Source organism: Anas acuta, chromosome 5 (genome assembly GCF_963932015.1).
Source record: "Anas acuta chromosome 5, bAnaAcu1.1, whole genome shotgun sequence".
Taxonomy (NCBI): domain Eukaryota; kingdom Metazoa; phylum Chordata; class Aves; order Anseriformes; family Anatidae; genus Anas; species Anas acuta.
This window is the reverse complement of record NC_088983.1, coordinates 29,453,845-30,000,421: the sequence shown is the minus strand read 5'-3', so window position 1 is coordinate 30,000,421 and position 546,577 is coordinate 29,453,845. Positions and strand designations below refer to the sequence as shown.

The 546,577-nt window shown below is 47.6% G+C and overlaps 41 protein-coding genes, 3 long non-coding RNA genes and 3 other non-coding genes across 104 annotated transcripts in view; 19 read left to right on the top strand and 28 right to left on the bottom strand.

Annotated features, from left to right (window-relative positions):
- Nucleotides 1–4,688, top strand: part of PATL1 (PAT1 homolog 1, processing body mRNA decay factor) — a 4,781-nt gene extending 93 nt beyond the window's left edge. Inside the window, exons 1-17 of the mRNA XM_068683603.1 lie at nt 1–61; nt 201–312; nt 410–699; nt 987–1,181; nt 1,264–1,365; nt 1,471–1,560; nt 1,657–1,871; nt 1,946–2,035; nt 2,206–2,389; nt 2,519–2,642; nt 2,731–2,828; nt 2,914–2,973; nt 3,060–3,208; nt 3,411–3,570; nt 3,721–3,876; nt 3,981–4,072; nt 4,167–4,688. The exon at nt 1–61 is cut by the window's left edge and continues 93 nt beyond it. Coding sequence (XP_068539704.1) covers nt 47–61; nt 201–312; nt 410–699; nt 987–1,181; nt 1,264–1,365; nt 1,471–1,560; nt 1,657–1,871; nt 1,946–2,035; nt 2,206–2,389; nt 2,519–2,642; nt 2,731–2,828; nt 2,914–2,973; nt 3,060–3,208; nt 3,411–3,570; nt 3,721–3,876; nt 3,981–4,072; nt 4,167–4,320 — 2,286 coding nt within the window. The 5' untranslated portion in view covers nt 1–46 and the 3' untranslated portion in view covers nt 4,321–4,688. The remainder of the gene's footprint in view (nt 62–200; nt 313–409; nt 700–986; nt 1,182–1,263; nt 1,366–1,470; nt 1,561–1,656; nt 1,872–1,945; nt 2,036–2,205; nt 2,390–2,518; nt 2,643–2,730; nt 2,829–2,913; nt 2,974–3,059; nt 3,209–3,410; nt 3,571–3,720; nt 3,877–3,980; nt 4,073–4,166) is intronic.
- LOC137857303 (uncharacterized) lies at nt 3,332–4,173 on the bottom strand. The gene is made up of 2 exons (XR_011097045.1): nt 4,002–4,173; nt 3,332–3,626 (listed from the first exon to the last, which is right to left on the bottom strand). It is a non-coding gene; the product is annotated as an uncharacterized lncRNA (long non-coding RNA).
- Nucleotides 4,689–5,156: 468 nt separating the features above from the next.
- On the top strand, nt 5,157–9,859 carry OSBP (oxysterol binding protein). The gene is made up of 14 exons (XM_068683604.1): nt 5,157–5,491; nt 5,733–5,941; nt 6,021–6,268; nt 6,348–6,546; nt 6,862–6,964; nt 7,038–7,092; nt 7,197–7,328; nt 7,411–7,656; nt 7,728–7,848; nt 7,944–8,047; nt 8,147–8,242; nt 8,344–8,525; nt 8,597–8,817; nt 8,889–9,859. The coding sequence occupies exons 1-14, from the start codon at nt 5,172–5,174 to the stop codon at nt 9,029–9,031; spliced, it is 2,379 nt and encodes a 792-aa protein (XP_068539705.1). The 5' UTR covers nt 5,157–5,171; the 3' UTR covers nt 9,032–9,859.
- Nucleotides 9,860–10,024: 165 nt separating this feature from the next.
- TRNAK-UUU (transfer RNA lysine (anticodon UUU)) lies at nt 10,025–10,097 on the bottom strand. The gene has a single exon. It is a non-coding gene; the product is annotated as a tRNA-Lys (tRNA).
- Nucleotides 10,098–10,502: 405 nt separating this feature from the next.
- TRNAL-UAA (transfer RNA leucine (anticodon UAA)) lies at nt 10,503–10,585 on the bottom strand. Its single transcript has one exon. It is a non-coding gene; the product is annotated as a tRNA-Leu (tRNA).
- A 286-nt stretch (nt 10,586–10,871) lies between these two features.
- On the bottom strand, nt 10,872–10,944 carry TRNAV-UAC (transfer RNA valine (anticodon UAC)). The gene has a single exon. It is a non-coding gene; the product is annotated as a tRNA-Val (tRNA).
- Nucleotides 10,945–11,231: 287 nt separating this feature from the next.
- Nucleotides 11,232–14,178, bottom strand: CABP4 (calcium binding protein 4). The gene is made up of 6 exons (XM_068683601.1): nt 12,893–14,178; nt 12,367–12,397; nt 12,094–12,237; nt 11,898–12,007; nt 11,552–11,699; nt 11,232–11,458 (listed from the first exon to the last, which is right to left on the bottom strand). Exons 1-6 carry the CDS (start codon nt 13,139–13,141, stop codon nt 11,430–11,432), a joined length of 711 nt encoding a protein of 236 aa, XP_068539702.1. The 5' UTR covers nt 13,142–14,178; the 3' UTR covers nt 11,232–11,429.
- Nucleotides 14,026–15,702, top strand: GPR152 (G protein-coupled receptor 152). The gene is made up of 2 exons (XM_068683587.1): nt 14,026–14,157; nt 14,448–15,702. Exon 2 carries the CDS (start codon nt 14,484–14,486, stop codon nt 15,624–15,626), a length of 1,143 nt encoding a protein of 380 aa, XP_068539688.1. The 5' UTR covers nt 14,026–14,157; nt 14,448–14,483; the 3' UTR covers nt 15,627–15,702.
- A 50-nt stretch (nt 15,703–15,752) lies between these two features.
- On the top strand, nt 15,753–19,422 carry CORO1B (coronin 1B). The gene is made up of 11 exons (XM_068683583.1): nt 15,753–15,867; nt 16,439–16,641; nt 16,724–16,846; nt 16,951–17,080; nt 17,178–17,359; nt 17,473–17,592; nt 17,674–17,778; nt 17,858–18,003; nt 18,094–18,151; nt 18,275–18,583; nt 18,796–19,422. The coding sequence occupies exons 2-11, from the start codon at nt 16,441–16,443 to the stop codon at nt 18,919–18,921; spliced, it is 1,500 nt and encodes a 499-aa protein (XP_068539684.1). The 5' UTR covers nt 15,753–15,867; nt 16,439–16,440; the 3' UTR covers nt 18,922–19,422.
- Nucleotides 19,423–19,859: 437 nt separating this feature from the next.
- Nucleotides 19,860–21,348, top strand: PTPRCAP (protein tyrosine phosphatase receptor type C associated protein). The gene is made up of 2 exons (XM_068683600.1): nt 19,860–20,015; nt 20,617–21,348. Exons 1-2 carry the CDS (start codon nt 20,013–20,015, stop codon nt 21,193–21,195), a joined length of 582 nt encoding a protein of 193 aa, XP_068539701.1. The 5' UTR covers nt 19,860–20,012; the 3' UTR covers nt 21,196–21,348.
- Nucleotides 21,349–21,603: 255 nt separating this feature from the next.
- On the bottom strand, nt 21,604–24,914 carry RPS6KB2 (ribosomal protein S6 kinase B2). Of its 2 annotated transcripts, none has more exons than XM_068683585.1 (15): nt 24,790–24,914; nt 24,346–24,380; nt 24,161–24,281; nt 23,979–24,047; nt 23,748–23,895; nt 23,587–23,644; nt 23,378–23,478; nt 23,213–23,303; nt 23,029–23,119; nt 22,818–22,925; nt 22,663–22,725; nt 22,506–22,583; nt 22,294–22,398; nt 22,103–22,215; nt 21,604–22,011 (listed from the first exon to the last, which is right to left on the bottom strand). In XM_068683585.1, the coding sequence occupies exons 1-15, from the start codon at nt 24,859–24,861 to the stop codon at nt 21,840–21,842; spliced, it is 1,425 nt and encodes a 474-aa protein (XP_068539686.1). In that variant the 5' UTR covers nt 24,862–24,914; the 3' UTR covers nt 21,604–21,839. The 2 variants fall into 2 exon arrangements, with proteins under 2 accessions (XP_068539686.1, XP_068539685.1); XM_068683584.1 differs by having other exon boundaries at nt 22,294–22,401; nt 24,790–24,912.
- A 265-nt stretch (nt 24,915–25,179) lies between these two features.
- Nucleotides 25,180–32,860, bottom strand: CARNS1 (carnosine synthase 1). 5 transcript variants are annotated; one of them, XM_068683570.1, is made up of 11 exons: nt 31,908–32,860; nt 31,069–31,086; nt 30,428–30,659; nt 30,215–30,304; nt 29,610–30,094; nt 29,182–29,362; nt 28,651–28,736; nt 28,251–28,482; nt 27,889–28,160; nt 25,472–27,723; nt 25,180–25,361 (listed from the first exon to the last, which is right to left on the bottom strand). In XM_068683570.1, the coding sequence occupies exons 2-10, from the start codon at nt 31,069–31,071 to the stop codon at nt 26,506–26,508; spliced, it is 2,799 nt and encodes a 932-aa protein (XP_068539671.1). In that variant the 5' UTR covers nt 31,072–31,086; nt 31,908–32,860; the 3' UTR covers nt 25,180–25,361; nt 25,472–26,505. The 5 variants fall into 5 exon arrangements, with proteins under 5 accessions (XP_068539671.1, XP_068539672.1, XP_068539673.1 ...); XM_068683571.1 differs by having other exon boundaries at nt 25,180–25,306; XM_068683572.1 differs by having other exon boundaries at nt 30,428–30,644.
- A 584-nt stretch (nt 32,861–33,444) lies between these two features.
- On the top strand, nt 33,445–35,841 carry PPP1CA (protein phosphatase 1 catalytic subunit alpha). The gene is made up of 7 exons (XM_068683579.1): nt 33,445–33,604; nt 33,917–34,048; nt 34,143–34,373; nt 34,595–34,699; nt 34,788–35,011; nt 35,274–35,408; nt 35,508–35,841. The coding sequence occupies exons 1-7, from the start codon at nt 33,550–33,552 to the stop codon at nt 35,616–35,618; spliced, it is 993 nt and encodes a 330-aa protein (XP_068539680.1). The 5' UTR covers nt 33,445–33,549; the 3' UTR covers nt 35,619–35,841.
- On the bottom strand, nt 35,666–53,187 carry RAD9A (RAD9 checkpoint clamp component A). 3 transcript variants are annotated; one of them, XM_068683590.1, is made up of 11 exons: nt 53,059–53,162; nt 37,707–37,777; nt 37,491–37,616; nt 37,294–37,408; nt 37,114–37,213; nt 36,918–37,027; nt 36,742–36,848; nt 36,595–36,659; nt 36,426–36,527; nt 36,138–36,348; nt 35,666–36,056 (listed from the first exon to the last, which is right to left on the bottom strand). In XM_068683590.1, exons 3-11 carry the CDS (start codon nt 37,494–37,496, stop codon nt 35,958–35,960), a joined length of 915 nt encoding a protein of 304 aa, XP_068539691.1. In that variant the 5' UTR covers nt 37,497–37,616; nt 37,707–37,777; nt 53,059–53,162; the 3' UTR covers nt 35,666–35,957. The 3 variants fall into 3 exon arrangements, with proteins under 3 accessions (XP_068539691.1, XP_068539689.1, XP_068539690.1); XM_068683588.1 differs by lacking the exon at nt 53,059–53,162 and adding an exon at nt 37,876–38,035; XM_068683589.1 differs by lacking the exon at nt 37,707–37,777 and having other exon boundaries at nt 53,059–53,187.
- On the top strand, nt 38,789–53,449 carry LOC137857291 (glycine N-acyltransferase-like protein 3). 4 transcript variants are annotated; one of them, XM_068683594.1, is made up of 6 exons: nt 38,789–38,793; nt 51,590–51,671; nt 52,159–52,266; nt 52,338–52,458; nt 52,745–52,865; nt 52,959–53,449. In XM_068683594.1, exons 2-6 carry the CDS (start codon nt 51,594–51,596, stop codon nt 53,377–53,379), a joined length of 849 nt encoding a protein of 282 aa, XP_068539695.1. In that variant the 5' UTR covers nt 38,789–38,793; nt 51,590–51,593; the 3' UTR covers nt 53,380–53,449. The 4 variants fall into 4 exon arrangements, with proteins under 4 accessions (XP_068539695.1, XP_068539692.1, XP_068539694.1 ...); XM_068683591.1 differs by lacking the exon at nt 38,789–38,793 and adding an exon at nt 51,368–51,452; XM_068683593.1 differs by lacking the exon at nt 38,789–38,793 and adding an exon at nt 51,394–51,456.
- On the top strand, nt 39,804–48,870 carry CLCF1 (cardiotrophin like cytokine factor 1). Of its 3 annotated transcripts, none has more exons than XM_068683596.1 (3): nt 39,804–40,431; nt 47,372–47,538; nt 48,231–48,870. In XM_068683596.1, exons 1-3 carry the CDS (start codon nt 40,416–40,418, stop codon nt 48,720–48,722), a joined length of 675 nt encoding a protein of 224 aa, XP_068539697.1. In that variant the 5' UTR covers nt 39,804–40,415; the 3' UTR covers nt 48,723–48,870. The 3 variants fall into 3 exon arrangements, with proteins under 3 accessions (XP_068539697.1, XP_068539699.1, XP_068539698.1); XM_068683598.1 differs by lacking the exon at nt 39,804–40,431 and adding an exon at nt 40,896–41,279; XM_068683597.1 differs by lacking the exon at nt 39,804–40,431 and adding an exon at nt 46,795–47,069.
- LOC137857292 (glycine N-acyltransferase-like protein 3) lies at nt 49,656–51,437 on the bottom strand. Its single transcript, XM_068683595.1, has 5 exons — nt 51,169–51,437; nt 50,957–51,064; nt 50,745–50,871; nt 50,558–50,675; nt 49,656–50,277 (listed from the first exon to the last, which is right to left on the bottom strand). The coding sequence occupies exons 1-5, from the start codon at nt 51,244–51,246 to the stop codon at nt 49,875–49,877; spliced, it is 834 nt and encodes a 277-aa protein (XP_068539696.1). The 5' UTR covers nt 51,247–51,437; the 3' UTR covers nt 49,656–49,874.
- A 289-nt stretch (nt 53,450–53,738) lies between the features above and the next one.
- On the top strand, nt 53,739–54,906 carry POLD4 (DNA polymerase delta 4, accessory subunit). The gene is given in 4 exon segments (XM_068683602.1): nt 53,739–53,909; nt 53,911–54,013; nt 54,103–54,214; nt 54,293–54,906. Coding segments are annotated over 4 exon segments (411 nt in total). The 3' UTR covers nt 54,318–54,906.
- Nucleotides 54,907–55,396: 490 nt separating this feature from the next.
- Nucleotides 55,397–60,471, bottom strand: SSH3 (slingshot protein phosphatase 3). The gene is made up of 14 exons (XM_068684220.1): nt 60,433–60,471; nt 59,662–59,699; nt 59,389–59,542; nt 58,813–58,931; nt 58,672–58,743; nt 58,490–58,555; nt 57,792–57,980; nt 57,587–57,680; nt 57,379–57,507; nt 57,252–57,298; nt 57,022–57,168; nt 56,456–56,656; nt 56,031–56,307; nt 55,397–55,848 (listed from the first exon to the last, which is right to left on the bottom strand). The coding sequence occupies exons 1-14, from the start codon at nt 60,469–60,471 to the stop codon at nt 55,651–55,653; spliced, it is 1,770 nt and encodes a 589-aa protein (XP_068540321.1). The 3' UTR covers nt 55,397–55,650.
- Nucleotides 60,472–60,670: 199 nt separating this feature from the next.
- Nucleotides 60,671–65,171, bottom strand: ANKRD13D (ankyrin repeat domain 13D). 3 transcript variants are annotated; one of them, XM_068683580.1, is made up of 15 exons: nt 64,776–65,171; nt 64,193–64,328; nt 63,977–64,101; nt 63,655–63,700; nt 63,439–63,582; nt 63,035–63,224; nt 62,882–62,948; nt 62,722–62,803; nt 62,461–62,522; nt 62,250–62,380; nt 62,007–62,164; nt 61,787–61,918; nt 61,501–61,664; nt 61,307–61,386; nt 60,671–61,074 (listed from the first exon to the last, which is right to left on the bottom strand). In XM_068683580.1, exons 1-15 carry the CDS (start codon nt 64,863–64,865, stop codon nt 60,807–60,809), a joined length of 1,875 nt encoding a protein of 624 aa, XP_068539681.1. In that variant the 5' UTR covers nt 64,866–65,171; the 3' UTR covers nt 60,671–60,806. The 3 variants fall into 3 exon arrangements, with proteins under 3 accessions (XP_068539681.1, XP_068539682.1, XP_068539683.1); XM_068683581.1 differs by lacking the exons at nt 63,977–64,101; nt 64,776–65,171 and having other exon boundaries at nt 64,193–64,329; XM_068683582.1 differs by lacking the exons at nt 64,193–64,328; nt 64,776–65,171 and having other exon boundaries at nt 63,655–63,825.
- A 205-nt stretch (nt 65,172–65,376) lies between these two features.
- GRK2 (G protein-coupled receptor kinase 2) lies at nt 65,377–72,391 on the bottom strand. Of its 3 annotated transcripts, none has more exons than XM_068683577.1 (21): nt 72,050–72,391; nt 71,864–71,940; nt 71,462–71,535; nt 71,079–71,180; nt 70,896–70,970; nt 70,416–70,477; nt 70,068–70,119; nt 69,706–69,797; nt 69,350–69,449; nt 69,173–69,251; nt 68,908–69,038; nt 68,452–68,546; nt 68,267–68,374; nt 68,117–68,183; nt 67,653–67,753; nt 67,491–67,557; nt 67,319–67,414; nt 67,063–67,225; nt 66,827–66,963; nt 66,520–66,630; nt 65,377–66,341 (listed from the first exon to the last, which is right to left on the bottom strand). In XM_068683577.1, the coding sequence occupies exons 1-21, from the start codon at nt 72,160–72,162 to the stop codon at nt 66,180–66,182; spliced, it is 2,064 nt and encodes a 687-aa protein (XP_068539678.1). In that variant the 5' UTR covers nt 72,163–72,391; the 3' UTR covers nt 65,377–66,179. The 3 variants fall into 3 exon arrangements, with proteins under 3 accessions (XP_068539678.1, XP_068539677.1, XP_068539679.1); XM_068683576.1 differs by having other exon boundaries at nt 66,520–66,633; nt 72,050–72,389; XM_068683578.1 differs by having other exon boundaries at nt 66,520–66,633; nt 71,864–71,909; nt 72,050–72,389.
- A 501-nt stretch (nt 72,392–72,892) lies between these two features.
- On the bottom strand, nt 72,893–111,503 carry KDM2A (lysine demethylase 2A). Of its 4 annotated transcripts, none has more exons than XM_068683566.1 (22): nt 111,377–111,503; nt 110,953–110,980; nt 109,571–109,675; nt 97,697–97,835; nt 96,412–96,490; nt 95,408–95,454; nt 94,851–95,029; nt 94,064–94,170; nt 93,398–93,491; nt 92,089–92,242; nt 90,085–90,200; nt 88,846–88,972; nt 87,371–87,786; nt 80,531–80,614; nt 79,256–79,522; nt 78,901–79,032; nt 78,734–78,823; nt 77,180–77,892; nt 76,184–76,347; nt 75,696–75,854; nt 75,328–75,543; nt 72,893–75,185 (listed from the first exon to the last, which is right to left on the bottom strand). In XM_068683566.1, the coding sequence occupies exons 1-22, from the start codon at nt 111,394–111,396 to the stop codon at nt 75,004–75,006; spliced, it is 3,618 nt and encodes a 1,205-aa protein (XP_068539667.1). In that variant the 5' UTR covers nt 111,397–111,503; the 3' UTR covers nt 72,893–75,003. The 4 variants fall into 4 exon arrangements, with proteins under 4 accessions (XP_068539667.1, XP_068539669.1, XP_068539668.1 ...); XM_068683568.1 differs by having other exon boundaries at nt 111,423–111,488; XM_068683567.1 differs by having other exon boundaries at nt 110,953–110,977; nt 111,377–111,468.
- A 1,532-nt stretch (nt 111,504–113,035) lies between these two features.
- On the bottom strand, nt 113,036–114,751 carry RHOD (ras homolog family member D). The gene is made up of 5 exons (XM_068683565.1): nt 114,441–114,751; nt 114,058–114,145; nt 113,774–113,883; nt 113,543–113,677; nt 113,036–113,458 (listed from the first exon to the last, which is right to left on the bottom strand). Exons 1-5 carry the CDS (start codon nt 114,597–114,599, stop codon nt 113,291–113,293), a joined length of 660 nt encoding a protein of 219 aa, XP_068539666.1. The 5' UTR covers nt 114,600–114,751; the 3' UTR covers nt 113,036–113,290.
- Nucleotides 114,752–115,239: 488 nt separating this feature from the next.
- On the top strand, nt 115,240–117,622 carry LOC137857277 (mas-related G-protein coupled receptor member H-like). The gene is made up of 2 exons (XM_068683561.1): nt 115,240–115,473; nt 115,736–117,622. Exons 1-2 carry the CDS (start codon nt 115,240–115,242, stop codon nt 116,687–116,689), a joined length of 1,188 nt encoding a protein of 395 aa, XP_068539662.1. The 3' UTR covers nt 116,690–117,622.
- A 757-nt stretch (nt 117,623–118,379) lies between these two features.
- LOC137857278 (mas-related G-protein coupled receptor member H-like) lies at nt 118,380–119,858 on the bottom strand. Of its 2 annotated transcripts, none has more exons than XM_068683562.1 (2): nt 119,719–119,858; nt 118,380–119,458 (listed from the first exon to the last, which is right to left on the bottom strand). In XM_068683562.1, exon 2 carries the CDS (start codon nt 119,420–119,422, stop codon nt 118,469–118,471), a length of 954 nt encoding a protein of 317 aa, XP_068539663.1. In that variant the 5' UTR covers nt 119,423–119,458; nt 119,719–119,858; the 3' UTR covers nt 118,380–118,468. The 2 variants fall into 2 exon arrangements, with proteins under 2 accessions (XP_068539663.1, XP_068539665.1); XM_068683564.1 differs by having other exon boundaries at nt 118,380–119,438; nt 119,700–119,835.
- A 3,398-nt stretch (nt 119,859–123,256) lies between these two features.
- Nucleotides 123,257–127,685, top strand: LOC137857276 (mas-related G-protein coupled receptor member A2-like). Its single transcript, XM_068683560.1, has 2 exons — nt 123,257–123,550; nt 124,127–127,685. The coding sequence occupies exon 2, from the start codon at nt 124,164–124,166 to the stop codon at nt 125,151–125,153; it is 990 nt and encodes a 329-aa protein (XP_068539661.1). The 5' UTR covers nt 123,257–123,550; nt 124,127–124,163; the 3' UTR covers nt 125,154–127,685.
- Nucleotides 127,686–128,003: 318 nt separating this feature from the next.
- LOC137857274 (proto-oncogene Mas-like) lies at nt 128,004–129,612 on the bottom strand. The gene has a single exon (XM_068683559.1). The coding sequence runs from the start codon at nt 129,610–129,612 to the stop codon at nt 128,581–128,583; it is 1,032 nt and encodes a 343-aa protein (XP_068539660.1). The 3' UTR covers nt 128,004–128,580.
- LOC137857273 (proto-oncogene Mas-like) lies at nt 129,353–135,385 on the top strand. Its single transcript, XM_068683558.1, has 2 exons — nt 129,353–134,029; nt 134,190–135,385. The coding sequence occupies exon 2, from the start codon at nt 134,314–134,316 to the stop codon at nt 135,217–135,219; it is 906 nt and encodes a 301-aa protein (XP_068539659.1). The 5' UTR covers nt 129,353–134,029; nt 134,190–134,313; the 3' UTR covers nt 135,220–135,385.
- Nucleotides 135,386–136,356: 971 nt separating this feature from the next.
- On the top strand, nt 136,357–138,460 carry LOC137857533 (proto-oncogene Mas-like). The gene is made up of 3 exons (XM_068684177.1): nt 136,357–136,488; nt 136,571–136,743; nt 136,904–138,460. Exons 1-3 carry the CDS (start codon nt 136,357–136,359, stop codon nt 137,931–137,933), a joined length of 1,335 nt encoding a protein of 444 aa, XP_068540278.1. The 3' UTR covers nt 137,934–138,460.
- A 7,918-nt stretch (nt 138,461–146,378) lies between these two features.
- On the bottom strand, nt 146,379–153,032 carry LOC137857272 (proto-oncogene Mas-like). Its single transcript, XM_068683557.1, has 2 exons — nt 152,694–153,032; nt 146,379–149,359 (listed from the first exon to the last, which is right to left on the bottom strand). Exon 2 carries the CDS (start codon nt 149,336–149,338, stop codon nt 148,385–148,387), a length of 954 nt encoding a protein of 317 aa, XP_068539658.1. The 5' UTR covers nt 149,339–149,359; nt 152,694–153,032; the 3' UTR covers nt 146,379–148,384.
- A 7,704-nt stretch (nt 153,033–160,736) lies between these two features.
- LOC137858178 (olfactory receptor 4S2-like) lies at nt 160,737–161,749 on the top strand. The gene has a single exon (XM_068685607.1). It carries the CDS (start codon nt 160,749–160,751, stop codon nt 161,676–161,678), a length of 930 nt encoding a protein of 309 aa, XP_068541708.1. The 5' UTR covers nt 160,737–160,748; the 3' UTR covers nt 161,679–161,749.
- Nucleotides 161,750–166,339: 4,590 nt separating this feature from the next.
- LOC137858176 (olfactory receptor 4E2-like) lies at nt 166,340–167,583 on the top strand. Its single transcript, XM_068685606.1, has one exon. The coding sequence runs from the start codon at nt 166,340–166,342 to the stop codon at nt 167,264–167,266; it is 927 nt and encodes a 308-aa protein (XP_068541707.1). The 3' UTR covers nt 167,267–167,583.
- Nucleotides 167,584–178,605: 11,022 nt separating this feature from the next.
- Nucleotides 178,606–181,102, top strand: LOC137857271 (olfactory receptor 5F1-like). Its single transcript, XM_068683556.1, has one exon. The coding sequence runs from the start codon at nt 178,625–178,627 to the stop codon at nt 179,588–179,590; it is 966 nt and encodes a 321-aa protein (XP_068539657.1). The 5' UTR covers nt 178,606–178,624; the 3' UTR covers nt 179,591–181,102.
- Nucleotides 181,103–192,096: 10,994 nt separating this feature from the next.
- Nucleotides 192,097–193,545, bottom strand: LOC137857270 (uncharacterized). 2 transcript variants are annotated; one of them, XR_011097043.1, is made up of 3 exons: nt 193,386–193,545; nt 192,980–193,045; nt 192,097–192,895 (listed from the first exon to the last, which is right to left on the bottom strand). It is a non-coding gene; the product is annotated as an uncharacterized lncRNA (long non-coding RNA). The 2 variants fall into 2 exon arrangements; XR_011097042.1 differs by having other exon boundaries at nt 192,097–193,045.
- A 2,400-nt stretch (nt 193,546–195,945) lies between these two features.
- Nucleotides 195,946–210,287, bottom strand: LOC137857269 (tryptophan 5-hydroxylase 1). Of its 2 annotated transcripts, XM_068683554.1 has the most exons (12): nt 210,126–210,287; nt 209,622–209,735; nt 206,709–206,846; nt 205,582–205,765; nt 204,062–204,162; nt 203,321–203,388; nt 201,625–201,821; nt 201,007–201,142; nt 200,353–200,479; nt 199,156–199,251; nt 198,392–198,525; nt 195,946–198,111 (listed from the first exon to the last, which is right to left on the bottom strand). In XM_068683554.1, the coding sequence occupies exons 1-12, from the start codon at nt 210,192–210,194 to the stop codon at nt 197,937–197,939; spliced, it is 1,539 nt and encodes a 512-aa protein (XP_068539655.1). In that variant the 5' UTR covers nt 210,195–210,287; the 3' UTR covers nt 195,946–197,936. The 2 variants fall into 2 exon arrangements, with proteins under 2 accessions (XP_068539655.1, XP_068539656.1); XM_068683555.1 differs by lacking the exon at nt 209,622–209,735 and having other exon boundaries at nt 210,126–210,285.
- Nucleotides 210,288–224,125: 13,838 nt separating this feature from the next.
- SAAL1 (serum amyloid A like 1) lies at nt 224,126–234,123 on the bottom strand. 4 transcript variants are annotated; one of them, XM_068683548.1, is made up of 12 exons: nt 233,970–234,123; nt 233,728–233,841; nt 232,430–232,513; nt 231,015–231,094; nt 230,587–230,646; nt 230,209–230,324; nt 228,947–229,130; nt 228,580–228,662; nt 228,256–228,444; nt 227,049–227,245; nt 226,439–226,531; nt 224,126–225,851 (listed from the first exon to the last, which is right to left on the bottom strand). In XM_068683548.1, the coding sequence occupies exons 1-12, from the start codon at nt 234,081–234,083 to the stop codon at nt 225,759–225,761; spliced, it is 1,407 nt and encodes a 468-aa protein (XP_068539649.1). In that variant the 5' UTR covers nt 234,084–234,123; the 3' UTR covers nt 224,126–225,758. The 4 variants fall into 4 exon arrangements, with proteins under 4 accessions (XP_068539649.1, XP_068539650.1, XP_068539652.1 ...); XM_068683549.1 differs by lacking the exons at nt 233,728–233,841; nt 233,970–234,123 and adding an exon at nt 233,060–233,207; XM_068683551.1 differs by lacking the exons at nt 233,728–233,841; nt 233,970–234,123 and adding an exon at nt 232,660–232,814.
- A 125-nt stretch (nt 234,124–234,248) lies between these two features.
- On the bottom strand, nt 234,249–236,393 carry SAA2 (serum amyloid A2). Its single transcript, XM_068683552.1, has 4 exons — nt 236,239–236,393; nt 235,763–235,892; nt 234,904–235,042; nt 234,249–234,455 (listed from the first exon to the last, which is right to left on the bottom strand). The coding sequence occupies exons 2-4, from the start codon at nt 235,863–235,865 to the stop codon at nt 234,314–234,316; spliced, it is 384 nt and encodes a 127-aa protein (XP_068539653.1). The 5' UTR covers nt 235,866–235,892; nt 236,239–236,393; the 3' UTR covers nt 234,249–234,313.
- A 3,755-nt stretch (nt 236,394–240,148) lies between these two features.
- HPS5 (HPS5 biogenesis of lysosomal organelles complex 2 subunit 2) lies at nt 240,149–261,940 on the bottom strand. Of its 4 annotated transcripts, none has more exons than XM_068683544.1 (23): nt 261,674–261,940; nt 261,375–261,534; nt 260,837–260,947; nt 259,932–259,996; nt 259,231–259,423; nt 256,630–256,767; nt 256,096–256,307; nt 255,715–255,786; nt 255,402–255,490; nt 254,271–254,449; nt 253,886–254,044; nt 252,682–252,841; nt 250,538–250,661; nt 248,743–248,889; nt 247,935–248,009; nt 246,635–247,236; nt 245,209–245,332; nt 244,905–245,060; nt 244,302–244,421; nt 243,891–244,004; nt 243,466–243,572; nt 242,509–242,794; nt 240,149–242,091 (listed from the first exon to the last, which is right to left on the bottom strand). In XM_068683544.1, the coding sequence occupies exons 2-23, from the start codon at nt 261,510–261,512 to the stop codon at nt 242,031–242,033; spliced, it is 3,432 nt and encodes a 1,143-aa protein (XP_068539645.1). In that variant the 5' UTR covers nt 261,513–261,534; nt 261,674–261,940; the 3' UTR covers nt 240,149–242,030. The 4 variants fall into 4 exon arrangements, 3 of the variants coding, with proteins under 3 accessions (XP_068539645.1, XP_068539644.1, XP_068539646.1); XM_068683543.1 differs by having other exon boundaries at nt 261,756–261,940; XR_011097040.1 differs by lacking the exon at nt 240,149–242,091 and having other exon boundaries at nt 242,656–242,794; nt 243,361–243,572; nt 261,756–261,940.
- Nucleotides 261,941–262,244: 304 nt separating this feature from the next.
- GTF2H1 (general transcription factor IIH subunit 1) lies at nt 262,245–283,968 on the top strand. 2 transcript variants are annotated; one of them, XM_068683546.1, is made up of 15 exons: nt 262,245–262,566; nt 266,187–266,355; nt 268,173–268,365; nt 270,790–270,952; nt 272,545–272,638; nt 273,366–273,515; nt 274,542–274,621; nt 275,364–275,494; nt 276,662–276,749; nt 277,711–277,799; nt 278,674–278,791; nt 279,603–279,693; nt 281,142–281,257; nt 282,114–282,206; nt 282,829–283,968. In XM_068683546.1, the coding sequence occupies exons 2-15, from the start codon at nt 266,202–266,204 to the stop codon at nt 282,913–282,915; spliced, it is 1,647 nt and encodes a 548-aa protein (XP_068539647.1). In that variant the 5' UTR covers nt 262,245–262,566; nt 266,187–266,201; the 3' UTR covers nt 282,916–283,968. The 2 variants fall into 2 exon arrangements, with proteins under 2 accessions (XP_068539647.1, XP_068539648.1); XM_068683547.1 differs by lacking the exon at nt 262,245–262,566 and adding an exon at nt 262,772–263,114.
- LOC137857268 (uncharacterized) lies at nt 265,684–305,206 on the bottom strand. The gene is made up of 4 exons (XR_011097041.1): nt 304,064–305,206; nt 302,828–302,994; nt 302,532–302,690; nt 265,684–265,897 (listed from the first exon to the last, which is right to left on the bottom strand). It is a non-coding gene; the product is annotated as an uncharacterized lncRNA (long non-coding RNA).
- A 1,341-nt stretch (nt 305,207–306,547) lies between these two features.
- LOC137857262 (L-lactate dehydrogenase A chain) lies at nt 306,548–313,308 on the top strand. Its single transcript, XM_068683542.1, has 8 exons — nt 306,548–306,700; nt 308,304–308,435; nt 309,182–309,299; nt 310,031–310,204; nt 310,670–310,843; nt 311,709–311,826; nt 312,222–312,345; nt 312,495–313,308. The coding sequence occupies exons 2-8, from the start codon at nt 308,310–308,312 to the stop codon at nt 312,657–312,659; spliced, it is 999 nt and encodes a 332-aa protein (XP_068539643.1). The 5' UTR covers nt 306,548–306,700; nt 308,304–308,309; the 3' UTR covers nt 312,660–313,308.
- A 1,606-nt stretch (nt 313,309–314,914) lies between these two features.
- Nucleotides 314,915–334,479, bottom strand: TSG101 (tumor susceptibility 101). Of its 2 annotated transcripts, none has more exons than XM_068683539.1 (10): nt 334,339–334,479; nt 331,424–331,508; nt 329,223–329,288; nt 328,514–328,677; nt 327,048–327,174; nt 324,849–324,915; nt 322,890–322,984; nt 318,088–318,290; nt 316,368–316,607; nt 314,915–315,251 (listed from the first exon to the last, which is right to left on the bottom strand). In XM_068683539.1, exons 1-10 carry the CDS (start codon nt 334,378–334,380, stop codon nt 315,162–315,164), a joined length of 1,179 nt encoding a protein of 392 aa, XP_068539640.1. In that variant the 5' UTR covers nt 334,381–334,479; the 3' UTR covers nt 314,915–315,161. The 2 variants fall into 2 exon arrangements, with proteins under 2 accessions (XP_068539640.1, XP_068539641.1); XM_068683540.1 differs by having other exon boundaries at nt 322,890–322,981.
- Nucleotides 334,480–334,597: 118 nt separating this feature from the next.
- UEVLD (UEV and lactate/malate dehyrogenase domains) lies at nt 334,598–347,550 on the bottom strand. Of its 4 annotated transcripts, none has more exons than XM_068683533.1 (12): nt 347,405–347,550; nt 345,422–345,506; nt 344,783–344,845; nt 343,695–343,858; nt 342,532–342,667; nt 341,078–341,202; nt 340,376–340,481; nt 339,113–339,283; nt 337,994–338,167; nt 337,367–337,451; nt 336,613–336,736; nt 334,598–335,383 (listed from the first exon to the last, which is right to left on the bottom strand). In XM_068683533.1, exons 2-12 carry the CDS (start codon nt 345,432–345,434, stop codon nt 335,219–335,221), a joined length of 1,326 nt encoding a protein of 441 aa, XP_068539634.1. In that variant the 5' UTR covers nt 345,435–345,506; nt 347,405–347,550; the 3' UTR covers nt 334,598–335,218. The 4 variants fall into 4 exon arrangements, with proteins under 4 accessions (XP_068539634.1, XP_068539633.1, XP_068539631.1 ...); XM_068683532.1 differs by lacking the exon at nt 347,405–347,550 and adding an exon at nt 346,833–346,951; XM_068683530.1 differs by lacking the exon at nt 347,405–347,550 and adding an exon at nt 346,909–346,933.
- A 4,710-nt stretch (nt 347,551–352,260) lies between these two features.
- On the bottom strand, nt 352,261–368,936 carry SPTY2D1 (SPT2 chromatin protein domain containing 1). The gene is made up of 6 exons (XM_068683508.1): nt 368,761–368,936; nt 362,625–362,739; nt 359,623–361,248; nt 358,688–358,847; nt 357,928–358,005; nt 352,261–355,855 (listed from the first exon to the last, which is right to left on the bottom strand). Exons 1-6 carry the CDS (start codon nt 368,818–368,820, stop codon nt 355,759–355,761), a joined length of 2,136 nt encoding a protein of 711 aa, XP_068539609.1. The 5' UTR covers nt 368,821–368,936; the 3' UTR covers nt 352,261–355,758.
- On the top strand, nt 368,630–425,490 carry TMEM86A (transmembrane protein 86A). Of its 4 annotated transcripts, XM_068683537.1 has the most exons (4): nt 368,630–368,648; nt 397,037–397,117; nt 413,887–414,151; nt 418,421–425,490. In XM_068683537.1, the coding sequence occupies exons 2-4, from the start codon at nt 397,097–397,099 to the stop codon at nt 418,846–418,848; spliced, it is 714 nt and encodes a 237-aa protein (XP_068539638.1). In that variant the 5' UTR covers nt 368,630–368,648; nt 397,037–397,096; the 3' UTR covers nt 418,849–425,490. The 4 variants fall into 4 exon arrangements, with proteins under 4 accessions (XP_068539638.1, XP_068539636.1, XP_068539637.1 ...); XM_068683535.1 differs by lacking the exons at nt 368,630–368,648; nt 397,037–397,117 and adding an exon at nt 396,668–396,801; XM_068683536.1 differs by lacking the exon at nt 368,630–368,648 and having other exon boundaries at nt 396,959–397,117.
- Nucleotides 371,171–458,107, bottom strand: IGSF22 (immunoglobulin superfamily member 22). Of its 3 annotated transcripts, none has more exons than XR_011097038.1 (18): nt 447,008–447,413; nt 445,557–445,819; nt 444,950–445,237; nt 444,551–444,640; nt 443,834–443,886; nt 441,968–442,087; nt 439,915–439,992; nt 438,009–438,182; nt 435,728–436,911; nt 432,533–432,737; nt 430,134–430,430; nt 416,764–416,827; nt 413,273–413,339; nt 412,108–413,177; nt 411,439–411,621; nt 381,610–381,697; nt 380,364–380,616; nt 371,171–378,575 (listed from the first exon to the last, which is right to left on the bottom strand). XR_011097038.1 is itself a non-coding variant. In XM_068683538.1 (18 exons), the coding sequence occupies exons 4-8, from the start codon at nt 443,911–443,913 to the stop codon at nt 438,147–438,149; spliced, it is 399 nt and encodes a 132-aa protein (XP_068539639.1). In that variant the 5' UTR covers nt 443,914–444,640; nt 444,950–445,237; nt 445,557–445,819; nt 454,285–458,107; the 3' UTR covers nt 371,171–378,575; nt 380,364–380,616; nt 381,610–381,697; nt 411,439–411,621; nt 412,108–413,177; nt 413,273–413,339; nt 416,764–416,827; nt 430,134–430,430; nt 432,533–432,737; nt 435,728–436,911; nt 438,009–438,146. The 3 variants fall into 3 exon arrangements, 1 of the variants encoding a protein (XP_068539639.1); XM_068683538.1 differs by lacking the exon at nt 447,008–447,413 and adding exons at nt 440,776–440,860; nt 454,285–458,107 and having other exon boundaries at nt 443,834–444,640; XR_011097039.1 differs by lacking the exons at nt 444,950–445,237; nt 445,557–445,819; nt 447,008–447,413 and having other exon boundaries at nt 443,782–444,769.
- A 146-nt stretch (nt 458,108–458,253) lies between these two features.
- Nucleotides 458,254–540,848, bottom strand: PTPN5 (protein tyrosine phosphatase non-receptor type 5). Of its 20 annotated transcripts, none has more exons than XM_068683509.1 (16): nt 540,501–540,837; nt 536,503–536,663; nt 516,779–516,904; nt 515,239–515,347; nt 493,407–493,588; nt 492,386–492,505; nt 490,509–490,592; nt 484,708–484,946; nt 481,205–481,394; nt 479,451–479,535; nt 474,855–474,934; nt 474,242–474,379; nt 470,749–470,859; nt 466,953–467,113; nt 463,654–463,767; nt 458,254–460,391 (listed from the first exon to the last, which is right to left on the bottom strand). In XM_068683509.1, exons 5-16 carry the CDS (start codon nt 493,566–493,568, stop codon nt 460,298–460,300), a joined length of 1,578 nt encoding a protein of 525 aa, XP_068539610.1. In that variant the 5' UTR covers nt 493,569–493,588; nt 515,239–515,347; nt 516,779–516,904; nt 536,503–536,663; nt 540,501–540,837; the 3' UTR covers nt 458,254–460,297. The 20 variants fall into 20 exon arrangements, with proteins under 20 accessions (XP_068539610.1, XP_068539611.1, XP_068539612.1 ...); XM_068683510.1 differs by having other exon boundaries at nt 493,407–493,573; nt 540,501–540,836; XM_068683511.1 differs by lacking the exon at nt 540,501–540,837 and adding an exon at nt 540,284–540,442.
- Between the last annotated feature and the right edge of the window lie 5,729 nt (nt 540,849–546,577).

The window sequence follows — 546,577 nt, the reverse complement described above, 5'->3', positions numbered from 1 at the left end:
GCGGAGCCTGCGGGCGGGGGGCGCCGCCGCCGCCTCCGCCGCCGCCATGTTCCGGTACCCGGTGAGCGGGGGGGGGCGGGGCGGGCCCGGGGGGGCCGGGTTTGGGCCCGGGGGTGGGCCCGGGGGTGGTTTGGGGGCCGGTCCCGGTCCCGGTGCGGGTCCCGGTGCCGTGGCGCTGAGCCGTGCCGCCGCCGCCGCAGTCCCCGGACGAGTGCCCGCTGGACGAGGAGGAGGACGGCTTCCAGGCGCTGGGCGAGGAGGACGAGGACATCGACCAGTTCAACGATGACACCTTCGGGGCCGGCGCCGTCGGTGAGCGCTGCCCCCGCTCCCTGCCCCCCGTCCCGCTGTGTCCCCAACCCCCCCCCCCCAGCCGCTCACCGCCTCCCCGCTGTCCCCCCCGCCGCAGACGACGACTGGCAGGAGGCCCACGAGCGGCTGGCGGAGCTGGAGGAGAAGCCGCGGGGCGCGGGGCAGCGAGCCCTGCCCGGCGGCGAGGACGCCGAGCTGCTGGGCGAGCCCGAGGACACGCTGGCGGAGCGGCTGACGCGGCTGGTGATCGACAGCGAGCTGGAGGACCCGGCCATCATGCGGGCCGTGCACACCAGGGCCCCCGGCACGCAGCCCGCCCCGCTCAACGCGGGCATCTGGGACGGCCCCGCCGTGCTGCGCCGCATCCGCGGGCCGCTGCTCGCTCAGGTACAGAGGGGGGGAGGCCCTCCCGGCTGCTGGAGGATGCTCAGGGAAGGGTTGGGGAGAGGCTGGGGTCTCTTGGTTTGTTCAGCTCACAGGGGAGCGGAGGGGCAGGCGCTGAGCTCTGCTCTCTGGGGACAGCGACAGGACCCGAGGGAACGGCATGGAGCTGGGACAGGGGAGGGTCAGGCTGGGGGTTAGGGAAAGGGTCTGCACCCAGAGGGTGGTCAAGCACTGGGACAGGCTCCCCAGGTCTGTTATCTCTGGGGCTTTTCCTCCATTTCCACTCGCAGGAGATGCCGTCGGTGTCCGTGCTGGACTACGCCCTGCCCCAGAGACCCCCGCAGGCTCGGGAGGAAGAGAGGGACCCCTCTGAGCGGGCGCTGCCCCGCCGCTCGTCCTCCCCCGTCATCGGCAGCCCCCCGGTGCGAGCGGTCCCCATCGGCACCCCTCCCAAGCAGGCGGCCGTGCCCAGTTTCAACCAGCAGGTACTTCCCCGAGGCCCGGTGCTGGCTGCGGGCTGCTGCGTGAGGAGCCAGCAGGCGAAACGCGTCATCTCCCTGCTCCTAGATCCTGTGCCCCAAGCCAGTGCACATCCGGGCCAGCATGCAGCAGCGCTACCCTGCTCCCTACGGCGAGAGGATGTCCCCCAACCAGCTCTGCAACGTACCGGTACCGGGACGCCCCTCGCTCCTCCCCGCCGCCGTTCCGAGCACCCCGGCTGCCTCGCCGTGCCAGGGCTGTGACCGGTGGCCCCGCTCCCTTCTTTTCCCTCAGAACTCCTCCCTGCTGGGCCACCCGTTCCCCCACAGCGTCTCTCCCGTCCTCAGCCACCTGCAGAGAGCGCAGCTGCTCGGAGGAGCCCAGGTATTGCCCTGCCAGGAGCCAGCCCCGTGCTGACCGAGGCCACCAGCCCTTTCCTTCCCCCCCTGGGGCTGATTAACGCTCCCCCCACCCCGCCAGGCCGGCCGGATGTCTCCCAGCCAGTTTGCCCGAGTCTCAGGCCTCGTCGGGAGCCCGCTGCCCTCCGTCAACCCCAAGCTGCTGCAGGGCAGAGTGGGGCAGATGATGTCTCCAGCCGGCGGCTTTCGTGCCTTCTTCGGGGCTGCCCCAGCTCCGCCGCCCCCATCGCAGCCGCAGCCCCCTCCAGGCCCCGCATCCCACCTGCAGGGCTTGAGGTAGGCGCCGTGCCCCTTTCCCCCGGGGCCACGCGCCTGCCCCATGCTCACCCCGAGCCCTGGGCTCCCCGCAGGCCCCAGCCGCAGATGTTCCGGCCGGACACGACCCACCTGCACCCCCAGCACCGCCGGCTCCTGCACCAGCGGCAGCAGCAGAACCGAAAGTGAGCAGCGGGGGTGGGCAGGAGTGCGGGGAGAGGGGCTGCCCGGCAGCGGGGAGGGCATCCCCCCTGCTCCGGGGGGCCCCGTGCTGCCGGGGCTAGCCTGTGCACCGCTCTCTGTCCCTTCCTGTAGCTCCTGTGTGCTCACGGGTGCCCTTCTTGCCTCCTGCCAGCCAGCACCGCAGCCTCAACGGCTCGGTGGGGGACCGAGGGGGCCACCGGGGCAGCCACCAGGAGCAGGCACGCAAAGACCCCTACGCCAACCTCATGCTGCAGCGGGAGAAGGACTGGGTGTCCAAGATCCAGATGATGCAGCTGCAGAGCACTGACCCCTACCTGGATGATTATTACTACCAGGTACGGGCGAGGCGAGCGGCGGGGAGGGCGCAGGAGTCATCCTAATCCTGTGGAAAATGGGGGCTGAGTGTTTTGTGCTGCCTGCTGTGTTTTTGGGGTCCCAACCTCTCCTCTCTCCCCCCTCCTCAGAACTACTTCCAGAAGCTGGAAAAATTGGCAGCGGCTGAGGAAGTCCACGGGGACGGCCCCAAGAAGGAGCGCACCAAACTCATCACCCCTCAGGTGGCCAAGCTGGAGCACGCCTACAAACCAGGTCAGCGCCCCTTTCACGGGACCCCCCCGGCTCTGCGGGGTGGGCGAGCGGCGTGCTGACCCCCCCCACGCCCCTCCTGCCCCTGCAGTGCAGTTCGAGGGCTCGCTCGGGAAGCTGACGGTGTCCAGCGTGAACAACCCGCGGAAGATGATCGACGCGGTGGTGACCTCCCGCGGCGAGGATGACGTGAGTCCTGCACACTCCTTGCGGGGTCAAGCCCCCCGCGGGGGGAGCTGCTGCACGCTGACCCGTTCCCTGTCCCTCCCGGCAGGAGACGAAGGAGAAGCAGGTCCGGGACAAGCGGCGCCAGACGCTCGTCACCATCGAGAAGGTGAGCAGCGCGTCCTGCGTCCCGCCCCTCCCGTGGGGCTGCTTCCTTCGGTCCCTACCCCCCGTCGATCGCCGTCTCTCCCGCAGACCTACAGCCTCCTCCTGGACGTGGAGGACTACGAGCGACGCTACCTCCTGAGCCTGGAAGGCGAGCGGCCGGCCCTGATGGGCGAGAGGAAGCAGAAGATCTGCGATATGTACGACAATCTGAGGGGCAAGGCGGCCGGGCAGGAGAGGTGAGCACACAGAGAGGCTGCAGCCCGTGGGCGCTCGCAGCAGCTGGTGCTGCTTCTAATCACGTAGGCGGGATGGACGCGGGGGTGTCACTGCTCTCCCCGTCCTTGTTTTTATTTCCTGTGGTGTCGGGGCGCCTCTGGGAACCCCCCGGGAGCGCTCTGGCACCCCGCTGAGTCAGCTCCTTCCTCCCCTGCGTGGCAGGCCGAGCGATGACCACTTCATGCAGATCATGTGCATCCGGAAAGGAAAGCGCCTGGTGGCACGCATCCTCCCCTTCCTGTCCCCCGAGCAGGCGGCCGACGTGCTCATGGCGACGGCCAGGAACCTGCCCTTCCTCATCAAGAAGGACGCTCAGGACGAGGTGGCTGTGCCGGGGCGGGAGGCTTAAAAAGGGAAACTACGAGCCTGAATTAAAGCCTGTGTAGTTTGGGGATACGGGGGGAGGCTGTCAGCACGCAGGGGGAGGATGCGGGGCTGGAGGGGCCTCTGACCTCTCCGCCGCTCCCCGCAGGTGCTGCCCTGCCTGCTGAGGCCCTTCTCGCACGTCCTGTACCACCTCCCGCTGGGGACGGTCACCAGCCTTGTGCAGCAGCTCACCAACCTACCTCAGAGCGCCACCGCGCCCGCGCCCACCAACCTGCACCTCGCTGCTGTGCTGCAAAACAAGGTGCGGCTCCCTGCCCCCCTGGGGCTGCCCTGCGCTGTGCAGCCCCCCCCCCCCCAAAAAAAAACCCCTCAGGGCCCCCCTGACGCCCGCTGCTCTCCCCGCAGTTCGGCCTGTCCCTGCTCTACCTGGTGCTGAGCCGCGGGGAGGAGCTGCAGAGCTCGGACACCAGCACGGAGCTGATGCAGGACAACCAGTGGTGAGCACCGGGGGGGGGAATGGGGGGGCTCCCCGGTGCCGAGGCCGGGCCGTGCCCTCCCCGTGCGCTCAGCCGTGTCCCCGTGTCCCCGCAGGACGGAGCTGATGCTGCTGGCGAGCCGGGAGCTGCTGCGGATCCCGGCGGCCGCCCTGGCCAAGCCGGTGTCCCCCCCCTCCAACCTGCTCTCCCTCTTCTCTCGCTACGTCGACCAGCAGAAGCTCAACCTGCTGGAGACAAAGCTGCAGTGAGCTGACCGGCGGCACCCCTGGGGGGGCACCGGCACCGGGGCTCCCCGTGGCTCCCCGCGGCTCCTCGGCACCGGGGCGGCCGGGCGGCTCCCCCCTGCCCCCGGTGCGGCTGGGGAGCCCGGCCCCGGGAGCCGCCCCCGCGCCTCTTTGCACACTCGCCTCGTCTTCCCCGCCACCCCCTCCTCCCCCCGGTGCGCGCGCGGGGCTCGTACCGGCACGCCGAGCATTTGCACAGCCGGGGCCCCGCGGCCGCGCCCCCCCCACCCCGGTGCCCGCCGCCGGGGCCGGGGCTCTGCCGGTTGCGCCCCGGCACCGTTTGTAACTTTCCATTTTTATAAGGATGTAAATAAAGAGCCTTGTGTACTGCCGCTGCCCTCCGGTCCCGGTCCCGGTCCCGGTCCCGGTCCCGGTCCCGGTCCCGGTCCCGGTCCCGGTCCCGGTCCCGGTCCCGGTCCCGGTCCCGGTCCCGGTCCCGGTCCCGGTCCCGGTCCCGGTCCCGGTCCCGGTCCCGGTCCCGGTCCCGGTCCCGGTCCCGGTCCCGGTCCCGGTCCCGGTCCCGGTCCCGGTCCCGGTCCCGGTCGCTTCGGGGTCGCGTCCCGGGGCGGGGCCGACGCGTCCAATCGGCGCGCGCGCTGACGTCACCCCCCGCCTTCCCCTCTCCTCATTGGCCCGCGGCGGAGACGTGCGCGCGGTGCAGCCAATCCCCGCGCGGCGCGAAGAGGGGCGGGCGCGGAGCCTCAGCTCGGCCAATGAGAAGCGCGGGGCGGGCGGCGGCGGCCAATGAGCGGCGGGGGGCGGGGCGCGTGACGGCGGCGCGGCGGGCGGGGCGCGGCGGGGCGGCGGCGGCGGCCATGGCGGAGCTGCGCGCGGCGGGCGCGGGCCCCGGCGCGGCGGCGGCGGCGCTGCCCGGCCCCATGGCGCTGCCCGCGGCGCCCGGCGCGGCCCCGGCGCTGCCCTCACCGGCGGCGGGCGGCGGCGGCGGAGGCGGCGGCTCGGGGAGCGGCGCGGCCCCGGGAGCGGCGGCGGCGGCGGCGGCGGGGAGCGGCGGCGGCGGCGGGTCCGGTGTGGGCGGCTCGGCGCGGGAGGGCTGGCTGTTCAAGTGGACCAACTACATCAAGGGCTACCAGCGCCGCTGGTTCGTGCTCAGCAACGGGCTGCTCAGCTACTACCGGTACGGCCCGGCACCGGGACCCCGCCCCGCCCCGCTCCCGCTGACCTTGGCCCGGCCCCGCCGCGCCCACGGGGCACGGAGCCGCCCGCGGATCGCGGATCTCGGCTCCCGGCTCCGGGAGCTGCCCCGTGTCCCCCCCCCTCCCCGCCCCTCCCCTCCCCCGCCGCCCGGTGACGTGGCGGGGCCTCCCCGGGGCTGTGGGCCCGGCCCCGTTAACGGCTCCCGGCCGCTCCCCGCGCAGCTCCAAGGCGGAGATGCGGCACACGTGCCGCGGCACCATCAACCTGGCCACGGCCAACATCACGGTGGAGGACTCGTGCAACTTCGTCATCTCCAACGGCGGCGCGCAGACCTACCACCTGAAGGCCAGCTCCGAGGTGGAGCGGCAGCGCTGGGTCACGGCGCTGGAGCTGGCCAAGGCCAAGGCCGTCAAGATGCTGGAGGAGTCAGGTACCGGCGCCCTCGCTCCCCCCCTCACCCCCGGCACCGGTGCTGCCCGCCCCGCTCTAACGGCCCGTCCCGCCGGCAGACGACTCCGGCGACGAGTCCGTGTCGCAGACGGACAAGACGGAGCTGCAGAGCACGCTGCGCACCCTGTCGAGCAAGGTGGAGGACCTGAGCACCTGCAACGACCTGATCGCCAAGCACGGCACGGCCCTGCAGCGCTCCCTCAGCGAGCTGGAGACCCTCCGGCTGCCCGCCGAGAGCACCGAGAAGATCAAGCAGGTGAACGAGCGCGCCACGCTCTTCCGCATCACCTCCAACGCCATGATCAACGTGAGTCTGCTGCCGGGGGCACGGGGGGGACAGCCCTGCTCCTCTCCCCCCTGCTGCACTGACCGGGTGCTGCCCGCAGGCCTGCCGGGACTTTTTGATGCTGGCCCAGACCCACAGCAAGAAGTGGCAGAAGTCGCTGCAGCACGAGCGGGACCAGCGCATCCGCCTGGAGGAGACGCTGGAGCAGCTGGCCAAGCAGCACAACCACCTGGAGAGGGCTTTCCGCGGTGCCACCGTGCTGCCCGCCGGCACTGCCGGGTCTGGTGGCTCTGCCAAAGGTACCCCAAGTGTCTGCGTCTTGTTTCGGGGCTGGCTGGGGGGAGCGAGGCGTTGTGGGGCAGGAGGGGAGGGGAAGCCCAGAGCAATGTGTTCTGCATAATGCAGTGCTGTCAGCCCATCCCCGAGCCTGACATCGCTGTCCATAAGCAGTAGGTTTGTTTGGTGTCCACTGTACGGCCAAGGGGCCCTGCAGCCAGGTGCTTGTTCCCATATCTCACCAAGCCCAGCAGCAGCAGGGATCCTCTGCCACCCCCTGTCCCCTGCTGCACCGGGGTGAGCCCAGGCACACAGCCCATCTCCATCCCCTTGCCCAGATCCCTGCTGCCCTACGAAAGGAGACCTGAGTGACGAGGACGAAGAGAACGAGTTCTTCGATGCCCCGGAGAACATCGCTGCGCTGGAGACCATGGGCCACAAGTGAGTGCCAGGGGGTCCTGCTGGGGGGGGCAGGGGCAAGCCCAACCCTAACGCTGGCTCTGCTCCCCCCCAGGCGCACCGGCAGCAACATCAGCGGCACCAGCAGCGATATCAGCCTGGAGGAGCAGGTAGGGCGGACGCTTTGGGGCTGCTCTGGGGGTGGCTGCGGGATGAGGATGGGCCAGGGGGGTCGCAGCAGCTTTGTGACATTGCTGCCCCCCCCCCCCGGCAGTACAAGCACCAGGTAGAAGACACTAAGAAGGAGAAGAGAACCCGCATCCCCTACAAGCCCAACTACAGCCTCAACCTCTGGAGCATCATGAAGAACTGCATCGGGAAGGAGCTGTCCAAGATCCCCATGCCAGTGAGCGGGGACGCGGGCGGGATCTGGGGGGTGACTGCCGTGCGCCCCGGGCGCCCCCCCCTCACCTCTCGCTCTCCTCCAGGTGAACTTCAACGAGCCCCTGTCCATGCTGCAGCGCCTGACCGAGGACCTGGAGTACCACGAGCTGCTGGACCGGGCGGCCAAGTGCGAGAGCTCTCTGGAGCAGCTGTGCTACGTGGCTGCCTTCACCGTCTCCTCCTACTCCACCACCGTCTTCCGCACCAGCAAGCCCTTCAACCCGCTCCTGGGGGAGACGTACGAGCTGGACCGCCTGGAGGAGAGCGGCTACCGCTCCCTCTGCGAGCAGGTACCGCGGCCCAGCTCCGCGGGCCACCCGCTGGGGCGGCGCGGCCGGGCTGACCCTCCCGTCCCCGCCAGGTGAGCCACCACCCGCCGGCTGCCGCGCACCACGCCGACTCCAAGCACGGCTGGACGCTGCGCCAGGAAATCAAGATCACCAGCAAGTTCCGGGGCAAATATCTCTCCATCATGCCTCTGGGTGAGCGTCCGGCTGGGTGGGCTGGGGGCTGTCGGTCCCCCAACAGAGACCGGTGGGTTCGAGGGGACTGATGCAGCGCTGCTCTCCCTCCGCAGGCACCATTCACTGCGTCTTCCATGCTTCTGGCAACCACTACACGTGGAAAAAAGTCACCACCACCGTGCACAACATCATCGTGGGCAAGCTCTGGATAGACCAGGTGGGTGCCAGTCCCACGTGGAGGTGTTGGAGGTGCCTCGGTTTCCCCTGTCGGTGGGGAAAGGAGTCCTAGGCTGAACCCAACTCTGTTTCCCCCCAGTCAGGTGAAATTGAGATCGTCAATCACAAGACGGGCGATAAGTGCAACCTCAAGTTCGTTCCTTACAGCTACTTCTCACGGGATGTGGCCAGGAAGGTAGGGCAGGGGGTGGGCAGGCACGTGGCACGTCCTGATGCGGCACCGCTCTGCCTGGGGCACCGGGGTCACCGGGTGGGACGCGTCCCCTGTCCTGGCAGGTCACCGGGGAGGTGACGGACCCCACGGGGAAGGTGCATTTCCTCCTGCTGGGCACCTGGGACGAGAAGATGGACTGCTACAAGGTGGCCTCGGGCAGCGGGGACAACGGGGCAGAGGCGCGGCAGCGGGCGCACGAGGCCGAGGACAGCCGGGTGCTGCTGTGGAAGAGGAACCCCCTGCCGTGAGTGCGGGGCTGGGGCGGGGGGCTCGGAGCCCTGCAGCGGGACTGAGCCTCCCTCTCTCCGGGCGCAGGAAATACGCGGAGAACATGTACTACTTCTCGGAGCTGGCGCTGACGCTCAACGCCCCCGAGAGCGGCACGGCGCCCACCGACAGCCGCCGGCGCCCCGACCAGCGCCTGATGGAGAACGGCCGCTGGGACGAGGCCAACGCCGAGAAGCAGCGGCTGGAGGAGAAGCAGCGCCTCTCCCGCAAGAGGCGCGAGGCCGAGGCCGCCAGGGCCACCGAGGACGGTAAGGAGCGGGCGGGGGGAGCCCCCGAGCCCCCCATCCTCACAGTGCTCACCCCCTCTCCGTGCCCCCAGGCACCCCCTACGACCCCTACAAGCCACTGTGGTTCGAGCGCAAGAAGGACCCGGTCACCCAGGAGCTGGCACACGTCTACAGGGGCGGCTACTGGGAGAGCAAAGAGAAGCAGGACTGGACCCAGTGCCCGGACATTTTCTGAGGGCTGGGAGGAGCAGCGGGGCCGAGGCCTGCGGGGCTGCCCGGGGGGAGCGCCGTCTGTCCGTCCGTCCGTCCGTCTCACCGCCCGCTGCGAGCGCCGGCCGCGCTCACCCGCCGGGGTTGCCTTAGCCCATCCACACTGACCTTGGTGCTGGGGAGCGGGAGCCAGCCCGGCCCCCCCCCAGCCCCGGGGGCTCCCCCGTCACCCCCCCATGCGTGCGCTCATCCCTGGACCCCCGGCGCGGGAGCAGCGGCGCCCCGGGCGGCTCCCGGGGATGGATGGGGACACGGCCCCCCTGGGGTGGGCACCGCGGGGTGAGCCCGAGGCTGGCCTTGGTCTCTTCTCCCCCTCCCCTCATTTTTCATCTCCCCTTTGCCCCCAGGCAGTTGGGTGCTCTTGGGGGCGGGAGTCCGGCCTCACTCACCCCACACGGGCCCCCCCCGCCGTGCCCGCAGCCTGTTCTCTAGGTGTACGTTATATCCATGTAGAGACCCAGCGGGGGCCCCGGTTCCCCCCCCCTCCTTGCTCGTACCCTGGGGTGTGCCCCCCTCGCCGTGCCTTCCTCTCGGGGCGAGGGGCCCGGCTTCTGCCCCCCACACTCCACACTACAGCGGCCCAGAGATGTGCTGGGGGCAGCGCGGGGGGCGGCGCGGGGGTCTGTAGGAGCTGAGCTGCCCCCCCACTGGGGGCTTGGGGGGGCGAGCAGCGGCACTCCATGCAGCGGAGAGAGTGGGGGGTGTATGATGCCTTTTTTTTTTTTTTTTTTTTTCCTCCTCTCTTTCCCCCCTCTCCAGGAAAACAACTAAATTAAAATCTGTGAATGCCCCAGCCTGGCTGCGTCTGCTGTGTTTTTGGGGTTGGGGGGTATCCCCGGGACCCTGCACAGCCCCTACCCCACAGCCCCATGCTGCTGGGGGTGCCCTGGGGGAGCTGCAAGTGCTGGGGAGAGGTGGGATAGGGTGCAGAGACCCCAGCCCCAAAAGAGGGAGGTATCGCCCGAGCAGGGACTTGAACCCTGGGCCCTCAGATTAAAAGTCTGATGCTCTACCGACTGAGCTACCCGGGCAGCTCCTGGGGGAGGGGGGGTCGTGGGGGGACACAACATCTCCCACCCTCCTCCTCCTCACCTGCCCCAAGGGGCTGCTTGCATTCTCCAGCCATTCCCCCCCTATTCCAGGGGGTCTCTGGGAGCAGGAGTCCCCCCAAGGATCCCAGGAGCAGGGCAGTTTGGGGGCCCTTGGAGCAATTTAGGGTCCTTAGGGCACGTTGGAGTCACCTTGGGGGAAATTTGGGGTCCCCTAGGGCAGTTTGGGGTTCCTAGAGGTAATTTTGGGTCCCCAGGGCGGTTTGGGGTTCCTTGGCTTTGGGGTTCCCTGGGGCAGTCTGCAGTTGCTTGGGGCAATTTGGGGTCCCTTGGGCTTTTTGGGGTTCCTGGGGTGATTGGGGGTCCCCTCTTGGAACAAAACAGCTGTACCAGAAGTGGGGTTCGAACCCACGCGGACACACGTCCATTGGATCTTAAGTCCAACGCCTTCACCACTCGGCCATCCTGGTGCTGCCCCCGCTGCTCCCCCCGGGCTCTCAGCCGGGTCCCTGCGGGTGGGGGTCTGGGGGGGCTCCCCTGGCCGGCCCCGTGCCGTGTGGGTAGTGGTGGTCGTATCTCCTCCATGCTCAGGAGGGCTGGGTTTGAGCCCCAGCAGAGCCGGCTGCTCATTTCCCCCCCCAGGGGGATGGGGGTGCATTGTGGGGGCTCCCCGCGCCCCCCCAGAGGTGACACCGTGTCCCACCCGCCTTGGCAAAAGGGGCCGAGGGGGAAAAGACACAAAAAATCCTTGTGGGGTGGCTCCGCTGGGGCTCGAACCCAGGTCCTTCTGCGTGTAAAGCAGACGTGATCACCGCTACACCACAGAGCCGCTGCTGGGGGGCTCCCTGAGCCACCCCCCCAGGGCTGGGGCGGCTCTGAATGATGCTGGCTCCATGCAGGGCCCCCCAACCCCTCCTTGTCCCTTTTTGGGGTTGCTGTCCCCCCTCCTGAGACCCCCCCATCCCTTGCTTCCCCCCCAGCTGCTCCCCACGTGAGGTTTGGGGCAGCTCAGGGTGCGCTGGGGTCGGTGAGCGGGTGCCATGGGGGCGAGGACCCCTCCCCACTCCATCCCCACCCCGTATCCCCCCATCCCAATGACCGGTGCCATCCTCCCCGTCTGAGCAAGGAGCTTTATTGGGTGCCCACAGCCCCCCCCACCACGCTGCCAGGGGGTCCTGGTGGGCGCCCCTCTCCCAGAGGTGGGCTCGGCTCCCGCTGCTCGCTCTGAACCCCAATAACTCGGGATGGGATGGAGCAGGAGGTGCCAGGGGGGGCAGGTCGATGCCCCGGGTCCCCTCCTCTCCGGAGGCTTCCTCAGCGGGAGGACAGCATCATGACGAACTCTGCGGGGTGAGACAGGAGGCGAGAGGGGCACAGGGCCACCCCACGCCACCCCCCGGGCTGTGGGGACATTTGGGGGGGGGGGGAGGGCTCACCATCGAAGTCCACGCGGCCGTCCCCGTTGAGGTCCACGTCCTGCAGGATCTCGTCCACCTCCTGCGCCTTCAGCTGCTCGCCCAGCAGCGCCGCGATGGCCTCGCGCATCTCCGCGCTGCTGATCTCCCCGTCCCCGTTCATGTCGAACTGCGGCGCCCACAGGTTGGGTCCCCTCCCCGCAGCCCCCCACAGCCCCCCACACACCCTGGGCAGGGACCAGCCCCTGCTGTGCCCGTGGTCATTGTCCCCTGCGTGCCGGGGCCATCGATGCCCGCGGTGTCCCCGTGCCCATGGTGTCCCCGTGCCCATGGTGTCCCCGTGCCCATGGTGTCCCCGTGGCCATACCTCGCGGAAGGCGATCTTCAGCTCCCTGACGCCCACCATGTGCGCCGTCTCCTCCCGCAGCTTCGGCCCCATCATCTGCACAAAGTCCTCGAAGTCCACGCGGCCGCCCACTGCGCCAGGGACGGGGACAGCCTCAGCGCCCCAGCGCCGTCTCCGCGCGCACCTCCGCGTCCCGCTGCCCCGGCCCCGCGCTCACTCCTCATCTTGATGTGCTGCGAGATCTCGATCAGCTCCATCTCGGTGGGCATGTACCCCAGCGTGCGCATGCAGGCGCCCAGGTCCTTGTAGCTGATGAAGCCGTCCTGGTCGGTGTCAAACTCCTTGAAGGCATCCAGCAGCTCTGCCCCCGCAGGCACGCACGGGCACAGGGACCCGTCAGGTGTGGAAGCCGTGGCACCACACCCCACGGTGGCACATCCCATGGCAGACGGTGCCGGTGTCCCCCACATATCCCAACCCCAGCACTCACCGTCCAGCTCCTCCGGCGACAGCTCCCGCTCCTGGACCGGGGTGTGGGGTGCAGGGGGGTGTGTGGGGGAGAGAAGCAGCATCAGACCCAGCTCAGCCCCCGCCCCTCCCAGCAAACCGCGGTGTCACCTTCGTTAAGCACGGGCCAAAATTAACTCCCGCAGGAGGGATTAGACGGATTGGAGGCAAAGCCCTGCCTGCCCCCCTCCCCAGGTGCCCCTGCTGTCCCCTTCCCCTACACCCACCCAGGACCCTCAGCCCCAGCCCCTAACGGGGTTCTCAGAGGCCGGGGGCTGCCCTGCTCCGGGCTGTCCCTGGGGTAGCACCATGGCTGCGGGTCCCTGAGCCCCACGGTGCCCAGCCCTGCTGCTCACCCTCCCCAGGACCCCCACCCCACGGTGCCCCCATTGGGCTCCATATAGGGAGGGAGGAGAAAGAGCCCCCAGGCCTGCCCCGTGGCCCATCCCCAGCATCCCCAAACCTCCCCCCTGCCCCTCCACCCACGGCCCCCTGGCCCCTGCCCGCACCTTGCCAAAGACAGTGTTGAGGAAGGGCGAGTAAGCCTTGGTGGCGGCGGCGTGCGGGTCCCCGGCCCCCTTCTTGCTGTTCTTCCTCCCGTGCCCGCCGTGCCGGGACTCAGCCCCGGGGCTGCCGCTGCCGGGGGAGCCGCTCTCCTCGGGGGGCTTCGGGGAGCTCTCGGCCCCCTGCTCCCCCTTCCCCTTGCCCGGGGCCTCGGCGTCTTTGGGGGCCCCCTTGTCCCCCCGCGTGCGTGGCATGGGGCCGGGGGCTGGAGTGGAGGCAGGCGGCGGGAAGCAGGGCTGGGGGGCGGCCGGCCCTTAAGAAGGAGGCAGGGAAATCCTCTTACCTGCCCCACACCCCCCGCCCCGGGGAGGGCAAAGCCAATTAGCGGCGATTACGACGCCAGGAAACGAGCCGTCCCACCATGTCCTCGTGCCAGGGCACGGCCACGAGGCCACGGCACCCCCAGCCACCACCCTGGGCCCCAGCACAGCGGTGGTGTCCCCAGTACCCATGTCCCTTGGCCACCTCCAGCGTCCCTGTGCTTGTCTTAACCCAACACTGACACCTCCTCGGCCCGCAGCACGGGCACACGCCGGTCCCCCTCCCCACCTGCAGCACGGGGACGTGTCCACGCGCACGTCCCATCTCCACGAAGCCCCCACGACATCCCCACGCCGTCCCCACATCCCTGTGCCCTCCAGCCCCCCAGGCATCCCCCCCGTTGGCTGAGGCTGCAGCGAGGAGCGGTGCCACGGCGCGTGTGGGGCCCCGCTCCCCCTGGCCCCCCGATAGCATCGCCCCGACTCAGCAGCTGCTGGCGGGTGGCAGGAAGCCAGCGCCCGGCAGGGAGATGCCATCACGGGGATGCCGTGCCACCGGCCCTGGCACGCAACAGCCAGCGTGGCCACCCAACCCCACCCTGGGGCTTCCACGTGCCCCAAGCCCCCTGCCTGGCACCGGGTGGCTGTGGGGTGGGGGGCTCCTGCTGGAACCAGCCCATGGGGACCGGGTGACCCCAGGGGGGCCATTGGGAAACCATCCTCAGCAGCGATACTGCGGCCGCTTCCGTCCTGTCTGGCAGCAGCTCCCTGTCCCTCACAGGGGGAAACTGAGGTTTTTGGGGGGGGTCATTGCCGGGGGGGGGAGCAGATAGGGTGGGCGGAGCTCCTTGATCACTGCCCATCCCAGCCAGACCTACATATAGGGCACCCTGCAGCCCAGGAGACCCTCAACATCCACTGCTTGAACCTGTGCTCGCGCTGCAGTTACGGTAGGTCCTACACTATTTACTGGCCTGGGGGGGCTTGTCTGGTGCCCGAGGGACAGTGGGTGGAGGACCCAGGCAGGGGAGGTGAGGGTGGTGGGCACCTGGGGGGCACAAAGGTGAGGGGCACGAGGACGGGGTGACATGCAGGGGGCAACGGGATGGGGAGCAATGGGGGCGATACGGTGAGATAGGGAAAAATGGGGGGGATCCAAAGGGAGGGGGTACAGTGACGGGGGGAGAATTACAGATGCTGCCATGGCAGACGGTGACACACCAGCGGGTGCCGTGGACAGGGTGCCCTGGGAGCCGCCGCCCCCTGAGCTCAGCCGATGGAGCTGGAGAACGCCACGACGTCCCCGTCCCCGTCCCTGTCCTCATCCCCGTCACCGTCCTCGTCCCCGCAGCCCCCGAGCGCCCTGCAGTGGGTCTGGCAGCTGCAGCTGGTGTGCGCGGTGCTGGGGCTGCCCGCCAACGCCTTCGTCCTCTGGCTGACGGGCTGGCGGCTGCGCTGCCGCGGCCTCGCCATCTTCATCTTCAGCGTGGCCGCCTCCGACTTCCTCTTCCTTGCCAACTCCACCCTGCAGATCTGGACGGCGGCGCACGGCCACCGCTGGCCGCTGGGCACGCCGCTGTGCCGCCTGCACCGCTTCCTCCTCGACCTGGCCTACTACGGCGGGCTGTTCCTGCTGGCCGCCATCAGCCTGGACCGCTGCCTGCTGCTGCTGGCCCCGCTCTGGTACCGCTGCCGCCGCCCGGCACGCTGGCCAGCGGGGCTGTGCGCGGCCGCATGGCTGCTGGCCGGCTGCTGCAGCGCGCCCGGCACGGCCTTGGCGCAAGCCTCGGAGGTGATGCCAGGGCTGGTGGTGTGCCGGCGGGAGCGGGGCCGCTGGCAGCAGCTGCTGGGCTGGCTGGAGGTGGTCCTGGAGGGGCTGCTGCTGCCCGTGGGCGTCCTGCTGCTGTGCAACGGGGCCGCGCTGGCCGTGGCGGCGGCGCGCAGGCGGCGGCAGCGTGGCGCCGGGGGGCTGCCGGCCCGCTTCCAGCGCCTGGTGGCCGCCACGCTGAGCGGCTACCTGGCCATCCACCTGCCCTTCCAGCTGGCCCAGCTGCTGAGCCACGCGTTCCCCCGGCGCTTCGCCAGCCTCGCCTACTTCGTGGCGCTGGCCTTCAACGTGGGCAGCTGCCTCAACCCCTGCCTCTACCTGCTGCTGGCCACCCGCGCCTGCCACCGCTGCGTCACCCGCGGGGACACCGGCCCCACCGCCCCGCTGCCACCGGGCAGCGTGACCCCCGCGCCGCCCCCTGCCCCGCTCCCGGTGCCACCGGGTGCCACCACCCCGATGCAGTTGGGCACCGCCGCCCCGGTGCCACCGGACGCCACCACCCCGGTGCCCCCCGGTGACCCCATCCCGGTGCCCCCCGGTGACCCCATCCCGGTGCCCCCCGGTGCCCCCGCCGCCCTGCCCCCGCCGTGACCCCGCCCCCTCGTTGACCCCGCCCCCCTCCCCGTAGCCCCGCCCCCTTTCCCGGTTGGCCCCGCCCCCCCGCTCCCCTCCCCCGCCTCCCGGTGCCGCAGTGCGCGCGCGCGGGGCGGGGCCGCTCACTTCCTGCCGCCCCCCCCCCCCCCGCCCCGGTTCCCCCCGGTCCCGGCTCCGCCGCCAGCCCCGCGCCCGGCACCGGCACCGGCACCGCCGGCACGGCCCGGCCCGGCCGCCGGTGAGTGCGGGGCTCCCGGGGGGGCTCCCGGGGCCCCCTCCGTGTCCCCTCCCGGCCCCATCCGTGTCCCCGCTCCCGGTGCCGTCCCCGCTCCCATCCCTTTGCCCCCTTGGCCCTGACGCCCCCCCCCGCCGCCCCCCACCCCGGGGACCCGGCCCTGTCCCCACCCGGCCGCCCCCATCCCCACCCGCGGCCCCATCCCCGCGGCCGTGCCCCCCCGGTGTGTCCCCCCCCCCCCCGCCCCCTCCAGCCCCATCCCGGGCAGGGCGGTCCCGTGCCGTGCCCCCGTCCCCACGGGTGACCCCGTCCCGGCAGGGTGGGGTTTGTTTGCCCAGCGCTGGTTTCCCGCTCGTGCAGGGAGGGACGGGGCCGCCCTTTACCCGGGGCAGGGAACGGGGCTCAGCCTTCCCCATCACCCCCCCACAGCACCACCGGTGCCGCCGCCGGTCCCCGGGGCTCACCGGGCAGCCACCGGGCCCTGCGGGGACAGGCCGTGGGCGCCCCGTGTTTCGGGGTCACCGCGCCCTGCTCCCTCCCTCCCGGCCTGACCCCCTGTGGGGGTGCCCCCCAGCCATGTCGTTTCGCAAGGTGGTGCGGCAGAGCAAATTCCGGCACGTTTTCGGGCAGCCGGTGAAGACGGAGCAGTGCTACGATGACATCCGCGTGTCCCGCGTCACCTGGGACAGCACCTTCTGCGCCGTCAACCCCTCCTTCGTGGCCATCATCGTGGAGGCCAGCGGCGGCGGCGCCTTCCTGGTGCTGCCCCTGCACAAGGTGGGAGCCGGCGGTGGGGTTGGGGTGGGGGAGGCTCTGCGGGGACGGGCAGGGTCCGGTGACCCCCTCCCTGTGCTCCCAGACCGGCCGCATCGACAAGTCCTACCCCACGGTGTGCGGGCACACGGGCCCCGTGCTGGACATCGAGTGGTGCCCCCACAACGACCACGTCATCGCCAGCGGCTCCGAGGACTGCACCGTCATGGTGAGGGGCGGACGGGAAAGCGGGGAGATAAATGGGGAGATGGGGAGAGGGGTACACGGGGGGCTTCCCCCCCACGCCCCCTGCCCACCGCCCCCATCCCGCAGGTGTGGCAGATCCCCGAGGGGGGGCTCAGCCAGCCGCTGACGGAGCCGGTGGTGGTGCTGGAGGGGCACTCCAAGCGCGTGGGCATCATCAGCTGGCACCCCACCGCCCGCAACGTCCTGCTCAGCGCAGGTAGGGAGCCGGGGAGGGGACGGGGGGGGCCAGCCGGGGCTGGGGAGGGAGGGGGGGGTCCGGCCGAGCTGTGCCGCTGCTCCCCTCCCCGCTGCAGGCTGCGACAATGTGGTGCTGATCTGGAACGTGGGCACGGCGGAGGAGCTGTACCGCCTGGAGGGGCTGCACCCCGACCTCATCTACAGCGTCAGCTGGAGCCGCGACGGCTCCCGCTTCTGCACCGCCTGCAAGGACAAGAGCGTGCGCGTCATCGACCCCCGCCGCGGCACCGTGGTGGCGGTGAGCACGGCTCCGGGCTGCCCTCACCCCCCTGTGCATCCCCCTCCGGGGTGTCGCGCCCCCCCATTCATCCTGGTGCGCTGACCTTGCCCCCCCCCCCGCGCTCCCCGCAGGAGAAGGAGCGGGCGCACGAGGGTGCGCGGCCCATGCGTGCCATCTTCCTGGCTGACGGCAAGATCTTCACCACCGGCTTCAGCCGCATGAGCGAGCGGCAGCTGGCGCTGTGGGACACGGTGAGGAGCCCCCGAGGTCGGCCCCTCGGGGGGGGGGGGCCGGGCTGCGGTGCGGCACCAGGCTGATGTCCTGCCCCGCAGGAGAACCTGGAGGAGCCCATGGGGCTGCAGGAGCTGGACTCCAGCAACGGGGCCCTGCTGCCCTTCTACGACCCCGACACCAACGTGGTGTATGTCTGCGGCAAGGTGCGGCCCCGCTGCTTCCCCCCCACCTCCCCCTACACGCCCCGTCCCCGCCTGTCCCCTCCTGACGCGGTGCCCGCAGGGAGACTCGAGCATCCGGTACTTCGAGATCACGGAGGAGCCGCCCTACATCCACTTCCTCAACACCTTCACCAGCAAGGAGCCGCAGCGCGGCATGGGCTGGATGCCCAAGCGCGGGCTGGACGTCAGCAAGTGCGAGATCGCCAGGTGGGGATGGGGTGGGGGGGTTTAGAGGTGAGGGGCGACCCCATTTTCCCTTCGTTGCACCCCGTGGTGACGCCGTGTGACCCTCCGCAGGTTCTACAAGCTGCACGAGCGCAGGTGTGAGCCCATCATCATGACGGTGCCAAGGAAGGTGAGCGATGGGGACAGGCGGGGGGACACCCAGCGGGTCCCTGCGCAGAACCAACCGGGGGTCCTTGGCCGTGTGTCCCATCCCGGTGGGTGACACGGCGGCGGTGGGGTGGGCGGGGGGCAGTCGGACCTCTTCCAGGACGACCTGTACCCCGACACGGCGGGCCCCGAGCCGGCCATGGAGGCGGAGGAGTGGGTGGCAGGGCAGACGGCGGGGCCGGTGCTGGTGTCCCTGCGCCAGGCCTACGTCCCCAGCAAGCAGCGCGACCTCAAGGTGAGCCGCCGCTCCCTGCTGCACGACGCCCGCCCCGCCACCGCCACCACCCCCAGCCCCGCCGCCCCCGCTGCCCCCAGCCCCACCGCCCCCGCCACCGCCGCCTCCGCACGGCTCAGCGCACCCCCGGCACTGGGCACCGGCACCCCTGTGCCCACGGTGAGTAAAGGGGCGGGGCCTATGGGGAGGGGGCGTGGCCTATTGGAAAGTGGGCGTGGTCTCTCGGGAAATGGGCGGGGCCTCCGGGGAAGTGAATGGGGCAGGCTAGGGGAGGGGGCGTGGCCTCGTGGGTGGTGGGCGTGGCCTCGTGGGTGGTGGGCGGGGCCCAGGGGAGGGGGCGTGGCCTGGCAGGTGACCCGTGGTGTGCGCAGGCGGGCGGGCGGCTGGAGGAGGTGCTGCAGGAGGTGGCGGCGCTGCGCGCGCTGGTGGCGGAGCAGGGCCAGCGCATCACCCGCCTGGAGGAGCAGCTCAGCCGCCTGGAGAACGGGCACGTCTAGGGCCTCCCCCACACCCCTGGGACCAGGGCACGCGGCCGGGGATGTGTCCCCTTTGTGTCCCCCCCCCCCCCCCCTTTCTCACATACAACCAGGGACCACAACACCGCCGCCCCAGGGTCTCCTCCCCTCGGGACCAACCCCCCTCGCCCTGGGGCTGTCCGTCTGTCCATCCATCCCTCCCATTTTGTACACCTCCCTGACCCCACTGCCTTACTGGGTGCTGCCCCCCGGATTGTGGACCACTACCCCCCCCCTGCAGTTCCCCCCGAGGGCCAGGGGGGGTCTCTGGGATCAAATACTAAGCCCTGCCCCCCTCCCAACTCTCCCATGTCCCCAGGGTGGGGTGGGACCTTCCCCTCTTCCAGTGGGGCTCCAGCATGTGCCCCGCGACCATGGAATCCTCCCCCCCTATATCATGGGGCTCTCCCCCCCTCTTTGTTCTCCCTACAGGGCAGGGTCAAAGTCTATATTTTCACTCCAAATAAAAGTCTTTATAAGAAAGGTGCTGGGTGAGGCTAAGAGCTGGGGGGGCAGAGGGCCCTGGCGGGGGGGGGGGGTGTGGTACCGTGAGGGTTATGGGGGTTTCACTTTGGTTTATCAGGGGGGAGGAGTGAGGCTGGGGTGTGCTGGAGCTCCCCCAGGCTGTGTGCATGGCCCCGTCGCCGTGTGGGTAACACAGGCGGGATGCAAAGTGCGGTGGTTTTTAGCACAAGCTGAGGCAGGGACTGGGGACAGAGCAGCAGCAGCTCAAAGCTGTGGGGGCAGGGAGGGAGGGGGCATCAAGGCCCCCATAAATCAGGGCACTGGAGGGGGGTTGGTGGCCACAGGGCTGAGGGGGAACAACCCTGGAGCCCCCAGAGCCTTGCTGGGTCATGGAGGACAGACCGTGCACCCCTATCTCTCATGCGCCACCTTGGGTTTCCGGGGCCCTTTCCATTTCGGGTAGGCGGGGGGGGGATGGGGACAGCACCCGCCTCCCCCCGCATCGATACATCCGCTGTTGCTGCTGGGGGGGGGCAGGAAGCACGGGGGGGCCCCCCCAGCACTGCTTGCGCCTGCGGCACCCGGACCTGCTCCAGCAGCACCCAGCGATGGTGAGCGCCCAAAAAACACGGGGGGATGGCATGGAGCAGACTGGGAGTGAACTTGGGGGGGTGGGGAGGGGTTGATGCAGCCCCCCCTCATCTCCATGTCCCCACCCACAAGCATCAACTCCTGCCTGCTCCCTTGGTTAAATTTGGGTGGGGAGGGGTTCACACTTTGTTCCAATTCAGCCTGTGTTGGCTTGGAGTGTGGGGGGGGACACAGGGGCAGCAGTGATGGGGCCCTGGGATAGCCCCCTTCTCCCATGCCTGGGGGGGCAGTGGGCTCTGTGGGATGGGTGACAACAGGGCTTGGTTCAAGGGCTTGAGGGGTAGATTTAGGGGGGGGAGAGGTGGAGGCTGGGGCCGCCAGGCCAGGGGGGGGCATGGGGCAGGTGCTGGGGGTGGTTGTGCTACAGGGACTGGGGCTGCTGGGGGCTGCCTGGGGCTGATGCGGGGGCAGCCCGGCCTGCTGCAGGTGCTGCAGCTGCTGCCGACCACAGCTTCCCGTCACAGGGCACCTGCCACAGCACCAGCCCCTGCCTTTCTGCACGGCCCTGCTCTGCACCCCCCTCCCCGGAGCTGACCCCTGCCCCTGTCCCCGTCCCTGCAGGCTGGAGCTCGGTGCCCATCCGCCCCGCCGCTGCTGCTGGCGCTGGCAGGGCTGGCGGCGGCAGGGGAGCCAGTGGGGAGCAACAGCGACCGGGTGGTGGGCGCCCTGCTGGGGCTGCTGCTGTGCCTGGCCGTGGGGCTGGCCCTGGCCTGGCGCCACCTCTGCCGCCTCTCGGCCGGCCGCTACCACCCCCGGCCCATGGGCCGCCGGGCCCTGGCGCTGCTGCGGGGCCGCTGGCAGCAGCTGCAGGGCCGCCAGGGCCCCGCCGAGCCCCCCAGGGACGAGGATGGGAATGGGGACGCGGCCCCGCCGGCCGAGGAGGAAGAGCTGATGCCGTGGGCCCAGCACCAGAGGCGGGAGGATGAGGAGGACGAGGAGGAGAAGGAGGACGAGGAGGACAAGGAGGAGGAGGAGGAGGAGGATGAAGAGGAGGCCGCGGCCCCGCTGGAGGCAGAGCAGAGCCCCCCGGGCGCGGGGCAGGCGCTGGGCGGCAGCGCGGAGGCCCTGCTCAGCGACATGCACGCCTTCTCCGGCACCGCCGCCTGGGGGGACGCGCGGCCCCACGTCACCGCCCTCTGACGTCACGCCCCCATGACGTCACCGCCCTCTGACGTCACCGCCCCCGTGACGTCACGCACCCATGGTGTCACTGCGCCCACCCCCAGCCCCGGTGGAGCCACGCCATTGGCTGCGCGGGCCCGCCGCTGACCAATAAAGACACGTTGCCACCCCTGGGGGCGTGGTTTGATGAAAGGGGGCGGAGCTTGGGGCAGGGCAAGTGGGCAGGGCCTCGAGAAGTGGGCGTGGCCTGGGAAGGGGCGGGGCCAAGGGGCAGCACGTGGGGCAGGGCTGGGAGGTGGGGAAAAGGGGCGGGGCCTGGGCATAGTGGGCGTGGCTATGCAGATGAGGGCGTGGCTATGCAGATGAGGGCGTGGCTATGCAAATGAAGGGGCGCCCCCCCAGCCCCCCAAGCAGAGGGCAGCCAGGCCTGATTAACGCTTTAATTGGCACTCTGCCCCCCCCGGGGGCACAGCCCCACAGCCCGCACCCCCCCGGCAGCAGCGACACGGGGCCGGGGGGCAGTGCCGGGGGCCCCCCCACCGTGCCAGCACCGGCAGCTCCGTGGGGCCCCCCCCTCGCCCCGCGGCCAGCAGCGGGACTGGGGGCCCCCCCTGCCCCTCCTCACCCCGTGGCGCGTCCCTACCCCCCCACCACCACCCTCCCTACCTGGGCACCCGCCCACGCCCCCCCTTGGCCTTCTTGGTGCCCACGGCGGTCTTGATGGGCAGGGGGGCCGTGCCCTCGGGGGGGGGGGGCAGGCTGGGGCCCAGCTCCATGGGCTCTGCCGCTGCCGCCCCCGGCTTGAAGGGCTCGAAGGGGGAGAACTTCACGGGGCTGTATGGTGGGGGGGGGGAGGCGGTGAGGGGGGGGCATGCTGCACCCCCTCCTCCCCACCCAGTGCCTCCCCCCCCCCCAGCACGGGTACCTGACGGGGGTGCGGGGGCTGCTGTTGAGGCGCCGGGGGGAGCGCACCTTGGGCTGGAAGGAGAACCCCTCCTTGATGCTCTCCAGCACCGAGGGGGCCACGTAGGTGAAGCCCTGCACGGGGAGGGGGCAGGTCAGGGTGGGGGGGTGGGTCAGGGACCCCCACCTAACCTGGTGTCCTCCCCCCGGTACCAGGAAGGCCTGGTTGGCGCTCTCGCTGATGGCCGCGTCGTCGGGGCTGTCCACGGGCGTCTGGCGGGTGAAGCGGGTGTCGAACTGGCTGACGTCTTCCTCCGACTGCTGCGGGGAGGGGGCTGCTCTTCACGGCCCCCCCAGCGAGGAGGAGACAGAGCTGCCCCCCCCCCGACCATCCCAAATCCCACCCCTACCACCACCACCAGTACCAGGCAGGGCTTGAAGGGGGGGTCCAGCCTGCGGGCCAGCAGGTCGTCCCAGTTGATGTGGCGGAAAAAGGGCTGCTTCTGCAGGAGGAGTGGGAAATGGGGGGGTCACCGGGGGGGGGGGCATCACTGGTGACACCTCCCCCTGCCCCATTCCTACCTGCACATCGGCTGCGTCACCCGGGCCCCCCCCGACCCGCTGGCTGGGGTTCCTCTTGAGGAACTGGAAGAGAAGGGACAAGGGGGGGGGTCCCAGTGCTGCCCCCCCCTCCCGAGCAGGGGGCACCAGGGGGTGTGTGGGGGGGGCTCAGGCACCTTTTTGAGCAGGTCACGGGCATCAGGCGTCAGGTAGGGCGGCAGCACGAGCTTCCCCTTCAGGATCTTGTCGATGGTTTTCTTGCGGTTCTCGGCCGTGAACGGGGGCTGCGAGGGGAGGGGGTGGCAGCGATGAAGGGGGGGCCCCCCCCCACCCCGGGACTGTCCCCCTAACCCCCCCCCCCAGTCCGTGAGCAGGAGGCCAACTTGCCGATCCGGTGAGCATGTCGTACATCAGGGCGCCCAGGCTCCACCAGTCCACCGCCCGGTTGTGCCCGCTGCGCACCAGGATTTCGGGGGCCCTGGGGGGGGTTTTGGGGGGGGGGGGGGGCACCCTGAGCACTGGGCCCTCCCAACCCCTTTTTTTTCCCCCCCCCCCATCCCATCGGGCTCACATGTACTCGATGGTGCCGCAGAAGGTGTGGGTGACGGCCCCGTCGTGGATGGACTCCTTGCACAGCCCGAAGTCCGTCAGCTTGATGTGCCCTTTGTGGGGGGGGGGGGAAGGAGTCAGCCCCCAACCCGCTGCCCCCCCCGAATCCCCCCGACCCCCTGCCCACCCTGGCTGTTGAGCATGATGTTCTCCGGCTTGAGGTCACGGTAGATGATGCCGTTGGAGTGCAGGTGGCCCAGCGCCAGCGTGATCTCGCTCAGGTAGAAGCTGCAGCAAGGTGGGGGGGGGGTGGGCAAACAGCACTGGGGGCCCCCCCGCGCCCCCCACATTGCCGGGGGGGTCAGGACGCGATACCCCAGAGCCAGCCACCCCTACCAGGCGGTGTCCTCCAGGAAGATGCCCTCGCGCTCCAGCTGCATGAAGAGCTCCCCGCCTGCAAGGCACAGCCCCATGGGGGGGGCCCTGAGCCTTCACCGGGCTCCGTCCCACCCCGTGTGTGTGTCCCCCCCCCGTGCCCCCCCGGCCCGGAGCCGCACCGCTGAGGCACTCCAGGATGAGGTAGAGCTTGCCGCCCGTCTGGAAGGCGTAGATGAGGTCCACGATGAAGGGGTGCTTGACGGCCTCCAGGATGTTCCGCTCGGCCCGCGTGTGCGCCGTGTCCTTGGCGTTGCAGGCGATTTTGGCCTGGATCGGGGGGTGGGAGGAAGAAGAGGGGTGAGGAGGGGGGGGCCACACCGGTGGTGGGGGCACGCCGGGGGCCGCGCTACCTTCTTCAGGACCTTCATGGCGAAGATCTTGCCCGTGTTGGTGCCCTGCACTTTGCGGACCTGGAAGACCTGCGGAGCGGTGGCGGCGCTGGGGAGGCAGCTCAGGGGCAGCCCCCCCCTCGGTCTGATCCCCCGGGGTTGGGGTCCCGGTGCTGGCTGCCGGGGGGGGGCAGCCCCCCCACCTTGCCGTAGCCACCCTTGCCCAGGACGCGGAGCAGCTCGAAGCAGTGGGGGCCGATGTGCTCGGGGCCGTTGTTGACGCTGCTCTCCGAGATCTCGATCTCCTCGTAGTGCCCCACGGGCCTGCGGGGACGGGCGGTGAGCGGGGACGGGGCCCCCGCCGCCCCCCCCGGCACCCCGCACTTACTCCAGGCCGTTCCCCCGGGGCTCCAGCTCCATCTCCTGCGGGGGGGACACGGCGTCGGTGCCCGCCCGGGGCGGGGGTCCCCTCCGTGCCCCGGTCCGTCCGTCCCCTCGCCCCTTGTCCCCAGCGCTGCCCGGTCCCGGTGCCCCTCCCCGCCCCGCCCCAGCCCGGCCCTATCCCGGTGCTCAGCTCCGGCCCCGTCCCGGTGCCCCACCGGCTCCCGGTCCCCGCTGTCCCCCCCCCAGCGCTCAGCCCCGGTCCCGGTGCCCCCAGCCCGTCCCGGTGTCCCCGGTCCCCGCTCTCCCGTCCCCCACCCGTCCCGGTTCCCCCGCCGGTCCCAGTCCCCGCTGTCCCCCCCCGGTCCCGGTGCCCCCGTCCCGTATCCCCGCCGCCCCGGTTCCCGGTTCCCGGTTCCCGGTCGTGCCGCCAGCCCCCGGCCCGGCTCACGGCGCCCAGCTCGGGCTCCTCCCCGTCGCTGCCCTCCTCGGTCTCCAGGTCGATGTCGAACACCCCCGCCATGGCGGCGCCGCACCGGGACCGCCGCACCCGCCCCGCCCCGCCCCGCACACGTCACGGGGGGACCCCGGCATCCCCGCCGCGGGGCACCACGGGAAATGTAGTCCGGGGAGAGGCCACGCCCCCCGCCCTTAGGCCACGCCCCCACGCCCTTAGGCCACGCCTCCTCCCCTTAGGCCACGCCCCCGCGGCGGCTCGGGTGTCGGGCGGGCCCCGCAAAGGGCAGGGGTCGGCCCCAAATGTCAGCCATGGCCCGCGGGGGGGCCCACGGGGGGCCAGGGGAGGGGGGAATTCAGAAAGTGGGACAGCGACACGGCCACAGAGCTCCACAGCCTTTATTGGGGGGCTGGGGCACAGTGTGGGGTGTGTGTTATTGTAGGGTCGCTGCTGCTATTGGGGGTCTGGGGCACTACATGGGCTGTGTGTTATTGTAGGGTCGCTGCTGCTACTGGGGGTCTGGGGCACTACATGGGCTGTGTGTTATTGTAGGGTCACTGCTGGTACTGGGGGTCTGGGGCACTACATGGGCTGTGTGTTATCGTAGGGTTGCTGCTATTATTGGGGGGTCTAGGGCACTACATGGGCTGTGTTATTGTAGGGTCACTGCTGCTACTGGGGGGTCTCAGGTGCTACACGGGCTGTGTGTTTTTTTTAGGGTCACTATTCCCCCCAGTAAGGGGGGTGTTGGGCACTAGATGACTACATGGGCTGTGTTATTGTAGGGTCACTGCTGTTACTGGGAGGTCTCGGCGCTACACGGGCTGTGTTATTGTAGGGTTGCCGCTGTTACTGTGGCATCTGTTGCTGTCAGACCCCTCAGTGGTGATGAGGGGTGACAGGGCAGCAGTGGCTGTCACACACTGCGCTGCCACACAGCATCTCCTGAGGGCCCAGCTTGTCCTCGGGGACCCTTCCCAGGGCCATGTGTCATGGGAACGTCTCCCCATGTTTGTTATGGCAGGGTCTCCCTCACTCTGGTTTGTTATTGTAGGGTCTACCCAGTGATGGTATTTCCTCACAGGGTCTCCCCATGCTCGTTTGCTGTTGTAGGGTTTCCCCATGTTCATCTGCTATTGCAGGGTCTCCCCGTACTCATTTGTTATTGTAGGGTCTCCCCATGCTCATTTATTGTAGGGTCTCCCCATACTCATTTCCTATTGTGGGGTCTCCTCATGCTCATTTTTTGTAGGGTCTCCCCATGCTCATTTCCTATTGTAGGGTCTCCCCATGCTCATTTATCGTAGGGTCTCCCCATGCTGGTTCATTATCATGGGACCACCCTGTGCTCTCTGTTATTGTGGGGTCTCCCTGTGCTGCCTGGTCCTACTGCCATTGTGGGGTGGCGCAGGTACCACGGGGGCCACCCCATTACCATAGGCTGGTTCAGGGGCCCCCTCCACGCCTCCCCTGGGGACAGCACAGGGATGGCGGGGCAGGGGGCTCGGGACTCCCCCTGGGCTCTGTCCCCACGCCACAGGGAGCGGGTGACACGGGTGACAAGGCCCAGGCGGGGCTTGGAGGGATGGGGCGGCGGAGAAGGGGACACATTGGGGGACTGGGGGGGAGCCAGGGGGCGTCGGGGGCCGGGCAGACGGGGCCGTGGGTTGGGACCTCCGCGCCACCCCCCCGCCCCGCTCCCCGCCGGGGCTATTTGAAGTGGGAGAGGAAATGGTCGACGGGGTAGCGCGGCGAGTCGATGCCCAGCGCCTGGCACAGCCCCAGCAGGCGGCCGCAGGCCTCGGCCGGGCTGCCCCCGGCGCAGGCCACGCTGAGGCAGGGCTCCTCGTACTGCCCGCCCGCCTCCTCGAACAGCGGGTTGAGCCGCACCAGCCCGCGCCGCTGCAGGCCCTGCAGGGCCGCCAGCCCGCCGTGGCGCAGCGCCGGGCCGTGCTCCGAGGCCAGGCACATGACGCCCGCCAGCTGGGCGCGGGGCGCGGGGCGGGCGGGCAGCACGGGCGGCAGCCCCAGCGCCACCAGCACGGCCGCCAGCAGCAGGTCGGGGCCGTAGACGGCGCGGATCCAGTCGCGCAGGTAGAAGCCGCCCATGCGCGGGTTGATCTCCAGCAGGCGCGGCCCGCCGGGGCCCAGCTTCAGCTCCACGTTGAAGACGCCGTCCAGCAGCCCGCAGGCCCGGCAGCACTGCAGGGCCGCCCGCACCAGCTGGGCCTGCCGGTCGGCGGGCAGGCAGGAGGGCAGCACGGCCGCCGTCTCCAGGAAGGCGGGCAGGCGCGTGGGGCCGTTGTCCGACACCCAGGCGCCCAGCAGCCGCCCCTCGAACAGCACCAGGTCGACGTCGTGCTCGGTGCCCGGCACGTACTCCATCAGCAGCATGGCGTTGCCCCAGCCCAGCCCGATGCCCGGGTAGTCGGCGTCGGCGCGCAGGTCGCGCCACAGCCGGGCGGCGTGCGCGTGGCACTGCCGGGCGCTCTCCACCAGCCGCACGCCCACGCCGCCCGCCCCGAACTCCAGCTTGGCCACGGCGGGGAAGGGGACGGCGCCCGCCGCCCGCTCCACGTCCCCGTGGCTGCGCAGCCGCCGGCAGGGCACGGCGAAGGCGGCGGGCGGCGGGCGGCCGCGGCGGCAGCGCTGCAGGTGCTGGTGGGTCCGGCTCTTCTGCTTGGCCAGGCGGACGGCGGCGGGCGGGCAGCCGCGCAGCCCCAGCCGCTGGCACACCAGCGCCGCCAGCACCACGCAGTCGTCCCAGTAGGAGAGGCAGGCGTGGGGCCGCAGGTCCCGGGCGCGCACCAGCTCCGCCACCCGCTCGGCATGCTCCTCGTCGCGCTGGTGCTCCCGGCTGTCGTAGGGCAGGAAGGTCTGCACCAGCCCCGCCGCAAAGTGCTCCGGGTCCGACTCCACCAGGTGGATCTGTGTGCAGACACCACACGGGCGTCACCGTGGTGTGGGGACAGGGGACGGGTGCCCACCCCCAGCCCCTCGCCGCCACCCGCAGCGCGAGCACTGCTACGGCCCAGCCAGGGCGGCGCCCGGTGTTCACTCTGGAACCTACTGACAGCCCCATTGCCTCCTTACCCTCAAGCCATATTCGCGGGCTGCTTCCCAGACAAAGCTCTTGCTGACACCGCCGGCCCCGATCAGGAGGATGTCCTTGCCCTCTACCAGGTGGCACTGTGCCCGGTGCAGCAGGGCTTCTGCCAGCAGCCGGGGCAGGTCACCGGCGGGCTCCCCCACGTCGCGCCCCATGGCCTCAGCCAGCAGGCAGGTCTCCAAGCACCGCTGGCAGTTGGCGGAGAGGGCCACCAGCTCCAGGGTGTCATCCACACACGACAGCAGGAAATCCACACCTGGGGGACACGGTGGGGACGGCGCACTCAGCACCCCCGGGCTGCCCTCCCCCTGTCCCTGCAGGAGCAGCCCCCGGGGCTGGTGCTCACCGAGGATGTCGGTGTGGGCGCGGGCACCGCCACGCTGTGCGGGGCTCAGCTCGGCTTCAGCGGCCAGGAGGGCGGCCATGGCGTCCTCAGCAGCCCCCCGCAGCCGCTCCGCCAGTGCCTGCCGGTGCCCCGGGTCCGCCAGGCCCCACTGCTGCAGGCTGGAGTCCAGGCCCAGGGGCAGCGCCGCCCCGTGCCGCACCGGCGCCTCCGCGCGCCCCATGCCGCATGCCACCTGTGGGGACACGCCGCCACCGCCACGGGGACATGGGCCACCCCCGGGGACGCCCAGAGCCGCCAGGTGCCACCCCCATCACCAGGCACAGGGGCTACGTGAACTGGGGAGGGGGTTCCCGACCCCACCCAAGTGCGTGGCACCCCCACCCTCGCGCCCAGGCCGTACCTGGCAGAGCTGGGGCCGGTCCCCCCAGGACCGGCAGACGACGGTGCAGATGCGCAGGGCCACGGGCAGCCGCGGGGCTGCGCTGCCTGGGGGGCGAGGGACAGGGCAGGGACGCGCCGCAGCCCGAGGACGGGAACGTGGGGAGGGGGCCCTGACGTGCACCCCCCCCCCCCAAACCCACCCTTGGTCGCAGGGCAGCCCAGTGTGGCACCACCACCGCCACGGCCACCCTCAGCCCCCCTGGATGGTGGGGAGCCAGGGACGGTCCCCTCGTCTCCCCACCTGCCCCCTTATGATGGGTGCTGCCCCCCAGCCCAGGGGACAGCAGGGGGACAGGGCAGCCACCTCCCCCCCCTCCCTAGGGGGCTGCAGGGGTCCGGGGCTGCCCCCACCCCTGGGTTTGGACACGAGGCTGACAGAGCGACCGTGGGAGCTCCGGGGGGCCCTTCCCAGGGATGGTGGGAGTTCTGGGGGGCCCTTCCCGCCCCCCTCGTCCCCCGGGGGTGGTGGGCGCCCGAGGGGGGGTCTTACGTGGGGGGGGCGCGGGCAGGCGGGCGGTGGGCACCAGGGCCTCCAGCAGGACGCTCTCCTCCTCCTGCAGCCCACTCAGCCGGGCCACCACCGCCGCCGCCACCGCCGCCCCCTCCGCCTTCCCGTGGGTGCTGCGGGTGCCTGTCCCACGCCACCGCCACCCTGCCGGCCGCACCGCCACCTGCATGCAGCACCGTGTCACCTCCTGCCACCTCGCCGTGTCACCCCCCGCCACCTCGCCGCAGCACCCCTCGCCCCCTGCCACCCGCTCCCACCACCACCCCACAGCCACCCCACCAAGCCGCACCACCTCTCGCTGCCCCCGACTGCCACCCCACAGCCACCCCCGAGCGTCCCGCTGCTGCTCCCTGCCCCCGTGCCCCAGCCCCACAGCCCCCCCTGACCCCGCGGTGCCACCCGGTGCCCACCTGGCTGTAGGGCTTCATGGCAGTGCCCCCCAGGAAGGCGCACACCTCCTCCTGCACCAGGCTCTCCTGGCCCTGGGGGTCCTCCAGCCGCACCAGGCGCACCCCGGCGGCCGCGGGGTCCTCAGGTGGGGCCCCCTCCGTTCCCAGGACGAAGGCCAGGGTGGGGGGCACGTGCAGGCCAGCACGGGCAGCCAGCACCCGGCGGGTGGTCACCGGGTCCTCCAGCCACCGGGCCAGTGGCACTGAGCCCCCCGTGGGGCAGTCGAGGTCGCGGGCCAGCTCGCCCACCCAGCTGCTCTCAGTCCCGGGGCTGAAGGTGCCCGTCACATAGGTGGCCCGCCGGGGGGGCACAAACACCTCCAGGGCGCTGTGGCCCCCCGCCTCAAAGGAGACCCCCTGGGAGAGCAGCAGCGACCAGGCGCCTGGGGACGTCTCCGAGGGCACCCGGCTGGCCCAGGTGGGTGAGAGGCACAGCACCATGGCACCTGCGGGTGGGCAGGAGTGTGGGCAGTGGCCGTGCCCCCTGTGCTGGGCACCCACCCTGTAGGTGGGACGCGGGGGGAGCTCGTGGCTGCCTGTTATGGGGGGCTGGGGGCTGGACGCACCTGGGCAGCGGGAGCCGCCCTCCAGCAGGACGGGCAGGAAGGCGGTAGGGGAGCCCAGGATGCAGACAGTCATGTCCAGTGGACCGAATCCTGCAGCGAGGTGGTGATCAGCAGGCATGGGACCGCACTGCCACCCTGTCCCTGGCACCCCCGTGCCCCCAGCCTGGCGCTGTGCCCCCAGCCGCCAGCCCCCGTGACCCCCGTGCCCAGTACCCGTGCGGGGCTCCTTGGTGCGGTCCACGGTGAGGGGCAGCCCCTCCTGGCGCAGGGCACTCTGCAGCAACTCGTAGCCATGGGTGGCCGAGTCGGGGTCCCCGGTGTCCTCGGGGACCTCACCGTCAGGCACCTCCTCGTCCAGCCAGCCCGGGCACAGTGCCTCCGGCCCTGCCCACTCCTGCTCCTTCGGGCTCATCGGCTGCTCCACGCTGACCTGGTCCACGGAGAGCTGTCGTGGGGCACAGCGGGGCTGGGACCAGGTGCCCGCCTTGGGGTTGTCACGGGGCACAGAGAGGGGCAGGGATGGGGCCAGCGGTGGGACAGACAAGGGGCGAGCACAGGGGTGATGGGGCTGGCATGGGGGCGATGGGGTGGGTTTGGGGTTCGGGGCAGCATGGGGCAGGCATGGGGCAGGGCTGCAGCACGGGGCAAGGGGGCTGTGGGGCTGTGGGGGTGCCCAGGCGCGGAGCCACCGCCTTGGGGACAACAGGGCAGTGCCAGCTCCCAGACAACAGTCCCCTTGTCCCCGTGGGGTCACGCGGTGGGTGGGCACGGCACTGCCACGCCGGGTGCCCGGTACCGCCGAGCCCTGCTGCGAAGAGCCCCCCCCCCGCCTGGACCCTCCCGGGACCACTCACCATCCTGGCGTCGGGGGGCTGCAAAAGACAGAGGGGCCGAGTCAGCCGAGTTGGGCGGGGACCCCCGGGGTGTCCTGGGGTCCCCTCGGTGCCAGCCCCGGTGTCCCTTCTCCCCCCGCACCCCTCGGTGCCAGCCCTGCTGACTGGGGCAGCTCCGGCTGAGCCCCTGCAGGGATTATCCTAATCCCGCGGCAGCTCAGCCCCACCGGGGACCCCCCTGCGCCCGGTGCCAAGGTGCCCTGGGGCTGTGGGCCCTGGCGCGCCCCCCCCGGGTGCCCCAGCCCAGCGGCTCCGGCACGGGGGGAAACTGAGGCACGGGCGTCCCCTGGCCGGCGCCGACAGCCGCGGACCCCACGGGGGGGCTTGAACGGTGTCCACGCGACGGGGGCGACCCCGGTGGCGGGACGCCCCCCCCCCGCCCCCCGGCAAGCCCTTTCGCCGCGGTACCTGCGCGGGGCCCACGGTCACGCGTGGCTCGATGCCTGCCCCCGGGAGCGTCCCGCTGCAGCCGGGGGAGCGCTCGGAGCCCTTAAAGCCCTCGGTCCCCCCCCCCCCGGGGGCCCGGCCCCGTGCCCCGGATTAGGCGGCGGGCACGGCGGGCGGCACAGAGCCCCATTGTCCGCGGCTGCCACCCGGCCCCTGTCGCTTGTCGCCTGTCCCCCCAGCGCGGCGGAGATGCGGCGCCGCACGTCCCCCGGCTTAGCGCGCCAGCTGCTGTCGCCGGCCCCGTCCCCGCAGCGCTCTGAGCGCGCACGGACACGCGTGGACACCCGTGCACGAGTCCCCGCACACGCGTGCACAGCGCGCACGCACCCCCCCACCCCACCCCCGGCACCCACCGGCGGTCGCTGTGGCGGTGCCGGTGCCCGCGGCTGTCGCTGCCCGCAGAGCCCTGTGCCCGCTTCTGCACCGGCGGTGCCTCCAGCCCCCGGGCGGGGCGGCCCCGGGGGAGGGCGCGGGGCGGGGACGGGGGGCGGGGGGTGCGGGGACGCGGCCAGCCGGGGGTCGCCCGGGGACAGCGGCGCAGCTGACACCGCGGGGCTGAAATGTCACGGACGGGGGCCACGGGCACGGGGCCCGGGCTGGCGGCGCGCGTGGCACGCGGGGAGCGGACGGCAGCGGGGGCACGCGTGGCACGGCGCGGCACGGCGCGGCACGGTGCGGTGCGGCACGCGAGGTCTCCCCCGCTCCCCACGGAGGCCCCCACGGGAGTCTCCGCGGCACGGGGTTGGCAACAGCCTCCCGGCAACGGTCCCGCGTGGCCGCACCGGCACGGCCCCGAGACGCGGCCCCGCCGGGCGGGAGCGGGCACCGGGGGGTGCGGGTGTGGGCACGGGCACGGGGCGCGCACGGAGCGGGACGGCGGGGGCAGAGCTGCGCCCGTCCCCCCGCGCCCCCCCGAGTCCCCCCCCCGGTGCTGTCCCGTGTCCCGCGTCACGTGTCCCGGTGCCTCCGTGCCCCCCGGTGCTGTCCCCTGCCCCCTGTCACGTGTCCCGGTGCCCCGCTGCCCCCCGGTGCCGTCACATGTCCCGGTCCCGTGCCCCCCCCCGGGGGTGTCCGTGCCCCCCGTGCCCCCCGTGCTGCCCCCCATCCCCAGTCCCGTCTCTCTCACGTCGTCCGGTGCTGTCCCGTGTCACCTACCCAACTCCCCCCCGGTGTCCCGGTGCCCACCGTGTCCCGTACCCCGTGTCTCCCCACACCCCCCGGTGCTGTCCCAGTGTCCCGGTGTCCCGCCGGTGTCTCCGTGCCCCCCGGTGCTGCCCCCTGCCTTATGTCCCATGTCTCCTATCCCGCTGCCCCCCCCCCCCCCAAATATCTCACTGCCCCCCGGTGCCTCCCCGTGTCCCCCACACCCCCCGGTGCTTCCTCTCTCCCCACCTCCCGCGTCAACCCCATGTCCCCCGCTGCCGTCCCGTGCCCCAGCGCCTCGGTGCCGTCACGGTGCCTCCGCTATGTCTCCGTTCCCCCCGGTACTACCCCTTGTCCTATGCCCCGCGTCCCGGTGCCCCGCGGTGCTGCCCCGCGTCCCTTATCCCGGTGCCCCCCGGTGTCCCGGTGCCCCCAGCTGCTGTCCCTTGTCCCCTATCCCCGTGCCCCCCGGTGTCCCGGTGCCCTCCGGTGTCCCCCGGTGCTGTCCCTTGTCCCCTATCCCGCTGCCCCCCGGTGTCCCGGTGCCCTCCGGTGTCCCAGTGCCCCCCGGTGCCGTCCCTTGTCCCCTATCGCGGTGCCCCCCGGTGTCCCGGTTCCCCCCCGGTGTCCCGGTGCCCCCAGATGCCGTCCCTTGTCCCCTATCGCGGTGCCCCCCGGTGTCCCGGTGCCCTCCGGTGCCGTCCCTCGTCCCGCGTCCCGGTTCCCCCGGGGGCAGACCCGCGACCTCCGTGCCGGCAGGGGGCGCTGCGCCGCCGCCCCCCCGTGTCCCCGCGGGCCGCTCCCGGTGCCGGGCGGGGCGGGCGGCGCGCGGGGACGCAGCGTCCGGCGGCCATGGCGGAGACCGAGAAGCTCAACCTGGACTCCATCATCAGCCGCCTCCTGGAGGGTGAGCGGCCCCCGGGACACCCCCCCCGGCCTCCCCCCTCCGACACCGGGACAAACACAACGGCCCCGCCCGCGGCCCTCAACGGGCCCCGGGGCCCTAAACGGCGGCTTCCGGGGCCCGCGAAGGCACCGGGGGGGGAGCGGGAGCGGAGGGGGGGGGCTGAGGGGAACGGGAGGGGGGGAGGGGGACGGGGGGGGGGGTGAGGGGGTTTGGGGGGTGTGGGGGGGGCACGGAGGGGGCTGGGGGCGTTCACCGGCTCCGTTACCGGGGAATGGGGGGGGGGGGGAGCCGCTGACGGCCGCCCCCCCGTAGTGCAAGGGTCGCGTCCCGGTAAGAACGTGCAGCTGACGGAGAACGAGATCCGCGGGCTGTGCCTCAAGTCGCGGGAGATCTTCCTGAGCCAGCCCATCCTGCTGGAGCTCGAGGCGCCCCTCAAGATCTGCGGTGAGCACCGGCACCGGGGGGAGGGGGGGGGGGGGGCACCGGGATGGGTGGCGGGGCCGGGTGTCACCCCCTGCCCTGTGTCCCCCCCCCCCAGGGGACATCCACGGGCAGTACTACGACCTGCTGCGCCTCTTCGAGTACGGCGGCTTCCCCCCCGAGAGCAACTACCTGTTCCTGGGCGACTACGTGGACCGGGGCAAGCAGTCGCTGGAGACCATCTGCCTGCTGCTGGCCTACAAGATCAAGTACCCCGAGAACTTCTTCCTGCTGCGCGGCAACCACGAGTGCGCCAGCATCAACCGCATCTACGGCTTCTACGATGAGTGTGAGTGCCCCCTTCCCGCCCCGTCCCACCCACCTTTCCCCACCTTGTGTCTCCCATCCCACACTCGGCCCCATGTGTGGTTTCTGTGACCAACGGGAGCCCCCCCGCCACCCCCGCACCCGCCCCGTGTCCCCATCCCACGCTGTGTGACCCGGTGACATCCCGCGGGGCTGGCGAGGCTCCGTGGGGGGGTCCCCGGCACCCACACCGCTGCCTCGCAGGCAAGCGGCGCTACAACATCAAGCTCTGGAAGACGTTCACCGACTGCTTCAACTGCTTGCCCATCGCTGCCATCGTGGACGAGAAGATCTTCTGCTGCCACGGAGGTGGGCACGGCCCCCCTGGGGTACTGGGGTGCCCTGGGGTAGGGGGGTGTCTCCCCCAGCAGGGCCTGACGCCCCCTGCCCCGCGCAGGGCTGTCTCCCGACCTGCAGTCGATGGAGCAGATCCGGCGGATCATGCGCCCCACGGACGTGCCCGACCAGGGGCTGCTGTGCGACCTGCTGTGGTCCGACCCCGACAAGGATGTGCAGGGCTGGGGCGAGAATGACCGCGGCGTCTCCTTTACCTTCGGGGCAGAGGTGGTGGCCAAGTTCCTGCACAAGCACGACCTGGACCTCATCTGCCGGGCACACCAGGTACCCCCGGGGCGGGGGGCTGCCTCCTTCTGGGGTGTTTGCTCTGGGAACACCCCGGCTCCCTACAGGCAGGGGTTTCCAGGGGGGTTTCCCCTCAGGATGGGACTTTTGGGGTCTTGGGGGTGCTGCCCCAGTGGGTGGTTGGGCTCTGTAAGCTTTGGGAGGGGAGGCGTTTGTCCCGGAGGGCACTGCAGGCAGGGCGCAGGGGGATATCTGCCCCAGGGCAGTGGGGTTGCCCCAGCTGAGCCCCGCGGCCCCGCAGGTGGTGGAGGACGGCTACGAGTTCTTCGCCAAGCGCCAGCTCGTGACCCTCTTCTCGGCGCCCAACTACTGCGGGGAGTTCGACAACGCGGGCGCCATGATGAGCGTGGATGAGACCCTCATGTGCTCCTTCCAGGTGGGCTGCGGCTCGGGCTGGGGGGGGGGCGGGCGGGCCTGCAGCTGGGCAAAGCGGGGGGCGGCCTGCAGCCCCCCTCACTCATCCCCTGCCCCCCAGATCCTGAAGCCAGCCGACAAGAACAAGGGCAAATACGGGCAGTTCAGCGGGCTGAACCCCGCCGGCCGCCCCGTCACCCCTCCCCGCAACTCTGCCAAAGCCAAGAAGTGAACACCCGCCGCTGGGGCCCGGGGCCCGGCCCCCCCATCAGGTCGCTCTTCTTTCCGTTTGTTTTTTATTTGTAAGATCCTGCCCCCCCCCCCGCCACCCTCCACCAAACCAAAAGCCCCCTCTGGGGCAGGGCCCGCTGGGGGGAGTGGGGCAGCCCACCCCTGGGACAGCAGCGGAGCGGGGGGCAGGAGGCTTTTTTTGGAAATAAACTTGTGAAGGGTCACCGGGGGGGGTCTGTGTTGTGGCTTAGGGGGTCTGGGGGGGCACATCCTGCATGCCCGGGCAGTGCCAGCTGCCGCAGCGGGACCCCTGGGCTGCTGCCAGGGGGCACCGGGGGTCTCAGCACTCGCCGTCGCTGTCCTCTGCCAGCACCTCCTGGCTGGGGGCCGGGCTGGGTCCCCCCGATGTCATCACCGAGCCAAAAAACAGCGAGCGGAACTGGGGGGGAGGAGAGGCACGTGTCAGGGGGGGGAGCACACCCAGCCCCTGCCCCCCGACACAGCCGTGCCCGTCCCCCACCTTCTTGTGAGGGGGTGTGCCTGGCACAGCTCCATCCTCCTCCTCCTCCTCCTCCTGGGGGTCGCTTTCTATGGGGCGAGGGGTGCGCAGGGGGAAGGTGGGGCTGGGAGGTGCCCCCGAATCCTCCCCGTAGCTTTCGGTTTCCATGGCAATCATGTAGGACTCGAGGTCATCGGCGAAGTCATCCGAGGGGGCAGGCGCGTGGGAGATGCTGCGTGGGGAGACAGCGGGTCAGGGGGGGTGGCGTGGGGGCCGTTCACTCTGGTCCCTACTGATGGCAGCAGTTACCCGTTGGCTGCGGGGGGCTGGGAGCTGCTCTCGGGGTCCAGGAGGGTGGCCAGGACCAGGTGGGCCTCCATCAGGGGGTCTTCCAGGCTGAAGATCGCCGGCCTGGGGGCACAGAGGGGCTAAGCACAGTTGGGGAAGCACGGGGGGGGGCCAGGGTGGCTGCTCCTACCTGCCGGGCGCATCGTAGTGGATGGTGAGGGGCAAGTTGGAGGCCTCGGCGAAAGTCAGGATTCCCTGAGCGGAGATGAGACCGAGTGAGACCCAAGTGGGTAAGAGGGGGGAGGATGTTTGGGGGCAGCCCCCGGCTCCCGCTCACCCGAAACTCCTTGAGACAGAAAGTGATGCGGGAATCCGGGACCACAGCCACCGCCTGGAACTCATCCGGGGCCAACCACAGCTCCGTCACCATTGCCTTGCCCAGCTCTGCGGGGAGGCCGTTAGGGACACGGGGCGGGAAGGCCCCCCCCGGCCAGCCCCCGGCCCCCCACTCACCAGCCTCATCCTCCACGTAGCTGCGCAGGCTGATCCTGCCCCCGGGGCCGGCCGCCAGCGTCACCTCCGCCAGCGTCTGCGGGAAGTGGACCACGGCCTCCGCCAGCACCCTGGCAGGCACGGGGTGGGCTCAGCGCTTTGTGCCCCCCCCCAAAACACACACAGACATCTCCCTGCAGCCCCCTGCTGCTCTCACCGTGCCGGTGCGCAGAGGCTGCTGGCGCAGCGCTGCGTGTCGAAGACAGCCTGCAGCCGCTCGCACTCCTGGAAGGCCAGGTTGTGCGTCCGGGTGATGCCTATGGGGGGGGTGACGGGTGGCTTAGCCCAACCGGGCCGCCCCCCCCCGTCCTCTCCCGGTGCCCCCCACCCCACTCACCGTACTTGCAGTGCAGCTGCACCACCAGGCGGCTGGCGCGGGGCCGCAGCAGCAGCAGGCAGCGCTCCACCGTCTTCTCCAGCGCGGGCAGCGAGCGGAACACGCCGAGAAAGCTCTGCGGTGGGGTGGGGGGGGGCACAGCACAGCCATCAGCCCCCGGGGGGGTCACCGGGGGGGGGTTACCGGGGGTCACTCACCTTCATGTGCACCTTGCAGCGCGGGGGCGCGGTGGGGGCCCCGGGCTGGTAGAGCTGGAAGAAGAGGGGCGCCAGCAGGAAGGAGGCGAAGGCGGAGCGCGAGGGGCTGGCGGCACGCAGGGACAGCTGGGGGGGGGAGCGGGCCGTGAGCACCGGGACCGCCCCTCCCAGCGGCCCCGTCCCGGTGCGGCCCCGTCCCGGTGCGCGGCCCCGTACCCCGCTGCCGGTGGGCTCCAGGTACAGCTCGTCCCCGATCCGCGACAGCGCGTGCACGGCGCGGCCCAGGGCTGCGGGAGCGGGGCGGTCAGGGGGGGGCACCGGCACCGGCACCGCCCCTCCCGCTCCATGCCCCCGGTGCCGGTGCCGGTGCCGGTGCCGCGCTCACCTCTGACGTTGCTCCCGGCGATGACGCACTTCATGGCGGGGGGCGCCCCCCACCCCCCGCCCCGCCCCCCCGCCCGCCGGTGCCGCTCCCCCCCCTCCCTCCCGGCCCCGCCGCTCCCTCCCGCCGCGCCGCCGCCGCCGCCGTCCCGCTCCCGCCCGCCGCCTTCCCATTGGCCGCCCGCCCGCCTCCGCCCCGCCCCCGCGGCCTCGCGATTGGCTGGCGCGGATGATTGACGGCGCGCCGGCGCGCCGCGAGCTGCGGCCCTTCACGTGACCGCGGGGCGGGGCCCTTCGCCCGGCTCCCTCCGCCCCGCCCCGCTCCTCGGCGGCCCGCGAAGGGGCGGGCCCCGCCGGGCCGGCCGCTATCCTATTGGACGGCGGAGCGCGGGCGGCGCGGCGGATTGGAGGAGAGCCGGAGCGACGTGCCGCGCGGCCAATGGGGCTTCGACGAGCAGAGGCGGGGCGACGCCGGCCGCGCTCCCCTCCGCCAGCCCTCGGGCCACCGGCCCCCCGCTGCTGGGCTCGGGGCCGGGCCCGGCGGGAGCCTGCCCCGCGGGGGGCGCTCGGCCCCGGGGCACGGGGCGGGGGCCAAGGGGCGGCACTGGCACCGGGGCACCGGGTGGCCCTGGGGGGGACAGGGCTGCGGCTCCCCGGGGCTCGGGACCGGACCCCAAAGCAGGGACCCCACATTGGGGCCCCCCCCGCCCGTCCCGTCCGGTCCCGTTACCGGGGGAGCCCCGCGGAGCCCCCGCCGGCAGCCCCCGGGGGGGAACCCGGACCCCTGGCCCCCGCGGGGGGAGCGGAGCGCACGGGGGAACCGGGCACAGCCCCCCCGGGACCCCCCTAGCGCCAGGGCTGGGGCAGCGCTGCCTCCCCCCCCCCCCCCCCATTGACCCCCCCCCCCGTCGGTAGCCCCGGGCGGTGCCCGGTGGCCCCCTCGCCCCAGGCTGCTTTGCTGCCCCCCGGGGGCGCTGAGCGCTCAGCCCTGTGCCGGTGCCGTTTCTCGGTGCCGTTTCTCTGCGCAGTTTGGGGTGGGGGTGTCCCTGCATTTAGGGCTGGGGTGCTCTCAGCGTGCTACAGGGATGTGGTTGCTCCGTGCTGAGCCCCAGCGAAGCCACCCTCTGCCTCCATCCCGTGCAGCTGCCATGCAGGGCTTTTGTTTTACACACTGATTTTTTTGGGGGGAGCCAGCACAGGCGGGGCTGTGCCCCTTGGCATGACAGAACCCCCCTCTGGAAAAAAAAGGGGGGCGCAAGGCTCGCCTCTGCCCCCGCACACGCTGTGGGTCGCAAGGGGAAGGGGCTGGCCGCGTGTCCCGAGCATTTCGGCCACTGGTTCCCCCCCCCCCGGTGGTCCAGCCGCCCAGCCGAGCCGACCAGGGGGGGCTCTGCACCGTGCTCGGCCCCCGGGGTCCAGCCCAGCGCCCCCGGCCCGCTGAGGGAGCCCGCAGCCTCCATTTGCAGAGCGGGGTCGTTCCTCTCGGGGCAGGTTGATCGCAGCCCAGCCGCCTGGCAGCAGCCTCGCAACATCCCCGAGCGGCCGCTCCCGGGGCCGGGGGGAGAGGGTTGTGCAGGGCGAGGGCGGTGGGCAACTGGGGCCGGTCCCCGGGGGATTGGGGCTGGTACCGGGGCACTGGGGCCGGTACCCGGAGGATTGGGGCCGGTCCCCGGGGGATTGGGGCCGGTCCCCGGGGGAGTGGAGCCGGTCCCCGGGGAATTGGGGCCGGTCCCCGGGGCGCGGGGCCGGTATCTGGGGGATTGGGGACGGTCCCAGGGGGATTGAAGCCGGTACCCGAGGGATTGGGGCCGGTACCGGAGGACTGGAGCCGGTCCCCGGGGGATTGGGGCCGGTACCCGGGGGATTGGGGCAGGTATCCGGGGAATTGGGGACGGTCCCAGGGGAACTGGGGACGGTACCCGGGGGACTGGAGCCGGTACCCGGGGCGCGGGGCCGGGGCCCACCGGGCACGGGCGGCAGGACGGCAGCGATGCGCACCGGGAGCCGCGCACCGGGAGCTCCGCCGGGAGCCGGTGTGGGGGTGAAGAGGGGGGGGACACCGGTTCCCCCGACGGCGCCGGGAAGGGCGATGCCGCGGCCGCGCTGCCGCCGCCGCCGGGGGCTCGGTCACCTGCCGCGGCCCCGGGGCAGCGCCGAGAGGTCCCGTCGGAAGAGCACGGAGCGGGGCGAGAGGCGGCGGGGCCGGGGCGGCGGGGCCATTCGGCGTCCCTCCGGCCGTCCGGCCGTGCCGCCCCCCGCCCCGCACCGGCGCTCTGTCTGTCTGTGTGTCTGCCTGCCTGCCTGCCTGTCTGTCTGTCTGCCTGCGCCGCCTCTCTCCGCCTCTCGCTCCCCCTTGCCCCGCGGCGGGGCGGCAGCCTGGCACCCCACGCCCCCCGCGCCCCCTCGCCCCTCGCCCCTCTCCCCTCGCTGCCCTCCCCGCGGGGAGCGGGGCCGCCAAATGGGAGCTCCCAGCCCGGCCCCGGCGCAGCAGCGCGGCCGCCCCGCAGCCCCCCTGCGGCCAGGACCCCCCGGGCCGCCGCCCCCATGGATTTCCGAGCAGGTAGGAGAAGGAGCCCCCCCGCCCGCCGCCCCGTCCCGCTCCCCGGCCACTAACAAAGGGCGAGCGGCAGCCAGGGCCCCCCCCGGGAAGCGGGGAAGAAGGGGAGGGGGGCGTGAGGAAGGGGTCATTCCCCCCAACCCCCCTTTTTCCCTTCTCCGGTGTCCCCCCCCCCCCCCCCTCCCCGGTTCTGGTCCCCGTCCGCTGCCCCGCGCGCGGCGCCCGGTCCGGCCGCAGCCTCCCCAGCGCGGCCGCGGAGCCCGGGGGGAGCCCGGGGGAGAGGGAGGGGAATGAATGGAGCCCGCTCTTGTGTACAATTGCATCAAATACATTCTTGAAAGCAACCTGGTTCTGCTTAACACTTGAATTTCGGAAAAAAAAAAAAAAAAAAGGGAAAAAAAAAAAAAAAAAAGGGAGGCAGCAGCTTGGAGAGAGGGTGTATGCGAGCTCGCGTTTTTTTTATTCTTGCATTCCTGGACACCAATCAAAAGAGCAAATCAAGGGAGGTGGAAGGGGGAAAGGCAGCGAGCGAGGGAGCCGGAGCGTGGTGCAAACCGTGCACACACTCACACACCAAAAAAACACAGCCCAGACAGCTTCTTCCACCTAACACCCAAGCAAACACAAACCAAAACAAATAGGGAGAGGAAAAAAAAAAAAAAACAACAAAAAAAAACCACCCGAGCGAGCGCGAGCGAGTGCGAGCCAGGGCAGAGGAGAGCAGGCAGGCTTCGCCGTCAGCGCGGGGCTCGGGGCTCGGCGCAGCACCAGCCCCACGCCCGGGCTCCTCGCGCCCCCTCCAGCCCCGCGCCCTGACTCTACTATGCTAAATGTGGCCGGGGAGCCCCCAGGTAAGAGCGAGGGGCCGGGGGCAGGGGCGGGGGGCTGCTGCGCCTGGCGCGGCTCGCTGTGCCGAGCCGCTGCTGATTTTAATTTGATTTGATTAAAACGTCTGTCTGGCTTTGGGATTGATTTAAGACTTTCCCCCTCTGCCTCCTTTTTTTTTTTTTTTTTTTTTCTTCTTTTTTTTTTTTTTCCCTTTCTCTAGTTCCCTCTTTTCCATGCATGTTTGTGATTACCAGGGAGGGAAACGCCGCTTAGCACGGAGAATTAAAACCCAGGACTGACAGAGGGGAGGAAAATGAAAGTCCCTGGGACTCGGGGGGCAGGAAGAGCCGCTTCTCCTGCCCGGGGCTCGCTCGCGGGGCAGGCGGCGTGAGCGCAGGCATGTGCCGCAGCCTCCGAGCCCCACCGGGACGTGGCTGACGCTTTCGGGGGGTGCTGGGGAAATGCCCCCCTCCGCAGAGGGAACCCGGCACGCCGCCACTGCCCCGGGGCTCCGGCCACAGCTGCTGGATGGCTTTGTTACCCCAGCCCCGGCGGCTGGAGCCGCCCCGGGGGCCCTGGGAAGACGGGGGGCTGCCGGCCCCATGGCGCGGAGGGGCTGCGTTGGGGCTGCCTGGCGCAGAAAGGAAGGGGAAAAACGCTGGAAAACAACCCTTAAAAGGTCAAACTGTGGGCGCTGTCGGCCGGGCTCCCGCCTCGCTGGGCGCGGGGCTGGGGACACGAGGCCGGGGCCAGGTTTTGTTCAAGCTCCCGCGGAGCCGGCGCGCCTCGGGGGAACCAGAAAAGTGGGGCCGGCAGCCAGGGGCTCCGGCTCCCGGCCCCGTCGCGCCTCCGAAGCCCGTCCCCAGCTCGGTGGAGGTGGCGGGGAGCCGGTGGCACCAGGAGGCTGCCGGCCGCGGCCTGCGGTCAGCCCGCGGCACAGCTCGCGGCGGGTGAGGGAGGGAGGGGGATGCTGAGGGCCGGCCGCCGCTCCGCTCCCCGTTTGAGGCCGTCCCCAGCCCGGCGATGTGCCGGGGACGGGGCTCAGGGATGCCGGGCTCCCACCAGGAACCGGTGTCCCCGCGCCTCGTTAGCAGGCTGCGCGAGGGCACGGTCCCCGCGCACATCTGGGCTGCATTAGCCCCAGCCCGCGAGCAGCCTCTGAAGGGAAATGCAGAGGGCTCTGCTTACAGGGCTGCGCCGGGGGAAGATTTATGCCCTGCTAAGTGGCACATTTCGCCATAAATCACCCCCTTCCCTGCGCCCACCTGCCCCGCTGCCGGGAGCTGCCTCCTCCTGGGCTGGGGGGGGGGCTCGTCCTGGCTCTGTGGCCCCTCGCGTGCCCACCAGGTGCCCACACAAAGATGCCAGCAGGCACACACAGGGACGTGCTTGCGCCCACCCGCCCTCACCGGCGTAGACGGGACGTCTGGGTGGCCAGCTCTCCCGCTTGTGCCAGCGAGCCACCGGGCTGGCAGTGCCGTGGGTCTGGGTGGCCCGTGGATGATGAGCCCTTGCCTGGTGCTACCGGGGCACCGGGGCGCACAGCACGTGAGGTTTCCCAGGGCACAGCCATCCCCACCGCGCCTGCCAAGCGTGGCGGCTGCTCCCCTGCGCACCCGCCGGCAGCGTGGCACGGGGCGGCTGGAGGGAGATGCCAGCAGCGGCGGTGGGTCAGGGGCTGACGGCACCCCCGGCACCCACGGCACAGGGCTCGGTGCTGCCATGCGGGCTGGCACCGGGAGCCCCAGCTGGCCCCACACCCCCAGTCCCCCCCTGTGCTGGGAGCTGCCGCTCCCCTCCCGGGCTCGGCCCCCAGCTTGCCGTTTCCGCTCCAGGCCGGAGAGGGGCCAGGCTGCCTTTGGCGCTGGGCTGTCCCTGGCTCCGCCGCCGCTCCCATAAAAGCTCCCTCGGCTCTTTGTGCTGTGGCTGCAGGCACAGCCGCCTTGGCCCTCGGCGCCACAGGGGACGCGGGTTGGGGTGCCTGGCGTGGGAGGGATTTTTTGGCACCGTCAGCCCTCGTGCCAGGAGTGCCGGATGGGTCAGCGGGCGCCCGTGGTGGGTGCAGTGAGGATGGGCACGGGGGAGGCTGTGCCGTTGGGTCCCGCTGGCGTGCGTGGCGGTGCACGGCAGTGCGTGCCGGGCAGGAGCTGCGGGTGCCCTCGGGCAGCACCACGCGGGGCCGGCTCTTGGTTACGGGGTCTGGTTGGGATTAGGGGCCTGCGCCCCTGCCTCCGGTTGAGGGGGGGGGGCTTCCATCGTGCCGCTGGCTGGAGCCGGATGGGAAATCCAGGCCCAGCTAATTACGGCCTCGCTGGAGTCTCCCGTGCACGGATGCATTTATAAACACACGGAGGAGACAGGATGTAAACACTCAGCGCGGGCTGCAAGCTCATGCATAGCCAGAGGGGCGCGGGGCCGGGCTCCCCCCTCGTGCTCCCCCGACGCCCCTGGGGATGTGGCTTTGCTCCCAGGGACCTGCACAGGGCGCAGCAGGGCAGGCACGCTGCAACTCCTCCTCCTGGCCAGGCCTGTGGCAGGGCTGGGGGATCCCCACTGCTCCCCGCTGCCTCTCACTGCCGGATCTGGGGGCAGTGGGGGCACTTTGGGTGCAGGAGAGATCAGCCGCAGGGTGCGTGCGTCCCTCCTGTCAGCGCTCGGGGACCGCAGGACCCGGCGTCCAGGTGCGGGGAGCAGCGTCCTCACGCCAGGCCCACGGGGCTGCTGTCAGTGTTACAGCCCCGGGGACGCGAGGTGCCCGTCCCGGCCCATCCTGCCCGCAGCATCTCCCGGCCGGCTCCCCGCCAGCGGCTGCCACGTTGTGCAAGAGCCCGTCCGTGAGGGCGCGCGGGGAGAGCCGGGGTCGGGGCAGCCGGGGCCGCTGCTATTGTCTGCTCCGTCATCGCTCGCGGGCTCCACGCTGCTCCCCGCTCCTCAATGGCGCGCTCACGCTGGCTGCCGCGGGACGTCCCGGCTCTGTTCCCGCCCCGCGGCCGGGCGAGCGCCGCGGAGGGGCCGCGCTCCCAGCGGTGCCGGGCTCCGCCGGCCCTTGGCCGCCAGCCCATCAGATACGGCAGCTCCCGCCGCCGCCTCGCCGCGCTCGGGGCTCTGGGCTGCGCGCTGGTGCGAGGGGCCGGCAGGGCGGGGGTCCCCCCTTCCCCAAAGCCTCCGGAGCCGCTTTGCTCAACACTTTCGGGAAAAGCGGCGCTGGCAGCTTGCGGTCACGCCTGACCCCGGCAGCTCGCTGCCCACGGCGTGCCCAGGGAACAGCTCAGCGCCGCACAATGGCAGCGTCGGCTCGCGGGGGGGGCTGCTCGGCAGGGGGGGGGGCAGCATGGGCAGGCCCCCCCCTGCCCCAGCCTCATGGCAGGGCTGCGGTTCTGCCGCTGCCTCCCTGCTCCGTGCTGTCCCACGCCTCCAAAGCCACGCGGGTGGTGGCCCCGCCGTGACGCACGGGGGCACGGCCGGGCGAGCTGTCCCGGGGCACTGCTGGCGGCCCCCTCGGTGCCCGCAGATCCCCACCCGTGCGCTGGGGCAGTGATGGGGGGAGGTGTGCTGCTGGCTGGTGCTCTGGGGGGGGGTCAGCTCCCGTGGCCCTAGCTCTCCACCTGCCCATGGGGCCGGCCCCGCAGCCGCTCCGTGCTTTGCTTACGTGGGCCGGGAGCATCCTGGCCCCACTCCAGGGCCGGTTTTGAAACCCTCGGGCTCTTCCTCTCGACGTCACTGGGATCCAGCTGTGCCGGCCCCGCTCGCCGCCTGCCCCCCCCTCCCTGCCGGGCCCGGGACTGCGTGGCTGCTGCCTGTGCCGGTGCTGAGCCCTTTTCCACCCAGTGCCGAGCCGTCACGGGTGAGGGAGAGCGGCTGCATCGCGCTGGGCTTCCCGCTGCAGTCACCCCGAGCAGCCCAGGGCTGTGCCCAGAGCCACACGGCCAGGTCGGTGCCACCGCTGTGATGCCACCACGGCCAAGCATCCCAGCCACCACCCAGTCCCGGACATCCACATCCACCAGGCGCTTCCCTTCATCCTCGTCCTCATCTCCACGCTCCTGCGGCCCCGCACCCCAGCTGCCTGCCTGGGAGCTGCCGGCTGCTCCGTCCGCGTCCCCATTCCCCCCCCTGCGCCCCCATCCTGGCCCCCCCAGCTCTGTTTGCCTTGGCCGCAGCAGGGCTGGGGCCGGGTGTAAATCCCTCTCTGGAAACCCGAGCCGGTGGCGGGTGAGGGTCCCGCCGGCCCCGCTGCGCAGTGCGGGGCTGCGAGCGCCTGTGCCGGGCTCGGCCACGGTGGGGCCGGGCCAAAGCAAACACCCGGGGGCGGGTGAGTCACCGCCATGCGGCCCCCCCCCGCCGCCCTCGGCCCACGCTCGCACGCACACTTGCACGCACGCAGCGGGACCGCGGTGCGCCCCCCACGCTCACCGTGCCGGGACCCATGGGCTCGGCCATGCGCGAGCGGCTCCGCGTGCTCCCAGCGGCATGGATGCGGTGTGGGGGCACGCGGCGCCCATGAGGTCACCGGCACGTGCAAGGGTGTGCTCGGGGGCTGACATCAGTGGCACACACCGTCACGGTGTGTCTCACGTGTGCCGTGCACAGCGGATCTTGTGCTTGCGCGGTGCACCACGCTTGCACGGTGCACGGCACTCCTCCGTGGCGTGTGGCACGTCTTTGTGTTGTATCCCACGGCTGCGCCGTGCCTGCCACACGCCTGCAAAGCGTGCCACGAGTTCATGGTGCACACTGCACGGCTGCACAGTGCCTCACGCGCACGGTGCCTCATGCGTGCAGGAGCTTTGCGCAACGGCACCTGTGCAGGGCGCACCGCACACCCTCAGGGCAGCGTGCATCACCAGGGGACGGCATCCCGCGGCCGGTGGGCGCAGCCGGGCCGGGTGCCACGCGCAGGGACTGGCGCAGCCGCAGCCGGGGCGTCCCCACGGGCCCGTGTGCGTCACTGGAGCTTGGCTGCTCCTGGCTTTCCAAACCTCCCGGCAGCGTTTGACGGGGAGTGGTGACGTGTGAGGGCACCGCAGGGCTCCCCATCCGCCCTCGCCTCCCTGGGGGGGCCGCCAGGGGCTGCCCGTGCCGGGCAGGGCTGGGAGCTGGGAGCAGGGCCGTGCCGTGCGGGGCCGTGCCGCGGCGTGCCGGCAGTGGGATGTCCCCGCGGAGGAGGTGCCGGGAAGCGCGGCAGGGCGCGCAGCGAGGTGCCAGTTGGACGGAGCCTCCTGGAAGCGGCCGCAACCTCTCGGTGAGCGGGGCTGGCTTTCGTAACCCGCCCTGACGTCAGGGCGCTGGCGTGGCCCGGCCGGCGGTTTCCGGCAGAGGCCTCGGCAAAGGTTGCCCCGCGCCCCAGCCGCCCCGCGGGGTCCTGCCCCTGACCCCTGCCCGGCCCCTGGCTCCCAGCAGGGCAGGGCCAGATGGGATGGGAACGGGGACAGGGATGGGGATGTGGATGTACTGCTGCAGTCCCGCAGGGTGCCCAGCGTGCTGTGATTAGGAAGGCAACCAAGCCCGCTCCGGCATTGGTGGTAGGTGACTCGGCGTTCCCAAATATAACCCGGGCGTCCCGGCGGGAGTGCAGCAAGCAGCGTTTGCTCGATTCCATATAAAGGATTGTTTCTGCAGTCCGCGGTCGGCAGCGCACAGAGGAGAGGCCGTGCTGGGTGGTGGTCCCAGTGGTGCTGGTGGGGACGCTGGGGTCCCCAAGGCCCCTGCTGCACCAGTCCGGGCTTCCCGTGTGGATGCTGAGCGGCTCCGCTCCATGCCCAGACCTTCCCTGCCTCAGTTTCCCCAGGTGCAGGATGAGGCTGGGGCTGGCGGTGAGCGTGCCAGTGGCACAAGGTCCCTGGGGTGGCAGGGCGCCCCTGTCACCGCGTGAGAGGAGGAGGTGTTGGGCGCCGTGGGCAAGCCCTGACCTCCTCGGGGGGGTCTGCATCCCCCCACCCAGGGAGGTGGGGAGTGCAGCAAAGCTCTGGTGGAACCGAGTGGTGCAGCCGCCAGGGTGCTGCCACATCCCCAACCCCCCAGGGCCCATCACACCCCAGCGGGGTGCCCCGGGGTGTCCAGTTTCCCCCTCCCCGTGCCGCAGGGACCCCCCTGAGGCAGCGCCGTGTCTCTGCAGGAGACTCTTGGGGGATCTTTGCCTTCCTGTGTGCTGCGCTCTGCAACCTGCCGGCAGTGCCCGCCCTGAACGGCACGGAGGAGCTGGGCGCCGGCCAGTCCATCCAGAAGACCTACGACCTGACCCGCTACCTGGAGCACCAGCTCCGCACCCTCGCTGGCACCTATGTGAGTAGGGGGCTCGCCCCCCCACCCCCGGCTTGTCCCTCCCCCATCTCCCTATTGGCACCGCAAGCCTGGGGACCTTCTGCTTTTTTCTGCGTCCCCACTAGCATGGGGACCCCCCAAACCTCTCCACGGTGCAGCATCGGGATGGGGGTGGGAGTGCACCTGTATGCATGAGGCTGTGGGTCTCCACCCGTGCTGGAGGCCAAGGAAATGCCTCATCGGGAGAGGCACAGGGCGGCTCCCCCGGCCCCTGCCCTCATCCCAGGTCCAGGCACGGGGCGCGGGCATCTGCACACCCCTGGCTCCCTGCCACCGCCTCTCCCTGCCCGCCGGCGGCACCGGCCCACGCGGAGGTTCCCTGTCTCTGCCCTGACGTGCCCCCGGTGCTGCTGGCGTGGCACAGCTGGAGGTGCCCCGGTGCCAGTGCTGCCCCCCCCCACTGCATGCAAGCTCTGGTTGAGCTCCCTGGGGTGCTCCTGTTGTCTGGATGTGGGGACACAGTGGGTACGGGAGGGGAACGTGGAGACCTGGGATGTGGGCTCATGGGGAACCGGGGATGTGGAGCTCGGGGACATGATGCACAAGGGGACGTGGAGACTGGAACACGGTGGGCACATCCAGCTGGGGGGCATGGGGATCTAGGCAGTCAAGGGCATGGAGATTCCTGACCCCCCTCCCTCCCCCCCTTGCAGCTGAACTACCTGGGCCCCCCCTTCAATGAGCCCGACTTCAACCCCCCGCGGCTGGCGCGCGCCGAGCAGGTGCCCAGCGCCACGGTGGACTTGGACCTGTGGCGGGGGCTGACGGACAACGCGCGGCTGGCGGCCAACTACCGCGCCTACAGCCGCCTGCTCTGCTACCTGCGCGGGCTGGACGGGCAGGCGGGCACCGCCGAGCTGCGCCACCGCCTCGGCCACTTCTGCTCCAGCCTGCAGGGGCTGGTGGTCAGCATCGCCGGCGTCATGTCCTCCCTGGGCTACCCGCTGCCCGCCGGCCCCGCCGGGCCCCCGCTGCCCCCCGGCGCCCCCACCGCCCCCAATGACTTCCTCAAGAAGATGGACGACTTCTGGCTGCTGAAGGAGCTGCAGACCTGGCTGTGGCGCTCGGCCAAGGACTTCAACCGCCTCAAGAAGAAGGTGCCGCCCGCCGTGGTCACGCTGCGCCTCGAGGCCAGGGGCTTCTGAGACCCCCCCCTCCTCCGCCGCTTTGCCAAGGTGGGGGACGGGGCCCCCCCGAGGCCACCCCGCCAACGCCTTGCTGTGCCTTAACGGATGGGGCTTCAGAGCCCGACTGCCACCAAAGCCACCCCACATCCCCACCAACACCGCTGTGCCTTAACAGATGGGGATCCTGTCCCAAAGTGCCACCAAGGCCACCCCACGTCCCCACTGCCAGCTCACTGTGCCTTGAGATACGGCGCTTCTGACCCCAAAGTGCCACCAAAGCCACCCCACATGGTCACTGTCACCTCACCGTGCCTTAACAGACAGGACTTCTGACCCCAAAGTGCCACCAAATACACCCCACATCCCCCCCCACCACCACTGTGCCTTAACAGAGGGGCTTCTGTCCCTACGTGCCACCAAAACAGCCCCACATACTCACCGCCACCCTGCTGCACCTTGGCAGGCGGGGATCCCGACCCCAAAGCGCCACCAAAGCCACCCCGTGTCCCCTCTGCCCATATCCCCACTGTGCCTTACAGAGGGGGCTTCTGACCCCAAAGTGCCACCAGAGCCACCCCGCATATCCAGCACCCGGAGATGGGGATCCAGGAACCCAACGGCCACCCCCTGTGCTCACCTCGCCGCGCCCCAAGGGACGGGGCTCGTGCCCGTGGGGCTGGGGGCAGCGCTGCCCTCGCGGCCCCCCCAGCGCCCCGCTGACCCCAAGGGACCCAGCGCTAAGCCCCGCCCCCATGCGATTTAGGCCACGCCCCCTGCCCCAAGCCACGCCCACCAACACGTGTAGCCCCTCCTCCCTGAGCAGGCCACGCCCCCTCTGCCCTCAAGCCCCGCCCACCCCGCGGCCGCATCACAGCCTGGTGGGCGGGGCCAGCGCACAGGGGGCGGGGCTGGGGGCGGGGCAGGGGGCGGGGCCGGGCGCCTCGGTGCGTCTGTGAGTGTTTATTTATTGGAGATGTTATTTATTAGGGTATTTATTGCAGAAGATCTATTCTTGTATTAACGAATAAAAGCCTTTTTCTCCAGAGCCACCGTACGCTGGGGGGAGGGCAGGGAGCCGGCACTCGCCATCAGTAGGGACCAGAGTGAACGGGGCGGTGGCGCCCCCATTGTGCCCCCAATTGCGCCCCCATTGCGCCCCCCAGCCGGGGGCTATTTGGGGGTGCTGAGCAGCATGTAGAAGGTGCCGGGCTGCGGCAGGAAGCCGGCGGCATGCAGGGCGCGCAGGGAGGGCGCGTTGCAGGGCAGCACGCCGCAGTACAGCGGGAAGCCGCGGGCGTGCAGCTCCCGGCCCAGCGCCGCCAGCACCAACCCGGTGAGCCCGCGGCCGCGCCAGGCGGACACGGTGTAGCCGTGGCTCAGGCAGCCCAGGGGGTCCACCAGGCTCCAGGAGAGCGGGCGCCCGCGGGGGTCCAGAATGCAGGCGCTGGGCAGCGCCCGCACCAGCCCCTCGAGGAAGCGGCGGCTGCGCCCCGTGCCCCCGAAGCTCCACGTGGCGTTGAGCAGCGGGACGTGGGACGGGGACAGCGGCGCCAGGCGCAGCCCCGCTGGGATCCTGCAACGGGGTGGGATGGAGCGGGGACCCCCTCACCCCGTGCCGCCTAAGGACGGGGTTGGGGACCCCCGTGCCACCCAGGAATAGGGCTGGGGACCAATGGGACACGTAGGGATGTGGGGAGCACTGTGTCACTTGGAGAGGATCGGGGGCCCCCCTGCCACCCAGGAATGGGATCGGGGACCCTGATGTCAGCTGGCACCCCTCCGCCAGCTGGGGCTGTGCCCAGGGACCCTTGTGCCCTCCCCGGGACCAGCCGAGCCCTCCCATCCCCACTCACTGCGCACGGGATCGGGGCGGCTCAGGGCTCAGCATCGCTCGGTACCGGTAAACCTTCACCCGCAGCCCCTTGGCCGCAGCCACCTCGCTCACGGCCTCGTGCACCCCGTCCTGCATCCCTGGGGACAGCCCCGTCAGCCGGGTGCCTGGCGCGGGGGGCTCGGCGCACGGCTCCCCACCCCGCTCACCCTGCATCTGGAAGGCTCGGCTCCAGTCCACGGCCTCGGGGTTCCCCAGCACCGCCCGCCAGGCGCCCTCCTCATGGTAGAAGGCAGTCAACTGGTTGGCGTAGAAGTCCCCGGGGTCCGCCAGCTCCTGGGGGCACAGCGGGGACACTGAGCACCCAGCGTGGCCGCCCCGCCCCGGTCCCTTTTCCCCAATTTCCCTCCCCAAGGGGCACCTCTGGGTGCAGGCGGGTGAGGACGACGGCGAAATCGGGCCACGAGTCCACCAGCACCTGGTGGGCCGCCGGGTTCCCCCGCGCCACCGTCATCACGGCCCCCAGCACCTGCAGCGGGGAGGGATGAGGGAGGTCCGGGGGGGGTCCTCCGGTGCCGGTCACCGTCACGGCGATGGCACGGGGGTCCCCGGGTGCCCCCCCAGCCCCGTCACCGGCAGGGAGGCGGGCAGGCTCCTCCGCAGGGCGTCCTCCAGGCGCTGCAGCTGCCCGGGGCACGTCAGGATCCGCATGGCTCCGCACCGGGGCAGGCTGCGCCGCCGCCGTTCGGTCCCCGGGAGGACACGGGGGGCAACGAGGGGGGGGGGGGGCACCGCCACGTGTCCCGGGCACGCGGGGACGGGCCCTGCCCACTGCCCGCCCCGGGCACGGGGCACTCGCCCAGCCGTGACGGCCACCCCGAGACCTGCCGGTGTCACCGCCCGCCCGCAGCCCCGGGGTGAGTGCCGCGGGGACCGGGGAGCCCCGGGGGGAGGCCGGGACCGGGGTACGCGGGGGTGTCCGGGGGTGCCCGGGGGTGTCCGGGGGTGCCCGGGGGTCCCCACCCGCCCCCCGCTACCGCCGGTGTCCGGGCAGGACCATGCTGATCCTGCGGTGCCCGGCCCGGCTGCAGCGCCTGGAGGACGCCCTGCGGAGGAGCCTGCCCCGCACCCTGCCGGTGAGCGCCCCGCCACCGCCGGTCCCGGTCCCGGTCCCGGTCCCGGTCCCGGTCCCGGTCCCGGTCCCGGTCCCGGTCCCGGTCCCGGTCCCGGTCCCGGTCCCGGTCCCGGTCCCGGTCCCGGTCCCGGTCCCGGTCCCGGTCCCGACCTCCGCGGGCATCCCGTGCCAGCCAATCACGGCGCAGACGGGCTCCGCCCCAGCCAATGGCAGCCCGGCCTGCTTCCAGCCGCCCAATCCCCTCCCGCGTCCGCACCGGCCCCGGCCGCGCCGGTGCCACCGCCCCTTCGCCCCCTGCCCGCCCCTCCGCTTGGCCCCGCCCCCACCCAGCAACCTGGCAGCAGGCCCCGCCCCCTCCGCCTTCACCGCCCGCACCCCGCAGTAGGGCGGCCATCTTAGGTGAGGGCAAAGCGCCCCGGCCAAGCGAGGCCGCGCTGCCCGAGGGGGGGGCCCCGACGGCCGCCCCGGCGCTGACGCCCGCCCCGCAGGTGTACGGCGCCGTGCTGAACATCAACCGCGGCAACCCGGGGGACTTCGAGGTCGCAGTAGATGCCTGGCCTGACTTCGGTGCCGTGCTGGCGCGGCGCAGCGGAGAGGTGGCTGCCGGGCACTTTGGGGTGCGGGGCTGTGGCTGTGCCGGGGGGCTCAGCGCTGCCCTGCCCCACAGGCACCAGTGGACGACTCCTACTGGAACCTGCAGGCCGCCTTCTACCGGGATGTGGGCGCCTACCGGGCCCTGCTGGAGACCCCGGGCTGCCTGCGCTGGGATGCCGCCTTCCACATCTTTGGTGGCTCCAGGGCACCGAGGGGCTGGGGTGGGGGGGACACTGGGAGCATGGGTCGGGGGGGTTTGGGGGGCTGGAAGTGGTGGGTGCTGAAGGGCACTGGGGTGCTGGAGGCACTGGGGACATGAGTTGGGGGTACCAAGGGCAGGGACTGGGTGAGCAGGGTCCCTGGGGAGGGTGCTGGTGGGGGAGAGACGGGCAGTGGGGGTGTGCTTGAGGACGCTGGGGGGCACAGTCGGAACGCATAGGGACAGGGAGGAGTGGGGCACCTGCCGCTGCCACCCCCCAGGGCTGCAGGATGGGGTGGCCACGGTGTCCCAGGACATTGCAGCAGCCAAGGGCGTAGAGCTGGAGGTGACTGAGTACTACACATACCTGCACCCCGACCCCAGCACCCTACCTGAGCCCCAGTGAGCACCATCCCCAGCCCGTCCATGTCCCAGACCCTGCCCCATCTCCGTCCCACCACCACCACCGCCCACGTCCCGTCGCTCTCCCCGCAGGCTGGACCCCGACGTGCGGCTGGGCACCCTGAGCCGTGCCCACGTGGAGCTGCTGGACTCGACGTGGGCGTACGGGGGGAACGCGTGGAGCCGCCGCTACCTGGGGGAGCTGCTGGAGCGCTTCCCCAGCCTGTGCCTGCTGAGCCGGGCCGGCGAGCCGCTCTGCTGGGCGCTGACCGACGGCTTCGCGGCGGGGGCGCACGGCTTCACCCTGCCCTCCCAGCGCCGCCGCGGCCTCATGCGGGTGCTCACGGCCCTGGCCGCCCGCCGGGCGCTGGCCCGAGGCTTCCCCGCCTACGGGCACACGGCCACGGGCAACGGCGCCATGCAGCGGCTGCAGGAGGCGCTGGGGCACCGCCGCCTGCCCGGGCTCTGCCGCTTCGTCCTGCACAACCCCGCCCTGGCTCGGGCTGCGCCCTGACCCCCCCCCCTCGTCCGTCCCCTCGGGGAAAAAAACACCCACAGGAAAAAATAAAAGCAGAAATAAAGCCTCAACGCCCCAACAGCCCCGGGGCCGGCCCTCCGGGGACGGTGTCAGCGCCGGGGGGGCACAAACAGGAACCCTTCCGGGGGGGGGCGGCAGAGACAGAGCGGCTGGGGACGAGCGGGGTGAGGGCACCGGGACACGGCGGGGGGGGCACGGGGGGCACCGGGGCTGTGCGACGGCGGCCGGGGGCAGCGGTGGAGGAGAGGGGGACGGAACAAGCGGGGGGGGTCGGGGACAGCCCGGGGGGGGCGGTGCCGTGCCGTGCCGTGCCGCAGCCGCCCCGTCCGCAGGCCATGGAGCGCACCGGGCTCATCACCGACTCCTTCCCACGGCGGCACCGGCGGCCGGGGCGCACCGAGAGCAAAGCCGGCCCCGCGGCGCGGCGGGGGGAGCGCGGCAAGGGGCGGGGGCGGCAGGCGGGGACCACGATCGTCCCGCCCCCCCGCCCCCCCCCCCGTACCCACGCAGGAGGCAGCCCAGGAGCCCCCGCCGCCCCCCCGGGTCCCCCCGGATCTCCTGGACATGCTGCGGAGCTTCGACCTGGCCTGGGAGTACGGCCCCTGCACGGGTGAGCGCCCCCCTCCCAAAATTCATAACGCCCCCCCCCAGTTCATAACGCCCCCCAGTTCATAATGCCCCCGCCGTGTTCCCCCACAGGCATCACCCGCCTGCAGCGCTGGGAGCGGGCGCAGGCACTGGGGCTGAGCCCCCCGTTCCCAGTCCGCGACGCCCTCCTGGAGCACTGCGATGACCCTGCAGTCACCTACAGGTGTGTATGGGACCGGGGTGGGCTTGGGGGGGCAGCGGGGACCGGGGGCTGCTCGCTGACCTCCTTCTATCCCCCCAGCCTCTGGCATGAGTACGGGCTCTGAGCCACGGAGTAACGAAAGGCCGGTGTGGATGAGTGGCTGCAGCGTGGCGTGTGCTGGGGGAAGCGAGCCGAGGGGCTGTGCGGGCACAGAGCGTTGCTGCCAGCACCGGGGTCCTGCGGCATGACACCCGGTGGCATCGTGCCGCAGGACCCCGGTGCTGGCCAGCCTCCCCTGCCCTGCGTGGGGATGACGGCAGCGGCGATGCGAGGCGCCCGGTGGCAAGGATGAGAGGGCTGAAGGGGGAACCGGGGAGGTAGAGGGGTGCTGGCGGGGGGCTTGCAGGTGAGAAGAGGGACAGTGGGGGGAGAGGGACAGCTAAGGAGGAGGAGGGGCGCAGGCAGAGCTGTCCCTTATGAGGTGACCACACCGCTCATCCCCCGTTGAGCCGAGGTGACCGGGGTAGAGGCAGTGCCCGAAGCATTTGGATGGGGCCCCTTGGATGGCCCACGGGAGCCCGCATCGCGTCTGCCTCCCAGAGGCGTGGGGGGGTCAGTCCTGTGGGATTGAGTTGATTGTTAGCAGCTTTGCTGTTTAATAGCGTGCAGGATCGTGTAAGCACAAATTAATAAAAGAGTGAGTTTGTTAATTATTTAGGCTATCGGTTACTTTATTTATTAGCCTCCTGGCGGGCCGTTGGCACGCCACCGAAGCGTGTCGGCTACGTGCCAGTGGAGCGCTGCAGCCAGACACCATCAGACCCGGGACCGGCCCCGCACCCTTCAGCCATCCCGTCCCGCTGTGGGGTCTCCAGGCAGCTCCCTACGTGCGGGGCCCCCCAGTGTAGGAGCCCAGCCCCCGGTTCCTACAGCCCGCAGGCTTCACACCCGCACCCCCCCAGCCTCGCACAAGATGGCGCCTCGGCTGCCCTCTGCCCGGACCACATTTCCCATGATGCCCGCGGGCGGAGAAGCCGGGCGGGGCGCGGCAGCCGCGCGCAAAGCCTGCCGGGAGTTGTAGTGCGCGGCGCCTCGTCCCCGAGCTGCCCCGACCCCACTGCCGATACCCCACCCCGCAATCAGGGCAGCCCCACGCCTGTCCCCACCGAGCCCCCCATGCAGAGGCAGGGTCCCCACGCCAGCTCCGTCCATTACGTGCTTTATTGTCAGGCTGGTGCCGTGCTGGTGCAGGGGGCCGGCGTGGCGAGGTGTGGCCCGGGGGCTGTGTCACCCCCCAGGGGTGCAGCAGTGCCCCGGGTATGGGGTGAGGCAGTGCCGCCCCGTGCCCCAAAATGCAGGCTGGGGGGTGGGGGGGTGGGGGGCAGCGAGCCCCCGCCCTGCCCCATCCCCTGGTGCCGTGGCAGGGGGCCTGCCCCTTGTCCTCCTCCCCGCTGGGGCTAGGGGGCAAGGGGGGAGGTGGGGGCAAGGGCAGGGTCGCAGCCGGAGTCGGGTGGGCTGGGGGCTTCTGTGCCGGCTGGGCCTCCATCCACACTGGCCTGGCGCACTACACGTCGGGGCCGGGAGCTGGGCCGTGCCCCCGGGGGTGACCCCCCCGGGTCCCCAGGGTCCCCCGGCACTTCTGTGGCCTCAAACACCTGCGGGAAGCAGGAGGGGCTTCCAGACAGAGCCGCTGCGCCCCACGGCCCCCAGCACCCCCAGCCCAGCACCGTGTACCTGTGCCCCCACCATGGTCAGCACCCCATGGGCCGTGCTCGGTGCCACAACCTCACCCCGTCCCCTGCCCCCCCCCAATGGTGCCCCCTACCCCGGCACTCACCGCCCCACCGAGGGGCTCCCCCAGCAGCTCGGGAGGCTGCGGGGACTCCATCAGGCTGATGCTCCGCATGACGGCGCAGAGGGAGATGCGGGGGCGCTGGGGGGCTCCTGACAGCCCCGGCCCCGCCGGCTGCCTGCTCGCCTCCTCGGGAGGCTGCGGGGACGGGGATGGGGCTCGGGGCTGGGGCAGGGCCCCCTCATCCCCTGGGGCAGCCTCCTCGGGCTCCGGCTGGGACACGCGCTCTGCCGCCCGGGGCTCCCACAGGACGCTGTGCCGGCTGCCAGGGGAGCACCCGCGGTCACCCGCTGCCCCCAGCCCCTGCCGGTGAGGGCAGGGGCTAAAAATCCCAAGGGGGCATGTCCCAAATTTGCCCCCGCCCACATTCACAAAGTGGGCGTGGCATTTGTGCCCCCCCCCCCGCCCACCTGGCGCTCAGGATGCCCTGGTAGAAGTCGAGCTGGCGCATGAAGCCGGGGTTGGGCATGACGCCAGGCCGGCAGCACCGCACGTGCCGCAACGCCCGCTCCAGGGGCCACCCGAACTCCTTCATGGCGTAGGCCAGCACCGTGGCCGCCGAGCGGCTCAGCCCCATGCGGCAGTGCACCAGCGCCCGGCCCCCGCGGGCCCTGCGGCAGCCGCACTGCGACACAGCTCCCGGCGCCCCCGGGGACCCCGCCGTCCCCAGGGACCCCTCGGCTGCCCAGCTCCCAGTGCCACCAGTACCCCCAGTGCTTCCCTGCCCGCGTGTCCAAAGGATTACCCGTGTCCCCAAGGAGCTATTCCCCATGGACCCCTTGTCCCTAACGCCCCCGGTGTCCTCAGTGACCCAGAGCCCCCCACCTTCCAGCATCCCCCAGGGCCCCCAGCACCTCAGCCATCAAGATGCCCCCTCCCTGCACCCCTCCGCCTCCCCCGTCCTGCCCTAGGACCCCCACTGAGCCCCCCACGCTCCGTGCCCCGCTGACCCCTGCCCCGCCACATCCCCACTGACTTGACGTCGGAGAGGAAGAGGAAGGTGTCGTTCCAGTGGGGCAGGAGCTCGGCCGCCTCCTCGTCGTACACCCGCACGTTCATGTAGGTGAACAGCGCCGGGAAGAAGTTGTCAATCTCCCGTGCCACGTTCAGGATGTGGGTGATGCTGCAGAGTGTAGGCGCGGAGGATAGGGGCCGTGCTCCCCGCTGCCCCCCTGCCCGCCCCGCCGCGGACAGCCCCTCGCCCACCGGTTCTGCTGCAGCTCCTCCAGGTTGGCAGCGTTCCACTCGGAGCCCTGTGGCAGCAAGGACGGTTGGGGACAGCCGCTCCCACAGCCCCCCCCGTGCCCTGCCCACACCCTGCCCCGCTGCCCACCAGGTAGAGGTGCGGGAAGACGCATGAGGGCCGGTCCATCTGCGCCAGCACCAGCAGCATCTCGTTGTCGATGAAGTCCTTGTGCTGGGCCAGGCTGCGCCCCGTGCGCCGCTCCAGCTCCGTCCGCACCTGGCACCGCGGGGGTGAGGGATGCGGATGGGACCCCCCCACCCCATTCCCCAGCCCACCCCCGGCCCCCAGCACCAACCTCCTTGGAGGTGACGCTCTCCAGGTCAGCAGAGGCCAGGACGTCGCGCAGCAGCGCCCGCACCGCCTGCTCCGTCAGCTCCGGCACCGCTGGCCTGGCACCGCCACGGCACCTCAGTGTGCGCCCCCACCCCGCAGCCCCCCAAATTGGAAGCCCCCCCTCCCCCAGCCCTATCCCAGGGGGGCAGCACGGGGCCGGGCCTTACCCCGAGGGCTGGGGGGAGCCGGGGCGCACGGACTCCAGGTCGGCCATGGCCAGCCACTCGTTGAGGCAGCTCTGCTCCGAGCTCAGCGCAGCCGCGTAGTCCCGGGCCCAGAGCAGCGCAGGGCCCCCGGGGATGTGCCCCCCGCGGGCCGCCTGCTCGCAGGCTCGGTGCAGCTCCTGCAGCACGGCCCTGCCGCACAGGAGCCTGGCACGCGGCCCCCTCGCCCTGCCCGCACCGCGGCCACCTCCCAGGACCTCATCTCCCAGCCCCACACGTTACGGTGCCTGTGACATTGCCCCACAGCCCCATGTCCTCTGCCCATGTCCAAAGGCCACCCACACAGCCCCTGCTCATGCCTGTGTCCATGGTGATGCCCACATCCCCCATGCCCATGTCCCCAGTGCCATAGTGGTGCCCACATCCCTGTGCCATAGTGGTATCCAGACCCCCCATGCCATAGTGATGCCCATGACCCCATGCCCATGTCCCCTGTTTCATACTGGTGCCCACACCTGCCATGCCCATGTTCCCCACACTACAGTGGTGCCCACTTCCCTCGTGCCCACGGTAATTCCCACATCCCCCATGCCCACGGTGATTCCCACATCCCCCATGCCCACAGTGATACCCACATCCCCCATGCCCACGGTGATACCCACATCCCCCATGCCCACGGTGGTGCCCAGCCGCTGGCTCACCACATGGTCTGGACAGAGATGGGCTTGAAGATTCGGGTCTGCCCCCCCGACATCACGCTGAACCCCCTGGGCACCGCAGGGACACACACGGGTCAGGGTGGTCACCCCTGCCCCACTCCTTCCCGCAGGCTCTGTCCACCCCACCAGCCCCCTCTCCCCCCCCCCAGGAGGCTCCCCCTTACCCGTCACCATCGAGGAAGACCTGGGTGTCGCTCCAGAGGGGCAGCACCATGCCCAGGGTGCAACGGGTGGACCTGGGGTGGGCGCAGGTCAGGGGGGCAGGCTGCCTCTGACCCCCCCCTCGGTCTCCCAGCTCCACTCACCCCTCGTGTGGGAAGTCCACACCCAGCAGCACCGTCTGCCCCTCGGCACCTGCCTCCTCCGGCCGCACCACCAGCAGGTACCTCACCCGCTGCGGCCGTGCTGACTCCAGCCGCACCGCCTGGGATGGGGGAGGCTGAGGGGAGACCCTGCACCCCCGGGGCAGCACGGCTGCTCTGCCCCCTGCAAGCACCCTGGGCCCCAACACATCCCCAGTCCTGTTGCCATCACCATCGCTGTCTGCATCCCATCTCCTCCCCATCCGCCCCATCCCAGTCCCTAGCCTGTCCCTATTGCCATCCCCATCCTGACCCATCCTGTCCCTACCCTATCCACATCCCATCCTCGTTACCATTCTCATTGCCATCCATATCCTGCCCCATCCCTGCTTCACTCCCATCCTCATCCCGTCCCTGTTCCCATCCCATCAGCACCTGCATCCTCATCCCATCCTTGTCCCCATATGCATCCCGGTCCCCATCCTGTCCCCAGCCCATCCTCATCTCCACTATTTCCCTGTCAATGTCCCCATTCTGCTCTTGTCCCATCCCATCCCTGGGGAGGTGGCCGTGCCCTACCAGACGGATGGCATCCTGGGGACGCAGCAGCTGCATCATGAGCTGGAGGTGCTGCTCCTGCCGCCCCGGGGGCGCAGCCGGGGGGGGCTCAGCCACCAGCGGCTCCTCGGCAGGCAGCAGCAAGGCAGCTCCCTTGACCATGACGAAACTCTGCCTGGGGCAGCAGGGCTTTGAGCAGGACACGGGGTGCAGCAGCGGGGAGGGGACAACGCTGTCCCATCCCCACCCCGGTGCCCCAGGCCCCTGTCCCATGGTTTGGGGACCCCTTCTCACCGCCGCTGCAGCTGGCCGCGCCTGGGCACATTGTCCTCCTGCAAACGTGGGGGGGGCAGCGCCCCAAGGGGAGCGTGACCATGGGCATGGTGAGGCCCCCCCAGCGCGTCCCACTGGGACACTGGGGGGGGTGCCCTGGGACAGCGACACCCTGCCCCTCCCTCTCTCCCCCTCACCCCCCAGCACGGGCACAGCAGGGTCCTACAGGGACTGGGGAGGGGTCCCTGGGAGCTGAGACCCCTGGGGAGGTCCTGACCCCAGCCCCCCCTCCCACGCTGGGCACTGCCCAGGGGAAGTGCTCGCAGGGGCTGTGCGCCCCGATAAGGCCCAGCGGTCGGTGCGGGGGGGCGGGTAGAGGCTGGGAGCTACTGGGACAACCTGTTCCCAACTGGGAGGCACTGGGACAGCCCCGGACTGCCCCGGGAGTCCCTGGGACAGCCCCTCCAGCCAGCGGGACCCGGGGGGGCAGCCCCCTTAGCGAACATACTGGGAGCACTGGGGACGAGCGGGGCTTTACTGGGAGCAGCTGAGGACATCGCCCCCCCCTCTGCTCAGCGGGCAGCCCCCGGCCCCGTGCTGGGAGCGGACGAGAGGGAACCGAAACCGCGGCGGCCCCGGGAGCGGTGGGGGCTGCCCGCAGCTCCGCCACCCCCCCGCGGCGGCGGGGCCCGTCCCAGCCCGTCCCGGCCCGTCCCGGCAGTACCCGGCAGCCCCCCCGATCGCCCCCCATCCCTTCCCATCCCGCCCCGTCCCGTCCCGTCCCGCACTCACCGCGGCCCCCCCCGCCCTCCGCACGGTGACCAGCGCCATGCCCCCGCCGCGCCGCCCCGCACCAGGAAGCGGCGGGCACGGGAACGGCCCGGGAGCGGCAGCGGGCACGGCCCCGCCCCGGCCCCGCCCCCGCCAACCCCGGGGCAGCCCCTCCGGGGGCACGGGGCCAGACCGGCCGTTTGGGGAGCCCCCCCCCTCCCCCCTCTCCCCCCGGCCAGGCACAGTCGGACACGGCGCGGTGGGTAGGTCTGTATGTATAGCGTATGTACAGCCCCGACGGGCCCCGCACGGCACCGGGGGGCTCGGGGGGGGGCCGTGCCGGGCCCGGCGGGGTGCGGGGGCAGGGTCCCGGTGCCGGGCCCCCCCCCCCCGCGCTACTTGTCGGTGAGGGAGAGGCGCAGGATGCGCTGCAGCTCCTCGTCCTCCTCCCGCCGGCGCCGCTCGCGCTCCTCCTGCTCCTGCTCCGACAGCGCCATGGCCAGGCGCAGCTGCTCCGCGAAGCTGCCGCCGTAACCGGGGGGCGCCGCCGGAACCGGGGGGGGGGCGCCGCCACCACCGCCACCACCTCCTGCCCCCGGTGGGGGCCCCGCCGGGGGGGCGGCGCCGGGCCCCGCCTGCAGCAGCAGGCTCTCCTGCAGCGCCCTGCGGGACAGCGCTCAGGCCACGCCCCCTGGGCAAGACACGCCCACAGACCCAGCAAGCCCCGCCCACAACCCACCAAACACCGCCCCCAACCAATCAAACCACGCCCCCTCCCAAACAAGCCCCGCCCCCAGCCCCGACTAGCCCCGCCCCCTCCCGCCAAGCCCCGCCCACTTTCAGGCTCAGTGGGCGGGGCTCCCGCTGACCCCGCCCCCCGTGGGCGGAGCCTCACCGCTCCAGCTGCAGCTCCTCGTCGTAGGGCGGGGGGCGGGCGCCCGGCCGCGTGTTGGTCAGCGCCTCCCACACCGTCACCTGCGGGGGGCGGGGCTTCGAGCCAGGGGGCGGGGCCTCGCCCCAAGGGGGAGGGGCCTAACGGGGCGTGGCCCCCGATGTGGGCGGGGCCTCCCCGCGGGGGCGGGGCCTCACCTGGTCGGTCTCGGTGCCGGCGTCCAGCAGGCTCTGCTGGATGGCGAACTGCAGCAGGTCGTCGTCCTCGTCCCGCAGGGGCTCGCTGCGCCCCGCGCCCAGCACCGTGTAGCCCGGCGGCACCTCGAACACCCCCGGCTCCACCTCGCACGGGAAGGGCCAGCCTGCGGCACCGCCACCGCTGGGGGCACCGCCCATGGGGCACCCCGCAGCACCCCACAGCACCCCCATGGGGAGCCCCCCGCCCCGATGCCCCCACCCACCCCAGGGCACCCCCATCGCTCACCTCCAGGGCCGGGGGGCTGCGCGCCGGGGGGCTGGGGGGGGGCGCAGACCCGCACGGAGCCCAGCGGCTGGTCGCAGCCGCAGAGGTTGCTGAAGGTGATGCGGGCGTTGAGGACGTGGAAGAGGGGGATCTCTGGGGGGCACCACAGGGGGGTCAGCGGCCCCGCGCCGGGTGGGCTCTGCCCCTCCCGCAGCCCCCGGCCTCGCAGCCCCAACCTCACCGATCTTGACGGGGAAGCCGGGGGGCAGCTTGAGGGTGATGAAGTCGCGCAGCTTGGCGAAGTGGGCGTTGGAGATGGCCATCAGGTCGATGATGGGCGTCACCTGCTCCGCCAGCGACAGCGGGTGCTGCTCGCATAGCCACAGCGTCGCCTTGAACCTGCCCGGGCACCGGCGTGGGCACAGGGAGCCCCCCCCGCGCCCCGCCACCGTGTCCTGCCTCCCCCCCCGGCCCCGCTGCTCACCTCTGCACCTTGCTGGACACCTCGATGGGGCGCCCGATGTTGCGGGCCTCCAGGTCGAAGTGGGGGTCGAAGTACTCCTCGGGGGTGATGGCGGTGGGGTTGGTGGGGCTGGCCGCCTGCAGCACGGGTGCCTGGGGAGGGCGGTGGCAGGGGGCACGGCTCAGCCCTGCCCTGCCCCGCATCGCCCCCAGGCCCCCTGCCCACCGCTCACCCCGTTGTGGGTGCCGTGCTGCTGCGCCAGGCCCAGGAAGGAGTGAAAGGGAGTCCTGGAGCCTGCAGGGAGACCCCGAGGTGCAGGGGGTAGTGCAGGCAGGCACAGTGCACCCAGCACCCTGCCCCACATCACCCCCACGTGCTGCCCCACATCACCCCACATGCAGTGCACCCAGGAAGGAGGAGGGCCCTGACCCGGGAGGGGGTGAGCCCCCACTGCTGGCAGCCCCCCCCCCCCCTCGGTCGCTGGGGCTGTCACCTTTGCTGCGTGACTTGTCCTGGTCAGAGAGGTGCTCGGTCCTGGTCTTGGTGACCAGCTCCACGTTGCTGGCGCTGTACACCTGCAGAGACAAGACACAGGGACAGGCTCAGCCCCGGGGACACCACGGCCCCCCTGCCCCCCGCCCCACCAGGCGCACCTTGGCCTCGTAGCCACTGACCACCTCCATCTTCTCCGAGCGCCAGCCCCAGATCCCCGACTTGTTCCTGGGAAGGGGCGTGGAGGCGTCAGGCCCGCGGCCACCGCGCCTGTGCCCTGCTGGCCTCCCCGCCACGAGCACCCCCCCACGCACCGCTCGAAGGCGATGTTCCTCGTGTCGAGGTGCGTGGAGACGATGGGCGACGTCAGCCGCCCGGCCACGTGCTCCTCCGAGGGCTGCATGGCCGCCAGCAGCAGGTCAGGCTCGTGCAGGGCCAGCGCCAGCGTCTCGGTGTAGACCACCTGCTTGTCGTGGTCCACCTCCATCACCACCGCCCCCTCCTCTGCACGTGGGGAAGGGGGGTCAGCGCCTGCCCTCGGCCCCACCATGCCCACTGCAGGGATGGGAACCCCCGGCACCCAGCCTGCCCCTGCCCCTGGGGGCATCTGGGGTCTCCGTAGGGGATCCAATGTCCATCTGGGTGACTGTGTGCAACGCACGGGTGCCAGGGGGACCCCTGGGGGGTGGCTGCAGGGTCTGAGGGTGCTGGAGCCAACCTTCTCCCTTGAAGATGTAGCTGCGGCGGCCCCGCTGCCACGTCATGTGCTCGAAGCCCAGCAGCGTGGTGTCAACCCGGAGGCTCTCGCCCCGCTTCCAGACGCGGTAGACGTCGCTGGGGCACACCTTGGAGACCAGCGGCACTGCGGCACCGGCACCCGTCAGCAGCAGGGTGGGGGCGGCCCCCCCTGGCCCCAGCCCCCGGCCCTGCTCACCCCAGCTCGTGAACTCCCACTTCATCTCCACGTAGAAGTCGGAGGCCTGGAAGAGATGAGGGCGTCACAGGGCAGAGGGGTGACACGGCGGGGGGCTGCAGCAGGAGGGTCCCAGGGGGAACAGAGCCCCAGTGGGGATCCTCGGCAGAGGCCGAATTGCGGGTAGGGGGTCTGGGGAACAACCAATTGGGGGGTCCTGGGGGAGACGGGCGTCCTGCGGGGGGCCCCAGGAGCTCGCCAGCAGCCTCCGTGACCCCCAGTCCCCAGCCTGGCGGGACCCCAGCGCCAGTGGTGCCCGGTGCCCACCCCGGCAGGGCCGTACCCGACGCAGCTTGCTGAGCAGCTCGGGGATGCCGGCGAGCCGCCGCGTCGCTCGCTGGTAGTCGCGGTACTGGAGCACCAGCTGCACCATCTCGGGGTCCCCCGTGCTCACCGCCTCCTGCAGCACTGGGGCACGGGGTGCCATCAGCCGGGCGCCGCCAGCGCCGGTGTCCCTGCGCCTCCCGCCCTGCGCCGGCGGCCCCCCGTGCCCACCTACCTGTCCAGCCGTTGGCGTTCTCCCGGCCCACGTTGGCGTTGTGCCGCAGCAGCACCCGCGCCGACTCCAGGTGCCCGAGGGACACGGCCAGTTCCAGCGGGGTCCGCCCGCGGGGGTCCATCAGCTCCACATCATGCTGCGGGTGCGGGCAGGGTCATGAGGTGCCCCGTGCCCTCCCCGTCACCCCCCCAACCACCCCAGCTCCCTGCGCCCCCAGCTCCCCCCTGTCCCCAGCAACCCCCGAGCGCTCCCAGCCCCAGTCCCTCGGTCTCAAGGCCCTGTCCCCGCAGCACTCCGCGTACCCCACTGCTCCAGCACCCTGTCCCGGTGCCCCCGGTGCCCCCGGTGCCTGCAGCCTCCCCGTCTCCCCCCTCTCCCAGTCCCCAGAGCCACCCCAGCGCCTCCGGTCCCCTCCCATCCCGGAGCCCCCTCCCGTAGCTCCCAGCACCCCCACCCCCTCCTGTCCCAGCGCTCCCCAGCTCCCCCCCGGTGCCCGGTGCCAGCGGTGCGGATCCCTCCCGGTGCTCCCCCCCCTCCCTAAAACCCCGGCCCCCCGTCGCGGCGGCGGCAGCGCGGCGCCCACCGATCCGGAGCGCAGGGCGCTGTCCAGCGCCTGGTGCCGGTTGTGCCAGACGAGGCGGTGCAGCGGGAAGGTGTCGGCGGCCCGGGCCATCCCGACACCATGTCCCCGGGGGGGGGGCCGCAGCGGGCCGGGCAGGGCGCGGGGGGGGCCGTGCCGCGGCTCCGGGCCTGCCCGCAATGGCTGCGCGCGGGGGCGGCGGCGGCGGCGGCGCAGCGCGGCGGCGCGGGGCGGGGCCGGCACCGGGCACGGCGGCCGGGAGCACCGGGGCCGCCACCGGCACCGCGGAGCCGGCACCGCGCACGGGGACCGGGGGGGCCCGGCCCCAGCACCGCCCCCGCCTCCGGGACCCCCGGCTCGTCCCTCAGCCGAGCGGGGGCAGCGGTGCCCCGGGGGCTCCCCCCTCCGCCCCCCGGTCCCGTCCCGTCCCGTCCCGTCGGACCGGCGCCGGGCGCAGCCCCCGGGCGGGGAGCGGCCCAGGAACGCCGGCAGAGCCGCGGTCACCCGGGGACAGCGCGGAGGCTCCCGCCCCAGGATGCAGGCGGACGGTGTTTTTCCACATCTTTATTATAAAAACTCTTTTTTTTTTTTTCCTCTCTCTCTCTCTTTTTTTTTTTTTTCTCTCCATTCTCACGTCTCCGCTCATTAAAATCTCACTCACACCCAGGCCCTGCCCCGTGGCGCCCCGCCAGCATCATCCCCCCGGAGCGCAGCGGCTGCAGACCAATATTTACAGATGCCACCAGGGCTGGGGGAAACGGGCGGCGACGGCACCCCGGCGCTGGGGACACGGGCAGCAAGGCGACAGCACGCAGAGGGGGACCCTGCTGCCCTCTCCTTGCCCACCCCCTGCCCGGGGGTGCCCCCACCCAGCGCAGGGGGGGACGGAGGGGCAGGGGACCCATAGCACAGTATTTACAGGGGTCCCCTAGGCAAGCACGCACGCACTCACTCTCACGGGCACGTCAAGGACTTGGCACCCACAGGACGGGCACAAAAAGGGTCAGGGCAAAGGCTTGGGGTGAAGGGAAGGGGCAGGTCTTGACCTGTGTGGAGGGGGGGGGTAGCCCCCCGCCCTGTTTGGCACACATGGCGGTGGTGAAGCAGGCACCAGGCTGGGGGCAGAGCAGCAGGCGGGGAGAAGGGCATGGGGCTACCTTCATCTCAGCTGGACAGGTCGCAGAGGACCGGGGGGACGCCGGGGAACGAGCCACGTGGCCAGCACCAGCTCCCTGCTGGCGGCTGAGCCCCCTCCACGCCCGCCCCAGGGGTGCCTGGGCACAGGGCTGGATGTGGCACGGGGCATCCCCGCAGTGCCTGGCCCAGGGATGCCGAGGAGCAGGGGCGCGTGGGAACCCAACCCAATAAATTAGAGGTGGGGTGGGAGGTGGGGAGGAGGGCGCGCGGTCAGAGCCCGTTGGCGGAGCGCTGGATGAACGGCACTTTGCTGAGCTCCACCACGGGCGAGCGGGGCTTGTTCTGCATGCGCGGCACTCGCTGCAGCAGCTGCTGGGCCTGGCGCTGGGCGTCCCGCAGCTCCTTCCGCCACTGCACCAGCTCGGGGTCGCTCTGCGGGGCAGGGCACAGGTCAGAGCGGGGCTCCCGGCGGTGACAGGGCTCAGGGCTTGCCAGCACCAGGCAACGTGTAGCCAGTGCCCAGCCACAGTGCCTAGCCCTCCCCCAGGGGATGGCTAGCGAGGGGCGGGAGGTGGCCAGCACCCAGGGGGCTGGCCCAGGGCACACTCACGTCACACTGCAGCACGAACTGCTTGCCGCCGCGGATGCGGAGCAGGATGCACTTGCGCTCCTTCACCTGCGTCTCCTCCACCGAGTCGATCTCATCCATGGTGAGCAGAGACTGCTGGGGGGACAGGTTCAGCCCAGCCCCCAGTTCCTGCACCCACGCCGAGCCCCCCACGTCCCCATGCGCCCTCTACCCCTCACAGTGCCGTGCCTGTTGGTGCGCATCCCGCTGCCTTGAGCCCCCGCTGATGCCCACCAGCTGCACCCTGCCCGGCTCGCCCTGCTCCCCCCCCTGCCCCTGCCCGCCTTACCGGCGACTCGCCCTCCCCACGCCACTCCAGGCGGTTGGGAAAGAGGTAGAAGTAGCGGCGCTGCCACTGCGTCAAGAAGGGGTTGCCCAGCTTGGACATGTACCCGTGCATGATGCAGTCCTTGCCCATGGCATAGTCTGTCACCGCAGCACCAGGGGAGAGAGTGTCAGCGCTGGGACCGCCTGGGCACAGCCAGAGGCAGCAGGGGGACCCAGAGAAAACCCGGCCCCACTCACCCTCCTCATGGCCCAGCTGCTTGTTCTTGGCTTTCTTGCGAGCCTCCAGCTTGTCCGTGTCAGCGTTGACGGCGTCAAAGACCGTCTCTGTCACCTCCTGCTGCCACCGCTCTGAGATGGTGAGCGGGAAGTTGCGGTACAGCTCCTGGTCGCTCTCTAGCAGCTGGCAGGGAGGCACAGGGTCAGCGCCAGGCGCCCACCCCAGCCCCCTGCCTCCCTGCACATGGGCAGCAGCCCAGCCCCGCTGCCCCAGTACCTTGATACCCTTTGTGTCCTCCTCATCAAAGGAGCCGATGTCGAAGGCGTCAGCTGCGTTCACCTCGCCCCGGGGTGGGATCAGGGGCGGTGGGTACTGCAGGTGGGAGAGGGGGTGTCCAGGGGGTGCCTCCTGCGCCCCCGCACCCCCGCCCCTGTGCCGTGCCCCTCACCTTCTGCAGGAAAACCATCTGCCAGTCCAGACCCTTGAAGAAGGGCTCCTCCTTCACCTCCTGAGCCCTGAGGAGCAAGGGAGGGGTGAGCGCTGCGGATCCCCCGGGGGCTGCGGTGTGGCTGCAGTGGGCCCCTTCTTCCCCGTGCCCACCGGGACTCACCCACGCCCCATGCAGCCCAGCCGCCGGTTGACGTCCCGCTGCAGCAACCCTTCGAGCAGGGAACGCAGCTCAGGGGAGAAGGAGTCGGGCAGCTCGATGGCCTGCGGGCGAGGGCACGGCTGCTCACACCTGCACAAGCGTGTGAGGGCACGCACGCACCGTGGCATGCGTTTGATGACACGAAGAGCCAGGCACGCGTGTGCATGGGGACCTTCGCGCACCTGGGACGTTCTGGCACGCAGAGGCGCACGCACTGCCGTGTGCGTATGGTTACAGGTGCCCGTGCACATACACCCATGTGGAAACACACACAGCACGCGTGTGCACGCACACAGGTGTCATTCTGCACACACACACGCACAGAGGTGGCACCAACACGCGCTCTGAGCGCTGCTCACCCCCCGGGGACCCTCTGTCCCCACCTCCCTCCGTGCTGAGCCCGATGCCCAGCGCCCTGCACTCACCATGGTGAGGGTCATGCGATCAATCTCATGCTTGTCCTTCGTCTTGTGCTGCCTGAAGGGGCTGTGCCTGTGGTCGTGGGGAGTGGGGCTCAGTGGTGCCCCCGTATCACCCCCCCTGCTGCCCCCTGCCCCCCCTGCCCATGCACTCACCCTCGGAGCAGCTTGAAGAGCATGCAGCCTAACGAGAACCAGTCGGCGCTGCTGTCGTAGGCCACTCCTTTCTGCAACACCTCGGGGGCCATGTAGCCGTGGGTGCCCCTGGAGGCACAGAGCAGGGTCAGGGGCAGTGCCAGCAGGCGGGGAGGGGGGTGGGGGGGGGGCGCAGGCACACTCACACGCTGGCGTGGGGCTTCTTCTTGGAGAAGTCGCAGGCCAGGCCCAGGTCTGAGATGCGGACGTGCCCAAACTCGTCCAGGAGGATGTTTGCTGGCTGCCGGGACACAGCGCTGCCCCTGAGCCCGAGCCCTGCCCGCAGGCACGGGTGGCAACCGAGCTGGGCTGCCCACGCGTGTCAGGCTGGGGCACTCCACGGGATACGGGGTGCCCACAGGCCCTAGGCACCTGCAGGACCTGCAAGCACCCGCTGAGGTCCCCAGGGTGCCCACGGGGTTTTTTCAAGGGTGCCCACGGTGCCCGGGGGCTTCCTGCTGGGTTGGGAGTGTCCATGGGACCTGGGGCTGCCCATGGGGTCCAAGGGCTGCTGCAGGGTCAGGGGTCTCTACGGGGCCTGGGGACATCAGAGGGGCCTCCTGCTGCCTGCGGGGTCCATGTGTGCCCATGGGGACGGTCACCTTGAGGTCACGGTACACCACAAAGCGGCTGTGCATGTGCTCCAGGCCCAGGATGATCTCGGCTGCGTAGAACCGCATCTCCGCCTCCGAGAAGACACCGTGCTGCGAGAGGTGATAATGCAGGTCCCCCCCTGCGGCAAGGGGGACCAGTTGTCACTCCAGCACTGCCCTCTGCTCCCCCAGGGACACCCAAACAGGCGGCTTCAAGGCAGGGGCTCAAGGGAGTCCCAGCCCTGGGGACAGGGAGCAGCCACGGGCCTCTCACCGTTCATGAGGTCGAGGATGAAGCTGAGCTTGTCGGGCGTGTGGAAGGCGTACGACATACACACGATGAACGGGCAGTCCTGGCACGAGAGACGGGGTCAGGCAGCGCTGGCAGTGCCCAGGAGCATCCCACCCGTGGCCAGCGTGCCAGCCCGCTCCCACGCCCGAGTGCCCTCACCCCAGTGCTGACAAGGGACAACATGATGCGCTCGTTGAGGGCCAGGGTCTCGCCCTGCTTCATCTTGATGCGCTTCTTGTCCAAGCACTTCATGGCGTACCTGGGGGACAAAGGGTCCCTGCAGGGTCCCCTGCTGCTGCTCGTGGCGCCTCGTCCCCAACGCCGCGTCCCTGTGCCGCCAGCACCCGCAGCCACGTCACCGCACCCAGCTCCCGCCCACGGCCCCCGTGACGTCCCCGTGTCTCCAGGAGAGCCGCAGCCATGGTGACACCGCTGCAACCCCTAACACCTATCACGGCAACGCCACCGCATCCCCCACCCCTGCGGGACCACGGCCACCCCCTGCCCCCCGTTACATTTTGCCCGTGTCCGCCTTCCGGCAGCCGTACACCTCCCCGAAGCCGCCACGGCCGATGATGCGGTGAACGCTGAAGTCATTCATGGTGAGCTGGAGCGGGCAAGAAAGAGGCCAGGGTCACCCCTGAGCACCTGCACGGCGTGTCCCGGGGGGGCTGTCCCTCATGCTGCCTCAGTTTCCCCGGGGAAGGAATGTGAACACCCTCAAGGTGAGTGCAGGAGCACCGCCAGCACCCGCGGGAGCTGCCCAGGGGACGCGAGGGTGCCCCTGCCCTGCGTGGTGCCCCTCCGAGCGCCGTGGCAGCAGCCTCCTCCCCGGCACCCACGTCCCCTCTCCAGCAGCACACGGATCCCTGCTCACATGGATGTTCAGCTCCACGTTCTTCCACTGGCAGAACCGCGTGAACTTGTCGCTGCAACAAAGCACAGAGAGGGCCAGAGTGAGGGACCCCTGCGGAGACCCCCTTGAGACCTGTCGCGGAGCTGCGAGACTCCTGGGAGTCATCTGGAGACAGGTGGGACCCCCGTCGGGGGACACAGACCTCAGGCCAGACCTGGAGGTGACGAGCCCTGAGTCCCTGCCCTGGGGACCAACACCCCTAGAGCTCCTCACTAAGAAGGGGGCCCTGACCCGCCCCAAGGCTGGGAAACCCTCGTCCCCATTGGGCTGGGACACCCTGGTCGCCGAGGGGCTGTGCGCCCGCCTCACCTCTCGATGAATTTCTGGAAGATGCCCCCACGCAGGTTCTGGCAGATCTCCTCAATGTAGGGCTGGGGGACACAGGAGTCAGTGCTGCGGCCCCAGTGCCACGCGTGCCCCTCGGTCCCATCGTTACCTGGGGTATCCTTCCCCGCCCCCTGATTTCTCACATCCCCAGGGTCACCCGTGTCATCCTTGGGGACCCTCCTCACTGCCAGCCCCCGCAGACCCCACTGTTACCCTCAGTCACCTCTACACCCGGTGTCTCCACCACCACCCTCTGAGGTGTCAATTAATTAACCCTTGTTAATTCCAGCCCCAAGTGACCCAACAGAACCCCACGGGAACCCCCCCCGCTCACCACCTCCCACCAGCATCCCTCAGGGTCCTCGCACCTTCTGGGGTTCCCCCAGCCCCCGGTCCCCTGTCACCACCATAAGGATTAACCCGAGGTGGCAGTGCCCCCCCCGCGTCCCCAGCGCTGCCCACCTGGAAGAGGTCTGGGGGCACCTGCTTCTTGCTCAGGCGGCTCTGGACGTGTTCCGTGGCACTCTTGGAGAAGGGCTGTGTGGCGAGACGAGACCGGGTCACCCCAGGAAGACAGGCGGGGGGCACAGGGCCCACGCAGGGCTGCGTAAACGGGGGCGTAATTCCCCACAGCACGGCACTCACGTGGGAGCAGGCCAGCAGCTCCTTCATGATGTAATGGTCAAAGATGTGGCGGCTCCGGGAGGCTCGCTCCTCCTCCGAGTCCAGCTTCTCGTACTTCTTGATCTGGTGAGGGCACAGCTCCCATGGCACAGTGCTCCCCATGGGGCTCGGCCCCACGCAGGGCACACGCAGCCCACGGCAGGGGGTCCCTGGGGTCCAGCACCCTGGGGAACGCAACCCCAGCCCCACCAGGTGCCACGTCCTGCTGGCTGGCACCCGTGGCTACCAGGTCCCGGGGGCCCACGGCACCGTCTCCCTTGGGTGCCCCGGGCACACCGTGTATCGGGGGGGGTCTGCAGGTATTGAGTCATGCTCCTGGCCCCCTCCTGCCCATGGGCTCGCACCTCCTCGTAAAACTCCATCAGGGGCTTGGCCTCCTCTGCCTGGTTGAGGGCAAAATCCCGGAACAGCAGGTACCCTGCGGAGGGGCAGAGCCACGGCGTGAGGGCTTTGTGCCCCACTCCGCGCCCCCCCCCAGAGCACAGAACCAAGGGACGGGGGTTTGGCAGGGTGAGGGGGGTCGGAGGGGGGTTGGCGTGGGCTGAGGGCACGGGGCGGATGCGAGGAAACCACCAGCGCTGCCGGGAGGAAGCCAGAGGCGCTTCCTGCCCCGCTGGGCGCCGGGCTGGGGAAGTGACAGGGAGGGGAAGTACCGGGGGGGGGTTGGGGGGGGGGCCATGGGGACAGGGATAGGGGCGGGGGGGGGGGGGGGAGGACCCGGTACCCCCCCGGTACCCCCCACTCACCGATCCTCTGCGCGAAGATCTTGTCGAAGGTGAGCTCGCCGCGGTCCTGCAGGTATTTCTGCATCACGCTGCGGATGCTGCCGGACAGCGCCGGGCTCAGCGCCGGGCCCGGCACCCCCCGGAGCCCCCCCCCCGGTGCCTCCCCCCCCCCTCCCGGCGGTACCGGGGCGGTTGGGCGGCGCTCACCTGGGCTCTGGCAGCAGGATGCGCTTGCTGGCGCGGGCGGCGGGCGCGGCGCGGCTCTTCTCCATGGCCATCAGGTAGCTCACGTCGGCCAGCACGGCCTCCAGGTCCGCCATCTTGCGCGGGGGCCGCCCGCCGCGGCCGGCACCGGCACGACCCGGAACCGGAACCGGAACCGGAACCGGAACCGAATCGGCCCGGCCCGTCCCGCCCCGGTGCCGGCCCCGACCCCGCCCGGGTCAGCCCGGGCCTGGCGGCGCCTCGGTGGGGCGAAGGGGACGGGGACGGGCTCGGCCCCGCCGCCGCCGCCCCAAGCCGGAGCGGGGCGGGCCCGGTGGCGGTGTCGGGGCCCGGCCCCTTCCGCCCGCCCCACCCCCGGGGCGCCTCGGGCCTGGGGGGGGCGCCTGGGCGCAGCCGGGCCCCGCGGGAGGCGCCCGGGGCAGCCCCGGCCCGGCCGCCAATGGAGAAGCAAGGGGCAGAGCCGAGACGCCGGATTTTGTTTTTTCTTTCTTTTTTTTTTTTTTTTTAACTTTTTATTCCAAAAAATTCCGCCCCCGAGAAACAAAAGCATCGCCCATAGAGGCCGGCGGCTGCCCTCCGCCCCCCCCCCCCCGCCACCGCCGCTCCCCTACCTGCCGAGATCCGCTCCAAAACCAGGAGCAAAGAGCGCTTATAAAGGCAACAGACAACCAAACAAACCAAAAACAAACAAAAAAGAAAGCCAAAACGAACAAAACGGAAAGAAAACGACAAGAAAAATACAAGGCCAGCTGGCTCCCCCCCCCCTGCCCCCAGCCCGGCCCCCCCCAGCCCGAACCGTGCCAACGGAGAGAGCGCGAGACCGGGTTTGCTTTTACCCTTAATGCTTACATTTAATTTTAAAGCACAAACATCAGAGATGGACTCTAAATCGCCAACAAAAAATATATATTTACAATATTTCTCCGGGGGTGGGGGGGAGGGGGGAAGAGGGAGGGGACTGAAACAGAACAAAAACACAACCAAATCCTTAAACAATAGTGACTTTTCTTGCAGGACTTGTCTTTAGGGAGCAGTCTGGGTTGGTTTTAAATCACTAAGTGATTTTATATATATAATTCTCTCTTTTTCTTCCTTGTGGATTCTCGCCCGCCAGGGGGGCCGGGGGTGCCCCGTGGGTGACGGAGGTGAGGGCTGGAGTCCCTGCAGCCGGGGCGCCCCGCGCCGCCCCCAGCTCCTTGTCAGCTCGGCCCCACCTCTCTCCCTTCTCACGGCAAAACTCAAAATAACTCAATCCAAAGGTAAAAAAGAAAAACTTTGATTCTTCCGCTGTCTTTTCACGGGAGCCACCGCCAGGAGAGCCTCGGGGGAGAGGTCCCCGCCGGGTGCCGGCTCCCCCCGTCCTTCCTCTGGCCCGGGCCGCTTTCTGCTCGAAGCCCCCCCCCCCGTCCCCTGGCAGCCACCGCCGTGTCCCCCTCCAGCCGCCGGCCAGGGAGCGGGGCCGGGGCCCGGCCGTGGCTGCTTCTCCTCCCTTATTGCTTCTGCCCCATCCCTACCCCTCGGCGCTCCTCAGGGCTGGGGAGCGGAGGCACACGGGGGCTGCCTTGTGCCGGCCGCGCACACCGCAAGGGGGGAGGCAGCCAGGCACCGGGGAGATGGGGAACGTCCAGGCACAGGCAGGGCAGGGAGGGAAAGAAAATAGTGACCCAAAAGAAGATTCCAACCTTTTTTTTTTTTCTTTTTTCATCTCTTGCTTTTTTTTTTTTTTTGGATTTTTTTTTTGCTTTTTTTTTTTTTCGTGGTGTTTTTTTTTTCTTTTTTTTTTCCTTTTTTTTTTTTTTTTTTAAAGTGCAAAAAGCTCTCTGCTGCCCGAGAGAGAGGTTCTTTGGACCAACCATTCATTGCAAAGGAAAAACGGCAGCTAAAATGGGGTGGGGGAAAGGAGAGGACAATGCAATGGGGCATTTGTGCCAGTTCAGTCCCAGGCTGAAATGCCCTGGGCAGACAGAGCAGCTGTCACCCCTCTGGCTGGTGCGGCCCCAGAGTGCTTCGTGATTCTGGGCCACGCGTAGGGAGCTGGGGAGGAAGAGGAGGCAGCTCCCGTCCCCCCCAGTGTGCTCACTCACCCTCAGCTGCTGCTCTGGGTCCTCCCTGAGCTCTGATGTACCTGTTGTTTCTCCCCTGCTCCCAGCCAGTGCCCGGCCCCAGCGCAGGGCTGCCTCGGGACACGCGGTGCTCCAAAAAAGCTGCCACCGCCCCAGCGTGGAAGCGCTGTCCCCAGCCTCACCCCCTGGGGCAGGGGGAGAACGGCCCGTAGAGCCTCTGCTTCCAGCCCCGTGGCTGGAGAAGCCGCCATCCCCTGGCTGCAGAGCTCCTGCCCTTGACACCAAAAGAGCCACCCAGACGCACAAGAGTGGGGGGAGGAGGAGGGGAACTCGATCGCAGCCCCCGCAGTCAGACGAGGAAAACCGTAATTAGTGGGGCTGAGAGAGCAGGGCGAGCAACGAGCTGGTGGTGGCACAGACAGGGAGGGTTTGTTCCAGCTCCGCTCCCTCTTCCTTGGAGAGACCTTGACCCTCGAGCTTTGTGCTAACAGGGAAGTGACAAGTGTTTCAAGGCAAGGAGATGGCAGGGAGGAGGGGAAAAGCAGGGGGAAGAGGGGGCCCCGTTTCTCTGCACAGAGATCTCTGTGACAACCTCCACCTTAAGAGCGGCCAGCCTCCACGCCGAGGCTCCCTGCCATTTGCCCATTCCTCCTCTGGTACTGGCCAGCCTGGCGGGACATCTTCATCGGTGGAAGTCCCAGGGGGAGAAGGAGGAAGGACGGTGGAGCGAGGCCAGCAGCGGCCCTGCCTGCCAAGTCAGGTGGGAGGCAACAGCAGGACACAGAGGGCAAGGTGGGGATGTGGAGGAGCGGCTCTCCAAGAGGGGTGGGTTGGGCTCTTATCCTTCTCCTCAGTCTGCCTGGGGGAGGGTCTCTAGCTGATTTTTTGGATCAGCTTCTCATCGGACAGGCAGTAGAGGCTGTTGATGGACAGGTCCGAGATGAAGTGCTCACAGGCTTTGCGGGTGATCTGTTTGCAACCTCGCAGGTCAATTAGGGTGACGTTGGAGATGCGGCGCAGGTACAGCAAGGCCTGATCCGTCAGCTTATTGCAGCCTGTGGGGGAGAGGAGAGGAAAGCTGAGCTGCGACGCCTCCGTGAACCCGGCCCTGAGCTCCCACGTCAGGTTGGGGAGGAAGAAGCCACTTTGCGATGCCAAGCCCAGCCAGCCAGGCTGCCCCCAGCCCCGTGTACCCACCTGCCATGTTGAGCTCGGTGAGGGAGTTGCGCGTGGAAGAACCCACGGCCGTGAGGAGGTTGGCCGACTGGTCTGTAAGGTGGTTGCAGTGGCTGAGGTCGAGGCGGGAGAGCAGGGGCATGTGGCGGATGATCAGCCGCAGCGTGGCGTCGGTGATGTCCAGGCCGGCGAGCCGGAAGTCGATCATGTTGCGGAGTTTGCTGCGATTGTCCTGACCTGCAAAGGGAGGGGAGAAGCTGAGCACGGACGTGCAGAGCTCTGCCCTGCTGGGCTGGGACGCTCCGGATCCAGCACTGCCTCCCTGCCCCGTGCCCGAGCGTGTCACCCTTCTCCAGCTTGCTCGCCCCTGCCCCGCGGCAGCAGCTTACTGGGTTTGTCTGTTGGAGGCGTGAGCAAGTCCCGGATCTGAGGGTCCTTGATTCCTACTGCCCACCGAAGATCGAGGGTCCTGAGAAGGGGGCAGCTGGAGGTACTGAGAGCACAGACTGCAGACCAGGAACAGCCCGCCAAGATGAGGTCTTTCAAGCCTGCCGGGAGAGGCAACGAGTCAGCCGGGCTTTGCCCGCTCTGAGGTATCTCAAGCCACCGCCCTTTCTCCAGGCGCAGGAGGAAGCGGCTCCCTCCCTGCCTGGCGTGGGACGTGGAGCCACACTCCATGCAGGAGCAGTTTGAACAGCCACAGGAAACCACATCCCTATCGGCTGCTCCCCAGGCGACACGATCCAGACACCCAGGGGTTCTCCCAGCGGTGGGTGCCAGGGTTGCAGAGCCCACCTCTCAGCGTGGTCCGGCTGTTGGGAAGCCTCAGCGCCAGCTGGTGGCAGGGGCGAGGGACCCCTCCTTGGCCCACACTCACCTGGCAGCCTGTTGACAAGCCACGTGAGCTGTTTTTTGGAGATATTGGTCCAGCTGAGGTCAAGGCTGACTGGCTGTCTTTTGATGATGCCGCTCAGTGCCTGGGGGGTGATGGACTTGCACCTGCTCAAATCTATCTTTGTCCACAATCTCTTGTCACAGCACCTGGGGACGAGCACAAGGTTGGGAGTTGAGCGCCGTGGTGGGAGAGGCCATAAATCCAGGAGGACCCCGGCCCTGGCACAGCCCTGGCTGCAGCACAAAGCCGTTCTTCCCGATTTGTCAGGGTTCCCCAGATGTGTGGGGATGGGCGGCCACCCAGGGATGCCCGGGACAGCCCCAGCAGCATTTTGCTGCCACGTAACAAGACTCCATATGGCAGCTGCCAGCCTGCTTGTTCCCTCCTGGGTGCTCCCCTGCTGGGGCAAATATCTTCAGCCTCCCTGCTCCCAGCAGGCAAAATGCTCAGCCTGGTCCCACCCCATGGCCTTGGCAACGCTCTCTGCTTCACCAGGAGCCACAAGAGAGCTTGGATGTGGCACAAACTATTCCTCTCTCCCAGGAGCCTGAGGACCCAGTGCATTCCCTGCCTCTAGAGCTGCCACACCGGCGGCAGGGGAGGGGACGCCCTCCTCCAGCTGCCAGGGCACACCATGCCCGCTGATCAAAGCAGGACAGCCCCTTCCCACCGAGCCATTCCCACTCTCAGCAGTTAGAAGCCTCCCGGTTCCCCATCCCCATCTGTTCCCAAGCCCTCCATCCACAGCTGTCCCACTGCCAGCATTGTCTTCAGGCCTGCGCCCCCCGAGGCGCTTCCAGGCAGCAAACCCATCTCTGCCTCAGCCTGCACTGTGGGGCCGGGAAGGGCAAGGAGCACGCAGGGCGGTGGGAGAGGAGAGGGCATTAACACCTCGCCAGGACACCGTGCTGCCTGTTAGGATCAGGACACAAGCGGTCCAGGCGGCGCTGCCCCTGCCCGTTGCACCCCCACACTCACCACTTGTACCAGGTCTTGCACACCCGCATGCACTCGCAGAGCTCCCTGCGAGTGAGGTAGCGGAAGACGGACATCCAGACCTCGCGCTGCATCCAGCTCTCCTCGCCCTCCTGCGCCCGGCCCCCTCTGCCGTTGAGGCGGGCCACCCCCCCCTCCTCCGCGTTCTCGTCGTCTTCATCGTCCTCCTCCTCCTCTTCCTCGGCAGCCAGCTCCTCCTCCCCACCGCCCCGGGGGGGCATCCTGGCTGGCGCGTGGCGCATGACCACGCGGGGAGAGTGCTGCAGGTTGGCGGAGGAGGCCGTGATGGCTTGCAGCTTGGGGACAATAGAAGTGCCGTGGACGTCTTTGGTGGGGCGCTGGAGCGTCACGGTGAGGTAGGAGCCGTGCAGCTTGGCCTTCTCCACCTCCGACAGCTCCTTCTTGCCGCTGGGGTTGTTCTCCTTCTCCCGCACCATGGTTCGCTCGGTGGCCTGGAGCCGCAGCAGCTGCCGCCGCTTGAAGCGCTCGTCCCTGCTGGCGCTGTGGTGGTCGCTGGGGCCGGCCCCCGGGGACGAACGCGTCACCATGCCTCGTGGAGACGCCGGGTCGTGGATCAGCTGCAGCATGGGGGTGGGCGAGTTGGGTGGAGGGGTGAGGGGCTCCTCGCAGCTCCGCAGGGGCCGCAGCACCTTGGCTTGCGCCGTGTCATCGTCGCTCTCCTCTACCTTGCGCTTCTGCAGGGAAGCGGGACGGGTGGCAAGTTAACAGGGGTGGGGCCACACTGCACCTGGGGAACACGCCTGCACTCCTCTTCCACTCACACCAGCAACCAACACCTCCACCCCTCGCAGCAGCAGTGTCCTCTGAGGTTGGGGTGGCCTCTGCTCTGTGCCTAACAATCAATCCCCTACCTCCTGCAGCAGAGACTCCCCGGATCACAGCTCAGCACAAGACACTGGGACAAGAGGTGCTCATCGTGCCCACCTGAAGTGCCGGGGGACCCAGGAACCACTCAGATCTGCACCCCCAGCACGCGCATCACCCAGAACGTGAAGGTGCTGCAGCCTCCCCCAGCCTGGCTTGCCTTGGCTGCACCACTTCCATGTGCAGTGGTGGACACAGTTCTACGGGGGACGTGGTAGCCGTAGGCTGGCTTCCTGGGCAGCGCTGGCAGGTGCCAGCGGGACTGCTGCCACTGCAGGCAGCCCACTCGCCGTCTGGCTGAAGGACCCAGCCAACCTCGCTGCTTCTGTGGGAACCTGGCCTTGGTGCGCTGATGAGCTCTCTAGGACCCGCAGACAGAGCAGGGGCTGTCAGCTTGCCCCACTGCAGGCCCCAGAAATGTGCTGCAGCAGTGTACCCACCCCTGCAGGTCGCTACTGAATGGCCTTGCTGGTATCCCCTGGTTGGGGCTGGTGCCTGCCAGCCTCCAGCCCACCCCACAAGCCTGTCTGTGCACCTCTGGGCCACTGCTCTGCTCCCGAGGGCCCGAGTCCTGCCTACCCACAGCAGGATGCAGTGAGATGGATGATGCACGGCCTGACCTCCCCTACCCCAGCACTGCTCGCCTCCTACCTGGCCCTTCTCCGCGTCGTCACCCTGGTAGCATTTGGGACATTCCCAGCAGTTGGGGAGCTCGTCGTTGAGCAGTCCTTCTCCATCCATCTGCAAAGCAGAGCGCAGTCAGCAGCGCCCTTCCCCGCAGCCCAGCCCCGCTCAGCCCTGGTGCACGTGCTACTCACCTGCAAGCAGCCAGGGTGAACAATCTCATTGCAGATGCAGCACTCCATGAGCTTCTTCTCGAAGTCCTGCGAGTCCTCATTCTGATCCACCTCCCCACAAAGTGCACACGTGACCGAGTGAGGCAGCCTGGGCTACAAAGGAAAGCAGGGGTGATACCAGGGCAAGGAAGGATAGCCTTCCCCCCCTCCTCCTCCTCTTCCTTCTCCTCCCTTCCCTCACCACCCAAACAATAAGGAAGGGGCCAACTTCTCCCCAGGAATCAAACTTGGCCACCACCCTCTCCCTGACCAGCCCCGCAGAGCTGCTGCCAGGCTGCAGCAGACTCTGGAGAAAAGGATGAGGCTACAGACTCACCGCTAAGCACTGCCGGAGGACGCAGGACTGCTTCATGCGACCAGGCCCGCCGAACTTCTTCATGTCCCTGCAGTAGTGGCACATGCCACACTCGCCTTGCATGCAGGCCTTGCATTTCCGGCACCGCACGCGCCTCCGCCGGGCACCCGACACGATGGGAGAGACGGTGGGCCTGACGGGGGTCGGGCGGGGCGTTGGCTTCATGGTGTGAGGCTTGGTGATGGGGATGGTGGGCAGGCGGACCCTCAGCCGTGCCTGCAGCTTTAGCTGGTAACAGAAAAGAGAGAAGCATGAGGAGGGCAGATGGGGGCACTCTGTTCGGATCAGCAAGCTTCTGATTTTGCCCTCTGTGACCTCCAGTCACACGCAGGGAGCAACCCTGCTCCCTCGCTTCCCCATGGACAGAAAGCTCGTCCTGTCTCTGCAGCCAGGTTCCTCTGCCAACCTCACGGGGATGGGGCTCAGCTCTGCAAGTGGTGCTCCCGTCACCCCTGTTGCCAGCCCAAGGTGTGCTGAGAGCAACCAGTGCCTGTCCAGGGCACGGGTGGGAAGGCGCAGCTCCTCAGCAGACATCTGCCCTGCTGCGTCCCAGCAGCAAACTCACTGCTGGCTGCAGCATCCTCCTGGGAATGGCCGTGACATCGCGTACACCCAAAAGGCCAGCGCAAGGACAGAGCTGTGGGTATGCCAAGCATTTGAGTGCTGCACCCAAAGCATGGAAATATCTCCAGAAGAGCTGTCTGCGATGCACTGCAGCACGGGCAGTGTGCTGATGGGGGCACAAGCCCTGGCACACACCCACCTAGCAGTGAGGGGCCAGCCTGCCCGCCGAGCAGGCAGGGGAGCTGCTGATCTCACACCCACACCTCACCCTTCACTTCTCAGGCAACACAACAGCGATGCTGTCCCCTGAAATGCTATCCAGGCCCCTCTCAGCAAACCGAGAGCTTCAGTGCAAGGTCCCTCCAGCAACCACCCCCCAAAAACACCAAACTCCAGCCCCTCTGAGCACAGCTACAGAATGCAGAGCAGCCGGGGCTGCCCCCGGCACCAGCGCAGCTGGAGACCTCTGCAGCTGCAAGCACACGGCTCTGCCCACAGGGCTGCAGAGGCAGCTGAACCCTGCACCCTGCTGTGCTCCCCCACTGCCCACAGGCTCCCAAGGGAGGCGCAGAGGTTGCACCACTGTGCCCCAGCTGCACAGCAGGTAACCGGCCAAACTGCACGTGGTACCCTCCAGCAACAGCCACCCCTGTCCCTCCCTGCAGCTCTTACCTTATCTCTCTTGGGCCACTGGACGATGGGGACGCCTGTAAGTGCCAGTTTGGGGTCGCTGTTTGCGTATTCTTCTAGCAGCAGCTGATGGGGAGAGGGAGGGTGGGAGGGGGAAAGAAAAAGAGACAAAAAGGACAGGTGTGAGCAGAGCAAAACAATGCTCCTGTTAGCCAGGCAGGCTCTGACCGGATGCCAAGGCCAGCGTGCTTCAAACACGGCACGGAAGGAACCCTCTTCCACCCACAGCCGTGAGCAGCGAGCCCTCCCCACATTACAGACAAGCTCTGTCGAGTCGACGTGCACGAATGCTTTCATCAACTGCATTTCAGCCCCGAGGCCCCGCGCTGCGTGGTGGCTGGGAGAGAGCGCCGAGCTCTTGCAATCCAGCAGGATTCACGGGGGAGGAAGCGAGTGGGTCCCTCGCTGCCCCCCACAGCTGCTGTGCCCCCGGCAGCCCTCTGCAGCCTGGTACGAGCCCAGGAGCAGCTCCCCGGTGGCACTGGTGGCTGGACACGCTGCCTCTGCAGGCCCCCTGCCTGCAGCCCCCTCCCCACCAAGCCCACCCTCTGCAAAAGGTGCTTTATTTACTCGGTGTCACCATGGCTACGTGAGCGGCAGCCTCCTGCCGGCATCCCTGCGCGGGGCTGCGTGTGGCCGGGTGTCCCCAGGAGCTGGCCGCACGCTGGGGCTGGCTCCGGCATCGCGTCCCCCGCCCTGCTCTGGGGGTGGCAGGAAGCTGCGGCCTCCCCCAGCTCCCCAGCACGCTGCCTGCAGACCTTCCGCCTCCCAGCCGGCCGGCCCTGAACACGGGCTGGAAGGAGAGGTCGGGGACCCAGGGTGCGCGCGCACACGTGTGCGCAGGGAACCGCAGTCTCCCCGTGCCTGGGGCCCAGCGGGGGCTCAGGCACACTCCAAACTGGTGGGGAGGGGGGGGGGGGGGGTCACTCATTAGGGGTGCCAGGGTCCTCGGGCTGCAGATGGATGGAAGCCAGGACGGGTGCGGGTCGCCTCAACCCCCCTGGGGGCAGGCAGTAGGGAGGGGACCTTAGGAGCACGCCGTGCCATGCCGCGCACCGCCCCGGCCAGGAGAGCTGGGTGGCAGCCAGCACGCCCGGGGGACGGGGAGGGGAGAGGTGAGTCCAGGAGCCAGCCCGGGACACCGGGGGTGCGTGGGGGGGGCGAGGGGAAGCTGGGGATCCCCGGGTCGCAGAGCCCCGCGTCCCCTCCCCAGCCCGCGAGCGGTGCCAGCTGCCTGACCTTGCGCCTCTGGGGCTGCCGCGACTCCGGGGCGAAGTTTGCCGAGCCCTCTTTGTTTCGGTGCCTGCGCCGCGAGCTTCGGGGCCGCCCCCCCCTCTCCCCCCGGCCCCCGCCGGGGCCCGGCTCAGAGCGTGCGGCCCCGCTCCGGCCCCCGGCTCCTCAGGGACATGGCCGGGAGCGCGGCCGCGCCCCCCGCCCCGAGCCCCCCCGGCTCCTCCCCGGCTCCGGCAGCCGCCCCGCCGGCCGCGTGCTCCTCCCGAGCCCTGGGGCAGCGGCGGCAGCTTCCTGAGCCCGAAACAATGCTGCTGCGTCACCCACATGCGGTTCCCAGCAATGCTTTGCAACGGGAAGATGGCAGGAGAGAGAGAAGGAGCGAGCCGAGAGGGCAGAGCCGTTCTGCTGCAGCGCCGGGAGGGGCCGGCTCGGCGGCGGCGCCGCGCGGATTGGCGCAGGGGCCCCGGCGGCGCGGCCCCCCCCCGCCCGCCGCCACCGCAACCGGAGGAACGGGGCGGCCCCCCCCGGGCTGGGCCGGGCCGAGCCGGAGCCCCGCTCGTGGACAACCCCCCCCCGGAGCCCTTCTTTTGTCTCCTCCGGGGCGCTTCTGCGCGTCCCGTGCTGGAGGTGCCCCGGGAGAGAGCTCCCCAAAGAGGGGGGCCGTGCCCGCATCGCGCCCCCCCACCCCCCGACGCGCAGCGGCTAAGTTTGGGAGCTGCTGGAGTCCCAAAGGCACCGCTGACCTCGCCGCTAGAGGGGGACGAGCCCCCGCTGGGTGCAGCGAGGTCCCCCCTCGGCAGCCCCAGCCCCAGCAGAGCCCCCCGCTTCGCTCCAGCCCCCCGCGATTAAAATGGAGGAAGCTTTTACATAAAGCGAGCCCCCCGAAAGCACCGCTCCCACACCTCGCTGTCACCTGCAAGCACCTCTGGCTCTCATCCATCCCGGCACCAAACAGCCCAAGGAACAAGTTGTGCATGGACCTAACCCCGGTGCCTGCGCTGCCTCCACCTCCGGAGCCGTGCTCCCAGGCAGGGTGCAGGCCCCAGGGCACCGCCAAAGTCAAGCACAGGGAACGGCACGCAGAGGTCACCTCTGCTCGGGCAGGACAGCAGGGACTCGGGCCCAGCTAGCTCCATGAGAACTGCCAACTGTGCCCCAAAAGCCATACCCATGCATTTCAAAGCATCCCATGCATGCTTCACGCTGTGCTTTCATCTCATCTCACCTGCAGGCAGGAGCGGGTCCAGCATTGCCTCCCCACCACAGCTCACCGGCCACCCCAACCCTTCACTGTCCAGCCCTGGTGGCAGCAGCCCCTGCTCCTCACCGAGTCCTCTCAGCCTCCCAGCACCTGCATGAAGCAGGGATGGGGCAGACACTCCTCACGGAGTGCCCCGAGACCACGCACCTCTCCCAAGGTTGCTCATCAGCACTTTTACATCCTCTGGGTTTCAACAAGCTGCCATGTTCACTGCTTCTCTTTGACAAAAGCAGATGCAAAAACAAACTGTCTTGGGAACAGACGTGACCCATGGGAGGAACAGACCTGGCAGAAGAGCGAGATGTCGTCTCTGATACTAAAAGACTTTGTGCAACAGAGCCAGGTATGTGGGAAGCCAGACCAGAGGCTGTAAGGAGAGATTCTGGAGACAGGATCCTCAGTTTTGGGAGATAGACTTATTTTTGTAATGCCTGGTGCTCCAGAGCTGCCAGGCAGAACCCAAATGCAGCCAGTTTGTGACTGTTCCTGAGGCTACGGGGCTTGGCAGCACTGCAGCAAGGTAAGAGCTCAGGCAGGGACTCAGCCTGCCCGCAGCCAGCCAGCAGCAAGTCCAGCCACTCCAGAAACAGCTGAGCTGCAGAAGGAGCCTGCTCCCCTGAAATCTAAGTGAGGGAAAGCAGCACACCCCAAGCTGGGTCAGGAGCAACAGACTGAAGCAGCCCAAAAGGTAGTAAGACCTCTCACACATCCCCTCTTTGCCAATGATCCAGTGACTCCAGTCCAGGCCATCAACAGAGACATCACCAAACTCAAGGAGATTTTTCAGCAAGGCTCGGTGCTAGAAGGGGATTGTGTGTCAACTTCAATCCCCAAAAGCAGATCTCCTCCTGAGACAGTGCTAGAAGTCACTGATTTCTGCAGGCCCTCGCATTTAAGCCACGGTAGAGCAGAAGGAGCAGAAGGCAGCAACTTGGTGTTACCAGGAGCGGTCCAAGGGATGTGGCAGGCAAAGCTAGGAGCTTACAGTGGAGGAAGAGGTGGCAACATGCTGCTTTTCTTCCTACTCGCAGCCTCAGCTGGGGTGGGTTTCAGTGGATGGACAGTTCCTCTGGCTGGAAGCATACCTTTGTCGCATGCAGCATCAGGTCCCACTATGCTGCAGCTCCGGGCTCAGCTCACGGCAGGATGCAGAAGCACAGTTCTTCACGTGGCCCAGCACACAGGCGTCCTGAACTCACAGTCATCGCACAAGAGGCAGTGGCAAAAGCCCAGAGCTTGCAGCCTGATGCTCTCAGCAGCCTCAACCTGCTCTTTCAGGTGAGAGATTCCAGCTTTGTCCTAGCCTCAGAGCAGCCACGTTCCTTGTGCCACCTCCAGGTACTCCAAGAGCCACGGGAGCTGTCCACAACACATCTCCTTAACTGGGAGGCAGCTACCCAGTGATGGCAGCAAAGTTGGCAAGTGCCAAAATCACCCTGGTTCTGTGCTCCCCTCCATCAATTCTGCTGGGAACGTAAGGGTACAAGTACCTGCTACCGAACGACGGCCCCAGAGGCAGGCTCAGATGCTGGGGATGCAGGGAGGTGCTGCTGACCGTTTCCAAGTTAAGCCACTCAAACCGGATTAGGCTCTAGCTCTCTAGCAGCACATAAAGAGACACAGCAGAGGAATTCAGACAAGCTCCAGACCAGAAGAGACCCAGGCCCAGGGTGCAGTATGAGGGATCCCACCTGCACCACGGCAGCGTGGGTGGCACAGGAGGGCAGGAGCACCAGAAGGAGACCCGCCAGGCGTCTCAGCAGGAAGGGCTGAGCTCACACACTGCCCAGGTACCGCGTGAGAGCACTGAGGTTGTCAGAGGAGGGAGTTGTACATGAATCTGCATGAGAAACATGACCCAAACAGCTGATGACTAAGGATTTCTGTGCCATGTGGGCACCCTGTAACAGGTTTGACCTGTGATGCTGTCAGTCCCGAGGGACCAGCCCTTGCACCTCAGCGTGCTTTTGAACCCAGAGGACAGCCGGCATTAGGGAGTGAGGCCTTCAGGGGAGCCTGAGCAGCTCTGCAGTGACTTCCACCCCCAGCTCACCTGCCAACTGGGCACGGGACCCGTGGGTCTCAGGGAAGCGTCCGCTGCACAAGTCCCAAACCCAGCTCAGCTCTGACAACCCCGAAGGCTCTGCCTCAGACACACTGCGCAACACACCAGTTCCCCTTGCTGGGTCCAAGGGTGAAACACACTGCATGCTCCCAAGGCCACGGCACAGCATGCTTGAAAAAGCCACGCGAAAGCAGAGCTGCAGCCCCCTAACAGCACCCATGCTTGCTGCTGCAGCCAGGCACCAGTGGTGCCTGCAAGGCTCAGGCGCCAGGGCCCTGAGCTGCACCCTGCCGCTCGCAGCACAGCATCAGTTTCACCAAATGCCCCTCAAAGTCTGTAGACTGGAAAAAGAAACAACAGCACAGGCCAGGGTACCGCCATGGCTGTCAGTACAGGCAGCCAGCTGAACAGATCCCCATTAGCAAGGAAGGGAACAGGAAGTAACCATGGTTTGAGGGACTAAAATCACGATCACAGAACAGTGTACGTTGGAAATTGGAAAGGACCTTACAGATCATCTGATTCCAGCCCCCTGCCATGGGCAGGGACACCTCTCACTACACCAGGATGCTCAAAGCCCCACCCAGCCTGGCCTTAACCACTTCCAGGGATGGGGCCCTCCTCTGGACTCGTTCTAATACATCCACGTCCTTCTTACGTTGGGGGCCCAGCAGTACTCACGGTGTGGCCTCACCAGGGCCGAGTACAGGGGGACAATCAGTTCCCTCGCCCTGCTGGCCACACCACTTCTGACACTAGCCTGGATTCTGTTGGCCCTCTTGGCCACCTGAGCACACCGCTGGCTCCTGTTCAGCCGCCTGCTGACCAATCCCCCCAGCTCCCTCCCCTCCGGGCAGCTTTCCAGCCACTCTGCCCCCAGCCTGCAGCCTTGCATGGGGTTGTTGTGCCCCACGTGCAGGACGCGGCACTTGGCCTTCTTGAACCTCGTCCAGTTGGCCTCGGCCCATCGCTCCAGCCTGTGCAGGTCCCTCTGCAGAGCCTTCCTGCCCCCAGGCACATCAACACTCCTGCCCACCTTGGTGTCCTCAGCCAGCTTGCTGAGGGTGCATGCAATCCCCTTGTCTGATCATTGGGGAAGATATTACAGAGAACTGGACCCAGCACTGAGCCACGGCTCTCTGGGCCTGGCCACCCGGCCAGTTTTAAACCTCACAAAGCGTACTCCCATCCAGGCCTTGAGCAGCCAGGTTCTTCAGGAAAATGCTTCAGAAACGGTGTCAAAAGCCTTTCTGAGGTCTAGGTAGACTACATCCACAGCCTTTCCCTCATCTACTGAGCATGTCACCTTGTGGTAGGAGATTGGGTTGGTGAAGCAGGACCTGCCTTTGATAACCCCATGCTGACTGGGCCTGATCACCTGGGTGTCCTGTAAGCGTTATGTGATTGTACTCAAGCTAAGCTGCTCCATGAACTTCCCCAGCACGCGAGGTCAGACTGACGGGCCTGTAGTTGCCCAGAGCCTCCCTCCAGCCCTTCTTGTAGGTGGATATCACATTTGCTAGTTGCCAGTCAACTGGGGCCACCCTGGGTAGCCAGAACTGCTGATAAGTGACAGAAAGCGGCTTGGCGAGCAATTCCATTAGCTCCCTCAGTACCCTCAGGAGGATCCCATCTGGCCCCAGGGACTTGCATACCCAAAATGGATTTCTGAGGTAGAGCGAGGGTGAAATTCCCACTTTAGTGCTGAAAGGGCTAAAACACCAAGGAGCTGGACTCTATGATCCTTGTGGGTCCCCTCCAACATGGGACATTCTGGGATTCGTGGAGTCAGCACAGGTTGTAGAGCAGGGCAAAGGTTCTCATGGAACCCAAGATCATACCCAGCAAAACACCCTAAGAAACAAGGCCAAATCCACCTGGGACAAGGAAAGGGCTCAGTGTCCAGCAGCCTACGGAGGCCTGAGCCAGACCTGGAAACAAGTCACAACAAACAAGCACTAACACCTGTAAAGGACACAGGCAGGGCCCAAAAGACTCTCATCCATGTCGGCCAAGAGCAGTTGCTGCTCCTGCTAATCCCAACACGAAATCCAAGCTAGGGCTGTCCCTCAGCATCAGCTGCTGTGACATTAGCCTCAGGTAGTGGAGGAAGAGGTCTGTGAGCCTGTGGACACATCAACCCCTACGCCAGCACTGGGGTAAGTCCAAGGTCACCTTTCCACCTCTGATGCCACCAGGAAGCGGGGACACCCTGGCAGTCCCGAGGAACGACAGCGCTTGTGGCTTCCTCACGCCTACATACCTTGACATCAGCGATGAGGGCGTCCTCATCTTCGATGCCAGTGGGAACACACTTCTTGTGCAGGGGGAGCGACTCGAGTTTGTCCACCAGGCAGCGCAGCCCCTCCAGCTCGAACTGCGTCAGGTGCACCCTCCTGTTCTTGCGTGGGCTGCCGCCATGGGGGTCCCAGGCCTGGCCGTTTTGGGAGCCCCGGCTGGAGTCGGAAGAGTCCATGGATGGGCTCTTCTTCAGACCTGTCAGGCTGCTCCGACAGCTCCTGCCCAGTTCATCGTAGTCTACATTGGCACCATTGGCTACGGGGCTGGTGAGAACAGACCGCCTTGTGACTGGTCGCCTGGGTTCCTTCCCTGCTGCATCCTCCTCTTCCTCCTCCTCCTCTTCCATGTTCACTGAGTCTGAGGAGCTCAGCTCCATATCTGCCGTGAAAGAGTGACAAAAGAGCACAGTGGCCGGTCACTCAGACGCAGGAGACATTTCGTTTCTAGAGGAATCCCCCCAGTCACTAGAACAACAGACACACACAGGACATGATAGAGAAAGAATGGGGCACACAGCTGCTAGTAAAGGATAGCTAAATCCCTTGCACATTCCCAGCGTGTGTTGTCAAAAGCCAGGCACGGGAAGCCTCAGGAAGATGACATTAGAGCTGTATTTGGCTGCATTTGCTTAGGGATCTCCAGCCATCTGGTCCTGGGAGTGACTTGAGACCTCAGTCCTGCCTTCATGATGGGAAACAGAGGACGTGGACTTGCTGGATGGCCATGAGGTCTGTGAGCCTGGTTGTGCATAATAAAGAAGCCTCCCCTAACAATGACAGGAGCTGGGAGCGATTTCTCCACATTGCCAAAGGGCTCTAGCTGTGAGATGTGCCCAGGAGCAGGTATTTACAGCCCTCAGGTGGAGGCAACCCAGCTCTCTCCCACTCTGAAGGGTCTCTGTAACAAATCATTTCTTGAACCACTGCATGGCCCCTGTCTGCATTGGCTATAAAGCCAAATAATCCTTTTGCAAGAGACCCCCTTGACATAGCTCTCCAAACTCTGCATGCAGGAAGGCCCTGATCAGCAAGAAAGCCTTAAAGCCCTGCGGCAAACCATGGTTACTGCTGCTGTCCTCCCTCTCTTCTGTTAAAGGCTTTGTGTGTACCGCCAAGGCCAGGAACTTGTGTGCTGGTTTTGCAGCTGAAAGGAACCTGTTGCAAGGGCAAAGGAGGAAGCAGCTATCTGGCTAGTTTTGACTTCTTGCTCAAAAGAAAAAAAGCAACAAAAAAACCACACAACCTTCGTCGAGTCTGCAACGCCCTCTGATTGTTCTGCAGAGCAGACATGGAAAAGAGAGGAAATACCCAAAGAAACCACCTTGTGAAATTGAAGAAGTGATAGTCCCTTGCTCTTCCCACATAACCCTCCCTGCTTAACACACGGCTGAGCCAGGCAGGGCCTGCAGGGCTGTGTGAGGAAGGAACAGGGGCTCACCCATGCTGAGCGATTCCTTCTGGAAGTCCTTGGTCAGGTGTGAGCGGCTGGTGATACAGTAGACGTAGCGCTCCAGCACATACCAGCACATCTCGTAATAGAAGGGATAACGAAACTTGTTTGGGACCTGCAAAAGAGGAAAGGGGATCAGTTCAGACCGGCTTCTCCACAGGGCTGCACGGAAACCACTCTGGCTGCCTCAAACAAGACCGATCCCCTCCTGAGAGGCAGAAAATGCACGTACACGTGTAACAGCACCATTCCTGCTTCTGGCAGCAGGATGTAACTCCCCATGTGGAAAGAGAGCAGAGACCAGGTACTTCTCACTTGCAAGCCATTAACATTTTGTTTGTCTGTTAGGGTCGCAGACCTTCACTGTGCTTCCCCCCCAGACCTTCTCACTAGTACAGGACAACAGCAGGTGCCACAAGAGGTTTCAGTTGAAGGTAAAGGTTCAAGCCCTCTTCCCAAGCCACAGCACAGCATCTGACAGTACACGTACACAGAAAGGGATGGCCTATTGCAAGAGGAGTTGTCAGCTCTGCTAGACAGTGGGGCCACCAGGGCTGTCACATCAGTGCTGGCAATTCACATGGAGGCAGATGTCCCTGACCCTGCTGCCTGCCTTGCACCTTCCTGAGGCTACACGGCCCAGGGTGGAGCAGGCACACAGTTCATCCTCCTGCGTCTTGGTTCCTTTGAATATTGGCCTGGCATCCAAGTGCTAACCCACAGTTCCTGCCCGCTGCAGCACCTTGAACCTTTTCAGAGAGGCCAAGGGTTTGTCATAGCCCAGGTGCATCCTGAGGCTTCTCTGCAGGCATTGAGGGCTGCAAAACCCATGCCTCCCCAAGGAGCAAAGGAAAGCACCCACTTGTCAGCTGTGTTCTTGGCTCAAGACCTCAGGAAGCCTTTCACTTCAGTCATTTTTACCACATCAAGCTCTAGGATCAATGCCAAACAGGAGCAGAAGGCAACTGGGTAAGGAAAGAGGCAAGGTCTGCTGGATGCATTCCCATGACCATGCTGCTGCCACCTTCTTCCCTGGCTGCCTTGCCTGGGGAGATTCCCACCACGCTCTCTGCAAGGTTTCCTAGTGTCAGACTGAAGGCAGCAGGAAGGAACAGCTGGAGTTCGAGCAATTTGTCACGGGAGGAGACACAAGTGGGCTGCCTGTGCTGTTCCTGGCTGCACCCTCCCTGCCATCCCGGGAGGCCAGGGCCTCTCAGCTCTCCTTACCCGTGTACGGTCTTCAATGCTGTAGATCCGGAGCTGCATAGGGATGTTGAAGCTGTGCAAGAAGTTGCCTCCAAAAACTAACGTGTCCATGGGAGTGTACACAGCATGGATCCAACCTTGGGGAGAAAGAGTTTAAAGAGTCCTTCTGAGCAACGAGGTAAGGACAAAGCCTCTCAAGCGTGTCCCTACTAATTCAAATCCTTTGCAATCTCTTACGAACTGTGATCTTCAGAGAAGGGCTCTCAAACTGCACAACCTCTTCCATGCTACTCAGCTAAGTCTACTCTGATAGATACACCCTTAAACTACTCCTACACCTAGGGTAGCTGCTAACACACAGACTAGCTACTGACCCCACACACGTCAGCAAGTACAAGTGGCAGCGGGAGGCAAGGACGGGACCACCTAGATCCCAGCTCTTCAAGGTCTGATGCTGTGTTACCACAATGTGCACTCCTGAAGCACCACTGCTGAGTTACTCAATACTCAGCTCACTTTACCCACTTATGAGCTAAAGACAGATTTGTATTTAGGCACTTAAATACATCTGTGGACCTGGCCTCACATCTTCCCATGGTAGTGTGTCAGTATCTACCTCCTATCCATAGATTTTTGTCACCCTGTTGTCTCTGCAAAGTTGCTTCCTTGTTCCATTAGACCTAAGAACACCAGCAGCGAGGAGAAAAGTTTTCCAAAGTTTGTTAAACAATTCAGAGAACAATAAAAAGTAACTCTTATTTTAAAGGCTAAGCAGTTCAGACAAGCCCAAATTTGGCAGATTCCAGCGTGGCTTTCCTTAGAGCAAGGCCACTCAATTCAAAAGAAGTTCATGGTACCATGACTCAAATGAGTAACTCGTGCAATCCCTGGTGTTTTCTTTTCCTGGTCCTGCTGTAAGCTACAGGAGCATGCGTGTACAACACAGCTTATTCCTGTGCTGCAGGAAACAGCAGGTTACACCATTCTTTGCCAACAGAGAGCCTTATGGAAGAAATTTTTATGAAGCAGTTTTATTAGAAGCTTTGAAAGGGGTCCAATAATCCTTCTACTTACAAGGGAATATTCCCTAGCGTAAGCACATTTTACAGACATCCCAGGTCGAAATCACAGGTCCTTGTGAACAACCCAGTTCAGGCTGCTGTTCCACCCACCTCATTGCTTCTGCTTTGCTGCTTTCTAGCACAGCACTGCACTAATTGTGCAAACAAGACATTGTTGATGCCCTCCAATTCATTCTGCTTGCTTAACCAAGTTAGGCTAAAGATTTCCCTTAACTTGCTTTAGCCAACTATGACCACAATGGAGGGATCTCTCAGGGAAGGAGCCAGGATCAGTGTTCTGCTTCTTTCCCTGGACCCCTCAGCTCAGAGCTTTGAAAGTGTTCCCACTCCCAACCTCAAAGTCTCCTTGCTCAAGCCTTCTGCTGTTACCTGAAAGTCACTCCACATTACAACTTCCCAGCTCCCTATCAGGTTTCAGAATTTTCCAACATCCACTTCTAGCTCTACACGTTCCATTTCTCCTGTCTCCAGTACCCCAGATAGCCATCATCCTTCCTCATGTCCAGAGCAGTCACCTTGTTCCCTAAGCACACACACTGGCTCTCTTTTTTGCTTCACAACTTGAAAATAACTCCGCAGAGATTTCACAAGAGAGCCAGAAAGTAGAGAAGCTGTGCTGTTCGGGCCAGCCTCTATCATCAACATGCACTGCTCTGCATGTCAGCATGATGGGCCCTGAGAAAGCCTCCTTTAGTAATTCATCAAGCATGATGTGAGCCAGATGGAGTTTTCTGGTCGCTTGAGTGGAATCCACAGTGCTGTGTCAACCATGGTTCAGGAGCCAACAAATAAGTGGACAGAGCCACATAACATCTCCCTCTCTATTACTCATGAAGGAGAAAGCTAAATTCTGCCTGTTCTGATTCTGCTCATGTCCCAGGAGTTTCAGCCTCTTGCCATAGCCCTGGCAAAAGCCAGGATGCAACTGCCCACCCCACTGTACCTGAGGGGATGACAAATGTGTAGCCCTGCTTGAGCTCGATGCGCTGGCACTCTGACACTCTGTCCCCAAGAAAAATGTCACCCTGCTTCCCTGAGAGAAGCCAGTTTTCATAGAGCTCCAGGTTCTGGGGTGTAGGAGGGATCAGCCAGAATATCTGCAAGCAAAGAAAATACATATACGTAAGTCACTGCACTGACCATCCCCTACTTCTTCCTCATCTGTCCTGCTCCCTCTCCAGATATCTGAACACCTTCCTCTCCCCACCCCCAGAGGATGCAAACCTGCAGAAATCCCGCATCAACTGACCTAACTGCTGTCCCATCTGAGAGGACAAGCCACTGAACAAGGGCCTTCCCAACATGATGCACCAAGCATCACATCTAGACCGAGCCTGGGATGTCCTGTAAGGTGTTATTTACAAAGACAGTGTTGGTAGATGCAAAACCCACTGAAGACACCAGAGTACTTGGAAACAAATTATATGGTTACCTGCACCTTTCTGAATGCTACCGTGTTATTCAGAGACAACTGAACTAGAGATTTGCATTTGTCTGTCTCCACGCTGTACAGGTGGAGAAGTAGATATCCATCCACCAAATAGGCTCTTCAAAGACTGTTAGCCCATCTTTCGAGGAAAATCACTGAAGCCACAAACTATCAGAATCACTGGGGAGCCTTGCATCTCCTTTGCAAGATGTGGGTGAAAAACCCAGATTATGTAAGTAGGGCAGAGCCTGTTGCCTTCCCTGAACCTAGACTAAGTCAGTGGAGAAAGATGGGATGAAATAATTGCCCAGGAGTTGTCCTTGTAGTCCGAGTTTCATCCTAAAAATCTGTCCTCACTGACTGCAGAGGGACAGCTGGACAGTTCCTTCTCAGCAGTTAAAAGCAAAAGGGCTCCCTACCACAGTGGCTGTCCGAGGCCCTTTCTCAGAAATACAAGCTTCTTAAATACACGCTTCTCCACGCTATTGCAGTGGCAATGCCAAAGCCTAGACGAAATCTGTAATAATGGGCACATCCACACAACAGCAATTAGAAGGGATGTTCTCCCAGTAAGGACTTGATGTTGGTTACATTTCATCCTCTGAACGTGATTGTGCTCTCTAGGGCAACCGAAGTGCTAGCAAGTGACTGATTTGTGCTAAGCTAGCCAGTCCCTTCGGTGTTACCGCACTGAACTGCCACAGATCTGGTTTCTGACAACACGTAACTGGGTGAGGAACGCCCATGCAGAGAAGTCCCTGAACAATTCTAACTGGAAGTCACCCATCACGGAGCAAACGCTGCACACAGATGAAGTCTGTACCTTTCCCCCTCGGTGGATATGGTACCACACAGAAGTACCTCCGAAGTCCACGTGGAAATCTGTGTAGCAGCCCTTGACACTCATCAGACAGTACCTGATGGAAAGCAAGACAACAATAAGGTGTAAGTGGGAGGTGACCCATTGTATTCGAAGTGAATGGACTGCCTAAACCCAGGCCAATAGCTCAGTGCAGTGCCAGCAACTAATCACTGCAGTGCTAAGTACTTCAGGTGCAGGGAGGTGATGGATTGCAGGAGAGCTCACTTGACATTTCTATCAAATCCCCTCAAAAAGATCTAGTCCAGACAAGAGGAGAGCTTCCGTACCCATATACCCAACTGCTCTAGAAACCCCCAAGCCACAGGTCTGGCCTACAGGCCGGACGGGCAACACCTAGCAGCTCCAACGGCTCCAGATGCATCAAGGTGGTGAGCACCAACAATTTCCCCAAAGTGCAGAAAGCTCCTGGAGGTGACACGACTGCCCTTCTGCACAGCATTTGGCAAGGGCTTAAATAACTAATTGCAGATGTCACCCACTGAAATAAACAGGGGGAACATTTCTCCCGCTTCCTCTTGGAACAAACTGCTTCTCCCTTGGGCTGTTTTCTTGCAAGAGATCCTGAGCTGTGTCAGTGGCAGCAGGCAGGAAGAGCAAGTCACTTACTTTTGCACCTTCGGATACTGCATCTCCAGGATAGCGTTCGTGGACTCCGTCTGACTCTCCTTCAGGTGTCTGGGCCACATGTTATCAACCCAGTCAATCAAATCCACCTGTGGCAGAAAGGTGGGAGACATGAGTAGAGTTAAAAAAACGGGTCACAGTACCCCTGCAATGGATATGCCTAAACCATTGCACTGCTGTGCACAGATTGCCAGAAAACCCACTTCAGAGCAGGCCCCCAACAAACTACAGGACCAACGAAGGGAAGAAGGGCCTGGTGCTACCTGAATGGCCATGATACTCCCATTTTAGCTCCTGCACACCCCAGCAACCTTCCCTGTTCCACTGCTGCAATGCTGTACATAGAGCATTTGGGACCAGCTGCTCTGACTCTGGTGAGCCTCTGAATTCACACAGGCAGTGAACATTGCAGCAAGATCCCAAGCATGGTACCAGGATGCTGCACTTCTACTTGGGGGTTAGCCAGGAAATGCTATGCACTGGTCTTACACAAAACACATGCTGGGCAGCATCTGCCAAGGTGGGCTTCAGCTCGCTAAGTTTCAGGAGACAGAGCCTGCAGAGATCAGATGCAGCTGCTGGATCCTAGTCAAACACAGAACCAGCTCCAGCAGCTTCCAGAGTGCGGCAGGGGCATCCCTGGCTGAGCCCATACATGCTATCAGCAGCCCCTCTCCTGCTGCACTCAAGCATCAGGCAGCGCCTTGACTGCAGAGAACCACAAGCACGAGGGAAGGGACATCCCTGCAGGAGGAAGAGCCGTACTGACCGTAGCAGGTCTCTGCACCAGGTTCTCCAGTTTGGTGTGGCTGAACTCCAGGCTGATGACGTTGTAAAGTTTCTCCCGCTCGGCCTCAGGTGTTTCGTAGTAGCGTGCCCACTGCGCCATAGACATCTCGATGTCCCTCTGCGTGTTCACATCCATGACATCCACCATCCGTCGGCTCCCTGCCAGAACAGACAGACGTCACTGGAACCAGCTCTGTGCACAACAGGCCACCCAGAAGAGATGCTCTAGGAGACACGGGTCCTTCCTCAGAGAACCCACCCACACACGTGTGACGTCTTGGCCTCTCCCATAACTTCATCTTCTTCCACTCCTACATCGAAACAGAAACTGCTTCAGGTCAAACTAGACTCCTCAAGCAGGTAAGAGCTGTGATCCACTAGCAAAGGACAGCTCATGTTCAACCAGCTGCATGCTGGGGGAGCCACAAAACCTGACTTCTAGCTTTGATACACCCGGTGACTCCCAACTTCTCCCTGTCTGCCCAGGGCGCAACCCAGGCACACTGTGGTGGTCCCCAAACAACAGGAGACACTTACCGACGCACAGCCGCACATCATTCACGCTGAAGTCCGGATCTGGCATCCTGCAGGACAAACACCTTGCTAAAAAAATCATGAAGTGCTTCTGGCTGCAGACCACTCCCAACTGTAACCCCACATTGGCGCGCTGCCTCTTGGGTGTAGGTGAAGACATGGGTAAGGATCATGCACCTGTATCTCTGGGGGCACAAGTCTGGACTGAAGCACTGGGCCCAGCTTCTGGCTAGGGAAGCAGGAGCGATTTGGGAATTGGATATAACATCTCCAGAGTACAGTGACTGCTGGTAAATGAGTAAGCAGGCCTTGAGCTAAGAAATCCTAGCTCTCATTTTAAAGGCTTTAAAGGTAAAGGACATAGCTAAATCAGGAGAAACAGTATATTTCACTGACACAACGTAACCATTCTAACTTATCCGCACAAACACCACTGTCACAAACAGGAAGGGCAGGCATCTGTTCAAGCTGTTCTAGAACCATAAACATAACCAAAAGCTCAAGAGAATCCAGTTTCACCCACACTGGAGTCCTCGGTACTAAACACATACCCTCCCAAGTCTGAGCCTGGCACAATTTGCTAATTCAGCAGATTACAGTACATCCTGCACTGCCCGTCCTCTCATAGCCAGTCAATGAGGTTAACAGTAATGCTGCTAATGCTGGCTGGACTGTCTGGTAATATTTGCCTATATTATTAGGCAAAAAAACAAAGCTAGATATTGCATCAGAGCAGTAATAGGACCTGCCAGGCGTTCACTTGAACTGTGATCACCTACAGCCAATTCTGTCCTCTCGTTTTAAGCCCAAACAGACTAGCAAGAATAAGATATGTGAGCTGGAAGATGCTTTCCTCTGCTCACTCCACAACAATGCGGACAGGACGCGGTCACATCGACTTGGCAGAGCACAGATCCAGCTACCAGGATCAGATCCCCAAAAACACGGAGACAGGCAAGAAGTCAGGCTGGAGTCACCCACACATCACTCTTTACCCTGACACTTACTTTATCCCCAAGCCATCAGAGCTCCTGAAGATGAGAGGGTCTCTCAGGCCACCCCGCTGGATGTATTCAACTGTGAAGTCTGGTGTGGGGAGAAAAAAAGAGGGAAGATGTTAGCAGAGACTCCCACAGAGCATTACAGACAACACGAGTTTAGGCAGGATCTCTGGTGATCTCTTGTCCAACTCTGCTCCCAGCAAACTAACTTCAGACTTGGCTCAGACTGTTCAGGGCCCTGTCCAGTTGAGATCTGAAAACCTCCTCACATCTCTGTGGCACAGCTAGCCAGTGAGAGAGGCCTGTCCCTTGTCATTTCCACGCTCCTGCAGAGATCCTGGAACTCCTCTGCAGCAGTTCTGTAAGCAGCATGGTGTTTGCTGCTGACAGACCTTAGACGGGGCCCCCCCTGGAGGGGGAGGAGGAGAGCTTGCTCCAACAGGCTGGGCCAGGCAGGGGAACAGCATGGTTTTCTGGTCCTCACTTCCCCAAGAAGCTCACAGCAGAGCAAGAGCTCACTCTCATGGTAAATCCTCATGAGGGCTTGCACTGGTTACACGATGAAAAGGCATCCCACTGAGCCATGTGGATGGTGAAAAGAAAGCGGGGAGATCCCACACGCTCTTTGAGTTAAGCATCTAGCAGACACGTGGCTGCAATTACAGGTGCTGACCCAGGCAAAACCCCTCGCTCCTGGCTGCCATGTGTCCCAGCAAGCCCGCAGCACTGCAGAACAGCCCCCTGCTCTCCAGACTGAGCAGCTTCCGTGCCATTTCCCATGCACACTCCCTGTTACCAGCTTTCCTGGCTCAAGGGCTTAGCAGGCTTGAGCCAAACCTTCACCAATACGCTCCACATTGCCTTCAAGCTTCTTGGGGACCGCTGCAGGACTTGCAGAGAAGCAGGCATAAATGTTACCGCCTCCTCTGCTCCACTTGGGTTATGCAAGTAAAGCAGTTCACAGCAGAGGAAAGCACAGAACTCGTGTGAACAGCAGCCAGTTTCCACAGTTTTAGCGAAGAGTAGAAAGGAAAAGGCAGCAAAACACAGGACAGTGGGAAGGGATTTCATTATCACGATTGCCTTGTAACCGCCCTTCAAGTTGGCAGACAGGAAGACTCTGGGTGTAGTCAGAGGCAAAGAGTACATCCAACTGTGATCCCTGCTAGCTTTCTCCTGAAGGCTCGGGGAAAGGTCATCTCACACGCCATGTCTCTCTGGAGAAGTGACTAACCACAACAGCTGTCTGGTTACAGACAGCAGTAGCACACGCTGCGGCCCCAACACAAACCTTTGCCTTCCATGAAGACGACGAAGGTGGAGTTAAACTTGTTGGTGGAAAGCTTTTCCTCGAGGTCGAATGTCCTCTTCCCTTCAATTTCATCATCAGAGATGCCGTCGTCCTCGTAACGCCGCCTCATCGTGCCACGCTGAGGAGAGACCAGACCAGAAAATATGAGCTATGGACCAGGAGCGACCAGCTTGCTTCCTCCCCCAGCTGTCCCAGAAGCTCACATCAACCCCACGCAGCTCAGGCAGGAGCCTGGGGACCCTCGCCCTGCAGCAGGCAGTCTCTGGGAAGTGTACACGCTTCTGCTCCCAGAGAGGAGACACCACGCCACTGTGTTGTCTTATTCCCAAGCTCTCTAGCTCAGCAAGCAGCGTTGGTATCAGTTTTCAGCAGACACATAGATCTATTCAGGCAGTGCGTGTCTGGGATCCCAAACACACCACTAAAACAGCAGATCTGCTCCTCCTATAATCAACAGACTTGCACATGTTGGGCCATGTGGCAGACAGGTAATCCACTCCTAAATGCTAACACAGACAGGGGAAGAGGGGAGAGAGCTAGTCTAACTGTGGCAAAGGAAAGAGAACCACTCTCCCCCTTTTATATTTTTTTTAAGCAGGTATGTCAGTATTTTTCTTCACTGGAGGTAAAGGCATTTGTCAATTTAAATCTCTGCTAGAATGCCAAGTAATAAAGGAAGGGGCTCATGCTGCAGACAATTCTCGAGTTTGGCTATGCTTGCGCGCAGCAGTTTGATTTATTCCCTCGTGAGAGGTGGAGCAGGTGGGGGGAGTAACCCTCTTCTTAGAGGGTCTGATAAGTATGCCTGTACTGGGATTCCTGACAGACGTCTTCCTCTACGATAGCTGGATCTGGAAGAAATTACTGTCCCCAGCTGTTAGCCACCCCTCCAGAGACTGACCGTGTTCTGGCAGAGCCATTCGTGGGAATGCTCCCTAATTCCCCTCAGACAGCAGTCAACCCGGTCTGAATTAGCCAAGCTGGCTTCCCCCAATTAGGGATGCTCCCGCGACAGAGCAATCCCATCAGTTGTTCTGCCAGCAGCCAGACGGGGATGGGGATGGAACGGGGCGGGAGGCGACAGCGCAGCTGCCCTCACGCCTGGCGGCTGCTGAGGCATAGCCACGCTGGGGGGGCCGTGTCCCCAGCAGCCCCCCAGCCCAGGGACCTCTCTGCAATGGGGACAGTCGGTGGCACCGGTGCCTGCTCCACATGGAGCAAGCGCATTCCAGAGCTCCTGCCATCCTTTGGAGCCTCCCAGAGGCAGACGGCTCCCCTTCCTGCCTGGGAGCAGCTGCCTCCAACCCCAGCACCCAATCACCCAGTGCAGGAACACGGAGGAGATTTCTCCCCCTTCTTATAATAAATTCCACTTCACAATTTGTAGGACGCTGATCAATTCACAAGTTGCTTCCAGCCCATTAGGGCAGAGCAGCTTACCTCTCCCTGCTGTTAACACCTCATTAACTTTCCTCGACTTTCCAAAAACCCCCGCAGAAACCTGAACACAACAGGGGCACGAACAAGAGGTTGCTCCTGAATGGGGCACACATAGGAGCACTTCAGAAAGAGCCCTAAGTACCCCAAAACAAAGTTCTCCAAGGGCCTGTCCTTGCAAGGTCCTGGGTGAGGAGCAAGGTCCTACCTGCCCGGGGACCTCGCTCCTCACCCAGAAGTCACTCAACCAGGGAACAAGTGACCAGAAATGTAAAGGCTTTGTGTTCACAGCATGAACAGGACACAGCCACAACACAGAGGTGCAAGCACCTTGAGCCAGGTTCCCTTCACAACGGGGAAGTCGGGGCTGCAGAACATGGAAGAAGGGGGACTGTCTAGGGCTCAAGTTGTCACCAGCACAGCATCAGCTGCAAAGCCCCCTCAACACTCAGCCAGATTCAGCTTTGCTTGCTCCCGTGGGCAGGGAAGCGTCTGGATTCCTGATGTGCACAGTGTGCAGAACAGGATCCCAGTCACGGCTGAAGACCCAGAAGCACTGCCACAACACAAAAAGCTCCGTTGGTTATACAACACCTCTTGTGTACATGGCCTGGGCCACTGTGCTCTAAAGCCATTGTTGTCTGGAGAGGGTGGGTAAAAACAGCATTTTGGTGAGCAAAGCAGACAGGAAGGAGAAAAGCTTCTGCGTTTCCAAGCACACGTTTTGGGAGAGACTGCACCTGCAGGGACTCTGGGCAAGTCTCTGCAGCTGAGTTCTCCCTGGAGCATGCAGCTTCCCTAGAGCAGCTACACAAACCATGGTCCCCTAGATCCCAAACTGCATCTCCATACTGGGCTAGATGCAGTCAGCATACAGGTATAGGGCTTGTAGGGACACCCCGAGATCCCTTCCTACACCAAGGTGCTTAAATCTTCACCTGCCATACAGGGAATTGCCACCTGGCTGAGTAACTTTTAAGAGACGCACACAGCCATGCCATGCTAACACTGGGCTCACCTTTACACCAGCTTTTATTTATTTAAGAGCTGCACAAATCCTTCCTACAGCGAAGCCTGATCTCTTTCTGGAGGAGCTGTCCCCGATCCCACATCTTGGCTGAGCTCCCCTGCCCGGCAGGCTGCTGCAGCCCTCCCAGCTTTCCTGCTGCTTCAGTCAGCCCCATCCAGGAGCTCCAGCACGCCCCAGCCCTGGGCTGGCTCACTAACACCACCGGGATTCTCCCAGCAGCAACTGTCAGTCCCACCAGGGACACACAACTTCCAGAAGTGAGACTGTGCCCTGAACAGAGGCTCTCCAGTGTCCCAGACAAAGCCCAGCCCCAATCACTTCACGTAGGGAGCACCACCAATATGAATCCTGCAGGCCGCTCCAGCGCAATCCCTTCGAATCTGACGCTGCCACCTGCAGCCTCCTCCTCCAAGGGATGCTGCGGGGATGCTCCTCACACAGCCCCATGGTGCTGCTCCCCACAACTTCCTTGGACACCCCCTTCCGCCAGCAGCCACCTCCAAAGGAAGCAGCAGCCTGCTGGGGATGCCCAGAAGTCTGCTCTCCCGCAGGTTTTCTGAGAGAAGCACAAGGTCGCATTTAAACAGAACAAGATGTCCTTTTGCAGAAATATTTACAGAGCAAAACCAACAGTATTTGAGTCACTTCCTGCCCTGCCTGCTGCCATCCCCTCCTCGAACTTCCAGCACCTCCATGTCCCAGTCCCCAGGACGTGCATCCTGCTGTGCCACAGCCCCTTCAGGCCAGAGCACCCCTCCCTGTCTCCCTCTCCCTTTGCCTGACATTTTTCCAGAGCAGCTTGCCTCCCACGAGGCTCCCGTATGCCTTTGGAGGAGATGCAGGAACCCGAAGAACGCTGGCAAGCTGCACTCCTGGACCTGCAGGTATTGTTACGCCACCTCGCTCCCCACAAGAGCAGTGCCCACTTGTGTGTCCTCACTGGGTGCCTCCTGGCCACGGTCTGTAGGTGTACTTTGCTGAAACGCAGCCAGACTGGTAATTAGCTAACGAGCTCTACTCTCCTCAGTTTGTAAATTCAACATCTCACATGCTTCTACAGCAAAAAGCTCTTCCCTGGAGTAGTCCAAACCTTCGACATTCACACAAACTCATTCATGGGTGCTTTAAAGTCAGGCAAATACACGTGGCAAGGCAGCACCCAGAACTGGCCGAGCTCCACCTGAGATTGCGAGCCACCCCAAAAGGCCAGGTAAGATCCGTTACAGCCGTGGGAGAAATCCTATTCCTGCGGGGAAGAGCTGGGGGCAAGCAGCCCGTCAGCAGCAGCGTTGGTCTCGATGCAAGCCTGGAGGCCAGCCGACAGCAGGACGAGCTGGAAGGCAGTTAATTTTAGCAGTGCTGCGTGCCCTGCCCAGGCAGTCACCTTTGGCAGACAAGGAGAGCGCTTCAGTTTGCACTTGTAACAAACTGGATGCACACAAGGAGTAACTGGGGAATTCACACATCGCTGACCCGCAGGCTGTCAATGCCCACGTGAGCCACAGCGCCCTGGAGCACAGACAGACCCTGCCTCGATTCCACAAGCACTCAAGAAAGCTCATGAGGGACCATCAAATCTGCCACCACACCACCTTGCGGGACAGAAAACCCATCCTCTGAGCCACACAGACTGTCCTAAAAGCTGCTCTTAGATGTAAAACCTTCTTACTTCTCAAGCAGCCCGAGCAAATCTCTCTCAGTTACCTACCACCCCTTCCAAGTCAACAAAACCCAAGGGAAAAGCCTGCTCTGCAGAGCCCTTTTCCTGCTAGGGTTTCCCCAGCACACAGTTATGCAGCCAGGTGGGTAAGCATTAGCAGCTCTGCTATCCCTTTTGCTTTAAGTAGGTAACGGAGTAAAAACGGAACAAAATAGACTAAACTTCTCCAAAGAGGCAGGCTTGACTATTACACACGCTTTACGCATTTCCTCCCAATCCACATTGGGTGCTGCTGCAGTCCCAGTAGGACTTGGAGCTCAGGAAATTCAGAATACTGCTTGGCTCTCCTCTCATGGGAAGCACTTTGTATAGATGCTCTCAGAAACCAGGCACCAGCACCCAGCCAGACCCTGTGGCTCGCAGCAGGGCTATGCCAGCAGGCAAAGAACAGCATCTCCACACCTGGGGAGCAGCGTCCCAGGCCACCCAGGGGCACGGGCACCCTCAGACTGCAGCAGGACAGTTCAGGCTCTTCCCTCGTTATTACTACTATTTTGAACAGGTTGCTCTGCTCCCACTGCTGCCATTTGCTCCTTTTCCTCTCCAATTTCCACAGCACTGCCCCGCTTCTCTCTCACCCCACAGGCTTTTACCACTGCCTCGTACGGAGGCCAGGCAAAGGAAAACACAACACCAAGCAGGCCCACCCCCTCGATATCTCATTCACAGCAAGAACACATCTCACCAGTTGGGAACTGCTTCTCTAGATAACAGCCCTAGCAAGAAATGCCCCGATCCTTCCCCTGGTGCCTTCTACCACACGGCTCCTCCTCTCCCAAGCCCCTGAGGACCGGCTAGCACACAGCAGCACCGTGCTGCAGTCAGCTCTCAGCCCTGAGGACCAGCATGAACGAAAACCACAGCTGACGATCACACCCGGAGCTAAGCCTTTTCCTTGCCAAAAAAAGGTGTGGGGTGGCTTTACTAAAACTCTTGTTTGTGTAGTGTGATGGCTAAGAGACTGGGAAAGACAAAGTGTTTAACATACTTCAGGGAAAAGATTCTACTCTGCTCGCTGCATATATGACCTGCTTTAACCAGCCACCACAAAACCTACCTGTGCCCCATGCCACAACTCGCTCACACGCACAAGCAGTCAGTGCTGTGAACCATTCCTCAGCTCTCCTGGCGCAAGGACCCGTGCCCTTCCTGGCACCCAACCCACTGGGAGTGCTGCAGAAAGCACTGCTCCCCAAGCAGCAGCCCACCCACCTCTCCTCACCGCGCCACCACTCCGGGCAGATCCTGGCCCAACACCTCCTTCAGGCTGAGTTCCTGGGACCTCCGCGGGCTCCAGCTCACTCCGTTCACCATTAGTGCTGTTTCTACAGCAACAGCAATGCACAAACACAGCCCCACAGAAGCAGAGCGGTGAGAAAGGCACCTCCTCTGCCATCACCGACTTGCAGGCTGTGCTTTGTCCCCAGGATTTATCCGAACCGCTTCAAGGGGCAGCAGAAGGGCAACAAGCAACACCAGCGTGCAGCCACGCATCTTCTTCCCCTGGCTCCTGGGAGATGGGGGTGAACAGGGAGCATCAGCAGGCACAGCAAACTTTGAGTTTGTCCATGCTGTGTGAGCAGAGCTCTTCCAGAACCACTGACCCACAGCAGCTCTCGTTTTTGTGACGCCACCCTGGAGCCTACGGTTTCCCCATCAGATGGGCAGGGACGATGATGGGAGAACCCATGTGTTCTCCACGTGAAAAACAGCCCCGGCTGCCAGCAGGTGGGCCAGGACATGTGGTACAGAGCACTTCCCCACTGCCTGAGAAGCACCGCAGAGGTTGGAGAGAACCTGCGGGCACGTGAACGTGGACAGCACTAACACAGGGAAAAGGAAAGAAGAACTGAAGTGCCCGAGAGCACCCCCAGGCTGCCACCCTGCCCTAAGGCCTCCAGAAGAGGAACCAGTCCTGGACCAGCACAAGCACAGCTACAGCAGAGTTCAGTCCACACCTCAGCCAGGCCAAGGCACCCAAGAGGAGAGCTGCGATGCTGCTTTCAGGTTTTATTGGCAGGCTTTTTGGGGTACAAGCGCAGTTACGGGGATTTTCTTCACTCCACTTGAAGCAGTCGAATCTCACTTCCCAAATGTGTGCATGTGCCTACTTGCTGCTTCTTCCCGGCAGGGAGGGCCCTGCGTGGCTTTGTTCCCACAGCCCCCTCCCCACAACACCACACCTGAGACCCAAGCTCCCCAGGCCAACAGGAGACAAGTTCCAGTTCCCAGACTGGGAGTACTCCCCACCCTTCTTGGCCCCCAGTGCTTTTGCCAGCCTTGGTATCTCGAATTAGTATCTCAGATATCCCATTACAGGCCCAGCCATCCTACCGGAGGCTTTCCTCTTCCACTTTGCCCTTTTGCTTTTCCCAGGGCAAGCAAACAAGACCCTCCTACACCCCCAGCTCCCTACCAGGGCTGTAAGGACCACTGCAAGGACCTGCTCTGCCACAGTGACTGCCCTTCTCCCCACCAGGATCACGCTGCGGGTGCTCCGTCTGCTGTCCCAGCAGCACAGTGACACGCAGTGACTGCAGGTTTTACGCACCCCGTGTCCCTCTGCCCTCTCCCAGTCACCCCGAGAGGAGTGAGCCTGGCCAACCCTGGTAGAAAACCCGCTCCTGCTTATTAACAGGAGGCATCAGTGCCACTTGCACATTTTGTTTAGGAACTCACACGTAACTTCAAGTGCTCCCGTGCTGTCTGGTGCAGCTCAGTCAGTTCCATGGCTTCCAGGACACTCGCAAGGTACAGTAAGAGGTCAGCAGAGCTATTTACCTCCCTGCTGACACGGAACATCGTCCAGTTGGCCTCAGGGCCATATCATCCCAGGGACCAGTGGGATCTTGCATCTTTCAGGATCCAAATGCTCACTGAACTTCTAAAGCTTTCCAAGTTGCTGTTAGAGCAAGACTGCCCCTTCCCAGTCCCTACCGCTGCCCAGATCAAATCTGAACAGCGCCCCTAAATTATTTAGGGCTCAATTATTATACCTGGGTCATTTGGAAAGACTCATAGGCAGTGTTTTCAGTTTGAAGCAGAGGCGTGAGGGAGAGATTAATTACCCTGATAGCCCAGGTCCTGTCTAGACTAGGAAACTGAGGTGTGTCCAGCAGTGGAGCAGTGTTTGGCCAGCCAGGTTTCATACCAGGCTCTCTGGCAGACAAAACCCACATCCTAATAGGCAACAGGAAGGTGCACTGTGTGACAGGGTAAGTGTTACACGCAGCATAGGTCCAGGTTGGTGGAACCAACCCTGCAAGAGCTGGTAAGAGGCCAGCAGGACCAGCCTCTGTCAGACACACCAAGATCTGAGCACGACAGACAGACACAAGTGCAAGGGATCGTTACCTGGTAGGGAGCAGCACTGCAGGGGCACAGACGGGTCAGGCTGCACCCAACAGACAAGCATTACTCTTTGCATCCCACGTTTGGGACAGCCTGAGCCCCTCAAGATATGCAGAGAAGGCAGGCTGCTGCATCCTCTGGTACCCCGACACAACTTGGAAGGCACGAGATGAGAGTCTCCATGCTGCAGGAACAGTTTTCCACGTGCCCCGAGCTCTATCTCTTGGCTGACGGCTCTGCGTGCTGCAGAGCTCACGTGAAGCCTTACCCAGGGGCAGCGTGGACACCGACATGTAAGGACAGGTCTGCTAACTGTTGTTTATGGGAGCGGCCCCAGGCTTCAGCTGGTAGGGACAGGCCTCCTCTCACATTTCACGCGGGGATCTGATCAGAGGGCAGGGCAGGCCAGTGCTAAAGCAAGCCAGGGGCTGCCCTGAGAGACAGCACTTTCCCCCCAGCTTTCCCCTGAGCCCCAGCTCCACAGGGCAGCGCTCCCATGGCCCGGCAGAGGGTGCGGCTCCACCCCAGGCTCTCTCCAGCAGCAGAGCCAGTTGAAGAGGTTCCTACCCCACCCCACCTCCCCAGTGCAGACCTCTCCAGTCTGGTTGGGTTTGCTGGAGGCATGGGACAGCTACCTAGCCCAGCACAGACAGGCAGAGATGCCTGCCTCTCCCTCCCCCCCTCAACTTCTCTTTAGGGCACAGTTGTGCATCCCCTGAGGTGGCATCCAGCTCCGGGGCATCAGCTCCAGAGGCAACTGCAGAGGGAGGCTGAAAACCAGCTCTGCCTGTCCTACCTGGGAACCACGCCCAAGATAAAGACTGCTGACTCCACAGCATTAGAGACCACGGCTGGCAGGACCGGTCCCTCTCCCGCTAGGCTCCCCACTGCAGCCGGCCGTCCCGAGGTGACACAGAGCTGCTGCTGCCCTCTTCCCTCTCACCAAGTGTCATCGAAAGCTCACGGCACCGCTCCAGTGACATGCTGATCCCAACTCTTAACTTACAGGGTTTTGCTAGTCCTTTTTCGCAGTAACAGCCTGGCAGGATCAGCCCTGAGGCAGACAGGAGGTGAGATTTCTCCACCCTTCCCATGCCTGGGAATACCAAGCACTCCTCTGAAGAAGTACAGGGGGATGCCAAGCCCGCAGTGTGCCGGGCAGTCCTTCAGCAGCTCCACAGATCCACGCAGGCAGAGCAGCTCCACGCGTGGCAAAGAACTCCCCCTTCAGCAGGGCACCAGGCCAGCACACCCTGCTCGAGCACCCCAGCCAGAGTTGCTCCCCTGGTCACTCCTGCCTCAAACAAACTCAGGCTCTACGCGCCAGCGTGCACCGAGCCTCCTCGCAGCGAGCTGAGCAGCGTGCTGTGGCATGGGCTGGGCGAGACCACCCAGTGCCAGCCAGCAGAAGGCTTCCAAGTCTCTGAGAGGAGCCATCACATTGTTAACGTCAGGGCTGGACCGTCACTCCAGCCTCGGGACACAATAGAGCATTTCAGCTCCTCCATGAAGGGGCTACACAAACATGTGGCTGCAGCTTCCAGAGCCAGCACCTCGCCGTGGCTGTACAGCTTGAGCCAGGAGGCAAGCACAGGGCACTGTGAGCCACCTGATGCACCATTAGGCTACACAGCGATGTGTGAGCTAGCAGGAGGGTCTTGTAGGACTGTTACTACGCCCAGAGCAAAGGTAAATTTCTTTTCAAAATCTGGATCTTTCACCAATGAACTCATTCAAAAAACATACTGGTCAGATTTTTGGTGAACCAGAGCAAGGCAGCAGTGTCACTCACTAAAAGCGAGGCAAAGTACTTGAGGCTGTCTGTGCATCCTGAATGACACTGATCTGGTCTCAAGACCAGGATGACACACCAAGAGATGCTCTAAGTGTAACTGCCCCAGCACACCAGACAGCAAGCTTAAAATATTCTGGTCAAGGTTGCTTGGCTGGTAAAGACTATTCTCACACATGGATTTTTTCTTTTAAATATGTTACCTTTTGTTTCACACCCACATTGATCACCAGTCACACACGTAAGAAACAAAGCACAGATGTGTACTCTACTACCAACCACCTGTTTCCCTACCTAGAAGGGTTAATATAGGCATGTGAAAATCAGCTCCCAAGAACGATGTATACGTAAGAGTAGCATTTTCAAATAAGTCATAGCCATTACTTTTGTCTTCCTGGATAGTTCACCTACGATACTGTGCTCTGCAAGGGCCAGAAACAGCAGCTAAGAGAACAGCTCCCCACAGCTCAGACAAAGTCAAGAGCACACATCTAGGAAAAAAAAACTAAACATCTCTGAAAGATCCTTCAGCAAGGAAGCTTCACGGACACAGCAAGAGCACAGAGAGCAGGAGCTCCCAGGAAGAGCCAAGCGGGAGGCATGAACCAAGCCTCACCAAGCACGCAGGGGTCACACCTCCTCCTCCAGGCTGTGGGCCAGCAGGGCCAGCACAGACACGAGGCCACGGACGCCTGGGTGAGCCTTGTCCTCTGCTTGCTGCCCGTGTGCCTTCCCAAGCCCCTTAAGCACGCAGCTCATCAGCATGCAGCCGTTTATCCAGCTTAGCACATTCTACTGGAGTTAAGGCCGTGTACGCTCAAGACAGCAACTCTTCCTGCCAGTTTTTATTTGTGAGATTATGAGCATTTTTACACTGGTGAATTCCTGGCTGCTAGTCCCATTCAACTGCTGCATCCCTGTCCAGCTCTTTTGGGCTACTTCAGCTGGGTCGCTGCATAGCAAAGGCTGTGGCTTAACCAAAACCTGAAGCCTTGCTCCAAGAGAAGTTATCTTGCCGGCCTGACTGCTGGCTACAGAAATGGTCACCTTCAGCAGCCCAAGCTACATATCACACAGCTGTGGGAACAAGCATGTCAGGACGAGGGAGGACTGCAGCTTTTGGCAGCGTTGCCTAATTGAAGCACCCACCAAAGCACTTGGGGAAAAACCAGCCAGCTTGAAGCATCCACAGATGTATTACTGTTGGCTTTTCTTAAAGCACTCTCTCAGAAAAAGAGAAAAGACTTAAAAAGTCCTTCAAATCAGAGTTACTTCAGCTCCCCAAAACAGGAAAAGGCTGACTACAAGAGTGTATATGACTGCCACCAAACTGTTTTGCGCTACAATCCTCTCTGCAAAATGTGACCATGCAACAGATGCGGCGAAGCCCCAGAGAAGGAGCACACCTCCAGTAACCCAGCTCTGCAGACAAGCCACAGCTGCCTATGCAGTATCTTCCTTCCACAGGGGCCAGGCCTGGAATACCTATTTGTGCCCTCACCACAGGGTTTCCACCCCAGGGCCTCCTGCAAGGCATGTGCCAGCTACAGCTCCCCAGCACTTACGGCCAGGTACCCGGCACCAACAGAGGAGCAATGAGAACCACTCACATCTGAGGGCAAAGCTTAACACAGACAGCCATGCTGCCTCACAGCAAGTGATGTCAGAGCATTAAAGGATAAGGATTTAACTTCACAGGCAGCACCTCGAAGGTGAGGGTGCGTGTACTGCTGTGACTCAGAGACGAACCCTGTCACAACCTCAGTTATCACAGAGTTGATGCTTGCACTTCCCAGAGGGTTTACAACTGCCCCAAAATGTGATGCTGGGGACACAGCAACTCCCCTCCTTCCCGAGATCTCTGAGAATAGCATCACAGGCTCCTGGAGCAGCTGCTCCCACACCACTCAGTTATGACCCAACTCACAGACCAGTTGCCTCAGGCAGTCCCCCAAACAGCAGCACAAACATCAGACGAGCCAGAGCTCCTGACAAGGCCCAACCAGGACCCAAACTCTGGAACAGCTCCCCCAAAAGAAAACACCAGGAGACACATGCACAAGCAAATTTGAGCTTGAACCTGAAGCTGGTTTTCACTGATTTCACACAGTGCTCAAATCGAGTCCAACACAACATATCGGTAACACACATCATTGCACCTTCTCCAGTTGCTGACAAACACACAGAGAAAATCTGCTGTGACAAAAGCTACAGACACACACTTTATATTTCTATCCACCACCTTCCCAAAGCATCTTATGCAGTCCCAGCCCCCAGCGCTCCCCTCTTCCAGAGCTCAGTCAATCAGTGCCCTCCGTTAAGGCAAGCGTTGCGATGCAGACAGGACCCACAAAGCCATCCAACGCACCACCGGTCGAGCAAATACCTCAGGACAAGCTGCAGCAATTCACTACAACGTGTTTTTTTGTTTTGTTGTTTAAACCTGTTGCCAGTTAAAACCTTTTCTTTCTTCAGTTGAAGAAAGCCAAGAACAGGATTTGATCAGTAACAGCCGATACTGACCAATCTTTGGCTGTAGCGGATCCTTTCTTCTTCAGGCTCCATCTCCGACTCTTCTGAAGAGAGTGAGAAGGACACTCCAGGGCTGCTGTCGTCGTCCTCTTCCTCCTTTGAATTCAGAGGGAAACAGTGAAGCAGGTCTCAGGGACATGCAGCACCTACATCCCTCATTTCTTCGCTTGTTTTGAGGTTGAATCCGAGCCCCATACATGGGTCTAGCTCAAATGAACCCAGGGGATGAGCCCACCTCAACTTTAATGCTCCCATTCTAACTTTAGGCATGACCTAGGGTAAATGACTTTGCCAGCTGTTCTGTAACACATGAGCTGCAGGTCCCCAAGCAGGAGAAGGCCCCTGCTCCACCCAACCACTGGCACGAGCGGCAGCTCAGCAGCCTTGCACTGGGTACAGGAACCAGGCAAGCTGTGCGCCTGCTGTTAAACATTTGACGGCAGCAGGGGAGCAGCCTGGTTTCCCCAGAGCGCAAGACTACGCATGAGAGAACCGGCTCCTCCAAATGACACGGCTGCTGTCCTCTGGGTATCCTGCACCGCAGCGCTGGGGAGCAGCCACACACACACAGAACATCTCCCCCAGACAGGGAGCCGTACGGGATCTCCCCCAGACAGGGAGCCGTACGGGACCTCGCTGCAGCCCTTTGGAGCAGCTGGGGGTAGGGGACTAACACCCATCTCGAGGAGACCCACATGCTCCCATCTCCCAACCCGCCACCTTGTGACACCACGCCGTACACGGGAAAGTTTCCCAAGGTGTCAGGTGGCATCTCAACTTTTTTTTTTTTTTTTTAAAGGAGCAGAATGAAAGCAGCACCTAGCTACACCGCAGCTCCTAACCCCACGCCTACGACTTCGGGGCAGGACTCTGCCATCCCGTGCGGTACCACGGGACCCGCTGCCGTAGCACGGGCAGCACCGCTGTCCCCCCCCGGAGCTTTCTCTGCCCCCTGCCCCTCCGGGGAAGGTTTGACAGCGCAGCACCGCGCTCCCCCCGCCGCCAGCACCGGGACCGGCCCGAGCGCTGTTTGTAAACACCCCCCGAGCCCCGCGCCCCCTCCCGGCCCAGCCCCGGCCCGGCGGGGCCCGGTGCCCGGCGGAACAAAGCGGCGCGGGGGCTGTCACCCCCCGGGGAGCTGTCACCGCCGCCCGGCCCCCCGCCAACTTCCCGGAGCGGCCCGGCCCGACCCCCCCCGAGGAGCCCGGCCCTCCCGCTGCCCCCCGGCCGGCCCCCCGGGGGCGGCAGCCGGCTCCCCCCGCCCGGCCCCTCTCCTCTCCTCCTTTCTCCCCTCCCCTCCGGGGACTTGCGGAAACTTGGCGACCGGCGGCCGGCGCCCCCCCCCCCCGCCCGCCCCGCCGCGAGTGGCTCACCAGGTCTCTCCTGCGCCTTTGTCCTCTTCTAGCGCCGGCCGGGCAGGAACACAACAGACGGCAGGGGACGAAGCCCCGGGTCAGGCGGCGACCGCGACCGGGCCCGGCCGCCCCGCCGGCCCCGCCGCCGCCCCCCCCCCGCCCCCGCCGCCCCCAGCGGCCGCTGACAGCCCCGCCGCCCGCCCGCCCCCCGCCGCCCCCGGCCCCCGCGGGCCCCGCTGCCCGGCCCGGCGCCGCGTCCCCCCGCCGCCACCACAACCACCACAGCCGCCACCGCCGCCCCCCGGCGCCCCGCACCGCCACCCCGCGGCCCGCTGCCGGCCGGCCGCCACCCCGCCGCTCCCACCCCGCCGCCTCCTCCTCCACCGCCGCTGCCCGCCCCGCCGCCGCCGCCCCCCGGCCGGGACGCGCTTCCCCTCCTCACACAGGAGCCGCCGCCGCCATTTTGAACCCGTCAGAGCCTCACATACACACTGCCTCGGCCGCCGCACTGCGCCTGCGCCGCCCGCAGCCGCCCCGCGCCCCCCCCCGCCGCCTCCCCCGGCCAGCGCCGCGCGCATGCGCCGCCCCCCGCCCGGCCCGCCTCGGCCGTGCGCGGCCGCGCGCACGCAGCCCGCCCGCCCCGCCCCGCCGGAGCGGGGAGGGAGGGGGGGAGGGAAGCGGGCGCGCATGCGCCGCACAGGGACGCGCGCGAGCGCCCTCCCGCGGGCAGGCCCGCCCGCCACGCCCCCGCGGGCCCCCGCCCCCTCCGGCCCGCCCCGCGCATGCTCGCGGGGACCCGCGCGGGGCGTGTGGGGGCGAGGGGCCGCGGGCGGGAGGGGGGCGTGTGGGTGAGGGGGCCGCGCATGGAGGTGCGCACACACACGGACACACACGGACACACCACACATGTACACACACGTACACACATGTACAAACACGTACATTTACACACATGTACAAACACATGTGTACTCACACACAGAATCACAGAATTTCTAGGTTGGAAGAGACCTCAAGATCACCGAGTCCAACCTCTGACCTAACGCTAACAGTCCCCACTACACCATATCCCTAAGCTCTACATCTAAACGTCTTTTAAAGACTTCCAGGGATGGTGACTCCACCACCTCCCTGGGCAGCCTGTTCCACTGTCTAACAACCATTTCGGTAAAGAAATTCTTCCTAACATCCAACCTAAAACTCCCCTGGCGTAACTTTAGCCCATTCCCCCTCGTCCTGTCACCAGGCACGTGGAAGAACAGGCCAACCCCCACCTCGCTACAGCCTCCTTTAAGGTATCTGTAAAGAGCGATAAGGTCGCCCCTGAGCCTCCTCTTCTCCAGGCTGAACAAGCCCAGCTCCCTCAGCCGCTCCTCGTAGGACTTGTTCTCCAGGCCCCTCACCAGCTTCGTCGCCCTTCTCTGGACCCGCTCCAGCACCTCGATGTCCTTCTTGTAGCGAGGGGCCCAAAACTGAACACAGTACTCGAGGTGCGGCCTCACCAGAGCCGAGTACAGGGGGACGATCACCTCCCTAGCCCTGCTGGTCACACTGTTTCTGATACAAGCCAGGATGCTGTTGGCCTTCTTGGCCACCTGAGCACACTGCTGGCTCATATTCAGCCGACTGTCCACCATCACTCCCAGGTCCTTCTCTGCCTGGCAGCTCTCCAACACGTACACTCATGTACACCCACGTACATATGCACATGCACACGTACATACATGTACACACATACCGGCATGCACACATATACACATGCACACACACACGTACACACACACAAACACATACACTCACTACACACATGTACATACATACACGTACACACGTGTACGTTCACATGTATCTGTTCACACACCCATACACACAGATGTATGCACACACGCACACACATACACATGCACATACACATGTACATACACACATACACACACACACGTGTACAAATGCACACACATTCACATGCACATGGACATGCACATGAACACACACATTCGCATACACATGCACACACATGCATGCACACATGTTCACACACAGTCACAGACATTCACATACACACACACACACATGTACACAAACACACACGGTGCCGTGGCTGTGCCTTTTGGAGCCCCAGCAGCTGCCCAAGGCTCTGCCTGTGGGTACCACACAGTGCTGGGATCTCCGAGCTTTAATGGCAGACCCGTGCCGTGGCCGCTCAGCGCCTGTCCCCCGCCCGGCCAGCGGGTCTGGGAGCAGGGGGGTCCCACGGATCAGTTCTCAGCAGTGGGGCGGCTGCGGGCAGGCTCCTCTCCATGCACAGGGGGTCTCCGTGCCTGCCCCACGGTGCCCGGGCTGGGGGTGCGGGGTCTCAGCAGAGTGTGCAGCCCCTCCGGGTCCATCTCCTGCGTCGGGGCCATCGGGTGGAGCGCAGCGCAGTGGCGCAGGTGGCAGCAAAGATGTCCCTGATGTTTTCCTGGTACCTGGCTGAGCACTCAAAGTAGGACACAGCGTGGACCTGCCGGGCCATGGCCTCCCCCTGCGGAGAGCGGTGACAGCGGCTGAGCCCCATCCCTGCCGCCCTGTGCCGGGCTCGTACCCCCTGCCGGGGGGGGACACCCACCTGCTGCAAGGTGATGGGCTCCTGGCGGCCCTGCCGCAGCTCACGGAGCACCTCGGGGTCCTGCCGCAGGTCGGTCTTGCAGCCCACCAGCAGGACGGGAACACCCTTGCAGAAGTGGTTCACCTCCGGGTACCACTGTGGGGGACGGGGGGTGGGACAGATGAGGGAATAGGTGGGCAGCCCCCTTGGGGAGGCTGCACGGGGCGGGAGCAGCCCCCGGCGCTGCCTTACCTTGGTCAGGATGTTGTCGTAGCTGCTGCGGTTGGTGACATCGAAGCAAATGAGGATGACATTGGCATCTGAGTAGGACAGCGGGCGAAGCCTGTCGTAGTCCTCCTGCCCTGCAGGCGCAGCAGCAGACCCTCAGCAGCCGGCTCCCCGATGGACCACGCCTGTCCCCACACCGAGGGGACGTGGGGGATGGCAGGCAGCAGGGACACCCATGGGGGACCCTGTCCCCAGCGCCTCCACACACTGGGACACACCCAGGGCTGTCCCCTCCCATCCCTTCCCACCTGCCGTGTCCCAGAGGTGGATCTTCACGGGCTTTCCGTCAACCTGGAAGGAGGCCGTGTACTTCTCGAACACCGTGGGGACGTAGACCTGGCAGGGGACAGGGGGTGTGGGCAGCGGGTGGCTCGGAGAGGCCCCCGGGATGGGGTGAGGGACTGGGGGGGGGAGGTGGACAAGGCCCATGGGGAGGCAGTTGGGATACTCCTGGTCTCCTGCAGCAGCACCAAGCCTTGGGTGGGTGGCTGGGACCCAGTGGGACCCCCCCAGTGCCGGCCAAAGCCATGTCCCAGGGCCCTGTCCCCAGTGAGGGGACCCATGGGGGGATGTGGGCAGGGCGAGGGTCCCGGTGCCACCGGGGGCGTAGGGCAGGCAGGAGGAGCCTCACCTTGGGGAAGTCCCCTCTGGCAAAGACCATCAGCAGCGACGTCTTCCCGCAGCCTCCGTCCCCGACGATGACGGCCTTGATCTCAGCGGCCTTGGTCTCGGCAGCCGCGGCCTCAGGGGGCCCCGGGGGTGGGCTCTGCCCCCCAGGCACCTGCTGCATGTGGGCACGGTGGGCCTGGCCGCGGGGACGCCTCTCCAGGCCCCAGCACCCTGTGAGGACCCTGCGCGTCCCACTCCCTCCCTGGCCTCCGCCGGTTTTATCGCCCCGAGCATCCACCGGAGGCAAAGTCCAGGGCGGAGGGAGGCACGGGATGACTCACGGCTCCTCCTGGCCCAGCAGGTGACTTGTGGAGCCCTGTCCCTCCCTGGGCCCGGCTGACGGTGTCACCTGTGGCCCTCGCCCTTCCCATCTGCCCTCCTGCAGCTCCCCCCCCTGCGTCCCCTGCAGCCTGGCCCCAACTTGAGCCCATGGCCCTGACACTGAACACCCCCCCGAGGACATGACATGACGAGCATGGACCAGATCCTGTGGCCAGGCCTCGCTGGGAGGCTGAGGGGAAATGCAAACAGTAATGAACCATCTCAGAAGGATGCCAACATTAGGGAAGAGTAGGGGGGAGGAGAATGGAGCACAATAAAACAATTAGGAAGGTGGTAATTAGCAGTCTAATGAGATATCAGGTTGGATCCTAAAAGCACCAAGATTCTTTCACAGCAAGATGTAGCTGCTGCAATATTTCTCCTCTGGGATATCCTCTTGGGCAAAACATTTCCTTTCCTCCAAGACCAACAGAAATTTGATGAGGGAAGAGGCTGGGAGATGCAGCCACTATCGCCGAGAGAGGCAGAGCTCTCACCACCTGACCAGTGCTCCTGCAGCAACGCCCAAGGAGCAGCGCTGTTCGGAGGGGCACGGAGGAGGCTCAGGTCTGCTCAGGTCCTCTGAGGACACAGAGACACGAAATCTCCTCGCCTTAGAGGACGGTGACAAGGACGGCTCCAGCTGGACAGGACGCAGACCGCTGCCTGGAAAGGTAGGGATGGGGGCGAGCCTGGACCAGGGCGCTGCTGGCGCCTCCCGCGAGGCCCCTGCAGCCCCCTCGCCCCCCTTAACCCTCTTCCTGCAGCCCCTTGCCCTCTGCTCCACACTCTGCCCACCACTGGCAGGGCAGCCGCCTCCTCAGCCCTCTCCCCCCAGCATGTCCCCAGCCCGGCCATTTCCTGAGCCCTGCTCCCGGCCTCGTCCTACTCACCCTCGGGGTCCTGCTCACCCCCTGCCCCCTGCTCTGACTGCAGCCAGGACCCCATCCCACCACCGCCTGGCCTCCTGCCATGGAGCCCAACCACACGGCCCCGTCTCCTCCGCCACCCACGCCGACGGCCGAGGGAGAAGAGGTGTGCGAGATAGACGTCCCCGACGTGGCCGTGGACGGCGCCACGCTGCTCATCTGCCTCTGCGGGCTGGTGGGCAACGGGGCCGTCCTCTGGCTCCTTGGCTGCCGCATCCGCAGGAACCCCATCACCGTCTACGTGCTCAACCTGGCCGTCGCTGACTTCATCTTCCTCCTCCTCATGCTCACCTCCGCGATCCTCTACATCCTGCAGAGCCTCTCCTGCCACACCTTCCCTTTCTTCAGATACCTCAAGTCGTTCTTCCTGCCCCTGCTGCTCGCCCACGACATGAGCATGTACCTGCTGACAGCCATCAGCATCGAGAGGTGCGTGTCTGTCCTGTGCCCACTCTGGTACCGCTGCCACCGCCCCCAGCACCTGTCAGCTGTGGTGTGTGCCCTGCTCTGGGCCCTCTCCATTTCTGTAATTGCTATAGTAGCTGTCCCGTGCCTGACACACCAGCAAGACCAATGCCGTCTGTCCCTCATCTCCATGTATGCCCTCAACTTCCTTATTTTTGCCCCACCCATGGTCATTTCCAATGTGATCCTGTTCATTAAGGTCCAGTGCGGCTCCCAGCGGCGCCAGCCCAGGAGGCTCTATATCGTCATCTTCCTCACTGTCCTCTTCTTCCTCCTTTTAATGGTCCCCCTCAGCATCTGGAATTTCGTGCAGCATATCAATATCAGTATGGGGCACTCCCAGGTTGTTTTCCTGCTTGTAAGCATCAACAGCAGCATCAACCCCTTCATCTACTTCCTGGTGGGGAGCTGCCGGAGGCGCTGCTCCTTGGTGTCCCTCCAGGTGGCCTTCCGGAGGGTCTTCGAGGAGACAGGGGTCACTGTGATCTCCAGCTGAGAGGCCACTGTGGTTTCACTGTCTGTGCTGCGTTCCCCAGCTTCATGCTCAGCTGTCCACACCTCTTCATGGCCACCCCACGGGTCACCTTCCCATGGCTGCTTGTCAGGATGTGTTTGTGTCCTGTCGTTACCCCATCCCTATCCCTGTCCCATCCCCAACCTGTCCTCATCCTATTCCCATCCTTTTCCTGTCCACATCACCATCCCAGCTCAGTTCCCATCCTTCTCCCTCCCTGTGCCATCCCATGCCATTCCCTGTCCCAGTCTGGATCCCCATCCTGTCTCCATCCCCTTCCCTATCCTTTGCCATCCCATCCCAGTCCCCGTCTGGTCTTTGTCCCCATCTCTATCCCATCCTAATCCCAACCCTGTCCCCACCCTGTCACGTCCTGTCCCATTCTCTCCCCATCCCCTTCCCTGTCCCCATACTAAACCCTGCCCTGTTCCCATCCGTGTCCCATCCCGATCCTCATCTCTGTTGCTGTTTGTTTCCATCCTCATCCCCATCCCCATCCCTATCCCTATCCCCATCCCATCCTCTTCTATCCTGTCCCACGCCCCTTCCATCCCATCCCCATCCCGGTATCCGTCGGGACCCTTTTCTCGCCCCGTCCCATGCCCATTCCCTCCATCCCCATCCCCTCCTGTCCCCTCCAGTCCCGTCCCCGCATCTCCCGGCCACCTCGACGCGGAGCGCGGGGCTTTGCTGCCCTCCAGCGTGGAAAGAGGAAACCGGAGGGCTCCGCGCAACCCCCCGGAGAAGCGGCGCTTCGACGCTGGGTGCGGGGGCTCCGCCGGCCCGGGACGGGCTCCGTTGCGGGACACCCCCGCACAGCGCCCGGCTCCCTCAGCCCCCGCGTCCTCCCGGACCCCGGCTCTGCCCCCAATAAAGCCGCTGCTCTGCCGCTGCCTCTCGTTCCTCCTCTTCGTGGCCTGGGGCTGGGGGCACCTCTGGGGGGCTGGGGCTGGGGGCTCTGCGCGCACCAGGACGCGAGGAGTGGGGAAGGCGCACGGGGAGCTCCAGCCCGGGGGCTCAGCGCCTGATCCCAGCAGGCGGTGGCAGGGATGGGGTCCGGGGACCACCGACTGGGGCGCGGGGGCTTTCCCCCGGGACCTGCATGCCACGCGTGGGGACATCGGCAAGTGCCCTGCGGGATGGGAGACCTCCCAGCCTGGGCGTGGGCACGGACCCCAGGCTGCTCAGGGGTGCTGTGTATCGACACCAAGCCGCAGTGACGCAGGAGCTGGTCCTGTGGGAGCATGGGGGCATCAGCAGAGCCTTGCTGGGTGCCCCACTGTTGGCCTTTCTGGAGCCAGGAGGGGGGCAGAGCAGGGGGGAGGCTGCACAGGGGATGTGGGAGAGGAGCTTAGGACACCGGGCAGGTTTTTCCCCACTCACACATGAGTCAGCCTTTCCCAAAGGCAATACTCATCCCAAAAAGCAGAAATGTGGCAGGCTGACAGCATCAGACGGGAACTCTGCCCTCTGGGGCACATTCCTTTGGGGAACGGTACTGCTGGGGAGGGTTGTGGGGATGAGGAAAGCTGTGCACTTGCAGGGAATCCTACCAGGAATCCTGCCCCCCACTGACCTCCAAATTACATAATTACATTTTCTCTTCTTCCCCCCGTTCCCCACCCACGCCCCGTTATTGTCTGCAGAGAGCAGTGAGAGGGTGACACCTGGGGAAACAGGGCAGACATTTATTGATCTGGGTCCCCAGTGAAACCCACAACCATCATCTGGGGGGGCCTTAAGCAGAGTAACAGAAAGGCCTCAACAAACTGGGCTCAGCGTGTCCATCGTGGCATTGTCACTGCACACCGTGTCATCGGCCAGCTCCTCGAAGACCCTCCGGAAGGCCACCTGGAGGGACACCAAGGAGCAGCGCCTTCGGCAGCTCCCCACCAGGAAGTAGACGAAGGGGTTGATGCTGCTGTTGATGCAGGCAAGCAGGAAAACAACCTGGGAGTGCCCGATGCTGTAACTGATATGCTGCAGGAAATTCCAGATGCTGAGGGGAAGAGTGAAGAGGAGGAAGAAGAGGACGGTGAGGAAGATAACGATGTAGAGCCTCCTGGGCTGGTGCTGCTGGGAGCTGCACTGGACCTTAATGAAGAGAAGTATGCTAGAGATGACCATGGATGGTGCAAAGACGGTGAAGTTGAGGGCGTACATGGAGATGAGGGCCAGATGGCATTGGTCGTGCTGGTGTGACAGGCACAGGACAGCTACTGCAGCAATTACAGCGATGGAGAGGGCCCAGAGCAGGGCACACACCACAGCTGACAGGTGCTGGGGGCGGTGGCCGCAGGGGCTGCTGGAGCAGATGACGGACACGCACCTCTCGATGCTGATGGCTGTCAGCAGGTACATGCCCATGTTGTGGGTGAGCAGCAGGGGCAGGAGGAACGACTTGAGGTACGCGAAGAAAGGGAAGGTGTTGCAGGAGAGGCTGTCCAGGATGTAGAGGAGCGAGGAGGTGAGCATGAGGAGGAGGAAGGTGAAGTCAGCGACAGCCAGGTTGAGCACGTAGACGGTGATGGGGTTCCTGCGGATGCGGCAGCCGAGGAGCCAGAGGACGGCCCCGTTGCCCACCAGCCCGCAGAGGCAGATGAGCAGCGTGGCGCCGTCCACGGCCACGTCGGGGACGTCTATCTCGCACACCTCTTCTCCCTCGACCGTCGGCGTGGGTGGCGGAGGAGACAGGACCGTGTGGTTGGGCTCCATGGCAGGAGGCCAGGCAGTGGTGGGATGCGGTCCTGGCTGCGGTCAGAGCAGGGAGCGGGGGGTGAGGGTGAGTGGGATGAGGCGGGGAGCAGGGCTCCCATTGTGGATGTGAGAGGGAGGCGTGAGGGCAGGGGCAGGAGGCACCAGGAGCTGCAAAAGGGCGGCACAGGGCACGGGAAAGGCACTGGGGAGAGCACAGCTTGTCCGCAGGAGAGCAGGGAGGGAGGGAGGTGCTGGTTGCGGGTGCTGGAGGAAAGAAAAATGGGGTAGGGCTGAGGAAAAACATTGCACTTAACTGTTAGCTTTGTTGAATCAGCAGGCTAGGGCTGTTTTTCCAGAAGGGCTTGTGCAGATCCACGTTGGTGTCCTGGCATCTCAGGCTCCCCTCAAATCCAGGTCCTGAAGAGGATTCCCCTCAGGCCAATTGTGCAATGAGGAACGTTTCCTGGTCACCAGGGTGTCCCCGGACTCGTCACTTGGCTCCTCTCTGTGCCTCTATGCTGCATGCACGGGCTGCCCCAGCCACAGTGGGGTCGCAGTGGCATCGAGAAAGGTTTTGTAACCACTGCTACGTCAGAGCTCTGCTTCCTTGTTTTTATTTATCCTGATTTTTTTTTTTTTTTTTTCCCCACAAAGGAAGTGGCTTTTGCCAGAAACTATGCAAGAATTTTGTGAATGGCTCCTCATGCTTTTCTGATTAAATACGCCCAGCTCTCACAGCTGCATTCCCTCTCTGCCTGATGCATTTCTGTCACTCCTTGTTCCACTCCCCCACAGCTCAGGGCTTTCCAGCCGCACAGGGTGGGCATTGCCCCGCAGCGGAAAAGCGTGATGCTGGTGACGCTGGCAGGGCCACTGCAGTGCTTCTCAGAAGCAACTCCCCTTGTGGGAAGTATGTGTGAATTATGGCCAAGATATCTCCCGGGCACGAGGGAATACGCAGTCAAAGTGGAGCCAAAACCTAGTTTTACTTGTCGAATTTGGGCATTAACAGTTTATAAAAGTTTATAAATTATCTTTGAATAAAAGCACAAGGAATGGTAGTTTTCACTGGCACTTGCAGCCCAGACGGGTTACTGCTAATACCCCCAGATGATACAAATCCAGACACCAGGCAGGGTGCTGTCAGTGCTGTGCTTCCCTTCCAGCATGCTGCTGGAGAGAAGTGCAGCCCCCCCAGCCCTTCACCAGGGGCACGGTGGTGGCATGGGAAGTCCACATCTTCCTTCTTGCTCTTGGGAGCACTTGTGGTTGTTTCCCACAGTGCCACCCCTCTGGTAGCGCACAGACCAGGGGCTGTGGCTCAGTGTGGTTGTGGTTCAACCCTCCCTGGGGTCACAGGCCCTCCACACCTGCTCTGGGCAGGTCCCTCAGCTGTAGAAGACCTTTCCCAAGGGAACCCACCCTTCTGTGCCCTACCGCTCCTGTAGATCAGTGTCCCTGTGATCGGCCACTCCCGGCTGCTGTCCTGGCTGCCAGGCTGAACATCTGGTTCCTCACTGATTTTAGGCTGCCCTAAAATAGGTTGTTTGCTCTCAAAGACATCAGATTCATCCCGCCATATAATTCCAGTCCCAATGCTCCTGCAACAGAAGAGCTACTCCTAAGGTCTCCTGTTAAAGTCACTCCCTTCGGCAGAAGTTGTTTTGCACAAGCACACACCATCGTCCCCATCCTCCGAGCTCTGCCCCTCACTGGCATCTCGCTGAGGGTGGAAGCTGTGGATACAGATGGTGGTGGCTCCACAGGAGCCTTCACCGAGCTCAGCACTGGCTGCCCAGCAGCGGCCTGGCCACGTCTGCAGCACCTGTGTTCCACCCAGTGCCTTTGGTGGGACTGGGTCCTGTTGGAAGAGCCAGCAAGGGAAAAACATTATTGGTGCAGTGATCCTGAGTGCAGGGTGGCAAGGGCTGGAACAGGCAAGGATGCACATGCAGATGTAGTGCTGAGTACCTGCAGCACCGTGTGGATTCCAGAATGAAACCTCCTGGCCCCAGTCCATACCCTGTCTGCTTCCCTGGGTGGAGAAGTCCCTGCTCTGGGGCGTTGGTGCCTGATTGTAAAGCACTGAGCATCCAGTGCCTCGATTCCCACAAGCCCCCGTACTGGAGGAGGTGATGGAGAGGGACAGAAAAGAAGCTTTCATCTCCCTCTGTCCTGGTATCCTCCTGCACCACTGTTTGGCAGAAAAGGTCCATCTCCTTCTAGCTGATGGAGCTGACAGCATCATTCAGCAAACAAATCTTGACACCATCAGGGGGGTTTAACTAGGGAGGCAGGAAGGGACAGGGTAAAGAGGCAAGTGCCTGCAATCAGCACTGGGCCAGGCTGGACAGAGGATGGACAGACAGACAGACAGGGGTGGATGACCATTGGTAAGTGCAGTTCTGTGCGTGGGGTGAAGAACCCCATGGAGCAAACTGCGTGGGCAGTCCTAAATAAAGGGACAGGAATGTGAAAATGAATGTGAAATGTGAATGTGAAAGCTCTGGCAGGTGATAGCTCAAGAGGGTGAGCTCTGCTGACTGGACAGTTTCATGAGCTTGTGAGAAACAAAGTTGTGTTTTTGCAGTAGAGAACTAATTTTCTGTATTCAAAGGTAGTTGTGTAGTCATAACAAGGAGCAATGCTTAGTAGGTAAGTGGACAGTAGAAGGCTTCACTGTTCCAAAATAAGGTAGAAGCTTGAGAAAAACAGGATGAGCAGTGTGAGAACAGTAAAACAAAGATCACAAGTTCTCAAAGCATAAGAAAGGAGAAATTAAAGGGTAGAAAAAAAAAGAAAAATTGTATATATATAGCGTAGAGGAGCACTGAGTTGCTTGTGCACCTGTAGTACTCAGCCAATGAGAAAACAGGGGAGGTGATCAGGCGTCGGGTAATAGGGAATAAAAGGTTATGATTTGTTCACTAAAATGCACTCCTGACTGACAGGCCGCCTGCCATTGCAATCACAAATAAAACAGCTTCACAGAAGATCCTGTCTGAAGAAAAATGAGATGTTTCTCACAAGCTCTCCTGACATACAGCCATAATATTTACAGAACATAGCTTCTGCTGAAGATGTATGAGCCTAACCTCGACACAAACAAGTAACTGATGTTTGTAAATCTTGTGCTGGAAATAAAAATTTAGGCAACCAATCCCAGGATGTTGCCTGCAAAAGCAGAAGCCAGGAAACCCTGGGTAACTCTGCTCTTTCTCAGAGCACATGGGCAGTGAGCATAATTTTGCACAGCACTACACCGGCATACCTTGGAGCTTTCTTATCATCACTTGTTTGCACTTGAAGGGACTGAGGTTGCAGGGGGGGGGATATCTGGGGACACAAAGGCAGTGTCAGCAGGCGAGAGAGGAGGAGGTCTCAGCCCTGGAGCCCCCACATGCTCCAGGTCCAAGCAGGAGCACCCCTTCCTCTCGGGTGCAGCAGGAGCTCTTTGAACTGCAGCCACTCTGGGTAGGACTCGTCTCACTGAAGTTCAGCTCTCCAGAAATTATTGTCTTAGGAAGTCTCAGTTAGTTTTGCTGCTCATAGCAGCATGCTCCTGGAAGCTGTGTGTTTGAAGGTCATGTGTCACTGTGAAGTTGTGGTATATAAGTGGCAATCCTCGTTTTGAATCAGACAGAAATCTTAGAGCAATGCCACGCTTGTAGCGCAGGGTCCTAGAGATCACTGCCTGAACTACAGGAAAAAAAGTCTGTCCAGTTCAAAGATACAAAAATGTTGGGATTGGGTTTGCTTTAAAGTGAAATTAAAGAGGAACCTAACAGAAAGATGTTTTGTTTTTCCCATAGGGCTAGCTTCTGAGACTTGTTAGTCATTTCCTGTATGAACGCAAGCATAGACTATAACCAGAACTCTGATATCATCAGATGCTATGAAGCAGCTTCATGTTTGCAAGAGCTCCTGAGCACGCAACAAAGCAGTTTGTAAAAGGGCCCGAGAAATGTGCCGTGCTGGGCGCCGCACAAGCTCAGCAGGACAGGCATGGTCCAGTTTATAAGCGGTAATTCCAGAAAACCTCATGAGAAGATTCTGTCACAGGACAGCAGCTGGCAAGCAAGAGGGAATGTGAGTCTGCAGCACGTCTGCTCCAGTGAAGGTCTTCAGGCTGCGACAGAAAAGAAGGTCAGGCTTTTCCAGGTGTTTTATTCCCATCCTAATCAGTGCACCCACTGGCCTCCTGCTCTCCCCTGGCCCCCTTCTCTCTCCCCCACCCATCTCCTTCTCCCCCCACCTCCTTGCTTTTGAACCTGCTGGTCATTTGCATCAAATCTGATCGTAGCTCATTAAGATGTACAAATACTTGGGGAAAGGTGGTAGGGGAATACTGAAATGGGCGTCTCACTGAAGGAACCTAGCTGCTTAGTAATACCAGTTGTAATATGAGTCCATGTCAGATCCACCCACAAAACTGCTTGCTCTTTGACATCTCCAAGGACAATCCCTTCATCCTCCTATTTCCCTCCTCCAGATCTAACCTGTCCAAAGCCAGGAAAGAAGCATCTCCCTAGCTTTTTCTCCATTCCTGTACATGCTTTTGTGCCAGGCATGTTATACCCATCTCCCCCATCCCTCCTGTTCCTCATTTTTCTTTGTGCTTCTCCATGTGGAAGATGAGGTATGGCTGCAAGGACCTTAAAATCCTGGTGTGGGGGCACACTGGAGCTTCTGACATGCCTCTGTTTCTTATCACCCCTCCAGCTGTGCAAGGGGAAGCTGAAGCAGCAGATGTTTCACAATGAGCGCGCCGTTCCCTACCACAGCAAGAGACAGCCCTGCTTGCTGGAGCTGGCCTAGTGGGATGGCGCATGACGAAGTTTGGCACCATGGGCTGATGAGGCAGGCTGCCTCACGTGAGGACGACTACAACTGGACTGACTGTGAGGCCGACAGTTTGAGCGAAGTCCCTGCCACGCTGCTCATCTGCCTCTGCGGGCTGGTGGGCAACGGGGCCGTCCTCTGGCTCCTCGGCTCCCACATCCGCAGGAACCCCATCACCGTCTACGTCTTCAGCTTGGCCATCGCTGACTTCACCTTCCTCCTCTCCATTGCCATCGCCCTTGTGATGTTTTATGGACCACTGAGCTTTTGTCACAGGCTGGGCTCACGGGATGTGATGGCTATGTTGAACATCATCATCATCTTCGTTTTCACCACCAGCATCTACCTCCTGGCGGCCTTTGGTGCCAGCACGTCCCTGTCTGCCCTCTGCCAGGCCTGCTGGCCCCGCTACCGCTCCTGGCACTTGCCAGCACTTGTGTGTGCCCTGCTCTGGGCCCTCTCCTTCTTGCTTACCGTGACCCTCTACTTCTCCCCAGTGGCACTTGTCATCTTCGTCCTGAGCTACCTGCTGTCGGTGCTTATCCTGATTCTTTCCAGTCTAACCCTTTTTGCCAAGGTCTTGTGCTGTTCATGGCAACATCCCCAGAGGAAGCTCTGCGTTGTGGTTCTGCTTGTTGTCATCTCCTTCCTCTTCTTCAATGCTGGCTTTCCTTACTGGCTCTTGCTAAGATTGTTTGATTTTTCAGTTCTCTTCTTTGACACACCTCTCCTATTTGCCTGTGTGAGCAGCAGTATCAATCCTATTATTTATTTCCTGGCAGGGAGCTGTACAAAGAAGTTCCCAGTCTCTGCTAGGCTTGCTTGTCAGAGGGCTTTTGAAGACGTCATGGAACCTGAAAACAGAAGTGAAACTCCCAGAGAAAGCTCAGTGGAAATAAATGTTTAACCTTCTCCAGCCCCTCCCTGGGAGAAGATCTTCTAGGGATGGCGGTGTCCTGTGAGACAGGGTGAGGCAGGAACGATGGCTTTGGTGCTGTGCAGAACTAGCTGCAAGACAACACAATGTGCTGGGCAGCACAGGAACCTGTGCCTGGGGTTGGCACTGGGCAGGTGGTGAAACACCCATCAAAACGTTTTGCTTTGAAATCTTTGCTTTGAATCTGTCCTATCTAACAGGTCTGAGCCGTTCCTTCTTCAAAACTGAGCTTGCTCTAGCCAGTGTGCTATTAAAGCAAAGCCAAAGCCATGGAGGCTCTTAGCTCCTGCTGGTGCTTTGTTTTGGTGTGTCTGCTGAAGAGCTGAGCACTGCTGGATGCAAGAGCCTGGCAAAGCAGGGCAGAATAATGCCTCAGCAAAGCTTTGTGTGTGCAGCCTTGGTGGGTGTGGATACATGCAAAGACTACGCAGAGAACTCCCATTCGGCTTTGTGAAGAGGGAAGTAGGCATGTGTGTGTGATCAGCCCCAGAAGGCTTTCCCCAAAATGCAATGCTTCTTCTGGCAGCAAGGCGGACGAGTTTTGTCCACGCATCATGTTGGCCATCTGCACACAATGGTTTGGACTGGAACTGGCTCTTGCAGTCCTTCCCACTCTCCTCTGGGCTGTCATATGGTTAGCCTGAGCAGATGCCATTTTGCAACCACAACCTGATGATTGTATCCAGCTCTGGTGTGTTTGGTCCTTCTCCAGAAAAACAAGAGGAGTAGCGTTAGGATCAAAAACAAACAGAAAAGGACAGCTCTGCTTGAAGACTGTAAAGTCTGGATTTTCAAGGTGACAGAGGATACTGGGCGATGGAAGGAAAACCATTAACTTTTTATGGAAACAACCCTGCTGAAGCTGTGAGAACTGAATCCTGGTAGGAGGCACCCTCCAGGTGAAAGGAGCAGTGCCAGTGCTTCCTTGGCTCCTCTTCCCTTGGGTGCGTTCCTGCCCTCCACATCTGTCAGCCCGTCCTATGAGGAGCTGGGGTCTGGAGTGAAAACTGGTCACTTGGTGCTCAGCTGTTCCTAGGAAGAGCTTCCAGCCCTAACGTGGTGGTGGAGCTGAACTGCAGGCTTCTTGCAGGCAGCTTCTCTGCTACCTGCAGCATTCTGGGCAGATGCTGTCGGCTGCCCAGGGCCTTTTCAACGTCTTGTCACTGCTAACGCTGCCGCATCCCAGCTGTTCCAGTGGTGTTCCAGCTGCGGTGGGATGAGGCACAGCATGCTTGGGAGGCACCTGTGCTCCCCATGGACAAGCCAGGGGCTTAGAAATGAAAGGGAATGAGCAGTGTTGTAGGAAAGACAAGCCAGGCCTGCTCTGCTCAGCAGTGACAACCCATGCAGCAATGCCTGTGCATGCAGGGTGCATCACACCAGATCCTCCATCTCCTCCAGGCAAAAGCTTCAGAGCTAAGAAAAGCTTCATTTTTTTAAATCAGGTGCACCTACACTCTCAGCTGTGCTGAGGTAGGGAGGGATTTGTGTGATCTGGGGGTTGAGCCAGCTCTGAGGCCCTATGTGCAGCCACCGAGTAAACATGTACACCTTCAGAGGTTCATTCACCGCACCTGCATGAAGACACAGGCTAGAGCATCTGCTTGCATCACTGTCTCGTTGGTGAGACTGTGGGACAACACTAGAGAAGCAAACTTGAAAGAGGTGCCCCCTTCTCAGTGTGAACAGCTCCACCTGCTTCAGGGTGCGAACCAAGGGTTCAGGGCAGAGGGAAAGAATAATGGGGGCAGAGATACCTCTAAGATATTCCTAGAGAGAGAGCATTAGACTGAAGACAGTGTGTGAGACTGAGGTGGGGAGAACAGGCAAAAAATAAAGGGGAAGTGCCAGGAACATTTGGGAATAAATACTGGGTATGCTGGGCCAGCTCTGCCAGCAGCCCTGGAGCTGGGAATTGCTGCTGGTGCTGTGCAGGATCCATCCCAGTGTGGGATGTGTCCCTGTGCTGGATGTGTCCCAGTGTTGGATGAGACCCTGCAGCCAGCCAAGGTCCCAGAGCTCCCATTCCTGCTCAGGGAAACCCCCCTGGGTCACCTGGTCCGAGAGGGAGATTTTGGTGGGGCTGCATTGCCAGCGAGCCTCTCCTCAGCAGTGTGTCCTGTGTGTACCTGAGAGTAGGTGAGAAGGAGGAATGAGCAAGAGTGAGAAAGAAAAAGAGGGCAGCATCCAACAGTGCTCTACCTAGTGTGTGACAGGGCAATACCCTGTCCAGCCTGGGGCATGAAGATTGTTAAAGTGACCTCTCTGTGGAATCTTTTCATGTTTTATTGAAACCATTGCCAAGTTAGGCTTGTATTTTCTTTGACCATACTTCAGGAAGAAAACATCACAGGAAGTATGAAATGTACAAAAAGAATTATTATTATTATTATCATCATCATTATTATTATCATCATCACCATTATTATTATCATTATCATTATTTTAATGCTATGAAAAAAAAAGAGTGTTAAAGATGCTATAAAAAACATATAACCGACATTCTGGAAGAAGTTTCTTTTAAGTCAAACAATGATTTAGGTTGTTTCTTATGAAATATAATAGTACCCCTAATAGTACCCCTAGAATAGTACCCCTAGAAGGGCCCCTCAGTCGATGCTCATGTTGTTACTGCTATAATGCTTGTCAGAAGGGATCTCAGCTTTAGTTTGGAGGAGAACATTGTACTGGGTCTGGCTGGGATGGAGTTAATTTTCCCTGCAAAAGCCCATGTAGTATTATGCTCTGCAGCTGTAGCTAGAACAGCACTGGTATCACACCAGTGTTTTGTCTACTGCTGAGCAATACTGGCACCTCATCAAAATATCCTCCAAACGCCTCCAAGAGTCAGCAGGCTGGGGGTGGGCAAGAGGTGGGGAAGGGACAACACTAGAGCAGATGACCTAGACTGGCCAAAGGGATATTCCATGCCATATGGTGTCAGGCTCAGCAATTAAAGGTGGGAAATGGGAAAGAGAAGTGGGTGCTCTCGTTATGAAAATCTGTCCTTCTAAACAACTGCCATGCATATTGTGGCCCTGCTTCCCAGTATGTGGCTGAACACTGCTCATTGATGGGAAGTAGAGAATATATATTTTTCCTCTATATATGTTTCTGTGTGTCCTTTGCTTTTTCCCTTTCCCTTTCCCTTTCCCTTTCCCTTTCCCTTTCCCTTTCCCTTTCCCTTTCCCTTTCCCTTTCCCTTTCCCTTTCCCTTTCCCTTTCCCTTTCCCTTTCCCTTTCCCTTTCCCTTTCCCTTTCCCTTTCCCTTTCCCTTTCCCTTTCCCTTTCCCTTTCCCTTTTCTTGTCCCTTTCCTCTCTTCCTTTTTCCCATTTCAAGGTCACTAGGTGTGTTTAGCCTAGAAAAGAGGAGGCTGAGGGAAGACCTCATCACAGTCTACAGCTTCCTCACAAGGGGAAGCGGAGGGGCAGGCACTGATCTGTTCTCTCTGGTGACCAGCGATAGGACCAGAGGAAATGGTGTCAAACTGCGACAGGGGAGGTTCAGGATGGATATTGGGAAAAGGTTCTTCACCAAGAGGGAGGTCACACACTGGAACAGCTGCTGGCAGTTGCCCAACAGGAAATAAACAATGGGATTGGTGTTGCTGTTCAGCAATGCCAGCAATAAAGGTACCTGGTAAGGAAATATATGCCATGTGTGATTAAGATTGAGGAATACCTCTATGCTGAAAGGAATAGCAAGGACAAAGAAGAAGATGACATTGAGCAGGACAGCAACATAGAGTTTCCCTGGGTGTCGTCTCTGAAAGCCACATCGGAGTTTGATGAACAGGGACAGGTTGGAAATCAACATCACTGATGATAAACTCACAGTGATTGCAACGGCTATACCTCCAAATGCTTCCTCATATGGCACATCAAAGTAAAGGCCAAGATACATTGAGGAAACAAAAGCTCCAGCAAAAGCCCAGAGCAACCCACTCACAATGCCAGACAAGTGCCTGGGGCGATAGCAACGATACCAGATCGGGAAGAAAACAGAGACACACCGGTCCACACTAATTGCTGTAAGTAGACCCAGGCTGCTGAGGTCAAAGAAGTGGCACAGAAATCCAAGTATAATTTGAAGATTCATATAGAAATAAATAATATGATTAAAGAGAGAACAAATTGTTAAGCTCAAAAATGCCGACATGAGCAGAAAAAGGAGGAGGAGCAGAGAGAAGTCAGCAACAGCCAGATTTAGGATGTAGACAGTGAAGGGGTTCCTCATGTGGGAAAACAGGAACCAAATGACTATCCCATTCGTCACAACTCCACACAAAGAAATCCCTGTACACACACCTAAAAAGACCAGAGATTCGTAAGATAGCCTTAAGCACATGTCCATGTTATTTCCAGAAGAGTTCAGATATCCAGAAGTTATGTAGATCAGAGAGAAGTCTGTTGTGCTGGTCTCTGCCATGGTGAAGCTCCTGCTCTGGGTGGCCACCTTGTCCCTCTCCCAGCACCTCCTGAGAGACAAGGAAGGAGAGAGAAAAGAGGAGCATCGGTGCTCCCGGCACTCACCGTCTGTGCCCGTGATCCCAGGCTGTGCCCAGGACAGGCTCCCACAGCTCCAGCCCCATTCCTGGCCAGCAGGCATCTCCCACCCACCCATCCCTGGCCTCCCACCTCCCGGAGCTCCTGGAAACAACTCTGGCACACGGGGCCTCCACAGGGTCAGGCTTGCCAGGAGAAAGGGGCTGGCAACAGATGCCAGGGCCACCCTGCTCTGCTTCAGCCTCCTCCCTTGTGCCGCAGAGCAGACCTGTGCCCTGAGAATGGGTCCCGTGGTCAGGAGACTCCTCTCACAATCTCATCTCATCGGTGACAGCTTCCCCTCACATGTCCCACGATGATCTTGTCAGTGGGAGCTGGCCATATCACCTCCTTCCGTCCCCCTCTGCTGTTTTTTATCAGGAGGTTTTGTTCTGTTATGGTCTCAGTTAGAAATACTCCAGGAAATATCATATAAAATGCCTTGTACTCAAGATGAAACCTTAAAGAAGGAGAGGATAGCACAGACAATCTTATGTCCGTTCAGGTGCTGGGAACCCCAAGTCTTGCAACATCAAATTGGCCCCTTATCAGGGCAGACCTTGTCCATGGAAGTGTTACCTCATCATGGTAATTGAAAGTATTACAGGATTTTCATAAAAAGGAGAACAACACATAGTTTCTACTGTCAAACAAAATGGATGTTCACTTGAGAACCATTTTGGCACTCTTGCCTTGGTAAAGGCAAGGACACATAGGTGGTGGAAGACTTTCATAGCTCTCACCTGTTAGTTAGCTAACCTTACTGTCTGCATCACCAAGGGTACGGTGGGGAAGAGATTTGGCAGGGCAGGAGGAAGGTAGAAAGGTGAGAATGAGTGAAATGGCCCAGGCAGGGACCATTAGCAGCATGGCTGAAACAGCAGAATCACAGACTCATAGACTCACAGAATGTCTCAGGTTGGAAGAGACCTTAAAGATCATCTAACTCCAACCCCCTGTCATAGGCAGGGATGCCACCCACTAGATCAAGTTGGCCAAAGGCCCCATCCAGCCTGGCCTTGAACACCTCCCGGGATGGGGCATCCTCTTGGCAACCTGTTCCAGTGCCTCACTACTCCTACAGTGAAGAATTTCCTCCCCTTGTCTAGCCTAAATTTATCCTCTTTTGGTTTAAGACCATTCCCCCTTGTCCTACCATTATTTACCTGAGTGAACAGTCCTTTTCCATCTTTTTTACAAGACCTCTTTAAGTACTGGAAGGCCACAAGTAGGTATCCCCAGAGCCTTCTCTTCTCTATGCTGAACATCCCCAGGCTGAACATTCTCCAGGCTGAATATCCTGAGCTCTCTCAGCTTTTCTTTACAGGAGAGGTCTCCAGCCCTCTAATCATCTTTTTAGCCCTTCTCTGGACTCACTCTAACATGTCCACATGTTTCTTGTGCTGGGGGCCACAAACCTACCTTTTTACAGCTGATCTACCTTTTTACAGTTGCCCTTTCCTGGGTCTTGACCATTACCATTGTCATTGTTGGCACACTGTAATTTTTTTGAGCCCCAGAGCATCGTATCTGCTGTGTAGGGGCACTTCAGGGGCAAGAGGGGGATTCTTCACTATGTTTCAAGCAGAGATGAGGGTCCAGCCACCCTTGTATTGTGAGTCCATCAATTCTGTTGGTTTCGGGTTGGAAGCCATTTTACCATCCTTTTCCAAGGATTTAAGGCAAGTCAGATGGCCAGCCCGTGCCAGCATGGTACCACGTGTCGATCTCTCACTTGGATTCCTGGATGCATTGCAGACTCTTGCAACCTGGCAACTTGCTCAGAGAGTGCGTCTATCCGGTCACACGTGCACCCATGACACCCAACTCTGCCTTCAGGCCCTAGGGGGACCTCCAGATATTGGAGCTCCCTGCAACGGATGGTCTGGGTGGCTCTTTCAATCCTTGGGAGGTCAGTCTGGGTAGGGGCATCTACTGGGGGGGTCATAGCCCCTCTGCCTGGGTTTCAGTCTCAGCCTTGGAGGTGTGGTGGGTGGACATCATTTTTACCTCACTGGAAAGCTGCTTCGTGGTGCTCCCAGAATAGAAGGTAGCGAGATCAGTCCAACTCCTGCTCTCCCTGCTCAGCAGAGATGGGGCTTCTATTTTTGCCCAAGCCTTGTCAGCTGCCCTCATGAGGGCTGCCAGGTCCCGGTGGCTCCCTCAGCTGCCTCAAGTGGCCTCGATGCAGGAAACCCCAGCACACTGAGATCCCCCCCTCCACTGCAGAACGCATCTGCCCGGAGCTGATTGCATTGGCAATACCCCTTGGAAGTCTCTTGCAGCCTGTGGCCTTAACCCTCCTCCTTCTTCCCCACATCATTCCTCAGGTGTAGAATCACTCCCAGTTGTGCCAATCTGTTTCCCGGCCCCCCGGGCCCTATCACACACCCATGCCCTGCACCTGGGATGCCAACAGAGTACTCTCGACAGCCACCCATAAGGCAGAGCTCTGGCCTTGCCTTAACTTGCCATGAAAAATCACCGGTGCTCAGATACACAACAACACAAGGGCTTTGCCCTCTGTCTCTGATCACATCCCCATCATGTCTTCTCTGAGACTACATTTTGTGGGGTACATAGTGTTGCATATGTACTTTTATCTACAAGTGGTTCCTGTCTCACGATCTGATTTCACATCATAAGGGCTCCCGTCCTCACTGATTATATTCTCTTTCATGCGCTTTCCATCTTCTGAATACCTCTTCTTAGGAGTTATTGCCTATGTTTTTTCTATGATTTTTTTATTTTTATTTTTTGCCTATGTTCATTCACAGAATGATGTCTTCCAAGGATATCTTTTGATTTCACATAGTGAATGTACAGGGATGAACCCAGCCCAGAGTCTCTCTGAGGGGAGCCAGTCTTGGGCTGCAGGAGATGGGGACCACATGTAGACCTAAAACAAGGGTAGAGCTAATTCCACCCATGAGAAGGTGGTGGTGAAAAGGCTTCCAACAGGTGTAACACCTTCACAATGCAGGCAAACCTTGGGTGCTCAGGCCTGACCCTAGCTGGATCCCATGGTCCATGGGCTGGAGGTTAATGGGTGGGGTCAGGACAGAAAAGGGGCTGCTGTTGGCTGCTATTGCCTTCAGGGCCCTGGAAGAGGGAATCAGAGAGTCTCAAAGTGTACAGGTTATTGTGCTGTGGTGTTCAGTCATGCTTCATGAATTGAAGTTCCAGCCTCTTCATTTTCCATTCCCACAGCTGGGCCAATCAGATCATCATTGTCCTTCAGTGACAGCACTTTTTTTGTGTGTGTGTGTGTGTGTGTGTTTGTTTTTTGTTTTCTTCACCACCACTGTGAAAAACATTTCCCAGTACTGATTTCTTCTATGGCTTTGTAGCATTGCATTTGTCACAAGTGTTATGTTCCATGCTTTGACACATTAAAGCAAAGCCTTTGTCTGGGGGAAATGTTTCTGAAATAAAGTTCGGAGAAGTCTTTGAGCACCAATTTACGTGTGTTTAGAAGCACTGAGCAAAGAGTGCATGCTGTTGCACTTCCGCACATCAGACGTTACCCACTGTTGAGGATCCCTGCCTGGCCTCTCTCACTCTCACCGTTCTGCCATTCTCCTGCCCAGGGGGTGACTTACATGATGACTTCTGACACAGAGCCTTCCACACACAGACAAAGGGTGCTGCTGGGAAGTAACAGTACAACACATTAATCTGCAAATCTGTTCCCAGAGCTTCCTGGTACGAGACGATCCTTCCTTCAAACCCCTCTCACTTTGTACTTGAACAGTCCAGACAGCATGGTCATTCGCTGACACCAGGCTTCTCTCCCTTCCTTTACCTCCAAGCAGAAGACTTGTTTGCACTTGGCTCTGCAGGGACTTTCTTCTACAGTTGTGTGGTTAGTTGTGGTACCTGCCAGGTTTGCCACACATTATGGCAAAGGCTCTGTCAGGGTGCAAAATGTCTCAGGAGACAGCAGAAGAGAGTCTTCCACACACAGTGAAACCCAGCAGCCCCCAAAACGGCAAAACAAAGCTGGTGGATGGGGAGAAGAAAAGGAAGGGGGTGACGTGGCCAACTCCCACTGACAAGATCATCGTGGGACATGTGAGGGGAAGCTGTCACCGATGAGATGAGATTGTGAGAGGAGTCTCCTGACCACGGGACCCATTCTCAGGGCACAGGTCTACTCTGCGGCACAAGTGAGGAGGCTGAAGCAGAGCAGGGTGGCCCTGGCATCTGTTGCCAGCCCCTTTCTCCTGGCAAGCCTGACCCTGTGGAGGCCCCGTGTGTTGGTGCTCCTGTGACAGTGTTGTTCCCAGGAGCTCCGGGAGGTGGGAGGCCAGGGATGGGTGGGTGGGAGATGCCTGCTGGCCAGGGATGGGGCTGGAGCTGTGGGAGCCTGTCCTGGGCACAGCCTGGGATCACGGGCACAGACGGTGAGTGCCGGGAGCACCGATGCTCCTCTTCTCTCTCTCCTTCCTTGTCTCTCAGGCAGTGCTGGGAGAGGGACAAGGTGGCCACCCAGAGCAGGAGCTTCACCGTCGCAGAGACCAGCACAACAGACTTCTCTCTGAACTACACAACTTCTAGACGTCTGAACTCTTCTGGAAATAACATGGACATGTGCTTAACGCTATCTTATAAAACTCTGGTCTTTTTAGGTGTCTGTATGGGGATTTCTTTGTGTGGAGTTGTGACGAATGGGATAGTCATTTGGTTCCTGTTTTCCCATATGAGGAACCCCTTCACTGTCTACATCCTAAATCTGGCTGTTGCTGACTTCTCTCTGCTCCTCCTCCTTTTTCTGCTCATGTCGGCATTTTTGAGCTTAACAATTTGTTCTCTCTTTAATCATATTATGTTTTCCTATAGAGTTCTTGAAATTATACTTGGATTTCTGTGCCACTTCTTTGACCTCAGCAGCCTGGGTCTACTTACAGCAATTAGTGTGGACCGGTGTGTCTCTGTTTCCTTCCCAATCTGGTATCGTTGCTATCGCCCCAGGCACTTGTCTGGCATTGTGAGTGGGTTGCTCTGGGCTCTTGCTGGAGCTTTTGTTTCCTCAATGTATCTTAGCTTTCACTTTCGTGTGCCATATGAGGAAGTATTTGGAGGTATAGGCATTGCAATTATTGTGACTTTATCATCAGTGATGTTGATTTCCAACCTGTCCCTGTTCATCAAACTCCGATGTGGCTTTCAGAGACGACACCCAGGGAAACTCTATGTTGCTGTCCTGCTCAATGTCATCTTCTTCTTTGTCCTTGCTATTCCTTTCAGCATAGAGGTATTCCTCAATCTTAAACACACACAGAATCTATTTCCTAACCTGGTATTTTTATTGCTGGCATTGCTGAACAGCAACACCAATCCCATTGTTTATTTCCTGGTGGGCAGCTGCCGGCGACGGCGGATCCAGGGCTCTTTGAAAGCTGCCTTCCGTCGAGTGTTCGAAGAGAAGGCAGTGAGCGAGGAGGGGAGCCGCACACCCAGGGACACGGCGGTGGAGGCCGCTGTGTGAGGCCCCGCTGGGGAGGAGGCCTGGAGGCACGGAGCCTGGCAGGCAGCTCGGAGCCTGCTTGCTGCAGGGAGGGACCATGGCTGGAGCTGGACAGGGGGCGCGTATGACACGGAGCTGGCACGGCACTGCTAGGCCAGGCTCAGTCCCCACGCGCGGGCTGTCTTCCCCACTGCAATGCCCCTTGTTGTGCTGGTCTTATGAATAAACTCTGGCTCCCTCTGGTCAGCAGATGAGTTTCATGGTCTTTGGGGGGACATCCTGCCCGGGGAGAGTGTGGTGTGTTAGGCCCTGGGGGAGCTCTGGCTGTGTGCTGTGCAGGCAAGGCAGGGCTCTTCAAAAAGGATTGCAAAATTGGGCAAGCCAATGGGTCCATGTTGGTCATGGGAAGATTAGTGGGATAGAGAAGAAGACATGGGGTAACGTAATATTTTTGGGGGAGAGAGAGGAAAGTGAGGCAGAGAGAGAAGGAGAAAGAGCATGTGTAAGGGAACGGGAACGGGAACGGGAATGGGAAAGGGAATGGGGACGGGAAAGGGTACGGGAAAGGGAAAGGGAAAGGGAAAGGGAAAGGGAACAGGAAAACAGTAGAGGACATGGAGCTGTCTCCATGGTGCTGATGGATGAGATTTAGTAAGACAATTTCTTAAAGATAAAATCCCATTTGCAGCTCTCTCTAACCTTCATCTGCAATCTCTAAGGTGACATGTCTGGGAAGTTGGATCAGAGGCAGTAGGTAAAGCCTTGATGCTGCTGCACATCCACACACTGTTGATTTCCCAGTGTAGAGGGTCTCCTGTCCAGCACCAGGTACACACAGAAAAACCCAGCAGCCCCCAAAATGGCAACACAAAGCTGGTGGATGGGGAGAAGAAAAGGAAGGGGGTGACATGGCCAGCTCCCACTGACAAGATCATCGTGGGACATGTGGGGGGAAGCTGTCACCGATGAGATGATCCTTCCTTCAAACCCCTCTCACTTTGTACTTGAACAGTCCAGACAGCATGGTCATTCGCTGACACCAGGCTTCTCTCCCTTCCTTTACCTCCAAGCAGAAGACTTGTTTGCACTTGGCTCTGCAGGGACTTTCTTCTACAGTTGTGTGGTTAGTTGTGGTACCTGCCAGGTTTGCCACACATTATGGCAAAGGCTCTGTCAGGGTGCAAAGTGTCTCAGGAGACAGCAGAAGAGAGTCTTCCACACACAGTGAAACCCAGCAGCCCCCAAAACGGCAAAACAAAGCTGGTGGATGGGGAGAAGAAAAGGAAGGGGGTGACGTGGCCAGCTCCCACTGACAAGATCATCGTGGGACATGTGAGGGGAAGCTGTCACCGATGAGATGAGATTGTGAGAGGAGTCTCCTGACTGCAGGACCCATTCTCAGGGCACAGGTCTGCTCCGTGGCACAAGGGAGGAGGCTGAAGCAGAGCAGGGTGGCCCTGGCATCTGTTGCCAGCCCCTTTCTCCTGGTGAGCATGGCCCCGCTGAGACCCCATGTGCCAGAGTTGTTTCCAGGAGCTCCGGGAGGTGGGAGGCCAGGGATGGGTGGGTGGGAGATGCCTGCTGGCCAGGGATGGGGCTGGAGCTGTGGGAGCCTGTCCTGGGCACAGCCTGGGATCACGGGCACAGACGGTGAGTGCCGGGAGCACCGATGCTCCTCTTCTCTCTCTCCTTCCTTGTCTCTCAGGCAGTGCTGGGAGAGGGACAAGGTGGCCACCCAGAGCAGGAGCTTCACCGTCGCAGAGACCAGCACAACAGACTTCTCTCTGAACTACACAACTTCTGGATATCTGAACTCTTCTGGAAATGACATGGACATGTGCTTCGTGCTACCTTTTGACATTCTGGTCTTTTTAGGTGTCTGTATGGGGATTTCTTTGTGTGGAGTTGTGACGAATGGGATAGTCATTTGGTTCCTGTTTTCCCATATGAGGAACCCCTTCACTGTCTACATCCTAAATCTGGCTGTTGCTGACTTCTCTCTGCTCTTCCTCCTTTGTCTGCTCATGTCGGCATTTTTGAGCTTAACAATTTGTTCTCTCTTTAATCATATTATTTATTTCTATATGAATCTTCAAATTATACTTGGATTTCTGTGCCACTTCTTTGACCTCAGCAGCCTGGGTCTACTTACAGCAATTAGTGTGGACCGGTGTGTCTCTGTTTTCTTCCCGATCTGGTATCGTTGCTATCGCCCCAGGCACTTGTCTGGCATTGTGAGTGGGTTGCTCTGGGCTTTTGCTGGAGCTTTTGTTTCCTCAATGTATCTTGGCCTTTACTTTGATGTGCCATATGAGGAAGCATTTGGAGGTATAGCCGTTGCAATCACTGTGACTTTATCATCAGTGATGTTGATTTCCAACCTGTCCCTGTTCATCAAACTCCGATGTGGCTTTCAGAGACGACACCCAGGGAAACTCTATGTCGCTGTCCTGCTCAATGTCATCTTCTTCTTTGTCCTTGCTATTCCTTTCAGCATAGAGGTATTCCTCAATCTTAATCACAGACGGCATCTATTTCCTAACCAGGTACCTTTTTTGCTGGCATTGCTGAACAGCAACACCAATCCCATTGTTTATTTCCTGGTGGGCAGCTGCCGGCGACGGCGGATCCAGGGCTCTTTGAAAGCTGCCTTCCGTCGAGTGTTCGAAGAGAAGGCAGTGAGCGAGGAGGGGAGCCGCACACCCAGGGACACGGCGGTGGAGGCCGCTGTGTGAGGCCCCGCTGGGGAGGAGGCCTGGAGGCACGGAGCCTGGCAGGCAGCTCGGAGCCTGCTTGCTGCAGGGAGGGACCATGGCTGGAGCTGGGCAGGGGGTGCGTTTGACACGGAGCTGGCACGGCACTGCTAGGCCAGGCTCAGTCCCCACGCGCGGGCTGTCTTCCCCACTGCAATGCCCCTTGTTGTGCTGGTCCTATGAATAAACTCTGGCTCCCTCTGGTCAGCAGATGAGTTTCATGGTCTTTGGGGGGACATCCTGCCCGGGGAGAGTGTGGTGTGTTAGGCCCTGGGGGAGCTCTGGCTGTGTGCTGTGCAGGCAAGGCAGGGCTCTTCAGAAAGGATTGCAAAATTGGGCAAGCCAATGGGTCCATGTTGGTCATGGGAAGATTAGTGGGATAGAGAAGAAGACATGGGGTAACGTAATATTTTTGGGGGAGAGAGAGGAAAGTGAGGCAGAGAGAGAAGGAGAAAGAGCATGTGTAAGGGAACGGGAACGGGAACGGGAACGGGAAAGGGAATGGGGACGGGAAAGGGTACGGGAAAGGGAAAGGGAAAGGGAAAGGGAAAGGGAAAGGGAAAGGGAAAGGGAAAGGGAAAGGGAAAGGGAAAGGGAAAGGAACAGGGAAAGGGAAAGGGAAAGGAACAGGGAAAGGAACAGGGAAAGGAACAGGGAAAGGAACAGGGAAAGGAACAGGGAAAGGAACAGGAAAACAGTAGAGGACATGGAGCTGTCTCCATGGTGCTGATGGATGAGATTTAGTAAGACAATTTCTTAAAGATAAAATCCCATTTGCAGCTCTCTCTAACCTTCATCTGCAATCTCTAAGGTGACATGTCTGGGAAGTTGGATCAGAGGCAGTAGGTAAAGCCTTGATGCTGCATCCACACACTGTTGATTTCCCAGTGTAGAGGGTCTCCCGTCCAGCACCAGGTACACACAGAAAAACCCAGCAGCCCCCAAAATGGCAACACAAAGCTGGTGGATGGGGAGAAGAAAAGGAAGGGGGTGACGTGGCCAGCTCCCACTGACAAGATCATCGTGGGACATGTGAGGGGAAGCTGTCACCGATGAGATGAGATTGTGAGAGGAGTCTCCTGACCACGGGACCCATTCTCAGGGCACAGGTCTGCTCCGTGGCACAAGGGAGGAGGCTGAAGCAGAGCAGGGTGGCCCTGGCATCTGTTGCCAGCCCCTTTCTCCTGGCGAGCCTGACCCCGTGGAGGCCCCGTTTGCTGGTGCTCCTGTGACAGAGTTGTTCCCAGGAGCTCCGGGAGGTGGGAGGCTGGGGATGGGTGGGTGGGATATGCCTGCTGGCCAGGGATGGGGCTGGAGCTGTGGGAGCCTGTCCTGGGCACAGCCTGGGATCACGGGCACAGACGGTGAGTGCCGGGAGCATCGATGCTCCTCTTCTCTCTCTCCTTCCTTGTCTCTCAGGCAGTGCTGGGAGAGGGACAAGGTGGCCACCCAGAGCAGGAGCTTCACCATGGCAGAGACCAGCACAACAGAGCTCTCCCTGTTCAATGATTCCTTGGATGCTGGAAGGAATAGAAGAGGGAGCAGGGCTTCTTGTGAATCACAGGCTTTTACAGTTGACTTTTTATCTCTGTTTTGGTGGTGTGTTTGGCTGTGTGGGTTGGTGGTGAATGTGGTGGTTTTATGGTTCCTGGGCTTCCATATGAACAGCCCCTTCACCTTCTACATTTTGAACCTGGTCATTTGGTCATTGCTGAGTTCTCTCTGATTATTTTTTTTAACCATTTACATTACACAGTGCAATGTTTGCTTGAACTTCCCAGATTTGATCTTCACTGTAGTTTACCTCACGTTTCTCTTTTACTTTAGCAGCATGTATCGCCTGACAGCGATTGGTATGGAGCAATGACTGCCCTCTTCCCAGTCTGGTACCGATGCCACCACCACAACCACTTACCAGGCCTCATCTGTGGCATGCTCTGGTCTTTCCCTATCCTTTTCATTTGCTTAACTTCTATTTGTTGCAATTTTAACCTAATGTCTGTCTGTGGCAACATATTCAGTTCCGTTGAGACTACCTCAGTGTACTACAGAGAAATCCAGCGGTGCAAATGTCATGTGCTGGGGAGCAGGAGTGCTTGGGCAGGGGAGAGCAGGGGAGCAGCAGGTCCCAGGGATGCTTTTTTTGAATCTCTGCCTAAAGCAGGGAAAGGAGGGGAAATGTTTTGATCAGAACACTCAAAGAAATAACAGGGGGTCACAGCCTTTCTTTTATGTTTCATTTGCTTTTTACAGATCTGCAATTTCACTGAAGCTGTTTCATGTCAGTTAACAGAATTTGGAAAACATTTGATGATTGAGTACAATATTGTTTTAGGAGAGACATGTCTAGAAACTGTGATATCTGCTTGCTGTCCTCTCCCCTTTAGTCACACTCTCAGCTCCACAGGTTGTATTTACTGGATCCCTGTAATTATAGTGGGGTTACCTGACATGCTAGCAATTCCTGCATTGCAGGAACCCAAAGTCCAGTCACCTAAATCCTACTGTGAAAAGGCTAAAGACAAATTTAGATAATCCCAAAGAGATTTCATTTATTTCTAACTGAAGTTTTCTTCAACAATAGAAAAGAAAATCACCATAAAAATAGAAGTATTGCTGTTTCTTATGGTAGTCTTAGGAAACAACTGAGAGAGCATTTGTAGGTACAGGCAGTATCTCTGGACCTTGTGTTATTCACCTGCCAAAAAGCAACTGCAGCTGTTAAATACTTGACTAATGAGGCTGGAAATAGCTGTACAAAAATAAAATAAAATAAAATAAAATAAAATTCTATTTTCTGTCCTTTTTCAGTGTATTCTGACTTGAAGATTTTTCTTGCATCTTACATAAAAAAAGTATTTATGCAGTTTAGTTTCCTTCTATCTTCATTCTTCCTTTTGTGTCTTTTCATTACAATCTGTCTTATCATTAGTGCTGTCTTTAACAATAATTCACGTATTAATTCTTCTACCACACATTGTGCAATAAGTATTCCTCATTCTTCTCAGATCCCATCTTTTTGACAGGAACTTCCAACAAAGTGTATATTGGTGTTCTGATGCAAAGCACAGCTATGGATGGAAATACATCCTAAGGCAGTTCTGGAATAGGCATAATATCTGAGATAACAAGATGTATTTTTTAAGACGGAGAAATCAACATTGCCAAATATCCATGAGATTCATCAATTAAGAATGGAGAACAATAAAAATGCAAAACAAAACAATTTAATAGGTGCTAATATTCATGTAACTACTAAAACAGAAACAATCTATATAAAATAGAAATATCTGCCAGTAAAAATAAATAATAAATAAATAAATAAATAAATAAATAAATAAATAAATAAAATTCTATAGCTGTTTATCTTATGAAGTTTCTTTTCATTAGTCATTTCCTCTATCCAGAGAAGATTAGACGTCATGAAGCATGATCAGCTCAGGAACCAGACCATGCTGTAAAGATGTGTTTGATCTTGCACAGCCCAGATAGGATGTTCCCTGAGAGGATTTGGCTGCTTTTCCCAGAAAAGGAGTTCTGACTGTTGGTAGCTGAGGGAAATCTTCCACCAAGAATTACAAGCAGTTACTGGGACATGCTGGGACCGTGTGGCCATTACACTTCAATCCAGTTCCCATAAGGATGTAATTCGTCCTGCAGTGTCTTAGATGGCAAGGAGAGCTGGACACAGTCTCTGTTTCTGTCTGAAATGTCTGCTCTGCTGCCTCTCTCTTCCTCACTCTCCAACACTGCCCTCTATGCCTTGTATCCTTCCACAGCTGATTAAACAAAAACAAAAACAAAACAACAGGAGGAACTCTTTCTTTCCATGACTTCACTTTGTTGCTCCCTGAACCACCCGCCACTTCTGCCTGGGCTCAACTTGACAGTGTTCTCTTTCCACTTGGCTCCCAGCTCTGCCTGTGGCCCTTCCGTCCCCGTCTCTTGCTGTCAGCTGGCTCTGGCTGACTCCAGCTGCCCGTGCTCTCTATAGTGGGTTTCTGTACTGGGGTGGGCTAGCGTTGGCTGAAGGCCAAGCTCCCCCAGCTGTATGCTCGCTTCCCCTCCTCACCAGCACAAGGAGAAAGCCTTTGGGTTGAGGTAAAGGCAGAGAGACCCCTTACCAATTACTGACACAAACAAACCAGATTCTACCTGAGGGAAATAAATTTGATTTATTGGCAATCAGAATCATAGAATCATTAAGGCTGGAGAAGACCTCCAAGATCATCTGGTCCAATCATCCCCCTACCACCAATATCACGCACTAAACCATGTCTCTAAGTACTACATCCAACCTTTCCTTAAACACTCCCAGGGATGGTGACTACACCACCTCCCTAGGCAACCCATTCCAGTGCCTGACCACTCTTTCTGAGAAGTATCTCCTAATTTCCAGCCTTAACCTCTCCTGGCACAACTTGGGGCCATTTCCTCTAGTCCTATCACTGGTTATCTTCAAGAAGAGGCCAACCCTCAGCTCCCAACAACTTCCTTCCAGGCATTTGTAGAGAGCAATAAGGTCCCCCCTGAGCCTCTTCCTCTCCAGACTAAACAACCCCAGTGGCCTCAGCTGCACTTCATGATTTGTGTTCCGGGCTCTTCACCAGCTTCATAGCCCTTCTCTGGACACACTCCGGGGCCTTGATGTCTTTCTTGTAGTGAGGGGCCCAAACTGAACACAGTGCTTGAGGTGCAGCCTCACCAGAGCAGAGTATAGAGGGATGACCACCTCCCTGGCCTGCTGGCTACAACATTTAGAGCAATGCCTTTCCTGCCCCTTCTTCTTAGCCCAGCTCTATTCCCTTGCCCCCGAGTCCTCTCTCATCAGCAGCATAGGAGGGGATGTTGGGTCACACAGGGAATGGTGGGTTACACACAGATGATGGGGAGGGAATGGTGGGTTACACACAGGTGATGGGGAGGGAATGGCAGGTTACACAGGGAATGGCAGATTACACCACAGCTGGCAGGGTACACTGGGCATGCTGGTTTACACAGAGGACAGCCAGTTACACACAGCGTGGCGGGTTACATGCATTATGGCGTGTTACACACAGCAGGGCAGCTTACACGCAGCACAGTGCGTTGCGTGCAGAATGGCAGGTTACAAGCCCTGAACACCTCTTTTACGAAGCTCTGTTCCCCTCCCATTGCTGCCCTGCTCCAGTGCGGGCCCTGCAGGGCCTTGGTACCCGCAGCCCTGCCACCACCACGGCTCTGCCCCCACGGCGCTCCTCGGCCTGGCCGGCCCGAGCCCGGCTGTGCCCGGCAGGGGGCAGCCCCCGCCTCACAGAGGCCTCACAGAGGCCTCGCTGCCGGCCCCCGCCTGGCGCCGGTGATCTCTCCCTGTCACACCTGCGTGCATTTCTAGCCAAGTTTTTCCTCTTAGCATGGAGCTCATCGCCTGCCACCACCTGCATCAGCCTGCAAGTTCTGCATGGAGAGGCTGGCAGAGAGGAAGCGCTGCCCGTGGGAAGCCCCTTCCTGCTGAGGTACTGGGCAGGGAGGAAGGGCAGCCTGTCTCTCCGATGCACTCGATTCAAGTCATAATTGAACAGTTGTTTTTCTTTCTTTTTGTTCTCCGATCTCTCCCCCAGCCACCTGCCCCAGCCCGTGGGGTGCTCAGGCAGTTTCCCCTCGGTTCCTCTCTATTCACGGCCAGGAGCCTGGTTGGGCTGTGTCCCTATCTTTAGGAACCATTCCTCCATTGCCACGTCTCTGTTCAGGCTGGTGTGTGTCCTCCTGTCCTGCTCTGTCACCTTTGGAAGGATGAGGGACCCACCCCCACCTGACATTTCCTCTACCTACCTATATCTTCCTACTTTTCTCATCCCAGCGTCTCTCTCTACCTCCTTTGGTCCCACCTCCACTTCCTCTCTCTCCCTGTCCCCCCATTTTATGTGTCCTGGTTTCTCAGTCGCTTTCCAGCTTGATCAGGATTGCTGGGTCCAGGACATGAGGATTGGGAAGGCCTAAACAAAACAACCAGAGAAGCAGTGTTTTGAGAACGCCTCTCATAGCAGATGTTTCATGTTGACTAAGCTATAAAGATGTCTCCTGCATCCAGCCCCGGGAAAGGCCAGTGAACCTATAGTTTAACTGAATACAAAACAAGTATTTCAGTGCAGAATGCATTTGTGATGCCTTAGTAGTCATTCATCTGAGTATAAGGGAAAATAATTATCTCCTGCTTCTTCTGATGTGGTGCAAGGGGTTCCATCACCATCTGCATCCTGAACATGACTGCTGTTGGTGCTGGTTTCTGCCTATACATAACTGTTTCCTCTTGCTGGTTAGTGTAATTGACTACTTCTGTTCTACTTTCAAAGCTGTGAAATTAACAGTACTAAGGTAACATTCAAAGGCAATTGCCCATCAGCCCTGAGGCCCATTAGCATTTTGGTGGCAGTAGTTCCCTTCCTGGTCCAGCGGTGAGTCTACCAACCCAAGAGCCTAATGTGCACCATGTGATGCAATGAATTTTAACAATGAAGATACATGTAAGTCCATCCTCATATCATAGTTCATGATTTGTTTATATTTGCTTCTGATTCCCCTTCTCATTAGCATCTAAAGCATAGAGAGAGCAATATCAGCTAGGAGAGATCTACATTTTCATTACTATACATTCCTATTCTGATGAGCATATCCCATCAAATTTTTAGCTGGTCACCACATATTTCCCACAGACATTTTCTTGCTGTATACATCAGCAGCTTTTTTTTCATCCATTACCCAGTGAAGAATAGCCAAAGAGGATCAAGACTTTTGTTGCTTTGTGGGTAATTTCTGAAGAGTAAAACAAAGACTGAAGGTAGGAGGCAGCTCCTGTAGAGAAACAGTGGAGGAGTCACTTCAAAGAATAGTGTCAGCAGTTGGGCTCAGAGCAGCTGTTCCCAGAAGGTAAGTGACCTGAAGTTTGCTAAGTTTAGTTAGATTGGTCTAACAAAAGGTCACCTCTCCCTGCCAGCAGAGCTGCACTTCTCTCCTTAGCCCACCTTGTTGACAAAGGTACATTTTCTTTTTAGATACTGTAACATTTTGTGCCTTGTTTTCTAAATAGTCCAAATTCTTGTCCATTTCACTTCTAGGGAAGATGTACTGGTACTTTACTAAGCTAAATGGGAAAAGCAGAATAATAGTATGTGTGCTTTCATGTTTGTGGTAATTTTAACGTCTTAAATAGCATTACAATTTTACTTCTGCTCTCAGATGATATCTATTCTGTTAATCAAAGTAAATGACCTATTGAGGATTGACTCTGAGAACACAGACACCATGGAGAGTATATGAGAGCCCATGGTACATGCATGATGCAGCTCTTTCCTTGGCTGAATTTCCTGAATTAACCCTACTTGAGTTCGTATGGCTTTACTGCAGGGGTACATGTATGTCACACTATTAGAGATATGCTCAGGATGTATCCTTAGTTGCCTGAGCTGGGGATGGAGGAGGGAGAAAAGGCCTCATTGCAGCTGTTCGGGTACTTTTTGAAGGCACACAAAAGGACTGAAAATCGAATCAATCATAGAATGGTTTGGGTTGGAAGAGACCTTTAAAGATCATCTAATCCACCCCCCCTGCCAGGAACAGGAACACCTTGTGTCAGATCAGGTTGCCCGGAGACCCAGTCAGCCTGGCTTTGAATACTTAAAAGCATGGGGCATCTACAACCTCTTTGGACAACCTTGTCCACTACCCTTGTGGTAAAAACTTCTTCCTAATGTCTAACCTAAATCCAGCCTCCTTCAGTTTGAATCCATTATGTCTTGTCCTATCACTACAGGCCTTGGTGAAAATTCTTCCACCATTTTACCTGTAAGTATTAAATGTATTACCCTTTAAGAATTAAAAGGCTGTAGTAAGGTCTCCCTTTAGCCATCTCTTTTTCAAGGGTAAGTGAGGAATTATGTCATAAATGTACATTTGGGCAAGAGGATGTCCTTGAACAGCACTATTCCTGTTCATATGCCTCCCGCCATCATTCCCCAAAGGGAAAAAGGAACCAAATCAAGGCACCAGAGAGTCTTTTTCACTCTCCCGCACATGGTGAAAACTGAATGTTCTGAAGTGTGCCAATGACCATACAGATCCCTTCCTCCAGGCCTTAACTGCACTGCAGAAATACTAACAGTAGTGTGTGTGCCTTCTGCTGAAATCAACAAGAAAATGGAGATCATTACAAATTCTGGTGTCAAGGTCTTCTAAGAGGAGTGGAGTTAGGTTTGCCGCTGTTAAGGATGCCATCCCTCACAGTCACTTCATGCTGCTGGCATTTAGGCCATGTTGAGGAGAACACTCAAAACTTACACCCTGGGCTGGCTGTCTCCTTTCAGTTGTCCCCAGGGAGGCAGAACTCTGGGCTTTTTTCAGAAGTACTGGTGGCCCCTGTACTGTCCTCATGCATGACCACTGATCTTCTGGGTGCCTTGGGGGTCTTTCCTGAGAGACACTAAGCAATTCAGAGGACAAATTTAATTCAGATGCTGATTACATTCTCCCTGGTAGGCTGAGTTGGCTATCTTGGTGTTAGTTCAGGGTGGAAGATCCTGCAAATGTTCCCCATTTCATTGCAGATCTTATCACTGACTTCTTTTGGACCACAGGAAGTGCACTGCAAATATCTGGCAGATGGCACCTCGGAGAGTGCCTGTCTCATACCATGCGTGGTCAAGGGTGTTTACAGTTGTCATTTATATCCAAGTGTCAGCTTTTAAATGCCCAGGGTTGGATGTAAAAGGTGTGTTCACACTAAATGCCATGTGTCTTCATGATGGGTATGCTTAAGGGATAAACTGTTATGATGGAAAGTTTTTCACAATTTATATGCTATATGTTTTTATCAGTTGATGTCTTCTTCTGAGCACAGAAATGTTTAGTTTTTAATAGAACTTGCTTTCCTTTATTTTTCTTAAAGGCTTGTAACATTTTTAATAATAAAGGAAATGAATTTTTGTTCTCCCAATGAGAAAATCATTACAGATATTAAAAGGAAAACATTTTAACATGTATTCTGATAAATGGATGGTCTCTTCCCAACTCCAGTAGAGGTTGGAAGAACAAAAAATCTTACTAAAAATAATTGACGGCATAGACCTAATCTGAATCAACTATGTGTACACTGCAGAAAAATAGCATTAAAAATTAAAGAATAATAGAAATGGAATTCAATTTTCAGCTTTCAGGAACTGTAAATGGGAAGCAAAAAGCAGCCACAGACATTAGGGTGACCACTATTTTTAATTGTTGTTTTTCAATATTAATAAAAAGACAAATGAACAGAGAAAAGAGAATAGACAGGAGAAGAAGGCAGGTTTCTTTTAGGAACATATTTACAGATGAATACATGAAGAGGAAGCCTATAAGGTTTCTCAAATAAAATTACTTGTGTTGCCCTCTTCCATCAATTTTAGTTGAAAGAGCAAATATTGGGCAGTCTGATAGTCCAACATTTCAAAAAATCGTGTCTTGCATCTCCAGGAATTAGGTCTAGAGATCTTATTTATTTATTTACTTACTGTAAATTGTGTTATTTATTTATTTTTCTTCTGTTTCCTATTTTTTCCTTATCCTTGAACTTATTTCTAATGGTAGGTGAGGAAATGTTAGAGGCCATGGGTTCTTATCATCTGTCATTCTTAAAGGAAGAAAAAACAACCCAATGGATGTTGTAGTTAAATGTAGATATTTTGTGCTGTGTTGGAGGAAGCTAGAATAATATGCAACTCCGGCTCTGTATTTCTTTGAAATGCAAGAAAATGAAGCATGCAACTCAGTGCATGAAGTTGCAAAGAAAGTTGGTAGGGGTTGGAGCCCTTTTCTGCTACATCACAACTCTGTGGTATGAAACACTCCCTAATTAGTAGGAGAAAGGGACTTCTGTAACACAAAGCATTTCACGATTTGAAATGCTTACATTAGAAAGCAAAGAATCATGCACCCTACAAGCCACAAAAGGCTGCATGTGTTGTTGAGATACACGTACTTAAAATTAAGGGAGATAGACTGTCTTACAGGAAATTCGTGGTTGATTTCAAAGGAAGAGGATGAATCCCATATCATCTTCAGAGATCTGAGTAAAAAAGTGACTATTTATGAATGTCAATTTTGGTTTGCTCTGAAAGAAGAGCCGTTATTGAGTGAGCTGTAAACTCTGGATGGGATTGCACTGATGAAATACAGGCATCAAGACATTTAACCTTATCACATCAAAATAATTTAATAGTCACTGAAAATAAATAGGCACTTTCAGTGTAGTCCTAATACAGATGGAGATTCAAATAACTAGCGAAAGGATAGAGGTCTCCAATGAAGACATTAAACGTTAGGTGAGATGATCCACCTCCCCCAATACATCAGAGTTCTTCAGTTCTGTAAGCAGTCAGCCCTCAACTCCAGAGCACTGTCACTGTATTAGGCACAGCAGGGTATTAGGAGGACATAGTTATCGTGTCACGGGTTTCCCGTTCATCTTTGTCATCTGCTGAATCTTCAAAGGCCCTCTGGAATGCCAGCCTTAGGGCGAACTTGATTCTCCGATCCCTGTAGCTCCCCACAAGGAAGTAAATGACTGGGTTGAGGCTGCTATTCACGCAGGACAGCACAAAGCCAATCTCAGGGGAGTAGAGAAATTTGTAGCCCAAGAAATCAAAGAGGATCAGGACGCTCAGAGGCACAGCAAAAATGAGGAAGAAGAGGACAGTGAGCATGATGACGGTGAAGAGCCTGCCTGTTCGGAATTTCTGGGAGCTGCACTTGACTCTGAGGAAGAGGGTCAGGCTGAAGAGCAGCATAAGGGGTGTGCAGAAGAGGAAATCCAAGACTCCAATGGTGATGAGCAGGGACGAACAGCTGCTGGAGGGGTGGATGGTACACAATACATATCCGAGTGTGTTCAGCAGCAGGGAGAGACCCCAGAGCAGACCGGCAATGATGCTGGACAAGTGCTTTGGGCGGTGGCTTCGGCACCATATCGGACAGAGGACTGACAGGCACCTCTCAATGCTGATGGCCGTCAGGAGATACAAGCCAGTCCCGTACATGAAAAGATCCAGGAAGAGGAATATCCCAAACTGTACCCCCACGTTGAACTGCATCAAGTACTTAACGGTCTCGATGGCAATGCAGAGCAGATACCCAAAGTCGGCAGCAGCCAGGTTTAGGATGTAGACAGTGAAGTGGTTTCTGCGGATGCGGAAGCCAAGGTACCATATGACCATGCCATTTCCCACCATCCCACAGGCAGCACTGATGAGGCAGAAGCTTTCCATGAACTTGAGGACAGCATAAGATGCCTCTGCCTTTCCTGCATCACCACTGTGATTAGCTCCTTGAGCCTGGCTGTCTGCATTTGGAAGGAAGAGTGATGTAGTTGAAGTATTCATTATGAGTGATTTCGCACAGACCTGTAAGCAGAGAGAGGTGGTAAATCTCATGCAACTTTCCCTCTTGATAACTTGGTGGTGTTTCCAGAGTCGTTCTAGTTCTTTGTAGCCAGAGCTAGATTCAAGGAGGGATTGCTGTGCTTGGACTTGGAGTGCAGTGTTTCAAGGCACTGTTCAAAGCATTGCATCTGAGGCCACGTTACATATGACACGTGGGACAAATTAAATTACAATGTGTTTATCACTTTTTTTGATTCATGTTGTGAGGGTCTTTTTACTGTCAGTAATGGGAAACAAATATCTTAAAATGAGCAATAGTAACTCGGATAAATCATGCCAGAAAAGTACATCTTTTACTTCTCTGAATAAAAAGAGAACCCAGTGTTAACAACTCTGGTATAGTTGTCTTTGCTTCATGCTGCTAGGATTAAGTGAGATGAATTTTGCCAAAAATGTGTAAAAGTTGCAGGCAATCAGTATACAAGTTTAAGCAGTATTACAGACAATTAAGTTTTGTCATATATAGATGCAGAAAACACGGTAAAGGCTACTCAAAATAGCTAGTAGTTTTTTTATGTTGATGACTGATTTAGATTTTAGTAAGGTATAGTTTAATATGATTGGTTTGAGTCAGCCCTTAATTTTCTTCTCAGAGAGAAACTGTAAAAACCTTATGTGGGACAAAATGTCTGACCCTCACAGGAAATTGGAATTTGTAGAATCACAGAATGGTTTGGTTTGGAAGGGACCTCAGAGATGATTTAGTTTCACTCTCCCCTTCCACAGGCAGGGACACCTCCCACTAGACCAGGTTGCTCAAAGCCCCATCCAGCCTGGCCTTGAACACTTCCCTGAGTTCATCCTCCTCCTTTCCCCATGATACTGGCATTTGAGTAAGAATCTTGCAAAAGATTCCAAACCAAGCCAACTAACCAACCAACCAAGCAAGCAAAGTAAAACAAAACATGAAGCCCAAAAGTAGAATTTGCACTTTTTTTTTTTTTTTTTTTTTTTTTTTGTCTGATGAGGTCAAATAGTGTCACCCTTATCATCTTTGCCCACCAGCTATTTAGACTTGGAAGGTGGAGAAGTGCCTTGAAAGACAGCAGCAAGAGATAGTTAAAAAGATGAAAGGAACAAGTCAAAATGGGGAGGGCTGGGAAGAGGTGAATCATTGAACTGGCACAATGGTTTCTTCCCTCTTTGTAAAATGCTGCAACATGCTTGCAGATAGATTACCTTAACAAGTGAAGTGTTACAAATTGAATCATCGTTTCATCTTGCCACTCCAAACACAGCCTCTGCAGTACTACATGGACCAAGACAAGATAAATGCCTGATGCAGATCGTTTCCTTGCCCAGCTGATGGCCTGGGACAGTGGAGACAATCTTGCTGCATTAGCCTGTGGCAGGCACATGGTTGGTCGGGCATCCAACTGGGACAATTACTCCTAGCTTTCTCCATTAAAAATGCAAACATCTCATGTAATATAACCATTAAAGCTTCAATTTGAATTAACGGAGGTTTATGAACACCTCCAGGATTCATGTATTTTTTCCCAAGATAGGTGTCTAAGAGAGGCATACAGTCACCTGCCTGTCTTTCCTGACAGCTGATACATTGCAGAGTGCCAATGTTAGTGAGAGGTTTAATGTGCAGGCAGCCAAAGGGATCTGAGGTGAACTCCACTCTTAACTTCATCACAGCTTGCAGGATGAGAAACCTTTAGGGTTTACTGAAAACAGGGAACTTCTGGCACTGCACAATATTCTTTTTAGGAAGATGGATATTTCCATCCATGGCTATTAAGTGACATCATATTATTCTAGTGTTAAGACTTCAGAGACCAATGGTCTCTAAAGAAAGAATTTAAGTGCACACTGAAAGGGACTGCGGGAAACAAAAATCATCATCTCCTTCTGAACACACAGAATTTCTGTTTCAGCACAGTGTGTTTCACAACAGGTGTGTAAGCCCTGCATGGAACATCCCTGAGTCAAAACTCATGTTCTCTTTCCTTACCTGGGGAGGGTAGCATACTGCCTGACCAATAACACTAGCAAGCTTCCGCCTTCCTGTACATTTATAGCAAGCAAATTGAAAAGATACGGCCTTATAACTTTGTTCACTTCCTCTCTATCTGCTTTTTGGGTGGCAGCAGGACTCTCACAATGAAAAATTATCAGACCTTGATTCACAGTGGAAAGTAGCTGAAGCAGCCTCTAATTCTGTGATCTGAGTCTGCTAAGAGGAGAAAGGAAGATCCAGCGGTTAAATGCTTTCCTAGCCTTTAGAAAATTCAATGCAGTACTCTACTTCACCACAATTTGTCTGTGTGACCTGAAACAAATTTTTAATTGGTTTAAAGAGGACCCAAATATTTGAGTGTCACTTAGCTCTCTGTAAGCCCACTCCAGCTTTCTGACCAGGTGCCTGTTTTAGGGAAGCAGTCATTCAACCTCCCTGCTGCAATTGTCTCCAGAAGGCAGTTCACCTCATCCTCCAGCGATATGTCTGTCTGTGCTGGGAATTCAGACAATGGCAGGCAGTTAGCTGTCTAACTTAGGCTGATCAAGCAGATTTTCCTAATGTTAAATGCCATGGCCTTATGCCATTGATAGTATATGCATAAAGACTGCCAGGTACAGATACTAGCTGTAAGGGAAGTCCTGTGGATAGATGACAAAACATCAATAATTTTTCATTCCACTGTAATGGAAGTGAAGAAATCCTTCTTTGAATTCTGTAGACTGTGGAAAAGAAGACCAAAAAGGTAACTTCTGTTTCTTATATACCTATTTTATAAGAGTCTACTTCCTTAATAAAACATTATTAGTGAAAGCTTGCATCAAACATCAGCAAACTCAGTCTACGTGACCCTTCACTCCCTTGAGATTAAACATCTTGCCTGTGGTTTACAAGCTGAGTACCACATAGTTCTTGTGGCAGATGTCAGTCTGAACAGCCTTGACACCACAAAGTCATTTTAGAGTATGGATATGAAGTTAACCTTTTGTGTTTTCTTGGCTAATCTTAGCTGAGCATCTAAGATGAAAACTTCTAATGCTAGGTCTCTGAATAGTGGCATCTTCTATTACAGAGGTGTATTTAAAGCAATACAATAGCACTTTTTCATGAAAATGGCTCGCCAGGATGAAGCTTTCCCTAACTTGAAAATGATCAAGGCAGTTATGTGTCTATAGACAATTTCTAACCCTCAGGAGAGGGAAATGTGTGATTTCCTTTCTTCCATTTTTTCCTCCTCCTGTCCCATTCCATCTCTGCAAAAGCATGACTGACAGAAAACATCAGACGAAGCGCAATGGCAAAGATAGTCATCTAAGAATTTCTCACCTTTTTGTGAATTCCTTGGAACTTCAGTGGCTGATTTGCAGCAGCTGCCTGGTATGGATCTGCTGGGGAAAATTATAACCTGAATCCTGTGACATGTGGTCCAGATAAAATGCTCGTGTCATTGCTCATGTCAGCACTGTAGTGCCAGGCTATTTAAGCACTGTTTAAAAAGCTGTGGTCAATGTAATGTCTGAGAGCCAGCGAATCACTTTCTGGAGGAAACATTTATTTTTGTGTGTGTGGTCACTTAGACCTGAACTACTTCCCCTTTCCCTCTTTGTACAGGACCTGTTGCTGTCATGTCTTAAGAAATGCATTTTTACCACTTCTCCCTTCTTTAGCCAGTCTAACAATACTAAAAAGCAAAAACATCCTGTCCAAAATTATATTCTGCCTCCTGCACTGTTGCTTCACTTCCCACCTGCATCCATCCTTGGGGTGCTCTAGTTTCACAGTCCATGTAGAAGATGCCTTACTGTTGCTTGGGGTGACACAGGCTGAGAAACTGCCAGTCCATTTTCTGTAAACCCTGCTGCTGATTTCGCAACCTCCCCCAGAACAACTTCTCATTCCCAAGGGCCAATTGTGCCTGCCACTTTCCTTAATGCCCATCACTGCAGCGTGTGACCTCAGCCTCTCCTAACACAAATGGCCTCGCACATCGGTTCCTACTGCGTCACACAACTTGCCCTGGAGAAGGATCTGCCCCAGCACACCTCAGCAGCCACAATTGCACGATCTGTCCTAGTACTGTCTTCATCACACAATGTCTGCTCCTCATGTCACCATCTTTTTAAAGGCAACTTCAAACCCTTTGGCATTACATGCCACTTCATATTGCCTTTTGGCACAGTCCTTCACCACACCTCAGGCACTTCGGATTTCACCAGCTCCAGCCTCATGCCTTCCATTTCCAGTTTCACAACTTCCCCCCAAGCAGTGCCCCATCCCCATCCTGCTCACCATGAAATTAATGCCTCTTTCCTGCCTTGCCAGCACTTGCTGCCCATCTTCAGCACCTCACTCATCTACTCAACATGCACAGCACTCCTCAGCCACATTGCAGCACAGACACTGTGGGGTCCAGGTCTGTGTGCTAAACCCAGTGGTGTGAAAACAGAGTAAACACCTTTCTCCATTCCCGTTGATTTGAACCTGTGCACTAAGCCTCTTTTAGTAGTCCATTTGGCAGGGGAAACAAAAGGAGATGGGTATGATGTTAGCCCAATCATTGCCATGTTTATCACTGGGTACAAAAACTAGCAGGTCTGGCCCAAACTAGTTTAGCATGCCAAGTACCCGAGGATTAACCTTTGACTTCTATCAGCTGTTGTTCCTCTTTTTTTTCCCAAAGACTGTAACCTTTCTTACCCAATACTCTATTAAACCTTATTAACCTGGCCAGGACTTCAGATGTCCCTTTCAGACTTAATCCTATCCTAAAACCAGGTCCAAGATAGATCAGATGAGTCCACTTCTGGAGAGATCTGTGTCTTTCCATAGGACAGCATAGATTGACAAAGTCAGAATCAAATCAGCTGACTTCCATAGGCATAAAATAGCTGACTTGCTGCCTTTGGTTTCCCCATTTGTAAAAAGAAGTTGTTGGGGTTTTTTTTCTTCCTTTGTAATTCAGACTTTTGCTAAAACATGCAAGTTCTTGCATTGTGCTTTGCTCACTGGATTTTCAGTGATGAAATTTCATGCAAAATAGGACTTGATGAAGGCTCATCAAGAAGTGACTTCTGCCTCTGTGGAAACTTAGATTAATTGTAACCGCTGGTGAGAGAAGTGTGCCCAACCTGCAAGGGTTACCTAAAGGATTAGCATGACCAATCTTCACCACCCCTAGAGGATGGTGCCTCTCTCTATACCAATAGAAATCTTTTTCATTTTTAAAAATGAAGCTTTGTGTTGCATGTAGTTTTTGTTTGTTTTTATACGCTAAAAGTACTGTGTTATTACTCCCAGCACTAGAAAGCCAAAGCAGCAGATCTAATGGGCCTCTATGCTTAGGAAAACCGTAGAGCTCTCAGCCTGGTTTAAGGAAGGACTCTGGAAAGGGTTAACTGGACTAATTCACTGCACACACTTGTCCAGTTTAATGTTCAGCTAACCCATTGGCTGTTATTTGTGGTGGAGAAATCCTGAAATGCTTTCAAAATGTCATTAGCATTGACTCATGACTGTTTCTTTAAAATATGTTTGTTTAACCTTTTCAGTCAGGACAGAATTCATGTCTCCTTTGCCCCTTCCTGTCACGCCTTCCTTTCACTAAGCCTCCATGTCTCCCTCCTGCAGCCCCAAGAGCCCTCCAGGTGAGAGGTTATCCTCAGAGAGGGCTGAAGAGCAGTACTTAAATGCTTTTCTTCTCAGCCTTCCTTTCTGCGTCTGGGTTATGAATGTAACACTCTGTGCACACAGGCTACATTATCCAGACAGACCATCAAAGCAGTTCTCACATAGGCAGGAAATACCAAGATACACTTGTGACAAAGGAAAACAAGAAACTAAATTAGATGGGATTATATAGAAAAAGGCATCTCATAAGCAAGTGTTGGAAGCTTTCCATTCTATTTTCTCTAAAGACCCTGTGCTCTAACACATCCCTACCAGGGAACAGAGATGTTGATGAGATAAAACCACAAAACCCCTACACAAAAATTTAGGCCTCCAAATACAGAGAAGATAACTTTTCCAGCTTATCCATCTTTATTTTCTCCTCTGTTCACTTACTTCTCGTCTCTTCCTACTTTCCTTTCCTCTTCCTTTCTTCTTGAACAAATATGAAAATACAAAAATAAATTTTCACTTAAATGATCAACTGTTATCTTTTGCTGGAACCACGTACAGGGCAAGTTCTGCAGCCCTGGATTAGATAATTTTGTATTTATTTTATTGTTTCCCACTAACCACCTGAAGTTTTAGGGGATGATGCATGCAGTATGGAGAGGGTAAAAATTCTCATCCTTTTTAAAATGTTAGCAGTCTATATGGTATTTATTTTACTTTGCAACTGATCGCATCATATCATACAGCTCTAGTCTGTCCTGAAAAGGTTCTTTAAGAGGTAAGACATATTATGTGGGAATCCCCCACTGAATTAGTTCCTGTGATCCTCTTGGAGTCAACAGAAGGAAATACGTACCTCCAGCAAGTAATTCATCACATCTTTAAGTAGCCAGCTTAAGCTGGTCATGAATTGCTCTGCAAAGGCAGAAGAAGCGTGGATATGACCAGCTCAGATACAGAATTCTATGTGACATAAGTCAATGAGATGGAGTGAGGCAGATGAATATTTTGTAAAATGCGATTTGGTGGTGATGGCAGGGACCTTACCAAGAGGGATACACAGCGAAGCTGGCTGTGCTGCGAATGGGTCTTTACAATCCTTTCATGAATATACATCTTGGTTTAGCTTAGGAGTTTCCCACCTGCTGTGTAGTTTTCCTTGTTCATTTATCATTTGGTCACTTCTTTCTGAACCACTGATTGCTTAAATGTGACCCTGAGCCTGGTGGGGTTTGCTTCGAGTTCTGCTCTGGCCTGGATGGAGCCCAGCTGTTTCTCTTCCACTCAATACTGCACAGCTGTATATGGGCACCCATTCTGACTTTATTTTCTGTAGGAAGGCTATGTGAGTGCTAAGTTAAAAGAAGAGGGAGGGAGAAAGGGAGAGAGGGAGGGAGGGGGAGAGAAATGGAGGAAGGGAGGGAGGGATCACAATTCGGTAAGGCTAGGCAGAAATCAATATGTCATTGTTCTTATCAATTGTTTTTTTTTTCATGAAGATATACTGGAAAAGGAAGGACCCATGTCAATTTTACCCTTCTTCTTGATTATCTTTTGTCCACAGTTAGAACAACTGTAAGCACAGGAAAAGTCCCTAACTTTCCCCATTTCCTTTCTAGTTTGTGGGTTTGAGAGTAATCTTGGGTTTTCTCCATTTCATTGTTTCCTGTAGATGCTGATGTTTTTTGTCTGCACAAGACTTTCTGATTATGCTGTAACTTTAAATGGGGCTCAAAAATTTGCATTAACTCAATCATTCCACATCATTCTCTGCTAAGAGATCACCTGCACAGTCAGGAAGAACAGATTGTGGTTTCATTGGGCAAGACTTGCACTGGTGATGTTTAACACCAGTTGGCTGGGAATGTTTCCATGATAAAATGCATCCTATACAGCTGATAATTTTATTCTAAAAATTCCTTTTTTTTTTTTTTTTTTTGTAAATTCTATGCAGAGTTTAATATACTGGTTTCTAGACATCTTTGACCAAAGGAACTCTGATGGTCTGATTGGAAAATGGTAAGCTGTTAATGGCTATTAAGTCTTTTTAAAGATGTAGTTCACTTATTTACGAGTGACATGTACTGCTCTGGGGCTATACCTGGAACCGGCTGAACCAAAGAAGCCCCACGAACATGCTTGAGTGTGACCATGTCTGAAAAGAGAAACTAGAAATTCAGAAATGCCCAGGAATAAGGAGTTCAGTCATAACACAAAAACTAGTATGGCATTAGGGAAAGCTCTGAGCTACTTTCAGGGTACAAAAAGGATTATTCCTTGAAGTTAACTTTACCCCAGTGATGTTAATTTACTCAGGCTAGTCAATGGAAAAATAAAGGGCTCTGGAACTTTAATTTATTTTCTCTAATTTAGCCATTCTGCCTATACAGAGAGAGATTTATACTGACCATTGTCTAGATTAGCTTCATTAAGCAGATGTTAAATCTTGAAAATATACCCCAGAGTGCATCAGAAATCAGTCCTAGGTAGAATTCATACAGTGTTGGGAAAAACGATCTGAAAAGATCCTTTCATTCTTCCTTCCTCTCAAATTAGAATTGCTAAGATTTAGAGCAAGCAAAATACCAAAATCATATGTGACTACAGAAATTGCTGCTTTCTCCGTGATAGGTAAGTTCACCAGAAGTCATTCTTCAGCCCATTATATTGGAAAATTGTGTTTCGAAATGTATATACAAGAGATTTTTTTTCCCTGTGAGTGGTTTCATTTCCACCCTAAACAACAATTCAAAGATCATCATTGCTTATAAAATAAATCAGCATTCCAAGCAGTATTTCCAGGTATTCTTGAAGGCATTGTCTTTACAAAGATTGTTATAATGGACTTGTTCTACAGTGAGGGGAAACATGGGCATGATCTGCCCTGCAGCCCCTGTAGTGCCTGAGGTGCACACACTGGCCTTGTCCGTAGCACACCGACCATAGACCCAGGCCTTACAAATCCTGAAGGACCAGGATGGAGGAGCAAATCACAGAGCGCACCTGTCTCGGTTCAGTAATAGCCATGGCTGAGGTTTCATCAAAGGAGAATTAAATACCTACACTAAAAAAATATGCAAAACAATCACTTCATAAACTTAAGAGTAACCCAATCTATTTAATAGTCTGCAAGCGCGTCTCATATAGAATTCATTATTGATAATGACAGTGCTGATGAACCACATGTCTTTATTTTTCCATGTGCATAGCCTATCCAGTACCTGCATGGTACTATCCGAAAGTAACTGAAGCACTTCCCTTTTATTTCTTCATTTACAGTCTCTATAAATGCTTGCTCCTGTGTTACACCTTAACATCACCTAAGTAGGGTTTAAGGTTACAAGGTGTTCCTAGCGCAAGCTAGGGCTTATAATTCTTTCTTTCTTTTATTTTTTTTAACTTTGTTTCTTCACTTTTGGCTGCTGCTGGGCAAAAGTTTGATCATATCTTATGGAAGGTGTCACTGAAAATAATATAAAGAATTAAACAGTACCTTCTGTATTTTGCATTGTCTGAGTAAAAATACGTGATAGGCAGTGAGGACTAACCACAATCCTTTCTAAAGTTTTGAAATGATTTCCTGTTTTACTTCCACTTTTTTTTTTTTTTCTTTCAAATTTGTACAGACCAGATGTCTAAGGAATAGCAGTCCACAGCACAGTTTTGATATTTATTTGCACTGTCAACATGCAAGAGTAAGAACAAGTTAATATGGAATAAGTACACATATCAGAAATACTACCTTAGGACAGAAAACAGAATTTACCTAAATGTCATGTGTCATTCCTTTACTCCAGGAACATTTGATTGCAAAGCTAAAAGAAATAAAAGTCTTGCAAATGGCCAGCTGTGATGTTTATTTGAACCAGCAATGCTTCCAGAAGAAATACATGGCCAATAGTAAATGGAGTCTATCTGGACAGCATTAAAAACCCGGCCATCAAACAACCAAGCAGGCAAATCATGCACAATGTAACACAGTCTAGATGACCACACTCTAGTGTCACCCTCCAGAGACTACCTTAACAGTATGCAAAGTACAATTTTTAGCTGTTTGTCCACTGGCGACTTCTGACAAAGAAATCTTCATATGCCTCTGGGATCTCATTACTCCAGGTAGTCTTGTGCTTCTGCTGCATGATACACTTTAAATATTTCTGCTTCAATTTCCCAATCTTGTGAGAGAGAGCTGTTCTTGCAGATGCTCTTAGAAGTTGTTTCTTGCAGAATGAGAAACGCAGATGGAGTGTCAGGTTGTGCTTTTCAGCTGCTGTAGCTTTCAGAATTGGCAGAGGTGTGGACTGCTCTTGTGACATCTAAGCAGCAACTTGCAGCTCAACCATTTTGATGAAACCACCTAAACTGGTCAGAGGAGGTCATCAGAGGAGCAATAGCAAGTAAACTCTTGGAGACTGGCAAACATAAACAGTGTAAGTTCTCTGATATTGTTACATCATTCTGTTCAAGCATGACTGCGAAATCCTGCTTTTAAAAAATAGAGAATTATGTAGAGTGACTTTTGTGAGGTCCATTTTATGAATTAGAAAAACCTCAACTACAGACCTCAGTTTTTAGCCCTTGTTTTAATTTGGGTTTTTAGTTGCCTTTTCCCTCCCCCCCCCCCCCCCATATCCTGTTCCCATAATAATCTGTCAAAAGCATGTCAGTGTTAGAGAGGACTCAGAAGCTGATGACAGCATTTCCTATGTGCTCAGTCTTACATTGTCCCCCCTAGCTGTACGTCAGAAATCAGTGGTCACAACACACACACTTGGGTTTTCCCCACAGTGCTTTCCCTCTGATCTTGGAGGAGCACGGAGGTAGGGTTGGAGACCCTAAAGACCATTTTCTCTGCTGTGCTGGATGTGTATAGCTAGTGGGTGAGGCAGAGAGCTCAGGAGATAGAACTGAGTGACCTGTGATTGTCAAATGGGATTCATACACCAGACAATCTACTGGTGTCACAGACAAGGTTGTTACATCCTCACCACCTCTGTTTTCATATATAAATTGAACACTGTGGATACTGTATGGGAGTCAGCAGGGGTGCATTCATTAACCCAGATGTATTTATGAGGAGTTCAACATTCAGTCCAGGGCCTGGGTGAGGTATACAATCCCCCTGCTAACACACCATTAATGCAAATTAGCTCCAGATTAGCTCATGCATGTACTGTAAGAAAGGTGGTCCAAGGAAACACTGGGCAGCTCTTTCTGTGACAGCTTATACAGGTCTGTCACAGTCAGAGAGATAATAAGGAGTGGTACTGTTGCATTTCCTTAGAAGACTGAAAAGGAAAGTACATTCTCTTCTTGAGCAGGGACCTTCCTCAGGCCATGACTAAAGTTTTGGGAGTTGAATTATAGCTGCATTGTGCCTTTGGTTCAACTTTTTTATTTCAAAGTTGACAGTATAGGGTAAAAGTGGGTCTTGAGGGGACCTAACAGTCATCTTTTTTTTTTTAAGAGACAAAGATGAGAACTAGGATTCTTGAAGGTATTATTTCTACCACCTTCCTCAGGTAAATAATCTGAGCTTCTTATACACTTCAATAATACATTCTGAGTTGGATAGCAGCTTTATTCCTTGAGGGAAGCATTGATTTTAAATGGAAACTGTCCCCCCCAAAAAGAGATCAGAGGAAATATGATTAGTATTTAGCATACTAGTGATGAGTATATTTGTGTGCTGATAACATCCTATTTCTAATGCTGTATCTGGCAGCTCTTTTCTTTACTTCAGGTCCTGTCTACGTAGTGTCTATGGAGAACAAAAACAATGTGACAGAGTTCATCCTCCTTGGACTCACACAAGACAAGACAATAGCAAAAGCATGCTTCTTGTTATTCCTAGTCTTGTATGCCATTATCATTTTTGGAAACCTGCTTATCATCATCACTATAAAGACAAGTGAACGGCTGGACTCTCCCATGTACTTCTTCCTGAGCTACTTGTCTTTTTTAGACATAAGTTACTCTACTGTAACAGCTCCCAAACTCATTTATGACCTTCTTGTTGGTAAGAAGACCATCCCTTTTGTGGGTTGCATAGCTCAGCTGTTTATGGGCCATTTCTTTGGCTGCACTGAGATCTTCCTTCTCACAGTGATGGCATATGATCGTTGCGTTGCTATACACAAGCCACTTCATTATACAAATGTTATGAATAAACATGTCTGTGGCTGTCTGGTAACAGCTTCTTGGGTGGGAGGCTTTGTCCACTCACTGGTGCAGGCCCTGCTGACCGTTCAGCTGCCATTCTGTGGACCCAATGAGATTGACCACTATTTCTGTGATGTTCACCCATTGCTGAAGCTGGCCTGCACTAACACCTATGTCATTAGTGTCCTTGTGGTTACCAATAGTGGTCTGATTTCCCTCACCTGTTTTGTTGTCCTTGCTGTTTCCTATGTTATTATCATGGTCTCTTTAAGGACATACTCTTCCAAAGGGCGTCTCAGAGCGCTCTCTACGTGCAGCTCCCATGTCACTGTTGTGATTCTGTTCTTTGGGCCATGCATTTTCATCTATATGCGCCCTTCCACCACTTTCTCAGCAGACAAGATGATCTCTGTGTTCTACACCATCATCACGCCCGTGCTCAATCCCTTGATCTACACCCTCCGAAATGAAGAGGTGAAAAATGCCATAAAAAAGTTGTGGAGCAGAAAAGTGAAGAGGAGTGAGACATGAAACAACACAGTGCTTGCTTGTACAATGACGTGAGCTCAGAAAAAAAAAAAACCATGGGGAGGAAAAGATAAGTGTTCAGGAAGGACTTTCCAGTAATGTTGCTCTGTTTTTAGCACAGCTTCTTGGAACAGAGCTGAGGCTAAATTCAAGGATTTATGCATCTTTTATTTTCTTCAGAAACTGTCAGTCGAAAATACATTAGGTCGTTGTCACCTATCAAACATGAGTGTTGAGGGTGGTATTGTGGTGTTTACCTTCAAACATGTCATAGCTGTATCTTGGGTATTTGTCTAGGCTTCTCCCAGCATTAAGAGTAAAAATCAAGTATTTTGGGAAGTTCTTTCCTACTATCTCCTACAGGTTTTGGAGAGTGGTGTCTCCTTACGTTTCTGCACAAAGGAGTGATGGTAGTTCCAAGCTTCTATGAGTAAACAATCCCTTCAGTTCAGCATGGCATTGGCAGCTTTCATCTTGTGTGTTTTCGTGTGCTAACATGATGTGTTTACAGCTGAGTAAGCTGATGAGTCAGCAGCCTTTGGGGAGATGGGACTCATTTCAGGGTAAAATAGGAACATGAGAGAAACAGGTTATGTTAGGACAGGGAAAGATGTCAGATTGTGCTGAAACATCAGCAAATAAATAAATAAATAAACACCAATATGTACATATTAAAAATGTTCTTCAGGCAAAGCTTGCTGTTACCAGAGGGTGAACTTTCAAGCATGCAAATTCTAGCTACTCTGCAGCCCATGCAGCTGCAAAATGGTGGCCCAAGGTGTCTGCAGAGCTCATCGTTGCCTGCTGCTAGATGCTATCATAGAATCATAGAATAGCCTGAGTTGGAAGGGACCCATAAGGGTCATCAAGTCCAAATCCTGGCCCCACAGAGGTCTACCCAAAAATTCAGAGCATATGACTAAGAGCACAGTCCAAACACTTCTTAAACTCCAACAGGCTGGGTGCCAGTGAAGAACTTCTTCCTGATATCCAGCCTGAACCTCCCATGTCACAGCTTGATTCCACTCCCTGAGATCCTACTGCTGTTCACTAAAGAGCGTGGATCGGCACGTGCCCCTCTGCTCCCCCTTGTGAGGAAGCTGTAGACTGTGATGAGGTCTCCTCAGCCTCCTCATTTCCAGGCTGAACAATCATACCACTGGATTTCCCTGTTCTTACAGTAAATGCTTTCTTATCAAAACCGCATTGTCATATGCTGGCTCCATGAGTTAGCTATTAAAACACTGGTATTAGGTGCTAGTTTGGTCATTTGCTGATGCAGGTAACAGGAGAGGAATCTTCTCCACTTCCCCTGCCACTGCAATTTCCAGTAATAATAATTGCTCTTATTACTGCTCAGTGTCAGTATCATGATGCAAAAACTCACTAGGCTAATAGCTAAAAGGGTTCCTACAATGGAAAGTCTGAACTCTCGTTTTTTTATTTGGTATTTCCTGGTAAATATGCTATCCACTTCAGAGTTTTTCTCCCTCCTGACCCTGGGTCCCCAAAACATTCAGAATCTAAACTGACCAATGACAGACAACACATGTAAGATGTGCGATTTATTTCCCAACAAAATTCATGCACTACAAACCTAAAATCACAGCTGTTCTCGACTGGATCAACTTAAAGGAGCCCTGCTCTCTAACACATTTCCAAAGCCTTGACTTTATGTCATCAGTGATCTTCATAGCAGATCAGTACAGCAATCCAAGAACTGTTAAAATCTATAAACACTGCCTCACCCACCGTCCACAGGAATTATCAGGATAGTTTTCATAGCTTTATTTAGACACTGGATGAAGTTTCATGTTTTGACCAGTTCTCTGGAAGTATTGCACTATTGCACTAGTATTATCTATAGGATAGGTATATCAGTGGAAATAGGGTGATTAAATCTCTCTCCATGATGAAATACAACCCATTTCCTAGCTGAACACTGAAAATGTTCCTCATCTTCTTAATAAGAATGTTATTGTTTGGCTGATTTTTCCTCATCTGTTTCCAGTAAGGAAACTGAAGAATCTCTAAAAGGGATAAAGTCAAGTACCAAACACAAACTGCTTTGATACTGCAGAGCCCATTTCAGCCTAAGTTTAAAAGTGACCATTTAAATGCTGAAATGGGAGTTCGAGGAAACAAATTCAAGCTGTTTTTCATTTGAGCCTCAGTTCTCAGTGACGCACCACCTCTGACAACATCTTTGGTCTGCCCAGACTTTCTTTTGTCTTGGTGAATGAATGGTGAATGAATCCAGTCTATCCCTGTGTGACTGCAGTTTCCCACTATGGCTCCTCTGATCCAAGCAATGTTTCCTGGTGCCCAACATTTCTCAATGCAGGGATTGTTAGTACGACTCTACAATTATGTTTGTTTTATTAGGAGCTTTTTTTTTTTTTTTTTCCACACAAAAGGCCCCTGAGCGTGTAGAAGTGCATGGTGCCTTTTCCTTTCCCGTCAGCCTTCAGGAACAAATTGCTGTGTTGTTGCACACCAGGGACCCAATCACCAAATCTCTTTAATAAGGCCCTGGGCAGCTACTTGAAGTTTGGTAACAAAACAGTTCTCACAGATCCAACTCCACCACTAGAAAACTACCTTCCATATCCAATACGTTACAGGAGTATTTATTTGTTGTTTTAGGATGGTCTGAGTTTAAGAAGGGAGATGCAGGAAACTCTGAGGTCAGCTCTGAAAGTCTTGAAGGTGTTGCCTCATTGGTCTCTCTGACTAAATGGTAGATGGAAAACAGGATATTGATACTATCACAATATAATATGTTTGTAGCCTGCCAGGACAAGAAAAATTGCTAGAAAACCTTGTGAAACAAATTTCTGTGCAACAAGAAACTTAAACAAGAGTAGGGTGTGGCAATTACAAGCAGAAGGAACAAGAGTGGAACAATGCCCTGTCAGATGAAAAGTAGAAACAAATTTGGAGTGAATGATTATAAATGTGTTCAGACAACAAATGCTGTGGAGTTCAGACTTGGAAGTTCATGTTGTAACAACATTTAGTAACTTGGTACAGTAGCAGCCTGTTTTTGTTGTTGTTGTTTGTTTGTTTGTTTTGTTTGTTTTTAAAATCTCATCTTTGTCTGTGTTTTTCGTATCAGCCATGCCATATTAAAGAACGTGTGTGGTTGTGTGCATCCATGTGAAAGGCTGAGAGAAATGCTTGGTAACCTGTTGGAAATGTACAGAAAGATGTAAATGCTACTGTAACACTTTGGCCAGTTGGATCCTTTCAGGCAGCTTCATTTAACATTGATTGCAATTGAGACATCCAGCATGGGACAGGTGTCTGCTCTCCATTTATATTCAGACAGGTGTGCTGTCTTCTAGGGTATAAGCATCTCATTGTAGTGCGATGATCTAAACAAGGTAAACTTTAGAGTGTTTGTTTCTCTTCATTGACTACACAGGGAGCCAGTGCTGTGATGCCTGTACTGCAGGCATCTGTCTACTAGAGCATGAGGGGTCACTACAGACAGATGGCCAGTCATCCCCTCTGCAGCTGTGCTAGCTCTAGAAGATTACTGAGCCCCTGGGAGAGGGGACAAAGTGAGACCATTTCTAAACTAGTGTTTGATTTGCAGTCATATATTCTGAATTACGAATGAGGCAATCCTGTTTGATGGGAAACAGAAGCACTCTGAGAACTACTGCAAAGTGGTGGAGAATAAAGTAGTAACCAAAGAAATTGCTCAGGTATTAGCAAGAGGTAAGAGGCATGTATCAAAGGCATCAAATGCTTTCTTAGCAGTAGTCTCCTGCTTGCTGACTTATAAACTCTCAGGGAAAAATGAACAGCTGAAGAATTTCCTGATGTGATTATAAATGAAAATGAGCATTTTTCTGTTGGTCATATTTTAACCTCTACAAAAAAGGGTATACATCCACTGAAGAACTTTAAAGATGTCTCTGAGTAACACAGAGGGAGCATAGAATGCATGAAGTGTTTTGCAGCTTATGCTATGTTAGCAAATACGTTCTTCAGAAGAGCATGTGCTGTCAACATCAGGCCTAAGACAGCAATCAAGCTACCAGACAACCACTAGCTCAATGGAGAGGAACACCAGTGAGGAACCTCCCAGGCCTGGCTTCTGTGTATGCATCTCTAGTTTCAGAGCTGACAAGCTAACTGGAGAACCCTTTTGTCAGTTTAAAGGAAAGCAATTAGGAAGAGAGCATGGAACAGCTCGTGGTTCAATCGTATATTGTAGACATGATGCTTGGGCATAGCAAGTATTTGCCTTCCATGATGGCACTTTATACTCCCAGTGGGTGAAAGGATGGTAATAGTGTGTTTCCAGCATTCATGTCTCTCATCTTTTGAAAGAAGAATGTGACTCCTCCCTGACAGAATGGGAGTATGCGCTTTGTCATATCCATTACAAAGCAGAAAACAGTGGTCAGAGTAAGTTCAGGGATGAGGGGCCAGAAGCCTTAAAAGGGAGTGGGCAGATGGTAGATGAGACGCAGCCAGTACTCTCTGCAAACTCTCACTGTAATTCATGATGTGACTCTGCTTTCTGTAGCATGCAGAATAGGAGTAATGCATCCTTCCCTCACCATCCATGAACCTTGGAGCACATCTCTTTCTCCTCCTGGCCAGCCCATGACTTCATGCCCACACCTGCACTGTGGAAGCCTGATGCAATGACACTAGGAAACTTCTCCCGGGTGACTGAATTTATCCTTCTTGGGCTTTCTGATACAAGGGAGCTGCAAATCTTCTTCTTTGCCTTCTTTTTTCTGGCCTATGCCATGGTTCTCCTGGGGAACCTTCTCATTATTGTGACAGTCAAAGCTGACCCCAAGCTGTCCTCACCTATGTACTTTCTGCTCTGCAACTTGTCCTTCATAGATATCTGTTGCACCTCTGTCACCTCTCCCAGGATGCTGGTGGACCTGCTCTCACAAAGGAAGACCATTGCCTTTGAGGACTGCATAGCCCAGCTGTTTTTTCTGCACTTTGTTGGGGCAACAGAGATGTTCCTCCTGACAGTGATGGCATATGACCGCTACACCGCCATCTGCAAGCCCCTGCACTACACAGCCATCATGAGCCGGCAGGTATGTTGGGTCCTGGTATTCGCCTGCTGGGCTGGGGGCTTCCTCCACTCTATCGTCCAGACACTGCTCACAATCCAGCTCCCTTTCTGTGGCCCCAATGCAATAGACAACTACTTCTGTGACGTGCCTCCTGTCATCCGGCTTGCCTGCATGGATGTCCATGTCACTGAGTGGCTCATGGTCTCCAACAGTGGCTTAATATCCCTGGCTTGTTTCCTGGTGTTGGTCACGTCTTACACGTTCATCCTGGTCACAGTCAGGGTCCGCTTCACTGAGGGGCACTGGAAAGCACTTTCCACCTGTGCCTCACACTTGATGGTCGTCACCCTTTTCTTTATACCCTGCATCTTCATCTACCTCCGGCCCTTCACTAGTTTTTCCTCTGACAAGCATATCTGTGTGATCTACACTGTCTTCTGTCCAGTGATGAACCCACTCATCTACACCCTGAGGAATAATGAGGTGAAGGCATCCATGTGGAAACTGTGGCAGCGCTGCAGATTCTTCTGAGACAAGCTGGCTGTGCAGAAAACCTGGTGTTACCTTCCTACAGACCAGTGGCAGATCAGGATATGGGAACAGTGTTGGAATTCAACATGTAGGACAGTATCTAAAACCCAGAGGATGTTTAGTTCCGGTTCAGGAATTTACCTAACATTGGTTTCTTCAGAGTAGTAGATTTCATTGATACTGTTGTCTGTTTTATGGGCTTTAAGTCTCCTTAGTCCACCTCTGAATTTGTCGCTGCTGCAGCACAGATGAGACATTTTTAAAGGTTGTTGCTCTTCACAGTGCCTTGCAATTATAATTGCAGTTTCTGATAATGATTAGGGCATCCTCCTCTGCACCCTCAAAGAGAAGTCAGGAGGACCAGACTTGAGTAGAGAAGATTTGATGGTATTATACATTGAGCCTTGTGAAGCAGTGAGTGAATTAGAAGTTTTTCTTGGGCAGAGCTCAGATGTTTGGAATGAAATTCCAATAGAAATGGAATTATGCTGTAGGATAAGGCAGAGTCTAAAGAAAAAAACATTTGATCACAGGATCTGCTCAAGTGGGAGTCATTGAGCAACCTCTGAATACTGATTGGAAAAAGTGAACCACCATTACGCAACGGAACTTGTGCTAACATTTCTACTGTTTATTAAGAAACACGATGAACTTCTTCAGGCACGGATCATTCTGTTCCTTGAACTAAAAAGTAGAAAGATCTGAATAACTGTGGTCTTTGTCAGTGTCTTTTTTTTTTTTTCCTTTTGTCTTTCTTTTGCTTTTCTGTGTTTGTTTCCATAATGTTTGTCTGTTTCTTGTAACAATGGATGAACTTTTCTCATCACCACAACCCATTCTTTGCCACAGCACATGACTACAACCCGTTCAAAAATGTTTCAGATCCCATCTTAAGATACTACCTGCTGTTATCACACCAGTCTGGTGAGAGAGGAGTTCTGGAGCCTGAGTGATTCCCCTTTCCACTGTTTGTGAAAGAAGAATCATTTCCTCTATGTCAGCTCTGAAACAGTTGGTGTGTGGAAGAGAAGTCTGTACTATCTACAGAGGCTGATTTAGGCCTCTTGATTCTGACCGCTTCTTGGTTTTGGGACTGCTTCTAATAGGCATTTTCCAAATTATCTGAAATAACAAAGACAAAGCCTGCTTACTCTTAAAATGACTTAAATTTAGCAAAGCGCCATTTCAGGACAAAGTAGAACTAGGTTATTACAAGCTAGGAATCCCAGAATAGCCTTATTCTAGTTTTAGTAGCTCCCAGCACTGTAAAAAGCAGCTGCAGAAGGGCTTGCATAAGGTTAACAATGGAACTTTTATGTGTAAGCACAGGCATCAGAAGGTCAATGTTCTTTAGGGAAATCTGGCAAGTAACCCACTCCTTGCTAGAAAGACTTACAAGCAGTTACACAGCAGCTTATGTTTGTGTCATAACAGAATTTCTGAAATGAACTTTGAGGTTATTTCCCAACTCTGAAAGCAAACAACTCTGCCTGTGTTGAAATCCAGTGCTACAGCAGAATTAAGTGGTGCACGAATGTCTTTCATCATAAGGAAGAAACTGCAAATGGTTAACAGGTATTTCACCACTAGTATTCAAGGCCTAGAAAACCAAGTTTCCTACTAACCAGTTGTAAATATTGAATTCCCTACCACCAGAAGCAAGAGTTAGTCTTTTTTTTTTTTTTTTTGACCTTAGTATGTATTATGTGTGAAAGACCTTTAGTGCAACCAAGTAGGATGGCTATACCTGACACAGTCGATATTTCATAATGCGTCAAAAAGTAATGGGTCTATGTTTACATTCCTTCAGTCACTGGAATGCCCCAGTTTGAAGGACAAGGTGTGCATTTTTGCTTTCTTCACTTTAGCTTTTGGTGATATAAGGTCTATGATCTCAGGAGTAATTTTCTTCATTGGTGTTGTACATCTGATCTTCTTTATACTTAACAAATATGATTTGCATCCTAGAGTATGACCGCGTCTATTCTCAGAGAAGATGAACAGTACTTGATGAGTACTTTTTTTTTTTTTTTTTTTGACCATAAGGGAAGCACGGAATGATGAGGTCAGATGGACTCACTTCCATTGCATTTTTGGGTGATATCAATCAGTGTACTTATCTGTAGTTGGAGTAACTTGGGACACCCTGTTGCTGAAGCTTCTGGGTAGATTCACGCTCAGCTATTTGAGCAGAATATGTCTGATATCTTTTTGTCACCACATTAAGATACAACGCAATATTACACAAGATCATACACTATCAACAAGCAGCTGCAGTAAGCAATAAATATCACCATGCAAAGTATTTACAAAAATAAGCTCTTCAACTTAAGCGTGTATATCTATATCTGAAAATATTAAGAACAAATGTCAAAAAATGGAAACCGTCTAACCAGTTTCATTGGGTGGAATCAGCACGTTCAGAGCAGTACGCCCGGCAGAAAAACTCCTGGCTACCGGGTGCTGTTACCACGTGTCGGCACCCGGTAGCAGAGGCACAGGGGCCGTGCACCGATGCTCCCTACAGGTGTGCTTCAGGCAGCTGAGGTTTTGGTGGTAGGATTTTCTAGACTTGAAAGGATGCAATTATTATTTTTTTAACTTTTCAGAAAATAGTAATGATTCTTTCACACAATTAAATTACTGAAATATTACAGGGGACAATATGAAAAGGAAGAACTGCCACAATCCAACATTTTATATGTGGAGAAAGCAACTGTGTTTGGGGAAGAAGAATAAAAAAAAAAGACACTAGGAGTTTGCGAGCTGTCTTCAATAAGCGAAATCTCCACCTTGCAGTAATTAAATTTCTGTACTCCTTCTGCAAACTTAATCCTTTAGGAGGGTAGTAATTATATGACAAATCCATTAGAAGTTTACCATCTGCCAAGAAGAGACTAGAGTAAGTTTGTGCTAGAGTGACTGAGATTTAGGATTGGATTCACCCCACCTAAACTTAGGCATTCCACTGAAGCATCACATTCCAGTGCCAAGGGGGCTCCAGAGCTCTTAGAGAAAAGGATACCTTTAGAGGGGAAGAACAAATCAAATCAAAACAAAACAGGGATTTTGAAGGTGCAAAATTTGGTGCAGTCTACCAGTAAGCTTAAGCAACTGTCAACTGAGTCTGATCTAGTGAATTAAGCTCCCTCAGCACCTCTGTTGGATAGACAGACAGGCAGTTCCTGGAAATAATTCACCCCATCCTCAGGAAAAATAACTTTTTGAAGATGCTGGTTTCTTTTTTTCTGATACTCATCAGAATATCAGAGGAAGCCTGGTTAAATAGGTCATTTATGTGCAATGAGGAAATGCAGTGAGGAAATCTTCCTATATGTTTTCCCCAAATGTTTTAACGTTGTTTAACGTTTAAGACACAAGATCACCAAACTTCTCTGGCATTTTGAAATTAGAAGAGCTTCTGTATCTAAGTGTAATGATGGATCAAAGTCAAACTGTGGAAAAGAAGTAAAAATAGCTTAAAATATACGTAGATCAGGATCACTTAAACCATTGGCAGAAATGGCAGTAACATACAGAAAGCAGTCACCCAGTCTCAGGGCAAATGTGCTGTATTCCGCTTGCTGAATCTCTGCTTCCTTTAGTAAAATCCCTGGTCTAAATAGTGCTCTAGTGGTGCTCACTAGAGGGCTCTAGTGACTTACGTAGGTTAAACTTGCTGATGGAGGATTAATGGACTTTGAATTTGTCCGAGTGGCCCTGTGTGCTTTTCTGGGTGAACACAAGCAAAGGAATTGATTGGGCAGTCAGTTCAGAGAGGACTGGTATGGGAGAGAGAGATTCCTCTCAAAGAGGCAGAAAGGATATAACAAGCTATCTTTGCTGTTACTGTCATTCATGAATCTACTTCCAAATCAAGTTTTAGATATTTATGGGGTACCTAATTAGGTTTAAGCTCTAATGGCATAGAGCGTCAGCCTATTCCATGCAGCCTTACAATGAATTCAGCCTGTGAAGTGTTTGCTTGTTGGCCTCCCTAAAGGTGTAGAAATTTGGTATATCCACTCCAGATTACATTTCAGTGCTAGTATTGCTAGTGCTGAACTTGCCACTGGATGCTACAGTGAAACAAGTCAGTCCAGAAGTGTTTTTTAAAAAGTAAGAACTATGGCAAACGCAAAAGGGGTATGTTTGTGGGGAAGGGAGTGGGGAATTTAGGTGGCTGATCTATAAGTATTTCTGCATTTCTCTGTCATACCAATCTTTAAGTACTCAAGATTTATCAACTGAAGATAATTGGGAATGTAATCATCGCCCAGGACTTGCTTGTGGGAAAGATGTCTGCATATCTGCATGGGGGTGAAGGTGGACTGAAATAGCAGCAGGCAGCACTATGGTTAAACTGAAGGGGCTTAGCTGGACTTTGGGGACAAGTCACAGGATGGCCGTGACGATGAAGTCTAGGAGCAGAATTGACCCCCTGCAAACCAGTATGTGTCTGCTGAAGATGTGTAGATAGCTTTCTCTTTGCAGTTTCTGACCACCTCACTGTCTGTTATTGCCTGAAACAAGGCAAGTGCTAGCCCCAGGTTGGTGCAACATATTTTGCTGTTACCACTGCTCAGTCTTTGCTGCTGCCTGTGAAAGCCAGGCCAAGCACCAGTCCAAACCTCTGGCTGTTTGTCTACGCATGCTCTAAACAACACTTCTTGCTCTAGTTTAGGACACTTATTTCAATTAGACACATGTCTTCTACTCCCCACTATGCTGCAGCATGTATTGTCCCTCCTCCATCCCAAGCCAGGAGCCTTCTGTGTAGCCAAACCCACCCCAGCACAGCAGAGCACTTCCTTCCCCAAAAAGCTTGGGGGCAGCTGTGTGCCTTGCTCTGCCAGCTCAGCCACATCTTGGCACGCACTCTACAGACTTTGCTGGTGTTACTGGCAGCAGCTGGTTCAGCCTCCCACCTGTGTAGGTTCCCTCATTCCTGGGCTGTGAAGATGGCTTTGCAGCAAGTTGGGTTGTCCTTGGTTTGGGCTTTTTATCTGAACTGTGCTGCTGTACAATGAGGCCAGAGTGGTGTCTCTGCATGTTTTCATGTTGCGTGAATGTATTTTGCAGTGCCAAAGGTCTTTTTAGAACAAGGGACTGAGACCTGTGTCTCCAAATAGCTAGTTACCAGCCTTTGTCAGTGTATGTGGGTTGATATGTATGGGGAGATGGGATGGAGACACCCTTGTATGTTGGTACAGTAGGGAAAATGGCAGAGGAAATTACGCTTTGAGAGCTTTGATGGAACTAAAGGGTAATCATGGAGCAGAGTTTGGGATATGAGCTGCCCTGGCAGCTTGTATATCCTTTGAATGTCCTTGGGAATATTCAAAACCTTCCTGGACACAGTCCTGGGTGATCAGCTCTGCCTGACCCTGTTTGAGCAGGGGCAGTGTGTGATTGCAAGATGTCTCTTCCAACCTCAGAGACTTCATGAATTTGTGATTCTGTAGCTTGTGTTAAGAGACAGCCCTGAAGAGCTGGAACATACTGTTCATACCAAGGAGACAGGAGAACAAGGGCACAATTGCTAGTTTTGGGAAGGGGCTCTTCCTTCCCCTCCTTGCTCTTTTACTAACCACCATCCTCTGTCACCCACTGCATTTGTCGGGATCCTGCTGTGCTGGAGTCATGTCCATTTTGTGCCATTGTTAATCTGCTGCTGAAGGCAATCTGTTTCTATCCTGCTACATCTGGGGTGCAGACCAAAGTAGGCAGGATTAACACATTGGGCATGATGAGAGAGAGACCCTTGGGCTAGTAAGTGGGTAGATTTTTGAGAAGTACATGTTCTGTTTCTAATTTGACTTTCTGAGATCTTTGAGAAAATTAAAAGTTTGATCCTGTCTTTCCATCACATGGCATGGCATAAGACTGTGGAACAACTCCCATGAATTTTAAAGCTGAAAAGGACCTTGCCATTTGTCTGTGGAAGCTGTGGCACCTCGACCTCCTACAGGACATATACTGTCACATTTCAACTATTTTACTCTAAAAGCTTTCTTTGTATGAGCTAGTCTGTTCCATAGATTGTGTCAACGAACATTTGAGTTCAGCACAGGATTTCCAATCAATTGCCTTTTTTTTTTTTTTCTGTGTTAAGGTATGGCCCATGAAGAAATGTTTAAGCTGGGAGGCAGAAGGGAGGGACTATGCAAAAGATGCACATCAGGCTGGTAACTCTTAGTGGCTGATTAACAATTTTTGAAAGATGATAATGTACTATGAGAAACAATGCTGACTTTCAGTTGTTTCTTTAACCTGTAATTGTCAAACTGTAATTTCCTACTTTTTCTTTTTTTTAAGGTTCCACATTTCGGGTAGGGGAAATTTCTGCTATGTCCTTTGCTATTCTATGAGGAAACACGGTACAAATTACTACACATATTTGAAGCAATCACTCAGATTTTTTGACAAGGAAGTCAAATGCAAACACCATTCAGTTTTTGGGAGCCCATGTCTCAATACGCAAGGCAAACTTTTTAACATAATTTGTTTGTCTCTGCGGGAAATGACTTGGGATGATTCTAATAAGGTCTCAGTAGATGCAGTTTAAAAAGTTGGTGCCTGACAAACTGCAATGACGTAACTTGGCAAGAGAGTTTAAGTGTGTTTAAATTGGCTCCACTGTGCATCGTTAGGATCTCAAGCTTTCTCTCCTGGAAATTAGCAGCTCTCCGAGCATACAGCCAGGTTTGATTATGACTCTAATCTAGGGGGAAGTGAGAGACTGTCTCGAAGGAAAAATGTCCTGTGAAAACCAGAAGGATTTCTACAGTGCTTTTGTTCAATCCCAAGAAAAGGGAGGGGATCCTTGCCTAACCCATTGAATTGCAAGATTACAGGTCAAGCAGAGGTAGCTGTGTGCCCCTATTTGGGGCTGGCTTTAGAACTGCTTGGACCAGGCTGTTTTCAATACTTCTCAACTCTTCTAAACTCAGAAACGGTTCTTGAGGAAGATGAGGCCAATTCAGAGCTGTCCCTGTCCCCTCCAGCTGCCTAGGGCTCCTGTCCTGCAGATCTTTTCAGGGGGCTCCTTCTTCCCAGATCCTGGCAAATATGAGTCAACGTCCTGAATAGACTCCCAAATTCTGAATTTAATTTTAGAAGAGATGACATTGTCAGAGTGTGCCATTGCACACCTGTAATGTGAATTGCAGTGTGGGATTATTCTCTTGTGAAGTGTGAAGATGGGAGAATTCCCTCCAAGGACTTTTTCCCTCTATCAGAAACATGAATGGCCAGCAGAGAAAAAGGACCATTTTCGTCTTCAGTTAAAGGCAGCAGCTGATTCTGTCATCAGTCTTGGGTCACAGTAAGCGTTACTAGCTGGAGACCTGACAAATCTTATTAATCCCGCTGTAAGACAAATTGATTTGATTTTGACATATCCTAGGGATGGTCCTGCCATGAAAAAGATTCGTAATAGAGTTTCCGTTGTACTACATATAACCAGCATCTTAGGTATACGGGACAGTAGTGTCTGGGGGAGTTATACCATCCTAGTAACTCCAGACTGCTTTGAGGCATTACAAGGTGAGGAAAACTACCTGTGAAAATTGATTTTTACCTTGAGGCAGAATAACACCTTTTCTACAAGCACTATCATGTATAGGCATTTGATCATAAGGCTATTTTATTCCCTGAGCAATATTTCAGAGTTGCTGCAAATTCTGCCCATGAATTGAGTATTTCAGTGTCCAGTTCATGCGGAGGCTAGTAAGGCTTGTCTTACAAAACATTTATGTAAAATTCACTAGGCCTTGCCAAGCATATGGCAAATAAAGCTGACTAAAATAATTTTATGACCCAGGCATGGCTGAGGAATCTCTTGGTAATTGCTGATGGCTTAAAGACTACATCAGCATGTGGTACATGATACTGCCTGTGAACTACACATGCCACTATAATCTTGGGGGTCAGTAATATCATTTGCTAGCCTAGTTATTTGTAGTCTTGGGCTAACAACTTCACTAATGACTTCACTAAATGGAAAGCCTGATCAGAGTAGATTAATAGCATATCTCACGTACTGTCCTGTGCTTCTACTTCTAATAACCTAATTCAACTAAGAGTATCCCTGCAGTGGCATGAGCAGCACATCTGAGGACCAAATGTGGAACTGAGACAGCAGCCCAAAGTGCTCTTGATGGTGCTGGTTGACTGCCACTTAGACAGGCCAAAGCAGCCATGCTAAAAAAAGTGTTTCAGACATGATGTGAAACTCTCCTTAAAGGGGTCTATACTCATACACATTACTTATACCACTGCTTTTTACAAGTCTGCCTTTTGGCGAGATAGCAGGCTACCACACGTACATCATGCTGGTGGCTAGCAAAGAATGGTTGAGCAGAATATCAGACAATGTTGTACTAAGGGTAGATTATCAACGCTGGACTTTAAACATAAGGCCTGAGATTTTAAATCCCAGGAAGTAGTAAATAGCCCACACTTAGGTAGGAGGCCCCTTTTTTTGCGGCCGGTACTTACACATCATCGCTTGACTGCTGGTACCACAATGTTCTTTGGCGCCTTGTACCGCGTCCAGATTTTGCATTGCAATATCGCCCTCCAGTGGCTCTTCGACGGAAAGATGGGTACCTGCAAAGAGCTTTCAGTTAGTGGAAGTGGCATTATGCCAGTTTAAGAGGATGAAAGAGCACAGTTTTAGTTTTGCTCAAAGGTATGGATGCAATTGATCTTCGGTGTACATATTGCCAACCTCTGGGTTTATTACAAAATGATCAGCTCCATTCTTTGTTGCAAAACTTCACCAGAAGTATGATGTCCGATGATCCTAGGGCTGACTGCAGTACACAAAGGCAGACTGGGACAACGCAAACTTCTTCCAGCCAAAGGTCTATACAACCATTGCAGGTTAGGCCTGTGCTTTGTAATCCTTGGAGAGCTCCTTTATATCTTGTGATGTACAAAATTAAGATTCCTGTGTATGAGTCCCACGCTGCAAAGACTGTGAACAGGCTTTAAGAATGATTGACAAACAATATAATTCATGTTACTATTGTAGAAGTTATGGGCAGGTAATACTGGAAAAGAAACAGATCAGCCACTCTGTACATCACATGGAAAGTGGTGCTTCAATAACTGAATGCATGGATGCTTTCTGGAACGAGGAAAATTGTTTTTTGCTCTTCAAGGTAATGCTGGTAACTTATGTTCATTCTTACACCAGGGTACACATCTGTTTCAATTCGTGCATGGCTTTCACAAGCTGTTTATCTTAAGTCATTGCTGTAGGGGCTATACATAGTTAAAAGATTGCTCCTATACAGGAATCAGAGATGGCCCATAAAATCCACATGGCAGGTGTTTGTGCTGGCACATGATGCTGTGATACCTACCTGGTTGTGCTCCACAGCTGCCCCACTGCTGTTGTTTAGGTTCTGCCCTCCACTCTACAAAGAAAGCCTGAATGTGTTACCAGTGCCCTCTTTTAAGGTATATTTTTCTGCAGAGGAGCTGTTGCCAAATTTATTTTGACCTTTTTAGATAGGTGAGATTTCAGGCACCAGACCAAGACAAGTTAATTTGAAATCAGTTTGTGATCAGGTCTTTTTAAGACAGTACTATAACTTAAAAAATCAGAACACTGGACCCCTGTGATATGTAAAACTTCAATAATCTGAAATGACACCTGAGGTACACTGGTAGGACCCAGATAAAATGATGCCATCTATTTCTTCTTCCTGAGTAGACTCAAGTATCAAACCACAGCTCTGTGGGAAGGTTCTACAACATGAAGGTCATGGGAATCAGAGGAATTGTTTTATCACATTTCTAGCTCACCTTGACTCTTTGACAACACTCTGAAAGAGCCTCATATGCACTAAAGGAAGCATCCAAGAAAACTTCAGAGACACTTGTCCCTAGATACACCCTCAGCGCGTATTTATAAAGCCTCATTGAAAAAGAGACTTACTTTTGTAGTCAGGCTATCACTTTTGCCAGTGCTTGGAGATGATCTTTAAAGTTCTCTTCCAACTCAAACCATTCTGTGATTCTGTCTATGAATATGCCTATGCTGCTAAATTCAGACTCATCACTTCCTTGATAGATTGGTGTTCCTAAATCTACAGTGAAATCATTTTTCTTCTGTCATGCAAATATTTTAATCAGATGTAGAAAGAAGAAAAAGAACAGTGACGTTTCCTGGAGATACAGACCACTGTATATTACCAGCAATTAATTCTTTGTTGCAGTGAGTATTTGTGTGTTTCCACTGTGTTGCAGCTGAATAACCTCACAATTCTAAGAACAAATGATGCTCTGATTTGAAACACCATGTGTCTTTTATTCATGCTGGCCTAAATATTTCTTATGGTGTTTTAAGCTCTGACCTTGGTCCCTTTCGAGATGGAAGCAAGCTTATATGAGAAAGATGACAGCCAAGCCTATCTCAAATGGGGTATCAGTCTCCTATTTTAGTTGTTTCTCTGTATCCCTTATGAATGAGAATGTGTTATGATATTCACACCATCTCATCGTGTTTCAATTGTCAAGTAAGGAGGTATTTGTGTTGTGCCTTGCTTTATCTCTCTCTCTAGAACTACTGTGTAAATTATTTCCACGAGTTATGTTTAATGTAGCAATGGTGTGCTATCTCCTTAAACTTGGTTGAATTGGGAGAAAGAAAAAAAAACATCCAGTCACATCCTGAAAGTATTAATATCGATGTGAAAGCCCAATGGGTAAAGTTTATTGAGAAGAGGAAGATCTTCAATTAGATACTGGGTTATATCCCTTTTTTATCCTACTGGATAAAGCTGAAAAAAATAAATGTATTCTGGGTATATACCTTCTGCTGATAACCAGGGTTTTAATTCCTCTGTGGTAGCAGTACTCACTTAAAAATTAGGTCTTTAGTTTCTATTAGTAACCCAGACTTCTTTGATGATGATAGTATCGTAAAATTTATATTGAAATGGTTTTTAGAGATCTGTATTCCTACCCTTCCCCTGTTCAGAGTACAGCTGCTTTCAAAGCCCAGTTGGGTTGCTTGGAGCCATGTTCAACAAAGCTAGTCACTACAGAGGGGAGGTATCTTTGTATTCAACTTTTCAGCTCCCCAGTCTGAGAAGATGACTTGCACTCAAAGAGTTAATTTTTTTTTTTGGTTAATCACTGTTAAGCTTAATGCTATTTTTTGCCTTTATCTTACATATATGAGAGCAAAATTCAGATGTTGAGTGTGGTGATGCAAACTTACAAATGTATTTGAAATGCAAAAGAGATTAAAAAAATCACACTGTTTATAAGGAAGTGAAATTTTGACTATTACAACTTTTTTTTTTTTTTTCCAGGTACACCTCTGCAATCATTTCTACAATGAATGATAAGATGCACAGGGTCAACACATCAACAGTATCTGCAGTATCTGAATTTATTCTCATAGGCCTATCTGATGCTCCAGGGGTGCGTTTTTTTCTTTTTGTGCTGTTTTTGATCATCTATTTGGTCACCATGGCAGGCAACATCACAGTGTTTGTTGCCATTAGCACAGATACTCATCTGCACAACCCTATGTACTTCTTCCTTGGCAACTTATCCCTACTGGATATCTTATGCCCCACTATTACTGTGCCAAAGATGCTGGAGGTCTTGTTGTCTGAGAACAATGTGATTTCATTCAGTGGCTGCATATTCCAGCTGTTCTTCCTCATTGATGTTGTAGGCACAGAGATTTTTCTCTTGGCTGTGATGGCATATGACCGTTACGTTGCCATATGTCATCCGCTGCAGTACGTTAATATTGTGAGTATGAAACTATGTGCTCGCCTAGCCATTGGCACCTGGATAGCAGGACTTTTTAATTCTCTATTGCACACATCTTTGATTTTTACACTCTTTTTTTGTGATTCTAATGAAGTTGACCAATATTACTGTGATATTCCACCTGTGATGGCCCTCTCCTGTTTACCTACTTACAGTAGGGAACTGGTGATTCTTATAGTAGCTGGGGTCCTTGGAAGCAGTGCCTTTGTGGTCACTCTGGTCTCATATGTGTATATCCTTTTGGCTATCCTGTACATGAACTCTGCTGAGAGCAGGCACAAGGCTTTCTCCACTTGCAGCTCTCACTTGACAGTGGTATGCCTTTTCTATGGGACTACTATTTGCACGTATGTACGGCCTTCTTCTGCCTACTCACCTGATCATGATAGGATAGTTTCCATGCTCTATGGGATCCTCACTCCGCTGCTAAACCCCATAATCTACAGTCTGAGGAACAAAGAAGTCAAATGTGCCCTTGGAAGAGTAATCAGCCAGGTGAGAACTATTTTAACAAAATAAGAACATCTTTCTGCCTCTGGCCTCCTCTGGAAGCCCAAGCAATTGGATAGGGACTGCTGGTAATGACATCTCTTACTTTAATCATCTAAAAGACAGATCCTGGAAAGAAACTCCTTCTCTGGGCTCCGTTTACAGTTAAAAGGGAGAAGTATGCATCTCCAGACAGCTAACTGGATGGCACAACTCTGGGTCATTATTACAGGAGGAGGTGACCTTGGCTTGTAATCTTTTCCTCCATTGAGCATGGAAGAAGCTTAGATGAGAACCTTGGTCTTAAACATGGGTGTTGCCAGCCAGGTACTGTAGGCACACTTAATGGTGCACACACTTCTGTTAAAGTAGTTTATAGAACTGTTTCCTCTTACTGACCATTTCATTCCTGTGGAAAATAATGTAACTGTATCCTCTGTGGGAGACTGACTGGAGGGAAAGCTCCTTTGCTATCATTTAAGCTCATCAGTCTGGGTGTTTTCAACTGGCATGCCAATAGTTCAACAAGCATATCTGGCCATAGCTTGTGCCACATATCTCAGTCTGCCAGCATGTGAATCAGCTCCTACAAACTGGAGATATCGGCTATGTTGATGTCTATACAGTAAAAGGAATCCTAGAAAACTATAGCAAGTGGGACAATGGGGAGGCTTTTCAGTCATGGACTTTCTGTGACCACTGTCTGGGCCTGCCCTGGCTTTTCACAGTGTTGGTGGACTGAAGGAAGGCTTATTGAGTGTGCTTTAGGTCTGTGGGTCCATAACCAGGAACAGCACTTCCAGGTGAAAGCAAAGGTATGGCTGACAAAAAGGTGGAAACGGATGCAAGAGAAGGGGAGTACTGTGCCATCTCCTTTGTGCATTGTGTCTGTAAATCTGTGTATACCTTAACTACGTGCCTCTGTGCTGGGGTGATAAACTTACAGCTTGATGTGGACCTGAGGCTGTGTTAAAACAGTGTGCTAAATAGCTGATATTGCACATGGTTCCTTAAAAAAAAAAAAAAAGGTGAAGGATGTCTTTTAGTGGCCTTTCTGTGGTTGCTGCCCTGACATGAAGGCTAAACTAATGACTTAGCTGCAGGAAGTCAGATCTTAGTGATAACAAATGCACATTCTTATACTATGGAAGTAATCTGAACTTCATTCTTATCTGTAGAACATGTTTGCAATGTGTTCATAGGGCAACTAATAACCAAAAGAGCTTTTGCCTACGGTAATGTATTCTGAGTTGTTGTTTTGAAAATATTTCACCAACTTAAGAAATGACATGAAAGTCTATCCAAGGACATTTAAGTTTCAATGCCAAGTTTTAAGAAGCTGCTAAACCCACACATGTATCCATACCACTACAAAGTCTCCAACAGAATTCAGTGTACTGACTGACCTACAGTTATCATGGGATTAAGTCACATAAGCACATTTTATTAATGACCCTAGTCATCTTTCCTGGTCCCTAGTTTATGCTCAAAATTAATAAAAATAAATAAAAACTATAATAATAATAATAATAATAATAATAATAATAATAATAATAATAATAATAATAATAATAATAAATATAAATATAAATATAAATATAAATATAAATAAATAAATAAACCAGAATATTCAGTCCTGTTTCATTTCCACCAGCTGGCTGAAGAGATCAGAAATCCTGTGAAATATGGGGGTAATTACCTATTACGTGTAGAGTGACAGGTATTTCCATGGTGTTATCTGTGATTCTTGATCTATGACAGTAGAAATAATTTTCCAGAAACAGCGACACTGACTCCTGAGCCATCTGACAAATTGCAAAGCATTTATCAATGCAGACAGAGGGACAGTCTGCTGTTCAAAAAATGAGCACAGAAAACTTGTTATAGGCTGGTGCACCATTCCCCTTCAATGGTCATTAAACAACTGCTCTGCAGGGTCACAAAAATTACTGTGGAGATGATGTGGGGATGGGGAGGAGCAGCTATGCTGGTTCCTTGCAAATCCAAAGATTCTGGGTGCTAGATCTGGAATTCTGAGATCAGACTTGCTCAGGAAGCATTTCTGTTTCACACCTCATGAGCTTTTTGTCCACTTTATGTCCTATATGTTGGATAGGAGAGTAGCAATCAGCCTCATATGTGCTATGGTTCAGCATTAGTGGCCTCTATGTGCCTGGGTGGGGTGGGACAGACCCGCTGAACAGAAATGCCTGCAGAACAGTGGATGTGAGAGTAGAGTCAGGCTGTAAAAGGAGAATCCCACAGCTTTGTAGCTGAGGGCAGCCCCAGCCTGCACGGCATGGCCCCAAGCAGCAGTGGGCAGAGGGGTGCTTATGGCCGTGTTCTCGATGCCACAGTTCCACTGTCCAAAAATCCATCTCCTGTGTGGAGTTCTCAGACCACCTGCTGCATGTCCTGGAGCAGACGCTTCATGGCCCACTGAGTTTTGCCCCTGCTTCCACCTCTTGGCAATGGACATGCCAGCACCAAGGAGTATGTGGGGAAATGCTGAGATCTGCACAGCAGCTGCATGGGTGTGATGGTGAAATAGATGTTCCTGAGGCCAACAGTCTGGGGTGAGCCTCCTGAGGATTCAGAGTCACTGCTAGGGCCGAGCAAAGACAATGAGGAAGCACAGCAAGTAAAGGGGAGAGAAATGGGTTCAGAAGGGGAAGAAAAACCAAAAAAATGCCCGTAAAACAAAGACCACACCCATGCATTAGTGACAATGTTTTCTTCTACTCTGGCTAGGGCCCTTCCCTTCCGGAGTGTATTCTGCAAGGGAGGAAAGGGTCATCCTTGCCAGTAAATCCTAGAAGAAGTGATCATAAGAGCTGTGGTGGTGTACTTGTATATGTACTCTGCTTGCTACCACGCTCCTCTTCTCTAAGAGTATTTGGTATGCTGTTACTGAGAATGCCTCTCAAAGTGCCTCAGTTGAAAAACCTATAGCTATGAAAATAGATCTTAAACTGAATCAATTTCTGAAGTAGCCTCCTTTCATTGGGATTAAAGATCAACTGCATACTTTAGGAGACTTTAGAAGAATGAAGCACTGCTGAAGGACTTATTTGGGAAAGATTAAAAGCTGCCTTCAGTTCATTTTGTAGGGCTTAACCACATCATTCAGGGCATAGTGTTTCTTTGTTATAGAAACTGATGTAGAAAGTCGTCCATGGGGGTGAGCGTACTGCAGTGGATGTGCTGCTCTAGACCCTTTATGCTAGGCATGCCTGGTGTTTGTGGGGCATGCAGCTGCTTAATTTGTGGAGGCCTGGGGTGCTTTGTGTCAGCAATATGTTGCACGTTGATTATCACACCTCTTACCCATCCTGGAATGGTTCAGTAGCAGCAGATGTTGGAGCAAGACCACCCTTCTGGTGTCTTCTCCCTTTGGATTTGAGGAAAGACCTGCTGTGACCTCCATACTTGTTCTGATTTCATTCTTCATTTTCCTGTATTGGGGAAACTGGTGGAAAAAAAAAACAAACCTGGTGTTGTTTCTCAGACACAGCATTCGTTCTTATTGAAGGGTTATAGAAGATTCAATGGAAGAGGCTATGTTTTTTCCTGTGTTATCACAGAGCAGCATCTTCAATGTCATCTTTTCTGGCTTCAGTGCTGGTACCCTTTATTCTTCAGCTAAGTACTGTGACTAATTCCTTTTCAACACAAACATCTCTCCACCTAGCTCAGGAAGGCCACACTTTAAGTCCAACACTCTCTAAAATGCACTCATATGTGTGTTCTTCTACTGCTTAATGACTCATTTTCACTTGTTCTTTATAAGTTAGTGATACTTCAATTTTCACCTAAGGACTAATTCAGATTTTCCCATTGAGATTTAAATGAAAAGGTTCTGTCCCACCCATTGTGGACAAAAGAAAATATTTTGCTCCTTCCAATTTTTTAGGCATTTTTCCACTATCAGTTAACACAGCAACTTTTTAGGCATAGTATTTTTCCTAGATTGCCTTCTGAATATGGTTAAGTCATTTTTAAAATGATACTGAATCAAAGAGTTTGTTCTCATGTCAAACAGAATGTAGGCAAAACGAAAATTAGAAAACACAAGTCACACAGACTGAACAAAGTCAGATTGTTTTAAGCAATACCTATATTGATATACTGGGGGAAGGGGAGGGGGAGAATTCCTCCACACCTGGAATATAGCAAAAGTTTAAAAAATATATATATATATTTAAATAGTCTTCTGTACTCATGCTTACCACAGAACTTCTGCTTGCAACCCTGTGACCTTACCAGACACGTTTTAGTGTTCTGTTTGCATTGCTGTTTCTGCTCTTATCAGTAGACTGTCCTGTAAAAAAAAAAAAAAAAAAAAAAAAAAAACGGGAAAACTGGGGAGTAGAGATTGTATGATGGAAGGACACCAACTCTTAATGTGGATTTGACTGCAAGGTGTGCAGTTTTTGTTGGCTCCAAATGAGAAATTTCTGTTCTCCAAAACCTGAAGGGAAGAGCCAGAAAGAGCTTACTTGCAGAAGAGGGAGCTCTCATACTCCTTATCAGAAAGGAGTTTTTTTTTGTTGTTTTGTTTTTTAGCAGTTGTACATTCTCATACGTGTACTGTGTTTGGGGGTAGGATTCCTGGTCAGCCACAGACTCTGAACCTGAGACAAGGCAGAGAAGGGCCATTAGAATTTACTTTCATTTCCTATGGATGTAGCCTGTCCTCTCTTTTCCTGCATTTAGACAAATGGACTTTATTACTCTCAGATCTGAAAAGAACTTTTTTTTTTTTCCTCCCAAGTGATCCTTTGTATGTGGGTGTTTGTTTGTTTGAGTTGTTATTCTGTTACTTGGACTTCTGTTACTCTGTTATTGTGGACCAAAAAACCACTAATTTTCTGTACTGGGGAGGGAAACACTGTAAATGAGGAAATGTGTGTTTCTGTTCAGGAGGGAAGAAGTCTCTTTTTCTAAACTGGTCAGAAGCTGCTTAGTAGTTCCAGCCCCATCAAACTTTTCTAGTCTTCTGAGAGTCCAGCACTTGCAGGGCTGAATTAATCCCTGGAGAAATTATACTTGAGTCTTGCTGTATGTTTGAAGGAAGCCCTTCCTCAGGTTGCTGTTGACATCAGACTTGTCCTTCAGCTCATTTTGAAACACACTGAAGACAAAAAGCACAGGCCTGAGCTGCTGCTTCAAACACTTTCAGTCTCTAGGGACCCTTAAAGTGTGGAATATTTCAGTAAAGTCATTTAATTACAGGCAGAAATTAATATTCCTTTAAGATGTGTCGGGTAAGCTGATAACCTGTTTTCCCAAAATCAAGTCCAGCCTGCTACTTCTTTTCAGTGCTTCTTGGTGAGGAAGGGCACAGACAAAACCACACACACGGAATAAGATGACAAATATACACATACACAAACATGGCCTACTGAAAACACTGAGGTATCGTGCTTCACAGCTGATAAAAAGGACATTTTAGTGGCTTAGTTGGAGTAATGAGTGCTTCCTTCAGTCCGTAAAGGCTAAAATATTTTCACATCTATTCAGACCAGATATATTCCCTGTCTCTAGTTACATCTACCAGCATTTACAGGCAGGACAGAGTATTCTCCAGCAGCAGCAGGCATCTTTTATGCTATGGTGGTGATTACGTTAGCAAATATTTTGTTTTCTCAGGAGAGATCTCTAGGCAGGAGCTGTGTAGCTAACCTGGGTGGGTTGTGTCCACCAGTTTATGTTGGTTCCAGCTTAATTCCATGTCTATAACAAAGGCAGCACTTATATTAACGGTATGATAGTAATTCTGGTAGCATTGCACTGACTTCTTTGTAAACATTTAAGAATTTCTATTTGTATTTGGAATACCAGTCTACATTGTTTTAACTTAAAGTTTCTAAATTTGGTCAGATACTGTGCCACAAACTTTTGGTAGCACTGGATAGAGATTTCTCTTTATCCATACAGGCAGCGTACCTGTAGAAGCAGGGACTTCTACCTATAGAATACAGGGACGCTGTACATGTTTGTAGGGGGAAAATTCATGCGGCCAAAGCTCAATTAGAGTTGAAGCTGGCCAGGTCTCTGGGAGAAAATAAAAAGGTTTTTTAATTGTTTTTTGTTTGTTTGTTTGGTGTTTTTAAAAATATGTGAACGGGAAAAGGAGAACAAGACAAAACATAGGTCTGCTACTTGACGGGGAAGGTCACCTCACAGACAAGGACATAGGCAAAGCAGAGACAGTTAATCCCTTCTTTGCCTCTGTCTTATAAAGCAAGTATGTAGTCTTCAAAGAAGCTCTCATGATCTCACATACGTAGACTTTTCAGCTCTGAATTTTATGAGGTAAGCTTCCTTCTCTAAGAGTATTTACTCAAAACAATCCATTTGATGTTTCCAGCATCACCAATACTACTCAACAGCAGAGTAAGTCTCCTACAATTTAAGGATAAGTGGGCTGGTTTTGGTTATCAACCAAATAAAATTGGTTGGAAATCACATTTACCAGATAAAGTCAGTTCAAAATGCAGGGCAAGCATGGAAATTTCTCACCTGAATGGCAAATTACTTTAGTAAATTTGGGAAAACAAAGCTAGAACAGAAAATGTTATACTGTCTGTCTTCATACACAGAAGCTACAGCAATATTGAAGTATAGTTGCTTAGATTCATAATACTGCCTTTCAAGTTCACTTTTTGCTAAGAATCTATGTCCTACTATTCCACAAATCTTCACACAAATAAATTACAATTTCAAAGTGTTACAGACACATTACGTGACATGGGTCATGGGAAATTCAAACTTCACGTACTTATTGAACCCAACAGATCAGAGACCAGATCAGTATTAGAATGAAAAAGAGGGTTACATTAACTAAAGCTCTCTGAAATGATTAAATAATTTTTCAATCACTGTGATAACATGCATTCAAGTGCCTTAGATATCACAGAAAGTCATTGAGACACAATTTCACTTTTAGTCATTTACTGGAATGCGTTACCATCTGCACCAACTCCAGATTTCTCAAATCCAATACAGAAAATTTCACATCAGCCTGAGCAGCAACTAATAACCTACACCGTACCACATGAACTGTGAGCTGCAACAAGACAGCGATATGGCAGCACATTTTAAAAACTGCGTTCATTCTTCCCACGCTCTTCAGTTGCATTAAAAACCTCAAGAGGCTCAGCAACAAAACTTAACATCTCTAACCAGCTATTATATTGAAGAAGTTACTAGACAATTAACTTACTTGCCCTAAAAGACAAAAACAGTATACTCTTCAGCTTAATTCCTTAAAAATATTTGCATTGAGTCAAAACATTACATTTAATCACCTTTGGTTTTACTTTACTTCTAAAATTGATTGGACTAATCAAGCATACTCTGCATAGCCGAATGTAAAACTGGTTCTTTGTCAAAAGACAACTAAACTACTGTTATCCTAAAGCATCTCCAAAGCTCAATTGAAGCTAAAACAGTATTGTGAAGCTAGCTTACAAAAGAGATTTATTTTTTTTGAACAGACAACAGATCTACAATCCAGCTATTTGACTTTGGTATTAAAGCATGAATCTTCAGGCCTTGAAGATTTAAAAAACAAAACAAAACACAAGATTTGACACTTTTTGACATATGATTAAGTACTATGAGAACCAATACTGACTTTCAGTTGTTTCTTTAACCTGTAATTGTCAAACTGTAATTTCCTACTTTTTTTTTTTTAGGCTCCACATTTCAGCTATGGGAAATTTCTATGTCCTTTGCTATTCTATGAGGAAACACGGTACAAATTATTACATGTATTTGAAGCAATCACTCAGATTTTTTGACAAGGAAGTCAAATGCAAACACCATTCAGTTTTTGGGAGCCCATGTCTCAATACGCAAGGCAAACTATTTAACATAATTTGTTTGTCTCTGCGGGAAATGACTTGGGATGATTCTAATAAGGTCTCAGTAGATGCAGTTTAAAAAGTTGGTGCCTGACAAACTGCAATGACGTAACTTGGCAGGAGAGTTTAAGTGTGTTTAAATTGGCTCCACTGTGCATCGTTAGGATCTCAAGCTTTCTCTCCTGGAAATTAGCAGCTCTCCGAGCATACAGCCAGGTTTGATTATGGCTCTAATCTAAGCGGAAGTGAGAGACTGTCTCGAAGGAAAAATGTCCTGTGAAAACTAGAAGGATTTCTACAGTGCTTTTGTTCAATCCCAAGAAAAGGGAGGGGATCCTTGCCTAACCCATTGAATTGCAAGATTACAGGTCAAGCAGAGCTAGCTGCGTGCCCCTGTTAGGGGCTGGCTTTAAAACTGCTTGGACCGGGCTGTTTTCAATACTTCTCCACTTTTCTAAGCTCAGAAATGGTTCTTGAGGAAGATGAGGCCAATTCAGAGCTGTCCCTGTCCCCTCCAGCTGCCTAGGGCTCCTGTCCTGAAGATCTTTTCAGGGGGCTCCTTCTTCCCAGATCCTGGCCAATATAAGTCAACGTCCTGAATAGACTCCCAAATTCTGAATTTAATTTTAGAAGAGATGACATTGTCAGAGTGTGCCGTTGCACACCTGCAATGTGAATTCCAGTGTGGGATTATTCCCTTGTGAAGTGTGAAGGTGGGAGAATTCCCTTCAAGGACCTTTTCCCTCTATCAGAAACATGAATGGCCAGCAGAGAAAAAGGACCATTTTCGTCTTCACAATTTTGTCTTCAGGCAGCAGCTGAGTCTGTCATCAGCCTTGGGTCATAGTAAGCATTACTAGCTTGAGACCTGACAAATCTTATTAATCCCACAGTTAGACAAAGTGAAGACAAAGTGATTTGATTTTGACGTATCTTAGGGATGGTCCTGCTGTGACACAAAGGGCGGGCAACAAAGCCTCTCTCCAATCAAACAGTTGCCTCTGTCCCGTCTCGCTGTATTCAAAGATGCAGTCATGACTTCTCGTTTCTACTGTCAGGAACTGCCAAGCCTGAGGTTGCTCAAATCCAGGTAACTGGTGCACATCTGTATTCTCCAAATAAATGAGACTTTGTTTTGTTTTGAGAAAATGACTGTTTCATCATAAAATATGATGTAAAACTGTAACTTTCAAGTATGCATCCTTAGCTAGGAATTTCTTATGGAGGCCACAGCAAAATGAGCAGGGTGAGCTGTAGCAAGTGACTTTGGATGACTGAGCTATTTGGATGAAAAACATTCATAATAATGAGTTAAAATTAACTCTATCCTAGCTGAAACCAGGACATACATCCACCCCTTATTCTATACCATTTATGTCATGCTCAGGTTACACCCTTTCCAACACATTCCAGTTAATCACCATTTTCATCTATAGTATATACAAGTGTGAGATATGTTCACCTGATTCGTGGCAGTATGGAACAATGCTAGGGCTGCATGGTGTGATGAATGTGACCTTCTTTCTTACATACCCTTGTATAACCACAAGTCTAAGAAAAACAGAGTGGTTAATGTATATAATTCTTGTATCTTGCAAATGAATGTTTCAGTAATTCGCGTCAATAGAGAGCTTGAAGGGAAATGTATTTGTAGGCTTTTCCTTGAAGTCTCTGATATCTGAGGGGGTTTCAGAATAACTGCTAACTATTATGACTATTGCAAGGGACAGTATGCAAGTCTCTGGTATCTGGGCAGGAGATTAAGGAGACAGGGAGAGCTGAAGAACAACTAAAAGACAACTAAACAACTAAACAACTAAAAGAGCTTGCAGGGGAGTCTCTGACATACAGACAAGTTGGACAAAGGAGAAGGACAAGAGGGAGGAAGACTATGAGCCTTCAGCATGAGAGACCGCCAGAGGGACCACCAGAGACTGATACGCATGCTCCAGTAGGAGGGTTTGGATTCCGGAAACTAATTATAATAACCCTGTGGTTTTTTTTAGTAGTAGTAATGAATATGTATTAGCGTAGGAGCATAAAAATCAGCTGCTTGATGTAACTGGTGTGCGTCTTGGTGGAACAGAGACTCCCGGTGCACCCAGCGCTGTTTGCTTACCTCTATTCCTTTAATAAATTGTAAACTTTGATTATAGTCCTATTTTGAAGACTGAGCCATTTATTACACAATGTCCACTGAGTTTGCATAGTCCATGACTGACTTCGGGCTCCATCTGTTACAGCAGTCTTTCAGGGCAGAAGAAATGGTGTGTGATGTTGGATCGTCACAAATTGAAGCCCGTTCTCATTCCATCACATCTCTGTGCTTGTCCAACTCTATCAAAATTCATTCATTATTATCTGCGTGGCTGTCACTGTGATACCATTAATAGGACATTGACATATAGCAATCATGGTAGTGATGACGTACAGTATTATATAATAATTAACATAGTACAATTCAACTCATGGGCTATTCTCACACAGTATTAAATCCCCTTTGGGTACACACCAGACCTCCCCATTCTTTTGCATTACCCACCAAGTGCATCCAGGTCCCTGAGCAAAAGCAATCCCACGAATGGGTTTGCCTTTTCCTGAGGCAGGAGTAGCCCAGACTGTCTCACCCAACATGTTTCTTATGTGCACTACAGGAACTTTATCCCCTTCTACAGTACGTAACAGGTTTGATAGGGCAGGTCCAGCTCGGATGGCAGATCCCCTAGTATTGAATAACCTTTGCCAAATGCATATCCCAATTTTTGAATGTCCCAGCACCCATTGCTTTCAGTGTAGTCTTTAACAGTCCATTGTGTTGCTCAACTTTCCCACAGACTGGTGCACGATAGGGCATGTGATACACCCACTCAATGCTTTTTTTGTCTTAAGTTCAAGCCACAATTTGTTGAGCCAGGCAGGTCTTCTTCCACACCAGCTCGTCTTTGGGCACATGGGGACAGACCACTCCTGAGCCATTAAGATTTCCTTCTTGAAGAGCGCCCAGCCTTCCTGGACTCCTCTGCCCTTCAGAACCGCCTCCCAAGGGACTCTGCCAATCAGTGTCCTGAACAGCTCTAAGTCTGCCCTCCGGAAGTCTAAGACAAGGGTTTTACTGGTCCCCCTCCTGACTTTGCCAAGACTAGAGAACTCCACCATTTTGTGGTCACACTGCCCAAGACAGCTCCCGACCACCACATCTCCCACCAGTCCTTCTCTGTTTGTGAACAGAAGGTCCAGCTGGGCACCTCCCTTGGTAGGCTCACTAACCAGCTACATCAGGAAACTATTTTCCACACTCTCCAGAAACCTCCTAGACTGCTTCCTTTGAGCTGTATTGCATTTCCAGGATATGTCTGGGAAGTTGAAGTCCCTCACAAGGACAAGAGCTGATGATTTCACAACTTCTGCCAGCTGCCTGTAGAATTCCTCATCCGTCTCCTCATCCTGGTTTGGCAGTCTGTAACAGACCCCCCACACCAGGATGCCTGCCTTATTGGTCTTCCTGCTGATCCTAACCCATAGGAATGATAAGATTGAGTCTCCAGACTCAGTCTTGAGTTCCACAACACTGAAAAATTCTCTAATATAGAGAGCCACATCACCACCCCTTCTGTGCTGCCCGTCCCTTCTGAAGAGCCTATAGCCAGTCATTGCAGCACTCCAGTCACGAGAGTGGTCCCACCATGTTTCGGTGATGGCAACCAAGTCATAGCTTGCCCGCTGCATGATGGCTTCCAGCTCCTCCTGTTTGTTACCCATGCTGCATGCATTGGTGTAGATGCACTTCAACTGGGCCATTGCCTGCTCCCCCAGCCCTGACATTGTTCTCCCTGGCACACATCTAAGGAGCCTTGTTCCCTCCCCATCCCCAACCCCTTCCTACCTAGTTTAAAGCCTTCTCAACGAGCCCCGCCAGCTCCTGCTTTAGTGTCTGTTTTACCCTTTGAGACAGGTGGGACCCATCTGCAGTTACCGGGACAGGTGCTGAGTAGAGCACCCCATGGTCAAAAAATAAAAATAAAAATAAAAAAAATTCTTTGTTGGCATCAGTCTCTGAGCCAGCTGTTTATCAGGTGTGCTTTCTGACTCCTCTCTGTACCCCCCACCACCACCACTGTAGGGATGGAGGAAAGCACAACCTGTACTCCTGCTCCATCTACTAGTCATCCCAGCCCCCTAAAGTCCCGTTTGATAGCCTTCAGGCTTCTCTCTTCAATATGATCTCTGCCAGCCTGGACTATCAAAAGAGGATAATAGTCAGAGGGGCGAACCAGGTTGGGAAGCTTTCTGGCAATGTCCCTGACCCTGGCCCCAGGGAGGCAGCAGACTTCCCTACGGGTAGGGTCAGGCCAACAAATAGGGCCCTCTGTCCCCCCGAGAAGGAAGTCACCTACAACAATCACCTTTCTTTCTTTCTTAGCAGAGGCAGTCCTGAGGCGTGGAGTCAACTTCCTTGCCCTAGGCATCCTCCTGGGTAGACTGTTCATTCTCACCCACTGGTCTCAAGCTCCAGGGCCTCAAACCTGTTGTGTATGGGCACCTGGGGAGGCAGGGCCGGTAGGGAGGGTGGTTGCCTGTGACATCGAGCAGATATCTGTTTCCATTCCTCCTCTATTTCCTTTGAAGCTGATATTGTTTGATAAATACTGGAGATTAAACAAGATGTGAGTCAATTTACTTTTTATTTCCTTTACATGCAGAAGTAAAAATAATCTTAGTCTCAAAGTACATAACTAAAGTATATACTCTCAGTTTGATTTTCCTGCAGCTACATACTTTCCCATACTGATATTATTTTGGGAATGACCAAGCTTGCAGTTATCTAAAGGTTTTTAAGACCAGGAAATAATACTACGGTCCTCACTGTGGGAAAGAAATTTGGAGTCATAAATGCACCTGAAAAGTAGCACATACTCAAAAAGCGGAAGTGCATAAGAAGCAAAAGAGCAACGTATCAGAAGAATTGACATCACTAATTTTGTTGAACTCTATCACACAGTTTATTTTTCCAGAGCAGATTACTGCTAATCTATTTTGTTTTGCAAGGCATCAATCAAACAACTAAGCACAAGCCTTGAACAAGGTATGCAAAGGTATGAGTAAACTCCAGGTAGCAAAACATACCTGAACTCTTACAAACTTGAGGCAAAACTTCAGCTGAAGTAAAGTCAGATGGTTTCATTAGCTTTAATATCACTTCACATCACCTGAGCATCAGACTCATTCTGCAGATGTCATCCAAATGCATTAATGAATTGTTCTAATCACAAGTGAAACAGACAGTTTTCCATAACAAGTGGGCAACTTCTTCATACAAGAAGGAAGGCAACCTTAGTTTCTCATTTCTGAGTCAATTACCATCTTTGGTCCTTTACTTTGTAAATTTATTTCATCAGATAGACTCCTTCAAAAGCAGTTGAAGGGCCTGGCTTAAAGCCCACTGAGGTCACCATGCCTTTACTTGCTGTAAGAAACACAACATTCAGACCAATAAAGCACAATTCCTTTTAGATCTTTACCTCAATCTTTTATGGAGTCAAGCATGGACCTGAAATTTGAGGAACTCCTAATTGTCCAAAAGCATTAGACCCACAGGACAGAACTAGGCTAATTCCTGCAAAATAAAGTGTTAGAGTCTGATCAGTGTATAAGTCAGCAAAAGCAAAGCACCATAACGTTCCAACAGGCAAAAGTATCACAGTGAAACAACTCAAAAAAGACCTAGCATCTCCTCTTCCGAAGCCCCTGAGGACACAGGCTTCTGGTTTTACATATCACATTCAGTAAAAGTCTGAAGTTCAAGGTGATACAAGAAACACAGACTAACTTAGTTTGCAATGCAAGTAGCTTAAAACTTGTGAGTGTCATGCACTGCACAGGCAATAGCAATGTGGAACTTCCAGTGTGTTCTCTACATCACTATTTTTCCCCAGCTCCTACAGAGGCGGACTTACCTACTAATATGATTGCAATATCCCAACCACAGGCAACTTCTTTTACATGAAAGCCAGACAGGGCAGTGCACAGAAGTGAAACGCAGTACATCTTCTGTGTGATTCAGTCCCAGCTGCCCTTCTTTGTTATGGCCATGCACAAAGAGCTCTCTAGCACCTGGAATAATAAAAATAAAAAAATAAAATCACATCCACTTGACAGATTAAAAAGAGAAATCTATACACCATGAGATCCCGTGACAGACAAGGACAGCTGACTGTGTCATTTTAGGCACTGCAATCACACAAAAAGGGAAAGAACTATTTCTGATGCATAAGAAGCATCTTTGAATAAACAGTTGTATAGAGTCAAGGGAGATAATCCATATAGTAAAACAGGAACCTGTTATCAGAACTGTTTCATACCATTCATACCTCTCTGTATCCCTTCTTTCCCATCATTAGCCCACAGCAGAACCCTTCAAAGACCAGACACTATTTTCCACTCCTTACACTAGCACTTCTCAAGACTGAATAACTTCCTACTTGACTCCTTCCCCCCTCATCCTCAATACAGGAAAATCGACAGTTTTGTATGAAAAGCTGTTATATAAAACAGGTTAAAAAAAAAAATTGTCCTCACAAATCCATTAAATAACCACAGATAAATAAAACAGAGGAAATCCTCCCAAACTATTAACAAGCACTGGAGAAAATCGCTTTGCAACTAAGCTCAGAAATAAAAGCAAAAGATGGGTGGTAGCACCAAATCAACAGGGAAACACTTTTTTTTTTCAGTCTGTCATACATTCCTTGCAAGTGCAATGTTTTTACCAATGATAACTGCAGAATGTCCCCCTCCTCCAGTAACGCTCAACATTTGCAGGAAACATCTTTCGTTGACTGAGGTACCAGCACATCCTCTTTATGACCAAGACCAAGTTGTCCATAGCTGTTTGCACCCTTCAAATACACACACAAATAAATAAATAAAAAGACAAATTAAAAAAAAAAAAAATAACAAAAAGAGATTCACTCAGCCCTACTCCTGTGAGCCAACAAGCTCATCAGGAACACGTCACGGGTTAACCTGCCAGTATTTGCTCCTGAAAATCCCCCAAAAGAGGATCTTCAATCCTGCAGCTGTCTCATAAGGCCCCCAGAATTACCAACAATGATTGTCCTAGATCTGCTGCCACTCAGGTTGCCACTATAACCCCACTGTTGTAAGAAACATGCTGGAATATATCACAGTAAGACTAACTGTAGGCTAATAGCTTTCTGCTAAGGCAGAAAGCCTCATTATCAAAGATGATCTCCACCTGTTTAATTTTAGTTCAAATGGTTCCCACTCATCACCAAGACACCATTTGTGCCAATGCTTTCCAGCAGTATGCCCCCAAAATAAGATGAGAAAGACATGCTACCTTATTCTGGAACCTAAGTGAGGAACGCAGAACAAACTCTTTTAACTTAAAGTGGGCAAAACGCAAATAGACCACGCGTTTATAAAAACAAAACAACAGCTGCTAAGCTAATCCCACAAAGCCACTGCTGACAACGTGGTAACACGTCGGAGGATGCCTTAGCCACGTCTAGCTCTATTTGATGACCAGAGCCCAACAGCGTGACCCCAACCCCTGTTCACAAGGGCGGGCTCTCAGCAACCTCCAGCCCAGCTGGGGGTTAACCCACCTCCCCTGCTCTCCCCTGGTGCATTCCCAAAGGGCACCTTCAGCACTAAACACCTGGTACCTGCAGAAGCATTAGGCACTTGAGGCAAAAGCATCAGGCTGGACGGTTAACAGGTGGGTGAGATTTTGGGATCTGGGCTCGAGAGGCTGATGCGGTCGCTGTCTGGCAGTCAGTTTCGGAGCGATACCACACGCCAGACCCACCGTCCTTCTCAGGAGGCTGCTCGCAAGCTCTGGTTTTAGTTCACAATTTGCGAGGAACCCGTACGCCGTGAGGAGCAGCAAGAAGCCACACGCGGCGGCCGTGGGGACGAGGCTACCCACCTTTACCAGTCCCACAGTAGCGGAGCAAAACACGAAGCAGCGGGAACCCCACTCCCGAGGCTGGGCGGGCCGGGACCCAGCTCCCCCCGACCACACCGTCCCCGGCCCCCACCTACCCAGGCGAGCAGCACCACGTCCATCCCGTCCCGTCCCGTCCCGTCCCACAGCCGCCGGGGAGCAAGAGGCGGAGCGGGGACGGGCTCCGTCGGGGCCCCGCCTCAGCCCGAGCCGCCCCGGAGCGATTCCCCCCTCAGGCGGCCGTTGGGTAACGGCCGTTGGGTAACGGTCGCGCCTCACGCGCGCTGCCTCAGAGGGGGAGCCGCCCGCCGCCCCAGTCACCTCTCACAAACACACACACCATTCCCCACGGAATGAACGCACGGGGGCAGAAAAGGCGAATAACAGCGTAAACACACAAAACTTTAGTCAGAAGGGAGTGCTACAGTGCTGAAGTAAAGGTTTATTTGCTCCTACTGATCACCAACAGGGCGTCGCTAGTTATTTCAATGACAGTTAAAGCCTCCACAGTAGTTAAAAATACTAAAATTGTCACTGCTCTACACATAGGCAGAAAGGTTGGGTGTGTGAAGCCAAACATACATGTTAACACTGTGAAAACGCGTCCTCTCTCTATTACTTTTAGCAGTACTTACACTTTTGTTACACGGGTGCAAATAAAGACACAATTGCTGTTTTTTTTCCAAAGTAGTTGAAATTAGGTACTAATTTAGGAGGTGTAAGGTTTCCTACTCAATGAATACATAATTCAGGCAAAGTCTTGTAGTAACACAGATCTATATTTCAACAACATAATAATCCCATCATTTCTGTAAGTGCAGCTGAGTATTAACTGTTATCACAGAAGCAGACAGCGCATCCTCCCTCATTGCTCAAAGACTGGTTCTTCTTCAGGAAGAGGAAGCGTCTAAACTCTATTTGAAAGTGTGACATAAACTGTAAATGTTGTAGACCACAATTCTACATGTCCAAAATATTATTTAAAAAAAAAATAATAGTGTATTAAGTCACAGGAAAATTAAATCAAGTCTAGATAAACAGTGAATGTGTTTGGAAAGATAGGGCCGGTGATTGCTTATGGAGCAGAAGCAGCCTACCAGAAGGCATATGAAACAAAGTCATTATCAATCACAAAGGTTCTCAAAAGTCCTTTCCAATTCCCAAAAGACTTGGACCAACATCTCCGGTGCATTTGCAATTTCAGTCGATTTTCCCAGTGACATCCACAGTTGCAAACTGTGGCTTTTCTATAGATCTACATATGAAGAATCAGTGCCTAGCATGATATAAAATACACCCTACACATCACAGATCTTCCATTCAAATGTGTCATTCCCTGTACAGATATATTCATTTCATAGACAGGGTGGTAGAAACAGCAGGCAGTGCAGCTCTGTAAAGCTACACAAGGATGCTTGAAACTACTGTGGGACACTGATTCCTATCAAATGTTTCGATCTTTCAGTTATCATTTGCTTGATGGTGAATACAGGTGTTCAGGTCTAGCAAAGAAGAAACTAAATCCATATTTGTGCATCTTGCAAGGTCAATGACGTGACTAAGTTGTCAATAGGATGTTTATCCTTATAAAAAGCCATGAACTTTGGCCATAACTAAGAACTTTAAAATGAGAGCCATTTTAGACCTGGGCTTCACTTAGTCCTGTGAAGCCATTTTGAATATCGAATTGTAATTTGGAAATGGTTTTAGGCTTTGTGATAAGTCACTACCTGATGGCTTGCTATAATTGCTATAAATATAATAAAATGGCTAAATTTATTCAGTGAGGAAAAAGGCAAATGATATTTCCTTAGTGTCTTCCCTCAGGTGCAATACCAGGGACAGAAACAAAAATCCTGACTCTGAGTTGACAGTAAATCTCTTGAAATAAGCAGAATTAGGATTTCATGCAACAGCTCTGTATCTCTGCCTTCTACTAGAAAGATGCTAATAAGTACAGTTGCAATTCTTTAGGGGAACAAATGATCTCTTTGAAAAGGAGATTTGACCTCTCCGTTTTATCATGATGAGCTTCCGGCTATTTGTGTCCTGATGCCTGGATCGTAATCAGTCAAGTTTTAAGCTTAATAGCACAGGCATAGAAGCACTGATGACTATAACTTCTATGCTATAAAATCTACACCACTGTAAAATTAGCAGCATAGACTACTAGAGTCAGACAGACATTTCCCTGTACCAAATTATTCTGATTGCCTCATAAGTCACCCTCTGAAGTATCTGCTCCCAGCCCTGATCCACAGACCACAGCTGTGGTCCAGTCTGGTGATTTCTCTAGTCCTCTGCTAGCTTCTGAAAAGGAACACTAGGAGTTTTTAATCCAGGGAGGATAAAGGTAGAGGAAATACATTCTGTAAGCGACTTTAAACAGAGAAACAAATAAAGCAATTATCCTTATGGGCCATTCACTCTTCCATTTGTAAAGGAAAGTTCTGCATACAGCACGTTACATGCCTAGAAAGAAATCAGTGGGGAGAAGAAAAGAGTTGCTGAGCACACCACACTGATGATGGGAATGTTAAACTTCCAGTTGTTTGCCCATCTTGCTGAGGGCATCGCTGACAATGTCTAGCTCATGACGTAGCTCATTCACCACGCTGGCAATGCTCTTGGTGTCTTTCAGGATCTGCACACTCTGAGTATATGGATTGTACTTCACGCCAAATGGGCGCTTGATGGTTTTTGCAAACTCTCTATGCAAGTAAAAAAAAGAGAGGGAGTTTAAACAAAAGACAAATGCATCCTCTGTGTGCAATCAGTATCAATAACCACTTTTATGATAATTATAATTACTACATAGTTCATCATCTCTTCCATCCAGTACATGAGAGACCAAACAAATATTGAATTCAGCTTTCTAGCCCCAGGAAAGGTAAATATAAAACTGTGCTAAGAATGAAAAGATTTGATGCTGCTGCTGAGAGATGCATGAAGTCAAACCTGCTTCTACAAAACAGTGAAGAAAAACCGTACCTCATCTTTTCTTTTGCTTCTTCAAAACTTTCAGAAACAAAGTAAACCTCCTGGAAAGTTGTAATGAGACATTCTTGCTTGCAGGTGACCTTTGGATCAAAAGGCTTGACTTTGGCACTGCCAGAGAGCGAGTGCTGGGTAACGTAATGTGTTATCATGTCAGAGGAACATCACCACCAAAAGAATCCATAAGGAAGAAGACAAGAAGCAAAAAGAGAATAAAAAAAAAAAAAAAGATAACGTGAGACCATATTTAGTGCGTTGCTTCTTAAAACATCTCTGCAGCTGAACAGTGGTTTAAGCTTAAAGAACTGAATAGCTCTGAAGGGTCATTTTCCACCAATAAGGATCAAAAATGGGGTTCTTCAAACACAAGACTTTGTAAACAAGAGCATTATTTTCAGAATCTGTTTAAACCAGCAGAGTCTTATTCTCAAAATAGGTTACTTGGAGCCTAAAGTTAAGAAATACCAGTCATACGATGCTTTCTGAGAACAACATGGGAGCTGCTCAGCATGCACCCAAAAGGACACTGCCCTGTAATTAATGCCACACTGAATTCACCTAAAATTCATCCCTACAGTAGATACTGAGTAGTTGGCTGTGTTTTGTTTTGTTTTTTAAAGTATTTTTAGAATTATACCTCATAAAAATGGCAGAAGAGTGACAATAATAATCATACCTCATAAAAAATGGCAGAACAGTGACAATAATAATCAGGTAGGTGCAAATAAAAGAGGGAAATAAGCAGTGGATATTCTTACCTGGAGCTCACTAATTGAAGAGAGCAAGCCAGCCCCATAAACTCTTAGCTGTCCCTCTTGCTTGCACAAGCCAAACTCTACAGTGAAGAAGTAGCACTGAAATGGAAAAGGGAGGAAAATAATTCAGCCTTCTGTAAAGATGCTGTGGTGAGCTAGATGGGGCATTTCTATTTGCAGGTGGTGTCAAACAGTTTCAAATGGCATATAGTCATCATTTGGTTATCACTCTCAGATATAGAAAGGGGAAGGAACCTGAATGGAAGGGTTAAGAACCACAGGACTGCACATTTCTAATAAGAAAGTCTGATAATATAGTTCACCCAGATAGGCTGGAAGTTGTTAATCCCTGTAGGATCATGGAAATTTAAATATTTTTTGAGAAATATTGTCATGACATGACAGGTTCAGCTTAAAAGAACCACTGGACAGAGAGGACCTTGGTGAACAACAGCCCATTACAGTTCGTTCCTCATTTGCTTATTGTTCTAAAAAAATAACATTTAGTTTGCTGGATTTCATGATTCCTGCAGGTATATAGCAAGGAATGTTTTTTTCTTAGATGGTTTAATTCTGCTCCCACTGAAGATAGCAAAAATTTTACCACTAGCTACAACTGGGTGGGGGGGGGGGGGGGGAGGAGCAACCATTTTCAAAAGTTGCATCAATTATTTTTTTTTATGTAAAATGTTCATCTTGTAATATTTTGGCCAAAGCATCTAGAAACTGTTATCTGGAAGTAAGATTAATTTACATTATCTGAATGTATTGGCTAAAAACATCTAATGCTAGTGCTCAACACAGTTAATGAAAAGATCTTACTGTTTCAATTCATTTGACACAGTAAAGAAACAGATTACATTTAAAATCATTGAACCATGTTCCTGGAAATAAAAAAGATATTTATCAGATGAATCAGATTATCAAATTTCAAGCTGGAAGAATTGAGCTACCCCCAGAAATTGCATCCTTATCTGATAGCCAAGCGAAGAAAAATACCACCCACATCTTCCTTTATTTATTTATTTTTTCCTAGCATGGAAACTTGCTATATGCTCTAAAAACTGAGAACCTGTGAAACAGGTCTAGCAGCTGGCATGGCTAATGTTGACATGACTCTCCAAATTAATTAGATAGAGTGGAATCAGCTGAGTAAAGCACTAAGCTTTAAAGAGGATCACTGGGCACTGAAACACTCACTGTTGCCAGTTTTTGGACAGCCTCATCTGATGCCCCAAGTGATGCAAGACCAATTTCTTGTGAGAACTGAGCAAAACTGGGTTCAGCCAAAAGAGGGACGTGGCCTAGGAGCTCATGGCAGGTATCACTGGAAAGGAGAAAAAACAAGAAACCTCATCATCTTTCTTTATTGTAGCGTGAAAAAGCAACACCACTAAACAGATACAGCGTCTCATGTGAAACTTTAATAACCAAAAGACAGAGAAGTATCAAATCAAAAGACGGAAGTATCAAATCAAGTTCAGCTGAAAGCAACTAAGCAGGTCATACCAGCCCTACACGAGTACATATCCTCATTTAAAAATCTGAGTTTGACTAAAATTATGATCCAAGCTGCACATTTATAAGGCAGTTGAATGTTAAACTAACTTTGCCCACAATGACACCACTAGGAGTTCTCCAATAACGTGATGTACTTTTGAAAATCCCGTACTTCTGAAGGTGGCACTTGAGCATGCCAAAACATCATTACATTCAGCACAAAGACCGAGTCTTTGGCACCTTCAAAAATAAGTTTTCTTGCTGGCATTCTTGAACAGCTTTTCAGTAGCTCGGCTTCATGCAGCAAAATTCAAAAATGTACGTCTCATTGTACCCCAAGATGAAATGACTCACGGCTCTGGTGTGTAGAGAGGGTCTGAGCTGTGTCTGACATACTGAGTGCAGTGAAAGACTCTGAATGCTAATCCCGCCAAGAAGTCCCTGGGTGACAGATACCCAGCAACAGGACGGATGGTGAAACCTGTGCGCTCTAAAAAGGAACAGAATTGTATATTAGTTTAATGTAGAACTTTGTAATATTCTCATCCCTTCTGTAACTGGGGTAGATGCCACTGTGCTACTTAGGCTCAAGAGCATGTGGGAAAATTAGGCCTGACTAGAAACTTAGTCCTAAACTCAAGAATGGTGAGCGTGTAATGAAAACGTCCCTATCCCTGTATTGGATTTTATGCCTACAGCCTACACAATACAATTAGGTATTGCTTTAACCAATCCTGAGTTTCTTTATAGTTAGCATTTGCTCCCAGACATCACTGGTTTTTGTATATCCAGGACACGATGCATTAAAATCCAGTTGGTAGGAAGACCATAATTAAATCAAGCAAATGTTTCGCTTTTTGGTTTCCCAGCCGAAACTAGGTCACCAAGGATCATTTTTGGTGCCCATATAATAGCAGTGTGATTTGCAATGGACTTTAATTCCTTTTTTGTTTAAGAAGATTAATACATTACCTTTCAGGAAGCGGGACACATCTTCCAGCTGGGGAATATTGTCCTCCCTGTACCCACAGTATTTGGTGAGCAAGGGCAAGTTTTTAAGGTACTCTCTGCAGGCATGAGTTGGGTAAAGCTTGTTAAGCTCTCGGTATACAGTCCCCCAGGTCTTGATCTCCTCCTCTGTGAATTCAATCTTGGGAATTGGGTCACCACTAAAAGGAGAAGAGGACAAAAGGACACGCCTTGATAAAAGGCTTATAAGGATGATTCATTTCCTTACTATAATTATTTAACATTCATATGGCTGTGACACTTGGTCAGGTTTAAGAGTTCACTACACTGCAAAATACACAGTGGTATCTGGTCTACACCCTGGAGAGCTTTCAGGCTAAGGGGCTTGCTCTCTTTTCCACCTAAATCAACTGATAGGAATCTTTACATTGACCTCACTGGGGTCTGAAAGCTTTGGTCTTGTGAACAGTTTCTTAGGTGTTTTAACACCAGAAGTAACATTTAAAATAACGGCAAAACCTTTAGTGTCAGGAGCTGAGAATGCATCCTTTTCCCTGTAGTATTTCCCCTATCTGTATACAATTCCTTTCCATCATCTTTATTTGTTTTAGGAAAAGATAATTCCCTAAATTAGCAACACAAAGAGTGAACGTAGCTAAATATATGTTAGGTAAAAATCATGCTTCTATGCAGAGGAGACAAATGTCTGTCTGAACACAGTAATTGTAGACCATCTATCCTAATTAGCCCTTAGGATCTTGATTAAAGTAGATTATGTCAAAGCTGTGATCTAAAGCCTGCTGAAAGCAACTTGAGTGTCAATACATTGCTTCTGCTGCCAGCTAGGTAACCAGCATGGCAGGTGCTTTCCGAAGGGAAACTTGACAACACACCAACAGTAACTGCCTGTGTGCCGGTGGCCAGCTGCATTAATGAACAGTGCAGCAGAGCTCTAGACACCCTGTGTTTCTGGGTCATTCCCGGTTGAGGAACTTGCCATCTAAATTCACACATGCAACAGCAACAAGAAAATCATGTTCAGAAAAAAATTATAGCACTGGGCTTGCAGCTTTAAGAGCTCCCTCCCCGAGGCAGCATCTCTAAAGAAAGAAGCTCTTTGAATGTCATTTCGCAGAAGACTTCTTATCTGCGCATCACATGCGCTACTTTAAACCAGGAAATAAAACTCAAGTATTAACATTTGCCTAGAGAGTTTATACTTAGTGGTCAATGGGTTCTATACTAACTTCTGTCTTCCCTCCCTCTTCATCACAAAGGAGACCCAAATGCCCTGGTGTAGTATGTATGTGCTGGCAGAGGCAGCTGTGCAACGCATTGCCCACCCCCTTTTCTTGCTACACCCACTTCCAGAGAAGCAGGGAGCAAACCTAGGGCCTGAATGAACCACACTGCAAGAAGCCCACGCTGCCGCTGCTGCCCATCCAAGTTCAGTGCTGCCACAGATGCCACAACGGCTGCACAGCCATGAGCTGATCCTCAGACTGATCAGAGACCCAGGAAGCTGTAAGATGGCCTAGATCTACCTTTTAATCTGCCTTCATTTCACCCCTCCAGCCCTGATTCCTGAGCCAAGTCTATCCCAGGGAGATCAGAGCCCAAGGATGTGAGCTCCTGCTAGTCCACTCTGCTATTATTTCAAAGCATTTGGGAAGCTTATTCTGGAACAAATTGAGCTTACTGTTTGTAGTTCATAGCCAGGTCTGCAAAATACTTTCGTCTCTTGCGATAGACATTGTCTTTGAAACCCTGAGGGAAGAAAAAGAAAACTTAAATGAGCTTTCAAGCAGTACCAAAGAAATACATTTAAAACAAGACATCTGACATTTCTTCAATGGGAAATATAAAAAGTATGCTGTGTAAGAATGAGGGGACAGGACAGGAACTGCCATCTGAAACTTTTTGTTTTACTGTAAAATAAGTGAATACACCAATTCAAAGCAAAGATTAGAGGTTTTATGCATGCACAATATATATTCAATAGACAAAGATTGCTTTTAGTCATATCACTATTTACACAAAATTGATTACTTGTGTGATTATTCTAAATTACAGAATAAATTGGCCATTTGTACAGTGCAAGTACTATTTTGTTTTTCCACTTCTAGTAAGGAAGAAAGAAAGAGGAGGAACGAAGCCTGTCTAGTGACATCTTTTTTTGTAGTAGTATTTTTATGCAACCACTCAGGGCCCAGACCCAAAGTCCTCACATGAGTAAGCCTCGCAGAAAGGCATGGGAGCTAAACCCAGTGACAACCTTGCCTGCCCTAGGAAAAGAAGCGAAACCCCCACGAGGTGTTCAGACCCACAGAGGCACTGCTGAGGGGAAGTAAAGGGAGGAGGAAAAGCTGCGTTTTTTAAAAGCAAATTCCACACGGTACTTTCCACTAAGGACTGGGCACAGGGAGAGGAAGATACTTACTGGATGGTCAGCATCCAGATCGGACCCATACATCAGCACTCGGTTTGCACACTTATCCAAATCTGAGATCTTCTTTGGAAACCAGGGAACATTCTCCATGTCTAGGGAACGCATGGAATCCACAAAGTTATTAATAACGGCGAGCGTGCTGAGGGAGGAAATGCTACTTTCAAGTATGGCTATGGTGGTTACAAGCAAAATCTATAAATTAAAAGGGTCATGAATAGGACAAGAGAGTCCACTGCCTATCTGGCACCAGCCTACAGCTCACACTTCCTCCTCCGTCACTGCCACTCTGCCCACAGAGCACAGCAGACTCCAAATCTTCCAAGGGAGGAAATAGTTAACACGGGGTTGCTACTTCTGTTAATGTTGGAGTAGCATCTAGAGGCTCCTGCTCAGCAAGGCCTCCTTGTGTGCAGTGCTACGCCAGTCTTCTAGGGCACAAAGCAGGCAAAGGAGCCAAGAATCCATTTGCTTGTGGTCCTTGGGCAGAGCAGGAGTAGGTTGGAGTCCTCCCATCCTGTTTTACTGACCCTGGGCAAGAGACAGTGCTCTGTGCTTACACGTCCCAGAAAATTCAGGCTTTGCTGAGGGGTTTGCTGGGGAGTAGGAAGAGAAGGAGGCGATTTTAGCCCTGCAGCCTTAGAGATGCAAAATTAGTTTTATCGCCGGCTTCTTTTTTTTTTTTTTAAAGCTTAAGAACTTTTATGAAGCTCTTGCCAGAGCTGTTAACTTACTACAACAACCAAAGGACTTCTTTCTCTCCCTATACTCTTTAGTTTTCTTAAAAATAACAGGGGAAGTATTTAGATTGAGATTTCTCCTAATTAGGGCTAGAATAAGCAATTTTTATCCAGAAGACACCATATCTCACGCCCCTCACCTACCAGACTGCGCCAAGTGCAGTGACTGAGAAATACATGGGACTGACTTTGTGCTGCCCTGAATTTTGAGCATCTCTTGAACTAGGAGCAAAGGTAAACAGGATGTGAAGCATCCCAAAAGCGAAAGACACCTTTTCTTTCACACCAATATAAGTAAACATTTATGATGAAAAGTGGTTAAAAAAAAGTTTTTAAGTCAGGAGCTACATGAGGAAATTGCAAAAAACATCTCCCACTCTCTCCAGAACCTGAACTGAACTGGTGCCTGTCAGTATGACAGCTCTGTCACCGTGGTGCACGGGCCATAGCCCAGCTCTGCATTCAGGCTTTGCCTTTGCATTGGTCTCTGCTGGTGCAGGGACTCCCACTTGCAGTGGTTGTGATGTGCTGAGGAGGGATGGGAGCACAGAAAAACAAGCAGCCAGTATTTCTAGGGGACAACAGCCAATGCAGCCCCCATTCACATCAACCTCTCTACATTCACAGACAGCACAGAAGCACAAACTCGATAGCTACCCATGGAAAACACTACATGAATGCAGCTGTGAACATCTTAAGCAAACTTCAACACGCTGAGAAGTGCGATAATGTCTTTCTTTGAGCATTTTTACCAGAGCTGCCCTTCATGCTTACCATCTTCCGGCACATTGAAATGTTCTGTTGGGTTCATAGAGACAATGTTGACATGGGAGTTGAGCAGCTGGAAGATCTCATTCAGTTGTTCCCTGTTACTGTCACAGTCAACAAAGATCTCAAACTCGGAATTTCGTCTCTTGGATTTTCGTGACTCGATGTGCACCAGATTTACATGCTTCTCCTGTTTTGTAAGGAAGCAATGTTTTCAAACAGATTGACTAAAACTGATTGACTAAAAAAAAAGGTCATTATTCCAAAAAAAATATTTTGTTGCCACAGAATATTTACTAGCTATGAGAGTTTATTTTAGTTATCTGGATCTTCTGTTTGTTTATTGGTGGGCAAGGAAATAGTTTGATTTTTAAAAGCTTCCCATTGAGAAGAAAATGAATGAATCTGTGTTCTTTTGGTTTCTTTTACACTGAGGAAGCAGAAAGAGACACAATAAGGAGGTTTAAATTCCTTGACCTTTTTCTTTCATCTCTCCCATAAGGAGCTGATTAGCAACTTGGTCTGGGGAAGTTCATAAAGATGCCTGTCAAGTCTCCATATAATTATCTCACAAGCAAGGGATTTAAAAACACTAGTTTTCCAGGCATAAGCCTCACTTTTTATTTATTTATTTATTAATCATATGTCTTATATAAGGAGCATACAGTAACTCCTAGCCTAGACAAGCAGTGCCAGATGACAGAGCACAGTGACACTGCCATGTTCCCTCCGGGATACCCACCCAGCAATCAGAGGAGTACCTCTGTCACCCTCAGTCCAGCCTGGCAGGGTAACAATAGCACTGAAGGCATCAGGTCAACACCCAAGTGTCTACCCACCATCAGCAGGTGCTTCAGGTCTGCTTCTTAAATGCTTTAGAAACAATAACAATCCCTTCGTGGAGTAAAAAGAAGAATCTCTCCCAATCTTTAGTAGGTGCAGGAAAGTTTGTGAAGACTTTAAACCAGCATCTAATTTCTGAGGCATAAATTTACCTTCATGAATAATTCTGGGTGCTAAGTGGGAGTCATGTTAGGAATCACACCCTTAATAAATGGGTGTGATTAATTCCAGTGTGTTCCAAAACTACATTTAAAATTCAGAGCTGCTATAGACATGAAATTATTACACACCTGGAAAAGTTTCAGGGCTTTCACAAGTCCTCCAACTTCATTCTTCAGGGAAAAAACGATGGCCGTTCTTCCTCTTTCAGATGCATGGTCCTTATTTTCTTTATTATCTTCGATCATTGTGTAATTTGACTTAGTTAACTAAATGCAAATAAATTTTTTGAATGGTTAGTAGTGCAAAGAGTATGAAGTTTGATAGTTCAGTTTGTCTTGGAGTAATATTGAACTTTGATCAACCACAAAAAGAAAGGTGCCAATTAAGTCACTCTATACCGACAGGCATAAAGTCAGGTTCACACAGAATCTGTGGGCTGAAGATGAAATTCAGAAGGCGTTTTGGTGTGTTGTTTTTGTTTTTGTTTTTGTTTCTTTCAGTTGAAAGATTTTATAAAAGTTTTTAGTAGTTCTCTAGCATGCAAAAAAATGTTTTCAACGTATTGTTTATAACAGGTGTTGGTATTTTTAGGGAAAAAAAGGCAGGCTATAAGGTGTCAGCAGAAATAGTAAGTTGAAAAAAATCCACTGGTAGGAAAAGACAGATCATACTTTTATAAATTAGAGCTGAAAAATCATTGACTTTCTTTCACTAAACAACCATAAAGCATTACTTTTATAGAGAAAGGAGTCAAAACCTAAAGAGTTGAAATGTTGTGCTGAACAGAATCTGTTGACTACAAACACAGTCCCACTCCAGCCAAATGTAACAGAGCTATTCTGTTAGTCAGTTCCCCTAATTCAAATGCCAAATCCTTACAATGAACACCCAACTCACACTGAAAATTCTCAGACATAGTTCTATATTGTAGGACCATGTAGTTTTGTAGACTACTAGTGATTCTTAGTTATATGTAGCCAGGCCATAAACATAAATAATATGGGAACAATTAAGAATGTGGAAAATGCAAAATAAAACAAACAAACAAGGGTTAGAAGCATAGGCTGTGTTATATGATTTATGTGTGTTATATGAGACACACATAACACATAAGACGTATGTGTTCAAACCTTGCAAAAATAAACAAAAAAAGGTTTCTGAAGGAGCCAGTGAAAGAGGAAGGAGGAAAAACAAAGGCATATTATTGCTACTTGGAATAATTTCTTGATTTGACACAGTATTTAAGACCTGGTTATCTGGTGCCGACTCACCTGGGAACGGAAAAGGCAACAATAAAAACACAGACAAAATGACGCAGTTCCGTTGATACCCTTCTACGTTATCTCCAACTTTAACTTGTTTAAAATGGTATCTACCTACTATAGATTTGTTCAAACAAAAAACACAGATTTTACATATCTTTTACAGAAAACATTCCCATTTATCTTTCAGATTAAGAAGGTAACCTGCCTAACAAAACAACTAAATTAGTTTCATTTTAAATGGAGGGATTTACAACAAGGTAAACATTTGAGTCTGCTCTATGGAAGGTCTTAAGGAAGTTATTGGCTGCAAGCTCTTTGGGGTGCAGAAGTGGTATCCCTTGGAAGAGGTCTCGTGATGCTAATGTATTATTGCTACCTTCACTGGGTTTCTGATGAGGTCCTTACCCCTAACAAGTTGTTACTATAAAATGAGCTCAGGCAACAGTGTCCAGTGCACTGCTTCTGGTCCAGCAAAGCCGCTGATCTCTCACAGCTTGAGTCCAGGTACCAAATGATCTGCTGAATGTGGTGCTGAGACCCAGCAGCCTGCAGGTTTCACAGCTCGCTTTAGCAAGCATCTGTTCAGCATCACAAGAGCCAGGAACAGGCACCAAGCTGGGCTACTCTGAGCAGAAAAAACTAATAGCCCCCCAATCACATATAAGTTATTGGTTGTCTTCTCAAGTGCAGAGATTGCTATTTGAGTAAGCCAAACCCCACTCGGATGATACTGCTGTAGAAGCAAAAAAGTCTCCATTATGAACACATGGTGGTCTTTGAAGGCATAAACCATCAGACTGTTTTTTTTATATAAGGTTTATACACAGCACGTTGGCTTTATTCCACATTCAGGATCACTGACTTAAGATCAGCTTAAGAGATTTGGTACAGTTGCAGGCAATATTATAAGGTGCACAGCTTGGAAAAACTACACATATTGAAGACTAATCTTGTAGTTCTTATCTTGTATTTTTGCTTGTTCAACTAACCTTGTATTCAGGACTGAGCAATATTATTGATAAAGTAATATTTTAAGATCCAACAAAGAAAGCACAAAAAATGCAGTGTATTCTTACATTAAATTCTAAAAATGACCACTACAATGAATTTGAAAAAGTTGGCAGATGAGAAATTCAGATGCCTACAATGCCAAATGCACACCGTTTGCATCTGTAGTCCTAAGCTAACATTAATTTCCATCTTTCAATACAAAAATAGACTGGCAACAGGTATGTGTTAACACCACCACCTTATTGGTACAGGGCAAGGGAAAATGATAATGCAAAAATAATTCCTCCCCAACAGCTGCACCTCCTGTTTCATTTTATTCTGCACCAGTAACTCAGCTCTAATTGTATCTGATGCTTTTCCTTTATGGCATCGCATTGAAGCTTTTTGGATTTGGTGTGTAGGAATCATTATTGCTAAAACTAACTTGTCATCAACCTGAGTTAAATCTTAATGAAAATACTCCAACAGGAGAAGCGCTCTAAAGCTTTTACTCAGATAGCGATCTGAGTGTCTTCTGGTTAAAAGACAGCTTCTGGAGTCCGCAGCAATCACCTTCCCTTTCTCTCCCCTCTCCACACTGAAGTACTCTCTGAGGAATAGCTATTTAGCATTTATATGTTGTGCTTCAGTTCTCTGTATTAGCAGATAGTCTATGTTCAAAATCATCCAAACATACTTGTTTAAAGGAAATTACATTTTAGAGCTGTAAGCTGAAGCCCAAAACCTCCTAAGCACATATTTGACACAGATTGTTGTTATTTGTACCTGAGAAAAAACGTCAAGAGGCACTTTCCAGCCTCCTGCCTCCCTTCCTGAGCAGCTGGTTACTTTCTCGCTGTCCTTTTCCCACACGTGCGAACAGGGCAGGACGAAGACACGCTGTGGGAAGCGACCACGACTCGAGGTCACCTCACCAGGCAGGTTTCCACCCGCCAGGGGTGCTCCTGGCCCCGCTGTTCCCGAAGAGACTCAAGCCCGTGCCGCGTTGAGGGGACCGGCGAGGCAATTTCACGCGTAACCTCGCTCCCTTAAATCCTGCTGCTTTTTGCAAGAAAGCCTACCGGCACGTTAAACCGCCCGGTGTCACTGCCTGCAGCCAGCAAATCGGCACTTACCTGGTGATTTTATTATCCCACACTGTCCGGCGCTCAGAACCCGCTCAGAGCGCAACCTGCAGTGCCTTACCGCTCTCCTCAGCCCACCAGTTCCTCAGCTCTGCCTCAGCTCCCGCTAGAGATTTGGGCTTCCCCGGCCCCCCGAGCCCCTCACCTGGCCACCGGCCTCCCGCGGGCACGGCGCCGCCTCCAGCGAGCCCCCGCGGCGGGGCAAGGCCTGCATGGCCCGGCGGGACGGGACGGGACACGACGGGACGGGACGGGATGGGATGGGACGGGATCGGCCCTGCTTTATGGAGGGGGCGAGAGCCGGCCCTAACCCCCCCGGGCGGGGGAGGAGAGGAGGAGGAGGCGGGAGGAAGGCGGCGGGCAGCGGCTGAGGAGGCTGGAGGCTGCCCGCGGTGCGGGTTCTCCTCCCTCCGCCCTCCTCAGCCCGCCTGAGGACGGCAGAGGTGCGGGCTCAGCTGCTGGGGAGCTCCCCAAAACGCAGCGCTAAGGGAAGGGGGGGTATCGGCAGAGGCTGAAACTCGCCCCCGGTCCCTCAGTCTGTGGGGGTTTGTGTGGGGCACGGGGCTGAGCCAGCACATCCCGGGCTTCTGTTACACTACTTAAAAACCGGACTTTCAAAGAAAGGTTCAAAGTCAGCAACAACCGTTTTCCCCCTAGTTTACTCTGACTGAACCAACTTCAGTGTTTGTTTCTTTTCAGTGCTTAAAACCCTGAAATCCTGGGTGAAGCTAGAGCTCTCTGACACCGGTGTAAAGCACTCTACAAATTGCACTGATGAGGCTGACACCAAACTGTATCAGACACTGTGGTACTTGCACAGACACCTTCAGTGCCTGTGCCTGAGCTGGAGGAACCCCTGCTGGGAGCCCACATGGCCATCAGGGGCCCACACGGCTAGTGGGACCGCAGCAGGACTTCAGCTCCTCCCAGCACAACATGCACCGACCCTCAAGCAACCCTAGTAGAGCTGAGGGTGAGCAGCTCTGCCCTCCAAACACACATTGGACTGGAAGAGAATGTCTACATGTATAAGACAAAGCAAAACTGGAACAGCCAACTTATTCCAGTTTGCAAATGGGATTCATTTTGGGACCGGATACTTCAATTTTCCCTTTCATAAAGAAAACGCTATTTATTCACTATATGGCTTAGGTCTACAACAGACATTTCACTTCCTTCTGGCAGAACAGATCTCCCCATCAAACACACTGACTCAAAAAGCAAACAATTCATATTATCTTTACTCAGAATCTTAAACATACGAGAGCCTGATATCAATAATCAACGTGTAAATACAGGCACAATAAGATATTTACGATACCATGACTAATCTGTCAGTTCTCCCTAGCTCATCAAACACCACAGTAAGAACTAGCATGCCATTCCGCATGCGATTTTTTTGGATTTGCACACCAGGTAGCTCTCTGAAGCTCTTTGGTTGCAGGTAAGCATCTTTTATTTGGTGATCTCCTGGGCTCAGGCTGGGTTTCCAGTGCTACCTGATGGCAGCCAGGTTCAAACTCCCCTTCTCTTTATTTTTTTTGTCAAAGCGTTGAGTTCATCCCTTATAAAATTCTAAAGAGACAACTGATGGCTTTAGCTGTAAATGATTTTTATTATTTTTAATCAAATCTGCTTTTCCCTCTCCTTCAAACACTATGAGCTTTCACTAGATACAGAAGAAAGGCCAGTTTATCCTTGGTGTATCCACTTGGACTATTCTGGTGTTACAGGACATAGCCGTCCTTCCCTACGGCCCATGCTTGTCAAGATGCTCAGAGAAACGCCAGTGATACAAACACTTCTGAAAACCTGCTTTGGTGCCTGCCTCCACCTGCAGCTGCCCAAACACTTGAGAACCTCTCTCCCCCCAGGGAAGGAGAAGCAGTGGGTTGGTTCCCACCTGTAGGTACCTGAAGACACGAAGCACATGGAAAGGCACAGGACAGTCCAAGGGGACACAACGAGATGGCAAGGCTGAACTCAACAGAAGCACACAAGCTTCAGGGCATGTAAGAGCCATGGAGGGGATATAACCTGAGCTTTCAGCTCTGCCAGGTTTAAGGGCAGTTCCTACCTCCGAGGCTCCAGTCTGACAGAGAGGAGCATCCCTGCATCATCCTGTCATCTCCAATTTGATCAGGAGCTTTCTGGGACACTGGCCATCCTTCCCCTCATACCTAACTCTGCAGAGTCTGTGGTCAGCTTTGTCTCTAGCTGCTCCTACAATGCAAAGCAGTACAGTAACAGCCGAGGAAATTTAACACATGAAAATAACTAATTACATGAAGAGATAATGTGGGTGCTCAGAATCTTGGGGAACTGATTAAACTTAATTCACTGGTTTAGTGCTTGCTCACCACAGCCAATGTCTGCCATCTGAAAGGGCAGAACCACAGAGCATGAACTGACTCGATTACAGCTTGCCTTCACTGGGTGCTCACTGGAGCCTGCTCTGCTCCTCTCCATGCAGGGTTGGTTTCCAGCTCCTCTGAACACGCAGGTTGTTTGGTAGAACTATTTAAAAGGTTTCACCCAAAAGCTGGATCTTCATGGTTTTAAGGTGGCAAGTTTTCAGAAAACTATCGCTGTGTTACAAGCAGAACTGCTTCTTTGGGTTTTCACAAACAACAGGACACTTTACCTTCTCCCAAAAGCTGGCAGCATAATCTGCCATTTAAGAACAGCAGCTTTGGCCCTCCTCACAGAGAAGGGCAATATGGCAAAGCAAAGCTACCAGCAGTCGAGTGTGGAGTGCAACGCAAAGAGGTTAGCCATGTGCGAAGGTGCTGCTCCTGGGAGGAGACAGCACAGGTAAAGAGCAACCCAGAAAACATTGGCACAGATCTGGTCTGTGGGAGCACTGGGGCAGAGAGAGGCCAAAATTTTTCAGCAGGATGTCGGAAGTCTCAAGGGACACCGCAGTGGGAAGGAGCTGTGAAGGACAGAGACAGCCTGGGGCACAGGCACTGTAGGGAAACAGCCCTCTCCTCATATTGCCTTGCCTCTTTGTGAGATGGTGATTACTTTTTTTTTCTTAAAAAAAGCCCACAGGAGATTTCTCACATATAGCCTCTCATACAGACAAAGCCCTCCAGACAGATAAGCGGCATCTGAGGATCAAGTACAGGTCTGACCCTGCTCAAAAGTAGGTCAAGCTGATCATGTTTTGCAAGGCAATGTTTTGCCCAGCATGGCTGCTGTGAAACCTGTTACATCGGCACCAAGCAATTGTGCTAACACTTACAACGAAGGCTACACAAGCTGGCTTTCAATTACATTATCCCCTCATAATTCCTCCTGTTAAATGAATCCTCCTTTTCTCAGCAGCATGCAGCTCTAAGTGAGACGTCCCTTGATTTCCAGGTCCTTCACAGCTCCAGGACCATCAAGTGGCTTCAAAAGAGGCCGTGACTCTGTTCCTGCTGCCAGGCTGCTAACCTAGGGGTGGCTTCTCTCTCCTCCAGGATCTGGTGGGATTCCATTTTGTTTTTCTAAGACCAGAGCTTGCAACCAGACACTGATGCTGATGCTGCACATACCCATTTGTAGGTAATTGCACTGCAAATGTTTAGGTTGACAAGTATTAAGAACCGTCACAGCTCCAGACCTTCACCTCAGTAGAGGGACAAACAGTAAAGAGATTTTTTTTTCCTGTCTGTGAAACAGACCAACATAAGCCTTCTGCCCTACATCTCTTTTCTTCCCATCATGAGAAAGGCTGCTCTCCATGGGGCACAGGTAAAAGAAGTAGGGACTCAATTAACCTGCTACATCTTTCCAGACACAGCACAAGTCCTGTATTCACCAGCCTTGTGAGGAAGCTGGTCTGCAGGGGGTTAAAAAAAAAAGGAAAAAGAAAGAAAAGAAAGAAACAATGTAGTAAAGAAGTTCTCAAATTTTCCAGTTCCTAAGTGCTAGGGAAAAGAGAGACAGAGCCAGAGGGTGATTTTGTTCAACAAAACCACAGCTTGCCACAACTCATGAGGCAAGAGCCAAGGAAAGGCAGAAGGGGAATGATCTGCAGAGATATTCATCTTCTGCTGAAAGATGAGATTAACTGCCTGAACGCTGCAGGACTGAAGGAGAGAATCAGTGAGCCCTAAAGTCTTCTCAATCCCATCAAGGTCACCAGTGTGAATTACCCCTTCTTCCTGCCTGGTAGGAGAAAGTGCTCTAATCTCCAGCACAGAAATTTCACATCGCTGCTGGAATAGAAACCTCTTCGGACATCCTCTGGGCTTCACTGGCCCAGCCCTTCCCTTCCTAACCAGCAGCAATTTCTTGAGGCTATGTAGCCACTTTATACCTTTTTTTTTTTTTTTTTCCTGAAGAAGTTACCAAGTGTTACATCCCTGAACGAACCAGGTTTAATACGATTTGATACTAAGTCTGCCCTAATCATAATTACCACTCCAGAACAGACTACTGCAAATGCTAACTGCAGCCCTCTGCCTTTCTGTTAATTAACTGCTGCAGACAAACTATGTCTGAGAATCACATGGCATTTAGGCAAGCACTGTGGAAGTTGCACAGTAGAGTGAAGATGAAGATAGTGTGAAATGATTTAAGATGTCTTACTTTTGCCAGAACTAATACCAAACGGACAGAGTTATGACAGGTCATATCCTGAAGATATCCTAGGTCATATCCTGAAGATGACCACTGGTCAGGTTCTTTTCCAGAGCAGCTTTTACAGATTTTCCTCATATTCTGCTTGCATTTTATGGATGCCCTGATGCCTAAAACCCACTTGTCTGAAAATCTGACTCATTTTCTCCTATTTGTTTTTAATATTTATAAGCCATTGATTGTAACACCTAAGCAGCATCATTTACTTCCATTCACTTTCTAATCTTCGCTTTCCCATCCTTTGACTTCCCTCTCTTGGAGGAGATAACCTACAATTATGCTGTTTTAGCTCATTTACCTAACAGGGAGTTAAACAGCTGCAAATGCAAGAGCTTTTCAAATTTTCTGAAAAAGTACAGACCCAAAAGCTCCAGATTTCAAATGGAGAATTCTATTTTTCCCCTTCTTTTGTGAACCACCATTCTTCCAACAGACACTTACTCAACCATTCACCAGCATGAGGCTACAACAGCATCATGCACTGCACTCTGAGCAAGTGCAGAGGAGCATCTGATGCATTGGTGCAATAACTCAGCTACTAGGCAGGGTTCAGCCATCAGTTAGCTCTTCTTACCAAATTGTTGTTGAATAATGAACCATTTGATTCATAAGCAGTTAAAAAGCAACAAAAGAAGGGGGATTACGTCCAGAAACCTTTAAATTATTTAAGGATTGAAAACATTTAATTGAAAAAAGATTTTTGTAAAAGTACAAGAACCGATGAAATGAATTACCACTCAGAGTGATGCAGCCAGTTATAACACCAGCAGCCTGTAAGCATGCTTATTTAGAAAAGCCAGAGATGCTGTGTAAATCTACTGAAGCACATCTAGCCAACATACCATTCACTGTTTATATATTTGCTTTGGACTGTTTAAAGAAATAATATTAGACCTTTCAACTGAGGCAGTTAATATTTTTTCTTCTGATAAAAGCTAAATAAAATCACAAGTGATAGAAGTTACATGCTGCTCGGAGCAAACAAGGCGTAGTTTCCTAACAACACTTTACCTAGCCTTTCATAAAAAGCTTGCAAAAACACAGGGGAGAAAGCACATTCTGACTTTTTTCCACCTGTGAATGATATCACTAATTTGCTATCAGCTACATTCAACAAACAAAACTATTGTCAGACTGGAAACCAAAATACTGAAAGAGCTACTTTTTATTGTTGGTGTATTTCTTTTTTTTTAATCTGTTCCATGTTGGCCAAGTGACCTCAAGTTAAACCTGCAGAGAGCAAGAAAGCTCCGGTCCTGTAGAGGTCAGCAAAAATTCCTCTTGTAACTGGGGCAACCAGTATTTACTCCTCAGTCCAGCCACAGCCATCCACCAGGGCTGGGGAAAGCCAAGTGGAAAACCTGACAAACTGATCTGCAGATCTACAACTTGCCACGTAGCTCAGGCAAGGGAGAAGGGGAGGCTCACGGCAGTTTGCACAGCTGTCTGAGCTGAGGTTACGCGGCCACACCGCACCAAGGCTGCTTGTGAGCCCCAGCAAGCAAACCTCTAGCAGAGAAGGGAAGGCTGTGCAGCCTCTTGATGCTGAGGGCTCTGCAAAGAGCTCAGAGTACAGGGTTGAAAACACTTTGCCTGGATACGAAGGACAAAGCACCTAAAAAGAGGAGAACAGAGCATCTCCGAGCCATAGGCAACTTCACCAGCACTGACAAGAGCTACTCATGGCTTGCAGAGTGGGGTGGGAACCAAAGCCAGGGATTACTTCTGACCGGGTCCCGATACTTTTCCATCTCTTAACAAGTGTAGTCAAAAGGCACTCCGGTCACTGAAGAACCACCCCATTAGCACTATTTCTATCTTATCATTTCTACTTAAAAACCTCCAGAGTTATCCAATTCTTTCACATCACAGGCAAACACAAAGAAAAATAGTCAAATGTATAAATAAGGCTGCCGATAAGAGAAGCACCTGCGTGTTTGTTAACCTCAGCCTGTTGGCCCAATTAGTATAACAGAGGCATATTTTGCATTCAAAGTGAGGTGGAAAAGGTAACAAAGGAGAAAGCTTTGTACTTGCTAATGATATGAGTAAGCACTGCTCAGAAAGCGATTGAGGCGGCTTTGATCCGTTCTGAAAATAGAAAGAGAGCTCTTCAGGCACTTCTGACAGCACAGCCTTACCATGGGCGTGCTCCAGTATCATCTACCGTGTTCATATTCATCTAGGGTGTTTACCTGACATTAAATTTGTTGAAGTAAGAAGCAGGAAGACTGCATTCAATCTTTTTCACTCATCTTAAACACAGAAAGGCCAAGGAAAGTCAGGAAGTGACTCTAAGGTTAAACTAATCAGAAGACATTGTTAAAGTTTTTGCATTCTCTACCTCCTTGCTGAAAACAACAACCAGCCTTTCTGAAACTGAGAACGTGGCCAGACTTTTCTTTCCTTGCCATTTTTTGTTTTTAATGGTCCATTCTTGTTTCAAAGTGAAATGAGCTTTGAAGGATTGTTCTCAGCCAAGGCACTTTAGAGCCCTGCCCATCCTCTGCAACGCTCCTGTTCACACAGCAGAACAAACCATGGAGGGCAGCTTCTGTCTGAACACTAACACTGACCACTGGTCAGTGTGAACAAAGTAAATTAAATCACAGTTACCTTCTGCATTAAGGATGAAAACCAGCAACGTAAAACCGCCAATTCACCATAGGGACTTCAAACACACTGGCAATTGTAAAACGTTCAGCCTCAGAGCTGTAAAACAGATCATCATTTCCAAGATTAGCAGAAGCTGTTCATTGTGCTGTGTTCTCATGACGGCTGTTTTTTTTCCATCTCAGTTTCTTTTATCTTATTAGATTTTAGCTCCCATTACAGTTAGGACAATTTTGCAATGGGTCAAAATTAATTAGTTTGCATCAAAAAAAGGCTCTTTGAAAATATACCACTAATGAGCTTCATCTGTCTGATTAGAGAGTCTTGCTTTTGGTAACACTTGGTGCAAAATATAGCTTCAGAGAAATACAACATGATAAGAATATTCAAGGATAAAAGCATTAGCTAAATAGCAACTAGAATAATGGATAAAAGATTAGGGTGGTAAACTGGGAGCAGGCACGTAACTGTGAGCATGCCAGCGTAGACCAGAACAGGCTAAAGAAGGTTTAACAAAGATGCATTTGTGCAAGAAGAGCTTGGTGAAATTCAAGTAGAATACTTAGTGAACTGACAAACACTAAATCTCTCTCCCATTCAGATTATCTTTAGCAATTATATGGAAGAGAGCTAGGGATGGGCAAAAAGAGTACTGATTTTCAGAGTGAAAAGATGGGAGAAAAAAGTTTGTTTTAGATGAGTCAAACTTGGTTTTAATATCTAGCAAGTTCCCTGGAAAGCATTTTCTTTTTCTTAAATCTACTTTTTAGTCAAGAACAAATTGTGTTTAATCATCTTTACTTTCAACTCGATGGGAGAATTGCTCCAGAGGACAAAAGGCATTAGATAGCTTTGGCATTTCTTAATTGAGCTTTTTCACCCCACATATTTTCACTTACCCCATTAATACAGACAAAAAAAGAAGGTACAGTCTAGAATGAATTTCTAGAAGGCTCACATTTGGGCAAGGCTGTGTTTTTAAGTGGAGCTCTCCATTTGTGGCCAGACACAGAAACGACTTTAAATGTGTGATTATGCTCTCAAAATGAGACAGGCAGATAGCTGAGCAGTACAACTGAACAGGCTGTCACTCCTGGCTGGCAGGAAAACACTGAATCCCAGTGGGCTGCTGATCCACGTCGCAAGGCACTGAGAGGTTACCCAGCTCATGGCAGCTAAATAGAAGCCTTTGGAATAGCCAAGAACTGAATTCAAATCCTTTTAACTCTTCCCTCTGTTTTGTCAAGGCTTCAGATCAAACAATGCCACGTTTTGTCAAAATGATCTTGACCTGCAACTGACAACACCAAAATCTTGCCAGTTTTATCCTTTTACCAACTTAACATAGAGATTTACATTCAAAGAACACATTCAAATAATGCATTTCAAACACCCTTGTAACCTCTTCCTCTTATCCCATGAACATGCTGCACCTGTGCATAATGTTTCTCCTGCCAGCCTCTTGCCACAGGTCAAAAAAATAAATAAAAATAGATTGCACTTGTTATTCATAAGCTTGCTGTTGTCTCCCAGAAGCAGCAAATGGACCAGAGCACATGTGGGAAGGAAAAAGCTTTGTTTAATGTAATTACATTTACTTCTTTTAAGTCTGAGTAAACTCAGGAATCAGCAGAACAACCAGTTAGTTAGATCATGAAAGCAGCTCCTTTCCCTGCAAGCGCACCCACATCACGCCATGTTGCATTCAGCAGCTCCTTTCAAAAAGCATTCTCAAACTTTATCCTATGGACCAGAAGGATAAAAAAGAAGTCTGCCACACAGACAACAGTGTGTGCAGTATTAAGTGCTCTTCCAGTGCAGAAGCTGGCAAGTGTGGTACAGCCCTGTGGTTATTTTTTAACACAATTGTTCAGTCTGTTGCTTTGGGTGAGAATGTCAACATTTTCACTTTTACCTGAGTTTCATTAACCACGACCATTTTATTTTACAAAAAACCCACACCTGGACCAGAGGGGTGGTGATAACTACAAGAGAGCAACTGGCACATGCTTAGGTCTAGCAAAAGCCCAGCGAAGCTCAGAGGGATGTATCTAGAACCAGCCTGACTCCATCATCCCTCCCAGTAAAACACACAGGGAAGCCTCTTTTCACTCCCACACTGCCATCACAAGAGTTGGCTCCAGATCTGCTAGAGGAAGTTAGAGAGAGCATAGTGATAAAAGACCCAATTATAAACATGAGCTCTTCATTGCTGGAGAGCACTGGGCATAAGGGAAGTGCAGGGGTGGGCTCCAAGAGGCACCCACACCACCGTCATCCACCACAGCGCCGGGGGCTGTCCTCACCCACCTGCTCCAGTGCCCGGGAGGCCAGATAAGGAGCAAGTCTGCAACGAGTTTCCTCTTGGGCTACCCCGGCCACTTCTTCTGGGTTTGTCCCTTGTACTTGAACACACACACTGTGCAACTCTAACCCCACTCTAGAGCCAAACCATGGCACGGTCTTGGGTACGCATCTCCTCCTTTCTTTTAGGAGTTGTCAAATCTTCTCCAAGAGGATGAAAAGGAAAAGGACAAGTTTTCCCTTCATTTGTGCTTGGGATTTTCTCCACACGAACAGCTCACATTGCTCAGTGCCAACATATTTTGGTGCCTCAAAGCCTTTCCTCAGACTTAACATCACTTTATAGCTCACTAGGCAATTTCCCATGCTTTCATCATTAATTTTTCCCATTACTCCAAATGTTTCTATCCACCGTTTCTCCTCCTTCCATCCAGCCTCATCCCAAAGGAGGAAATGGAGTTATTTTGCAGTTTTGTTTATTCCTACCTAAGCTGGCATGATTTTCCTTCCTTTCTACCCTCTTAACACATTAAATCAGAATCTTTACTAATAAGGTTGGCAGGAACTCAAGAGATCTTCCTGCAGTTCTTGTGCCCAGCTTGCCTACCCGATGGATGAGGAAACTCTTTCATGTAGAATAAGAGAGTTTGTGCAATACGGAGAACTTGTAATGGAAGACAAAAGCCGTTGACATCACTAGCTAATTATAATGTGACGCACTAAAATACAGTGCTGTGGCTATATCACAAGGTGGGATTAAAGCGTGCATGTATTCTCCTGTATGTTTCAATATCCTCCTATTGACAGAAGATAGGATGACTGGGCTACAACTAGAGACCAGGAAATGATTTTTGTGATTTCATTAGAGTAACTGACAAAAGCACTTCCTTTCTCTGAAAGGTTAACAGATGGCTTGTTAAAGTTACAACTTCTTTAAACAGGGTTGTCACCAAAAACGATGTGCATGACAACAAAAATAATATTGATACAAGCTCACTGCAAAATTAAAATGAAGTTTGCATAACCTAAAGCACAGAATAAATAACAGCCACCATTGCAACACAGAAGAACATCAAGGTGCATTTGCTTTTCTAAGATTTCCTTAGAAAGTAGATAAAGGGACAAAACATGCAGGTGTGCCAACGACACAGGACGATGTTAATTACAGGCACAAACCTGCAGACTGTCACCACGTCTATGCTACATGCATGGACAAAGTACCATGGACATTCAGGCTTGGATTTTAATCCCTGTAAAATATATTGGTCATACGGAGTTTTTAATTTGGGGTAAACTTTTTTTTTTTTTTAATGTTTAAACATATAAACGCTGAAGTTAAATACAAAAGTGAAGATTTGTACTCATAGTGCCTGGCATTGCAGACTGAGCAGGGTTTTGGTCTCCTCAAGTGAAAACAGGTCCCTGCCCCTTGATACCCAACCAATTATCAAAACCAGGAGTTTGCTGCAGTCTGCTGTGCTCTGCTCAGAATGAAGTGCATCACAAGCATCACCCCTGCACAGCTCTGCTTTTGGAGCTCACCTCTAGCAGATGCAAGGTGTGTGTGATGCAGGGGCACACAACACCTGAAACCACCTCCCCTCCACTGTGAGCAGCTCTGCTCCTCAGTGCCTCAGCCAGCCAGCAAAACCAGAGGAAATGAAGCAACATCAGCCTGCCCACCTGCTGTGGAGACTTCACCTTAAATTTGTCTCGTTGCTGTGCAAGCAGGGAAAACTACAAAGATTCAGCTTTGAAAACAGAAAATATAATAACATGACACCTTTTTGATAGGTGACCACATATTAGATAGTCCACCTGGACAAATCTAGAATCCTATAATTATTACTGATATTTAATACTTTCCTCCTTCAACATAACAATTAGTCAGTTTTTTCCCCATGTCATAATTCTTTTTTTTTCCTGTTTTATTTCCTTCTACAGTATCCCTTCATCTCTTTTTTTCTTTCTCTAGTATTACTGCTTTCCTCCTTCTCACATCCTACCACTGTTACCTTTTCAAGCAAACTAGTTTGCATTAATCTTTTCATAAAATTCAGCTCTGAGACTTTGCTGCTGCTCATCATGAGGCCAGGCAGCTAACTCCCAAAGATCTGAACTGGAAAAAAGCAAGCAAGCACAAAGAACCCCAGAGGGTTTTCCATAGGTTTGTTCATTTTCTTCACCATGACAATTCAGAAGAGAACTTTTCGTCTTACCAATCTTAGATGCTAGCTCTTTGCCTTTAAAATCAATTTTGTTTGGAACAGAATATAGAGGTGAGTCACTGAATCAGGGAAGCAAGGAGGAACAGTATTTCCCAGTGCAAAACCTCTGTTCATAGCCATCGGAAATAACCTGGTTTATTTTACCAACCTTATCATGTCAGGTTTGCTTAACACACGGCTTATCAGCTCCAACTGATGGGCACACTAACGGCATGACTGATGCACATGGCCGCGACTGAGGAGCAAACACGCAGCTGCTCACTGCTTTGTTTTGCCTTCACATTAAGGATTTTTGAGAAATTGTGTATTACAGCAGACTGGTCATTGCCTCAGGTGTAATAGGTTCTTCCTTTATCATTGAATTCAGCACAGCATGTGAATTTCATCGTCATCTAGAACAGAAAATAAGTAAACAGCAAGCATTAAAAAGGAAAAAATGATTTTTTAATATATATTTTTTTGAAAGTAAAGGTTTTGCTGTGGAACTGCTGTGACCAAGTGATTCTGCTCTAGAAACAGAAATAATTTTTTGAATGAAAATATCATGGAGGTGCTGCTGCCTTTACAACTCTAACTCAGTGAACAGCCAAAATAATCTGTGGTTAGTAATCCAAAATAATCCAAAAGAGCCCAGATTTTCAATACAATCAAACAAGGACACTGTAAGGTACCATACCTTTTCATGTCACTGTCATAAACTATGAAGACAGTTGGCTTTTAAAAACAGATTTTAAATTTTGTGTGCATGTGTTTGTGTTTGGCTTAGTTACAACCAATGTGGTTATAATAAATCAGTATCAGCAACGCACAATCTTATAGAAAAGGGAATCACCATAGCAGTTATAAGAATACTTGAATACTATAAAAAAGGATTTTGCGGCATACTAGGCTTCTTGGTTTAGTCTACCAGAAGTGGCAGGTCTGTGACAAAAATATTGGGCAAAGCACAAGGACGTGAACAGCAGCAAGCTCCTTACACCATCAAGGGAGCAGATGTTGCTTTGTCCCATCAGGAAACAGTCACTATGAAGATGCAAGACATACAAAACAGGAGTCAAAATAATGTTATAATCCTATCTTTTAAAGAAATTATTATGCAGACCTAAAAAAAGCCCTTGCAGTCTGATTTCTACCTCTCCTTTCTAGGTGTTCTCATACCACCATTCACGTCCAGCTCAGTCTAAGCAGGACCAGGCTCCCGTTACCTTCGTACAGCACTTTGCATACCTACTTCTCGTTTGGAGCCCTGCACAAGACAGAGAAAAGTACTTTCCACAGAGGAGGGATGCTATGGAAGTAAATCAGGTCTTTGGTCTGCAAGAAAGCTGCTTTCCTGATTTTACAGATAGATCTGTTCTGAACCGACTAACCCAGAGAGATCTGGCTTGCCAGCCAGTGTCAAAACATGGCTAGGAGAGGGAAAAAAAAGGAGGAAAAAAAGAGAGAAAAAGAAAAAACACCTTTGTAGTTTGAACAGGCATATTATGTTCATGAAGCAAAAGCTCAGGGAGATCTCTGCTGGCAGGCTGATGTAGTACATGGGCACCATTGCCAGACACATCTGACACCCATGAGCAGTTTCTTCCACATCTGAATGCCAAACACATTGCACATTTCCCTTGCATACATAGGATTTGACACCAACATCTTGCTCTGTCTCACCCGTTTAGCACAGGTTGCAGCTGTTTGGTGGGGCAAGTGGGGAATTCCATCTCCATTCCACTTATCAAGGACAAACATTCCCAGCATACCTGAGTTATCATTCTGCCGAAGCAAGGCTGATGAAAGCTCCTACAGCTTCTTGTACCGCAGAAGAGTGGAGGGTGGGACCCATTTGGTTTGCCATGCATTGAAATCATCTACTTGTTTGACTACTACACAACAGGCATTAGGTAGCATCCAACTCAAAAAGTAATATCAGGGAAATGGCACATCTCACCCACTCGTCGTAATTAGCAAGACCACATTTAACAGTCAGCCAACACCAGGCACTTGTGTACGGTAAATTAGAAGGAACCAAATACAGGTAAACTACACAGATGATGTCTCACCTTCTTGGTACATTAAACCACTATTGGAAACCACGAAACCTCAAGAAATGCAAATCAGAATGAATTCTCAACTGTAGTGGGCTACTGTAAAGATACGTACAATACATCTGGGGACAAACGAAGTCCAGAAAAGCTAGCAACTGCATGAGAGAGACCTTTACTTCCAGACCACAACAGTGGCCAAGCACAGGAAACATGAAATAGTTAAAATGATTATTAAATAAAGGACAATATATTTTACAGCACAATGACAGTATGAAGAGGCTCAATTTTCCTTTTAAAAATGACATTTTCAAGACAGCAACAGACATTTCCAGTAGCTCAGAAAACAAATTTAATTGACACTTGGAAGGAATAAAAGCATACAGTGTTGTTTGTTTGTGTTTTTTTTTTTTTTTAAAGAAACTTTATTACAAATCTGTAGGTTTAAGAAAATATCCAAAAATGTCAAAGTAGTAAGAAAAATGCTGTCATTCTATTCACAGTTACCAGTTTTCTCCAGTAAACACAGCATACAAAAATTGATAGAAACCACTGCAATTCTTTTTGGTGACACAAGTCAGACTTTTTAAATTCTAAGTCCCCTGCCAACAACTAAGTAGTTTCTGGCAGCACAAGGAAAAGATTAAATTGTACTTTTTTGAAAACTAGAAGTTTGGATGAAAAGGCTATATATACATACAGATACTGTATTTTACCACATGTACAGGTAACTCAGGGCAAACAAAACAGGGCCCAGCACAACATTTAAACCTATAAAAAACATGGGGAACGAGGGAACGTGTGCATAATGGTATTAAGTTATTCCCTATGCTCTGTTTTCCACTTCTCCTTTACATCCCAAAGCTGATGAAGACCAATTGCTTTGCACTCTGCTTTATAGCAACAGCTGGAGCTGATGTGCTGCTCACACACACAGAAAAGAATATTAGCTGCACTGCATGCAGGGATATAACAATGTAGTGTAGTTAAAATGTAATGTGATTAGAAGTGGCATTTTAGAAGACTCCGTACACTGAATTAACTGACTGCAATTGACTTAACATCTTAACTCCCCTGAAAAGTCAGGCTAGCATGGCATTTCTAATGCCATTCACAGATGACTCATAAAGCATGTGAATGAGGAAAGAACTGTCTGATACATGTTGTCTTCCTAAACTGAAGTACTTGCTGCTTTAAAAAAGCAAAAAGTCTGCAAGTATGCCAAGGATTAAATCCAAGCCATCCTACAACTCTTAACTTTGGGTAGCTGGCTGCCAGGGCTGGAAGCTGCAGCACAGACCTTTGGTAACCACATTCTCAAATCCTCTGAAACGTGCTGGGCCTAGATGTCATAACTCAGAGCCGCCGGGCAAAAAATGCTTCAATCAAAGACAGGTAAAGATTTTAGAGGTGTGGGATGAAACATCTGTTAAAATACCTGCTCAAGGTACTGATGTGATCTAAAAAGAAAAAAAAAGGAAACCCTTCTCCTCTGTGTAATTTAACAGTTTTCATCAGGTGCATGAAGGTGCTTAGCCAGAGGATATCTGAGATTGCCTGATCAATTTTCCTCCTGCCAGCAGCAACTTGGAAAATGCCATCATCACGTTAAGAACAACTCTGTGCATTTCATCCATTCTGTTGTTTCAACATATGTTAAAAAGCACAAGATCAGGAGTTATTCAAACAACACTACTCCACAAAAGAGCAACTAGAAATCAACAGTCTCTCGTCACCAGAGCAAACAGGATGGAAGGTGCAGAACAGAATTTACAACAGTTTCCTTCCCCATGCAGACCAGATTATCCCTAGTTTAATCAGGTCTAACTGGAATATTTCTTAAAAGTCACCTGTTGGTTCGGAGGCTAACTCATTCTTTCACATTTACTGAAAAACTGATTTCTGAAACACTGTAATGAACAGTCAAAAATCTTCATTCCAAAAAAGGAAAGTATTTCATGTACAGTCCTAGGTGTGGACCTTCAGGCTTGGGAAACGTTTTTCTAGATTTTCAGCAAGTGTCTGATCAGCCTCACGCAGAACTTCAAGGAAACTCTCCACCTGGAATTAAAATCACAAACACACACACACACATACACGGAATAAAAAACAAACAAACAAACAAAAATACAAAACATTAACTTGCTTGGAACACAGAATTCTTATAGTCAGTTTAAGGGTCTTTCTACTCCATCTTCCCAGCCACAGCAGCCAGCAGTAGCCATTGTAAAGAATAATGAGAAATGCTCCACGGTAGATAGCTTCCTCCTCAACTCCACAGTTTCACTCGGTCTAAAATTTGAACCACTGCCTTCCCCAGCCTCTTATTTTATCATGTAAAAGTACATAAAGAAAAGCTTCCTATGCAAAATATTATTAATTATTCTATAAAACCATACAGGGCAACTTCTCAGCTGACGTAAAATTTGAATTGTTCATTCATTTCAGCACAGTTAGACCTTTTATCAGTTGATGATGGAGGCAAAGCTCTGGCTGAAGCAAGCCAGAAGGGGAGGGTAAGACTGTCTAAAATGGCACATTACATGTGTCCGAAGAATTCTGTCCTAATGCTGTTTTACGCTTGTCTCTGGAAGTCCTTGCAATAATAGTATTTTTTATCCACCTTATATACGTTGTCATATACTCACTGATGCAAAATAGAGTGGCAAGAGGTTCTGGAATGCACATGAACACGTCTGTTCATTTAAATGTCCCTGGTTTAGTCCTTCTAATGTATTTTCCTGGAAAATAAAGTGAGAAATACAACTAGCATGTCAAGAGCAGTTGTCAAAGAAAAACTCAAAGTTGCGCACACAGTGGCTGCAGCACTTTGTTCTCGTAACAGGTGAAACCACAAGGAAGTAGAATGTACAGTTCTAAGACAATGCCAGACATTAATTAAAAAAGGTGTGAAAACTGACACCTCAGAATTCTCTTCTTCTGAATTCTCCCATAAAAAAAAAAAAAGTCCAGCTGAGAAGATCAATTTATATAGGTCTTTCCTAAATTAACTTCTATTCAAAAGGAATTGGCAACATACACCTGAAAAATTTAATATACAGAGTCCTGGCCCTTTTTTTTTTTTTGAAAACCTGTGTCCCTGCCATCTGATACACGTTGCTGCTGACTTTCTGATCAATTCCTTAATGAATTTCCAACACGCAATTTCAGTTGCTCAGAAAAACGTCCAATTAATAGTAACTTTTTTTTTCTTACCCACCCTGCTGAAATCCCTCTTCAAACTTTGTTTATTCTTACCTTGGTCAGTTCTTGAAACATATTGGAAAGCAATTCACAGCAAATATCCTTCAAAATTTTCAAGTGGAAATCTTCCTCATTTAGGTCACCTTTTCCAGTCTCTTCTTGTTCAGATTCCTTTGAGTTATCAACAGATCTCTTCCCGCAGCCCTCCATGTATTGTAAAATACGAATCAAGCTCCCAATCAGAGGCATATCTGATATAAAGTAACAAGAAAGTGGAAGTTTAACACTGAATTTTTTTCCCCAATCCTACCAAGGAACTAGAATTTTGAAACAGATGAGAATATTTTATACAAAAGCTAAAGGAATGTATAATCTGACAGTGTTTTTAATCAAAGACTTAAAAAAACGTGGAACAACAGAAAAAACAAGTACTTCTTTATTGCAATCTAACCTGTACCTATTAAAATTATACACTGCTGGTAAGGAATAGAAAGAAAACATTTCTAGTGGTAACCTAGAGCAAGCACAATTCTTTCTAGAGTCTTGCGAGCAAGAAGAAAACAAAGCCACTTTTCACCTTCTGGGAGGACAGATTATTTGTGCAGGCTCAGCTGCAGAAGTGGCAGGGAAAGTGAGGATCAGGGCTCTCTGCAACATTCCCTCCCCACTTTTATCTCTCTGCTATACTAAACTAGAACTTAATCTAAAGGCAGCCAGACCTTGCTGGCAGTCAGACTTAGCACCTTTAAAAAGGAAAAGAGAAGCTAGCATGTTAAAGGTGCATCCAGATAACCCTATCTGATAAACAAAAACAAAACCTCCTCCTGCCACAGATGACTCACATTCCCAAGGTAAACTTGTAATTCTAAAGACTTCTAAATGGACTGAAAAGTAACAAATGATAAAGATGGATTTAAGAAAATAATCTTTCCTTCTAGAAAAAAAAAATGACAGCAAGACCTCATGTTTTAGCAAAGAGAGATTCTGCAGTTTTCATGCATTTAGCCAGTGGAGAAGACTGAACAGAATCTGTAGGTTCCATTACCATAACTCTTCAGACGTATCCAGTACCAGAACTTTGAGCTAGCTATGATTTTTTTGAGTCACAAGTAACGTGCCTTATTCAAACATGTATCTGAATTCTGTGTTCTGAACTAACCTCTAGAAAACAGTAATAAACTAACCATCTTTCACCTCATATCAATTATAAAAATATTTTTTTTTTAAAAAAAAAAGGAGAACAGAAAAAAGTATGGCTTACTTTTTCTCATCTTGATGTATTCTTGTTCTGTCTGTGAAGCAAACATAGCAGATAGCACCGACAAAATAGAGGCCAATACAGTCTTTTGCTCCTGCACAATGATCGGTGGATCATCTGGCTGACAGAGTTCATGGCAAACTAGGTCATAAAGCAAACTCCAAGTTTCTTTTCCTCCGTCAGGAGCCTGCACTTGAGAAAGAAAAAAAAAAAGAAAAACCACCAAATTTAATCTAGGTACATGAACTGTTTTTCTTTCCATATCTGATGATCTAGAAGTTACTGTCATTCTTACTCCCATCATATGTAGCAATTCAAGTGTCTTACCAATAGCCTGAATGCCCTCATCCACTGTGGTTAGGAGCTGCAAGATATGCATATAAACATCAAGTCCTTCCGGATTATCTGAGCTACAGGAAACAAAACAAGAAACAAAGCCAAGTTAAAGATATGATTACTGAATTATCTCATTATTCTCTACATGTTTTAGATGCACAACAGACCATCAGCAGTCTGCCATGCTCTTTGCTAACAAGCTAGTTAGCTCATTTCAAATGGTAGGTGCAAGCACACGTGTTGTAGGGATCTGGCAAACCACGTAGCTCCCGCTAAAAATCAAGAGTTTCAGAGACAAGCCTTAACGAGGTTACAAGAAGACTCCCCAGCCTCAATACCATAAAGAAATCTCACTTACCGGACTTGTTTGGCTGCTTCAAGTATACAAGGCACAATCTTAAAATCTGGAAGTTCTTCAGGGGAATCATCTACAGACGGTCCCACAGACTGACACGTGCCACTTTTAATCCAGTTTAACATTAGCTCTTCATCTAGATCAAAGAGTTTGTCCACGACTTCACCCACTTTTACCAGCAATTCAACTGCACGCAAAAGAACGTACCAAATTCAAGAAAAGAGCAAAAATTAGTTTACAGAATGCTAACATATACAAGTATCAGAGTAAATTCAGTGTTGACATATACTAGTTTCATTCATGATCTACTAACGGTTCCTGTGCTCATTACTTTTTAGGGGCATAAATGTGGTGGAGAGATTGAAGAACAGGGACTGCTGACAAGTCCACTGACACATTCTACCTTATTAATTATAAAACAAAACTTTTTTCTTCAAAGAGACTTGAAGTTTCTGAAAAGCCATAACTTCTGCTTCCAAAATAAAACATGCCAAGATTTGTCCCTAGTGCAGTTTTCTGCTAATCTGCATTTTACTTAAGTAGATCTGCGATTTCAGTTGGAACGAGCATTAGATCATTTAAAAAACAAAAAAGCTGGTATTTTTCAAGTTGCAAAAGCTAAAGCATTAGGATTCATAGACAAATGACAACTGCTATTACAATTGAGTGGACATAAAAAATAAATGCTGCTCAAAATGTTTCCATGATTGGGTGCTTGATTTGTTTTTTTGCAAAATTACTGCTATGACAAAAAAGAAGAGACTTTTGTACCATTGACTGCGTACCCAAAGCCTGTGCAGTATTCTGCTGCCACTCAGAGAAACTTAATTATTCCTCCAATTCACATTCTTCAAATATGGTAGTTTTAAAAATGGAAAATACATATCTGATTAAAATAACAACAACAATAATCTAAATCAGGTCTCGTTTCAAATATCAAAAATGACATATGCATATCTCTTAATGAGGACCTTGTCCTTTCCTTTATTGTGTAAATAATTTCTTCTATTTGACTTGGTTTTAATTCCCCCACAGAACTTTCTCATTCTTCTAAATGCACTTCCCATGTTGGCTTTAGATATATGTACAAACCCTTAAAGGCCGGACAAGTTTATTTTGGTGTCCTTATTAAATTATCATGAGTTTAACCTTATTTTAAAGAAATTCTTTACTCCCAATTGAAAATATTTGTCTCTGAAATGGCATAATTCACTTTTTATTTTTTTCTGCAAACCACTTATTCTCAGCTTGTTTTGGCAACTCACCATTTGTAGAGCTTGACATGATAAAGCAAACACAGTCATACACCGAAGGGCTGTCTCGGATTCTCTCAACCCAAACGTTGGCCACCTCAGGCTGGGAGAGGCAAGTTAACAACAACCTAGACAGGAATTGCCCATTTAACAAATTAAAAGCCAATTCATTGATCTTAGCAGTACAAGTGTAAAACCAAAATAATGAGAATAGTGTGACAAAAAACAGGAATCTAGCCCACAGCAAATCAATTTCAGAACAAAGTGGAAATGACAAATGGTAAGATGGGAAAATATCAAAATAATGAGACCACTTGTCAATTTTTCCCCCATGGCCTCACAACATAGCTTAACTAAATTAATGATTCATTAATTTCTGAGATGTCCTACCTGCTTGTTTCCAGAAGAGTTGGAGAATCTGAATCACACAAACGTTGCAATAACACTTGGCTTTAAATAGAAAATTTAAGGTAAGAATTAGTAAAAAGTATCTTTTTCAAAAATATACAAAAAGGTTAATTTCATAGCTGCAGCCATGTTCTAAAATTAAAACCATTTTTTTTTTCCAGACTGTATATGCACTACCAGGGTTTCAAGACTGCCAAACGTAGAAATTTAAGATTGGGGAGCTTTACCAGGGACTACAAAAGAACCCCAATATTCTGCATCCTATTTCTCATTGATTACTTCTCAACCAGTAAGGATATGACAAAAAGATGTGAACAAAGGCACTGCAAACCAACTTAACTCCTTTTACAATGTATATTCCATAACTGTGAGAGTCCAGAAAAGCACATATAAAACATATATATACCTACCCGAGATTCTCATCTTTACTAATAGACATGCATATGTCTTGGAAACAGGCCATATTTCCCAATATTCCCACACAGATTTCCTGAAAAGTCCAAACAAGGTATAATGAACTAACTGCAACACAGTTCACAAGTTTATTTCCACAACCATAAGACAAAAATAAGAAAGGTTCAAAGATGCTTTCCAGTTTGACTTCCAAGTTGGTATGTCCTACCGATTTCTAGGCAATATTTCTAAGGTATGCTGTTAGACTAGCCTGAAGGATCCTCAGGAGAAGTACTATTCTGATATTTAGCATAGTTAAGATGTTCTGTAAAAGCAAATACATTTCAAAATGAAACTCTGCTTGCATTGTCTATATACACTGTTTAGAAATCTGGTATCACTATTATAAAAGCAATAAGGAGTCCTAAGAACAAAAATATCACCCTATGATTTTCCTCTTTACATATACTCGCTTACTCCTAAAGAAAAAACACATCTTAATATGAGCTTCCTAAAAAAAAAAAAAAAAAAAGCAGTGCATCCCATTAAAATACTCAAGCCCAGACAGTTGGACAGTCACTAGAAGGATGCACACTTCTACAAAGGGAGCTCTAGAACACCTGCAGGTGCCTGGTGTTAATAGGGAACGTTCTAGGAGTCGCTCAGTTTCAGCAACTTGAAAATTAACCCTAACCAATCGAAGTTAGCATATTTATTAACATTCTCCTACCTCTGCTAAATTACACCAGGCACTCTAGCTGCTGCTATTCCAAACAATATCTAGTGACAGCCCATTTAAACTGACTTCCCAATTTTGGTCACACTTTCAAAGTACAAAACACTGAGCTTTCAAAGTCCTGTGCGCCTCTACTCATCTCCTGACGTAAATGTTCTGGCAACTTCACAGGTTATAAGAACACCGAGTAAGGCTGAAAACCCTGGTTTAATTTCTAAATGCTAGTGCATTATGTAATACAGGCTGCAAAGCAATGACATTGAAACAAAGGGGGAAGAAAAAAAAAGTTCATTAAGGAGTGGTTTCCAATGATTCCTAACAGCTAAGGTTACTTTTGTAGGTCTGACAAAACAAATTCGTGACCATTTCTGAATAGTAATTACAGAAAAAGCGAGCAGGAAAAAAACAGGCCAGTCCTTACTTATTATTAGAACTAGCCTTAGTATAACTAAGTTTCATACATTTAATCCTTCATCAATAATGACATAGAACATTTTCATCATCACCAAAATACCTACTGATTGGACCATATTAAAAATGCTGTGCAAAAAAAACATTTTTTTAATTTTGTTTTCTCTTTGTTCCACTACCTTATTCAAAAATGCAACTGGAAGAAGGAGATATTTAGGAAAGCAGGTACAGAGCTATTTACTGTTGCTATTATTATGGGACAGCTTTTTGACAGCCCATACTTACAGTCAGGCGAGGACACTTGGATTTGGCAAAAACTCCCATGAATATATCAGGGGCATTGAACTCCTGAAGAAATAAAGCGACATCCTGTGGAGAAAGTGAATGAAAAAGTAAACAGATTTTCCAATTTTACAATTTTCAAACACGAATCAAACCCTTTCACATAGTTCAAGGACTGAATCAGAGATGTCAAACTCACTACAAGAGATCAAGTATTTACCAACAATTAGTACCAATAATGTGCTATGCCACCATTCCTGCTTTTTACTGAGAGAAGATCAGCAAGCCCATACAGTGATTCAAGATGCCAGTGATAGGCTCTACAACAAACCAGTCATATTTAGTTTCTATTTCCTCTATCTCAACAAAGGGTCAGGCATGCTAATTCCATGCAGAATTCAGCAAATACTGTTTTGTCAAGCAGTGACATTATATATTAAAAAAAAAAAAAAAAAAAAAAAAAAGGAAAGAACTACCATTAGCACTTGATCAGAGAATACAAAAGAGGAAATCTGCTCCTCATTTCACCTCATTAAATCACTGTATTAGTTCTCTGTTTGGGAATGAAGTACACATCTTCCATGTTTACTTGAAACATTTAAACAGAGAACTACAAATAAATCCTTGTCTTACTTGAGAATTTGTTCCAGAATTTGGGAATGTTAAGAAAAACACCAAAAAGATACGTTAAATTGCCAATGCAAGCTAAACTTTAAAAGACTGTTTGTTGATCAGAAAAAACGTTTACTAGCATTAACATGGCTAGATGAAAACATGCCATTATAGAGACAGCATCAGTAATCACATTGCTAAATACAAGCTGAGTTCACTTCAGGTGCAGCTGAGCTGCTGTCTATTCACTCCAGGCTTCAGTTCGACACCTGCAGGTAATACAGAAAACCAGCAGGTGTGAATATGGCCCCATTGCCGCCAGCTGACCCTAAGCACTGTGTGACCTGTAGGACACCTGGAGGATGGCTCAGGCAGACCAAGCTGTTTCCCTTACGCTCCCATATAGCCCTGCTTTGTATCCTCAGCCAGCAGCACAGGGCCCTGCACACACAGAGCACTTGCTGTCTCAAAACGTGCGATGAGGCTGCTTCAGACCAGTTCACCACCCCTGCCCTGTTTAAGGACCCACAGAATGCTGCCAGCCAAACCAGGCAAGCAGCAACACCACCTGCGTCAGAAAGCTGGCCCAGCACATTTAAGCCTTTCCCCAGCCTTTTGGGGACAGGATTTAGGCTGAAGGCGCTCAGCAGCAGCAACACGGCAGCAGCCAGTCGCCGCGGTGCCCCTACCTCATCCATCGACATGTCCCACACTTTACAAATGTCGTTCTCCATCTCTTCGTCCAGCTCCGTCTGGATTTCCTCAGGGTTCGCGCTGGGCTCGGTCTTCTCGGGGCTAATGACCTGAGAGACACCGGGAGAGGGGGGACGGTAGGTGAGGAAAGGCCACCGCGCACCCCCCCCCAGCCGCCCGGTCGCTTCGGTGGCGGAAAAACCACCGCCAGCAGCCTCCCGCCCGCCCCGCGGCGCACCTCGATGAGGCGGGTGAGGATGCTGAAGAGCCAGTGCTTGCTGTACACCGTGCTGCCCACCGCGTCGCCCTCCTCCTCCGCCTCGCTGGAGGGCGGCGAGGGGTTGCGGTCCATGGCGGCCTCCCCGCGAGCAGCGAGGCGGCAGCGGAGGGCGGCCGGGCCGGCCCCGCCGCGCAGCGCCCCCCGGCGGCCCGGAGCTCCCCGCGCCGCCGCCCCCGAGGGCCCCCCCCCGGCCCCAAACCCTTCAGAAAAGGCGCTTGAGTGTAAACCAGGCAGGGCTCAGGAAATATTGGCGGTTTCTTTATTGGGGGGGCGTGAGGGAGGGGGAAGGGGCACACCGCGCGTTAGTATTTGCTGGGAAGGCCCGGGGGTCTGTAGCGGTTGGGGTCCCCGCCGTTGCGGCCCCACGCATTCGCCTCTTGGTCGGCACGGGTGTCTTCGGCACCTCTGCCGCTCACGCCGCCTTGCCAGTTTTCACGAGCATCACTGGAGGAAACAAAAGGGGCCCCGTGAACCAGCCAGCACAAACCCCCCTCACAGGCATCGCTTCGTGTTCGTTTCCTCACTCGCCTAACGCTAGCTTTTCCATGGGACTGCTCAGCACCAGGTGCAGACACATGCTAAGTCCTTATCTGAGCACCGCAGTAGAACCTGTAACTTATGTCAGGAAGTGGGCCAGCACGGAAAAATAGCGCTTTTCCACCAAAAATGCAGAGATAAGAAATCTGCCTGCTCAGGAAGAGAAGAAAGGCTCCCTGCTATATGGGAAGGGAGGCACCTTTCCATCTGCAGACAGCCTGCTCAGGCACCGACTGCTTCCCCTCCCCTCTCCTTCTGGGCCAAAAGCTGTGTGTGTGTCAAGAAGGACTTCACTCTGACTGGGATGCCCGGATCCCTAGGAGCTCGCTGTTAACAACCACAGAAGTTCCCTTACCTGATCACTCTGGCTGCCCAAGCACCACCAGGTCCTCTTCGGGCAGCATCATAATTGCCACGAGCATGGAAATATTTGTCAGCACCTATATGGTTTGCCTCACGCATGTCCCGGTATGCTCTGAGCATGTCCCATGCTCCTAAAGAAAGCAGAGAGACAGAGGCGATGTTAACTTTAAAATCTCGTCCCTGCAACAGCCAAGTACCACTTCAGCCAGAAGCTCACAGGCTGCTGCTGGGCCAGAAAGCTGCATGTGTCCCCAAGGCTCCCTTGGAAAACCTCTTCTGCTAAGCTAGGGGAGGCTGACAAAGCAGAAGAAAGGGGGCTCCTTGGGGAGACCCTCATGGAGCCATGGAAGTATTGTATGGCTTGGTTGGGGCACCGTAGGGGCAGGTGAAGCTCAGCAAGCAGGCAGTGGCCCTTCAGTTCCATGCTGTGCACCAGATAAAGCACCGGGTGCACTTTGGGGCTTTACCGGCAGAGGGTTTGTGCCCCCAGCTTCTCCACAAAAAGTTCTCCATGAGCAAATGACCGTTCCTTCAGTCCTTGTGCCTTGTTTGGCTGCAGGGATGCGCCCAAGCCTGAGCTCTGGCCTGTCACATCCTTTGTGCTGTGCTTAGAAAGGCCCAAGGAAAAGAAATGCAGAGGTGCTCCTCCACATTGGCTTTTGCACGGGAGTTGCCAACAGAAAGTGCTCACCGGGGGGCTGACCGGGGCCTTTTCCCAGCAGCAACCAGCAGGGGTCCCTCATCGGGAGCTGCAGACCTCCCTGCTTGGAGGGCTGAACCCACTGACTGCATGTAACCCGTGCTCGGGGAGGCGTCCCGAGGGAAAGACCTGTGGCAACAGAGCAGCTTACCTCCAGCTGCATCCAAGACAAATCTTCCACCACGTGTAAATGGGTTGTCAGCACTTGCACACACAATAACAGCGAGCAACACGAAGCAGATACAGAGCCTCATGGTTCCCTGTCCAAGCGTGACACGGAGCTGGGAAAAAGAGAGATTAACAGTTTTAGAGCTTTCAATAGAGATTTCTGACACAGCATTCATACCCGTGCCCAGGCAGCTGCAGGAGCAGTTGTGCAGCCACCCCAGTGCTAGCAGCCAGCCCATGAGCCCACTTCTTGCCCCACAAGAACTGATGCCTCCTGTGCAAACACGAGCTCAACACAGGACTCCTCAACAAAGACAGATGGACAAGAGACACTTGTGTTTTAGCATTCCCTGCAGCTCCTTTCATGAGTACAGAGAAATCCCACATGCTAAAACATTAGTTCTTTCCCCAGAAAAAGAGAAAACTGCATGCATATTGTAAATTCAGAGTATCACTCACCACTCCAGAAAGGCAAAGCCAGGAGGAGATGAAGCTTGTCTCCTGTGCTCTCAGAGAGGGTATTTATAAGCGGTTCAGGCTCCCAAAAGAGGAAATTGGGCAGAATACCCAGGGGTGGGAATTCCCCAGCACCATTCATTTCAACACAGAATTTCAGTAAGCCTGCCCTTGTCCTGGCTAAAGTTCATGGACCCTGTTGCACAACTTTTTAGAGTGTATGGTGCTTCTTTGGTGCTGTCCATGGAAATATTTGCTCCTCACACCAAGCAGACTGAGAAACTGCCTCAAGGACTGAAGTGTTCTGTGTGTTTGAAGTATTATGGCTGACTTAACAGTCACGCTTTTTTGGGACTTGTGCAGGACAGAGCTTGTAGGGGAAGCTGCCTGATCACCTGCATTTACCTTGGAGCACAAGATTGGGTCTGTTTCTGTGCACAAGTGTATTGGGCTTGTGTGGCAAGGGTTTGGTAGCCAGGGGGCTGAGGGGTGGCCTCTGTGAGCAGAGCCCTACAGCTGCCCCAGGACAGACCAGAACTGGCTCTAGTCAGCTCCAAAAGGGATCTGCCACTGTCCAGAGCTGAGCCAGAGAGCGACGCTGGTTGGGCCTCTGAGGCAGCATTTAGGAAAGGGTGTGGAAAAAAACTGCTGCACAATAGCAGATAGATGTGTGAGAAAACAGAAACAGCCCTGCAGGCACCAAGGTCAGTGAAGAAGGAGGGGAAGAAGTGGTTCAGGCACTAGAGCAGAAGTTTGCCTGCAGAAAGACCCATGGTGGAGCATGTGGACGTGGCCTGGAGGAGTCTGCGGCCCAAGGAGAGCCCTCACCACAGGAGCAGGCCCCGGGCCGGAGCTGCAGCCCGTGGAGAGGAGCCCACACAGGAGCAGGGGTCTGGGGGGAGCTGCTGCCCATAGGGCACCTGTGCTGGAGCAGTTTGCTCCTGATGGCTGGACCCCATGGTACAGAGCCATGTTGGAGGAATTCTTAAAGAGTTGCTGGCTGTAGGAAGCCCTTGCAGGATGAGTGCGGGAAGGATGGCATCCCATAGGAGGAACCCCATGGGGAGCAGAGGCAGAGATTGACAGTGAAGGAGCAGCAGAGAAAAAGCATTAGGGACAGACTGCAGCCCCCATTCCCTGTTCCTCCGCACCACTCAAGGGGAAGGAGATAGGAGAGGGTAGATGATGGGAAGGTGCTTTTAGTTTGCTTTTAAGTTCTCACTGCTTGAGTCTGTTACCAACAGGCAATAAGTTATATTAATCTCCCTTACGCTGAGTCTGTTTTACTCACTACAGTAACTGGTGAGTGGCCTCACTATCCCTATTTCAGCCCATGAGATGTTTTTCATATTTTCTTCCCCTGTCTTTTTAAGGATGGGGAACAAGAGGGCAGCACGGAGGAGCTTAGCTAGCCAACAGTGTGGAACTGCAAGGAATAGCCAGCACTACTAGGTGCTGGGCTGACAAGATGGATCCCAGAGCTGATGGAAGTGTTGCTTCACAATGGAGTTAAGAGTAAACTGTGAACATGTACATCCTTACTTTAAGATAGCACATACTTGTGCCACCCTGAGGAAGGCCTAGATGGTTTGTCCTTCTGTTGGTTGCTCCCACGGATTCCTCTCAAGGGACTTTCAGCCATCCTGCTGCAACAACAGCTCTGTGGGGCTCAAGGAGGCTAAAGGAAGGAGAGGTTTTAATGCAGTAGTAAATGTTCTACCAAAGGGGAAGTTCAAACCCATATAGCCACATCTCTGCTAGATTTTAAGACTGCCGTATCAACTGTCAAGCCCTATCGATGTGGTTCATAGTTTGTTTACTCACTGTCCTACTCTTGGTTAGGGATCTACTCAAGAAGTGCTTGGTGCTTGCTTCCCTTTTAATAACAACTGACACATTTCTTCTGCAGAAGGCTCTGGACTAAGCAAGCAAAACATCTCCCATTGTGCAGTCTCATACATTAATTTAACAAGCCTGAATCACAGAGTTTCTTCAAATTCTCTGCAAAAGAGGTAGGTGTTGCTGTCCCATTCACAACTCTGTCACTTACATGTAATTAGCAGTTGCAGTTTAACAGCAGGGGCATGAGGTAAAAGAGGTACGATAACAAACTGGGTTAATATAGTGCCAGCAGCTGTCTTCCTTGGTCTTCTTCCTCCAAAGAAAAACGTACTTAAGGAGAACAAGAGAGATTTTCCATAGATAGGCCTGGAGCAAAAGGACAGACATTTTCTTATATGCCGTATCTCTAAATTCAATTATCTGGGACAAAGAGAACCTGTACCCTAACCCAAGAGAAAGGGAAACCTTACAAAAAGCAGGGAGCCAGTGTTTTGCCCTTGCTACCCATGAACCTCACATCTACCAATGCAACGCCACAGTTACTGTAGGGACTGGAGTACCAAGTTTTTCCACAACTCTATTCGCATCCTACTGCTGACTCGTGCCCCTTCAGTACATCTCTCTGCTGGCTGCAGAGCCCTGTCTGTCTCCTCTTTCATTTTGATTTAAAGTAAGTCATGACTGGAAAATAATTCCTATAAACTGAGGTAGAGCTCGCTCACTGGAACTCTCACATATGCCCCTGTGTCCAGGGACCTATAACAGAACAATACCTGCAAAACTGACCTAACCTAAGGACCTTTTCCATACAAGAGCTCAGACATTTTTTGAGCACAAAAGGCTCTTCTGAGTTTTATAATTCAGTCTGATGTTTCACATTCCCACTAAACCAAGCTTTTTCTGCAAAAAGCACAAACATGAGAATAACTGCAAGAAGACAAGTACTGGAGCATATCCTTAGATCACGGAGTGTATCCTCCTAACTCTCCTGAGCCCTGCTTTCCCGTCTCTTCTTGGCCTGCCTTCCCAGTCACAGCCCTTGGCCCACAGAAAAATGTTGCAGCCAACAACTGCTCCTTTTCACAGAGACATAGGCAAGCTGCCAAAGAACAAGCACCAGTGTTTGAGCAAAATATTCCCTTCTGTTCTAGCACTGAAGCACAGGCTGCATGTATATACCAGGTAAATGTAGCATACGTAAGAGCCACTCTGAGACTGTCTTCTGACTTTATATACACCAATACAATTAAAACACTATTCAAGTTCTACCCCTTAAATTGTTTTTTAATCTTAAGTATCTATGAATGCAGTCATTCTGCAATCTCGGTATTTTGCAACCTAAATCAATAAGCCTCTGATTGGGAAATGGTATGAGGTGAATTCCCCACTCAGGAACAACAATACGTGCTGTTTTTCTATATTCTGGGAAGATGGCCTTGTCTTAGCTTACTCAAGCAAGAATTCACTTCAGGACTTCTGCCATGCTGGTCCATGCGGTAATTACGAGCATTGACATCAGGCTTAGAGACTTAGTAACTGCAAACATGACCCCTCTTCAAGAAACAGATCTTATGTATAGATGTTTACCTTAAATAAAATGCAGCTCCTGGTAGGTTTTGATAATTCTAATGGTGAAATAAGTGTTTTGAGCCAGTTAGAGGTTGTTTGTTTTTATTTTTGGAAGAGGAGGAGAAAAAAGCTGCTTCACTGCAGGCTGGCTTAATTGACCAGTGGTGTACGCTTAACTGGGTGATGAAGAGCTGGTAAGGGGGATCCTTCAGGAAGCCTTAGGATAATAGCGTTGCTCTGTACAACTAAATTCTAAGCATGAGATCATCTCATATCACAGTTCCTTCACATTATCCATATATGATGAAAGCATATGCATTAAGAATAGGAAGCAACAATTTTGCTGACTTGTCTTCAAAAAATAAACTCTTACTCTTTATTGACAACCAAGTTAACTGAAGTCATCAACACAAGCTCACTTTAAATTACAGATTTTAACAAATACTTCCTGTTACATTAGCAGTATGACTACTACAACAAAAAAATTAAGAACAAGAAAAACTTTGGAGTGGAAAGTTATGATTTATTGCAAAAAAAAAAAGCAAACACACCACTCAACAGAAGTCAATTGAGCGTACAAAATATTCCCCGAAGTGAAAAAGGCTGCTATGTATACAACGTACACGGAACAAATAAAGTAGAACAGTTAAATCTAGAGATAAGTCAGCTACAGTCTTACAAAGCCAGCTAACTTCCTCTAAGAAAGGCAACACTAGTATCTCAGCTAAAGCTTTGATGTACTGCATGAAACAGTTAGGCCTAACAGTCACTGAGGTAGCAGTGTGTTCATTTGGCAGATAAACAGACACTGACATCATCCGACCTGTTTAACCTCACCACATACTGTAAGTGCCTGGGTCCTACTCCAACAGTCTTACTGTAATGTAACATAAGGGCATGGTGTGCTTCTCACAGAAGGATCTGTGCTGTTTCCATGTCAAAATATAAAATCTAAAGTGTTCAAAGTTTTCTTTTTTAGAAGTACTTACTTATTGGCTTTTCCACAAGCAACAGTATTAAGAGATGGAAACCTGCTACTAATTCTCTATCTGTAGCTTCATTTCCTCTAGTGTAGTAACCAACTCTCCACAATAAAGTCTTTCCTGCAATTGAGATGAAAGAGTCAGACTGCATCCATCCAAGTCGGAAAGCTGTATTACTATAGCCCTATTCTGATGAAAATAAAAGCACTATTTGGGAATAGTGTAAGTCCTGCAAATCTGCCTAAGATTCTTTTTCATATCTGTATAAAGAAATGCTTTCAAGGCATTTGTTGTCCAAATTACAGATTTTGAGAAGAATAAAGTTTTGTTCTAATGCATGCAATAGCTTTTTTTATTGTTGTTGTTTAAATGACACTTGGAAAAATTGATTATTGATAAGACAATGTGAGGAAATTGTGAGAATCTAACAGTGAAAAGGGTCAAAACTAGTAGCCTAAAAAGGAAATTGTTCAAACAGGCATTAAGTGCAGAAACAGTACTCATATAAAACATAGTTCTGTAAACAAGAAATTAAACCCAAGTGATTTTACGAGTCTTCATATTATAACAGATATTTAAAGATTTCTTGCTCGATGGCATTGATCTGAAATAACTCTACACATTCAGCTTTTAAGAAAATATTAGAATAAGATATGTGGTCCTCTTGCTTTCTAAAAGGTCAAAAACCACTGTGGAATATTTCTGTCCTGAGGTCTGTCAAATATCACAGCCAGAGTCTACACTCATATTTCAAAAGCAGATATAGGCAATTTAGAAATGTCACTTTTATAGTTTAACAGTGAGTTTATTTAGTAAGTTCTTTTCATCAGGTTTCCATTAACCCACTCCTGAGAAATATTTTCTCAGTATTTTAAGACTTGTCTCAAATAATTAATTGCGAATGGGTAAGAACAGTGTATATAATTTAAGAGGAAAAAATATATATTACACCAAGTACTTCTACAGTTACTTTAAAAAGTAAATATTATTTACAGGAAAATGAAAAATTACATGCTTAAATCTTTCCCAGGAATGGCTTCTCGTGTTTGCAAACAATGAGAAAAAAATCTATACACCATGATTTGATCCTTAGGGGCTCATACCCTTAACGCTTAAGTCATGCAGACTCAGAAAATAAATTAAGGCATTTTCATCTTGGAAATCTGTGAGCTTAATTTTGAGATAAATACTGGATTCTTTTGACTGAAGTTCTGGAGTGTAAAACTCATCTCTAATGAATAAGAAAGCACTGTGAACAGCTCCCAGTCAGATACCTGTCAGACGGATGTTGGCTCAGTACAACCGAATTTTTAGGGAGAAGCTCATTTCTTTAAGAGCCTGAAAATTTAAGAGGCACTTTAATATACACATTACAGATCCCAGAGTTTTCCCACTTTTTTTCTATGCTTGCTGAGACCACAAAAACCGGTCACACTTGTCCAACATAGACTGAATCAGGGCTCTGCAAGAAAATCAAAGGAAAAGAAAAGGTTAAACTGTTGAAAAAAAATAACAATAGAAACAACTGTTTTGCTTTTTAAAGCATTTTGTCAAAAATTGTCAAAAACACGATTACATATCATGACATCACCATGCATGCTTTCTCTGGAGGGGTTGGATCAGACTCTCTACAAGACGAAACTTCCTTCACATATATCTAATGTATAGTTTTCCATTTCCTTTTTGCCCCCCCATTTTAAGGTAGCTACATTGCACAATACATAGTTCTTAAAAGAAATTTTTTCAGTGAGTTTAAAATTCAAGGCAGAAGTGTGAAATATTTTATCTTTTTGTTAACTGAAAAGAAACTTTAAAGCACCAAGAAGATCTAAAACGAATGGTGTGCATATACAGATCTTCCGTTGATGCATCATCTTACCTTTGCCTTTTCTCAGCAATTCTCAGTATCTCACACACTCCAGTAAATCTCTCAGACAATTCTAGCATCACGCCACACTCTTGCAATAGAGGCAAGGCACGATTTGGGCCAATGGCCTTTGCTAGTAAGAGAGCTATGTTTTCTCCAGTAATGCAGTTTGGCCAGCTGGGGCTACCGTCGCTGGCAGCATTTCCATTCTGTGGGCCATGGTGGTGGAAAACAGCGCTGTGATTTTGTGCGAGATGCAGAAGAAACTTCCATTCTTCTATAGTCTCTGGAATTGAACCTAGATGCAAAAACAAATTTGTTACCTTGTTTGTAAAACAAGGTTTATTACAAGCCTACTGTTTTAAACAGATCCATACCTAAAAAGGAAGCTAGCTATCCTGTTTTTCTCTTTGGAAATGCAAGAAAATCAAGTGTCATCAACAAGCAAATTGCATACAGAACTGTATTCCCTTGACTGACTCAGTGTCAAGATTCAGTGCAAAACCTCGCAATACTTCAGCATTGGAGGCTTTGTCAAGTCAAAAAACATAGAATTGTTTCATCTTAAGGCTACCGGGACAATACTTTGCTCATTGCAACTTTGTGTGTATAAACATGTGTAGTGGGGGGAGTTCTGTGCCGCATAGGGAGGCTAGCTTTTCCTCCAAATCTAGCTTTTACTCCTGATAAACAACCCTACATTCCTGAGGTGTTAAATGTTTTCTAGAGTTACTGATTTCATGAAACACCATGTGAAGATGCTAGAGCATAACACCCACTTAGGTTTTTCAAATATGCTGCTGTACACCAAGCAAGTGGGACTGCTACCAAAACACTTCAAAAATAAAAAAGAAAACAACCCACCACCAACAGAAACAGCTTAACTCCACTTTTGAGAAACTTAATCAGCAGAGACTAAGGGCAGTTCTGATGTTGCAGAAATGTGTACACAGCTTAAGATTCACTAACCATCTTCTTCATTCAATAGGCTCAAATCATCCAAATGAGCAATATTAGTAAAGGCTTCTATTCTTCTATCCAGCTCCAAACAGAGGAAAAGGTAACCAGGCCAAAACCTTAAATAACAGAGTAAAAATTTCCAGGAATCAAATATTCATCCTAAACTGAAACGAAGAACAATTAAATATTCACTTAAGGAAGACAGAAGCAATTGCACTTCTTGAATGCCAACAATCATATGGCTCATCACAGAGCAGGCTCACAATGGTATCAGATGCATTAAATTGGACTCTTAAAATTCATCCTCAAAACAGGAAATGTTTTTGAGTGAAACTTGTTCAAGCTAGGAGCAGATAAGTGTTTTTTGTTTGTATCTTTTTGGGGTAAGAGTACCAATGAAGCAAGTATAAAGAATTAGCAAGCTTTCATCTTACCCATGTGATTTACAGATGTCTGCCATTTTCTCTTTTGTAACAAAATCAGCTGGGAGTTTAATCAAAAGCAGAATGAGCTGGCTGTAGCCCCATGTAAACAAATGCGATCGTGGCCTAGACAAATAAAATTTTTGTTTTAAAACATTAATGGTTTTCTTCAAAAAAAAGTTCTCTCTACAAGAAATTCAGGTTTATCAAGTAGAAGTAGGAACATTAACAAGACACGGCGTAGTCTCAGCAAGAACAGTCATTCAATAAGGTGTTACAGGTAGTTATTTAATCCTTTGGTTGCTTCTGCTGAACTCTGCAATATGCAAAATGCTCCAAGGATTCACTGACATCCAAAGTGTCATATAAAACCTAAGCCTCCCTTTTTGCTGCACTCAGAACCTCAGGTGAACTCCGCTTTACCTGGGATTTCCTTCCACATCCACAGTATTTGCTCTTTGTGGTGCATCAAGAGAAACTGCCAAGCACAACCAATCCAGTCGTATTGATTCCGGTTGCAGAAGAGATCTAAGAAGAGATGGCCTACAAAACAAAGCACATGGGGAAAAAATACTGATTTTAAATATACCAGATACATGGAGACGTAAAAATTGCACATGAGCAAATAAATTAATCATGATTAAAATTAAGTATGGAAAAAACTAGAATCATTTATGTTCCTAGGAACTGAAGGGAACCACTGAAACCCATGAAGTTGACAGAGGTTGGATTCCCCTTGCTTTTTTTTTTCCCCCCTAAATACTGTCTAACCTGGGTATGCTGAACAGTAGGCACAAGAACAAAAATAGCAGGTTATTTTGAAAGTATGTTGCAGAAAAAAATATTAGAACTAGTACCTAAGCTAATAAAATCCATACTGATAAATCAACTAAAACTGGCAGAATGATCTGAAAACTAATGATAAAGAGCACCAAGCATAGAAATATCAAAACAGTTAAACAAAAAAAAAATTACAGCCATGTGATGAAGGCAGCACACAGGTGAAAGGCTCTCTATTCTCTTTACCTTTTATCCTCTGGCTGTGACTTCAGCAGGCTATCTAAATATGCTAAAAAGTGAGCTGGATCATTCCAACAAAGCTGCTTGATATCAGAAGGTGAAATAGAGGGGTGGAACTTGATTAAGGGCCGAAGAGCTGTTTCCCCAAATTTTTCATAAAGCCTGAAGAGAGACAGAACAAAAAACATTTTCAGAAAGGTGATCTTCTGAAGAGATTCCCAGAAAGCTTCATAAAGTGTGAAGCTCTCAAAACCAATTCCTGCTAGCAAGTTCACAACATGGAGAAGAGGAAAAAAAAGGACTTGGCTACCTTTGAGCATGTACCAGTAACAGAGGGCCATCATCCCAGGGCCCCAGGTCATGCAACAGTTTCAGTATTTTCAACATATCTTCATTTTCCATTGCCAAAGCAACAGGACTGTGACAAGTTAGTTCTGAAATAAATCAGTGCACATGTTACAAGATACAAACAATGTTTTGCCTTAACACACACAAAGCTGTTGTTACATGTACAGATACAAGTTACCTTTTCTACTTCCTTAGAACAGTAGCAACAAGAGAACACTTGATCGGAAGTCAACATCACTTGGAGGCAGGGCTTCCAAGTTTGAGTTATAAATGATACAATGAAGGCACGGAATAATATTCTTGATATATTTCTCATTTCTGAAGTCTTTGGACTTCAGAGGATGCAGTTTTTCTCTAGTAAAAAAAAACAAGTGCACACTGCAAGACATATGGCTTGCTGAATATAATGTAGATCTGCAGTTTTCAGTATAGTATGTTTTGTTTCTATTAATAAATAAAAACTTCAGTTTGGTCACTGAATTCACAGAAAGCAGAATTCATCATAAACCAAGATCCTGATGAAATGTTGGTATCAGTCTACAAACACGAGTACAGTCCAACTGAGAGCAAACTGGGAATGTATACGTTACTTTAAAGCTCTCATGAAGACACAAATTATGAATAAATTCCAAGAAACCCAGCACCACATGCCAACCATCAAAGCAAGATTCTGTTCTTTGACTGATCTCTGTTAGTGCCAAATTAATGCTAAGCCTTTAAGTCACTCTTAAAAGAAAACACAAAGCAGAAGCTGCATACAGAGAACAGACATAGTTCTGTTTTCCAGTATAATCAGGAAGCTTTACTTCAATAAGACTAAAAAGAAATCAAAAATGTCAAAAGGATTTCTGCAGAAAAGGGAAGTTTGAAGTGATCACAAGCCATTCACTTGCATGGGACCATTCAGCCTTTTTTCACACTAATGACAGTGCTCTTTAAGTCAGGCCTTCCATTTCCAATGCAAATAATGAAGTCCCATCTCCAACCTTCTGCCTTATTTCTATAGATATTTGATTTTACATAAGATTTTTCTGCTCGTTGAAGGGCATGTATTTGCTTTCACAAAGATCTGGTCTGTAATTGCCACACCATTCAACCAACAAGCTCCATATACACTAACAGCTTCAGAAGTAGTTTTTATGGAATTGCAAAATGAGGCTCCTCTCTCCTGGGAGCCAGTAGTTTTTCCCTATATTAGCCTTCTGGGGAACAGCACACAAACCCCAAAACAGAACAAAACCTTCCACCTACCAATCACCTTTCCCCACTATATTCACAGAAGGAAAATTTGCAGGCATAAATGGGAATATTCAAACTTTATTTTCTTTTTCTTCCCAAACAAAAAGTCTTTCTCTCAGTCTACTAGTAATAAAATTTTCATTAGTTACCTTTCAATCCTGCAATATATGTATTCCATACATTAGGGCTGTTTGCATACGTGGTTATAATGCACTGCTTTAGTCTTTTCAAATCCAGAAGAAAGAAGTAGCTTTGTATAAACCTACAAGCCAAGGTTGACAAAGTTGCTAATGGCAGACCTTGATCAGAGCTTTCCTCTGCATCACCATTTCCACAAGAAAACACACTTAGCTCAAAACACAGAGTTGTCAGCTCCACAAGATCTTTCTGAACATCTGGTTCTATGTCACATGGAGCAGAAATTTGAAAGCAGTCACCCAAAGGTCCCTTGAAATTAGTACTATTTTCACATACGGTTTGGCTTTCACAAGTTTCATCACTACTTTCAGTGCAGTCTTCCAAGATACTATTCGGTTCTTTTTCTGCTAGGTCTCCACCAGTTGGATCTACTTGCAGGTTTTCCTCCAGGATTTCCCTCTGTTCTTCAGCACATCCAGTCTTGCTCTTCCTAACAGAGGAATCAAAACACTCTCTGCTGCCAAATTTTTCTTCCAGATAGACAAGCCATTCTCGTAAAACACTTCTCATGCACTGTGGTTCTAACAAAACCAGGGGATCCTGGAGTTTGGCTCTGTAGGAAAAAAAAAAAAAAGAAACTTGCTAAGTTGCTTCACAGCTGTAAGACATCACAAGTGAAATATTATGTATGTTTTGTCCAACTCAAAGTATACTCCTGAACTTGACTTACAGTTAGCTGCTTTTTTGTGGTTTTGAATGCATCAAACAAAATTTAAGCTACTTGCACCATCTGCATTTGCTGCTGTACTTCCCGATTTCCCCAGGCTTTCTTTCAGAACTGATTTTTCACAGAATAGGTTAGAAGAGACCTCCAAGATCACTGATTCCAACCTCTGACCTAACACTAACAAGTCTTCCACTAAACCACATCACTAAGCTCTACATCTAAATGTCTTTTAAAGACATCCAGGGATTTTTTGTTAGGTGCATTTGTGTGTGTGTGTGTGCACATTGTGTTAGTGATTTTTTTTATTATTTTTTTGCCACTGTCGTAGGTTGGTTTTTGTTTGTTTTAAGCATGCTTGCAGTTAGGATATAGTTACTCGGTGTTACACTTTTGTCCTAACCAAGCTTATAGTGGGTTTTGCTTCGTTTTAAACAGGGGAAACAAATCATTAACCAAAATGAGAGCCTTACAGGTAACATTAATAGACATTTACAACATTACTTTTACATGTTTGCAATGAAAAAAATCAGTCATTTTTCTACTAAAGCCCAACGTATCTAGACACTAAAAATTGCCCAGCTTACATTGCTTCTGCTGTTGCAGCCTTGAGATCTCTTAGATGATCCTCTTCTGGAAGCTGGCAACTCTGTGGTTCTGATCTAGAAAAATACATTCATCTCAGCCTTCACTGAAGCATTGTATTTAATAATTTACATGAGGATTTTCCTCAGATTTGCCAGGAAACAACATAAATTCCATTATTAAAAAAATAAAGCTCCAATTTCTATAGAAGAAACAGCTCAACCAACAGAAGTTACAGATGAATTGGACATGAAGAGCAACCATAATGTTTCTGTGACCTTTATTATGGCTTCTGCTCTAACTACAGTAGATTTCTGAAGACACTAAATGAAAAAAAATATGACACCATATGAAAGTTACCATAAATTATCAAATTACTGGAATATGAAACAGTTAAACTCTGTGTTAACTGGACAGCCATTATGTTTTATAGGTACCATAACACACGGTTTGAGGGAGAAGTGTGTTGACTCCCCACTCTGTAAGTGCAGGACAAACTGCTGGACTCATACCCCAAGCAGCCATCAAAGGTGTGCTACATAAGAGTTGCTGAATACACTACATTCTTACAATTCAGTAACTACAGCACTGCGGAGACTGCATGCTCCAACATCCTGAACCAGTTTCTAGGTAAGAAGCCAGCAAGAACCAGCTAAACCCAGAGTAGCAAACAGCAGCTGTGAAAACACGAACAAACAAACAAACAACCTGAGCTCCCCATTCTCCTTGAAACAGCACATTTTCTTTAGATTGCTAGCCTCAGAACACCCAGCAAATGCAACTGCTAAGACAACATGATTTTGTACTCACACTCTCTCTTCCTGGGGAGATGCTACCAGACTGACAGCCACCTCCTGCTGGTGCTCGTCATCCTTTGCTTCTTGCCTCCCTCTAATATCAGGGCTCACATGAAGCGTGCCAATCTTTTCGGTAGTTTTACGTACAAAGCTGGAAACACTAGAAATCAGAAGTTCAAACACGTGAAATTCAAAGTTCACAACTGAAACAATCAAGCACTTTCTTTCCATTCAAACCATCGTTTCAGACATCTTTATAACCTGAAGAACTTCTGCGAAAAGGATCTTACCAGTGATGGCCAACGAGAACAAAAGTTCCACAAGAAAATGCTCAGAATTTGTGCTTGAGTCATGGTCCGTAATATCGGCACAAAGAATCAAAAATTGAAGTACTTAAGACTTGTTTTTTGCTGCTTGAAAACATAGGCTTTCACACTAACATTAGTGCTTAGATTTTGACATATTTGCACAAATAAACGCAGACTGGCTACATTTCATTTTAGGGCTAATAAAGCATCAGGAAAGCATTAGGAAATGATGGCCCTCTTAGTAGTAAGAAATGATTTTACAGCACTCAGAGTTAATTCTTCGATTATAAAGCTCACTAAAATCACCCTTCTCATCATCGATTTTTTTTTTCCTGCCAGGTGTTTTATTCAAGAGAAATCCCAATGATCACACAGAAACCCATTTCTACCATAAGGAGAACCACATTATCCACAGTTGAATGAAGAACTCAGCCTCTTGCTTTCTGACTAAGAACTAGTTTAGGAGCATTAAAAAGCAAAACAAAACAAAACAAAACACACACACACACACCTTCTTTTAGGATTACAGGGAAACTTTAAAAAGCAATAGTAAAAAAAAGCAACTGTTTTACTTTATTTAATCATAAATAGAACATAGAGGGTACTTACTTTTAAGTTCTAATTACTATTACTGTTTACACTCAAACTCCTAAAAGTTGCTTATGATTTAGAAAGAACTCATAACAATGCATGTATGTCTGAAACCTGTTCTGAGATACTCACACTATTGATATCAACTACATTTTTTTGTTGCAGAATATAATTGACATACCTAAGTGATTAAAGAAGAGGTAATATTCAAACCGTCATTATGGAGCAGTAACATTTTGTTGAGGAACACACCAGTTTCACAAGAATTATTTAAGTTATGTTTTTATCACCATTGGCTTTATATGTTGCAGTGAGTTTTTAAAAGGCAATTTGATTTCTGCACAAAATGGACGCTACCATATTTACTTGCACCTGGTGTAAACTACCATTATTCCACAAACATTTAAGGAATTCATTAGATTTACTGAAAGGTGCATATGTGAGGAGAGAAAGATGGCAGGCTAGACGGTACACTTCACAAGTGTGTTTTGGCAATATTCAAATATTGGCACCATTCAAATATTTTAATTTCTGCCCACAAGCCCCTATCATTTAGAAATCCAAGTAGCACAAAAGCTAAATTCTAAAATAATATTTTTAGTAAGTTTCTTTTTGAGTACAAACCACTACCACTGTTTACAAGGTTATGTTAAATATTCTTAGCAGACATTCAGAACAGTAAGGCTGAAATCTTGGCTGCACTGAAGCTTGCAGCAGCTCTTCGGATCTTCATTAGAGTCAAGATGAAAGCTTTAAATAGCCTAGCAAACCTGACTGCATCTGCAGTGTTTCATTTCAGGTGTTACACTTTTGCAGAACAGAGTATGAATTAAAACAGACAATGCTACAAATTCAGAGAACATAAAAGGGAAGGATGTAATGGATGAATGAACCTCCTGCAAATTTTACCTTTCTTTCACAGCTTGGAGAGAGACGAGAGGAGATGGGGAACGAAATGACAAAGGAATACTGAATGGGAGAAAAGTCTCACTCCGGTCAGCCTCAACCGCCACAGATGCATGAGATACATTGTCTAACAAATGGAATTGAAATAAAGAGTCATGAAACAATGGCCTGGCAAAAATGAAACAATGAAATAAAGCCGAAGTCACTAATTTATTGCTAGCTAATCTGCGTGGGATAATCATATTTTTCAGTATTTCACGTTGAAAATTATGTGGAGACAGAAAAGCACTACCTAGTCTCACGGACCATTTTATTACCAACTTCAAACCTTTTGGTTCTATAATAAGGCAAATAACATTCAGCGACAACTGTCTGAAAACTTACAATCTATACGTAACCTTACAGCTCATTTCAGAGACAATAAACTTAATTTAATTCACTGTTAGTTATTTAAGCAGATACGAAATTTTAATGTGGTAATATGCATCAATTCACACAGCCTTATTTCCTAAAAGGGAAACTATCTCTGAAATACAGAAACACAAATCTTGGTTAAGGTGTAAATCACTCCTATTTGAAGGGACTTCAAAACACAATTAAATCCACAACTCTGGCTTTTGACAAGAATCACAGGAAATACGGAGCCCCTGACTTGTTCCTCTTCACTTATATACCTACCTGTATCTACAGGGTGTTTTGATTAGTCATTTCCTCATACAAGCACACTTAAGCATTACACTTAAGGGGTGTAATGAAGAAAAAAGGATACTTTTGAGTAAGAATGACACTGTTTTGCAACAGTCAGACCTATCTGCACTGCTGAGAAGAAAAGACATTGTGCTATTACAGAACTTCCAACAGAATCCACTCTCCCTCAATAGGGCCTAAAGGTCACAACTGACTGGGACCAAAAGGCTGCTTTTGTTCATTATACAAATTAGCAACCTAAAAAACTTGTGACATCTTACGTAAATATGATCAGGGAAACCAGCTGCAGCACAGCAAAAAAAAAATAAAAATGAAGTCATTCATTAAATCTATTGCTTTTAAATACCAAATGAAGTACATGTGCTTCAAGAATCATCTAGAACCTCTCTACCTTGGAACAATTAGCAAATTTGCTATCACTTACTGAACAGATAGAAGAGTTTTAACTCACAATGCTCAAGAACTACGACCCTTCATTTTAGAGTTTTAATGTTAGGGAACCTTCCTGCACATTTTCTCACTTGTCGTTTTTTTGGGGAACGAAGGTAAAGAGACAAATGTAAGCATAAGGGCTACAAACATCATGTACCTTAGTCAGCAGGACACACAAACAGAGAAGCAAAAATTCTCCCACTCTACTGTGGCTTTCCTCCAGCAAAGCATGCAAATTGTCTTCCTCCTCAAACATCTCTGCAACAGCTAAGAGCAGCCTTTTTATTGGAAAGCCTCTCTACCGCACCCTGAACTAAACAAGCTCCTTATCATCCCAGGTTTCTTCCTCTTCAGAGCAGAGAACAAGACACATTATTTCACTATGCTTCATCTAGCAACAGGTATTCGTTAAGAAAAACTCCCTGAGTAGTTAAAATGTTAGATATTAACAATCATATCATTCCCATGCTAATGTATAAATGTGTAAGAGGTGATCCCCTTTACAGATGAAATCCTGCAAGAAAGCTAAGCCTACTCCTCCCTAAGCCTACTCATTTTCCCCAATATAGAAATAATGCCAGAGACAAGACTAATAAATTCTTTCCTGTAGCCAAAAAGGCTGGAAGGATAGGGACATCAAACAAATCTCATTTGAAGCTCAATTAACACTGCCACAGTCAGCCAAGACAGTCTCAGCATTAATGCTGAATTGCACACAAAGGGGGAAAAAATTTTGAGTTAATCTCTAGCTTGGGAAAAGCCCTCTGGACCTTTTGTATCGCTTCTCATTTTTGTTTATGTGTTATTTCTGTAGAGCCAGTATTTCACCCCAATGATTCAAGAAAGAGTTTGACTAGAGGATAGGATAATTGTGTTTCCATTGAAAAAATTAGAAAATTTAATTATAGATAACTTGGTAGGAGAAAATAAGAGCATAGAGCAAATAAATTCTTGTAGAATAAATAAATACCTCATCTGAAGAACATATTTTCATTAAGAAACATTACCAAGTTCCACCTGTTCATCTTCCTGGTGTGCAGGAAATTCTTTAAGTCTCTCATCTTCTGAGAATGTTTGACTGTGGAGAGAACATGAGTCTTCATCGGACTGACTGCCTCGTCGACTAATAACACGATATATACCCGAGTCCAAGACACTGAAGCTTTCCTGTCAGACAAGGGAGAAGGACCAGATGTTTTTCGAGTTGCACTTCCTTGTTCAACTTCCTGCAATGAATTGAAACAACCATCCCAAGAGAAATAACCTCACAGCCCTTCATAATTCTCTATCTGAGAAAGCCCTATGGAAGATCAGATTACTGACAGATCCAGAACAGCTATGGACACACGTGCTGTTCAACTCGTAGTCCAGTGACATTATAAAGATTCACGCACTGCAATTGCTTTCAGGAAAGCAGCCTGTAGAACAACTGGCACACTTAGTACAAGACCATGAGACAAAAAAACATCTTGGCTTTAGTCCCGTATGTGAACCAGCCACTTCACCCCATGTACCTACATCCAGACGAGTCCATGTGCTTTCTACCAGTAAACCATACCTAGCTAGCACAACTATGGATCCTCTAAAACCGTCTGCTTCTAGACACATGGACATCCTTTGGCTCATGGTCAGTCCACATAGTTTACTTTGCCAATGGAAAGAACTCATTTACCATGTCCAGATGGAATTTATGTTACTGTTTTTTAAGCTTCACTTTTTAAATACTTAGATCAAAAGCAACTCATGTTGTATTAACTATGGAATGTTTTGTTTTTTCCTTTGAGCTTTCTGTTTGAGCTGCAGAGTGAGACCATTTTTAAAACAGGGCAAGGACAGCTCTGAACATTCAGACATTCAGCATTCACCAGATAAGACAACAGTTATAATCAAGATGACCTTTACTGAAGCACGGCAAGGTACAAAACTCAGCTGTGGAGAAAGCTTTCTTTGTGTGCTTCTTTGTATCTATCTTTGTCCATTTCTTAACAGTTAGCCATAAAATAACACAGGAAGACAGGGGTGTAAGAGCCTAAAGAATGCAAGCAGTATTATTTCATGCCTCCCTACCCCAAGTAACTTTAAAAAACAGTATTATCGCCTATAGTAGACACAGGGAAATCAAAAGCCTCATCTACAAAGAAAATAACAAGATGGTTTTAAGACAAAGATAAAACTTCTAGCTAACATTTTTGGCATTACCAATACACTTACATGAGATGAAATGCTACTCCTCCTACTGCTGCATGCAGAATCTAGAGGTTCCACTTTCAAGATCAGTTCCTCCAGACGTGAAATGAGGTCCTGCTGGGTTGAGGCATCCAGCTGAGACTTCAAGTGTTCCAGCTTGTCTAGTGGCAAATTTTTTCTTGCCTAAAAATACACAGGGAAACAGAAACATTATTATTTCTAATGCATGCATGAAAAAATTAACAAGGAACTACTTATGCAGGCTAATTTTCATACTAAAACTATAAGGTCTAGCAGACTTCTTAAAATCTACGAAAATATGAACCTTGGAAACCCGTGGAACTTACTGTAAGAGAACAGGGAACAAAATGGAGTTACATTGCACATTTACAAAGAGGTATTTACTTACTCTGCAAGAAACTATTGAATTTTGGAAGAGACAAGAGACCCTGGCAGCAAGAGTCCAGAACCCTCTTCTTATCAGACGATCTACACAGCGGTCTACCAGCAGAAGGGAGAGGTGTACAACTTTTCCATTTGTATGCAGACAGAACAGTTCACTCTTGTAAACTGCAATATCCTGAATATCTGCAAAACCAGATGCACAGAAGAAGCATGTTAAGGACTGAAATTATTCATCAGGATTCCTTTTTGTTCCTGAAGGAAGTTGAAAACCTATTTCCTTGAGCACAAGTACATGCAACAGCGTAATACAAGTGGTATGGAGAACAAACACTGAAGAGCACTAAGCTAGTATCTAACAACTATAAAGCACAATTCAAGTATCAAAACTTTCCAGAGTTGCATTTCTAGACTGCACCCAGAAGTACACTTAAGCTACTTAAAGTTCCCTTTTCCTTTGAAGGATGAAAAATGAAACAAAGACTGATAAATATGAGAGAGGTACACCATTATTAGCTTTGAAAAAATAACAAAAAGATTTTGTAGGAGAAAACCTCTTTGACCTTTCAGCAGTTTCCAGAGGAAATAGTTACGCTATGTGCAAACACTCAAAGACAAAGGCATCGGAAACTTAACACCAAAAGGTGGGAGGGAGGCAGAAGGAAGAAGTGACAATGCCCAACAGTTGTAGGACTGTGCCTATAACCATATACATACAACTATTTATGAGGCGTCACTCATGTGACAAACAAATATATTCACTGGTTAGACAGATGTTAGAAAAATATTTTTTTCAGCTTTCAGCAGTTTGATTATCCTTCACAGGATACCTGGGAATAAACAGCAATGGGGAAAGAGTACTGTGGGTTTTGTTATTACCTCACAGTATTTTGTTACTGTACTTTAAGATTCACTTTATACCAGGTTTTGTTTCTCAGAAATATGGAGGCTGGAAGGGGTGGGGAGAAGGTTACTAGTCAAGGGTATGTCTGACAGATGACAACAAAAATGATTTCTCTGATAAATGTTCTGCAATCCAGCTGCAGAAATAGAGCCTGAAAGGCTTTGTGTTAGACAAGGACTTCAGATACAGCAAACATAACAAACCACATTACAAACTAAGATTCTTAAAGTTTACCTTTTACTTCACTCCAGAGTAAGACTTGAACACTCTGGGGAACGAAGATATAAATGCCTCTTTCCGTCCAGGTCACAACATAATGCTCACTGCAAGCAAAGCAGATGTTGACCAGGAAAAAATTAATTGCAGTAGTCACTGTAAGCCAACATCATCCCTACATACATTAAGTACAGCAAATGAGACAGTTGTTTAACATGATATTTGGAAAACTCTTACGCAAAAACATTAAGTTGATAATACTAATTAGGAGTATACACAACTTATTAAAGGATTTTTAAATCTACTTTATCAACAGGAAACCAATACTCACGTCAAATACAGTAGCTTGGGGAAAGATAAAGATTGTGGAGAGCAGCTGGAAGTTGTGCAGTGAGGATCCATCCTGTAAAGAAAAATGATCTATTACAAAACATAACCATAACAGTATCACACTCTTAATCCTTTAAATCTAAACCTGGCTTAAATGTACAGTCTTGTAACAGCAAAATTCACTGCTATAGTCACAGAGAGATCTACAGAACCAAGGCTTTAGCAATTTTAGTTAATTACTTAACTACTGCTTTTCATTATTAGATGGAAACATGTTAAGATGACAGCTAGGATTAAAGTTTGACTGCACTGGGAGTTTATTTCATCTCAGCTGGTCTTGAAGTCCCTAGCTTGTTTATCACCGGTAAGGCTCATGCATTACCTGAGAGTAACAACAGGGAGAGGCGGTGATGAGAGCAGCTGCTTGAACTGATGCGTGCTTTGCACTTCCCCATCAAAGTTCACCTCCCACATCCTTGAGCCAGGCCGTGCACAATATATTAGTGGTTGCTGATTACCACTGTTTTTTCCAGCAGGGAAGAAACATGCTCCAAATTCTCCATCTCTTTCTTTGTTACCAATTTTCCAAAACTTCTCTCTAGTGGAGAAAATGCATTTGTTAAGGCAGCATTAACAGAGGCTCTAATTAATTTTATGTTGTTCTTGAAGAATAAAAATACTAAATCCTAACTGCTGAACTGATCGTTTGTTCTCTAAACTCTGAAATTAAAATTCTGAAGCCTGCATAAAGTTTGTAACATATAGGGTGCAGCAATATTTATTAGTTTAAGTAAAAACTCAGATCACGAGCTTTTTTTTCCTCTTTCAGCAATTGCTGAAAAAAAGTCTTCTGCAGTCAATCCTCCTGATTGCAGAGCAGCCTTGCAAGTCCAATATTTTACAAGTAAAACATAACTTGCCTCTCTGTATCACACAAATAAGTACGTGTAAGTGAAGATATGAGCAGTCTTCCATCCAAATAATCGAGCTGAACAACACGGGAATCTACAGTGGTTATAATCTGAACGGGAAACATCACAAAAGTGGCAGCAGCCTACAGTTTAAAGAAAAAAGAAAAAAAATGTATACTGGGCCTCAGTTCAGCATAAAGATTATTTCATTAAGTTAAAATTGCATAATTCAGAAAAGGCTCACATACACTTGAATGTACAGCCTAAGACAAAGCAAGGCAATGCAGTTCCTGTCTTCTCTCCCCCATTGTGGTGGTTTTACCGTGCTAGACGGCTAAACACCACAACCGCTCTCTCACTCCCCCTCCTTAGATGAGGAGGGGAAGAAGTAAAGAACAACTCACGGGTTGAGATAAGGATATTTTAATTAAAGGGAAACAAAACTAATAATTATTAAGGAAAGATTATTATTAACTAAATTTAACTAAAGGGAAAAAAAAAAGGGAAAGGGGAAAAGGGAGGGGGGAAAGAAAAAAACAAGCAAAACAAATAAAGGCTATATGGAAGCGCAGAGAACGAAATTACTCTCTACTTCCCACAAATGAGCGATGCTTGACCACGTCCTTGAAGCAGGGCCTCAACGCACATAGCCAGCGTTCAGGAGGAAGACTGACTTTTTCACAAGAGCCCACCCCTCCCCTCTTCTTCCTTTTTTCCACCTTTTATTGCTGAGTGTGACACTACATGGTATAGAATATCCCTTTGGCTGGTTTAGGTCAGCTGCCCTGGTGATGTTTCTTTTCTCACCTTTTTGCCTACCCTCTAGGAGGATCAGAGAGAGTCCTGATGCTGTGCCAGCACTGCTCAGCAACAGACAACACTGGTGTGATACCACTGCTGTTCTAGCTACAAGTGCAGAGCACAGCACTGTATGGGCTGCTGCAGGGAAAGTTAATGTCCCAGCCAGACCCGGTACACCCATGAAACAAGGTTCTAATGCTTAGAGATAGAGGAATCTAAATCATCCTCTTCCCAAAACCATTACTGAAGTTTTCCATTACCAAAGTTTTAAGCAAATAAATCTTATCCTATAGCACACAGACTTTTTTATTTTTTTAAGAGTGGGTTTTTTTTTGTAACTTTACAAGGGTCCTTTACTCTTTTGTAAGCTCTGTGCACTTGCCAATGCTCTCAATTCTCCCCATGAGTACTTTCACCCAAGTCTTATAGAGACAGATCTGAGGGATTATTGAATACAAAAAAAAAATCCATCAGATTTAGGTGGTTTATATAAACTCAAACTTTTTCTATTACCCAGCAGTGAATTACCCAAATGCTCTTAATTACTCAAGTCTCTCAGCTTGCATGGGTGCCAGAACAAAGTCCTAGACAGACTTCTACTGGAAAATGCACTCCCATTTTCTAGTGGACAATCACCATGTTTGACAGTTTAAAACTGTCTTCTTATGAATGTTTTAACTGCTTACTTTTAACAAACTGCACTACGTTTGAGATTCAGTCTTAACAGGCCCAAGCAGGCACATATTTCATGGGTCTTGCCCTTCTCCACTATCCTTCCACGGCTGATTTTCTTGCTCTTTAAATGCAACATTCTTGCTACTTTTAAGACAATTTTCCTTCTAAAATCTCTCATGAGGGACGGAAACAACCTGAAGGAACATGCCTACTTCCACATTGTGCTGCATCTTACCAACTAAAAGGAGAAGTAAGTGACCCAGTCATGATAAAACTTGAAACACTGAAAAACTGGAAATCAGGCTGCTGCTATTCATTAATGTGAGAGCCTTTTGCACGAAGTGTAATTGGTTTAAACTTTGTGTCCACCCACCATTTGTTTTAACTATTCCACATCTTTAGGAATGGGAGTATCCACACAGAGGCCAAGAAATACACATTCAAGAAGGATAAACATGCACAGCTTTCATACTGATCCAGGAAGCCCAGAAAAAAAAAAAAATCAGCCTGTAACTGCTTTCTCAGACTGACAGATGAGCTGAGGACCAAAACATGTGGCTGACACTGCACCTGGAGTATAAGGGGTCCAAGGAGTCCATCAGGCTCAGAAATGCTGAAACTGCGTACTTGGATACTTGTCAACTCCAAGAGGAAGAAGCTCAGCCAGTACACACTATTTTAATACTGCTCTGTCCTATACTGAAGGAAATTCTATGAGACCATGCTTGATCTTGATCACAGCAAACAAATTTAAAATGAACTGTGGGTTTACTCAAATCTCTGAAGTCTGGACAAATTTCTGTCAGAACCTACCCACACAAAGTCAGCCTGAATCCAGCACCTCTGTGTTGCTAAATCACACAAAATTTTTAGTTCTATAGATTAAAAAACAGTTTTATGCTGAGTTACTAAATTAGCTAAAAAAAGGTTTGGGTATGGAATTGCAAGGATTTCTACTGTTATCTCAGTAGACTGTTTCTCCTGTGGTCAAAGCTACACAGAAAGTTTGCTTTCCCGACACCCAAAACAAATTTTCCTCTGTTCTACATCTCTTTAAAGAATAAAAAAAAAAAAGAATCCACACAGCACCACCTGGGAACCTCTTTATCTTGAAGTATGCGACACTTTACCTTTCCTTGTTTTGATGTGTTAATCTTGATGGCTGATACTTTTCCCACATGATCTCCTACAAAAACACGGAGGGCTGCTGTATCCCAACATAGAGCTGTGACTTTTCTGCCCTTATGCTCAGAGGAAACATAAATACGTTCTGGTTTCCCACGACGTTCCTGATTCAGCTCCCAGACTACTACGAGACCTTGGCTGCAACATTTAAAAAGAAAACACAGCTTGAGCATAAGTGTTCTAAAGGCATTCAACGTTTTATCAGCGACAAAAACACATTACCCCAAAGAAATATAAAACCTAAGCAAGAAGTTCACCTCAGAGCTGACATTGCCAGCAAGGATGCTGAGCATAAGGAAAAATATGCATTTAAATTTTAAACAACATAAGTGATATTAACTGCAACTTTCGCTCTGCCGCGTCACTGAAAACATTTCTTCTGATGCTGAAGGGTCTCAAGGGTACATTTATCATATCTTTGCATGCTGAGCTCTCTCATAGTTGTTCTGTTACAGAAATACAACTTCTTCCTAGAATAATTATGCCAGAAAAAAATATAAGCAAACTACACAGAGAATTATTCTGTTGAAGCCTGTACCAGTTAATTCCCTGTCCCCCTCCAAGTTCTCAGCAGATGTCAGCCTGAAACTTACAAGTTACTTCAAAATATTTATCCTCTGTTCGGGTTTCCAAGTACATCGCTCACCTGGTAGCAACAGCAACGTAGTCTTCATCATGCAAACAGCAGGCAACTCGGGAAATGGCACCTTCCTGAAAGTAAGGTATGGCAGTAAGCACAGGTAAGAAACATTCTTGTACTACCTTTGCCAGTACACAACTTTTATCTCTATGAAATAAGAGATTAATGTCAACAGCTGCTACCAGTTTGTGGTGATACAGGTGCTTTTGTTAGTTTGGGTTCTGTTGGAAAACACTGAACTTACTCTAAGAAGCAGTAGCCAACAACATAACTGGATCAAGAGAATCAACAGCTCATCCTCCAGCCTGGGAACACAGAAATCAGTCTCCTGTCCTTGTATCTATAGAAGCTGTTTTGCCAGAACTAAGCAAGATGTTTGCAACCTCCAAAGATGGTCACATTCATTTTATAGTGGGAGCAACAATGGCTCCCAGGAAACAGTATGCGGTGGTAGGAACAGCAATCCCTATTCCTTGACCTCCTTCAGAAAAAACAAGCAAGCCTACGTTTTCTTTACCTATTCAGGTAGTTCATAGTATGGATAACTACTAATGTTTGGGTATCCAAATGTTAGTTGTTCTGGTTACACATTCGAGGGTTTTCTTTGGACTCAAACATTCAGGGGGTGACTTTGCTGCTGTTGTTAAAAGTAAGATCTGGATAAGCAGAGTTCTGTCCCTCTCAAGCCGTTCCTTTCACACCTCATGAGACACATTACACCACACGCTCTGGGGACACAGACCAGTACCACAACCCTTTTTAACATGTAGCAGTTTGAAATATTACCTTATTTGGACAATTTAAGGAGCTGAAAATACCCATTGACTCTTTTAATAAAAATTAAAATTAAATCACATCTTTCCCAGTCCCAATTCCCCTGGATATTTTTCTCCAGAATACTTTACCCTTACCTTATGAGTAAGAAAGAGCCTTTGCTTCCAGCCATCTCTCTGTATAAGATTCAGTCCTCCTCCTGAGCTGCCCAGAGCTATCCATCTCCTCGACACAGCTATACATGTGCACTGAAGGCATACAAATCATAAGGCAGAACACACACACTGGTAAGTACAGTATCTTTTCTTCACATTACTATTTTTTTTTTTAAAAAAAAAAGTTCACTGCTTGCCAACTTCATGTGCAAGCTCAAAACACCAGCTGCAGAGCCACCACTAAAGAAATTAAAATTCCTCTTTCTGAGATCCAAACAAATGGTAGGAGATAACAACTACCTAAGATTGTATTTTTTACCCTGCAGTTGCATTAAAAAAACACTGCAGCAGGATTCTGTCTTCACTTCTTCTTTTTCTGTGATTCTCCACAGCACAACACCCATAAACTAACACACACAAACTCCCAAAGAACATGATAAAGCTTGTGGGCTAATTAGAACAACAACTGATTAGGATAACTTCTTAAATTGAATAACAAAAGCAAACATCACAAACTCACCTTCAGACGACTAGAATCCAGCCTGAGTGCAGAAAGCAATGGATCCAAACACTCAAACTCTGCCAGGACATGGTTGTAAGAGTCCGGAATGACTGGCGCAGAGGCCATAGGTGCATGAGGCTGGCAGCAGTCACTCATGGGTACATCACAGCTTCAGCACCTACCAAACAGAAGGAAGGTTCTCAATTAGCCCACTTTTTAGCGTTACAACAGATTTTTTGCGTTTAAAGAGACTATAACAAGAGGAGAAAAATGCTCAAGGCGCATTAGACCTCAGCACACCAACACCATACGCGCACCCGGTTTTAAACTCCTTAGCCCAGGTTCCGCAGGCAGACGCTTATTGATATTTAGCACCTACGCCCGGCCCCAGAAGCCTACCTTCGGGGGGCGTCACGGAGCCAGAAGCACTTTTACAGCGGGATGCGAGGAGTTCCGATGGGTGCGCTGCCCAGAAGCCCCCAGGCGAGCAGCTGGGGGAGGCAGGACGCAGGACGCAGGAGGTCCCGCGCGGAGCCCGCAGCAGCCCCGAGCCCCCCTCGGCAGCCCCAGGGGCCGCCCCCCTCGGCCGCCGCCTCACGCCAGCGGCCGCCCCCCGCGGCACGTGACCCCCGGCGAGGGGCGGGGCGAGCGGGCCGGCGGCCGCGCGAGGGCGGGCGGGCGCGTGACGCGCGGCCCCGGGCACGTGACGCTGACGCGGCGCCCCCCCTCCCCCCGCGGCGGGCCGTTGCCGAGGGGAGGCCCCTCCCCCGCAGCGCCGCGCCGGGCGGCGCCGAGCTGGGAGCGGAGCGGCCGGGGCCCACCGGGCCCGATGGCGGGGGACGAGCGGGAGCCGCGCCCCGCGGGGCCGGGTGACGGCGGGGACCGGGGAGGGCCGGGCGCGGCGGGGCGGGGGGGAGCGGCGGGGTGGGCGCGGCACCGGCGCCGCCGCCCCCCCTCCGGCCGCTCCCGTCATGGCGGCGGGGGAGGGGCCGTCACGTGAGCCGGGAGGAGAGCGGGAGGGGCGGCCACGTGACCGCCGGGCCCGCGCGGCGGCGGCCCGCTCCCCCGTCACGTGACGCGGCCTCCTCCCTCCCCCTCTCCTCCCCCCCCCTCCGCGGCGTGTTCCGGTCACGTGCCCGCCCCCCGCCCGCCCCATGGCCCCGGCAGCGGCGGCCCGACCCCCCCAGCGCCCGGCCGGCCCCCGCCCACGGTAAGCGCCTGGGGGCGGCGGGGCCGCATCGCGGGCACCGGGCTCTCGGGCGCCCTCCCGGCGTGGCCGCGGCCCGGCCCGGCCCGGCGGGGAGCGTGAGGCCCGGGGGGCTCCGCCGGGACCGAGCCCGGGCGGCGGGAAGCTGGCGGGGGGCACAAAGGCGGGGGGCCCGGGGCTAGGCCGGGGGCCCGGGGCAGGCCGGGGCGGCGGCGGCTGCGCCCCGAGGGAGCCGCGGCGGAGGTGACGGGGCCGTGGGGCTGCGCCTCGGCGGGCCGGCTGCCCGCTGGGACCGGCTGCTGGCCGCTAGCGCCGGCTGCCCGCCGGGACCGGCTGCCCGGCCCGCCCTGCGGCAGCGGAAAGCGAGCGGTGAGGCTGGCACAGCCCGGCTGCCGGCCCCTGCCCGCCGCTGGGTTAGCCAACGGGGTAAAGGTTTCCTCCGGGCCTGCTCAGCCCTCCCCGAGCCCCGCAGGAGGAGGCTGGAGCCAAGCGCTGGTAACGGAGGGCGCTCAGCGGGGCGTTACGAGGCAGGCTCCCGGCTGTGGGATCGGGTAAGGAGAGGCTCGCTGTGTTAAAGGCGAGATAACCGTTAAAATGCGGTGGTGTTGCCAAAAAGCTGTGCTCGCTTCCAAAAGCCGGTCAGGCCTTGGAATGGGTTGCCCAGAGAGGTGGTGGAGTCACCAGCCCTGGGGGCGTTCAAGGAAAGGTTGGAACTGGTGCTCAGGGTCATGGCTTAGTGGGTGATACTGGGGGGGGGAGGGCTGGACCAGCTGATCGTAGGGGGCTTTTCCAACCTTAGTGATTCTAAGATTCCCATAGGGTTGGGAGAGGAGGGGTTAGTCGTAGACAAGCAAAGAGGACCTTTTGTTTTGTTTTCTGCCAGGCTGAAGCTTCCTGATTGATCTTGCCAGTTGTAAATTGCAGCTGACATTGACATCCTCAAGACAGGCTTGATGGCAAAGTCATACCCCTGGGTTAAGGCCTACCCTTTTATCCAGATGCTTTTCATAACTATCAGCCATCTCTTTAAAAGCTTTGTCACTACAGAATTTCAAATAAACTGTCTGGTTTTCCTATTCAAGAAGATGCTTAAAACAGATAAGTCTGTCTTCCAAAATCTGCAGTTGAACAACTCCAACACTGCTTCTTTTAGCAGCAGATTAAAACTATCAGTCAAAGATGTAAAATGAGAGATTTCCTCCCTAGGAATGGTGCAGTTGTTGCCTCTTTGAGCAGCAACATCATCATCCGCAGTACTGATTCCTGGAAGCTTCAGCAGAGTTGTTAAATATAGATGTCAGAATATTGGGGCAGGCGTGAGCAGATCATTGATGGCTCTCACCCTTCTTCATCGTAAGCCTTAAGTGTCAGAGAAAAGAGAAAGTGACTGGCTCCCTGCATGTGCATGGTGAGGATATCGCCTTCCCCTCTGCAGTCAGTAGGAGACCATCCTCACACTTTTCTAGCAGCTGGGCGAGATTTCTATTTTGGAATTTTGTACTTCTTGTAACAAGAGAAGCCATCTTGTTCTCGTTTGTGAAAGATGGTAACTTTTCTAAGTCCTGATTATTACCCTCTCTTACTCTTCCTGATGTATTGTTTAAAAGACAGCTCGGGGTTTTCTCCATTTTGGGTAATGCTTATTGTGCATATCACCCTACTGCCACCATAAATTACTGCATAAAAAAGGGAGCAGAGCAGTGACAAATAAGAATGGCAGCAAGCTCATGCATTCGCTCTCCCAGAAGGTAGAATGAGCCACTTGTGGGATAATTGTGCGTTCACAGATTGCACACTGCAGGGTACTGTGCTAGGAGCACTGCGTCTGTAAAGGAGAAGTTGCTAGCTGCTGATCCTTTCCCTCCGTAGTTAAAAGACTGCTTGTAGGTGGGTGAAATAGCATGGTTAAAAGCAAAGCAACGTGCATCAGAATGCCTGACTATGGAAACGCTTTCCTTTTCTTTCTGTTCAGAACAATTTCAATTCCTTTGCATTCTGTGGTTTTGTCTCTACTGCATTTGATAATAATGATCTCAAAGGACTGTAAATTAACAAGGGGAGAAAAGCGTCAAAATCTGTAGTCTTGCGTATATTGAAGTTTCTGGTCTATTGGATTCTGTGGCTAGCTGCTTTTTTCCGGTAAGGATAAGGTGCTGATGAGAGACTACAGACCTGCAACAGGAAACTCTCCATAAAATGGTAGCACAAATAGCACCAAAAGAGAATAATGCTGCTGGGGAGACTCTAATGGATTACGCTAGGAAACAGTCCTGAAATTACGCCATGCAGTTTTCCTTGAGAGAGCAGTATTAGCAGGGCTGCTCTGAATGTGGCACAGCACGTTCTAGCGGCTGCTGCAGTGATGCTGATGTGAACCCCCACGTTCAGCTCAGCATCATTGAAGTCTTGGGCGAAGCCTTGGCTGAGTGACACGATAAATGAGCAAAGCTTAAGTGGAGAGCCCATTTGCCATTGAATCTTCCCATACGGTATTTTACTTAACACATTTCAATGATGGGTTTTGACTTGCCAAAGGGAATGCTATCGTATTATTTAGATTGTTAGAGTAAGATCTCCTATCTTGCTTATGTCTTAAAAAAAAAATCTGAATTTCAATACTCAGAAGTGTCATTTTGTGATACTTATTAGTGTGATAAGTGATGCAAATTGCTTTTTGAAGTTTGATGCAGACACCAGCAAACATTACTATAAAACACATAAAATACATGTATCACCTTTTGAAAATACTGTTCTATATATCAACAGAAAAGTTTGTGGTGTACAAAATATAGCAACTGGACAGACTAAACATTTACAGCAAACAAACTAAACCTGGGATTTTTTGATAAGTGTGCAATAGTATGTTAACAAAATCTAGACGTACTTATGGCATACATATTTTCTTGAGACATTTAAGGCTGTAGAGTGAACCTGAAAAGAGGAGGGATGGTGACTGCTGGAAAGATTACAGCATGTATCAAAAGGTTTGTCGATGAGAGACTAGTGAAAAAATTCCCGTTCTTTTGAAGCAGGTCTAATACAGTCCAGTTCCTCTGAGGGATGGGGATAGGAGACTAGACAGCTGGGATCAAGCGTACCAAATATCATTCGAGCCTTGGGCAAAAATCACTACAGTAGGAACAGGACTGTAACTGGACTGTTATCTTTAGTGCAGAGGAGAACTGAAAATCCTTGTTTTTTCACATACCTTGTATCCCTCCGTCTTGTGAAATGATTTAGCATCTGCTGTTCGTACTGAAGAAGGGAAATGCTGCCAAATGCCAGAGGAGATCTGGAATTTGTGTTCCTTGTGTAGCTTTGGTTTTCTTCCGAGCTTGAAAAAACGGTAAAGAAACATTAAAATAGGATAACTCGGTTATCGGTTTAAGATGTGCAGGTCTTTTATGGGAGTCTCAGCAATATAATTAGGTGAATTATTTAAGTAGCTCGCACTGTTTTGTCTAAATAAATTTGCTAACTGCATTGTCACAGGGGAGCATGTCTATCTGCAATAGTTCAAAAATGATGTAGGCATTAATGAGTAAATGTGGGTTGTAATACCTTGACAGGAATAGAAAGAGGTAAGTGATGATGATGATAATCAGCTCTACTCTTTTTAATAGTTCCTTGTAGCCACAATGGCGACATCATCTGAAGAAGTGTTACTGATAGTAAAGAAGGTACGTCAGAAGAAGCAGGATGGGGCTCTCTACCTTATGGCTGAAAGGATAGCATGGGCACCTGAAGGCAAAGACCGCTTCACCGTCAGCCATATGTATGCAGACATAAAATGTAAGTGAAGACTTTTCCTATTCCAGTAAGTGGTGTTTCAAGAAACGTTTAAATACAATCCAAAGCTTATTTGCTATAAAACACTGGTAGATAATTCAGGAAGGTTGAAAGGGTCTGGGGCTTTGGCTAGGCTATTCTGTGTAGCAGCAGTGATCAGGACCATGGTACATGCTTAACGGTTGATAAAGTACGTAATTGTAGAACTTCTGTACTCTTCAGATATTTGTTACACTGCACTCTATTAACTTTTGAAAAAAATCTGCAAAAAATCAAACAAATTATCTATGCCATATGCTTGTGGAGGGAAGGGTGGGAGGAGGATTGAGGAAGAGTATAGGATTTTCAGGGTCTAACACAGAAGCTATCTGGCATATCATCTGTTAAACTATGCATCTAAAGCTGTTCCAGTTTTCATATAAAGTGAACCTCGCTGTTTTATTTTCATCCAACAGACCACAACTTCACAAGTGCTAGCTTCTGTAGTTTGGCCTGACTGTAATGTACCCAATAAGTGTTTGCTGCTGCAATAGCAGAGTACTTGCAAGTCAAAACTGAACAGGAAACGTCTATACTATGCTGCCTTTCTGGCTCCAATTAGTACTTGTGTTCCATGTGTTGTAATGCCAAAAAAATAATTTTAAAATGTTGTATGCATCACTTGGTTAAGCTTTAGCAATTACTGCTGTCAGAAGTCACATACAAGTACTGCAGCATGATCAGAAGTGTGTGTGATGAATGAAAACTAATTGCTGTTTTCTGAATTACAAATGTGACAAGAAGTTTAAAAGGTCTGTTCACTTACCTTCAACTTTGTGAAGGTTTTATCCAGCCATTTAGCTTATACACACTTAAGCAGCTTACATATAATGACTTATATGCCTGTACACTTTAATAACTTGGATGAGTGGCGCTTTTTTGTCTTTTCAAAATTAAAGAAGTGGGATAAGAAATTTGTAAGAAAGATCATGATTTAGGTTGACCTTTGGTTCCTGTCTCCAAGTTGCATTGGAGAAAGGGGCCAAGATTGGAAGTTAGGTGGGTGCCATTTGCAGGGCTATGGTGAAGTCAGTATAACAAAACAACCCATAAATGTAATTGTTTACTGTCCATAAAACTTACTTGTTCTAGCCTCTGCTCCCTCTGGTTACAAGAAGCAGGAGTTAGCTTTTTCCTATGAGTCATTAGGGTGTAGTAGCACCTTGGAGGCACTGGGGATCACCTTTGGGGAGTACTGTGGCTAACTGTGCTTAAAGCACGCAGCTTGAAACCAGCATACTTTTGCTGTCAACATCCTGTAACCCCACCCTGCATCTGCTTTCTTACTACTCTTCTGTGGGAGCTGGCCCAGCTGGAAAAACAGAAGGGGGGTTACTTTTCAGTGGCTTGGTTCCTTGGCTTGGCCTGCTGCACAAACGCTAGCACTGGTGCAAGAGAGGCTGTGGGAAGAAGAGGCAAGGGTGAAATGACAAGGCTGTACCTTTCAGCAGCCTCCTGGACTTGTACCAGGTTGAAGTCTCCAGGTGGTGAAAATCTACTTCACAGGAGTTTGCTAACAGAGAACGTAGTGAATACCAAGCTGAATCTGGGCTCCTGAGCTGTGGCTGAAGGATACTGGGTTTTGGAGAGGACACAGTGCAGCATTCCAACCAATTTAAGGGGAGGACTCTGTTCTACTTGAATGGCTGGAGTTCACATGTAGGATAATGACATTTAATTGGATGATGTGGATAACTACTTATAACCAAATACTCTAGGGAAGACAGTTTCTTATATAAGCTTACTGTCTGTTGCTAATTAATGCTCTCTGTGTAATCTAGGCCAGAAAATCAGTCCAGAAGGTAAAGCTAAGATTCAGCTTCAGCTAGTATTGCATGCAGGGGACACAACCAACTTTCACTTCTCCAATGAAAGCACAGCAGTGAAGGAGCGAGATGCTGTTAAGGATCTTCTTCAACAACTGTTGCCCAAATTCAAAAGGAAAGCTAATAAAGAACTTGAGGAGAAAAACAGGTAAAGAGAAAGGATTCTGAAAGCTGTTTTTATTTGTTTTTTTAAGTCTTGTCTAACTTGTGTTGTATTGCAACATTTTTACAAATGCAACATCACAAACAATCTCTCCACTTTCAATTTAGAGGCAGTTCCTCAGGACTTATATAACTCTAACATGTTGAGACTGCGCTTGTGTTCTCAGTGACACATTCTCGAGGTGTAAAGGCAGCCAGCCCAGCTGCTACCCAGTCTTTGTTACCTATCACTGTGAGATGAAAGTGTCCAACTGGCAGTCTGTCTCTTGAGCGTGCTTAAGTACATAAGTACCAGTGAGAAAAGCTGCCTGAAAGATTTTTTTCCAGAAGTTCTCACCTTCCTTGATTTGTGCTTGTTTTTTTCCTCCCTGCCCGCTCCTGCCAAATATTCTTTCCTGTTTTTCATATATACTATACTAAATTACTCTATTTTTTCATACATCTCACTTGACATGTAGTAGTTTTGTTATTTGGCACACAGGATGTTTATTCTGAAAAGAATTTAGAGAAGAGTTTCAGGAACTAAGTCCTTCTTTAAAAGGGCTTTTAAGATATGCTTCTTTTTCTACAAAACATTTGTTTTAAAGCAGCCTTTGTGGTCTTAGGGCACACTTCTCTGTGACTCCCCAGATGAGTTTCACTAGCATCTCCTGTGAATCCTATATCTGCTAGCTTTCCTTTTCAAAGACTGTTGTAGCTTGGAACTTACCTAACTTAAAGGTAGACTGTATATTTTTTAACCAAAAAACAGGAACCCTACTTTACTGGGCAGATTAGATCTTTACAAAGGGATTTCCCAAACCGGCAAGAGTCCTTGAGCTGGAGCTCTGACAGATCTGAGATGGACTGTTTTCAGTACTGCAGTGACAGCTAGACACTACAGCAGTGCAGGCTACTTTGGCACTGTTACCATACTGGTTTCTTTACGCTGTTTCTTCATTTCTAACAGTAACACCACCAAGTAGGTGCACAGTCTTAGCTCTCAATCTTTGTAGCCGTAAATGGAGTTCTACAGTACTATGCTATGTGGCATTAATAGCTTTTCTAGTTACAGAAAACTAGAATCAGAAAAGACAGAATCTTTAGAACAGGCTGTTCTGGTCTGTTCTTTTAACAATTAAAGTTCAAGACCAGTGATGGGGCTTCACTAGCCTAATTTAGAACAGATGAGGCTGAAAAGTATAGCCTATTCTGGTGCAGTACTTCATCCAGAGTCCTTGTGGCATTCCTCTGCTTATTGATACTTGGGGTGAGGTATGTACCAAAATTCCACGATTAAATGAGCTATTTCGAAGTAACAGACTATTTCCTGCTGCACTAATTAGTGGTCATGGCCGCTAATACATATCCAGTTATTTTTCTTACAAATAAAAAATAACCTTGGTAAGAAAACATACTAGCAATGTCCTGTCCCAAAAGGTTACCACTTATATCTCATTATACTTTGTCCTCAGAGCTGCTACAGACTTTGGTTCAGTCCAAATTGCAATCTATCCACGTTCTTCCCTAGACTGTATACTATGTATTCACAAGACAGCTTGTTTTTTTGTTCACAACCAAGACCCTGAGGAATATGCTTAAGGTTGCTGAGGTTATTGGCTGCTTGTCTGCGTGCATGTGTGGTTCCCAGCAGGTAACCTAGTGTGAGCTTCTAATTGGTATACAGCTGCATGAAAAAGAGAACATGAAATAACTGAAGTTTCTGGTGCATACCTTTCTTGTATTGTGGACAGTAAGGGTACTTGCTTGATATTTGGTTTCTAACTTCTGTAAACATTACTTCCTGGTGGAGGTAATGACACCGAATGTTTCTGCAGCACTAGCACTGCATGCAGTAGTTAAGTGGTGAAGGTCCTACTGTCACCAACAGAAATGTAAATGAACAAAAATCTCAAGATCATGTGTGTTTTAAAGTATCTTAAAACATGCATATTTTGTTATCTGTACTCTAGCACTAAAGTAGAGACCTGTAACTACCAAATTCTAAGATTTTAAACAATAATTGGATGGTGCCCAAATCCCCTTTTTCTACGACGAGACTTTGGTAATGGTAGTTCAGGAAGAGTCAGTGTGCTTTTCTAGTTCACAAGACTAGTCTTGGGCATGCAAAGGCACAAAAGCTTCACAGAATATTTAAGGACAAGACATTAATCCCATATTAATGTTCTCCTAGGCTTTACTGTTTTCTAGCATTTAATGCTATTCCTTCAAGGTTTTTTTAAGCCCTTCATTCTTTTGAGACAAGTATCGTTATTGAGGTTGGTTATTTACACAATCTTATTAAGAAATACACAGCATTTTTTGAAAGAAGAGTTAGTTTCTGTTCCTTTTGTGAACTCATGTTAGTTATGGAAATCCTAGTGATTTATTCTTCAGCATTTCAATTGTATTCAATACATTCTTTTACCAGAATGCTGCAAGAAGATCCTGTTTTGTTTCAGCTCTATAAAGACCTTGTTGTGAGCCAAGTAATCAGTGCTGAAGAATTCTGGGCCAACCGTTTAAGCCTGAATGCAGGGGATAATTCTGCAGCACCTAGTAAGCAGGATGTGGGCATCTCTGCAGCATTTCTGGTATGTTGAACCTCTAATTTAAAACATTTTAGAGCAAACAAATTGTGGAAAGATTTCTGCTCTTATACTTTATTCCCACATACTTGAATGTTCTTCTTTCTCTGTTAAAATATTGCAAGTGTAAAGGGGAGAAAAAATGTAGTTTTTGTGAAAATCTGCAACCTCAATTCTGTCGATTTAAGATGCTCATATTGAACTTAACCTTAAAGAGGCAATAGGCAGATGCTCTTCATACTGCTGCTTTGTCTTCCACGTAACAGAAAAAACGATTAACTTCGTCACTAGATTATAGTGTATTAATGCAATTAATTAATGCAATAAAAAGAGTGTCTGTTGTGCATAAATGAAGCCGCGAAGACACCCACACAAAGCAGTCTTATTCCTTCCCTGTGTTTGTTTTTCTAAACTACATGCTTTCAGCTAGCCAAAGAACAACTTGTACATCTGAAAGCTTGTTTTATCTCTTTCCCCAACTTTCAGTTATGTTATCCCTTCATAAGATCTCAATGCTTTTGTAATCTGAATGCAATCTAAAAGTAATGTAGGTACAATCTTCAGATTCCTTCCACGGAGACGTGTTTTTACTTCTGCAACAAAACTCATACAGATTACAATTTTCTAGCTGGAATCCCGTTTTTACCTTTGTAATGACTGTTTGCACACACTAAAGGTTTGGGAGGGAAAGAGGAGATGGGAATTGTTTGCTGGCTTCCCTGCTACACAAATGCTCGCTTTCCCTTTATAAATACCTGAATCAGTTAAGTGAATTTGTTTTGATTTTCTGTCACTGCACTATTCTTACACCTTAAAAAAAAAAGTGAAGCTTTCTTAAAGTAACTGATTGTTACTTTAATAACCAGTTTTTGTACACTGCATTTGTGAAGAAGAAATCTCTAGGTATTTGTGTTCTCATCCAAGTTAAAATAACTGTCTGGCTCTGTTCAGAATGAGTGCTTCTCTAGAAACTAGGTAGTATTAAAAACTAGAATTTAAGTGTACAGGAAAAGGAAGAAAAGGCAGCGTATGCTTTCCTCAGTCACTGAGAATCTGACTCTGCTTGATGCAGAGCTTCCTAAAATGATTACTGAACTCTAACTCGCAAGTTCTGACCAAGGCTTACAGTCCGTTTTTAAATGCAATGTTACTTATCACTTATACTTAGATGCTTTTAGTGCTTAAGAAAATAAGGTGTGACAGCTGTAAGTTATCACTGATCGTTCACTAGCTGAATTCTTGAATGAACACCAGAAGATTGGGCATGTACAGTAAACATGTCTTTTCTTACTTTGGAAGAAGGTTATATTAAACTAAGCATATCTCCCTTGACTGGTCTTTTTCATCTTCTAAAATCTACAGTCTACTTCTTGAATCATTCCTTGAGTGGCAAGTATAATAAAAGAGCATGCATTAATTAGTTTATTTACCACTCCAAAAATAGCTATTTATGATCAAATATGCCACGCATTACTGGAGGAAGATGATTATCTGCAGCAGAATTTGACATAGTTATGCCTTTTTTTTTCCTTCTCCATTTACAGAGGGAATTCAGACTTAAACTGTTTCTCCTCTCTGTATGCTTTTTTTTTTTTTAGGCTGATGTACGGCCTCAAACAGATGGTTGCAATGGTCTGAGGTACAATTTGACTTCAGATATCATCGAATCCATATTTCGAACATATCCTGCAGGTAAGAATCGTGCTTTGCATTACAAATGCATTCATTTAAGATTTGTTTACTATCATTTTACTCCAGGAAGGCTACATTGCAAGCCTGAGCCTGTAAGTATAAAGGACTGTATCTTCAGTCTCTTTGGATGATTTTCCCTGCCTTATTTCCTTAATTTGAGAAGGGATGGAAAGAAGTATGTGCTAAGACATGCTTTTGAAATGAAAACCTGATTTCGTTAGATGAAAGAATTTCGACTTGTTGCACTGACTTTTTTTAATTCTAAGTAGATACTTGGCTGCCATAATACGCCCCTACTGATCATGCCTTTTTTTTTTTCCTCCACGATACTACCTTCGCAGGAGGGCAAGAGACAGTTTTCCATCCTTCTCTTGCACTATGCTGAACCCTGACAAGGGTTCCTTTTGGCTCTAGATTAAAAATGCTAGATCCATCCTGAGAATAACTAGAATTCTGGTAAATAAGACTTCGTATGTGTGTGAGTGTGTGTAATTCAGTTTAGAATATTCTGGTTTCTGTGATGTATGTTTCTTTTCAGAGCACTAGGTAGTATTGCAAGGCATAGAAGAGTTTGCTGGTGTTTAACTACTGCAATCCCTTACATTTAACTGGCACCAATGGTGATAGCACTAGACAGAAAGGAAGGAACAAAGCAAGGAATTTGTAATGTAAAGTGCTGTATTAGGATTTGCAGAATACTTTGTAATCATTACTTGCTTGTTTGCAGTAAAAATGAAATATGCAGAAAATGTTCCACATAACATGACAGAGAGGGAATTCTGGACACGATTTTTTCAGTCTCATTATTTCCATCGGGACAGACTCAATACAGGCTCAAAAGACCTCTTTGCAGAATGTGCCAAACTGGATGAAAAAGGTAAGTTTTCTTTTTCTGCAATAGGCTGTTAACTTAGCAGTATTATAGAGCACAAATCAAGAGGTATGGCTAGTGAACTTTGCAAAACTCAAGTCAGAGTTCTCATATGTCCATCTATTGGATGTCTTATTTGTCAAACTGAGAGGTAGAGATGGACATTGGAAGTTGTCTATAGCTTTATTATTCTTAGGCCGTCTGATAGCAAATGCATTCCTTGAAACAAATGGGGAAGTGCTAGTACTAGAAATACCCTTTATCACAACTCAGGCAACAATAAATCAATTCCAAAAATAAGTGATCATGATAATATACTTATGCTCTACCATCAGTTACTATGGAATAACTTATTTTACGTAAGCCTTCATTTCATGCTGTGTGCACAACTTAGAGCAGGTACAGCTTTTGTAGTAGGATCAGTTTTTCACAACAGACAAATGTGGATCCTGTTACCTGTTCTGTCAGTCGTTTTAATAGAAGCTTAAGTCAGATGATATTTAAGATTTCATATTAAACGTTTCTATATGATTACAATCCTACCTCAAATGTGAAGAGATAAGATCACTTAACACCATTCCTTGGTGCATGTTCTGTCTAGTGAATACATTCTATTAGGAACCCACAACCCTTCACAAGTAAAAGCTATCACCAGATACAAACTACTGTTCTACCCAAGACAGTCCAGCAATACAGTGCCATAATTAGAAGAAACAAAACTAAGGCCTTCCAGTTCCCACTAATACAACTAATATTAAATGCATCCTCTTTTTTACATATCGAACAGCGTTCAGTTATGTGTAGAAGTTGAAAGCTGCTGTAATTAGTAGGCTGCTCTTTTACAATAATATTCCAAATGTGTGGTTTATTTTCAAGGGAACTTTGAAAAGGGTTGGAAGTTCTAGTTGTAGTGACATTTGGACATCTGCAGAACCTTTGGCCTTTCCTTGAAGGTTAAATATAGTGTAATAATCCCATAATTATTTGTTTTTCCGTGTGGGTTTTTTTTTCATGGTCTTTTCTTTCATACAGGGTTAAAAACAATGGTATCTCAAGGAGTAAAAAACCCTCTGATAGATTTAACAGCTTTGGAAGATAAAACATTAGATGAAGTAAGTACTTGGCAAAAATACAAAAAAAAATGTTTCAGTTCAGGGGAATGGAGATCCTCCTGTTGAGATTAGTACAAATGCTTGTTCTAAGACAGGTCACTTACTAGGCTGCTGTGCTTGTTGAGTACTCAACATTTACACCAGTTATATGTGTGTAAAGAACTGGAGCCTGTGCCTAGATGCCTTCCTTGGTGTGCTGGGTATAAAGCCAGACTTCTTTCTTTTAAAGAGGAATTACTTCGCTTTGCCTTCAGCCACCTGGTAACTGGGGAACACTGCCAGCATTAAGGCTTGAGGTTTTTTGAATTCCCAGTGCTATCACATCCTCCTGACAGGTGTCATTTAGCCTGCAGGCTGTTGGTGTTCTACAAGAAGTTAAAAAGAGGTCAGTAACACAATTGCTAGTTCTTACTTGCCATCCGTGCCTGTCTGTTTAGTACAGGTAATCTTTTTTTTTTTTAAAGCTAGTCCTGTATATACAACAGATCAAGGTATCTTACAAACTTACTTGTTCAAGACTTTTTTCCTGACACCTCTAAACGTTCAAGCATTTGGAGTTTTTTCAGAGTGCACGTGGGTGATGGTGGGAGGGAAGGTAAGAAAACACTGCTTTAGATCATAGTGCAGTATCGCCTGGTGAAATTGCAAGGAGGTGGCACACAGGCTTCCTGACTCAATGGAAAACACAGAATGGTCCTTCTGGCTTCGAGAGAGGAGGTAACTAGTGTTATTTTCTTTGCAGGGCTATGGTGTTGCTCCTGTGGCCTCTACATCAAATGCCTCAAAATCTGCTAGAGAAAGTAGCAATGCTGCCATTATAAAACGCTTTAATCATCATAGTGCCATGGTCCTTGCAGCTGGCCTCAAAAAACAGTAAGCTTAAATGTTGTCTAAAAGCTAAATTTTGTTGCATACTTTAAGGAATTTCCAAAAGGAAAATACATCTGCAGTTCCTCATCCAGCCTCTTTTTATGAATGAACTCTTAGGTTCTAGAAACGAAAGTATTATTAGGTTCCATTTTACTTCATACACTTTTTTTCAGAGCTGTCTGAGATGATAAATGCTATTTTTAGCTGGATCGCTACCATACAAATCAGATATAGAAAAGGAAAGGATGTTTCAGCCTTAGCTCTCTAGCTCTGCTGAAGGCTGCAGAAGTATTACTCTGTTTGCTGTGCGGGTGGGGAAGTCTGGTACAGGAAGTTCCTATTGCCTGCCTTCCAGGAGCGGGCCTGTTGGGGCTTCCTATAGCAGGTTGCATGGGAAGAGGTAAAAGCAGAAGCAGAAGAACAGTATGACTTGGGTAGATCACGTTAAAGGTTTACCCAGTGCAGCACCATGTCCCTGACCATGCCTTAAAGGTATCGGCTGGTTACATATATTTGTAGTGGAAAAACTCATCAGAAGAGGAATTAAATGGGTTTGATATGAGCTCTGTTGTACAACTGGTTTATAGACAACCACCTAAGCAACAGATTATTACTGTACTGAAATCCTACAGGCCTTACCTGTGAGAGATCTTATTTAAATCATTTCTTCTGCATGGCTGAGCTCCCTTTTGTTGTTCTTGTCTCACCCAGAATGAGCAGTGGGCCTCAGATAACGTTCTGGGTATCTGTTTCTGTTCCTCAGATCAGAGTGAGACAAGGCAGTAGCTCTCCTTCTGAAACAGTACTATTTCAGGGCTCCCATACCTCTGCTAATACAAGATTGGCCTCAACATGTATGCAAAGTATTTGTTTTGCATGATTTTGCTGTGTCTCATTTGCATTGTGGTCATGCTGTTATTTCTGCAGAGAGGCAGAAGTACCCTTCCCTGCTGTTGAATTTCCCCCTTGACAAACAGGGTCATTTGAGGAGTTGGTTCCTTTTATCTAGATCAACTTCTATAAGTTAAGACATATGGGGGGGTGGGAGCTGGTGTACAGTATGAAAATGCATATAGAACTTTTGAAATAGATGTATTTACCTTGTTTCTAGCATGTATTTAAAATTTCCTTTGAGGTGGATTCTTTTTAATGCTGTTTCTGTTTTTTAAGAGAAGCACAAAATGACCATTACAGTGAGACCAGCAGTACGGATGGAAACTCCAGGGATTCAGATTTCTTTCAACCACCAACGAAAAAGGTATAAAGCTAGCTGATGGGATTCCAAATGAAAGGGATTGGATGCTGTCTCTTAAAACAACACTAAAAGTTCATTATGTGTTTTAAGAAGCATCTAAAACGATATTTAAGTTAGCTTTGCTTAAAAGTATAGAGAAAAACAATTGAGGGCCAGTGAAAAGCTTTGTGCGTAGAGCATGTCTGTTAGTAAACGTGAATGAACTACACCTTGAAGTGCTGTAAAAGTACTGTAACTGTTACAAAACTTAACTGAATACTCCTTGCTAGAGTTGACAGCCAAATTAGAAAATGCCAAGCTGACCCAAAACCTGTGTATGTTGTGAGAAAAGGGTGTAAAATACTCGAGTTTTTAAATGTTGCAGTGGTCAAAAGCTTTGACTTTCCTGAAAGCTGCAGGCTTTTACTGAGGAAGTAAATAGACCAGGACAAGAACAAATGTGACAATGACAAGAATGATAAAGTAGCATGAGAGTAAGAGCCTACAAAGGAGAACTACACCTGTGGTGTTACCCATGCTGAAAAAGTCTGTCACCACTGTGGTGGCACCTCTCAGCATGAATGCTCTACCAAATATCTTGGGGAACTGTTAGGGTGCTAGTCCTACACTCTTGTACTCCAGCCATTACAGTATTACTGTTTCTGTTAATCTGGAGATAGCTGGACTTAAGTAGAGAGAACAAAGAATGATGTATGTATAGCAGAATAATTTCTCAAGTGTCAGGGACTGTGAGTTTTGGTCAGAATCTATAGAAAAAGCAGTAGTTTGCAAACTGCACATTTAAAACGGTACTGGGCATACCTCCCTTAGGAGGATAGACACAAACCATTCCAGCCAATTTTGTTTTCATTAAGGTGTTAGTAGCCCTTTCACACAAATTCAGTTAAGTAAGAGAAAAAAAGCAGTAAATGTGCCAAATTGTGCTCCAATTAGTGAAGTGTAAAATTCTTTGGTTTATTTTTAGGTGAAACTACAGGAGTCCATTGAATATGAAGATTTAGCAACGAATAATAGCATTAAAACTATTGCACTAAACTTAAAGAAATCTGACAGGTAAGTTAACAAAATATGCTGGGCTATTTCAGCATATTCTATCTAGCAGGTCTCATCATAGCCTGCACACAATCAGCTGATTTAGTTTCCACTGTGCCGCAATGAAGTGTGTTTAGGCTAAATTTAGAAACAAAATATGAATTCCTGCATAAACCAACTTACAAGCAATTTCCATTTAAATTTGTAGTTTGATTTTACCTTGCTTCTCAGCTCGTTAAGCCTCTGTAAACCTACTAGGAGGGCTTTGACATAATTTCTATGAAAATCTTAACAGGCTTATTTTAAAGATTCAGCGCTTTGTTGAAGCTCAGTGGAAAAACGTGTGTAGCATGTGTTCGTAGACAATTCCTAGCAAAGTCCTCTCCCAGGGGAAAGAAGTGCTGTTGCGATAGTTTGGACTGGCCACTGGTCTTGTATTTTTCTACTAGTAGTTTTGTAGACTCTTGAGTTTAAGAACCATAGAAGTAACTTTAGAGAAGGAGTGATACCACAGGAAGGAGAACAGATCCAAATGTGTGTGTAGCTTCATTTAGCTGAGGTTCAAATAAAAGCAGCGTGAATTCCTCCATTCTGATGATATTCCCAGAACTGAGCAAAATAGGTGGCACAGGTAGCTTTTTATTGGCAGAATGATGCTCATAGATTCAACAACAGAAATGTCCTCCTTTTCACCATACCATCTCTAACCCAACCTCTTGGCAGTATATATACTTTTCATGCCAACAAACAGGATTTAGATAGTGGAGTCAACAGTTGCAAAGTCTAAAAAGTCTAAAAATAAAGAAGTCTAAAATTGCAAACATATGAATGACTGTCCAATGATTTTTTTCCATTTTTACCAACACCCCTATTAATATACTTTTCTCTCTCACAGGTATTATCATGGTCCAACTCCAATTCAATCACAGCAATATGCAACCAGTCAGGATATAATTAGTTCTTTTAATAGTATTAGGCAAGAAATGGAAGCATATGTACCCAAACTAACTCAGGTATGGAAGAATTTTTAGCGAAATTCCCTTCCTAATGTTAACATCTTGCTTTCTGTCTCTTGGCTACTGGAATTTTAACTCATCAGCCTAAACTTAATTTACAACTTCAGGTGATACCTTTTCAGCTATTGTGTTTAAAATATAAACACCGAAAACAATAAGAAAAAAAGACAGTTAAAGCTTTGCTGACACTCAGTTATATTCTACCGTTAACATATTGTTCTGAAGAAATAGCAAAGGCATAAAATAGTAAAGCAGGACAGTCGTGCAACATGAATACTGGCAAATATTATTGATCCCACCCTCTGAAACTTAGGATATCGTGGTGTTAGGAGATGGTAGTAAGCAGGCATGTAACTGAATCGGTCTTTTGCTCCAAAATGCATTTAGGTAGGATCTGTTTTTAAGTATGGGCTGCAGAGAAGCTTGCTTTTAACAGCATGAGGATAGTATGGCCATCTCACTAACCAGTTTCTGAACTACCCTTCTTAAATTTGGCCATAAGAAAAGGGGTCACAACTGTGAATGTGTCACATCTCTGTATTGTAAGGATTATCCTTAGTAGTAGTAGCTGTGCAGCCAGTTCACATACTAGGTAAAGGAAAGGTTTGTTGGTTCATAATTGGAGAGCTTTCATTGAAAACATGAGCTAACAAAGCCACCTCATTTAATTCTTCAGTACAGCAAACTCTTCATCAGAGCTTCCCCTGTATCTTCCCAACTATATCTACAATTAGATTTCTTATACAATTTGCTTTAAAGACACGTTGGAGAAAATGGTCTGAAATAATAGTAACCTCTTTCCCTTCAGGTTCTTTCAAGTGGTGATGCTACTAGCACTATTGCAGTCCTGTCACCTGGAGGAGCACTTATGCAGGGTGGAACACAGCAAGCCATAAACCGTAAGCACTTAGGATGTATAGTACTTCAATCACATTTTACTCCTTTTTAAAGCAGCTTGCTGTTTTATTTCTCTCTTAGAATATATTACACTGATAAAGGAAATTCTGGAAACTTGTAGCTGGAGTAAGACTGGTTATGGCAACAAGAAATAAAACAACCCAGGCACCCTATGAGGGTGGTGCTGGCTATACCAGTGCTGCAGCAAGTGAATGAGAACTTTACAGAGGAAGTGATAAAGGATGCACCTGATACTAAGTCGTCATGCAGTTAATGGGTTTGCTTGCTCAGCATTCTTAATTTGTATTTTTTCCTGGATTTTAGAAAATAAGAGGCATAGTCTGGGAGAGCTCTAAAGAAGTGTGTTCTAGGAAATTGTTTGGAACTATTTTTTTTGCAGCCTGCATTTCAGATCCGCAGCTCCCTGTGAAGGATGTTTTTCTTGTGGACTACAAGGGCAAACAGGCAACCCCTCCTTCTCCCATCTCCATTCAACTGCTCTATTTCCTGTTGTCACATTCGTGCCAGCTTGAGTTCCTTTCCCTTTAGTCTTGCAGCAGATGAATCCCTGTTCTCTCAAGGCAGGATTTAGTATAGTTCTCTAGTTCACATTTTCTACTTGATCTGAAGGACAGCAGAGACTATTCGGTCTGTTGAAAAAGTTTGAATTTCTATTGGTCAGAAAGGAGTCAGCAAGCCAGTAACAAGGCTTCCTTGCCCATCCCAACTGCCGGACTGGGTGCTCCCTTTCATCAAGCCTAACCACCTTCTTAATAGCCTCATCCTCAAGTTTGTTATATACTGTTCAAGGGACTGCTCCTGCCATTCTCAGTGACAGGCTGTGCTTTTTATCCCTGCTGTTTACAGTTGTGGTGCCCTCCCTGTTCTTGAACAGTGTAGCTATTTTTTTCTTTAAGGCACTGCTGGGGAGAAAGTTCCTTGTTCCTGCCTAAACTTTTCGTCTTACGTGTGCCCTATCGCTGACAGGTGCTGTGACTATTCTCATTTCCCATGTAACAGTGGGGAAAGTTAGAAGTTACATTAGCTTGCAGTATTCACCACATACCTCACAGCCCATTTTTGCTCTGGGCTTTGAACAGAACAAGGCTCTGGTCCCAGAAGCAGTCAGTACTATACCACTGTAACAACAGTAATTATTTCTAATTATTACTTCTAATTTTGGATTAAAGCACGGTGTCCATTGTTAGCCTGGCTATAGATCTGCCTCAATATTATGAGTTTCCATGCATAGCCATAAATAAGCAGCTGACCTGATCTAATGCCACTGATAGGCTTACTTCAGGTGTGGGGCAGCTCAGAGTTCCCTCCCAGCCAATCTTTCTGTCATTCTACTAAGAAATGTATATTGCTAAGCTTCTCGTTAGCCTAACATACTCATTTTACATATGTTAATTTTGAGTGAAGTGACAAAGCCTTTTTCCCGTTGCAGAGATGGTGCCAAATGACGTTCAGTCTGAACTAAAACACTTGTATGTGGCAGTAGGGGAACTGCTACGACACTTCTGGTCCTGCTTTCCAGTTAATACGCCATTCCTAGAAGAAAAGGTAAGGTGGATCCTTCCTATTGTGGCCATGGTTAAGACATGGCCAGATCATGGTTTAAAATGACCATCATTGACTTGAAACACAGAACTAATACACATGCTTTAAGCCAGTGCTTATTCATCCCTAGAACTGAAGTTCACAGAATACTATAAAATGGGACTTTTTCAGCAACTTGGTGCTACTGGCTAAAATCATGCTTATCCCTGCAGGCCTCTTAACCCCCTTCAGGAACACTTCCTGTGCTCTAGTTTCCAACAGAATGGTCAGCTGTTTTCCAGCTGCAGATTTATCACTGTCAGTTTAACACACACAAACTATAGACCCTCTTTCCCAACTGTAAGACCTCATGTCTGCAACAATGTTTACAAGAAAGTTTTCCTTATCCTTCTATCCATTGAAAATCACTCAGCTTCAAAACACGCACTGCTTTTTAGAACAGAGCTGCCTTAATGAAGGGATGTGTGGCTATAACCAGGTAGGATGGTTGTGATTTTTCTGTTGCCATTCTCAACCTCTGACCTCATATGGATCACAGAGATAAAAACTTGCATTCAGCCATCTTAGATTTTCTGCTGCAAAATGTGGCCTGAAAAAAACACCATACAGCCTTTGCATGAAGAAGAAAAAAATGTTTTGGTTAGTATCTATAGAATTTGCTGACCAAGTAATAGTAATCACCTTGCCACCACAGTGGATTTTCAGGCATGTTGTACTCAAAAATAAAACATGCTTTAAGTTAAAGATGTGTTAGGAGTTTTTTCTTCCTCAAACTGTACACACTTAAAGTATCCCCCAGAATGAGTTATGAAGTGTTCTGTGCAAGCAATTACAACATTGGCTTCTGTCTCTCTCTCAGGTTGTGAAAATGAGGAGCAACTTGGAAAGATTTCAGGTGACGAAGCTCTGCCCATTCCAAGAAAAGATTCGGAGACAGTATTTAAGCACAAATGTAAGGGAAAAATATTCTTAACTTTAATTACATAAGGTGCATATTAATAACGTGAATCGCAATTATCAAAGGATGGTGGCTCTGTTATCCTATGTCATTTTAAGTCTTATTACTGAAGAAATTGATAGAGGGGAAATTAGGTACAGAGTTAGGTATGTCTTTTCTCCTTGACTGTCCCTGGTCCCTGGCTACCTTGCTGCATGACAACAAACTTGTCAAGAGCTGTAACTTTGGAAATTGCTCAAGTGAGACAACAGAAAAGGGACAAGTTATGTTTCACTTTCTACTTCCATCATGAAGTAGAACTTGAGCTACTTCAGAGTAATCTCCCACCATATCAGACTTTAAGTGGTTACAGACTAAATACCGGAACAAACAGCAGAACCAAGTGTCACATCCCTAGGACCTGCTTAGCTTAGTAGCTCTCTGAACTGCTACCTCTGCAGTTAGCATAGAGCTTCTAGGTCCTTTCTCTCCTCATCTGGCACACCTCCTTGATCTTGGTGAGATCACTCAGAGTGAATGAAAGGAATAATCCAACTGAGTATCTCTTTGATCAAAGGCAGGGGAGGGGATCTATTTTGTGGTAGCTGAGACTTTTTTTCTCTTCTTAATCTTTCAGTTGATAAGTCATATAGAAGAGATGCTGCAGACGGCCTACAATAAATTCCATACATGGCAGTCCCGCCGTATGCTGAAGAAGACGTGAAAATGCATGCTGTACAGGTTTGAGAGCAAAATCTGCAATAGGTATAGGAATACAACCTAGCACATGTGCAGATCTTATAGTTGTTGCAGGAAGACCTGCAAACTGTGGACTTCTGGAAATGATGCTAACTGAACTTGCACATTTTTTTTGAAAAAGGAACTGAGATTAAACTTGAAAACTAGGGAGAAAAACAAGGAAGAACCAAAACAGAAGAGCTGAGGCGCAAAAATATTTAAAAGACACTGTTTACTGCAGTTACTCAGGAACTGCTTATGATTTGCATAAAGAGCTGCTTTCAGAAATAAAAAATTTAAAGAGGGTGTATTAATAAAATCTGTTTTTCTGTCTAATTTTTTTAAGAAATGTATGGCACAGGGTAGAAATCAAAAGTTTTTCTTCACTGGATTCTGACATTTTATTGAATTCTGTTTATACTTTCTGCAACCGTTTAACAATGATATTATAAAATATAGCAGAGACTGGTTTTGCTTCAAACATTTGGGAGAGTGTAGCTGTCAGAAGACAAGCTTCTGCCATATATTTTCCCCACCAATTGGAAGCAAGAGGCATTGCACTGAAAGCTGTCTATGGTCTGGGGTCCCTGAAGGCACATGGGGGCAAACTTTTGCCTGAAGTCTTGGATTTTTATGCAGAATTTTTTCAGCCATCAGTTTTGCATGTTTTCCTTTGAGTGCAAGCGTGTGCTACTGCAATCTTTTTTTAAGGTGGCATTTGTTCTGAGGAGAGAATGCATTTTTAAAAATGAAGTTAAATAAAGTTTCTTACAAAAGCAGTCATTTATTTTCAATTTAGACTTTATTTCTTCCCTTAAATCTGTTTTCCTTCACTCTTCCCGTTTGACTGTTACACTATTTTTGGCGAATTGATAATCATTGCAAAGAGAAAAATGTGTTATTTACAGTGTCCATAGCTATTGGGAATCTGTGCCATACTTTGTTCCAAATAGAACTAAGTTCACCATTTCAGACCAACTTGTCTTGTATTAAATGTGACTTAAATGCAAAGTAAATCTGTTTTCTATGATAATATGCAGTTCAATGACATCCTTGTATTTTGTTGTCATCTTGACTGTACTAAGGCCCAGAATGGGCTACTGAGCTTTTTTACTTCTGACTAAATGTGACTGTTAGATATAGGAGGCATTTACTACAGAGACAAATCAGTGGCTGTACTTATTCAAAGGAAGCACAGCAGTGTTCTGTAAGGCAGAAGAAATTCCCATTAGCCAGTACGATGGCTTAATTAATACTAGGTTTTGCCACCACTGATATGACATTAAAACATTATAGTATGATTCCAGGTGGAAAACTCCTGTAAATTCCTTCAGCAGAAGAGATGTATTTGTACAGCCAAGTCTGTGCTTGTTCTGTGCTGCTGCTCCATTTATGCAAGAAGGGGTTTTCTTTAACTAATGCGTGGAAGCCAGCAGCTTCTGTATATCCAGTGTTCTTGGATTTTTGTATTATGCTGCCATTTTGATAAAAGCCGAGTTTCAGTTAAACATCACAGTCCTCACCCAAATTCTGTTTGGAAATGTATGCTTATTGTTAAGCCTAGTTTCCCTGTCTGCTTTTGCAGATAGATGCATGATACCTGCTCTGTGATGTTAATGTGGTTTGCTATAAGAAGTGACTGGGCTCAGCAAGAGGGACATGTTTTGTTTTTTTTTTTGGCAGGGTAAAAGCTTCACTAGACATTAACAGATAGATGTACAGCATTAGTGGGAAGAGGTGCACATCTTGTCAAAAGTTGCCTCTTGTGATAAACAGTTTCTCTAAAGTCTAGACATAGGGTATGGCTTTACTAAGTCTAATACTCTTAAGTGCAGACAGCTCCCAGAAAGCAAGTGCAGTTTCGCTCTACCCCACTCCAAAGCATTCACTCTAGTAATTCTGTGGCCAAATTTCAACTATTTAGAGAAAGCCATAATGGCTTTCATCACATCAGAGGGCTAGGTTCAAGAAAATCTGATTGATATTCCGTGCCTGAAGCTATAAACAACACGTGAGTATTAGACCGCACTGAGGCTTTGCAATAATCATTTCCTTTCAAAAGTCATAAATCAGAATTTGGAATATGGAACTAAGTCTTCAATTTGATTCAGTATTTAGGATTCCTGGAACACTGGACAAAGTGCTTAGCAGAAGATAAAAAGTTTCAGTGCATCGCAAGATTTCACAGTTCAAAGGACTGTTTGCAATCATTGTGGGGGGTGGTATTGCTATAGCTTTAAGTTATTGGTGCGATATCAGGCTATCAGTTAATTCCTAGAACTAGGGGGAAGAGAAGGAGGAGGATGCTAAATTCAATAGTTTTGCCTAGAGACTGTACAGGCAAGGCTGCTATGCACTTCATATTGCTTTTTCAGGTATTGTGGCAATAAGGCACAGGCCCCTCCTACAGTAAGGGAGGTCAACTAAATATTTTCTCCTACGTTTTATTCCCCTTTTCTGTAGCATGGTCCAAAACCCAGATTCATTCCTTAAGTTTTGAAACTGAATCATCATGCATTATATTACTATTGGAATCTTTATACTGACTTGTATTTTTAATGAGAATTCATAAAACTTGTATCATTGGCATTGATCTAAGATTTGTAGAATAAACCCTACTGAATTCTAAAGTCAAGTCTTCTCTAGTGCTTAGGCTGTGTATTTTCTGACATTCAATCAAATCCCAACCAGTCTATACAGGTCTAAAATAAAGAAGGCGGCGTTTAGTGCTAGCTTAGCTGGCACCTCATGCAGGGTTACAATACAGTTACTGTTAAATTCTTTCATTTTTAGGGGTTGAAAACTTTTTCTGCTATGTGGGGTGTTCACAGCATCACTGGTACTACTGTGCCCCTGTTCCTGCTCATACAAAAGCCAGTTTAAGTCGCCATGGATTAATACTTAGCTTGTTCCATGCACTGATAGAGCAGCTGCTGTTCCAGGAGAGCTGCACAGGCTGCTTTGTCAGCCATTCAAATCCGAGCTTTGCTAGTAATGGAGACAGGATATCTTCAAGCAGATATTAGCACAAGTCTGGCTCAGCTTATTTGCAGCCTGGGAATTTCAGCAGATGAAAATTCTTAGATGCACCACAAAAAAGGCTGGGCCATTTCTCACAACTGGAGCTCCAGCACAGGCCAGGAGGGGAAGCTGCATTGTTCCAGTGGGGCCATTCCTACAAGCAGTTACCTGCATGCTTGTAGTTCTTAAAAGACTGTCATCTTCAACTTTGCAGTGTGACAGAGCATGATGTGACTTACTCCCCACCCCCTTGTTTAAGGTGTTTTTACAGCTGCAAGGATTTTCCTGTATTTACACTAACTACATCCTTAACAACACTTCAGGTTAGAAGTTGTGCTGGCTAGAAAGCTTACCTTTGCCAAAGCTCCTATCAAACACTTACTTTATCCAGAAAGTCACTGTGTAACCAGGGGAGGCAACAGCCAGAAAGTGTAAGATTCATTATCCATCCTGTCTCTCTCAAGGGAAAAACTTACTCAACATTGCTGCTACCTGCAGGCAGCACCCTAAGTGGATTTGGAGCCTTTGTATTGCAACCGTTTCAGAGCATGAGATGCAATATTCTTTACTTGTTCTCAGGCTCTCTCTTACCCCCCAGCAAGAGCTGCACCATCTAAACAAAACACAGAAGTTCCGTTCCTAACGGCAATGAGACATCACTGGTCATCTATGGAGGTGCTCCTCCAAAAAAACACAATAACTAATGGCAGATGCACTGCTGTGGTAGAGTTATAGAAGCCTGGGGAACCATGAAGTCACCTAATCCAATCTCCTCCATCTTTTTCAAGACACTGTGCTTCCCCTCAACTGCTTTCAAACACATTATCCCCCACAAGATAGCCAAGTGCTTGTCTGAAATGCTGGAAGCAAGGGAATTCACCACGCTCCTCGCTAACCTCCTAAATAGAAAACAACACACCAGGGCTCTTCTGGGCTCCTGTGTGCAGTGGAAGAGGTGAGAAGCAAGGTAGGTGCTGGCAGCAGCTCAGGCTAACAGAGCTGAGCCCAGCACTAGCAGAGCCTGGGCGCCTCCCTGCAGCCCGGGGCCGTGGGCACCCTGCAGGCAGCCACAGCTCACTGAGCACAGCGGCCAGCACGTTCACATCCCCATGCCCTACAAGAGATGGGGCCAGTTCAGCCCTGTTCTGCCCTTAGGGCAAGTTTAAGGTCACTGCTGGGCTGCCGAATGCCACAGCAGTTAGGGCAGTGATGCAAAAGATGACTTGAACACAGCTGGGGCTCTTTATTGGCATTTTCCCAGCCCACATGCCCTCAGCTGCTGCCTTTCCCACACAATAACCATCTTCATCCTCTCCAAACCCCTGATGGCCCTCCAAACCCCTCTGTCAACCAAAGACCCCACATCCTTCACCCTGGTAAAGCCTGACTGCTCCACTAGTTCAGCTATCAGTGTATGCTCAAGGGAAATACTGGCCTGGAGTTGAGCAGGCCCTGTCCTCCCCGCCTGCTAAGGTCCCCTTTAACAAGGCTGCTTTGTTACTTTCTCACTCACAGCCCTCACAAACCCCAAATTAAATCTAGAGCTTTCAAAGGCAGTCCCCTGCCAAAAAAAAAAAAAAAAAAAAACTGATCCTGAACCCAGTTTTGTCCTCTAGAGTGCCCACATCTGCAGAACCCCATTCATGACACAGCGTCACCTGCTTGCAGTTACCAAGTTCCTGCACCCTGCAGTGTCCTCAGAGCACCACAGCCATCACCTCACTGCCACGTGCTGCCTTCCTGGAGTGAGCTCTGGCCCTGAGCCGTCACACACAACTGCCCTGTCCCTTTGCCACAGCGATGCCTTCTCCACACCTCAACATTGTGCCCAAATATTCACTCATACCCAAGCACCTTATAGCTTGGAAATCCCAGCAGACCCCCCTGTGATCCCGCCACCAACACAGCCTCCACGTGCCCACAGGTGTGCATTTCAGCCCCAAAACCGTAAGGGAAAGTGTCCTGCTCTCAGCAGCACTCATACCCTGTCTTTTCTGCCCTACAACGAGCAGTCCCCATCAGCTCAACAGGACTGCACGTTTCAGAGAAAAAGGGAAGGGATCTGAGCATACCAAGCTTGTGCTTCTGCTAAACCGACAAGACCCAAACACCTTCTTTTACTCCAGGAAGTGGCCACACATCAGCAGGGGGTAGGGGCAGGAGCTGCCCCTTTCCAGGTACTGCCCAAGGAGCAGTGGCCTCAGGTGGGATCGACAGCCCAACAGCCAGGTGCATCACAGCAGCATGCTCACCTCCCTGACCTAACCTGCCGCCTTCCCCATCCCCAGCTGACGGGCAGACTCAGATAAGAGGGCGTTGATAACGACTTGGTCGGACATGTGACCTGTCCTGTGATCAGAACTGACAACTCTGATGCAACAGCCCCGCAGCACCCACTTCCCGGTGAGCGCTCCCCCCGTTTCTACCTTTGCCCCACTTCTGCAGATAAGAAGTTCGGGAAATAAGCGCCGAGCTGTAAAGTCACCTGCTTCCCAACTGACAAGCCCTGAGCCCGGGCATGGCTGAGCCGTGGGCCCTGCCTGCTGCCTGTGCTGGCACTGTGCTCCCTGCCCCGAGCTGCCCCGAGCTGATCCCCAAACAGAGCAGCAGGGGACCAGGAAGGACGCAGGCATCAGCCTGGTTGTTTTCTCTGGGTGTGCACTCAGTGGGGGCAAAGATTGCACGGGCTGAACCAGATAGCCCAGCCGGAAAGTACCAAGCACCCTGTTTTGCACGAACAGACCACACAAAGCATCCCAGTATATAAAAAACACGTTACAGCAGCGTGGCATGGGCACCAGGGTGACCCCAGCACGCCCCATATAGTGACACAGTGTCACCCCGTGCTGAATGCTTCCTTCTGCCCTGCACTGTAGTTACTAAACTGAAGGGTGTCTGACAAAGAGTACCCATAGGAAATGAGCTTGCTCAGACTCCCAAGCCTTGCCTGTGTCGCTAGCACCTCCTTTATCTGTAGCTTGCACAGGCTGAACACAGCACTGAGCACGGCACAGATGTGGACAGCAAGGGAGCAGTTATGGGGTAAGACGTTAGTCCATCAAAAAAGGGGCAGGAAAGAAAGAGCTCAGACTCCAAATGCAGGAGTCCTGACAGAATTTGGAATCTGCTTTGATTAAAAGCACACTGGGAGCTATGGAAAACACAGAGATCAGACATTCTCCTTTCCAACCCTCTAGTTTAAGCCCATTTACTAAAATGCCACTTGCCCTGTGCCAAATTCTCAGTCACTCAAGCTGGCTAGCACTGTTTCACAGCAGACAGGAGAGCGCTTCTTTAGGAACCTCAGACAGGTGATCCTGGGTGCTGCAGAAATGGAACAGCCTTTCTTTCTGGCTTGCCACTCCCTTGGGCACAGCTCCACTTATCTTAATCTTACCAAAGACAAACATATGCAGCAGTCCAAAGACGAACACAGGAGTGACTGCTAGATTTTACAATAACCATTCTTAGGTTATTAGGGAAATAACTACTCAGCTGAAGTAATAGGGATCTCTATCCAGGGATTTGAGACCCATTTTCACCAGGAAATCCCTTCAGACACAACCCTCCTCTTCAGCATCCTCCCCCCACAAAGCATTTCATGTCATTCAAACGTATTAGGAAGGATTTTTAGACCTAACATCACACAAGGTGAACAAACCCCATTTAGCTCTACAAAGGAAGATGATCCCAAAGCAGAGACAGCACGGGACTTGTCTGCCCCTGCTAAATGTGAGCAGCCTGGTTCCCAGGGCCACTTTTCCTTGCAGCCCTGCACAGTACACACTGGGAGCTGGGACAAAGCACTGCCAGTGCCCAGACTCTATCTTGGGCTCTTTGTCTTGACGTGCAAAGCATGGGAGAAGGTGCAGAAGAGGCAGCTAGCTTCTCTGCTGCCTGGAATGGAAGGAAAGGAGACCCAGAGACACAGCTTGGTCTCCTTAGCCTCGATATCTGTGTTTGACTGTGCTTGGAGAGCAGCCAGAGACACCCCTCTCACTGAGCACAGCTACCTCCCAGCAAACTACCGCAGCACGCCATCTGAGTGCAAAATAAGGCCCCTCTCTGCCCTGCAGCTGTTTGCTGTACCCAAGCAAAGAATGACAGAGGCTTATGAAGCACTGGCCTACATTCAGAAGCGGTATAACCCTACGGAGGCGGGCACGCAAGCAGGAAGGGGGGAGTGATGCTGACCTGGCAGATGTCCCCTGCCTGCATCTCCCCAGGCACCACGGGGTGCAGTGGGAGCTCTGCAGCACAGACACTGGTGTACACAGCCCCTGCTTCTGGGGGATCTGCAGCACATGTGGGCAGTGAGACACTGCAGCATTACCAGCCCCTTTTGCAGCCTTACACTGGTTTGGATTTGGCTCTAGCAGGGGAGGCTTGGTGCTCTGCTCAAGACATAGGGTGCAGCTGGCAGCAGGCAGCCAGAACCAGGTCCCTGCTAGCAGACACAAGGGCTCCACCTTGTCCTGTTGCTCTACAAACCTTTGCCCAGACACACACACGCATCAGATGTGACAGTCAATAGCAGTAAACCCTACTATGACCAGGAAATCTTCCACTAGAAGTGCTGGATTGTTAAGCTGCTCATTACACTACCCCGGCTGATTTCCTAAGAACTTGATTCACTTGTGCTTACACTGCAGCTCACAGGACAGGAGGAGCATCGTGCTTCACGTCCCTAAGCAGGACCATACGATGCTTTTTCCACCACAGAAAAACTCACGGAATTGAGGAGAAAATTCACAAAAATAATCAGAAGCAGCACTCAGTTTTGTTTCTGTCCTAGTCAGACTCCTATTTAACTTCACGGGATACAGCACTGCCACGACCTGAAACTCAGCATTCAAACATTGACGTTTTGTGCTCTGTCCCTGCAGGAAAGTCTCTCCCCTCCAGCCCTGGCTGAGAATGGAAAGCTGTCTCTTCCCATCAGAGAAACATGCTCCACCTCCTGCAACTGCTCAGCAATCAGGGCGGGCAAGAAACACTGCCACAGCAAAGCACAGCCTGGAAAGGCAGCTCTGCTTCTGTAGCACTCCTGTTACTGCCCAAGCTGAAGGCACATTATTTCATTATTGCTCTCCCCCAGACATACCTCCCTTTTAAATAGTAAGTATTGATCTGTTTGAAATCAGACTCTGGTGCTATAATTAGACACCTCTAAAGCACACATCGCTGTGTTACACAGCACAGCTGTGAGCTCCTGGGTCCTGGATGAATCTTCATTAGCATTGGACTCCCATCAGGAACAACGTTAAAGCACATCTCCCCGGTGTTCTTGGTTACCGTGTTTTGGTTCAGATGACAGCCTCAGAGCACGTGAACAGATACCCCCAGTCTGAAACTAAACCAGAGGTGAACTCCAGTCACTAGTGAGTGTTGGTCCACAGGTGCAGACTAGAGTTAGGCAGAAGTAAAGTTTCCAGCACTCACGCAGAGCGGATGCCAGTTCCTTAGCACCATTTGCTCAGTAGCTGCCTGTTTCCTACCCAGAGGAAACGTCCCTAGCTCAGACACAGCCAGTCCCAGCCCTGCCGACCTCCCAGTGCCAGGCACTGCTGCCAGAGCAGGCAGCGCCTCATTTCTCTAAAAGATCAGCTCAGCACAAAGGCCAGGCCCCCAGCTGCCAGGCCTCACTGCTCAGCCCCACTTCTGCTTGGGCCTCCCAGCAGCAACTGGGCAAGATCCTGCCGGGATTTGTTCCTGAGGCAGCACCAGGAGGCATCAGCATAGCTGTGCTAACTCACTCTTTCGCATGAATAAACTGGGCAAATACTTCACATTACTCTCATTTTCAGCTCATTAGTGTGATGGCAGCTCTTTTCCTTCTAAAGGACTGTGCATAAGGTGTGCGAGCTGGAGCCACAGGCCTGTGTGCAGCCCCCCACCTGCCTGGTACAGCTTGTTACCAAGTTCTGGGGCATCCACCTCCCTCAGGACTCTGCAGGATTAAAACACTTGCTAGTTCAACAAATTCAACCCTGGGGTCATCTCTCCTACTGACCTCACTTGGCAAGAGACGAGGTCTAACTGGGCAGCACAGGGCCCAGACCTCACAGGCTGCACACCCAGCCTGCTTGGCACTTTTGGAGTCTGCACCTGCCAAAGAACAGCACGAGGAAAAACAAAACAAAGAACTGGGTCAACATTTTAAATGTGTCACTTCTAAAGTTCACCATCAACCGTTAAGCATTTTCATACAATCAAAAGAGCAGTATCAGTGGTCAAAGGGAGACCTTTGGCTGTCTTTACCTTAAAAAAAAATCCTACTTTTTAAAGAGATGATTACCTAATTCAACCTAAAATTGAGAGCCTTCTCCCAAACACAAGTTTTCTGCATTATCTGCAAGATTTGATCTAAATAATGGAAAATTTCACTGGATCTGGGTCACTGACAGAGGTTGTTTTGCTTGTTTGCTTTTGTTTTTAAATCACTGCTGACTTCCAGCACCATACTTAAGACTACCCAATAGCAGATAGTGGATAAGATGAAAAGCAGGAGGGATATTGACAAAAGCCAACTTCAGCTCAAAAAAGGGCTCCTCCTCAGCCTTATGGAAAATGACTCCTCTGAAGCCATGCTTTTATGTCTGTGACCCCCTGAAGGTCCTCAGGTTAATTGCGAGAGATGTGTCAAGTCTCAGGAAAAAGCAACTTATCTTCCACTTGCATTGCAAGGATGCACACGTGCACAGGGGAATCTCCAAAACCGCAGCAGTTGAAAATCTGCCTAAGGAGAAGAGAGACCAAGTTCGGCTCTTCCAAAGGAGCTGAAGTTGCATGCAACAACTTCTCTTGGTTGACTACAGAAGGAGCCTTAGAGAAAGAGCTGTATGGAGGATAACCTGTTGGAGCATCTCCCAGAAAACAAATCCTTAACTTGGAAATATTTTTTGTGTGTTTGTGGCCACTCCATCAACCAGTACAGAGTCCAATGGCTGATCTTACATTTGGGCATGTTTTTCTTTCCCCCCACTTCATTTATTTGCATGTAATAATAGCAGGAAATGGCGTCAGCACAAAGTTCAAACTATTTTCCCTATTAAAGGCCTTGCGCAACTGTTTATCTAGCAGGCCTTTAATGACATCTTTAGTCCAGTTACAGGGCAGAGATTACAAGCATTTTCAGGTGCTCTGGGCAGGACCATCCATACTCCATGGAAATTTTCACATTTCTTTATCAATGGAGATAGCAGTGATAATGCTTGTTTCACCAAAACTAGAAGGTCCTATATCTTCAAAAAGAAAGAAATCAGATGAAAAGCAATTAATCTCTATATGACAAAATAATTTCTCAAAGCTGCATTTTCAGAAGCAAATTGCTTGCATCTTAAGTACTAGAAATGCACTGAGCTTTTTAATGAATCAGCCAATATTAGGTACTTACCAACTTTATCACACACCCCCATTCACATTCAAGATTCCATATGAAACAAACAGCTTACTGCTCTGCTTGAGGTTTCCAGAGTAAGCTTATTTGTGGACAAAAAGCTTCAAGGAAACACCGTGCAATAAAAGACTATGGTTAGGGGAAACACTGGCTGTCCAAGAAGCATCCAAGCTCCAAGAACCTTAACTCCATTGGATACCTCAAAATAGATATGAGAATAGGCATTACTATGCTATAAAAGCTACATTTTAAAATCTTAACATTTTATTCTTCTTTCCTTAAATTCCATGTCATATGTTCAGCAGAACAATATGGGAAAGAATGAAAGATTTTAGATCAGAATTATCTGACTGACATTAGTCAATGAGCTCCAGCTCCATGGATCCCTGGCAAAACACCGTGTGCCAAATTCAATCTTTCATTTATGCTGTCATATCAGCATTTCTAAAGATTTTCTTTCATCGTCCTGACTTGAATGGGCATTTTGTAGCAGTACTTTCTGCACAGTCAGACTTCCATTGAATTATATACCCAATGTCTTAAATGGTCAAGTGTATCATTGTCTGGAGGCAGCATAGCCACTGCCCCGTCAAAATCATTATTAGCAATTAAAACTGAGGCAGATATTTTCAGGATTCCTCACCCTTCAACTTTTTCTTCCTCATGTAAAAGCAGATCATGGGAGCCAAGTTCTGAACTTGAAAATGCAGTGTTGATTTTTCACGTGGTTTTATTTTTTTAATGATTTAACAACCTATACTGCCTGCTTGCCTCTCCCACTGGTCTAGTCATTACCTCGTGATTTGATTGCTGCGCATGCCATAAGCCATGCATTTGTAACATGCAGTTCCTTGGAACACGCAGCCATTTCCACCAGCTACAGCTCAAGTCAGAGTTACCTTTTCAGTGCTTCCTGGCCCACCTTCTCCACTAAGGCTTTTGCCTCTCAGCTTCCTTTCAGTGCTACTGGAGCTGAACCCCCCTCCCAAGGCTTTCCTTAAAGCTCCACCTTCTGGAGTCCTGGAACTTGGTTACAAACCAAAACAGTTCTCATTAAAAAAAATAAAATAGCTCCTGGCTTAGAGTTAAGCTTTTGGAAGACAGAAAGACAACTAGGACTACACCAGATGGTAAATTCAGGTTTTGTAAGCCAGTCATGTAATTCTGGGAGCTCAAGTCTAGTCTGGGGGCTGGGGAGAAGACGAGTTTTATGTATGTACTTGTGTGACTGACAGCACTTTACCCTGTGGTATCAGAGAGATGTAAAAAAAGCCTCCTGTTAATCTGCAAGCAATTTAGGAGTTTTGCTCTTTTGGGCAATCCACGGAGGAAAAACAAAGTACATCTCTGAAGGCTGAGTAGCAATGTGGTCCAAGTCAGACTCCGCTGTGTTTGGGGGAGCCTCCAGGCTGCTGCATCACTCCCTGCTCTCCTCCGAAGGGCCCGATACCCTCCTTCCTGCACAGGCCTGGCAGCTCCCTGTGAGCAGCCTAACCCTGCAGCAGCAGGGCTGCCTGCCATCTGCTCCCGGCAGCGCTCCCACGCACAGGCTGGCAAGGCAGGCTCCTACCTGGCACGGACTTGAACCAAAGCCCTCCCTCGCACAGCTCAGCTCAGTTCTCTCCCTCACTTCCTCATGCGCAGGGATGCCATGAGCATCCCCTCCCACCTGCCACAGTTCGACACAAGAGCAGCTCTGCAGATCAGCTCAGCCTTCCTGCTCCCTGCTATTGCAAAGAGGGACTGCACAGAGGAGATCCAAGCAAGTCTCTGTAAGACACAGCACCAGCAGATGAGCATCTAGGCTGTGGCAGCACCCTATATTTGGGCACTGACAGGTCCTGGACATACACCACAAGGCACGCTGGTCAACGAGCACCACGCAGTGGGAACATGGCCCCGAGATCCCCACGTGGCTTGTAAGCACCTACAAGGCCTGCTCCTATCACAGCACAGGGCTTGCTTCACCTTGCTTTCTCCCCAACTCTCCCCTGCCAAGAAACAGTTTCTGGTGGTTCATTTCCTGTCTGTCTTCATTCCTGTGGGAAGAGGAGTTTGTGGCCATCCAGTTAGCTCTGCTGTGCACTGGGAAACATGTAAAATCATGTCACGGCTCCAGGATTTACTAGCTCAAGTCTGCATTTGCCAGCATTTATGTTTTCAGAAGGATGTTTTAGTATTCACCTCTCTTTGAGCTACAAAAATGTTCCTGATTCATGCTGTTGGCAAAAAGGGGTGCTAAAGATCTCTTCTAATTAATACCCTCATCGCAGCAGAACAATGCACCATGAGGTCTGAGCAAAGAAAGCAGCACCCAAGACTGCATTAAGCAGCGCTTGTGTGGCTTAGCACTTCCTGCCAGAACTGAAACGGAAGCACAGGCTGACATCAATTGATCCTCAGCCAGAACCTGAGCATTAGAGAAGTAGCGTTATGCATAAACTCCCTGAAGCTTCAGTGTGGTCTATAAAAGTTTTATTTTTAGCTTTTAGATAAATTCAACCTCCAAACACAGAGTGCAGATGCAGACCTGCAGGTCTACATCCTGCTAAAGTGTCTGTCAGTCTCCCAGAACCACCCGAGTCACCGCGCCTACATCTCCCATAAGACATCATGTATTTGGTTAAGCCTGCTCAGACCCAGACCTCAAAAACACATTTCAGGAAGGGTTTCAGCTGCAAGTTTTCAAACTAAACACTGGTCACAGAAGAGCTTTGGTCCTCAATCTCCCAGTCTGGTGTTGTCCATTACAACTGGAGACGAGAGCACTTCCAAAGCATGCGCCTCTTCCAAGAGCCCTCCAGATCTCAGCACTCAGAGATGAATTCCATCTTATTAGAGGAAGCTTGGGCTCACCAGCACAACCTGGCACAAAAGCACAGCAGGCGAGTGATGCTGGTTGTGTGCATGCTGGCTCCCTGTTTCTCATCACTACGTTTTACTCTGGCAGGTCTATCTGTGCTATTTTTCTGTGGCTTGCAGCCATGCGTTCAAGAGGATGAGTGCAGCAAGAATTAAAGGCTCTATCAGTGCGCAGAGGCGTTCAGTGCACAATTCATGTCTGTGTGTGCCTCTCTACCCTCACATTAACCACCGCATTTCAGGCAAATGTCCCTGGAAGAACACACTCTGCCTGACATCAGTCCCTCCCTCACATGGGTTCTCAGCTGGAACAAGCTGCTGAGAGTCTGGGGAGGGGGGCTGCTGGCTGCAGAGACCACCAACGCCTCTGGATTGAGTGCTAACAAGCAAGCCCCCTTCAATGTCCTTTGGCATATGGCCTGGGAGGCAAGATCAAGTATGTCAGTGAGTGACAGGTCACAGCGACAGCCCACAGCCTGCAGGCATCCTGCTGCGATCTTGGGAACACTGCCAAAGGGAAGCTTTCCTTTCTGGAGCATCGTCAACCCACTCTTGCTTTCAGCATGCCTTTCTCTTCCTTCCTTTCCTCCATTTCTATCAGTGCTGCATTCTGCGTGCTCCCAGAGAGAAATAGGGCAAACATAACCTGATTAACCGAGAGGATTTGGGCAGGAGGGGGCGGGAGGAAGGGAGATTAATACCCACAGACATACAGAGCCCTTCCCTCCTGCATTAGCTCTTGCCTGTTCAATAATTAAAGTGCTCTGCAGTGACTTTGGAATTTGCTATAAAAGCTTCTCGTAAACTCTGTCTCAGCATGTAGACATCAAAAGAAAGAGAACATTCGGTCTGACAAGCTGAAATTTCTTCCCTGCTCCAGGGTCAGTCAGAAGCTTAAAAATCACTTGGATGCACGCCTATGGCTCCATTTTAAAACATAAGGGTCCCTCTTGCTGCTGTTCATCTATCGACAGCTTGAATCGAGCTTTTATTTGGCTAGGCTCACCTTGAAGTGTGGGCTGGAAGTTAAGACAGGCTTCCTCTGCTTCACATGTGGGAAAATCTCCAAGGCAGACAGTAGTTCATACATGTTCATATGAATAAAGAACAAGTCACACAGGCTCTGACTGCCTACCATTTTCATACTCAGCCTCTCCTGCTTGCTTACCATATAAACAGATGATTGAGGTCAGAAATGCAAAGCTTTCCCGTATGCAGAAGGGATGTCTTCTCCGACCTTCCACAGAGCTATTTTTGGCTACTCTTATATGCCTAAGAGCTCTTACAGAGGTCATGCACTGAATTAAGTGCCGTCAGTTCATGCAAGACACAAAATGTTCACAAGGGTTTTCAGTTGTTTTTGCCCCTCGTTTAAAAAAAAAATATATATATATATTTTTTTTTTTAATTGTGTCTCTTTAAGATAACACCCTATTGACTCCAAATGCCCAGGTGTGTTCTAGTTGCAAGGGAGCATATTTTTAAAGGGGCCATGAGACAGATTATTAGTCATTTGTGAAAACATACAGATCATACTGTATGTTCAACATGCATTGGGGGTACAAACAATTGGGAAGATTAAAAATGTCAGAACCCCAGGCTGGTGGCAGCCAAACAGGCAGACAGTGATATTCCACAAGGAAGCAGCAGAGCTCACTCCTGCCTGCACACGTAAATACACCACACCACGTCCCAGAGGTCAGAGGCCTGTGCTCAGCTCCATCCGTGTCTCCCAAACCCTACTGCTGACATTTCACTACCAGTCTGGCACTGCCCTGTCCGCAAACGCTTCAGTCCAGAGAATGAGAGTGAAGAATTGGGTGAACCCCACTGCCTCAGGGGCCAGTCCAAAGGTTTGCCACATGGTGAGGAACTGACGTGTACGTGTACCAAGGGGACTGCACATCCCTGTCACCACTCCAAAAATTGTTCATCCTCACAGTGAGTGAGAGATGGAACATGCTGGTATCTTTTCCCTCCCGACATCCCAGCATTAAATCTCAAAGACCTCCCACAAACACACAGTGAATCATACATAGACCATAGGACGCACAAAACAGGAATGATGTACAATTAGCAAAAAAGGAGGTGGAAAAACGTACCAGCAGCGAAGTGATCAGAGGACCCAGCATCAAGAAATCTGGCTCTAGTGCACACATGCACAGAATCAATGACATTATCTCCTACCACCTCACTTTTTTTGTCACACTGGTACCTTTTAAAAATGGAAACTGCGCTCAGACACTGCCTCTTAAGGCCATAACTGCACGGGGTCTAGGAATACAACTGAATCTGGACAGTTGTGAGAAAATCAACACAAGGCTGGTGTGCCAGTGAGAAATAGTGTACCTTGCATTTACCACCAAGGACACAGGCACGCTGTTCCTCTTACATTCAGGGTCAAGGAACAACAGATTCTGCAAGAATCAAGGCTGCCCCTACAGCAGCCCAAAGTCAAGCTCTCGTTCCCTTTTGTAACATTAAGCAAGATTCACCATAGTTTGCAAAACAGCAAGGCTGTGCCCTACAAGAGTTTGCTAAATATTGGTGAAGCTTCATCTAAACACAGGAATAAAGGGACCACAAACCAGCAACTGCAGGCTTAGCGTAGCACTGTGAAAATGATTCACTGGCTGTCTGCAGGCAAGCAAGATTTCATTTTCTATTTAAAATTTGAATGTAAATAAGAAAGCTGAATTGATAGAAATATGGGTCTGTGCTTGTGTGACATTTCTTGGAAAAACACAGTGCCCTAACACAAGTATTGTATTTGGTAATCACTTTCTGTGGCTCCACTTTCACTTCCTTGCTTTGCTCTGAGTCTACAATTTGTGAGCTCTTTGCTGAGGAGAGCTACTGTGTGTCTGTACAATGCCTGCACTGTGAAGCCGTACTGCCAACAGAGATGTTCAGTCTGGTACCTGCTCCGAGTACATTAATAATTTCTCTATGGTTGCATAATGAAGCAGATTACCGCTTGAGATTACTGCTGGTTAGCCACGCAGGCTGCATGTCTCTCTAGTCTTATTTTCCTTCAGAAACACTGCCTCTTTTTAGACCTTCAGCACTGACTCATGGTGCAGTGTATCATGTTTCAATTAGGAAACATGGGATTCAAAAAAAAATATATATGGCAGAAAATAGCTTTTTAAAAAATCATTAGAAATCACCCTCTTCTTCCTGCCTTGAACTTACATCTAACTTCAACACACACACCTACCTTTGCTGTGGATAGGATGATGTCTCCAGCTACAACCCTCATCCCCTGGGGAAAGCACAGACCCCTGAACACCCATGGCAGCCAACTAAAACAAAGCTACCACATATCCAGATGATGACATAAATCCCTAACAGGTAGCATGAGCTGGGAGAACTTGGTCTTTAGAAAAAAACTCTCTCTTTCTTTAGCAACTTTCTGCCTACAAAATACATTAAAGCAAAATTAAAAACCCCAGAGAGCAGAACTTCCCAAAAGACAAGCCACCAGCTTTTCCTAGGGGTAGCTCTATTTCCATTCCAGCAGCATGTTCTCCTGGTAGTACATATGATATAGATGGTATTTAAGAACTCTGTGTAATCACCTCTCAGGACAGTACCTGCCTCTCACATTCTGCACCCCCTGGCTTTGCATTCATCCACAGAGCTACCACCACCACAGAAAAAAAAATAAATGTAAGAGTACCTCGTGCAGAGACAGTGAAGTTATTCCTCCCCTCTGAGGGCAGCAGAATAATTCAGCTCTGTAACACAAGCTAAAGGCCCTTAGGGCTGTTACCAGCTCAGGGCTGAGCCAGGCCAGTTGCAGCTCTTTTAAAGAGCCTCAGGTGTGGCCCAAATGTGGGGACTGAAATGAAAGCAACTGGTTGCCTGTCTCCATGCTATTGCTAAGTGTACTGAACTGCAACTTAAGTTTCACATTCTTTCTCCCACAGCTTTCCCCAGGGAATGGATAATCATTTATTACATACAGTCATTTGTAAGTGCACACATTTTCCATATACGCTAGAGAATGTGCAAAAACAGAACATGATTGTCTTGATCTGTGGCCTTCCCACTCTAGGTACAGAACTGGGCTTTATTCCCTGGGACCCACAAAGAATTACAGGAACTAAGCCATATTTTACAAGCTCCGGGAAACAACAAGAGGTACAAAAGTTGTGCTTTATAGCACTGATGTTTAGAGTGAAAGCTTTGAGGACAGGTATCTTCCATGCCTAAGTGTGTCCTTCATGAAAACATAGAACAATTTTCATTCTCTAGGACTTCCTTGACCTTCGTAGAAACGAGAGCTTGGCCACAGTCATTTTGGCATAGGAGAGAATACATAATATGCTATTACTTTGAATACAATGAGGATCAATCAGATATGCAAGGTCTGAAATGCTGGAAAAGTATCTTTGAGAAAGAGAACACTTGGATGAGACAGGATGGATCAATTACTTACTCTGCTGTCCTGAGTAACACATCTTCCTTTTATTCCTTGGAACATGCTAAAACACACAACATCCACATCTGTTTCCACATCCCTTGATGGGTCTGATACCCATCTGATAGCTCTTCTTTGCTGTCTTCCCTTACAGGAGGATTTACAAATCACTTATGCTTTTCACTGGGGGGGAGACAATACTGTGTCATTAAATGTACTGTGTCCCAAACAGCCTGAATCAGGAAAAGAAAACCTGCCTCTGCAGGATTCTGTTGCTCTTTACACTGAGCTAACCAGCTTGTTGGCATGTGGTGTGCTGAGAAGGGATCCTGGGAAAATCAAAACTGACAGCTGCAGAATGAATATGAATATTAAAATAGGGGCAAGGAGGTCTCTGCTCCAGATGGAGTACAGAGACATGCCTCTGACCTTTTGCTGCTGAACCTGCCTACCCCCTTGAATTGGCAAGCAGCAGCGGCAGCGTTCTGCAGCCCTCTTCTCATATCCCACTGGCTCCCTACTGTAATTTATAGAAAGTCTCCACTTACTGCAACCTGCCAGGCACTCAAGAACAACTTAAATAACAGTAAGAGTTCTGCTGCTGCTGCCAGTTTAGAAGGCAGACAGCATCAGTGGGGATGCAGTAGTGATAACACTCCTGTGGACAGTCAGTAAGAGGCAGGTGCTGAACCGGCTGAGATGTCTTTGCGACTCTGCTAGGCAAAGACTGAATAGTGGTTCCTGTCCACCAGGCTGCCTTTCCATCTATCTCTGCACATGCGATTTATCTTAGCATCCCATTTCCTGCAGTTCCTAAGTAAATGAGTAAATATTCAGTTATGTAAAAGGAATGGGTTTGGCTTGGAGAATCCTGCACAGTGACTCATGCTTCCATGAGTAAATCCAATCCTTTAGAGAGCAAGACAGTCACATGTTCTGCTTAGTCCAGCTACCTCTAGCTACATCTTACAAAAAGACACTTGGGAATTGAAGAATCTTCAGAAAGTGACAATTATTTACACAGGTCTCCATGCATATATTACCCTGGTGAACACTGATAAATAGGTTGTAGAAATACCTAAGTAAAAAATACCCGGAAATAAGAATTGCATCAGCTAGTGCTTCCCCCTGCCCCCACCCCACCCCGCCCACTTGCCACAATGACGGTGCAAAGAAAAAGAGGGAGAGAAGCAGCAGCAGAACTACATCCTTGTACCACCCAATGTGTAACATGTAATGCCGTATGTGCAGCGATACCTGTTAGTGCAAGGCATGGTGAAATTCATCTTTTAGTTTTCAGTTTCCTTGGATCAGTTCAAATTGTTTGACGCAGCTATACTGCTGAAGTTTGTAGAACACAAATAAGGATTTTAGGGAGTGTGAACCAACTTCCTGTATCCTACACAGAGAAGTATCTAAAAATTGCAAGAATTCTGTCTCTGGGAGCTTTTCTGGTGTTGAAGATATAGCAGAGTATGACAATCTTCTGATCTCACACTACTCAGTTTTGTAGCCCAGCCTTCTCTGACTTAGGGAAAGAACCTCCATCATTTCTATTTTGCTTTACAATGCTGAAGTGTTTCATAATAAACTAATTCCTACAGTACCACCACCGGGTTGGTAGATAAGGACCCTGCCCATTTTACAAAGGAGAAATGAAGCCATACAGTTGGAAGGAGTTGTTCAGGCCTCAGATTAAATCAAAGGGAGAGACAAGACTGGTACATGCACAGCTGTGTCCAGTGCCAGGTCTTTCCTGCACACACTGACATCTTATAAAAGAAAAGTCATTGTCAGAGTAAAATCAGGACTGATCATGCTGAGAATAACACTGATGATTTTTAGGAGCAAGTTAGACCTCAAATCTCAGGTGGAGCAGAGAGATTTCACTGACCTTTCTGGGGCTGGTCAGCACCAGCAGTGGCATTGGGTTACTGCCAATCTCTTAGCTAGGCTTTTGCTTATACAGCAAATATGTACAGGTCGTGGTTTGGTGTCCTCATCCACCCCAGCAGCACCATCAGATTGGACTTAATTGTTCAGGAGCAAGGACCTGAGCAAATGGCAAGAAACATAGAAATGAAACGCCACCATGTAAAACCTCTTGCATATTAGCAAAATGGAGAGAAATGTACTAATACTTTCTAAGTGTTTAACTGAAAAAAAGCAAGAGACACACATTGAACTCACCTTGTATAGCTGTCTCTGGACTTTGTGATAAAGGTTTAATCGATATCTCATAGTTTAAACACATTGATTAATGTGAATCTTTTCCTTCTGTTTCTTCTTTGGATTTGATCATCCAAAGCCTGATCAAATGCTACCTGATGTCAGTGGAAAGGCTCTGCCTGTTACTCCTAGAGAGAAAATAGAAACGTTTCCACATTCAGCAACTTCTGTTGCTTTACTTTTCTTGTTTAATCTGTGAAAGCTAACACGGAAAAGAGGACAATCAGACTGAGGAAGGTCCAAGCTTCTCTGGAGAGACCCTGTCACATTTCAAGTATTGCCATCCTTCTATCTACACCACCTTCTGCTACTGCGATGGAAGGCAACAGCAGATAACTAACAGGAAGAGTAGAACTCCTTATGTGTACAAGTGAGGAAAGCTGCCCCATCCCTACAAAGTCAGTCACTTAAAAGAAATCAAAACAAACCCGGCCTCCATCTTCCATGTGCAAGAACAATGCCCTTCACTTGCTCATCCCATTCTGTTTTTGTTGTTACGAGCTTTCTCTGTCAGAAGCTGTCTGAGCAGAAAATCAATGTCAATCATGACAGATGACTGCTCTCCTCCTGAGCATCTACTGCTGCTACTAAGATCACAAATGACACATAAAGGGAAAAATTTGGCATTCACAGCCTTCTTGTTTGAAACCCAGGTGAATTAACACCAGCACATTAAAAGCTGTCACTCATTTTTAATGAAACAAGGCTTCTGATCTGCTCACCATCATTGAGGACATGCTGGGACCAGGATGGTTTTGAAACATCCTACTTTGATTGCATTGGTTTACTCTACTGAAGGCAGGACCTCTGGTATCCAAACAGGCACCAGACAGCTGAGGAGAATCTGATGCTGTAAGTTACCTTTTGTTATAAATAATGGACATTTGGTCTTGGTTCTGTTCTCAGTAACAAGTAGCATGGACACAAGCAAGTGAAGAATTTACTGGAACTTATACCCTGAAAATCATGTTCAATTTTATATGCCTGAGCCACAGAATAAAAGCAATCTTACAATGCTAACATTCTTCTCTTAGAATCGCTGGTCTTGCCATGACAGTAGGAAAATACCATTTGCTCTACACTAGTTATATATTTTTAAATGCCCATTAGTCTACCCAACTGGCCTCATCTTAGAAGCCTCTTATATTCAAAATCTTCAGAAACGATTTTTTTTATAGAGAGAAAACATTTCTTGACCTTTGTTCCTGTCAAGTGCTCAGTTTCTATCCCAGCAGACAAAGGTTAGCACTCAGTGTAGATGCTGTTGTCCAGAACCCCATCTCTGAACGAGAAGTTTAGGCCCATTCATACAAAGCCTCTGTAGGGATGGATTCCTGGGGTGCAGAATTAAACTTCCTAATCCATTCTTGAGACTGTTGATGGAACGAGATGCTCAGCGAACCCAGCGTAATACAGAATGACAGAACTACATTATACGGTTTCCTTTCATTCTGCATTCCTGCAGCATTAGGCCTACTCAGCACCTACCAGCACTTTCCCTTCCATACCACAGCTATTACGGTCCCTCTCCGCCCATACCACACATCTCACAAGCATCACTCAGCGGCAAGGAATAAAGCACATCTGTTTTTTGCAACTGACAGGTCATTATATCTAACCTCCTTTGGTAGAAGGGCTGTTTTTTATAATGAGAACCTGTGGTGGTTCAGTACAGAACCCAAACTGTATTTTTCTGACTTCAATTTCATGCAAATCTCACTTAGGCAATGTTTCAAACATTTTCAGTTATTTTCTTACCTGTGCTTCTTGTTCCTTTTATTTTGCCAATGGACTGTCAAAGAAACAATGAGGCTTTGGGCTACCATTCCCATCAGATCACCATGGCAGAAAGGAATTGCCACTGGGATGGTCAGCGAGAAGGTATTAGCATGCCCTGAACAGCAGCAGTGAATTACTTCACTTGTAAAGCAGAGCTTGGTAGATGAGTACAAGCCTCACACATGATAAGATGCACCCATGTCCACATACTCTGCACTAGTCTAGCACGACTGAGGTCCTTGTTTTAGGCTTGCATGTGCTAGGAATGGGATGAAGTGGTGGAGAGATCAGGACCTTCATGGTAACACACATTCTTCTCAGTTGTAAATCAACTAACAACTAGGTAAAGTGACTTTAGAAGAGAAAGGATATCCCAGACAAGGCAGAACTGGAAAAGCTGGTATAGGTAAAGGAAGACAAAGGGAAGAATTAGAAAGAAAGGCCTTCTGACATAGCAAGATAATCACCTCATAAAGGAATTCAAGTATATCCTAGAAGCCACAAATATTTGCCAGATATTTGTATTGCCAAAAATCAAACAGAGTTAGAACCCAAAAGACAGCTAAGACAAATATCTGAAAGATACCACAGCCACAAGAAAATTTTTTTTTGGGGGGGGGGGCGTGGAAGTGGGGGGAAGAAAAAAAAAGGTATCATTAATAGAAAAGCAGGACAATAACCTGGTTACTCCCACAAGCCTAAATGACTGCTTCCCTGATTTTCACTGAGGATGAACGTGTTAGACCATGGATTAAAGAGAGGATGTCTAAGAGAAGGAGTAGAAGGGAGAAATGGCTACAACACAACAAATGAAGGCAGACACGTGGAGAGCAGAGCAGAGCCTGCTGTGCCCCAGCCGGAGGAACCAGACTGTCTTGATCCCAGAATCCTGAAGCACAGTTAACCACAAATCCAGGTGTGAGGATTTTCAGTAAGCTAACTGACTCGGAGGCGTTACCACAGGCAAGGAGAACAGCGAATATTTCAGTAAGGAGCCATGCTGGAAGCAGTCTGGAACTGTGTGTTTGATGTCTGTGCAGTTCTCCAGGAAAACTCCTGAAGGGAATTTTTACTCCAGACAAAAAAATCAATTAACAAAGGGTTAAAAGGTAGCATGGGTTTATGGAAAAACAGTTTTGTGGGACAAGCCTGTACTGTAGTATAAAATCCAAAGTTCAGACATGCAGAGAATAATAAAACACAGGTTTTGTTCTCTGTTAGTATCCTAGGAAGAAGTGAGTGAAGAGAGGAAGGAGCTGGCTGTACTAAGGAGCCAGCGGGTGACGGGGAGCTGACTGTGGTGTGACTGAAAAACACAAGTACATGTCCACTTGTGGTATTTCCAGTAACGACAGGAAAACATGAATGTTCACGACAGAGGCACCACTGAGAAGGCTGTTTAAAATACTCCGCTGCAGCACCCTCTCTCAAGAGAAAACAATTAAAACTGGAAGAGGCCTGCAGAAAGGACGTCCCGGTGACTGGAGCACGGCTGCTATCACCCAAGACTGCCAGGGTTTAGCTTATGTAACTCGAAAAAAAAAAAATACTGGGAATTTGATAGACAAATATGGGGAAAGGGGAAGTAAACAGCAGAGGAGGATGTCTGGGCCAAATAAAACAAACAGCAATAGACAGAGATGGAAATGAGAAGCGGGTTTCCAGCCGCCGGCCGAGAGGCTCCATCCGGGAGCACGGCGGTGCAATTAGGGGGCCATAAACCCCGAGAGGCGGCGGGAATCAACCTGAGGGAGGACAGACACCAAGCCCCCAAAGCCCCTGTGCCGGCTGCAGGGTTTTGCCGTGCCGTGCACGCAGCCACTCCCGGCTCCCTCAGAGCTTCCCTCAGCGGGGCGGCCGCTGGGGGCCGAAGGGCGGCGGGGCCCGCTGCGGGCCGCCCGTTGCCGCCCCCCCCCTCGCCCCGACGTGTCTGCGGGCACGTCCCCGCCGCCGCGGCCCGCCCGCCTCACGTCAGCCGCCCGGCCCCTACTTAAGGCCCCGCTTTCGGGCCCGCCCCGCCACGACCGCCGCTGCGCTCGGCTGAGGAGACCGGGGGGTAGGTGCCCGGCGCCTGGCTGGGGGGGGGGGGGGGAATAAGGTTGAGGGGGGCCGCGGGGAGGTCCCGGCCGCTGCGGGGGGCTGCGGCTCTGCTCCCTTCTGAGGGAGGGAAGGGGGCACAGCAGGGTGCCGGGGAAGGTTGTGGGAGGCAGGGGCCGCCCGGGGAGATGGAGGTGGGGGGGGGGGGGTTGGCGGGGGTCCGTTCGGTGCCGGTTGCTCGGCCGAGCCCCCCCCAGTCGTGGGGCTGCCGGCACGCCCTGGCCCTCAGCCCGGCGCCGCATGGGCGAGGCACCGCGCCCTGCCCTGCCCTGCCCGGGGGCCTTGTGCAAGCGGCGTGATTGCCGCAGCGCCCGCCCCGAGCTTCCCCTCAGCCGGAGGAAAGGACCTGGGGGATAGGCATGGCTCCAGGCTGCGGCTGAACCACGGCCTTAACACCAAGCTACTAGGAGCTGAACTACAAAGAGCTGAAATGTACCCTCAGCTGCTTCTTGGCTCCTAACCTGCAGATTTCCGTGAAAATACCAAGCTAAAAACACTTAACTAACTCCAAAATGCTTGAGTGTGGGCTCCTCACCAGCCCTGCACGTTGTGCTGCTTCAAGTGCCGGGGGAGCGCTGGGCACGTGCAGGCTGCGCATGCCGTGCTGGCCCACGCTTCAGGAGACATCTTACGGCAGTCTTCGCTTGCAGCTCTTAGTCAGCCTTCCCTAAATGAGTACACTGCTGGCTTCCTGTCCCTCCTGCCTCAACCCCACTTGGTCTTTACCAGCCCTGCCAGCTCTGTCTCGCTGCATGGCCTTTCCTGCACTGCACGAGGTGGTGCCTGTTCAGTGCTAGCTTGAGAATCGAGCTGTGTCTGTGCTTGCATCCATCTGCGAGGCTGCCCCTGCCTTGGGCTCTTCGGGTGAAGCAGAAGCTGGGCAGATGCCAGCACGGCACTGCCTGGGAAAGCAAAGGATCTTGGGGTGAAAGCACATTACTCCCTCCTTGTCAGGGTGTTTCAGCACACCTGTGGCTGGCACAGGTTAGTTAAAACCCATATAACCAGGCTGCTGTACAGCTGGTAGCTTAAAAAAAGTGAGGCTGTGAGGGTTGGTAATGCCACTCAGAGTATCATGTTTCAGGAACACAAGGAACTAGGTATTTCAATGCAGAACTGTACTGTTTCACATGGAAACAAATCCATAAAACATACTTCAAGGATCATAATGCTTTCAAGAAGACTTTGCCAAATTGTTATACAACTGCAGCTCTGGAAAGGCTAGAGGCATAGAGTACCAGTTTTTCAGGGCAGCAGAATGGAGACTGACAGACCATGCTGTACTGGGAAGTAGTAAAATGGCTTCCTTTGGTGAAATGTAACATGGATGATCATTTAAAGCATTCTGCTAATGCTGCTGGAAAGTTATCCAGCTATGTAATCTATACTGCTCAACTCTATAGCAAGCTTAAACAGTGGATTGTCATGATTAATTCAGTTTTTAATTATTTTGTTGTGATTTAGCATCTATTAATAAAGAGTATCTGCTCGATATGAATATCCCAGTGTCAGTGAAACCTCTAAGGAGTGGAGAGATAATCTGTTGCTTTCCTTTCCGCAGTGCACCATGTCTCTCAAGGATCAGCTCATCCACAATGTCCACAAGGACGAGCATGGCCATGCCCACAATAAGATCAGTGTGGTTGGCGTGGGTGCAGTCGGAATGGCTTGTGCCATCAGCATCCTGATGAGGGTAAGTGTCAAGCTGGGGATCAGGCAGCACAGTTTGGACTACTTGAGACCTAAGAAAGGGGGACAAAAAATAATCTGCCTTATTGGACTAATTGAGCTAGCACATGATGAACTTTTGGTTGCACATTACTTGATTTTGGTGCTTGAAATGAAGAAGCTAACTTCAGCAATTTCCTGTCAATAGCTTGTTCTTCTAAACCCAAGTTTTCCTTAGTATCTGACACAACATGCTCTGACTCATTCAATGGTAAATGCAGCTCTGAAATTCCAGATGCCCTATTAAGTAGGAGCCCTTTAACACTCCAAACACTGTCCAAACAGACAAAATAGCTTAATTCTTAGTCTGAAGCAAAGAAGATGGAGTGATGGAATAGTTCTTTGCAGTGGGAGCTGCTAAAAGTGGTCTTAGGTATTCCACAATGCAGAAATAATTGAAAACGATATGATAACACTAGAATTGTTTAACTCTAAAATAGGTAGTCTATGAATAACTACAAAGTTATTCTTCATCGTCCTGCTAAATTGTGCAACTATTCCATGTAGAATGTGGATATGAAGAGTATATAACTAATTCAAAGTGGATATCCCAGGAGACTAACTTAAATACCTGTCTTGGGAGCAAGTAGTGAGAAATGTGAACAGAATTGCTGAAATGGATTCCTGCTTCTAAAAGAATTGTAACTTCACCTTTCAAATTGAGTTCTTTGTTCAGAAATAAACTTACTCTTTAATCCTGGTCTCACACAGGACTTGGCTGATGAACTTGCCCTTGTTGATGTTGTGGAGGACAAGCTGAGAGGAGAGATGCTAGATCTCCAGCATGGCAGCCTCTTCCTTAGAACACCAAAGATTACTTCTGGGAAAGGTAAGTAGTTGGCTCCAATGTACTTATTTGAAAATGGAGATAAGCACATCAAATCTCAAACTTGGTCATCCAAGTCTAGCACTGAGCCTGCTATCCTAATTATAAAGAGGGGAGCTGACTTCATTTCTGTTCCTACAGAAATAGTACTCAGCCGATTCTGCTTCATACACTTTGAAAAGGGCCATCCAACTAGTATGTTCAGTATAGAAAGATGAACTGAAATAATTGTGGACCTCTGAGAATTCTTTCACAGGCAGTTAGCCTCTACGTTACTGCTTACTTGTCGGCAGTAAGAGTGTCAGCTTGCAGTTTAGCAATGGCTTGGCTGGGGCAAGTAGCAGCCATCTCATACCTCAGTAAATACTCAGCTCCAGTGTCCACAGGTGATGAGTTATGAGAGGAGAGCCTTCCTGCTGCTTCTACACAACACTTGCACAGGAGAGTATCCTGACAGCTACCCCATATCTACCTATGGCTGAGGAGTATGGGATACCATTGCCTAAGTTCTGCTTTTTAAGATATTGATTTGCCTTTAAGGTTGCCACCTGTGGCAACAGGCCACACCTTTAAAAAAAATTCTACTTTCTGTAGAAGGAAAGTCTAGAGTAACAATTATCAGTAAAGTGCTAGCAACCTCAAGCTTGAGAATTTTAGGTATCAATGCTAAAAGGAACTGAACTCCTGTCCTGAACCATGCGTACAGGTCATTTGATACAGCCTTTTGTCTGCAGATTACAGTGTGACCGCACACTCCAAGCTGGTCATTGTCACTGCTGGTGCCCGTCAACAGGAAGGAGAAAGCCGCCTTAACTTGGTGCAGCGCAACGTGAATATCTTCAAATTCATCATTCCCAATGTTGTGAAGTACAGTCCTGACTGCAAGCTGCTGATTGTCTCAAACCCAGGTTTGTCTCGTTTTGCCTTGGCCAGAGGATTTGGCTTAGAGAAGAGCGTTTTCTGCAGTAAGGTGGTCATTATATTAACTTGACCAAGCACAGGCTATTGGAAAGTGTTTATGCCGTATAAGCACATAGCAAGAAGTGTCGTCCTCTCCACACACAGCAAGCTGGTTCTCTGCGAAATAAACCAGGTTCCCTCCAATTTGGGTCTTCAGTTGCAAGTGATCTTTAGCAGAAGACACAGTAAGGGGCACTGGTAATTGCATGCATAGTATAAACAGCCTCTTAATTTTGTCCTTATAAACAGTCATTGTGTTAGCCTGCTGCAGGGTCTGGTGATGATCATGACTTCATTCTCTATTCTGCCTAACTAGCATGCAAATAAAAACTCTTAGAGATGAACAAAAGATACCACGCTGGTTATCAAACTGTTCATGACTGGCACTTATCTTCACTTTTTTTTACCTGCAGTGGATATTTTGACCTATGTGGCCTGGAAGATCAGTGGCTTTCCTAAACACCGTGTTATTGGTAGTGGCTGCAACCTGGATTCTGCCCGTTTCCGCCACCTCATGGGAGAAAGACTGGGCATCCATCCCCTGAGCTGCCATGGGTGGATTGTTGGAGAGCATGGAGATTCCAGTGGTAAGGGTGAAATCTGGCTGTTACGTCATTTTTTCTTCCTATACTTTGTTTGCAAGAAACATCATTTGCAAAGTCTACAGCAAAACTTCGCTCAGAAAGCTTTTGCACTGCAGCAGCTTAAGAATGCAAGTCCTGCTTTAAGTCTTCTGCAGCACAGAGTAACCCTAGATGATCTATATTTGACCTGAGTTATGCTGCTTGGAAAAGGTCATTACTGTAACCTAAGGAGGCTAAAAACTTCTATGCTAAGTTGTTCCCATAACGCTCCAAAAAGCAAACTGCAGAACCAAGAGGGTACAGTTCTCTGCAAGGGACTCCCAAAGATCTGCAGTAGATCTACCAGTACTCACTCAGTTATCTTTACTGGCATCACTTGACTACTTGAACTATATTTAGGAATAGAATTACAGAGTCAAGTCTAGATGAGGACAGGAGAGAGCAATGTTCTCCTCTTGTAGCCTGCACTTTCTCTAGCAACAGCAGAGCAGCGCTGTCTGCTTCCTGACATCCAATAGGATGCATTTGGAATCAATTTTTATCTTGAGAAACTGCTGCAAAGTACAGTGTTACTGACAATTTGGTTCATTTTGTTTAGGAGTTTTGCTTTCATAATGGTACATTAAAACCCTGAAATGTCACATACAAAGAACAGTGGTTTTATGCTCTTATCTTCTTAGCTCACAATTTAGATTAAGTGTAGTATGACCTATGAGACCAAAGTCATATCTAAACCTGTAACATGTGCAATAGATTAATTGCTTCACAAGATGAAGAATCTTGCAAACATAATAAAACTTAGTTTTATCCTCTTCAAGTTAACAGTTAAGATAGGAACTAGTTAGATTAATCTCTGTGCAATTCTCAGTACCTGTCTGGAGTGGAGTGAATGTTGCTGGCGTCTCCCTGAAGGCTCTTCATCCAGAGCTGGGAACTGATGCAGACAAGGAACACTGGAAGGAAGTTCATAAGCAGGTGGTGGACAGGTAAATAGAATTTCCCTTGTTTTTTTCTTGAACATGAGGATTAATCATGAACTACAACATCTCTAAACTGCATTATTTTTATCTAGTTTAATAAGTGGCCCAAAACAAATGTCAAGGTACAGAAATAGTACAACTTGGAATAATGTTTTAAGAACTAGTGTAAATCTGGCAGTGCTAATTTTTCATTGTTAGTGAGCTTTAAATAAGGGAAGTGTTTTAGCTTCCAAGCTTCCAATGTTAGTGAGGGGTGTAGTGTGGACTTGCTCATTTCAGTCCTGTCCACTGATTAGTGAAATTTCTGATCTTTCTAGATTAAGGCACCTCCAAAATAACTTTCCTACAAACATTCAGTTGAAGCTACTTGTTTTATAATGAGTAATTTTTTTACTCTGCAGTGCCTATGAGGTCATCAAACTGAAGGGGTACACATCATGGGCTATTGGCCTTTCTGTGGCAGATCTAGCTGAAACTATTATGAAGAACTTAAGAAGAGTGCACCCAATCTCTACAGTTGTTAAGGTGAGCAGCCCTTTTTGCCAACTTTGTCTTAACTGAGAACCGGTAACATTCTAGTTTAATTGAACTTAGTTCAGTTTTCCTCATTAGAACACTCTGCAAAACACATACACAAGGCCTACCCTAACTAACTATTCTTACCTACTTTTCAGGGCATGCATGGAATCAAAGAAGATGTCTTCCTAAGTGTTCCTTGTGTACTGGGTAATAATGGCATCACTGATGTAGTGAAGATGATCCTAAAACCTGAAGAGGAAGAGAAATTAAGGAAGAGCGCAGATACACTCTGGGGAATCCAGAAGGAACTACAGTTTTAAGCCTGTTCAAGCAGTTCAGTGTTTTGCAGCTTAACAGGGTTAGTGGTTTGTCTTAATGTTGCACTTTCCAAGTAGGTCAAATCCTTCAATGTATGTATCTCAACTAGAACACAAAAAATAAAATCTGAACAAAGGAGTTTCCTAAAGGTGGTGTTAGGAAACTATTCTAGGATTTTCCCCATGCTCAGACACCCGTGTTCTTAGCCAGAGAGAACTTAGTCTTGTACAGTGAAGTGGTGACATAAATCCAGCATTCAAAGCAGCACTGCCTAGAAACCCCTTTGCCTTTTCCTCACCTTGTTTAAACCTTGGCTCAGAACAATAAGTAAGTAGCTCTTACACAACATGAAACCAAAGACTATTTTCTTGCAGTTCAAGGATTGTCAACCCAATTGACAAACCTTCTCTGCCAGCTGAATAGCTTGGAGAGTTCACTGTTGGTTGGTCCAAATATATTTTCCTAAAACTGCTTTGGAATTTTTGTGTATACTTTTTTTAGAGAACCTTATTTTTGTGTACTGTATCAGACTAGTTGTAAGTTTATCTCCAAAGCATGTTTAAAAAAGTGTTCCAAGTTTCTGTATGCAACAAGACAGCAACTGTTCACCTGTAGTACCAGCTCCAACACCAAATAAAACATCAACGGTTATGTGTCTCCTCAGTTTTCCTTATATAGCTTTCTCTACATTACAGCTCCACTTAAAATCACTACTGACTTTATCAAATATTTCTTCAGTCACGCTAACTCAAACCTCACCTTTGTAAAAAATTTTGCATATGAAGCTAATCCATTGTCAGTTCCAAATGCTTTGTAAACTTTTAACATCAGACTCCTGAGTTAAGAGTGCAGAAAAAAAGTACTAATAGGAGTACTTAAATGCTTGGGACTTAAACTTGGTTGCCTCATTAGGGCAAAGAAACTGTTGACATTATTGACAATTATCTGAGAAAAGAGATATAACTAAGGAAATGTTTTCCTCATGTGTATGTAAGGGAAGTGTCTCCCCAGATGACTGAGTACATGACATCCATAAAAAGTCAACCTGCTGCCAAGTACAGAAAATTATCTCTGGAATAGCAACCATGTATAGTAATAGTGACCAGCATTACTCTGTAAAGCCCATAGTATGGTAGATGAAGAATAAGGTATCTTCTCAATATTTGAGAAACCTCCTTATAACAAAGAGGGAAAGGCCTTATACCTTTTTCTAACATTAGGACATGGCATGTAGCAGGAATGGAAACACCACCTGATTCACTCAAGTGTAGACTTCTGTATGGACTGCAGCTGGTGATGCTTCTCAGAACAAAGTATTTCAAAATAAGCTGAAACAGGCTGTGTAGCAAATTCAGTAACAAAGGAAAAGCTGTAGCTGTTTTACTGCTTTCTCTTCAAGCTAAATGACCAAAACAGCACCTGGAATGAGAGCACACAGCAACAGTGATTATGAACACCTGTTTTATGCATTCAGCAGGAAGAATGGTACAAAGCCTTATTTAAAGTTTTTAGAAGATCCACAGGACTTAGATTTTATTCTGTGAAGTCTCACAACACTTTTCAGTAAGAACTCAAACCTTTTTCAGATCCAACTCTAATGTGAAAAGCCTTAAGACCCAGCTTTGAGCCACACTTACTATTGCATTCAGACCAAGAAATTTTAGTTTTCATGCTAGTGTTGCCAAGGCAGTCTGTGGGTCTTAATTTACAAAAACAAATAGAGGAGGAGAGTAGCATGCTGCTGGGAGGCAGTAAGAGCAGCACCACGTATCCTTATAGCACTCCAAGGTGGGTGATAATCTCCATCACAACCTACCCTCTTCTGCAAACTGTGTTGGATTTAACCATAAGGCTTCTCACTGTGGGCTCCCAGAACCTCTGCCTCTCATGGCATTGTGGTGCATAGCATTATCAGCCTCACAGGCAGTGCAAATGTAGAGGCCCTTCTGTTTTTCCTAGCATTTTCTACAGAAAAAAAAAAAAACGCAACACACAGCAAGGCATAAAGGTACTGTAAGACACAGTCCAGGATGACCATGATCTGATGGTAGTCGATATAGCAGCTAGGTCAAACAGCAGGGCCTCAAAATTCAGTTTCCAGCTTTCATTGGCCACAAGAGAACTGTTACACCAAACGTGAATTATTTTAGCTCAGGACACTGAAGTATCTTCCAAATCTCAAAAGTAAAATGAAAGAATGGTTCAGCTGACACTCCATAAGCTAGGCCTGTTTGTAAAGAAAGTGCATTGTACACAATTCTGTAGAGGAAGAAAATATGCAACAAGTTTTATTCAGCGTAAGTCCACCAGCACGAAGATTACAGGAAATAGAAAGTGCATTAATAAAAGCTAGTCTTTACCAAAAAGAAAATATATTATTGATTCAAAATATCTTACACTTGAATGATGTAATAACTTATTCTGGGAATCTACTGATTAAGAGAAAAATCAACAGGAAGGCTGCTTCATAAGTAAATCTAACTTCCCAGTTAAAGTCTGAGAATTTAGTAGAGATCACTGAGTCCGGCAGTCTTCCTTGCTTTCTGCATTAATGCTCTCAGCTGGAACTGCTTCCGAGACAGAAGACGTACATGCTGAAAAAAAAAAAAAGTAAGAACAGCTGGCTATTGGGAAAGTTCTGATAAACATCTTAATTCTACAGCAATCCAAATTTTGAAAACATGACATAGTCCGTGACCCAAATGGGATGTTTATTTTTGGAAACACTAAAATCATTAGTTCTCCAAATGGTATTTTCTTGGTTTATAATCTTAAATGGCTACCAAATGCAATCACTATAGTATACTTTTGTGATTTAATAATTAGTTCTACACAAGTTCTTATCATATAGGAGATGTAATGTGTACTCCAAGGTGAACTGAACTGAAGACCAATTAACTTCCCATGGGGGAGAAGACTTTTTTTTAAGCTAGCAAGCTACATAAGAAGGAAATAGTATGTTTCTACTTGGTGCATTGTCTGCTGAATATTAAAAGCCAAGCTGATGCAGTGACTTGGGGAAACGTTATCCATTAGAAAGAGACGAGACTGCTAAGTCTCATAACGCTGTCTTGGGGTCACTGGGTGACATTTTTGCACACTAACTTTTCAGATCCAATTCAGACAACCATGTTGTGAAGTTCCCTTCTCTAAAAAATGTTTTTAATATATTCTAAGTAATAATTCTGTTTTAATTTCAAGTGCCCCCCACCACACATGTAAGCTCAAAAAAGAAGACTATTAGATCAGATATGAAAACTGTTAACATTAAGAGCAGCAAAGAAAGGGTCTCTAAGAAAGTCTCTGCTAGAGGTGGACGACTAGCTGGCTTCTCAAGGTCTCCTTCCACTTTTCATTTCTATGAGTCTAACACTCCACTGTTTGCTTCAGCAGACACATCTGTATACCGCAAGTGAAAAGCTGAGTACTCTAGTCACCCTTAGTTTCTTCAAAATCAGTATCCAAGTCCAAAAGAAAGCTTGTGTTGAAACTATTGTACATTTCTAACGATGAGTTCGTATCTATAATGCTTTTCAAATTGGCCCTTCATCTTAATTTTGAAATTCCTCTTTTAAAACTTTTTCTACCCATATGTACTGCTGTACTTACTGCATCTTCTTCCGTGAAAACATCATTAATAAGCTGAACACAAGAGTTCAAGGGATTTGAACACATTTAAAACTCATCTTAAACCATCCCAAGAAGCCTACCTTTAAAAAGACATCCAGATCTATCACGCCACGTCTCAGTGCTTCCCCAAGATAAAAAATGGTGTCTTCAATTGCATTTTCCTCTGCATATAAGTTCAGGATCTGCTTGTAAAGAGGTGCCGTAGGAATGATAACTTCATCTATATCATTATTTTCTGATTGATTTTCCATTTTCTCTAAGGCAGAACTGAGCTCCTCATCCTTCTTCTTGAGAAGTTCAATGTTCTTGTCAACTTCAGCCTAAAAACATTGAAGAAGTTTATTTCTTAGCTTTCAAGAGCTGAATGTCGTCTTATGTCAAGCTGTCTTGATAACTGTCAATATTTTTAGAAATGCCACTTGATTCTTTACATCTCTATACACCTCCACTATGATTTTTACAAAAGAAAGGGCTAGCAGTCTATATATTTGAGATTCTATCCTTTTAAAAGTAAAAGCTGTTTTAGATTATCATGTCAATCCATTACCGATTTTAGTTTTAGGGAAGGCACACAAACAGCCTCAGTGTTTTGAAGGTACTACAAAAAGAAAAGCAATGGTTTAAACCAGCTAAATATAATAATAATGAAAAAGCAAAGCCAAATTAATTATTTTCTTTGGAAACATATTCTTTGTAGTAAGTTCCTAGATAAGTCTGCTGAGCATGCATCACACACACACTCTAAGCCGTATTGACAGGAAACAAAAAAAAAAACACCATGTTGGCTTTACCACCAACGGAAACTATAATTTAGCTGCATCAATAAGAGAAATAGTCAACACCTCCGTTTTAATTTGCTTCCCAATATTTTCCATGTCCCACAGCTAACCAATTGGAAGAGACGATACACATCTGTTCTCTTCCTCGTATTACTCAAAGCCATACAGACCATTATCAGATTCCACTCTTCCCCTGACCCCCTCCATCTTCTTCCAGATTTACGTCCTAGCTTACTAGTCATCTCTTCTATGCAAGCTTGCTCACGTGTTGGATCACCCTTCTTGCCTTTTTATCATACATCTGCAGTTCTGTTATGTCCTTCCTTTCCAAGATAGTGAAGACTACAATTACACACTGCATTCACTCCACTGAGTGAATGCAGTGTGTAAGCACATCACAGATCTGTATAATGACATAATGGTATTCCCTGTTCTCTGCTCCTGAACACTGAGCTGATTGTTTCTGAAACTGATCATTAGTCCCAAAATCTTATTCCCAAGTGAGAATGCAAGCAGCAGATACAGTAAACAGAAATCAGGCCTTAATGAAAAACTTAGCAACAAGTTCTGAGTGTAAGGAGTAGGAGACTCTCGTTTGGAAAGGAAAACTGGAGTTATACAAGGAAGCTGTGACTAAAATCAGCGTCTCTGCACTAAGACACTGCAATGTTCTCCAGTGCTACTGTCGTACATTATTAGCCAGAAATGGAGACACAGTGATTAAACACTCCCACAATATTCATCATCTTTTCTAGAGAGTACGGGCAAAAATATCAATACTGTTCCTCTACTGTCGAACAACAGCATTTTTAAGACATGGCACAATGTGTTTTAGGATCACTGCTATTTCCAACTCATCTCTCCTGAATAGGTGCACCTCAGTTTAGAAAGAGAATACACACTTGTAAAGCAGTGCAGTGGATGTTTTGGTATTTATCTCATGCTAAATAGAAACTAGTCACATACTTCTGTTCCCTACTAGAAATACTCAGATATAGAGCAGTGTTTCATCTCCGCTTACCACTTCTTGATCCAGGCGAGTTACCATCTCTTCCAGTTTCTGGTGTCCTTTCTTCAGGTCTTCTTCTGTCCGTTTCAAGGCATTGAGTTCAGCTTGTGCACGATCCATTTCTTCTTTCATCCGCCATCTCAGTTTGTCACTGACTGCTGAAATAAGGGAAGCTCGAATGGTATCTTCGCTGATAGTTCCATCTCTACTGGGTCCTGCACAAGAAAATTCACAAGCACAAAATTAACTCTCTTCTGCACTGGCTTCAATATAAAGCCAGTTTGGAGAAAATGGCTATCTTGCTGTGTATACTTAGCGACACAGGATAGTAAGAGAAATGTTTTTTAAAATAGTTTACAAAAGCTGTGAAGAGGCTACAGAGAAAAAAAATAAAATAATGTGTACAACAAGTAAACTTAAGAGCATGAATCCATTCATCCACTTTACTATTCCTGCATCCACAGAATTATTTTAAATTAAAAATAGGCTGGCCGTTTCCCTCTAAAATCTACAAACGTTGGTAGCCTAAGTCTTTGAAAGATGACTGAATTTCTGGTGAACTCTGTCAGAATTAACAGATACATGTGTGTTCAAGCACAAATAATATAACAGCTGGCCTGAGACAGAAAATTTGCCTGGAGGTGCTCTATTTGGAGGCTTACCAATTACTTATTTTAAGATTCATGAAAAATAGATGGACACTATGCTAACAGAAATAAAGATAATGAAAAAGATATTAACTACTGCTGTTTTCTATTTCTGACAGGGCCTAAGTGACAAATTACTGGACACTGATTCCAAAGCTACAACATGTTCTACTCTCCAGTTAGTTTCACAATTATCTTTCTCTTTCAGCCAGCCTAGGGCAGGCATGGGAAGACAATAAAACAATCAGTATTCATACAGAACATTTGTTGGCTTATTAACATAATCTTCCTTTAACAAGCAATATTTACTAAAACCAGAAATGCTAATCAATTACATCAGCATAACATTTATAGATATATTTTAGCAGACAAAAAGTAGATGGCAGACTTTTAGAAAGATATTCTGTATTATACTGGGCCTACATTATTTTTTTAATAACTTCTGCAGGACAATAATGTAATGATGGGAGACAGAGGAAGAGGTTTACTAAAGGCAACCACGAAGAACCTGTGAAAATTCTCCCTGGACAAAACATTTTTTTTTATGTTAGTTGAATAAAAAGTATTAAATCAAGCATACAAAGGTGCTGTGAAATCCATTTTACGATTCTAAGAGAGGTGAGCAAATATTTTACTCTATTTTAGCTAGAGCATGATAATCATGTATTTCATAATATCATGAATACATGATGAAAATCATGATGAAATACAATTTGACCTCAGTTATATTAATTTATCAGTTTCACTTGGTTCATGGTGCCCAGAAACTTCAAGGGAGTTATTGTAGTAGCAGTGAAGCAGATCAGTAGCCACTATTGTTCTTGTATTATATAACTCGTTTCTAAATTGATCAGTGTTAGCTAAAACAGCAGCTGAGGCTGCTATGTAATTGAGGTTACTATGTAGATGATTGCTGGGTACAACTTGTAATTTCAATTCATTAAATCACAGTTCCATCCATAAATAATAGTACATTTAATACATTTCACTAGTCCCTCACCCTCTAACACACTAGAGGCTTTCACATTTAAGCCTAAATATTACCTATTGCTTTTGCAAGTCAGCCTTTCAATGAGACTACCTTATTTCAAGAGTCTGTGCAACTTCTACCTTTTAAAATAAAAGGTAAACTCAATATTGACCTCAGAAAGTTTTGCTTATCTGCAGACCAGGAAATCTTTGATTGCTCTAGGGAGTGTGAATTGGCTACTGGTTGCTGGACTGTACCAGTATTAGAGTATTGATACTCATTAGAGTATCTTTGAGTAGGGTACATATCCTCCTGATAATCAGCAACAATCTGGAAGATGCTGTCTAAAGATTTCAGTTCTGCCTTAGGACAAAAAAAGCATCCGAATCAAAAAATTAACAGTTTTCTGTTAGGATCTGAACATAACTGTTTTAAATAAATAATAGAAAAAAATATTTTGAGTATCTGTTGGTATTGTTATACTAGCAAAATGTTGACACGACCACACACCTCAGAGAATCCTTAAAACATCCAAAGAAGTTTTGGACCTCCACTGCTAAGCGGAACAAGACTGCATACATTCGACTCTCTTCCCTCCCTATGCCTTTTCCTCTATTCCCATCCGCCTTCCAGTACACAAAACTGATTCCGTGCCAGATATTTGAAAAAACAAAGCTATGCAACTGACAGAAGAGTAACTAAGGAAAAAATGCATATCATGCTTACTAATGCATCAATTTCTTCTAAAAAGAACACCTCAGATTACTAATGTGTTTCTTACATACAAATTGCAACAGAATTTGTAGAATTTTAAAATAACAAAGTTCACTTTAGACAGTATTATTAATCTCTAATGCCATACCTAGCAATCAATTCTACTTTTTTTTTTTCCCCCTGATATTTCTCACTATGGGATATTTTTAAAAGGTTTGCTTTAACAATAAAGAAGGACTGAAAAAAAAAGTCACAATACACCTAACAATGAAAGTTCTCATACAAGTGTCAACAGGTAAGAAAAATGTCTTTGCACATACGAAGGACCAGCAGTTAGATTCTATATGTCTTCCTAAAGAGCATGAACCCATAGCATTTTATGTCACTTCCATAATTAGCCCAGCCTAGGGAAGATTTTATGGCACAAAGCCTGTAAATCCAGAGAGCACTGAAACCCTTAACCTTTACCAGGCAGAGTCTGGTTTCAGACATGACCTTAGAGAAGCAACAAACTAGTAACTGCATCAGGTAATTAATGGCAGATTACGGAACAGAAAGAAAGAAAAAAAAACAACAACCAAAGGACTATTTGAAAAACTGGCAATTATATATAAAAAAAAAAAAGCTACTCTGTATTTTCATTCAATCCAAACTAAGCTCACTAAAGGAAACACTCCGCCACCATACAAACAAAATTCTCAAGTTTTACCTCCTTCTATGTTCCCAATAAACTATCACGATAAACCATAGTCTATCAACAGCAGAAAAAAATCTGAATAGGAAATAAACGTTTGCATGTTAAAGCAAAATAAGTTTACTGTAAATACATTGGATGATTAAAGAGACATCTTTGCATTTCATGTTGCATGAGATAAACCACACACAGCAGGTGCATGACTTTTACCTAGCTGCATCAAAGGAAGCTGTCTTATGTTAAATTGCCACTGTAAAATCCGGCACTACAACATACCAGATAACCTAACTCAAGACCTGTGAAAAGCCTGCTATGATACTTGGCAGATACTCCACCTCTGTTCATCTTCACTGGGAATAAAAAGGAAGAAAAGTAGTTAAATATGACATCTATATTTTAAATTCACTCTACCACATAAAAGCGAAACTGGATCTGCTTTGAGAGATGCTGCAGAAAGCTGACGTTCCCTGGAAAGGTTCCTAACAGCCTACTGCATGACAATGAGAGCTGGTGGGGACTACCAGCCCACAAGGAGCAAGCAGCCCCTCAACACTGAGTACACCCTGGCTGGGACAGCAGCTTTCTTGTAGAGTGTACAGTAGCCACACACATTGCTTAAGAGTGGAAATGACCACTAAAACAGCCAACGGAGAACACTTCTGTAATTCAGAAAGCTGAAATAACTTGGACACGGAGGAGGAGGATGAAGCACAAAAAAAATCAAAATATGACTTGTTTCTAAGTTGTAGAACAACAGAACAATTCCTCAATTTCTTTTTAAGAGTAAGTCGAAGCCAATTCCTTTGCCTTCCAATTCCTTCCTTTGCCAATCTGTGAGCTTGCTTTGTTCCCAAGAAGGTGAATTAAAGCCTCAAAATACACATGGTTCTGGAGTGATGAACATGTATAAATAATTGGGAGCTTGCACATTAAATTCAAAACCTGTGGATGTACTTTTTAATTGCAGTGCAACAGATTACAAATGGCTGATCTTCTGACCAAGGTGACAGAAACGTCTGTATCCTTATCACGTAACTGCTCCTAAAGGACTACCCAATTGCAAAGTCACTGCACCACCTTTCTACTTAATTAGATATTTATCAGCGGTTCCCAATCCATTACACGTACTCACACTAAATATGAAGGACAGAACAGAAGCCAAGCTGGTTTATTTTTGCCAACACTGGGCAACCAAGCAGCAAAATGGGAAAAGATCCAAGTTAATATCCTAGGTCTTGCTGCTAAAGGGAAGAAAGAATATTACCTACTAACAAGTAGGTAATGTCACAAAGCAAAGAGGCAGAAGAAAGATGCAGTAAAAATCAAGCTCATTCCAAATTCATTGAAAACCTCTGCTTTAGGACTTTTGGAGTAAAAGTATATATAAAAACTGAGACTAGTAGATGACTAAGTGTGGACAAAAGCACTTTTAAAAGCTGAGACCATGAACGAAGAGCAATACAATCAAAGTCACCTACAGTTAATGGGTGAGGGGGAAAAAAACATCTTAGGGTGGTTACATGCACTATTTTTTCAACATACTCAGAGAGCAGACACAATGTATTGTATACAATCAGGAATTTAACAAGTTTCTGAGTAAATAAAGTGAAAGACAAAGGATGCAAAATGTGTTATATTCTTTCTTCAAGTAACTTTTTTTTTTTCATTCAAGATCAGTATTTTAGAAGGTCAGGTTAAGAACAATAAATTCCTTTTCCTATTGTCTGTCTTTACATATCAATTTCGGTGGGAAGCTTCAATTCAAAGAGATACTTTCAAAGCTACTCACCAACAGTAGTCACAGGAGGCTGAGAAGGGTAGTACTGAACACTAGTGGTTGCTGGAAACGGAACACCACCTGGATAAGGGTAGTTTGGGTAGCTGCTTTGACAAAGAAAGATATACATAGGTGACACTTTACAAATTGTTAAATAACGTTAGCATATCACCTTTATGTTTCCATATTAAATACTTATTGACATTATAAAATGCTTAAACTGAAGGCCACGTTATAATTTCTCTCTTTTCCTGTTCACATTAACATCTTTCACAACTTGTCTTTTTCATATAATTTAAGATGATACCATTTTATCTGAAGCCCTACCTAGTTATTTCCTGGTCAGGCATTTGGACCATACCAATTTCTCTTTAATCACTCAATCTTGCCTTTCTAGAACCCTAAGCTATCCAAAACTAATAATTCTAGCTTCAAATGGACAAAAAAATCAATTCTAATAATCTTAAATATTATTAGAATATTAACAGAAAGACTACTGAACTGTTTCATGTAAATGCAAAAATGCTACGCAAAATACATTAAGAACACTTTAGATAGGTCTATTTAGGAGGCAAAAAATTGCCCTAAGAACTTGTCAAAATCCCTGTTTCTCACTCCTTAAAACATACACCCCAACACTTACTATTTTTTTTCCTTCTTAAATCTAAATGCTATATACTATAGCAACTCCTCATATGCTCTTAACAGAATCAGGACATAAGGATGTTAATAATAAAAAGAAAAGCAGTGTGAAAACATTAAGATAGAAGGCAATCAGCATCTTGCTACTTGCTAAGAAAGAACTGTAATCGTTCTGGAATAGGTTTATTCATTTTCACTTTTACATAACATACTTAAAAGCAAATGTTTTATTTCATATTAATAGAACACTTTTGAAATCATTTTGTGCCCTTCAAGTTCTCTTAGAGTGCTCTGAATTAGTTTTGTTAATTACTTAAGATTTAGGTATTTTTCTACAGTATTAGCTACTTACAACTACTTAAATGAAATCTTCATAAAGATGGTAATTACATTATGAAGTGCCTCTTAAGTCTTTGCAATTTTAACCTTTTTCTGCTGCTAAGAATTTCTCATCTTCTAAAAATCTATCTTCTAAAAGTACACTTTAAAACAATATGTATTTGCTGAAAAGTTCTAAGATCACCCAAGTGAAATTCTAACTTAAATATTCATTTTCTAAAAGATAGTCATTAATTTCTTCAACAGCTCTCTGCCGTATCAACTTTACTTATGCACACAAAAGAGTCATATCTGCATGTGCAAATATAATACCCAGAGAAAATCTGGTTAGCAGAGTTTTATGAATGGCAATTGTAACACTGTGATACACAGGTTTTGCTATAAAATGGAACATTAATGGTGAGAGCAGAGCCAAAGGTGAAGTACAAACTGCTCCTCTTCTAACTGCCAAAGAATATTGTTGAAAGCAACAGTTCATTCTAAACAACTCTTTAAACTATTACCAGGAGGTACTCTGGTGTAACTCACTGTCAGTTTTTAATGCCTGTGAAACAAGACCAGGCATAGAGAGGAAGAAGACACGTGAAGGTTCCCATTAATGCAACAATTGTTTTGTCCAATTACTTGAATTGCCCAGTTGAGGGTACGTGCCTTTATATAGCAATCAGCATAACCTTATAAAATCAAATTAATTATACAGGTGAAGCAAGAGAATGTGGAGTTAAGTAATCATTTTGAAAACATAATTGTCACACAACTACATTACAGGTTAAACAGTAAGAAAACTATACCTTTCTCAAACTTTCTTCTGGCTATTGACAAGAGTTCTGTCCTTACTCATGAGCACACATTGCAAACATAACAATTAAGCGATAAATGATGAGATTCAAATCCATCATAAGAAACAGAATAGGAATAAGACTAGATTTTGCTCAGAGAAACCAATCTGTTATGTAAATGATAATGCAAAGTGGTTAAAATAGTTCTTACCTTGGGTTTGCAGTGCTTCCTGGTGGATAGGGAGTTATTCCACCTGGCATGCCTGGCACATAGGAAGCTAAACAAAATAAGGATTTCACATATTTTTGGAGGAAAAGAACATCACACATTACTTACAATTAAGAGTTAGAACATCTTTCACTGAATATTTATTTTCTTAATTACTTTAATTATAAATTCACTAATGCATGGATAAAAAAGTATATCAAATTAAAAATGCAGCGAGCAATTGTACTAAGTAAATCATGAATGCATAAGAAAGTCTCTACAGCAAGAGAACTCAAAAAATGGGTGTGTTAAAGATGACAGACCTGATGAATTTTGTCTGCATATTTTATATTATGGATGAGAAAAAGAAAATAACCTTTCCAAGGAGTCATTGTTCTCTACACACTAAATTATGAGCATATAATTTAAGTACCTTCAGAGTAGGCTTAACGGTTGATTAGCTGTTTAACAATCCAATCACACTGTTTAGCAATTTCTGGCATTTATAAGTTACACTTATAAAAAATTATCAACAAATATAAATGTCTAAGGCTTTAACACAGCCATAGTAATTTCAAGTTTCTTCTTAGAAATCTGATGATTCTATTATTAAAAATTATTATAATTTACTACATGGTTATAGTAATTTTAGGACTATTACCATTTTACCTTTCTTTCTTTTTTTTAAGCCTCCCTAGCTACCTACATCTTCAATAACTTTCAAATAATTCAGGATTTATGCTTTTTTAATTAAAGTGCTTAAACAGCATTATCTAGAACTTAAAAATGTGACCAATTGTCTTAAAAATGAAAAAAATGAGTAGTCATGCAATACTGTAATAAATCTAAGCAGCTATTAATAATACAAAAATTCTGAAATATTTTCATTAAAATTACTTCAACTATACTAGTCATGAATAACTACAAAGGAACAAAGCAGTGTGATGTTTCAGTTGATGATCCTCCCTGAAAGCACAGTACAGGTCACAGCTTCCACTAGAACTACACTGTGCTGACACCTGCTGTTCCTGGACAATCACAACAGCTTGTTTGTTATCTAGTGCTCTTGTGGTCAGGCAGGTTAGCACTGGACAAGTTAAAAAGCCCCAAACACTTACTTATAGCCACCTAACTCTAATGGTCCTATTTATGTTTGCTACCTCTCTTCTCATATGTTAGAGAGACTAAGACCTTAATATAAAGTTTTTTTTTTCAGTGAATTGTAATGACTATTTTTTTTTAGATGCAACTATGATCTGATAAAAGACTTACTTCATTCAAAACCACACACAGCCTTAAAAACTGCAAAAATATAACCCCAACTAAAATCAGCTTACCAACAAATTATGTAGAACTGTTATAATACCATTAAATACTCCGCAGCTTATCTGCTTCCCTCCTAGTCTTTCATGAATAGCTCTACTCTACTGTTTTCTTCCCATCCAATTCAGTCTTCTCTTTCTGTTTCCCACTTCTCTCCCCCCCACCTATCCTCAGTCTTTAAATTAAGTTGCTTCCAGAAATTTATGAACTAAAAATATTAAAATATTTTAACTATTTAATATATAAAATATAATATTTAAAATATTAAGATTTTTGCAATAAAATGTGTCCTAAGTCAGAGTACCAAATTAACAGAGAAGCCTGAAAAATCATGTTTTTCTTTTCATTTCAATTAAATTTCATTTTCTTTTCATTTCATTCATTCAAAAGCTGAAGCAGGTTTCTCTTTTCATTTCAGCCAACAATTACTAACAGATAAACAAATATGATTGTGCACATGGGCAACACAAGCAATAGGATTTTGGCATACAGAGATGTATTATCAAAATACAAAAAACATTAAGATACAGTTATCTGAATAATGTCTTTTTAAGTATATCCCTGAATGTTGACACATCAGCAGTTTTGATTTGGGGGGAGTGAAAGTATGTGTGTTGTTCGTTTGTTATCTTTTTCTGCTTCCTCCCTGCCAATATAACCTTGATTTTTCCCCTGCTTCCAAACACCAAAAAAAAAAAAAACAACCACAAATTCTTCCAATAGATCAAAAAGGTCTGGCACAGCACAAGTGAATTAATTACCCATAAGTACAGAAAGCCACTTTAGTGTAGTATAATTTCTCAACAAATTAACAAACACCACCACATTTTGGAATATTAAAGGAAGCATTTGTGGAAATCGGTAACCACAACCACTTACTAGTTGGTGGGCCAGTTGCCTGGTATGGTGGGTAGCCTGCCGAAACAGTAGGCCGGGAAAAGACTGGAGGTTCCTCACCAAATACCACAATCATAACTTGAATCAGTTCCAGCAAGTCTGACTGAGGCTGCGAGGATAAACGAATCAGATGTTGTTGATTTCTGCTGGCAGACAGTTTACCTGACTAACAACGACACGGTACCATTCTATCAGCTTCCAAAAGCCATCCTTTCATTTGTTTGTATGCATGTACACAAACACGCACAAATGTATATTTAACTTTCTTTACGGATTCCTTTACAGATTGCAACCTAGCTAACTGGTTTTCAAAAAAACAGTATAGAGAAATACACGATTCTGAGCATTTACTTCCAGAATAACCTGGTGAGCACATGGTGCCATATCAACCATACGGCAATAAATGATTGCAGATGATTGCACAATGATGGATTGTAATATTTTCTTGAAGCTTAAATCAGCTCTTCCACACACAAAAAAAACCCACACGTCACAAAGTTTTGAGACATTCCAAGTTAATACAACACAGCTTTTGCTCCAGTTCAGAATGGCTCAACAGAAAATAATCTAGCCCATTTAAGGAGTTGCACATAAACGTCCTTTAAGTATAGCTACACTTGTTTTCTCAAAGTTTATAACTACTTTTTTATAGGAATGATTTCATTTCTCCGAAATAAAGGCAAGCTTTGTGAATGCAGTACTAGTTTAAGCACCCTATTTCTTGATTTTCTTACCTCTGCAATCCACTCAGTAATCCAAAAAACAAGTTTATTTTATTCTTACCACCCTCTCTATCTGCATCTTCAATGATCCTCCCGCTTGGGCGGGACCTAAGCACTGATCTTTCCACTATTCCCACGCAAGTGCTGAACTACCACCCATGTTTATTACACTTATTGCTGCTAATCACTTTTGATAGAACTGCACATCTTGTCATGTTCTTCTGACCTTGTCAGAATATTTTATTTTCTCTAAACATCCATGTTTTGGTCAAAACTTCTCTGAAACCTGTACTGCTCAATGACTTTATTAGTAAAGCAAATACATACATATACTCAGAGCTCCAGCAAAGTTTGCCTGAAGTAGTCCAAGTGCTCATGCAGCAGTCCATTTTCATCAGAGATTAATATCAGCCAGAATTTGTAATTTGCCTTGAGTAAATACTCTTATCTCACGGTAAATATTCTTATCTTCATATCAGTGTTCTGCCAGGCAAGGAAGCCCACACTGCTCTGTTTAATCAGACAAGCTGCTGCTAAATTAAATTAACCAGGCAACAGAGAACACAACAGTGGGAACTTTAAGACATTACAAACAATAAGCAGTTGCTTTCTTTAAATAAATGGTTTAAGATGCCTAATAAATAGGACTGCTTTTTGTTATAAATGGTACAAATATCTAAAGAAATTCAGAAGAGAATTTAACAATTCCAAGTTCCTTATACTTACGTATTTCCACTCATGCAGGTAAGGAAGGTATATCTTTCCATTCGCATCAACATGCTTCCCTGTCTTTATTGTCATTGAGCTAGTGGGTTTAACAAAACAGATTGGGGGGTTGAAAGGGTAGGTGTCCAGCAGCCACAAGCAAATTGGGATATTGTAGGTGTTACCTAAAAAGAGGTTTTGAAAGATTTTAGAAGTCCTGTTCTTTTGTACTCTGATTTTTAAAACTTCTGTCATCCATAAATTCAACTGCACTGACACAAGTCGAAGACAGCATCTACTAAAAACACTCAAATGAAGAGTTCCTGATATGGTGATGAACTCAGAACTTTCATTTACAATTACTGTTTACCACTAATACATTATCTCATTTATTCTGCAATGTAACATTACTAGATCCTAATCTGCATTATCCTTAGCTGCAGCAGTAAGTGGTTTGCAATACTCAATTAGAGAAGTTGAAAAACATGCAGCACTGAAAGATAAACACATTACAGAGCTGTACAGGCAGGAAGAGGCAATGATGTACGCTAAGATTTTATTCCACAGCAAAACCAGGACAAATATACTGTGGTTAAGTAAAGGATTTCACAAAAATAGTGGTCATGGAAGTAGTGAAGTTGAACCGTTAAAATCTGAACAGTTTTAAATGTGATTTGGGAACATAATGGTTGCAATATTGATGACGATGTTGATAATAATAATAGCATACCTCTGTAAGGCACCGGAATGGTTCCACTCAGGCTCATCAGCTCTCTCGATGAGCCGTCGTTAAAAACTGAAAGGGAACGAATAGTGTTTTTAAAGGAAACCCATTTGTTGTGTTGATCTCTGTTCAGATTACATCCTATTTGTTAGTGTAAATGCAGAAGTTACCTGTGAGTGAGTATATTGAAAAGTTCTGCTCTTCCACATCTACGGACTAGTAAATGGTCATCTACATTCAGGTACCCTCTTACAAATAACGTATTTCTGAGAAAACACTGACTGACTGCTGTCAAGCTACCTTCACCACGAATAAAACTATCACCTCAGAGTCCAAGTAGAATACGTAGGAACCATTCAAATTGCTCATCACAAGAACTGCTACAAGGGTAATTTCAATTCAGTTTAAAAGAAACAACTTTTATCTGAGGATTACAGAGAATTCCTTATGCTTTCTCCAAAAAAGCATGTCAGCAAGACTACCAAGAACTTGTTGGCCACAGGCATTATTATATTTGTTACATCACAATTAAAGGCAATTTAACCAAATAGTACACTGAAGAGGAAGAAAAACCTAACACTTGACTTGCAGCCACATCTTGGTCTTTGTTCACAAAAAGCACAGGAACCCTGACCTCAGTTTTGAGTCACTGTGTCTAGGTTTCAAAACAATGGATTACTCTTTGCTTTTTAAGTCAGCTTTTGGTAATAAAACTTATTTTCTTAATCTCTTCTGAAAGCTTCTAATCACACTTCAAATGTAGCTGACCATATACAATTATTTTGCTGATGTTCTATAAATGTAGACAGAACATGTCAGGACTTAGATGGTGAGTATATACTTCTTTATTACTACAAACTTGAAAATTATCTCAACAGCAAGGTAACAATTTTCTTGTAACTCATTTCACAGCTCCAAACAGTAGCAGCCATCTGTAAGTACTTCTGTGCTCAACCTTCCAAGGAAGCTTAGGAAGAGAGAGGTAACAAATGAGCTTCATGCTACAGCTCAGTGCTATTTGGAATTTGGATCACTCTATCGTAATTGCAAACTTGCATACGAGATTCCTACCACAGCCTTTTCACGATTCCTTTTGATTCTCTGACCACTACACAGTTTATTATTACTGTTATATTATTGTTAATATATATATTACTTCCATGACAGCTGCTGGCTTGGAGCAGTTCAAGTTAAAACTCATTTATCTTCTACCTGCCTACACCCCTCCTCAATTCTTGTCGATCCAGACTGTAATCTAGAAAGCAAAGTACTATAAATTTTTTTATCATATTTTATTAATATGAACTGGCTCACAGAGGAATCCTACAGGTGACAGAAATAATCACAGAATGGTTTGGGTTGGAAGGTCATCTAATTCCAAACCCTTGCAACAGGCAGAGACGCCTTTCACCAGCCCAGGCTGCCTGAAGCCCCATCCAGTCTGGCCTTGAGCAACTCCAGGGATGGGGCAGCCACAGCTTTCCCATGCAGCCTGTGCCAGGGCCTAACAGAGGGTGATCATAAGGAAGGTAACCTCAGCAGCTATGCTGGCTCACTGTATTTTGAGAAATCACACTCTCAACCCTCTGAAACTGACCCTAAATAGCATTTAAACGTACTGAAATTGACACAAAGCCTTTAAAATAAAGCTAAGAGTGATTAAGTCACTGTTAATTTACATTACAAAACCTCTCATACCAGTTTTCTATATGCATGACTGCTTTCCTCATGCTTTAAAGCACTGCCACAAATATTCATTTTTAATGAAGTACTTGTACACTATCTTACTGTACTTTCTAAATAGACAGAACTCCAAAAATGTCTCTGTATCACAGCAAAGCTCAACTTGTGTGGCCAGTTCACCTGCTGGGCAGCTGAACCCTCTTCTTTTGATGAGGGGAAGTGAGAATGCAGCTGGGGTGGAATTTAGCTGCTCGGCAGGGTAAAACCCCCACAATTCATAACATACCAGCAATCTCCAGAGTACTAACCTCTGAGCAATCAAATTTTAACTGTGGTGAAATGCAACACTCCTTGGCATATTAGCTAACTTCTCTGTATTACTGTCTGTTTCCAAGGAAGTGTTGATGTCAAAGATCATAAAGATTCCATATTCTAGCTTTAATCTCCTTCATTCCCACAAAAGCTACCAAATATATGTAAAACAACAACAATTCAGTAACAAAAAATTTGTCACGCAGACTTACCATATGAATCCATAACAGGTTTGAGGTCCTTGTACTGAGTAATGACACTGGTCGTCTCCTGCACAGTGAGGTCTCTGTACTTATACTAGAAAACAAGGAGAAAGAATGTTTTTACATCATAAAGCTTCACTGTAATTTAATTTGGTTTTGTTTCACAAAATAACCTGCATTTATGAGAGCTTATACTGATAATATATGGACATTCTTCTGGGCTCCACTTCCTATATAATTTACCCAATTTTAACACGTTAAGATGCTTTTATTCTCAAATAAGAGTCCATACATCAAGTGATTTTGGGAAAGCTATCATATTTTCATTGATGTTCTACCATAACCAATGTTACATTTTAAGCAAAGCCAAATACTGGGACATAGTATTTATCAGAAGTTCTGCAAAACAAATTGCCATATACCTTTCCAATTGACAAACACATATCTTCTGAGTGAAATTAAGACTACCCACGCATCATCATCAATAAAACTAAATCTACATCATTTAGAAAAGCACGGAAAATTATCGAATCCTCTTCTGGACATACAGAATAACCACAAAGTAGAAAAGCTCTAAAGAATTTCACACACTTTTAAAGTTTTTAATACAATTTGTAATACAAATATGAGGAAAACAAAGGATAACTATGAGAAACAAAAGAATACTCTTAGCCATGAGAGTGTTTGTGGATCTAAAAAATAGAAAACAAAAACAAAACCTGCATCTCTGAACCAATAGTATGACATTTTAAGTATTCCTGATGCACAGCTATATACTATTTGAACCTCACAGACCACTTTCGTAGCACTCATACTACAGTATTAATCAATTGCTATTATTATTACCAATGAGAAAGTATGGTGCCCTGAAATGTCTGCTATCGGTAACACCACCAGTTTCATCCACTTGCTTTCTCTGGGAGCAGGGAGCGAGTCTCAGCCCAGATTTAAGTCTCAGAACAAGAACCCCCAGACACTGGAGGAGATGCTCCTGGCCAGCAGAGTGCTGGTTTCACCAGGTAGTGCAGCTCTGTAAAAAGGCAACAACCTTCAGGTGTCTCAGGGACCACAGACAGTGACCCTTCATTCAACCATGACCCTCCACAATGCGGCCTGAAACCCAACACATGTTGATGCTGGCAACAAACTAATTCCAACATTATCCAAGAGCAAAGCCTGGTGCCATGGCTAAGGTCACCTTTGCTCTGAAAAGCACTCCTGAGTTGTAAAACTTGGAAACTAACACTTATTTCCAGTATCTACAGAGGCTGACAAAGATACCAACATTGGGCATCACAAGTCTTACTTGAGGAGGTGGGCTGAGCGTGCCCCGTCACTTGCTCTAACACCTTAGTCTACCAAAAGCTGTAACTCCAGGATTTTACTCGTCAACGAATACCTAATATCTATTTACACAAGACAATTTTGAGGCCTTCCCCCAGTACCAGCTTAGTAACCCAGAAAGCAAGTCAAAAGTACCTCAATTTTAACATGAAAGAGGAAACCTGTCACCAAACGATCCCATCACCCCCAACAGAAACTTTCAAACAAGGGCAGAGTGAGGCCAGGCTGAAGAAGGGCAGTGTGTGCCCCCATCACCAGATGTGGTTCTACAGCAGGAGGGAGAGCACTTCTGAACCATGTAAAAAAAAAAAAAAAAAAAAAAAAAAAAAAGAGGGGATCGTTTATAGGAACATACTTATAGTACAGGATGTAGGCTCAAGAAGATTGGCACAATCAAAAGAACAAAAAGAACAAAACCAGAACAGGCTTTCACTAACAGAAGCTCCTAACAAACATAAGGATTTGGCATAAGGATTTAAGTCCACTTGTAGTATAAGAGTCCCAGGTCAGGTTTCCTGCATGTTTCCTTAGCAGACATACCAATACTGATATTACAAGACAATCTTTTTCTGTGTTCATATAGTAAGGAGCTGAGGATTTCCAAAAAATGCCAAAATCCTTCTGGAAAACACAAAACCTTAGTGACCTCTATAAACATAACTAAAACTGATTACTTTAAACTCTTGATTTTTAAGTGTTTTTTTTTTTCCTCCTCAAGTATCAGATGGCAAATGCATCTTCCTCATTCTACATATCAGGTAACAGGCCACAAAGTGATGAAGCTTGCCAGGTTCACACAGCAGGTCAACACCTTGAATTGAGCTACGTGTGTCTCCTCCCAAGCTGGGGCTCAGTGTTTTGGTATCTCACACACGGCTACGCCTACTGCTCAGATTTCCTCTACAGAACAGAAAGTGGAGCTATTCTTGAAAAATACAGGCAAGTGCTGAATTAGTAACTTCACTTTCCCTGAACTGCTTGGTTCACTGCACTTTTCACTGAACTTACCCACAGAAAGTCAGATGGCACTGGGGGCTATAAAATGGGGGTGAGGCAGGGTGGAATGAAAAAGAGATAAGGACGCGGAGTCACCGTTGATTCTTCCCCTCCTTGGCATGTCAGTCATTCATTAATGGGAAACGGGAATACAGACACACACTGCCACTTGCTGGCACCGAGCTAGCGCTCAGCATTGCTTCTCGAGCTGCCAACAGGAGGTGCCTCTGACCCTTTGCAGGTGAAGGACCACCAGTTCTGGTCAGATCCTCATCTATCGCGTGCCACGTTCACTCTGTGTGAACACCACGACTGAACCTCATCACAACAGCATCCCCCAGAGCCAAGCCCACAGCTCCGCCAGGTGCCTGGAGATGGGTCCCTCTGGGTCCCTCGGGGGCCGTCACGTCACGGCTGGCCAGGCACCGCGCCTCCCCTTCCCCCCGCCTGCGGGTCCCGAGGCACAAAGCTGACCGTGCACCTCCCTCCCCTTCCCCACGCCCCCGCGGCCCCCCGACCCGCCTCCCCGCCTCATCCCACGCCCCCCGCGGCCGTGGGCAGCCGCCGTCCCGTCACGGCGCTACCTTGGCGAGCATCTTCTTCAGCTGGCTCTCCGAGAACGCCATGGCGGCGCCGCCCGCCCGCCCCCAGCCCAAACAGGAAGCGCCCGCGCGGCCGCTTCCGCCCGGCCCTGACGCCGCTTCCGGGGCGGTGCCTTCCGCCCGGCCCCGCCTCACCTCACCTCTTCCCCTCCCCCCCCGCTACCATTTGAGCGCTGTGGTGCGCGGCTCCCCCTGAGGGACGCCCCCACAAATACACCGGGCACGGCCAGAAAGACCATCGTTAAACGTACAACAGAAATCCATATGTAATTTTTCAGCGTACTGTTACATCAGGCTTTTACCCCCCTGCTTCACAACCCACAAGGCTGGAGTCCATTGACGTTAGACATTAAATATAAAATACCAAGCTCCCAAAGCGCAGCCCCTGCTGCCCCCACGAGCTGCCTTGCAACCAGCCCTGTGCTACGCAAGTCCCTCAGGCAGCATTTAGTGCAAGGAGGAAGGGTTCTTGCTGGAGTGTCCAAGGAGCTGGGTAAGCTCCGGTCCTAGACGGTGTCCTCTGGAGTTGCAAAGTTAGGAATAACCCAGGAATCAGGCCATAATCAGCTGGGGAAAAAGGAAATACTACAGAAAAATACCACCTGAATTTACATAAAGCATTCTTGCACATTAATCTCCAGGGTTTGGTTATCTAAAGTGCACTTTTCAAGTCAGAAATTTGTACTGGGCAGTGCAGTGTTAAAGTACGTAAACCAAATCCAAATAAAGAAAGCACTGCTGTAGGCAAATTAAAAAAAAAATAAAAATCTTGTCTTATATAGAAAACCGTATACACTGAGCAACCAGTTGTGCCCAGCAGATCTCCAGGTTCTGTGAGCAGATGCTGTGGCTTCCCTGGTGCTTACAGTTTGAGCTGCTGCTGAAGGTCATGAATTGATCCTGCGCTGCTCTGCAGTTTCTCTTGCACTGATGGATCTTCTTCTAGTTTGACCATTTCAATCACTCCACTGGTTCCAAGAATACATGGAAGACTTAAAAATACTTCACTGTTTATATTGCAACATCCCTGAAACAGCATGCAAAGAACACTGTCATTTATTTCTGCTGATCTTTATCTGAAGCAAAGAACCACAAAGTAACTTGATAATGGTAATTAAGCAAGGATATTTCATCACATGGCATGATTTTATATAGCTCACGTTCCACTTTTTAGACCCTGTGCAATGCTTTACTGTACAGAAACTGTAAGATATTACAGCGTGAATTAAAAAAAATCATGAATCGTGCCACACTTGGAAGAGTTTCCCAATATAAATATATTAGACTTCTACGACACAGGCCAAGCTGATACTACAAGATACAATCTGAGGAATTTCTTTGGGAAAACAAAAATCTCTCCTGGGAATATTTTTTTGAGTATTGATCATGTATTCATTCTGTGAGAGACTTCACCAAAGTTACATCATTGTAGCTCAAGTTTACATGATTGATTTTGTTTCTTTTTAGGATCTGTACGTGAAATTTTACTTTCTGTAGTTAGTCTAACTACTAAGTTTAACTGTAGTTTAAGAGACTCCTCTACTTTTGCATTTAGTTCATAAAGAATTTAAAACTTCACTTGAAAACACAATGATGAAATGAGCTGTATATCTGTACTTGATTACAGTGAGCAGCCTTCTGTGCTCAACTTCCCTGCACTGAGAATGAACAACCCTTCCAAGTCCTGTAAATAGAAGTGACCAATAAATGCTTCTACCTCTTTTTTACTCATTTGAAATGACTTAGAGCTTTAATGAAGCCTCTTGGGTAAACTTCACACAAAGTCTAGTCTACAATTTTAAGTTAAATGTAGCTTAATAATCTCCTCAATGTAAAGAATCTAGGAGTAACAAGAACAGCTGTTTCAAAGCTGTTCAAATAAAATAACGTAAGAAAACGTACACTTTCATAAATGATACTGAACTCTTTTGGTCCCCACAAAAATCTACATTCAACACTGAGCACTTAAATCACGACACATTTCTCTTCGTTTGCCAAATCCAGCTGTTCCTGGGGAGCTGGTCAGCAACCCTGATCACATTTTCCATCTAAACATTTGTATTTTGAGGTAAAACAATCCACTTTTAATATTGGTTTCAGGTTAACACAAGAACTGGTTTATGCTTCACTTGGACTAGAACTGAAGGTGGTTGTTGGAAGAAATTCATGAAAACAGCGCTACTTCTGAACAGAGGCTATCCAGTATAAATAACATCATTACAGTGCCAACCAAAAGATATAAAACAACCCATTTACCTTTGCCAGGGTGGATACCGAATGAACCTTTCTTTTATTTTTCAGTATACTCTCAGTCAAATCAGCAACCGAGAGCCCAACAGACCAAGATCTCTGACCTTTTCCCTTTAGGATTTCCATAGCTCTATATAAACCACAAAAAGGGGAGAAAACAATGTTTAGATTTTCATTATTTAAATTATTACTTTTTTTGGTTTATATGTAAAACCCTACAGACATATAAGCATTTCATAAATACATGACTCTTTTATTTGGGAAACAACAGAAGAGAATAACAACATTCTTTCAAGAAATTTTTAATAAATATTTCACCCACAGTAGTAAAAATTCTGTCAAGGAGTGGATAAATAAATCAAGTAAATTGATCGAAATTTCTACTTCACTTTGAAGTAAACTGCTTCTGCACAAACTCTGAGAAAAGTACGCCAGAAAGCTTGCCTCCCCCCCCTTTTTTTTTTAAATGGACATAATTGAACTGGCAGCTCAGATGTTCTCATGTATATCCTGCAAATCTCGTTGCATCTGTGATGTTATCTAATGACAAGACATTATTAAAAACATCAGAAAATCAGCAGGTATATGCACTTACAGAAAAATGAGTGACACACAGACCTACATGTTCATAGATACTCAGTGTGTGAACATTTTAGAGCAAACTTCCTCCTCTTCACAAAGAACTGAAGAAAAACAAAACCCCTGCAAATCTGAAGTGTTTAAACATGATGGAAAAACCCAAAGATTATAATGGCATTACCTGTTAGCCACCTGTTCCTTTGAATTCTGAGCAACCATTGTTTCAGTTTGATTTGCATGTGACTTACAACTGGTCCATGAGAGTACTAGATAGAAACAAACATAGTGTTTAAATCTACATCTTAACAGTGACTAAAATATGGATTAGATAGGGTGGGAAAATAAAATTTAAAAAAAAAAAGGCAAGGTTCCTTCCCCCATAACAAGACAAATGTAGTTGATGACCTGCTAAGGGTTTCTATACAGATGAAATAAAACTCTGAAGTATCACTTGACCAGAGACACTTGCTTAAAAATGAATTAATAGGCAAGAATTTTTACATTAGCAGTAGCCTGCCATACATTATACCACACTTCCTTCCTCTTTCAATATATCTAATCTACATCGTTACACTAATTAAAAAGCATTCAAGGTTGTATTTTTTTTTTTTTCAACTGTGACTAACGTAAAATAGTTTTACAACCACCCCAGGTCTACAGACTTGGTCACAGACCAGAATATTATTCTTTGGAACTACATTATGAAAATTTTACTACCCTGCTCATGACTACCTTCAATACTTTTCTCAGTTAGTTACGTACTGCCAGAACATTAAATACTCATAGTCATGACACAGTATCACTTTACCTTTGTCTTCCCCTTGTTCACCAACAATCCAAGCATCTTTTCCCAGTGCCTGTACTTGCAAAAGGTTTGCAAGTGTATACTGAAATCTCTCCGTATCCAGATTGCCACCTACTCCAATAACTCTGCTTTTGGGAAACGCACTCAGCTTCCATGACACATACGTCATTACTTCAACTAGGCGTGAAAGAAAAATATGCTGACAATAAAGGATCAATCAAAACTCAGCCCAATGGCAAACTATTAATCAGCTGCAAAACTCAGGACGGACTTGTTTTCTTTAGAAAAGGCAAAAGCATGCATGAACACTTCAGTAGTTCTGTTCAACCAAAACACCAGGTCAGACGGGGAGGAGGCAAAGAAGATTCACAGACCAAGTGAAGTTTTAAGAGAAATCAAGGGAAACTTCAAAATGAGTCACTATGCTTCCCTATACCAAAGCCCTCATGTGCTTCAAAGTTTAGTGCAGCCAGAGTTTCTTCCCCCAGATAAGGCAGGAAATTTTTCTGCATTTCCACAGCTCTAAATGACAGGAAGGCCAAGAAGCACTTGAAAAATAGAAAAGGGCTGGCAGTGTCTTCAGCCTGTTTACAGGACAGATGAGGTCACACATACTTCTCGCCCTTTAAGTTATGTTTTCGTTTTTCTTGTTTCACAATATTCCTGACCCAACAGATTTAGATTTTCCACAAAAATACAGCTGCAATGTTTACTAATGACACTACATTAAATATATTAGTAGTCTGCGAGTCTGATCACATGGCACATGACACACACATCTATGCTTACTGCACAGGAGAAACACACACATGAAACAGCTGACAAGACAGCAGCTAATGGATGCTAATCTTGTAGGTACAGAGACATTTAAGCTACATACAGAAATATGCAGAAATACATACCTTTTAAACAAAACAAAGTACACTATTTTCTTTTATCTTGGTAACAGTTAAGAAAAACCCCCTCAAAGACAGTGTCCTGCTCAATGCTGAAAAGGAAAATATCTTTCAGAGTAGCAAGAACTTCTGACTAAGTGGGTGCAATCTGAAGTAATATACTTTTAAAACAGCCCAAACAGAAAGCCATTGCAGAGATGGAACATTAGGTGAAGTACCAACGCACCTGGATGGGAAGCAACAAGCAGAACAGAGTTCTGACTGTAGTGTGATACTGCTGGGATAATTCCTCTGAACAAGTCCACGTTGCTTTGTATGACATCGAGGTAAGTCTGAGCACTGCCCAGAGAGTTAACTGTCAGCACCACTACTTTGGAATCAGCTGAAGCAGAAAAATCTGGAAATATAAAATGTGTTTTAAACATTTATGTTACTTTATCAAGTTTCAGATGCAAACCAAAATGCTATCCTAAATGCTTAACTGCAGCATGCAGCTAAAATTAGGGATTCTTCCCCTTGTGTCTCACCCCCACCACCCCAGTCTGGAACGTGTGGCACTTCCACAGCACTTGTAAAACACAGCTCTCCCACAGAACCACTCTTCCCATTTCATAGCGGGCAACACAGAAGAGAGACTGAAGTGTGCCCAAGGCTACAAAGCACAAATCGGACACACATATACAGTTTTGACATATAAGCTTTTTTTCTTGGCAATGGAAAAAAAATGATTCATGAAAAGGTTGCTTTGTTTTTCTTCTGACTTGTAAAAGAAGGGCAGAGACTTTATTCCTTTATCCTTTATTTGTTCTTTTAGCTCAATTAAGGATGTGTAGACAGCTATAAGAGTTCCAAAAGCCTACTTATGTTAGCTTTCTAATACTGCCTCTGAAACCGGCTGTAGCCAAAGCGAAGGCCTACTGTATCTACAAAGTGTAAGCTTACTAAACAACGTAATACCAGCCTGCCCCAAACCTAGACATAAGCACACTAACAGGTTACAGTACAGAAGCATTTAGTAACACTGTGACACTACTAAATAGCATCACCAGCAACAACATACAAGCTTCCACTCTCACAGAGAAACATAAATATGTAACAGGTGCACAAAAGACAAACAGAGATTTGTGGTACAGTTCAACAAGCTGAGTTCAGGAAAAAAAATGTGCTAGCAGAAAAATCTGCAAGGTAAGATCACAGGATGTAGCACAGGCAATGTCAGGTGGAAACAGAATAATCAAGTAAGATGCTTGGTGTAACCAGAATACATCCCTGTCCCCACTCTAAGATAAATCACATCAGAAGCCTCATGTGAAAGTCTCCTGCCCAATTTTGTCTTGTGGAGGGTCCAAGGAACATAAAAACACCACAGGTAAGCAAGGAAAAATAAAGATGAAAGATGTTCAGTGCCAACTTCTACCGTGGAAGGGGTATCGAGCTACATCACCTCAAGCTCTGCCACTAAAGCCATTCCAGCAATGAGACCGAGTACCTTTGCTTATCTCCACATTTGGCAGAGCAAAGATCTCCAAGTCCATGGTTCCTCCTTTTGCTGCACCTTCAGAAAGATCCAGAAGAACCACCTTGTCTGCAACACCCTAAATGAATAACGCAGTTCAACAATAAAACACAACTGGTTCTTGCCAGCGGTGGGAATAAAAACAGCTTTCTCCAATTCAAAACAGTATTTGTTGTACTGTGTATAAAATCAGCATTATGGGGAGAACTCACCAAAATGACTGACAAATCACAAGAAAAAGAGAATTAGTTAATGAGCTGAATTGGAAAATAAGGCATTATGAAACAAATTCACAAAAAAATCTCTAGAAAGTAATAAACATCATCTCTGAGCATATAGCTGCAACACAGTGCAGACCATCTATAAACCCCCTTTCCAGGTGACTAGGAGATGCCAATTCTAACAGGCCACAGCTTAGGCAACAACCTGTTAACAAAGGATTTTCCAAGTACATGAATTCCTAATTCAACCCTTTGTATTTACAAAAGCTGACTGAGAAAACAGCAGAAACTAATGCTTCTGTGCATCCATAAATTAACTGAAGGGAAGAGGCCAATGACATAAGCAGTGACACAACTATTGAAAATGCTGAGCTAGTTCTGTGTCAGACACTAAGAACTAGGTTGGAAGCCTCTATATTAATAAGGTCTGTAGCTATTTATATTAATTACATACCTTTGCTGCAACCGCTAACACACAGGCGATGCCAAGATCTCCAGCTCCAACCACAGTAATTTTGTTGAAATGCCCTCCATTTTTGTCCCCACCAGTTTTACTCTTTGATTTCGTGTCAGTTTCTCCTACAATTAAAAGGAAAACACAAACTGATGAGCTAGTCCATACTGCATCGATACAAGTATCGATGCTTTGTAAAGCATCACGGCTACAGTTAAACCAACTTATGTAAGCTTCTTCAAAATAGTGGTCAGTCTGACCATGGAAAATTCATCCTAACTCCAAAGGTATAACACACACACACTCCTCTCTCAATAGGAATGTTTTCTCACTAAATGGAACGTATGAGCATAACCATAAGCAGCAGCTAGACACCAAGACCATAGAAACAATACTCCCTTTGCTACTGCTACAGGCATGAATATATACCAGGATCAGAAAATCTTGTAAAAGAGTTAAAATTTTGAAAAGACATTCAAAATCAAGTTTGATTAAAATACAATCACCTGAGGTCATTGAGCCAATGGTACTGGTAATGCAACAATTCCCATTCTGAGTATAACACACAGAGATTTGTAGCAAAAACATTAAGATTGATCAATTGATTTGAAATATGTATTGCATACACACATGTGCTCACAAACGTGTCTGTGTACACAATTACCAGACAAAACAGTAGAAAAGGGTTCAAAGGGAAGGATTTGCACTATTTGCAACAGATGATCATCTGTGATTTCATTAAAAGAAAAGAATGGCTTGAAGGGTATGTGTCAAGATGAAGAACAGCACAGGAGCCATAGAATACCCAGATAAGTAAATCATGAGAATTATGAAATTCAGGAATTTTGCCCAAGTCTTACAATAGGTGAGATACAACAGTGAGGCAAAAGATGCTGAAGAGCATCCACTCCTGAAGGGTGTAAAAGGAAAGACCAAAATCAGCTTGCCACCACTGAACGAGAAGAACCCAAGAAACACAATGCAGCCTCAACACCAGCACTCCTTGTCCTCAGTGCTGCACCCCAAGTCTCAGGGCTTGTGACTGCCAATGTGAGAGCGTGAGCACTTGAGATCTGAGGGAATGAATGACTGTGATGGGGTAAAATCAACTTGTTTATTCTAAAATCATATTTTCACAAGATTTCACAATGAATTTTCTTGCAGTAATTTCCTACAAACAAGTAGTGCTAAGTCTGCAGCACTTGTCTGCAGTGGGCTTAAATGCAAATAACCAAAACGAACTGCGTATTCAAGTAAAGAGAGTCTGAGCTCTCTATTCCAAGAAGTGCTTAAGAGAAAACACCAATAACTGTGGACATGCAAGCACCAAAAATTCAGACATTAGCGTTACGCAGGCATCTTTGTGTTATTAAGTAATAACAATAAATTAATAAGTACAATAATTAATAAGTACAATGTGTTAGAACATTACCAGTATATTAAAATATCCACACCTTCAGTAATCTTTGCAATGTAGGAGAGAAGTTCTGATTGCCTGGCTGCATCAGAAGACGACAATGAATACAGAGGGAGCTCTTCCTCAAATTTTGCAATCATTTCCTTGATTAATCCAACAATAGTTGATTTAGGCTGAAATACAGGAAGATGACAAAACAGTTGACTAGCTTTATCACATACCAGTATCAGCTGTAAACTGGAGCACTTTCATAAAGTGCCATAGCTATACAAAACCTGGTAAAATTATAAATATTGACACCTTTAACATGGAAAGATTTAAGGTAAAGAAAAGCATCACTTTTTAAGAAGATACTTTTCAAACAGGAGGACAACTTAAAAGGAATGTAACAAAAAGGAATTACAGAATTTAAATGACCAGTGCAACTAGTTTTTGAAAGCATCCACGGACATATGAAAGCCTTTGATCTAACTACGTCAAATAATATAAACAGGGCAAATCTTAGCTAGAGGAAAGACAGCTTCCTTCTTAGATGAGCTTAACTGAGCAGAGCTTTGGTGATTCAGTTCTTCTTTAGGCAAGAAGACAGTAGATGTTTGAGCAATAGAAACAATTCCCATGGGAATTTCTCTATTAATCATGGAAAATATATCCTATCCTTTTTTAAAAACTAGTGTTCATTAAATCACTTTCACTGGCCTGACATAGTTACATTTCAGGAAGTTATTTAATGGTGCATAAAGTTATTTAGCAACAGCACTGGCTTTTGAATCTCTGTTCTAATGATTCGCATAGTTCTATTGAAAAAAGACATCCCCAAAAAATCAGAACTTCCACTGAAGCTTCCAGGGATACTCAGTTTGTCTACTATTATTATTCATTATTCACTGAAACAAAGGGGAAAACATCAAAATGTCCACACAGGCCTTACAATACTTTATAACAAACTCAATCCCATTTTTATTCAGCCTAAAATAATTGTCTTTAGAATCAACTGCATTTTTCCTTATGATCACCTCATACTGGCTGAAAGCTGTAATTTCAAGAGGTACTAACATTCTGCTTCTCTTTGCATAATCATTACACATTTAACAAACAACACAGAAAACAAAAAGCCCCAAACCCTATCCACCCCTCTCCATACATGTATAACATCAGACATCATTCCCGGACACCTCCTTCCCCTGCTGCCCCTCTTACATGGCTCCAATTTTGCAGGTAGGGCAAATAAATCCTGCCATGAGCATCAACATGCTTTCCCACTGAAATGCCCATGTTCGCAGTCGGCTTCAAGAAGCAAATGGGGGGAGCAAAGGGATGAGAATCCAAAATCCACAGACGAATAGGTATGTTATAGGAATTACCTGTTCAACACAAACAAAATCATTACCAACCTCTGCACTGAGAAGAAACAAAAAACAGGTGTGCATGCACATGATTCACATTTCATAATAACAAAGAAAAAAAAGCCAGACAGATCACTTTCTAGTTTTGCACTCAAAAGCATTTATGTTACTTAGGCCACTTTACAAAAGCAGACTTGTCTGGATCAACTTGACATGCCGTTGATTGAGTCTTGATTAATGTAAGTTTTTTTTTCTCCTTGTTGTTTTTTTCCCCTTAGGTACTCTCTGTCAACCAACGTGTCCAGTTTTCTAGGCAAATAAATTTGTCACACTATATGATTTATTTATTTATTTAATTGACTTATCTTATAATGCCTTATTTCAACATCTGTGTGTGCATGAAGATACTTGTTTATGGAGCAGAAGCAGCTTCTGCCAATTTAGGCAAAATCCTTTATAGCCACCTTTAATGAAGCTACAGTTCGGAAACCAACACCAGCAATACCAGGATCCCAAAGGCACTACACAGACTTGTATTCATTCACATTCTTGGGTATTTGATCCTATAGCGTGTGTACATTAGCCCTGAGCATACCCAAAATGAGAAAGGGTACCTCATCTCGCATATGCATTCTAACACAGCTTAATCTGATAATTTAGAGGCATGGTTTTCATGTTTGATTTTAACATTCCACTTCATTTACAACACATTCAGGAGCAAACTTAACTCATTTTGGCTGCTGGAAATGAGTAGCAGCACTCTTGCTTTTTCCCCACTTCTCCCATCTGGCTGCCAGAAAAGCCATCTCTACTACTTCAGCCACACGTTTTTCTAAGATTCTCCATGACCAATCAGTATGGTATGTTGTTGGGAGGCGGTACCCAGCACATTCTATAATTAGATTCATAACTAGTAAAGAAATTACATTCAATTACCCTTACCATATTTCACTGGAACTGTACCACTGAAATTCAGGAGGTCTTTCTGGGATCCATCTTTGAAGGCTGAAATTAAAAATCAAAATGATTATGACAATCCTGTCTACAACTACAAATATACACTGCTATTTTTTCTTTAGAAATCAAATACGTTGCTCTAGTCACCAATGTTACAAAAGTGTCATCCGTCATGTCCATCTGTCCATCATCTCCCTCCTTCCCCCGCCTCATCCTCCTTTGTGGTAATTCCTTAATGGAATCTTAATGAAGATTGGGCTGGTAAAACTAAGGATATCACTAGTCCAAAAATCTGGTGTGATAAGAACATTCAGTCTTTCCGAAGGAACCTAGATACTAGACTTGACAAGCTAAAGACATAAAACTTCCTTAAATAGAATCATGGGATATGGGAAAATGCTGTTACACATGAAGAAATTTTAAAAAATCAATCTTCTACAGTTATTGACACATTAAACTTATTTTTTTTATACATCTGCTTTCTTCAAAAATAGTCACATAGCAAGAGAAATTTTGCTGCAAGTCAGAATAAAGGTAGGAATGCACCTGGAAGATATTCACATTATACACCATCTGAATTGATGGCAAGTAAGAATCATTCAAAGTAACTGTATCACTTCTTACTGTATGTGTTCATGGAGAATGTGAAGTTAGGGTAGGTCTTGTTAACAGACTTCAGTTCTTCTATGGTCAGGTCCCTGAACTTATACTGAAAAGCAGAGAGAGACAGAAAAAAAAAAAAACAGAAAAAAGTTTCCTTTCAAAGGCCATTTCTTTCATTACCAGAGACAGGGAGACGGAACCAAGAGAAATTAGAAACAAAAGAAGGGGCAGATAACAATTACTTGTAGCATTATCAATAGCTTTGGCATGAGATAAATGTGTTAAACAGCTGATACCAAAAAAAGCTTTGAAAGAATCACGGGTCTGCTGTTGCAACACGAGAGCTCAGTTTCTGACCTCATTCTGCACATACCATTCCTCCTCCTCCTTGTCTGTGTGAGCACACAGCCGCTACAGGGGGCTGAGCCAGCTCTGAGCGCCCTACAATGCTCGCTGTGCTGCGATACTTGCCACAAAGCAGCACCTAAAACCCACCTGCTCCTCAGCAAGACCCCCCCGCCAGAACCATAGCTAGAGCTGCTTACACAGCACCATTATTTTCCCCCTTGCATGCGAAAACACAAAGCTGCGGACAAGAAATGCCCTTTAGTCAGCTTCTTGGTGTTCGGTCTGAGAGGATGCCGCAAAGTCAAGCGCATAAAACTCAAAGGTGCACAGGCGAGGAGCAGCCACGCAGCCCACATGTAACACGTTCTCCTCAGTGTTGACACACCTGGCTGTGAACCAAAGCCATCCCTCCCCAGCTGACCCCATATTCATAAAACAAAAGATATATTCCTATTAAATACGTTGTTTTCCTATTAAATAGGTTGTAAAGTCCTTCTGAGGTGTATCAGATATGGAATGTCTCAAGTTGCGAGCCTGACGTTTAAGTATGCATAGCTCAGTTTCTCTTACGAAAATTAAAAAGTTTTTACCTCAGGGGGATGCTACGAAAACAAATCCCTGCCTGAAGAGCCCCTAGATGGCAGGCAGAGGCTATCAAACAAGCCCCCCGGACACTGAAAGCCCTTCCCGAAGTCCCACTGCGCGCCTCCACACTTCGTCCCCAGCCCCACCAACACCCGAGCCACCTGCAGCACAGCCTTAGGGCGGCCCGGTAAACCGACCCCGCTCCCCCGGCAGCGACCCCAGGGCTGCGGGGCCGGCCGAGCCCCGCCACCCCAGCCCCCTGCCACGCTGCCCTGCGGCCCCCCGCACCCTGCCCAGCTGCTTCCTCAGCTCCTCCGCCGCGAACGCCATGGCGCCGGCTGCCGCCTCCCAGCCGCCTCAGCGCCGCCCGGCCCGGCCCGGCCCGGCCCCGCGTGAGGGCAGGCGGCGGCCTCGCCTCAGGGCCGCTGAGGGGCGCCGCTGACTTCTGGAAGCTGACGTGTGGCAAGTCCCCGTGAGTCACCGCTGCTCAGGTACATACTTAGCTCCGGACTGCCTGCCTGCATGCATATCTCTCGCTCTAAATATTTCTGAAGCGTTACTGCCGCAGCACCCACCCAGTTGCTCCCAGTTGCAGACCAGTCAGCGAGGGACGGGGTGTCCAGACCCCACTGGCAGAGAAGCTCCCCCTCGGGCAGGCGATGAGTTATTTCTGCATTAATACAGGTGTAAGGGGGCATAGGACACCACCTCGCGGCAGCCGAGTGTTGGTGTTAGGGCAATTTTCGCCTTCCCAGACTGATTTTTTTTTTTTTTTTTTTTTTTTTTTTTTTTTTTACTTTTCCCAGACAAATTGCTGGTTTTCCGTGTGGTAAGTAAGGGAAGTTTTGTGCTTATTAAGGGTATCTTAGCATGTCTGAGTTATCCAGCTGCACCTCAAGGACGCCACCTGTGCTCCTCAGGGATGCTCCAAGTTCCCAGGGCAGCAGACATCATCTTCTGTCTGTTTTTTTAAGCATATTTCTTTCTCTGTCAATATTTTTCCCATTACAACTGGGCTGCCTTTTTGGCTGCTCCCATCAGTAAAACACTGAGACACGTGGCAAGTCATACCCGTAGGTAGGATGTCCAACTCTTTGAAGAGGAGTTATGGGGAGTTATTATGCCTTTCCTCCTTCCTGGCAGCCTCACTTCGGTCAGTCCTGCCCTTTCCCAAAGCTTGTATTTGTGCAGAAGTTGCCAACCTGCAGGAGAGCAACCGAAGGGCAAAATGCACAAAATGGCAGCAGCAAGCAAGTCCCCAGGCCCTACAAAAATGCTATGGTAAAGAGCCTCTCTACAAAGTCAGAGGTATCCTTGGCCACTTGGGTTTTGTGGCAGGACGAATTGTGACCTGAGAACTCTGGACTGGGACGTATACAACAGTTACCTTTACTACAGCCTCACAGACTTGAAGCCTGTGTACTTTTTTGAAGGGTGGAATATGGTGAATCCCAAGATGAGCTGTTACAGAATGACCCGCATGAACATTCTCCTAAACACTTTTAAGACATCTTGAAAATCACTTTCATTCACAAAGATGCTAGCAGAGGCTAATGGTTTAGAATAAGATACTTTCAAATTTTTTGTCTCAAAATGTCTCAAAAATTTAATTTTTTTAATGTCTCTATATTTCACAGTAAAGACAACTAGGCAAATCTGAAAGATATGTAGTATTAGACACTTGGTGACAGAATCTTGGTTAGACACTTGGTAACACTTTGTGCAATATAGCTAAAATAATGGTAGAAACTGGAACAGTAACAATATACCATTGGTAGTGACACACCACTGTCATCGCAAGGCTGAGTAGTACACCATCATTGTGAGGCTTACAGGTCATCCCTGACTAAGCATGCACCCAAACTACAGGGCCAGATTTCTTGATATTCACTGTCTGAACTCTTCTTTAAATTCAGAACAGTGCCTGTGCCTTCTGACTCAAAATCTGCTCTACACATAATATGCAAGGAGTAACTCCATATTGAATTACGTATCCTACTGCCAGCTAATCTTGCAGTGATTAAATATCTTCCTAGCAAGCTGGTGTTCTACCCACACAGATAATGGCCTTGCTACCCCACACACCACCCTCCAGCAGTTCCTCCCCCACATCATCTCACAGGTTGCCATTTCCAAAAGCGCTTCTTGACATACAGAGCAGAAGCTCCCAGAGAGGCAGCTTAAGAAAATTACTTCTCCAAAAGATGGCAGTCTTATTATAAGCCCAACCTGATCTGATGAAAATTATAGTTTTAATTTAAATCAGTAGTTATACCAGGTTGCACAGGTTAAAGACTTGATTTCTACCTTTTCATTACTGAAATTCCCTTCTGTATTTCAGCTTTGGAAGCTAGCTCCTGACTTCCCAAACCCAGCACCTCCCACTGTATTAAGCAAAAAGAAAGCTAGCAGTATAATTGCCATTCCTAGAGATGTTTTCTGCAGGTTATTGGCTTCATTGCTCTATGCGTACACACTCACTGCAGTATGACACAGGCCAGAAGTGCTGGGGATAGTGAGGTTCAATTTGGACAGCTGGAGAGCTACTGATAGCTCCAAGAGCAACAGGGTTGTTCTGGTAAATGCAGTTATGAAGATAAACACACCTTGCCTTAGCCCCATCTTGAAGCCATATGTGGGTGGTTTCAAGACAGTAAAATGGTATCTGCCTGCCCAGCAGCTCATATGCAAGTCTCCACCACAGTGCTCTTACATTATCCAGCACTGTCTCTGCTCTAGAAAAGCTTTCACATACATATTTACTTTAAACACAAATCATCTGGTAAAGCCAGCGGGACTGGTAATACTGTGTTCTTCTAAGTATGCCCATAGCATTTTGCATATATTACTACCAATTGAGCTTCAGCAACTTCCTTAAACTGGTATCTATTGAGCAGGCAACCAATATATCAAACTCTTAATAAATTAAGAGCTCCTATCTCCATAAAAGCTTGCCTTGTGTGATCAAAAACAGCATTTTGTCAGCACTAAGTGTATAATACTGAGATATTTGCTTTGAGACTTGATAGAAGACATGGCCAGTTAGACAGAAAATAAGCTGTGGTTTCACAGGTGCTGAGGGAGAGAGCAAAATAAAATGAGAGGCTCCTGGAACATGGAGCTAGTTGTACTGCACATGGCCTGTGAATTTTATTCAGTTTTATATAAGAGGAAAAATGCATCATCTTCTGTGTCCTAAAATGTCATACTTCAGACACTGGCCTTAATCTTCTGGTTAACCTTGGGCATTCTCTATTTCTGTGCCACCTTTGAGCAAAGCCAAAGGAAAAGGTTGTCAGGAACCTTTCTCCAGTAGAGAAAACCATGCTATAACAAGCTGTCCAAATTAAGAGTAATGGAACAGAAATTAAAAAGTTACAGAAGCTACATGCCATGTGCAATATTTTCCACTTCTCAAGTATACTTCTGTGATCATCCCAGATACTGAAGGTCTGGGAATAAATGAAGACTAAGTACACTGCAAGTGGCAGGGGAACAGCTTCCTGACAAAACCCATCAAACTGGCTTTAGCTCTGGACATATCACAGGTAAAATCATCATTTATCTCACTGTTCACCTTTGTTCTGGACAACCATGTGATCTAAGCACAATCCATACTATGACTAGCTCATTTTATCACTGTTCCATTATCTATCAGTTTAAAAGCACAATCCAGCCAAGACTGCATTTTAACCAGCAGTTTCACACAACTTCAGACTTCTTTGCCAACTGCACGAGGCATCAATCAATCTTCCACAAAACGGTTCATTTTTCCTGCATGCTGCCTTTGCTGCCTTCCCTTTGTACACACAGCACAGAAGCAGAAGTGATATGAATAAGGGGTTTGCTGGTTTGCACACTGTGGCTGGGGGAAGAGGGCTGTTAGTGAGTGTGTCGCTCTGCCTGAACTCGTCGCTCTGCCTGAACTCTGAAGATTCACCTTGCATGACCAGGCTGTCTATACATCAGTGACAGTCATATTTTACACCCCCATAGAGGTCTCAGGAACAAAATTCCTGCACACTCCATAAAAATAAAGACCTGGATAGAGCAGTTTGCCTCCTGTTAATGTCTCTCCTGTACAAAAAGCAATTATAAGCAGAGTCCTTTATCAGTTTCAGGGCAGCAGGTCAACCAATAGGTGTACTGCTCTAACATATACACCACTTTGTCAGAACAAGAACTGAATATGCTGAGACCAAAAAAGAAGCTGGCAGGGAGAATTATTGTGACATGGAGTTGACAAACTCAGAGCAACCATTATAAATCCTTTGTTGCATCCTTCAAGGAAGCTAGTTACCTTTCCATAAATAAGTCCACAAAAGAGGTTAAAATGTTGAGGAGTATAGCCGAGGCACTGAAAAACATCCTCTTATGCTCAGCATGATTACATATACACTCTTATTCTGAGTGTATTATAAAACCTGCAACACTGTCCTCATTAAGTATTTTTCAAGTCAGAAGCAAGCCCATGCCTTTACTAAGGAAAAAGGAACAAAACCAAAGCTCTTAATTCTCTTTAAGTTGTCAGTTGCTGCATTCACGCATGGTATGATAGGGGATGACATCAGATGAGCCTTTTCTCAAACTTAGTAACACAGAGAAGGTGGGCAGATGTTACATCCAAGGTAAAAAACAAACAAACAAACAAAAAAAACAATAAATTTGTCGATGTGGGGAAAAGGATATAGGTAAAAACAAAGACTCACAAAAAACTTGCATTTGAATAGAGAAAATCCCCAAAGGAAATTAGGCATCAGCTGGTTTGGGAAAAGCACTCATTAACTGCAAGCAGAGAGATTAGAACTAAATTAGGGATGTGTATTACTACCTCAGGAACCTTTTCTGTTTTCAGTTTAATCCCACAAAGTACGTTAACCATGGTATGTCAGAATTTTTTTGGATTCCTAGGTTCGTGGAAAAATAAGTGTTTCCATGTGCATTTAAACTAGTAGGTAAAAGAACATTTATCGGATGACTAAATCACAGTTCTGCCTTATGGAATTAAAATGTTATTTAAAATTAAAACTAAAAACTGCCCTCAGTTTTTTTTTTTTTAATTTATTATTATTATTTTTAATCTGAATAAAATACTTTCCTTGCTTCCAGAGAGGTATAGCTTTATTGGCCAGATTAAGACAACTCAATGTAAAATTTCCATCTGCCTGACCAGAATATATTTGCTTTAAAATAATGACTGATTAGAACTAGGAAGGTGCATGAAAAATCTCAGGGGGATTCCATACAAGGTAAGACCAAACAGGCTAAGATTTCATGCCTGCAAAGCAGAGCACTGGTTGGGCACCAATCAAATGCTAAGTGACTTTATATATGCACATACACATATATATATTAAGCACAACAGTGTGCAAGTGTTCCCTTTTCAAGGAAAGAGGGGCAGATGGGCTCAATTTGATGATGGGTATTCATTTATCTATTTGGAAGTAGTTCACAGTGCTAGCTAATCAGAACTATCATTGTTATTTGCCTCCAACTGTCAAAGCAGTAAACAGTTGCACAGCAGAGAGCAGTAGAGGAGGTTCAGGTTTCTCACATGGGAATAGAAGAATCCGAGAAGGATGCTGCATATGAAACTGCAGGATGAAACACCGTACTCCCATTGGAAGAGATGAAAGGCAGCTTGTACACTTGTTTATATTACCATTCTGAAATGCATGTTCCTTCCTTCAAATATAAATTAGGTTAGAAGACTAAACTGTAGGAGACAGCAATGAATTTCAGCTCTTTTCTGAGTGGTGAGCGACTCCATCAATTTTTCATACATTCTTGCTGGCTGCATGAGAACAAGAGAAGAATTTTTCTTGGAGAACATTCAGCCTAATGCTGTTTTGTGTGACATCTCTGAGGAAAACAGCAGAAAACACTCTGAAAAGTCTTCCATAAAGGAAACCACTGAAAAATAGCAGTGAAATGTTTAATGCCTGTAATTTATTGTATACATACTCTGCAAAACTTTTATATGCATTTGGTGTGTGCAAAAGTATACACTTTCTTGACAGCACCAGAAAACAGTTAAGCTATGTACGTTTTTAAACCTGATTTGTCACATTGTGTAAAAAGACATTGTGCACAACTGATATCCCCAAAGAAAACCATTGGCTAAAACTAGAAGCACCCTTATTTACACACTAACACTTTAATATTGCATCACACCCACTCACCAAAATAAATAGAAGTACATTCATCACAACTTAAACACCAGTCTCTGCATATATTTATTTTCTTTCTGACATGTTTTGGTCTCCAGAAATATGCACGCTATATCTAGAAATATGCATCAGCTACTAGATTATGTTACAAAATGCAAAAAAAATAGAAAATTAGTTTTCCTGGACAATATTTTGGGCTTTACACAAAAATAAATCCAGATTTCCATAGAGATCTCATATACTTCTTGAAAGATTTTTATTTTATGCACAGCACAGAGTTGCACAGTAAGGCTTCCTGTGATATGCAAAACCCTGGCCTCCAAAAAGACCGCTGTAAAGTGAAACACAGCTCAAGTGTAAATACAAGACATTTTCAAAAAGTAGTCATCAATAGAAAGTGCCCTTCATTTGATTTAGCGTTATCAGTAAAGAAGTAGCTACTGTAATTGTGCAATCAAAGCCAGACCTGGAAGGGTTTTATGCAAAGTATGTCACCATTTCACACTATCAAGTTTAAGGATATAATATCTGAGATAGCAGAAACTGACCAACCTTTTTATACTCCTACATTCATTATTTTTTGACACAATTTAGTATAAAAGGCACATTGTCAAACAGTGAATTAAAATCTAAAAACCAAACCAGAATTTCATTACATACAATTAAATCATTAGATCCTCATAAACCAATATAAGCATTCTTTCAGGTTTTCTCAACTTCAAATTCTGATGCACTTTGGATGAGTACTGAAGTACTCATTAGATTAATAATATTAATCTGGAAATCAGCAAACATGTTTTTGGATACAAGGTCCTTCCTAGACGATTTACAAAGATGCAGCAAATGCAAACATTAAAACCCAAACATTGTACAAAATTTGAGAAGCATTAGTATCCCATGCCAATTATGAGAAAGTACTTCTTGATTGTAAAATTACAAACGTGTCCTTAAATAATTTTTCATATGAAACAAACAAAATTAAGCAATTATTATTGTGCGAAGAAAAGTTATACAGTGTCTTAGGGAGGCTGGCAGAGCAGAGTACATTCCAGTCACCATCGAAAAGACCAATGACAAAGTGCTTTACAGATTAGGAAATTTAACTGTGTACAAAATGATGAAATAATTAGGATTTATTTAACCTATATTTATCTGAAATGCAGATTTAATTCCAAACTGAACCAATTCTGAATCACTATGGTTCTTTTGCTTCACACAAGACTTTTTCCAACCAGGCAGGAAATTGCTTGCAACTGATAGAGTTGTCTGGGTTGACAGACCTAGAGCCTTTCTCCAGCTAAAAAGAATAAAATAAAAAAACACAAAAACAAACAAACAAAACTAAGACACCACAAAAAACAAAAACACAACTTGATGATGGTCCCAGAGGTCATTGCCACGTTTGGGTAATTCTAGGAGCTACAACAGGAAATTTCAGATGGTCCCATTAAGCAGAGTGAATACAACACACTTTTAGACAAGCACTGAGATTACACTATCTTGAATGGTCTCAAGCGTATACACTGAGTAACAATTTTTGTTAGTTAAAAAAAAATACAGAGGAGCAATGATGGTTATCATCTGGGCTCCCTGACAGTTAATACTGAATTAGTTTATAGAATCCATCCCAATAGCTTATGTCAGTGTTTTGCTAAGGCAGTGAAATGCTACACCATCAACAGAAAATGTCTTAAAAAAGGCAAATTGTTTTTTCTCTCATTAAGAGTCAGATGTGTAAACTTCAGCAGCTTCCAAGATTGTTCCTTATGGGTTGCTGTCTGAACTCTTTCCAGGAAGAACACAAACAGCGCTCTGGTAGGAAAGGTTCCTTCATTATTTTTCTACTCATTGATTTTTCCTTTTTTTTTTTTTCCCCCCCAACTTACACCCCAAACCCTTTTTCACACTTTTCTAAATACTTCTGGTATTAGAACATAGCCTCAGCAGCTAAAGCTGGAGGTCTTTATCAATGAAGTCTTGGAGCTCGAGGCAAAGCTGAGTGGTGATACTGGTGAGCTTTCAAAGGGCAGCCATGGGAATCAAAGTAGCTGCAACACCAGGTTTGAGCTTCAGACTCTCAAATACAACCCCTATTGATTTAAATGAACCCGGTGTTGATAGTAAACAAATACAGTTAATCTTTGAGTGCATAGCTAGAAATAATGTGCAAATATGGGCATTAGGTAACAGAACGAACTCTCCTGACATGCATTTTAGATTTTTGGCTTGATTAAGTTACTCAGAAGGACTCACTAGTTAATATGAAGTTATTGATTTCAGAGAGCTGAAAATACTTTGGAAGTATGCTTTCCAAATAGCAAACCTGATTAGATAAATAACTACTCCACATTTCAAATCACTAAACACACCTGATGCTTAATGCAAGAAAAAACCACAAGCACTGCACACAACTTGTAAAAGCAACAGAAGCTGTTAGACAAACATGAAGATTGACAGGGAAGAAAGGGAACTCCCAAGCATGTGCTTGAGCACAAAAGCACAGGTTACATACGAACACTAGAAATTCCTATTTTCAGGATGTGTATTTATCATACTGAATTTGATTGGCATTGAAATTCCAGACACAGCAAAAGCCAGCCTAACCTTTGGGTTGCAACCATAACTGTGCAATTTTTGCAAGTGACGTGCACTTTCCTGTTCAGAAATAAGAGGGTGCTAGTTTAGTTATTGTTTATGGGTCATCAGAAAGTATAAAGCACTTTATTGCTTTGAACATTTGTGGCAATGGCTGAATTTACACCCAAGCCGCTTCTGTACAGAAGATAACATTTCAATACTTTGAGGCCCAACTCAGGAGACAAAGCAGGATATAAAGCAATTTCTCTACATCTCAAAAAAAATAATAATAATCAGGGAACAAGAATGCTATACCTTCCTTTCAAGTGAATGCAAAATTGGTTTACTTGTATATGGGCCCACACAGTTCCAAGTCAGTGCATAGCTAGTCAATATTTCTGCTGGCATCTTGAACTGATTTCATCAATGGAAATTAATTTTCTTCTACTTAATAATATGCATTAGTGCATTAATTTCTTCATAGAAAAAAATCAACCCTGGCAGTATTAAAAATAAATATCTTATTTAAGTCAAACTAAAGCCTTTATTTTTCAGTTCTTTCATCCCTTTAACATATTCTTTTGCCCTCTAACAAGCAAATGGAAACTGAAGTAGAATAAGAGATGTATGGAGGCAGAGGGTAGCAGAAAAATGAAAGAAGTCAACACCATAAGTCAGTTAACGTGTCCTCAGCTTCTTAGACTGTCTCTTGCGTTTTAGTTCTTCCTCTTCCCGTCTCAATTCTTCTAGGTCTTCTTGAACACCGAGTCTCAAGCTGCCAAATAAGTTGAAAGCCTTTACAAACTGCTACTCAAGAAACATGCAATTTGTCTTCTCCCCCAAGAAAAGAAATTCTAAATTACAACTGATTTGAGCAACAAAGATTTAGATCAGTTCAACAATTGTAAGTTTCCTTCAATTACAGTAAGAATACAGTTTAAGAAAAGAAAGAATATACCCCAAAAAGTCTCATCATTAGAGCAGAACCAAATCCTTTGAAGGAAAATAAAGTTTTTTTTATAACGGTCATTTCTTTGAAGAAAAGTTTGGCTAAGAAAGGTCATTCTTTTTTGACAAGAAGCTGCTGAAACATCCATCAATTCTTGCCAAAGTAACTCTTACATGCAATTCATATCAGGACTGACTCAGATCAGCTTTTCTGAGGACCGCCTACACCTTTTTCACTGGCAAGACTGAGAGCGGATCCGTCAAACAAGTAAGAGATTTCGTGGCAACTTCCTGACTTGAGACATCTCCATGAATGACACTGCCTTACCCTCAGTCCAGCTAGCTGCCTGGACTTGGGAGCAGGCAGAGGGAAGAGATGCTGCTGAACAGAGCATGTTCTGGCTATGTCCTTGTGCAGTTCCTTCAACTTCCTAGAAGTCAGTATGTTGAAAGAGATACTGAGAACAGTATCTGCGGTCACTGACCTCCTCCTCAATGGATAATCTTGCTGGTGTGATACTAGCAATGGGTGCCACAGAGCTACTGTTTTGTGATCAGTCCCTGCCTGGTTTGCAGGCCTACTCTGAGCCTTTGAGCATCCACAGCTCAACGTGAAGCAGCATAAGGCAGTTTGCACCAAAATATATCAGGGTCAACTACTTGACCATCTGTCATCATTCAGCTGCTCTGGGGTAACTGCTCCAGAACAGGCTCTAAAAAGGATTTTATGCCTAAACAAGCAGAGGGAAGTCAATGAATGCAGGAAACTGCAGAATCCAGATTAAGAGAGCAAACAACAAGAATCTGTGCGATCAATCTCTGGCTTGAAGCATCATTTTCCATTTCAGCTTAGAATTCAGTAATTTTAGTGGGCTTGTTTGATTAGAAAAAAAGCTCCTCACATCAAAGGTTAAACTTTTAACCAAACTCAGTGAAAAATAGCCAAGGACAGGAAATAGTTACTGTTTTACTCAGATTCCTCATTTCTTCTTTTACGTTAGCACGTGTAGTTAAAAGTTAGTGAGGTACTAAGCTTTGCAGAACCTCACTCAAAGTCTTCAACGCAGAATTCAGTAAATAGCAGTATCACTGTAAAATTCCAGTTATTTCTCCATTTAAGAGACTACAGCTTTGCATGAGCTGCAGCTATTTGTAAGAGTAGGAACGAATAAGGACACTGACTATAACTTTAAAAAGATGCCAGTTTACAGTACTTGAGGCACCCCATGAAAAATATAAAAAACTTAAAAGAATTTTGACTGTATATTTCCAGTATTTTCCATTACCTATAAAAAAAACTTCCATAACATTTACAAAACTTTGGTAATGGCACTGCAGACATCTTCTACCAGGCATGGAAAAAAAAACCAAAAAGGATCAGTTTTTGAATGCCAAGTTTTGTAATAGCTATTTAAGAATTGCACACGTCTATAGGCCAAAACCAATAAGAAAGCCTAGTCTTCATTTTTGAAGTTGTTGATTACAGATGTGAGCATTCTTTATATATGCATGAGCACACAAACCACACATGTATATAGATCAAGACAAATCTTTTTCTAGTCCTCAAGAACTAGCAAAAAAAACATGTCTGGGACAAATTGAAGGGTTTGTCATTTCAGTCAGAATTCAAAGTATTTGCAGGAAGACTTTTTGGACTAAGTTGGTAAAATTTCTACTAGCAAAATTTGTGATGCATTGAATGCATAGAATGAACATACAGAACTTTTTACCCACTATTCCACGGGTGCTCTAGTTGGCTGAGCTTCATCTTCTACCTAAGCTTTCCTATCAAAAATGTAAAGACTTATTTGCCTCCATTACGAAAAAGCAGTAAATATCCCCATGACTCAGAAAATAAACAAACAAATCTCCCAATTTCTATTTTAAATCCAAGCATACCTCCTAGCTTCTTCTTTCTGTTGCTCTCTCCAGCTGCTCTCCATGTAACGTAAGGCATAGTCACTTTCATCTTTGTATCTGGAAATTAAATACTAGTGTTTAGCACACAGAAAAATACCATCATGCACAGTTCAATTATGAAGTCACATCCTTTTAAAAAGAAAAATTACCTTGCCACATATGGTTTCATTAACAGTTTGAAAGAATCTAACTTACAAGTCTTTAAAATACTTACTTTCTTATACCTTAGTCAGACATGAGGAAAGTATTTAAATAAACCACAGTCTTCTTTTTCTAACAGTTCCTAGACATACAAATATGCCACCTTAGATCCTCTTAGAGAACTGTTAACACTGTTGCATTTACCAGTTCATTTTCAGGCAGCTACGTTCATGAATTCTCAAATACCCACTGCCATAGAAAGCATTTTAACACCTTATGATAGGAAGGAGTTACTATGGATTAGGTAGGTGACAAGCTGAAGAAGCCATGTTGTTCCTAGATTACGTCCTGCTTGCATCAAATATTATTGCTCCCCAAATATTATTGCCCCAGCATAGCAAGCAATGTAAAAAGTCAAAATCCCTTCTGCACAGAAGGGGCTGTAATGCTCATTAAATTTCTGCAATGCAAAAAAAAACAAAACATTTTTTGATATCAGCACTTCACTTATTTCCAAAGTTTTTATTCACTGAACTATTTTCATCTTTGTTGTTCTGTTGCTTGCTTTGCAGTAGCTTAAAATTTACATTTCTTGTACCTTTTCCGGTCATATCCAAATATCTCCCGAATATGCTTTGATATTTCTTCTTGGGGTTCTCCTTCATCTTCAATGAAATCATCCATTTCAGAGTCGTATTCATCGTCATCATCATCATCATCTATTTGTCTTTTGTAACCAATAGGTGGTCTCCCAATACCTTAATGATAAGGGAATAAAAAAAGATGAATTAACATTAACATACCATTACCTTAAAAGTACTTCTCCTTGCTGTACTTTGGGCACATACATTTTATTAGCTCTGGGCTTCCAAGTAGAAAACTTCTGCCTCAAGCTAATTAGCAATTCTCAAGTTCACAGAAAGGAAGTACATCCTCTATGCTGTGCAGTAGAAGATTACTTATCAGTATCATCAACTGCATCCTGAGCAAACTACCAGACAGAAGTCTATGTTCTTCGTCAGGGTTTTCTGGTACTAACTACTAGAGCACATACTGCTTGCTCCTGCTAGTCACTGATAAGGCAAATTTCCCCAAGCACTCAACTAACAGTTGCAGGTTTGCTGTGTTTCAGTTTCCATGTGCTGCTTTAAGCATCTGTTATTTAAAATATCTTATTTACTAAATTTTTAAAGGCTAAGAATAGTTGAGTAATGCAGGAAGTGAATCCTTTAATTCTTTTCCTTTAAAACCATCCATATCCCACCATCCATCACAGGTTGCTTAGCTCTCTTTCATCAAGACCTTACAGCCCGGGTCCTCCTTTCAAGGTATATAAGAAGGGGTGAAAACAAATTGCAAAGCAAAAAGAAGTATTCCACTGTTAAATACACTCTTTAAAAGACAAATGTTATTTTGTGCAAGTCTTCCTTATTGTATCTACAACTGTCAAAGACCCCCAGTGACCTCAACTCCGACTTATCAAAAATATGGAACAAATAAAGTTAAAAACTTATTTGCTACGGAACTTCATACCTTGTGAACGAAACATGGGTCTATGCCCTTGTAGAGGTCTCATTCCATTTATCTGTCCATTGCTAGGCCTTGTGACTAGGTTTTTAGAAGAAATCGTTTCTGACACAACAGTACACTTAGGCTTTACAGCTGTACCCAAGCCCGGTCGCCCAGGTGCTGGGTTTGGGCTGACTCCCGGCCTTCCTGGTCCTGTTCCCGAGCTGCTGCCTGGGCGCCCAGGTCCTGTGCTCGGGCCGACCCCTGGCCTTCCTGGTCCAGTGCCCAAGCCGCTGCCCGGCCGCCCAGGTCCTGTGCTGGGGCCGACTCCCGGCCTTCCTGGTCCTGTTCCTGTGCTGCTGCCCGGCCGCCCAGGTCCTGTGTTTGTGCTGCTGCCCGGCCTTCCTGGCCCGCTGCCCATGCTGCCGCCTGGCCGTCCCAGTCCAGCACCTGAGCTGCTCCCTGGTCGCCCAGGGGCCGTGCCTGAGCTGCCACCCGGCCTTCCAGGTCCCACGCCTGAGCTGCCACCTGGCCTTCCTGGTCCTGCAGCTGAGCTGCTGCCCAGCCGCCGAGGTCCTGGGCTTGAACCACTCCCCGGCCTGCCCGGTCCCACACCAGAATTGCTGCCTGATCGCCCTGGTCCTATGCTTGAACCGCCACCTGGATGCCCAGGTCCTCCTTTTCCTAAGCTGCTGCTGGCTCGCTTTGCGCTGGAGTTGACGTCGTGTTGGAGGGCTGTGGCATTTCCCATTTTCGCATGGGCAGGCCTTTTCAGGCTGGATTCTTTAGCAGAGGGTAACCTCTGAGCGCCGTTGGCCAATGGTTTTGAGGACTGCACAGGGAAGCTTGAGCCAGACTTTCCTACGCCATTGACAGGTAATTTACTATGACTGCTACCAGTAGAGCTTTTTAAGGAACCGTTTTGAGAGGTTTTTACTTTTTCCATTTGGCTCGGTCTGGAAGATGACGACCGGGAGTGTTTTTCAGTCAACGCTGGTGCTTTGGATTTCTTATCAGTACCGCTCATAGAAGAAAGGCTGCCTTTTGGAGAGGAATGTTTATCTACTGAGCTTTTGCTAAGTTTTGCATTTCCACATTCTTTCAGAGAAGTCACTTTTTTTGAAGAACCGGATATTCCCGTATTCTTAATCTCCTTCTCATTTTTCTTTTTCTGCATTTCTACTCTTTTATTTTTGCGTTCCAAATACTCCCTCTCTCTCAATTCTTCTGCTGTTCTGGGTCTTTCTTCTATCTTTTTCACTACTTTTATTTCTACTGGTTCATATTGTTTTTTTTCAGCAAGCCTCAGAAGATCTGTAAAGTTTAGAGGTGCTGGTGCACTTTTGGGAGGTGCCTTTGGTTTTAGAGCAGCTTTGGATGGTTTCTCATCATATTCCTCTTGCTCGTGCTCAGATTCTGTTTGAGCATATTCAAGTTGCTCAGCTTCATCTTCTGTTGCATACTCAGCCTCTGGAGCCTGAGCAACATTCTCACAAGTCCTCCTCTTTTTAGACTTCTCTTCAACAGGAATGCCGTTATAGCCATAAAAGTTATCCTTTGTTCGTGAGGCCATAGCTCGTGCCTTCCTGTCATGTTTCAGTTCAATACGTTTGGCCAGGAGTTGTTCTTTCTTTCTTTTTTCTTCCAATGCTGTAAAAAGAAAATCAGGAGAAAGTTAAGCAAAAGCACTACTGTTTATTTCGGTTTCTTCCAACTGATAAACCATTTAAGACAACAGATTCAGGATATCTGGCTAACAGCTATTCACAACAGACCGGAAAGTGATCCAGGTCTGCCAACAGGGCAGCCTGATCCACCTGAATCAGGTACTTGCACAAACAAAGGTGAATAATTATGCCCAACTACTGCTATTACAAAACCGGCTGACGTGATTCAACAGAAGCCACTGTCAAATGCTATACAAACTAAGGAGACTTACTGTGTAAAAAGGCACAGGACATATGGGATCTCTGGTGAAAGGGAAGGAGTTCCAAGATTGAGTAAAATAATTTTGAGTGTACAAAATTTAATATCATATGTTTAAGTGAAGGTGGGGAAAGGGAGGGATGAATACTGGGGTGTGGGAATAAGAACTGGAAAATAGGCTGAGGTGTAGGAGAGGGAGGGAAGCAGCCAGACAGATGAGCAAGCTGCAGGTCACTGCATCTGTTTAAGCATATGCTCTTTATCTTAAGTGTCTTGTCAGCAGATCACATACAAAATGCATGCTGAACTAGCTAGTGAATAAAATGAGGTCTGAGGGCTATGTACTAGAGAGACCAATGGCATGGATAGGGGCAAAATACCAGAAAGACCTGGGAAAAAGGGGTTTCTGAGCATCACTTCCTAGAAACTGGATTGGGCTACTCATGCTGCATTTTATATGGGTACCTGTAAAGGCACCATGCCCTGCCTATGTTACTTTATTTGTCAATGGCCATGACTGTACACTGTGAGTACAGCTGTGTTTCATGCTCAGTCTTGCTTCTGGCTGGATCTGCCAGCAGGGATAAGGAGCTGGCTTACAACTGGCCCAGGAGAGAAAGACAATCCTGGGCCACCCTGTCCATCAGACTTGGTTATAATAAAAATGGAAAAAAACCACCGCATGGCTTAGGTAAAGCTTTTGCCACACCAATTTAAAAATTCGGGCTTTACTGAGAGAGCAGACTAAAGCAACAACAGCAAGAACTCTTACCAGGTTTTGACACAAAAACAATATTTCAAAGTAATGTTAACAAAAATTCAGGATGCTTTCCTGAAATCTCTCTCCACCTTAGTTACTTCTTGGTCTCCACCAGTAAATACCAGTGTAGCTGATTAACGTTTAAATCCTTCGGAAAGCATGCAAACATCCTTGGCCCTAACTTTTCCCCTGGCTATCCTTCAGCATCAGCAGTTATATGCATGAATTCCAGAAGAAAATGTAAAACCCTATTTGCAAGAGCCCTGTAAAAAGGGTCAAAGTCTCAAAGAGTCAATGAAAGTCTTCCACAGGATATATTTTGGGCTGCTTCAGCAGTTACCTTTTTTTCTTTTTTCTTCTTCTTTCCGTCTGAGAAATGCTTGTACCGCTGCAGACTCGACACCCTTGACTTTTGGAACCTTTTTGGGAGGACCAACAGCCAAACTGTATCTTTTCTGCAACAAACAAATAAACATGTCAGAAATGTTGAGGTGTACAAAAATGTAACCAACACTTGCACTAGTGCAGCTGCACCACTCAGCCATGCCCTTCAATAGGCATAGTGGGTATCACCAGGCTGAGCTTTAGAATGATAAATGGGATGGAAAAGACTTCTTAGATCTCCCCACAAATTTGAGAAGCAACAAGACACATACACTCACCAAGATAAACACGATAGATGCCAGTTAAATCTAGAAGCAGGTAGAAAGCAGAATAAATTCAGAAAAGAAATATTTGAGTTTTCTTTCCTGTTTATTTTTTGTTTGTTTTGATTTTGGTAGCAAACCAATTATAAACCCAGACAAGACCTAAATGGTAAATTAAGCCTTATGAAGCCTTGTACAGAATTATGTAAGTTAACAAAGACATGAAAATATCTAGCAAAGATAGATACATCATCCAAGTATTTAAAGGACAATAAGCTGGCAAGCAAGTAGCACAGCTTTCTGTAGGTTTCAGTAACATACAATGGAAGCCTCAGGTCTAATCTGTTTCACTGAAACAGCACCCTGCAAAGAAACACCAGGATTACCTGATGTCACAGTATGTAACGCCATGTATTGCCTTGTGCATACAGATATGATGAAGCAAGGTGCAGAGACTCAAATGCAGCCAAAACTGGCTCCAAGAAGGGCAGCTCCAATACCAGCTGTCTGAAGGCACCTTTAATAATTTCAAAGGTACTAAAACTCTGAAGCTACAGCATCCTTCTACATTGCAGTACTGTACCCTGACATGCTTCCTCAGCGCATGAGGAATGAGCTACTATAACCCGACTCGGTTACTGAATCTCCTCTATGCACAAGAGCATTTGCCACAACCTGGGAACTGATTTGGTAAACCTGTACCACTCCAGAAGCTTCAGCTCTGAACAATTTTGGTTACTTTTGATCAAAATCGTTAGACTCAATGACGACAGCTAGAACCATTTAAAGGATTAGAAGATGGGTGGAGTAGGGCCCCACTTTTTCAAGGGAAGCCGAGTCACTCCCCCTTCCAGCCCCATTTCTTCCATGCTGTTTACCACAGTTATCGCAAAGACCTCATGTTTGAGGAGACCTCAGCTGTACTGCAGGACTTCCTCTCAATTTCTGCTCACCTTACCCTTGATTCTGTGGCCTGAAGTAATCCAGCATGCATATTCTAAATTGGAAAAGACAGGGAGGCAAAGCAATCCCCACATCAGAGAAAATCAGGATACTGAAGCAAATTAGTGCCTTTGGAACAACTGAAGGTACTCTGTAGTATACTGATCTTTGGCATAAGTCAGTGTTGTACTAAGTTAAACATGGCATGTTTCACAATTGGTAATCTCATTTGGTAAAACTTGGTTTAATTATTCAACTTGTACAGTTTTTAAATACAAAGACAAAAGAAAGGATTTTCTAAAACAGTTTTAGGCAGAAGGAGCACTTTTGAAAACTGCTAGACAGCAGGGACTAACGTAGATTGATCTATCCCATTAGGAAGCCTTATAAAGAATTAAAGTGATGGGGAAGCAGTTTTCAGGCTTTGTTTTGCTGCACTACAACCAACAGTCCTACCCAGGAGCAGGTTTGTGAAGCAGCCAGACAGACACGCTGCTTTCTCACTGCCACTAAATGAGAAATTGTGCAAAATTCAAGATTTGAAGTCTTCCTGGCAGCAGCATTACTTAATATTGACTAACAGCTGAAACCACAGCTAAGCATTTCATAAATGAGTACAGAAAGCTCTGTACCATGAATCACCCCTGCTGTTGACACACGTCGTGCACTTTCAATTAAAAATGTGTACGATAACATGCTTAGGTTGGTCTTCTTAAAAGCACTGAAGCATGCACGTGCTCCACAACCTCCTACAAATACCCGACTTTCAGTAGAAGTGCCCAACTAAGTGAGCGCACGTCACTACATCAGCAGCTGGGCAGCGGCAGCCACAGTGCCTGGCTTTGTTATCACCGAGGTGGTTAAGTAACAGGGAAACAAACAGTTAGCCCCAGAAGAGAGCAGGTCAAGCTATCCCAGAACAGTGCCCTTCTCAAATTGCAAACAGCGATTAACTCTCCAGGTAGCACCTGTAACAGCTCACTGCCGACTGCTGAGACAGAACAGGCACTGCTTTAGCCAAAGAATAAAGGGAAGGCTGCGGAAGTGCCCTTCTTCAACTGCATCCCCTAGAGAAACGCAACCTCTTCCCGTCACTGAACAGTACTCCTGCAGCAGCTCTCCCGAGGTTTCTCATTTCCCTTTACCTGTGTGAACCCTGCCATGACTCCCCACCTGTCCCATCAGAACTAGCAGCCAGCCAGCGATGCCTGCCTCTGAACCCAAGCCCTGTGAGACAAGTGACGGATCCTGCACCATTCCACGTTGTTGTACAGCGCCTGCAGCTCTGCGCCTGCACAGCCAAGCTGAAGGCAATCCCCACTTGTGCTACCAAGGACAGGCAGCTTTCACAGGCTGTCTCACACGTTCTTTACACTGGCAAGTTCACCACAGCCCTTGTGAACACGCAGCACAGGCAAAGCCCCCCACACCCATGTTTGCTGCTCCCCGCTGAGCAGTCAGTTCTCAGCCCTCACTTGGATGGCCACCGCCTCTGCTCTGCAGACCTTAGCTCGCTCTGCAGCTGTTGTCTCCTGGCACACACACGTGTGTAAAATGCTTCCCCAACTACCACTACGAACACCGAGTTACAACAGTTAATGGCAGTTACCAAGCACCCTTCAATTTATATCATCCCCTGCAGGTTGTAACCACCCTTTTAAATACCGTAGCGATAAGAGCATTCGAACTGTCAGCTGTTCTCATCTCTCCAAATCCACTCAACAAGGTCACCGATTGTATGAAAAAGTGTAGGGAAAAAAAAAAAAGTAAAGTCACTTGAAGATTTTGCAACTGCTGTCACAAGACCTAAGCCGAACCATTAACTGAAAAACACACACATTTCTTCTGTTGAATATTGCTTCACACAGGAAAAAGGCATACTTGGCTCTTTCCTTCATGTGGTGTATTGTGGTCCCCATTTTCATTCGTTTATGTAAAAAGAGTTTAGAATAGGGAAAACTCAGTTTTACACCTTTTAGTCAGTGCTTGTACTGGAACTTAACCATCAAGTCCAGTTGCTAAATAAAAGCCCTCTTCAACCCTGTGCCAGCTTTTTTATTACAGATCTTGCTGTCCTCGTGGGCACTGATACAGCACACGAAGCATTGCCAGACCCTCTTTTGAGACGGGTTTTACCACATAAGCGTTTGTAGATGGAACAGGAGCCCGATTCCACAACTGCGACCCGTGCTTCCCAGCCACCCTTTCTCTAGCTCTCAAAGGGCTCCTCCTGCCTGGAGGCAAGTGTTCAGTAGTTTGTAAATTACAGCGTCATGGGAAAGCTCTGTAACAAGTTCTGGTCCTCTGAACAACCTTCAGGATTTTGCTATGGTTTTTCTGCCCAAATACTTACAATGGCTGCATTTTTAAGGAAATTTACTGTGAGGAGTGAAACACAAACCAAGTTTCCATAATTGCATGTATCTGTCAGTTTTAGCAGAGGTTATTTTGTACGGATGCATGCTCCTGTGCATCAGTCTGACTTAAAGCCAGACTTCAGCCAGTGCTGACGTGGATGATGAGCTGTTTCAGTTTCAGGGCACCTCTCTGTGGTTAAATCTGTTTCAGATTTCGAGTTCTGTCCACTGATTCACCCGCTGTGAAAAGGAACAGTGACCTAGGTGAGGTTGTTTCTAATAAATTATTAATGACTGCAGTATCAAGACAAAATAAAAGGATGACTGAGTTCTTAAATATGCTTTTTCTGTTTTTATGTAACTGTTATTTCATTTCATACTTTTAGAAGTATCTTCCATAAAGACCTCAAAGTGCTTCACCACATCAGTTATGCCCCATATCAGCATGTACCGATCTCACTGTGAAGAGAGGGGGTGCCCAGGCAGGATTTACATCCAACTGAGTTCAACAGTCGTGACTGGTATCATGTCTTACCAAAGCCAGTCCACACTGCAGGTGTGATGAACAGCCAAATATAAACACAACAAGATACACACAATACTGAAGCTCCTCCCCTTCCCCGCCCCCCCCCCCCGAATGCTACATGAGAAAAAGAGACATTTTTCAGCTACTGATTTGAAGATTACTAGTGACACGTCATTAATACACTAGTTTAGTTATTTCTCTATTTAGAAACCCAACCTGATGCAATTAATAGGGCCCTGGAAGGTTCATTTCAGCAGTGTTCCTTTCTAACCTATTTCCACTGGGAGATGAACAAGCAGAGCTGTTTTTACAACGACATGATGCAATATTGTCCCTCTTTTATGATACAGGACCATATTATTTCTTATAAACGACAGAAAAAGTCAACTTATACATAACTTGTGTTACTCTTTTTCATTACAGTAAGTATGGAATACTTAATTCAGTGCACTGATTCTTTTAAACTCCTCAAATGGAAATTCAAGGGATATGCTGATTAATGCAGAAATCAACATTTCTGGAAACCCATCAATATTACATAGCAGTGAATTGTATAATTTGTCTGTAAAGTATTTCAATCAAAAAATATGTATGGTTACTTACGTGCTTCTTATAGGAATGAATTCTATGCATTAGTTTTACTCTAGTGGAGTGACTTAGATGTCGACAGATCAGAAAACCTCCACAGGCCTTTTTTTGAAGCCCAGCAGCTGCAGATAATAGTGCCAAGCACAGCTCCACTTTTCTCGGAAACCAAGGTCATCTGATAGTTAAAAGCTGCACCACTGACATGCAAGAGAGGCAAGAAACCAACCCTGCTTCAGCTATGCATATAATTGCACTCCCTCTGCATGAGTTAATCAAGTAAATCCTAATCCTGCCTTTTCTAAAAGCAGTAACAAAACCCTCCTCACCCATTGCACAACGGGTAGGACTGCCTCCCCTAGCACAATATCTGGGATAGGGAGCATGGCAGATGTTTCATCAATTCATCATCGTAATTCATAACTCTGTGACAGGGAAGAGTGGTGCAGCACCTAAGAACTGCAAGAGAAAACTGAAGAGGTTGAAATTTTACTACAACCACCCAAAACCAGCTTTGTGAAACAAAGTTTTAAAAGTAATAAACCAGGCATTTAAATACCTTACCATGTTTATGTAGCTGCTATTTTCCTATTTATGCTACAAATAACATCTCTATGTGGATTCAGAGACAAACTCGATCAGACTAAATACAAAAGATATGTTACAAATGTATACATTTGTAAATGTATATGAAGTATATAAAAATGTATACATATTATGTATACAAAATATATTTTATAAGATGTAAAAACACAGCAGGATCTGATGAATTCTGTGTACCTACCATGTGGTTGGTTCACACGAGTGACTGGTCACAACACCGGCAAACATTAACAAAGTTTAAGTAGTGACACAGAGTCTAAGACAAACCTCGATCCTGGGGTGCCCGTGTCAGCAGTGTCAGAAGTAAAGGCTACGCTTTTAATCCTCTTCCCCACCTTTTATGCTAAACGCCTCCACCTGCCCTCATTTACACCGCTTTCATCGCTGAAGCACAGAACCCTGACGCCTGGGTACAGAACACACAGCCCAAGTGTTTCCCTGGCTGGTGCCTGCCATAAGCCAATATTTGTCGAGCACCTAAGCACACACAGCTCGCAGCTCGGTCCTGCCGAAGGAACGCACCCCGGGATGCCAGCGCAGCAGGAGGCCCCCGGCCCTTCCTCCAGGCGGCACGCGGCTCATCCGCGGCCCCATCCCCGCGGCCTCGGTGCCTCCCGTTACCGGCCGGCCCGCCCCACACCCGCCCCACAGCGAAACCAGCAGCCGCTGCGGGCCGCCCCCCCCAGCACGGCCCCGGGACCGGCCCCGGCTGCCACCCCCCGCGGGGCCTTCGCCGCCTGTCAGCGGCCCCGCGCCCGGTGCCTCGGCGCCCCCAGAGGGAAGGGAAGGGCCCGGCGGCCCCGTCCGCGCGCTCACCGGCACGGCGTTGAGGCCCTGCTGCTCCGAGGCCATGACGAGGATGTTGTGGAAATCCATGGCCGGGGCCGGAGCCGAGGCCGCCGCCGCCGCCTCTCCGCTCCCCTCAGCGCCCGCCCCGCCCCACGCCGCTCGCTTCCGGCCGCCGCGGCCTGCCCCCCTTCTGTGGCCTCGCCTCGCGCCAGCGTCACGGCCCCCGCGTCACTTCCGCCCTGACGTGCGCTTCGCCTCACGAACCGTGGCTCGAGGGGGAGGGGCCCGGGGCCCCCTCCTTCGAGCGGCCTCCTATCGCCTCGGTTCCTCTAAAAATAAATAAACACAACAATAAAAGTTCCTCTGCTTCTCGCAGAAGCTGCCTTCTTGTCGTTTTGCTCTCTCGACGCGAATTCCTCTCTGACCTGACGTGTGGCTCCGAGCCCACAGCCGCCCGGGGCTCCTCGGGCTCTTCCCTTTCAGTTCCCCCCGCGCTGCTGACGGGGCGGAGGTTGGAAATTCTCCGTGCCTCCAACTTCACGTTGCCTCCTCCTCCTGTTGGTTTCAGTGGTGCTCCCACTTGCCCCGATACTACTCTAACACCCCGCGTTCATTGCCTCCAGCTTTCAGCCTTTACCAGTCTCCTTTTTGCCTCATTCCCGCTGTCACGTCACGTTTTCCACATCTGAAGTTCCTTTCTGGGCACCGCTTTGAGCCCCACAGCAGCTCTGTGGAAAGACACCCAGTGTGGCCCTGAGCGGGGAGAGGAAGGGGATGATTTGCCCCAGTGAGGCACCGCAGTGCTCGGCTTGGTGGTTTTGGGCTTCCTGAGCCTGAGATCTGGAGCTGCTCCTGCAGGGCCTGCTCTGGTGGGGTCCGCACCCCTCACCTCCCACTGCCTTCACTTTGCCTCAGCCCTGGTTTAACCCCCTCACCCTGGAAGAACATCTTTTTCTCTCCTCTCCCCCCTGTTTTTTGACCCCAGTAAGAACCAGGCTGTGCTGTCTTTTTAATTGACTCAGACCTAGATTACATCTTCTGGTTTCCGCCCTCCTTATTTTATTACTCTCTTTAAATTTTCATCTTAAGTATTGCTTTGGTTTAAGACCTTCTAGTCTGTCTTTTCTTACAGGCAGTGGTTTACCAATGTTTCTCACTTTTTCAGCTCTGTTTTCCCCCATGACGCTGTCAATAAGGTTATGATGCCATATTCTTGTGGTCTTATCTGCCACCTCATCTCTGCTGTGATGCTTCTTTAATCAGAATTTCCCTGCTCCGTCTTGAATTTCTTGTATCTCCACTGCTCCCTTCCTTGAGAGGCCTCTTAGTGTGACTCAGATTCCTGTATAACAACAACAGTATTGACAGAGTGATGATTGTTACTCTTGGGCTTTTTTATTTGCTTACTTTGGTCTGTGTTGGAGTTGGCAGGAATACTTGGCTAAATGCAGTCTTCATTCTGCTGACTGTAATCCTGAGGGCAAGTGGAGGAAATCTCTCCCTGCCTCGAAAAGAGGACTTTTGAGCAAGCCAGAGGATGGTACTGCAGTTATTTGCCATGTGCCACTTTTTGGAAACCTTTAACCACAGTTGTTACCTTTTCCTGTATATGACAATACTGTGGTACCACACATCCTTTAGCAGAGGGGATTTGTATCTACATTACCAATGGGAGACATAACGTCACTGTGTATGTGTATGCAGCAGGCACTTTATAGGGTGGTGACGAATGATTCAGCTGTGTTGGGATTCCCAGATTGCACCCATGGTGTAAATGGCAACAAAAATAAAATCTAGAACGTTATGCACCAGCACAATGCCTTGTGCTCCAGTCTCCTTTTCTGCCAGATGTGCAACAATGAATGGGAACCTCAGTGCCATGTATGCCTACAGCTTTGTCCTTGCGATATCTTAAATCACTTCCCCAGTTGTACTTGCTCTTCCATCATCTTTTCATACACTTACAATGTGACAATCTTATCCCGACTGAGTTGGCCAGGATTCCCAAGAACAGCTAGTTTGTCAGGAACAGCGAAGGAATAACTTGTGTGCTTTTAAGCCAAACTGCTATTTCTGCTAAAGAAAAAAATGAGAAAATGTTTTTTCCTCTTTTTGTAACTGTCTGATCTGTTTAATTCTGTGCATGCTTAGTCTCAAATTTCTTTTGCAAGAATTGTAAAATTCAGTAAGTGTAGACCTGCCTCATCCAGAAAACCAAAATAACCTCTCTCAAATGTCCCCCAACATATAATTTCTGCCTCTGAAAAAGTTCAGACTGATTTACTTTTTTTTTTTTTTTTTTTTTTGTACAACACTTTTTCAAGCTACAACTTGGTTAAGTTTTATTTTTATTAAACATCATCACATTAGGAAATCACTTAGAACTGGCTTGAAAACACTTAGAAAATATCAGACAGTATTCCACCAGAAACATGCCTTTGTTGCAAGTTTTTTAATCAGCTGTATTCAACAACAGTTTTGCTCACCATGCACACTTCAGGCATGTGACTAATCCTATTAACTTCAAGTGTGTTTAAGTGTTTAGAGGATTAGAGTCTTAATTACAGGCCATCTGCAGAGGTCAAATATCAAAGACTGTTCTGAGCCTAAGTTTTAGCATCTTCAGAATGAGTAATATTTGTGTGTTACTCTTTCCCCTTTTCATCCATCATCCTTTCTGCAGTAAGTTAGATGTGTGTTCCAATAAAGCCTTTATTAAATAAACCTGATCATCCTAATGTCCAGCAGACAGGTCTCTAGATCATAAGCCTTTTAGATGTTAGTGGAGCTGGCAGTATGTGCTCAAAAGAAGCCTAGGACTTGGAAAACACAGGTTTGAATAAATAGAGTTTGCATAGCATGATGCCAGCATGCATTATAGCCGCTTTGGATTTAAATTATTGACTACCAAGATTTTTTCTTAATGACATATTTAACAGAAATAGAAAGCAAGAGCCTTGATAATTAGCTGGTATTCATAATGTATAATTTAGACATCTAACTTAGGTGTCTAAATTATGACCTTCAGTTCCAAACAGGAGTATCAGAAGAACAGGGTTGGGACGTGTCTCCTTCCTTCCTACTGCCCCCAAAGTGGGATCAATCATGTGTAGGTCATTTTTGACATATACATGTCTAATCCACGCTTGAAAACTAACAAAACAAGGATGTCGTACCCCACAGTAATCTCTCCCTCCGTTTCCTTAGCTGCACCATGGGAAGGCTGCTTCAAGCATGTAACCCAGACCTGTTGCCCACAAGCCTTCTCAGCAGATGAGTGTGTTGCCCTCCCACTCAGAAACACAGTGTGCCTATTCAGGGACCCCCTACCAGGACTCCCCCTTCTTTAGGAGTAAACACCAATTCCACCAATATTTCCTCATAAAACCTCTAAATCACCATTCTAGCCAAAGCAGAATACTGTACACCAACCAAAGGTTTGCTAGCCCCAGGCATAACAGAAGAATAGCTTCGTTTGCCTGTCAAACAATATTCCTTTATATATATATACCCCCCGGTGCTATTTGACCTTTTTTGTGGTGGCGTGGCGTGGCTGGCTCCTGTTCAGTTTGTGATCCATGCTAACCACCAAGTATGTACTGTGATGCTATCAGACCAGTAATTCCACAACCTGCATCTGTGATGGCAGTTCTGCCAAGAGTAGCGAGCGAAAGCATGTACTCTGAATCACATTTTCCCCCTGACTGTACTTTGCCAAGTTCCTTGAGGTCCTGTCCTCCAACACTTGCTGCCCTTCCCAGTCAGTGGGCTTGGTAAGCAGTTTATCTTTTCTGCATTCCACATTTTTTTTTTAAATATCAAGTTGGTGCTGTGGAAATGCTCTTGCAGAATTCTGCTTGATGTGTCTGGCCAAGCTAATGACCTACTCTTGCTAAATGGTCTATAGATCCATTTTTGCACCCAGTTGTCCATTCATGGTTTGTGGCTTGCTTATGAGACAGCTGGTCATGGGAGACAGCGTTAGAAGGCTTCCTAAAACCAAGATATCTGCATCGATGGCTTTTCTGCTATACACAGGAGCAGTTACCTAGTCACTGCTGGAAATTAACTTGTTTAACATGATTTATTCTAGACAATGTAATCTCATTGGTACTCATTTCAATTTTCTAGGTACTTAAATGGGTCAGAGAGAGAGGTTTAACGCAAGCAGCTCATTGTTTAATGGGTCAGCTGGTCACGGAAGTGGCACAGCTTCCTAGCACAGGAGTGCAAGACAGACAGACTAAATTTAGAGAACATGAACTCCTCTGTAGGTGTTCTGAAATTATCAGTGCTCTGAAATGTTTATATTTCAAATCCAGGGCAATCACAAAGTATTACTTTTCTGTTGCTGTACACTGGGGATAGAAACATACAAGACAGCAAGAAACAATCTCCACTGGTCTTTAAGAGCAATTTCAAAAATATAATAATTAATATATTTATATATATATATATATATATATATATATATATATATATATATATATATATTTCCAGGACATTTTTCAGCTTCATGCTCTAAATGAAGCCTGTGAGACTCTTTGGTGTGGAGATGAGTGCAAGCAAACACATTTTTTCCTCCATGGCTAGGTTATCCCTGCAGCACTCTGACACTGCATGTGAGCATTAATGTACCCTAAAGTCAATGGATGAACAAGCATCATAACAGGAAAGAATGGGGTCCTGTGGACCACCTATCAAATCAGGACATTACTGATGAAAATACTAACATCTTCATGAGAAAAAAAAAAAAAAAAAAAAAAAAGTAAGTCAGCCAGAAAATTACGATAATTATACTGAATAACAACAGCTAGAGGCATTGCAAAGTATTTGCAGAGGAGAAATAAGAATAGAAAAAAAAAAGTAATTATATTTAATTTAGTTTAGTTTATTTAATAGCTTAGCTTAAATATCTTGAAAGTGCCTGTTGCTTAAACATGTCAAAAATCCACAAAAATAAATATATGGGAAATAGAGAAAAATCCTATAGTGTGTGGTGTACACCTATATAGATAGTAGGTAGCTATTCATAAGAATTATGGAAATTAGATGCAAAATAAAGATTGTTTTATAAGAATATTCTCCTCTCCAAAGTGGCTAAAAGTTGCTAAAAAACAAACAAGCAAAACCATGCCATCATTGTAAACATGAAAAAGTGGTATTTGAACATTGAAATGCAAACCTCGTGCCCAGATGCTATAGCATTAACAGGAAATCAAACAGCACGTGTAGGACAGGCTGCAGAGCATCAAGAGCTTTCCTCCATGATGAGGATTGGGCTGATTTGGGTTGCTGGAGAATCATGAGGCTTTGGGGACAGCATCCCAGATAAGAAAACCCAGACTGAGAGACAACTGGCCCAACACAACGAGCAGTTTCCAGCTGATCCCTCATTCAGTGCTGGGAAGCTCTCTGCCCTAGGAGCTGCCCTGAACCAAAAGCTGCTGTCTGCATTTCATCTGAGCTCCCGACTAAGAGACAAAGTATTTGCATGGAATACAAACGCTGAGTATGAGAAAATGGTGTTTCAGCTGCACAGAAAGCACGAGTTAGAAGCATTGAGCAGCGGAGAGCACGTGCATGTGCATGCAGCGCTAGATGTGCTGGTGCTGGCTTTAGTTACTGGGCTAGGAGTCCTTCTTGGTCCCTGTGTCACACCGAACCTCCAGCCCCAGGAGGATGAAGTGTGGTGATATCTGCCTGCCAGCTCGTATGACTGATGACACGAGTTTGTGCTTTCTACCCGACAGCAAAAAGTACATATAAGCTATAAGAACTGAGAGCAACGGTGGATATTGCAAAGACAAAGTTTAGAATTTAAGGCGCTACCCTTGGGAGTCCCCGAAGAGCAGGGGGAGATGAGCTCCTCTACAGGACTTTTACTCCTTATTTGTGCTCCCGGGTTTCCTTTGGCTTTACAAAGGCAGATGGCGCTGGTGTCTTTCCAATAGCAGCAGCTGGAGCCTGCACCGTGTGGCGATACTGCACAATAGCATGTTCAAATAAGCATCTGTGACCCTCTTCTGGTGCCAACCGTTGTTGTTCATATTGGCTGCTTGTCAGGCACTTTTGCACACAAGTTCTCCTGCCTTGAAAGGCTTTGTGTCGCCTGGCTGTGGGTTTTGAGTCCCCCGAGGTCTTCGAGGAGGAATTCTTTGCACAGAGAGTTGCTGGGAGAGAAGTAAATAACAAAAAGAGCATACTAAAGGTTTATCTATTTTACTGAGAGTATTCAGTGCTCTTTGCAATCATACATGCCTGTGAATCTGAGAAATGTGTGTTTGCCACATGCAGTTGCAGATGGTTGTGGCATCTGAAGCAGATCAAATGGATTGTACATTTTTCTCATATTGTTCTGGAGCCAAAGCATCTTCTTTACAACTGAAATATTTGGATTTATTTCCTAAACAGTGCTGAGAGCCTGACTGGAAGATCTATATCAGTTTTTGGGACCACGGCGTTTCTGAAAGTTGGGCTCCTGGCTGTTTTTACAGATCACTATTATATTATACGTGAAAACAAAAATATAATAAGCTGCCAAATGAAAGCAATCTAAAATGAACTGCTTCTTGAAACTCTACCCCTGTCTAGCTATTGCACCTCTTCATCTCAGCCTCTCCCTGCCTCAGAGAAACTCATGTCCAGGTTATCAACTCTCCCCGCCCTCCATTATTATAAAATCCAATCTCTTTTGCATGTTATCAGGGAACAAACTCCAAAATTTGAGGGCACAACACACCTGCACCTCTCAGTCAGATCAAAGCATTTTGTTGAGTGTTTCCATTGCTTATGCTTGGCTAATGTAGCAAAGTGCAATGCAAAACCACCTAGAGAGGGAAGTTTGTTTCATTTTAAACTGATTTTACTCATAGGTTCTCTCACAGACAGATCTCACTCTTTCTTTCTCATGCACAATGATGACAATGATGGAGATGTGTGTGGCCAAATCGCCTGGCCAGGACCCCTGTGGTACAAGCCAGAAGCTGGTGGTGACCCAGCATGGGCAGTGCCTTCAGCAGCTGGGCACAGTCCCTCAGAGCTGGGTACTGATAACAGGGTCCATCAACAGGCCCAAACAAAGCAAATTAATGAACCAGGTCCAGGGTCCAAACAAGGCAAGTTAGTGGATCAAGTCCAGGGGTCATCCAGGAGCAGCAGGAGATGGGATCACAGACAAAGTTTGAAACAGAGCTGCTGTATGGGTCCAAGGTCTACCTGCTGCCCCCACCATGGGGCTGAAGACAAAGCTAGAGCACAGGTCCAAAGTCCAGCTAGAGGACAAGGGCTGGAGTCAAGCTGCCTCCTGAGGTTTGCAAGATCCAGGTGCCTTGAGAATCTGCAGAGATTAAACCTCACAGATCGAGACTTAAACGAGATCCAGGTGCCTCGAGAATTGGTGCAGTGTGTGCTGCGATCTCAGTGTCCTGCTGATTTTGGTACATCTGCCCATGCTTGTCCTTTTTCGTTTCTCAATGATTTTGCATCTGCACATTGCCATTTGTGCCTCATCCATGCCAACCTTAATGTTTCTCTGTCAAATCCCTATGCATTATCATGTTAGAGAAGTTCTTCATCTGGTGGCCAGGCTGAAAACAATTAACTGCAAATGAACTCTTCAAACATCAACAGGAAACTAGTGCAGGCTGAAAACAGCAGCATAAGATGTTACCTGTGTGAGAAAGAATTTAGCAAACAGGCTGCTGCCTCCTGCATGAGCTCTGTCTTCTGAGTTAGACCCCATATTGAGCACTTTACAGTAGTATAATCTCACATGCAGTTTTCTCAGCATGCCTCTCCTCAGTGATAAGTTGTATTTACCAGGCAGCTACCATAGTCAAAAATCAAAAGTGTTTTATTTAAAACTAATAAAATAAATTCTTGATTAGCATATTCTGGTAAATCTGGCATCTTGCAGTGTGCTGAACCTCAGTGCAGGGGTCATGGACTTAGAAATAAAGAATGTAAGGTCATTTGGAGCAATGTAGTTTCAGTTAAGCAAACAAAAGGATATTTTCATTCCAGTACACCTTCAGCAAATAATTTGGCTTCATATATTTAAGTTTTTATGCAACTGTTTGCTAGCTAAACTTCTTTCAACCTCCATTCTTCAGATGCATCTCAGATTTCCTGGAAGGACTTTGTAATTTGTGGAGCATATTGTACTCTTGCAGTGTAGCTTTGAGAAATAAATAACGTGTAGTGTTGAAATGAATGGGGCTATCACTTCTGACTTTTCTTCAACAAAGCTACCTTATTAACAGTTTTCCATTGAAATAGACCACAATTTTATATCCCTGGCACAAAAATTTAAGGGAAAAGCAATCCATTTTGTCTGAGCATACCTTGGTAAATCTAATTCCATTCCAATAAATGAGCAGTGTAAAGAGGATTGGAGCTTACCATGAAATACTGAAATAAAGGTCAGATTTGTAGCAAGCATAAATCAACATTCTTGCATGGCTTAAGTGGATTTATGCCCATTTATTCTAGGCAAGAATCTGGCTCATTACCACTGGATGAACTACAAATAGACCATCAAGCAGGAGTTTGAGTTTCAACACTTATTTCCTTGACTTTGTTAGCTTAAATGGGTTTCTAAATATTTTGAAGACTTTTTATTCACTGTAGCTGCAACGGAAGTTGTTCCCTGCAAGTTGGATATGTTCTCTCCCTTGAAAGTAAGCCTTTCAAACAAGTGCAGTGTTACTAAACAGGTTGAGCAGAATGAGTTATCAGCTTTTCCAATCCATACATTTCAAATTATGAAACGTAGCCTTTAGGGTAACATAAATAACACAAAATCAGTTGATCAATTGTCCAAGGTTGTGATGATTCGGTGGGGCTCAGCAGGAGATGACTTGATGTTATAGACTCATTCCTCCTCCAGATAGTGCCCTGTGAATATTTAAAAAGCATGCAGCACACAGAAATTAAGTCAAGTGCAGTACAAGGAGGAGCAGGCCAATGCTAGAATCTGTGCAGAATGGCAGAAGAGTCTGAATAATAATCTCATGGGTTTTACATTTGCTGTGGTTACATCAAGCTTTTCCTGGAGCAGGTGTCTCACATGCATTAGAGGACAGCCTAAGCTAGAAGAGTTGCTGAGAGAAGAAACCTGGTCTGCCTGCAGCACTGGCTTTTCCATCATCCCTTATTTGTGCTGGCACCGGTATTTGTACAATTGCACAATGAAGCTGGCCAGCCAGGAACAGTTCAGCTGAAAGCAAACCAAACAACAACAACAACAAGTTAGTTCCCCTAAGGCCATGGCTTTCAGCAGAGCAACCAGTCTGTTCATTCAACTCTGCCCTCCCAGTGGGCTGGAGAAGGAGGTTAAGGTCACTGCTGTGCAGAAGGACGGCTACCTGCCATTTTTCCTGTTAAATGGGCTCAAGTGCAGCTGGGACAATGAATTCCAGTCCCGAAACACTGACTCCTTGGCCCTCAGCAGGGCTGGAGGGAGGCAGGGGGATGGATGCGCAGCAGAGATCTGGGCCATGGGGAATGTCCCTGGTGGGCTGAGCTGGGGGAGATCATAGATTGAGCACTTCACCTGCAGGAGCACTGCCTTGAGACCAGTCAGGCACTGGCAAAGTCAGGTGTGGTTTGTGAAACCCCCAAACTGCTCACAGTTGTTGTTTTCCCCTTCCAGGTACCAAGTGATGAATCACAAATGCCTTTATGCTATGCCTTTCTCTTTTCTTTGCTGATACTGAAGTTGTCTGACTTGGGTTGTCTCTTCGCTTGGTTTCTGTAGCCAGATCCTCTACCGAAGTCAAGCTCCTGGATATCATTTATTGCCACAGAAAGTGAAAAATCCTAGAGTTTGCTGCACATGGCTGAGAAGAGTGAAGAAAACCTCTGAAAAAAAAAGCCATGATTTGAACAGAGATACCTGTTTTTATCTAACAAATGTCTTCAAAAGTATTTTTACTGAAACATTTGAAAACAAACAAAAATAGGAACAGAGTAGCCCAGTGCCAGAATTGTGCCATTATATCTCAAAATCTTCAAGACAGGCCTTTGGCTGAAAGGAAAACTGTGTGGAGAAGCACCAGACAGGGCAAGAAGCTGTGGTGAGCAAGCAGGAACACCCTCCGGGGATCCTTTGCCCACCTGATCTGTCTTTTAGATGAATGACAAAGCAGAGGCCACTACCACTTACAGATGTCAAATCTCTCAGTATTTCCCACGATCATAGGAGCTCTGGCCTGCATGCCTTCCTTAGCTAAATGCTGCCCTCAGTAATTCTGTTTGCCTTGTTTAAATTCCCTGGCAGTTTTCAGTTCAGTTAGTTAAATAAACCATCATTTCCTGCCTCAAATGTCAACTATTGTGGCCCAGGGTTCCCCAAGGGTCTCAGTGCCTTTAGATCAGCTGCTTCACAATCTGAGCACATTCTGCTCCTTCTTTAAAGCATTTTCTATGCTTTTTTACATGACGACTTCCCCTGTACAGGAAATCCAGACTTTAACAGTAGAGATAATAGGCAAGACATTTTCTCCAGTGTCAGAGGGATTGCAGGAAGCACTGCAGCTGTGGCACTGAGTCTGAGATTCAGCAAGATGCAGTTCATATCACTCAAAGGAGACATCCTTTGGACAGGGTTTCAGCTGGGTGAGGGGTGTTATTTGTAGTCAGAGGCCTCCACCATGTCACATCTTTTTTGGCCTGTATTCCTAGGCTACAGAGTCTCTATGTGGATTTCTACACTTCTGCTTTTTGGTAAACAAGGCTGAAACCTTCTGATGATACCTTTGGACTTTCCACTGCAGGTGAGGAGGTCAGGGCTCCTTTATCACACAAACTGCTGATCCAACAAGGTGCAAATTGCTGCAGATTTTGAGACTGCAGTTATGATTTTAACTATTTCCCTAGAAGTAGCATGATAGAGGAGGAGAATTAATACCTTCCTTTTTGATAAATAAAATCAGAGATAACAGTTGTGTATAGAGGGTAAATGCTACTCAGCATTCACTTATTAAATGCCTCTTCTTGACATGCTGCTGCGTTTGAATGGATACTGATCCCCCTTGGGCACAGTGCTAGAGAAATGCAGTGCCTGACATCAACTTTTCACTCCGAAGAAATTTCCTGATGTACTTGGTGAGCAGCACATGGTTTAGCTGGTGTGCTGGTCCCCTCCAGCCAGCCACTCTCCCAGTCTCAATACAAATCCACACAGCACTTCTGCTGGTAGCGAAGGTCACTGATTTATTTGCATGTTTTGAAATGTGATATGATCAGGCAACATTTCTCAGAACAGTGTTAGAGACTCCTATCTAATGCGACAGTAATGCTGCACTCCAGAAGCAATGACATGCCTTTCTTAAGCAGGGGACCATTTGTCTCTTGGACATTATTCCAAGTAACCAAATGTATGAAAATCCCAGGCAAAGACTCTCCTATGGAGAGACCTGCAGAGTGTTCAGGGCTCTGCCCACACAGCTGGTCAGCCCCAGCTCCCAGTGGGACAGAGGATCTCTGCCCAGGGGTTTCTTTTTAACCCTCTTCCCCTCCCAGACAGAGCCCACTTCTCCACCTTTGAGGTAGGGTAAGGAATCTCGTGTCCTCAGAGAAATCACCAAGCTTAGGTGTTACAAGAATGGCCTCTGCCTGCTACTTACCTCCAGGTCCTTTCTGTGTGAACGGTTTTTGTGATGAGCACAGTGCAGACAAATTGTGATGGCTTGTTTATACAGTCACACATTCAAAATTAAAGGTCAAATCCCAAGGTCCTCAGTGAGGCAAAGCTCTTAGCCAAGTGTGTGTTTCACAACCTAGGCCATACTGGGTAAGTGGTCTGTTGGTGGGAGGCCTCACTGATTTCCATAAAGATATCTGAATAATACTTGGCTTAAAATCTATCATTAATGTGGACTGTCAGGTAAAAAAAAAAAAAAAAGACTTTTGTCATGTTTACACAGTATAAATTATTTCCACAGATTTTTCCTAAAGCCTACATGAATGAGCAAGCAATTGGCTCTTCTGCTTCATGATTTTTGAACCTGAAACAGCAGGAACCTCCTGAGGTGCAGAGAAAAGAAACATAGCAGGGCTAGGGAGTTTTCCCTCTTTCTGCACCACTCAGCAGTGCTAGCAGGGAAGGGAACTTGCTCTTTCTTTGCTGACCTCTAGAAGAATTAGGTTTTCTTTACCTCACCCTGGTTGTCTTCTGTTTTATGTCACCTCCTGGCAGTTGTCATGTAACACATCAGCTGCTGTGATACTAAGGAAAACCAAACCTGGTAATGGCAGCATGTTTCTTTCCAAGTTCAAGTGTATACAGAAAATGTGCTGCTTCTAGAATCTTCCATGCTAACACCCCCCTCCAAGTTTCCACCCTGGCTTTGTGGCACAGACATCAGGTTCTGGAGCTAAAATTGGGGTATGGAATTGCTATTGACATCTCATTCATCTATTTACCTGAAATTTGGGGGAAGAAAATCTCTTTCAACTGAGCTGGGCCACTTTCAAGCTTTTGCTGATAATGCCCAGGGCAAATTCACAGCTCTGACATTTAATGAGCACAGCTGATTGCTCCAAGGAGTTTGACTAGCTGCCAAATTGATATGCCTGTGTATACCATCAGTGACTGCTATATCTCATTTGTTTTTTTCTTCTGATCTCTGTTCAATTGATTTTTGGCCAGCTTGTTTGGCAATTTTGCTGAAGCACTGCAAAGCGGACGGGAGATAGGGGCAATGCTAAGCAACCAGATGTAAAAGGACTGGAGCATTAAGAAAGTGTATTTGTTTTCCACTGTTTAAACACAATTTACCAGCTGGGAAGCTGTCTTGCAGGTTATATTGCAGTTCCATTAAACTAATCCAGAACACAAACATATCCCACAGTGTGGTCTCAGGAACATACCTCATGCAAATACCCCCACATGCCGGAAGTGATACGGCAGGAATGGCTTACGCGACAGCTGGGGACACAGACAGGAACAAGGCAGTACCTAGGAGGAATGGAATATAGTGTCAGATATGTCACTTCTAGGTTGGGATACGTCATCCCCACACAGGAGGGACCCCCATCCACCTGCCAGCAGCTGCTCTGAGATAACGTGGGATCTCCACAGCACTGGCAGAGTTAGAGCTACAGCCGGGATCAAGAGGGATGAGGAAAATGCAAGGAAATAGAGGGCGAAGAGGGGACTTCAGCTGGTCATCATTTCATGATCGCCAAGTGTGTACCATAAGCACAAAATTACAGCCCCTAAATACAAAATTAAGACCGTGAATACAGGCAGCTAAAAAATTCAAGCCCTGCCATGGTGGATTGTGAGATACACTGTGTTGCTCACCTCCTGAGCTGCAGAGCCCATCCCTCCTCAGGACTTTTGTCCTGCCGCACTGCCAGGCAATGTCACCCTGTTGGCTGCCCCTGCACCAGCCAAGAAGCTTCTGCCTTTCCCCCAGTGGTGAGGAGGACAGGGACTGTCAGCAAGGAAGGAAACACTGGCTGTCTGCTGCACCACTGTTGGTTACCGCTGAAGTTACTTGGATGAGTAACTCCGGGTCGCTGACACTTCAAAAAATGGAGGGAAGACCATTAACGGCAGAGATCTCCTTTGAGTCTCCACCCTACTGGCTTGCATCCTGTCAGCTTGTCAATGTTGACTGCTTGCACAAATCCAAGCCCTTTGTGTTTCTCCTTTGAAATTCTCTTCATTTCCAGGCCTGAGAAAGAATATGCCAAGCAGAACAGTATAAACTGCGTCACTAGGTAGGCAAATGTTGCCCAGACCTTTGCTTGCCAGTCCAGAAGTTGCTCCCAGTTGCAGTATCAACAGCTGCCTTCTGAAGCTGTGGGTCCATTAGTGGGGCCAGGCCAATGTATGTCACAGGGCCTGGAACCACCGACTTTTAAGGTGAGAGTCATGCTCAAATAAGTTAAATGCAAAAGTAGAAAAAGGTCGTAACCCCACTTACACACCCCCACACACCACCCTCCATTTCTGCTTTGGCACATGCAAGATTAAACTCTCCCTCTCCCTTTTTTTCAGCCCTTCCCTGACTTTCCCCAGCCTTACCCCGCCTCCTGTAGCTATCCTGTCCCTCTTGGCCCAGCATCTGGCTTTGCAGCCATTCTCTTGTCCCAGCCAGACCACCCCATTCGCTCCGTCACTCAGAGAACAGCAGGCAGCGGGCAGGGAGTTGGCTCTGCTACTGCCAAGCCAGGCTGCTTGCTGAGCTCCAGCAGCACCGCTGCACTGCCCTGGGCTCAGGTGCCTGTCACAGACCCCGCTTGGAGCTCCTCTGGCCCCGTGCGAGAGAGCCCGGGGTTCATGAACTCAGGCAAGGTGACCTCGGACATCAGTGAGCTAACAGCTCTTCTTCAGAGCTGGTTTGTGCCTGGTGGTCTGCAGATTGTAAGGATAAAAGAGGCTGCAGCCCACCGTTGGAAAGGGGAGAGTTGTCACTTTGCTTTGTAAGGTTTAGTTCTGGGCTTGCGACTTCACAAGAAAAAAATCCATCAAAATGGAATCGTTCTGATTCCCATCACACCCTCTGCTTTCTTCTCCATCTTGATTTTATAGGCTGCTATTTTAATAACTGTTTGCAGTTGAAAATAATGCTGTGCAACACTAAAAAGGCTGGAATCCTCGCTTTCCCTCGGGAAAGCGCTTCCCCTCCCATCCCTGTGGGACGGGGCAGCCGTGTGTCTGCTGAGCAGCTCGCGTTGCCTCCTGGTCATCGCTCCCTTTGCCTTGCCTCCTTCCCCATGTTGCTCTGACAAAGTAAGCCACAACCACAGCAGGTTTACATGCCTCCAAATACACCAATCTGCCCGTGTGTAGGGACTTTAAGGAGCTGAGGTTTAGGGGAGTGCGGTGGCTTAACCCTGTTGTGTGCATTATGTGGTTGTGGTGTATTTTTAGCAGCTGTGCATTGCAACCCCAAGTCACCTCTCAATTTATAGGCACAAAAATGAAACTGAAAAATAAATTAATCAGATCTGCTGGCTGACCCGAAGGAACCCTGCCGCAATATTTATAGAACAAATAAACATAAACCACTATAAAAATGTCTTTTTGTTCCCTTTGTTAAACACAGCCCTCTTCTGCTGCTGATGTCTTGGCTGTATAGTAAATGTCCCAGCATTTGTGCTGTGGATAATTGTCCCTGGGACTTTGTGTTTTTAGGTCAGTGCCACAAACATATTGCGGCTGTTACTAACTACAGGGGATGATGGCCAGGTTTTGCACCTATTGTCTAGGGCCTGAAAGTTTTTTCACTCAAACCACTTTTACTTTAGCATACCTGTGCTTAAAGGAGTTGCTTGAGCATAGCTGCTCCTGATTTGCAGCAGTGAAAGGCAGAAGAGCATCAGTCCACTCACGCTCTGTATTCCTGGCTGGTTTGAAAAAGAGTCAACCCGAATCTATGTATTTCCCTAGTTCGTGGAGTGATGTGGTTTCTCATCTCACACAATTTGCTTTGTTAGCTTTGTTCTCTGCTGTCTGTGAATGCAGAGGGGCTTTTTCACATGCCTGCTATCTGGTTTTATGTTTTCTTGTGCCCAGTCTGTGTGAGTGCCTTTGCTTTTCGGTTCCTGTTTCTCAAAATGGCTCCACTAACCCGCTTGGCCATCTCAGAGGAAAGGCACAATTGCATTATTGTACTGAGTGAATGCATTTTCTCATACATGTAGCTGAATGGGAGATTATTTAAATTTCTTAAGCATTCTCCCAGTTGGAATAATGACATGCTAGGAAAGGGAGTGCGAGGAGAATTTAGATGTAGAGTCCTGAATTTTGGTGAATAAATAATCAGCACTCCATCACTCCCTACAAGGTTAAATAATTTGTTAAGCAAATGGTTACTGTAAAAACACCATTTGACTGCATTAAAACAAACAAACAACCCCAAACCCAAGAATGGGTATTTCTGGTGGTCACATGAAATCTTTTTTGAGCCCTTGGCAAAGGAGAAGCTGACTTGAAATGCTGAGGGCTGCCTCCCCAGCCCCTGCCCCCTGCCCATCCTTCTTCTCCTTGCCTCGTGCTGTCTTGGCCCTGGTGTCAATAGCAGCACTTGATTTGTGATAAAAAAATAACCCAGCAAAAATATGCTTGCTTGTTTCTGTGTGCGCACATTTGAAAGCATGCTCAGTTTCCCTCTGTGATTCATGGAAAAGATATACCAAGGTCTGTGCTGGCACCAAGGCAGGCAGCAGCAAGGGGGTGAGACAGAGCGTCCCCCAGGAGCTGGGAGGGAAAATATCACTCACTGATACTGCTGTCAAATATGTTGTTTTCTGAAGCCACTGCCTTAGACCGCAACAGTTGAGTTAGTGCCCGGAGTCTGTACCTTAGCAAGGTTGTCCCTACTATTTACATCTTCTTTGATTACAGCTGTATTCTCAGCAACAGGTTGGTCATTCTTTTGGTAGGTTTATTGCTATAAAGTCAATTATATTCAGTTATTCAAAAGTTAGTATGTCATGGTTTAATCTAATCACTTTTTTAATGCAAAATCTCATTGTTGTACCATTGTATTCACTATAATCACATCAACACTTTTGATTATTTAACTAAAAAGCCTTTAAGCAGATCTGAGTGATTAAGCTTTGTTACTACTCTTCTCTTTTGCATCCTCCAGTACTATGCTGTTCTTTTCATTGTTTCTTTCCTGCAAATTGTTTCTGTAATTAATTTCATTGGGTTTGATCTGAAGCCTGTGGAGGTGAATGCACAGCCTTTCATTAACCTGAACAGGCTGCAGATCAGACCTCCCATAAATGCTTTAATAACCACAGGTCAAGGATGTAAAATGAAAAACACCTGTTTTACTGTGTGTTATTTCAGACAGCTTCATCAAACTAATGGTACTGCTGCCGAAATGCAAACTCTTGCAGGCACAACACTAGAAAGCAGAAGTTTACACCACATTTATTACAAGAGTACTTAGAAATGCCAGTCACAGTGCAGGTTGTGCTGTGCCTTGTCCAGACACCCACCAAGATGCAGATGGTGAGAGACGAGCAGGAGGGGTGTGGCAGAACTGGGATTTAAATCCAGGTAACCTAAGTACAGTCTCAGTGTCTGACTCCATCCCCACTCCCAGATATGCCTCCCATTCTGCTGAGACGCAATGTCACATTTATTTGTACAAATACGATACTCTCTAATCATTTCCTTGTCTGATAATGTTACAGGAGGGCGAAAACTAATCTGAAAGGAAGGGCTGACTCTTGGGCGTCTCTACCAACCTCGGTTTGCTTGCGCAGCAGCAGTTACGGACTCTGCCACCAACAGCATGGAAAAATCCGGTGTTTCACTGATACGATGACTGTTTGCAAGAGATCATGCACACATGTCTCACAGGGCTCAAAGGTCCCTAATGCTCTTGCCAATCTGCTTTTCAGCACTATCAGATGTATTGGTCATAGATGTGCTATTGGATGCAACGTCCAGCCTTGGAGGAGAGGCTAGAGCTGAAAGCACTTTTGCTGCCCAGTTCCTATGGTGCTGTTAGAGAGCAACCATTTGTGACTGAGTGTAGTAAAAACATACAAATTCCAGTTCAGGTTGAAGCAAATCCTCGTTCCCACTATTTAAAACAAAACATTAGTGCTAGTGTAGTGTCCCTCCCGGAAGGTATCCCATGCTGTTGTGTAACTACAAGGTTAGCCTTAACTGCTAACAGAGTCGTACTTTTTCACAGCAGCATGAACGCACACGAGTTATCATGAGATGAAAAGCCGGCACTTAGCAGTATAGCCCAAAGTCAGCAGTTCTGGATAGAGATACGGGCTGATCTCAGCACGTTTACTTCATAGCAAAACCACATTGTCATCTACTGACTGTTTCCACCCCAGGAAAAAAAAAATCCGTAAGTTTTTAAAACTGAAAAAGTTTTAAAGCTTAAAAACATGCAAAAACCTATCTTCAGTTTTAGACAATAAGTTTCAAAGCTCTACTTTAAGCCTCTCAAATGTTTGTAAATCTCCTACTCCTGATCTAAACCCAGATTCAGTTCTTTATGCTGGATATATTGTCCCTTACGCTTTGGCCACTTGCTGTCCCTGTCTCATAGAGTGCATGAGCTCTGGTGACAAACACATCTCCCATTGTGCCAAACAGGAAAAATATAAAACTATTAGATATGGCGATACTGATAATAGTGCAGAGAAGAACTTTGGACTTCTAAAAGATATGCTGATCTTCAGTATCTTCTATTGGCACTTATTTTTGCCATATGGAATAAAGATTAGAAGAAAGCCAGCTTAGCTCTGTGCCTAACAAAAACACGGAAGATGATAACTACAAGGACACGCTATTTAGTTGTTCAGTAAGAGTGAACTTGGAGTGCAGTCTAATGTGCTTAGGAATCATTTTCTTAGACCTTAGTTCCTAAATGCTGCCTAACTCTCACCTTCCAAAACAGGGATTTTTAAATGACTTGCCCTCTCCATCTGGTTAGTAACAGAGACAGGAATTTGTAGACAGCTTCGAGATCTTTCTCTATAGAATCATTTTTCTTCTTTACCTAAGTCTTTAATGGTCTAAATAAAACATCTAATTTAAACCATCTCAATCTTGCACAAAGTGAGGCAGAGAAAAAGCCAAAGATGGCTGGGATCATACAGATAAGCCACAGTCCAATGAGCAAGTTACAACTGTTGTATTCTTTCCTAGAAAGAAAAGCTCTTGTTAAAAAGCAATCTGCTGGTAAGGCAGTCAAGGACAGCCACGCCAAAAAGGGAAACACCAGTAACCATATTGTTTTTCTAAGGAGCTGGAATTGTTTATCAAAGGCATCAGTCACATCATTTTTGCCTACTTCTGATCTTATTTCTAATACTCCTCTGTATTTTGCACACAGGCAGTGGTCTGAAGCTTGGGCATTTTTAAGGTATACATGTGGAAGAACTAAAAAAAAACAAGTCTCTAATGAGCTTAAAATATTTCCATATTTGCAAGAATGGGAAATCATTACACTTCAGACTGCTGTTGCAGATATTTATGATAAAAAAATGCTAGCCCAAATCCAAGGCTATGCCCTTCAGATTAGCAGGGGAAAACAGGTGAAGCACAGGGGCAGTGAGGCTGAAAAAGGAGCTCTTCCATTTCTGTATTGCAGCATCTAGGACATTAATGGACAAAAATGTGCTATTCCAGGTATGTGGGCGATGCCAGTAGCTATCCTAAGCTATTCTCCAGACACTCCTGTCCTGATACCTTGGCACAGCTGGCAGTTTTTGAGAGGAGCTGGTCATGGATCCTGCCTCACTTCTCTTTTCTGAACGTGCTTCTGGTGGGAATGAGCAACAAGTGTTGCTGCGGATGGTTGCACATCTGCATTTGCTTGTTGAAAACTGCCACGGTGCAGATCTGACTGGTGAGTGAAGGAGAGCGATGGAGGAGACTCTAACAATGCCGGGAGCACAAGTTCCCAGGCCAGGGCACAGCGTGACCAGCAGTGCTGAACTGCAGTGCTGGCAAAGTGCCTGGGGCCTGACAGCATGCCCAGCGACAGAGAAAACCCGAAGGGAAAGAAAGCAAAACAGGCCAAAAATAAATGTCAGCGGAAGGGGCCTGCAAAGGCTCCCTTACATGTCCTGGTAGGCACTGGTTGTGCCTTTGGTCCAGGGGCTGCTGGAGGTACCTGGGGCTCAGAAAGCCTTTCCCACCACTGACGTTGTCCTCTCCTGCAGTCCCTGACCATGTCACACAGGACCCGGGCACGGTGCACTGGCCTCGGACAAGGGGAGCATCCTGCATTTGGACTGGGAACCACCCTGCGCTCTGGAGCTGGCTCTGAACTGTAACACTGGGCACGCAGGTGCCTCGTTGCTCCAGTACCTTTCCAGGCGGATTTGCTCACATTTCTCCTGGGGTTTCTTGTAGGCTCTTTGCAGAGCTGAGGGCTCCACGGCACGATGCAGACGTAGCAAGCGGAAGGGATGGTGAAAAGACTTGAGAGACTCAAGTGGTCCAGCATGACCACATGGTAACGGAACAGCATTAGGCTCATTGGAAAAAACAAACCCAGCTGCTTACTTACATGTTACGCGAGTTGCTAGTGGGTCAGCACTGTATGGGACTGTAGCGTTTCTGTTCCTGCATTTCTTTCTCCTAAACATGGATTTGTTGTTTCAGGACATGATGAGGAAGAGGATTTTGGGTGCCTACACTTCAGAGGGATAATTACCTGCTTTTCTGTGGCTTCCCTGGAGCAGTCTTCATTTCCTTCTGCCAATTGTGTATGAAAATTAATTACTCTGAATCACATCCTGGACACTGGCACCTGCTAATTAGGTGTCCGTAATGGTTGCAAGTGGCGTATGCCCTACGCAGGGCCTCCTGAACTCATCCCAGGAAGGCAGTTAAGTGAGAATTTCCTCTAGTGCTAAAGTTCGCTCAGAAACCTCCCTTCCTCCTTTCTGTCACCTCAGCTGCTCATTGCCCCCCTCCTGGACTTCTCCAGCCCTCAGCTTTTTCTTACAAATTCAACAGAGCCCCATGGAGAGCTACGTGCACAATGATGAATTGGAAAGGAGCAGGACTGATGGGAGAGAAGTATCTGTCTTCACAGAGCCTCTGCAAAGGGCTTTTAGATTTCCAGTGATGCCTCCAGGGGCTACAAGTACAGGTTGCAAGTACTTTGTGATTCCTAGGTGATAAGTGTTGGTGTCAAGATTGAGGTGTGATTCTGTAATGCTGGGCAGGGATACAAAAATGCTGACCATTCAAATGAGGGCTGCACCACTGGGGCTGGCCTACAGCTGGGACCAACGCCCACATGCAGATCTCTTGTGCGATTTTTGTGGTGAGAGGCCCAAAACGGCAGGTTTTTTGCTCGAGGCTGGCTCGCTGGAGCCAAGTATGACCTACTCAGTGGGTTATGAACACTGCTAAGACTGAATAGTAGGCTCCAAGAGAAAGCCGTTTACAATAAAGACCTTTTTATTGCCCACACATGGAAAGAAAAGACCTTTGGGGTTGCTCTCATCTCAGCTGAGTTTGAATCAGGCTCTGAAAGATCTGGCAGTCAGGTATGCAGAGCACATACACATGGGAAAGCCCCCCATACTATAGCCTGATTCCTTTAATAATCGAACACTAGCATTTGGCTGCATATAAAAGCTTTGGCAAGACTGTAAAGAATGGAGAAATTTAAAGAAGCTCCTCCTGAAGTTGTTTAATACACTCAGATGAACCTGAGCTGTACACAATTTTATCGCACACCCCCCAGCCGACCCTAGAGGGCTGTTTGATGGTGGGACAGACGGACTGCACCGTGTTGTTTTGACATTGTTTTTGGTTCCTCAAACTATTTTGGGGGACTTTCCTGCTGACTTTACAGCTTTTGCGGCTTCTCTCTGTATCTGTGGTAAAACTGGCTGCTGATTCAGCTGTGGCTCACTCATGAAGGGGAACCCAGATTTTGGGTTTAAGGAGGCCAGGCCTGCCTCCAGGAGCCTTTGGCTTTTACCAGGCAACACAAGTATCAGGGAAGAGAACAGAGCACAAGTTGCAGTTTTAATGCACTTTTTAAAACCAGAGCCTTTTAAAAAATATCCCAGTTTCCATAGTGATAGGGAACTGTGGCACCATTGTGAAGATCCCAGAAGCCCAGGCCGGGTGTTAGCCAGAAATTCAGCAGCGCAGCCAGCTCAGAGCAAGCTGCCCCTGGCCCTGCCTCACATCCCTTCCCTGCCCACAGCCACACTTCAAGCTGCCTGGGGGCTGTATTGCCCCTGAGCAGCACAGCTTCACTTAATTGCAGGTACAATGATGGATTTCCAAAAAGGGGATATGCTCCTTGGCTTGCGCTTTGGCTGCCTTTAGATGTATTCAAGCTTACTTTGCTGCAAAGGGAAAAGACTGGTTTGAAGAAGACAGCTTTCAGCCATTGCTTCCTGATACGGACAAGTGTTGAAAAGCCAAAATGTGCTCACAATTACCTGGTGAGTCAGGTGAGGAGCCTGGATGAAAGGCCAGGTCTCATTTAATTCTTTACCAGAATGTGCTGCCTCCTTCTTTCCCTCCTGCTATCCATCATACCTTGCAAAGGGACCAAGAAACCTCACACAAATATTTTTCCTTTCAGCTTTCCTTTCACTTCTAGTCCTTGCCGTAATACATAATTGTGCCTGCGTGGCTCAGAAAATCCACCAGGTTCAGTTCACTTCAAGGTGGTGGATGGTTTGCGAGTGACGGATGCTGTCACTTATTCAAAGTGCTCGTTTGCCCTCATCCTTCGTTATCTGCTGTATTATGTTGCACTCGATAGCGTGCCAAGGGATACAGGCACAGCACTCGGGTCAAGTCTCAGCTAAAATTACAGGTGCATGTCAAGTGCTGTGTTCCTTGTAGTTTTTAGGCAGCGTGCATTATGCATGTGTAGGAGGTAGAGAGCCAAGGCAGGGACCAGCCCAGCCCTGAGTGTGCTCTGGCCACCTCCTTCAGCACCGACCCAAGCATTAATCCCTTCCGTTTTTACAATATACTAACATTTTCTCTGAAAACAGGCATGATTCCTGTCCTACTCCTCTTATTTTTGCCCACATACCCATGCAATGCTTTTGGAGCTGACATCACACACAAGAAAATGGAGCGAGATGAAACCATTGGGAACAGGATGCCCAAACAAACAAAAAATTTCCTCTGGTGCAAGATTTTAACTCAAATGAAAAAGGCCATTTTTTACAGGACAGGAAGCAGAAAGAGAGGCGTATTTAGACCGGTTCTTACAACAGTGCTTTTAATTTAAGGTAAGATCTACTGCACCAGACCAAGGGTTCATCTGTCCTGAGGCTGACAGCAGCCAACTGCTAGAGAGCTGCTAACACACTGAGTCTAGACATACTTGCTTTGTATATTCCCAATCTCCAGCAACCTGCAGCTCAGGGACTTAATAAGACAGAGGTGAAACTGTATATATATTGGCAGGGTGAGCTTAATAAAAAAAAAAAGAACAAAAACGCCTTGAAAATTAACGACCAGGATTCACCAGAAGTAGTTATATGAAAAAGATGAAGAGCTCCCATCTGACTGGTGATCGTGACTGGAGGCACTGCTGGAGAGGAGCATTTCCTACAAGGGATGATTTTTTCCCTTGCTTCCTCAAGACCTTCAAGTGACCCTACTGAATTGTTAAAATTCCATTAGAAAGTGGTTGGTGGGAACATATGCAATAAATAGCTGCTAAAATCAATGGCAGTTTTGCTGATACAAAATCACTGTATTGCTTGCTGGCGGTGCTGACAGTGTTTTTCTCTGGGAAATGTAACAGTGATTGGATTTAAATAAACTTAGTGGTAACAAACTGCATCTGAACTCATTAGTGACTCAGACTGATTTTAGAGGAATTTATAAAATGCCTGTTGCCCACAGACAAGACTTTGCGGTCATCAGTGACTTTGGATACTTCAAATCATGTCAGAGCATTGGAAAACATCAGAGAAGAGAGCAAAATTTCTGAAAACGCTCTCTGAAAAATAGGTATCTAAGGTCTCTCAGACCACCCGCCCTAAGTCACCTGCCACTTTCAGATGCCACCTTACTTCCGCTGTTATGCCCACCACACAAATCTTCCCTGGCAGCTCCTGCTGACCCTCATCCCATGCGACTTGGGGAATTCACGACGGGTGTGAGCCCACCAAGACCTAAATGCTGCCGAAAGGCAGCCTTGTCTGCCTGCTGCCAGTGCCTAGCTTTGGGATGAGCCGGCATCATCTCAGCATGCTTCTCCCTCATCACAGGTACAATTTTTCTTCCAGATGCTCAGCTAGATTGCTTAAGTAAAAATAGACATTAAAGCATTTTCTCTACCTATGTGCTGTTTTGTAATCTCACCATTTAATTGCGCCATGTTTTTTCCTACAAATCATCTAACGATGTTTCCCAAGACGAGCCTTCACTGCTTTTTGTGCATATTGCAACATGGCAGCTGCTAGCACCTCCTGCTTGTGGAGAATTATATCGCTAAATCACTGGTGAATTGATCACTAGATAAATCACAGCTTTTTTTGGGTGGATTTCTGTACTGGGAAATTGGGCACCTGAGTGAGGAACAGAAATTGTAACTGAATCAGAATTAGTATTTGAGGTAGGTTGTTATGGATTTTTTAGTTTGATTAAGAGCTTCTAAGTCACTCTTGTCAATCTCAGAAGAGATGGTTATGTGTCTGAAATAGCTTTAAAGGATACCGCAGGGATACAAACTGTACGAATGCAGATTCTGTGATTTACCTTCATGCTGTAGAACAGAGAATTTTAGAAGAACGGATGATACATTTCCTTCCCTATTGATCTTCTTGATCAGATTTTAATGTGTTTGTTTTGATGGGCATTAGAACATAAACTGATCACAAACAAGTACAGTCCCATAAGGGACCCGTGCTCTGGATCCTGCTTAGCTATACCCATACTCATCTCTAGAAAGACTGCCTCTTCCATAAACACATACACACACATGTACACGCAGCATTTATTAAGCCCCGGCAGCAAATTGATTTTATGTCTGGGAAGAAAACTTTCAGATACAAAGCCTATAAATAGATGATGTGTTGCTTTTCTGGCTCAGTAAACAGCCTGAAAAAGTGCTCTCAGGAGGCATGAATTTGCAGTGCCCCCCCACTCTATTTCACTCAGACATTAATTCTGAAGTCTAAATTTAATACTTTTATCATCATTATGGGAATTGCCCATGAGGGAAGCAAAGGCAACTTTCTGAATTTCTCTAGCCTTCAGGAGATAAATCTGTACAGAAAGGAAACAGCCCAATATATCCTCATGTGCAGGGAGAAACATCAGATTACTTGACATGAAAAGGATCAGGAACTGGTGCAGTGACCAGCATACAAACCACAACGGAGCTACATGGAGCTGGATGTGTCAGAACAGAAAGCCAGGCTGGATACAGCCACCGGATCTGGAAGCACTCTGCTTGGAGCAGCCAGCAGGGACTCATGTTCATCTCATGTGGTTCCTCAGCAGTTTAATTCCCAGGCACTTTCTTAATAAGAGTAAATCTGAGTTCACTGTTATTATTTAGGTCTAGCATTAATAAAAAAGCACAAAACAAAGCGTGTGCCCCCACAGCCCACTGGCAGAGCCCATGCCAGCAGAGCGAGGGCAGGTTGCACTCCCCTTTCCAGAGACACCTGAGCATGAGATGTATTTTGCTCCTGTTCCAGCCATTGCTGGATGTAGGACCACCTCCCTGAAGAACAAGCAGCTAGAAAACATACAGGCATAGGGCTGTCCTGCAGACCTTTGGGATTCATGCTCTCTGGCCCCAACAGCCTCCCATAAAAATCCATATACTACATTTCATGTACAAATATCCACAGACCCACACACTGCAAGGCTAATCGCATTTCAGAAGCGCTTGTCTTTTTTTGGACATGTCTGGACTGTGTCTGACGAAGCGGAGTCCTGAGCCTCCCTGACGTATGGGGCTTCAGGGACCTGGCTAAAAGGATTTCACTGATGGATTTCAGGGCAGGGCTGTTGGGGCCCACAGACTAGCAGTTCTCCAACAGGAGAATAAACCGGTACAATAATAACACAGAGAAGGGTAGAAAAAAGGTCAAGCTATCACAGAAACATATGGCTGTTGTTTTTATAAAGAAATAACACACCTGTAGGAGCCATGGAGCCACTGCATGCACACAGAGCCATGGGGCTACGTGCAGTAGCTTGAACACCATGGGATCCTTCAGAAAAATTAATGTCTGCATAGCAGCCTTGCTGGAGATGGGACTTTTCTTGCTTGCTTTTTTTCCCCACAGACCACAGACATGGCCCAGCAACAGCATCTTCAGGAACGTGCAAAGAAATATTTAATGTGCTGTTTTGCTATACCCAACCCCCATACATTTATGCTCGTGTGATTACTGTTCTCTGTTTGCCTACTGATAGCGAGTTAAAAATACCACCTCCACAAAATTGGAACTATTTTCCTTGTTGTTTTAAATCCCTGCAGTTGATTGAGAACAAAATGGTGCGGTGAGCCCCATGAGATCTCCCTCACCTGTATTGATCAGGACAGGAGACTGAAAAGGAGGAATATGGTTACTGAAGCAACACCAGTAAAGGAAAAAAAAAAAAAAAAAAAAAAAAGAATGGCATGCACAGAACAAGACAAATTTTACTGTTTTACAAAGCCACTGACCATCTATTCCTTTTGCTTCCTTCATCTGTTGCTTGGAGTGCTGTTTCTAGAGTGGAAAAGGATTTGTGTCAAGTCCTGTTCTAAGACATTGCATTTAGATAAAAGGTAAGATATTGCTGTTATGTCCAAATTCCTCATTAATACTCCAGGATGTCCCTAACTTAGAAGGAATCACTTATCTTTGATGCAGCACTGAATTTGATAGTGAAAAAAAGGACAACAAAATGAATAATCTTGTGAATGACATGAAATCAATCCAGTATCAGATAAACAACAACAAAAATTCACCTTATATACAGGTTGCAAAATCTTTGACATGAGGGTCACCTCTTCACTCCATACAAATGCCAAACCTGCTGTTAGGACTTCTGAATCTCTATATTTGAAAGGTTTATGAGAAATAACTTTCAGGAAATCACAAATGGTCAAACTCCCCTAGGCAAAACTAATGAGAGTGATTTTCCCAGTAACTGTTTGAGACAGGAAAGTCAGGATGTATACATGGTTTCCCCTTCATTTCCAGGTAGGTTTCCTTAAGCTAAACATCATGCGGAAAACCACATCTAAATGTTAACATATTTTGAACATTTGCATCATGACACAGAGAAATATGTGATTTGTGAGACCAGGCAAAGCTTCAGCTGGTAACCAGTGAAGACATCAGAACAAATGGATGAATGCAAAGCTGCATCCATCCCAATCACCTCTTCCTAGTTTTGGAGCACCATAGATGATACCCAAATACAAACATGCCCCTACCCACTGCACTGCCTGGCTCATCGCTTAAAAAAAGGCCAAGATAAGCAGATGAAGAGTTTGGCTAGGGACCAAGGGGAACAGATTTTTTTTTTTTTTTTGAGATATTTACATGCCAAGACATAATCAAGCTCCCAGGAGGATTTCTGAAAGCAATTAGGAACCCGAGTTCTGGGAGTCCATAGGCCCTCTGAAAATCCCATACGTTATCAAACCCATGGCACCCTTTGACATCTAAATACCTCCGGTGCCTTGTGCTGCTCCTACAAGGGACTGCCCCCCTTGATTTCAGCAGGGCAAAGCCTTCATCATGAAAAGCTGTGAAATTTCTTTCAGTCCTCTAATTCATCTAGCTCCCTGGAAAAGGAACAGCTTATTCCTCTCTTCTTGCCTAATGAAAATGCTACTGCCCTATGAACTATTTTAATTGAAATTGTAAGTCCGGCTCTCAATCCCCTGGCCGTGGCCATGCTGCATCGAGAACCACATCCTTTGACCTGATTGAGGTTTGCTTGCCACAGATTTCGCTGTGACACTCCTCTGACCTGATGGTGCAGATCTGCAGTATGGTTTTGGGGTAGAATTCCCTGACTGGCAAACGACACACAGGCAGCAGAGTCCATCCCAGCCCCATCGGGTGGTGATGGCCCAAAGGCTGCCCTCTCGCTATTTACATTGGGAGCAATCGCGCTGCCGGGCTGGGATCTTGGGACTGCTGCTTGCAAACATTTTGTCCTCGGAAACACGATACCGATGTATTGCACAAAGGCTGCAAAAGAATCGCATAGATATTTTTTTTTTCCGCTTTATGGAAGAAAATGTTCCCTCGATGTGATAAATACCGAGCATGACTTCTGCTCGGGCTGCAAATAGCAGATTACTCAATCGTCTACTATTTAAGTACCTGTTTGTTTTGTTATGAGGCGAAACTTTTGAACAAGATCATATTACACGAAAAGCAGCTTCCTGCATCCTTAAATATTAATCCTCAAGTAAAAATAGACCGAAGGCAGCCCCGGCGTCACCCCAAGCAGCCCGAGCCGCTGCCTCCCGCTCGGCAGCGTTGCTCAGGGCAGGGGGCCGGCAGCCTCCCGGGGAGCTGGGCCGGGGGTCGTGGGGGCCAGCGGGGGCCGCTGGGTGCGGGATGGGGCCGGGCAGCCCCGCGGGCAAGGTGAGGGCAAAGGGAGAAGCGGGGGAACGGCGGGGGGCGGCTCCGGCACGGGGCTGGGGCCTGCCCCGGGGCCGAAGGGGGGGGCCCGGAGGGGGCTGCCCGCCCCCGCCCGCCCTCGCGGGGGCCGGGCCGGGGCCGCCCCCAGCCTTGTCCGCGGGGCCCCCCCTCCGCTGACGTCAGCCCTGCCTAAAAAAGCAGCCCGGCAGGCAGGCGGGCGGCAGGGCAGCGCGGCGGGACCGGCACCGGCACCGGCAGCAGCAGCAGCACCGGCAGCAGGACGCGCCCCGCCGCCGACATGGTGTCCCCCGTCACTGTGGTGAGTGCGCGGCGGGACCCGCACCCGCGCCCTCCCCGCTCTTACCGGCTGCCGAGCCGTGCCGCGCCGTGCCGAGCCGTGCCGTGGGCTCCGTGCCGTGCCCCTCAGGGGGCTGCCGGCCGCCGGCGGGATCGCGCCCCCCGCCGCCATGTTTCGCCCCCGGCCCGCCCCGCCGGCAGCTGTGTCTCCAGAGGTGCGCCTCCTTCCCGCCCCGGGCGGCTTTTCGGCTCGCCTTCGGCTCCCATTTTGTTGTTGTTGTCGTTGGGAGGGGAAAAAAAAAAAAAAAAAAAGGATATCTGCTTCGTGTGCAGCGCGTCTGCTTAGCGGGGTGCTGCTCGGGTCCGCCGTGACACCCCCGCGCTCGGCCGCCTGCCCCACTCGTGGGGTGCTGGGGCCCCGCGGAGCCGCCGCTGCCCCCGGCTCCCTCCTGCTGCTGCTCCGCCGCCTCCTCGCTCAGCATCGCCTTGGTGGCCGCCGTGCTGCGCTCCCTCCGGCCCTCACACACGGTTGTGACCCGCAGAGCGCTCAGCTGTTCAGGTGACAGCTCAGGCCAACGCTGCTGCTGGGCACTGTGACGGTGGCTCTCTGTGATAGTTGGTTTGTGTTGCTCGGTCTATTCCCAAGGGACAGGGACCTGGGCTGGAAGCAGCCTTCTGGTGCCCGTCCCTGCTTCTGGAGGCCACCGCGTCCCACAGCCCTTCCCGCGGGGTGATGGAGCTCCCGCCGACACCTGCTCTCCCTGGTGAGCCACTTCCACCATCCAGCGGCTGTGAGATGGGGATGGTGTCACCTGCCTGTCTCATGGGGGAGTCATGAAGCTTAATTAACGCAACCGGCAATAAGGCAGCAACTCAGCGCTGTCCTTTGGCAGAGGACGTGAATAGGTGACGCGACGGAGCAAAAGCTGAGGGAGCTGCGGCTCGTGCCATGCTGCACTGGCAGTACCAGGTCCTGGCCCTGCAGGTGAAGGGGAGATGCTTCTGTGCTGGAGGTAGACAGAATGCTTTCAACCCGAACAGCAGATAAGCTGTGCTGTTAGACACACTGCTTCGCATGTTCCTGTTTCTAGAAAGCGAGGGATTTGGCTGGGTATGCCAGCAGCCCACTGTGTGCTGTAAGAATAGCTGTCTGCTGGTAGGAAAGTTGCCTGGTGCTTTCACTGCAGCGCTGAACACCTACTGGCGGTGTTCTGGGTCCCTGCGGACCCGCTGTCATCCTGTTTTGTTGTATTTTGGTTAATGGCTTGCACAGATCACAGTGATTCCGCTGTGTTTTCTCTCACAGGTAGAAATCCCATTTTTCCCCTCTCCCTAACTCACAAAGCCAAGATTCAAAACTTTCAAATTTGTTTGCCAGCCCTGCACAGCAGCTTGTATTGTCTGATACTTCAGATGAATTTTCGTTAACATGTACCTGGTAAGTTCATCAGCAGCCTGGGGGTGATTTTTATCTTTAGAGACAGAGGGAAGTAGCTTGTACATTACACCATTGTAAGGCCAAACTACTTTTTATTTTTTCCTCATGCTTTTCAAAAATAACTGAAGAGGCTTGGTATCTTTGTGCTTCTGGGCCATAAGCTAAATTAATCTAAGTAATGCTTTTGGTTACAGTGAACTGTGTACTTACTTGTACCTCGGAAATGAAATGCTGCCCTGGGACAATACTGGAATGGCTAAAAACTGGCACAGTTTGTTTCATAATTCAAAGGTGACAGCACTTGGCTTTTAAGGCTTGTTATTCAGGGTGGTCCAGGAGCATATATTTCACCTAGGCTTTGAGAAGGGCAAATGATTAAAGCATGGGTATGTGCTGGGAATTCAGAAATTCGGGAATTACAACAGGAACTACACTTCAGGAACGTAACTTGCAATGGCAGATGAAAAAGCTGCTTTCTTTACTTGCTCTTCTGACATGCAGCAACACACAGTTCTGCTCTGGCTCCGTCCCTGACATGCCAACTCTTTGCTTCACCAAAGGCAACTAACGCAGGCGTGAAGCTGCGGATTGCTGGAGGGATGATGACACTGGGAGCTGTGACCAGAGCTGCAGCTGTTTACCACAGCTGTAGAGGTGGAAGGGGAGGGCTTTGGCAACTGCTAGTCTGATCCTCCGGAGAGATCACAAAAAAAGAGCTGCCAGCCTTCAGTCTGTCAAGGAGCTGTTCTTTGCGCGTCACCTTTAGCTGTTTTTCATGTTGCTCTTCTCTCGAAGGAGCGCATGGTGCTGTTGTGCCATCGGCTGTGTTACAGCCCACCCAGGCCAGGCCAGGACGGCGTTGTGCAGCACTGCACAGTGCCTGGGAGCATGCTTGGGTTGAGAAGTGGTGTGGCTGCAAAGTCGGTGGGCTCCCTCCGGCAGGTCACTTGCTGAAGGGAACAGCAGTGGGTGATCAGTCTGACCGCAGCTAGGTGCTACCCCTGGGGCCCAGGGCTTATCTCCGTACCACACTGCCTTTTGCTGCATAGATAGATGAGGTGTTGGGGGCCAGCGTGGCTATCTCTGCTGTGGCACGTGATGGGGCACAGTCTGTGGGGGCAGCACCTGAGGCATAATAAGTTAGCCAGCTGAATTGATTTGTCTACAATGCATGTTCTCTCCTAGTGTCCTGCAGCATCAGCCTCGACAGGGAAGACGCTAGAAGAACACAGCTGAGAGTGGCACTATTTTGTTTCCAGTTTTCAAAGCCATGGCCTTTGTTTATAACTGCAGCAGATGGCCCGCGCTACTTAGGCACAACCTGATCTCCTGCGTCACCCCCACTAAGACACTCCTGTAGGAAACGTGACAGGTTACTTAAAACACTGAGCTCCAGAGCTGCTGCACAGTTGATAGCTGGAAGAAACCACGCAAGGAGGAACAAACGGTGGAGAGGAAGCCAGGGAGGTAGCACGGGTAGGACTGCTCGTTAGTGCCAGCTGCCAGGTGTGCATCATGCCCTGGGGGCTTGGCATGTCCGCCCCACGCACACGGGGAGACTGCAGCGCGGTGCAGAGCTAGCTGAGCTGTTCTCTGGTGCTGCACGATGCAGATGTGATAAGGGAAGAGAGTGCCCAGGGATAAATGAGCCTGGTGCTAAAATTCCTTTTAATGTATTTTGCCAGGTACTCGGCGGGGGTAACACTTTGGGGTCCTGCTGATGCTGGAGTCCAGACCTGGACGGAACTGGGCTGTGGCAGCAAAGATGCATTTGTCTGCCCGTCCTGCTCCAGCTGGTGAGCAATGCTTGCTCCGGTTGGAGTCACCTTGGAGGGAAGCTTTTGCTGCTTATTCTGCTAGGCAAGCAGGAGCATCCTGCTTGAAAATTGTTATTCCTGATATTGCTCCGATTAAGAGCTACAATTTCTGCATAAAGGTGGGTAGGGTAAGAGTCTGGGGTTGGAGAGCAGTACTAATAAGCAACATGTTTCCTTCACGGATATGTGAGGTTTAATTCTCGTATTCAGTTGTCATTGGTCTCATCTTAATAAAAGTCCTCCCTGAGACTGCCTTGTTAGTAATTTTTCTCCTGTTGTTGTTGCTGTTTTTTTTTTTTCTTTCCAGTAGTAGGTAAGCAGGTTTCAGCACTGGAGCGTGGGGCTGTAGGAGACTGCCTTGCCCTAAAGACCTCTCTGCCCAGCAGACATCGTGATTGCAGGGGCTGCAAGTGCAGAGCAGATGAGCCTGGAGATGTGCAGTCATTCCAGCAATGCTCAGAGGGACCCTATTTTCCCCTTAAATAAAGTTAGGGCTAAACTAAGCATAGAGCTTCACACATCACCTTGAAGAAATCTGGGCATGGGAAAAATAAAGACATCAAGAGGCTGAAATAGGTCTCTTCTGAGGGCAGTGTATAGATGATATTGCTTTCCTTTTGGGCCAGATGAATTGTGGGCTTCATCCCTACAATCATCCATACAACATCCTGTCTGTACTGACTTACATGGCATAGCACAACCCTGTTTGGGACAGATTTTGCCCGGAAGCCATTTGTTAACAATCCCCATCCTTTCCCTTTTGTTCTCTGACATACTTGCATCTTTAAATGGATATAGCTGGATTGGGGAAGAATACGTTGTTTTGGCTGCATCAAGCAAGCCAAGCCCTTGTTGCCTTCCCCCTGCAAGGTGGCCTGCTGGGAGCAGCCCCTGTCACCCCCTGGGTGGAAGCAGGGTGTCACTGTGGAGGAGCATGAAGGTCACTTACAAAAACTGGATGCCCCCAGAAAAGCAACGTATGCCCTGGAAAGGTATTCACCAGCAAAATATTGAATAGGGATGGAAAATTGGGTGGGTATTCATACATTGGAGCTTCTGAAGAAGGGCCAAACCCTACTGATCCAGATGATTACAGAAAGCCAAACTGCTTTTGAAAACAAGAAAGCCAGATCACCCCTTGAACTATTTCAACTTTTTCCTTTTTGAATAGAGGATGTTATTTCTGCATTAAGGAATAAAGCATTAGCAACCATCTAAGAACTAACTCTTACAGTATAGAAGTATGTTTTAATTGTTCTTTGTTTATACCCAACGTTGTTGCTTTCATTATATTTTTTCCCATTACTTAAATGCCTCATAAACTGGGATTTTATTACACGGGAGGCTTATAAACATGCACATTTATACACCACATCAACAGTTACGAAAATATGGCACTTGTATAAAAAAACAAGCTTGTTTAAATGAATTATAGAAGAAATCTCTAAACTCTGCAATCAATGAAATAAGGGGGAGGGGGAGGCATCGCCTCAGGTAAGCTTAGCAGGATTTCAGTAATGTTTATGCGAGTCACACCTTTTGGGAGGAGCCTAAAAGCTTTGGCCCTACTGAACTACAGCTTGTGCTAGTTTATGCTAGCAAGAGTCTGGGCATAGTGGTGTGCCATAATTTATATTTTTAAGGCTGAACTTGGGCATTTTTGCAATGGTATTATTATCCTTTGCTGTTGTAGCTGTTGCTGTGACAGTCTGGTAACTGAAACCAGGGGCTAGAAAGTCCGAGCTTTGCTAATGTTCTTCCCAGCCCCTGCGCGGTTGCAGTAAGCAGTTAGAGCTGATCACTTCTGCAGGCAGTGCTGTAGATTAAAGGCTTCATTAACTCAAGTGTATCACTCAAGTCACACGTGGCTGTTGTTTCAAGTGTGCTTTGTGTGTTAAGATTACGGGTCCAGTTCTGAAGCTTGTACTTACATGGAATTCCTCCTAAATGTGTTTCTGCTGTTCTCTTTTTCTCGTCAAGTATCTGTATCCAAAATACACCGAGTATGACAGAAGAGCCAAAGTTATCTTTCTCTGTGGGTAACTGCATAATACTGAGGAAATAATAACTTCAGTGAAATGAGACTCTTAGAAAATGATGGCATCTGGCACCCGTCTTCTGCTAGCATGTGGAAACTCTTGAACAGTGAAAAGATCATTAGTTACATAACTCCCTTCCCCCTGGAGGCCGACGCAGATATTATATTAGCACTTAATTTTTCTGCTGCCCTTCACATCACACAAACAGCCACTAGATTTGTAATTACAATAAAGATACAGATCTTGCTTACTGCAGCGTGCCCAAAATGAAGGTGATGGTTATTGCCTCCTCTAGCCCGCTTGTGCCCTTCCTATAGCTGTTGCTCATACTGCCATAATCTAAATAGCATTTGAGGTAATGGCAGGCTGCTATATGACAAGCGTGTCAGTGCAGAGCATCCCTCTGTGTAATGTTGAATGTGGACTAGGAGCAGGTTCCACACACCCCCAGAGCTGCAGGGTGGTAGGTGGGCTAGGCGAGAGCCTGCCTGTCTGGCAGACTATTGATCTATGCCAAGCGTGCTGGGGCAGATCCTCAGCCTCGTATGAGGCATTTTGCCTGCCGTGGCTTCAGCAGAACTGGGTTTGTGCCGGCTGACACCATGGCTTGGCTGCTCTACCCCTATTTCCTTGTGTCTTCTGGTTTTGTTGTGGCATTAGTCAGAGCCAACCAGGGTTCTTGGATAGCAATGCTGACTTGTGCTCCATTGCAAGAGAAACTAAGCTGGTTGTGTGGCTTTTCCCTGCAACCCTGATATAAAAGGAGTATCATGTTGAAATTCATCATTTAACTGATGCTTATGAAGTTTCCAGGATTGTTTGCTGGTTCGTGCCCCGTGCATGCATGTACTTACACCCCCCTCAGTGTAAAGTGGTAACACAGATGCACGCTTATTTGTGAGTGTGCATCTGCGTGCCATTTGTATGTGCAGCAGGGGTTTTGCAATTGAAACCCCTGATGCCTCAGTGTGAATCCTGGAGTGCGTGGGTTCCTGTTTGCATAGGCTGTTTGCACCTGGCACCCTGGCTGCCCCCTCATGTTGAAATTGGCCATGAAAGTCCAATTAATCTTCATGTAATTTGTGCCTGACAGTGGCTGGTACAGGTCACAACATCTTGGCACACGATGTAGATACTGGAAGTAAACTTTGTGACTCCGCTGTCATACTTTGACCTTTCGTCCTCCTTAGAGCATATTGGTCCCATTATAAAACGAGGAGGGCTACTGCTGTGTTTTTATAAGGTACCGGAGTGGTAACTCTCTAAACACACATCCTTATTGGGATACATTGCTATTCCCCCTTCTAATTTTAACACCAGCGTTTCACAAGCATTTAGCCTGCAGGCCACGATACGCAGGTAGAACATTTCATTCAGCTTTCCATTAGGCATAAGACAAGCAAAGCTGTTCCCTCCTGGATTTCCCAGCACAGCCCTGCTTGCATTTTCCAGATTTTGCCGATCTTATTGCAGCCCCTTGCGAGGATTCATACAGTAAAAGTCTCTTGCATGGAGCTGCCAGCTTTCCCAGCCTCTGGCAGCCTCCTTCCCCTCCTCTCTCTGCCCTGCCTTCCTTTTGCTGTTGCAAAAACCTCTCCTGGCAGCTGTGCAGGAGTTTCTTGCGTGAGCCAGAAAGGTGAGCTGCAGAAGTGCCTTTTGGTGCTGGAGGCAGTTTCACCCTTAACAGGTCTTTGGGAATGGCTGGTGGGGCTGGTATAGCCTGGCCTGTGTCACCTGGTGTCTTTAACATTAACGGCTCTTCAGCTGCCGGGGCTGTGGCAGCACAAATTCCTGACACACTCTTTAGACTTGCATTATCCCCCACAGGTGGCAGGTAAAATGAGGTCATCTCTGTTGCTTCTGGATGGAAGGGCCTCCGTTTGCAGAAGAGTGTGACGTAAATAACGACAAGTGTCTGAGAACTTGCATTTGTAGCCTGGGAACAACCCCCAGGATGAGCTGCAGAGACTTTTCTCTAACCATCAGAAATATACCTGGATTTTAATATGACAAGCCACATGCCTGCTCCTTCTCATCCTGAGAGGGACAGTGTGGGGCTGCCACTGCACATCCCAGGATGTTGGCTGAATCCTGAAAAGCTCCCTGTGGCTTCATGGCCACCCTCTACAGTCCCAGGCAGCGCTAGGGGATGCAGCCCCATCTGACCTCGCTTACTGAGGAAGGGTGCGTGCCCTGGCAGTGGCAGCACTGCAGCTCTGATGAGTAAAGAGAAAAGACAGATCCATTATGGTCTGGGTTTTTAAATATCTGCAGGGGCTTCTTTTGTGAGCAAAGGAAATGTTTGGAGGGGCTTTCTGTTTCATAAAAAGGAAGATGTGAAATCCTACGAGGGAAAAGCAGTCTTTGCTCTGAGATAAGATGCTGGCAGGCAAATGCTATTTTTTTTTTTTTTTTGCTTTCATTTCTGAGAGCCAATGGACTACCCTGAAAGCATTAATCTGTGACAGGTCCCTTGGCCCCTGCAGAGACATCTAAATTCTTGACTGGTCTGACATTGTTGGTCACTGGCAATGGTACACTGCCAACCACGCTCTGAAAGCAATCTCCAGAACTGCTGACAGCTATAGGATTGCTACAGATGGGGAGTCAATCATTTCCACTGCAGGTTAAAAAAAGTTTTTTAAAATAGCCCTGCTTGTGGTCCTGTGCCAGCCCAGCAGACAGAGCAGATGATGCTTGGAAAAGGAAAAAAGCAAAACCAACCCAAACAAAACAAGTCCTAACAAAAACATGCATCTGAGCCAAGCCTTAAGTTCAGGATGAAATGTGTTTGTCATGTGATTTCAAGAGTTAGCATCTGCTAAAGAAAGGCTTCCACATCTTAAAGACCTCCCCAGGAAGCCAAGGGCAGACACCCCTGTGACCCTGCGTGGCCCTGGCTGCTGTAGTGATACCTCGCCTGGTGTCAGGGCTCCCTGCTGATAGTGGCAGGTCCTGCGTAGTAGAAGCATGTCCCAGAGATGCTGTTGTCAACTGCCTGTTGACAGCAGTTAGCTGAGCTAGCCCAATTTCTCCTGTTTGGGACAGGAGATACCTTTATGGATGCTGTAACTTCTTATTTGCTGGAGGGAACACTGGTCCGGTGTCTCAGTATAGCTTTGGGCAATGTTGTGGTTAAAAAGGCAAAGACCAAGAGTGTTCTCCTGATGCAGTGTGTGGCACGGGCAGTGCCCTAATGTGCTGGACAGGATTTCCTTGGCTCCAGAACCACCTGCCTCTGCTTTAGGCTGCTATGGCTCCATTCCCTCACATTTCTGAGGCTTCCTGCAGCAGTCTGTGGAAGGTGAGACTCTGGTTTCCTCTTGGTGGCTTTCCCCCTTGCTACTTTACAGGTGTTTGCAGATGCATTTTTCAACTCATAGGTGTAGCAGCAGAGAGCTACAGCGTTGGAGAGCTCTCGGGTCACACTATTTGCTGAGCCAAACCAGCCTTGAAAGCAGCCCCGTGAGCACAGCCAGTGCAACTGCTCAGCATCCGGCGCTTCTGAATTTCTTCATTAAAGAAGTGAAGACGAGATGGGACTGCTGTTGTATTTGTGTTGTACACAGGCGTTGTTTCTGTGTGAGCAGCGGTTTGGCATCTCCTGCCCTACCTGCCAGCTTTGCCTGCTACTGCAGATCTCCGTTCCCTGACTGTTCTGCAAGGATTCATGATAGTAGCTCTTTTCCTGTCCTCAGGAGAATGCCACAAAGCTTGTCTAATGCGCCTCATCTCTTTTACCTTCCAGAGTCACTTATTTAAATGTCTTTCATAGGTTGTGTGTTCAGTCTTCTCCTATAGCCTGTCCAGGACAACCCCCTTCAGAAACCACTCCCATCACAGCATAGCTAAAGGAAAGCATTGGGCAGTAGGGGCTTGAGCAGTGTCCTAGGCAAGAGACAGACAGCAACCTGTGGTGGAAAAATCACACTCAGAGAGCATCAGGAAAGAGACCTTGAGAGCCACATCTGCAGTCTCACGTGCTGGCACTCCCAGGACACGGTGAGCCCTGCTCACATGGCTCCCCAGCCCCTTGAGGCAAGACGTCCCTCAGCTGGGTGGCTGTGCGGTGTCTGTGCCGTGTCCAGGCATGCTGCCTGGCTGAGGGGATTCAAGCTGTGGTTTCCCCTGAGAGAAGCTGACCCTGCAGGCAAAGGCTGCCCTGCTGCCAGGCGGCACGTGCCAGCAGCTGCGGGGAGCCTGCTGCTCCACATTTGCTGCCTTCTCGCTGCATCCTGGGGAAGATGCTTGTATGGAAGATTTTAACCTCAGTGCTGACAGGTTTTCATCCCCCCCTATGGTTAACCTGGAGATTAGGCTGAATTTTGACCTGGCTGCAAGTAAGGCAGGATTTCAGCTTGGAAACAAAACTTTTTGTTGTGGTTCTCGTTTCTGCATGCAGCTGTGTAGGGGGTGCCCTTTTTAGATGCCAGTTTGATTAATCCTCAGCCTCTGCCTGCTCCCCTGTGTCTCCACCAAAGGGTGCTTTTCTGATGCCAAGAACTCGCACGGCAATATATCTGAGCTCACCACCCAAGGACTGCAAGGGCTCGTGCCAAAATTTTAATTGTATTTTTATGGCAAGTAGCCATAGCTCTCTCTTAAAAAAGAAAAAGAAGAAAGAAAAAGAAGACAAGTATTTCTAGCTCTTGACTGTTTCGGTCCACTGGAGCAAAGCTGGGAAGTGTGGCTGGAGCTTACTTTGCTTAAGGGGGGGGGGTGATGCAGTTGAACCATGGGGAGGAGGAGAGAGCCGAGGCAGCTGTGGTGCAGGGAGGGAGGAAAAAAACCAACAAAGCAGCATTAGTTTGCAGGAGGAGCTGAAAAGACTCCTTTCCCCCAGGCTGCAGTAGCTGCCTGGGGCGCACTGCCCCAGCACAAGTGGCTTAGCAGGGAGGATTGTCCCTCTGCGGGTGGGAAGCGTTCAGGCCGAGCCCTGTTACTTCTGGCTTGTGCTGAACGATGGAGGCTCTCCTGGCAGACAAATCCAGGTGTTTTGACCGCTGGCAAACAGGTCTGGCTGGGCAGCCGAGCACGAGGTGAGTTTCACTGCACCACCCTTGTCAGAGAAGCAGAGGCCCTGGGTGCTGAGGAGTGCCAGCAGCTGCAAGAAAAGGCTGCAAGAAAACGCCACAAGGCCTGGCCAGGCTTGGGGCATAAGCCTGATGCAGCCAACCAGCCCATTATCAGCGCTCTCCCAAAGGCGAATCGTGTACCTTCCTCTCCTGGGTGATTTATTAGGCATTATAAAAGTCAATTTTAGATGCAGCCTCTATGGCCTTGTCTCCACCTGCGGGGAGGAGCATTCATCTATCACCCTGAATTTCCCACAGCAAGTGGAGCCTGTTCAAGAGCCATCTGCCTTGGATGCTTGACTCATGGCACCTCCAACACAAGCATAAGCCCTCTTATTAATATCCACTTGCACAAATATGTTGCACTAACAAAGTAATTCGAGCAGGCAGATTGGCTGGTTCAGTGACTCTTTGCCACCCTCTGTAAACAAATGCTTTTTTCTCAGAATTTTATCCAGGAGCAACCTGGTACATGTACAAGCCAGTGCATTTCTTGACGAAAGGCAAGCGACTCTTCCCAGGAGCAAGTTTGCTCCTTCAGGGGAGCCAAGGTGGAGGCAAAGCACTGTGCGCTCGCCTTCTCAGGGCTGTCCCAGCCAGCCCTCCTATCTCAACAATGCTGCGGAGTAAAAAGGTGTTGCACTGTCTGAGCAAGGGTGGGAGCACCCAGAGGATGGTGGCCTTGCAGTCAGCTCATGGGTTTATGGCCAGGAGTTGCCCAGCATAGCTGTGTTTCTCCATGATTTAGCAAAAGCTGATGAGGTGTTGAGACCTGGTGAAAATTGGCTGCCTCTAGCTAGGATCTGTGCACACACAGGCTTCTCTCCTTAAGGCCTGTCCTTTTTGGATAAGCACAAAGTCAGGCTTTCCCCACTGCTCTGCAGAGGAGCCTATTGCAGGTACATAGTCTATATCCTAATTGTGGTCCAGCCCCAGGCTGAAGCAGCACCCTCTGTGACTCAGACTGCACCGAGGATTGGCAGTGCCTTGCACAGAGCCACATTTGCTGGGGAATGAGAAAATGAGCCATAGGCTCATAGTGGCATCATAATACATGGCGCCAAAGCCACATAAATACTGACACACAGTGGGGTAGGGGCTGTTGTCACAGGAAGGCAGAACCAAGGCAGGATCCATGATGGACAATGCCAAAAGCCAGGAGAAGTGGCTCAGGCCTGGATACACAGTACTCAGCCAGCCAAGGCCAATGGGAGGGACGGGTGGAGGACAGCAGCCCAGCTTTTTTTGGCCAGTGTGCATGGTCGTGCTCAAGTGTTGCTTGGTGAAATAGCTGGGGTATTGTTTTTCAAACACTTTTCCTGGAAAGCAGCATTTTACAGCCCAATGGGTGTGAGCCATAGCTCCGCAGCAAGCTGGCGTACAGCTGTTGGGTGGCAGAGGTTGCACGCTCATTATCTGAGCAGGCTGATTTAGGGGGCTTGCAAAGAGAACATACACCACATTGTCTCCTGGGAGATTTCCAAAAGGTGCACTTTGTCCAGCTTCAGCATTTCAAAGCAACAGGCTTCTGATACTTTTCTATACCTTAAGAGTCAGATGCCTCTCTCCCTGTGACAGCTGGATTTTCTTCATCTTATCTCAAGTCCACTGCTTGTTATGCCCCTTTGTGCTTTGGTGCATAGAGAAGCTTGTCACCTCCCTCAGGGCGACTCTGTCAAAAGCACACGTTTGTTCAGGAATGAACCCACTTGTGATGTAGGTACAGAAAACTGGCTCCAAAATGTGAAATAAAATCAGGGTTGTGGCTTACATGTATAGATGTACCTCTGCGGATGCAGCCTGTTCTTGGATGGAGGAGCTGGTTGTAATTTTCTGGCTTGTTTATACGCCTGCAGCAGTCCGCACAGGCCATCTGTACTGCTGAGGAGCAGCATAGATGGTCCCCAGGTCGCACACCGTCATGAACATTGGTTTATACAGACGCGAATCATTAGCATCTCCCAGTGCACAGCAGAGAGCTGTGAGAAGAGATCTCCCAGCAGGGATCCCCAGGCTCCCCGCGAGTCATCAATAACTAATTTGCAGATATTGCTTGCAGGCATTATCTATACATATATATACATCCTGTATATATTTTGCACATTGGGAACTTCTTCCCTGTCTTTATTACCCAGCATCACTTCTTCAGGTCTGCCACTTCTCCTGTAGCTGTATTTCCTCATCGGCTCGCCTCACCTCTCAAGAAGTCTTACACTAATACCAAACCACAGCATGGTTGGAGTACCTGTGTGATAGCATCATGTGTCATGCTGAACAACAGCAACAAGGAAATGAGCAATATTACAAACTGGAGCAGAGTAAGAATGGACAAAACAAAAAACGAACATTGTACAGCTATGCATCCCTAGCAGGGAGCTGGATATCCAGGCCCAAACCTCCAGAGAGCTGTGTGTGCCAGTGCCAGGTTCTGTTTAAAGATTATGGGTGTACATCTCTTGTTGAGAGCCCAGACACGACTTCCTCAGACTGGAGGGTTTTGTTGGACTCGGTTGGATGCAGATAAATAGTAGTTTGACTGTAATTTCACTACGACTGGCATAGTGGCTTTACAGCAATTTAAACTATTTTTTAAAGACTCTAAATAACTTGGTAATCATAGGAGTTGAGAAATTGCCCTGAATTATGCACAGTTCAAAAATTCAAAACTTGCAAACATTGTTTTGTCATTGTATTCAAGATGTTTTCCGGACTGCATGTCAGCCAAGAGTAAATTAGCAGTAGAAGAAAACAAGTAAGGAAAATGCAATAGCATTCGTGACAAAATGGTGAAACCCAGCTTGAAGCCATAAAACTCACATACAAAAAGGATCTTGTCACCTGCAGCAAGTACTTCATTTTCCAACACCACAGCACAGCCACATCTCAAGTTCTGTCTCTGAGACTCAAGTGCAAAGGAGATGGGTGGTTTGATGCAATTTACCCACCCAGCCAAGCAAAAATGTTCCCTTCCCTGAGGTACAGGCAAGTCCAGTCATGGATTATGTGCTTGGCTTTCCTTAAGCCACAGCCTCCACTCATGTTGGTACACAGCCTCCTAATACTAGCTGTGACTTGTCCTCCAGATGGCAAGTTGTCCCATCCCCTCTTCCTAGGTCCCAGCCACATGTCCGAACAGAGGGAAACCCCCCAGCCTCACCCTTCAGTCACCTCAGCATTTCTTGTAGGATTTCTCCCAAACACCTCGAGCACCACACCATCCCAGCAGGATGTGTTGCCTGGACCTCAGCAGCGTGGGGACCTCCCTCTCTGTGAATGGTGTCCCTCATGGGCACTTGTGTTGGTCACAGCCAGCACAGGGGCTCCCCTGAGCTGCAGCGGTCAGTAATAGGCAAGGGCATGTTTTGAAATAACATAATTTGAAGTATACTCGTAGAAAAGTTGTAAAGGAGTAAAGTGTTAATGCTGAGAAGTCTGCAGCCCTTCTAGGTCTATCAGGTTATTCTTATGTGAAGACTCCAACTCCCTAAATTCCAGAGTTAGGAGTGAGTAACTGAGACTGGAATCTGACCCTTATGCATGAAAAATTCCTTAATTGTTACTAGAGTGGAAATAATACAAACCATTATTTTAAAATAATGCTGGTTGGGCTTGGAAAATTCACACTCAGATAGTAGGAAATGATAATTTCAAGGTTACCAAGCAAACATAATCTTTTTGCACATGTGCATATCTTACATTCAGTAAGGCAAGGTTCCTGGGGAAAACGACAAGTGTAATTAAAACCTGTCTCATCATGCATGTGCACAGGGGAGGGCAAGCTGTGACTGTAATGGTAACATCCTAGCAGGTGTTTTTATTTTAATATGGGGTATTAAATGAAACTTCCTGTGTTTATTAACCCAAATACTCTCCTGTATGCTTCCAACAGTGCCTCTGTCCTTTGCCAACAAAGCTGAACTTGAATGGTGTCTTTCAGCATAGACTTGTGTCTTCAGGGATACAAAGTTACCTACCTTACCAGACACTGTTACAAGAACCCGGAGCACTGTTGAAGCTGCAAATTCTTTTTCTCTTTCTCTTTGGGAGCTAGTCTTCCTGACTGGAGATCACGGGCTCATTGTGGTGTAGCAGGGATGCTCCATGGCCGGCGGGGTAGGGGAGATGCTGCCAGAAGCGCTGTCATCTGTTGCCTGCAACTGCAAGAGGATGAATGTGATCAACTACATTTTTAGCAAAAAGATTTCACAGGAGGGGAGGGGGCAGAGCTGGAGCCAGGCCCCGGCTGTGGAGGTAGCTGGGGACTATCTCAGTGACCTTGGAAGGGAAGGGTGCTGGGTCTGAAGGAGGAGGAGGTTTGTCTCCACTCTTCCCCCTGTGTTGATAGTTTCCAAGCACACTCAGTGCTTAGAGACTACACGGGCTTTCATGACTTTTACTTCAAGTTCATTTGGTATTTGCTGGCAGAATTCTCCCAAGAAACGCAGACAAGAGGTAGTCAATGGTGATTAATTTAGACAACCGAAGTAGAGGACTCAAGATGGGCTCCCCATGTAATACAAGAAAGTTAACGGCTTTCTGATGTCCTTCTGTGAGTGAATTGTGTAGCCTGGTTGTTTAATGGAGTGTTTAAAAATTGTGTTGGCAATAGCCTATGAATAATGTATACAGGAATAATGAAATACCTTGATGCTAAGAAACTGCTGATATGCTGGGGAACTTTCCATCAGATGTGAGAACAATTTTGAAAGCACTGTCTTCTCAGGATGCCCTTTATTTATGGTCTTGCTGCTTCAGAGATCACATTCCCTTTTTAGACACTGCATGTGAAGATGCCCTCCACTGCCCCTGCCTCTGCCGTCCAGCTTCATCCAATTCCTTTCACTTACGTCTGTAAAACCTGCTGAATTTTGATGAGTTTAGGCTTTATTAACTGAGCACTGTAAGCATGGAGTCATTTGCTGTAGAGCCTCTAGCCATTCCAGGTGTCTGCACCAAAATACAGTGCATCAGAGGAAGATGGACGTTGTTTCTGTGTCATGGCAATGGAGTCCCACAAAACAGGGCCAAGTGGTTTGGGAAAAAAGGCCAACAGTTCTTTTTCAGGTTTCTGGAGCATGAAGTCTTTGCATAAGATAAGCAACCATAGCATGGATATTCAGATTGTGATGGGCTCTGCAGTGTGAACCCAGCTCTGATGCCTTTAAGTTTTCCCCATGACCTCTTGAGGCCTCTGTGCTTTGGCTACAAGTAGTAGGCTATCATGATACTAAGGGACGAAAACTTGCTCGATGAAAGAAATGGTAAGATTGAGAGTGAACCCCTGCAGCAGCCTGTGCACCCCAGATTTTGCACTGCCTTAGCTGCAGGAGGAAGCAGGTGTCCTAAAACATTCCTGGACGTAGCTCATAAACACTGCAGGTGCATCAGGCAATCACAGTCTCTTCCTTTGCTCCTTTTTTTAGCCCTCAGCTGCTTTCCAGAAGAAAATAAAATAGGAGTTTTGTTTCTCATGTGAGGTTTTCCCCAGTGGCATTAAAAGGCAGAAGAAGCACAGCAGGGCAGGTGAACACAGTATATATATTAGGACTGTCCAGAGTGCTCCCAGCTGAGCAGCTGGTGAGAGCAGACCCAGCTTGCAGAGTCTGTAGCTCTCTGCTCTGTCTCTGTTGTGTCTTTGTTGTGAACAGCGCAGTGCTCATGCTGCATTTTTCTGTCTGTATTTACACAATAGACACCTGAGTCAAAGCATTTCCTGCAATATGGACAGTATATTATTAGCGTAATGCTAGAACAAAGCAACATGTGATTCATGGTGTTAGTAGTCAGCTGAGGAAGTGATATCCCCACCTTGGAGGCTGATGTGATGGGCTTTGAAGCCACGGGGTGATGCTGACAGCAAGCTCCAGGCATGAGCCTACAGGGCAGGAAAGACAACGGGTTAGAAGAGATGTTGTATCCCCAAGGTGATCTGCAACTGGCTAAGCAAGAGGATATACCAAGCCAGGAGGGATTATTAGCACTTTCATTGGCTTGTTTGCTGCTGAGACGCTCCTGGGGGGTGCAGTATTTTCCCAGCTACAGGAAAGGAGGTGTAAAAAAGGAGTTAGTCTAAGTACAAGACAGGTGCAAAGACCACCAGTGAGGTTTGACTAATGGCCTAGATGTTTTCAGTAGAATAAATAAATAGAAGAGGTATCTAAAATTCCCTCCATCTCCACCACACAAAACCCATCCTGGCAGCCAAGAAGTGTTTTCAGAAGTTCACAAAGGTCTAGGTTGAAGATTTTAGTCAAGTTCAAGCAGCCTTTTTCTGGGGTAGAAATGCTGCTAGCTGACGTTATACAAAAAAAGAGAAGCTTTCAAAAGGAAGGAGACAGTCTGTTTGTAGTTTATTCCACTGATGCTTCTGATGGTCCTATTAATTTCTTTTTTTTTGTTTTGTTTTGTTTTTTTCCTTTTAGGTGAAGAGTGAAGGCCCCAAACTGGTGCCCTTCTTCAAAGCAACTTGTGTCTATTTTGTCCTCTGGCTGCCAACTTCCAGCCCCTCCTGGTTCAGTGCCCTAATCAAATGTCTGCCCATTTTCTGCCTGTGGGTTTTCCTTCTGGCTCATGGAATTAACTTCTTAGTGGCACACCGGAGTGCCAGCCGCATCCTAGCAGGACTGATATTCTCAGCAGTGGGAGATGCCTTCCTCATCTGGCAGGAGCAGGGCTACTTCATTCATGGTGAGTGCAGTGTGAGTCTTAAAGGGATGCCACCGTGCTTGGCTGTTACTCTCTTTATTTAGTAATGAGTTGCTGGCCATGTGTTTTGTTTATTCATGTACAGCTTAAGCGCCTGGTAGCGTGAGGCACTCATCCCTAGACTAAAATCCGTTGCAGTTAGAGGAGTCACATAATGGATGAATCTCTCGAGCTTATCTGGAGGTGCCCTGGAGTCATAGAGGTAATTGGTGCAAGTTTGATTCCCTGGCACGTGCTCATAGCGTCTCAGCTGGCAGGAGTTGGAAAGTGGCATGAGCAGAATGTCCGGGGAAGAGTCAAAAACTTACAGCACTCAGCAGCTGCCATGAAGCTACAGGAAGTATCTACCTGCTGTCCCTCTGCAGTGAGATCTGTCAGCCCTTCTCTGTAAGGATGCAGAAATAAGATGTATGGTGCAAAGATCTTCAGTAGAGAACAGATAGAGAAGATCCTTAAGTTTTAAAAGACAAGCCTGTAGCGCGCTGGAGGTGTTTATGTGAATGTTAGGAACCAAAGCATCAGAAATTTTGTCCTACTTGCAGGTTCATCAGCATGAATCATGCAGCCTGTTGTAAAAATATGGGAGCTGGTTTTGCAAGACATGTAAATGACAGGGAATTGAGGGCAAACCTTACCACGACACCCTGTCATCTCTACAAAAAGATCCACATCTCTCAGAGCAAAACAGGCTTCTTTTATTTCACTTGTTTGTAGACTAGAACATAATGATTTAGATTAATGATTTAAAGCCACACTGAGTCTGCCTGCAGCAACACTCCCCATGGCCTTGGACTGTCACAAGAAATCAGCAGCAGTTGAGTCCTTCACTTAACTGTACTGGTGGGGTTTGTGAAGTCAACTTCACCAGCAGGGATTTTATTTAACATCCACCTGTGACTGTCCCATTGGAAAATGTGATGAGACGGGGCCAGTTTTCTGACTTCTGCTGCTGTCAGCTCTGAAAATTAAAGTCTTATTTTTTACCCCTTTTATAAGGTCAGTATTTAGTTTTATTCTGGAATTCCCACAAGCTTTGCTTTCTTTATGAGAGGAAAGTATGTGAAATGCCAGATATGAAATGCCAAGAGCTTTGAATCTGGTTTTAATCCTGCTTCCCAAGGGTTTATCCAGATCTCTTTAAAAGTTCATGTAAAAACTCTTACTGATTTCGTTGGACTGTAGATTAGGCCCTGAGGACTGGATCCATTTGGCTGAACTTTGGCCATGTTGCTGAGAAGCTCCATCCATCTCCATCCATCTCTCGGGGCACCATCCCATCTGTGCTGAGCGTGCTGGCATTCCCACCGATGGGCCTCGTCCTAACAGGGGTGCCTGGCTCAGCACAAGTCACCTCGGCCCAAATGCCCGTACTTCTGTTTTGCCTGCTGGAGTTGCTTCTTGAGCTGTGGCTTGGAAAACATTCAAGACCCAGTTCTCACTGTGACTGTTTTTGTACAAAGGCTGTGCAGAGGTTCCCCGTTCCCGTAGCTGGGATTTCTCTGAGTCCCCTCTGTGATTTAATGCTAGAGGAAGGTTGACTTGTCACAGCAATTCAGTGTCTAGTTAAAGTGTTTTAATCTGCAAATAAGCTGGATTTTTTTTTTCACAAATGAGATGCATCGCTTTGTGGGTTTTTATCCATTTTTGTTCTTGATTTAAGAAGAATGTTTGTTTAGCTCTTAGACCATTTAGAAAATCTCTGCCTTGATCCTAGCTGTCTCCTGTCTGCCTCAGTCTGTCCTAATCTGAGCTACTGCCTTCTGTATTGAAGCGCTAACATTTGCGTTTCAGCTGTCAGCAGATAAAGTGTACCACCCCACTTACTCTGTCACCTTGCCTGCAAAATGTATTTTCTCTGATTTAAAATACAGCAGGCTGCTGTTGTTGACAACTGACGACATTGAAACTTTTGACATTATCCTTTGTGGGAATTTCAAATTTCAGGGGAATAAGAGGAATTATTAGACAAAAATGTACTTCTATGGCTTTCAGGCAGAAAGAAGGGTTGGGAACTGGGCTGAGATGAATAGCTTTTGAGACAATGAGTTTATAAAAGGACATTTGTTCATTATTTTATAGGGAAGTGAGAGCCTGGGAACTTACTCCTGGCACACTTGACTTCTTTCATTTTTGCTGTTTCAATCCACTAATAACAAGCTATTTTCTGACTAGCGCCTTACTGGATTTAGAAGACAGACAGCGTGAACATCCACATCCTTTAATAGCAGATGCTTAGAAACAATTTATGTATTTGGTGAAGAAGACGGGGACCAGCAGAAAGGACCCATTGCCAGTGTGAGGGGAACTCAAGAAGCAGGGGGGGGAAGGAAACCTGGGCTCTCTGATTCCATCTAGGTATCCCAGAATAAAGCAGAGAGAAGAAGGAAGTGGACAGAGGGAAAAGGCTGATCTGTCTGGTGTGCTCAGAGGGCTGAGCCGAAGGCTGAGAAATGCAAGAGAAATGTACCCCCCTCCCTGTACAGCTGACACAGGTTTCCCCAGTTCCTAGCTTGATTTGTGGATGTTGAATGAGCAAACCTGAGAGCTGACTTGTTTGTGGCCAGCCTCACCATGTATCACAAAACCCCTCCTACCTTTCTGGGCTTCTGCTTGGCTGCTTCATCCTGTCTTCCTCTCCTCCCCCTCACTGCCAGCTGCCTGCATGAAGGACAACACATTCTTCAGTTCCCATCCCAGCACTCTCCACATAATGCCATTGAAGGAAAAATCACTCCTCACTGCTAGGGCGAAGTAACCTTCCCCTCCTTACCACCCCTATGGCTCTAACCTTTCCTGCACTATAAACAGCTCATCCTAAATCCCTCCTCGTTTTCCCTCAGTGCTATGCTCGTGATGTGTAACAGCTCTGCGAAACACCACCTTCTCATTGCCCTTCTTTGCACTGCCCTTCACACTGTCTGTGTTCTCACCTTGCACACCAGACCCCACAACTAGCTCTCTCCCTCCAGTGGGTTCCCCTCTTGTTCACTGTGGCTGAGCTTCCAGCAGACATCTATCTGGTCCTTCCTGAAGGCTGGGAGACACTTCCCCTTCAAGATGCCTCAGCAAGCATTAGATTGAAGAAATGTCTGCCAGTGGCAGGTTTTAGCAGCTGTCCCTTATGCCACAGCATTGTGCTTTAAACGTAAACAAGTGTCCTGCTGGAGGACTCAGTTTCCCAGACCCTTTTCTCTGTTTCATGGTTTAGAGCTAGCTGCATGAAAACATCCAGCCACTCTAACAACCTTGCTAGATGAAGTGGAACAGCCTTTAGCTGTGCCACACATGGGCTTGGGAACCAGAGGAGCTGGACTCAGTTTGGGGCCTGCAACGTACAACTGGCAAGACAAGTAGCAGTCAGCAGCTGTACTGACACATGGTGACAGTTTTTGTCAACTGGATTAGTAGCGAGTGAATAACACATGGGCCGTACCTTCCAGTAACCACATCTGGGATTTCTCAGGGGTGCTTCACTTCAAAGAGAAGCTGGCATTTTATATTCACTGATTGTTTCCAGCTAAGGTTCCTCTGAATCTTACAAACAGCCATAACATTGCTGGCAGATCACATTGGTGTAAGTCCCTGAAATATGTCAGCTGCTCCTTTCCAGCTTAGGTTTCTCCTAGCTACGGGCAGAGATGGAGTAAAAGCCAGATTTAGTCCCTGAGTGCCTTGCCTTTGTGTTTGTGACTAAATACGGTCAGATTTTATGTCTGAATTCAGAGGGATCGCTATCTTCTCGCATTTTGTTCAGATGCTGCTCTGATTCCAGCCTTCCTGTTCCACACGTGACCTACGAGTGAAATGCTTCAGATGACAGATATTTAGAGGGGATGATCTTTGCTCTGCCTTGCTCCCACTCTTCCATCCAAAGCAGGGAGGAGGAACATCTGAAAAGCAAACAGCTTTTTTTCTTCGGCAGCAGCTTGGTTCACCTGGCCTCTTGGCAAAAATGGCTTGCACCACAACAGTCATACTCAGCTGCAGCTGTAGATGCACTGGGGTGTTTTCTTAGGGCAGAAGCCTGATGCTAAGGCTGATCTCCCATGCACAGATTTTTATATTGAAATGGTCCCAAGTGTGCAGTAGGGTTCCTGCTTAAATCAAATAAGGGTTGTAACACAGGAAGGAGGACATCATGCCTGTAGTTGTTGCTGTATATTTCACATCCAATATAGCTATGTTTTCTTTTGCTACTGACTGCCAGTCACTGATGAAAGTCACCCTTGCTTTGTCAATGCCTCTTTCTAGGTCTGCTGATGTTCGCCATCACACACATCCTGTACTCCTCAGCCTTCGGCATGAAGCCTTTGGACCTGAAGGCCGGCTTCTTGATGGGCCTTGTTTGCAGTTCCTGTTATGCCTTCCTGTACTCCTACCTCTCGGGCCCATTCACCTACCTGGTAGCTGTCTACATCGCCTTGATCGGCTTCATGGGCTGGCGAGCGGTCGCCGGCATGCAGCTGTGCAACGACCTCTGGACATGGACCAAGCTCTCGGCCTGCATCGGCGCAATGCTTTTCATGGTGTCGGATCTGACCATTGCAGTTAACAAGTTCTGCTTTCCTGTGCCCTACTCGCGTGTCATCATCATGGCTACTTACTATGCAGCTCAAATGCTTATTGCATTGTCAGCTGTAGAGAGCAGAGATGAAGAGGACTTCAAAAAGAGGAGCTAGGTGGAGTGCCGACAGTCTGTGAACAATGTGGGTTATATCTCAGGTGCTGTAGCTGCATTCACCCCTGAGAGAGATCTCCATTTCTCTAGGCATATTGGTGATGTTGATTTTGCTTCTTTGAAGCATTACCTTTGGGGCTTTATTTTCAATGGCTTTCTCTGAATATAGCTTACTTCAGTGTGGAGTCCACATCAGAAAGCTTAGACTGTCCCTGCAGTAGCTACTCATCCAACTTTTCCTTCTTGGAAGTGCTGTACTACTGCATTTTACTTGTTAGTCTTGAAACTGATGCTGAATGTCTGGGAATTAGGACGGAAAGAACGGAAAGAAGCTTTGGCCACTCACTGTGCTAGGAAACTTGCTTTCAATAGGAGGCAGACAGGCACAGATCTCTGCTAAAGCCATAGGTAAAATTAATTTAACCAACGTTTAAGTTAGTCTGTTTTTGTGCATTATGAACTCAGTACACAAACTGGAGCTATTTGAGCCTCTGCTGAAAGGAAGCCTGCAGCGAGAGCAAAACCAGCAATTTCAGATGAGGGCTGAGCTTTGGAGTGAACAGCAGCATGTGGGGCAGCCCTTAGCAGAACCAGAATGAAAGCAAAACACCAGGCAGAGAGCACAGAGCAGGAGATGCACTGAGATGAAGTGCTGTGTGCTTTGATCATGGCTGATTGCTGCTTCAGAGCAGGTCTGTGGACACCAGCTGATGTTAATACATATGGCAGAACTTGGAGCTTGGTGGGATTTCAGGGATGTCTAGGTAGCTAGGCCAGGGCATTCTGCCCCACCATGTGTGTGCAAATGCATGGTGTCAGCAGCCACCAGCGACAGGTGAGTTGTCATGGGCACATGAAGAATTCTGATTTTTACAGCAGGACTTGGAGGATGCTTCCTATTTATCTCTAGTACAGCAGATAGGAATCTAAGCCGTTACATCTTTCTTTCCCAGTATTCTAACAGATAACATTCCATATACTCATTAAGTTTAACGATCCTGCTGCTTGCAGCATCTCTTCTGCATCTCTGTGTGAGCATTTCCCATGCCTTAAATGGCTAGTCAGGGCCCTGATTTTGTAGACTGTTGTTGTGTTTTGCCAGCTGGTGGTAGATGATCAGCTTTGCACCACTTGTTTTTGGAAAGCCCCTTTTCAGCAGAGCGTTATGAAAAGCACAGTCCTGTGTGTTCAAAGTGCCTGCCTCTTCCTTCTTGAACACACACAGATTAGTGACAATGTGAGAGCCATCAGGGCTGGGAAAGCCTGTTTCGTTCTGACCCAAATTTCTTCACTTGGTTTGTCTGCCCATCTGCTGAAGCAAGATTACTTCTGTCTTTACTCTCTTAAAAAGATATAGAAAGAGGTTGCCCTGTTTGTTTTTTTTTTCCTTTAACACCAGATTGATTTGTGATCGTATGTGTATTTTTTCCTGTTATTTGGGATATCTGACAGCAAGCTGTGTTGCTGTTTGAAACTCTCTTAAATGTGGTCTTCCCTTCTGTCCGTTCCAGGGCTGCTCCTGTGAGCCGAGATGCTCCTCCAGTGGCTTGTTTTTAAGACACGATGAATGCATCTGGGCATGCTAAGGAGATAGCAAAGGGTTCTAGCACCTCTTCAAACCTGTGGCCAAACAGGGACAACCAAAACACACTGCATGCGCGTGACTCAAATCCACGCAGGTCCTAATAACCCCTTGCACAATCTTGTACGGGCAGAGCAAACAGGATGGGCAGCCTTCCAGATTGTCCTCGTGGGATGAAAAGTACCATGGTTGCCATACCTTGCGTGCCCAGACCATTCCTGGCAAAAGCCTGGCACTGAGTCCCTGGCACAGCTGGCAGAGCAGGAATTCTTTGCAGGGAGGGCAGAGGGGCCAGGGGGCAGCTGAGGAAATGTTACTGACCCTGCTAGCTTTTCTGTTGGTGCTGAGAGGTGCTAAGTGGAGCTCCTGTTCCTCCCCAGCCTTGTCTGTTGGGACTGGGTGCAGAACAGGCATTGCCCCCCCCATGACTTCTGCATTGGTGCCAACGCAACCAGTATTACAAAAATCTAGGTTAACCATCCTGACCCCGTGGAATCATCTGCTGCTTTTCAGAGAGAGATCAGAGAGGTCAGCTGCATTGTTGAGAGGGAAAGCATTGTAAATAGCACAGTCTGGTGTAATCTCTTCCCTTTAATGCTGTTGTGTAATACTGTCAGTATTCATTCACCGGTGTATGGGGGCCTGCCTGGAGTAAACAGCAAAAGAATTTAGAGCCATAAAACATCTTCATTCATCAGCATTGCTTATCTCTTGGCCGCAGCTTGAACCCTGTAGCGTAGCTCTTTGCGGATGTCACCCTCTGTTACTAAGCTTGACTGTTTGCAAATCTCTTCCTGCAACAGACTGACCAAGCTAAGAGGAAATCTAAGCCTTTGAGGTGAACCCCACCATTCTCCCAGCATATAAACAAAGAGCACGTTTCAGTCTGGGTCAGTCCAGCACACTTGATCCAGCATTTATTCAGAGAAGGTCCGTGCACCCTGAGCTTCCCTGGTGACCTCCAGGGGTCTCTTCCAACCTCATCCATTCTGTGATTTAAAAGTTAGAATTTCAATCTGAGCCATTACCACTTTCTTTCCCTCTGGAAATGAGCCATCTTCCCTTGTCTGAAGATAGCTGAATTGCTTTTGTGGTTGCTTTTCCATCTTGGCTTTCTTTGCTCTCCTGTTCCACTTCTAGGTTCTGTGGAAACTTGCAAAAGGATCTCTTTTAAGTGTCATTAGTAGACCTGCTCTCTCTAACCCACTGACTGTCAGAAGTGCAGTTTCTGGTTGTAGAGGCCTGCAGGTGACACTAGTTAGGACAGCAGAAGCATGTGTAGCCCAAGTGTAGCCCATGTGTAGCTGCCCGCTTCATCATCCCCTCACCCAGCAGGGGCTGGCTGGGACATATCCTGGCCAGCCATGCTGGCTCCATCCCAGTGAAGCAACGGCGTCTGCTTGCCCAGGAACATGAGGCCAAGCCCTCAGCATACAAAGTCTGGGAAAGTCTTAGTTGGCTCAGAGATTTGCCAGTGAAGGCTTTTAATCTTCAAAATCTCTCTCCTACCATGCATTCTCTGCTTTTAATCCATATTACTTGTGTGAGACCACTTTCCTGGAGGGTGTCTTTCCTGCTGGGAGGAGATGAGCTGATGTGGACACTTACTTGACACAGTTCTGAGTTTCAGAAACCCTGAGAAACACTAAGCAGTTGCTCTCAGGCTGTTAAATGCCTTTTCACGGGATTAAAACTCTTCCCTTAACCCCAGCAAGGGCAGTCTTCACTATGAAAAAGAGCAAACAAGGAGCGTGAAGGACGTGACTGTCTATGGCAGCATCAGACCTTCCTGCTGTCTCTCTGCTTTGTAAAAGTGAAAGGTTTAAGATATTCTTCTCTTCTTTTTGGGGATACAATCTCTGAGTAGCACCTGCTTTTTAGGCCAGGGATGTTACAGGGGGAATGAAGCACCCCAGTAATGCAGTGTTCCTGGCCCCAGAAGTATCAGCTCTGGTGCTTGCAAAGTACAGAGGTGTTCTTTACATGATGCTGTACTCAAAGGTTGCTTTGCAATTCCCATCTACGTCACTTGAGGCTAAACACATTGTGCAATTACTTTTGTTCTCTTCTATTACACTGTAGTTATCACCCACTCAAAGATCTGTTGGATCTTTAATTGGAAATGCAGAGAATATATTTCAGCTGTACATCTCTCTCTGTAGGTACATCCTCCTTGTCTTTGCTCACACGCAACTCCCAATGAGTCCAAGAAGCAACGCTAATTGCAGCAAGTTTTTAAATGCTAGTAATGCTACTGGGCTGTGCCAGTTGCACTGATGTCAACAGGGTGAAGGTGGTTTAGAAATGGCAGGCTGAGTAGAACAAAGCCATAGGATATTAACGGCTTTACTCCTCCGCTGCCAAAAAAAAAAAAAAAAGTATTTGTGCTTAATACCTGGCTTCTTACTCCTCCATTTTGAGGCACCTGTAAGGCTGATTGGTTTGAGAATTACTCTAATGTGGCTTTTAAATAGATTGCTGAATATTTCATGTTGTATTCAATGGAGACAATAGATATATTTATACATATGTATTTAAAATTCCCAGGACAAACTGCAAATTTGTTAGTGATTCTTTTAAGTTTTCTTGCGCCATAGTTTGACGCTGACACCTGTAAGTTTTCATCTTGCTGTCATGGTAATTTGGGAGCTGTTCTGGAAGAAGCAGATCAAAGCAAACAGCAACTGCAAAGCTCAGTGGCAGGTGCCTTGTTCTCTCTGCTTGGATTCTGGATACAGACAGGGGCTCTTTTAAGCAGAGGCAGCATAATCATGTTCCTCCCAGGTACTTCTCCTGCCTTTTATCCATGCTCGCTCCTTTTGTGGCCTTGGGTAAGTCACTTAAATTTCTGGGGGCCAGGTCCTCATCTGGTGTAAATAGGCTGAGTGTATGAGAATCAGCGCTCTCTGCCAGGTTACAACAGCAGGGGACCAAGACCCCTGTGTCTGTTCTCATCCCATTTCTAAAATGGGAATATTAGCACTTGCCTACCTCACAAGGATGCTGTAAGGATTAATGCTCATACAGCACTTTGAAGATGTAAAGTGCTATATGTCCCAAGTATTAACGTACTGTAGTATTAAAAATGCTTCTAGGCCTCTGCAGGACTTTTCTTAAAGCATAGAATGTGTGACTGCCTTTTTGGTTTGCATCAGATGGAAAGCAAATGAAAAATATTTATTCATACTGTCTAACAGGATGGGCTCAGCTACACTTGAACTCTGAGGAGGGTTTAGCTTAGAAGTCTGAACTCTAATCTCAGTTCTGCAAACGGTTTTTGGTTCTTCTAAAAGCCTCAACCAAATTCTTAGATGTGAACTGTGTATCCAAATTTTGCAGTCTAGTCTCATCCCTGACATCCCCTAGCTAGAATAAATCTAATCCAGTCAAAACACAGTGCTCTTATAGTCTGTGACGGCTGTTGGAAAGACTGGAACAGAAAACAAAGTCATTCTGTTCAACCTTCATCCTGCGGAAGGTCAGCTCGGTTTCAAGGGACAACTTAAAAAGGGATGATTAATTCCTGTGATTGTAAGTTTACTGGCTTTAAAATCAGCAGAGAGGGAAGGCCTTGCTGGAATCAATAAGGTCGACACATCCTTCTTGAATTATTTTAATTATTTCCTTTTCACCTGAATCAAAGTAGCAGCAGGTTCTGCAGTGAAAGAAGTGCTTGTACCATCAGTCCGAGGGTTCAGAACAAAAGTAGACATAGAAATACAGCTCTAAACCATCACCATGTTCTCAATGACTATAAAAATGCCACAGTTCACTGATTTCAAATCTGGACCACAGCTACAAACTACTTGTTTCTGGTACCACTAGCTGCTGTACAAACACAAATGAAGGCAAGGAATTACTCACCAAGGAGCGTGAGCTGTGTACATGTGAAATGGACCATAATTTTGAAGCAGCTGCAGTTAAATCTTATCTTAATATGAACTCAGAAGCAAACACAATGCAAATTTTTATTGTTTCTTTAAAATGTATGATGGGTTCTAGTTTTCTTAGTTTGGAGGACATTTTCTTAATGTTATTTTATTTTTGCTCTTATTGTAAAGAATAAAAATACATGACTCTAGGTAGACCACAAATGAAAAAAGGTGGCCAGTTGGCAGGAATGCCAAAATTTCTATGGCTTGTATTGTTTTCGTGGTGACACTACGCTGCTGTAGGATGAGCTACTGGAGTGGTGTGAGAGCTCAACAGCAAGGCTGAAGCACAAGGCCAACTGCAGACCCTTGCAGCCAGCCTCATACCAGAGGGATGCAGGGGCCAAGCAGCCAAGATTGCAGCGGGAGCAACGCCTGGGCCTGTTTGGATCAGTTAAAAGACAGAGCAACAGGAAATAAAATAAATCTTTTCCTGACAGCTGAAAATCAAGAAACCAAATCCAGCCTGTTGGGTGAGGGTGCTGAATCAGTACAAACACATGGATCTAGACCTTCCTCTTGCAGGCTTCTGTTGGGCCAGACCTTGCTCCTACTTTACCCTGGAAGCCTTGCTCCAGGCCTACAGTGTGGGCAGGGTCAGGCTAGCAGAAACCTTTTTAAAAGAATGAATTTGAAAACAATGGAACCATATCAACAAACCAACCAAAAAACCAATCAACCAAACAACAACAACAACAAACACAACCAAACAAAAAACAACCACCAAGGAAAGAAAAAGCAAATGCCATTGGGTAAGCAGTAGTTCTGCCTGGCTGAGACCACAGGACTCACTGGTCTGTTCTAGCACTAAATCCATGTCTTGTACCCCTGCAAGCCTCTCACTCCGGCCCCTCTCCCACACATTCCAGACAGAGTGCACTGAAAGATGTGACTGAAGCAGCTGCTCTCCCTGGGGGAGTCAGCTTTTTGCCACGTCTGAAAGTCTCCAGCACTTATTTCCTTTACCGTGATTGTAAAGGTCACCATGTGCAGTACGGCCACTTGATCTGGGATCTTTTCTTAACACATTTTTGTGCTGATTTTACTATTTTAATTCTTTGTTTGGAATGTATTTTTTCCTCATTTCTTCTGTATGTAACAGCAATTAAAAATATTAATTTACTGGGTATGTTTACTGTGTAGATGCAGTGTCTCTATGCACACTGGTTCTGTGACAGCAGCCTACTGAACCTCTCTAGCCCTGAAGCTACCCAGAGCCCCACTGAAGCAGACAGGCGCTGTCATGGCCAGCTACAGCATTTCCATCTGGGGAACCCTGAAACACTGCCACATGCACACTGACAAGCACATCCAACACAAACCAACCAGGTACCACTGTGCTGATGACACCTGGCTGGTGTTACAATGCACCCTGAGCTCCCTTGGGTTCAGAGCCCTGGAGGACACTTGCCCTTGCTGCTCCAGCCAGTCCTGCTTACAATGGCCATTTGTCCACACTTCCAGGGAGAAGGCAGCTTGCTGCAAAGGATTGCTCTGGGAAGGCTGCTCACTGCCCAGAAATCCCAGACAAATGGCCAAGTCTTTTTTCCCCTCCCTTCCTAAGCAAAATTTCCAGGGGAGAAAGTAGGGTAGCATGGACGTTTTTCTCTGGTTGAGGATCTGATGCCAGTTTCCTCAGCTGTGTTTGATGCAGTGGCACAGATATTTGGTTTCATTAATCCTGAACCAGACCATCTGTCACCAGTGGAGCAGGTTTCAAGGATTTATAGCACAGAAGCACGGAGTAAGAGCTCCCAGTCCATTAAATGGATCTGCTTGCAGGCTTAACAGCGATTCCTCCATACTCCCCATCTGAAGTGGAGCAGTTCCTGACACAAGAATGAATCAGTAACAGGAAGAAACACTAAGTTCTTTTCAAAGCAGCCCAAAGGAGTGACTGCAGGGGAAAGCAGGTGCTTCTTTAACTTTTTACAATTCCTTTCAAACACTCGGAGGCCTGCTGGGAGGAGCATCTAGTTCCCACAGACCTCCTTCCTAGATCCAGGTGGAGCAAAGGTGGCAAAATATTCTTGGACTCCACATGTGCGTGTGGCTGGTCACTGTTGTGCGTGTATTCCACAACAGGCTCTAGGAAGAATTCACTCTGAATTAAAAGAACCAGCACTAATATATATAAATATATCTGTCTATCAATCCTTTAATGGCTCGGATATGTTCTAATTCCTTATCCAGTCTTGCCCACCAGCAGTGAAGGTACCAGACCCTTCTGGATCTCAAGTTTGCCTTCTACAACCAGCTCTTTCACACAGTGACTCCCTCATTTGCAAAGCTGCAGACTATGTTTACTTTCTTAGCGTTGCAAGGTTTTAAGTACTTCAGATTTATGGCTTAGTGTATGTTTATGCAGTCTGACATAACAAAGCTTACATCATCACAGAGATCCCGCTGAGCTATCTGGGGACAAGACAAATAAGGAGACAGAATCCAGCTCTCCTCCTGAACTCAGAAGCGGGATTCTCATTGACCAGTGCAGAAGCAAACTGATACATAGAAAACAGCAGCCTTAGGATCCTTTCACTACCATTAAGATACATTAACAGATAGTATTAGAAATGTCACCTTTCACATGCTGTTTGAAACCACTTACAGGCAAGAAATATGGAAAGATCAGATCAGAATTGGCCCTGCTGAGCAGAAGCCCCAGTCTTTTCCACCTTGTTTAACTGACCATTACAAAAGCCAAGTGCAGTTGCATTTTGAGCTACACAAACAAACTACGCAGCCACAGCAATGCTGTTCTGCATGCTGGACCAGGCAGAGCAGGTTCCACTAATTATATCCTGTGTTTAGGCTTCTGCAAACTTTCTGTCACTGTGTCCAGGTGGGTTTTATCATCTTTTTCTTAAGAAAAGAGAGAGAAGTGCTGTAATCACCTCAAAACCCCGTACGTTTTGAATGCAAATCTCACAAAGCACCGGCTAAAAGCAACTGGTTACAATTTTCATAGGAAGTGGTACTTTGAGTTTGGAGAGTTCCCATTTTCATTCTCATTTCACTTCTCAATTCCCCTTGTTCAGTTCATCACTGTTTTGAAAAAATCACTTTGGGTCTAACAGGCTTTGTGTCCTCTGTACCCTGCTATGGAAAACAAGATTCCCTCCTTCTGAGCTATAACTGCAGGAAAGATGTTGATGCGTGTTCAGAGGTGCAGTGATGCACTATGTGATTTGGCAAATACTACAAAAAGACTAAAACTGAAAACATGCTAAGCAGAGGAATGCAAGTGCTTTTCCTAAAAGAAGAGAGACAGAAGAACATACACAAGAGAGGAGACATTTTTGAAAAACAAAGGTTTAGCTCCCATGGAATCAGCACAGAAACCAGCAGCCGAGTCTCCAGCCCAGCTATTCAGAATCCCCAGGTTTGCTCACCCCTTAGATCATTTCTTACTCCCTTCCCTTTCAGTCCACCTGTGACCAAGTAAAGACCATTGAAACCCCTAAAGAAAGTCTCCTGAGTCCTGGTCGAAAGAAGCTCCCAGCCTAACAAAGAGTACTTTCACAGCTGGAGTCCCCACAGCAGGTACGCTGTGCCCCAGCCTACAGCGCCCATCTCCAAGTAGTAACTACCCCTCCTCCAGAACTAAAATCAGTGAGAATATAGTTCCTCAGATCTAAAATAAGCCTGCAATTAAGTTCAATTTGGAGTGAAATTCTGATCTCCTAAAGTCAGTTTTGCAGTTCCTTATCTCTTATTCTGAGATCTGCTCTCCCCATCTCACTCAGCTGCAAAGACCCCTAGCAGGACAGAGACCTTCCCAGTGACTGCCCAGGTCAGGGCAAGGAGGAGCCTCAGGAGGCCCCAGAAATAAGATATCAGAGCCTCTGAAATCTCACCCCCTCCTAAGGGGCCATTAAGAAATCTGAATATAAATTAGCACCTCACCCACACAGTGCTTTTGCAAGCCCTGCTCCTTAGCTAGCTCTGCTTACAAATAGGCTGCTCTGAATAGCTTTGAAGAGTCATGTTCCTATTGTAGCAGTGCTCACCTCAACAAGCTGTATGTGGGAAGGCAGAAGATATGTCCTACCCAGCAATTAGATTTCCAGAGGGATACAAAACTGTTCTGCCCCTCAGGCCTGCCTGCCCTCCCTGAGGCCAGGTGAGCAGCACTGCCAGGGTTCTCCTTGCAGCCTGGCTGATGATGCCTGGCCAGGATGGGCTTTCACTGCTTTTGGGGACTAGGAAACTATCCTCCAGCTGATGGATATGGCTTCAAACTGTGGCTTTGGGGAGGAGTGTATTAGGGACCCTGAGAAACACGAGACTCAGTAACACCAGGATGTCTTAAAAAACAATAAAGAACTGTTTTTGGTCTTTTAGGCGTGTGGTGGCTGGCTTCAGGGAAAGAAGTGTCATATGTATCCTACACAGAAAGACAGATGAGTGCTTGAAAATCAGAGCAGGAAACCCAGCATGCACATCCTTTCCCTCTGCTGACCCACACTGAGCTACTTCTGCATTGGCAGGGAGAACAGAACCTTCAGGGGGATGTGGGGGTGTGCATGTGTGTGCTCAGCAGTTGCCAGCAGGCTGTCCAGAAGCAATGATCACAGACAAAAATAACTGTAAAAGATCTTTCCAAATATAGCCCCGTCATTATTGGTGCTGTATCAGTTTCATTTCAAGCTGTGCCTGACAGTGTCTCGTTCCTTTTAAAAGAACAACAGGTACTGTGGGACCAGAGCCTTTTCTCTAGAAAGGGAAAATGGAGAAAACAGTTTCATGTCTGACAAAAGGATGGAGAATTCTTGCTCTCCATGCTTAACCTTAATGGCTCCCTAGTTAATCATAAGTAGAGTGAGCTCACCAGGGGCTGCTGAAACTCACAGGACATAGCAGTTTCAAGGCACTGCTGTATATATTGTAAGACCACTCTGCAAGCTGCAAGTTTGGGCGCCATGACATGGGGAAGCCGTGTGTGGATTGTGCATTAGTGTTAGCAAACCCTCACTGTATGCACCTGGAAGCATTCAGTTGCACAGGACCAATATGAGCCAGCTGGAACCAGGTTTGCTGTGTTACAACCTGATTAAAACTTCACTAGGTGGGAACTTCTGACATAGAAAAAAGCAGGGAAAGGAGAGGGGGACATAAATGTCTGTTTTTAATTAATTCATTAATTGTCTCTTGGAAACGTTTACTAGCTTTTATACATTGCTGGCAAAATCCTGCTATTTCGCAACGGAAGAGAACAGATCTAACCAGTGCAGTCTCTGTGGTACATGTAAAAAAAAATAAAATAAAAAAATAAAAAAAGCACAAAGCTACTGTCAGAATACATCAGTTGACTGTCTGGAGGTGTTATGTATTGCCATAGGTGTAGGGCAGGCCTGGTTACATAGTGAGAAATAGCCATATTTGCTTTTGAGACATCTAAGGAATTCATGAGACTTAGCCAAAATATGCCATTTTAAGGGACCCAATACTGCTTCAGACAACTGAAGGCAAATCTTCAGAGGAAGTTAACATCAGTTAGGCTGGTTTTGGATATGAAGGTAAGTTCTTAGAAACACTGTCATCCTTGCAGCATTAGCTGCAGTACATACGGGGCTATTGCTTCCTCCATGGGCAGGCACAAGAGCCAAACTGACCACAGAAGCGTGATCCACACTGCCAATCTCAGTAAGACAACTTGCCTTGGACAACTGCAGAGTATAAACTATACTCAAAGACATAAACCTACTGCTGGTTACCCAATCTGAAGGAAATCATGCCCAGTGAAGCACAGCAGCTTCAAATTTGACTTACCAGAGATGGTCAACTTATAGCTGCAGGTTGTCGGGATCCTTCGTAGGCAGATGCCGCTTGTTGAGCTGAATCACAACTTGGACTTACATGTGATGCTAATCTTGACCTTGTACAGGTCACTCCTGGATGGGGGTTGTTGATGAAAGCACAGTTCATGGTGCAGACTCTGCCTTGACTCATGGTGTGGTTGCTCAGTGAGGAGCATAATGCCAGTCAGTCCTTCCTAGGACACTTCTCCATTGTGAAGTCAAAATGTTCTGCCAAGGACACAGACACCTTGGGCTGCTTTGTACTGCACTGTTGGTTGAACACACAAACATACAGACACATACACACAGCACCATCAGGACAGCATCTTCCCCTGCATAGGTACAAATCCAAAGAGCTTGGGTATGAGAGTTCATGCCCTGGGCCTTCATTCCCCATGAGGGAAAATTCAGGGAGGAATAGGAATGAGCAATATGCTGCGTTACCCTCAGCATCTGACCAGTGTACCTATTACCCATGTAAACAAATACAAACTGAAAAGCAAGAAAGGAAGGAATCAGAAACCTCATTCTCCCATTAACCTGCTGTGCAACTGTAGGCAAGCAATTAATTTCTTTGTTTCTCAGTCTGTAAATAAGGTGTCGGGTTTTTGCTCCATGGGAATATATTGATGCTTTCTCTTGTTAATGTCATTAAATTGTAAAGTGCTTTGGGATATTTGGCTCCTAAGGTGCTTTAGAAATGCATGATTAAATTACACCCAATTATAAACCAAAGCAGGTGATCTTGGAAAGGAAGGGATATTGCTCTGCTGGCATTGCTCTGAGGCATTAATAGCCTACACAATGCTCTTGGGGAATCATGGGGATCTGCATGGGCAATTTAATTTCCAGTGTCCACTGTAAATCTTTCATTTTTAGCCTCTATCTAAACACGTTTTCTGAAGTCTCCATCATCTCCTTTTGCATCGGCGTAGGGTCCCATCAAATCTCCTGCATCCTAAATATAACACTGTAGAGTAAAATTCTCCTATGAGACCTCATTCTCAAGCAACAGCTCTCTCTCCTTCTTTCTCCTTCAGATTTTTTCTACCATCTCTCAGGCTTGTGCAGATGAACCCAGTGACTCACCGTTTATAATGATGAATAAGAAATCAGTTCACATCTGCTTGTGTCCTGCTGTCCTGCCTGAAGACAGGCAGGCTGTTACCAAGGGAATGTATCACAAGGCACAACCAACCTAACTTTCTCCTATTTATTACTCTTTTATACTCACTCATACACAGAAGCTATTCAAGTTATTTCCAGGCCTGGAGTAAGATCCAGGCCTACAGAAATTCCACATGAGAAAATGACTACAGCCACCAAAGTGCAGATGCTTTTCCTCAGCTGCTCATGTAACTGAAGCAATGTACGTATGGTCTAGTTGCATGGATCAAGAAAGGCTGATCATAAAATAAAAATAAGCTGACACTCAATTACTCATTGTAGTGTATTACTAATACTGTTACTTGAATGTATTGCCCATTGCTCTTAATGGGATTAGAAGACTTGTAGAAGCATGTGGACAGGCTTCGTAGAAACGTATGTATAGTCTGGTGACACATGTAAATATATAATTTGCTTGTATTATATCTCTGTTTTAATAAACAAATAGTAACAGGCCAGATAGAAAAAATTGGGCTTGGATCTCACTACTCCAAGTACCTGCATACTGCTTTGCCCCAAACCGGGCAGAAAAATCACTTACCATTTTGATTTGACGAACTGGGGTGTATTCAGTTTTTTTTTGGGGGGGGGACTGCTGCTAATGAGACATCCTTATTACTGATTAGGCCTGAGCAGGTAACAACTGAACAGAGGAAGAAGGATTTACCTGATGGTGACTAGTGAGTGTGCTAAAAGCACATCTAACATACTTTTAGGGACTTGTATAGCTCCTGGCCTGGACAGACTGTCATGCAATCTCCTACCCATGACAGATTTTTTTTTTTTTTTTAATGAATCATTTTCACTTAGGAAACAAATCCTGGTCAGACAGGAAATATACTCCAAGACAAATGACTTGTAAAGCCAGTATTCTGCTATGTCAAGACATGACATAACCACTGTCCCTGTACATGGACAGGCCCTATTGTCTTGAATTTTAATTTAATCAACATCTGTAGGAACTACTATGTAATGTGTGACATATGCACATAGTAAAAGGTGGCCTGGTCTTGAGAAGACTGCTATCAAATGGATGGAATAGAAGGAAATGTAATCTTAAGCCCACTGCCCAGGTGGGGAGCTGAGGTGGAGAACCCGTTAGTGGTATGCCCAAAGTCAAAGAGGAATACTGAGTTTAGTCCACAGTCATGAATACAAAAGCACCCTTCTTCCTCCAGCACTGTCATGAATGTTTATACTCACCTTTGTCTTTGCAGATGTATCACAGCTCCATTGAAGCTCAAGGGTCAGACAGTGCTTGTTGCTGTAGACCTTTTCTGCAGTTGTGAACCATGTGGCAGTACTGACATCATGTTTCAGCATACCATGAGTGTTAGTTGTCTTCCTCATCTTTATCTGGGTGGCAATTCTGTATCAGGGTCACAGTTTCTGGGACTTTCTCAGCCAGCTGTGGCAGGTCAGAGGAAAACTAAAAATTAGTTTGCATGTTTAAGTATTGGTTTCTTCTACTTGGGACCCTCTTTGTGTCCTTTTCTGGGAAAATTAAAATTCACTTCAGCTCTTCCCTTCCAAAGTCTGTGTGTGTGTAAAATGCTTTCTTCCTTAATTTCTTTTAGCTTGAGGAACCCGAGTAGCAGTTTGCCCTGTGTAATTCCCTTCTGATGAAAAAATAAGCTTGTTAATTTTAAAAAGCACTCTCTTGTGAAGAGACGTAAAAACACAGTGCAAAGGTCCCTTAATCCCCAGCAGATTGTTACAGTAATGGAAGCCTCTTCAAGGAGCAAGCTAGTCTGCCTACACTTGGCTGCACCCACTTGCAATGGAAATAATCTCACCAGATTGCCAAGGGGACAGACACTGCTGTGTTAGGGCTATGATGGGCATGTGCCCAATCAAACACAGAATGAGAAACAGGGTAGCATTTAGGGATGTCTGGAGCAATACTACTTCATCCTTTCCCTCCACACTGGTCACAGTGAGGAAAGCTCAGTACCTTCCTTATTGCTTGGGTCTGAACTGCACCACTCCCATGTTTGTGTTAGTTAGCTGGCTCTGACTTTGAGCTAGTGCAAAGGCTGAGCAAGGCAGACAGCTGGCTTGACTTGGGAGATGCCACATAAACCTCACGCTACAGTTAATCCGTTTGCTTGCCTTGAAAGCTAAGGGACAACAGCTGATGATAGAGATAAATTTGTACAATTTAAATTGAGAGATCCATTCTTACACAGGTGCCGATTCTGCAAAGTACCACAGAGCCACAGTTTGCACAGACATCTAGGCTTAAAAACAGGACAGCAAAGACATTGTCTTTAACCTCTCCAGATATGAGCTCAACATCCATGTGAAAAGTAATACCTCAGAAAGGACAGTATATGGACCTCAAGCTTTGCCTTTATAACCTAATTGCTCCCCCTAGGTCACTCAAGGTTTAATCAAAAACGTTTTAACTTCAGTTTGTGCAAACTGTAGTTGCATGCTTGAAAAATTCTGCTTCTGCTGATAAACCAGAGAGCTTCCTCCGTGCTTTATGGTTTGCTGAACACTGTCAGTCCTGCTGCAGAGGGCTGGATAATGCAGCTGACAAACTTGTGTGCACAGAAGTCCCTCTACCACCACCATCAGAGAGGCTTATAAAAAAGAACTTGCCAGAAAAATAGTCAGCAGTTATGTGGGACTTGATGAACCTAAAGCACTGTTATTAGTTTTCTCCAACAGTCATCCTCTTTTAAATCAAAGTGACAGCTCATATGACAAAGGCCAAAAGATAACTGCAGCCTCCATAACCCTGCAGCTGTATTTCACTGCATGCCAAAGAAAACTCTAAGTGCAGGATTTCTCTTGTGACAGGACATAACACAGAATCTTACGGGCAAAGATGTATGAATGCATCCTGCCCTCCCAGAACAAACCACCCTGTGGCTCTCCAACCTCACAGTCAGATCAAACCTATGAGGGGAGAGAAGAAAAACGCAAGACAGAAAGAGATATTAAAAGATTAAAAAAATGAAAGACTGCACAGAAGAGTGAAGCCGTTCTTCAGTCTGTTGACTCAAGCCCCAAGAAGTGAATGACTGAGACAGGAAGAAGAAACCTTCGAACTGTTTCAGCAGAAGGCAGTTAGTGTAAGGGTTGCAGTGGGCTGAGAGCCATGATGCCAGCTATTTTCTCAATACCTGTACCACAAGAAGAGAGACATTAATGCCTCAGCAAACATCTTAGTAATAAGCACCTATTCACACCAATTTTAGGTGAGGAAGGTAGAACATTTAAAAATAGTTCATGTAAAAAATGAATGAGAACAAACAAACAAAAAAAAGAGGCAGCTTTAATGCCTCATTAGATGTTTTTATTGTCCACCTCCTGTCACAAACAATTTTGTACATCTGTTTCTAATAGAACTTGTCATACTCTTTGGTACAGTACTACGTGTTGCCATTCTGTACCAGAGAAGTTTGTTTGGAGTCTGCAGTCCCTCCGAGATCTTTTGGTGTTTCTCTCTTTGGAGATGTGTTACAAAGCCATGCTTCACAGACTGTTTATATAGTTCCAAAGTGGAGACTGAGAGGACCTTTTTTGGTCACCCAGATGTTGTCTCCTGAGATTTCCTTAGTCAAGTATGAACATCCTTCTACTCTGCAGAAATCAGTGTTATACAACATGACTTACGAATCATACACCTTTTCTTGCTGGCATTACTGCTGCTTAGAGCAGTCAGCATCACGCTTTATCACTTGAGAATATCATAGGCATAATAAGTCTGATTTTCATAATTAATAATCAAGAACTCCTAAGTCCTAAACAATAAGGATTTAAATAATTTGCTACCTTGACTAGTAAGCTGGCTAGGGATTTCAGGAAATGTTATAAAATTTTCATTCTCAAGACATAATTAGTGTCTCTGAAGCATAACCTCTGATAATACTATTTTATCTTTAGCACGCTAGCACCTGACTGCTCATCCCATTCAAACCCATCACCTGAAAGAACTATAATCTTGTCTCAGTACCACTGTATTTAAAACTAACTGGCATTTCAAACATGACAGTTGATTTGCTGTCATACTTACCCACCTAAATGATACTCAAACTACAGTATCCATGACACAAATTAGACAATCAATTGTAATCACATGCTCAGTGTGAGAGGTCAGTGGTGGAAGAAACAACTGACATTATACCCGACATACCCATTCATGGGACAGCTCAGTGCTAGCCATGATCACAGAATGCTTTTGACTGACTGCACAGCTTGTGCTGGCCTCCGTTTCCTCCCAGCACCCTGAAAATACAGCAAAAAGCAGCAGAGCTTCTTGCACAATGCTCCTTTGTGCAAGATGAATTTGATAACCCTTTACAAAAATGATGTACAGTTAGAAAATGTAAGAAAATAACAAGTGAGAGATGGGAACTTGATCTGGACAGATACTGCAGGTCTTACCTGGAGGTGGCATTGCTAGAATTTCTTCTTTGTAAAAGTAATTCCATTGCTTCTTCCATGACTTGGATTCAGAACAAGGATTTGTTTCTGCTGCAAGCCTCCCACAGGGTTAAATGGTAGTAGAGATAAGCATCTTGGTGTATTTTGTCCTTTCCTTGGTCCTCAGCTCACATCCTCTAGTACATATCTTGATGGCACAGCTCCCTGATTTAGCTCCAGCCAGGTTAACAACCTGCTGGAGCTGGACAAATTCACCTTGTGGAGGCCATTCATGAGTTCTAGAGGCTCCATGACAGCAGGAGAGTTGTGACAGATCACTGTACCTGCAGGCCTACGCTTGCGTATGTGAACATAGAGCTGCTCCTATTACAAGACGTCAAACCTAGAGTGAAAACAGCTTTAGTAAACATGGAGCAAATTCTGTCCGATGAGATTATGCAGTTTCTAAAATGAATGCACATACATACAGCCCTGTTCCACAGCTGGTCATTTAGAAGTCCTCACAATGTTTGACATGGGACCATCTGAGTTCAACTTGGAAAGGACACATTTTATGAGCACTGACCACCACTCAGTCTCCACATACATGTTTATTTGGGAGAGGTATCTGTTCATTAAAGGTCAACGCATTGTTTCTGCCTCTTCCTAGCTAATTGATAAGATCTGTACTATATTTCATAAAACCTGTCTTTTTATTGTTTTGACTGCTTTGTCTCTGTTCTTATTTAATAAATCTCCTCTTACAGTCCTATGTCAAGTGGTTAGGTGCTATCTGAATTGCTCAGACAAGTGAATTTGCTTACTGGCTTGCAAGATACTGTTAATGTTCTTCAAGTTTATGTGCCAAGGATTACAGCACCCCAGTTAATAGTCATTCTTGAAAATAGATATTGTTTTAGATATTGCAACTTTCATAAATTCTGCAAGACACAATTCAATTCATTACAGCAATCCAGGCTGAAGTTTGCCACATTCCCTCAGATTTCAGTCATAAATGCATAGGTCTAGTTATAACATACATGTTTAGGAACCAGATGATAAATGCTGAAAGAAATATATTGAGGGAATTCTTTGCAACAACAGGTTGATGGTGTGCTAGGAAGTCCAGGGCCTGCATGGTTGATATCTATCACATGGAATTCATCCTATATCCTTCAGGAAACCATCCATTTTGAATACAGCACCTGGAGAGACAAATGTTGCAATTACACAACTGTCACCTATGAAAGTGTTTCCGAGTGGTCACTTATTTTTTCTAATTGATTTTGGACTAAGAAAAAAGCAAGAGGAAATTTCAGCTCACAGACTGCTGGAGAACAACATGAACTTAGGGGTCAAGGGAGCCCCTTAACTAAATCTAGCCTTCAGATCTCCAGGGGTCCATTTTTACATCTCTCACTAAGGTCCAGAAGAAGGAGATAAAATCTCTAAGAATATATTATGGAGAGAGATGCATAATTTGCCATTATAATGCTTTCTACTACGTTATGGTCTATAGCGCCTGGTGTAATCATACATGGTGGGGAAAAATATCTTATCCCACTGACTTTAGTGGGAATTCCCATGAAGTAACAGGCTCAGATTGGCCAAGTTTTTCATAGTCCAGCCTTTAAGCAAGGTTAAACCTCCATTCAACTAAAAAAAAAAAAAAAAAAAAAAAAAAAAAAAAAAAAAAAAGGAGAAAAGTGCCTCTGAAACTGAATAATCTATCATAAAGTGTTTCCATTATTTACCATGAGTAATGTTGTGACTTTAAGGGGGATATTTTTGGGTAGTGTGATTGATCATAACTTAATTAATATGAAGGTCCAACATTTTGAATGAGACAGAGGAAAGAATCCAAGAAAGTACCAAAATATTAGCAGAAAAGGAAAAGCATAAGTCTCGTTAGTCAGATGCTGCTGCTGATAGGAACACTCCCATGTGTTATGCAAGCTGTGCTAAGCATTGATCATATGGTTGCATTCTGATGGATACAACAAAATCAATCATTTGTTTAATTCAGTTCTGGTCTAAGTCAGGGAGAAACAGTCAGGGAGAAACAGCCAAATCTGGGTAGCCAAATCAGACACTCAAATCCATGGGTGTGACTTTCAGCAGTTTTGCCATCTCATTGCCGCTTGTGGGTATCCAGCTATTTCTATTTGAGAGCTGAAAAGCGGATCTCACTTTGAACAGTGTATGTCAAAATATACATCTAGCTAGATGCCATGATGACATTTGGTTGATTAATCTCTAGCTTTTCCTCTGGCTACATAAAACATAATAATCTTGGTCTGACCTTGGACTGGCTCTTTGGTGACTGGGACCCAAAGATTGATGCCTTTCTTCCTTCTTTCTGTGATGTTGCCTTCCACTGGAAAGCCTCCAACCTGGGCTGTGGAGCTCCAGGTGATGGTGACGGCTTCTTTCCTGACATCTACAGCTTGAAGCTGAAACATCTATCTTGAAGGCTCTAAACAGAGAAAAATCAATTTAGTGCAGCACAGACAGAATTTGTGGACTCCAAATTGTGTGTGTCTATGTACACATACATAAATACGTACAGTAAGAAGTGAAGGAGGCTAACTTACATGTTTAGGTTTATTCATGGCCACAACCTTTTTCTAAAGCCTCTTACTTTGCCATCCACTTCCCTTTATTGTTTGAAATGGTTGAAACATTTCAATGGTTGCACACATTCAAAAAATGAGCTCTTTCTGCAACGTGCTGCAAAGCAGTCAAGAAATGCCTTCTCTAATCCATAGGTAATTTAAATAAAAATGAAAAAAATGCAGAGTTTTAGGTGAGAACTGATGTATATTACTTTAATTTGGAATTTTTCTGTCTTTCTGACATGCTTCAATAGGCCAGACTCATTGTTTCTACTCTGGCATCTATGATATACTCTGATCCTGGGGAAAGGGGGCTGCAAATCTTGGGAGGTACAGCTTCTCCAAGGAACCCAGTCTGTAAAGGAAAATGGGCACAAGAGGTACCCAAACTATAACTCCTAGAACATAGTTCAACAGTGTTGTCTAACCAAGTTAGGTTTTGGCTGACATATTTTCTTTCTTGGCTGCAAAACAAAACGTTTTTAAGCATTCCCTTTTAAATTATCTTCTCTCCTCCCCCACAATATTTTCCAGAGAAAGCCACTTTTCATTTCTGCTGTATTCTACTAAGCTTATGTAACTGACACTAGAACAGTGTGTTAGTCAGTCCTCTCTCGTGGCCAGTCCATACTGATGGGTTTCTAAGTCCACAGACACTTGTAGTCAAAAGACCTGGCTATTTGCTTGATCCTGGCTATTAGCCCAGGCACGAAACAGCTTCTAAGCTCCTGACCTTGGAATGTCCCCTGAGGCACAAGGACAGCATTCTTTTGGGGATTGGCAAGAAGGAAGAGAACAAAAATGATGGGAAACAGGACAGTGAAACCACCTTAAAACAGCTGTCCTGAGATGATGAAATGCTTACCAATAGGCTGGTCCAGCAAAAACTTCTGTTTTAAGGGGCTCAGTGAGGCCCTCAGAATTCACTCCACATATTCTGAATTGGTAGGCTTTTTCTTTCTCCACCCATAGCAAATGTGGTGAATTTACTTTCCATCATCCTTACTTGGATTCAAGATTTTTTCCCCAGCCCATCTTCTTCTTGATGGTGACCTGCTTTCTGCCATTGCCTTTGGGTGCTTTTCATCTCAATACAGTGCATTTTCCCTGTGTATTCCAGGAACTTTACTGTCCCCTGTGTGAGTTTTGGGTTGTCTGCACTGTGTGCAGCTGAACATAGTGACATGGAGAGCTATTATTTAGAGGGTCGTATCCTTTCATGGTGTAAATCAGGGTAGTTCTATTGAAGTGAACTGATTTGGTAACTCAGTCTGCCCCACTGCAAGTTGTTTTTTGTTTTGTTTTGTTTTAAGGAAATCTGAATTCAGTGTCTACAACCCAACATATGTACCAGTGACCGGCCTACTATAAAAAGATGTGGGATCTACCAACCATTCTGAGGTAAAGACTGACAGAAGCCGAGCCATAGACATTTTTTTCAGATTCAGCACAAAGGCTCTACTGTCTTCTCTTGAACACTTTTTGGTTGTAACCTAGTTACTAGTTTTCTCCATCACCTCTTTCTCTGTCACCTCAACACCATCTCTGAACCATGTGACTCTGCACAAGGCAACACTTTGGTTTGAAAGGCACCTTGATGCTTGCAGTATGCTCAGTCTTTGTAACGTGCAGCAAAAAGCTCAAGGACGGGTTCTTCAATAACAGGAGAATCTGCAAAGAACAGAAGACAATTGAAAGCTGCAGCTGCAAATACAGTTTGACATTTTTCCTGTGTCTGCAAATTCCCAACAAAGATGGTCCAGAGCTTGGCCCCTCATACACTCCTTGATGTTTTTAATGTAAGAATCCTGTATTTCATCAGTCTTCAGGGATGTGCAAAATTTTCAGTGTGTTTTCATTTAAGTAACTTAAGTAATTGTTTGTTGTTCAGGGAGCTGGCTGATCTCCTTCAGTTGTTCAGCTCAGCAGAGAAAGAGGAAGCTCTGGGAAATATCAAGTCCCCAAAGTTCCCCACTTCCTTAGGGCCTGGAGATCTGATTCCAGGCAGTTTCTAAGTTTTGAAGGTAAAAGAAGAAGCCCTTTGTTCTAGTCTTCCCTAAGGCTACATTTAGGTAGCTATGATCATGACAAAGATCATGGAATCAAAGTTTACTGCTTGTAAACGAAATACTCTGTCAATTGTTAGAGTAATATGGGAAAATGCCAAGGATGACATGTATGCAGTAAAGAAAAATAACCAAGTTCCTAAATATTTCTGGTGGTATTTCTTTCAACTGTCTTATGCATACGGTTTACAAAGGACAATCTTCTGCTGAAATTGTCATAAAATGCAGACTAGAATAGTTCTGAAAGCAGGAAGTCAGCCCTCCTTATAACCACAGCTTGGATGAGCTTTTACTGCACACAGGTTCGATAAATCTATATTTGGTGCTGCAGACAAAGCATCCTTACTGCTACATTTGTCCCGCTGCCTGGGCAGCGATATCTACCCACCTCGCCTTGATTCAGCAAACAGAGGCTCATTTCCACGCTGCAGACGAGTCTGAAAGTCCATCTGGCGCCATCTGGCTGCCAAGAGCTGAGTAAGACACATATTTATATGTAATTTCAGAAAAGGTGTTTTTCTTGTTGCTCATGACAACAACGCTTGAAGCAAAGGTTGAGGCCAACTTTCTCGATCACAGATTTATAAATACAGAAACCTATGCTTAGTCACTTATAATCAACCAGTACAACTGTTCAATTTTATCCCCTCAGCTAACAAAGAAGCAGGAAGAAGCTGTTTTGCTCATGCAGACAGATAAGCCTGTCAAATGGTACAGGCCCGGGTTAGAGTACCTGGTGAAGCATCGGTTCTGCAAGCACTGTTGTATGCCTTCTGAACAGCAGTAAGGAGAGGGGCTGACTACCTGCAATGGCAACTATTGCTCTGTCCCTTGGCTGAATGTGTACCTCCCTTCTTGCTTCTCTCCCAGCCTGTCAATGATGAGTTTGCAGATGGCTCCCTGCTACACTATCTAGATCCCTCTCACAGCCATAATCTGACAAGCATATTGAGGCACAAAACAACCCGCATTGCAATAAACACCATCTCTGACCCTGTCCCTGAATCCTCTGATCAGAGTTTCCTCCTCTAACACAACTAAGGGGTCAGGATTTCTAACTCCTTCTCTAGCAAAATGCTCTGTGATGTATGGGCAGAATGAATTCAGTGTTATGTGGACAGGGGGATCTGCAAATCTGCCTTCAAAAGCCACACATGGCATGCAACGAAGGGTGAGCATTAGCATGCAAAGGATATGCTTACTGATTACACTGAAAATCTGAGACTGGGTGAGGGAGAAGGGTGGGTGGTGAGAAACCAGCCTTGTGCGAATGAATGCAAGTATACAGGCTGAGAAAATGGGTTAACAAACATGAAAGCATCTGTACAGGAAACCGGGAAGGAAAATTAAAAAAAAAAAAAAAAAAGCCAAGATCCCAAGCCAAAACTTACTAAGAGCAAGGCTGCAGGAGACTGGGAAGGGTCAGATCAGTTCTTGTCTGCTCTGTCCATCTGTTTGTCCTTAGTTAAAGGCCCCTTACCAAAATCAAGCCAAATCCCACAGTAGCTATACCGGAGAACTTCCCATTAGAGTTTTGCATCTTTTCTTTATACTGACAACACCAGGGGTATTTTACCTACTTGCCATCCTTGAACCACACTCCTTCCACCTTCTCATCATTCAGGATGACACAGAGTTTGGCAGGATCCCCAGTTAGAACAAGAATATCACACATACACCCCTCACAGCAGCAAAAGCACCTGGAAGAAATGCCAGTAGAAGCATGTGAGCAGAACAGACTGAGTTCTGCTCAGAGTGGACTGAGCATTTAAAACACCAAGGAGGTATTTACAGCATGGAGACCTCATAACAAAATGGACAGGCCCTCAGAAAGCTGTTATCTCTGCTTGGTGAATTGGATGTCAAGGGAAGAAAGGGGGGTAAAGAAAGACTCTTGTTAATTAGTTTTTGCCCTTCTTTTTGGGTATCCACTAGAGGGATACAGCTCTAGGAACCCAAAAGCCAAAGCAGAAAACAGCCTCTTGGCACTGCTCTGGACCCTTAGCTGATCCAGAGGAACTTTCAAACCAGATGAACATTTCTGCTACTACCTAGAGAATATTTGTAGCTGAACCTGAACTCTGCACAGGGAAGTGTTAAGTCTGTAACTAAGACACCAGACTGCAATTCCATTGCGCACAGGATGGTAGGAGCCCCTGGAACCACTGCATAGAGAGGTGGCCCAGCCGCAGCTTTCCAGGTTACCTGTACCACAGAAGAAACTGGCTGGATAGCCGGGCCCAAAGAGTTGTGGTGAATGGAGCCAAGTCCAGTTGGAGGCCAGTCACTAGTGGCGTCCCCCAGGGCTCGGTGCTGGGGCCGGTCCTCTTTAACATCTTCATCAATGATCTGGATGACGGCATTGAGTGCACCCTCAGTAAGTTTGCAGATGACACCAAGCTAGGTGCGTGTGTCGATCTGCTCGAGGGTAGGAAGGCTCTGCAGGAGGATCTGGATAGGCTGCACCGATGGGCTGAGGTCAACTGTATGAAGTTCAACAAGGCCAAGTGCCGGGTCCTGCACCTGGGGCGCAATAACCCCAAGCAGAACTACAGGCTGGGAGAGGAATGGTTGGAGAGCTGCCAGGCAGAGAAGGACCTGGGAGTGATGGTGGACAGTCGGCTGAATATGAGCCAGCAGTGTGCTCTGGTGGCCAAGAAGGCCAACGGCATCCTGGCTTGTATCAGAAACACTGTGACCAGCAGGGCTAGGGAGGTGATCGTCCCCCTGTACTCGGCTCTGGTGAGGCCGCACCTCGAGTACTGTGTTCAGTTTTGGGCCCCTCGCTACAAGAAGGACATCGAGGTGCTTGAGCGGGTCCAAAGAAGGGCGACGAAGCTGGTGAGGGGCCTGGAGAGCAAGTCCTACGAGGAGCGGCTGAAGGAGCTGGGCTTGTTCAGCCTAGAGAAGAGGAGGCTCAGGGGTGACCTTATTGCTCTGTATAAGTACATTAAAGGAGGCTGTAGCGAGGTGGGGGTTGGCCTGTTCTCCCATGTGCCTGGTGACAGGACGAGGGGGAATGGGCTAAAGTTACGCCAGGGGAGTTTTAGGTTAGATGTTAGGAAGAATTTCTTTACTGAAAGGGTTGTGAGGCATTGGAACGGGCTGCCCAGGGAGGTGGTGGAGTCACCATCCCTGGAAGTCTTCAAAAGACGTTTAGATGTAGAGCTTAGGGATATGGTTTAGTGGGGACTGTTAGTTTTAGGTCAGAGGTTGGACTCGATGATCTTGAGGTCTCATCCAACCTAGAAAATTCTGTGATTCTGTGATTCTCCAGAGGAGAGGTCAGAGAAGGCCCCTGCCCCAACCCTGTCCCTTCAGGCCATCCTGATGGGCACTCACATACCAGGCCTGGTACCCATTTTCCAGAAGCCAGGGTTTCCCTGCCCATTACCATCAACAGCCATGCTCAACCTTGGCCCTAGACTCCTCATGAAGCTGCACACCTGGAAAGCCCAACACTGCGGATGCCACTGGGAAACCACTCCTTTCTTCTGGCCTGTTTTGGGAAAACAAAATGAGACATGCTTGGCCAAAACGCTATTAGTAGTGCTACCTCTACCTAAGTCTGTGCACCAAGTCAAACTAGCATTTGTGGGGCATCATCTGATGCAGAAAATGCCTAGCTATTAGGAATATACCACCCTCACAGTGACAGCTGTCAGGGGTGGGCACTAGGACAGATCAATCTTCCACATGAACAAACTGCCTAAAATCTGCCTGACTTCACATCTGAGCTGCTTTTGGCCCCTGAGGTTTCATTAGTACCATCCTGCCAACTGAATAGTCAGGTGTTTCTGAACTTGTGAAGGATACGCTAATATCATTTTATTGGCCTTTCAAGCAGCTTATTTTAAAATAGTCTTAAAACGCTGCACTTTTTGTGGAAGGTATCTGGGTATACTAAAAACTGGTCCACAGCTAACAGAAATCATCTCAAATACTAGCAGCCACCGAAATCCAGACTGTGAAGAAGAGCTTTGAAATTCTCCTTTGGTTTATGCCAAGAGCATGAGGCTAAGCTTGCCAACCTTCCGCTTTTAACAGCCATGTGTCCTTATAGAAGGATCACAGATAAAAGCTTACAGCATCAATAACGCTACTGCAAAATTAAATCACAAAACAAATGTGATATTAAATATTTACTATACCAACAGCCTCACATTGTGCTGCTGGTCTTCAGCAGACTGCAGTCAAACATCCCATGGGTCACTTCAAAGAATCAGGATGAGAATTCATTATGACAATCCTGGCTAAAATAAAAAACATCATATTTTACTAGGATGGTTTAGGTGGCACGTGCAAGGACTTAAAAGGAAGATTTACTCTTTTATGCATCTACCACTTCGTACAGCAAAGGGAAATCCTTAATTATTACCTTCATGCAACCAAGACAAATCACAGACTAATGGCTTATTCCACATTAAACAATAAACAGACTGCAGAGCAGTGTTATCTCACATCAGTTTCCTAGCTGTTACAGCAAAGCAGCACTACTACTCTGCAATGAAGAACAGTACAAAGGCTATTGTTACTCTTCCTCTCGAGCCAATCACACTTACCTTCTTCAGTTAGACTGCCACTGATGTACCTCTCATTAGGGTCACAGTCTTGCACAGCAATCAATGCCTGTGCAATCTCTTGAATCACTCAGCCCAGCAGCATTAACAATAAGCTCTGCTCTCTTCCCTTCATGCTTTTTGGTGTACTTAAGAGGCTTCTCAATCACCATTTCATTCTTCATCCCCTTCAGGGTGACATCTTTGGAAGTCAGCACGCGCTCCAGGCAGGTTTTTTCCTTTTTCATCTTGGGTGCTTCTCAGGTTCGCTGACGAACTGAATTTTAACTCCTAGCAAAGGGGAGAGGATTGGCAACAAGAAATGGCACGTATAAGCAAATACCTTATAGATCAGAACAGGTGGCTTTGCTTTTGCAGGATACAGCCCAGGCTCCTACACAGGAGAGATTCCAGGCTTGGGATTTTACTTCCAGGGTGAAAGAGGCCCTGATGCTTCTCTGCTTGCCCATCTACAGACCAGCTGTATAACACTGCAGCTTTCAGTTCTCTCAGCCCAAGTTCTGGGGCTTTGCACTTTAGCTCTATGGATTTTGCATCTCAAACCTTGCTAATCTTGTGTTAGATTCACCCACAGCCCAAAGATGCTTACCTTGTGTTACTTATGATTAATGAAGAGGGGAGCTTTCTGCACAAGATCTTCAGTCTCAACAATGAGTGCTCTAGGGCCACTGGACCTAATTGTGTACCAATCCATCATCAGTAGAATGCCCTCATACTTATCATCTTGGTTCAACTCTTGCCCATTGAACTTCCAGGTGAATTTTGGTATTTTGTTTGGCAGGCAGATTACAAACACTGTTGTCAGCCTTTCTTTCAGCCCTTTTGGTTCTGTTAGGAACGTTAGGAGCTCACCTGTTAAAATACCAAAAAGACAAATACCCATTTTGTTTTGCCTAGTTCCTGACCTTGGATTTCCTACGCTAAATAGTGAGACTTCAGTGAAGTCAGTTTGATTTCTTTCATAAATGGCAGCAAAAAGATCAATTCATTCCTTAAACTTCAGCAGAAATTAAGCTAAATAGCTCAATGTTCAACAGAAATTTCATGTAATCTTACAAAACTGAATACCAACAGACACATTATTTTTCTGTTCAGTTCTTCTGTCTCAGTTCTGTTTTTTTTTTTTTGGTTTTTTTTTTTTTTTTTTTTTTTCCCCTTTCCTGACTCTAGGTCATTGTAAAGTCAATGGCTTCAGGCAGCTGCAGATAAGATACCTGGAACCATTTGGCATACCTGGAACCAACTGGTAAGCAGAAAGAGGACTGCTATCTTTCTGCATGATCTGTCAAGGGTGCTGCAGTACCTGGCACGGGGTTGCTAAGGCTTAAGTAAGGCAAACACTACCAAATACTGTGTCCAAACCCTGCTACTGAAAAAGATAAGTATTACACTTAAAGAATGGTACTTCTGGCAAAGCTTATCTTTAAAAGATGGCCCAACTGCAGTAAAAGGTAAGGAAGGTAGGCAGCATCACTTTTACCAAGTGTCAAGGTGCACTTTATCATTCCCATTTTTTCCACTAAAACCGGTCCAAACTCAGTAGTGACTCACACCCCTACCACACTTACGTCGGCGGAGAATTTGGCTTATTATGTGTAATAACTAGGCTTCAAACTGAAGTCTGCTATCTCATGAAAGGTGTTTTCACATGGGTGCTCTGCTAATTGCAGGTTGGTCTATGACTTGAACAATGTTAGATTTCTTTTTGAGCCTAAAAAGACCAATGAATCATGATTGTTACAAGGATGTCTAAGAAAAGAAAGCAGGTCACAGTTTGGCCCACCAGTTTTGACCTTCACATTTTTTTCTGCAGATGTCATCTTTGTACACAGAACCTCCCATATCCCATAACAAACATCACCTATCGCTCTGAATATTACAGAGTTTCTTTCCAGCCTCAAGAAAACTGTGGACACCCAGGTATTTTTCATTCATGTTGGTAATGCACAGCATATTTTTCTTATCCATTTGCTTCATATTTTTCTCAGGGAATACAGGGAACACAAAGGCTTTGCCCCATAATAAGCAGAATGCCTGTACCTTTGAACACGTTCTTTTTGTGCAGTGGACACAGCAGGCAGGACACACAGTGCTGCTTAAAAGACACCCAAAGCCAGCAGGGGGTAGCACAGTGAACGAAGTCCAGCCTCGGTCTCCTTTTTGGTAGGAAATCAACAAACCATTGTCAGCAAGTGCAGCTTTGCCCCAGGCAAGTCAGCCTATTAGAGAGTGAGTCTCCAGTATAGCTGAATGCATACCCAGTCATCTGAGAGGCATCCTGTACGTTGCAGGTTACTCTGGTCAAGGGCATTTGAACATGTGTAATACAAAAGTCATTTCTCTGAAAAAGATCCTGTCTGCAATATTCATATTTGGGTTATTTCATTAACATTTAATTATTTCATTCATTGTTTATCCTAAGGAATACTGGATTGAAGACCTTGGCTAGACTATCAGGATGCAACATTAACACCAAGAACCTGATTTGATATGAATTTAATCTGTATGTCTGTAGGAAGATCTCTCACTAATTGACAGAGAGGTTCTTAAGTCATTTTTACCTTATTGAGATTTGGCACAATTCTTTCATGCTCCTTTAAAAATCTACCTTCAAAAGTCCTGCTGCAAAAAATTGTAGATGTGTATCCTATCTGGGATGTGGAACTGCTTTCTTCCACAGCTTTCTTTTTGGATGTAGGTTGTTTTTTGAGGTCTTTTTATCTCTGTCAAGAGTCTTGGGAGCTGTGACAGACATTGTAGGCCATTTTATGCACTTTTATGCAAAGGACAGTTAGTCACTGTGGACAGAAAAACAAAAGTATGAAATGAAATGAACATTTAAACTGTCCTGAAAGCAGACAGTGCCACCAACCTCAACCTCCACTTTCTTCTTCACTTCCTCTTTCAACTTTTTTGAGAAGCCCATGGAAATCAGGGAACTTGCAAGTTCACGCACACCTTCTCAAAGTACTTCTCTGACACTTTGGAGAGGATCTCTAATGTTTCTTTCTCCTCAGTCAACATTTTCTTTATATTCTTCTTAGCAGTTACAGGCTCGACACGTAACATCTCACAAGTAATTCATGCTACATTTTTAAATAAGAAACTGTCATCCCTATAGCATTACAGATATCTAGGAAGGGGGGTTCATGTGATTCCAAACAAGCTCTCCTAGCTCCAGAGAATACAACAAAGGTTTTAATTGCTTCCCTCATAGGGTCATTGCTGGATAAAGGCATTACAGAAATCCTTCCCACCACCTTGCCTGCCAGACCATCTGCTGGGAATATGCTGCATTGTTAATGCTTCAGGAGCAAAGAAAGATGATTTTGGTGTTGATGGTGGCTGTGATACTACAAAACTGACAGAAGCAGCAGTCTGCATTACTGGTGCTGGAAGTTTGACTGTGCCTTGAGAAATGAAGACTTAGAATCAGTTCATAAACAAGGAAACAACCTGTCTGACCTTTTCTTCATCACTTTTTTTGAAGTCCAACTTTTATTGACCTGGGGAAAAATGCCAAGGTAATTTTGTGACTGCTTACACTCCTAGTGTGACCTTCAACTAGTCATTTACATCCTCCATGCTCCACTGAGTAAGATGTTTTAACTTCTGCTGTCTTTGGTGGGCTATGAATGGGGCACAGGCAAGTAAGGAACTTAATTTAGACACTATATGCTTGTACTTATCTGCATCATCTCATGAGAGGCACTGAGACTGGAAAGAAAAAAGAAGCCAATGTTATCAGTGGTGGTAGTGGGAAATACAGCAAATATATTATTGAATTTCTCTTTTTCTGTTAAAATCAGTATTTTTAAACTCCTTAATAGAACTGACCCGTTGAAAATCCAGAATATTTGAGGAGAGAAATCTGAGACCCACTCCTATGCTCTTTCCTCCCTAAAGATCTCTCACAGCCTTGCCAAAGCCTCAGAAACAGCCAGAAGCCTTTCCACTGACAGTGATGTATTTCAGATTTTATATTCTTGGCCTAAGGCTAATGAAGATGCATTTCTTCTCAGAAGCACCCTTTTATTCTAGTGCTCTGCAATGAAAATGAATATCACACCTCAACTGCATAAGCTATACAGAGAGCAAAGGAGCATAAATGGAAACTGCTGGACTTAAGACTCTGGAGTTTTGTAGGAGAAGAAATAGGGAGTTTGACCTGCCCTGGTGGGCAGACTTGTAAATAAAGGACTGTCTGAGAGACGAGGTGGAATAGATTGGGCTAGGAAAGAGAGGAGACAAAGGACAGAGTAAGTGAAATAAGGAAAAGAGCAGAATGCAGAAAGGCAGAATTTCTGCTGTCAGTCATGTGACTTCATGAATTAAACAGAGATGAACTGGGACATATGTCCTGAATATTATTATGAATTAAATGTTAGTATTGCTTTTGCCTGACAGGCACACAAGATACAGTAGTGCCCCACTACAATATACACAAAACCAAGGAACAAAAATAATAGTTCTTGCTCTAAAGCTCTTTTCTGTTGATAGGCAATAATGCCCTACAAACATGCAACAGCATCTGAAACTTGCAGTATGCCAGCTGCAAACTGGGACATTTTCCTTGCTGCTGAGGAGTGCTATAACACTTCAATTTTTCTTTTTAAAAGTTTTATTGTAAAGAAAAGAACTAATGGCAAGAAAAATAATAAAAAAAGGAGTGCTACCTTTAGCACATACTCCTTATTGATCTTATAAAAAACACTCTGGATCCTTCTTCTACTGGTACCCACTCTCTCTTTTCCATGTTATACTAGGCTTTTGTTTACTTATCACTTCAGCTCAGAATGTCGCCAAAATTCAGGAAGAAACATTGAAATGAATGAATGAATAAATGAAAGAAATGGAATAGGGATCTGTTACCTGCTTTCTCTGTTTGAGTATATGATATTTTAAATGTCTGCTTTATGGAAAAGATTAGATTAACCTTGCTTTACTTTACTACTTACTGTGCTTAGTACAACTTCACGTCTATCATGGATACCACTCTGGGAATTAAATTTGTATGTAACATTTAATTTTGGATGTAACAAAAGGCCTGTTAGGACTTACTTCCTTCTGTCAAGCTGTACTAAGCCCTACTTATGCCCTATGTTTAGACAAATACATACAGTTTAGATGGATTGCATTCGCAAGCTGAAGACTTCAGCAGAGCAGTGTGTCTCAATCTCAGTTTGCACGTGCACATCTTCTGCTGTTGCAGTTCTGCTGTTATGGCAGCAGGGTTCTGAGGGATGCAAACTCTGGAAAGGAGCATTAAGAAATACACTTGCCTGATGTGTGTAGGGGTAAGTGTGGCTCTCCTGTCAAACTAACTGCTATCTAGCAATTTGTGTTGGCAAGCCAGTGTGCATCAGGATAACAGAGGTGGAAAAAACCCATGTAGCATAACCTAGAAGGCTGTTTTTATCACTTTATGGATCTACATACTGAAATAGGCAACATTTTAAACTCTTAATTTTAGAAGGCTCCAAAGAGGTGCAGCATTTTTCAACCAGAATGAACCCATTTAGTATTTTTCGAGAAGTATTTCCTGAGTTTAGGTAAAACAGTAACTTTTTTCTGGTCAGACTGACCAATAAGGAACTGACCCTGAATACTCATTTCTAACAGCTCCATGCAAATGCCTTACTGGAGCTACTACATTTTTCTGTGGTAACAGCAAAAGGTCTCCATTTTACACCAGAAAAATCAACATAAACTCTACTATCAGAATGGATTTACCTCTGCTTATTTATTTAGATAATTTCATTGCACATTTTCCTTATTAAGGACTCCCACAGCTGTCTCAAGTTTATCACACTGTGGAATGTATGAATGCTAAGAGGGCTTGTGCACACCTCACTCTTGGTGAGCGTGGCTGGGAACTGAGTTGCAGTACTCACTACAATACCAAGACACAACCAGAAAGGAGGTTTCTTTAAGCCAAGATAAAGCAAGACAAAATGTTTCTAATCAAAGCCCACAGCTGATGGTTTAGCAGAGGCAATACATGTACTGCCATGAGCTGGCCTTTGACAGTAACAAAAAGGTTCACTTCCCTCTCAGCAAATCCCACAGAGAAGATGCAGCCCACTTTCTGTCAGTTTGGTGTGCATCATTTGGGTAAGTCATGTGTCTATGCTACTGGAGAAACTTGTCAGCATATAACCTGTTTCCAGTGGGGATTCTGCTGCCTACAGCTATGCCAAGACCAGTGTCAGTATGGAAGGCAGTTTGGGGAAAAGGGACTATTCACTTCTCATCCATAAAGGATGAGCATTAGTCATCTAGAAATGGCAGGTCCCTAGTTTTAAAAAGTGTTCCTTGATAAGGCAGATAAAATAAGAAATGGTAATCTTTGACACAGTTGTGTCCTTGCTGGAGGATCATGGGGCAGGAGATCAACCCAAAACACAACCCCTCCCAAAGTTAGGGGCACAGGCTTCTATTCTGATAGAGGCTGTAATAATGCACTGAAACTAGAAGATACAGTCCATGGGGAAGACAATAGCAAGACCACGTGACCTTCAGACTTTGCTTTGTTGCCAGCAGAAATTACAGCTATACCAAGGGTGCTCTGTTTTGGGTGGTCACCCAAACAGATCTTTTTCCTTCACAGAACATAAATACTCTAGTCTCCTTGCTGAGCTGGCCTTTGTCTCCAGCTGGCCTGTATGAGAAATAAATGTTCTCCAATTCCTTATGTACAGAAGACGAATTAAGAGTCTCTGTCCTAGCCTACGTATCTCCATATACCCTCTAAAAAAAAAAGGGATATCATGCATCTCTAGACACCGTTTTGTCATTCTTCTGCTCAGAATTTTTCTCACAGCAACACAGTTTTTGAAACCTTTTCTACAAACCACGAATCTAGGAAAAAGAGATATCTCTTTCTCTTGCCTGCTCTGGCCAAAGGGTTTTTTCTTCTTCTTACCACCCTCACTTTCACTGTTCTGTTCTCACCCTTTCTTTTCCTGCATACCAACGGTCAGCAGTGTGAGCAACAGCAATGAATGGGGCTGGCTAGGAAGAGATAAGAGATGTTATTCTATAATTCCAAATGCCCTTTTAAGGAGCGTATTTTACCCTCAGTCTCTATGGAGCAACTCCATATCCAGTAGCATCAAATGCTAAAGTGAGAAGGCACATAGCATGCTGCTTTACTTACCTGCTCCACTGCACAATCGGCTGCACACTCACCGTGAAACGGTTTAAAAAACAACTCACCATTCTAACAGTTCCTCCTTTCACCTGAAAATGGAATTTCATTTACTTGTATTTCCTTTACCTGATCAAAGTTTGTCAGCCTTGATCACAGATTTTCTTAACATGAAAGTGGTACAGGTTAAGATCCAGCAGCTTGTGCCAGCTGTGGAGTACAAATGACTGGTAATAAACAATTTTTAATTTTTTTCTGAAATGCTGGGCCTAACCTTTTGTTATTGTTCACTCTGGCTACTTTCTAGACAGCAAGCGCTCTGTTAGAAAAATTGCCCTTAACAGTAAATTTAGTAAGAAAGAACAAGCTTTTGGAAGACTTGTGAGGCTACAAGATTCCTTGTTTCTTAATAAGACTAACTGACTTCCAGAGACCAAGAAGTTGCACTTGAAGGATATGTCATTGTCTGTTACTGCCCATCACCTTGACTCAACTAGCCCATGTCTTGACTGTGGACAAGAAAAAAAAACAACACAAAAACAAACACAGACAACCCTCCATGCTTAAGAACACAGGTGTACCATGAATCAACTGATAGGTACTCTGCAGAGAAATTAACTTCACCCATCACCATACAGCATTGCTATTTTACTCTATGGCTTCTATTAACAGAATCAGCATCCATTTGCAAGCCAAACCACATCTTGAGAAACGACTAGGTGGTACCATTACACTATACAAAACAAAGACTTGGTGTGAGTAAACATTCATTTTAGATTCTGTTACAGAAAAGAATTGGACAAGTAACTGAGCTTTCCCTACACCATACTTTGCACAGCTCTTTTAAACTTTGTTTTTAAGAGTCTCAAAGCGTGATACTTCAGAGGGGTATTTCATAATGTTCCTTTCATGGAAAGCAAAGAGAAAAGCAACGCAGACATGAAACTAAAGCCATTCACCTCGCACAACCATTTTCCACTTTGCCTGCATACAGCCACAAAATACAGAGTACTAGGACATTCCTGACAGACATCTGCTGCCATACATTTTACCTTTTTTTTTTTAATTATTTTATTTTTTTCCCCCCAGCAGCTAACATCCTGATTATACCTACCAAGAGAATGGAGATTTCAGACCATTACTGACCCTTCTGCATCCCTTGGCTTATGTGAAGTCCTGTAGGCTGTTCCAGTCTTCGGAAGGTGCCTGGGTCCCTCCACACTGAACAAATATGGCTTTTGATCCATTCAAACTAAATACGTACTAGCCTCTTACAGGCTATGCTGTTTCATCTGTTACACTGACTCCAGCAGTTTCTCATTCTCAAAATAACAGGACAATGAAACTTCAAGTATGAGGCTAAAATGAGCATATCTTCAGTAAGTTAAAGGTACGTCTTCTTTATTTAAAAATAAACATCACCTCCCCAATCCCACATTTTGTTGTAATCATTTATAACACCATTTTAGAACTCTGATCAAAGGCAGACTATTAAACAATTTACCCTTGTTTTTCATGATAAAAAGAAAACACGTAGGGTCAGGTTTCAAACATTACAGCATTCAACAAATTTTGCTTTGGCAGTTAAGTCAGTCCTCAATGCTTGCTTCACAACCTAGTGAGCTGGGCAGCCTTTGGCTTTGTTTATTTTTAAGTTCGACAGGCAGCAGTATCCACCATTTCTGAGTCCAACCAGTTTGTTCAGATAATCAGACAGGGACTGATCTCTTTGGAAAACCAGTTTATAACTTTAGATTACAGAAGATACTCTTTGAACAGTTCTTGTTCACATGTAATAAGTCTGAGATTGTCACCCTTCTTTGTATGGAGAAGGACTTCAATTCCCAAACACTAGGGTAGTTCTCAAGAGAATGAATTACAGGTCACAGCCTGTGTATTTCTCTCTCTTTTACATTATTAGTGTTAACAGCAGCAGCGAAATACTGCAAGTACAAGAGGCCTCTTTACAAGGATACAGGTCTATCCATTCTGAAGGACACAAACTACATATCTTGTTTGTAAATTAGGGTGAACTAGTGGCAATAAACTGCTTCTCTTCAGTGGCTGCAATTGATTTCTGCTTAGAACAGACTACTGTTATCTATTCTGTATTTATGCTAAATTCAAATGAGAAGGGAGTCTAGTGCAGGAGGCACCTTCCACTTACATTTTGCAACACACAGGAACTTGAAACACCAAAGAATGTTTGCTAGCCAACTTCCAGAGGCTGACAGAAGTAATTCTAAGTGTAAACACCACACAAAGCAACGGCAATTCTCCAGGAAATATACCACTTTTACTGATGATTTCAGATGATTTCTACCTGTCTCAGAAAGAAAGGGGAAGGCAAAAAGAAAATTAACAAGAATCAATTTAAAAAAATAGTGCAGAGGCTAAAACATTGTCAGCTTTTCCAGTGAGCTAAAAATATTGTATATAGACACCAAAAGTAACTGCATGCTGTAGTTCACAGGCTAAAGAAGGATTCCAGCATGACAGAGGCTCTGTGCTTCCTTCTCTAGAAGTTAGTGTTATTAACACAGATACATTCATCAAATCAGAATAGTGTGGAAATAGGATTGGTCATGCTGTAAAGTGGATCAGGTATTATTTATTGCTTGTCTAATAAATCTGTCAAGGAACTGACTTGCATTTACCCCTTCAATGTTCTAATTGAGAAACAAGGGCCTAAATTAGATACAGAGAAACCTGGTTTCTGGGCTGAGAGTCGCATTTTCCCCAACAAAAACAAAACACTGCCAACCCAATCCAATTCCACCCACTATTCCAAACAGACTCAAAAACCAGGCAGTCCGTTTCCATGCTCATTTCACAGTGCTCACGAGTCCTCCCTCATCCTTCTGTTCTTACGCCAGCTACTGTGGCGCACTGAGTGGGCATGTGCGTATGCATACACATGCGTGCATAGTGCTGTAGGAAAAAGCTAATGTATATGAATGAGAAGATCTTTCACTTTGGAACATTAAGTCTGGCCACACTGTCAGGCGCAGGCCTAGAGAAGGGAGTGAAGGATTCTCTAATGAAGAGTTATTATCCTGACCTTTGTGATGGCTGGGTGTCTGCTCTGCATTATTCCTCACACCAGCCTAAGTACGAAGATAATAACAGTGGATGTAGTAAAAACCAATCACACCCTTTTTTCCTTCTTCTGAGACAAAAGGAATCAAAGTTATCTGTTAAGAGAGGAGGTTTCTATTGTTCTGTGGTACCTTATTAGCTTTGATTTAAATCCTGACAATTTTCCTTATGTCCACTTCAGAGGCAAACAGGCTGAATAAGCATGCAAAGGAGAAAGATTGGACCAAAAGGATCTATACAGATTTTTTTTCCCTCTGATCCCTGGAGAGAAGCATTGCCTTTGCAGAGAAAAGTAGACACATTGTAGCTGCTTATGGGACTAGAGGAGTTAAGGCCATACATAGCAAAAATTTGACTCAGGCATCATTTCCCAAAGGAGAAATGTCTTTAGTCTAAAGATGCATGGTACTGCAGATATTTTGTCCCCAAAATTCTGAGATGTATTGAGATCAAAAGGTAGGCAGAAGAGGTCCTCTGAGGCCCTCTGAAGGGTGTCTGACAACACAGACTCTCTCCAAAGGAAGAGATGGTCCCTGGAAGAAACTAGCTATCAGCACTTTGGATTAAAACTAGTGCAACACAGTGAGTTATTTATTTTTCCTAATAAAAATAATTACTATTTTTATTATTTTTACTGTATTTCAAGCCTAAGGAGCAACAAGCAGATAAGAGAGAAACAAGAGATATGAAACATGGAATTTGAGGAGCATGGTCCAGTGATGAAAGAGAAATGAGGGGCAGGAATTACAATACCTGAGTTCTTTGCCAACTTTATCGTCTTAGATGCTGTGAACCATACTGCCAGCTGTGATGCCAGTAAGACTTTTAATTCTGAGTAAATTGTTTAGCTTCTGTGTTCAGCTTTGCTATCAACTGAATAAATCTTGCCTGCTGCCCTACTTGGAATTACATGAAGCACAAAGCCTGGGAAGATCTTCTGTATTGAAGTTAATTGTACTCCCTTCTGTGAAGGTTCATGCTATGCCATGAGAATGTGGCTTCAGATGTATTCAAGTGCTGGAGCCTGATCTGTGTATCAGTACTCAGAGGAGAGCGGACTCTTCTCTTTCCTTGCCTGCAATAGAAGGAATTCACCTCTTTGTGAATATGTGAAATTTACTTTTAGATATCAATTTTCTAGAGCATGCAGTTATTTGAATGTTTGTTCCTTATAAACAGAGCTGCAAATGCTGCTTTCATTCATATATTCCTTTTGTGCTTTTGAATGGAGTCATTTTTTTCCTGCAGGAATTCCGAGCTGCCCTATGTTATCTTATGTTAATCGTCACTCTCACAGACATCAGCCAATACATTTCTTCTGCTGAGGCAGTAGACTTAAGGTTATCCCCAACGTATCTCAGAAAACAATTTTTCCCTCCTTAGCAGATGCACAAAACATGTTTTATGTCAAAATTAGAAAGAGAAATTTATGATTAGCAACTTGTAAAATTACCTTTTCCCTTTAAAATGATTTGCAGGGAAAGAACAAATTGAAGTCACACTTCAGATGCACTTCTAAAACTTACCAACTCACCAAGTGATTGACACACTTTAAGACCACCTTACTGTGCAATCTACACAGTTCCTCCACTGCAGAGAAATGAGGGGAACCAAGATTCTGTTTCATGATCTTTTTGGTCTCAAGTCCTTTTGTTACTGCAAACTCATAGATTAAGATTTTCCTAAGTAGTGTACTTACTGAGGAAACATCCAAAATTGTTAGCAGCTTTTGAAAGTTGTGCAAGTAAGTATTATACATAGTAGATAGCTGATATTTCAAAGTAATTTGACCAAAGTAACTTATTATGACCCTTGAGAGAGTCAGTCATGCTTTACCTGGGGACAGCTCATGCTCTCTCATGCTATGTTAGTCTTTTTTTTTTTTTTTACGTAATCCTGTGTGTCTGCAGATCTCAGAAGACCTACAAAAGGACAGAAAGTGTCATTACTGTTACCACAAGTGAAACAAATGATAAGTGCATAAGCATGATGGCCAGTGACTGATGAACAAACAAGGAATTGATCTAGGCTCTGCCTTAGTCTTTTCACACTTAGTGTGAAAAAAGTTTATGAAACTGACAGAGAAGACATTACAGCCAGTTATAAATAAAATTAGCTCAGGTTATTACATGCTAACATATCCAAGGAGAGGAATTCAGCCCTTTGAGGAACAACTGTTGTTTGTAGGTGTTAATACTGCAGTTTCAGGTATAAATAGGCTTGGGAGCATAAAGTATGCTAGAATTTTTTCTTGGAGTGCCTAGTAAAAATAGAAGCCTAGTGAGATGCAGTTTGGCTTAGTCCCTATTGTCAGCTCAGTTTCAAACCTTCTGAGTAGCAGAAACAGCAGCTCCACTCACCTCAAGTGCTTCTGCATGGTCAGAGATCCTTTCTGCTAATCCTGAACACTTAAGACTACCTCTGCCATCAGAAGAGACCAGAGCAGCTAATACAAGGTCCTTCAGACCCCCCTCCCCCTTTTTATTTATTTATTTATTTATTTTTAAGAGAAATGTTAATTCTGGTAAGGCTGAAGTATAAATAGGAGGATTAGCTCTGATTGTTAGACAAAATAACACTTCAAGAGACATTTGAATATTTTGGTCTTGACTAAGCAGCATGCTCTTGCCTGGTGTGAGATGGCAGGAGGGCAGTCCTCATAACCAGAGAGGGGAAGTAGGCTGACACTTGCTTTATACTAGTGAATTGATGCAAAACAGCCAGACTTTACCCATGGCCACACTCTCGGGACACTCCACATATGCAGAATAGGAGCGGGCAGCAGGTTAGATTTCATTCACCAGTAAAAATTGTTTCTGTTCAAGTCAACAAACCACACTGCTAACTAGTGCCTGCTGAAGATCTGTATATGGACCTTGTCAGTATGCTAAGAGCCCTTCGTACCTTGTTTGCCATACAGCAATTCTCCTCTAGAAAGTTTCCTTGTACAGAAGGCAGCTTATACAGTCAACTTCTCTCCTACATGCACAATCCTACCCATCATCAACAAATATTCTTTATTAGATACACAGCAAGCTGATGACAGAACAAGTCATTTTATTCACTGAGTCAATTTTGACACTGAAGGGCACTGAACAGCTGAAAACATTATAGGGAATTCCACTTACAATGCCATTCAGAACATCAGTGGTGCTTTTGTTATTTCTAAGGAGTGCTCAGACAAAATAGCGTTACCCTTTTGAAAGAATCAGTAGCAATGGGAAGAACATAGCTAGCAAGGTTTACATAAAACTAACAGTCATGTTATGCTCAAAAGCTTAAGTTTATTGCTCTATTTAATGACTACCGCCAGTATTTTTAAAAAGAATGCCAGTTCTTCCTGCTAGCTTCTCACTGAAGGAAATATTTTAAATACAGCAATAAAATCAAGTGGTTTAAAGATAACACATTTTGCCACACATTCATGCAAACCCTGCTGACAGGATTTTTACAGGTTCATGGATACAGAATAAACATAAAGGATGTGTACTGAAATACTGGGAAGCTTTCTGCACAGTGATGAAGTTGTAGGCATAACATTTCTGGCCCTACCCTGCACCTGCTGATGTCAATGGCAAAACCTCAGTGAGAGCAGGATCAGCCCTTACTGTTCTGAGAGCTGCTTTCCCTTCTCCTGATAAAGAAGTGCAGTAAGTTCAGAGAATCTTCTGCACCAGCAAAAGCAGTGGGTTTTGGTTATTGTCACAAATAGAGAAGCAAATTATTTGCAGTAGATGATTACAGCTTCTATTCACAAAACACTCATCTTTCATGTAAATAGTCCTATGTACCTCCTTTTTTCTCTGCTCATCAGAACACTGAAACATGTGCTTACCTCTAAGCATTAAACACAAACTTCAGCCTGCATAGCCAGACTGAGGGCTAAAAACAAAAGTATGGGCAGTAGTCTGTCAGTAGTCTATTATTTTAAAGGAAATGCTGTTGCCTGGACTAGTGATTATAATGGGCTAACAATTGTCTCAATTGGGTTTGAGGGGAAACGTATCAAAGAACAGCTAACAGATTTAGGCTTTTTTTTTTTTTTTTTTTAAAGCTGCCTAGAAGATTTTCATTTCTAGTCATACTAGTCTTAATGAGCACTGGGCACTCAGTTACTCTCAAAGCATTGAAACAGGTTTAAATTCAGAACACAAGTGTTTCTGTTATTCATTTTTTGATAAAGATGAACTCAACTAAAAGAATAGTAATTCCTCACCTTAAATTCCTCAAATTTCTGAGGAAGTTGTATTGGGATTATGATTTCAATATGCAAAAAGAGAAAATACTTGCACAAGTAAAATCTGGCTCCATGTTGAGATGCCAAAATATTGACAAAGGAAATGTAAAATATGAAGAATTCAGATTAACTTCTCCCCTATCAATCTCAGATTCACCCAGCTGTAAGGATACCAAGGTATGTTGCTGGTGGGAACTGGAGGCAAGAATTTCACTCACATCAATGAAATAATTTTTTTCCCTTTAGTTCTGATAACACTGGTGGGGACTGCTTTAAAAACAAAACAAAACAAAACAAAAAAAAAAACAAGCAAACATGACGTGTGAAACATTTCAACATGAATCTACTTGAATCTTTCAATGCAGAGGCTCAGAAGGTTTACGATATACACAGTATTCGGTAATTTTATATGTAAAAACAATCAGAAAGAGGCAAAAAGTTACTTTCAAGCTTAGTCAACATACGGCACATTTCAGCATGACAATTCAAAAAGTTTCACACTGTATTTGGATATAATAGCAATTATCTTTTAAAAATAGCAAACTGAAGACTTTTTTTTTTCTTTTTGATTTTGTAACAAATGAAGCTACTATCCTTATTTACAGTATAAATAAGCCTTTTTTGGTGAAGATTATGTCCTGTCACATATGTTTAAGACAAGGCGTACCTCAGCTCTTAAATGTCAATGCAAACAAGAGCATAAAAGCAATATCAAAGTAAAATAATATATCTTTCTCTCCAGCTAAGACAGCCAGGTTACCATGCATCTCTTATCAGATCTGAAATATATCTGAATGCAGTCAAAAGTTCTCTTGGTTTTAGCCTTTAGGAATATCATGAACACTTATTCTTCTGCTGCTCTAGAAAGCTGTTTTCCGTACAAGCTCATGACATGATGGACAAATTGATACTGTTCACAAGTCTGGATCATTCCTCCCCTGAAAAGGAAAGAAAAAAAGGGGAGGGAAACAGTAGCCTTATTACATGCAAATAACATACTAGGAAATGGCACAGCTAGCATGAAGCTGGTGTTACACACAAAAGATCTATTCCAACATTTCCTGAAAGGAGTGAGAATGCACCCATTGATTGTAACCAGCTTGCAGTCCAACCTCAAGCTTTGTTCTGAAAGTCTCTGCTAACCAAGGAACAGAAACAAGTCAGAACAGGATAGCAGAGGCCTGAATCCAGTAAGACAATGCCATCATCATTTGCATATATGTATCTGGCTGTAGCACCTGTATTCTAAGCATCATTTTAAATGTGGCAAAAAGCAACCCATACCTCAAAGCTCTACACTGACAGATATGAGATGGGGGAATATAAAGAGGTGAATTAGCTCCTTTAAGTCTTCACAGTTGCACTAGGGACTGAATTCAGGAACAAATTCAGGACTACAGAGAGCCAGGCTAGCCCAGAGAACTGATGCAGCACCCTACTTTCCCAGTCTGCAATGTCTTTGTGCTGTCCCAGACTGTGTTTTTTTGAGGGGTAAGATCACCAGCAAACCAGATGATTGAGAGCAGGATTCAGGAACAGACACTGTAATTTTTACAAAGGAGAACTCTAACTATTACCTGAATTGACTGCCAACACACCTTGACTAGTAAGAGACTCCAAGAGCAGAAATGTGTTTTGGTTCAGCTTTTACTGTTCTCTTTAAACCTGCAAATCTGAAAGGAAATGCAAGCAGGAGCAGAAGCACAATTTGCTTCTCTGTGCATCATTAACCTGTGTATTTCTATAAGTACCATATTAACGAACACAAATACTACAGTGGGAGACAAAAATGAATGAAAAAGAAAAACACCTTAAATTTTGCTAAGAGTACCTCATAACAGTGATATGATCTCTTCATAATTCATTATGAAAATAATTAAAACCTGTAGTTCGAATTCACAGGTTTATACAAAATAGTGCCAGCACTAGTGCTGGCGCATGGATCCAGGGAATGTATTGCCAAAAGGAGTCTGAAACAAGTGGTGTTGAGGAACGTGGGAGCCTGGGGGTGGCCAGTGCCAACCAGACTGTGTCAGCTTGAGAAAGAGAACACGTGATGACTTCCTTCAGAAATCAGAGGAAATTAATGGAAAGTTGCTTCCTCTGAGCCAAACAGGCAGCGGACTGGTAGCACCACCCTCAGGAACTGCCCTCTTCTCTGAGGCCCAGCTTAACAATTGTGGATCACACAGTAATGCTACCAGAAGGTAAATGAAGGTTCAAGACAACCTCCTTCTTCAGCCTCTTGCAGTTACTTTGCTAACAGAATGCTTGAAACACACTCTTAACAATGAACAGGAACCATGCTCCAACCTCTCATCAATGAGCAAAGGGTGGGAAACAGTGTGCTTTTAAAGAAACTATTTCCCAGCTGAGCATCTCTTCTCCATCTGCTCTATTTAACACAGGCTCATGGTTAATTTGAGTCCTTCTGTGCCATGCACAGCACTGAAATATATTTATGTCAGTCCACAACACACAAGGAATTTGAGTCGTATCTGGTAACTGCTCCCCATTAACAGCAAGGTTGGACCCTGAAGTTGTAGCAACAGAAGCACTAGGGTGGCCATCAAGTTTCAGACCACTGGAAGTGATTTTCCATTTTATCTCATTCCCTGTTCTGCAGTAGCTTCCTCCCCTTCCCGCACGTGCATACCACAGCATGTACTTGCAGTCCAGGCTTTGACACAGAACAGAGATATTACTCTTTCACTCCTGCTTGCCACAGGAACCTTTCAAATTTGACTTGCATTCTGGGGAAGGACAGCAAATGTGTCTCAGCACTGCGGGAAGGATGCAGGAACGATCACTTCCTCTCCTTAGTCGTACTGTGTTATGTTAGGACCAACTGTTGGCTAGCAGTGCAAAGCCCAAAGCACAGTTTTTTTGCAAAGGGAATCAGTGAAGGAATGAAGGGATTTTTCACTCCTTGAAGAAACCATGTTTCCCTACAGCAAGGTGGTGATTTGACTGCTTTCCATCTTGAGTATTTCCTCCCATGAGATTAAATGGCTTTTTCATATCTTTCATATCCCACCCCACTAACAAGAGGTATGCAGCAGCAATAGTGGCCCCTGAAGGCTTGCTTTTGCTCTGTTGCATCCTCCCTTCTCCTGCCTCTACAAATGACTGTCAGTTGCCCTCTCCCAGCAAAGCAAGTATTTTAATCTGTTTTCTGTGCCAAGTATGTTTGTAAACAGGTGTCTTTGACCATCATTTGTGTGGCTATTTTCCCATGTTATACTAGTCATGGACACAAGATATATCAGATCCAGCCAGATACTTCACAGGGCCATGGATAACCAGCACTCACTATTCATATTTTGGTTTTCTTTTTCCTTAAGAAGTCTTTCCTTGTTTGGCCTGAAATCCATTGAAATAGCCAAATCTCCAAGCCCCTGCAGGTCCCTGTCTATCAGAGCCTCAGCAGGGCAGCAAGCATTTCATTTTCTGCCTCCCACTGAGCATAATTTCTCCTCTGAAATAAAGTTCAGCGTGGGGTTGAGGTTCTTTTTTTCCTCAGAAAAATCTTTGGTATGTTTTTCGTGACATCTCTTCCCCCGACTACATTTATCATTATCATTAGAGAGAGCACTGAGACATGTTTTGATGGCACTTGAAACCAGTGGGAGAGGAAAAATAACATCTCTGGTGCAAAATTCAAGTCTGTTTACTTCATAATCAAACTCAAGGTGGTGTGTTAAGAAATACTTAACTGGAAACCATTGAATTTCTGGAGATTTTCACAGCTCCTTTCATATGTCTGCAAACACTTCAGCCTGTGCATGCTCGCCCCCTCCCCACAAAGTCCCAAGCAGCAGTGCCCTCCCAACAGTGCTCACAGCTCCAAGTACATGAGGCCACTTTTCCTTATGGGAGCAAAGAGCTGATCTACAGTTCTGAAACAAGTGCAACTTTGATCCTTTGCATCTGTATGAATGTGAGGCCAACTCCTCTGCTGGTGGAAGGTCATTCCAAACCTGCACAGCTGCACAGATTTGGATACCAGCTATGAACCTAGCTAGGGATGTTTGTTAAAATTTACTGCTCTCATACAACAGGGAAGACAGAACTGCTTAGAACAGGACAACTTTGTTCCAGGAATGTTCTCCCTCTTCCTGTTTTGTCCTCCTTAGGTAAAGGGAAAGGTTACCAATTTTCTTTTTCTTTTTTTTCTGGAAAAGAAACAGGTTTTCTTACCTGTCTAACCGTAACTGGCAGGCTGTTCGCAATATGTCAACTATGCCCTCACTCTTCAGCTGTTTACAACAGACACTAGTTGCAATAAAGCAGCCTGTCCTCCCGATGCCTGCACTAAGGGAGGGAAAAGGAGAGAGAAGCAGTGAACAAGTTAGAAGGGCTTTGGAACTTCATGGCACCCATTTAACAGGAAAACCAGCAGTCAAACCCCATTATTCCTTTCCTCCCTCCAACCTCTGCCAAGTGGGTGCTTGTGAATATGAATGGCTTCAACAGGACAACACGATTCAGCAGTTCAGCATGAGCTGTTTGCATTAAAAGCATGATTATTTCACATACAGTGCCAAAAAATAGACTACCACATACTGTCTTACCTAACATGTCATTGAATTTGCCAAACTAAGAATATAAATAGTATTTCTTGGTTAGACTTGCTTTGAGATCAACCCTTGCTTTGAGGGCAGCCTTTGCTTTGAGATTCTTAATCCTTACAGCTTCTTTTAAAGCTATTTTTCATTCATAGGTACAATGAAAAAGCCCCCCTACTTTAGTAATTCAATTTAGCTAACAGCAATATGATAAGTATGGTGCCATTTGTTATCAGTTCTGCAATCTATTAGTTCTCTGAATTAGAGTAGGATACAACAAATTCACCATTAAAGAAGCTTCACCTTTCCTGAGTATCTCTGTATCCAACTCAGTCCTTGCTTAATGACCCGAATTGATTTTATTCTCAAAGGCACAGTGCTACTGAAGCTGTGAATTCTTATCACCTTATAAAAAACAATGCAGCAAAAGCTGACAGCCCTTCTTATATGTTAAATAATTAAGTGAGCATCCTCAGGAATAATTACCTGACACAACTGTAAGAAATCCTGCTTCCATTTAAATTGTGTTAAAGTCATAACACAAAAACACTGGCAACAAATGTACCAGCAATAATGGAGTCTGCAGATAGCTGCTACTGATTGACTCCTAATAGTGTTTTTCTTTGATTGTATATAATTTTTTTTTTAATTCAGTATTTATGCTTGTTATGGAAACTGCATTAGCAACAGCTAAAACAGCTACATTGTAATTGTTTTAACTTGTATTACAGAATGATTGAGGCAATTCAAAGGAAGTTTGGTAGGCCATCTTACTCCCTAAGAGCTAATCCCAGTCTTATAGTCAAATAACTGTGATGGACGTACCTACCTGACTTCTTTTTCCTTGTCCCTAAAACTCTGTGCCTCATGTCTCAATTTATCTCCTAGTTTGTTTATCAATACTTCGTACATTTCAGAGTTTCAAAATACTCTTTGATGCATATGGATGCACATCAAGAGACAAAAAAAGCCCCTCACCTTACATTTGATACCATAATCAAATAGGCTACTGTACGCATCTCTCGTATGCTGCTTCCCATCCATAAATCTCATTATTGTGCAAAGGGAGGGTGTGACATTTTCAAAGACAAACAGCACCAAGAGAATACTTATCCCAGGCCAAGCTGCAAGTTCGTCAGTGGCTGAAAAAAAGTCATAATCCTTTTAAGACTGCCACACTATCCACAAGACCTTACCAAGACTGCTAGCCTCCTTTAACTTCACATTGCTTTTAAGAATAGCTTCATGATTAGGCTTGTACTTATTTTTTTATTCAAGGTGGGTTATTTTACATCACTGAAGGCCAAACCCACCAGATTATGTTCTACTGAGGACCTCCCACAGAGGCCAAAGGAGATGCAAGTACCTCGCATAAGTCAGGCCTTGACTGATGGATTGCTGCACATACCACTCTCAATTAGAGGCATCAGTTTAAATTCCTTCTTTGGATAAAATGACTGCAACTGAGAATAATCTGAAAGGGCTCTGGTCCCCACCTATCACATAAAATACTTCATAACCCTATTGCCATGCCTCCTAGTGTCTCTTAGGTTTGGTTGTTGTTTTTTTGTTTTTAAATAAAAATGCCCTAATTGCCTCCAAATGATATCCAGATCACGGACGTGACACCATACAAGAAGACAAGGCAAATATGCAAAGCACAAATGACACAGTGGTCAGAATCTTCACCTGCAGCAAACACCATGCTTCTTCAATGAGATTTTTGAGAAATACAGATATCCAAGGGTAAAGGGGATCTTGTTACAAACCATTCATTATTTTTCTCTGAACTCTCCCCTGTTTCTCAAAATCCATTCCAAAACAGAGGCAGAAAAGTGGACATAAGACTTTAATTATTTACCCATTCTACATACAGAAGGAATGACAACTCTGCATTTCTTATTTAATTTCCTTTTCTGGATTCAGAACTGCATTTAACCTCTCATCTTCAGCGTTATACAGGGAGCTCATATACAACCAATGCAACCTCCATGTTATTTTTTGAGACACCTGCTTTCCAGGAGATCATAGCCCTAAGCATGATATCCATTTTTTTCCTGACATAGGATCTTGTCAGTAGCTACATTAAAATGCATGTTCTAAGTAAATAAATCAAACAATCAAGATAAACCTGAAGAGATCTGATTATGACTATTCTATTAATGATTACTCTCTATTTGCTTATAGGTTGATCTTTGGCAACACTGGAATATGAAACATTCGTGCCAGTCTCTTTAAAAAAAACAAACACTCCTGTTATATGATAATATCTCATTTACTATGGCTTTTGATTAACAACCATCTGTCATTTCCTAAAAAATGTTATGCAAAATTAGGTGAAATTCCTTACAGAAATCCCAAAAGTACATTTATCAAAACGTATTTTTTATTGAAATAATGGAAAATTATCCTGGCAGTACTACTGCATCACTTATCACATTTTTTGCAATTTACCTGGAATAATTGTTTTGAGAACTGACTTGTTGTTTTCAAGTAATCACATTTAACCTTTCTAAACGCTAGCAAAACAAGACTTGCTTTTGTTCTCCAGAACTTCTGTTTTTCTTATTGGTAAAACATATTATTATTGAAGTTAAGGGTTCTTATTTTTCTGATTGCATGTATCTTCTATGATCTTCCTACTCAGTTTCATTCAGTGTGTTCATTTTGGTAAAATGGCCCTTTTAAGGTTACTGAAGACATATATTTCTGGTAAGACAAATGAAATGAGACTTATTACTTGTAACTGAGCCACCAACAGCTCAGACTATGTGCATGATAAAGGTGGAAAGAGAAAACTTGAGTTTAGGAGCTCCAAGAATATTTAAAGCAGTTGGACCAGATCTCTTACATGTCTGACTGATGGCCAATACGACAGTATGCCACTGTATGCAAAGGAGCCCTTCGAAGTTGAATACATCATTTATTTACCTGCAGTGAACAATCACTGGGGCATTCTTCTCTTCTGCACTCTGCATTACCTCATCCACTTCCAGCACTAGCTGTAACAGAGGGGGAGCTTGATCTGGTGTCTTCTGGTCTGGCCAAGATGTGTACCAGTAATGTTTCAGGTTTCTGACTTCTTCTCCTTTCTGCAACCCAGTTAAGATAAACATCACAAAGGGGTTTTTGTTTGTTTGTTTGTTTTAAATTTAATTGTAAAGTCACATTGAAACCTGGCTTTCCTTTAGGAACGCAGTAAGCAAATCAGTGCTAAAAGAAAGAGGAGAACCAAATGGTGAGCAAAGCAACATAAATCTGGACTCTGAAGATCAAGTCTGCACTTCAGCACACTGCCTCAAAAAAAGGAAGAAAAACCTAACCTCCCCGCCCACCCCTGAAGTACTCTGCTCTTTTAGTGCCAAGAGCTGTGTGCAAAACAGTCTGCTCCCTCTTGACAGATTCATTCAGCAAAGCCAGAGCTGTACTTGTGACATAATTGCTTTCATAATATATTTGACAGACAGAGAGCCAGGAGCCATATCTCTGTCTTTGATAGCTAGCTAGCTAGATAGAGATGGGAGCTTATTTTTCTCTCTTTTCTGACAGACAGACTCTTATCAGTTTCCTGTCACTTCTCTTCTCTTAGACATGGTGACAGATTCAGAGACACTGGAAGATGGGAATTGCATCTAGTTGCAGTCCAGGGCTTTTCATGAGACAAATTCTGATTGCCTCTATCTCTCAGCATATAGCAAATGTGTCTTTACCTTTTCTGAGTGCCAAGCAGCACTCTGTGCCTCTGATTTTGTGTTCAAAGTGACATCCTTATGCCTGATTCCTGAAGGTGCCAAACAATAACATGGAGCTCAGGGAATTGGCCTTACCCTTTCAGCCATTACATAAGCCAACTGGCACAGGGCTAAGCAAATGGCTTCACAAAGTCCAGAATCTGAGGTGTTAGTTTCCACCACCTTTCCTTAAACACGTCTGGCTGAGTTCAAGAGATGAAGGTAGAAAAAAGAACAGATTTGATTCTTTCTAAAGAAAGAGATGCAAAAATCTAGAAATAGTTTCTGTCACTGAGGCTGTTAAGTCCCTATGACTACCAGCTGATGTATGTTAGAAGTGCTACATGATTGCCACCTTCCACCATTCTCCTGGGTTGGCAAAGCTTTTCATAGCTTCACTTGTAAACTGGACTGTGGAAGTCATCTAGTTAAATCTTTTCTCTTTCTCTCATAGGATTAATTTTCACATGGATCAGCTTCCCCTCTTTGGGTTACTGCACATTCTCACAAATGCTTGTATTGGACATGGGAGATGGAACAGGGGTAGGAAACAAGAGAGCTGGACAAAGAAGGCCGGGCTTCATTTAGTTGTTGCTCCAGCTTACGCTGTGTTTGAAGTGCTCATTGAAGTGCACAGCCACGGGAACCTTAAGGGTACATCTAGCTCAGCTGAGAAAAAGAATAGTACTACTGTACCATAGAGCATGGCCCTAGGTTATTTACCCTTGTCAGAAGATACTCTGGTTAAGAGAGGATAACTAACTGGCATGAACAGCACTTTGAGCTCACGACAGTAAACCAGATCAGATTTCAACACTGCTCTGAAACATGGATATGCACAGTTGCCTTTCAACATGTGACTATGTGTAAGCCACAGAAGTTATGAGCACTGTATTCTTAAGTGGGTTGTGAAAATTGCAATTCAAATGTTGTCAATAAAACTCAGAGAAAAGTAAAAGATTAAAGTCATCTGAAGAAAAACATGAATCACTACATAAAACCACTCATCTGACAGAAACAGAAAACAGCCAAACTTCTAAGCATGAACACTGGATATCTTTAGTTTTCTCTATGCTGTTACCAGTTCTACGATTCTGCTTGTAGAACCTTGTATAATTTTGATTTGACTTTAATAAAAATATTCTTCACTGGTGCTTCTTTGAGGCTGAGATGACTTGGGATAATTCTGAAGAAACTCTTCTGGAAGAGATTGCAGAATTTTTATTGAGGAAATTGCTTTGTCACCGTAACTGAAGTGTGACCAATTCTGTGAGATATCATTATTCCAGAAGAATTAAGCTATATATTGTTCTTGCTGCTGCACTGTATTGTTTGGGATAGGTAGTATTTAAGGTCAATGCAAGTCTGCAGTACACTTATAAATATTCTTCCCACTTGTTGGAGAATGTGATTTTCTCCTTGCTGCTTTCACAAAAAGCGTGAGTGACAGAATTTGCACACTCCATCCAGACCTGGAATTTCACATACTGGCTTTCTGCCTATTAGCATATGGCTGAAGAAACTTGAAAGTGGTTGGATAAAAGGAAGGATTTTTTCAGCTTGGAAAGAAATTGTGTTGTTATATTGAAGTCAAGGGTATATCTGGTATATTAAATATGTATTAAGTTTATGTAAATAGATTGTTCTTATTAAAGCATATAGCTTGAGATTCAGGAACCTAGCAATGAGATCAGTTGTAAAATAAGACTGGTATTTTAGACTAAGTAGCATCCAAGTGCTTAAGTAAATATGCCTTTAAACTCTCTATCCACAAGATGATAGAATGGTTACTGGTATGTAAAATTAGACAAATAGCTGGAAAAATATTATGTTTAGAAACATGAGCAGAGAGAATTCTGTGGTGAAAAGTGTTGATAAAGGTCATCAGCAGTTTTAATGTCTTAGAGTGAATGATTCCTTAAAGCATCTTCAAAATCAAGTCAGTCTTGTGAACACCAGGAGTGCTACCACACCACTATTATGACAAGCAGACGACTAGTCCAACCACTGCAAGAAACTGAAGGCAGGCAAGAACCATGAAAAGACTTTTGGTCAGTTCTCAACTTCTCCATTTCTTGTTAGTAGCACAAGAGTCATCTTAAGCATAAACAACTGGAGATATCTAGCAGTCTGACAGCATTCTAATAATATTCATACATAGACAAAAAATACCATCTAAATGTTTTCTAGGTGTCTCCTATTACAAAATATGTAAAACTCCATGCAAGTAAATGATTCCTATTAGCAATCAGTAATGCTTTGACTAAGCCTATGGCCCAAAGAATACACAAGCCTTTGAATTCTACAGAATATCATCACAGTGTTCAGTGGGTTATTCTGCAAGCACTGTCTGTAATATTACTTGCAAAGACTGGTAAGATGCTATCACTGAACTAACATGTCACTCTAAGTGACCAGTCATAGAATATCCTGAGTTGGAAGCAACACAACAAGGATCATCAAGTCTGACTCCTGGCTCTACACAAGAACACCCAAAAATCAAACCATATGTCCGAGAGCATCATCCAAATGCTACTTGAATTCCATCAGGCTTGATGCCATGAACACTCCCCTAGGGAGCCTGTTGCAGTGCCTGATCACCCTCTCAGTGAAGAGCTTTTTCCTAATAAGAAAATCAAAAACGTGCATCTTCATGCCATTTCCTTGGGTCCTGTTGCTGGTAACTGAAGAGATCGATCAACACAGAAGACACAGGCACAGAATGAGTCACTGATTTCTTCCACTGAGTTAACTCTGTACTGCTGAAGTTGGCCTGGAAGTTTTCAGATTGTACGCATATGGTATAAATCTTGGATTGTTTACATTATTGTGGTATTTGTATGTTGGTGAATTGGACAGAGCAATAATGACTGCAGTAGTTAAAAGTGATACTTGTACAGTAATTTACTGTGCAAATATTTCTACACAGCTCTCTATGAAGGCCTGTTTAAGGGTTTATGTAGCAAAACTATTTTAAGTACATTTGAATGATTTACCTTTAGGGTGATGAGCCTTAAACGGTAATCATCTGCTTGTATGACTTGGTTAACTGTGATTTCTATTCCTTCGTAGGTGACCTGTTCCTCTGGCCAATATTCTGTGCATTTCTGTGTGCAATATAAAATACATCTAGTCAGGCAGCCATCAAGGGAGGTTCATTTTTACTCCTCTGAAATTGGATTAGCGCATGCATAGATGAATATGAATGATGGTTGTTTCTATAATAAGTACACATTTTCAATTTCTATACAGGGACCACATTTCTGGCAATTTTTGCTGCATTCATAACAGCTTGATTGCATGATAAAAATGCACAAATCAAATAATGACTAACCACTGTTTTTAAATACACACATCCTTATTTAACTTTGTGCAATCGATACACATTTTGAAGTTTCACTAGAAAGGCCAGCAGCAATGTGCTTGTGTTTATTAATAGCCCATGTGTTCAGATTAATTCTTTTCTTAATATAATAATGATTAGCACAATATAGACTAGTTGCCGCTATTTCTGTGGTGTGTATAAATGGATACGGAAATACAAAATAATTTTTTTCTACTTTTGGTAAAGGGCCATTGCTCTATGAATATAAGATTATTACCTGCATAGGTTTTTGTACAAAAGAACATGACTGGAGATGTTTGGGGAATTAACTTGTGTACCAAAATCCGCTTTAAATGGATGTTGAGGATCTTACATCAAAGATAAGGAACAAAAAGGAAGCAATAGCTATGGGTTTTATCAGACTGCTACATTTGATTTTGCCAAAACACAACCAGAGATGCAGCCAGAATCGCCTGACAATTAAAGACGCTGAAACCACGGTCCATTTGCAAATCTACATCATGGTACTGATACTCTGCACAAATAGGTGGGGATCTGTAACCACTCTTGTCCTGGAAGGACTGAAAACAATTGTGTTTTTTGTACGCAATCGCTCTTTAAGCTAATCAATATGCAAAAGAAGAGACAAGCACTTCAATGCAGTGTAGGGACAGGTCCATGGACAAGGAATGACATGAACAAGGCAGTTTCTTATAAAAAGACTCCCCTGTGTTAAAGCAAGAAACAACCTCTTGTTATCCTAAGAGAATGAGAACCTGCTGCTGGACGGACCCAGTTAAAGAGGATAGTTGCATGCTTTCTCTTCTACATGGCAGCACACAGTCTTGAAGGAAGTGAGTTAAAGGTGTGTGTTGCCCTCCCCCACCAAGAGTAATTCCATTTCAGGATAAAGACTAACAACAGAAAAGTATTCTGCAAAGCTACTGAGTCAAAATTTGTGTGTAGGAGAAGCAGTGCTGTTCCATCTGTATAGCGCATCAGTTAATAACCCACTGGGAATGTGGCCCACTGTGTCTCTGTAAAATTATTTACGCAGATCTCATCTTTACTTCCTCTCTTCTTAAACTGCAGAATCCATTGTAAAAATTGTCAAGTGCGCTAGCATCTATCAATAGCACAGACGTTGCTCTGCTTCAAGGAGTGGAGTAAGATTGCCCACTCATTTCCGTGGGCTGTCTGTCAGTTCAGATTAGATGCGACAGAGGGCTGAGATACAGAGCTCTTCATACGCGCATTAGTCAAGTTGTTGCATTGAGCAGGAACACAAAGCCTCTGTTACTAGCATCATGGCAGAACAAAAGTTTTGGTTTTAAATCTACATAATTCTGAAGTCCTGTTATTCATATATTAATATGTATTATGGAAAAGAGGGAATGAATATAGGAGACATCCACATGAAAGGACTTACCCTGTATTTACGGCTGAGATTCCCGACACCTTTTAATTTTTGATACAAAAGGTATCAGAAAAAAATCAACAGTTCTGTTATAATATAGAGACTGTAGCTAGCTCCACTCATATAGAGCAACACCACTGCACTGTGCTCCTTTCCAAGACTGAGATGATGGATGAAATACTTTGTCAGTGTGGATGAGAGAAAATTCAGATATAAAGGTTATTTTACATTCCTGTTATATGAAAACTATAGCAGAACTTCTCAGCAAATACATCATTCAGGACCAATGTTTCCTCTGCTTCTTTTTCTCTCTCAAACCTCAAAGTCCTTTAATGATTTGGGTACACTATGTCACAATATTTCAACATCTTATTCACCATAACCTGCCAACTCTGATCAATGAGCAAGTTATTCTTTCATTGCTGCCTGAGATAAGTTGGATGTGAGGACATAAGTTTAAAATGTTAGTACAAACAAAACATTTAGATTAGCAACTTTTTTTTTTTTTTTTTTTTTAAATCAGCAGTGCCCTGTGAGCATGTGTCCAACTGGCCAGCTGCAATTATATATTTTTTTTGTGTTGCAAAGCATGGTAATTCTGTATCTGTCTTATCCATATATATATATATATATATATATATTTTTATTAAAATTCAGTCTAAAATGATTTACTTCACAACTGGGGAAAGCTAAAGGTTTGTGAACATGCAAAAATTATGGGCACTCAGCTTCCAGCTAGCACTTCAGTCTATCTGTATGACTATATTCTCAGTCTTTTAAGTGTCTGAAATGTCTTCTCCAAAAGAAACGCTCTCAGCTGAACTACTGAGTTTCAGGGACAAGCTTTGACAAATATTGCTGCTGCAGATAGGAAACACCATTTCCATTTCTCTACTACACTTTGCTGCCAGAGGTGAAGGGGGATGCAGAGCTCAACACAGGCCCAGACCATATTCCTACATTCTACTCTGCCAATAAAGGTGACAGAAGATCAGCTACCGACCTGTAAACTGAAGCCCAAGCACACAGTTCTTGCAACTCTGCTATGGGGTAAATTTTGCAGTAGGTAAATTAGTAATCAACAGCTGCAGGGCAGCAGTATTTATTACTGCAAACAAAAATAACATTAGGCAGATTACCAGAAACACTGTAACAATTTACTTTCTAGAAGTACCAATTCCAGAAGGTTGTAAATAGAAAATTTCTGCTTCTTAATTTCAGTTTTTCAACAGCATTTCCTGGACATATTTGAGGAAAAGAGCCTCCATACCCAAGTCAGCTCTAGCTGTTGATTATTGTAACTATCTTTCACAAATCAGGGACAGCCTCTCAGAGAAGTGGCTATAGACAATGAACTATAATAAATGCAAGATTGAAAAACATTGATGTTGTTGAAGACTAAAACAAATAGGGCTAGAATACAATTCTTTCTGATTCCTTTGGAGACAGCTTTAAAGTATGTCTGCAAATAGAGCTGGGTTTGGAAAAGCTTCAGGTCAGCAGGGAGACAAAAAAAATAGCAGAACCAGCAGTAGGCTAAGTCAGACAGCAAAACAAGACTTTCACTAAATTGAACTGAAAGAAAAGCAGCTCACCTCTTCTCTAACTCTGAAGAATTTAATTCTAGCTCTGATTGTTTAGGCCAGAGAACTAACTTCTGTTCACTTATTTCTGCAGGCTTTGCATCTGTGCCAAAAATATCTGCCAGAGTACAGATAAAAATACAGACTATATGTAACACCATTACCTCATTCATCTCTTCTATATTGGTAATCATGACAATGATGGGAGAACGCTCCTGCCACACCATTCTCCAGAAATCACTGACAGTATTAACTATTGGTCCCTGAGTAGCAATATATACCTTTTCCACTCCTCCATAGCCCTGCCAACAAAACAACAAGAGAACAGTTTTAACAGGGATGCCCACCACAACCTTGAAGGTTCAGTCTTTTAAAGCTGGTTGGAATGAAGACACCGTGGCATCAGTTCTTCTCCCTTCTCCTGCACATACGCACATGGAGCAAAGGCACAATATGGTCTCATAACTCCAGCAATGAGAGTCCAATAGCCTCAAGGTGACTCTAGCTAGGTCACAAACCTTTTTGAGGCTTATTTTCCAGGGCCCGGATCAGCCAACTGACAAGCAATTTGCATCAAGAAGTGCAGAAGTGTGCTTTTCTCTGGTTTGAACCAGTGCAATTGCACTTTGAGATTTAGTTTTCAGTTAATGTAAGCAGGAGAGAAGAGCAATCAGATCAGCCACGATGCCTTTAAAAGCCAGTGGATGTTGCAAATTTGTTTACATTAACAGTGGCTGATAGAGGCTAGGCAAACATATAGGACTGTTGAGCTCTTACCCTGATGTAGTTAGCATTGATGTAAGAGCTAAGGGGGTCGTCCTGATCAGCTGAGGTAAGGCACACTCTGCTGTGAGGATCTGAAATGTGTAAAGAGATGAGCAATAGTTTATCATTTGCTGATAGGAGAGAAAGAGAGACACAAGTGTTCGTACAGCGAGACATTTAGATGCATTCACGGCCATCCCAATACATGTCAGTGGCCTTGGAAAGATCCCATGCTAAAATGTTAATACAGAGAAAGGTGAAGGGTACTTGGGGTCATTTAGCTTCCTCTGATAGTTTTACCCACTCTGAAGCCTGTTGAATTTTTCCTATTACAGTCAGTGCCCCAGAGCAACTCTGGGAAAGCATCAACTTTTCTGCTCCAGAAAATTATTTCTCAGTCTGTTGGGTGAATAGATCCATCCTGGCTTGTAAGACATTATTCTAATGGCAGCAAATGCTTTTTCTCCCAAATCATAAACGTATATTTCTTGCATACAGGCAAGCCAGCTGAGTATTTTTTCCTCCATTTTGTCTTGCAATAAGCTAAAGTTCGAGAAGTGCTATTAACAAATGTAATGGCTAGGGAGAAATTGAAGGTTATTAAACAGTCCTTTTGCGCAAGATATTTCAGTACTTGAGGCCCTTCCTCTTTGGGACTGTTTATGAAGCATTATTCTTGTTTTAATAGGACAACAAATGAAAACATGATTCCATCTGAGAACCTCAGTCTAGCTCCCACTGAAGTCAATGGGAGTTGTTCTACTTGTTTTAATGCAAGCTTACACAGGCCCATATTCATCCATTATCACCAGTACTCCAGTTTATCATTCACAAGAAACATTCTTCTGACAGAGGACCTCAGCAAACATTAACAGTGCATCACCAGGGGAATATTAGAAACAAACCACAGATAACATCTTCATTAAAAAAATGAGACTGTTCAGAAACCAGAACAAAATAATAAATATGCAAACAGTGTGATATTGGATCAAGCACAGAGGACCAAATACACAGCTGTTCCTACTGTACTATAAACAGACTCAGCATGAAACACTGTCCTCAGACAGAACTAATTCACATAATCTATTATGTGATAATGAAGTCACAATATCATGTGATCTACAAAGCAAAGATAATAACAGAGATGGTGTTTAGCAAAACAGAAATATGGAAGCTAGCGAGTTCCTCTGAAATACAATTCTTCCTGCTCTCCTTTGCTCATCTCCCTAGTGCTGGGGAGATGATGAGACAGGAGATAATGCTACTCTACAAGGTGACATCGTTTGCCAGATATTTATTTAAATGTTACTGGACTGGTTAGTGAGGCCCCTTGCCTAAGGTCCTTTTGTCTGGGTTTTATGCAGTCATCCACAGAGCCTGCTCAAGTTTGAGTAATGATTACATCATTTCCCCCTTCTCAGAACAGCAATAATACTATAATACTATATTGTCCAGCTCATAGTGAATCTCTAGGGACAAACAAATTGGACTGAAGAACTCTATCAAGTAAGTTAAGTGCCACAGACTCCTAAGCAAAGGTTCTTTTTGGTATTCAGCTGCAGTTGAACATGAGTTAATTCTCAATGTGGACTATTACTGCTGTGGCCACAAATATTAAAATGTTATAATATTCTTTAACTCCAAATTACGATACTTGGCTTGTGATTTTTCTGTTAACGTATTTACATTTTTACAGTAGTATGTTAGTGAGCAGTTCTAATCTTATTTCATAAAAGAGAAGCTTCTTAATGCATTGTTGATAGAAGAATTTATACTGTTTTAAGGAAGCATAACTGAGTTAAACAGCCTCTCTTAGAAATGTATAAACAAGAATAACTCATTCTTTTCAAAAGTCATAACGTTTTAATATCATGAGAGTTTGTGGCATTAATTTCAATTTTTTTCAAGACAGAAACATTTAAGTTAAATCAAATCCTACTCTTAACAAAAAATGTTCTTCTAGGACAAAACTAGTACATAGGCCAGGCTAAAGACGACACTATATCTATTAAAACAAACAAACACACACACACACAAAAAAAACAAAAACAACAACAACAACAAAAAACAGTAGTAGCCTGCATCTCTAAGAAGCCAAACAACGTCAGCTATTTTTTCTCACAATCTATTTTATGGACTTTCTGTATTTATTTTAGAGGAATTGGCTAAACTTACTGAAACGTTTTGCATAACTGAACATGGCATAAAAGCAATAAAACTGTGTAGAAATTAAAAGGAAAGTCTGTCTAGACATTACTCTTCAGAAAAGGATTCAAAGAGACTGACACGCAACACGCCACCCTCTGGGATCCTGTAACAAGAGCCTTTTCCATATAATCAAACAGTGCCTTCAAATATCCTAAAGAAAAGTCATAATTTTCCAGGAAATTGCACAGGACTTTTCCCAAATAGAAGATTGAAAATAAGTAACTTCATGTTTATGAAATAACCACATCAACCTTGTTAGCTCTGCATTTTTCCAAAAACACCTTTCTGCCATCAGAAAGCCATCTTCTAAGCCATTTTACTATCAACAGTGAAATGTGAGTATCTGCAAAAAGAATTTACTACAAATGAAATATAAATTAGATGAATAACAGACTATTATCATGTCTCTCACTTACTACAATTAACTTGAGGGTTGCAAGCAACTGATCATCATGTTAAGTGACTACCTTTTAACAATAACTGCCTAGAGTGCTTCTGGAGATGCAGTTGGTGATGGAATTTTAATTATTTCTAGGGTTTTCGATTTTGGGTTTCACTCTGGTTTGGTAATCAAGCACTTGCTGTTCCCTTGGATAATCAGTTGCCTGAGCCTGCTCTGCAGCAGCTTGTCCAGTAGTTCCTGTCAGTAGTGCTTTCTGCAGCTTGGAGAAATACTAAGTAGATACACAAGGCAGCACAGGCAACATTTGGTCAGCTTGTAAACTGGGAAGTCAGTGGATGGTCAAAACCCAAAAAGGACTGGACTCTCCCTCATCTTGTCTACAATTCCCTCGCCTACTTCATGCATGGACACTTTACTGGGATCCTTAGATTTAAAGCATAAAGGAGATAAAAGTATAGTTTTTGCACTCCTTGCTAGCCTCTTTACTATCAGCACTGTATCCTTCAAAATGGGGGTAGCTGAACAAAGATGAACCCAGTCAGCCCATTTCTCCCCTCAAAGACATCAGGCCATCCTCTGGCCACAGCCTGGGACATAATTTTGCACAGAGACTATGGTTTTAAAATTCATTCAAGAAAAAAAAAATCCATATCATAAAGAGCTTGGAATAAGCTTGTTAATCTTTGGAGGCATGGTAGGGTAGAAACTAGTTATCAAGAGAGGTCAAAGCAACAGCAATGGCTGACACAGATATCCATAAGGCTGAGATAAAGTTTGCAGCAAGTAATTAACCTGGAGTGTGATCATTCTTAGAAATATATGGTAGCATGTTGGCAGTTATTGACATCTCAGGAACAGGGTGTTAAAAATGGCAGCAACTACGAGTCTAGAAATACAAAATGGGATATTTAAAATGGATCCAGTTCTCAAATGCACATTAAATACGGAATGTGGAATAGACAGATCACTTTAAAATCCAGCAGTTTAGGCTTCTATAATCAGCAGTAGCTTCTGCAATCTTCCCTTTCCAGCAAAACCAGCAAATTAATACTTGAATGATTCATCACAATAATTAGCACAGAAATCGTAAAACATCTGGCTGAATGTTTTTATGCTTCTGGTTTAAGGTGGAATGCAAAATCATCGAAAGGGTTGTGCACATTGAAACATTAGCTGCAGCTGAAAAAGTTGTAAATCTAGGTTTAAAAAAGCATAAAACCTAGCCTGGAACCATTTCCAACTAAGGTTCATTTTCTAAAATGACAAGTATAGCTGAGGACTTTTTTTGACTTCTCTAAACCTATCTTTACTAACCTGACACTGAACCATTTGGGCTTTGCAAGTATAGCTAACTCTGGTTAGTGGTGGCATCTTCCCACAACGGCTTACAGCAAAAATGAAGCATGACATCTAAATGTATTCATTTTCAAGCAACTTAAATTCAGACATAGGAGAAAATTATACATACAGAAACCTGTACAAAATGTTTCTTGGAACTCCAATTCTTGGCTACAAATAATGCAACAGAAGATCTTGATTTTCTCTGTCATCTTAATGCCATCAGACCAGTTTTCAATACTTTCTCTCTGTTTGCATTTGAGGTACGATTCTGAGAAATATATTGCTCAGTAAAATAACGTTGATAGAATTCAGTCCTTCTAAAGGAGTTTATCAAAGAAACTACTAAGTAGCTTCTGAATAAACACACCAAATTCCCATGTAGAAATTTTAAACAGAACCAAATGATGTAATTCAATGTAATTCAAAAAACCTAAGTGCTACTGATCTTCTGTCAATTTTAGGTTGTTCATGCTCTGTACCTCTTTTGAAATTTGATTTAGCTTTGAAGCTATGTTGCTGCTTCATAAATACAGCCAGTGGACAGGGTAATGACAGCCCACTTGATGTATCCTGGAAAACACACCGAAGTGCAAAGCCCTTCAGCATGTGGAATAGACCACCCTGCATTAGTGATTAAAAAAAAGCAGGATACTTACTTGGGAGAATTGTTTTGTAGCGATTCTTCCGCACCAAGCCTGGAATATCATATTCCTTTGGATCAACAAAGTTCATTGGAATTTCCTGCTCAAAAAAAAAAAAAAAGCAAACAAAAAAAACACAGAGTAGATTGTATTATTAGATTCACAAAAGGAATAAAAAAATCCCAAACCCATTATGTCCTGCCTGTGAGGGAGGCAAAGTGATGAAGTCAACCGAAACATATGGTGCTGTACTTCTAGCAATTTACCACCAATATATGATTGATGTTTCCTTTTACTGTCACTGGCTTTCTTTTCTGAAATCCTTAACATGAAAACGTTCATAGTGACTAATTCATTGAGTAATATGCAAGACAGCATTATGTTAGCTCCTAATATTATTAGAACTGAATTGCAAGTGTAGGCACAGAACTAAGTAAAAGGTAGTACGTAAGATTCTCTGCTCCAAAAGTGATGGACCTCAGACACCATCCATTCTGACTCACATTCCTTCTTCCTCCCTGAGGGTGGAAGGAAGTAATTTGCTAGTGACTCTCACCAGCAACAGATGACGACACACACTATGACAGGTTGCTGCATTGATCTGATACCATGGAGCTGGGCAGGAGCATTTATCACTCATTTTGCTCACTGCACTTTACAGCTCAATGGGCAAGGACAGCAAAGAGGTGTTCAGGGATTACCTGCTCTCTACACTACAGCCTAAAGAAAACAATAAAGGAGAACCTTCTTATTCTCCAGTACTCATATCCTGCAATTAAGCGGACAATGCCAGACAGGGACAAACAAAAGACCCTTCCACCAACTGGAGACACTAGACATGTGATAAGATGGGATGTGTAAATCAGCCTCAGCAGAGAAGCAGCTCATGGAGCTTAGGAGCAGAGATGGTCAGCACAGCTGTAGCACATTGAATTTGAGAGGCCAGTACTGGACACACTGGTAGTGAAGTCGGGAAGTTATGATGTCAGCCTTCTTTTTTTTTTTTTTAAAAAAAAAAAAAAAAGACCAATCTATCTCATCTCTGAATCTTTCTCAAGAGCAAGTGACACTTGAAGTGTCATAAAGGGGACAGGCTGAAAAAGATTCAATGTTGCAAAGCATTTTCTTTCCACTCTGCTGAGATCCTATGCGTAAGAGAATCCTAAAAGCAACAGACAAAGCAGTTTACAGCTAGTAAATAATTTCTGTGCAGAAGAAAAACCAGTACAACATACTTTCTAAGGCTTCAGCTGAGTGACCTAGCTATCCTGTGCTTCAGTCATCTGGAGAACATTCAGGCAACTTGGAAAGTAGCTCCATGCCAAACATTCAACAACAAAGAGCATGCACTTGGACTAATTTAATCCCTAAGGCAACTCAAAATTTCAAGAAGCTGTGTCTATAGCAAACTAGGCTTTTCTTCTATATTTCAGTGAAGAAGTTGGATTTTGCATTAACTAGTAGCACGCTGAGGAAGAAAAGAGGAAAGGAAAAGAAAAAAAAAAAAAAGACAAACTGGTGAAAACAAGACTTTGCTGTTGTTTCCAGAACCAATTCTGTAGTTTTTAAGAGAAAAGATCATTGAAAGCTTTCAGACATTGCCATTTCAAAGGATGATTAATTTGGGGATTTCATTTAGTGTTTTACTGATCAAAGTGGAATTTTTATGTACTAATTTTGGTCCTGCGGAAAAGTAATAGCAAGGCTCATAGAATACAGACAACATCCCATTTTCCTGATGCTCCTATGAGGAAACGTTGGATACTCACAAAGAACTCTGCCTGGAGTATGAAAGGATCCAGCGCTTTCTTGTGCAGTTCCTCTTCAGTAAGAATGTTTGATGCTGTCTGGAGGTATTCTTGAGCTGACTGTTCCCGTGGTGACATAATATAGCCAAAACCTTGCTCAGAACAGCCTGGGGTACACATATCTAGCGTGAGTGAAACATTTGAACCTCTCCTGCAAAACAGAGCAATCAGTTAGCTTACAATGGGATGGACTTCCCCATCATTACCAGCATGTGTCAGCAACAAATGCAGCCCCAATGACAGATAAACAACAACTTTAGAAAAGCACCCATCTGGTTCTGCTATGTATATTATTGTCACTACCTTTGAAAAATTGGCAATGCTTCTTGTCTCAACAAGACTGAAGATCATTTTGTGCACTGGAATACAAAGGCCAATATTATCAAAGTGTTTTCTGTAGTGAGGTAACTGTATTTTCTCACCTAAATGGAAGCATCAAAGGCACTGAGCAGGCAACTGGAGGAAAAGTTTTCATACTTGTGTAAATCACAAGGCTGAATATGGACACTCTAAACATCACAGGTGAAAAGCTTGGTCCTAGGTTTCTTTAGGCCAGATCCTACTGAATAACCATATCTTAGTAGCCCAGACAACATCGGGGGGGAAAATCTTGGGATAAACATTACCAGTTCAACATGAATCAATACATGAGATGCTAACCTTTACAGTGAACAACTAACCTGTTTAAAAAAAACAAAACCAAAAAACAACAAACTTTCTTTCAACGATAGTACATCATGAGAAGGTTATAAAGAAGGTCCCAATATTTTAAGAGTTAAGAGCACCTCTGTTTATAACCTAAGTGGAGGATTTTTAGTGGCATTTATACAAGTTAGCCACAACAACAAAATGAAAAAGCCAAAATGCCTGCATTGTTTATTGAATATTTTTAAAGCATTCCAAAGCTTCTGTCAATCTCACATATCACAGACAAAAAAAAGACGCAAGTGCCATCAGGGAATGCGTATTTAAACATCTTTAGTGTATTAATGACATCACACCATACAATAAGTACTAGGTATAATGTTTATATATCCACACAGTAGACCTATTTTTGATGACTTTCACTCAGCTGGAAAAATCTACTTGGGAACAGTTTTTAGAAGCTGCTGAAAAAACATGTAAACACATGAGGATGACCAGCTCACAGAGAAATGGGTAGAAGTTGTTACTTGGATCACAGCCTTTTTCTAGATTCAGGAGTTTTTCCAAAAGCATGTGCAGCCAGCCACCTGCTGTAATTCACAGTCATGGGTAAATGATTTTGGATGAAATATGACTACTAGTGGTAGACATTGACTCTTTCGTGGTGCTTTTCAAAAATATTTTGACCCTATCATCCTGTGTGCTGTTAAAGAGGTACTACATCCCTCCCCCAAAATAACTGCATTTGATAACAAATGCTTTGGGTTCTTTTAGGGTAGAGGAGGCTACATACGTAAAGGTATGAATAATTCTTCAGCATGAGGAAATGAGATGGTCTCTTCATAAGAGTAACATTCAGTGCTGTTTGAATTTAGCTAGCAACTACTCTATTAATGGTGTGGGTGGTTAAGAATGAGAGGGAAGAAAGATGCAGAAGCAAGATGGATTAAAAAAAGAGGGATGGATAGATAGTTTAAATACAAAAACACAAAGGAAGAGTGACCAATGCTTGATGTAAATTAAATTTCTCAGAGCATATTCCAAACCCCAAATGAGGTCTGGCTTCTCAAGCATGTGTATATTGAAGAGAAGTTCACTTTATGTCTTTGTATAACACATTCTACCTAGTGAGAGAACTTCAATCAGCTGTAGTCTTTTTCCCCATCCCTACTTCCTTGACAATTTTTAAATTTTAATTCACTACTTTAACTACTTGATATTCACTACTTCTCTTGAAACAGTGAGTATTTTCCCGAAACCAGCTGCCACCTGAGGAGAAATGTCAGCATCTTTAAAAAGAGAGATGGAATGAGATCAATGAAGCTTCAAAGCACAAATGACTGAAACATTTCAGTCTTGTCCATAATGCAAAAACGACAGCAAAGCTCACTAATATCAGCAGGTTCAGGGACATGCACCCAAAATTACTGGAATCTCATATTTAAAGCAGAAGAATATAATACAAGAAGAAAGACATTTTAGGACGAATAATGTAATCAAGAGTAAAGTATGAGAAAAATATTTTAAGCTCACAGACTGCAAATTAAAAGGCTCTGCTGTAACACTTTACTGTGTCACAGGGAGCTTTCGAAATCCGGTATTATACTTTTTTTTTTTTAATGAATCTAAGTTTTACTTTTTAAGTTTTAGACATGAGAATTAACTATGGAGAGCACTCCAAATAAGTTTGAAAAAATGGAAGTAAAGAAAGCTGATACCCTTCTACATTGGACCCTGCAATAAACTTGTTCTTACTCATAACAACATCACCTTTCAGAATTTTTGTGGGATTTTTATTCAGAAGATTTTTGCTCTGTTTCACGAAGACAATTGAAAGAACAAGACAGGAAAAAAGATGCAGACAGCTAACAATGTAAACAAAGCCTTCCCATGGTCCACAGAAGAATAAAGGACAGGAACTTTAAATCAACTTCCACCTCAGAGATGAGGATACTAAATCTGGCGTACTTCCTTTTCACTCGTGAACACTCTTTTATGATTGGTAAAATGTACTACAATAATCTTATGGATTGAAGTTCAATCCAACTGAACACTCAGCAACTCTGCTGAACCTTCCCCTATCTGTAGTCACGCATTCTGGAATTCACACACCTCTGGGCCTTTCAAATTTTGCCTATTACAGGTGACCTATCTGTGAGATGTATGAGTGAAAACATAGAAATGCAACACAAATCAATGTTGCATCACTCCTGCCTTCTTTTCAGCTCATCACTGCCCTTTCCCAGTTGTGCATCTCCCTGAAAAGCTCTGTTGCTTTCGTGGCTCAAGAAGTGAACATCAGCTCAGCCTACAATTCAATTACTGGGTTAATTTCAGAGGAATTCATTTACTTTTTGACTAACTTAACTGATTTAAGAGAATTACAGCAGATTGCCATTTGTACTATGGTTTGCCTCTAGAGTAAGGAGTAATCCTTCAACATGAGTGACAGAAAAAGAATTAACCAGATCCATCTTTCAGTGGTAAAACCTTTCACTGTCCTATACTGGTTTTCATACTATGCAGTTGCTATCTTGGGGAAGGGCAAGAAACTGATCAAACAAATGTATCTTTCCAAGGAAACAAGTGAGGCTTTTGAACAAAACTTGTTGAGAGTCATCTGGAAATTGCGCTTGTAGATTAATATGTTGCATATTTAGGACTGGACTGGAAACAGACAGGAAATAAAGCAGGTACTTCTGTTTAAAACCATATTTGAAAGTGACATTCATAAAGGTAATAAAGCTTCCTACAAGGTACAGAACTAAGCCCGCAAAATCTGGGACCAAACTTCCCCCTATTTGTTACATCTACCCTACCTTTCTTGCAAGCCCACGGATTTAACCGTTAGAGTAGTTGGATCTGTCTCCGCTTTAATGTCCATTACGCAGTCAAAGACCGGGGTCTCTGGTACGGGATCCAAATCTAGGAAGTCATCCTCATTTTTATCCTCTGTCCACTCTGAGTATGTGAATGAAGGCTGCCGGCTCACAGATTGGCGTCTGTCCTCTTGTAGCGGAAAGGGGGGATCTGGACGGGCTCTGAGCAGATGCCGAAACTGGAGGAAACAAACATTTAAAAACCTTTCTGTTTGATGCCAGCCCTTCCATACAATCTGGAGGATGGGTCATTAGGGCAGCATCCCAACTCACTGTAACATGTCAGGATTGGGTAGTATCAAAGGACAGGAATGTTCCATGCAGGCAAAGCTTTGTGGTGTGTTGCAGGAATTCACATCCACCCATTCAAACCTGCTTTCAGGCACAGAGGTTTCTACGGAGCTGGTTAGGCTGAACTCAGGGATAACAGTGGAAGCAGAATGTGCTTGTGATCATCACATGCAAGCTGTGACACCACTGTCCTTTTGTTCACTTTCTTACCTTTCCTAGATTTGTTTACAAAATCAAAATCTACTACACTATTCCACAAATGATACCTCTCCTGAATTAATGTTGTTTTCCACCTAACAATTTGATATACTTGGGTTAAGAAAGGTAAATATAATTTTCCTGAACTGCACATCTTTGATAACCTGACACCATAGCCTAAATTCATATATAAACCAATCATTTTTAGAGACCTTGAGTTTTAAGGCACCTCATTTTGAGACTCAGAATGCCTATATCATCATTTTTTGGCCAGTGGTGAAGCCTGTTTAAAATCAGACAATTAGGTTACAAAGCATGACATAATCACTAAATAATAAATCTTGCACAGTTCTAGGACGTATGCAATATTAAAGTTGAATATTTTGCATTAATGAAGGGATTGAAATAGCATAAACCTAAAAAAAATATCATACTGTTTTGCATTGGTGCTGTGCCAGACTAGATGATTTTGAGATATTATCAGTGGGCTGTTTAATTCTACACATGGACCATAAAAATTAGAAGTCCATCTCTGAATTCCAGTATCTGAAACTTCATGCCAGCTTTGTCCCTAGCATTGAACTAGGAGCAGTGTCACTCAAGCTAGGATTACACAAAGTGTCTTGTACAGCCATGCAGCCTTCTGAGACTAAGAAGAGTGGGTTGCATTTTTTGAAGTTAATATTTGTCTTTTTCTTATATAGCTTTTAAATGGGTAGTTGAATTTAGAAAACATGCAAATAAAAAGGTCAAATTTGTCTTCCTAGGCTATGAAAACATGTTAGCTTGTGCAGGATTTTAAACAACAATTTTCTTGTGTGTGTCATGTACTCTTCTTTCTCTAAGCCTACAGAATGAAAAGGGAAGCAAGTTTTCATTTCTGTCCACAGCCAGTTTTAGAGAATGTTAGATTCTCACAAAGCAGCAGTATTCAGTTGACAGTTACTTCAATCAAAATGTTGTTTCAGTTAATCAGGATACACAGCAATTACAAAAGCAAACAGAAACATGCTTGCTAGACTTATATTCTATACAAATTTGGGGCCAAATCTGTCCTTCACGCTTGGCCTGTTGGGTGACAAGTGAGAAGCTTTAAGATCTGATTTCATTTTCATTCCCCAAGATGACTTCTGGAGTTTGGCTGTCCCCCAGTACTAGCCATGATTCTTACACATTACCATGAGACTGTGATATCCAAGCGGTTCACAGTGCAAAGTACATCAGCTCGGCAACTTGATACTGCTGGAGAGTACTGTCATTACTCTAAAAACCTGTTCAGGAGGACTGGACAGTGCTATGTTGGTCCTCTGCAGCAGCTGGAACCTTAACACACCATTGTATAAGGCAGAAAACAACAGCATCGCTACCACAAACCTCAAACACACTACCCAGCCTCTTATGTGATCGCTTGCTTCCCAATGTGTACTGGTATCTGGGCATTCTCTGAAATGCGCCTCAAACCATAGCTGAGGTCTGCCCTCCTGAGAAATGTGTTCAACTTGTAACGCAGTCACAAATTCCCTGATACAGGAGCGAGCTATATTTTAGCACGTACACAGACAAGGCAAGACAGGGCCCCAGTTCTCTTTGTATCACTTCTGAAAATCCAATTGACTATCATTTCCTCAGCATTGTTTGGTGGCCCAATAGTTATTATTCTACAATAAGGCAGTGAAGTAGTTATGTGTTTCTCCTCCCTTCCCCAGCGAACTACCAAAATATTAGTGTAAGTTACCACAGTTGCTAAATAAAATATGCATAGGCTGTTTTAACTGACATGCCATCTTGTATACGTGTTGGCATGGGACTGACGTATCAAGTCCATCTATAAAGAAACAAGGGTACATTTGGTGAAGAAAGATTTCATTATAATGGTGCTCCTCAATGTAAAACACCCCTTTCTATGTACAAAGTCCTTTCTGGGCATCACGTCACTTAAAATCCAGAGGGAATGAAAAAAAGATCTGAGTGTACTGGGTTCACATGGCAAGGGTTTGGTGGCAGGGGGGCTGTAGGTGTGACCTCTGTTAGCAGAGTCCAGCAGCTGCCCCATGTCATTTCAGAGACACCTCTAGTCTGCTCCAAAGGAAATCACTGCTACCCAGAGCTGAGCCAGTGAGCGATGTTGTTTGCACTTCTGTGAGAGAAGTTTTAAGAAGGGGGCGGGGGGGGGGGGGGGGGGGAGGGGGTGAATCTAATGTGCAACAGCAGTTGAGAGAGAGGAGTGAGAAACAACCCCACAGCCCTCAAGGCCTGTGCAGCAGGAGGACAGGAGGTGCTCCAGGCACACAGCAGCAGTTCCCCTGTGGCCTGTGGAGAGGCCCCTGGTGGAGCAGGCTGTCTCCCTGCAGCCCATGGGTCCCACATTGAGCCATGTGGGAGCAGTTCTTGAAGAGCTGCTGCCTGTGGGAAGCCCCCACAGGGTCAGTGCAGGAAGGACGGCATCCTGTGGGAGGGATCCTGCGTGGAACAGGGGCAAAGTGAGGATGAAGGAGCAGCAGAGAAAAAGCATTAGGGATTGACCGCAGCCTCATTCCCCTGCACTGCAAAGGGAGAGGAGGTAGAAAAGAGTGAATGGGGCAGAGGAGAAGTGTTTTTAGTTTGCTTTTAGTTTCTCACTGTTCTAGCCTGTTAGTAAGAGGCAATTATATTAATCTCCCTATGCTGAGCCTGTTTTGCCTGTGACAGTAATTTGTGAGCGATCTCCCTGTCCTTATCTCAACAATAAGCCTTTTCCAGCATATTTTCTCCCCCTTTTCCTTTTAGGAGGTGGAATGAGAGAATAGTTGTGGTGGAGTTCAGCTGCCCAGCAGGGTAAAATCATGGCACTGAGACAGAAAGAAAATAAAGAAAACTGCCTTCATGCAGATGTCTGCTGTCCACCAGGCTAGGATTTTAGAAATCCTGCTTAGCTCCATCACTGTGGTATTGCCAGTGTCTTACTAGTGATTATTTTAAACCTGATTCCCTAAATATCAGTAGAAACCAATGTTTACAAATTGCAAATCAGCGTGACCAGTGATGAGAAGTAAGGTAACAAGTAGAAATGGACCAGGTTCATATGTTCTCTAAACACCCACTCCTAATGCCACTGTCAGGAAAAAAAAAAAAAAAAAGGTACTGGGAGAGATAGACCATTGCTCTGCACAGGACATTACTTATGGTCTGGTGCTCTGTGAATTGTCCAGAGAACAGGCTGTCACAGTGACATTCGTGCCTTAATCCACCTAGGACCTGTCCATTAGTGCAGACCATATGATCACAAAACAGAGCAAACTCAACTACAGGGAAGCTGTTATAAAACTGCTTCTGTGCAGAAGTTTTAACTAACATGTAATGAGCCCAATCAGTTCTCATTTACACTGGTAAAAATGTTCATTTGCAAGGCAATGCTATAGATTCAAAGGAGTTAAAACTGAGTGAGATCAGGATTTTTGGGCACAAAACTCTTGTTTGAAGTTACTTTCTATCCTAAGAATAGTTTGACAATAAAATGTTTCCATCCACAACAAATAGGCTGGATATACAGAGATAACACACTGCTATTCTGATTTCCAGCTCAGAATGTTTTGCTGAACAATTACCTGGAATGCACACAGTTCATCAAAACCCTCAAATGTCATTTTTCTCCATTACTATTTACAGTCACAAAATCACCAGATGAATTTTTGTCCTCAAAAAATAAACATCTGGATAAGGAACAGCAGCATCAAAAAAGCAGAACATTACATAAGCCAGGCTAACTTCCTTGCCTACATCAATGATCACAGTAACGCAGACATTAACACTAACTACTTTGCCTTGAGAACAGTTTTTAAAAGTATATCATCTTACACAGTAAACATAAGATTTTGCCACTATGCTGCCTCTGAGCAAACTTCACCATGGAACATAATGTGACAAACTTCATACCAGGTGACATCAGGAAGAGCATGGCCAGCAGATTAAAGCAGGTATTAGCCCACTCACCTTGGCACTGGTGCAGCTGCACATTGATTAAATAGCATGTCCAGTTTTAGGTCCTCCAGTTTAAAATAGATATGAACAAACTGGAGCAGGCCCAGTATAGGGGTACAAAGAGGTCAGGGGTGTGGAGCACATGATCTTTGAAAAAAGTGGAGAGAATTGAGCATTTTCAGTCTGACAAAGAGGCAGCCAAGGGTGATGCAATGGAAGCCTGGAACTACTTCAAGGACAGCTATGGACCTGATGCAGCCAGACCCTTCATACAGCTGATACCACAAGGGACAGGGGCCACAAGCTGCAGTTTGGGAAATTCAGATCAGACATTAGGAAAATCTTCCTCCCCAAGTGTGCCATATTGTTAAGGCACAGGTACCTTGAGAGGTGGTACATCTTATCTTCCCTGGAGGTTTTCAAAACCTGTGTAGAATAATGCTTGTCTGACTGTATCAAGTATTAGCAATAGCCCTGCTTCAACCAGATGTTGGATTAGCAAACTCCAGAGGTCCCATCCAACCAACAGTCCTTGTTATTCTATGATACACTTCATTACATTGCACATCACTTAAACTGCATGTACTCAGCATAGCTTCAGCTTCCTGAGCTGCCTGAAGATGCTGTAGTGCCAGCCATAGGCCAGGAGGCCATGTTCTACCTGCACTCCCACTTTAACAAAACAACATAGAGGGGCAAGAAACACCCTACTCAGTTAAAACTCCTGAAGTGAGAGATTTCTCCCTAGCATTCCCATCTAGTGCACACCTTTGTGCCAATTACACAGTCACACAGAAACACAACATAGTGCTCCTGCTCCCCAGTGGCTGACAGTTAACTAGATTAATTGTAGTCATGCCACTAATATTGTTTTGCAGCTGGGGCCTTGGCCTATATCTACAAGGGCATTGCACCTGCAAGTGCCCTGGTGCTCTGCACCAGCTCTTTCTGCCACCTCAGACAACAACAGATGCTCTGTGGTCAAGTCATAAGGCAGCAATTTGAGATGGTTCCTTTACTGGGCCACATCCCTTCTATTCTAAGTGAAAACATTTTGCCCGAGGATGAAAAGAATAAAAACCATCAGTGTAATCCACAATTCATCAAGAAATGGATTAAGGATAAGTGTAGTCATGATTTCTCTATGTAAGTCATGCCAAAAGTTACATAGAAATTGCCCAGATGTGGTTTTAAAATCATCCTAAGCATAGCGTCAATAGCTTAGGGTAAATTAGACATCTTTCAAAAACTTGCTGAAGAAAGGGCACAAACAGTTTGCGCAGTACTGTACTTACCAGAGATCCTACAAGTAGCAGTCCTAAAGATGCTAAAGACAGCAGGATATATGATACCACAACACTCCCAATTCTAGTCAGGTCCTGCAATACAACAGAATTGATAATAATTATGAAGTACTTCAGAGCACAGTATAGTCTCTGCATACATGTTTTTTGGCAGAGAGTATGCATCCATTCTTGGATTTTCCATGTGGATTAGTCATACCCTACTCTTGGTTGTGGAAAAGCTACCACCACCACCAGAAAACTGCCAGGCTTTGGAGAAGACTGAAACTATCTGTGAAGGTCTGAAAGCCAGATTCTACTGTGAAGGCTGTTGCTGAAACAGTAAATCTGCTTCCTACCCATAAATATTTCCAAAATTGAGATCTGGATCCACTACTGAATTTTGCAAGCTGGACCCAAGTTTCATTGCCACAGTCAGCCTAATTTTATCTCTTGGCAGAAGGCTCTGAATTAAGTTTAGTACTGTTCTGTGTTTGTAGGTCCTTACTAAAAACACAGCCACAGAGGATTCTCCTGCATTTTCCATGCATTCTGTTGAATGTCATCAGGTTCATTCGCAGTACTTGCAGTGAAATTCATTCTAATGCCCTGAGTCATATTTAAGTAGTTCAGAGTCCAGCCTCATTCTCAGCAATATGTGCAAAACGCTAGAAAGAAATTCAGAGTTAAGAGTTTTATTTAAATGTCAAATTTCTTTGCCTTTACTGTTCTCAAGTATAAATTTGTACTGTAGATAGTGCTATAATAAACAGTTCTCAAAGATATGCATGAACATCTGCACAGAGTCATACTCGGGGTGTTCCTGTGGTGCATTCTAGGAATCACTTTCCTCCACACTGAACTCACAGTACATTTATTTTCAGTTAAAGTCCTATAAATCAACAATTTTTTAAGGAACAATTTGTCAATGATAGGCCCACTGCAAATAAGATACAGGCAATGCTCTATGAAGAGCTTTGATTATGCATCATAATAAATCCAACCAAGCAAGGACAAAGAAAGTGCTTCTTTCAAATAAAGAAAAGAACAGGTGACATGCAGCTCAAACACTGTTAAGGGAACACAGAAAACAGTCTCCTCTGTACTTCAACCACAAGAGGCACCGACTCAGATTTCCTGTTTGTACTGCTTAGCCTCCTTTACAAAGATCATGTACAATGAATCTAAACATTCTGATAACAATTATATTTCACCTGATTTTTGAAAGTAGCTGCTCACCATTTAATTAAGGTTCTGTCCACGCTAGCAGAATCTGCACTGGGTATAATTACCCCAGTAATTAATCAAATGAATCATACCGGTATATATGTCATTATGTCATGGTGAGAAGTTAAGCAATTTTACTGAGGTAGCTTTGAAGATATAATTGTATCCATACTCCTAGTACACCTGAAATACTTTTACCACATCCAGATATGCTCTAAACACTCAAAAAAAAAAAAAAAACCAAACAGAATTTTGTGACAGAGTATCTTGTGATCTGCACCCGCTATGCAGCTTCATTCATTCTTCCAGAATTTAAATTTTCATCAGTTCTCGTAAATGAAGTTCCAGCTCTTCTTTTATGTCAGCTAAGCCTTATAGGGTTGACTTCTCATTACTTTGTTTCATTTGCAATCATTTGTACATTATAAGAAAATCCACTGAGCTGATGTAACATCATAAACAAAAATTTAGCCCTGTTTCTTGAAAATAAAATGTGAAAGTGCTTTCAGAAAATGCTTTTCAGAACATACACACAATGCAGTAGTCACAACATTAATCTGAATACATGTGTATCATATATGTAGTCTAAAGAGATATTGGAAACATCATCCAAAGGTACTGACATCAACCATATGGTCAGAGAGAAGAGCACAGGGACTTACCTCCCCCTGATCTGACAAAAATCGTTCAAATGGGGTAAGCAGGTAAGACAGCAGGTCAAAGGCATTCTGAGCTACTGGGATGGTCCCATAAGTGCTGTACCACAGCATCATGCAGAGAAGCTGTGCAATCAATCAGAAAATACATAATGAGTATCCCTCATTATACAAACATTCATTTTCATTTCAAGACAGCATAATTAACTAATTTAGTTCTCATTGATTTTATGTTGATCACCACTTTTGCTTTCAGAAGTCAGATATTTTCTATGCTGTAGCTTAACAACAAGACGACGACTGAGGGCTAAATGCTCAGCAAGCATGAACTAGATGCTTATCGGTGAGTTCAGCAAGCTTACTCTGATCTATACTAGCAAAGTGTTTGCCCACAGTAGTCTGTGCATCAAAAGAGAAGAGATCCCTCTGATTTCTGAGCTTTCAGCATTATCACTTTTAAATCAAAACTGGAATTCAATGAACTTGGTGTTACTAAAACGTCTATCTCAAACTATGCAAAGCTCTTACAAATAGCCATGTTCATGTACTTATCCCTATAAAAATATACACACACACATATTGAAGCATTTCATTTGAATCACAAGGTTGCTACACTCACCACAGTTAACATAAAATGACAAAAACAATGATGTTACATTTAGCACCCTCACAAAGGGGTATACCCTCACTTCCTAGCACAAAGGACACACTGGAATGAACCTTAAAGGGTATACTTACCAGTTCACTTTTTAATAAAATTGTTATTTACCCCCAAACATATCAGCTGCAGAAAACTGATCAGTTGTGAGATTGGCTATTTTACAAAGGAGGCATTTTCAAAGGGGCAGGGAATGGGATGGGAATCTGGGACATCCAAAGGCAAAGGCTGTTTGCAAAGCAAGGCTGTGGGAGGTGATTGCAGCTCTGTCCACTGCTATGCCCACCACTAATGAGGAGGAATCCTCCCAAGACAAGAAAGCTTGAGAGAAGGGTCCCAGCATTTCAAAGTGATGACAAGCTTCCTTACCAGTATCTGCGAGAGGACAAACAGATACATGTTGTCTCCCGTCATGAATCCATTCCACCAGGCAGCCCAACCAAGCAATGCTGTTTTCTGGGAGGCTTTCAGGGACTGCTCTTTCCTGTTCAGCTGTCCTTGTTGTCCTTCAGCTTCATCCATGGACTCCATTGCAGCTGGATTGGAAAGACCTTCACATGAAAATGACATGTGCAGGGAATGAATAGCACATAACCCTGCAGCCACTGCGGAGGCTGCAAGAACTATTGTTTTCCTAAAGACGATGGTTACCTCTCAGTTCTGCATCAGTAAGTGCGGCTCAGGATTGCGAGCGTCACACTCTATTAGTGCAGCTGTATTCACCTGCCTTCGTCAGAAAAAAGTGAGTGTGGGCGGATAAATTATTTTCCCTTTCTTTCCGGAGGTGCAGATTCTGGGCTTTGTTGTTAATGCATTCTCATTTACATCGCTGTACCTTTTTGTTTTTACTTTTTTTTAAAGGAACCATCTGTGCTACTTCCTAGCTCCAGCTGCGTGATGGCAGAGAATCCATTTTGTCCCTCCCTGCCTCAGTTTCTTCCTTTCCACCTATTTGTCTGTTTTGTCTAATTTGATTATAGATTTCCGGATTTTTGGCTGAGTGTTCTATGGCACAGGCTAAGTCTAAAAACTTACTTTGTGGATGAATTTGTACTTAAGAGCTATTTTAATAACGTTATAATGCTATTCCATTCAATAGAAATATGCACTGGAGTGGTAAGTCCCTCAGTAACAGCTTTTTGAACACAGTATGCATAGACATTAATTAATTTACAAGATAAAAGGAGTAAAAGATCAGACCTATCCACTGTAAATCATCCTGATTTACACCTTTCCACACGATGAAAATCCCAAGGTTGCTCTATGTACAACACTAATCTTAACCCTAAATTGGCTCTGTGTGCCCCAGGTAAAAGCCACATTGTTGGCACTTCTGCGGTTGGTCAAGGTCAGGTTTCTATAGAATGCTCTCTTCATCAGATATTTCTCTACAAGTCTTGGAATAGTAACCCTGTGTTGGATAAGCATCCAGAAACTAGCCACAGCTCTAATTAGGAGAAAGAAACATTGGATTCATGTATCATCTGAGGGTCTGGTCATCTGTACAATAAGGATTCATAGAAATCTGGCATTCTGATTTCTAGAACACAAAATCGTGAGAGTGGGCAGGAACATGAGCTTTTAATTTCCACAAGCTGTTAATTTCCTACTACTCCATAGTCTTTTCTCCCCTTGCCAAAACGGACCTTAGGACATGCCTCCATAAGAAAACAAGGCATTTGGGAAATGTTAGTGGCTTCCTACAACGCTCTCCATTCCCACAGCTACTCAACAGCAAGAGGATCGTCAACATGCAGTGACTGGGGAGACCCAGAGATGAATCAAAAAGGAGCACCTGCAAGGTACTACCTGGTACTTTCAGTAAAGTTCAGGTTATTTGTTTCTTATATTCAAGATATTTCCACTCAGTTTGTGAGAGGGAGTAGCCCCAGCAGGGTATGCTGGCTCTAAGTGGATCTAGGTAGCTATTTTCGTTGTCATTGTACAGGTATTTCTCAGGAAACACTAAGAACACACATCTAGAGAGACATACACCCAGGTATGTATGCCATTTTCATATTAATCATACAGCAATAAAATGTGCAGAAAATATGGAATTAAAAAGGTAGTATCAGAAACGTTAACCAGCCTGTATTTCTCAATAGTAAGTTTCCTTTCACTTCCATCTATGCATCCTTAATGCTGGAAGAAAACAGTTTGAAAAATAGCACTTGTTAATAAAAAGCAGACAATTTCTGAAATACAGCTGAAGAGGTCATGGGAACTCTGCCTCTCCGCCCTTCAGGCTCCAACCAGTAGTGCACAGCCCATGACAACCCCACCCTCCAAGAAACACACACAGCCCAAAAGACGTCCTTCATGTCCAGAGACACTGGCCACATGCTTAACATCTGACCCCTGATACCGTGCTACATAGAGCTGGACACAAAGATCTCCATGAGGATGACACAGCAGTCATGTCTATAGTTAAGGCTGCATTATAATTAATACTTTCAATGTTGGCCTTCATTTTCATATTCCACAATGAGTTAAATCTGAAAGTTTCCAACTCTTCAGACTGCTTCATATCTCATTGGATCTAGAATAGGACAAAGGGAAACCCCTTGTTACTATTTGCCTATTTTTTTTTCCTGCTCTTTTTGTGGAATGCTTATGCTATGCGTTTTGGAACAGGAAGTTGAAATTTAGCCAGGACATAATCTTGATGTCTGAAATTATTTTTGCCATCCATGCAAAAGGCATTCACATGTGGCTGAGATAAACCTACAAGAATGTCTATTTACATAGTTTATTATGACTTGCTCGAGTCTCTAACCTGTTTTCACTAAGCATGGTTTAAGTCCCACTTTTCCTCCATCTGCATTAAATAATGTACTTCAGTCCCTGAGAATGGCTGAAGAGCCTTTCACTGTCATTCCAAATCCTAGTGATGGCCTTTGTTGGATGCACCTTCCTGAAGCTCCAGATAAAATATGTGCAAAGCACAACTAAAATATCTTCAGGAAGACAACCAGAGCAAGGAACCAGAGAATACAGATGTCAAGTTCAGCTTTCAACTAGTTCTCATAAACTCATAATATTTCATATTTCAGACTACTTCTTTTTTAACTGACCAAAACCTCGTTTACCTTGTTATGCAGCAGGTAAATAGAATGTCTTCATTTCCTACCTGTAACAGCCTGAGATTTTACAAGGCCAGTCATTTCTAAGCTGGAAGCAGAACCCTGACTCCAGATGACGATGTTAAGGGCACTTAACCACACACCTTCTGGAACAAAGACGTCAAAGTTAGGGGAGTGCTGGGTCCGTAACCATGGGGATCTATGCCTCTCCAGAGCCAAGAAGCCCAATTCCCAGTATTCCAGTGTTGTCTAGCAACAGATGTACGATTGTAGGAGTCAAGTTCTTCTTCTGCCCTATACGAAGGACAATAGACTACTTCTACTATCAGTTAATTTTTTACTGCATGAGGTAGAGATCTGCTCTATTGACCTAAGAGCCACAGATTCCTGCTATGCTGAATTGCTTCTGTTCAGCTGCTATCAACAGGTGTTTTCACTGTTACAGTAAAAATCAACAGCGGCACTAGGTCAAGAACTCAAATACTTGAAAACTGTCAGAATTCACATGTGTAAATGTATATATTTAGAATCATGTCTTGGATATACAAAGAATTTAAGTTAGATTAATACAAGTCCACTAAAATTTAGTATTCCAAATCCCAGAATATTAGATTTTAACAAACGTAGTGATGACCATCTAGGATTTTGTATTGATTTAACTATGTCTGTGTTAGACAATACTTCGGTCATCATTCAAACTTCATATTACAACCCTATATTCATGTATTGCTTGCAATAATGGGGTTGGGGTTTCTTTCAGTGCACAAATTACATGTCTCGTGAGTGAGACATTGGTAAAAGTTTTCATGTCAAGGTCAGTGGGAAGGTCTTGAGAGAGATGACAAGAACAACTACATCCAGGAGGAGTCAGTTATGCCTCACCTCTGAGCGATTTGACTGACAGTGAAATTTAACATCCATGTGATAGCCTCCTGTATCCCTGTCCCATGATGCAGAAATTCAAGTTCCACCAGTACTTCTCCTTCGACATAGGGCTAAGAAAAAGGATTTGCTAGAAAAACCCTTTGGAGGAAGAACTAAAAGGGCTCTGATATCTGTATCAGGCATACTGCTTGTTAAAGCAAATTGGAATTTCAAAATAGCACTGTGAACTTGACCATCATCCTTGCTGTTCAGGGAAAAATAACTTTCTGAATCAAACTAGCGATACACCCATCCTGTATTCTTTCCCTAAACACAGCCACCAGAGCAAGTTGCCAAAAATAAATGACACCACAATTTGCTAAGGAATGATCTATAGAGGGGAACTTCTTCATCCCCTCACAAGGTAACAGTAGGCTTCCATAACTCAGAATATATCTATTTCTAAACTCCCTTTACCTCTCTTTTTTTGTTGTTGTTTGCTTGTTTTTTGACTCTGCATATGGGTACAGATAGGGCAGAAGAATGAAACAAGAATATATACACACTCTTGGAAGAAAGCCACACACTTGGAGTACCAGACTTAGCTGGAACACTAAATGGCACTGTAGTAATGGAAGTATGATGACAATGCCTTGCAGTAACAAATACACCATAAACCAATTGAATGCCACTGTGGACAAGGCAGCAGCAGCTCTGTAACTCAATTGATTCATATTTAGAACCATCACAGGAAAAAAAAACAACAATCCCCTCAACCATGTATCCTGGCTGTATTTCTTAACAAATAGGAAACACAGGACAGACAACAGCAAGAAAAAACAAGAAGAACATCCACTCCATGCTTCTTACTGTGGGTGCTGTCCTTGTGTCAGGAATGAGCAGAAGTAGCTTGGGGCAGTGTAGCACAGGTAGGCAAACCATGAGCTCTGTGAAACTACCTGCCAGATGCACAAGGTAGAAAGGAGAAATGGGCCTCGCCTATATCACCAGCTCTCAAGCTGCAGCAGCCAGCAGATTGCAGCAGCTCAGCAACACTGTCCCATGTTTGTGCTAGGTGTGAGGAAGATATATACCTTTGTCAACCTGTTAACGTCTCCACGATGACTGTACTTAACAAGAATTTACACTGAAGGGTGGGACCAGAGTAGGAAGCATTGCTAGCTATGAACATGACAGCAATACTTAACATCCAGCAAAATTACGAACACTTTACATCACAGACCTAAATCCATATATAGCCTCTACATCTTCGGGTATCAAAATGCAACTCTCTATTGAAATCACTGTCTCAGATTTCCATCTAATTGCTAGGAAGGTCTGCCATTGATTAGAGAACATTAACTGCACGTATGCTACTGATACAGGTCTGCAAAGCTTGTTTTCACATGCATTGAAATTGCATATGCAGGACATAACCCTGGTTTGGTACTTCACCTAGCCGGTAAGGAACCCATTAAATCTGCAAGTCATTAGACATTGGTTTCAGTGAAGTCCAGATGCTGTTAAGACACATCCAACATGGATGAGCTGCCTCGGGGAATACACAAACATGAGGCAGCTTGTGCTGCTGTAGTGTAAAAAGACAGCTTCTCTACTCAAGGAGTGGAACTATAGTACTAGTACACAGAGATAGCCTTAGGAAGCATTCTCTTTTGCTTGCGACACCTTGCAGTACGAGAACGAAGGAAACAGAATAACTAGGTTCTAGATCAAGAGGATTTTTCTTTTGCACTGCAGTGGTATGGGAGGAAGCGGGTATAAGGAAGGGGATCTGCCATATTTTCATTGCAAACAACTTATGGACTTGAATTCCTCTCCCCACAGGAAACCAACCGGTGAGTCACTAACCTACAACTCAAACTTTTACTGATCTTTACAACCAGCCAATCTGAGATATTCATGAACTAAATACAATGGCAGAAGCTATGTCATAACTTACTGATGTCCTTACTGATGGGTACAATTCCTCATGAGGGAAAGGCTGTTTTTTCTTCATGTTCTCTACGTTCCTAACTCATCTGACAAGTTACATTAAAAATTACACTCAAGATCTAATGAGCTGTGTTGAAAGCAGTGGGAATGCTAGTTCCACACACAGTTATAATAAGAATGCATCTCTATCTCTGGCTCTTCCATTATTATTTTTTTTTTGTACCTTCCCAATTATGATACAGTACAAACTACTATTCTACTTGATTAGTGTTTCCAACGGTCCCATACTTTACCTCTTCCAAATATCTGAATAAAACAGTAATTGAGAGAGCATGTAGTCCCTGAAAGTATCCAGATGAAGAGCTGAAAAGAAAAACAATCCCATATGCACCTTATAGGTACCTGTATGTGCACACGTGTATGCACATATCACCTGCATCAGCTGAAAGCAAAGAGTTCATCTGTTCTTTGAAAGATCAAACTCTGGAACAGAAGTTGATGGAAACTTCAGTGACAACAATGCAAACTACAGCTCTGAAACTGAGCTTTTGGTAAGTACGATCACAGATAAAAAGCGCCTACCTCCTGTTGCTTAGTTTACAGAGAAAAATCTTCTTCAGTCCTTTCTTAAGAATAAAATTGATAATAAAATATCTCAATTTTCATTTGTATCATTACCAAAATGCTTAGTTAGGCACTGCAATGCCCCTCCCTACTATTAGCTGAAAAAAAAGATTAATTTACCCCTATAAGATAGAGGACAACCCACACTGAGCATCAGTTTTCCTTTGCACCTGCTTTCCTGTGAGTGGCAATTAGTGCACCTAAAGCCAGCCTTCATTCTGAGAAAGGCAAACGTTCTCTGAAGTTTGTTTAAACAGAAGCACAGAGAAGGAAACGTGTGCCTTCTACAAGCCAGAAAGAGCACTGAGATTTACACTTTTCAAGGTCAGCTGGTGGAACCTGGACACTGCTTAAGCCAAACCGATTACCAGAATGGAAAGATACATCAAGAGGAAAAAAAAAGGAAGCTGGAAAGCCATGCAGAAAAAAATCACGATCAAATCAGGCACCAACCTGAGGTCTATGTATTTCTGGTCCAATACCTCTCCTCTTTTACTGGTAACCTTATTTAACCAACTTAGAGAGATAACTTTCCTCTCTACTTAAGATAAGTTCTGCTAAGAAGAATATGCAGCCCTTTTCCCTGCTGGTGGGCTGCAAAACTCCATCCATAAATGGCCTATTCTCATCTCTGAAGGAACAGGAACCTGATACCAGAGTGTGTGAGGAGAATAGTTGCCTTTCCACTCAGAAGCTCCCTGCTGAACTGCTGAGTCACACATTTTCTCTGCATTCATTTTCACACTGCTCCCACTCAGTCCACCTGCCACTTCATCTGGGATGGGTGGGAGGAGAGAAAAAGAGGTGAAGTCAGAAAAAATGTTCATGCTCACCCAGGACCATTATTATGACACAGCAGGGTCACATATAAGAGCAAGCCTGCAAGCTGCTAGAGAGGGATGGAGAAGAGAAATATCAGATTGCAAGACAAATTGCCTCCCCCTCTTCTTCTTCTTCTACAAGAAGAGACCAGCCAGCAAACAGATTGCAGACCTCATCTGATTCCCAACTGGCCACTGCTGATTTGTTCCACAAGTTTCAGGCTTCAGCCCTTGAGATTCCTCCCCTTTTCTCCGACTTCAAAGTTTTGAAGATGCTGTGACTTTTTCAACAGTCCAGCAGGCACTGTGTAGTAATTGCCTGGCTGCCACAGGGAAGTGTCACAATGACAAGTGACAATACCTTCTGGATAGACCACAGTTCCTAAGGCCATCTTTAGCTGATTTGCTGCAGTGGAACTATCCATCAACTGCAATCCTTTTTCAAACAGAATAATATGAAGAGAAAACCTTACTCCTTTTCTTTTGCTTGATTTTCATGGGAGCTACAACAGGAGTCAACATTTCCTGCCATCTGCTAAATTCTAATGTAAAGAAGGGACCCTGCTATCTGTGGTGGGAAACTTGTTTTATCAAGGTTATAGCAGGCACAGGTCTCTATTACATTGGGCTGTACAGTTGAATAGAAATATACATTTAATTAAATTATGAAGGTAGTAATTTTTCTCTAATTAGATTTTTGGACACTTCAGTTCTTAAGTCATTAAAAAAAGAAAATGCCCAGAAGCTTCCCAGTTTATTAAACTATTCCAAAAATACACCTCTGAAACCGACTTGCAGACTAAACCAGGATTAATTTTCAGACTAATTCTTAAACTAATGCTACTGCTTATATTCAGTAGAAAAACTAGAGGCTTATTAAGAACTAGATAAGAATTGTTTTATAAGGCAGAATTAGCACTTCAGAAAGTGAGCCTGATTTTTCCTTGTGAGAAGGAATCTGCTCTTAGCTAATGTTTGGCCCCATTTCTCAGAAATTCTTCCAGTGCAAGTTTACTTGCTTGAAAGTGTGCTTGTTCTCTACAGGTCTGAAGTGCAAAACCAAAATCCATTCCAAGAAGATTTTAGTGAAATTGTTTTAATGTGCCTTCCTATATCAGGTCTCTTTCCCCCCCCCCCCCAAGAGGCTGATATGATAACTGGTGGGAAAAGAAATACAGGAAAGAGAAAAAGCAAAATTCATAACCATTCTCCAAGTTCCTTACCTCTGTCAGCTTGTTGTTCCAAATAGTCAAAAGAGTTTGGAAAGCACAATTTTATGTGACAGGACTCTGGTCTATGAAAACATCATTGAAGGATGCAGCCTGCCACCAATGACTTTGCTTGCACCAAAGGGTGAGACTCAGAGACCTCATTTGAGCTGCTGCCAAACTTTCTTCCTCAGAGAAACCAGCTGCTCAAGACAGAGTCCTGCACAGTGCTTGTGACTGCTTAATAGCCCTAGCCCATTGAGTATGAGCAAGTAACTTACTTGATCATCTCATCCAATTTCTAGTCTGTAATAATTCACATGAAAGAGCTGCAAGAACATGGCAGCTCACAACACCCTTGGCTGAGAAGGCTAGCTCAGGTGCAAGCCCTGCTTACACGGGAGTGAGAGGAAAGCAAAATCATCAGGCTGTTTGCTCGAGAAAGACAGACCTCCCAGTTTAGCATGGACAAAACAGTAGGAGCCATCAGAAGCAATAAGAGTGTCAGATAAAGGAACCAAAGACAAAGTATACGATAGCTACTGTACCATCTGCTCAGGTCTAGTTCTCTTCCAATATTAGTTATAAACTGCAATGCTTCCACTAATAATGTGGGAGTTGCTCTGAGTTTCCAATGGAAGGTTAGTTATGCCACTGTCCCCATATAAATCACAGCTCCACTATTAAATCAAATACACATGAGGTTTATTCTTAACAGATCTACTAATGCTTACAGGTCTTAAACAAAGGATGTGTTGTTAAGCACTGTCCTTTTCTCCTGGGAAACCTGTCAAGTTCAAGAATATGCTATTTCTCATGGAAGCTAGGGCCCCTAGAGCAGTGTTTGGTTCAAAACAATTAAAATATTAAATACAGTGTCAAATTACAGCTCTTGAAAAGTGAATGCAGACCCTCAGCGGGCAGAGGCAGCGAATATTAACTTCCATCACACCCACACATAATTAGCATTTGCCATCTTTCAATCAGGGCTCTATTCAAAGCTTCTTTTGTTTTTGTACAAGGCTTTTTCCTCCTTTCCTATTAAACCCATTGCAGAAGGTCCTTCTCATTACTGCTTAACAGTTAACTGCATTCCCCTTTTTAATATAAAGAATACATTTCTTGGTTATACTGTTTTCTTCGGGGAAAGTTTTTCAAGTGCCTGGCAGTAATTCTGGGGGTGCCTTGAGCTTTTATAAACAGACCACAAGTTGACTTTCAGCTGAGTTGGTTGCCCCAAATCATTCCCAGCCTGCAAAGTCCATTTAACAGGGAAAACTGACACCCACAAAGCAGCTCGGCAATTCTGTAGTTCAAGAGCTGTTGCTTTGACTGCTTATGGATCGACCTTGCACAGGAACATAGCTAGGGAGAATTGTCAACAGGGCAACAAAGAGGCAGATTTAGATGTCCAGAGTTTAATTCTCTTCCTGAGATAGAATAACTAACTCTCCCTGCTCAAACCCAAATGATCACTTTTGTACCTTCAGCCATTAACAACAGGGTATGAGTAAAAGCGCCTGACTGCATAATCAAAAAACAGCTACTTTAATTTAAAACCAGTCAAACAGCCTCTGCAATAGCAGAGTCAATTAGAAGATTAAACAGAAAGTGCATTCTAGTTTCATGCACTTTTGAAAGTATTTAATATTAATACTATCGTTTATATTGGCATTAGCACACTTGTATTACTCAAATAAAGCATATTTCTTTTTGCAAGTAAAGAACATCCGCAGCTGCAATGCAAATACCATTGCGTGCTTCTAATTTCTCTTGAGCAACTTCCTAGCCTGCTGACCTGTATGTTTTACATCTGTTTTCTCCTCTGGGGAATGAGAGAGCTTGCACCCTGAAGCAGATGGGTGATATGCTGGCCTCCTGCCAAGTTCAAATGTGAAGATTTTGATGCCATCCATTTGGATACAGCCTGCTTTACTAAGTGACTAAAACGTTATGCCCTGGAGCCATCAGCAAAAACATCTAGGATAGCCACCATCACATTCAACATTTATTCCAATGACATTCTCTTCCCTGAGTAGAGTGAATTATATCAAGACTAGTCTCAACAATCATCTTCAGCCACAAACCTTATATATGCCTCAAGGGTACCATCCCAACTATAAGCATTTCACTTTCTTTTATGGATTTAAAAAGGCTATGCTTGCACTGCTTGGCTTCCTCAAAAAATAATATCTTTCAGATACTATCATTTAGTCACCAGAATAAGCACTTGGTTAGATAAGGGTGTTGGACACCTGGCAAGAGGATGTCCACACTTCATTTTCTGTTTCCACCCAGGGCAGTTCCATTATGGGCACAAATGCAAAGGCTACACAATTGTTGCTCTGGATCAGTGCTCTGCAACCTCTGTAACTGCAGGCTCTTCATGTTAGGGCCATACTGAGATGCATGCTAAGTATAATACTTCCATCAACCTCTCCTCCTCTCTAACTGACCACCTAACAACACAACAGCAAACAGTTCACCTAGAGGAAGGTAACAGCTCACTTGGTTTCTTGTGTCCAGTTTTTAAAGGTTCCTGTACTGTGCTCATCAACACATACACGAAGGCTTAAGTAGCTAACTAAAAGAATCCAACAGTTTGCCTTCTCATCCTCTTCCCAGTGACAGAAATGTGCACAGGACAATGTTTCGTCTAGCTACATAAGCAGACATGCACAAGTTGTTATGGATTTATGTCAGAGTAGGTGAGAAAAAAAAGCACATGCTGATGATAAGCTTTGCAATTATTCTGGGAGCATTTTTGCACTACTTGCCTGCAGTCAAGAGCTTCAGTGGCTTATAAAACAATCCAAAGAAACACCTCTCACAGAAGTCTGCATCCCAAGGTTTTCCTTGATCTAAGAAGGTGACTGCCTTGTACTCCACAGCCTCATGCCAAGTCATCTAGCAAGAGCTGACATGAACCAACAGGTCCACAAGATGATAAGCAAAGCTGTCAAGACGTCGTTTTGGAACCAGATCCTGAAACAACACAGCATTGCTGCTTTCAGCTCCAGAGCAAGGTTACTATCAGCTAGCCTAGGATTTTTTTTTTTTTTGTTCTGTGCACCAGCAATCAGAGTGGATGCGTTCTCAGATCCCTTGGATCAAGATCACTCCGGAAAGGTCTTGCATATGATTTGATGTTCCACAGAAGCAGGTGGCACGTCTGCTGTATTTGCAGGAGGCAGAACTGTCAATGTACACTGTTAAAACCTTCCATTGCTACAGGTATAAAAGGTCTCACACCATCTACTGCTCTGAGGATGAAAAAGACATGAACTCATTTTACCACCTCATCTGTGCAACACAAATTGGGGTGGTTCAAAAGATTGTTTTCTCAGGCCCTGATTAGAGCATTTCTCTTTTCAGGAGCTCCTGATTTCTTAACATTAGTAATGCGGGTCATCACAAAGGCCACATGTCCTCATGGAGTCCAAGATGTCCCACCGCTTTGTTTCCATGTTGGAACACTACTGTGCTAGCTGTTTAAATCTGTGTTTTCAGGAATTTTATAATGTATTTGGAAGTGCATGCAGCCAAATGTCATACATACAGTGTTCCTTACATAGTGTGGGTGACTGTATGTGCCAATGGGAAGCAAGATTTTTTCCAGTGATACTTCTCATCCACACAGCTTTCTTCCTGCTATGCTATCCAGAACACTTTGTCTGCATTCACTGGAGATGCCAAATGCCTTATACCAAGTCTCTTCCCACACTGAGATACACACTTGACTTCTACAAGAAGTAGTTAAACCTGTACTGAATGACCTTGGAAATCTCACTCTTAGCTCCTAAGGACCATTGCTGAACTTTCCTACCTACCCTACTTGTCTTCTTCCACAGGTGCCAGATTCCACTCAATTTTTTTTCTTTGCGCCTCTTGACTCCCAGTTTCAATTATGTGTAACACACTCTTTGTCCTTTATGCTGTAGACGACATTAATTATCCTGGGAAAATCATAAACAGGATGGACAAGGAGATACGCTTTACACGTGGCTCAGGTAGAAGTGCTGTGATCTATTTCAGACATGCCAAATGTGGACTCAAAAGACAAGAGATGAATCAAGAAGATACCAAGTCCTACTTTTGGGGGAAGGGTAATTACAATATTTGTCTGTGTACTGACCTTTTATCTCTACAGATTTGAAGTGCTCTTACCAACTGAAAAGCCACAGAATCACTGAAGTCATACATGTCTCCACTAGAAATTGCATTTTAGCAACACACAGCAAAGCCTCAAGAACAAAGAAAGCTTCACCCAAGAGCTGCTGCACAAGCACTTTCACCTATGGAAAACGGCATAGGCTAACAAGGCCTTGCCAAGGACATTCAGAACCTGCCAGATTCAGCAAGCACACGGCAGCAGCAGGCAGTGTGCAGAGTGCTAAAGGAACCATTTTGCGAGCCCCTGCCCAAAAACTACAAAGAAAAATGACCTGCTCTGCAAAAGCTTTCTGTATTTATCTTCCACAGAAGACCTACAAAATGGAAGGCACTTAGTGTCTTTCAGGAGTGCCATCCTTCTTCCTGAAAGCCTGCAAAATTGGTTAGATTATTTTTATTTATTTATTTCTAACCTATTTCAGCAGGAATACTGCCTTGGCAAGGAATTGAGAACCAAGCCTTTCAGCCTTACCACCTCAGCCCCCGTTTTCTGGGCTCAGAGGTAAGAGACACTTCTTCAGGCACATACAGAAAAGACAAAGGCTTTCAAACTGCTGAAGACTTTGCCAAGGAGCAACTTTGGACTGTCATTTGAAGGTCAGTCTTAAACATACAGTATTTATCTGCCTATTGTGAAACAACTGCTGGAGCAGAACAGTTTTAATAGAATATGTTAGTTAATTAAATCCAGAATGTTAATGGGTTTTTCATAACACCATGGCACTGTATCTATGAAAAGCAATGAAAAAAATTGTTCTATTTAAAAGCGGTAATAGCTGTAGTCTTTGAACATATGCTTAATGAATAAATCTGTTAGGAAAAAAGGCCTGTGTGTATTGGAGGAGGTTAGTATGTTTGTTCTCACTTAAAGTGTGCCATGATGGCAATAATCAACAGCAAATGGCCTCTATTGTCAGGACTAAAAATTTCATTTGGCCATTTACTTTCAGGTGAAACTGCTTTTTATTCAAAATAACACATTCTTTTAGCCTAACAACTGAGTTGAAAATAAAGCCATGCCAGATTCATGTTATTAAGGACACCTGATAAGCACTTATGCTCTTTGGTGGGTGCAGAGTAAGAAACACAATGTAGTAATACCCAGGCAGCTTGCTACCACAGCATGGGGTGCAGCACACAAGGAGCCAAACAGACTCCAGTGAAGAGGCATTCAGATACCATGGTGAGAACAGTCTAACAACCCACTATGAGCACATATCGTAGTGGTGGGCGCAATTTCAGAGATGAAATTATATAGAATACAGTACAACACAAAGCCTGAACAGAATAGTGCAATTGAAGCTCAGATGCCCACCTGAACACTAAGACAGCAAAGCACACAGGAAGAAACTCAGTCTACTGTGTTTCCATGGCCAAGAACAGGTGTGAAATGAACATGCCAGCGTGTTATGTGTGGAAATAAGTATGGGAGGTATGTACAGTTAAACCACAGCCAGCTGGGTACTTTTAAAAGAACTGACAGATGTTATTAAAATGCACCCCACAAAAGTCACGTGTGTCAGTATTTACTCAACTCCTCTCCTGCCTTCCCAAAAGCTTTTCCTGTGCAGTGGCAGAATCTCTTCTCTCCATTAAATCTGAATGCTCCTTAGGAAGGTTCACCAAGGCAGACTCCCCTTCCTGTCCCTTCCCTCAATAACATGCTTGAATATGGTGCTTTTTACAACACCCTATCAAAACCAAATCTGGACTGGAAGGCACGTTTTGTGGTTAAAGGGCCATGGTTAACTCCCAGGTCACATTCAACCAGATTTCCAAACAGGGCACACTGCAGGTGGAAATCCTACTAACCAGGCAGCAGGGGTGGGAGAGTGCTCCTCACTGCTTTTGAACAGTTGAGGCATAACTCAATGCCTGTTCTCCCTCAGATTTGATAATTTCTCAGTCCTTGCAGTCTTTCTTCTTTCCTATAAGAAATTTCCCCTACGAACATACAGAGCAGATCCAGATTAACAAAGATCAGAGATCATGAGTGGGAGGAAAGAGATAAAAAGAGGCAAAAAAAAAAATAATTAAAGCAAGTCTCAGGTTCCCAAGGCTTCTTTTTTGAGAGAGAACTGTGATACAATGAAGATTATATTCCATCTTTAAAACCTCTGATTCTTAAGGATGGTATTCCCCTCCCACCCTCTTCTCAATATTATCCTTACTGAAATACTTCTCTCATTGATTTTTTTTTTGCATTTCTTTCTGCTAAATACAGAAATGGTACCAGCAGGTATAAGTAAAGCATGAAACTTCAGTCTGCAAACTGTTAAGTCAGAGGTCTAGATAGCATGGTTCCAAAAGAGCAGGGCTTGTCAACGTTACAGAGTTGCTAAAGGAATGGCAGGAAGCTGACTTAGACTGATGGCAAAAAAATGAATGGATGCTCTTACTTTGTTTTCAGGCTGCCTTCTGGCTGTTTAGCATGAATCAGCAGTGGAGGTTTAAGATACCATGACATGAGACATTAGACTTCCAAAGAGTGGTTTGCTTCAGCTCAAAAATCAGGTTTATGAGACCATTACTAACAGCCACATGTCAGCAAGGTTCTGTTCTCTAAAATGACTAGCATGTTTACTAGGCTGACTTTCAGTTTATTTCAGCATGTAGCTATGTAAATACTTTGCCCATTAATCAATCAGTCTACCAACTCGAACAGTGACCATAATGCATGCAAAAAAAATAAATAAAAATTGGGATGTAACAAGGTGCCTGAATCAAAAAACAATGAACTGTTTGGGATCTCAGATCCTTAAAACAGGCCCTTGGTTATTTTTGACCTCTAAAATGTCTGTTTTATGACATTAAACTAGGTCCTACAAAACCACTCTCCATCAGGTAATATAAAAGATGAAAGTCAAGATAGACAAGAGACTAGCAACAACAAGCAGGGAAAGACAAAGATAAAATAAAGGTGAAGACAGGGACAAAAGAAGGAATGAGCATGCTTAAGAATAATGGAATGAGAATATGTGATGAGAGAAGAGATGAAAGAAGGAAAATGAATATAAGGCCATAGAAGAAAAGCCCACAGGAGGGGGAGTGTGAAAGCCTGGCAGAAGGACTGAGGGGAGACTAAAAACAGCAGCTGGCAGCAGCTCAAATCAAACAAGACAGCATATGCAAGGAGCGCAGTACACTGAAAACTTCCTTCCTCTTGAGGATTAAACCTTAGACTTATGGTAGAGTCTTCCCTCCCTCTCCTCTGGAAGCCCCTGCCCTAAACTCTGAAGCAGAAGATCTAGTTAAACTTTTCTGCAATTGTCATTTCCCACTTGCTACTGTAAGCTCCTCAGGGAAAATTTTAAAGGCAGACCTGCAGAATTAAGACATGGATTTTGATTCATCTTCTGTAGTGGGAAAAATGATGCTGGGCACCACCCCCTAAACAGTTAAGGACATCAGTAAGCCAGATTTTCAGAAGGTCTATGGAAATATTCAAAATCCCCAATCCAGCCAGACAGGGTCTTAGTCCTGCTGAGACAATACTGCAATACTGCACAGTTGCTCTCGAAACCAAGACTGGCAGGCTTTTCAAGCTGCTGCCAGCCATATGCTTTTGCTTTCTTTAATTGTATGTCTGCAAATACAGCACACAAATGTGTGTCCATGTGTCACTGACAGTTAAGGAATCAGGTGCAGCTGTGAGAGCATCAGCTGCTACAAACTGGACAGTCTGAGAGCCCAGCCTTCCAGGCCTTAAGCTATGTTTATGATATCGGCACAAAACCTGAGACAAAGTTCTAAGTTAGGAAGTATTACAGTACTAGCCAGGGCTAGTATGCATGACAAGCCAAGAAATTCCATTGCAGGAAATATCCCACTATGTCCCACCTGTTTTATGTCCTGGTATGCACAGGCTGCTACACCTAACTGCACAGCAGGAACAAACTACAGCTGTGACTCTTCTCCCACTATGACCATCCAGAGCAGGGTTGTAAGAGGAGATTGCTGTTGCACTTCTCAGGCCCATATACCCACATTTCCCTTATCAGAAACCAGGAAAAAAGAAAGATGATGCCATCCAGACCTCACTCTGACACAGTTAAAGTACATGGACAGACTTATCTCCTGTGATTGCTAAATATCAAGCCTAAGAGACATACATCCTTGTGGAAGGGAAAGAGATGTACATGCATACTTGTGGAAACCCTGGAAAAACTCAGCTGCTAGAGAAGCAATAACAGGAGCAGAGTGGTTAAGATATCTTGCTAGAGAAACACAAATAGTGAACTGGAGCTTTGCACAAAAACACTGTGCTAGATCAACCTGGGTTGATTTTATTTTGTTACTTGGACTGTTACACTGAAGATGACAACACACACCATAATACACCACTTCAAACTGCTTTTCACAGAAATCTGTCTGCTCTAAACCAGTTCATCCTCCTTTTGAAGTTCATGATTAACCCTCATAGCAATTCAAAACTCAAAATACACACTCCACCAATACCAAGCTGTCAGCATTGCCAGAGACCAGTCAGCTTCACAGTTCTCTCCAGAGCTGTTGTCACTCAAGATGGCCTGCTGAAGTCGTTCACTTGTCAGTCATGCCCACCTACCCTATCCTATCCTATTTCTAGTTTCTTTCACATGGCTGTAGTGCTACAAGGAGAACTGAAGTCTCTCCACCATGGCCTAGTTACATACATCCATGGCCATACCAACAAGGTGACTCTACTGTGGTTTTGTGCAGGACGCCTGAAAGGTGGCCAAAGGATCCCGACTTCCATTAGAAGTTCAGTGGAAAACAAATAATCAATTTCATTAAATGTCTCTGGAAATCCCAGACTGAATAACATAAAAGTATCTTTGATATTCAACACAAAGATATCCCTGATATTGTGAGAAGAATGAGACTACAGCAGAAGACAGCCTTAGCAGATGTAACCTCTGTAAGTTACAAATTTCAGTTTATCAGTTATACCTGCTACGTAGTATAAGGCAAGAATGAGAAGGACAGACAGGACAGGAGAAGGAAGAGCATCATGGCAATTCACTTGCTAACTATCCAGCTTGAGAAAGGGTCAAGTACAAGAAGAATTCGAAGTAAAAGCCTAAGAACCTGTCCAGCCCTTCATAAAGGTATGTCTCACACACACACACACACACACAATAGTCTTTCAAACATCACCTTCCAAGTCATTGCTTTTGTATCAAGATCTTGACATAGGCAGAATTTTGCTGTGTGAACTTTTTGTATTTAATCCATTGGTATATGCTGAACTTGCCATCCACCGCTAAGTTTCTTTTGATGCTGCTCCTCAATGTTACAACCAGCATTTTCACCATTTACCTGCTGTGCTGTGAATGCCACTTCTTCATGATTCATAATAAAACAGGAAGAAAAACTGGAAGGAAATCTTACATGAAAACCAATGGGATTTTTCATGCGAAAGTCAGAATGGCTTTTTTTCATGATTCTATTTGCATGTTGTTAGCCAAACTGTTCATGTTACTATACAAACACTTTATAATGACAAATCTTTCTGAATCAAGCATTCATTAGAAATACTGACTAGTGTTTATAAATACTACAATAAAGTCATGGAATGTCCACATCATCAAAGCTCAATTTTTAAGTCAACAGTCTGTTTAAACTTGTATTTGTTAAAACATTAAAGAAAACAACTATGTTCCCAGGGCAGCCTTCTTTCTACTGTCAGTGGAAATTGTTAGAACCTCATTTACTTCGTTATTTTTGCAAAAATTCTCCCTGAAGTCATCAGGATTATTTGTGCAACACCCCCAAATGAAAGAGATCACAATCTGGCCCACAAGAAACAACAATTATACTCTCACGTACTGTAGACAGCCTATGTCATCCCTCAAGTGAAGTTCCTTCAAGGCAAACTTCCTTATATAATTCTGACAGAAACTTGTACTAAAGCAATAAGGACCACATAACTAAAACTAGCACATGGTAATTTACCAAATAGATACCTGTCAAGAAGACTAGATTGATTTTTGATTTACCTCTGTTGAAATCAGTGTCCCTGTAGATGCGAACCTTAAGAGGCAGTGTACCTTGGCACTGCAAACTGCCTCATTTTCATCATCTCCCTCTGAATCTTAGATGCAGTTCAGAGTTAGAATGAGATTTACATCAGTTTTCTACCGTGTTGAGTTTTGTGTACATACTGCAGAAGAAACTTGCTTTAATAAAGATTTAACTTGAAAGACCTCAACTTCAAGCTGTCAACCCAAGCGCACGTTCCTTCAAAAATAGAATGTTTAATTTTGCTCTTTTTCACAGATTCATGTGACCCCTTTTATCTGCATCCTCTGTTCCACCCGCACCACTGCAGCTCACGCATCTACAGCGAAACTTTTCAAGCCTCCAGGAACACCATCCAATTTTATTTTACTTGATGAACTATGAGGATGTAAGCGCACACAAAATCCAGCATGAGGCAGTTCTGTGAAATAAGCAGCCTTCTGGGAGTTTGAAATGACAGTTTTTCCTATATAGTCCATCATTTCATGCTTTAGCCATCCTTTTCTACTGGTTAGCACAAACACATTCTAACAGTTTCACAAAGCATTGTTCAGAATTTGAAAGTAAATATTTATTCAACGTTTATGCTTCAACCTACCCTAACCAAGAAAAGCATTAGAAGTGTCTCATTAGTTCACATGCACACCAGTGAAAGTGACAGTGTTTTCTTTGCACATATTCCATTGATTGCTCAGCTTAAGTACTAAATACTAGGACCCTTCAGCCACATTCTAGACAGCATTTTCTGCATTGTCCAGGTTCATTAGCTTGTTCGTGAGCAAGTAGATGATATCTGTTCTTTAGCCAACCTGGAAGCAGGGGTCAGTCTATGGCCCTATAATGGACAAGGACTAAAACGTTTATTTCAAAGTATCTTCTGGCAACTTTAAAGACACTGATTTGCATTTCATACACCACTTCCTGAGCGTTGGCTCAGATTACAATCATATTTTATCATTGTCTTTGCCTCTTGTACCAAAACCCATCTGTGCAGCCACCTCAAACTGAAGCTGTTTCAGGGTACCTTTTCAGCAAGCATGCTTACCAGAGGCAGCCTATACAGCCAACTCTCTTCCTCCACAGTATTTTACCAATGCTTCCATACTGACTATATTGTGTTAACATGAAGGCAAGTACACAACCTTCAGCTCACACTCAGCTGGAGACCTTTGACTTTTTTTTGTTGGAACAAGTTCACCTTGATGTCAAATGGTTAACAACTGTCAATCTGTCAGTCTCTTGTCTCTCCTCCCATATCAGGTTTTCCCAGGCTAAGTCCTTCTGCAAGGCAGAACTATCACACCTTATTCTGCAATAAACAAAACTTAGTTGTTTTTTTATTTATTTATTTATTTTAAAAAACACAACAAAAGCAAAAAAACACCTTTGCTTTGTATTGCCCACATATGAGGAGGAAGACACTATCATTGCTGAATTAAAAATCTTCTTGTTAAATACCCTCTAGGCTACGCTACATCACGAACACATGACATTTAGGCCAAGCATCATTCAGTGGAAATGAGTAGAAATTAAAGAGGAGAACACTTGGTTTAGGGCAGTGCAAAAGCCTAAGCAAAAACAGAAGGGGGAGAAGTGATGTTTCATACTAACTAGGGGAAAAAGAAAGCATTGTTCTACTAAAACCCTTCCTATATTCTCCAGAAAGCAATCATATATGTGGACAGGAAAAAAGGAAATGAAATGTGAAAGCTCTGAACGTACTCAGTATCTTTAACATCTACCAACCTCATATCATAAACATATAACATTTACTACTCAGTAAAAACACTAGATAGTTGTATGAATAAAAAAATAAAAAAATAAAAAATAGATTTTGTTTGTGGTTTCTATGTTAGCAGATGGATCAAATTAACTCCTGTTTTAACTAAGTACTTTTAAATGCATTTTACTCCAAATCTCACTGCAGGGATAAATTTGATAAGCTCTGTAAAGTAAGTTCTGAATCTTTTTTGGTTTTGTTGTTGTTGAGCCAGCAGAATGGCATTTACATCTTGCTTTGAAGTTAATATAAAGTCTATGCCTATAAAGATGAGATAGCATGCAATATCATGTTTTTACTTATGTTCAGCTATCAAGATTAAGTGCTTTGAGGCAAAAAGCAAGTTTGACATTTACTGCATGTTTGAAAATGTCCTAACACAATCAAACTTCCAGTTATTTGGAACGTCTACACATAACCTCAATGTAAAAGTAACGAATACTGAGGTTTTATAGCCTAGGTTTAACAATGGCCTCAAAGGACCTGGACAAGACCTGTGTAACACAAAGACTGCAAAGAACACAAATGTGAGCTTATGGAAAGGAAAGCACATCCTTTCTACTGTCAAATGAGCAGTAAGCATTGATCACCAGCTGGCCAAAGCTGACTACTAGTGCTTCATCTGAAAGACAACATGAACACACAGGAGAGATATTTGCAGGGTACCTGAAGCTTCTCAGGGTTTTTATGTAAACAGGAATAGGCCACAGCTTATAAAGGGCATTTCTGAAATAAAACATACATCAGGTGGAATGAACCCATTCACCTTAAAGCTTGTTTGCATATGGAACATGTTTTTGTTCTCCAAATGCTCCCCAACAAAGGCTTTCAAAATCTTTCCATAAGCTGGGCCTCCCTCGCAGTGTGGAGTTGATTTGAAAGGCTTACCCACACCAACTCTACTGGCTTCTGTACCATAAAAACAGTAATCGACCGCAATAATCTGCAAGGCAACTATACTTGCAAGATGGTATAGAAGTCTGTACCACTGCAGCATTCTGATATTGTAAGCAGAAGGTAAATGGATTAGCTTTCTAGACAATAAAAAGAAAAAAGGTCTATCTACACCAAATGCCTTATCAAAAGTCCAGTCTTTCTAATGTAGTTCTAAAAGCCCTCACTGTGGGGACAGGAAACACTTTAGAGTTAAGAGATAAAATACGCTTAGAACCAAGTCCAGAATGACTTAAGTTTTCACCCACTACCCTGACCACTTAAAAAGAAAAACCAAACAACCAAAAAAAAAAGTGTGCACACACAAATCCACACTAGTTTCCTTACAGCTCACCACCAATAAACAAAAAATGTTTGAGACAGCTATGGACTAGATTTAAGATGACTTTCCTAGGAGCTTTAAGAAGACTGAAGATCAATCCATTAAGTTTCTTTAGAAATCCTAATTAAAATGAGCTTCATAGACATCAAGTAGTCTTTTAACAGAGGACAAATGGACCCTCTGCATAATGTGAGGACCACAGCTAGATTTAAAGTTATAAAGATATTCAGCAGACCAAAGTGATCTAGCAAAAAACATACATTCCCTGCTAACCTGGACTTCCAAAACATTTACAACCTTGCTGTTCCTTGTTCCCTTCATTCTCCAAGAAAAATTAGGACAAGTTCTGGAAGTGTATGATAATTTTTCTTCCATGCTGAAGCATATTGTAGTCTGATCTTCCTTGCCTTACTTACCATCAGACGTGCTCAGTTCTTTTAGTCACATAGTAGCTTAGCTTCAGTGTCTGCTCCAGGACAGATGATCCTCTGGGATTATTGTTTATGTCCTTTAAGCTCTAGAATCCTAAAAAAACATAAATGAAAAGTCTAAGCTTGAATACTACCAAGTGTCCAAGAAGCATTGTGGCCTTTTACACATCCTTTTACTCAAAAAAGGAAATTCTAGGGGACCATGATGTGATTTTCATCCCTAAACTATCAAGCCACTGATCTGAAATAAGCAGAAGCCAGAAATTACATTACCAAGAAGGAGAAATGTTTAATGTTATGATAACATCATTAGTCTGGTACACTGTTTATGGTTCATGTTTATCATCACTGCTCTGGCCCAGATCACTTTCTTTTGGAAAATAATCTGGTAGCAGCCTGCAAATTCCTTGAACAGTAGTAGACAGAAGTGCATCCACGTGTACTTTGTCCTCTCCTAAGGCTGGGATCCTGTAAGCAGTGTCTGAAAGCAGCTACGCCTGGAAGCACGTTCAACAGGTATTTGACCTCTGCTTTACTGATCTGCTCAGCTTTTTGCAAATGATGGGATTGGAGGAAGCACAGAAAGGAGATGAAGTATATTCCTGTGTTATGCTGGCCCACCTACTTTTGTTTATTACCTGCATACAGGAACTGTGATCCATCCAAAACCTGCAGCTGAAATCACAGTGACTGATTGCACTAAGATCTCAGAGTCCTTAAAGGTCTGAGAGTATCTAGGGAGCTAACTGAACAAATAATTTGGAAATGGTCCATCATAGCCTTAGACATTTTGTGGCACACCATGCCACTCAAAGCATAGCAAAAAACATAGGTAAAAGAGGGCCATGCAGGCATGTAGTTTAAAAACAATGTATTATTTATATATATATATATAAATCCCCTCTAACAAAGTGCAAGGACTTTTTCCTCCTTTACAAATTCTACCAAGAGTGAGGCCAAAGCTGTATTTTGTTTATCCAGAGGATACAGTGCTCTTCGTCCAAATCTTATGTGGTGCACCATTGATTTCTAAAGCACATTCATCCAAAGCCCACGGAAACCAATACAACTATTTCTACTGATGCCAACACACTTTGCATCATAAGCCCGATCAGGATGCCTCCTGAAGAACAAGAATAAAGAAGAGAGCTAAATCCTGAAAGTACACTCTCTTACAGAGCTCTTGTTGAAATCAGGTAGTTCATTTTACTCAAAATTGGAAAGACCAGTTTTGAGTAGGCTAACAAACTGAAGTCCACCTAGAAATGCAACCTTCACCTCTGACACAAGGACATGAGGTGACCACTGCATACAGGTAAGCATGTCTGTGCGTTAAAGAAAAAATATATTTTTATTTATAATAATGCAAGTCACATTCTTAGAAGACACCAGGATACAACAGGACAGCAGCCAGGTAAAACAAAGTTGGAGTCAGCTACAAAACATAACTTTAATACAGCATGTCTTAGCATTAAGGAATCTTCTGCTATGCAGGGTAATGGACTGCTAAGTCAAAGAAACTTACTGTAAAGCCTCGGTACAGCATCTTTCACTTGTAATACAAACATAGCATGGAAGAACTATATAGGCCCAAGAATACGGAATACTGTCTGTGTACAGTGTGTGTCAAAACGTAATCCAAATGTTATTCCTAAAACCAGAAAAAAAAGAGTAAGATTCACAGACCATATTATATTTTTATATAATATAAAAAAATATAAGACCCTTGGAAATACCTCTCCCTCCCTCCCAGGAAAAATATGAGAAATGATTATTTTTGTAAGTGTTTTTATTAAGTTTGTTTGCCAGTATGTTTTCCAAAGTCAAAGCTCTAACACTGCAAAGATGTCTTGCAGGCAAGTCCGAAGGGGCGACAGAATTCTTTTACAGAGCAGATGTCATTCAAAGCAGCTAAGTCCCATAGAAAGACAGGACGGATAGTTCTAAGTCCACCATCACCACCCTCATTGCTCCACTGAGGCAATAACATAATTGCCAGCACTAAGCAACAGTTCCAGAGTACGAGGCTTTGCAATATGCTCACTGCAATCCAGCAGCCTGTCTGTGAGGTGCAGAACCAAGAGGTAAGTGGATTTCATGACTTGCTACTGATAGCCAAATTATATGCCCATCTACCAAGTAATTTATTGAAAGATGCTCAGTCTCTCTATACCACTCCCTTTCCATTCCTATAAAGGGCTCTGGTGTGTCAACACGTAAGCCCGGTGTAGAAAGTTACTCCTTCAGTTAGGTGGAAGTGCAATCTACTCTGTATGCTCTCAGCGCAATGCAAACAGAAAACATCGCTAAAATTCAAGCAAAAAACACTTAATGCTTTTACAAAAGCAGAGTAAGAATGCGTATGTGTAGTTTCTGTGCTGACATGAAGGAATGGTCGCACATATGAGTTTTTAACATAAACCTATTTGCAGTGACAGCAGCCAAAAAAGCTGTTCTTTGACCTTCCCTAGTGCCTGCAGTTCACCATAATATTTGAACACTGGTATAAAAGTCTTCTTTACATCCACTGCTGTGCAAGAAACCTGGCATTGTGACATTTCTAGAGAGGCCAAATGAAGAATTAATGCTGAAGATGCAGGCATGGGGCCTGTATCTCTAAGTCCTTGGAGCTTCTAGTGAGAGTTCCCCCTTTTAAGCCATTTGCAACTCTTGTAGCCTGCCCTCAGTGTAGATGCCTTGCCAGACTACACACTGTGAAGGACTCCAACTGGTGAAGGAAGTAAGCCTATCTATTGCCTCACTTGCTCCATCTTTCTGTCTCTCCTACAACATGTCAACACTCAGAAGAAAATACTACAAAACAAGGACAGTTTGGAGTCAGTCCTCTCTCTGACAACACAAAATCTTATTCTCAAACACCTTACAAATCCTGCAGTTATCAAAACTAGTGTGAGAGCAATAATAAGACTTGATAGAATTTTGTACCTACTTGGCAGTGATCTAGACAAAATGTGCTGCTATGTGCCCATGACTATGAGAAAAAAACGTGGAGGCTGAATAATTTTACCAACAGCTAGTCACCTGAAACACTACATTGAATGTAGCTGCCCAACCAAGCCCTTGCTTTTAAAACTCTTACATGTCCTGTGTTACATTCACACAAGCCGATAAAACTAGTCACACACTTACTCATGTGCGTAAGTGCCAGCAAAAACAGGCTCTGAGTTAAGATAGGAATTCAGCACATCATTTTACCCTGTGTGAAACCTCTAGAGGATTTGTCACAGCAAACTGGTAAGCAATTGCTGAACTACTGGTACCACGTACTCAGCAGCACATCCAGACTACTTTATGGAAGTTGAAGGGACTTTACTTTGTACTCAGTACCAGCAAGACCCCAATTTCTGCTAAATTCCCAGGTTAATTTTTGCCAAAATCTCTGGCATAGTCTGCCCAGACACAAGCAAAAGTTGTGCACATCATTACCTGGGCACTGACAAAGCAGCAGAGAAGGTTGATGTGCAGGAGCATCACCACAGATCAATAACACAAATCTAAAGAGTGGAACACAACGATATAATGGTTTATTGCTGGTTCTTCCCTGTTTTGTAAAGGACACAGAATCTAGTCCAACAAATACATCTATCAGGCAATCTGTAGCAATGTTGTGTTGTAAGATGTTCCCTCCCTACATCTACAACCCCTAATCAGCAAGCAGTACTTTGTTACAGACATCTCAACAAAGTAGTTTTTAAAAAAGGGTGTAAAGCATTTCCCTAAAAAGCCACACACTCTCCAACCTTTTGTCCTTACATTCACTTTTTCCACCTTAAGAATGGACAAACCTGAAGACAGAGACAAGTCTCTTGGGAGAGACGAGCAGGAATGTGTTATTAAACTAAAGCATCCATGTTAAGTGCTTTCCATCTTGGGACCAGAAAAACAAGTTAATTAACCAGCTGAGCGTACTGCACAGTTTATATGATGCAGACTACCTGTAGACTCTCACCCCAGCCATTCCAAAGAACTTGTAACTGCTGGTCCACATAACAGCTTTTTTTTTTGCTAGTAAAATTTTGTTAGTAGAAGTAAGGTAACTGGAATGAGGGATCTGGATGCCAGCTTTCACAGAGATCAACAAAGAAGAAACAGGTTTTTAAAATGGGGACAGAGAAAATAGAGACCAATCTATTATACAGGCTACTGAACATCTCTGTAAGGGAAATCTGGCTTTCCTGATTACTGGTCTTTAATTCAGAAATGCACTTGTCATCAAATGGAAAGTTATTTAGCACTAAAAGGATACTGACAGACTCTGCTGCTGTCAAAGAAAGAGTCCTGGGAAGAGTCTCAAGAGTTCTGCCTTCTTTTACCTGTTCAACATTGGAACTCTGTTTTCAGAAATACCGTATGCTTGTAGGATGAGCCAGAGATACGTGTGACGAACTTGGAAAAATGTTAGCTCTTGGAACAAGCTGAGATCTTTCCATCAAATACTGATCAGCTGGTTGTCAGGTCACAGAACCTGTACTTGGTGGTTTGAAATTTTGCCTCCCGTTTCCACGGCCTGTGTTTTGTTTGTTTGTTTGTTTGTTTTTTTAAATCTTTATTTTTAAAGACAGCTGAAGAGATGGTCTCCCATTTTGTGTTGGCAGAGTTCTTGGCTCTGGAGGTCCTCAGCATTCCCTGGGAGATTTAAATGACACTGCCATATAAACAGTCAACACTTCAATGCAACCGAAAACTAACCTTAAGCTGATTTAACCTTACAGTGCTACAGAAAAAAATGTTTCACCCTGCTCACTCTCCTCCACTGCATCATATTCATCCATCTTATTTATGCAGAAATGGGGCTGCTGCTTTAGCTTGCAGAATTGATGGAAAACTAATTAATTAAGGGTGTGGATTAGTCATCACCGAGAAATTGAAAAGGGGATCACCTTCAATGGAAGCTCACTGTTAGTTTAAATGCAATGTGGAAATGCATCCCTCTTACAGGGATTTACAGAATTTCCCCTAGGTGTTCAGCTTAGTCATGTCTGCATGGGTATTTTAAAACCATGGCTGAGCAAGTATTAAATGAAATTCCTTTGTTACAGTATACTCATTTTTGTCAAAGTCTCAAACGTTTTACCAAAGAAAGAAATTGAACCTCAAAAAAGGGCAGTTAAATGCAAGACTTTCCAACAGACTTTCCTCTGGAAAAGCAAAAGGGTTCTTCCAGAGGTTGCAAAAATTGTAAACTCAGATAATCACATCTGATACACAGGGCTATCCTAGTGAACATTTATAGCAAGCACTTGAAATTCTGATGTCACTCACAATAGATATATCAGCTGGTGATTTTAAAAACTTGATCGTATATTAAAAACTATGACCAATATTGTTTTCTGTGCATAGAGATAAACATCCTGCTCAATGATCTGAACTCCTATTTAAAAACATAACCAAACATTAAGAATAAAAAGCACTCAGTATGGTTCTGAGACACATATGTGGCTGCATTGCATATTCCCTGCCTACACTGACAGTGTGGGAGCTCTGTTAGTCATCTAATGCGCATATTTGCTTGGCACAATGCCTTCACTTTCATATGCAGGCAAGAAAGATGATTACCAGTTTATTGTATTTTTACATCTTCATTGCATGTTCAGCAGTCAGTATGACCAGGCCTTCCCAGATCAAACTACAAGCTGTTAGGAGACAGGCAAGTTCAAGGTACAGCCCAAAATCTGGAAGGTTATTAAGCAAGTCTATGAAGACAAGGATGACATTTTAGACTCATGTTGCCTTTTTCCCCTTTGGTTGGACTAAAAATGTTTCTTTTCAGAATAAGGACCTTTAATTATGTATAGCCTTACTTTTGATTTCAACCCCAACACAGATTCCTTTAATATCTTAACGGGCATTACAGCTTCTCATCCAGTTTGCTTTAACCGTCTTCCTCCACCTCCCTTTCAGACAAAGCTGGAGCAGAACCAGAACTTAGTTTTCAAGCAAGGCTGTCATAAGATCTCCTTGCCCAAAGTACAGCAATACACCAGGTAAGTTCGCAAGGATCCCATTCTTTTGGCATCTCTGTTTTACTTAAACCATATAAAACCAAACACACACACACACAAAAAGCCTTTTTACCCTCAATATTACACAAAAAACTTTGGAGAAAAGGAGGGAAGCAGATCCTTCAGGCACATCAACATTGCCAACCCTTGAAGGAACAGCACTGCCATCTCCCCTCCTAATGGCCCTGAATGCTGCCAATGAATATTTTACCATGAGATACTTCATGTTACAACTTGCTTTCTATAGAATTAATAGCACGCAAATCTAATTCCTTTCTGACACACAAGGGGAGTAGTGCTTTGAAGGGAGGTAGCTCAGGCTGTTTCTTCGGTATTTCATCTGTGAGCCCATTCAACATTGACTACTCTGTTTATGTCAAGAAGACTCACGCTGCACCTCTCCACCACAGAAATTGGCAAGGCCAGCCTTCCAGGGTAGCTTGGGACAGCCCTGCAGGACCTCCTCTAACTTCTTTCTTGCTATTTTAAGTCCCACAGATGATGTGTGCTGCCATGTCTCTGCTGTTCATCCCCCAGAGGCACACCAGTTTGGATTCCTGAGGACTGTAGTGCTTTGTTGTATCTGCCGACCACACTCAGAAGGTTAATATCTAGGTGAAGGGAACAGCTTTTGACAAGCAGGAGTTCAGAATATGTTGGGTCTAGTCTGATCTTGTGGAGCTCTGCCTTTAAGTTCCATGATGGTAAGACAGAAGAAATATGTGGGAAGCATCCACAATAATCAACTATCTCGAGTTAATTAGCAATTAATTTTGTGAGCTACTAAAGTCTAGCAAAGATGAATCCTGAGAGATTCTGGTCACAGTTACCCTGATGTAAATCTAGATTAACTCCTAGAGAGAACATCAATCCCCATGACAGTTACTTCAGATTTACACCCAGCTCCTCTGAATTTGTGCACTTGTTTTCACAGCCGTGTGGGAGATCTGTCTCAACACAAATCAGCTCTGCTCTCCTGCAGATTCTGCAAGGTACACAGAGTTATATTTCTGTAAAAATCTAACATCGGTGAAATAGGGAAATTAAATTCTCTATTCTAATGAAACCTCGAACTCCCACATAGCAGTCAAAAAACCCTGCTAGAGAGCCAGCCACTACAAGTGGTCACAATATCTTCCTCAGCAATCAGTCTTTGTGCAGTAAGGATAATTCATTTCAGCAGATTTCATGAAAATGATACACAAAGCAAGCACTAAAATTACTACGTTCTCCTGCTAGGACTCTTATGAGGAGCACTAAGAATACCAGATCCACAGGCATGCACGGCTGCGAGTCCACAACCCTACCAAAATCTACCTGAGCCTTTGAAAGACATCCTTCTGTGAGGATAAAAAGAGGGGGGAATGAACACCTCCTGGCCACCAGCACTGCACCATGCGATACACACTGCAGCTGCATCCAAGAAATTTTATATAAAAAAGGAATTACTGTTCTGCCGCACAGCCCTTCTATCAACTCCACGCGGGTCTGCATCCCCACCTCCGCACAACCATCACTTCCCTGTTCCTTTATCCCTGAACTAACTGCTGGATTAAAATGACATAATGCTCCTTCCCACCCACATGAATCTCAATCCAAGTAGTGCAGCACTGCTCATGAAATTCTAATTCAGGTAAGCAAATGTCTATATGCTTCTGGGTGAGGCAGAGTACAGGCCATAAGTAACAAAGGGCAGAAACAGATCACATGCCATATACAAATGTAAGTGCTATAATTTTGACTTCGACACTTATCCAGAGAGCTTGCCAAGTGGTTTGTGGAAACATTATGGAGAAATGCATAGAGACACCATTGCTAGATGGCTTAAGTTTATTAAGAACTCTGCATCAAATGCATTTGCCTGACAATTTTTTTGGAAACAAGTGATAGATTTCCCTATACCACTCTAACTTTGACAGAATCAGACACATTCCTGCCCTCATTCTACTGCCAATTATGTTTGCACTGCAGATCCTAACTGGCTCAGCTACTTTCACCCTGTGCAGGAACCAACTCTCCGAAGGAGCCTGTTATCTACTGAGTATTCCTTCGTCACATGCCGTAAGTGGTGTTGACAGGGTTCCTCAAGATGATCCAGCAAGCCCTCAGCATATTCTTCATCCATTCATAAGGATGATGCTGAGCTCTGTTTCATTTATTTTTTTTTTTCTTCTCTTGTGCACAAAATCACTCAAGGCTGTTTTGCCATTAAACATTAGCGTGGATTCATGATCTCTCAGCACTGAGTCTCCATCAAAACAGTCTGATCAGCTTATGAGCAAGCATCATGCTAGCAAAGCATATGGCATGAGGAGAGGTAGCCAAAATTTTCATGGCTCCCAGCATTTGTAGAGTCAAACAGAGTAAGTCAAGCACATCCACAAGTAACTCAAACCACAGTAGAATGCACAGAAGAATATATGTCATGGCTAAACAAGCTTTCGTCTTGGGGAGCATTTTGATTTTTTTGAAAGTTAAGCTACTTTCATGGTTAATGCTAGAATTTTTTTGGTGTTTATTTTGTATCTATAAAATTGCTTCACAAGGGACAGCAATACATGTTTATGGACCTACTCTTTAACTAATTTCTCAGGGAAAAAAAGAAGAGACAGATTATACAATACATTTCAACACTTCAGTGTTTAAATCACATGGCTGGAAAGTCTTTGACAACCAACAACTTGAAAACAAAACAAGAAGCATTTAGGGTGGCATGCCTTGAAAGGTAGTATACAACAGCTATGTAAATGCTGATCTTATTTATATATATATTTATATATATATTTATATTTTTAAGTTATAGAACTGCTTAGCTAGAAGGTTTGCCACACAGGCCAGTTTAGTTCTTATAATTAGACCTCCCAATCATTATTAAACATTTATGAATTTGTTTACAGATACAAGTTATGCCAGAGTATAGTAGGATGAGTATTTTAAGAATAGCCATTCTAGAATTATTGTGTTTCTGTAAATGAAGTTGTTTAAAAACAGCTATTGCACAGTGATGTTACATGGATAACCTGTAAGGAGTACAGAAAATTGTAGCATACCACAAATAGAAGCCAGTGTTCTTCTGAGAAGAAGCAAAACAATCTAGCCTCCAAATGTAATGAAAAAGAAGTAAATCCTATAGCACCCTATAATGCTGATCTCCACCTTCCTCCATAAAGTGACTGGGCAGAAATAGAGCTAGGATTACATTTAAACCTCAGGTGTGTTTTCTGAACTTAAGTGAGCTTCACCAACATGTGAAATATTAATTAGATTGGTTACTTGCAACTGGGCAAGAACATCCTGCTTAATTTCTACAAAACTAAGTGGACACTAAGCAGACAAACAAAGCAATCTGTCTTTGTACCGTATCTCCAGGATCTCCCCAGCTGACTCATCCTCCTGCCTAAAATACAGCAGAATGGTAAAAAGAAATTTTTTACTTTTATCTCTAAAACAAAAACAAAACAAACAAAAAAAAACCACCATCTCACATTATGAGAATCAGAATTCCTTTGTGTAGTAGCAAGAAACAGACTAAAAGCAAAACTGGATGCCAATTTGCTAACTGCCATTAAATTTCCAGGAAGCTAATCCACCAAGGAGCATACTGCACCCTAGAGAGCCCTTAATTAATAGTGTCACATTTGCAACAGGCTAGTTAAGGTTGTGTCACCATTTACATTATAAATCCCTAATTATATGTTAGCAAAACAACCCCAAAGCTTACTGAAACATGATATACAGGGTTCCAATCCACAAAGAAAGACCTGGAGCTTGGGCGGGGAAAGGAGGAGGACAGGTAAGGAAGAAAATGTTAGTATCAAGGTAGATTTGATTTGATAGTTTAATTTGCAAATACAAAAAAAAAAAAAAAAAAAAAGACTAAAAACTTGGAAGCATTACAAATACCAAAAGCAGAGAACATTTTGGCAGGCATTTAAGGCTGAATCTCAGTGGGAAGTAAGGTGGCTAGCACCCCCCAAAGAATGATGGATTACCTGTTTCTAAATCAACGGGTGTTAAAACATGTACCGCTCCTAGGGTCTGGACCACAGTCCCTCTGTACTTGGACTGCTATCCTTGGTTTAGAGAGCTTGATTCTGCTTCCATCTCAGGGCGGATGATATCTATTCAGGGTCAGGAAGATTAGCGCTATTCCATTCCAAACATTATAAAATATACAGCACACGTGAGAGCTTTATGCACAGAATATATTTTGTATTGGATGGAGCATTACTTCCCCCTTGACATTTATATCTGGTACATTTTACGGTTTGTTTACATTGTCTTTGATTACAGAACATATAGTATTGAATTTGGAACTCCTACAGCTTCCAGCCCCATTGGCTGGAGTAGAAAGCATGCCTCTGATTTTTAGTTCTTGGAAATGGATTACAGTAATGAGGAGGAGAAGCAGCATTAGACAGCATTAGAGAGTGTATGGAACAGACACTCCACGACCAGAGTCTGCACTAAGTGGTCTTATATTAAAATATCAAAAGTAAGGATAGTAAAGTCACACCGAAGTCTGAGTAAAGCCACTAAGTGGTTTCAGTACCAAATGGAGGCCCATCTGCTGACTGCTTCCCTCCTTCATTGTCCCAAGGTCCAGGCACTTGTGCCTCAAATGTCCCGTGACAAACTACTCAGTGTTCTTCAATGTCTCTGCTCACCCCATGACAGCGTACTTGTCTCCAAGAACAGCCTCGAGAGAGCCTCTGGCCTCAGTTGTGGCCAAGCCTGTCTCACTCATGACCCACAGCTGACTCGCAGTGGGGCACAGGAGGATGTCCCTTTTAATCTATTCTCTGTATTATGGCTATACATCCAAGTGACAGTACAATGTCATCAGGGCCCCAGGGTCATGCCACAGCCTTGTCCCGCTTCAGATGTGCCAACTCAGCCTTGATTTCTACACCTTCAAAGCACTCATGCATGGGGAAAAAAAAAAAAAAAAAAAAAGCTACATTTCTTCTAGGGTCCAACGCAGTAGCTCTAAATGCAATGGGAATCTCTTATGACTTTTCTTACAGAGGAAGTTGGGTGTGATAACTTGGGTCCTAGGTCTGCACTCAGGAACTCCATACCTTGTCTAATATAGACCTCCTAAATGACCCTAGACTAGCTGTTTAGTTTTTGTTCATCTCGTGTCCTCCTGGATAAGGCACATCAATATTTTCAGTCATCCCTGGAGAAAAAAATGGAGGGCAGAAGGATAGAAGGAAATCAAGGCCAAAATTAAGACAGTGAAGTATCTGGATACCATAAGCTACAACAGAGTGACATATACACACACATGAAACATGGCCACCCTTAACGTACCCTGGTTTGAAAAGCTTACCCATTCACAACATTCAGACCCTGTAAGCCAGCAATCAAGGCACCCATCCAGACTGACAATTACTGAATAGAAATTATACAGTAACTCATAACCTTGCCTTTCACATATTGAGGTCTCCCCAGCACCAGCTAGCAAACCAGACTGTCTTGCATAATCCCCCTCTTTCTATAAGCAGGCTGAGTTTATTAGCACAGTATTTTCATCTTAAGAAGCATTTCCATCAGACAGCAGACAATGCTCTAGAAAGAAAACCATTTTCTTGTTTCTACCATTGTACCAAATGTCACCTTCCTGTAGGCTAAGAAGCCTACTTCTCAGGTTGAATATTCCCAGTCATCCTGGGGTGCCACACATCACTGAAGGGAGCAGACCTGGCTATCCCAAAAGAATAAATGCAGCACCTCAAACCATCAGTGTACCACTACTGTATGCACTTAGCCTGCTGCTGTCACAGCCTTAAAAAATTAATGAGTTCTCTAAGGAATATACAGACATAATATTCAAAGCAAAGGAAGCTGCTGCCAATACTGTTTTCCTCTCTCTGGACACCACTTCAAACAATTTCAAAACAGAGCAACAGCTTTTGCCCCACAGCAGACTATCAGGATTCTTTCAGACAGAAAACTGCCAATGGTGGTTGTGTGCACAGGCCTTGATATTATACAGGCTGCAGACCACCACCATGCAAGTCTGACCATGTTTCACCCATCCAGGGGATTTCTGCCATTAGGTTTAACATAAGAAAGAATTAAGCTTTACTTTGGGGGTACATTCTGAGGTCATTTTGGACCAAGTCTTTTTTTTTTTTTTTGTGAAAATGCTAAGCCTCACATAGAAATAATGACCTCTAAATAACTAAAGGAGTGCTTAATCTCTCCAGCTCTAGCACTGACTTGATTTCTTACTTTCTCCTTTTCTCTGCAGCAGTTACCAACACACCCACAGACATGATATGGCATACACTCAGAAACACAGGTCCAGCAACAACATTTACGTAAAGTCTGTTATTTAAGGGATTAACTCAAAGGAACTAACTTATACCAAGGCAAACATCAACAGATGGGGCTTTCCTTCCGCACCATAATCTTCTAATGTAAATGCGTGGCAGGTGCAGAGAGGAATAGGACCAATTACTCTCACCTTTTCCAGCCCTTGCTTTTCAGAACATTTCTGTACACACAAGACACTGAAGAGAAATGGCTTCTTCTGCCTTCCAATCCCTTTGCTTCCCAAAAAGTACTCCCCACATCAACCAGTGTCACTGAGAGATAGTCTGCCACCAAAAGGCTTAGAAATCCTCAAACAAAACAGATTAAACATTCAGAATTATCATCAATTAACAGCTCCAAAATGACACATGAGAGATTAATACAGCAGAAAAACTTTAAAATTTACACTGGTGTCAAGTCTGAGACCAGTTCTTGAACAACAGAGAAAAAAAAACTTCTCTAGGACAAAGGACCAATATAATATAAACTATTATTACTAGGAAGCAAGGCTTTAAATAGCCTGAAATGTCAGAAGGATCTCAGATTTCTACTCATCTCTAGCTCTGGTAGCTTATGAAGCATCAGCTCCTAAAACCACACAGCAACTGCAGAGAAGATAGCAATCACAAGCAGATAGACACAATGTATAAGTTCGATATTTCTGGAAGCAGCATAGAAATAGTTGAATGGATCAGTGCCACTATTTCTAGGATCAGTGGTGGTTTTAAAAGATACTTACAAATACCTGCTGTGTCCTGAAGACTAAGAGAGAATGACATCCATAGCAATCAGTTGCAAACAAAGAAAAAGGTGAAACGGGTGATTCTTTTACATAGACTGTAATGGTGACACAGCTCATTTCAAGGTTAGGTCCCATCCCATTCTGTCCCATTCTGTGACTGGGAAATTTCAACATCATCAGCTAATAATATTCTAGGCTGTAATAAACTTGATCCCAAGGGTGCTGAATGTCATGAAAGCAAATTAACCACAAATGCTCCTCAAAAAATAATGCTTTTCTCCAAATCTAATTATTGCCTACAAGTTACCGCTACACCTACTTGAATGTAAGGCTCTAGAAGACTTTATTATGAACATGAGAGAAATTGTCATCAGCTCTTAAAACTTACTTGAAATTCCTTATCCTCTCCACAAGCACTAAGCACCTTGCTTAAGGACAAACATCATAGCAAATGAACTAAAGAAATCATGAAACCACAGTATCAGATCCTAATTTAACTCGCAGTATTTCCTCCTTGATTCAGAAGCCATAAAATTGATTATTTTCCCCAAAATTCCTACTGGATGGCACATCATCTACTGTGTTAAGTACTAGAAAAAAAAAAAAAAACAATATATTTGAAGCATCTGTGTGAAGTAATTTCTATATAATCTCAGTGGTTCTAGCTACTTATACATCATCCTTAATTATCTGGGGTGGGTTCATCTTCAGGTCATCACATATTGAACCCCTCTGATATCTCCCAGCTGAAATAGGTAATTAACTCTCCAGTGGTTTGAAGTTCTTCCTCATTAACACTTTTTTTTTGTTTTGTGGCTTGGCTATTTGTTTCTGCTGAGGCTCTCAGTTGCCACTGATTTTATGCTAAATATGGAATTCTTCCAGTTAAACTGTTCACTGCATTTATAGGTAACCTACTGTGTCTTCAGAAGTTACGAATGTAGGTGATACTATTGCTTCAGGGAAAAAAGCTCTTTCCTTCATTCTTGGGAGAACATCAAACAGAAGCTGTTAATCTGTGAGGATGTGATGGACAAAAACAGTGGTTTGCAATTCCTTGGTTTGAAGCTGTTGTGGCAGGTTATTGAGCTTTTTGAGAGAGAGAGAGAGAGAGAGAGATACATAGCTAGAGGAGATGACAATTGGGGTGAAGAGGTGACACACCCAAGCAGAAAGGAGGAGAGCCATCCACTGAGCAGAAGACATTGGTATTGGCTGAAAAAATTAACCAAGAAAAGCTTATAGACACAGCTAGGAAACTACATTCCAAACTGGAAAAAAACATCTGGTTTCAAGGACTGAAAGTCAGTTTGGAGATCTGGTCTCAGTTTCTACTTCTGTTCAATATTAACAACCTAGGGAGAAAGCAGGATGCCTTCATAAAGCAAATTCCCAAATGACAGCAGACGCTACTCCAGCTAGCTTTGGACTCCCTTCTCTTCCCAGCATTATCAGTAATCTCACAGATACGGCTTTACAAATCCCAGACCACCAGATAAATCCACTCCAGTAGGCTGTGACAGAACACAGTAAAGACAGAAATACTGTTAGCAGGACCTGACTTTTAAGCAAGTTTGCCAAGCAGAAAATAATCTTTTCCAAAATTCTAGGTACACAGGTAATGGTCTCCTCTATTCAGCACGACACCTGAATCAGTATCTTATCACTGACACATTTTTTTTGTGTTTAAAAGCCTCTATGTGACATTAAAATCATACCAGGATTAACACCAAACAGTTCTCAATTTAATCTAATGCAAACTAATATAACGTAATCTTACCCACTCAAGGATAACAGACTGTGATAACTGATGTTCTCAGCTGCATAGAATACGCTGCAAATAAAACATATTGTTGCTTAATTGCTGGTTCTCTCATTATCTAGCATCACTACAAAACATTAGAGCAGTGAGTCTCCATTTGTGATCTGCTGCCCACTGGCAACATGCAGAACTATGGCAAATGGCCAGCACTATATTCAGCCGCAAGATCTACAACAGTGTTCCCAGACGGGAGTTTGAGGAGCTGAAGCACCAGAGAGCACATGGGGAAATTCAAAGGGATAATGTTTTTTTCCTAAAAAGTTCAGGATATACACTGTTGTGCATGACGCTTGGAAGTTCAAAAGAAATGAAAGTTAATTAAAAAGGGCAGTGACCAATTCAGGGAAAAATGCGTAATTAAGGAGTCAGAGATGTTATAAAACATGTTACACATGCTTGCAATAAATTTACCACAGAGCACTTAAACACCTGAAAACACGGTGTAAGACAATAAATAATGGGTGAGCTAATGCTCTGTGTATTTTAGCCCAACTCCTCATGTGTATTAGTGCAAGTTAGGCATCATATGTGTGAGTGAGAAGCCCCCCCTTTCTAACCTAAAAGAAACTTGTAACTATTTCCATTATGCAGCCATTCAAAATGGGCTCTGGATTGCAGAAACAATCACCAGCAGAATAAAATAGCCATTACATGGTTTTCAGTCACAGGATTTGTTACAATAATTCACGAAGCTCCCAACAGTTTCATAACAAAGTAGTCACATCTGCAGTTTCACAGAAACGATCGTGTCTGTGCCAAGATTTCATCTCACAAATGTTTTCAGGCTCTGATTTCCATGTTTAGAAGAGGACTGAAACAAGCCAATTAGTTAAATTATTCCACCTCTCTGGCTTGCTATTCTCAAACTTAAGGAGCAAATGTTTTGGTCAGCGTAATGGAATGGTGGCAATGATCTGTACTGGCAAGGGAGGCTTTGCTCCTAAAGGAGACGGATACAGCCAAACTGCAGGCTGGTAATATGTACTGTTACTGAGACAGAAAATGATGGAACAGATGCTCTTGGAGTAGTGAATAGAAGATGTTCTGTAAAAGAAAATAAACAAGTCTAGCTGTACTCAACAAGTCAAGGTACAGGAAGGAAGCAGCAAGTCTCTGTTCCTAAAACTAAAAGGGTTCTGCAGAACTTTGAGAAAACTGTACTGGCTGACAGATAAAATAGAATCCTTTTCCCAGAGTCTCTGGATGCTGCTGGAAAAAAAAAAAAAAAAAAAAAAAAAAAAAAAAAAAAAAAGCGGCTTATTTTATTTACAAGTATATTAAAAAAACAAACAGGCGAGAGTAATTCAGTGAACTGACAGTAAATTCAAAAGCAGCATCACGTGTCCAAGAGAATGGCATAAATAACGTATCTGGCAAAACAAATACTCTCTCAGAGAGGCTGAGTCAAGGTGCCAAGCTTCTTAAATCTTGCAGGAGGGGAGAAACATTAAACCTCAAGCCCATGAGGACTCACTGCCATTAGCAAGCCTGTAGGAATCTGCCTTCTTTATTATTTCATGAGAGCATACACCTGCACCCTGCACAAAGTACTACTGAGATTCAGAATCTTATGAATGATTGGGAACGCTGGGAATGCATCCTGGTTAGTCTAGCTGCCTAGCTTTCGAGCAGTTAACTACTCAAGAACAGAATTTTAAGAATAACCTTCCAGAGTGGCTGTATGGCAAGGTTTCTGCTGTTTGTGTTGTCACCACTGCTGCACGACAAGTGTCAGGCCTACAATCCATGGACTGCTTGTGACAAGGCACTCTTCAGAGACCAGCCAGGAGCAGTGAGCAGACAAGTATTGGAGAGAGGAACAGTCCAACCAAAGAAAAAAAATTCTCAACCTCTCCTCTCCCAGTCCCCTTGCCAAATATTTATAATCATCAATCTGCATGGGAACAGGGCTACAAAATACAACTTCTCTTTAAGAACTGAAATCAGGCAAACATCCGGCCCCCAAAAAAATAAACCAAAAAAATTATTACTGCTGGTTTAACCCACCTCAGCTTTTTCAATCCTGCCTTCCAAAGGTATCCAAAGCTGGTTATACTCCAGTGGAGCCTTCCCTTCATCTCACTTCCACAAAGCATTCACCTCCACTTAAAGAAGCATGCAATGCTGTTGGCTGCTGAATACCTCCTGCCATTTAAGTGGCAGTAAGAGAAAGAAGATAGTAATAGGAATGACCTGCTTTTATAGACTGCAAGTCATCTATTATGAAAATACTTCTTATCTACAGCACCTGAGAGATATAGTTCAGAAGAAAGACCCCCCCCCCCCCCCCATGCAAAATTCTTAGCTTATGTTTTCAGTAATTTTGGTTTCACACAGTGATACCTGAAAAAACTCTGCATCTTTACAAAATGTCAGTATTTGCATTTCATAACAAACTCTAAGATACCATTAGAGGCTCGTGATATCGCTGGTGGTACAAACAGAACACATTTTCCCACTTAAGGGGAGTGGCAACTACCTGTAGGAAAAAAAAAAAGGAAATGTTTTTCTCAGGGTAGAAACTGCTAGATTTGCTACTTTCGAGTGCAGAATTAAGGAAAAATGCAGTAAAACCACATTTTGAAAGCGGCAGAATGGATAGACTTGTGTACAGGCAACTAAATCTCATGTTATAGCAAACTTGAGTATAAAAAAGAATTCACAAATCACGTTTAGTGCTGATCACAGCCTCAGGAATTAAGATTTCCAGTGCACCTTTCTACAAAGAATCCACAAGCATCACAACCTGGGAGGGCAAGACATTTCTTTAGAGATTGTCTGGAATCTGTAGCATGATCTGTAATCTTGGTCTTTGCAAAGACCAGTAAGATCAAAAAGCCACCAGTAGTCCTGTGGCTTGCCTAAGTCTGCACTGCAAACAAGGCAAATTACCAAACACAAGCCAAAGCTTTTAAAATACCAGACGCAACTAGCTTGGTTTTAAAGGGTTAAGTCTCCAGAAGAGGCCTGTGTGTGAGGCAATGTCTGAGATAATTCTGTAATAGAAGACATGCTCTGAATTTCCATGTCTATTGGCTTATAATGTCTTGCAAGGCTTACTGGTTACAGCATGGAGTTCGGGAGGGGGGGCAGGGAGAGAAGGCAAGGGAACTGTGACACTCAAGTTGTTAACAGCACTACCTGGAATTGAAATGGTGTAAAACGGATTGGTTTTGGCTTCCATCAGGTGGTGTTTGGCATTTGCAGGATTAGTTTCTGGAGACCAATAAGGATGTTTTGTCCTGCCAACTGACTGGCTACAAGCGTGTCTAGCTTCTGTGTTGAGATGACAAATTATTTGAAAAACTGAAAGTTTTAGCTCTTCAGGAGACCATCAACTTTCCTTCCACATAAGACAAGATACCCACGTGCAAGATTAGGCCCCAGTTCCTTTGCCATTGACTCAGAACCACATTGATGCTCTGGATTAGAAAAAGCAACTTCAAGCTCAGCCTCCAGAGGCTCAGATATGTGGGGATATTTCTGCTGTACTCCTAAGAGGTGTGAAATGTTTAAGTGTCTGGAGACAAACAAGAGCATGAAGTGCCAGGTCAGTCTGTTCAGAGAAGTAAAACAACAATTGTGAGACCTATGGGAAACCAAGGCCTTATGAAGAACAAAGTATCTCGCTGTGAGGAGTGCTCCGAATTCTGTAGTGTCACTGTTGGGTTTTGCTGTTTTGTTTTGAAGAGCACAGCCTCCAGGAAGAAGAACAGAAAATCCTGGAGTGAAGATCCTTGTCTACCTCCATTCGCTTGGCTACACAAACTAGGGGATCGGTCTTGGCTAAAGATCAATGATACTAAACCCTGGGACTTGCTGGCCTGCTAACAGAGGTCTGGGTGCCAAAGGCAAAAAGAGGGTATCCAAAGCATGGGCTGAGAGATGTATCAGAGCAGTAAGCCAAATATTCCACCTCCCCTCATCCTCCCCCAAAAGCAAGGTAACCGTTCATCCAAATGATTGCATCATCTAAATTTGTTTAAGCTGCACCCCCCCCTGCACTGAGAGGTGAAGTCACAGAAATAAACTATACATTAGTTATTTAACTGTGTACAGTTTAAACATTAACTAATTAAGTAACATTAAGTAGCAAGTAGTGTGCTATTGTTTCAATACTGAAACAGCTTATGCACAGATTTCGTAAACACAAAAGGCCCTGTAAGCTTTAATTGAGTCTTTCTGGAAATGAAAATTTCAAGTTTCTGCTTCTAAGAATGCCAGAAAAAAACACGGTTAGGTTATGAAAAAAGAAATGACCCAAAAGGAAGCATAGATGAAATAACTGAATGTAGTCATAATATTCCAACTGATATTCCTCCAAGAAAAATACTGCTTTCTAAAACATTTTCAATTTTAAGTTTTCTACCACAACTTTAAATTTGGCGTTGGCGTATGAATTAAGCTATATTCTATTGTAACACTTCTTTGACATTCATTTGCAATGATTTTATAAACTGATGTACCATAGTGCTCATACTCTAACGTCAAATACTTAGGAGCTTGACAAAAAAGCTGATTGTTTACAACTTGCGTATCACATAGAAAATCTAAAATACTTGCTGATATTTAACAAAACTCATACAAATTGTTTTAAAGATTTCCTTCAAGCATCCTGTTTGTTACTTTGCGTGCATCAACAGTCTGCCGTGTCCTACATCTCATTCCTCCACCATTTATTTCAAATAATTTTACATTTTACTGACATAAGTTTAGAGACTAGTGCTATTCCAACAACAATTTTCAGTATCTATTTCTTAAAGATAACTGGTGTGATATATCATTATGTATATCCCCTTGAATTTCAGCAAAGGGCATACATCTCTAGACACAAAGAACTGGCAGGTTCTAGGGAGGCTGTGATTTTTAGGTTTAATCCTGATTTCATAACCACGCATTTCAAAGAGTAACAGACGTCCCAGAGTCACTTCTCTGCTGCGCTAGTAGTACAGCATGCATCATTACCTGAATAAACAGTTAAAATCATAAAAAGAAAGTATTTTACCACTATCCACTATACGTAGCTACAGAACAAGCAAGGGTGTGGATATTTAAGAGGACATTTAACCTCGATTTCTCACATTGGTTTTACAGGTGAAAATACCTATCTTTATCAAAGCACATGTGCTTTGAAAGGTCTTTGTGCTTTTGTTACATTTCAAATTGCATAATTTTGGGACTTCACTCCCCCACTTTGTTGTTTGTTTTTTCCCCTCCTCCATGTTTAGAGGCAATTTTCCCAACTTCTGCAATAGCAATTTATATCTAAGAGTCTGTCTATGCAGAGGTAACTACCAGAATAGCCATTCTTATTATTTAGGCTTATACATCTCCTTGTTCACAGCCTAGTTCTTTAAAATGTATGCACACATAGCAAATAAGCTTGGTATAATAATGTTAGCAAATTTCCATATGTAAATTACTCCTTCATTTCCCACTGAAAAACATCTATCTCCTGCTTCTCTCAGGGTCACACAGGAATAAATGACAGGATTTGATCACTGACTATTTATAAATAGAATCACACTTTACAAGATTGCTTATTGCATTTACTGTTTCTTAAGAGAGCTGTGTAATGAAGGTGAAAGGAAATGGAAGCCTGAGATATGGTTCTTCCACTTTTTGAAATGGAAAAAAGTCCACTGGACTTGTAGATTCCAGTAAAGTATCTACTAATATTGATTTTTTTTTCCCCAGTTGTAGTATCAAGCTCATATCTGCCAAGTGTAGTGCAATTTTTATATTTAATACTGTAGTTACAACCATGTAATATATACTGCCAGTGTCCTAGCTTCCTGACTTGTAACCTGGTCCCTACTGACAGGTCTCTATACAGTAAAAAACCTCAGTCAAAAGCAGACTCCGCAAAGGTATGGATATCATGAAAAATATTTCACGTGAATGTTTCATGGCATCAATGATTTCAAGACTGTTGGTAACTACAGGTTCCAAACAGCTTTCTGTAAATGAAACAATTCCTTATGAATACACAGCTTCAGAATGGAAACTCCCTTGGTAGATTCAGTCAGGCTGTAAAGCTTACACCATCTATTTCCTAGATTTCCTAGCAGTTCTGCAGACAAAGCAGAAAGCAAAGGCTCACCTGGGTAAATAATCTCCATTTCATCTAACGGAGAAGGATTCAGTTAAAATCTGCATATGGAGAATACCTGACCCACCAAAGAAAATTTAGCTGCTCCATGCTGACATTAGCACAACTGAAAAGAAGCAAACACACCCATGCGGGTCCTGAAAGCAGACTCCAGCCCACTATTAAGTTTCTCCAGTACAAGAACCTTTTGTAAAATGAAAGACATCAAGTCTTTCTCAAGACTTACAATTTCAGACTAGACTACGGTGTCATCTTATGCTGCCAGTGTATGACAGGCACTCTTGAGCTCTATCCTCCATCAGCTTCTTTAAGGAACATTCTTATCTTGCACAAAACTGCTGTCTTCAGAGTTCTGGGTGCTCCTCAGCACTTTTAACGAAACATGATCTGTGGACAGAGCAGGTGGAAGAACAATTCTAGTGAAATATGAATTACAAAATTTGAATGATTTCAGAAAGCAATGTAATTAACACTATCTGTGCCATAGGTTATGCAGTTTGATGAAGCCGTGTTTACACACAGACTTCCGTCAGAATGGTGGCATGCTAGGTCTGCGTGACAGTGTGTAAAACCGCTGGGCATTCTGCACATTGCAACCATCACTATTTTCACTGAAGCTTTCAAAACCTTTCTGAACCACTGCCACATCTGCAAGTACCCAAGTTTGCACACAGCTTTATGAAGACAGGTATCATCCTAAACAAATGAGTGTACCTGAAAGCATTTTTTCTGTCACTCCTTGCTATGTGAACCCAGCACCACATACACAACTCTTCTGGGGAAAAAAAAAAAAAAAAAAAAAAAAAAAAGTCTAAACAGCTTTATTGCACAGCAGTGTTTGACAAGGCTTATTGGAAGGTATTTATCTGATGCTCTATAAAGAATATCGTGATCTCCCTGTAACTTGAGGTTTTTTTTATACCGGAAGGATGAGATCGTGTCAAAACCAAGAACTCTTGTTAACACATGCAGTTGTGTCCACATGAGCTTTGTTATAAAAACGCTGAAGGTTGCACTAACAAGCTGTTATACTGATATGCATAGTAGTAGAACATAGAACTAAACTAGTTCAGGTGGTTCTATACTATTAAAGGAACATGAAAAGATTGGGGGAAAAAGAAAAACAATTATTGTGCCTGAGCTCCGGAGTAGGTTAAAAAATCCTGCCACATTCCTGAGACATTAGGGCCCCTTGCCTTTTCCATATATCATGGCTCACTTGCTATACAAATAAGGGGCCAAAGTGCTTTGGCAGCTATATGTAATGAAGTCCCTGACTGCAAGAAACAGATGACCAAACATTTCTAAGATAAAGGAAAAAGCCTTTAAAAAAAAAAAAAATAATAAAAAAATTACTTTTTGCCCTTTTGAGTCATTTCTTGGTGTTAGATTGAACTTATTTATCAAACCAGTATGAAAGCTGAGCCTGAAGGAAGGCAACTCCTCTGGTCTTGCTTTGCTAAAAGATGCCTTAGCACAAGTCACCTCCACTTGCATGTTCTACTTGCAGAAAGTCTCAAATATCCTCTAAAGTAGAAACACTTTATATTTAAAAGATAGAAATAAATTCTTGGCATCACCAGCTTAAATTCAGAAGCTATACGCTATCACAGCTTGAATCTAGGGTCACATCAGTTGCACTTTGCTGTGGTCTAGGCAGTTCTCTCTGAGTTTGCTTCTTATCCTGTGATAACAAAGTTCTCAGCAACCTCAGCAAATATGGGATTTTATCATACACCTTTAAAAAAAGCTACAGTTGAGAAGATCTCTTCTGTAAAATCCTACAGTGCTTGAGTCACCACTGCTTCTTCTGCTTTTTGACTCAATATCTCCCAGGACAGAGCAATTTGGTTAAGCATCCAGCAACCAATGAAACCTAGGAAAACTGCTTTTTGGTGAGGTTTGTGGACAACTGTAAGGTCAAACCAATAAAGTAGAATCCTTTAACAAAGACTGTAACACAAGCTGTTTTTTTCTTCTGGAAATGAACACTTCCTTTAATTTGTGCATTAATTTCACTCCTGTAGTGAAACAAGTTTATATGTGATGCTTATCTCATCTCTTTGGTTGACAAGCCCTAAACAGGGCCAACCAAAAAAACAAACCCTTAGTTCCAACCTTCTCAGACTATTTGAGGGACTTAAAGCTCTGTATCTGATCAATGGTTTATGCAGAAAGAGTCAGAACAGATATTTTTTCCCCTTCCTGTGCTGCAAGTCATTGTAATTGCCCCTGCTGCAGCAACATCTGCCTTTCCAGATACTGAGAAAACAGACACTGGAAAGCATCCTACTGCATAATGGAATTTGGAGACACCCTTCCCCCCAAAAAAAACAAACAACAAAAAAAAAAGAACACACACACACACAAAAACTACCACCACCATAAAAAAAAATGCTCATAAATAACTTCTCTTCCCCATTCTCTTGTTTTTCTTTAAGTCATGAACTGCATGTCATAACAGAATAAAGATCTTCCATTTAAAACAACTTTAGTTACTTGGAAGCTGAAGGCATTAATCTGCTTGTTGGCTTTCTACCTTTTCAGCATTTGCCTCGCGAGATGCATGCTACAACCATTCAGATTTGCTTCCCTGTTCTGTATTCTACATTTATCACACTAAATGGATGGTCTTGCTATCTGGAGGTTCTTCCAGTTTTACACACACGACATCCAGTTGACAACTCTCTATAGCTAACTGACAAATATAACACAACTGTAATTCTGGGTGACAAAAAGAAAAAAAAAAAGAAGCAAAATATTACAAAGAATAACACCTATTCAATTACAGCACAATGAATTACACAGGTGAACATGATGTGGTCACCTTCCTGCGCATACCTACTGAAATCCCTGGGATTCATCGTACACAAATGTAAACCAAGAGCTCTAGGATCCATTTTATTCATTCAAGTCAACAGGCTAAATTCTGTTCTGTCTCAATGGGAGCATACTGAGCCTCAGAACTATCCTTTGCTTCAAATATACAGCACAATTCAAATGTATCAATGAAACCATTGACCAAAGCGCTACTGCAAAGGAGCAAAATGAAAAACAAGTGTCGGAAAAGCAAAAGGGAAAATTTCTATTTCAGGTATGACAGACGGCAAAATTCAGCACTCCGTCACATACAAAACTTGTGCTAAAATCAGGGCGAGCTCTGAATCTACCCAAATTTCAATTTGATCCATTAGCTCCAGCATTTATACAACAAGTTATCTCAAACTGCCTGACAAAAGGCTGAAAGCAAAGCAGACGTTGCTTCCTCAGTGCATACAGTCATCACCAAGTAAGAACAGAGGGCAACACGGCCACAATTCTCCCGAATCCCTCACCAAAACCAGCACAGGGTCTCATCCTCAGCTGCAAGTTTGTACCAACCAGGTAGCAAACAGAGGAGCTGGCTCCAAACCCCATAAACTCCGTGAATAGCACCGTTATCCAAAAGGATAAACCTACTAAACCCATCTTTCCAGACACAAGAATCACCACCTCGCTAAAACGCAGCTGATTAAGGAGAAAACCGCACGTCAAGTTGAAAAAAATCGCTCCTAACTGCGAGCTCGGGGGGCACGCGTGAAGCCCGCGTCCTGCTCCGTGCCGGCAGCGCGATCCCCACGCAGAGCCCGGCTGCTCCCCCGCCTGCGGCTCCCCGGCACCAGGCGCTGCCCGCTAGGGGAAGCGGCTGCAGTGCTGAGGAGAGCGGCGCCGAGCCGCGCCGCTGCCGCCGCTACCGTGCCTGGGGGTGTGCGAGCAGCCTCCCCGCGCCTTCCCCGGCGGGGCTGCGAGGCGCATGAAATCACACTGGAGAAGAGGGGGAGATAAAGCGCGGTGCGAGCAGCCGCCCGGTGCGGCGGAGGGAAGGGGAGGGCAGGGCACCGAGGCAGCGGGAAGGCGCCGGGCTTGGGGGCTGCCCACGGGGCCCCCGCCGCTCGCCCACCTCCCTCCCGTCCTCCCCCCGGGACCCGGCAGCCGCCTTGTGGCGGCGCGGCACGGCTCAGCCTTACCTTGCTGCCCCTTCTCGCCGCCGCCACCGCCGCCGCCGCCGCCTCCAGGTGCGGGGGGCGCACGAAGGCGGAGCCCTCAGCCCGCCCCCCCTGCTTCCCCCCGAGCCGTTACGACCGTTAACGGCCGTTGCAAGTTGCCTCGCGCCTCTCCTCAGAGCCGCGCCCCCCCTCCCCCCTCACACCTCCCCTGTACCCCGCCGCGTGCACGCGCACCCACCCCTCAGGACGCCGCCGCTCCCCTCCGCGGGGCCGCGCCCGCCTCAGGCTCCGCAGCAGCCGCCCCGGGCAGGGGCAGTGAGGCTGGGGGCAGCGCCGCCAGCCGCCCCCCTTCCCCCCCGGGCAAGCCGCTCGCCCTCCTTCTTCCCCCGCTCGCCTTCTTCGCAGCGCGGCGGCGGCGGCGGCGGTGTGACTGACAGGGAGCCTGGCAGCGGCCGCCCACGCGCGCTCCCGTCTTCTCCCCTCGCTCGGCGAGGGAGATGGCGAAGGCAGGAGAAAGCATGAATGGAACCGGCGGCGGGGGGAGCTCGGGGGGGCGGCCCGCAGCTCCCCGCCGAGCGGCTGCCGCAGTGAGGCCACGGCCCCCCCGCCGCCGGCAGCCCACGCGTGCCCTCAGAGCCGCGGGTGGGGGGCGGCGGGAGGGGGCTCGTTCCTGTCACGGTGCCCCCCCCCCCCCCCCGCCCCTGTCACGGCGCCAGGCCCCCGGCAGGAGCGGGCAGGTGTCCCCTCAGCACTCGGCCATTTTCGCCGCGCTGGCCCTCATCGCGCCGTGCTGCCTGCAGGTAACGCGTTTGGTGCTGACACAAACCCGGACGGGGACTCCTGTCCTGATGTGATAAAAGGCAGCAAAGGATTTCAAAGACCGCACTACGCTTTCCCCTCTTTCTTCCCCCTCCCCTCTCCCCCCCCCTCCAGTGATTACTTGGTACTGAGGAATAGCCATGTATCCCTGTTGTTCCTCATATCAGTTCTCTCTAAAAAGGTTGTAACTTGTTAAACACACACGTCACACGCTGGAGACCAGGCTTTTCTGAGCGCTCTGGCATCAATACTGTTGGGTATGACTTGTGGCATTAGCTGGCTTACTCCACAGGCAAAGGATTCAATGTTCAGACAATGGTGGGCCTGTAAAATCAGTGAAACTACCTCAGTATCCATTCACCAAAAGTCAGTAATTGGTTTCAGTTACTTCGTATTTCATATATTTTCTCACTAATTTTATTTAATGGAATCCTTCATTGGAAAACCTGACGGTGTTTATCTATCTAATTTTTTCCTGTAATTTAAATTAAACAGGGCGTTATTTTCCTTCTGAATATTCACTGAATATTTTGTTATATGCCGCCAGATACGTTGCGTGCTGCACTTGAGACATATCTGCATTCACTGTTACATAATCCATAAACATGGGTTTTCGTCCCATGAATCTGGAATCAGATTCTGAGCTGTTTAAAACCAGTATGCCTCCACAAATTTAATGCCTGCCAGGAAATTTATATCAGCTAAAGTTTTATCCTCGGAATTAAAAGGCTGTTTGGGATTCATGTGATGAGAGGCATCTCAGTAACTTTGTTTTTAAATTTTGCATTCCAGAAAACTGAGTACGCAATAAAACATTGTCGAGTCCTTTGCTATAGAATAACAAATGTAAGATTATAATTTAGATGGGTCAGTGCAGTTCTTTATGTATTTGTTTCGGCTTTATGAGGCTCTTCTCTTCATGCTAATAGTTCAACATGACTCACCTACAGTACATATCACTGCCACAGCTGTTGTAAACCTTCTTCTGAGTCAGAGAATGACTTTATGACCCAGAATTCTGGCAGCGAGTACTATCCTAGTGATTTTCCCAATTAAGAGAGAATTGCGAGTTGGTATCAGTGCAGGGTGAGTCAGAGTTTGATGCAAGAGGCAAAACTGGACTCATCAGTTACTACTGGACTAGCTCAGTGCGCTCTTCCCCTCCAAAATTCAATAGCATGAAAAGCTGGAAAGAGCCTATGTTGGGAACTCCTTTCAGATTTCAGAAAGGCTACTGTGTGCCGGGGGATTAGCTTCCTTGGTCCCAAATGCTACGAGCTACTGTACCAGCCATCTGCCGCTGGCTGCTGTGGGGTGCACAGCGACTTGGCAGGGGGACGGGGCCAGCAGCAGTAAATAGCTGACAGGCCGTAGGTCTTCGCTGCTTTACTCCAAGAAACTCTTTTGCTTCTTGGGCTTACCAAAGTGCAGGAGGTGTGACATTAAAACCGCGAGTGCTGCTGCCAGCGGTTCTCTGCATTTTATTGCTGAAAAACTGCAGCTCAGATATGCCTCGACTGATTTTGAATAGCAAAATTTGGTTTCCTGGTAATTTGCCAACTGCTCGCTACAGAGCATGTATTGTGATTAGTCAACCAGCTATTTGTTGTCAAAAATTCTGTCAGGAGGGGCCAACATTTAGGGCTGGATATAAGGCTAAGCCATGATGGTGAGATGAGCTAGAGTTTGGGGCATTGTTATGGCCTGGCTTGAGCCTGTGGAGGCAGTGAGAGGCAATCATTGCTGGGGAGGGCAGAAATCGCTAGTCTGGCTTGATTAGGAAGGACTTAAGTGTGGGACTGGGGTGAGGTTAATGTCAGGCATGAGGCTGAAGGTGAAGATTTGGGACTTGGTGACCACCAGAGATGGGTTTATTGCCAGATGTAACAGTGCCTTCGGTGCTGCCACTGACAGCAGCTTTCTGCAAGGCAGGCAGAAGTTGCTGATTTAGGTTTACAGCGGGGATTGAGGTTGAATGTTGAGTGAAGCACAGACGATCAGCTAGGCTTGGAGTAGCAGTCAGGAGGTACTACCAAATAATTCCAGGGTGTCCACTGACAAGGTTGCAGAGCAGAGGCTATAGCTGAAATTTGAAGCTTGATCAAGCTGAGAGTAAAGCACTCATGGTACACTGGGTTTGAGGCATCTGATGGAACAGGTAAAGAATCCCAGCTGTGGGTTAAGGTGGGAACAGTGGGGAATTTGTAATGTTTGAAGCTAGTGTACAGCCGTATTTGTGTTCCCTGCTAATGCTTGATAGTATGGCTCAGGAAGTCATTCAAAAATCTACCCCAGCTGGTTCTAAGTGACTTTGGTTTTTATTTCCCTTTTGACCTTCTAACTGCTTGCAGCAAAGAGTGTGTCAGGCCCTCACAACATGCTTCATTCAGTCACTCCTGTTAATGGGTGAAGGATATGGGTTGAGCCCGTTCTCAGGGACTCTGCTACAGAGATTTGAGTTTTTTGTTGTTGTTTTTGTTTTTAACGTCAGGTTGATAAATGCAAATCAGTCTTCTGGAGGTAAACTCAGTGCAGTTTTAATTGATAAGTTAGATGGGCTGAGGTCCAAGTTTCATCTGGGGTTTGCCCTGTTAAGGTTGCTTCCTTTCCCTGTGTGTCACCTGTAGCAAAACAGCTGTACTGCACTAGCAACCATTAACACCATTTTAGTTCTTAGAGTTAAGAGCAAGTCTTGTGGAATCAAAGACACTGTGGCAAGTAATGTTTCTGTTTGTTTGTTTGTTTGTTTTTCTTCACTATCTGTGGTTGAGAGAGGACAATCAACTTTGTGCCACAAAAGCCCTCTCCAAAAGCCAAGGTGATGCCCTGCAGCTTTTCATCTGCAGCTCTGCCACATTTCTTGTTCCCGCTCTCAGTTGCTCCTTTTAAAAAGGGAAGCAGGTCCCACTGACAACATGGTGCATAAAACCACAGAGTCCCCAGTGGACTTACACTGTCTTGGGGGAAAGTAACACCTCATAAATAATTCAACTGCTTTGGTTCCTTCTCCCAAATGGCTCATTTCTTTCAAAATAGCAAAGCCTGATGCATTTATCTGGCCATGTTGATACGTTTGGGCTGCATCCTTTTTTCTTTTATTTTGTAAGTGTAAGGAAAGATTAGTCCTACTCCCAATGGGAAGAGTCCAGTGGAACTTGGCAGGCTTCTACATTTCTTTTCCCTCTCTTTGGGTTCTTCAACATATGTCTTCTTTTAAACAGGACAGATCTCACACGGAGACAACGGAATAAAAGAGTCAGAAAGCTAACCAGAGATGGCAAAGAGAGATGCTGAAGTTTGTTGTACACTGATGGGAGCAACGTTCCCAGCCCAGCTCTGTAGTTCTGCATCAGGTATGTGAAATCATACAGAAGGCCTTTCCAAATCGTATTGAAGCCAACTTATATTTGATAAACCCTCAAAGTCAGGGTTTATCTCCCCATCTTGGCCCTGTCCCAAGGTGAGGCAAGGAAGAAGTGGAGGAGATGGACTGACCCTGTCCAAGTATCCTGTTCTCAGACTACCAAGAACAGGTCCTTCAGTCACAGAGGCTTTTCCTTTCTTCTTTTTTTTTCTTTCTTTTTTCTTTTTTTTTTTTCTCTCTATAAAATGTTATTCCAAATCCTGAAGTAATGCATTCATAGCATGTTTATTGTGATGTTAAGGTATGCCCCACCGTGTCTGTTGTATTTTTTACAAGTTTACCTTTCATATAAAAAGTATCTGTAAATGAATGCCTGTTGGACCAGACAAGAATGCTAAAGGGGTGGCTTATGTCAGTGCAAAGCTGTTTTTTGCTGTCTTTGAAAGGCTGTGGCAACTAGGAGGGGTCCCTGGTGACTGAAGAAAGGCAAATGTGATGCCCGTGTTAAAAAACGAAAACAAACAAACAAACAAAAAGGCAAGGAGTAAGATTCGTGGAACTGCAGGCTGGGCAGTCCCTGGGAAGGCTGTGAGGGGAATTCACCTGGAAGTAACTTCTAGGCATGTGAAGGAGAAGATGGTGACTACAAACATACAGAGTGGGTTTACCAAAGGCAAACAATACCTGAAAAGTCTGATTGTCTTATATGATGAAAAGTTTAGTTCAGGGACCAAGAGGAAAACAGTAAATGTTGTTTCCCTTGACATTAGCAAGACTTTGGCTTATGACTTATTCTCCCACAGCATCCTTGCAGACATTTACGGAGATATGGAATGAGACAGGAACTGCAAGAATGGCAAAAAATGGGCTGAGCCGCAGGGCTTGAAGGGCAGTGACCAACAATTCAAAATTTATCTGATGACTGGTTATGAGTGGTGTTCCTCTAGGGATGCTGCTGTTTAACATCATTATCAATGACCTGCATGAGGGGACAGGTTATTCCCACATTTCCCAGATGAAACCAAACTGGGGAGAGCAGTCTGTGGGCTACAGCATGGGGATGCCTTTCAGAGGGACATCAGGAAGCTGTGGAGTGGAAAAGTGGAAAACTTCTTGATGTTCTGCGGAGACAAATGCAAAGGTTTGTGCTTTTATGCAAAATTTTGGGTTTTGTAATGCGCTTTTTGTACTGAGGGAGTAATCCCATGTGACAGTACAAGCTGGGGACCATCTGGACAGAGAGCAGCTTTGCAGGAAAGGATGTGGGAGTCCCAGTGTATGACAAGTTGAACCTGAATCAGCAGCGTGCCCTTGCAGCGGCAAAAGCCAACTGCATGCTAGGTTATACTAGCAAAACCATAGGCAGCAGCTGAGGAAAGTGATTTCTCCCCTCCATGAGGCACTTGTGAAGCTATGTCAGGAATTCTGAGTTTCCCAATACAAGACAGAGATTAACAAACTGGAGAGAATCTAGTGGAGGTGTCCCAAGGATCAGGCTCTTCACAGCAAAAAACAGAAGGCAGTGGTCTTAATTTGTAGCAAGAGCTACCTTCTGACCAGATAAATTCTGACTAGACATAAGGAAACAGTGACTACTTTCACAGTAAGCAAGATTGAAAACCAGTACAGGCTGCCCATATAGGTTGTGGTATCTCCATCCTTGAAGATACTTTGAACTCAGCTGGACAACTCCCTGAGCAACCTCATCTAACTTTTAAGTTGGCCCTGCTTTTAATAGGAATTGGACCAGATGACTTCCACAAATCCTTTCCAACCTGAATTATTCTATAGTTGTAGAGAGTCTTTGCAGTTAGTCTTTGACAATGTCTCCATTTTTATCCTGTTTTTCCAAGAAGAAAATATAAGGGTAAGGCAAGGAAACAGGAAGAGCTATTTAAAACAGTGGGGTAAAAATACCAGGTAGTAGGTAAAAAGAGGCTACAGTATAAACTTTGTGGCCAGAAGCTTTAGGAAGAGTGTGTGCTGTGGATCCTGGCTAGAGGAGGAAGCAAATACATGTGAACCATCTGCAGGAACCTGGCTGTGTTGGTGTGAAAATATTCTGTTAAACAGGCAGAATGCAGGGATCTTTACACAAAATGTTGCCTCTGGTAAATTTACCCCTTTGTTTT

Bases quoted from the DNA above. Each gene is read 5' to 3' on its own strand.
- PTPN5 (XM_068683527.1), bottom strand. From the start codon at position 493,568: ATGGAGTCCATGGATGAAGCTGAAGGACAACAAGGACAGCTGAACAGG. The intron at 490,593-492,385 runs GTAAGTCCCTGT...GTTGTATTGCAG, and splicing joins TTTTGTCAGATCAGGGGGAG to GACCTGACTAGAATTGGGAG. The intron at 484,947-490,508 runs GTAAGTACAGTA...TGTTTCCTCCAG, and splicing joins TGCTACTTGTAGGATCTCTG to TTTCGGCATCTGCTCAGAGC.
- LOC137857533 (XM_068684177.1), top strand. From the start codon at position 136,357: ATGGCAAAGGCTCTGTCAGGGTGCAAAGTGTCTCAGGAGACAGCAGAA. The intron at 136,489-136,570 runs GTGACGTGGCCA...AGATTGTGAGAG, and splicing joins GGGAGAAGAAAAGGAAGGGG to GAGTCTCCTGACTGCAGGAC. The intron at 136,744-136,903 runs GTGGGAGGCCAG...CTTGTCTCTCAG, and splicing joins GTTTCCAGGAGCTCCGGGAG to GCAGTGCTGGGAGAGGGACA.
- SAAL1 (XM_068683548.1), bottom strand. From the start codon at position 234,083: ATGGACCGCAACCCCTCGCCGCCCTCCAGCGAGGCGGAGGAGGAGGGC. The intron at 230,325-230,586 runs GTAGGACATCTC...ATTCCTGTCTAG, and splicing joins ACTCTTCTGGAAACAAGCAG to GTTGTTGTTAACTTGCCTCT. The intron at 225,852-226,438 runs GTGAGTATATGA...TTTTAATTCCAG, and splicing joins TGCCACTCTATTTTGCATCA to GTGGAGAGTTTCCTTGAAGT.
- CLCF1 (XM_068683597.1), top strand. From the start codon at position 47,012: ATGCCCAGACCTTCCCTGCCTCAGTTTCCCCAGGTGCAGGATGAGGCT. The intron at 47,070-47,371 runs GTGAGCGTGCCA...GTGTCTCTGCAG, and splicing joins GGATGAGGCTGGGGCTGGCG to GAGACTCTTGGGGGATCTTT. The intron at 47,539-48,230 runs GTGAGTAGGGGG...CCCCCCTTGCAG, and splicing joins GCACCCTCGCTGGCACCTAT to CTGAACTACCTGGGCCCCCC.
- GPR152 (XM_068683587.1), top strand. From the start codon at position 14,484: ATGGAGCTGGAGAACGCCACGACGTCCCCGTCCCCGTCCCTGTCCTCA.
- CARNS1 (XM_068683570.1), bottom strand. The intron at 30,305-30,427 runs GTACTGGGCACG...ACCTCGCTGCAG, and splicing joins CACCAAGGAGCCCCGCACGG to GATTCGGTCCACTGGACATG. The intron at 28,737-29,181 runs GTAAGACCCCCC...CTCGCCCCCCAG, and splicing joins CCTGCCCGCGCCCCCCCCAC to GCAGCGCAGCCCCGCGGCTG.
- IGSF22 (XM_068683538.1), bottom strand. From the start codon at position 443,913: ATGTCTCATTTTGTTTTCCCAAAACAGGCCAGAAGAAAGGAGTGGTTT. The intron at 442,088-443,833 runs GTGTGCAGCTTC...CATTTCTTCCAG, and splicing joins CGCAGTGTTGGGCTTTCCAG to GTGCTTTTGCTGCTGTGAGG. The intron at 440,861-441,967 runs GTAGGTAAAATA...TGTCTTACTCAG, and splicing joins GTGTGGTTCAAGGATGGCAA to CTCTTGGCAGCCAGATGGCG.
- RPS6KB2 (XM_068683584.1), bottom strand. From the start codon at position 24,861: ATGGCGGGGGTGTTCGACATCGACCTGGAGACCGAGGAGGGCAGCGAC. The intron at 24,048-24,160 runs GTGGGGGGGCTG...ACCGCTCCGCAG, and splicing joins GCAAGGGTGGCTACGGCAAG to GTCTTCCAGGTCCGCAAAGT. The intron at 23,479-23,586 runs GTAGGGGTGGCT...ACCTTGCTGCAG, and splicing joins TTCCTGGAGGACACCGCCTG to CTTCTACCTGAGCGAGATCA.
- LOC137857292 (XM_068683595.1), bottom strand. From the start codon at position 51,246: ATGCGGATCCTGACGTGCCCCGGGCAGCTGCAGCGCCTGGAGGACGCC. The intron at 50,676-50,744 runs GTGAGCGGGGTG...GGCTGTCCCCAG, and splicing joins CCGAGCCTTCCAGATGCAGG to GGATGCAGGACGGGGTGCAC. The intron at 50,278-50,557 runs GTGAGTGGGGAT...ACCCCGTTGCAG, and splicing joins CCGCCCCGATCCCGTGCGCA to GATCCCAGCGGGGCTGCGCC.
- LOC137858176 (XM_068685606.1), top strand. From the start codon at position 166,340: ATGACACTAGGAAACTTCTCCCGGGTGACTGAATTTATCCTTCTTGGG.
- RHOD (XM_068683565.1), bottom strand. From the start codon at position 114,599: ATGCAGCAGGTGCCTGGGGGGCAGAGCCCACCCCCGGGGCCCCCTGAG. The intron at 114,146-114,440 runs GTGAGGCTCCTC...GTCCCCTGCCAG, and splicing joins CCAGAGGGGACTTCCCCAAG to GTCTACGTCCCCACGGTGTT. The intron at 113,678-113,773 runs GTAAGGCAGCGC...CGTCCCCCACAG, and splicing joins ACGACAACATCCTGACCAAG to TGGTACCCGGAGGTGAACCA.
- OSBP (XM_068683604.1), top strand. From the start codon at position 5,172: ATGGCGGAGCTGCGCGCGGCGGGCGCGGGCCCCGGCGCGGCGGCGGCG. The intron at 5,492-5,732 runs GTACGGCCCGGC...CTCCCCGCGCAG, and splicing joins GGGCTGCTCAGCTACTACCG to CTCCAAGGCGGAGATGCGGC. The intron at 6,965-7,037 runs GTGAGTGCCAGG...GCTCCCCCCCAG, and splicing joins CTGGAGACCATGGGCCACAA to GCGCACCGGCAGCAACATCA.
- CORO1B (XM_068683583.1), top strand. From the start codon at position 16,441: ATGTCGTTTCGCAAGGTGGTGCGGCAGAGCAAATTCCGGCACGTTTTC. The intron at 16,642-16,723 runs GTGGGAGCCGGC...CTGTGCTCCCAG, and splicing joins TGGTGCTGCCCCTGCACAAG to ACCGGCCGCATCGACAAGTC. The intron at 17,360-17,472 runs GTGAGCACGGCT...CGCTCCCCGCAG, and splicing joins GCCGCGGCACCGTGGTGGCG to GAGAAGGAGCGGGCGCACGA.
- LOC137857278 (XM_068683562.1), bottom strand. From the start codon at position 119,422: ATGGAGCCCAACCACACGGTCCTGTCTCCTCCGCCACCCACGCCGACG.
- UEVLD (XM_068683531.1), bottom strand. From the start codon at position 346,663: ATGGCGTTCGCGGCGGAGGAGCTGAGGAAGCAGCTGGGCAGG. The intron at 342,668-343,694 runs GTAAGAGGGGCA...CCTGTATTTCAG, and splicing joins ACCTGCAAAATTGGAGCCAT to CCTAAATCAACTATTGTTGG. The intron at 335,384-336,612 runs GTAAATGGGTTG...ATGCTGTTTCAG, and splicing joins CGGTATCCACCCTGGCAAAG to GGATGTTGCAATATAAACAG.
- GTF2H1 (XM_068683546.1), top strand. From the start codon at position 266,202: ATGGCGACATCATCTGAAGAAGTGTTACTGATAGTAAAGAAGGTACGT. The intron at 266,356-268,172 runs GTAAGTGAAGAC...TGTGTAATCTAG, and splicing joins TATGTATGCAGACATAAAAT to GCCAGAAAATCAGTCCAGAA. The intron at 270,953-272,544 runs GTATGTTGAACC...TTTTTTTTTTAG, and splicing joins GCATCTCTGCAGCATTTCTG to GCTGATGTACGGCCTCAAAC.
- GRK2 (XM_068683576.1), bottom strand. From the start codon at position 72,162: ATGGCGGACCTGGAGGCCGTGCTGGCCGACGTGAGCTACCTGATGGCC. The intron at 68,184-68,266 runs GTGAGTGCATGG...CCACGACCACAG, and splicing joins CTCTTCAAGCTGCTCCGAGG to GCACAGCCCCTTCAGGCAGC. The intron at 67,558-67,652 runs GTGAGTCCCGGT...CTTGCTCCTCAG, and splicing joins CTGGGCTGCATGGGGCGTGG to GGCTCAGGAGGTGAAGGAGG.
- ANKRD13D (XM_068683580.1), bottom strand. From the start codon at position 64,865: ATGGCCCGGGCCGCCGACACCTTCCCGCTGCACCGCCTCGTCTGGCAC. The intron at 63,701-63,976 runs GTACGGCCCTGC...CATCTCTTCCAG, and splicing joins TGCTCAGCAAGCTGCGTCGG to GCCTCCGACTTCTACGTGGA. The intron at 63,225-63,438 runs GTTGGCTCCAGC...CCCCACGTGCAG, and splicing joins CTACATCTTCAAGGGAGAAG to AGGAGGGGGCGGTGGTGATG.
- SSH3 (XM_068684220.1), bottom strand. From the start codon at position 60,471: ATGGCGCTGGTCACCGTGCGGAGGGCGGGGGGGGCCGCG. The intron at 58,932-59,388 runs GTAGGGCACGGC...CCCCCATCCCAG, and splicing joins CCCAGGATGCCATCCGTCTG to GCGGTGCGGCTGGAGTCAGC. The intron at 57,981-58,489 runs GTGAGCCAGCGG...CCTGTGCGGCAG, and splicing joins ATCTCTGTCCAGACCATGTG to GGCCGTGCTGCAGGAGCTGC.
- SAA2 (XM_068683552.1), bottom strand. From the start codon at position 235,865: ATGAGGCTCTGTATCTGCTTCGTGTTGCTCGCTGTTATTGTGTGTGCA. The intron at 235,043-235,762 runs GTAAGCTGCTCT...TGCTTTCTTTAG, and splicing joins TGTCTTGGATGCAGCTGGAG to GAGCATGGGACATGCTCAGA. The intron at 234,456-234,903 runs GTAAGGGAACTT...TGTTTCCTCCAG, and splicing joins TGGGCAGCCAGAGTGATCAG to TGATGCTCGTGAAAACTGGC.
- LOC137857276 (XM_068683560.1), top strand. From the start codon at position 124,164: ATGAGCGCGCCGTTCCCTACCACAGCAAGAGACAGCCCTGCTTGCTGG.
- TSG101 (XM_068683539.1), bottom strand. From the start codon at position 334,380: ATGGCGTTCTCGGAGAGCCAGCTGAAGAAGATGCTCGCCAAG. The intron at 329,289-331,423 runs GTAAGTCTGCGT...GTTCCCTTTCAG, and splicing joins ACCTGTTATGGATTCATATG to TTTTTAACGACGGCTCATCG. The intron at 322,985-324,848 runs GTAAGAACTATT...TCTTTGTCAAAG, and splicing joins GGAAGCACTGCAAACCCAAG to CAGCTACCCAAACTACCCTT.
- CABP4 (XM_068683601.1), bottom strand. From the start codon at position 13,141: ATGCCACGCACGCGGGGGGACAAGGGGGCCCCCAAAGACGCCGAGGCC. The intron at 12,008-12,093 runs GTGAGCGCGGGG...TCCCTGGCGCAG, and splicing joins GCAGCACATCAAGATGAGGA to TGGGCGGCCGCGTGGACTTC. The intron at 11,459-11,551 runs GTGAGCCCTCCC...CTCACCCCGCAG, and splicing joins CGGCCGCGTGGACTTCGATG to AGTTCGTCATGATGCTGTCC.
- KDM2A (XM_068683566.1), bottom strand. From the start codon at position 111,396: ATGGCGGCGGCGGCTCCTGT. The intron at 96,491-97,696 runs GTTTGTGTTGGG...TCCCCACACCAG, and splicing joins CGTCTTCATGGAAGGCAAAG to ACTTCACAGTTGAATACATC. The intron at 87,787-88,845 runs GTGAGCCCCTGT...CTTTCACGGCAG, and splicing joins GAAGGAATCGCTCAGCATGG to ATATGGAGCTGAGCTCCTCA.
- LOC137858178 (XM_068685607.1), top strand. From the start codon at position 160,749: ATGGAGAACAAAAACAATGTGACAGAGTTCATCCTCCTTGGACTCACA.
- LOC137857274 (XM_068683559.1), bottom strand. From the start codon at position 129,612: ATGGCAGAGACCAGCACAACAGACTTCTCTCTGATCTACATAACTTCT.
- LOC137857271 (XM_068683556.1), top strand. From the start codon at position 178,625: ATGAATGATAAGATGCACAGGGTCAACACATCAACAGTATCTGCAGTA.
- LOC137857272 (XM_068683557.1), bottom strand. From the start codon at position 149,338: ATGAATACTTCAACTACATCACTCTTCCTTCCAAATGCAGACAGCCAG.
- LOC137857262 (XM_068683542.1), top strand. From the start codon at position 308,310: ATGTCTCTCAAGGATCAGCTCATCCACAATGTCCACAAGGACGAGCAT. The intron at 311,827-312,221 runs GTAAATAGAATT...TTTACTCTGCAG, and splicing joins CATAAGCAGGTGGTGGACAG to TGCCTATGAGGTCATCAAAC. The intron at 312,346-312,494 runs GTGAGCAGCCCT...CCTACTTTTCAG, and splicing joins CAATCTCTACAGTTGTTAAG to GGCATGCATGGAATCAAAGA.
- LOC137857277 (XM_068683561.1), top strand. From the start codon at position 115,240: ATGAGGGAAGAGGCTGGGAGATGCAGCCACTATCGCCGAGAGAGGCAG. The intron at 115,474-115,735 runs GTAGGGATGGGG...CTCTGACTGCAG, and splicing joins GCAGACCGCTGCCTGGAAAG to CCAGGACCCCATCCCACCAC.
- LOC137857273 (XM_068683558.1), top strand. From the start codon at position 134,314: ATGGACATGTGCTTAACGCTATCTTATAAAACTCTGGTCTTTTTAGGT.
- PPP1CA (XM_068683579.1), top strand. From the start codon at position 33,550: ATGGCGGAGACCGAGAAGCTCAACCTGGACTCCATCATCAGCCGCCTC. The intron at 34,374-34,594 runs GTGAGTGCCCCC...GCTGCCTCGCAG, and splicing joins CTACGGCTTCTACGATGAGT to GCAAGCGGCGCTACAACATC. The intron at 35,409-35,507 runs GTGGGCTGCGGC...CCTGCCCCCCAG, and splicing joins CCCTCATGTGCTCCTTCCAG to ATCCTGAAGCCAGCCGACAA.
- LOC137857269 (XM_068683554.1), bottom strand. From the start codon at position 210,194: ATGCAGGCCTTGCCCCGCCGCGGGGGCTCGCTGGAGGCGGCGCCGTGC. The intron at 209,736-210,125 runs GTGAGGGGCTCG...CGCTTCCCACAG, and splicing joins CGCGGGAGGCCGGTGGCCAG to CGTGTCTTCGTCCTGCCCTG. The intron at 206,847-209,621 runs GTACAAATAACA...ATTTGCATTTAG, and splicing joins CTCTTGACGTTTTTTCTCAG to TTAACTAAGTCAAATTACAC.
- HPS5 (XM_068683544.1), bottom strand. From the start codon at position 261,512: ATGAGTGACTGCTGCCAGCCTCATGCACCTATGGCCTCTGCGCCAGTC. The intron at 256,308-256,629 runs GTTATGTTTTAC...TCCACTAGAGAG, and splicing joins TGTGTGATACAGAGAGGCAA to AAGTTTTGGAAAATTGGTAA. The intron at 255,787-256,095 runs GTAATGCATGAG...TTTTCTTTACAG, and splicing joins CTCCCTGTTGTTACTCTCAG to GATGGATCCTCACTGCACAA.
- RAD9A (XM_068683588.1), bottom strand. From the start codon at position 37,909: ATGAAGTGCGTCATCGCCGGGAGCAACGTCAGAG. The intron at 37,214-37,293 runs GTGAGTGGGGTG...CCCCCCCCATAG, and splicing joins GCAGCTGCACTGCAAGTACG to GCATCACCCGGACGCACAAC. The intron at 36,849-36,917 runs GTGAGTGGGGGG...GCCTCCCCGCAG, and splicing joins CTACGTGGAGGATGAGGCTG to AGCTGGGCAAGGCAATGGTG.
- TMEM86A (XM_068683534.1), top strand. From the start codon at position 397,266: ATGTTTCGCCCCCGGCCCGCCCCGCCGGCAGCTGTGTCTCCAGAG. The intron at 397,311-413,886 runs GTGCGCCTCCTT...TTTTCCTTTTAG, and splicing joins CGGCAGCTGTGTCTCCAGAG to GTGAAGAGTGAAGGCCCCAA. The intron at 414,152-418,420 runs GTGAGTGCAGTG...GCCTCTTTCTAG, and splicing joins GCAGGGCTACTTCATTCATG to GTCTGCTGATGTTCGCCATC.
- LOC137857291 (XM_068683594.1), top strand. From the start codon at position 51,594: ATGCTGATCCTGCGGTGCCCGGCCCGGCTGCAGCGCCTGGAGGACGCC. The intron at 51,672-52,158 runs GTGAGCGCCCCG...CCCGCCCCGCAG, and splicing joins GCCTGCCCCGCACCCTGCCG to GTGTACGGCGCCGTGCTGAA. The intron at 52,866-52,958 runs GTGAGCACCATC...CTCTCCCCGCAG, and splicing joins AGCACCCTACCTGAGCCCCA to GCTGGACCCCGACGTGCGGC.
- SPTY2D1 (XM_068683508.1), bottom strand. From the start codon at position 368,820: ATGGATTTCCACAACATCCTCGTCATGGCCTCGGAGCAGCAGGGCCTC. The intron at 361,249-362,624 runs GTAACTGCTGAA...TTCTTTTTACAG, and splicing joins AGAAGAAAAAAGAAAAAAAG to CATTGGAAGAAAAAAGAAAG. The intron at 358,848-359,622 runs GTATGAAGTTCC...CTTATCATTAAG, and splicing joins ACCCATGTTTCGTTCACAAG to GTATTGGGAGACCACCTATT.